The 576,716-nt window shown below is 42.0% G+C and overlaps 5 protein-coding genes, 1 long non-coding RNA gene and 1 pseudogene across 8 annotated transcripts; 5 read left to right on the forward strand and 2 right to left on the reverse strand.

The window, feature by feature from the left end:
- The first annotated feature begins 213 nt into the window (after positions 1-213).
- XPR1 (xenotropic and polytropic retrovirus receptor 1) lies at positions 214-258,508 on the forward strand. Its single transcript, XM_004461856.5, has 15 exons — positions 214-509; positions 37,388-37,439; positions 155,687-155,788; positions 171,968-172,191; positions 174,966-175,115; positions 175,376-175,459; positions 179,836-179,917; positions 194,511-194,701; positions 194,904-195,083; positions 200,878-201,049; positions 202,011-202,205; positions 234,863-235,029; positions 236,599-236,738; positions 243,744-243,965; positions 252,714-258,508. The coding sequence occupies exons 1-15, from the start codon at positions 441-443 to the stop codon at positions 252,772-252,774; spliced, it is 2,091 nt and encodes a 696-aa protein (XP_004461913.1). The 5' UTR covers positions 214-440; the 3' UTR covers positions 252,775-258,508.
- Positions 258,509-268,074: 9,566 nt separating this feature from the next.
- LOC101428902 (heterogeneous nuclear ribonucleoprotein D-like pseudogene) lies at positions 268,075-269,313 on the reverse strand (annotated as a pseudogene).
- Positions 269,314-303,151: 33,838 nt separating this feature from the next.
- KIAA1614 (KIAA1614 ortholog) lies at positions 303,152-333,990 on the forward strand. Its single transcript, XM_004461855.4, has 10 exons — positions 303,152-303,648; positions 305,395-306,317; positions 307,028-307,091; positions 315,948-316,091; positions 319,762-321,359; positions 323,207-323,363; positions 324,911-325,166; positions 327,943-328,070; positions 328,827-329,011; positions 333,560-333,990. Exons 1-10 carry the CDS (start codon positions 303,584-303,586, stop codon positions 333,751-333,753), a joined length of 3,714 nt encoding a protein of 1,237 aa, XP_004461912.2. The 5' UTR covers positions 303,152-303,583; the 3' UTR covers positions 333,754-333,990.
- Positions 333,991-342,364: 8,374 nt separating this feature from the next.
- On the reverse strand, positions 342,365-416,243 carry STX6 (syntaxin 6). The gene is made up of 8 exons (XM_004461853.5): positions 415,863-416,243; positions 379,878-380,047; positions 377,311-377,405; positions 364,834-364,896; positions 360,805-360,930; positions 359,534-359,640; positions 355,837-355,931; positions 342,365-348,183 (listed from the first exon to the last, which is right to left on the reverse strand). The coding sequence occupies exons 1-8, from the start codon at positions 415,895-415,897 to the stop codon at positions 348,107-348,109; spliced, it is 768 nt and encodes a 255-aa protein (XP_004461910.1). The 5' UTR covers positions 415,898-416,243; the 3' UTR covers positions 342,365-348,106.
- A 16,321-nt stretch (positions 416,244-432,564) lies between these two features.
- LOC101437860 (major histocompatibility complex class I-related gene protein) lies at positions 432,565-442,486 on the forward strand. The gene is given in 4 exon segments (XM_058309317.1): positions 432,565-432,796; positions 433,495-433,761; positions 437,077-437,265; positions 442,467-442,486. Coding segments are annotated over 4 exon segments (591 nt in total). The 5' UTR covers positions 432,565-432,681.
- Positions 442,487-460,301: 17,815 nt separating this feature from the next.
- IER5 (immediate early response 5) lies at positions 460,302-462,434 on the forward strand. The gene has a single exon (XM_004461852.4). It carries the CDS (start codon positions 460,511-460,513, stop codon positions 461,489-461,491), a length of 981 nt encoding a protein of 326 aa, XP_004461909.2. The 5' UTR covers positions 460,302-460,510; the 3' UTR covers positions 461,492-462,434.
- Positions 462,435-495,721: 33,287 nt separating this feature from the next.
- LOC111764946 (uncharacterized) lies at positions 495,722-528,143 on the forward strand. 3 transcript variants are annotated; one of them, XR_011645520.1, is made up of 8 exons: positions 495,722-496,121; positions 496,227-496,358; positions 505,913-506,056; positions 510,930-511,335; positions 511,492-513,607; positions 520,232-520,568; positions 526,237-526,401; positions 526,827-528,143. It is a non-coding gene; the product is annotated as an uncharacterized lncRNA (long non-coding RNA). The 3 variants fall into 3 exon arrangements; XR_011645518.1 differs by lacking the exons at positions 526,237-526,401; positions 526,827-528,143 and having other exon boundaries at positions 520,232-522,799; XR_011645519.1 differs by lacking the exons at positions 510,930-511,335; positions 511,492-513,607; positions 526,237-526,401; positions 526,827-528,143 and having other exon boundaries at positions 520,232-522,798.
- Positions 528,144-576,716: the final 48,573 nt, after the last annotated feature.

Consider the following 576,716-nt stretch of genomic DNA (forward strand, 5'->3'; position numbering starts at 1 on the left):
AACGTCTTGTGTGGATTATTGTTGCTACAGTATTAATATTAATTGCAGGAACAACACTGCTGCTTCCAAAGCTGGCAGTAGGGAGCAGCTGTAAGACCAACAGGAGCCAGACGGAAGAGGTCAGGGGAGGTACCTCCACCACGTCCAGCCCAGAAGGGGCGGGGCCTTGAGGAATGCGCTCCCTCCAAATCCCGCCCCTTTCGTCCTTGCGGCGTAGGCGGTTTCCATGGCGATGACGTCAGAGGGCGGGGTGGGGCGGGGCTATGGCGAGGAGGAGGAAGATGGCGGGAGGGCGGCTCTGAGGAGACCTCGGCGGCAGCAGAGGAGGAGAGGAGCGCAGAGCAGCGCCGCGCCGGGGCCCATGTGGGGAGGAGTTGGAGTCGCTGTTGCCGCCGCCTGTAGCTGCTGGACCCGAGAGGGAGTGAGGGAGAAGCGGCAGGATGAAGTTCGCCGAGCACCTCTCAGCGCACATCACTCCGGAGTGGAGAAAGCAGTACATCCAGTATGAGGTACCGGTGGCGGCCGGGTGTGGGAGGACTCGGAGGGGCCGCGATCTCGCCTGTCCCGCCCTCCACAGCCTCCTCCGGTTCCCGCTGCCTGCCTGCGCTCGGGCGGACTTTGACCGCGTGCCGCCGGGAGCCACTGCGGCATCCCGGCCGCGGCCGACCCCCCCGCCCCGGGCCGGCAGCCCTTCCCCTCCCCCGCAGCCCCGCCGCCGCCGGGGTAACGGATATGCGGGCTGCGGGCTGCGAGGCAGGGGCGCCGCCGGGCTGGGAAGCGGGGTGGGAGGGCGAGCCGCAGGTGGGGGCAGTCGCGGAGCGAGCGCAGCCCCGGGTCGCGGCGGTTCCGCGCTAATCCCCTCCTCTCCACTCGCCCTGACCTCTTGTCCCCACCCTGGGCGAGCGCCCCCTCGCCAAGGTTAGGTTTTGTTTCTCTTTGCTCACCTTTCACCAGGGAATCCTCTTCTGAGATTAAGACCCTCCAGTGCTGTCTTCCGAGTATTTCATTCCATAGATCCCTTCGGCTTTTTCCCACTTGCCCACCGCCGACAAAGGCATTTTTAACAGGATTGAAACTTGATGTGAATGTCTATCACATATACAGCGGTTACAGTATGCACACGTATTGTGATTAACTAGTATGTTTTGATAACAGGACGGTGACTCGTCTTTTACCAATTGCATGAAGTACACAAAGTGATCGCATCTTTGGTTTTGGCTCTTCTGTTGTTTTGGAATGGAGTGAAAGGGGGAGAAGAAGGAGGAAAGAGAAGAGAATTATTAAAATATTCAGATTTTCTCTTCTAAATTTTTTTTGTTGTTAGGAAGAAAATTACTATATTTTGAACAATATACTTTAAAATATAGGTATGTATGTATTATAGAAATCATGCTCCCCTCCTCCCCCCCTCCCCCATTTCGGTGATAACAGTTTCTGGAGAGTATTTATTAGATAGTGATGAGGAACATGCCGTTATTTTTTACATTAATACTGGGAAAAGTAAAGATAATGAACCGTTTACATATTTAAAAGGCAAGATACCTGAAGAGTTTTAAGCAATAGGTCATTCTCAATAGCTGGCAATTCAGCTCCTGGATAGAGAAAGACTTATCTGTAACCTCCAGGAATTCACATATGTGTTATGTGACGGAACAAAGAGTACAAAATCAATATGAATACACATTTGCTAACTAAATTCTATGAATTAAACAAATTTAGTTCTCTAATTTCAATTTAAAGTTAGATAAGGATGCTTAGGCAGCCTCAGCTTATTCATATAAACATTGTGATAATAGAATGTAGATAGGGAAAAGGATATAGGTAGATTGTAAAGATTGTAAAATAAATTCACTTGTATAGTATTTCATTATTGCCAGAGATGAAAAGCCTAGAATTATTAATGCTTTCTTGTCACTTAATTTTCTTATAGTGTTTTGTGGCCACATTTTGCAAATAAGAATGAAATAAGAGACTATGAGAATTTCAGCCTGTAGATTTTTGATTTATTGTTTCTAATAACATTCTGTCAGTTTTAAAACCTTGGCTAGAGTCCAGATGATGGTTTTATTGAAGGAAAGGTATCCGTCTTGCATTTTTCTCATAGTAATTTTCAGCACCACTGCCAGTTCTTTGTAGAGGCAAATGCATACTGAAGCAATGTCTTTATACTTGTATAGTGTGGTCTGCTTGAATTGGACAGAAGTAATAGTGACTGATGTATATACTAATCCATTTCAAGTATTGCAACACTTAACTGTTTCATAAAATTGTATTAATCTGTAATATTTGGGGCTGAAAGGGGAAACATGAAATTTAATTTGGAAATGCAAATACCTCCTGATTTCTAATGTTAACCTTGTGGCTGGAGTAACCACAGATACTGGAATTCCTCATTCACGTAGTCCATTTGGGTACTAGTTCTAAATGGTTACCCTAGGTTGGTCACAGAGGGACACATTTCTGAGCCTATGTGTAACTGAATTGTCTTTCCTAGGCAGTTTTAAGTTATTTTTTGAAAAATTAATTTATTGTGGATAATTGAAATCTGATTCTGTAGAGTCCCTACTGTGTGACTCCTGACCTGGATAAGCTCATTGTTTGGAAGGCAAAATTAAGTAAGGGACCCTGTTCTTTGTGAGTTGGAACTATTAAAGAAATTTTAATAGGGTTGGAATCTGTGTGTGGTGTTTTGTTTCTCAAGAGTTCCTTGAAAATAACAGAGGAAGTAATAAAATAAGAGTCTTTACAGTCCAAGAATTTTGGCATCTTAAAAACTTTTGGGAATTAAGGACATCCATACAAGATATGTTAGCCTTGCTAGAGAAAAGAACCTTCTCATGATGCAATAATATATAGTTCCTCATATATGAAAATGATACTTTTAACACTTTTAGTAGCGCAGACACTTGGACTTGTTTTTAAAGCACTATGGTGAAATTTTATTGTATTAATCCTGATTTTTAGCCTAGTGTTCTTTCTAATTCTGTGCTCCAATATGAACTGTTAGGCTTTTTTGTTTTTTATATCAGTTGCTATATTAAATACTAATTGAAATTAGCAGAGCATTGAGTGTTAGATAGAAGCTGAAAATTTTCTTTTTTGTCTATAATTATATATTTTAAAAAAGGCTTTTTTTTTTTTTTTGCCTTTCCAGGGACCACTTTTCCATAAAACAAGAATTTAGGCACAGGGTTTTTCTTTTTTCTTTTTTTTTTAGTTAGGCCAGTAATTTATTAAGGTGGGGGGAGGGAAGAGAAATGGGAGAAAATAACATATCATGGGTCCTAGGTAGAGAGGAAGGGGCTGCAAAGTGATAAAGCAGGCTGATAAACAGACTACATTATAGACTGTAAATGCCTAGGTTTTATTTGCATGGTGACCATGGCAGGGGAAAAACAACGAAAGCAGGATGCAGAGGGCAGGAACAGACACACGGGAACAGGCACATGTACCTGGCACCAGGACAGGGCGAAGGCAAGAGAGCTCAAGAGACAGCAAGAAGTCTTTGCTCTTGCTTTTTTTTTTTTTTTTTAACATTAAAAAAAATATATTTTTAATTTATTTTTAAAAGATACATAGATCACACAAAATGTTACATTAAAAAATGTAGGAGGTTCCCATATGACCTATTCCCCAAACCCCCCACTTTTCCCTCATCAACAACTTCTTTCATTAGTGTGGTACATTCATTACAATTGATGAATACATTTTGGAGCACTGCTACATGTGCATGGATTATAGTTTACATTGTAGTTTACACTCTCCCAGCCCATTCAGTGGGTTACGTAGGATATATAATGTCCTACATCTGTTGCTGCAATATCATTCAGGACAACTCCAAGTCCCGAAAATGCCCCATATTACACCTCCTTTTCCTTCTTCCTGCCTTCAGCAACTCCCATAGGCACAGGGTTTTTCAAGCTTCATTCTAGCTCATAGAGTGAAATTCTGTGATTTAATGGTTTTTATTCCTTAGATTGTTAAATTTTAAAAAGCTAGTGAGCCATCGATATCCTGGAAATTATTATAGTTTTTATTTTGAAAGTGAATTATGGAGTTCATAGATTCAGTCTTCATAGGCAGGATAATAAAGCATAAAAGAGTAGAGCAACGTGGAGAAACCATATAAAGAAAATCTATTTGATCTAAGTTTGTGAATAGTTTTTACAAAGAATAAACACAAATGAGCAGAGACTGTCCCTGTCTCTAGTAATATATTTGTGTGTAAATCCTGACATGAAATAGAGAATCAGTAAATCTTTATAGGAACCCTTTTTTGATTTAGAATCGGTGATTATATATTTTAGAGCTCTGTAATTGATTAATCAAGATGAACTTAAACCAGTTGCAACCAAATAAACTTATGAGCATGTTAATATTTTATGGAATATTAGCAAACACACAAATATATTTGGTGCTTTAGGCTGCTGACCTGTGCTTCTTTGGTTCCTCAGGAACCAGGAATGTTTTTTTACCAGTGTATACTGTAGTTTTGCAAGATACTAAAATAATGAAGTTGGTAAATTAAAGGATTCTAGAACTGAAAGGGAATTTAGAAATTTTCTTCCTCCTTGTTTTTGCAGGCAATTGAACTAACTAAAGTTTGGAAAGGTTAAATTACTTGTCTGGGATCTTATACATGTGTGGCTAGTCTCCTGAGCATTGAATGTGTAAGCATTGGGAGTCAGGTCACACTAGCTTTGTGACCTTGATGAAATCACTTCCTCTTTCTGGGCTTTAGGTTCTTCATCTGTAAATTGAGAGGACAAGACTTCTTGGTTTTTAAACTCACAGCCTTATATTTTCTAAGCTCTAACTTCATGTGCTTTTAAATGATTTAATTATATTTAATATATGAAAAGGACAGGGAAACGGACTTTGGCCCAGTGGTTAGGGCGTCCGTCTACCACATGGGAGGCCCGCGGTTCAAGCCCCGGGCCTCCTTGACCCGTGTGGAGCTGGCCCATGCGCAGTGCTGATGCGCGCAAGGAGTGCCGCGCCATGCAGGGTGTCCCCCGCGTAGGGGAGCCCCACGCGCAAGGAGTGCACCCATAAGGAGAGCCGCCCAGCGCGAAGGAGGGAGCAGCCTGCCGAGGAATGGTGCCGCGCACACTTCCAGTGCCGCTGACGACAACAGAAGCGGACAAAGAAACAAGAAACAAGACGCAGCAAAAAGACACAGAAAACAGACAACCGGGGGAGGGGAGGGGAATTAAATAAATAAAAATAAATAAATCTTTAAAAAAAAAAAAAAAAAAAAAGAAAAGGACAGAACTTAAAGTATTATTAATGCCTAATAGTTATCCCTTTTAAAAAAATTCTTGAGATTTTCATCTGTGACTGGAAAGCAGCCCTGATTAAACTTGTATTTAGCTTAAATAAATAAACATGATAGTCATGGGTTAATTTTTTGCTGGAAGATAGGAAGGGAGTTCTGCATAAACTGCACTTCCCCTCATTTTCAAGTGTAAGGAAACGTTGCCATAACATTGTTGTGATTTTCATTTATAGAATTCTCCCATGAGGATACTTGTGATGCGGCTTCAATTTCCCAACGGTATCATGTTGATTAGTTAGGGTTAACTTGCCTTGCTGGAACTTGTTTGAAATTTTCAGTTTGGCCACCCGATGGGGCACAAACCACACATTTTTCAGGCCCTTCTCTTTCAAAAAAAAGTACAGTATAGTATATTTAAGATAACACTGTGAATGATTGTGTTAGTGAGATGCCTGGCATTTAAAAATATTTCTTAAATGCGTGAGTGTCTGTTGTAGAAGACAGGAAACTATAACTGTTCTTCATATCTTTGTGAAGTGTTTTAGGTTGAATATCCTGGAAAGACTATACTTGTCCATCCATTCCTGAAGGTTGGTTTTGGATCAGCTTTTGGGTGAAGGCCCTAATCCTAAGACTCCAAGTATCTTATCTGACCTGGGGTGACCAGGGAAAATTAATCCTTACTTCAAATTAAGTCCTAACCACGAAAGAGCTTGAGAGGCCGATTGAGTTATCTTGGCAAGGGGTTTCAAATATATTTGAGTTAGGCTCCAATGGAGGGTTGCTAAAACTCCCATGGAGTGAGAGAAGATAGTATTAGAACTGTTACTTATGTTTATTTTTATGTATAAGAAAGGAAGGAAATAAAGTTTTACTAATATTTTTTGAATTAATTGATACTGTACCCTCATTTAAGAGGTCACTCATTTCTTCTGGGGAGAAGAAAGAGAAGAATTGACAGTTGTTCTCTAACTCATGTTCACTTTCAAGCAAATGGCAATTAATCCAATTTGTGTGTGCAAATCTCAATTAACTTGGATATTATCTAGTTTTAATGAAATTAATCTGTTAAAAATGGATGTGACTTTAAGACTCTAAAGAAACCTTAACAATAATATCAAATGGCAGAGCTGACTAGCTTTTTGTCAGCAAATTATAGATAAAAACATTTTGATAGACCTGACAAGAAATTGACCAAAACATTAAAAAAATTTTAAGATAACTCTCTGAAATAAGATTTTACATCTACAGCCACCCACAGTGAACTTCATTCTAAGTATATATTATATATTGTGAATATTCTGCCTTTGTTAGGTATATTTTTCCAGATATAGCCATTATAATCAAATCTCAAAATCACCTCAATCCTAAATATTGAACCTGACCTTTGAAAATACTGTATCATAATATGTTAAACTAAGATTTTTTAAAAAGTGAAACTTTTTAGTTATATTGGTCTCTAAAAGTATTGTTGATAATTTTTTAGAGATCAAAAATATACTATTCATAAATGAAATTTAAAACTTTAAAATTTCATCCTTGTCTCATCTTTTTAAAACTTCCATTTTTAAAACTTTTATATTCTGTAATGTACACTGTAGTAGATGTGTGAAGATATAAATAAATATACATATACTGAAGATGCATAATAAAACTTTTTTTTGGATAGGAGTATGCCATAAAAAGTTTGGAAGATTTTATCAGAGTTGTGTGTCTTAACCAAAGCTGGATTGTGGGTTGCCTGGTATTGGACTGGTCTTTGGGATTGAGTGTCAAAATTCACCAGGGTTCTTATCCGGTTGTATTGCCTTTTCAGGTCTTTTCCTTGATAAATAGAAGAATCCAAGTAGAAATAACTCATGAACAAATGCATGAAAAATTATCCATTAATTCAACAAATATTTCTAGGGATCCTGCTATTTGCTATAGGCTGGTTGTCATTAAATTCTAGCTCTATCATTACCTTAAAAATAGAGAAAAAACGTTGTGTGTTTTTGGTTTTGTGCTTCAGTTAACATTAAGTGTTTTCAAAATAAAAATTGGTGTACAAAGGGAAGACTGTAGATTTAGAAGATGGTTAAAAGGATTTAGAACATGGTTAAAAGTTAAGGTCAATTGTGTAAATGATACTGGAGACTTTCTCATTTGCTTTTCAAACTTTTTATGTTGTATGCCTTTAAATCTGTTTTGTTTATGGAGGAAATTTAGTCCTGTACTTTTTCTCATCATCAAGCTATTGTGGTATCAAAACTGATTGGAAAATCTTTAAAAATTTTTCGATTATTTGGTGGAGATCAGAGGAAAGTATAACTAACTAGCTGTGAACTTAATTTATATTTTTCTTATTCTCTGTAACAAGAGGGACTACATGTTGATTAAGAAAACTTAGTGATCTCTTATTGAGGGTGACCTGCAGTGTACCTGGATTTCATGTTAGTCTCAGTTCCACTTTCCTTTATTTGAATTGAATTAGTGGAAGCGTCACTACAGAGAAAAGAATACTCATTGAATAGGTAGGAGCCAGGTGTCAGCTGCTTTACATATATTATCTAATTTACTACAAGTTTTGCAAGATAGATGGTTTATAAACACCATTTTACTGGTGAGGAAACTGAGGGTTAGAGAGATTAGTTTGTTTGCTCCAGGCTATGCTTCAAATCTGTCAAAGTGTGGAGTTCTTGCTTTTGTAAGAGATTTGTAAATTACAGTGGTAGAAGTAGTGGCAGCAACAACAGCTCTTACTTTTTAGTGCTTATTGTATCAAGCACTGTGGTGAGCATTTTGAAAATACTTAGTTTTGTTTATAGATGGAGAAAACTTGAGTCTTAGTTATTAAGTAACTGATTATGTTGATACTGTTAATTGTAGGTAGCAGAGATGATATTGTAAAAGCCCATGCTCTTTACTCCTATATCATTCTGTTTGTGAAAAATAAACAATTATAAATTTATCCATTAACACACATGTGCATTTAGATCTGGTGTGACCTGTTTTCCAGCACCACTGCTTTAACCTGGCTGATACATTTTTAGTACCAGGTCTCAGTCTGCATGGTTTGGATATACTAAAGTGTGGTCTGGAGGGTAGAGTTCACCTCTGTTAATTTATAGTTCCTCCAAGGTTATCAGTGTAACTATTACTGGACAGGCAGCTGGTAAGTAAAGGATATTATGAAAATGAGCCATAAGAAAAAGGTATTGAGATATGGTGATAAGTGTAAAACAAGGTAGATCGGAGTGGATATAGCTGTTGCTCTGCCACAGTTGAGGCTTTGGCCTCTAGATCATAGGACATGTTATGTTAGAACTGCAAGGTACTTTAGAAAATTATTTAGCTCAATTCCATTTTTTGCTTAAGTGGGAAGTAAAGGCTGGAGAGGGTAAGTGATTCAACATCACATGGCTTAGTTTAGTGGTTACTTTAACACAATCACCCCTGATTCATTTTCTTGCTCATTATTTTACAACTTGTACCACATGTAAATACTCAATACAGAGCACAAAGTCAGGAGTCAGACTACTTAGGTTTATATGCCACTGTACAACTTACTTGCTGAGTGACCTAGGGCAAGTCACTTAAACTCTTTGTGTTTCAGTTTGATCATGTGTAAAATGGGGAAAATAAAAGTACTCATAGGACCATTGTGAGTATTAAATGACTTAAAATATAAAAAGTGCTTAGAACAATATCTGGCACATGGTAAGAGCTATATATATTTGCTATTAAAATTATTTCTCCTCCAAAAGGACACAATGGTGTTAGATAATGTTAGGTTAACAGTATCTTGGGTTCTTTCATTATCTTTGTGAGGGAAACTGAGCCTCAAAACTTGTCCCTCTGAACTTGTACAGTTCAAGTTTTTTTGGAAAATAGCTTTGTTGATTTTAACTATTATTTCTGTTATTTGTGATATTTATTTCAATAAATTGCCCTTAACCTTTATGTAGAGTGTAAGAAAATCCAGGTGAGAACAATTATATGATTGTGAAGTTGAGTTCTCCCTACATCTTGTAACTTGTATTCATGTCAGTTGTAGGCTGTGTCTTTTTATTCTTAAGTATGTCCAAGTGACCTAATTGAGTTGAGTTTTTAGTGGATATCTAATTTTAGTTTTCAATTTTCTAGTGAAAATTTAATTTTTAACCCTATAATTAGTTTTAGAGTTGAAAAAGACCCTCTCAACATCTTTCACAGTTGAATACAAAATCGAGGGCAGAGAAGCAAGAAATGTCAGATTCTTACAACTGACTGATAATACAGCTTGTAAGAGTCAATATGGATTTAAATGTTTTTGTTATTGATTGCTCAAAAACTCTGCACTAATAAATTTATTTGAATTTAAACATTAGGTCACATTAACAACTTTAAAAAGTTCTGGTATGTGACAAAAGACTGAGTATATTATGAGATTCAAATCTTAAAGACATTAACCGTTATTGTTTACTCTGCTACAGAAAATTAGCCACCCCTGTTTTAGTATGGTCACAAGTAAGAACCTATCTTGGGTGAGGAGATAGGACTGAGGAATTATGGTAAGGCTTGAGGGATCAGGTAGAAATGAGAGTAAGACTTAAGATAAGTTGAAAAAGAATTCCTGACTGTATCCCCTGTCCCATCCTCCTATAATACAAGTTACTAAGCCAAAATCAGGGCATATGTGACTAGAGAAGATCAGAATATGTACCACACCAATCTGTTAAGTACTCGTGTGTTCCCCTCCTTTTCTTTTTTAAATAATTAAACAATAATAATATAATAATAGCTAATGGTTATTGAGTGCTTCTGGTGTGCCAGGCATTTTATATTAATCCTTACCCTCTGGGTTATGCTATTCCTGTTTTAAGAAGGCATTCTGAGTCTCAGATTGAGTAGGTTGCCCAAGATTACAAAGCTAGTAAGTGGTAGAACTATAATTAAAACACAAGTGTTTCTTGTATCAGAGCCTAGGGTTTTTTGTTTTTGTTTTTGTTTTTTTTAGCATTTTTTAAAACATGTTTTTATTACAGAAGTTGTGAACTTAAAAAACCATCATAGACGTGTGGAATTCCCATACAACACACCACACTGTTATGGAATATTTGTTACAGATGAGATAATATCATCAGACTATTACCACTAACTATGGTTCATAGCTTACATTTGGCATATTTTTTTCCTATTATTAACACATCTTTGGCCTCGATGCAGGAGTATTATAATATTACCGTTAACTAAAGTCCATAGGTTACATTAATTGTGTTTTTCCCATGCTTTTCTACATTTCCACCACCCTGCAATAGTAATGTACATCTGTTCTAGTTCATGGAAGGATGTTCTTGCATTTGTACTCTTAACCACAATTTTCATCCACCTCTGGGTTCAGTGTATTATTCAGTCCCTAGATTATTCTCTAGGTTTCTTTCAGTTGCCATTTACATCTCTAGACTATCCTTTACAGCCACAATCCCATTTGTAAACCATCTACGTTAGTTCTACTCACTATAATATGTGTACCATCAACTCTATCCATTTCCACACTCTTTACAGTCAAGTTAATTAAAACTTCTACATACATTAAGCATCAGTGCTCCTTCTCAGACTTCTAGGCTATTCTAGGTTTTAACTTCATGCATTTATTCTTTGTATTTCAGAGCCTAGGTTTTTAACATGGTGTTATTTTTGTCAACCATCATGCACTGTGCTAGAGTTGTAAAAATAAATAAAACTTAGTCCCTGCTTTAAAGGAGTTTATAACTTGGGTAGTCTAATCATAGGATACTGTGATTGTGTTATAGATGAATGGCCTGTTGATTTTGTAATAGCAAAGGTATTTATCTTGGAAGGAATCACGGAAGTGGTATTCAAAGGGGGCACTAGAGGTTAAGTGGAGTTTTGTCACATGGTGAAGAGGGGAAAGGGTACAGAGGCAATCTAGGCAGACTGAACAATATTCAGCAAAAGCATAGTCGGATTTGTTGAAGTACCCAAGCATATTTAATGAAATCTGGTTTAGTAGATAGTTGGAGAGCTGGTAGGATGAGTTTGGAAAGATAGACTGGGAGAGTGGGTTAAATACTGTAGCAGTTTGATATTGTTTATGAATTCCGAAATGGATATTGAATTATGTTTGTAAACTGGTCTGCTTCTCTGGGCATATTAGATTATATTGGATTCAGAGGTCTCACTTTTACTTGATTAAATAATGATTAGGGGGAAGCGGATTTGGCTCAACTAATAGAGTGTCTGCCTACCACATGGGAGGTCCAGGGTTCAAACCCAGGGCCTCCTGACCAGTGAGGTGAGCTGGCCCACGTGCAGTGCTGATGTGCACAAGGAGTGCTGTGCCATGCAGGGATGTCCCCCATGTAGGGGAGCCCCATGTGCAAGGAGTGCGCTCCCTAAGGAGAGTCGCCCCGCGCGAAAAAAATGTGCAGCCTGCCTAGGCGTGGTGCCGTACACACAGAGCTGATACAGCAAGATGATGCAACAAAAAGAGACACAGATTCCCGGTGCTACTGACAAGAATACAAGCAGACACTAATGAACACACAGTGAATGGACACAGAGAACAGACCGTGGTGCGGGGGGAAGGGGAGAGAAACAAATAAAAAATAAATCTTAAAAAAAAAATCATTAGGACTTTGATTGGGCCATATCAGTAGGTCTTTGAATCCCTGTTCTATTGAGGGGGAGGGCAGGGGGACTCACAGAGAAACCGTACAGCAGAGAAGGGAGGTTGGAGTTTTGATCCTGGAGCCTGGGAAGTAAATACAGAGAAGCAGATACATGAGGATGGAGAAAAGGTTCCATTAGACATGGCAGAGGCACAGGGAAGAGAGATGAGCCATTCTCCTGATAGTCTACAGCTGGCCTTGTGGAAAGAGTAGAGAGCTGAGCCTGAAGAGAAAGTATACCTGGGAAGAGAGGAACCTAGGAAGCCTGAACCCTTGCAGATGTCAGCAGCCATCTTGCTCCAACATGTGGCAACAGACTTTGGTGAGGGAAGTAACTTATGCCTCATGGCCTGGTAACTGTAAGCTTCTATTCCAAATAAATACTCTTTATAAAAGCCAACAGATTTCTGGTACTTTGCATCAGCATGCTTTGGCTGACTAATATAAATACCATGCTAAGGAGTTAAACATTTTCTTGGTTATGAACCATCAAGGATTTAAAGAAGAGATAGGGGTAGGTGGGGGGAAGTGTCAGTGCAAAGTGAAATGTATAATTTAGATCTTGGAGGATGTATCGAAGATAGTAAGGCCAAAGACAGGAAAGCCAATAGTTTTACTAAAGATGATAGGGCTTGAATTAATACCTCATTTAATCAATTTAAATATGTACTTTTTTTCTCATTTTAATTTCTGAAATCAGAAGGCATCTTTCAATTAATACTATGTCATAGTTTAATTGGCAGAGTATTTTTATTCCTAGAGGTACAAAAATTTTTATTTATATTCTATCAATATGTTACTATTGGTAGAATCTTAGATTTGATGCAATATATATATCAGGCACAATAGTCGAAACCAGTCAGATCATCTAGCATGGTATCTGGCACATAGTTTTTGAATAAATTATCAAAAATAAATTATCAAAAATTCACATTTTTGAATAAATTATCTCGTGATCCTTCCAAGAGGCTATTGATAAAGGTGTTTACCATGTTTTATTGTGTTTTGCAGATTCTGCGTTCTTACAAATTGACGGTTTGTGGCATACCTGCATTAAGCAAGTCAGTTGGAGCCATTTCCACCTTCTTAACAAAGTTGTTTGAAGCACGAAAGTTTAATTTTGAGGAGGCCCCATTTATCTGTTTTTTCTTTCATAGCTCATGCTTTGGGTATAAGTTTTAAGAATCCCCCACTTTCATGATCTTGCAGATATTTCCGTACATTTTCTTCTAGGAGTTTTATGATCCTTACTATTAAATTTAGGTAATGCATTTAATTTTTATATAAGATATGAGATAGGGGTTCTCTTAATTTCTTTCAGATATGAATATCTAGTTCTCCCAACAACGTTTGGAGAATAGAGAGTTGTGACCCAGCTAGGTGGGTTTATAGCCTTGTCAAAAATCACTTGACCAGGGGAACAGATGTGGCTCAATCAGTTGGACATCTGCCTACCAATCAGGAGGTCCTGGGTTTGGGTTATGGTGCCTCCTAAAGAAGATGAGCACATGCCACACCCGCTGCAACAAGCTAGGCACTGCACCCGCTGCTGCGAGTTAGATAATGCTGCACCTGCTGCAACAAGCAGATGCCTAAATGAGCAGATGCCACAAGCCAGCAGACGCCACAACCCGCGGGGAGCAGATGTGGCCATTGGGCACTCGCCTCTCATGTGGGAGGTGCCGGGTTCAGTTCCTGGTGCCTGCTGGAGAAGACGAGCAAACAATGAGCAAACAGATCTGGGGGAGGAGAGGGGGTAAATTAAAAAAAAAATCTTAAAAATAAAATCACTTCACCACAGAGGTGTAGGTCTATTTCTGGAATCTCAATTTGATTCTTGGTCAACATATCTATTTTTATTCCAGTACCATGCTGTTTTTACCACTATAGCTAAGTAATGTACTTTAAAGTTCCTCCAACTTCATTCTTTTTAAACACATTTTCGGTTGTTCAGGGCCCCTTACCCTTCCAAATAAATTTGATAGTTGGCTTTTCCATTTCTGTGAAGAAGGTTGTTTGAAATTTGATTGGGATTGCATTGAATCTGTAAATTGTTTATGGTAGAATTGACATCTTAATAATGTTTAGTCTCCTAATCCATATACATGGAATGGCCTTCCATTTGTTTAGGTTTCCATTTGTTTAGATTTCTTTCAGCAATACTTTGTAGTTTTCTGTATATAAGTCCTTTACACCCTTGTTTAAATTTATTCCTAGATATTTGATTCTTTTAGTTGCTATTGTGAATGGAATTTAAATTTTTTTTCCTTCAGATTGTTCATTCCTAGTGTATAGAAATAGTACTTTGTTAGTGAATCTAAAGGTTTGTTGATATATTGATCATAAGAAAGAACCAGCCTTATGGTTCATGATTCCCTCTATTGGTGTTTTTTTGGTTTTGTTTTTTTAATTATCTGTTTCATTTATCCCCACTCTTTTTTTTTTTTAAGATTTATTTTATTTTATTTACTTCTCTCCTCTCCCTCCCCCCTGTTGTCTGCTCTCTTGTGTCCATTTGCTGTGTTCTTCTGTGTCCACTTGCATTCTCTGCGGCCCCGGGAATCTGTGTCTCCTTTTTGTTGTGTCATCTTGCTGTGTCAACTCTCTTGTGTGTGGTGCCACTCCTGGCAGGCTGCACTTTTCGCGTGGGGCTGCTTTCCTTGTGGGGTGCACTTCTTGCGCAAGGGGGCTTCCCTATGCGGAGGACACCCCTGTGTGGCATGGCACTCCTTGCATGTATTGGCACTGGGCATAGGCCAGCTCCACATGGTCAAGGAGGCCCAGGGTTTGAACTGTGGACCTCCCATATGGTTATTAGTAGGTAATGTCCTTCTTTGTCTCTAATAACACTTTTACTTTTAAAGTGTATTTTATCTGATAAAAGTGTAGCTACCCCAGCTTTTTTTGTTACTGTATGTATGAAATACCGTTTTCCAACCTTTCACTCAGTCTACTGATATCCTTGGGTCTAAAGTGAGTCTCTTGTGGATGGCATATTGATGACTCATATTTCTTATCATTCACCAGTCCGCATCTTCTTTCTTTTGATTGGGGAGTTTAATCCATTAACATTCAATGTTTTTAGTGTAAAAGCTGTTGTTATTTTACCTATTTTGACCTTTGGGTTTTATCTGACATTTTATTTTCACCACTTTTTTGACATTTTTGTTACTATTACTGATACAGTTATCAATTCCAGACTCTCTTCCAAGCCTTTCTTTCCTGTCTCTTCTTTTCAGGCCATAACACTCCCTTTAGTATTTCCTGCAAAGCGGGTCTCTTTGTTATAAACTTTCTCAGTTTCTCTTTGTGAATATTCTAAACTTGCCCTCATTTTTGAAAGTATTCTTCCTGGATATAAAATTCTTTGCTGGCAGTTTTTCTCTTTCTTGCAGTATATTATATATATATCATACCACTGCCTTCTTGCCTCCATGGTTTCAGATGAGAAATTGGCACTTAATCTTATTGGGTATCCCTTATATGTTATGTTTCACTTTTCAGTTGCTGTTCTCTGAATTCTCTCAGTCTATTTGGATTTATTTGGATGGGAGTACATTGTGCTTCTTGGACACAGATATCTATGTCCTTCAGTAGGGTTGGGAAATGTTCCTTCTGCACTTTTTCCCTTTTCTCTTTCTAGGACGCCCATGACAAGTGTGTTTGCACGTCTCTTGCTGTCATTTAGTTCCCTGAGACCCTGTTCAATTTTTTTCCATTCTTCATCTCTTCTTTTGTGTGTTTGTCTTTGGAGGCCACATCTTCAAGCTCACTGACCCTTTCTTCTGCTTTCTCATATCTGCTATTATATTGCCTCCAGTGTATTTTTAATTTCATTTATTGTACCTTTCATTCCCATAAGCTCTCCTATTTTTCTTTTTATGCTTTCAAATTCTTCTTTGTGCTCATCCAGTCCCCTCTTAATATTCTTAATTTTATTAGCCATCTCATTGAATTTGTTAAGGAGACTTGTTTGAACATCTGTGATTAGTTGTCTCAAGTCCTTTATGTCATCTCAAATCTTATCTTGTTCCTTTAACTGGGCCATATCTTCCTGTTTCTTGGTATGGATTGTGATTTTTATTGGTTTCTTGGTATCTGGCTTATTAGATATATTTATTTTGGGTGCAGTTTCTCTCTTTAGTTTAGGGCTTTCTCGTTTTTTCTCCCTTGCTCATTGTGTAGTAGGAGCCAAGGATGTAGTTGGTGCTGTAAGCTCTGGAGGCTGAAGCTGCCCATGTTGCCCAGGAATGGCACCTTTCTCCTCTGGAACGGGTAGGGACATAGCTGTAGCTGTGTGTAGTAATCCAAGTTGTGCAGGACAAGCCTGTCTGTAGTTACCTGGAGAGACTCATGAAGCTTCACACCCCTTCCTCCCCTACCTGGGTTGGGGATGGAGCTGCAGTTGTGTGCAGCAATCTATGCCGTGCAGGTCAGAATGATTGCAGTTGCCCAAGTAGACTGTTGTAGCACCACCACTACCATCCCTCACTGAAGGTGGGGTGTTCTCTCTGGAGTGCCCAACAGTCTAATCTGTGTGGGCTAAATATACTTGCAGTTGCCCTGAGTGGCTGAGGGAGTACTGTCCCTTCTGCCCCTTAGCGGGTGGTAACAGAACCACATGGGGAAGCGGACTTGGCCCAGTGGTTAGGGCGTCTGTCTACCACACGGGAGGTCCGCAGTTCAAACCCTGGGCCTTCTTGACCCGTGTGCAGCTGGCCCACATGCAGCGCTGATGTGCGCAAGGAGTACCCCCGCGTAGGGGAGCCCCACGCACAAGGAGTGTGCCCCATAAGGAGAGCCGCCCAGTGAGAAAGAAAGTTCAGCCTGCCCAAGAATGGCACCGCACACACGGAGAGCTGACACAACAAGATGACGCAACAAAAGAAACACAGATTCCTGGGCCGCTGACAATAACAGAAGCGGACAAAAAAGAACATACAACAAATAGACACAGAACAGACAAATGGGGTGGGGGGGAAGGGGAGAGAAATAAATAAATCTTTAAAAAAAAAAAAAAAAACCACTGATGCCCAACACTTCAGTTTGGTTAGGCTGAAAGTGCCTGCCTTTGCCTGGAGAGTCTGAGGAAACATCAGCCCCCTCATATCCTGTTGGGTGGTGGGATCACTATCCTGTAGGCCAAAAGTACCTGTCTTTGCCCAGGGAGCCTGAGGAAACACCAGTCCCCTCCTATCCTATTAGGGGGTGGAGACAAATCCATAGGCAACCAAAAGTTCAGTCCCTGTAGGCCAAAAGTACCTCTGATTGCCTGGAGAGGCTGTGGAAACACCAGCCTCCTTCTTTCTTATTGGAGAGTGGGGGTGGATCCACAAGTACCCACCAGTCCAGGCTGTGCAAGCTGAAAGTACCTACCCTTACCTAGAAAGGCTGAGGAAACCCAGCTCCCTTCCTATCCTATTTGGGACTGGGGTTGGAGCCATAGGTGCCTAGCAGTCGAGTTTCTGCAGGCAAAAGTGCCTACAGTTGCCCTGAGAGGCTGAGGAAACACCAGCCTCTTCTTATCCTATGGCGGGGGGGTGGGGGGGGACAGTGGGCAGACGTGGAGATGGAATTGAAGGCACTCAACAAACCAGTTCTTGTGGACTGAAAATGCCTTCAGTTGCCTGGAGAGGCCCAGAGAACTCAGCTCCTCTCCCATGTGGGGATGGAGCCCCAGGTGTCTGACTGTTCAGTCTGTACTAGCCAAAAGCCCCTGCAGTTGACTAGACAGTCTGGTCTGGTCCCCCCAGCTTCCTCCCTACCAGAGGTGGGCTGGAGGCTAAACTAGGGCTGCAATCTGATCTTGGTGGATAGAAGCCTGTCCCTAACATCACTGTGATTTTCATTCAGCCCTGCTTCTCCTCTTGCAGGGTATGGAGTTAAAATGGCAGCTTCTGGCCTTTCTGACTTGGGCATGTTTAAACTTTAACTGTAGTTAGGATTATGCTTTAGCTGAAGTTGATGCTACACTGTGTGTCTTCCTCCCCTGTTTTTGGGAAATGGAGCTTCCAACTCAAGCCATGGAATAGCTCCCAGGGTGGCATTCGCCATGGGCACTGACCTCCATGGTATGGAGTGCTCATGAATCTTCTCTGCAGATGGACAGTCTCTTCCTTCCATACTTTCAAGGATGTTACAGGATACTCTTTTGGTCTCCTGGGGCCCCGAAACAATTATTTAGATAGCTCTGGGTGATTACTAACTACCTTGTAGGATGAACTGTCTTTGGGAGTGCCTTACTATGCTGCCATCTTGCCCCACCTCCCTCACTTGAATGTTGATATACATCTTTTGTTAAATTTGGGAAGTTTTCTGTCATTATTTCTTAGATTCTTGCTTCTACCCTTTTCTCTCTCCTCCTTCTGGGACTCTCATAAATGTATATATTGGTATGCGTAATTGTGCTTCAAAGGGTTCTTCAGCTCTATTTAAAAAATTTTTTTTTCTTTCTGCTCCTCAGCCTGAATCATTTCAGTTGTTATGTCTTCTAATTCATGATTTTTTTTTTCCTTCTTTCAGCTTCAATATGCGTTTAAACCCTCTAGGACATTTTTCATTTCAGTTATTGTGATCTTCAACTCCAGTATTTCTGTTTATTGTCTTTTACTTTAAATTTTCCAGCTCTCTATTCAAGTTCTCATATTGTTCATTCATTATTTTAAGTCTTTTTTTGGTATATCCAAAGTCTGGTCCTCTTCTTTGATGGTTTCTGGATTTTTATCTTGCGCCATTGGATGGGCCATCATTTTCTGTTTGTCTTGTAATATTTTAAAAAATGCTCATTTTAATATTTCAAAGTATTCATTCTGGGATTTAGTCCCTGGGCTGTATGGTCCTTAAGTTTGTATACAGCTATTGATCTGACAGCTATTTCCTTGAGTGCCAGGAGCTAACAAAAACTAATAAATCAATGCAATAAATTCCTTTCACAGACTTTGCAAATTCGCTCATGCTCGTCTTCTCAGTTTAGCTCTCCTTTTGAGAAACTCATCATGGGGGAAATATAAAGTCCCTACTGTCTTCTAAGCCAGCTTCTTGTCCTGTGCTTGTGCTTGCTTGTTGCCCTAAGAATTCAAATTTTGCTGCCTGTGAGATAGACTTTCTCCCTGTCCTGCATGTTCCATTTAATGACTTAATGCAGGTAATCTCTTTCCTTAAGCCACTTTAACTTAATTTAAGCTTTAGCTGCCTGCACTCTATGCTTGCAGAGTAAATTCTGGGAGGTGAGCCTGAGACAACTTTCTTGGTTCAGTCTTCCATGCTGCCACCTGATAGACTGGCACTGTTCTACAGGCACTCCAGGATCCAAATAGACATTATCCTGTTCCTCTGGAGAAGGGCCAGGGACCTACAATAGAAGCACAGGATGGCTCTGCAATGTACTAGGAAAGGAAGTGGGGAATGGGCCAGGATGAGGGCCATATACTTCTCTTCGCATTTTTAGAGCTGTATTTTCTTGATTAGATACTTGCCCAGTTTCTGCAACCCTTTAACTTTTTCTGGAGTTTGGGGGAAGATGACGCTGCCAGTTTTTGCTAGTTGTTCAAAGATTCTTTTGGGGAGGGGAACCCAGAGTGTCTTATGCCATCTTGGTTACTCAGAACTCTTATTCATTCAATGCTGGCCTCCTCTCTTCTGCTTCACTTTTTTTAAAAAAAAAGATATGTTAATACTGCCTATAACAGATGTCCTGATCTGTTGTATGCTGGTTTTAGAGTTCAGTTGAAATTCAAAAGACTAATTGGAATTCTGGTTTCATTACTTACCAGTTGTAAAATACTTCTGAGCCTCAGTTTTTATCAGTAAAATAGTGGAAATGCCTACCTTTCTTGATAATAGTGATATTGCGAAAAGATGTAGGTAAAACAAGTAGCCTTTATGTTGTAGGTAATAACGCTGTTTTATTTATCAAACCAGGGCAGGTACTTGATGTAGGGGCTGGACTTTTCAGAAGAAATCTAGGAAAGTACATTGTCACAATATTAGCAGAAAACTCTGGGTTCTGGGCTTCTAGGTTCTTGGCTTATGTCATATAGAAGAATTTAAGGACATGCCATAGGGTAGGCAAGGGAGTAAAGAGTATTAAAAAGGAGAAAATGAGAAAAGTATGCAGTCAGAGTCATGGACTGTGGGTGTACTGCAAGAGTGAGATGTGTGCATGGGGCCCCAGGTCAGGTCTTTTTAAACTCTTTCCTCCTCCCCATTCATAATGGGGTTGTTATGCTTTTCTGATTGGTTTCCCTACCTGTTAGCTCTCACAAGGCCAATGGTGAGGTCTTTTGTTTGAAGGTACCTGGGGCTTCCTCTTGATTCCAAATGGGATTCTTGTTCCAAATGGGATTCTCATGGCCAGGGTCTCCTGAGATCCTTCTGACAGCCTTCCCTCAGGAGGTTTCTGGGCGGGGTTTCACGGTCATGTTGTCTGTCAGCCATGTCTGCTGGGCTTCAGCCACGTTCTCCCTTTCATGATATTAACCTGCTTCAACAGGAGCCAAAGACCTTAAGAATGAATGTATTTATCAGCATTGATGAAAGGGTAGAGAAGATGAGAATGAGGATTGGTATAGGTCTTTGTATATGAGAAACAGCTCCCTGATGAGTTCTGAAAATGAATTGTTTGATTTTTGCTAATCTTCTTCCAGGTGTTAAGAAGTTAAGGACATTGAGACATTATGTATGCACTTTTCATTTGAGAAATTTGGCCAGGAACAGAGTGAGGAAAGCAGGATTGAATGAGTAGGATAAAGCAAAAGGGTCTTTCAGAATGAAATATTTCATATTTGAAAGTGGCAAAGAAGGTAGCTTTACTTTTAAATTTGCATCTGGAGATGCAGTTCCTTTATTTACTGGCTATGAAAACTTAAAAAGTTATTTTACCTTTCTGAACCTCATTTTGTTTGTGTGTGTGTGTAAATGGGGGTAATATTTACCTTTCAATGTTGTTGTGAGAATTATTTATAATAATATAGGCAGTTGCCAGGAAAGGACCTGGCCCATAGAAGATACTCAATAAATTATAGCTGTTATTAATTTCTTTCATTAAAAATAAAGCATATGAGTAACCGTTATTCATTTATTCAACAGACATTTATTTTAGGATGTTGATATTTAGTCTTTAGGCATAACAAATTGCCTTTTCAATGTCATAAAATGTCATGGAAACTAGATGATGGTAGCTGAGCTTTTAGAATCCATTGCTTGAAAAACTACATTGTAACAAAGGAAATTACTGTATTTCATAGCTCCTAAAATACATCTTCTTCTATCTACATTTAAGCACCTTTGAAATTGGGATGCATCTTACAGATTTAATTGGTAATGTTTTTCTTTCTCAGTGGTACATAAAACATTGGTGAGTCTTGATGGTATCTTAGATTCAGTAAATTACAGCAGTATTAAGTAAAACACCTTCATATATTTTGAAAAATAGTGGTATATTTTATTTGTAGGAGACATTATTTCATCTACAGATAATGCCTAGTTCAGTAAGGTTTTGCAGTATTGAAATTGGAGGCCTGAAATGGTTTGAGAAACATGCACTAGAAACCATGTTATAGGTATATAGAAAACAGCATTGTTCATTGTGTTTTGTTTTTTTGTTTTCTTTCAGATAAACTGCCAAACTGTTGCTATTTTGTGATAACTATTATATTTGGGTCAACCATATATATATATAAATTAATTTATTGAAGTTTATCACTTATACATAAACATACATAACAATAAGTGTATAGTAATAGCTGTCAACTTACAAAACAAACATATAACATCATACAGGACTCTCATAACTTACCCTACCACCAATAACTTGAATTGTTGTTTAACCTTTTTAACTAATGATTAAAGAGCATTGTCAAAATATTACTACTAACCAAAGTATTTTTCCCCCAACCAACCCTATTATTATTATCTTTATATCATTTATATATGAACATACATAAACAATTAAGTGTATAGTAAAAGTTGTGAACTTACAAAGCAAACATGCATAACATCATTCAGGGGTCCCACACATCAACCCTCCACCAACATTTTATCCTGTCGTCCCCCCCGCCCCCCCGTTTTCTGCTCTTTGTGCCCATTCACTCTGTGTTCTGTGTCCACTTGCATTCTTGTCAGTGGTACTGGGAATCTGTGTCTCTTTTTGTTGAGTCATCTTGCTGTGTCAGCTCTCTGTGTTTATGGCGCCACTCCTGAACAGGCTGTGCTTTTTTTCACTCGGGGCTGCTCTCCTTGCGGGGCACATTCCTTGCACATGGGGCTCCCCTACGCAGGGTACACCCGGGTGGCACGGCACTCCTTGCGTGCATCAGCACTGTGCGTGGGTCAGCTCATCATACGTTTCAGGAGGTCCTGGGTTTGAACCCTGGACCTCCCATGTGGTCGGCAGACACTCTATCAGTTGAGCCACATCTGCTTCCCTCTACCAACACATTGCATTGCCGTGAGACAGTTGTTACAAATTATGAAAGAATATTGTCAAAATCTTGCTACTAATCATAGTTCTTATCTTACATTTGGTGTGTTTTCCCCCCACCCACCCTATTATTATTTTTTTCATATATTTTTTATGAAAGAAGTTGTAAACTTATAAAACAATCATGCACACGTGCAGAATTCCCAAACAACACCCCTCCATCAACATACCACACTATGGTGGAACGTTTGCTACAGATAAGATAGTATCATCTGATTGTTACCATGTCTGTGGTGTACATTTGGCTCACATTTTCCATACTGCCTCATTATCAACACAGTACATCTTTTGCATAGATGCAAGAATACTATTACTGCTAACCACAGTCCATAGGTCACTCCAGCTGTATATTTCCCATGCTTCTCTACATTCCCAACACCCTGCAGGAGTGATGTACATTTGCTCTAGCTCACAAAGGACACTCTTGCATCTGTGCCATCAACCACAATTCTCATTCACCTCTTGGTTTACTGTGCTATTCAGTTCCTAGATTATTCTCTAGCATTCTGTCAATTGTCATTTACATACCTAGATTCCATTTTCAGCCACATCCCTATTTATAAACTAGCTGTTACTCACTATGCACCCCATTTATAAACTAGCTGTTAACTTACCATCCACTCTATACATTCCACACTTTTACAGTAAAGCATTTACATACCTAGACTACCATTTTCAGCCACATCCCGATTTATCAACTAGCTGTTATTCACTATGCACCCCATTTATAAACTAGCTGTTACCATCCACTCTATACGTTTGCATACTTTTACAGTAAAACTAATTAAAACTTCTACATACATTAAACATCAGTAGTCCATCTCAGTCCTCTTCTTTTTTTTTTTTTTTAAAGATTTATTTATTTATTTAATTTCCCCCCCTCCCTTGGTTGTCTGTTCTTGGTGTCTATTTGTTGCGTCTTGTTTCTTTGTCTGCTTTTGTTTCTTTGTCCGCTTCTGTTGTCAGCGGCACAGGAAGTGTGGGCGGCGCCATTCCTGGGCAGGCTGCACTTTCTTTTCACGCTGGGCGGCTCTCCTCACGGGCGCACTCCTTGCGCGTGGGGGCTCCCCCACGCGGGGGACACCCTTGCGTGGCACGGCACTCCTTGCGCGCATCAGCGCTGCGCATGGCCAGCTCCACACGGGTCAAGGAGGCCCGGGGTTTGAACCGCGGACCTCCCATATGGTAGACGGACGCCCTAACCGCTGGGCCAAAGTCCGTTTCCCTCTCAGTCCTCTTCTTGTCTCCTTTAAGGATCCACCACCCAGCACCAGGTCTTGAAGATATTTTCCTACAATTTCTTCTAGAAGTTTTATGGTTCTTGATTTTATTTTTAGGTTTTTGATCCATTTTGAATTCATTTTTGGGTAAGGTGTGAGATAGGGGTCCTCTTTCCTTCTCTTGGCTATGTATATCTAATTCTTTCAGCACCATTTGTTGAATGGACTGTTCTGCCCAAGCTGTGTGGGTTTGACAGGCTAGTAAAAAATCCCTTGACCATACCTGTGAGGGTCTGTTTCTGAACCATCAGTTTAGTTCCATTGGTCTATGTGTCTGTCTTCATGTCAGTACCATGCTGTTTTTACCACTATAGCTAAGTAATATGATTTAAAGTCTGGAGATAAGTGTTCGCTTTTCCTTTTTCTGATGTTTCTGGCTATTCAGGACCCCTTTCCCTTCCAAATAAAATTAATGATTGTGTTTTCAATTTTTCTCTTTAATGCTAGTGAAATTTTTATTGCAGTTGCATTGAATCTGTATATCAATTTGAGTAGAATTGACATCTTAATGATATTTAGTCTTCCTGTCCATGAGCACAGAATGTTCTTCCAGTTATTTAGGCCTTTTAAAATTTCTTTTAACATTTAAGTTGCAGTTTTCTGAATACAAGTGCTTTAATAACATCATTGGTTAAGTTTATTCCTGACTATTTGAGTTTTATCTGTCATATTTTATTTTCACCATTCTTTTGACACTTTTAATTACTTTTATCGATCTAATCTTCATTTCTAGACTCTCTTTCAGGCCTCTCTCTCCTGTCTTCTTTTCAGGCTCTAGCACACCCTTTAGTATTTCCTGAAAATCTGGACACTTGGTTAGAAATTCTCTCAGTTTCTGTTTATCTGTGAATATTCTAATCTTGCCCTCATTTTTGAAAGGCAGTGTTGCTGGATATAAGGTTCTTGGCTGATAGTTTTTCTCTTGAAGTATCTTCAATATATCAGACCACTATTTTCTTGCCTCCATGGTTTCTGGTGAGAAATCAGCACTTAATCTTATTGGGTATCCCTTATATGTTATGCATTGCTTTTCTCTTGCTGTTCTCAGAATTCTTTTTGTCTTTGGCATTGACATTCTGATGAGTATGTGTCTCAAAGTTGGTCTATTCAGATGTTTTTGGATGGGCGTACTTTGTGCTTCTTGGACATGGGTATCTATATCTTTCAGAAGGGTTGGGAAATTTTCTACCATTATTTCTTCCAATATTCCTTCTGCCCCTTTTCCCTTCTCTTCTTCTTATGGGACACCCATGACGCATATGTTTGCACGCTTTTTGCTGTCATTTAGTTCTCTGAGACCTTGTTCAATTTTTTCTGTTCTTTATTTGTTCTTTTGTATGTTCACTTTCAGAGGGCCTTTCTTCAAACTCACCAATCATTTCTTCTACCTCTCAAATCTGCTAATATATGATTCCAGTGTTTTTTAAATTTCATTTATTGCACCTTTTATTCCCATAAGATCTGCTATTGTTCTGTGTATGCTTTCAAAATTTTCTTTGTGCTCATTCAGTGTCTTCTTAATATCCTTAATCTCTTTAGCCATCTCATTGAATTTACTAAGGAGATTTGTTCGAACATCTGTGATTAGTTGTCTGAACTCCTATATGTCATCTGGAGATTTATCTTGTTCCTTTAACTGGGCCATAGCTTCCTGTTTCTTGGTGTGGATTTTAATTTTTGTTGGTGTCTTAGCATCTGGCTTACTAGAGTATTTATTCTGGATGCAGTTTCTCTCTTTAGTTTAGGGCTTCCTGTCCTTTCTCCTTTGCTGGTTGTGCTTAGGAGCCAAGGTTTTAATTGGCACTGTAAGCTATGGAGGCTCAAGCTGCCCTCATTGCGCCAGGGACCAATGAACCTTCTCCCAACTTTCTCCTTTGCCAGGGATAGGAACAGAGTCAAAGCTCTGTGGAACAATCCAAATCGTGCAGGCCTAGACGGTAGTTCCCCAGAGAGACCGATGAAGCTTCACACCCCTTTCTCCCCTGCCTGGGGTGGGGATAGAACTGTAGGTATGGGCAGCATTCTTGGCGGTGTGGATCCAAGATGATCACAATTGCCCCGGTAGACTTCTGATTTTCAGTCTGTGCCAGCCAAAGTTACCTGCAGTTACCTGGATAGGCTGGTAACCTCCTCCCTGCCGGAGGCCGGGCTGCAACCTAGTCTAGGGCTGCAAACCAGTTTGCGTAAAAACACCCGGTTCCTACTGCCACTGTGATTTTTGGTCAGCCCTGCTTCCCCTCAGGCTGGGGGCGGAGTCAAAATGACAGCCATTTGCCTTTTTGTGACTTGGACAGATTCACACCCCAGCTGTTCGCAGGGTTATACCTTGGCCAGCCAAGTCTGCCAATCATTAGCCGAACTGGGCAGCCAACTGTCTCCTCCTCCCCTGTTTTTGGGAAACGGAGCTTCCAGTTTCAGCCACAGAAGAGTCCCTCGGGCGACTTGTGCTGCCAGAGTAGGATAATCAGTGGCCTCTGTGGCTTTGCTGGTGATTTCCCAGAAAGGCTGGAGCAGGTCCCGGCAGCTTCCTCCCTGCTGGAGGTGACACTGGAGCCTAGGCTAGAGCTGCAATCTGATCTGAATGGAAAGAAGCCAGGCCCCACCAGCACTGTGATTTTCAGTCTACCCTGCTTCCCCTTGTGCCAGGTGGGAAGTTAAGATGGCAGCTACTGGCCTCTTTCTGACTTAGACTGGCTCAATCTTTAGCTGTTCTCAGGATTATACTTTAGCCACTGAATTTACTCCTCAGTGGCTGAAGTTGGTGCCCAGCTGTCTCTTCCTCCCCCGTTTTTGGGTATTGGAGCTTTCAATTTCAGCCGCAGAACAGCTCCCAAGGTGGCTTATGCCTCCAGTGAAGGATCGGCACCGGCCTCCATGGTGTGGAGCACTCTACTTGTGAGTCTTCTCTGCAGATGGGCAGTCTCCTCCTTCCATTCCTTTAAGTATGTTGTAGAATGCTCTTTTGGCCTGTTGAAGCCCCCAAGCAGGTGCTTTAGCTAGCTCTAGAGAGCTCTGGGTGTTTACAAATTGCCCTGTAGCAAGAGCTGACTCTAGGAGCTCCTTGCTCTGCTGCCATCTTGCTGGTTCCTGACACCTGCCTTAGAAACCATGTTATAGGTATTTAGGAAACAGCATTGTTCATTGTATTTTGTTTCTTTTTGTTTTCATTCAGATAAACTGCTAAACTGTTGCTAATTTTGTGGTAACTATTATATTTGCGTCAATACAATATATTTTGCCAATCTAGATAAATCTTTTATGTTAAGGAGGGCTGGAAGCCAAAAGCACTAAGAACTTTTCTGTGACTAGTAAATAGAAGCAGTTTGATTTTTTTGGTGTGGAAATAAAAGGTAATGATAATTGGGAGAAGTGAGATTGGGTTTTGCATTTTGATATTTCATGAAACTGAAAATGCTGTAAAGTAGTTCAATAAAAATAACAATAGCTTGTAACTTCTGGGGAAGATGATGGAGTCAGGCGCTCTAGGACACAGTCCCCTCCCAAAATTCAGACAGGCAGGAACTGTCTGAAACAAATATTTTGAATCTCCAGAGGCCAGAAGAACACTGTATAACATCCAGGGATGAGTGGGAGGAAAAGGGGATAAAAAACAATTAAGAACTCTAAAATGCTCTTTCCGCAGGGAGACTACCGGCACCCATCCCCCACTCTTATGGCAGGGTGCTTTGAGATCCAGTCCCTGGCTAGCTTCTGGTGATAAGAATGGGGTGTGCACAACTGATCATTGATCATGACTTTTGATTAGCAAATTTGGATGGCTGGTTCCAGCCTCTGAGGGCAGCTAGTGTTTCAACCCATCCTGGACAAGAGCTGCAGCAGCCATTGTTTCAATCCTGCCTTGGAAAAAAGGTGGTGGCAGCCATTGTTTCAACCCTCCGTGGACAAGGGTGGAGATGGTGAATATTAAAAGGGCTTCCTCAGAGCTGTGGGGAAAGTTTGCTGAAAGACTACATTTGCTGGGTAGGTGAGAAAAGTTCAGCTTTGGAAAGCCATGGGAGAAGATTTTGGCAACTTTCTTGACCCCCCCTCCACAGGGCACTTTGGAGCGCGTCTGTGTCTCCTTCAAGGGTTCCTGGCCCTGTTTGTCCTCCAGGCAAAAACAACTTGAGACAACAAAAGGAGTATAAAAACCTATAGAAGCAGACCATCTGGGACAAAGGCCTGCTGGCGAGATACCCGGGAGAGGGAGGTTTGTCCTCTGGAAAATAGAGGGCTCAACCAAACTCCTCTAAAAAGGGGAACTCTAAAACAGTTAAGAAGCAAAAGCTCAGGACAGTACAGAGGCCCAATAAGACAGGGAAAAACCCTGCATAGTGTTTTGCCTTGGACAGGCCTTTATGATGAGAGACTGAAGATCAAAAAATTCTCTGTCTTATCACCGGCTGGTTGCAAAACCAGGAAATGACATCCCAGGGAATAAATTTCAGGGGTTACATTTAAAATATTAAAATTAATAGTGTGCAAGAAGAGTACAAGGCACAAAGAAACAGGTAATGGTTATCTATCCAAAGGAAGAGGATAAAAACACCAACAAAGAAGATAACAATGTGTATGTACTGAACAAAACCTTTTAAAAGTAATCTTAAAAATGCTTATGGAGATGAAGGAAAGTACAAAAAAGAACTACAGGATATCAGGAAAACAGTGAATGAACAATATGAGAGTCTAAACAAAGAGATAGAAATTTTAAAAAGCAACCAAACAGAACTACTGGAGTTGAAGACCATAATAACTGAAATGAAAAATTGCTTAGAAGGGTTTCAGGAGCAGATTAGAGCTGAGAAAAGAAAGAATCCATGAACTTGAAGACAAAACACTTGAAATGAAACAGGCTGAGGAGCAGAAAGAACAAAGAAATAGTAAAAGTGATAATAGCTGCCTAATGATATCAAAGGAAAAGAAAACTACAGACCAATATCTCTTATGAATAAAGATGCATAAATTGCCAACAAAATAATAGCAAGCTGAATCCAACAGTATGTTGAAGAACTTTACACCATGATCAAGTGATATTATAGCTGGTATTAAAGGTTTGTTCAACGTTCAAAATAAATCAATTAATGTACTATTTACCACATTAGCATCAATCATAAAATCACCTTTCTGAGTTTTCGCAATTCAGGGTTAAATGTGAGCAATCATATTTATTTCGTAGAGTTGTGAGCCTATTATTGTGTTTATTATATTTTGAACAGTATCTGATAGTAGTAACATTCACTAAATGTGTAACTATTATTATTTGATTATTGATCAGTATTTTTATTTAAAGATTTATTTATTTATTTCTCTCCCCTTCCCCCCCCAGTTGTCTGTTCCCTGTGTCTGTTTGCTGCATCTTCTTTGTCTGCTTTTGTTATTGTCAGCGGCAAGGAAATCTGTGTCTCTTTTTGTTGCGTCATCTTGTTGTGTCAGTTCTCCGTGTGCGACACCATTCGCGCTGGGTGGCTCTCCTTACAGGGTGCTCTCCCTGCGCGTGGGGCTCCCCTACGCGGGGACACCCCTGTGTGGCAGGGCACTCCCCGTATGCATCAGCACTGCGCATGGGCCAGCTCCACACGGGTCAAGGAGGCCTGGGGTTTGATTCGCGGACCTCCCGTGTGGTAGGCAGACGCCCCAACCACTGGGCCAAGTCCGCCGCCCTTGATCAGTATTTTGACCATCTCATTCACGGCTCTCATGTGATTGAATGCGATCTAATCTAGTTTCTGCCTCATCATACTACTGAAACTACTTCCTTGAAGATCACCAATGAGCTCCTTATCCTCAAATCTGATCATTTTTTCTCATTTTCCTGCTTGATCTCTGAGCAGGTTTTGATTTTGAATATCCCTTCCTTCCTGTAATGCTCCTTTAATTTTCATGACTCTTGTGTATGCCTGGTTTTTCCTTATTGTCCTGATTCTTTTTTTTTTTTTTAAAATTTATTTCTCTCCCCTTGTTCCCCACCCCCGGTGTCTGTTCTCTGTGTCTATTTGCTGTGTCTTCTTCTTTGTCTGCTTCTGTTGTTGTCAGCGGCACGGGAATCTGTGTTTCTTTTTGTTGCATCATCTTGCTGTGTCAGCTCTCCATGTGGGCGGCGCCATTCCTGGGCAGGCTGCACTTTCTTTCACGCTGGGTGGCTCTCCTTACAGGGTGCACTCCTTGCGCGTGGGGCTCCCGTACATGGGGACACCCCTGCGTGGCAGGGCACTCCTTGCGCACATCAGCACTGCAAATGGGCCAGCTCCATGTGGGTCAAGGAGGCCTGGGGTATGAACCATGGACCTCCCATGTGGTAGACGGACGCCCTAACCACTGGGCCAAGTCCGCCTCCCTGTCCTGATTCTTTGTATACCTACATATTCAATCCTTGGCCCTCTTCTCACTTTCTGGCAAATTTCATTAACCTAGAATCTTGGCAGTTTAAATCACCTTTATGTGGATTATTTCAGTCTTAATCTCTAGCTCTGACCTGTTTTCCAAATGGTAGCTCTTTATATTCAGCTTTCTTCAGACCATCACAAATGTTTGGATACTTGAAGTGGTTTGTTTTAAGTGGTTTGTTAAACTATTTCTCTTTCCTTTGCTCAAGTTTTTCTTTTTGCTTGTTTAATGGTATTATAGATCATCCTCTTTACCTCATTATGCTTTTTTTATTCCTTTATTTTAGTACTTAACTCATTGTATTATAATTATTCTTTTTACATGTCTCTTTTCTTGTTTGATTCATCCTTGTTTCTTTGGGGCCTAGCATAGTATCCAGAGTAGGCATCCAATAATGTTTGTTGAATGCATGAACCTTAGTAACTTCCTAAAAGGCTATATTAATTAACCTAGAGATAGTTATGGTTTACCTCCGATATACAAGGTACTATATAAACAAGGTGGCTAAAACCCTGCCCTTATATTCAAATTGGAAAGAAGTGTCACTTATTTATCGTTGTCATCTTAAAACAGAAGGTGGTAATAGTAACTACTATAAGTAGTTTCAAATAGAATTCTATAGGACATCAGAGGAGGGAGCCTTTCAGCTGAAGGAATCAGGAAGGTTAAAGGATGTTAAATTTGAAATGGACCTTGCCGGATGGTAAAGATTTGGAAAACTAGTTTTAATAGTTTGGGGGGAGGGTGGAGGGGATTCCAGGTGGGGGTGATATTTGTAAGCAAAGGCAAAGATGGAAGAAATACTGTCTCAAATAATAATTAATTCATTTTTGCTTGAGGTTTAGGTTGTGAACACGAAAGTGGTTTTCCCCATTTCGGAAGCTAAGCCTGGAAAGGTAGATTGGGACCACTCCAGGTGCCTTAGAGGCTAAGCAGAGGAGTATGTACTTTACTTTTTGGCCAGTGGGAAATCCTTGTAGGTGTTTGAGCAGGAGAATCAGACCAGTACTTTGAGAAGATCCATGTGGCAGCAGTTTTTAATTTGTGTTAAGAGAGGTGAAAACTCATAAGAGGTAAACCAGGTAAGTCTGTTGAAATAGTTTAGGGAAAAGGTTAGTGACAATAAGAAGATAGGAGAGAATGAATACAAAAGAAGTTGTGTAGTGGAATTGACTGACCCAGGTCACTGAATGCTGGGATGTAAGAATGTTAATTCCACAAGGGCAGAGATTTTTGTTTTCCTCACTGATGTATCCCAGGTGCCTAAAACAGTGTCTGGCACATAGATACTCAATAAATATTTGTTGAATGAATGAGACAAAGGGGGCCGAGATTGTGAATCTGTATGATTTGGGTACTGGTAATGACATTAAAAGAACTAAAGAACATGGGGATTCTAAGTGCCCTCTTTTGAGGAATATAATTTTGTTTTTAGTACTTTCTTGTATACTTTAGTATCAGGAAATCATTACTCATTTCTAGAGAAGACAGAGAAACCAGGTCAGTTATAACTGACTTGCAGGTTATTCCCAGACTGCCCAGTATTTCTGGTGAAAAAACTTAAAAATTATTCACAGACTACCCAGTATTTCTGGTGAAAAACTTAAAAAAGAAATGCATAAGGATGTGGAAATTGAAAGGAGATAATTGGAAAATGTTTCTGGAGTGCTGTGTATTAGCCCATAATGTGTATATTTAAAAATATATACATAAAATTTTTTTAAGAGTTAAATTTGGAAAAGTTCAGATTAAAAAAATGCCTGATGGAAATTTTATCCAATTATTAAATACCATTATGACTCCTTTAAAGGTTTATGAGAACAAATTCTTTTTTGCTTTCTTCAAATCTTTGTTTACTTTATTGTTTATTAACTCAGTAATTAAATTGCAGTATGCTAATTTGAATGAATGCTGAAGTGAATGAGAAGAACAAGGTTTAGCTATTTTACTGATGGAGTTGATCATATTTATATGCTGTTACATGTGAGGTGAGTGGTAGGAAATAGGTATTTTGCAAGCTTCTGGTTTTTTGTTATTTTAGGTACCAGAGCCAGGGATTGAAAGCAGGACCTCTATATAGGAAGCCGCACTCAACCACTGAGCCACATCAGCTTCCCTGAGTTTGTTTTTCATTTGTTTGCTTGTTGTTTGTTTTTAGGAGCACAGGGAACTGCACCTAGGACCTCCCATGTGGGAAGCAGGTGCTCAACCACTTGAGCCACATTTGCTCCCCCATCTGCCCTTTAAATGGCCTGTGAAACCTATCTGTGCAATGGAATGTAGATTAGAGATGATCTACTGTGAGACATTAAAAATTAACATAAGAAATTTTAATAACTGTTTTAGACTGAGTCTGTAGGTTTTCTATGAGAATTAAAAATACTGTGTTTTTGCATGACTGATTATCTAAAGATGTATTGGGAGCATATTCTAATCGTCTGGGTAACTGTTTCATAAGCTAGTAATACTAGGGGGTTGTAGTGCCTATGTTTATGCGTTCAAGCTTGTTTGGTCATGTTGGCTCCAGGTAGTACAGTCCTACTTTGTGATGTGCTAATAAGAACTGAGACATATAAATGATATATCCATTTCCAGTAAAGGGTCAAATGATGCCAGAGCACTGTATGAAGTAAATTTTGTATAAGGTAACATTTATTGAGCATTTTCTATATTCTTGGGCACTATTCTAAGTACTCTTTATGTATAGTTATAAATCATAATTAATATATTAGGTTATAGAAATTTGCGTGAGAATTATTAATCCTCACAACAGACCTGTGAGGTATGAGCTATTACTATTCTTATTTTACAGATGAGGAAACATAAGTTCATTTAACCTAGGTTATATAGATAATAAGTGATAGTTTGTTTTCATACAGATTGTCTGACTTCATAGCTCTTAATCACTCTGCTCTGCTGCCTCAGATTGAGACAAATACTAGGAGAATTATGTTGCATCTAACATAAAGTAATATTGGCAATCCTTGCTATAAAGAACTTGTTTATTAGCAGTCAGCACTGTTTTTTTTTCCTCTCTATTTTTTTTTTAAATGTTACATTAAAAAATATAAGAGGTCCCATATACCCCACCTCCACTCCCCTCACTCCACTCCTCCCACATCAACAACCTCTTTCATCATTGTGGCACATTCATTGCATTTGGTCAATACATTTTGGACCTCTGCTGTACCACATGGATAATATGGTTTACAGTGTAGTTTACACTCTCCCCCAGTCCACCCATTGGGCCATGGCAGAACATACAATGTCCAGTATCTGTCCCTGCAGTACCACCCAGGACAACTCCAAGTCCTGAAAATACCCCCACATCATATCTCTTCTTCCCTCTCCCTACCCTCAGCAGCTACTGTGGCCACTTTCTCCACATCAAATTACAGTTTCTTCCATTACTATGAGGTCATATGGCTATGAGTCTCCAAAAAAGAGTTGGGAGGTCATCAGAGGGGTCGTGCTTATGCATTCCTCCGCAGGGTCCCACAGACAGCCAAAGTAGATACAACAGGTACTGGTTGCCCTGAGGCCTCAGAGATCCACAGGTTCTATGGTCACAGCAGATGGCTGCGGAGTTCAGTGCCATGACAATTGGCCCTTCTTTGGAGTTTGTATTCCTGAGTGTGATGGAGTTGGACTCAGATGTGATCTTTCTACACATGCCTCTTCTGTCACTTTTACTGAACCTGTGGTTGGCGCTGGGGTTGGTGTATACTCAGGAGACCTGAATCTCTGGATTGTCCTTGTAACAGCCAGGCCCTGAGCCTCAGCAGACTTGTAACTCCTACCCTCTGGATTATTGAATTTACCCCAGCCAGGTAATAGGGAGGTGAAGAAGGTCAACCACCACACCAGGGAGCCAAGACTGCCTACAACTGCAAGCAGAATTGCATTCATCATCCATGTGGAATCTAAGTCCCCGATATAGAGGTGGAGTGGACATAACCATCCCAGGGTCTACAGGATGGAGGAATAGAGTATGGATTAGAGTGGATTTACTGATAATCTACTATGGAACTATTGTAATTAGTAATGGAAGAAATTGCAGCACTGTTTTTATGTTACATGTTGAAATTTTGTTTCAGCAAGAGAGCATCTTTTTTCCTGTTATGTTAAAGTTGTTCCTTGGAATAGTATTGGTTTTGTAATTAGATTTGAGTTTAATTTGTAAGATTTACTGTTACATAAGGGTTGGTATAATTATGCACTAGGAGTATTATTTCATTTTTATGCATATTTCAGTAAAATTAGAACAAAGATTATTTTAACACAGAGATGCGGATGTAAAGTATTTCTTTGAATCTATTGGAAATCAAAGACATCTTTTGAAATGCAATTTCATATTTGTTATACAAATTCAGAGTTTTTATATGAAGTACTGGGTTTTCTAAAAGTAAAACAGCACACATTGAGGAACTCCTTGGATTTGTTGTTTTGTGTTTGATGTACTGCTCCCAACCAAGGCAAGTGCTCTGCGTGATTCATATTATAGACAACCTATGGGTACTTATAGACAGTACTATGTAGTGTTTTTTTCTTTTTCTTTTTGTTGTTGTTGTTGTTGTTGTTTTCCCTTTCCCTACTTCCCACATGGTGACTATTATTTTGTCACAGGCATAGAATGATTACGTATTTATGGAGTTCTCTAGAGACTATTCTACCAAAAACATAGATACTCAGAGGAAAATTGAAGTAGAAAGAAACAAAAACAGTTGCCATTATTTCATTGTTCTTTTGATTTAAATAAAATTGATTCAGTTTTATAATCCGAATTTCGACTCACCATTTTTTTCCTTACAAAGTCTTAATTTCTTTTTTTTTAAACTTGGTTTTGTAGGTTTTCCTTTAACAAATTTAATTCATTTTCACCACAGGTCAGAGATTCCACTTAGTGTACTTTGTTAATCATCTTTAAAGTAATTTTCTCCAAGAAAGAAAATCTTTTGAATTTAAGAGCTGTTTGTTTAGCTCAAACTGGATATAAGACACTCTGCTAGGTTTTGATGGTTTCCTTTTGTTCCTGATAGCATCATTTAATTTTAGTACACTTGCCTGTTTTACCCCAGAAGTAGAACTTTATTCAGACATTTAAGTCTCTGATAAGAAATAATATGTATTTTTTTCCTTAACTATTTCATGGATAAATTTATTTGCTCCTTTCTCCTTACATTTTCCTATTATTTTTTTTCCTTCCAGAGATTTACTCTGCTTTCAACAGCTTTTTATTCATTTACTCTCTTAAAATGTCCTGTCAGAGAACTGTAATATAATCTCCACTGTACATGTGTATAGGATTTTTTTTTTGGTCCCCCCCTTGTGGCTTTTGGCTTGCTGTCTACTTCCCATGCCCATTTGCTGTGTGTTCTTCTGTGTCTGTCTTTACTTATTTATTTAGCTCCCCCTCCCCCCACCCCTTGCAGCTTTCTTGCTGTCTGCTCTCTGTGCTCATTGGCTATGCGTTCTTCTGTGTTCTTGCTTGTCTCCCTTTTTTTTTGTTGTTGTGTCACCTTGCTGAGTTGGCTCTCCGTGGCGCTTGCGGCCGGCAGCATTCTGGAGCTCTTGTGGGGCAGCGGCTCTCCTCGGGCTGCCTTCACAAGGAGGCCCCGGGCCACGAACCCAGGGCCTCCCATTTGGTAGACGGGAGCCCAACTGATTGAGCCACAGCCACTTCCTTGTATAGGATTTTAATATAAATTTTTAATTTCTGATCTGAAAGTCTCTCTGATATTTTATAAGATCTTCTAGATTATGTACTGTTTTTAGTCTTCAGGTTAGTAGCCCCTGAGACAACTAAAATTGTAAAGAAAAATATTGTGTTCCATACTTATGTCATATTTTCCTAGGGCTTTTGTGCACAAACAAGTTCAAGAGTTAATGCTCAGTTAACATGAGGTTGAACTTCGGTGTAATCTTAGAACAGCTGTGGCCCACTTAAAAAGGTTTTCCACAAAGATAGCATTACTAACTGTATTGCTTCAAATTCCATCTTAATAGTGAATTTAATTCTTTTGCATATTTTTGGGTTTAAATATACCTGACATTTAAACTTGTTATATAAACATAATTTTCCTTCAAATAATCTTATAAAACATGGATTAAAATACAAATTAGGATTAACCAAAAATGCATTGATGTTTTTATTTTCCCTGTTTCATTGGAAATCTTTTTACATTATATTGTCAGGCTTAATGAGTCATGGAACTAATATGTTGACCCCTAATCCAAAATAAATAATAAATTCACTTGAGTAAGATACAGTTTACTGGACTTGACTTTTAAAAATAAAGGTGGGTTGCCCTGGAGGTTTATTTTTTCCTTTTTGTTTTGTATATACTTGAATGACTCTAGGCCAGTGGTTTTGGGCAGTGTATTGTATTAGGACCTTTGTTCTCAATTTTTGTCACAATTTTCTCTTGATTAAGTTTATGATTTCTCAGGTTTTTCATTCATTATCAAATGTTCTTTAATTTTTATTTTTAATGTGTACAAATTAGATTGTTCTTTCTCTTTTTTCTTCTTTCACATCTTGAAGATTAGACAATACTGGAATGATCTGAAAGTATATATTTTAGTTTCCTGGGCTTCTCAAGCAAATACCATAAAATGATTCAGGTTAAACAATGGAGTTTATTTGCTTACAATTTGAGGCTGGGTGAAAGTCCAAATCAAGATGTCATCAAGGCAATGCTTTCTTGCCAAAGACTGGCATTCTGGAGCTCGCTGCTGGCAAACTTTTGTCCTTAGCTCCATTGTCACATGGCAGTGCACATGGCAACTTCTCTTGGCCTCTCTGTTCTCTTCTAGGTTCCATTGAATTTCAGCTTCTGGCTGTCCCTGTGGCTCTCTCTCTCTGTCTGAATTTCATTCTGCTTATAAAGGGCTCCAGTAATAGGATTAAGACCCTCCTGATTGAGGTGGAATAGTCCTTAACTGAAATAGCTTCATTAAAAGATCCTACCTACAGTGGGTTTACACCCACAGGAATGGATTAGATTTAAGAACATGTTTTCCTGAGGTTCATACAGCTTCAGACCTTCACAGTATATAATAGTATTTGGATTTTAGCCTATTAAAGTTAATTGAAGGGGTTGAGTGCCTGCTTCCCATGTACAAGGTCCTGGGTTCAATCCCTAGTACCTCCTAAAAAAAAAGTTAATCACAGTATTTCACTAAATTCTCAATTTAGGGAACCATATGTTGTCATGGTCTAGATATTGAAAGAAATGATGGTTTAGCTTCAGATGCCTTCAATATAAAGATTACTCGTGATTTCATGTATTATTTTCTTTTTTTCTAATAGGCTTTCAAGGATATGCTATATTCGGCTCAGGACCAGGCACCTTCTGTGGAAGGTAAGATGCATTAATCTTTCAGTCCCAAAAAATCTCTTTTTACAGAAAGATGTTTTTTATGATAACCTGCCCTATTATATAAATCTTTCTTTGCTTTCAATAATATATATTTTGATTATTTTATATTTCAATCAAAATTTTTCTTTTAGCTAGCTCACATCTACCCTATGATGGATCTCTTATAATGCCTTTATATCACCTCAGGACTGAATCACAGTTACTGGTTTAGAGTCAAGATTATTAACTGGTTAGTGATACCCATTGTCTTTCTCTCCGCCATTGTTTTTCTTTTTCTCTCCTTCCTTCCTTCTTCCCTCCCTCCCTCCCTCCCTCCCTCCCTCTCTCCCTCCCTCCCTTCCTCCCTTCCTCCCTTCCTTCCTTCCTTCCTTTGTTTTTTTCAGTGAATCCTTAGGCCATAATTAATCTGGACAACACAGGTTTTTCTTTCTATTTATATCATATCTTTAGAGTGGGACTCGTAAAACAGTGGAGTATGTTTACTGTGTTTGTGTATGTGCGTATGTAAGCATGTCTATGTAAGTGTATGCACAGTTTGGTAGTCATGAAATAACTGATCTGAGAGCAGTGGTTGCCTCTCCAATTATCTTTATTGATCCTTCCTTTCATGTTGCCTCAACTTCTGCTTACCAGCTCATTCTTTATGGGCTTGGAGAAATGTAAATTAAAGTTGTATTGAATTCTTGTGTCAATAAATAATTGTGAGCTAATTCAACAATTATTTCTTGAGGGAGTGTTCCTTTTGAGGTTGGGTATTCTTTTAAAATTTTGCATCACAAAATGACGAGGAATGATGAGAAAGTATATGCCAAGAATATTCTGGATAATGAATATAGACTAATATCTTTATGAAACCCAAACTAGAATGCTGTGAATTCATTCTAATGGTAAACTTCTGGGAGCTTATTTTTATAAGATGCTGAAGTTGATTAATAAAGCTATAGATCAATTATTAAAAACCTTATTCTTTCTAATAATAGGAATATTTATCTTTCATCACTTCGTCTTTGACCATTTTGGATTCAAAATGTGCTTTCTCCCAACATCTGAAAATCTTTTCCCTTATCTTTTTTCTTATGCTTTTTCTTCTTTTTTTTTAATTAGAGAAGTTTTAGGTTTACAGAAAAATCATGCAAAAAATAGAGTTCACCTATACACCCCTCTTGTGCAGTTTTCCCTATTTTTTTTTTTTTAGGCTTCATTTTTTTAATTACCTTTTTTAAAAAGATACATAGATCATACAAAATGTTACATTAAAAAATATAAGAGGTTCCCATATACTCCTCCTCCCCCCTCCACTCCTCCCACATCAACAACCTCTTTCATCAGTGTGACACATTCATTGTATTTGATGAACACATTTTGGAACACTGCTACACAGCATGGATTATAGTTTACACTGTAGTTTACACTCTTCCCCAGTCCATTCAGTGGGTTATGGCAGGATATATAATGTCCTACACCTGTCCCTGTAATATCATTCAGGACAACTGCATGTCCCCAAACTCCTCCCACATCACACCTCTTCTTCTCTTTCCCTGCCCTCAATAACTCCCATGGCCACTGTCTCCACATCAATGACACAGTCTTCCATTGCTAGAGTCACAGAAATTCCAGTAGAATATCAGTAAGTCCACTCTAATCCATATTTCACTCCTCCATCCTGAGGACCCTGGGATGGCAAAGTCCACTCCACCTCTAAATCTAGAGGGACCTTAGATCCCACAGGACTGATGGTTGGGATTCTCCTGCTTGGAGTTGTAGACTCGGTTCCCTGGTGTAGTTTCCCCTATTATTAACACTTTGTATTAGTGTGGTACCTTAATTCCAGTTGATAAAAGAAAATTTCCCTTTAACCACAAGCAAATCTATAATTCAGTGGTGTTCATTAGATTTACATTATTGTGCTGTCATAACCACCATCTATTACCAAAAAATTTCCACCACCCAGGGCGAAATTCTGTACCAGTTAAACATTAACTCCCCGTTTCCCTTACCTTTTTTAAGCCAGGGCATTGCCACTTAGGTATAAATTTAATATGTTAATATGTCACTGAATTTTGGAGTGTTCTTCATTTAATTCTCTAATATTTAATCTCAAGACACATTTGTAAAAATGATTAGTTTTTTATTGGGTTATCATATTTTATGTGCTCTGAAGAATGCCTCCTCAAAATCTTTTAACAATGTAAGTAAAATGAAATTACATGAATGTTAAACTGATTGCCCCACCCCATTTAATTTGCTTTATTATTGGCTCTTTTAATTTTATCGTCACAGTAGAGCTACTTATCTTTAAATTTTTTAAAAGGTTTTACGCTTTGTAACAGATACTCTGAAATATGTTGAAAGTTATAGTGATCTTTATTCATTCCCTTTGTGCAAGAGCATATTCCTAGTAACTTTTTCATTCATTTTCTGCTGTTAATGGAGAAAAACTTAATTCTGTGAAAGCGTGCTGAAAATAACAAATATTTATCATTAAGAACTTTTTCCTTATTACCATAGACATCAACTTCTTTCGACTCTCTTATAGAGGGAGTATTTTTTTTTTAAAGATTCATTTTATTTATTCCTCGCCCCTCCCCCCCCTTGTCTGCTGTGTCTATTTGCTGTGTGTTCTTCTGCGTCCACTTGCATTATCCTGCAGCACTGGGAAACTGCGTCTCTTTTTTTGTTGCGTCGTCTTGCTGTATCAGCTCTCCATGTATGTGGCGCCATTCCTGGATGGGCTGCACTTTTTTAACGTGGGGAGGCTATGCTTGTGGGGCACACTCCTTGTGTGTGGGGTCCCCTATGCAGGGACGCCCCTGCATGGCATGGCACTCCTTGTGCACGGCAGTAGCACTGTGCATGGGCCAGCTTACCACACAGGTCAGGAGGCCCTGGGGATCGAACCCTGGACCCTCCATATGGTAGACAGATGCTCTATCAGTTGAGCCACGTCCACTTCCCTAGAGGAAGTATTGTAGGCTGATCATGCAAGAGCATGTATTTTCACTGGGGAAAATATTCTGCACTTGTCCTTTTTTTTTTTTTTTTTACTGTCATGTAAACAGGCTATAAGTCCATGTAGTTTTTATTTTTTTACACATGAATTTTATTCTTTCAAAACACTGAAGAATTTAAAGTATTGGATGGTGGTTTAAGAAGACACTATTTGATAATTTGTATTGTGGTTAGAAAAAGTTATTAAAGGGATTGTAATTATGCCCTTCATTTGTGTTGTGATTCTATATTAATTTATTATCTTTGTTGCGGTACTTACTTTAAATGATAATCATTTACGTATTTTATCTTTGTTAAAAATTTATTGAGTTTGTCTTTCTAGGCTTTTGCTTAGCAGGTATTTATGAAATAAAACAGTATGTGCATATTCATCAACAAAGCCCAAGAAAGAACTTTAAAAATTTAGTATGTTAAAAAGAAAAAAGATATTTATGGGTTTAGATTTTTTTTTTAATGTTGTCTCTTTTCTTCATTCTCCTTTTTTTCCTGCACTTTAAGTTTGAGTAGACTTAAAACTTTTGGTGCCAGTGAGCAAGTTTCTTTCAATCTTAAAACTTGAGTATACCATAAATTAGTGGTTCTCAAATCTGACTGCACATTAAACTCACCTGGGGGTCTTTGGACAATTACAGATACTTGGTCCCCATCTCAGACCAATTAAAATAGAATCTGGTCTCAGGCATTGGTAGTTTTCTAGCTATCCCTGCCATATATCCGTAATTGAAAAATTTTTAGATTAGTGTGGTTAATGATAACCTTCTTTTGTTCTGTAAGTAGCCAGTAGGTTTATGGGCTTCTTAAGTTCATCAGTTGCTTTATTATTTTATAAGTATGTGGGAGTATTTTCCATGTTTATAATGTTTAGAGAAGATTTATTTTAATAAAGTTTGTTGTATTAAATTGATTCTAAAGTTTTTGAAAATTTTAAGTGTGCTTTAGCTTTTTTTTCTTAAAAAAATTTTTTTAAAGATATATAAACCACACAATGTTACAATAAAAAATATAAGAGGTTCCTATATACCCTGTGTAGCAGTGCCCCAAAATATACTCATTAGATGCAATGGATCTGATTTTTGTAATAGGTATATCAAGTTTAGATATGTTAAATGGGTTTAACTTTTGAAGAAAGGTGACTTGAAATGAATTCTTTAAAAGTAAAATGGTTTATTAAAGTGTATCACCTAAAAGGAACAGTGTATGAAAGCTTTTGTTGATAAGAGGTTGACTACAGACACTGTATTTTTACACCAGTAAATTATTATTTTCTTGTAACTTAGGGCATTTCAAGATAGGGTCTCTGGGGAAGTGGACTTGGCCCAATGGATAGGGCGTCCACCTACCACATGGGAGGTCCGCAGTTCAAACCCCGGGCCTCCCTGACCAGTGTGGAGCTGGCCCATGCACAGTGCTGATGCGCGCAAGCAGTGCCCTGCTGTGCAGGGGTGTCCCTGGCATAGGGGAGCCCCACACGCAAGGAGTGAGCCCCATAAGGAGAGCCGCCCAGCACAAAAGAAAGTGCAGCCTGCACAGGAATGGCGCCGCAAACATGGAGAACTGACACAGCAAGATGACGGCAACAAAAAGAAACACAGATTCCCAGTGCCGCTGATAAGGATAGAAGCGGTCACAGAAAACATACAGTGAATGGACACAGAGAGCAGACAATGGGGGGCGGGTTGGGGGGAAAGGGGAGAGAAATAAATAAAAAATAAATCTTTAAAAAAAAAAAGGTAGGGTCTTTACTCTTTATTGATAAAGTGGGTTTTTCCCCATTTAGAAGTAAACAAACTATAAAGAATTTCAGCATATCAAGAAATCAAGGAGGGAAGCAGACATGGCTTAACTGATAAGAGTGGCTGCCTACCATATGGAGGGTCCAGGGAGGGCCTCCTGACCTGTGTAGTGAGCTGACCTATGTGTAGTGCTGCTGTGCCCAAAGAGTGCCATGCCGAGTCCTATGCACAAGGAGCGCGCCCTGCAAGGAGAGCTGCCCTGCATGAAGAAGGCGCAGCCCGCCCAGGAGTGGCGCGCCACGCACACACAGAGCTGATGCAGCAAGATGATGCAACAAAAAGAGACACAGATTCCCAGTGCCGCCTGATAAAGCAAGCGGATTCAGAACACACAGTGAACAGAGAGAGCAGACAACGGTGGGGGCGGGGGAGGGGAAGGGAAAGAAAGAAATAAAATCTTAAAAAGAGAAATCAAGGAGTGTTTACTTTTGCTTTTATTACTCAAGCATTCACATTCAGATTCATGGTTATTTTGCCTCATTCAGGCTTTGGGACTGAATTTCATGAATCAGTTTAACATTGCACAGAGTCTCTATTTAAAATAAATGTAATTGTAACTAGGAAGCGCTAATATTCTGAAATAATATTTGTAAAGAATGTCTAAAACCTTACTTATGTATTCCTTATTAATTTACAAGGGATCTCTTTTGATATATGTCATCTATTCTTTGTAGTGACTGTTATTTTTGTGTAACTGTATTTGGAAATATTTGAGAAGGTGTCTTAAAATTCCATGTTAAAGATTATCAATGTGTTGATTTTTTACTAGTGGCATAAATAAGCCTTTTCCTATTTACTTTGTTATCATTTTTGCAGAAAGACTGTTGTAGAGACAGCTGACATGGCAGTGGAATAAGTATATTAAAGAGGCCAGAAATGTGGCTTTTTTTTCTTTTTTTGATGTGGAGGATTGCTTATCTACGGAAGAATAGATAAGGTACATATACATTGAAAGCAAATCGCTGTTGTTTTTGAGAAATATATGAAATTCTTTTTAAAATTAGAATAGGGAAAAGTGAGGCAAAAACAGTACTTTTGTTATGAAATAGAACAGGGAAGAATAAGAGGGGAATAAATATGAAAATGAGATGGGGAAAGAAAGCAAAATAGAGATGAGGAACAGAGAAGGAGAAAGTGGAGACATTGAGAGAGAAATGTGACTCTAAGCACACCCTTGGAGTCAAACTTTCATGGAGTAGTGTTCCAGTTTTGAGGAGTTTTTGGAAAATGATGCTAAAAACCTTTAAACTATATTGTGTTTTTAAATTCCTGGCTTTAGTGAGGATATTACTTCTTTGTATTTGGGAGAGATTAAATTAATCTGAAAACTAAAGGTTCCTTATCACTCTTTAGTTCTTAGGCAAAACAATTTAATACAGATATGAAAACAGAACTCTTAACTGTAGTACCCATATCAAATTTTCAGTGATAAAGAACTGCAGAAAATATAATTTTTATTTTCACCTTTTCTTCCTTACCCTTTTTTTTTTTTTAATTTGGTCTCATAGGCATTTTATCTACTTGGGTAAATGTTCATTCTTTTTATTTTTTATTTATTTATTTTTTTTGTTCATTCTTTTTAAATGAAACTTTGTGTCGTTCCCTTTCCCTAGGATGCTTTTGAAAACAGATGCATATATGTTACATTTAATTAATCCAGATTAGTTTTTAGTGTGAATTAATTTCAAGTAAAGCTTCCAACGTCTTTTGCCATCCTTTTAAAAAAGTGTAATATTATCTTTTGTTTAGAAGCATTAGTGTTTTGCAGTTCTTTATTTGTTGTGGAAAAATATGACAAACTGATAATCAACTGAAGTTAAAGAATTAGGAAATCATAGACATTGAAACAGACTTGAAACGATTATTTTGCCTGACCTTCATTTTAGATTGATGAGGTCTGAGACTAAGAGAGGTAAAGTGACTTGTCTAAGATTGCATGGCTCAATTATGACAATCAGGATTACTAAAACTTTATGTGACACAAAAAGGTGTGTCAAAGATTAGTCTAACACTGAAACATAAACAGATTTTTAAAATACTGACTTTGCATTTTTCTCCAATAGTATTGTTTAAGTACAATTTTAGTTAGACATTTCCTTGAGTGTCTGTATTTTCTTCTCTTTTTATTTTTTTAAGAATTTATTGTGGTAAAATATATATAACATAAAGCTTGCCATTTTAATCATTTTTAAGCATACACTCCCATGCCATTAATTACTTTCACAATGTTATACAATCATGACCATTCTTTACAATTTTTTTTGTAGAGAGTATTATTTCTTACACTGAGTGGACTGGACCCTTCTCTTGAAACCAGTTGGCCATAGATGTATGGGTTTATTTCTGGAATCAATTCTATTCCACTGGTTTGTATGTCTACCCTTATGCTAGTACCACATTGTTTTGATTACTATAGCTTTCTGGTAAGTTTTTTTTTTTTAAGCAAATCAGTTTTATTAATACATATTAGTAAAGCATATAGTCCATCCAAAGTTTATAATCAGTGATATTTGGCAAAATCACAAAGTTGTGCATTAATCACTTCAACTATTATTAGAACATTTTCATTATTTCAATAATAATAAACAAAAAATATTCATCACCTCTCAATTTCTCTGTGCTTCCCTGCTGTACACAGGTGCTATTTCTGCCTATTCTTACATATTTATTTATTTATCCCCCACCCTGAGATGGCTCCTTTGTCTGTCAATTCATTGTTTCTTCTCATCTGCTTGCTGTGCTTGCTCATTGTGTCAGCTCATTGCATCTGCTCGTCTTCTTTAGGAAGTACCAGGAACTGAACCCAGGATCTTCCACGAGGGAGGTGGGCACCCAAATGCTTGAGCCACATCTGCTCCCCCTTTCTTTATTTTAAAGCAGTTTTATTGATATATATTCACAAACCATGCAGTGTATCCAAAGTGTATAATCTATGGCTTTTAGTATAATCACAGTGTTGTATATTCATCACCACAAAAAATTTTAGAAAAATTTCATTACTCCAAAAAGAAAAACTCTACACCCCTTAGCCATTACCTCTCAATCCCTCTATCTTTCCCCAGCCCTATGTAATCACTAATCTAATTTCATCTTTATAAAATGACTTACATTTACGTAATATGTGAATGGAATCCTACAATATATAGTACTTTGTGTCTGGTTTATTTCACTTAGCATAATGGTTTTTTTTTTTGTCTGATATTAATATCATGTAACATTAGCATACATTTGTTCAGTTTCAAAGAAAAACAATCTTATATTTGCAATGTTACCCATATTCGTATTTTACAGGAGGTTTTTCTATCCTATACAGTCCCGTATTACATTTTTTAGCTTTCTTTTTAGTAATTTACATGACCTTAGACTTTCCCATTCAACCACTAACATACCCATACACTAGCACTGCTAATTACATACATTTTGTTGTGCTTTCACCATTTCTGTTCATTTCCAAAGACTAACATACATCCTTTTTGCCAATGTTGCACTAGTTAACCCTCAACTTTCCATTCTCTAACCGCATTCTATTTTCTGGTGACTCATATTCAAATTATTATCTCCACAAGATTATACAATATATTTAGTTAATAATAGCACAGTCATATTGTATTTGTCCTTTTGTGTCTGGCTTGTTTCAGTCAACATAATGTCCTCCAGATTGATCCATGTTTTCATTTGCTACACAATTTCATTTATTCTTTTTTTTATCTTTTAAATAGTTTCTTTATTTAGATTTTATGTGACTTTTTATCCTGTTTGTCTTATCTAATTTGGATTTTAGGAGTACTCATTTACCTATATAAGCACTGTATTAGTTAGGGTTCTTTAGGGAAACAGAATCAACAAGAAATATCTGTCAAAAGTATGCAAATTTATGAGTTTCTCATATGACCATGGGGATGCACAAGTCCAGGTTCCGCAGGCAGGCTGCAACCAGGGGATCTGATGAAAGTTGTTCTTAATGAGTTCTGGGAAACTTTGGCTGTCCAAAGACGAGCTTGGAAATTTACATTCAATGCTGGAATCACTTCCCCCTTTTTTTTTTCCCTGTCCATATATTTTTTTTTCTTTTTTTTTTTTTCTTTTTTTTTTAATATTACATTAAAAAAATATGAGGTCCCCATATACCCCCCACCTCCCTTACCCCACTCCTCCCCCCATAGCAACAATCTCCTCCATCATCATGAGACATTTGTTGCATTTGGTGAATACATCTCTGAGCGCCGCTGTACCTCCTGTTCAATGGTCCACATCATAGCCCACACTCTCCCACGTTCTACCCACACCATAATTTGTTTATCCATTCATTGGTTGATGGGCACCTGGGTTGTTTCCATCTTTTGGCAGTTTGAATAGTGCCACTGTGAACATCAGTGTGCTGGTGCCTGTTCATGCCACGGCTCTCAGTTCTTCTGGGTATATACCCAGTAGAGGTATTGCCAGGTCACTTGGTAAATCTACATTCAACCTCCTTAGGGACTTCCAAACAGTCCTCCATAGTGGCTGTACCATTCTGCTTTCCCACCAGTAGTGTGTAAGTGTTCCTATCTCTCTACATCCTCTCTAACATTTGTAGTATTGAGGAATTTTCCTTCTATTCATATCTTTCAAAGTGTTTTTTATCAAGAAAGGATACTGGATTTTGTTGAATGCCTTATTTGCATTGATTGAGATGATCATGTGACTTTTTTCCACCCTTGCATCCCAGGAATAAATCCTACTTGTCATGGAGTATAATTCTTTTGATATGCTATTGGATTCTATTTCCAAGTATTTTGTTGAGAATTTTTTCATCTATGTTCCTTAGAGAGGTTGGTCTATAATTTTCTTGTATCTTTATCTGGCTTTGATATTAGCATGATGTTGGCTTGATAAAATGTGTTAGGTAATTTCCCGTCCTCTTCAATTTTTGGAAGGGCTTAAACAGAATTGGTCTTAATTCTTCTTAAAATGCTTGCTAGAATTCACCTTTGAAACCATCTGGTCCTGGACTTTCTTTGTTGGGAGATATTGAAGACTGATTCAGTCTCTTTAAATGTGATTGGTTTATTGTGTTTCTTGTAACATCAGTGTAGGTTGTTTGGGCATTTCTAGGAATTTGTCATTTCATCTAGGTTGTCTAGTTTGTTCTCATAATATCTTATGATCCTTTTTATTTCTGTGGGATTAGTTGTAACCTCCCCACTTTCATTTGTGATTTTATTTATTTGCATCTTCTCTTTTTCTTAGTCTAGGTATCGGTTTGTCAATTGTATTGATCTTCTCAAAGAACCTGCTTTTGGTTTTGTTAAATTTCTCTTTTGTTTTTTTGTTCTTGATTTTTTTTATTATTGCTCTAATCTTTATTATTTCTTTCCTTCTGCTTCCTCTGAGAATGGTTTGCTGTTCTTTTTCTGGTTTCTCCAGTTGGTTCAGTTAGATCTTTGATTTTAGCTCTTTGTTCTGTTTTAATATAGTTTAAGGCTCTAAATTTCCCTCTCAGCACTGCCTATGCTGTATTGCATAAATTTTTATAAGTTGTGTTCTTGTTTTCATTTATCTCTATATATTTACTAATTTCACTTAGAATTTTTTCTTTGACCCACTGATTGTTTGGGAGTGTGTTGTTTAGCCTGCACATTTTTACTTATTTTCCCCTTTCTCATCTAATACTGATTTCCACTTTCATTCCATTATGATCTGAAAAGGTCTTTTGTACAATTTCAGTCTTCTTATATTTATTGATATAACCTATCTTGAGACCTAGGTATAAACATTCTTTGGGATAAAACATTCTGTATGTCTGTTAGGTCTAGCTCGTTTATCGTATTGTTCAAGTTCTCTGTTTTCTTGTTGATCTTCTGTCTAGTTGTTCTATCTAATGATGTGAGTGGTGTGTTGATGTCTACAACTATATTGTAGAGATATCTGTTTCTCCCTTCAGGTTTTCCAGAGTTTATTTCATGGATTTTGGGCATCCTGGTTAGGTGCCTAGACATTTATGACTGTTATTTCTTCCTGGTGAATTGTCCCTTTATTAATATATAATGGCTTTTGTATCTTTTATAACTTTTCTACATTTAAAGTCTGTTTTGTCCAATATTAGTATAGCTACTCTTGCTCTTTTTTTCTTTGCTGTTTGCCGGGAGTGTTTTCTTCCGGCCCTTCACTTTCAGCGGGTTTGTATGCCTGGTTCTAAGGTTAACCTCTTGTAGGCAGCATATGGATGGATCATGGCTTTTTTAATCCATTCTGTCAGCCTACTATCTTTTGATTAGGGAGTTTAATCTTTTCACATTTAGTGATATTACTGCAAATGCATTGTTTACAGCATTTTATTCTTTGATTTTTGTATGTCATATATTATTTTTGTCTTCTCTTTTCACTCTTTTGTTTATCCTTTCTGTTGTTCTTAGCCTTCTACATTCTCCTCCAAACCTCTCTTTCCTGTCTTTTTCTTTCAGGATGTAAGTTTCCTTTAATATTTCTTGGAAAGATGGATTCTTTTTTTGTAAACTCTTTTTAGTTTCTGTTTGTGACTTTTTAAAACTCACCATTATATTTGAAGAACAATTTTGTTGGATAAAGAATTCTTGGCTAGCAGTTTTTCTTTTTCAGTGTCTTATTTGTATCATACCACTGTCTTCTCGCCTCTATGGTTTCTGATGACAAATCCACACTGAGTGTTACTGGGTGTCCCAGTATGTGATGGTTTATTTTTCCCTTGCTGCTCTCAAAATTTTCTCTTTATTTTTGCCTTTGACATTCTCAGTAGTATGTGTCTTGGAGTAGGTCATTTTGATTTATTCTGATTGGGGTACTTTGTGTTTCTTGGACATGGACGTTCATTTCTTTCCTGAGTGTTAGGAAATTTTCAGCCATTATTTCCTCAAGTACTCTTTCTGCTCCTTCTCCCTTCTCTTCTCCTGGAAACTCCCTGACAATATGCTGTGTTTCATGTTATCATTCACCTCCCTGAGCCCCTGCTCAATTTTTTCCCCCATTCTTGTCTCTCTCTCTCTTCTTTACTTTCTTTAATTTCAGCTGTTTCGTCTTTGCTATCGCTTATTCTTTCTTCTACCATTTTGATTCTGCTGTTGTTATTTTCAATGATTTTTTAGATTTTCAGAGCCCCTTGTGATTCCATAAGAATTTGAGGATTAATTTTTCCATTTCTGCAAAAGGCCATTGAAATTTTAATAGGGATTGAACTGAATCTGTCTATTGCTTTAACTAGTATTGACCTCTTAACAACACTAAGTATTCTGGTTCATGAACATGGATTGTCTTTTTCCTTTGTTTAGGTTTCTTTAATTTCTTTCAGTAATGTTATATGGTTTTCAGTATACAAGTCTTTTGCCTCCTTGCTTAAATTTGTTCCTAGGTATTCTATTCTTTAAGATGGTATCATACATGGAATTTTTTCTTAATTTCCTAAATATTGTATCTTTATATCTCTATATACTAATTTTTTTATTACCCCACTTTGTTCTCAGAACTATTGGGGAAAGTTTATGGAATTAGATATAGTTGATAAAAATCATTATAGTGATAAGAATAAGTGAAAAAGGAAGAAAGAATAGTGAGGTAAAAGTAGAACAAATTTAAAACATAAAAAGTATCTTAGAATCCTGGAATAGAAGAAGGATAGTAAGTACAAACTGAGGAAGACTGAGCAAATTATGGACTTAGTTAATAATAATGTATTAATATTGATTCATTATTTGTGTCAAGTGTACCCCATTAATATAAGATATTAATGATAGGGGAAACTGGTTGGAGGGGTACATGAGAACTCTTTGTATTATCTTTGCTACCTTCCTATAAATCTAAAACTATTGTAAAGTAAGTTTATTTTAAAAATTGTTACCGTAAGATTTTGTATAATTGTTAGAAGTTAATTTCAAATTCAACTCTGAATTTTATGGAGTTCAGAGCATAGGGGAGCATGATTAATTTCAAAATTCACATACGGTAAGTTTATACCTGTTTTCCAGAAAGCCATCAGCTTTTACTGATGATAAGAGTTGAGAGAAATTGTTCCTTTTTTTCCCTCATGAAGAGGAAACAATTTTCTTTGTTGTGTTGAAAAGTATATCCAACAACAGTTTTATTTAAAGCAGAACAGTGAATTTCATATGGCTGCTTTTTATAATCCATTGTAATATAGATATTTATTATTGTGACATGGCCCTAAATAATCTGGGCCTGTCCATGACTTCATCTTCTAACATTTTCCCCGTTGTTCATTAGGCTCAAGTCATATTGCCTTTCTTTCTGAACCCAATTCAGGCTAAGCTTGCTTTTGCATTAGGGACTTTGCCTATTTTCTCCTCTAAGAACCATTAGATCATTGCATGGCTGTGTCCTTCATGAGACCTTTGGAATACCCAATCTGAATGTAGCCAGCCACCCAGTCATTTTTTATTACATCACCCTATTTTAGTTCTTTGCATAGCACTTGTCACTTTCTGATATTTTGTTTCTTTATTGATTGGTTCATTCTTTTTCCCTCTGAAATGGAAGTATTTTGAGACCAAGGGATCTTGCTTTCCTTTTTTATTGTTTTATACCTAGTGTCTAAAATACATAGCTTATATTTTTACTGGAATACATCAATGAATAGAAATAAGAATACTTTTTCCTTAATCCTCCTTGAAGACTTTAGATGCAGAATGTTTTCCTGCAGATTAGTTGGTGAAGCAAATTGTCGTTGCCTTATACAATGCTAACACTGTAACTTCATAGGGCATGGTCTGAAGTGACATGTGAAACATTTCTTTAAAATGTGTATAGAGGCAGATGATAGTGAGATTTTTGTTTTAAAGATTTTGTGTTTGTGGAATTGTGTTTTGAATCTAAGCATAGTTTCCTTTGATTCCCAAGGAACCACATTCTGTAAATTATTGGGAGATTGAATATTTATCTTTTGCAAAACTCTCAACCCCTTCTTCATATATTTTCATATGTTTAGTGTGCCCCCTTCATGAGATCGGCATATATTTGATGATCATATGTCAATTGTTGGAGGATTTTTCTTTTTTAGTTATCTGCTCAGTATAATATATATTTTTAGGTTATTTGGATTATTAATGAAATACCTATTGATACTTTGATTCTTTTTCTTTCATATTTTGCTTGTCTTATTATCTTATAATGCATTCCTTTTGATGGAGAATATATATAGTTAATATAGCTCTCTGATACAGTGGCTTAACATAGTTATCTGACTTTCTAAAATTATAGTAAAGGACAAGAGTCACTAACCTCCACTATACTAGTCTCTGCTTTTCTGCCATTTCTTTTCTAGTCTCCTTAACTCCCTCCCCAATTCTGTGAACAGGTTTTGTTGGGTCATTGTTGCTTAGTTCTCTCTGTTTATTCTACTTGGCTAGCAGATGTGTTAGAGCCTCCGTAATAAGCTCCTTAGAATTCAGCTCTTAGTGGCAATGAAGATGAAAGTATGCCCGTTAATTATTCATTTGATTATATGGTTGAATGGACAGGGTCCACTTCAGGTATCTTGTTGTACCTCACCTCTGTCCCCACATCTTTGTTGTTTAACAGATGCAAGCTTGCTTTTTAGTTCTGGAAAATAGACGACTGGATTGCATTTATAAAATACATGAAGTAATTTTGCACGTATAGGATTCTTGTCAAATCTGAACATTCATAATATATTACTTTTCTCATATTATTTATTTATAATTTTGTGTCTCCCCTCCCCCAGATTTCCATTTTGTTCTCTTGTATAATTATCCCAAAAAATTATTTACATTACTTTTCTGACCTAGACATAAAGCTATTTGATGTTTATCTTAAGGAGGATTATATCTAATTTGTTACTCTTTCATCTGGGCTATGGCAGGAGAGTAGCTTTTCTAAGTTTCACCTTTCCATTAGTGTTGGTTTGTCATTATGGGATCTTAGACATCTTTCTGGATTAATATTGCATGAGATGACCGTACCAGGCATTTTTTAGTGAGTTTAACCTCAAAAATGAAATGCTACATTCATTTATAGCCAATGCAACCTTGTTTTGGGAACCATAAAGAAATACAAATGGCTAACATACATGTTGAGTCAGGAGACAAGTCAAAAAGATAATTTTCATCTCTTTAAGAATAATATATTTTATCCTTCATTAATTTCCTTCAAAAAGGATGAAAAGACCTGATTGATATTCAAAACCATGTAATGGGGTTACTTTTAAGGGTGTGCCTCATCAATTGCTTATTTCATGTTTACACTGGAAAAGGATTACATATTCATTTGTATTGTGGAAATGACAACTTCTAGATAATAAATACTGTCACCTTCAAAAATAGACTTGCATATTCTTTTAATTAATTAATTTATTTATTTATCTCCCCTCCCCCCCCAGTTGTCTGTTCTCTGTGTCTATTTGCTGTGTGTTCTTCTTTGTCTGCTTCTGTTGTTGTCAGCAGCACAGGAATCTGTGTTTCTTTTTGTTGCGTCATCTTTTGTGTCAGCTCTCCGTGTGTGCGGCGCCATTCCTGGGCAGGCTGCACTTTCTTTCGCACTGGGCGGCTCTCCTTACGGGGCGCACTCCTTCCATGTGGGGCTGTACGAGGGACACCCCTGCATGGCAGGGCACTCCTTGCGCACATCAGCACTGTGCATGGAACGGAGGTGGCTCAAGTGATTGGGCACCCACCTACCGCATGAGAGGTCCCAGGTTTGGTTCCCAGTGCCCCTAAAAGAAGATGAGCACACAACAAACAGACACAGCAAGTGCAGACAGCATATGTGTGTATGTGTATGTAGAAATAAATAAATCCTTTAAAAAAAAAGTTATGATCAGAGAACAGGAGTTTTCCAGCACTGGGTGTTTATCATTGAAATAAAGAAACAAAAGTTCCCATCCTCAAAATGGAAAAAATACTCTAAAAGAGTAGCAACTACTTCTAATTATTTGAGGCATTCTGAAGAAAGAATTAGGTAGATGATAGGTTGGAAGAGTAGATAAGACCTTTTATTTGTTTCCTGTGACAGCTATGACAAATTACCACAAGTTTGATGCCTTAAAACAATAGAAATTTATTCTCTGACAGTTCTGGAGACCAAAAGCCCAAAATCAAGGGATTAGTAGAGTCACACTCCCTCTAGAGGATCTAGGGGAGAATCCATTCTTTGCCTCTTCCAGTTTCTGCTGGTGGTTGACTTTCTTGGTTTATGGTTACAATCACTGCAATCTCTTCATCTTCTCATCCCCTTCTTTCTATCTGTCTCTTCTCATCTGTGTGTCATTGAATTTAAGTCCCACCAGGATAATCCAAGATGATTTTATCTCAAAAGACCTTTTTTCCAAATAAGATGACATTCACAGGTCCTAGGACTTTGATGTGATTCCTTTTAGGGGACCAGTTTTTCAACCTACCATATCCCTAAAACCAAATTTTAATAAATACATTTTATTGGCCCCTTTCTTTAAATTATGAACCAGAGCTAGATGTCCAACTGAGGCATTTGCTTCCACATTTTAAAGGTTCCTGCCTACTCTGTTGTGAAAATGAACATTCCAATGATGTTGAAGAAAAATTTAGGTATGATTCCCAGAAAGTAAAGAACTGACTAATAGGTGGTTGGGGTTGAGTGTATAAAACATAGTTTACAACCACATGTACTGTTGGCTGATGCAAAAGAGGTGCTGATGCAAAACACCATAAATCTGTTGGCTTTTATAAAGGGTATTTATTTAGGGTAGAAGTTTACAGTTACCAAGCCATAAAGCATACGTTACTTCCCTCACCAGAGTCTGTTGCCATGTGTTGGAGCAAGATAGCTGCCAGTGTCTGTCAGGGTTCAGGCTTCCTCTTCAGGCTCCATGGTCCCAGCTTCTTCCAACATGAGCTGTAGGCTGGGATAAGTCTTGTCTCTTACCCAGGGCTCTTTTCTCCTGGGGCTTAGCTCCCCTGCTTTCTTTAAAAGGCCAGCTGTAAACTCTCAGGGGAATGGCTTGTCTCTCTTCCCAGGGCCTCTGCCATGTCTAATGGAGCCTTTTCTCTTTCCTCACATATCTGCTTCTCTATGTATTTACTTCCCAGTCTAGCATTAAAACTCCAGCCACCTTCCTCTGCCATGTGGTTTTCTCCCAAGGGGGTGGAGACTCAACATCCTACTGACATGGCCCAATCAAAGCCTTAATCACAACTCAGTAAAGTAAAAGTGAAACCTCTAAATCCAGTATAATCTAATATGCCCAGAGGAACAGACCAGTTTACAAATATACCCCAATATCTATTCTTGGATTCATAAATAATATCAAACTGCTACAGCATTTATCTGCTTCTAATTAGTTACCTGCAAAATATAACAAATCATCCCCCTTAAGAAATTTTTCTTTATTTCTAATATCCTTCCTGGGGAAACAAAGAAACAAAACCATACCTCTTCCTTGCACACAGGTTAAGTTTGCTCCCTCCCTCACCCTTAAAATTTTTTTTATTATGGGCAGCAGATGTGGTTGAGTACTGGCTTCCCACATATAAGATTTGGGGTTCAATTCCTGGCCCCAGTGCATCAAAACATTTTTTTTATTATTATGGAAAATTCAAAGATATACAAAAGTAGAGAGACTGTATAAAGATCCCCATTTACCTATCACCTGTATTCGACTATTATCAATACGATGGCTAATCTTGTCTTACCTGGATCCTCCCCTCTGGCCCCCACCCAAAGTATTTTGATGCAAGTTCCAGAAATTATATCATTTATCTGTTAATATTTTAATATTTATTTCTAAAAACAAACACTGCCCCCCCAACATTATCAAAATATAATTATCAAACCTAAAATATTAATATTTTCTTAGTATCATTAAATATCCAATCGAGTTCACATTTCCCTAATTGTTTTAAACTTTTTTAAAGGTTTATTAGTTTGAATAGGGACCTATATGAGATCCATCATACATTATATTGTAATTGATTGTAAGGTCCTTTAATTCTTGGCTGATTTATAGCTGAATCTCCAATACAGTAGCCATTAGCCTCATGCAGCTATTTAAATTTAAATTGGTTACTATTAAAATTAAATATCCTGATGCTAAGTTGCACTACTCACATATCAAGTCCTCAGTAGCCACATGTGGCTAGAGACTACCATATTGGACAGCACAGATACAGATAATTCCTATCAATGCAGAAAGTTCTTTTAGCACTAATCTATAGGTATCCCCTCCAATTTTTTTCTTTTACTTGCATTTTCTCTCTTTTTCTTTTGTTTTTAGTATATTTTTATTACAAAATTTGGTAACTTACAAAACAATCATGCACATGTGTAGAATTCTCATAAAACATCCCTTTACCAACATACCACACCATTATAAGGTAGTATCATCAGACTATTACCGCTATCTATGGTCCATAGCATACATTTGGCATTTTTTTTCATACCCCCCCCATTATTAACACAGTACATCTTTGGCATCAATCCAAGAATATTATAGTGTTACTGTTAACTATAGTCCATAGGTTACGTTAATTGTGTTTTTTCCTTTTCCACATTCCCACCACCTTGCAATAGTGTCAAACATCCATTTGTTTTCAGAAGGATGTTCTTGCATTTGTGCTTTTAACCACTGTTCTCATCCACCTCTGGGTTCACTGTGTTATTCAGTCCCTAGATTATTCTCTAGGCTTCTTTCAGTTGACATTTACATCCCTAGACTATCCTTTTCAGCCACAATCCCATTTATAAACCATCTGCTACTCACTATAATGTGTTACCATCAACTCTATCCATTTCTACACTTTTGCAGTCAAGTTAATTAAAACTTGTACATACATTAAGCATCAGTACTCCTTCATCTTTCTTTTCTTTTAAAAACAATTATGTTTACTATTATTATTTGTTGGAAGAAACTGACTTGTCTTTTTGTCTCCCAGAGACTGGATTTTGCTGAAAGTACATTAATGTGGGCTCTGTTCTTTGTATTTCTTGTGAATTTGTAGTTAGATCTTGAGGCTTAATCCATTTCAGATTAAGTATTTTATATATATATATATATTTCGAAGATTACTTTAAAGGTGGTAATGCTGTATATATGTGTGTGTATCTGTGTATATATATACATATATATGTGTAAAGTATTTCTATTTGTAATGTTACTAGGCATTGATGATCATTGCTTAGCCCTAGATCCATTAATTTATTAAGGCTTACAAAATGGTGGTATTTTCATACTATTATTCCTCTTTGATGATTAGCCGGAATCCTTCTATAAAGAGAAACTTCCCTTCATCAACTATTTGGTTACCCTTAGATACAGATTTTGTGAGAATGGTAAGATAAATGCTTAATTCTTCCCCTTTATTTTCCAATTTTCAAAATAATAAGTTGGTTCTCTAACATTCTCCCAGGGTGGCCAGTGAAATTTCTTAAGTGTCTTTATGAATTCATATATTTAAACATATTGGGTGTATTTTAGTCCACTGCAGTTTTTGTTGTTATTAAGGCTCAAATTGTCTCAACTTTGGCCAGTGGGAGCCTCGTCAGTGGTTTCTTTACTCTTTTTGATATAACCCTACTAGTCTTTTATAGCTTCTTTTCTGTAAGATATGACAAGATTTTCCAGACTCATATTTTCTGCTCAAAATCTGGAATAAATTTTCCAAGGAGTCTTTGTTCTTTTAATGATAACTGAGGAGTCTTAACTACTTTAGAAACCAGTCTGGGCACCATTTTAGAGGTGTCTTTGCTACTGGGTTAGTCATTGTTTTAGGCTTTTTCATGTATTTATATAGTATCTGTATGTACACACTCATACACACATATAAATATATATTTAAAATACTTCATTCTTTAAAAGCTTAGATTCTTAGTGTACTTTGGATTTGAAAGTGTGTATTCTAGCTGAAAAGGTGAACTGTGATGATTCTTAAGGTTGAATGATACTCTTAGGCATGGTAACCACAAGTTTCTTTTATAATGTTGGGGGTAGGGAATCTTCCTATGCTGATTAAATTTTCATTTTCTTCCTTAAACTTGAAAGGTGAAACATAGTTTATCACCTAGGAGATTGAGTGCCAATTTGTGGTTCCTGATGAAAAATTGACCAGCAATGTGCTTATTATAGGAGGTACAATCAGTGAGATTGGAAAAAAGGAAATTGAATTTATGTTGGTGTCTTATCACATGCAATTAATTTTGCATATACTCCCGAGGCACATGAATCTCATTAGAGGTTGAAATGTCTGTATTTTCAATCAAGGCATTGCAAATCTAGTGTGATTACATATATTTAAGTGTTCCACAATTGCTGTGTAATCCCAAAATTTATTCTTACTATGCTGTCCACAAAGAAATCCTCAGATCATTAAAATGAGAACATAAAAATAGCTAATTTTGTGCATTCCTTTACAAAGGAAAGAACAGAATAAGATTTGTGTTATAAGCTTATTTTTATAATTTTTAAAAAAGATTTATTTCTTTATCCCTCCCACCCCCCTCATTGTTTGTGCTTGCTGTGTGCTCACCTTTTTTAGGAGGCAGTGAAACTAAACCAGGGACTACCAATATGGGAGGGAAGCACCTAATTGCTTGAGCCCACCTCTTCTCCCTGCTTTCTTGTGTCTCTCCTTATGTTTTCCTCCTCCATCTCTTTGTTGCATCATCTTGTTGCATCAGCTTTCTGCGCCTGCTCGTTGGGCCAGCGTGCTCTCTTGCTTGTCTTCTTTAGGAGGCACCAGGAACCAAACCCGGGACCTCCCATCTGGTAGGCGGGAGCTCAGTCGCTTGAGCCACATGTCCTTTCTAATCTTATTTTTTTGATATGGGATCACTATTATCTTAACAGAGCAGTGTGTTGTCATCTTTCTAAAAGACTGCAGCTAATTTCCACTTAAGGAACAATATGATGTTTCACTTTTTATTATTTTATTTTTTTAAATTAAATAAGCTTTAGATTACATAAATGTTACGTTAGTATGGTTCATTCTTGTCATGGGAAATAAATAAATTAGGGAATTTACAGTATAGAGGTTTCTTCTCTTTATAAAACAATACAAAAATAACACAGTGCATTAGGTAGATATCCTTGAGAATAGTTTATCAACAATGACCAGGAAAGAGTGTTGCTAAATGAAGTAGTAAGAGAATGATTAATGAAAGAGGTGGAATTTGAAGTGAGTTTGAAGCATAGTTAATATTGATAGCTGTAGAAGGAGAGAGCCTTCTGGGCACAGAGAAACAAGAGCAAAACCAAAGGAGGGTGAATGCATGGGATGTTCAGAGGAGACATAATAAGAACACTTAAAATGAAACAGAGGGCTATTCCAGGAGAACAGTGTGAACTATAGGATTGGGTCAGATTTTGGAGATGCTTAAAATTGCTCCATTCAGCTCACAATAGGTTGGCTCGAAGGGAAGGCAATACAGAAATAAAGGTAGAGACACAACAGGGGAGACAAACCTGGGACCAGGGGACTCACAGCTTCTGGAACTGAGAGCCTCAACCCTAGTTTTCCCATCGCATTTATTGGGAAACTACCAAGCAGCTGTTGCTATTTGAACTGCAATATCATTTACAATAACAGTGAACAACTGCAACATCTAACAACGGCTACGTTTAACAGGTGTAACATTTACAATAACAAACAGGTAAGTCAATTTCCCACAACAAAATTTTCTTTTTAAATTTGGGTTTTATTAGGCAGAACTTTGTGGTTATTAGTCTAATGCAGATTGAATTTAGAGACCATTGTGAGTTTTTTGTTGCACTTCCACAGCATCCAAAAATAGGCTTGGTGGTTTTTTTTTTTGTCTTTAAATTTTTTACTTTGAAATAATTTCAAATTCACAGAACAGTCACAAGAATAATACCAAATGCATAAGAGAACTTCAGTATATTCCCTCCCAACCCAGATACCTATAGTCACGAATTTTAACATTTTGCTGCATTTGCCATATCCTTCTTTCTATCTACATGTCTGTTGGTCTTGTTTCTCTCTCTCTCTACCTGTCATCTAATTTCTGAATATTTGAGAGTAGATTGTATATATCGTATAACTTGAATATGTAATATTTTGACACACATTTCCTAAGAATGGAAATATTACTTATATAGTCACCTTAAGAGCAATGATCATGTTCAAGAAATTTAACAGTGTTACAAAGCTTACAGTCTATATTCCGTTTGTCCATGTGCCTCAGTAATGTTCTTTTGAGTTTTTTCTTCTCCCTTAGTAGATCTATCAAATTTTGTGTATTGCCTTTAATTGCTATTATATCTTCAATTGCTCTTTTTTTTTTATTGTGGGAATATGCATAAATGTAAACTTTCCCATCTCAACCACTCCCAAGTGACCATTCAGTGGGATTAATCACATTTACAGTGTTGTGCTACCCTCATAATCATCCATTACCAGAATTTTCTTGTCACCCCAAACAGAAACCCTATACTCGCTCGGCACTAACTTCTCATTCCCCCTTGATCCTTTCTAACCTGTACTCTACTTACTGTCTGTTATTACCAAGCAAGGGGCTTGCTGCCTGAATCCAATAGCGTGACACCAGGGTTTTGAGTAAAGAAAGAATTTTATTGCAAGGTCAACCATCAATGAGACAGGAGGCAATTTCAAATCAGTTTCCCCAATCCAAGAACTAAGGGAGATTTATAGAATGGAAACAAAGGGAAGTGGGGACTGTGATGGATTTAGGTTGGCATATTATGATATGATTGGTTGTTTATCAGGCTGTCTATATATGGTAGAAATATGTCAGGGGGCCACATCTTATCTTCCTTTTGAGGGACCCCTTGCATTTATTTCATTTGCTTCCATTGACTCTTCATCCCTGTAATCTTGGTTCTGAGGAAGGTGATTTTTGTTCCTTGTGTCTCGGGGCAAGGGACAAGGTACAAGAGAGCAACATGTCTGTGTAAGCATGTTCTGGCTTCCCACTTATGGCTGAGTTTGACTACTGCTAGTTTGACTGCTTGTAAAAGAAACTTCAAGAAGTAATTTTCGTAATGGGAGAGGAAGAAATCCCACTAAGCAGCAGATTTTGGCCTGAATCTTGATTTTTAGTCAGGATTCCTAGTTATCTTGCCTATGGTATAACTATGAATTTGCATATTCTTGTTGTTTTGTATAAGTGGAATTATGTACTATCTGTCCTTTTGTGTCTCAGTTATTTCACTCAATGTGATATCTTCAAGATTCATCCATTTAGTAGTGTGCAAAAGATCTTTATTCCTTTTTAAGACTGTGTGATACTCCATTGTATGTATAAACTATATTTTGTTTATTTTTTCATCTGATGATAGACATTTGGGTTGCTTCCACTTTTGGCTATTATGAATAATGTTATGAGTATTAGTGTACAATTACCTGTTCGAGTCCCTGCTTTCTCTTTATTTAAAATGTTTTTTTTATTATTAAAGAAGCTTTAGATTACATAAATGTTACATAAAAAATATAGGGAATTCCCATATACCCTACCCTCTCCCTCTCCCACACTTTCCTACATTAGTAATATCCTTCATTAGTATAGTATGTTTGTTACAATTGATAAACATGTATTGAAGTATTGCTACTAACTGTGGACTATAGTTTACATTATAGTTTACACTCTGTCCTGCACAATTTTGTAGATTATGAAAAAATATATAATGGCCTGTATCCATCATTGCAATGTCATGCAGGAAAATTCCAATGTCCCAAAAATGCCCCCATATTGCACCTATTCTCTCTCTCTCCCCTCAGAACCTTTAGTGACCACTGCCTTTATATCAATGATAAAAGTTCTTTCATTGCCAGAATAATAATAAGTCTACTTTAGTCCACTGTTCATTCCCCAATCATGAGAATGTTGGGATGGTGATACCTACTCTGTTTCTAAATGAGAGGGGACTTAGATCCCATGCGGCAGATGAATGGAACTGTCTTGTTTGCAGCTGCAGACACTTTCTGTTCTTTGGGATGGGCATTGTCCATCATCATCTCCTTGTTGGTTGTCCTGGCTAAGTTCAATGAACTGGAGAGTAGGTGTTGCAACTCTGCTGATATTCAGGGCTCAACGGGTACATGGATTTAAGTCTCTGGGACATATATTTATCAAGTGTAGTGTTAATTATAGATTCAAATAAAGGGGGCAGAAGAGCCCTGTGTAGGGAAACTGTAAATGAGTCTAACTCTGTTATACTGGGGAACATAAATTCCAAAGTAAGGCCCACTGACAGGGTGCTGAATTCCTGAGCTGTCTGTCCTGGTTATAATGTTTGGATGTCTCTAGAACCCTCAGGAGCCCCACTATTTGAGGCACTGTTTACTATGGCAGTCAGTGAGATCCTGCTGAGACGTGCATAACCTTTGGAATGACCTCCCAACTCATTTTGAAATCTCTTAGCCATAAAAATTCACATGTATTTACTATTTCCCCCTTTTAGTCAAGGTCTTTTTCCATCTGCATTGCTAGTTGGTGCTTGGTAATAATCTCTCAGTGCCAGGGAGGCTCATATCTGGGAATCATGTCCCATTCCAGGGGGAAGGTAGTGTGTATATATATTGAGTTTGGCTTAGGGAAGGGCCACACTGAACAACAAAGAGGCTTTCAGGAGTTAACTCTTAGGCAATGTATAATACTAGGCTATGTTTCAGTTTCATAAGAAAAGGCTCAGAAGCTCATAATCATCAGTATCAAGGGCCTGGCCTAATGGTCTGTCTTCCTTCACCAGGCACTGTCTTTGTACTTGGGGGATTCTTCCTATCCTCTTAGAGAATGTAGCAGAACTCCCCAGGATGGAAATTCAATATTCTTTCTTTCTGTTGCTGTGTAGAGCTCTACCCACTGAGATAATTCCCCATGAATACTTGAACATATTCATATGTCTTAGAGGCATGCCCCAGGTGAACCTATCCCCATGCATCCACCCATTACCAACATCCCTCACCAGTAATCTTCCCCTCAATCTAAAACCTCTCCAGAAAAACAAAACAAGCAAAACCTCTCCAAAAATGAAGCCAACAAAACAAAAAAATAAAACGTATAGGAAAGTGAAATAATAATAATAGTTTTAAAAATAAGAAGTAAAATGCAAAAAATCTTTAAAATTTTGAAATAATTATTTTAGACATCGTGTCTTTCATTACTGTAAGATCTCTTGTCTTCTATGTACAGTGACATTTTCTTCCCACTATCTTATTTTTTTTTCATTTTATCTTACAGAAAAGTCATATAGAGAATATAGGGGATTCCCATATACTCAACACCCTCCCCATTTTCCCCTTTCCTCTGTTAATAATTTACATGCTATGGTACATTTGTTAAAATTGTTGTACAAATATTAAAGCATTGCTACTAACCATGGTCAGTGGTTTACATTATGGTTTACATTTTGAACCATATACTTTTATAGGTTTTGATGAAATTTAAAATGACCTGTATCCGTTATTGCAAGATCATGCAGAATAATTCTAATGCCCTAAAAATGCCCATGTTCACTCTATTCTGTTCTTCCCTTCCCCTTCCTTGGAACCTATGTTGACCACTAAGTTTCAATTTTTGAAAAATAGTTACTTGCAGTAATACTTAGGGCTTGCTATATTGGTTGGTTTTCTTTTATTAGGCACTGCCTATGTTCTTGAGGTTTTCCTGTCCCCCTAATTGAGAACATAGCAGGGGAAACGGACTTTGGCCCAGTGGTTAGGGCGTCCGTCTACCACATGGGAGGTCCGCGGTTCAAGCCTCAGGCCTCCTTGACCCGTGTGGAGCTGGCCCATGCGCAGTGCTGATGCGCGTAAGGAGTGCCCTGCTACACAGGGGTGTCCCCCGCGTAGGGGAGCCCCACACGCAAGGAGTGCACCCATAAGGAGAGCCGCCCAGCGCGAAGGAGGGAGCAGCCTGCTGAGGAATGGCGCCGCCCACACTTCCGTGCCGCTGACGACAACAGAAGCGGACAAAGAAACAAGACGCAGCAAAAAGACACAGAAAACAGACAACCGGGGGAGGGGAGGGGAATTAAATAAATAAAAATAAATCTTTAAAAAAAAAAGAACATAGCAGGACTCCCCAGCATGGGAGTTTAAGATTTTCTTGTTTATTATGTGGGTCTCTACTCACTGATACAACAAACTGTGACAAGATGAACACTTATATATTCCATAGAAACTTGCCTGAGGTGTGCCCTGTCCTGTATACACCCGCATATCCAACACCCTATATCAGTAATCCTCCCCTGCCATGTTTGCCAAAAGAACATTTCCAACATTGTAGTTTTAACCATAGACCTGCAGATCCCCAGAGTTCACTTACTCCTTCCCCTGACCCTCCCCGCAGTTCTGTGGATAGTCCAACCAAACCTCCCCACCCACTTCCTGTCACGGACCCACACCACCGAACCTGATCACATCACTACACCACTGTACAGCCATTCACTGTACAAGTACACCCTTCCACCTTTTCATAGATTTTGCCTATATGGACATCAACTCACCACCCTCTCCTCCCTTTCTGTCTCTTGTAAACCTATCTTTCAGACTTTACATCTTTGTGTCTGCTCAATTTGCTTAACTCACATCAGTGAGGTCATATAATACTTGTCCTTCAGTGCCTGGTGTATAGAAATGCTACTGATTTCTGCATGTTAATCTTATACCCTGCCACTTTACTGAACTCATTTATCAGCTCTAGAAGTTTTGTTGTAGATTTCTCAGGGTTTTATATGCATAGCATTGTGTTATCTGCAAATAGTGACATTTTTACTTCTTCCTTTGCAATTTGGATTCTTTTTACATCTTTTTCTTGCGTAAGGGCTCGAGCAAGTACTTCTAACACAGTGTTTAAGAGCAGTCGCGGTGGGCATCTAGTCTTGATCCAGATCTTAGAAAGCTTTTAGCATTTCACCATTGAAAATGAGGTTAGCTCTGGGTTTTTCATATATCCTTTATCATGTTGAGGAAGTTTCCTTCTAGTCCTATCTTTTGAAGTGTTTTTATCAGAAAACGGTGCTGTATTTTGTCAAATGCTTTTTCTGCATCAATAGAGATAATCCTGTGGTCTATTCATGTGGTGTATTACATTGATTGATTTTCTTATGGTGAACCATCCTTGCATACCAGGGATGAAACCCACTTCGTCATGATGTACAATTCGTTTGATGTGTGGTTGAATATGATTAGCAGGTATTTTGTTGAAGATTTTAGCTTCTAGTTTCATTAGTGAGATTGGTCTATAGTTTTCCTTTCTTGTGGTATCTCTGTGTGGCTTTGGTGTTAGGGTGATGTTGGCATCATAGAATTAGTTAGGCAATGTTCCCTCCACTTCTATTTTATGGAAGAGTTTAAGCAGGATTGGTGTTTGTTCTTTCCGGAATGATTGGTAGAATTCACCTGTGAAGCTATCTGGTCCTGTGCTCTTGTTAGTTGGGAGGGTTTGATGACTAATTCAATCTCATTACTTGTGATTGGTCTGTTGCATTCATCAATTTCTTTCCTCAAGATAGGCTGCTTGTGTGTTTCTAGAAATTTGTCCATTTATTCTGTGTTACCCATCTTGTTGGCATACAATTTTTCAAAGTATCCTCTTATGATACTCTTTTGTTTCTGTGGGGTCAATGGTGATATCCCCTTCCTCATTTCTTATTATGTATTTGTATCTTCTCTCTGTTTTTCTTTGTTAGTCTCGCTAAGGGTTTGTCAATTTTAGTAATCTTCTCAAGGAACCAGCTTTTGGTTTGATTAATTTTCACTAGTGCTTTTTTTAAAAAAGATTTATTTTTTTATTTATTTCTCTTCCCTCCCTGCATTGTCTGCTCTCTGTGTCCATTTGCTGTGTGTTCTTCTGTGACTGCTTCTATCCTTATCAGCAGCACTGAGAATCTGTTTCTTTGTGTTGCATCATCTTGCTGTGTCAGCTCTCCGTGTGTGCGGCGCCATTCTTGGGCAGGCTTTTCTTTCTTTCACAATGGGTGGCTCTCCTTATGGGGTGCACTCCTTACGTGTGGGGCTCCCCTACGCGGGGGACACCCCTGAGTGGCAGGGCACTCCTTGCGTGCATCAGCAGTGCACATGGGCCAGCTTCAGATGGGTCAAGGAGCCCGGGGTTTGAACCGCAGACCTCCCGTGTGGTAGGTGGATGCCTTATCCACTGGGCCAAGTCTCCTTCCCCACTAGTGCTTCTTATTTCCAATTTCATTTAGCTCTGCTCTAATCTTTGTTATTTCTTCTTTTTACTTGCTTTGGGATTCGTTTTTTGTTCTTTTTCTAATTCTCTCAGGCATGCAGTTAAGTCTTTGATTTTAGTGCTTCTTTTTAAATATAGGCTTTTATGACTAAAAATTTCCCTCTCAGCACTGATTTTACTGCATCCCATAGGTTTTGATATGTTGTGTTGTCATTTTCATTCATTTCAAGGTAGTTACTGATTTCTTTTTCTTGACCCACCATTTGTCTAAGAGTGTGCCGTTTAACTTCCATATCTTTGTGCCTAATCTGGTTCTCTACCCCTTACTCATTTCCAGCTTCATTCCATGTGGTCAGAGAATTTGTATACAATTTTAGTCTGAATTTGCTGAGAGTTGTTCTGTGGCCTAGCATGTAGTCTATCCTGGAGAATCATCCATGTACACTTGAGAAGAATGTATATCCCACTGTATTTTGATGTAATATTTTGTATATGTCTATTAGGTCTAGATCCTCTAACGTATTCAAGTTTTTTGTTCTGTTCTTTTCTTTTCCCTAAGATTTATTTTTTATTTATTTCTCTTCCCTCCTCCCCACCCTCCTGTTGTCTGTTCTCTGTGTCCATTCACTATGTGTTGTGTCCATTCACTATGTGTTCTTCTCTGTCTGCTTGCATTCTTCTCACATGGCACTGGGAAACTGTGTTGCTTTTTGTTGCGTCATCTTGCTATGTCAGCTCTCCGTGTGTACAGTGCCACTCCTGGGCTGGCTGTGCTTTTTTTGTGTGGGGCAGCTCTCCTTGAGGGGCGCACTCCTTGGACTTGGTGCTTCCCTATGTGGGGGACACCCCTATGTGGCATGGCATTTCTTGTGTGCAGCAGCACTGCATTTGGGCCAGCTTACCACACGGGTCAGAAGGCTCTGGGGATTGAACCCTGGACCCTCCATATGGTAGGCGGATGCTCTGTCAGTTGAGCCACAACCGCTTCCCTCTGTTTCTTTATTGATCCTGTGTGAAGATGTTCTGTCTAATTGTGTTAATGGTGTATTAAAGTACCCCACTATATTTGTAGAGGCATCTATTTCTTCACTTAGTTTTTCCACTGTTTGCCTCATGTATTTTGAGGCACCCTGGTTAGGTGCATAAATGTTTATGACTGTTCTTTCTTGATAGATTACCCCTTTTATTAATATAGAATGTCCTTCTTTGTCTCTTACAGTAGTCTTTCTTTGTCTCTTACATTAGTTTTGCATTTAAAGTCTGTTTTGTCAAATATTAGTATAGCTATTCCCATCTTTTTTTGTTTATTGTTTGCATGTAAGATTGTTTTCCAGTCATTCACTTTCAGCCTCTTTGTGTCCCTCTGTCTAAGGTAAGTTTCTTATAGACAGCATATAGGTGGGTCATATTTCCTTATCCATTCTGCTAATCTGTTTCTGTTGATTGGAGAGCTTAATCCACTAATATTCAGTGTTATTGCTATGAAGGCATTATTTACATTAGCCATATTTTCTTTAGGTTTATGTATGTCATTTGTTGTTTTTCTTTTTCTTTTTACCTTTTTAGTTATTCTTACCAATAATCTTCCTTCCTATACTCTCCTCCAACCCTCTCTCTCCTGTTTTTTTACTTTCAACCTGCCGAACTCCTTTTAGTATTTCCTGCAGGGCAGGTTTCTTGTTGACAGACTCTCTTAATTTATGTTTTTCTGTAAATATCTTGAACTCTCCCCCAGTTTTGAATGCCAGCTTTGCTGGTTACAGAATTTTTGGCCGACAAGTTTTATTTTTAGCACTCTAACTATGTCATACCACTGCTTTCTTGCCTGTGTGGTTTCAGGTGAGAAATCAGCACTTATTAAACTTCTGTTGGATCTCTTGCTGCTTTTGGTATTCTTTCTTTGTCTTGAGCATTTGACAATTTGATAAGTATATATCTAGGGGTAGGCTAGTTAGGGTTTATACTGTTCGGGGTACACTGCACTTCCTGGACATGTATGTCCATGTTCCTCAAAAGAGTTGGGAAATTTTCAGCCATTATTTCCTCCAACACTTCTCCTGCCCCCTTTCCCTCCTCTTCTCCCTCTGGGATGCCTATAATGCATATGTCTATACATTTTGTGTTGCTATTCACATCCCTAAGTTCCTGCTGGATTTTTTCTTTTTATCCATCTGTTCTCCTATCTGTCTGATTTCAGATGTATTGTTTTTTGACATCAATGATTCTTTCCTCTGCCTGTTCAAATCTGCTGTTATGTACTTCTGGTGTAATTTTGATTTCTTGCATTGTGTCATTCATCACCATCAGATCTGTTATCTTTTATGTATGTGTACAGTTTCTTCAGTATGTTCCCCCAGTATCTTCTTAATATCTTTAATCTCTTACTTCACTTCATTAAGTTGATTCATACTTATTTGGACATCCCTGTTTAGTTGTTCCACATTCTGCATCTTTCCTGTTTTTTAGTTTGTTTATTAGACTGGGCCATATCTTTCTGTTTCTTAGTATGGCTTGTAATTTTTTTTTTTTTTTTTTTTTTTTGGTGTCTAGGCATTTGTTTATCTTGATGGTCAAATTCGATTGGTTAGCTTCTCTTTCTACTCTAGGGTTTTTTGTTGTTGTTGTGTGTTTTTCTCTGTGTGGTAAGGATTTCTTTGTGACATTTGATTCCTCTTATTCTGTATTCTTGCAGCTATATGTGTTCCCTTGGGGAAAAAAATGTTAGTACCAGAGAAAAGGAAAGAGATAAGAGAAAAAGAATAATACTAGTAATAATAATTTAAAAAAAGGTAGAAGAGGAACCATGCAAGAGCTAGGAAAATAAGTAACCAGAATAAAAAGTCATAAAAAATACAAATAGAGTGATTGAAGTCATGAATGCACAACTATGTGATTACACCAAATACCAATGATTATACACTTTGGATGAAATGTATGTTTTATTAATATCTATCAATAAAATTGATTTGTTAAAAAAATAAAAAAATACAAAGGGATAAGAATAAAAAAAGGTGGAATAGAAAATATGAAACAAGAAACAAAATAGAGAAAAAATAGAATGAATTAAAAGACTAGAAAAATGAGAAGAGAGGAAAAGAATAAAATAGAGAAAAAAAAGGCAAAATATCAACCAAGAAGAGGTGGCATGAAAGAAAAGCAACAGAATACAGAAGAAGATACAAAAACGAAGGAAAGAAAAGAAATAAAGTAGGCAGAACAAATAAGTAAAAGATTAAAAGGAAACAAAGAAAAAAAAACCTCATTTTTTTAATGTACTATTTTTACAAAATCAATTAAAAAAAAAAAAGGAAACAAAGGGGAAAGGTGAGAAACAACAAAGAAAACAACAACAACAAACAACAGCCCAGGAAAAACAGCCTTCCATCTTCATCCCCTAAGGAGCTTCTCTGGTTGGTGGTCCTCTTCAATCACCCTGCAGCCTCCCCTCTGAAGGTTTTAGTGAATATAATAAAGAAAAAATAAAAAGAACTAATAAAAGATAAAATAGCAGATCCAAGCAAATGTAAAACAAAAAGAAAAAAATATGTCTATATCTTCCCTGTCATAACATACTGGCTGGGTCCCTTATAACCTGATGGATCACTCTCTGCATCACTTGTCTTTAGAGGTACTAGGAATTGAACCAGGGACCTTGTATATGCAAAACTGGAATTCCTTCACTAAGCTACACAGGCTCCACAGTTTAATAGTCTTCTGAAAGATTATCTGGCTCCTCCAGTCCCTGTTCTCTCTGGAAAGTGGGGGTTCTAACAGCTTGCTGGATTGGAGATGGTTAGGTGCCTGTCTCAGCCCTCTTCACTGACCTAGTTCCTCTCTCTCCCAGGGTTGCTGGGAGTGACAGCCTGTCCGTCCCCCCCACCCCGTGGCCACTTCAGTGCTGATTGGTGTGTTATTTGAGATTCAAAAATGGGCTCAGCTGGCCAAACTCACTGAAAATAAACCACTGTTCACCCTCTGCTAGGTCTTTCTTCCTACTAGGGAATGCTCCCTCTCTCTCAGTTGGCTGCAGTGAGCCAGGGGTTTTACTGAGGCTTTTAGCCTTAAGGGTGGGGTATATGTGTGCTGTTTCCAGCCATAAGGGTGAATAACTCACAGTTTTTCTTTGGCTTCTTTATCTGTCTTGCTCCCTCCTGGATAATGCGCAGCACTTTTCTGTTCTATAGATCCCTTCAGCAACTCCTTTGGATAGGTTTTTGCCCTTTCTCCATCATTTTTTGTGAGAGAGTTACTACCTACTTCGATGCCATCTTCCTGGAAGTCTCCTCTGCCTTCACTTCTTTGGGGTATACACCTAGAAGTAGGACTGCTGTCTCATCTCATATAGTAGTTCTATGTTTAAATTTTTGAGGAACTGCCAAACTGTTTTCTACAGCAGGTGCAGTATTTTATATTCCCACCAACAATATACAAGAGTTCCTGTTTCTCTGCATCTTTACCAGCTCTTGTTATTTTCCTTTTAAACAAAATAAAACTCTAGTGGGTGTGAAGTGGGTGTGGAGTGGTATATTGTTGTTTCTGCCTGTCCATTAATGGCTCCCTCATCTGTTTGCTCATTCTTTTTACTTATTCTTTGTGCTTATTGTCCGTTCGTTGGTTTTTTGGTTGTTTTTTGCTCATTGTTTTTGCCAATTGTCTGCTTGATTTTTTTGCTTGTTGCCTGCTTGATTTTTCTATAGGAGGCACTGGGAATTGAACCTGGGACCTCCCATGTGGGAGGTGGTCACTCACCTGCTTGAATCACATCCACTCCTTGCTAGTTTTGTTTTTGCTCATTGTCCTCTTGTTGTCTTGCTCATTGTTTTTGCTCGATGTCTGCTTGTTGTCTGCTCATTGTTTGTCTTCTTTAGGAGGCACCAGGAACCAAACCCCGCATCTGCCATGTGGGTGGTGGGTGCTTAACTGCTTGAGCAACATCACTTCCCCTCATTGAGATTTTGATATGCATTTCCCTAATGGATAATGATGTTGAGCCTCTTTTCATATGCTTATTGGCCATTTGTATATTGTCTTTGGATTGTTGTTGTTTTGAACTGATTAGAAACCCAGAGGAAGGCAGGCTTTAGTTATGGTACTGTTTATTCTCCAGCTCTGTGTTTTTGATTCTCATGGTTGTGTCCTCCATTACTCTGTGTTGGGGTCCTACAGATGTGTGCCAGCAACAATTAGGACCCAACATTCCCTTCTTCAATATTCTTTGAAAAAGGGTCATTTTAATTAGCTATAGAACCAAGAATTTGCACAGAAGAATTTTTGATTCTTGAGGTGAAATTCACATATCATAAAATTGGCCATTTTAAAGTACAGTTCAGTGGTATTTAGTACATTCACAATATTGTATATAATTGCCACTCCTTTTAAGATTATGAAGCATTCTTAAATGGAATTTATTTCAGCTGAAATCAAGGCTTAATATAAAGTAACTTTTGGCATATGTTTTTGCTTACTAATTTTTTGGTCTACATCAGCCGAAGGGGTGCTGATGCAAAATACCAGAAATTGGTTGGTTTTTATAAAGGGTATTTATTTGGGGTAGGAGCTTACAGATACCAGGCCATAAAGCATAAGTTACTTTCCTTACCAAAGTCTATTTTCACGTGTTGGAGCTTTGATGACTGCTGACGTCTGTGAGGGTTCAGACTTCCTGGGTTCCTCTCTTCCAGGGTCTTGCTTCTCTCTGGGTTCAGGGTTCCTTTCTTTCTGGGGCTTGCTTCTGTTTCCTCTGTGAGCTTACTTCCTGGCGCTCCATCTTAAGGCTTCAGCATCAAACTCCAATATCAAAACTCCAACATCAAAACCCCTCAAACTCTGTCCTTTGCCATGCCTTTTATCTGAGTACCCACCCACCAAGGGCTGGGGACTCAATGCCCTAATGATGTGGCCCAATCAAGGCCCTAATCATAACTTAATCACGCCCAGGTACAGACCAGATTACAAACATAATCCAATATCTATATGTGGAATTCATAACCATATCAAACTGCTACACTCCACCCTCCGAATTCCAAAAAGACATTACAATATTTGAAGAAACCTTAAATCAGTTAACAATACAAGTACTAAATCATATCACAATCAGTTCAAAGAAATACAGTTTGTCTTGGGGCAAAGTCCTGTCTGCTATAGACCTCTGAAACTTACAAAACCATTTGTCTGTTTCCAATACACAAATGGACAGATAAAGGATAAACATTTTCATTACAATAAGGAGAAATTGGGAGGGAAACAGGAGACACATTTTCTCTACAGTTCTGTAGACCTGCAGGTCATCCTTTATTCGATTTCAAAGTCTGAAAGTCATTCTTAAGATGATGGTTTCTTCTCCTTGGTGCCTTATGGGAACCTACCCTTTCCACTTGCTTGCCCAATGGCCATTTTCTTGGTTCCACCCTCATTAAGCATCTGGGTGTTGACCAGGCTCCAGACCTCACCCACCAAGAGTGTTGGGGTGATTGCCACACCTTATCCAATCTTTGAGTTAGAGTCTTAACCCCTCTAGTACAATGATGTGAAGACAACATGCCCCCTAACCTTTGGCAAACAGGCTTAACCCTCTCAGCAATGACTTGACCACCTGGCCTTCCCTAATCCATGGGGGACAGGTCTACTCCTCTCAGACCTGTGGGGTGCTAACCTTAACTGCCCTAATCCCTGGGGAATGTGCTCCACCCTCTCTCTACACTGGGGCGGCAAAACTCTCCCTGAACATCAGGTAGGAGCATCCACCCTCTTCAACTGCTCGGGCAAAGTCACCCTCTCTGTAAACATGGGCAGGATTCCTCTCTTGGCCCAAGGTGATGTCTTAATTTCAGATCTCAGCTGCCGTGGTTTTCTCCATAAAGCTGTTTCTCCTTCAATCTCTCCTTTCCGTGTCCCTTTTAGTTCAAGCTGACAGTGGTTTTGTTCATACATTTCTCTCAAAACCTTGTTGGTTTTAGCATGCAAGAAGCAGGGGTCCAAGCTATCAGACAGTATGACTTTCCACCAGTCTTTCTGAGATAACTGCATCTTCAATCCTGATTTACAACTTCCAGGTTTAGGTAAGTCCTCTAATGGGGCACTTTCATCTGGGAGCTTGATTTTCAAAGGCTTGGATTTTCCAGAATTAGTTTCTGTTTTCTTTGTGCCTGACAGTTAAGTCTTCACTATATCTCTCTCTTTTTTTAAAGATTTATTTATTTATTTAATTTCCCCCCCTTCCCCTGGTTGTCTGTTCTTGGTGTCTGTTTGCTGCGTCTTGTTTCTTTGTCCGCTTCTGTTGTCGTCAGGGGCACGGGAAGTGTGGGCGGCGCCATTGCTGGGCAGGCTGCACTTTCTTTTCACGCTGGGCGGCTCTCCTCATGGGCGCACTCCTTGCGCGTGGGGCTCCCCCACGCGGGGGTCACCCTTGCGTGGCACGGCACTCCTTGCGCGCATCAGCACTGTGCATGGCCAGCTCCACACGGGTCAAGGAGGCCCGGGGTTTGAACTGCGGACCTCCCATATGGTAGACGGACGCCCTAACCACTGGGCCAAAGTCCGTTTCCCTTCACTATATCTCTCTTGTCTAGCATTTTGGTATAAGCTGCAAGCAGAAGCCAAGCTGCATTCTCCAGGTTTACTTTGGCAATTTCTTCAGCTAAACGCCCAGGCTCACCATTTTCAAATTCTGCGTTCCATAAAACACCAGGATTTAATCTTGCTAAGTTCTCTGCAACTTTAAAACATGGATCGCCTTTCCTCCAGTTTCCAATAATAGTTTCATCATTTACTTCTAAGGCATCATAAAAAGTCTCTTTAGCATCCATAATGCTATCAACTGTAGGTCTTTTCTTCCAAGAATCTCACAGTTCCTCCAAATAATACCCCTTACCCAGTTATAAAACCATTCCAGCATTTTGGTAATTGCAAAAGCACTTCCCCACTCCTTTGTATGAAATTCTGTATTTGTCAGCCAAAGGAGTGCTGATGCAAAATACCAGAGATTGGTTGTTTTTTATAATAGGTATTTATTTGGAGTAGGAGCTTACAGATAACAGGCCATAAGCATAAGTTACTTCCCTCGCCAAAGTTTATTTTCACCTGTTGGAGCAAGACGTCTGCCAGTGTCTTCGAGGGTTCAGGCTTCCTGGCTTCTTCTCTTTCAGGGTCTTGTTTCTCTCTGGGTTCAGGGTTCCTCTCTTCCCAGGGCTGGCTTCTTCCTGGGCTCAGCGTTCCTCTCTTCCTGGGGCTTGCTTCTCTTTCCTCTGTGACTTTACTTCCCGGGGCTTCAGTTTAAGGCTTTCAGCATCAGACTCCAACATCAAAACCCCTCAAACTCTTGTCTTTTATCTGTGAGTCCCCACCCACCAAGGGGTGGGGATTTAATACCCTAATGACATGGCCCAATCAAAGCCGTAATCATAACTTAATCCTGCCCAGGTATAGACCAGATTACAAACATAATCCAGTATCTGTTTTTGGAATTCATAATCATATCAAACTGCTGCAGTCACTTTTAGAAATAAATTTGTTTTTTGATCCTTACTGGTGTTTAGATTTAAGGTATGTAATTTTCAAGAATTAACAAAAACAAGCTTCAGAATAGAATTTTTCTTGTTTGATAGTGGTTGGAAAAACAAATAGCAAGATTAGAGAAACTGAATAGACTTTTGTTCACTTTTGACTAGAATGAAATAATTTAATTTTAATAGAAGAATTTATTTTCAAATTAGAACTTTTCCTTTTTGGATTTAGACTTGGTATCTTCTTCCTTTTTCAAGTTCTTACCCCAAAATATCTGTTCCCTTTTATGGGTTATGTGTTATTATCCCTGAAGGATGAAAGGTTGTACTTCCTGATGTTTCTTGTTTTTACCTCAACTCTCCATAAAACTCTATACAATGTTTATTGGAAACATCCTGGTAGAACCAAAGTAGTAAATGCTATAAACATAAATTCTGAGCATTTGTGCAAAATATTTTATAAAAATTGTAGCATATATTTCTTAATGGGAAGAGGTCTTTCAGGATTCTGATTATGCACATGGACAGCTTAAATCTACATATAATACTAATTTTCTTCTCATGGTCTCTTTTCTCTGTGTGGGAGTGGTACTGTTGGTGCTGTAGTAGTAATATGTTAGTAATAGCAGTGATTTTTCTAAGCAGGCACTCAACTGCTTGAGTCACATCTGCTCCCTGCTTGGTATAATTTTAATACCTTTATTGAGGTATAATTAACATTAAGAAACCATACATATTTAAATTACACAAATTGATATATTTATAACATTTGTATCTATTTATAAAACTATCACTACAGTCAGGATAGTGAACATATATATATCATCCCCAAAAGTTTCCTCGTGCTTTTTTTTTTTTTTTTTTTTTGTATAATGTATTTTTTTTTTATTTAAGTGTTTCTTTTTTTTTTTAATTTTTTTATTTTTTATTGACTTTGTAATAATATTACATTAAAAATATATATGTGAGGTCCCATTCAACCCCATCCCCCCACCCCCCCTTCCCCCCCCCAACAACACTCATTCCCATCATCATGACACATCCATTGGATTTGGTAAGTACATCTTTGGGCACCTCTGCACCTCATATACATTGGTTCACATCATAGCCCATACTCTCCTCCATTCCATCCAGTGGGCCCTGTGAGGATTTACAATGTCCGGTGATCCTCGTGCTTTTTTTGATCCCTCCTTCCTACCCATTCCACTCTACTGCTCCTTTGTCAACCACTGATGTGCTTTCTTTTATTATAGATTAGTTTGCATTTTCTAAAGTTTTATATAAATGTATTTATTCTGCATGTACCCTCGTTTGTCTTCTTTCACTCAGTATAATTATTTAGCTATTTTTCAACATATTTTTGTATTTCAGTAGCTCAGTTCCTTTTTTTTTCAATTCCTTTTTATTGCTTAGTAGTATTCTATTGTATTTGTATATCACAATTTGTTTATTTACTTACTGATGGACACCTATTGAAATGATCTTATTGTTTTCTTTTTTCATTTAATATAGTCATTTACACTGATTGGTTTTCAAATATTAAGCAAACCTGGCATTCTTGGGATAAACCACACTTTGTCATGACATATTATCCTTTGCTTTCTTGTTTTTACCTATCTGTCTCACTAGAGTTTTATCAATTTTTAATCAGTTTTATTGTTCTCCTCAAAGAACATGCTTTTGGATTCATTGATTTTTTTTTTCTGTTTTTATTTTTGTTTTTTTCCTTTTCTTTGTTTTCTGTTTCATAGATTGCCTCTGATTTTCATCATTTCTTTCTCATGCTTACTTTGGGTTTATTTTGCTCATCATTTTCTAGTTGTTTTTTTTTTAAATGTGGAAGCTTGGTTTTCAGTGCTGTCCTTTTCTGTTGATTAGCATTTTAATTAGCATCTTAATCAGTGTCTTTGATGAGAACTCCAATAGTAGTGCACTGTTTAGAATCAACTACTTCATGAAACTGGCAAGAACAGCTAATATTCTGAAGTATCAACTAGAATCCAAGAGGCTAAGATAGTGGCCTAAAAATATCAAGATGCAGGCTGATTAAGAAAAATATTAAATTCTGTACTCATTACCAAAGAATCATTTGGGGGAAGTATGAAATCAGGGAGAACAACTTGAGCAGTATTGGTTAAGTGTAATAAGTAGAATCTACAATGCCAGTTATTGTTATTTGAATATAATGTGGCCTCATAAAATATAATCTGATCAAAACTTTTATTAATGTAAATATAGTGTTAAGATAAAGGTAATTGTTCCGCTCTTTTCTGCATAGTCTATTTTTCAAATCTTGTGTTTAATTCTGAGCACCACACTAAAGGGTATATGCACACTAGAACTCTTGACTGGAGTAGTAAGATTTGTAATGGGCAAACCATGCTATAATGAATCTTGGAATCATTGGATGTTAAAGTGGTTATAGATCTTAGAGGTTATCTCATTTTTCAGTTTAGGAAACCAAAGCTAGGAGCTATCTATTGGTTTACCCAGTGTTATACAATTAATCAGTGGCAAGTATTAAAGATTATATTTCCGTTTCTTGGGGCCCATTTTTTTGTTTAATATTAAGAAAAGAATAAGCTGTGCATGTGGTTCCCAGTTCCTGGAGGGAGATAATGAGAGCCTGGACGATCGCTAATACGGAATGTAGATGGATTCATGCTTCAGGTAAGCTGTGGACTGTATTAGTTATCTCTGAATGTGTTTCTTCTTTTGGTAGCTACCATTGTCAGGAATGTAAACATTCATGCTGCTCTATTGACCCCAATGCTCAAGTAGCACTGCGACCAGCTTGTAATTCCCAATTGAGAAATTTATACTCTTGTACTCTTTTCAGTCCTAATGCAGGATTACTACTTCTTCCTCACACAGGGCCAAATTCTTCTTTTTTCTAGATGGCAGGCTGGAACTTTTGGAAGTTCTCTTACTGCTAGTTTCTAGAAAGACAAATTTTTCTATTTAGGAAATGCCCTCCTTTTTCTTAGGCATTTGTGTTTCTATCTCATCCTGTTTCCTAAATTGGAGCTTCAATATCATGTCTCTTCAAATGTTTTTTTTTTTTTCTTTATTAGAGAAGATGTGGGACTACAGAACAATCCTGCATAAAATACAGAATTCTTGTATGCTACCCTATTATTAACAACTCACATGGGTGTTGAATATTTATTACAATTGGTTATAGCACAGTTTTGTAATTGTATCACTTATCTATAGCACACAGTTTAATTTAGGGTTCACTGTGTAGTGTAATTCCATGGACTTTTTTTGTGTGTGTAGTTTTTATTCTTTTACCATGTAAATAATCTAACACTTCCTCTTTTAATCACATTCAAATATATATTTCCTTGCTATTATTTACGTTCATAATGTTGTGCTATATCACCACCATCCATTACCAAAACATTTCCATCATTCCAAATATGAACACTGTACATTTTAAGCCTTAACAACTCATTTGCTATCCCCACCCATCTTCATATGTTTTTGAGTGCTAAAATGAGTAATTTCTGATGGTCACATGTCTAGTGGTATATATGGCAAATATAAAATTAATAAGTTCATAAAAAAGATAAAAATTAATAGACTCATAGATGTAAGTTTTCGGTATGAATTATTGAGAACATTGGTAGTTTAAATTTCACCTATTTAGTTTTAACTTTTTGTGAAGTACATCACATATATTTATACCTCCTTAAGAGACAGGCCTAACTTTATAACCATGGGAAACTGAATAGACTCAAATGCCTATTGTGATTACTTTTTAATTTAGTTTAATTGTTAAGTCCTCGACAGGTAATTGAAATTTGGGATGTAGTGGATGTTGCTCCATAACAGATGTTTCTTGGTATCTTTGACCTTAAGGCAACTGTATGACTTGAAGATTTTTGAAAGAATTTAAGTAACAGTAAATGTGTGTTAGATGATTCAGTGAATGATGTCAAATTCATAGAATTTTGTCAAATAGTGGACCAGTATTTGGAAGAAAATGAGTTGAGATTAAATTCTATAGCACTATTGCTAGTACTATTAATGGCACCAACTATTGAAGAATAAAACACATTATTCTCTTGGTAACTGATAAAAGCATTTACTTCTCTTGGTAAATATAATTTAATGTGCAACTTTTTGTAGAATTCTTACAAATTAACTTTTGTCTTTGGGCTCTTATAGCTTATCAAACATGTTTATATTTATAGAAAAATAATTGTACTTTTAGCATAGTTTTTCTAATCTTTTTCTTCTATACTGCTGTCCTATAGACTGTGGAGGTAGTCAACACCTCAGTGATTACAGAGTAGGAATCCAGATTGTTTAATTGCATAAATGTTTCATCATTATAAAATTTGGATAAATATCCTCTGTAGCACAAATATTCTACTACAAGTAATTTCTTAATAGTTTTTTTTTTTTAAGTTAAACTTCATTTTATTCTACAATGCTGATTATATGACAGTTTTTAATCTGAGTCAAGGTAAAACTTTATTACAGGTAAAATGAACTGTTTATATCAGCAGTTAGGATTTTCAATCTTGAACAGCCTTGCACCATGTTTTTTATAAACAAAATTGACCCCTCTAACCATGTTTGCTTTATATGTTACTTTATCTGCTAAGTTGTATACCTCTGTGATTGGTTGCTATTGTTTATCCTGTATATAGTCATTCCTCTTCTTCTACTACTCCTCTTCCTTGCCAATTGAATTACAGTTTTCTTAGGTCTTGAGCGGATTTATTTATAGTTCAGGAAGGTTGAACCCTTCCTAGTCTCAGGGGATGATTCTTATTTGGTCTATACTGGAGGTTCGTACAATGTGGACCCTAAGGGGTCTTTGAAACTTTTTTGAAGACTATGTGAGGTATAAACTGTTTTCATGGTATGTACTAAGATTTTATTTGCTTTTTAATCTCATTCCTATGAAAAGTACATATGGAGTTTCCAGAGGCTACATGAAGTATAATAACCAACAGATAGGAGAATTTAGGTGCCTTCTTAAGTCATATATTAAAGAGATTTACAAAAACATAAATCTGTCATTCTTCTTATTGATTTTTTTTTTCATTTTGGAAAAGATATTTTTCATCAATATGTATTATTTTAAGTGAATTTATAAGTACATATTTATTTTAGAGTCCCGACTGCTAAAGCAAATACCATACAATTTGTTGGCTTAACAACAGGAATTTATTGGCTCATGGTTTTGGGGGCTGTAAGGCTTGTTTCTTCCTAGGGTCCATATCTGCTGACTGTATGGCAATCTTTGGGGTTCCTTGGCATTCCCATCAAATGGCAGTGCATATTGTGGCTAGTTCTCCTTTCTCTTTGGGGTTCATTTGACTAATGATTTCTTCCTCTTGTGACTTTCTCACTGTGTGGCAGTCTCTATAAAGCCACCAGTAATAGGATTAAGACCCATCCTGATTAAGCTGGCTGTACTTTAGCCAAAAATAGTCTTATCCAACAGTCCTTTAAGAGTGTAAAGGAATCATGAGACCAAAAAATTGAAAATCTCTGGTGTAAGCTGCTTTTTTCTACGTTTGGTTGAAGAATATATTGGAATTCCCTATACTTTTGGTGTAATTTTTCTGTAATTCTAAAACTTCTCTAAAAATAAAGTTTGCTCTCATAAAAAGAGAGATAAGAGAAGAAATAGATCCTTACCTGCCTGGACATTTGTTGTATGGTGATATTATGCCTAGAATTGCTGCAACCATCTTCTCACTGTGAGAGGAACAGCTTGTGTGGTGAGGGTGACTTAGCAAAAGATGGAAAGAATCTGTATCCTCAATGATAATGTTGACCCCAAATTAACCAACCTTGTAACAGTTTTACTTCCAGACTCTTGTTATGCAAGATAATAAATTTTTCTTCTTATTTAAGTCACTTTTTAGGTCCTGTATTATTTGCAGTGTAAAGCATTTTAACTGAAACAACCTCAAGCTGACCTAACAAATTCAGTACTATCTCTATAGCTATTGTGTTTACCTGAGGCTTTATGTTGTTACAGAGATAGGAATAACATGCTAATCTCTGGACAAAGCAGTTACTTCTACCTTTTTGCTTTTGTGTGTGCTTATGTTTTCTTGGAATGCCCTTTTTCTTAATGTAATTGGCAAACTCCTCTTTAAGACTAAGCTCAATATCATCTTCTTTCTGATCGTTCTTCCTTTTTTTCCTCATGAAATTTATGAACATAATTCTTTCATGGCATTGATCACCTTATTATGATTATTCTTTTATTTGCTGTTTTCTTCTAATAATCCAAGAAATTCCCTAGAGGCAGGTGTTTATATTGCTTCTTAATACAGTCTTCTTTATTACATAGTAGATAGGCCATTGTAGAATAAAATTGAAGGGTACTTGATCACGTCTCACTCAACCAATTAGATTAAATCCTTAAATAGAGTAACACCCAAAGCATAGAAAGCTGCAAGCCATACCTGAATTTTGGATTGGATTATCCCAGAGAAAATCCTGAGAGATGTAGGAGGGAGATATGAGTGGCCAGCCACAGGTAGACAAATGTGTTATAGAGGAAGATATTGGGAGATGTTGGCAGGTGTGAGTACACATAATTTAGAAACACATTCAAAATCATGAGAAAGGACAAAATAATAATCTAATAGTATGGAGAAAATCATAGATTGGTAGATGAAAAAGTAATAGGAGACACTCTGATATAAGTGGCATTAACAATATTTTCTAAGACATAGAAATAAAGAGGGTGAGCCAGTTTCTTTTGACAAATGTCAACTGATAAATTTGGCTTTGTGTATGTTTGTATGTAATGAATTGGATTGAACTACTGGTAGTTCTTTACTTGTGTAGAGTTTAAAATAGTTATAGTTACGATGATTTAAATGTTTGTTTCCCCAAGTAGATCGATTATAAGTTTATTGAGTCTAGCAGCAGTGCAACTTAAACTTTATTATGTCTCACTAGCTTTCTTTGAGGAGTGATTAATTTTGTTGATGGATTCTACAGGGGTTTATTTACCTTTTTTAAGGTAAATAGGCAGGGGTTCTTAACCTTTTTTGTTCCACGGACTCCTTTGCCAGTCTCAGGTGAAAACCATGGGTTTCTTACTAAGTCCACACTATACTGTATTCTTTAATGACTATATCACACCCACACCAGCATATCCTAACAAAATAATGTTTTTCTAAAAACATTCCGATTACTCTTGCTGTTTCTCTCATTTATAGATTTGTTGTACCTCCTGAATATAATTTTGAAGAAGTATTTTTTTTTTTAATGTAGTCCTAGAAGTGAGTATGGAGATATTGGTGGAACTGTAGTTGTTTGTTGATATTCTGTCACATTGAGAAAGTTGCCTCCTATTTTTATTTTACTGAGAGATTTTATCAGCATTGAATATTGGACTTTAATGGTTTTTCCTATATTTTTATTCTTTGTTTTGTTAATATGGTAAATTACATTTACTTATTTTTCAAAATTAAATCCCACCTTGCATTTCTGTGATAAACCCCACTTGGTCATAATAAATTATTCTTTTTATATATTGCTGAATTAGAGTTGCTAAAAGTTATGAAGGACTTTTGTGTCTTTGTTCATGAGGTATACTGGTCTATAGTTTTCTTTCTGCCTTTTTTTTTTTAATGCCTTTTGCTGTGGGGTGGGGGCATCTTTACTGCTAATTTGTTACAAGTCTCTGACAGTGTTTCACTCTTTCTTTTCAACATCCTGTTTTGCAGCCTCCTGGGCTCTCTTTGCTGGGAAGCCAGTGGGCATTGGTGTGGGCCATTTAAAAACTGGCAAATACCTTCTTCTTTTCCCTCCATAATGGCCCAGGTTTCCTCCTCCTCGTAGACATTCTGAATGGGCATTACCAGTCTTGTTGACTGGGTGGCCAATTTTAATTCTTCAGCAGAGGTGTTTCCCTTGTTGGAGGTGGAGGGTTTTCTGGGGAAGAGGATGAGCTTGGGGGCAGTATTCCTTTAGCTGCTGCCTGTTGGCCTGCAGGGACTTGGTGTTCTAGTTCTGTTTCCTGTGGTACTCAGAGGTACGGATGGCCCACTCACCTTTTTGTGGATGCCAGCCATGCCTAACCCTTCCAAGCCAACCCCCCTGCCAGCTCATAATTTGGTATGGTGCCTTACTGTGTGGAGCTTCTGGACTGCCTTGTCGAACCATGTAGGCTGACATGTCTCCTTGTGAAAGTGAGACTTCGGGATCATGCCATTCCACATGGCTTGCCTGTGGCCCTCCTCCTACAGAAAACAGATGAGTAAAAATGTGTTTTTGGTTTTGGAATCAGGGTAATGCTGGTCTCATCAAATGAGTTGGGACTTGTTTTTCCTCCTTTAATGTTGTAGAAGAGTTTATATAGAAGTGGTGTTTTTTCTTTAGATGTTTGGTAAAACGTACTAGTGAAGCCATCTGGTCCTGTAATTTTCTTTATGAGAAGGTTTTTCTTTCTTTGCTTTCAATTTCTTGAAATTTCTTGAAAGAAATATATCTATTCTTCTTGAGTATTTCTTCTTGAAATTGGTATACATTGGTATATTTCTTCTTGAGTAAGCATTGGTATTTTTGTCTTTTAAAGAATTTGTCCATTTCTTCTAACAGGTTGAATTTATTTACAAAAGTCATTTTTAATATTCCCTTATCTTTTTAATGTTTCCAGGATCTGTATTTACATCTCCTCTTTCATTTTGATATTGGTAATTTGTATCTTATCTTTTTTTCCTAATCAATATAAATAAAAGTTTATCAATTGCATTGATCTTTTCAAGGCCCCAGGGTTTGGTTTCATGATTTTCTTAATTATTACCCCATTTTGTATGTCGATTTCTGTGCTTATTTTTTAAAATATTTTTTTGATTTTTTTATCCCCCTTCCCTCCCACCCATGGCTTCCTTGTCTGTTTACTCACTATTTTTAGTCATTGCTCATTTTTCTTGCTTATTGTGTTTGCTGGTTGTGTTGGCTCATTTTGTTTGTCTGTTCATTGTCTGTTTTTTCTTAGGAGGCATCACTGAACCCTGGACATCCCATGTGGGAGCTGGGCACCCAACTGCTTGAGCCACATCTACTCCCTGCTTGTTTTCTGTTTTTCGTGCTGTTTGCTTGTTGTTTGCTTGCTGTCTTTCCTTTTTCTACTTGTTGTCTGCTCATTGTTTTTTGCTTGTTGTTTGCCTGTCTTTTTTAGGAGGCATTGGGAACCGAACCAGGTACATGTGGGAAGTGGTTGCCCACCTGCCTGAGCCACATCTGCTCCCCACTTAACCTTTATTATATCCTACCTTCTACATGCCTTAGGTTTATTGTACTTTTCTTTTCCTAGTTTCTTCAAGTGTAAGCTTTAGTCTCTGCCAGAAACTCACTTGCTTTATGTGGCTCCTAGCTGAAGCCCTCTGCATGTGCAAAGTCAAGTTCTTGGCTTCACACCTGAGTGCCAACTCTGCAAATGTCCAATGCTAAGCAACTGTAGAAGGTCAACTCAACTCTCTAGGATTTTTTCCTCTCTGGAATTTCAGCTCCTTTACCGCTTAGCCGTTTCTTTCTCAGCAGGTATTTACCACCTTGAAACAGATGATTTCTCTATGTTATTCCACATGTGGTTCCACATGTAGTTGACTCCCAGCTGTTCCTTCCTACTTGGATTAATTTTCATTATTGAGCAATTTCCTTTTATCTTCTGGGAGATCACACTGGTTCACAAGAACAAGTTATGCCATGTCACCTAATTTTCTTTTGAATGTAGTTCTCTTAGGTGAATGGGAGAATGCTTGTGGCCATAAAATTTCAGGAAGACAGTTTTAAAAACCTGTCTTGCTATTCTTGCGGACAGGTTAGAAAAATGTAAGATGAATAATAATACAGTTAGGGAGATTTCATAGTTGATTGAACAACTTTGGTTATAAGTGTTGACTAATTTGTGGCAACAGAAAAGGAAGTTTTTAGTTTACTATTTTTTAGTAATATATATATATTTTGAGGTTCTGGGGCCAGAGATTGAACCTGGAACCTTGTATGTGGGAAATCTGTGCTCAAGCACTGAGCCACATCAGCTTCCCTGAGATGGGTTTTCCATTTGTTTTGCTTGTATTTTTGTTGTTGTTGTTGTGTTTTGTGTTCTTAGGAGGCATCACGAACGTAACCCAGGACCTCCCATGTGGGAAGCAGGTGTTCAACTGCTTGAGCCACATCCTCTACCCTGTAGTAATAATTTTAATGAGAACAATTGAAGACATGCTTTAACATTTTTTATGTTTCATAAAGCAATAAAAAAAAATTGTTTCTCTTGCCAGAAGATACCTAAAGAATATCTTGATAAGTTAAAATAATGATTTTTAGCTGCACACCATAAGTCAGAACCACTTGGGGATTGTTAAAAAATAAAATACAAGGACCTGGACAATCCCCCCTCCCCTCCCCCCCCACAGTCTATACTTACTACATCAAAATGTTGGGAGTGGGATGGGAAACATATTTTCAAAACATGTTCTAGAGATGTGATACAAGCTTCTGGTTTAAAATGATGAGTTAAATTTAGTGGCTTGTAATGATGGTCTACATCTCTTCCCAACTCTGTGCTCAGTGTTGACAACTTCAAATTGGCCATGGTCGGAGTAGTTACACTATGGAAATTTTTGCAAATGCTAAAGATCAGCCCACCACCCTGGAGAACTGGTAATTAAACATTTACCAGCATACTACTTGTTAAATGTAATAGGATGGGATAGATGTAAAGTTAAAAAAAACTGGTAGGATGGAAGCCCTATAGCATGATTGCAGTCAATATAAAAAAAAAATTCTAGGGATTTAGCTATTTTCCTTGGTACGAGCCAGTAGTAAGACATAGCTTCCAAAAAAGTTAATGCTTCATATGACGTTTTATAGACCAATAAAGGTGATAATACTATTGTGCAGACCACTAATTAGACTACCCTTTTCTGGAGTATTGTGTATAGTTACAGAAGCCATGTTTTTAATGTGTTCAAAAATTAACATAAGGTTAATGGTTCAAGAAAAGTTAGCATAGAGTACTTAGGAATACTTAATGTGTTCTGATAATGAGGAAGAATTAGAATTATTTTATGTGACTACGTAAGGTAGAATTTGGATTGGTCGGTCTGGAATTGCAAATTTTTCTTAATTAGAACTTTCAAATTATTAAAATTGCCCCCAAATTAAATTGGCTCCCAGCAGCAGCTCTCTGAATTGGATGTTAGGTGGCTATGACACAGGGATGTTGAAGGAAATTTTTGCATTTGATAGGAAGAGGGACTAGATTTGTTGATTCTTGATCTTGATTGCATATTAGAATCACGTGAGGAACTTTTTTTTTTTAATCTGACTAAATCAGAACCTTGGGACTCAAGCACCTACATATTTTAAAACCCTCCAGGGGAGTGGGTATAGATCAGTTGGTTGAGTGGTGAGTGCCTGCTTCCCATGTACGAGTTCCTGGGTTCAATCCCTGGTACCTCCTTAAAAAAAAAAAAAAGGGCACTTCAAGTTATTATAATGTACATGATTAAGAATCATTGGATTGGTTGAACTTTGAGGTATTTTTTACTTAGTTTTACTACATAATTCTGACCATTGGATGGCAGCATTTTGTTTTCTTGGAACAGATTTTGAATAATCTGTCATTGTAAAATATTTAGAAAACCTGGGATATAAAGATACCAAGGAAATGCATGCACATAGATTTACTGAATCTAGGAAGAGTGTTTCTAATTCTTGAAACACTAAGCATTTGGGTGATAATTTCATAATGATTACCAATAAAAGTTGATTTAGTGTCCAATATGTTTAAATAAAAATGCATACTTAAGAAATTATGGAACCATAAAGGAAAAAGTTATGCATATATTTAGAGTTTTATCTCTTATAGTTAAAATATAATAGTGATATTGGCAAAATGTTAATAATTGTTGAAACTGTGCATTAACTGTTTTTGGGTTCATTATAACTCTACTTTATACTTCATTAATTTTGAAATTTTAACAAAAAGCTTTTAAAAAACCCCCACCAAGCTAATGCTAGTCTGATAACATATTGAAAGGGAGTGTGTAGATGGAATGTCCTGGAAACATAATGAGTTTGAATTTGTATTTTCAGTTTCTGTGTAATTTTAGGCTTATGGTCTTTCTAGGAAAAACAATTATTGGAATAATGTGTTGGATGCTTCAAACAGTGACCCTATAAACTCACTAAGCTTTATGAAATTCTATGAGAGTATTAATATCTGAAGTTAGAGAGTATAGATTATATTTGCTTATAGTATGCAGAGAGAGATTCTCCCCTCTGGCCAGAAAATCCCTTGGTATACAGAGCTCAGTGTCATTAATAATGGTTGTGATAATTCCTAGTTCTTTTTCGTGCACTAGTAGGCTGTAGGGATCATGACTTAAGTAATGCATTGATGAATACAATCCCTGTTCCCTAGGGTTTAGGTGGTATGAAGTGAACCTTTTTCCTCTTTCCCATTCTATTTTCCCTGAGTTCCTTTCTTGTTTCTTGTCTCTTTCTTCCTTCTCTAGTATGTGTACTGCTGCACACTCTGTCTCTCACTCTTTTCTCTTTTTTAGTCTTTTTCTCCCTTCATCTGCCCTTTCTCTGTCTGATATCTGATATCTGTCCTTGTCTATCTTTCTCTCCCTGACAGTTTTTCCTTTTCTTTCTAATTCTCTCTTTCCCTTCTGTCGCTCCCTGTCTTTCTGATTCTGTCTTACCCTTGTCTGATTCTCTTTCCTATGTCAACCCCCTACTTATTTGTCTGTCTGTCTGTGCTGTCTTTTCATCAATATCTTTCACTTTGTTACAATCAGTCTGTTTCTTCTTCACTCTGCTTTTGGTCTGTCTCTCTCCGTCTGTCCATTTGTCTTCCTGTTCATCTTTTTGTTTCTTCTGTGCAGGCTATGCTTTTTTTTGTGCAGGAGGCTCTCCTTACAGGGCACACTCCCTACGCACGGGGCTCCCCCACACAAGGGTCGCTCCTGCGCACATCAACGTTGCACGTGGATCAGCCCACCACATGGGCCAGGAGGCCCTGGGTTTGAACTCTGGACCTATGTGGTAGGCGGACGCTCCATCTGTTGAGCCAAATCCTTTTCCCTAGGTATTTTAACTATATACCTAACACCAATAACTGAATGATCTGTGTACCTTGACTTCTAACTCCAATAACTGAATGATCTGTGCTTGCTCTACTGGTTTTTCCCCCCCCCCCCCTTTCTCTTTGATAACCACCTTGCTTTCTTGCCTCTTTCCATGCCTATTTTAATTGTATTTAGGACATTGTATGTAAATGAAGCTTAGAAACTTCAGGTATCATCTTTGACCAGAGAAGATTCCCCCTTTCTTCTGCTCAGTGGATAGGTGAGGAGCTGAATACCGCAGTCCAAACAGGATTTGAGCTGGGTTTGGGCAAGGGTTCAGTTTTATTAAGACTCAATAAAACTCGTGTAGCCCTGTTTCTAAGCTGTGGATTTCTAATACTTTTGATTGTGATTCTGGCAGATCTCTGTCTCCTCAGCCCCGAAAAGATATAGGAAATCAGTTCTGACTTTCAAAGCACTCAGCCTGCTCTCCAGCTTCCTGCTGCTGTGCGCTTTCAAAACCTAGCAAATGTCTTAAGATGCCCACTGATATGTTATGTACTGTTTTGGAATTTTTATGTCCTAAACACCTTGAGACTATGGGAGATAGAAGCTTTTCACTTAACTCAGGACATTTTCTGTGGGGAAAACCACTTAAATGCTTGAGGTCCCTAAGTTTACAATCCCATTCAACTACTGAAAGCTTTGTAGGTTTCTCTTTTTCCCCATAAGAAATTCGCTAGCTGAGCCTTAGCCCTGCTCTAAATCAGAAATGGATTCAATCGGGGAAAAATAGCAACTGGTGATCATCAGCTCTACTCTGAACAGTTTTCCTCTGTCTATAAGTCTTTGAAGCTTCCATAGCCATCTATTACCTCTACAAATAAGATTTTAAAATTTACCTAGCTTTTTTCCTACTTGTTTCAAGGGAGGCGTTTACTGTGATCTACTAATTCTTGAAAGCAGAAGTCCTTTAGTTTAATTAAAACTTTTTTTTTTATTTAGAAGGATACTGTAATAACCATTTTTGAAAAATAAGCTTATTTTTCATGGAAGATATGATTTAAATGAACCCTTTCTCTGTCCTCACATAGAGTTTTTACCTTACTCTGGTACAGGTGTTTTTTATCCTCCATTTTTTATCCATTTTTTGTTGTTTTTTTTTAAAAGATTAATTTATTTTATGTATTTCTCTCCCCCCCCCATCCAGTTGTCTGCTCTCTGTGTCCATTCGCTGTGTTCTTCTGTGACCGCTTCTATCCTTATCAGTGGCATGGGAATCTGTGTTTCTTTTTGTTGCATCATCTTGTTATGTCATCTCTCCGTGTGTGCAGCGCCACTCCTGGGCAGGCTGCACTTTCTTTTGCGCTGGGCGGCTTTCCTTATGGGGCGCACTCCTTGCGCGTGGGGCTTCCCCTATGCGGGGGACACCCCTGCGTGGCAGGGCTCTCCTTGCAGGCATCAGCACTGTGCATGGGCCAGCTCCACACGGGTCAAGGAGGCCCAGGGTTTGAACCGTGGTCCTCCCATGTGGTAGGCGGACACCCTATCCATTGGGCCAGGTCTGCTTCCCATTATCAGCCATTTTTTATCCTCCAGATACAGAATACATTTTGAAGGGAATTTCCTTGTTTAGGGATGGCAGATATGACAGCCATAGGAAGAGTTAGCAACAGAAAGAACATAAGAAGTTTTGCAAAGGATTTGATAGACAAGTAAGATGAAAAAAAGGTAAGAGGAGATGAATGAAGACTGTGGTCTCCAGTCAATGGACATCTTTGAAAGTTTTTGAAGTCAAAATATTCTGGAGGATTCAAAGTTCTAGTAAGGTATAGTTTCTCTTCTCCAGATGCTTATACTCTGATGGGGTCATTTAAGATTAGGACCCAGGATATTTTAAGTACTATTTGAGAAAGGGACATGCAACAAGGACATTTAATGGTAGAGAATTTATGGTAGGAGGAAACAGTATATACAGTAGGAGACTGAACAGTCAGAAAATCATATTTTCTTTATACTAGTGCTTTTCAAATAGTACAACCACTTTATCCTTCTCATTCATCCATTTATTGAATACCTGCAATGTATGACATAAAGTTGTAAGACAAATGGAGTTTATAGTCTAATGACTGAGAAACATCATATAGTTATTCAGTTTTGTTTGTGATAAGTAATCTGAAGAAGTTCAGGATCTTTGTGAGTGTATAATGGGAATTTGATGACTTGAGAGTGGATAATTAAGGTTTCCTTGAGGAAGTGACTTTTGAATTGAAGGATGTAGAGGAATTAAATGGATGAGGGATGGAATGGGGAAGTTTCATGTATTGTAGGATCAGAGTTCAGAGGTATACCTCAGATTTGAGAATACCTGGGACTACAATCTGGACATTTCCCACAAAAGTCTCTTCTATGAAATTTAACAAAATAATCAATTTATATTACTTTTACACATTACTAAATGTGTGTATTTCATATGTAGAGTATATCATGTGATTATCATATCAGTGGACAGTCTCATGGAGCATACAAATTACTTTTTCTTTAGGTGTTCACCAAATTCTTTAATAGCTGGAAAAATAAAGTGTAAAATTGACCGTGCCAATGTATTCATTTATCAAATATGTAAAGCATAATACATAAATGTGATAACATCTATTACAAAGGTTAAAGTTTATTAGGATCAACACAGATATTGCCTAATTTATATTGGCAGCCAGAGTTTTATCAGTTAAGTAATCATCAAAAGAAGCATAGATTTCTTTTGAAATTTATATTGGTTTTAGCTGTGTCTTGTAGAAACTTTCCCTGATACATTTAGTTTGTTAAATTTATTTGTGTTAGTTTGTTTGTTTTATTTGGATCAGCAAATGAAACAGCTGTGAACTTTTGGCATGTTTTTTTGCAGAAATAAATAATAAACACGATTAACCTATTCACTTGGCATTCTATGTCAAATTCTGTTGACTACACACTAACTTTGTGTCTGCAGCCTCTGTAAATCACCTCAAATTGTGTCCTGTAGCCTTTTAGAGCTTATAGAGTTCCTCCTCTTTTTTTGTTGTTACTGGTGCCCAGGATTGAACCCTGGGCCTCATATGTGGAAAGCTGCCACTCAGCCATTGAGCCACATCCAGCTCCCCTGGGTTGGTTTTTTCCTTTGTTTGCTTGTTGTTTGTATTTTTGCTTTTAGGAGGCACTGGGGACCGAACTTGGGACCTCCCATGTAGAAAGTGGGCACTCAGTTGTTTGAGCCACATCCCCTTTCCTTCATTTGTTTTTATATTGAGGTTGTCTATATTTATGGCTTAATGGCATTGATGCTCTATGCGATTTTTATTACTGCTTAAAGAATTGTGTAATGATTTGATATTTTTATGTGTAGTCAAGTAATATGCCAAAAGAAAAGAAGAGACAAAAATATATCAATCAAGTCATAAACTAAAAATTTAACTGCTGGTACACAGTAGTGGCCTTATACTTCATTAATAGATAATTGTAGCATTTAATATCAGTCAACCCTGAATGTCAGACATTAGGGAGTATAAAATTAGTTTGCCTTCAAAGATCTGATTGTTTCTTTGGGAAGATAAGACTATGTGATTAAATGGTAAATTGTGCAGTCCATGTTTTTGGTTCACTGGCCCAGAAGACCTATCAATATGGATGGACAAATAGCATTAGATGAGAGTGAATGTAGGAGTTTATTTTCTTGAATTCTAATAGTAAAAACTCCTTTTTATTCTGCTACATTCTGACTTTGTGCAAAAAAAAATCTCAAGTATTCCACTTGGTATGTGACTATAACCATACTTTTTATTCTTTCCTTCTATGAGCACCCCAAATTAGCATCTTTAATTGCCTTGTTTACCTTTAACACAACATGGTGCTATATTTAGATCTCATTATTCATTTGTGTGTATTTTGCTACCTTACTGTTAACATTGCAATAATGATAAAGGGCTCAAATTTCAGTGTTTTGCCAAATAAAGATTAACAGTAACGAAAGCTTAATATCTAATGAATCATGCTGACTATGCTAAAATGTTTTGCTACATAAAGGTTAACAATAATTGAAGCTTCATATCTAAACAATCCTGCTGACTATGCCAAAATGTTCTGCTAAGAGGTAGAAACTCTTAAATGGTATGCAAAGGCAGCTTTATTCAATCAAATGAGTTTCAAGTTATATCAAATAATTATAACAATTGAGCAATCACAAAAAAGAGTAATTGATTAAAGATATAGGAAAGAATAAAAATATATACAGTCACTCACCATATCAGGGGAAAACTCAACATCTGAACTCTCACTTGGCTGGTGAGCCCCTCTGCAGCTGATCAGAGTCCCGATTGGAAAAACGGTCCCAGGTAGAGCATCCCCTCCTGGGTGAGGCTCTGACTGGCTGCTTAGGGCCTACCTCTTCTAAGGGGTTCCAAACCTCAGAACTCCAATGAGTCTTGCCAACCGTGAGGAATGACCTCATCGAAAGTAACTGAATCCATCCAGTGGGGGGTGGCCAGCCCTCCCCCCAGAGACATGGTGTCCTGAGGGGTCTTTCTTCTAATCTGTTTATGGTACACTGAACAGGAACATAGAGGTTTTCAGCTTTTAGTTTTACAGGGGATACAAACAGGACATGTAAATATCAGGTTTGATATTTAGTTCTTCTTAAACATTTGTTTTTTGGGTGTAATGGATGATAGGATTGCCGGCATAACAGCGTTATAACATTCCAAAGGACAAAGGACAAGTTAATCATTCACAATTCCAGGCTAAAACTGGAGAGACTATTGATTAGAAAGCTTATGAATTCATAATTCTTAATAAAAATTTTCTTATAGTACATCATTGATTTATGGCTAATGACCAGATTGATGTCACCTTTGCTTCTGTATATCATATTTTGATGGCATTTTTGATAATTTTGCCTAATATCTTAATTTTAGAAGATCATATACCTTATCAGTTCAATGTCTTAGTATTAAGCAAGGAATTAAATATTTGTTAAATAATTGCCACCCAGCAGATGATTTATGCTTTGGAAATTCAAGAGAAGAGGAAAGTAAGGAACTATTTCTTAGAAGAGCCATGACTTAAACTGGGCCTTGAAAGATACTCAAGCTTGTATGGAAGAGAGTGGGAAGTGCATTCTAGGCTGGTTAAACCCAAGTAAAATATAAATAACTGTTGTGTCAGAAAAACAAGTATTTGCATGTTCAATGAGAAAGGAATAGTGGTATATTGAATTATGTACTCCAGCATAAACAAATTCTTAATCTTAATATACATTCCTGTAGATGTGAACCCATTGTAATTTTTTCTTTTTAAAAATGTTTTTATTTTAAATTATGGGGCATAAAATGAAGAAAGTAACAACAGATATCCATGTACTCCCCAAGATTGAACAGGTGTTAACATTTTGCTCTGATTCATACATTTCTTTTTTTAAAAAAAGTGAAATATTATAAATACAATTAAGGAATAACAGCAGGCCTCCTGTCATTTTTTTCTTCCTTTCTTTCCTCAAGGTTGGTGTTTATCATTCCTGTGATAAAAGAGACCATGAATTATATGCACAAAGTATCTTGGCATGTATATATATGTATAGTTACTTTGTATGTTTTAAAATTGTATTAAATGGTATCATACTGTATGTATTTTTAAGTATTTTTGAGACTTATCCATGTGTGACATATGTGAATACATTCATTATATCTGCTGTTTTTTACAAAATCAGTTTACTTATCCATTCCCTTACTAAAGGATGGAAAGGTTGTTTCTACTTGTTATCACAAAAGATGCTACAGTAAATATTCTTGTACATGTCTGTCTTCTTGGGCACCAGTGTGAATTTTGCTAGAGTGGACATCTGGAAATAGTAATCCTGAGTCATATGTTAGTATAAACATTTTCATCTTTACTAGATATTGCCATATTGCTTATCAAAATGGCTTTTCCAGTTGATACCCATCAGTGTATGAGAATTCCTTTTCCCCACATCTTCACCAACATTTGGGATTATCAGATTTTTACATTTTTTTAAATTTGAGAAAGGAAAAATTGTTCCTTTTTCACATGTTTATAGGCCATCAATGTTTTATCCCTGAAAATTTTATTCAGATCCTTTGTTCATTTTTCTTTATGTCTTGATTTGTTGGACAGTTTTATATATTTCAGAATAATCTTTTATTGGTTGTATGTGTGATATGCTTTACTTTGTTAATGATTCATTTTATTATAAATGAGATTTGTTTTTAGGACTTATTTGTGGGATTATAGTCACAGTGATATTTGGTTTTTATTATTATGTTTAGAACTTATTTATTTTAGTACAGTATGCTCATTGGGTTCTTCCTTAAACTTTATCTGATTTTAACTGAAATGGTTTTAGTATTTTACCAGTTAGCATAGTTGGCTGTTGATTTTTGGTAGTCTATTATATTTAAGTAGTCTTCTTTTTTTTTTTTTTAAAGATTTATTTATTTTATTTTATTTTATTTTAAATAAAGTCTTTTTTTTTTTTTTAAAAGATTTATTTATTTATTTAATTTCCCCCCCTCCCCTGGTTGTCTGTTCTTGGTGTCTATTTGTTGCGTCTTGTTTCTTTGTCTGCTTTTGTTTCTTTTGCTTCTGTTGTCGTCAGCGGCACAGGAAGTGTGGGCGGCGCCATTCCTGGGCAGGCTGCACTTTCTTTTCACGCTGGGCGGCTCTCCTCACGGGCGCACTCCTTGCGCGTGGGGGCTCCCCAACGCGGGGGACACCCTTGCGTGGCACGGCACTCCTTGCGCGCATCAGCACTGCGCATGGCCAGCTCCACACGGGTCGAGGAGGCCCGGGGTTTGAACTGCGGACCTCCCATGTGGTAGACGACGCCCTAACCACTGGGCCAAAGTCCGTTTCCTATTTTATTTTTAATTTCCCCCCCTCCCAGTTGTCCGTTCTCTGTGTCTGTCTGCTGCGTCCTGTTTCTTTGTCCGCTTCTGTTGTCGTCAGCGGCACTGGAAGTGTGGGCGGCGCCATTCCTGGTTAGGCTGCTCTTTCTTTCGCGCTGGGCGGCTCTCCTTACGGGTGCACTCCTTGCGCGTGGGGCTCCCCTATGCGGGGGACACCCCTGCGTGGCAGGGCACTCCTTGCGTGCATCAGCACTGTGCATGGGCCAGCTCCACAGGGGTCAAGGAGGCCCGGGGTTTGAACCAAGGACCTCCCATGTGGTAGACAGACACCCTAACCACTGGGCCAAGTCCGTTTCCCATAAGTAGTCTTCTTAATTCCTATTTTGCTTTAAACATTTTTCTAGTAATAACTGCTGGATTTCAGATGCATTTTCAGTGTCTTTTGATATAATTATATGGGTTTTCTCCTTTATTTTGTACATAGATTATATTGATAAAGTTCTTGATAGTTCACCTCTACCCACTTAACATTCTGGAATAAATCCTACCCGTATATTAGTTATTCTTCTGAACATTGCTTATATTTGCCAATATTTTATTTGGGTTTTACTAAGGCTCTGCCCCACTTGCTATTATCCAATGTCTCCACGATCTTTGATGGGAATGCGTGTAAATAGCATACAAGTTACTTAACCTCTGTGCCTCAGTTTCTTACCTATGAAATACAGATATTAGTGGCTACTATTTCTTAGGTTTGTATGAGGACTGACTGAGGTAATATAGGAAAGTGCTTAGAACACTGGCAGATCTGTCATAAGCTCTAGATAAGTGTTACCTATCATAATCATCTTTTTTTTAAAAAGTCTGGGGTGTATAAGATGGTGAAACCATCTGATCCTGAATGATAACTTTCTAATCATTTTTTCAATCATTTCTATAATAACTGCACTATCCAGATTTTCTACTTAAAATGTCATTTTGCTGCAGAATTTTTCCTGTGTATGTACATATATAAAATTTATTTGAAAAAGCTAAAATTGTTGGATTACATTTAATAATTGTAAAATTACTTATTTCCTTTATGTATTTTTGGTTTACTGCTTTTTTCTTTTTTGTTACTGTGTTTTTTAATATTTAAAAATTTATAATATCAATGTTACAAATTATTCAGTTAACACAAGATAAATACTACAGTAACAATAAATTTGCTTTAGTCAGTTATACTTGGTTTATTTCTTTTATTGGTTCTTTGTCCTTTGCTCTACTAACTCCTGTTCTGGAGATCAGGAATTTTATCAGGCTGTGTCTATGTATGGTTATTTTCCTCATTAATCCAACTTGAAAGTCAGTTAAGTTCTTTTGGTCTGAAAATCTAGGTCTTTTTATTATTTGTTTAAATGTTGCCTCTCTTGCTGAACACCTAATATTTATATATGAGGTCTTCTGGATCTGTCCTCCAAGTCTCTTTTTCCCTCATACTTTCCATATCCTTTTATTTTTTCCTCTTTGCTTAGAGATATTTCTTACATCAGCTCTTCCAGGCTACAAATTACATTTTGAATGGTTAGTATCTACTAATAACTAACCAGGAAATAATGTTTTTTGGAAATTGAAAAAAAATATATGTTCCTTATATAAATCTCCTTAAGTTGTTTAATTTTATTATTCAGATTTTTATCTGTTCCTTCTAGCATTTTATTTTACTAAATGATGTATTCTGATTATTCTGCTTGTTATTCTGTCTTTTGGATCCCCTTGTTTTTATTGGGCCTTTTGAACTTAAGTCTGGATTTTGGAGAGTATGTATTGGTGGGAGTCCTGTGGGTAGTTTATAGCAAGTAGGTTTCTATCTCCATGGAACTAGGTAGTAAAGACAGGCAGGTTGTTTTAGTTTCCTTCTGAAGCAACTAGAGGAATCCTTTTGTTTGCTGTTATCTCTGTACTCTCTGTAGAAATATTGTATTACATATTTATTTCCTTTTGGAGAGGTTAGGGAGATGTGGAACACTAATGCTAGGCTGAAGTCTATTTTCTCTCAGAATCTAGTGTTCTGATGCTAAGGAATCTCTACAATGACCTAGTTTTTTTTCTCTTCCTAAGCACCAGGACTCTTCTATTGCTTGTCCAGCCTACAGGGGAGAAAACCATTCACCAATTGTCTCTGGAAGGATCTTAGCAGAACCTAAGGTCTCAATTACAATCAATTACCCATGGGTCTCATGAGTCTTGGAATTAGGAGTAGGGTGGAATGGATTCTATGTTCCAGAATCTAATTGGCTAAAATCTTGATTGATGAAATCATCACTATCTCTTCAGTTTCACCATGCTCTCTACCTGTCAAGGAGAAAATGACACATTATAGAAGTTTGGGAAATTGAGAATATTTTTCTTTAAAGGTATTTCTGTATTCTCTAAAAGATTTAGCCTTTGATTGTCTAGTTTGCAAAATACTTTTCTGATGCCTTTTCACCTTAGAATATGTAGGTAGTTACAAATTTCCTCGGTCACATATGATACATGAATATTTCTTTACTCAGAAGAACAACTAATAGGCAGACTGTGATTATTCACACATGGATATTTGGCAGGCCTTTTCCCAAAAATGAACAAACTAAAACTATCACTTCAAGAAAAACAACTAACAATATTTGAGCTTTTTAAATGAAAATTAAAGTTTGAAAATTTTCTCTCTGCCACTGAGAGCTTGTCAACTTCCTAATCCTTAGCATTTTTCTTTTGAGATTGCTGGTAGCATTAACTAATGTCATTTTTAAGTGATATAATGAAATATGTCAACTCTTTGAAGGTCTGCAGAACTTAGAGGACTAAAATTTTTAATTGACCAATGTATAATATTACAAAATAATGAACACATTAGAATAAAAAGATTCACTTAAAGTATAAGGTAGACAAATGGATTTTAGTGTTAACAATATGAATGTTCATTGCTGTTTACACATTGCAACTTAATTGTACAAAAGTGTAATTTTATCAGAGTTTTGTTTTTAAGTTAATTTATAGCTATTAACTTGAAATTTGAATGTTCTTTTGAAAAATCCTGCTTGAAAAAGCTAAATTCTTGACCATCAGAACACTGTCCTCAAAATAAAGGTCAGACTGATTTTCAACTGCACACTGTGCCTCTCTTGCTTTGCTTTCCTCCTAAAATGATGTTTCCATTTTGGGGATAGGAAGAACTATGATTATAGGCTTGTGTGTTCTGGGTAGGAGGTATGTTTACACAGGTCAGTGGAATTATCAAATATCTCCCAAGACCTTTATTGGGAATGCATTTCATTTTATCCTCACTTTTTGTAATTAAAAGAGCAAAATAAATGCGTGGGTGAATATCCTTTTAAATTTTATATTTTAACAGTACGGGGTCTTTTTCAGAGTTTTGAGGTAATAGAGTTATTCGTTGGAAATGAAAAGGTGTAAGCACAACATGTTTGTAACTAGCAGTGTGCTGTTATATGGGTATGACAGTGGTTGAAAGGGAAATCTAAGGTCATGTATATTACTAGAAGGAAAGCTAAAGAATGTAACATGGAACTGTATAGCATAGTAAAACCTCGTGAAATATGAATATGGGTAATATTGCGTACAGAGTTTTGGCAAACCATCTCTCTTGGCCATTGAAAAAAATATTTTCCATCTTTATAAATTGATTTATATTTACATTTTATATACATGAAGTCATACAATATGTAGTACTTTGTCTTGTTTCTTTTACTTAGCATAATAGTTTTATTTTTGTCTGATATTAACATAGTATTAACATGTATTAGTTGAGTTTCAAAAAAGTGATCTTATAGTTAAGCCTTTTAATCTATCTTTTTATTCTATCTAATTAAGTTAAAGACTGTTTTTGTATCTTCTTGAAGAGCATACAAATTATAAATATGTTCTTCCAGTTTCTTCTTTCTATTTGACAGTTTTTAGGGAATCAAAACTTGTAGGAACTTAAAACATTCATAAAGTATTGAAATTTTCCATATTATATTTTAAAATTCCAAAAATTTTGTAAAATCATAAAGTAATACTTGGCAGTACTGCATAACAACTTTAAAAAGTCCTGAAATTTAGCATGTGTACAAACTAAGAATTAAAACCAATTTCATATTACTTATATAGGCAGCCTTAGGGTTGCTACTTATAGCAGTTTGATATGGTTATGAATTCCAAAAATAGATAATGGATTATGTTTGTAATTTGGTCTGTACCTGGGCATGATTAAGTTATGACTAGGGCTTTGATTGGGCCACATCATTTGGGCATTGAGTCCCTACCCCTTGGTAGGGTGTGGACTCACAGATAAAAGGCATTGCAAATGACAGAGTTGAGGGTTCTTAATCTTGGGGTTTTGATGTTGGAGTTTGATGCTGAAGTCTTAAACTGGAGCCCTGGGGAAGGAGACAGAGCTGTTCACCTGATAGTCTACAGCTGACCTTGTGGAGAAAACAGGTGCTGAGCCCAGAGGAACCCAGGAAGCCCGAACCCTCATAGACCTTGGCAGCCATCTTGCTCCAACATGTGAAAATAGACTTTGGTGAGGGAAGTAACTTATGCTTTATGGCCTGGTATCTGTAAGCTCCTACCCCAAATAAATACCCTTTATAAAAACCAACCAATTGCTGGTACTTTTTATTAGCACCCCTTTGGGTAACTACCACTATTCCAGATATTAAACTAGGGACACTTCACCACAAAAGGAGCCAACACAAATACCACCAAATTGCTATATGCCTATATATGATAGCTGTCCTTGTTGCAGAACCTACTTTCATTTTATTCCTTTTTGAGAGCCCCTGCTTTGTGGTTACAGACTGGATGTCACAGTATAGTCCCATTCAGAAAAAGATTGAAGTGAAATTGTCTCCTCCTTTTCTCTTCCACTTACCCATCTGCAACTCCTTTTAGAACCTCCCCTCTCTGTTCTATGTCCATTAAGTCCTGGCCATATTACTTTTATTTCGTATTAGTGAGATCATAACAATATTTATCATTTTGTGTCTGGTTTACTTCACTCAACATGATGTCTTTAGGGTTCATCCATGTTATCGCATACACCAGAACTTCATAAAAATATGACCAAATTATATTCCATTATATGTATGTAACACATTTTATTTGTCCATTCTTGGATTGACTGGGTTGCTTCCACCTTTTGGCAATGAACAATGGTATGCAAACACCTGTTTGAGTCCCTGCTTTCAATACTTTAGGGTATATGCCCAGAAGTGGAATTTTTGGGTCATATGGTAATTCTCTGCTTAACTTTCTGAGGAATTGCCAAATTGTTTTCCATATTGGCTGCATCATTTTACATTCCCACCAAGAGTGTAGGAGGGTTGCTATTTCTCCACATCCTTTCCAATAGTTGTTGGAGAATTGCAGGTACAGTTGTGGACTACCACAATACAGCGAGTCACACAAAAGTTTTTGGTTTCCCAGTGCATGTAAAAATTATGTTTACACTATACTGTAGTCTGTTAAGTGTGCAGTAACATTATGTCTAAAAAAAAAAAACATATGGTACATACCTTAATTTAAAAAAGATGTTATTGCCAAAAAATGCCAACCATCATCTGAGCCTTCAGTGACTCGTAGTCCTTTTGGTGGTGAAAGGTCTTGCCTTGATGTCGATGGCTACTGACTGATCAGAATAGTGGTTACTGAAGGTTGGGGTGGCTATGGCAATTTCTTAAAATAAGACAATGAAATTTGCCATATTGATTGATTTCTTCCTTTCATGAAAGATTTTTCTGTAGCATTTGATGCTGTATCAAGGTGTTTGTCCACACTAAAATTTCTTTCAGAAGTGGAGGCAATCCTCTCAAATCCTGCTGCTGCTATTTTAACTCAGCTTAAGTAATATTCTAAATCCTTTGTTGTCATTTCAGCAGTGTTCATAGCTGTTCTCCAGGAGTAGATTCCATCTCAAGAAACCCCTTTCTTTGCTCACCCATGAGAATCAACTCCTCATCAATTAAAGTTTTATCATGAGATTGTAGCAATGCAATCACATCTTCAGGCTCCACTTCTCTTGGTCTTTCCACTATGTCTTCAGTTACTTCCATCACTGAAGTCTTGAACCCTCAAAGTCATCCATGAATGTTAGAATTAACTTCTTCTGAATTTCTATTAATGTTGATATTTTGATCTCCTCCCATGAATCATGAATGTTCTTAATGGCATCTAGAATGGTAAGTTCTTTTGAGAAGGTTATCAACTGACTTTGCCCAGATCCATCAGAGGAATCACTATAACAGATATAATCTTAGAAAATGTATTTCTTAAAAATAAGACTTGAAAGTCTAAATGATTCCTTGATCCATTGGCTGCAGAATGAATGTGTTAGCAGGCATGAAAACAACATTAATCTGATTGTGCATCTCCTCAGGCTCTTGGGTGACTAGATGGATTCTCAATGAACAGTAATGTGTTGAAAGGAATCTTTTTTTCTGAACAGTGAGTTTCAACAGTGGCCTTAAAATATTCAGTAGGCCATATTGTAGATGTGGTGTCATCCAGACTTTGTTATTCCATTTACAGAGCTCAGGCAAAGTAGATTTAGCATAATTCTTAAGGATCCTAGGATTTTCAGAATGGTAAATGACCATTGGCTTGAACTTCAAGTCACCTGCTGCATTAACCCCTAAAAAGAGAGCAGCCTGTCTTTGGAAGGTTTAAAGCCAGGCACCGACTTCTTTTCTTTAGCTATGCAAATCCTAGATGGCATCTTCCAATAGAAAGCTGTTACATCTGTATTGAAAATCTGTGTTTATTGTAGCCACTTTCATCAATGATCTTAGCTAGAACATCTGAAAAACTTGATGCAGCTTCTGTATCAGCATTTGCTGCTTCACCTTGTAATGAAAATGGCTTCTTTAAACATCATGAACCAACATCTCCTAACTTTAAGTTTTCCTTCTACAGCTTCCTCATATCTCTCAGGCTTCATGAATTGAGGAGAATTAGGGTCTTGCTCTAGATTAGATTTTGGTTTAAGGGAATATTGTGGCTGGTTTGGTCTTCTATCCAAAACCACTCAAACTTTCTCCATATCAGCAATAAGCCTATTTCACTTTCTTATCATTTGTGTGTTCACTGGTGTAGCACTTCTAATTTTCTTTAAGAACTTTTCCTTTGCATTCACAATTTATCTAACTGTTTGATGCAGAAGTCCTACCTTTTGGCCTATCTCAGCTTTCGACCTGCCTTTCTCACTAAGTCTAATCATTTTTAGCTTTGGATTTAAAGCGAGAGGTGTTTGACTCTTCCTTTCACTTGAACACTTAGAAGGCATTGTAGGGCTATTTATGGTCCTAATTTCAATATTGTTGTGTTTCAGGGAATAGGGAGACCCAAGGAGAGGGCAAGAGATTGGGGCCACCTAGACAATGGAGTGGTGAAAACATGCATAACATTTTTCAATTAAGTTCACTATCTGTGCTGGTTTGAATATTTTGTGGACTCTAGAGAATCCTGTTCTTAAAGTGAACCCATTCCTGTACCTGTAAACCCATTGTAAATGGGATCTTTTGATTAGATCACTAATGATCTTCCGTTAAGTGTCTTTGATTAGATTGCAGGACACACACAGACTGTTGTTTTTTTTTAAAAAGGTCTATTTATTTATTTATTTCTCTCCCCTTCCCCCGCCCCACCCAGGTTGTCTCTACTCTGTGTCTATTTGCTGCATCTTCATTGTCCGCTTCTGTTGTTGTCAGTGGCACGGGAGTCTGTGTTTTTTTTTGTTGCATCAGATCTCCGTGTGTGTGGCACCATTCCTGGGCAGGCTGCACTTTCTTTCGCGCTGGGCGGCTCTCCTTACAGGGCGCACACCTTGCGCGTGGGGCTCCCCTACGCAGGGACACCCCTGCGTGGCAGGGCATTCCTTGCGCACATCAGCACTGTGCATGGGCCAGCTCCACACGGGTCAAGGAGGCCCGGGGTTTGAACTGCAGACCTCCCATGTGGGAGGGAGGCGCCCAATTGCTTGAGCCACCTCTGTGCCCTGCTTGTTGAGTGTCTCATTGTGTTTCCTCATTGCATCATCTAGTTGTGTCAGCTTACTGTCTTGCTCATCTTCTTTAGGAGGCACTAGAAACTGAACCCAAAACCTCCCATGTGTAGGCAGGTGCCCAACTGCTTGCGCCACATCCACTTCCCTATAAACTTTTTCATTAATTAACTAACTAATTAATATTTTAGCAAAGTTTTGAGGCTCTGTGTTCTACAGGAGATATTAATATAATGAATATGATACAGATTCTGCCTTCCTAGAAGCTCCCTGTTTGAAGGTGCTACGATTTACATGTTTAATTCTAGTCCGTGTACTCTACAGTTTAACCAAATTAAAGTTTCCACTATTGTCTGAATATGCCCTATCCTATCACAACTTTAGGCCTTTGCATATTAAGCCTGCCTCCTTTGGCAAATTCTCTCCTCTTTAAGATCCAAATACAAATAAATATCCTTACCTTCTTGAACCTTTAACCCATTTTCTCAGGTAGGTGTTATTTGTTCTCTGATTCTGTAGCACTCTCTTCTTTGCTCTCTTTTGGAGTTTATTACATTTTATTTGGATTTATCCAGATAAAGTGCTTATGATACAGTTTCTTGCCCTTCAACACATTGTCAATTTAGAATTATCGGTCTTGATTTGCACTGTCCAACAGAAATATGTGAACCACCTAAGCAATTTTAAATTTTATGTAGGTGGATCTTTTAAAAAGGAAAAGAAAGGGAAAATTAAATTTAATGATATTTTATTTACCAGATATATCTGAAGTATGATTATTTTAGCACATAATCAATATAAAAATCATTGAAGAGATACTTTTTTTAATACTGTCTTCAAAATCTGGTTTTGTTTTTTTTTTTTTTTTACACTTAGAGTACATCTCAATTAGAACTAGCCACATTTACAGTGCTCAGGAGCCACATGTGACTAGTGGCTACTCTGTTGGACAGCACAGGTCTAGAACTTTAAAAGATTTTCAGATCATATCTTTCACATTTCTGAAACCAAGTATTTTGTTCTCAATATGCTAAGTAAAAATAACTTCCTGGTTCTTGATGATTTAATATTTTTTTTCCATTTTACTCTATTTCACTTATTTTATTATCTTAAGCAGTATGTTTAAGTCTTAGTAGGATTTCTTAGAAGCTTGTATACTTTTCTCCTGACCATTTTGCTATTAGATAATGGTCAGAGAATTTTAAGTAGACCTATCTTAACATTGAATATTTCAGGAGCAGGCCTTTATGCAATATTAGCTGTGAAACTATTGATATGGCAGATAAAATTTTTTTTGACTGACAAATGTTTTGGTTGGGCTCTTTCTAAATTATGAATTGACTTATAAATACACAGAATTGCCTTGTTCATTTAGTAAATACAGTCAGTATTATGCTAGAGTTGGTAGATACAGCAGGATAAAAAATACTATGAGAGAGAAATGGACAGATCAAGAAGCTATTAACCAAGAATGGAAGAAGGGCTAGACTGGAAACAAGAAAAACAGTTCAGAATCTGTGATGATAATCTAGAAAGAAGTGAGACCTAAATTGAGATAAGTGATAGGAGGGATGGAGGGCAGTGGCCAGATTCAAAACATATTGGGAACTGGGAAAGAAGCTTATATTTGGGAAGATAAGTAAGTGGGAGGAGTGAAGGACAATTTTCAGGTTTCTAGCTTAGGCAATTGATAGCCAGTTTAGGCAACTGTATTAGGGAAAGCAGAAAATGGTGTTTTTGAGGAGAGGTGGAAGATGATAATAATGATAGCTGATATTTTAAGTACTTTGTTTATGCCAGGCATTGTGCTATATGCTTTACATACGTTATTACATTTAATTTCCATAACAACACTTTGAGTATAGGTATAACTATTATTTCTATTTTACTGATGAGGGAAACAGTTGAAGAAACATTGGAGTTTCTTGTCCAGTGTCAAACATTTAATAAAGAAAGAGACGGGGCCAGGATTTCAATCCAGGTGGTCTTGATTCCAGAGCCTTTACCTCCTAACTATAATACTTCCATGTTGCTTAATTCAGTTTTGGGCAGTATATTAGTCAGCCAAAGGGGTGCTGATGCAAAATACCAGAAATTGCTTGTTTTTTATAAAGAATATTTATTTGGGGTAGGAGCTTACAGATACCAGGCTATAAAGCGTAAGTTATTTTGCTCACCAAAGTCTATTTTCACATGTTAGAACAAGATGTCTGTGAGGGTTCAGGCTTCTTGGGTTCCTCTCTTTCTTGCTTCTATTTGCTCTGTGAGCTTATTTCCTGGGGCTCCAGCATCAGACTCCAACATCAAAACTCCAACATCAGAGAGCAGACAACTGGGCGGGGGAGGGGAGAGAAATAAATCTTAAAAAAAAAAACCCAACATCAAAAACCCTCAACTCTGTCCTTTGCCATGCCTTTTATCTGCAAGTCCCCACCCACCAAAGGGCGGATACTCAATGCCCTACTGACAGAATCCAATATAATCTCATATGCCCAGAGGAAAAGACCACTTTAAAAACATAATCCAATATTTGTTTTTGGAATTCATCAATGATATCAAACTGCTGCAGGCGGGTTGAGTGCTTGTGGACAAGCCAAGAAATGATGTTTAGTATAGTATATAAGGCTGGAGCTCAGAAACTGGTCTCTGCCAGAAATAGAGATTTTGGAATCTTTATCATATAAGTGGTAATGGAATGGTGGGAGTGGATGAACTCTCCTACATATGCAAGAGAACAAAGAGGGCTGAAGTATAAACACTATCCATTAAGCAATAGGTAGAGGAAGAGAAGGTTAAAAATGATAACTTTAGGAGGAAGAACACATGTGAAGATTGGTATCTTGGAAATTTAGGGTTAAGGGGTGGGGAGTTTCATGAACTGAGCATTCAGTATTGTGAAATGTAACATAAGAGTCTCAGAAGATAAGGCCTGGAAAGGGTCTATTACCTTAGCAACAAGGATGTCATTAGTAACGATGGCAAAAATTAAGGTTTTTCTCTATTCGAGGGGAAATTGGAGCACAAAGGTTAACCTCACAATGTGACCTTATTTGGAATTAGTGACTATGTGGATATAATTATTAAGATTCTTGAGATCCTTTTCTGTAATGAGCCAGTAAGGAATCAAAGAAATGGAATTTAGTTCCTTTGACTTCTCCTAAGGGATAACTGATCTTTTATATGTTTTTATTGTGGCTTCATTGAATAATGCTTTTTGAAGTACAGGCATGCTTACATTCAGAAATACATATTGCCAGACAGAATGTGTCTTCTATATTTAATAGTCCAAGTCTAGTTGAAAACTGATCAAATAGTATCTTTTTAAATGGTTGTAAACAGATTTGGGTTTACATTATGGCTCTCTCTAGACTTTTAACTTATTTAGACTTTTAAAAATTGATTTCCAATTAACTCCAGATTTCATAAGAAAGAAAATATTAACTAAATAATTAATGTCTTGAAATGACATGTATTCCAAACAAAAACAGGTAGTATCTGTTAATTCAATTGAGAGGGCAATATTAAACCTGTTCCTTTAATTTTTAATTAAGTATTATTGAGAATTTTCATTTCAAATGTCTTTTAAATGATGACATTTTAAAGTGTTTGATTTGTGCATTGTATTATTTGTGTGTAGTCATTAAATATGTTATTGATTGATGGTGAAGTTGGTCAATTTGACATTTTTAATTTAAGATGTTAACTATTCCCCCCAGCTGCACTATCACAATAACTAATGCTCAATAATTCTGAGGCACTTCATTTTTTAAAAATTACCTTCTAAAAAAGGTAGTAAAGAATAAATTAAGTTCAGAATAGCTTTATTATATATTATTCTGTTTTATTCCAATTATTTGAACATCAGTCATCTACGTTATAATAAAAAGTATTTCAGAGGACTTTGAAGATCCTCTAGTGACAGCTCCCATCCATTGCATGAATCCCTTTTACGTTATTACTGAAATGGTCACAGAGCCTTCTTTTAATGCCCCCAGAGACAGGGAGCTCATTAACTCTCAAGGCTTGAAGCAACCAGTCACAAGTGTCTACCATATATGAGACACTAGGGGTATGGCAATGAACGAAACAAGAACTTGTCCTGTCTTCATGAATTTTGTAACCTAGCCATGATTGTCAATAAGTAACTAGTATGTAAGCACTGTGAAGAAGAAATACAAAATGCTGAAGAAAAACATTACGAGGGAATTTAACAATATGGGAGGGTTAGACAATGTTGCTTTAAAATACTAATGTTGGATTGTGGCAAAATGGTGAGGGACTAAGAGGCAGAGCTGAATGCTCTCACAAAACCAACAGAGAGAGAGAACCAAAAGCTGCCTGAGGGACTTACTTTTGGGGTTAGCAGACCAGGACAGTGCTAAACAACTCTCAGGAGGGTGAGGGGGAAAGAGAGAGACAAAAAAGCCAAAAAGACAAATGTGAATTGCCAAGCGCCGTGGCAGCCGGGAAGGGCCCCCCCTCTCCTACCCCCAAGATATTAAACTGGGGTAAAACCCTTGGCTCACTGTCACTGACTAAGAGGGGAACAGACATCTTCCTCCCTGTCAGCTGTTTAAAGTGTAAAGGGAAGGTAAGTCAGGGTGCTTTTCTTCAGTGAATTCGGCCAGCAGAGCCTGCTTTGAATATCCGATCTGGAGATTCAATACAGGAACACAGGAAAGCTGAGATTGAAACACTCCCATGGAAAAGTGCACTGACTAGCACCATCTGCTGGTTGGTCTGGAAACTGCATGGACAAAATCTGCGCTGTCTGTATCCAAACCCTGGAAGAAAATATGCACCCCACTACTGAGTTCTTGGCCCAATTTTGAAAACTAAAGCTGGGCAATTTTAAAGACTGAGAATGAGTTGAACCAACTATCAAAGAAGAGGTGTGGGGGGAAAAAAACAACAATAGGCAAGAGAGAAATTAGCCATCAGAGTAAATTCACCAACATATTCAGATGCCTAGACCTCAGCAAAAAATTACAAGCCATACTAGGAAACAGGAAGAGATGGCCCGGACAAAACAAGAAACCAAAAATCCTGAAGAGATACAAGATTTAATATAATTAATCAGTGATGATCATATAATTCTCCTAAATCACTTCAAAGAATTCCAAGAAAATATGACTAAAACTATAAAGGAATTAAGAAGATACTGGGGAAGCAGATATAGCTCAACTGATAGAGTGTCCACCTACCATATGGAGGGTCCAGGGTTCAATACCCAGGGCCTCCTCACCCGTGTGGTGAGCTGGCCCATGCACAGTGCTGACATGCGCAAGGAGTGCTGTGCCACTCGGGTGTCCCCTGCCTAGGGGTGCCCCACAAGCAAGGAGTGCGCCCTGCAAGGAGAGCCACTCCGCACGAAAAAAAAGTGCAGCCCGCCCAGGAGTGGCACCGCACACACAGAGAGCTGACACAGCAAGATGACAGAACAAAAAAAGCAACAGATTCCCAGTACTGTTTGACAAGAATGCAAGTGGACACAGAAGAACACATAGTGAATGGACACAGAGCAGACAATGAGGGGGGAGGGGAAAGAAGTAAATAAAATAAATCTTTAAAAAAAAAAAGACACTGGAAGAGCATAAAGAGAAATTTGAAAGCTTGCAAAGAAAAGTAACAGACCTTATGGGAATGAGACACATGATGGATGAAATTTAAAATATTAATACATTAGAGACATTTAAGAGCAGATATGAATTTCTTGAAGACAGAATTAGTGATTTCGAAGACAAAACATCTGAACTGGAAAAGAGAACAGAAAGAGAAGAGAATGGAAAAAAATGGAACAGGGTCTCAGGGAATTGAATGACAATGCAAAATGCACAAACATTAGCATTATTGGTGTCCCAGAAGAAGAGAATAGAAAAGGGGCAGAAAGAATATTTAAGGAAATAATGACTGAAAACTTCCCAACCCTTATGAAGGACATAAATATCAATAACCAAGAAGGACAATGAACCCCGAACAGAATAAGTCTGAATAGACCTACCCGGAGACACTAACTATTCAGATGACAAATATCAGAGATAGAGAGGATTCTGAAATCACCAAGGGAAATTTGATGAGATTAAATGCCAACCTTTTTTCAGAAACAATGGAGAGAAGAAAAAGGTATGATGTATTTAAGGTACTGAAAGAGACAAACTGCCAGCCAAGAATGTTGTATCCAGCAAAGTTGTCCTTCAGAAATGAGGGTGAGTTCAAAGTCTTCACAGACAAACAAAAACTGATAAAATATGTTACCAAAACACCAGATTTGCTAGAGTTTCTAAAAGACGTGCTGCCGCCTGAAAGGAAAAAACAAGGGTGAGAGATTTGGAGAAGAGTTTAGAAATGAAGATTATTTGGAAGTGTAAACTACAGGGTAAGAAGACAGACAGTAGAACAATATGACAACAGAGAGCCAAAGAACAAAATAAATGAAACAATTCAAAGTTTTCAAGTAACCCTTCACATTTATCAAAAAAATCCTTAAATATCAAAAGAAGACCTTTCTTGGGCAAGATCACTCCAGGAGCAGCAGAAAGTGGTACAGAAGATTAAAAAGAGTAAATCATCAGCAGAAGTAAGAGATTTCTCAACAAAGTGAATTCCTGTGACTTTGAAAATGATGAGAGGAAACGGACTTTGGCCCAGTGGTTAGGGCGTCCGTCTACCATATGGGAGGTCCGCGGTTCAAACCCCGGGCTTCCTTGACCCGTGTGGAGCTGGCCATGCACAGCGCTGATGCGCGCAAGGAGTGCGCCTGTGAGGAAAGCCGCCCAGTGTGAAAAGAAAGAGCAGCCTGCCCAGGAATGGCGCCGCCCACACTTCCCGCGCCGCTGACGACAACAGAAGCGGACAAAGAAACAAGACGCAGCAAATAGACACAGAGAACAGACAACCAGGGGAGGGGGGGGAATTAAATAAATAAATCAATCTTTAAAAAAAAAAAAATGATGAGATTGTTGCTGTTTTTGCAGCTATTGCTGAGAAACAGAAGACAGCTTCAACAAATAAATAGTGGTTATTGTGTCTGCTTCTGGGACTATAGAGACTATAACTGGGAAGGAAGATGGGTGGTCAACACCAGATGGCTCTGTTTTTATCAAAGCCTGATGAAGAAGGAAAATACATAGCATGAATTATTTGAATTTGTCTTTTTTGATAATCATTTAAAGTTTTATACATAGGGACATTTATTCTAGAAAAACAGGGCAAAACTCCTGTTTATAAGATAATGAAGCGTATAAATCTAAGTGGTAGCGTTAGACTGCCATTAGTAGTGTCAGGGCTATGCTTTGATAAGTTATTGTTTATATTTAAGATGAAAATTCTGAGCAAAATGTTTCTGATGTATAAATTTAATTTAATCCAAATATATGGATGGATACTTTTTAAAGACACAACTTGAAAAAGAAATTTCTTGAATAGTAAATAACTTGGTCAGTGTTATTAAAATGTTGACTCATTGACTTTTGTTTTAAATAGAGGAAATAAGTGATGGCTTTTTCTCCTAGAAACATACTGTTGTTACTATTCATTGTTTTCCTTGCTTCTGTAGAGTAAGTCTGTCACAAGGCTTAAATGTTTTTAGTATTCATTTTGATTCAAAGTTGTGGTTTTGTTATATGTGGAATCTTTGAAAGTTCAGCTAAAAATGTATGCAAATGTGAACATTCTGAAGTTTCTCTTAATTCTGATTTGTGCTTAAGGTTTTGGCTTTAAAGAAGTTGTAACCATGGTAGTTGCCTCTTTCATTATTTGTTAAATGTGTGAAGTACTGATAAATGTCACAATGGTGGTTTTATTTTTTAGATTATTACTGTAGTTAGGTTAGTCCTTACGACAAGTGTGTCATTTTTTGAATGTGCCTTTTTAAAATGAGTGTCTTTTACAGATACATCATAATAAATTGTACTGCTATATTAAAAGAAATAGGGGATGATGTGGGGGGGGGTACATGGGAATCCCTCATACTTTCTATATAACTTTTCTGTAATCTAAACCTCTTTAAAGTTTATTATATTTAAAAATATTCATGTTGTAACTGACACTTGGAAGATAAGTTAAGTAGGGAAAGCAGGAAGTTTTCAAGCAGAGGAAACAGCATGTGTCAAGACCTAGAGTTGAAAACATGACACATTCAAGGAACTGGAAATGATTAGTGAGAGGGAATTCTCATTTTTATATGAACACAGCATGGCTTCTATATATTGAGAACTAAAGAAAACATTTAAGAGTTGGCAACTTTGGAAGATCAGTAATTGTGAAATACTTAAGTTGTTTTATAAAAAAGAGACACCAGCAAAACAGGGATAAGATGTGAAGAGCATCTGAACACCTGTGAAACATCTACATTCCTACCAACAGTGAATAAGCATTCCTATCTCTGCACATCCTCTTCAATATTTACAGTTTTCTGACTTTTTAATAGCAGCCAGTCTTGTAGATGAGAAATGATATCTTGTAGTTTTGACTGACATTTCCCTAATTGCTAGTGATGTTAAATATTAAGTCTTTTACCCAGTTTTTAATTGGATAACTTGTTTTTATATTGGTGAGTTGTATGATCTCTTTATATATCACGGATATTAAACCCTTATCAGATATGTGCTTGCCAGATATTTTCTCCCATTGAGTAGGCTTCCTTTTCACTCTTTTGACAAAGTCCTTTGAGGTGCAGAAGTTGAATTTTGAGGAGGTCCCATTTATCTATTTTTTCTTTTGTTGTTCATGCTTTGGGCATAAGGTTTAAGAAACTATTGCCTACCAGAAGATTTTGAAGATATTTTCCTATATTTTCTTCAAGGAGTTTCTTGGTTGTTTTTTTTTTTTTATTTAGGTTCTTGATTCATTTTGAGTTAATTTTTGTGTGAGGTGTAAGCTAGGGGACTTCTTCCTTTCTTTTGGATATGGCTATCCACTTCTCCCAGCACAATTTTTTGAATAGACTGTCCTGGCCTATCTGGGTGAGCTTAACAGCTTTGTCGAAAGTCACTTAACCATAGATGTGAGGGTCAATTTCTGAGTTCTCCATTTGGTTCCATTGGTCAAGCTGTCTGTCCTTATGCCAGTACAAAGCTTTAAAGTCAGGAAGTGAAACTCCTCCAATTTTGTTTTTTTTTTTTTAAACATTTTTGGCTCTTCAGGGCCCCTTACCCTTCCAAATAAATTTGATTATTGGATTTTCAATTTCTGAAAAAAGGCTGTTGGGATTTTTATTGGGATTGCATTGAATTTTTAAAATAGTTTGGGTAGAATTGACATCTCAACTGTATTTAGTCTTCCAGTCCATGAATAATGAATGTCCTTCCATTTATTTAAGTCTTCTTCGGTTTCTTTTAGCAATATTTCATAGTTTTCTGAATTCAGGTCTTTTATGTCCTGAATTGTTTCCTAAAATATTTTACTGTTTTAGGTGCTATTATAAATGGAATTTTTTTTAAATTTCCTCCTCAGATTGCACATCAGTAGTGCATAAAAATGCTACTGATTTTTGTGTGCTAATCTTGTATCCCGACACTTTGCTGAACTCGTGTATTAATTCTAATAGCTTTGTTATTTATTTTTCAGGATTTTGTAGATATAGGATCATGTTATTAGCAAATAGTTAAAGTTTTACTTCTTCCTTTCCTATTTGGATGCTTTTTATTTCTTTGTCCAGGCTAATTACTCTAGGTAGAATTTCTAGCACAATACTGAATAATAATGGTGACAGTGGGCATCCTTGTCTTGTTCTGGATCTCAGTGGAAAAGCTTTCAGTCTTTCACTGTTGAGTACAACTCTAGCTGTAGGTTTTTTCATATGTGTACTTTACCATCTTGAGAAAGCTTCCTGTCTTATGAATTTTTTTATCAAGAAAGGGTGCTCTATTTTTGTCATGTCATTTCTGCATCAATCAAGAGGATCATGTGATTTTTCTTCTTCAATTTATGAATGTGGTTTATTACACTAATTGATTTTCTTGTGTTGAACCACTCTTGCATCTCTGGGATAAAACTCACTTGGCCATGGTGTATAATTCTTTTAGTGTGCTTTTGGATTTCGTTTGCAAAATTTTGTTGAGTATTTTTGCATCTATTAATATATTCATTAGAGATATTGGTCTGTAATTTTCTTTTTTCATGGTATCTTTATCTGCTTTAGTTATTAGGGTAATGTTGACTGCATAAAATAAGTTTGGTAGCATTCTTTCCTGTTCAGTTCTTTGGAAGAGCTTGAGCTAGACTGGATTTAGGTCATCTTTGAATGATTGGTGGAATTCACCTGTGAAGCCATCTGGTCCTTTGCTTTTCATCTTTGGGAGGCTTTTGATGACTGTTTCAAACTCTTCACTCGTGATTGGTTTGTTCAGGTCTTCTATTTCTTCTAGGGTCAGTATGGTGGTTTATGTGTTGTGAGTTGATGCAACAAGATGACAGCACAGCAATATGACAGTGCAACAAGGATACACAATGAGAAACAGAACAAGCAGGGAGCGGAGGTGGCTCATGTGTTTGGGTGCCTCTTTCCCACATAGAAGGTCCTGAATTCAGTTCCTGGTGCCTCTTGAAAAAAAAAGAAGAAAAAGATGAGTAGACAGCACAAAATAATGGGTGTGTGTGTGTGTGTGTGTGTGTGTGTGTAAATAAATAAATCTTTTTAAAAAATCCATTGTGACTATCTGTTTAGATAGATCATCTACTACATTTCATGTAAGAATTGTTATGGTTTGTGTTTAGGGTTTCATTTTATTATTATTATTTTTTAAATTGTTCCCTCTGTTACTCAATTTATCTGTTTTCCCTTTCCTGTTTTCTTGGATTATTTCAATACTTTAAGTATTTTGTTTTAATTTATATATTGTGGTTATGTTTTTTTTTTCATGATTGCTCTAGGGATTATCATCTTTATATTTCACTTTTCACAGTTTACTTGGAGTCAATATTTTAAAGTTTAATGTGGAATGGAGAAAAATTAACACCAAATAGGTCTCTACCCTTTTCCCTCTATGCTGTTCTTGTGTTATATATTACATCTACACATACTGAAAAATCCCACCAAAGTTATGATTTTTTCTTTCAACCATCAAACGTTTTAAAGAACTCAAAAGAAAAATAGCTTATTATATTTATCCAGATTTTTTACCACTTTTCTTGCTTTTTCTTCATTCCTGAGGTTCCCACTTTCTTTATGCTTTTATTTCTCTTCTATTTGAATAACTTCCTTTAGCACTTAGTTTTAGCATTGTTTGCTGGCAACAAATTCTCTGTTTTCTTTCCTGTGAGATTATCTTTTCTTTACCTTCATTCCTGAAGGATATTTTCATTGGATATATAATTCTGAATTGATAGTTTTTTCTTTCTGTACTTTAAAAATGTTGATCTGCCTCTATGTCTTGCCTCCATGATTTCAGATGAGAAATCCACAGTCATTCACATCGTTGTTATATAAGTAATAAGTTGTTTCTCTCTCTCTGTTTTCAAGAGTTTATTTTTAGTTTTATGCAGAACTGTTTGGGCATGTGTATTAGTCAGGGTCCTTTAGGGAAACAGAATCAACAAGAGATATCTGTCAATAGTATGCGATTATATGAGTCTCCCACGCAACCATGGGGATGCACATGTCCAGGTTCCGCAGTCAGGTAATCACAGTCCAGTGAAGGTTCTTGACAAGTTCTGGGAGATGTTGGCTGTCCAACGAAGGGCTGGGAAATTATCTCTCAATGCTGGAATCACTTCCCCTTTTAAGGCATTCAACTGATTGTGTTAAGCGTCACTCTTGCTCATGGCAGTCTCCCTGATTGATGTAATTATAACAGGCTATCTATGATTTATCACTGCGGTAAAGTCAATGGTGACTAAAGTCTATAAATGCCCTTATATTACAGTTATCCCTGTACTTGCTTGACCAAACAACTCGGCACAGTTACCTCGCCGAATTGACATAATAGCCTAACAATCACAGCATGGATTTCTTTGAGTTTATTCCATTTGTGGTTTACTTAGTTTCTTGAATTTATAGGTTGAAGTCTTTCGCCATATTTCGGATGTTTTCAATGATTGTATCTTGAATTTTTTTTTTTCTGTGATGTACTCTTTTTCCTATACTTTTGGGATTCTGTTGATGTAAATGTTAGACATGCTAGGGTCCCTCAAGTCCCTAAGCTTTCCTTTTCCCCAAAATCTTTTCTCTCTTACTGGTTCAGATTGGATAATTTCTACTGACGTGTCTTCAAACATACTAAATATTGCCGCTTTAATCTCCATTATACTATTGAGTCCATTGAATGAGTTTTTATTTTAGGATTTTATGATAGTTTTGTCACTTAATTCCAACATTTGTGCCATCTGGGAGTGCCATTTTGGATCTGTTGATTGTCATCTCCCACACATGTTAAGGATTTCCTGGTTCTTTATGCCAAGTAATTTTGAATTGTATCTTGGACATTTTGGATATTATTTTATAAGACTCAAAATCTCATTTATATCCTGTATAGAATGCTAATTTACTTGTTCATGCCTAGGTATGAATTTCAAGAGTTTTCTGTGTTTTGTGGTTTCAGTGTTAGTACCATTTTCAAAACCTTTGCATTGCTATTCAGATCTGTCATGTGTGTATGGTCAACCAGTAGTCAGTCTGCAACCTGCATAGTGGTCTCTCTCTTTTTTTTTTTTTAATTAATTAATTAATTTCTCTCCCCCCCTCCCCCCACCGTGGTTGTCTCTTCTCTGTGTCTATTTGCTGCGTCTTCTTCTTTGTCCGCTTCTGTTGTTGTCAGCAGCACGGGGATCTGTGTTTCTTTTTGTTGCGTCATCTTGTTGTGTCATCTCTCTGTATGTGTGGCACCATTCCTGGGCAGGCTGCACTTTCTTTCGTGTTGGGCGGTTCTCCTTATGGGGCACACTCCTTGCGCGTGGGTCTCCCCTGTGCGGGGGACACCCCTGCGTGGCACGGCACTCCTTGCATGCATCAGCACTGCACGTGGGCCAACTCCACATAGGTCAAGGAGGCCCTGGGGTTTGATTTGCGGACCTCCCATGTTGTAGACGGACGCCGTAACCACTCGGCCAAGTCCGCCATAGTGGTCTCTTAATAGTTCAGTTCTCAATGTCTTTGGTAAACTGCTTAGTTCAAATCCAAACACGTCCAGCTCAGAGCTAAGTGATCCTAAGTCATAGACAACTTTATTGACTTGCTTCCTTGAGCTTCTCTTTCTGTGAATTCTCCTTGGTGTTTTCCGGTTCTCTAGAGCAAACTTCTCTGGTCTTTCCCAGGTACCTGGAACTTTATTTACCCTCCTCTGCTAAGCAACAACATGACTTTACTTGTATCTGGGGCAAGGAGAAAATTAACAACAGGGATCCATCCCAACCACTTGGAAAAATAACTTCTTTAACCTAAAAGGAAAGTTTTCCTCCCTAAGTGTTTTAGGCTCCTATAAGTCCCCTGTTGTCATTACTGTAACTGTTAACCACTAACACAGAATTGCTTGGGTGATTGGGTGTAAGAGAATGGATTAGGGAAAAACAAAAAAAGACAAGGATTTTCCTCACTGAGTTTTAAAAGATCCCTTTTCCGCTCCTTGAGTTAGATTCAGAGGGCTGCTGGAACTCACTGTGTCTGAATTGGTGCCTACTTCCAGGTTTTGGGGTACATTGAATCCATGCCAGGCCATAACAAAGAAGAAAAAAGTGGTAAACTCACTACTGGTTTGTTTGTACTTCAAATTCCAGTCTTCCCCAAACCACCTGCTCCTGTTTCCTTTTCAGAATCCTCATATAGCTGCTTCATACATTCTATTTAGGTTTTATAGAGGAATTTAGTGGGAGAGACAGGTGAGTGTGCTTGCTCCATCTTCCTCAGAACCAGACCTAATTGTTTAACTTTTTTCATTTTTTATTTTTAAAGAAGCTTTAGATTACATAAATATTACATAAAAAACATAGGAGATTCCCATATCCCGCCCCCATGCACACACTTTCTCACATTAACAACATCCTTCTTTGGTGTGGTACATTAGTTATAATTGACGAACAGATATTGAAGCATTGCAATTAACTGTGGACTATAGTTTTCATAAAGTTTACATTTGTTTAGTTTTTTTATATAATATTTTTAAATCTATCCCCTCTTCCTAAAAAAAAGAAAGAGAAAAAGAGGGAGGGATAAGAAAAACCTTGCTATAGCTGAGCTATTCTCTAATACTTTGGGTAACCTTTGTAAATCCTAGAAGGAAGATCTTTTGTTGAGGTGGGGGACATGAGTACAGAAATTACTTAAAGGTTTGTTGTTTCTAAATAATTAGCTGAAAATATGTTTATTTTATGTAACATGATGGAAATCACCTTTATGATTTTATGAGTATTTCCAAATGAATTCTAATAATTCTATTGTTTTTATGACAAATAATGGTCTTCTTTTATTCTTAGTCCTATAGACTTATTATATATACGCTTATTTAATATTTGAAACTGTTAATATTCTTCCTCTTAATAACTACTTCTTCACTTACAACCCATTTAGGTAGATCTGATCCAGGAATCTTAAGTATAAGATTTGATTGCCCAGTCCCACTTCTAGGTATATAACCAAAAGTATTGAAAGCAACAAATGAATTGATAAAGAAAATGTGGTATATACATACAATGGAATATTATTCAGCTGTGAAACAGATACATGCTTCAACATGGGTGAACCTTGAAAACATCATATTGATTGAAATAAGCCATACACAAAAGGACAATTGTATGATTTCATGGACAGGACATAACTAGAATATGCAAAGTCATAGAGACAGAAAATAGATTCCATATTTGTAGGGGGAGGTAGGAAGGGGAAATGGAGAGTTAATGCTTCATGGGTACAGATTTTCTGTTGAGGCGATGGTGGAAAAGTTTTGGTAAAGGATGGTGGTGATGGTAATACAACATTGTGAGTGTAATTAAGACCACTGAATTGTATACTGGAAAGTGGTTAAAATGAGAAATTTGTACATTAAAAAAAATCCTAATAATTAAAAAAAGTTTTTGAAAGTATCAGGATTGAGCCCAGGAGCTCATATGTGGGAAGCTGGTGTTCAACCACTCTGCCACATTGGCTCCTTGAGTTGGTTTTTTCATTTGTTTGCTTGTTGTCCACTTGTCTTGTACAAGGCACAGGGTATCAAACCTGGAACCTCCCATGTGTGAAGCAGGTGCTCAACTGCTTGAGTCACATCTGTTCCCTAGTAATTTAAACTTAGCCTCTTAGGGTAATTGTAGTTGTGCCTATAAACAGCTCTTATCCCAATTGTTATCTTTACCAGCTATCAAAGACGTGCTGGCTTTTGGATGTTTTAAGGAAGAAAAGTAATTGATTTTTAGGCATTTATTGTTTAAACCTCTTATCCATTCATTTAATAATGTATAATCTGTACTTACTAGTTGATAAAGGTTCTCAGATAAATCATTTAGTTTGTAATTTGCCTTAATAATTAATGTTTTAGTAGGGGTTATCTACAGTAGCTGCTCAGTAAATAATGATGAGTTGTTTGAAATTTGGATAGTGAAGTTTTTTTATAATGATAAGTTAGTTGGGAAGGTGGTCTCACTTATCTGATTTTAATTTGAACTCTACAAGGCAGAAACAAAGAGATGATGTTGGTGGCCGTAGGGAGTGAACAGAGCACATGTACATGGAAAAACAGAGACTGTTCCATAAAAACATGAAGGCCAGCTAGTCCCTAGAAAATCATCAGTTGCCCTGATGTTCCAGTTTCCATGAAGCGTATCTCTGATGGTTTCTGTGGTTGGAGCCCCAGCTCTCCAACTTTATATCTGAACAGGAAACCTTTCCCCTATTTAAGATGATTAGAGTGTCTGTTCTTTGAAATCAAAAGAACCCAATAAACAGGTTTCTGCATAACTATTTGTATTGAAAAAATCCTAATATAAATTCTAATATTAGAGTTTGGTATCATGAATTATGTCTTTGATAACCTGGTATGGTAGGTAGAGCACAGATTTAGCCACCATACTCTGTGCTGTGTACCAGCTATGTATTCTTAGACACATCACCACCGAGTTTAGTTCTCTTATCTGTGAAGCATTTTTATGGTGTCCAGCTAGCAATGTCTTGGAACTGGCTTGTATCAATTCACAAGCGACAGTTGTTGACTAGAGGGAGTGATATTACCAAGATGATAGAGTGATATGCTCCAGGGTTCTGTCCTCCAACAGAATTTTTGAACAATAAGCAAAAACAGGCCGAACCATCTTTCTCAGAACTCCAGAAAACAGTTAAAGGGTTGCGTGGGACAGTGCTGAATCAAAAAAAAGGCAATTTGAAAATGATAGGAAAACCTTAGGTTTTATTGGTCTTTCTCCCACTCTCATCCCTGCACAATATGGAGCAAGCCTGTGCTTCCAAGGTGGGTCCCTAGTCCTGGTTCAGGAGGGAGCAGAGAAACCCTTATGCATATACTCGGGTGCATGTTTTTGTCTGTGCCAGTCTTTCTGGTGGCATTCAGAAGGACTGAACTAGGATGCTTGTCTCTGTCTGATCAATCTCGGAATCTGCTCAGGACACTGAAGCAGCTCGTAAGGTAGCTAAAATGCTGTAGGAAAACAATCAAACTGCATCTGCTTCAGGCAAAGGATTACCAGCTTTAAGACATACAGTAAGGCCCTGGAGACTTGGAGGAAAGACTGAATTTCCTGGGAGAAGAGGGACATTTGGAGTTCGCATGTAAATGGGAATTCATAAGGCCATACACAATGCTCAGAACAAGACACGTGCTCAGAAAAGACCAGAGAGATGTGTTTTTTAAAGTAGGAAACATTTGTTGTTACTTTTTATACCAATGTTATAAAATACTGAATTCTAGATTTTAACTCCATACATTTACTTATTGGCTTCAAAATATTATCTGGTTTCCTTTCCTTTCAATTTGCAGAACTCCCTTTAGCATTGCTTGTAGGGCAGGTCTAATAATGGCAAACTCCCTCAGCTTTTATTCATCTGGGAATGTCTTCATCTTTCTCTCATTGCTGAAACACAGGCATGCGAGTTGGCAATTTTTTCCTTCTACCATTTAAATATATCATCCCATGTCTTCTTTATTTTTTAAAAGATTTATTTATTCCCCTCCCCCCCCCCCCCCCCCCGCCCCTCATATTTTTGCACTTGCTGTCAGCTTTCTGTTCGTCTTCGTTTTAGCAGGCACTGGGAACTGAACCTAGGACCTCCAGTGGGATGGAGACACCCCAGCACTTGAGAAACCTCCACTCCCTGCTTGATGTGTCTCTCATTGTGTTTCCTTGCTGCATCTCTTTGTTGTGTCATCTCACTGCATCATTTCGTTGTGTCAGCTTACCATGCCAGTTTGTCACATCAACTCGCTGTCTTGCTCATATTCTTTAGGAGGTGCCAGGTATTGAATTCAGGATCTCCCATATGATAAGCAGGCACCCAATTGCTTGGCCACATCTGCTTCCCCCATGCCTTTTTTTTTAAGATTTATTCATTTAATATTTTTGAATGTTGAAAAACAGTTATCTATCATAGCACTTGGTAACATTTTCTTGAAAATGTTTTCCCTAGAAATGAAAGCAATTTAAATTTTGGTTTTAATTTTGAATGTCTTCTTTCTTTTTCATCCTTTGTTTCCCTTTCCTGTGTTAATAAGGAATGATTTTATAAAAAGCATTTCAATATTGGATATAGTCATGAACTGATTTTCTTCTCATTCACTCAAAAGATATTTTACAGATCCTGTGACTGTTACATTTTTCATCATTATAATGGGTTTTTCTGCCATTTTTCTTGCCGTTTTTAAAGAAAGATCTTATTTTTTAAATTTATTTCTTCCCACCCCATTGTTGTTTGCATTTCCTATGTCTTCCATGTTTCTTTAGGAGGCACCAGGAACTGAACATGGGACCTCTGATGTGGGAGGGAGGTGCCTAATCACTTGAGCCACCTCTGTTCCCTGCTTTGTCGTGCCTCTTTGTGTTTTTCTTTTTGTGTCTCTTATTGCATCATCTTGTTATGTACACTTACTAGGCCTGCCTATGGAGTCAGCTTGCTGTCTTGCTCATTTTCTTTAGGAGGCACTGGGAACCTCCGCTCCCTGCTTTGCTGAGTCTTTTGCTATATTTTTCTTTCTTGTGTCTCTTGTTGCGTCAGTGTGCTGGGCCTGCCTGTCATGCCAACTTGCTGTATTCTTTAGTGGGCACTGGGAACTGAACCAGGAACTTCCCGTGTGGTAGGCAAGAGCTCAATCACTTGCGCCACATCCACTTCCCATTTTTCTTGCCATTTTTAATCCAGAACAAAACATTTTCTAAAGCACCTCTTTTATGGTATTTTTTTCCTTGCAACTTCAGAATATGTTATAGCAGTATATAGATAACTTTCCCTGCCTTCATCCACTTTAATTTTTTTAAAATTTATTTTTATTTATTTCTCTCCCCTTCCCCACCCCAGTTGTCTGTTCTGTGTCCATTCGCTGTGTGTTCTTCTGTGTCCGCTTCTATTCTTGTCAGTGGCACCAGGAATCTGGGTCTCTTTTTGTTGTGTCATCTTGCTGCGTCAGCTCTTTGTGTGTGCGGTGCCACTCCTGGGCAGGCTGAACTTTCTTTCACACTGGGCGGCTCTCCTTACAGGGCGCACTCCTTGCATGTAGGGCTCCCCTACGCAGGGGATAGCCCTGCTTGGCACAGCACTCCTTGTGTGCATTAGCACTGCGCATGGTCCAGCTCCACATGGGTCAAGAAGGCCCTGGGGTTGAACTGCGGACCTCCCATGTGATAGGCGGACGCTCTATACGTTGAGCCAAGTCCACTTCCCTCATCCACTTTAAATAAAAGAAAAAGCAGTTATACCTCTGTGGTGCATAGCTGATTGCTTTGCAGCGGAGACTAATTGCTGAACATTGAGGAGATGAAACACTGAGATTCCTTTTTGTGTGGTTTTAACGTTATGAATCAGTGGAAAGTAAACCTTTACATATTTGAGTCCTTTTATTTCTGAAAGAATAATGTGGGGCAGTAATAGTGTTTTCTCACCATGTACGTTTGAAAATATGTAAAGGAGGGATTGAATTATGTTAGCACCTTGGTAAAAATAAATTGACCATATATGAAGGTCTATTTCTAAGATTGTTATTGTATTTCATAGGGTCCATCCTTTTGTCGTTATAACACTTGTCTTCATTTCTGGAACTTTATAGTAAAGTCTCATAATCAGATAGTATAAATCTTCCAACTTTATTCATCATTTTCAAAATTGGTAATTCTGGATTGTTTGATTTCCATATAATTTTTAAATCTACTTGTCAATTTTTCTGAAAAAAACAAAACGGAAACAAAAAACAAAACAAATAGGCTGCTGGAATTTTTATTGGAATTTTGATTGGGATTGCATTGAATCTGTAGCTCATTTGGAGGAGAATTGATATATTAACAGCACTGACTATTCTAATCCATAAATGTGATATATTTCTCTATTTATTTAGGTCTTTCATTTGCCTTAGTCATATATTGTAGTTTTCCATGTAAAGGTCTTGCACATATTTTACTAAATTTATCTCTAAGTATTTCATACTTTGGTCCTGTCATCATTGGTAATGCTTTTAAATTTAATTTCTGATCATTTGTTGCTAGTATGGAGAAATGCAATTGAATTTTGTATACTGTTCTTATAATCTGAAACCTTTCCCAAGTATTTTCAACATGCATATTATAGTCAATGAGTAAAAAGTTTTACTTTTTTCCCTTTCTGATCAATATGCCTTAGATTTATTATAATATTATAACCCACAAACTATAAGGCATTTTTCGTTTGTGTATCTTATGTATAATCATTAGTAACTTCTTTAATTTGGATATCATCACCACATTTTATTGCCTGTTAGTAAATAAAAGAACTCTTTTGTATAGCTTTTTTAACCAAGTCAATCATTCAAAGCATGTCTTTTATATTAGTCCCTAATAATAATAGTTGGAATGAATGTATTAGAAAATGTGTTTATGATTTTTACAAAAAATTGAAGGCTCTTTCAAGCTATCTTGTTTTATCTGTTGTGGTTTAAAATTTTAAGAGAAGTATTTTAGCAAGATACTGTATATTCATCAGTTCACTTTATAAGCATAAACATTAGTTTCATATATAAGGTAATGATAAAAGAGAAGCCAAACCTACTGATAGCATTTAAGTTTCTTTTTCTTCTTCCATAATATAGTTGTCACAGTACATTACAGTTTTTATATATTTTCTGGAAAATCAAATAATCATAGGTAGAATAATTTAAAATAAATACATTTAAAATAAAATAAACCAGAAGTAGAATAATTTGAACAAAGCCATTACTTTAGTTTGTAGTGAAGAACCCTATTCCTGTAAATAGAAAGAGCAGATGGCAGTAATCATTGAGATAAATCTCAGTAGCATGTATGTCTCTTGATTTTAAGTGTGTAAGGGTGGTAATCTCATATTTCCTAAAGACTCTTGAAAATTGAAGGAGAAAGGAAGAGTTAATGTCTAAGGGGAATAAATGTGTGGCCCATAAGTCTGGGGATATAAACTTGTCCTTTATAAATACAGAAAGCAATGTAATGATAGCATCATCTATAACATTAGTAGTAGAAACAGGGGGTATTGGAAAAAGAGGAAGGAGATAGTATGGGTTAAAATAAAATTGAAGCTTCAAGTGAGAGTTGAGTATTTATGGCATCAGTTAACATTTACCTGCAGGCTCAGATGCTGTGATTGGCAGAAAATGCAATGGTATGGAAAAGGAATTTGGTTATAAATAAGAAAAGAAGAAATTTGATAAATTAAAGGTAGTAGTTTTGAAAAAGGAGTATTCTTTTCTTTATTTGGAATTATGTGGCTGAAATTTTTGGTTCTGTTTGGAACAGTTTCATCATAGGTGCTAAAATTATTTGGATATAAAAGTTTTCCATAAAACATTAGATAGTATTAATATGTCTTTATTCTTCTCATCTTTTCTGAGAGCTTTAGCCATAGGTATCAAACATTATCAGAAGTCTTATCTTGATTTTTGGCTTGTGAAACTTGCCTGAATTTCATCTTCCATATGTAACTATTCCTACCATGTTTCATTTACAGATTTTTAGGATTTTCCCCATTGTCATTTTGATGATCACACATCTTGATTAAACAACCTGATTGGGGTGAAGAGATTTTTTTTGTTTTTTTTTTTTTAAGATTTATTTTATTTATTTCTCTCCCCACCCCCAGTTGTCTGTTCTGTGTCCATTTGCTGCATGTTCTTTTTGTCCGCTTCTGTTGTTGTCAGCGGCTTGGGAATCTGTGGCTCTTTTTGTTGAGTCATCTTGTTGTGTCAGTTCTCTGTGTGTGCGGCGCCATTCCTGTGTGTGTGGCGCACTTTCTTTCGCGCTGAGCGGCTCTCCTTACGGGGGCGCGTGTAACTCCCCAACGCGGGGACACCCCTGCGTGGCACAGCACTCCTTGCGCGCATCAATGCTGTGCATGGGCCAGCTCCACCTGGGTCAAGGAGGCCCGGGGTTTGAACCACGGACCTCCCATGTGGTAGACGGGTGCCCTAACCACTGGGCCAAGTCCACTTCCCTCAGGTGAAGAGGTTTGATTGTGATTTTAACTGATGATTGAGCCATTAGTATTTAATACCTCTCAGGGGAAGAGTGACCTTCCATTGGTTGTGCCTCTGAAATGTCTTGGTTGTACAGTAAAACTGTCTGAGCATTCAATTATTTTTTTTAGAAACATAACAATTTCCATATCACAATCTCTGATTCATCACCAGATCAGCACGGATAGTATAAATGAACTTTTTAAAGAGTCCTCAAAAGTAGAAAGTTAAGGTTATGGAAAATGATTTTAGATAAGCACAATAAGGCTAGAGCTAAAAAAAATAATTCTCCACTTGATATAGGGACATTAAGCCTTAGAAGTTTATAGAAATACCTTGTTTAAAAGGGTAACTTTTAAAGATTTAAAGAACAAAAATAGAATATAGTCTAAGTGCACATTTTATAGAAAGAATATTGCGTTAGCCGCAAAATCTGAATTTTGAATCCTGAGCCTCAAAATCGTTGTCACTTGCCCGAAATCACATAGCTAGTAAATGGTTGGACTGAGATTTGAACCCAGATTTTTCAGAATCAGAGTAATACTACCAAATAACATAGATAAAACTCCTAGCACAGTGCTTGCAGTGTACAAGTACTAAATAAAGAACGACCGTCATTATTTACTTTTATTACTGTGAATATAATTATGTTACCTGTGATTGGTTGATCTAGAAGTTCTGTTTTTAATCTTAGCCAGGCAACTGAGTCAATTCAAGAAGGGAAGAGGTAGCAGCCCATCCTAGCCCTGAGTATTATCCATGCTACATAGGAGCAGCAAGCGGGTGGGAGCTAAGTTTGGGTAGTGCTTTTCTAAAATCTTGGTTTTGCTGGGTTGTCAGATGAAGGCCTGAAAAAGCCTCTACCTCCTGACTAGGAAGAATGACTCCTGTTGGAGAGCCCTGAAGATGTTGCAAATTGGTTCATGCTGTCCCTGCTCACCTATCCTAGACCACCAGTCCTTCCAACCCATCACAGAGCCCCTTCTGGGATCTTCCAGTATATGGAGACATAGAAACCCTCCACCCCCTGATTGGGGCCTCTCCTGATCTTTGCAGATGGGCACACGTGACCACAGAGATAGAGGGATACAATCCATTGAAAAAGGCCCAATGAGCACAGACATACCACCTAGAATCCCAGCTTTCCCAAGCCCAGCCAGCATGAGTCACCCCAATAGTTCTTCACCTGTGTGGGCATAACACAGCTGACAGAAACTCCATAGCCTTCAAGGAGGCAGGTAGATATGTACACACAGAGAAGTGTGCCATCTCTTGGCCTGCAGTAAATTTCGCAGTTATATTTGGTACTAGCTGGCCCTCCTGCCACCAGCATCTCTGGGAAGTGACTGGACATCCAGTCTTGCATCAAATCCCAAGAGCAGACATCCAGCTCTTATATCAATTCCCAGCTCTATCTCTACTTCTCCCTAGATGTGCAGAGCTTGAGTAGTTTACTTATTCTCTTTGTACCTCAGTTTCTTCATTATAAAATGTGGATGATGAAAGTGCCTCTCTCACAGGGTTGTTGTAAGGATTAAGTAAGATAATGGAGATAAAGGCTTAGCACAATGCCGGATGCATGCATGTATATGCCAGACACTTCAGCACATATTGGAGATTCAACAGTTTTTGCTTTTATGGAGTTTGCATTCCAGAGGAAGGGCCAGTAAGACAATAAACAATTAATTTAAAAATATCAACATCAAAAGGGCTTTGCAAAGAACAAAAATAAAGTGGTATGATACAAAGAGACCGAATGACTACTTTAGCAAGGGTGCCTGTAGAGGGCTGCTCTAAGTAGGTAACCTTATTAGAATTTATATTATTATTTACTATTACTTATCAAGTACCCTGTTGGACTGGCTCCAAAATAGCCTCCAGTGAGAAACCAACCTCTAAAAATTCTCATACTCAGTAGCCCCTATCCATACTCCTGAGCTCACCCCAGGGCTCCTTTGGATTCTGACTTAACCCTGAAAACCTCCATCAAATTGGTAGGAGTGATTGCAACCCCACCTTCCCAAGAAAGAGAAAGGATTGGACAAAGGTAAGGCTCCTGGGAAACAGTGCAAAGAGATAATTTGCAAAAAGGGAAGAGTGGGTGGCGGGGGGAGAAGATACCAAGGTTTTTCGTTTAAATTTCTAATTAATCCTGGCAGAAGTTCTGAAAAAAGTTCTAGCATAATCCTGTTTGTGTTTGTAGATTGTCTGGGTTTACCAATCTTGTTCATTATAGAAGATAACTCATGGCAATTATTCTACAATTACTTAGCTAACAGGCATCTGATTTCTCCTGTGTTCCTAATGTGGAACAAAGCACTTTTTGTGAAGTGACCAGGCAGCTAAGGCTTCAGAGGTGGTAGACTTCAACTTTTTCATCCCTTCTGTGCTGTTGAGAGAGTCATGGGGTTTGCCACATCCCAATTCAGATCTGTATTATGCCAAATAAGAGCCTGCCCCACCACCCTGCTGCCACCAAGACACAAATACAGATACATCCGCCCCAGATTGTAAACTTCTCCAGAGCAGCGTTTTTGGCCTCTGTCTCCCCAGAACCCAGGTCAGGTTCTTGCACATGCTTAATGAATGTTTGTTGAATTGAGGCCACCAACTTCTGTTCAAGGGACAGCCAAACTTGGAATGAGATGACCGAAGATTCACGTCTGAGCTGTGACAGGTACCAGCTTGTACCCTTAGGTAAGTTGCTTTACCTCTGGGGCTTCTATTTCCTCACCTGTAACGTTTGTGTATTGAGAATGAGGGGACATGGGAATGGAGAGGTAATAATATCTACCATAATGGCTTAATCTGAGAAACAAAAGAAATCATTTGAATAAGTGTAAAAGATTATTGAGAAATAGGGAAGCCACTGTGGCTCAATCGATTGGGTTCCCATCTACCATATGGGAGGCCGTGCGTTCGCATCCCAGGGCCTCCTTGTGAAGGCAAGCTGGCCTGTGCCCACAGAGAGCTGACAGCCTGTGCCCATGGAGAGCTGGTGCAGCAAGATTACCCAACAAAGGGAGACAAGCAAGCGCAGCAGAATGCGCAGCGAAGGGACAGAGAGCAGGCAGCAACCAAGCTGCAAGGGTGGGGAATGAATGAATGAATGAATGAATGAATGAATGAATAAAATCTTTTTTAAAAAGAAAGATTATTCAGAAATAAGCTATTACCTTAAGGGGAAAGCTCTGACAAAAACAAAGGCAACTGATACAGAGACCCATCTAGGGAAGATTTGCTCCTTTGAGAATTCCCCACAATTTCTGTGAAGTGTTTAATGCTGGGTAGAGAAGAAGAGTGCAAATGAATTTTGGGAGCTTCTTCTGAATCCAGGATGCTAATTAGAAACAGAAATTGAGATTTCCTTTAAGACAAATATCTTAAAGGACTTTTCCTCCAGCTATCTTCTTTCTTATACTTTTTCTCCTTCCCTCCTTCCTCATCTCTACGCTCTACCCACTCATTAAGGAAGGAATTGGTCAGCTCTACCCATCTGACTCCCATGCCAGAGCTACTTGGCAGGCCACCTGTTGAGGTATACCTGCTGTTGCAGGAGGCCTGTCTCTATAGCCAATCAACACAAGCACTGCTGGGAATCTACCTCCAGACACCCAAATCTTAACATAAACCAAACAGTACGTCTAGGTAGGGAATGTCTGTATCAAGCAAGAATTGGAAACAAGTAGTCAGCAAAGCCTTAAATGCTGATTGTGGGAGCCCGGCAGCAGGAAGATGTCAAATGAACTTGAGTGAGTAAACATTTGCGGATGCCTGGCATTTTCAGCATGGAGGTGAGATAGGATTCAGGAGGGGGAAGAGCAGTGAGTCTGCAGCCAGCATTCACAGCACAGTTTGTAGGGGTAAATTGAATGGGCTGACAATCTCCCCTTGGCGTATCGAGGCTGGACTCTTTTTTCTTTAAGATTTATTTTTTATTTATTTCTCTCCTCTCCCCCCCGCCCCCAGTTGTCTGCTCTCTGTGTCCATCTGTATTCTTGTCAGTGGCACCCAGAATCTGTGTCTCTTTTTGTTGCGTCATCTTGCTGTGTCAGCTCTCCGTGTGTGTGGCACCACCCTGGGCAGGCTGCACTTTTTGCGCGCTGGGCAACTCTCCTTACGGGGTGGGAGATTCCCCTGCATGGCACAGCACTCCTTGCACTCATCAGCACTGCACGTGGGCCAGCTCATCACACAGATCAGGAGGCCCTGGGTTTGAACCTTGGACCTCACATGTGGTAGGTGGACGCCCTATCCATTGGGCCAAATCCGCTTCCTACTGGCCTCTGTCTTAACAAGCTAACGCTGAGTGTTTCCTTGGGAAAATTGCCACCCCACTCCACCCTACCCCCATCCCTTCTACTTAGCAATTTTGAGCCAGGGAGGGAACTATGAGACTGAGACTGTGATGGTTTTTGACCTGACTTTTTATACTCTGAAGGGACCTTGAAAATCAGAGTTACCTCAAATCTGAACAAGGCTTTCTGTTTTCTTAGGCAGAGAGCTGGGTTTCTTCAAATCATGGGTTCTTAACAAGGGGTCTGTGAGCTTGAATTGAAAATTTAAAAAAATTTCTTGTAGGGATGTTTTAGTGAGGGTGTGATATATTTATTAAATAATACATAGTATAGTGTCAACTTCATAAGGGTCCATGGTTTTCATGTTTGCTGGGTTTGAACAGTCCCAATTGGGAAAGCAACAGTGTGGTGTTAAACATGTGCACCATGGAGTCGGCTTGTCTATGGTCGATTTCCAGCTCTGCCTGTTGCAAGCTGTGTGATTTTGGAAAAGTCATTCGATTTTTCTGAGCTTCATTTTCCTTATCTAGAAAATGAGTACAAGAGTGCTTTGTAGGATTCTTTTTTGTTTTGTTTTTTTTTTTGTTTTTTTTGTTTTTTTAAAGATTTATTTTTATTTATTTAATTCCCCTCCCCTCCCCCGGTTGTCTGTTTTCTGTGTCTTTTTGCTGCGTCTTGTTTCTTTGTCCGCTTCTGTTGTCGTCAGCGGCACGGGAAGTGTGGGCGGCGCCATTCCTGGGCAGGCTGCTCCCTCCTTCGCGCTGGGCGGCTCTCCTTACGGGTGCACTCCTTGCGCGTGGGGCTCCCCTACGCGGAGGACACCCCTGTGTGGCACGGCACTCCTTGCATGCATCAGCACTGCGCATGGGCCAGCTCCACATGGGTCAAGGAGGCCCGGGGCTTGAACCGCGGACCTCCCATGTGGTAGACGGACGCCCTAACCACTGGGCCAAAGTCCGTTTCCCAGTAGGATTCTTGAGTTAAGTCTAATAAAGGCTGTAAAATGCTTAGCACAGAGTCAGAGTCTGAAGATGTGTTCAAGGAAACGTGGTTGACTTTATTCAGAGGCAGCTCTAAGGCTGGGGAGGCTGAAAGGTGGTTTTTGATGAGGTCACCTCTGTTACCTGGCAAGATGCACGTGCTTTCCAGCTCACAACTGGGATTTAGAATCCTGACTGACTGAAAATGACCTTTGGCATGGATGCCCTACTTGGGACCCAGACCTCAGAGAAGGTGGGATGAGCCTGGGATTCTGAGCTCCTCTGGCCTTGGTTCAGGGAGCTGGCAGAAGCCACGCCCCTAAAACACACTATCTTCCCAGCATCTTTAAAGGTGAGTGGGCAGAGAAAAGGGTGGAACAATCTTTTTTTCCAAACTACTCCTCAACCAATTGTTTTACAAACTTTAAGACCTGCTGAATAAGGCAGTTAGTGTCTCGATTGAAGACAGGATTCCATGATACTAGCTAGCACTTGAGTTCTCTTGGGTTAGCCAACTATGTTCACAGGACAATCACTGAGATCAACAGGTATCAGAATTCCTGGCAGGGAAAACAGTGAGTTCTTGTATATGAACCACCTGGCCCACAGTAGGAACTCCATAAATGCAAGCATTTACTGGGTCTTGAGGAATATGGAGGCAAGGTGTTGTAGTTAGATACCAGCTCTAGGCAGCTTGTGGGTGGTACACTCAGGACCTTTCATGTGGTCAGGCCCAGCTCCAAGCACTGAGGAGCATCAGCCAGTCCCAGAGCCTTTCCATGCCAATCTGCCGCCCCAAACTAGAGCCAGCACAAGAGATGGAATGGCTGCTTTTAAAGTAACAGAAAATTGCACGTGCTGGAAAGGATATGGAGAAATAGAAACACTTCAACCACTGTGGAAGACAGTTCAGCCATTCCTCAGAAAGCTTAGTAAACAATTACCATAGGACCCAGCAATCCCTCTACTAGGTATATACCCAAAAGAATTAAAAGGAAAAAATATATATACCCTAACCTCATTTTCCCCATAGGCCCTGTGGTTTTTATTGTGTGACTTTGCATAGTGGGATGATTTTTAGGAACATGTATATTGCATTATAGAACTTACTGTATATACCTTTCTCCACTAAAACATTGAAATTCCTTGGAAAAGTGGCTGGTTTCAGGGCTGGGGGAGGGAGAATGTAAGATGAGCCTGGAATATGTTTTTGTGCTAGAAAGTAAGGCTGTGCTTGAAGAATGATGGGGACATATCAGAAAGACATAAAAACTAAGTTTAAGGAGCTTCCACTGACCAGACATTGGTCATTTTAAGCATCAAAATGAATAATGTTAGTAAAAATAAAATAAGGATCCATTAGTCCATATGGATATACCACATGGGTAAATTTACCATATGGGTAAATTTGGATTTTGTCAAGGAATAAGATATTTGCATGGTCTCAAATTATCTACCCCACAAAATACTTATTAATTAAAGGGGGAATGAAAATTAATTAATAAACTTAAATTGATTAGAAATAGGATATTACCGTAGTCTCAAAGTACTGCCTCACAAAACGCTTATTAATTACAAAAAGGAGAAAGAATTGAGTTACATTGGAGAGAAACCTGTCACTTAAAGCACCACCTTCATCAAGTAATCAGTTATCATCACCTGTATTTAGGCATTTAAATCATATGCCATCTGGTCAAATGCAGTGAGAAGAACACAGTATGACATCCATATTTCTGCCAAAGATGCATAACTTGAATCCAATCATGAGGAAACATTAGATAAACCCAAACTGAAGGACATCTTACAAAAATAACTGCCTTGTAATCTTCTAGTCTCCAGGTTATAAAAGTCAAGGAAAGACTGAAGAAAACTAAAAGGTATAGCAGCTTAATGCAATTCTGGACTGGCTCTTTTTATGATAAAGTATAGTATAAACTTTTGGGGAAACTTGAGAAGGGTCTGAGGATTAGAGGTATAATATCAATACTAATTTTCTTATTTTGTTGGTTGCTGTATGTTTTTAAGCAGGGAATGGTGTTGTTTATGGAAATTACTTGAGGGTGTTGTCATTTTAATAATTTACTCTCAGTTGTTTAAGCAAATAAAATGTTTTTTCTGTTGTACTTGAAACTTTTTTGTACGCTGAGATTGTTTCAAATTTAAATGATTTTTACTAAAAATATTTTTCTGCCTTCAAAATTTAAAAATTAGATTAACAAATTCTAGGTAAAGAGGGAATTCCAAAGTTCCTATATATAAGGAGCTTACTGTTAATTTGGAAAATAAATTTTAATAACATATAGAATAAAATATAGGATTTAAATAACATAATACACAAAAGCAAAAGAATTGTTAAAACTCATCTGAATTGTCTAAATAGTAATTGCTGAATACATCATCTGTATCTCTAAATGTTTTTATAACCCAGTTGGCTCCCTCGTCTGTTTGCTTTCTGTTCTGCTTGATGTTGTTGTGGGGGTTTTTTGCACGTGTCTGCTCATTGTCTGTTTGTTTCATCTTTTAGGAGGCACTAGGAACTGAATCCAGGTCCTCCCATGTGGGAGGCAGGCGCCCAACCGCTTGAGACACATCTGCTCCCCTCTAAGTGTTTTTAAAAATTGTGTACCCCATCAGTAAAAAGGTTTTGAGCTTGTACCTTTAGCAAATGCATATTAGTTTATGCCTATTAATACTAATACCATGTTCATTATAAAAACATACAGAAACAAAAATTAAAAATAAGAATGAGGTAGATGAGGTGAAATTAGCAACATATTTTTAAATAATATAATGGTATAAAACTACTTTTATAAAAAAAAAGTGAGGGCAATATCATAGAATATGCTTATCTTGTTGACATAATTCACAGGCCATACAATTCGCCCACAAAGTATACAGTTCTGTGCATTTAGTATATTCCAGAATTGTGCAGCCATCACATTACTATTACTCCCCCAAAAAAGCCCTGTACCTGTTAGCAGACACTCTTCTGTCCCCACCACTTCTGCTCCAAGCCTACACAAGCACTAATCTACAGATTTGCCTATTTGTCTCCTTGTAATGGTGACCAAGGAGTAATGATACTATATATAGTTTCTAATGCTGAAGCTATAACGATGTGGTCAGCTTGAAAGGAAAAAAAAAAGTAAATTCTGAGAACTTAATCTTTTTCCTTCTTTCCTATAGCCCTACATTCTTCATTTGACTGAATTCTTACTCAAACCTAAAAATGAACATCTAAATGTAAAGGGAAGTAAGGGGTTATGCCCTAATAATTGTATCCCAGTTTTCTTTGTGTTACTTTTCAATAAGAAGGAAGTATGTTTTTTTATAATAAACGTTTGAAACACAGCTTTAAATAATTGAATTGCTGATAATTTAAAAGCAGTATGATCAGAAGAGTTTTAATAATAATAAAAAAATCCCACCCACTGCCTCCAAAATAAAACCATTTTATTAGGAAACACCATAAAGATATCATAGGCATAAATGGTTAGAAAATACTTGAAATTTTTTCATTAAAATGGTAACAGGGAATTTATTTTAGTTTTCAAAAGATAGTAGACTACTGAAGGATATATTCAGTCATTTTGATATTATAGGAATTTATAACTACTAAAAAAATATAAACTGGTAATTCTTGGTACATTTCTTTTCTCTGCAAGATTCCTATAGGGGAATATTAGCTAGGTAAAAATTACCTATGGCTTTTCATTGTATATATTTTTGGTGACTGTTTTAATATAATTTGGAAGTAATCGTAGGAAATAGTGAAGTAGAAAAATTGATACACATACATGTCAGAGGTATATTTTCCTTCTTTCTTTCAGAGACACTATGGTCATTTGGTTTATGATGAAGTTCGACACAAGAGTTAGGCTCTAATCCTAGCTTTTCCTCTTATCATCTCTGTCTATATGTAATTTTTAAAAACTTCTTTAGGCTTCACTTTCCCTGTTTTTAAACTGGGTTAAAAAATATTACCTGCTGCATAGTTATGGTAACTACATATTAAATAAGATGGATAATCCACATGACTTACTTGACTACATATTAAAAATTCAATAATTGCCAGCTATGATTTGATTTTCCCAACTTCCCCTTGAAATCATCAAGTCAGGCACTATTTTCGTTTTACAGAAAAATCCAAGTGGCTTATTCAAGCTCATATCTATTCATTGTTAGGAATTGGGACTTTGAATTAATAAAAATTTAAATATTTCAACGAGTAAGAGGATAGAGTAGGAAATTTAAAGGTAAATTCTTCAGAAACTGCATGTAAATTAGCACTTTGGGCAATCTGTTATGCATTTTGGAAATAATTGCTAATTTTTTCTTAAAAGTTCCTTTTTAAAATTGTAAAATTAAAATTGCTTTACTCTTTGGCTTTATCCTAATAATTAGATTTATGCACAAAAATGCATTGGTAACATTTTTTTTATCTAGCATTGCTTAAATTAGGAAAAAACTGAAAAACAATATAAATTCCACATAAAATGAAAATGAATATCCACATGAGAGAACATTATGAACTGATTAAAAAATATAACATGGAAGAGTACTCTTAATATTATGTAGAAGGATAGAAACTACACACACACAGATCATGATCCTAATATAGCTCTTACAAATATGTATATATTCATAAACAAAAACTGTAAGAAAATATACCAAAATAATGGCTGAGGTTGTCATGAATGGTAGAATTACTGATGATTTTTTAATATTGAAAGTTTGTTACACTTATAAGAACTTTTGTTTTTCAATTCTCATTTAATCTTAGCAAGTAGAAGTTTGACCTTAAACTAAAATTTGCTATGGAGAGTTACTGAGTTTGAGTGCTGTGTAAATACTAGAGTCTACAGTCTGTCCTGTTCCTAGTTGCCTAGGAAGATATGCTTCATTCATAGAAGATTCATGGATTAATTTCTGGACTTTATGTGGTCAGAACGGATGCTTCTGTATGAAACCCTTGGTCCCAAATGATACTCAAATCTGTCATCCTTTTGGGGAATATCACCTGAGCTTAGAATTGGGAATATGACTAAAATTACATTTATATCATTCTTTGTGAATCTGAGGAGGAAAAAAGATGAAGATTTTTTTACAATGAAATTGTATCAACCGCTCTTTCACTCTGTATGACTTAGTTAAATAGAAACTATTAAATATGAGGCCCGTAAGTCCTAACACTGAATATAGCAGTTTTACTTGTAACTGTAGTTATTATTTTAGCTTTTTCTTTCACTTCTAACTGTAGTTGTTATTTTAGCTTATTGTGGTTTTCCTTGTAACTGTAGTTGTTATTTTAGTTTACTACTTTGACTTTTTATTATTATTTTTTTATTTATTTATTTGACCTATTTGTTCCATTGCAGTCCATTTGTTTAGGTTATTTCCATTCCTTTATTTTTTATTTATTTCCTCCCCCACCCTGCCCTGTTTCCCCCTATGGTCTGCTCTCTATATCCACTCGCTGTGTGTTCTTCTGTGTCTGCTTGCTTTCTCATTAGGCAGCTCCAGGAACTGATCTGAGACCTTCTGGTGTGGCAGAGAGGCAATTACTCTCTTGTGCCACCTCAACTCCCTGTTCTGCTACGTCTTCTTATTTTCTTTCCTCTGTGTCTTGTTGCGTCATCTTGTTGAGCCAGCTCTCCACATTGGCCAGAACTCCTGCGCAGGGCAGCTTTCCTACGCTGGCATCATTCCCAAGCAGGGCGGCACTCCTGCATGGGGCGGTATTCTGTGTGGGTTGGCACTCTGTGTGGGTTGGCACTCAGCTTACCCTCACCAGGAGGCCTTGGGCACTGAACTCTGGACCTCCTAAATGGTAGACGGGAGCCCAGTTGGTTGAGCCACATCTGTTTCCCACTTATCTTATGCTAACTGAGTGATTACAACTCTGTTATAAACTGTAATCAAGTGTTTATCCTCATTTACAGCCCTCTTTTACTGGCAATTATGTTTATTGCAGCTGTCTTTTGTCAGCTTTTAAGGGCTTCTAGACCTGAGTTTATACACTCCCTATTGACCATAACCAATCTTTGCCAGATGTCACTATCTTCTCTTCCCTTCCTTTTTCTAATCCCATAAAAATCCTAAATTCTTTAGACTCAAGGAGACAGATTTGACTTTTCATGCTCCTATCTCCATGCTTGACTGGCCTGCATTAAAACTCTTTTTTTCCCTCTAAATCCCAGAGTCACTGCATTGAATTCTGTGTGCACTGGGCACAAGCCCTTGCTTGGTAACAGGAGTACATAAACTTTACTACAAGAACTGAAAGCTCTTACACCACTGAATCTATTCCAGCCTATTAGACATTTTGGTTACCTTCCTTTTAGTACTAAAGCCATTTCTCGGTGTTCTAAGCCTCTAAGTTGTCATTTGTAATGATTCCTTAAATCTTGCCCGAATAAAAACACTTTACTTCTCTTTATGTAGATAAAAATTCCGTATCCCCTTCTCTTTCTTTCAGAGATTTTAGCATTCTGAAGCAGTGGTTCTTACCTTTCTTTAAGGTAAATAAACCACATTAAGTGTTTTAAGAAAAATGCAGACTGTCTCCCGGGGTCTATGACATTTTACATCCAGTTTCAGAAGGAATCCCTTTATAGCTCATCTGTGAATCATGGTTAAAAATTATAGTTTTAGGAGTGTCTGATTTTCTTTGTCTCTATTTTTGTGTATCTTGGGAATAGTCATAGTTTTTTTTTTTTTTGCCTTTCTAAAAGAGAATTCCACCCTGTTGCTTCTTAAAAATATTGTCTTAATTAATGGTTTATATTTTAATATCTATTCTCCTTGATTGATCCTTTTTAAAATGTTAATCAAAAGGTCTGACTTTCTTATGAAAGAGTGAGTAAGGTAATAAAAATACATATGCAGAATTAAACATAGGGAGGGTGTGAGTTGGAACCCTGCACATATAGAACACCTTCAAGTTAGTCTGGAATAGAAATAATTAAGCGTGAATTTGCCCAGCACTTATTGAGTAACAAGTATTTACTAACATTGGGTCCCTAGGAGGAGTCTGGGAGCCAAGGGCTGTACAGAGAGTCCAATGACCTTAGCATATGACAAAAAACTCTAAAATATGTTTAGATAAATTGAGTATATGAGAGCTAAGTCACCTGAAGAGAATGCAGTTTACTAAGGAGCTTATTTGTTTGCTTTTAAGCTCTAAATTGTATAATAAAGTTGCCCAAACATAGAAGTTAAGCCTGTGCTGTCTTGATTCTTCTAAACAAGTACTACAATTCACTTGGAGACAGATATCCTAAATATAGGTAGAAATTAATTCACCTCCTTGCTTGTACAATATGCTCTAATTTAGGTGTAGTAATAATTTATCAGTTGGGTTCTTTCATTGCAAGCAACAGAATTTGAATGACTAAAAACGGGATCTGTTGAAGGCTGATACGATACTACATAGAATTAAAATAACACAGTAATCAGGTCTCAGGAAATAAAAAAACAGGGCAATATAGGGTACTCCCATATATCCAACATCAAACACTTTGTCCCTTCCCCAGCAATGATCTTTTTACATGTTCATATTATATTTGCTACAGCTGATGTACAGATATTGAAACATAGCTTTCAAACATGTTTCCATTTGGGTTTACATTATGGTTTATATTTTAGACTATACAATTTTCTAAATTTTTAGTTATGTTTTACATTATGGTTTGCATTTTAGCCTGTAGACTTTTATACATTTTTGGTATAATTTAACATGTCCTGTATCCATCATTGCGTGATCTTGTGGAACACTTCCATTGCCCCACAGTTACACTGATTCCATCTATTCTATACCTCTTTCCCCCTCCCCTCAGGGCCCACAGTGACAATCAATCTTTATTACTTGAAGGACCATATTCACAGATACATGGAACAATGTTGAGGGCTTGATATACTCAACTGTCCTAACCTATTGGGAGCCATCAGTCCTCCCCAAGATGTGGGTATGTCTTCACTCTCATTGTATGGGTCTCCACCCAATGATATAACCCACTATGACAAAATGAGCACTCACGCACTCCCTAGAAGCCTGCCCTGTGTCAGATGCCCCCCTTAAGCATCTTAAACAGGTAACCTTCCTTATTATATTTTCTAAAGAGTTTTCTCAAAATTATAGTTTCAACGACATACCTGACAATCTCTGAAGTTCAAATGTCCGCCCCCCTTCCCCCCAATTTCTTGGGCCATCTGACCCATCCTCCCATCCTTAACCCTCCTCAAGCCTGCAAAGCCCCACCCAAAGGTATCCCTATGCCCCCATATTATCCCTTCCCTGTACAAATACTACCTCCAGCTTATCACAGATTTCATCCATGTAGGTGACAGGTCACAACCTTCTTCTCCCCCAACTTCCTTTAAGCCTATCATCAAGTCTCTAGCTCTCTGAGATAGCTTAGTTTACTTATTTCATATCAGAGAGGTCATGTAGTATTTGTTCTTCAATGCCTGGGTTGCTTCACTCAACATAAAGTCCTCAAGATTCATCCATATTAGCTCATGTGTTTGTACTGTATTCGTTCTTATAGCTGAGTAGTATTCCACTGTATGTATATACCACATTTTATTTATCCATTCATCTGTTGATAGGCATTTAGGTTGATTCCAACTTTTGGCGATAGTGAATAGTGCTGCTATGAACATTGGTGTGCATGTATTGGTTTGTGTCCTTGTTTTCAGTTCTGTTGGATATATACCCAGCAGTAGAATTGCTGGGTCAATGACAAATCTACAGCTAGTTTTTTGAGAATCCGCCAAACTGTCCTCCAGTATGGCTGGAGCCTTCCGCATTCCCACCAGCAGTAGATGAATCTTCCCATTCCTTCACATCCTCCCGAACACTTGTAGTCTTCTGTTTTTTTGATTCCTGCCAGTCTCATGGGAGTAAGATGGTATCTCATTGTAGTTTTGATTTGCATTTCCCTAACAGCTAGCGATTTTGAGCATTTTTTCATGTGCTTTTTAGCCATTTGTATTTCTTCTTTGGAGAAGTGTCTGTTTAAATTTCTTGCCCTTTTTTAAAATGGGTTATCTTTTTTTTTTTTTAAAGATTTATTTTATTATTTCTCTCCCTTTCCCCCCACCTGTACCAGTTGTCTCCTCTCTGTGTCTGTTCACTGTGTATTCTTCTCTGTTCACTTGTAGTCTTGTCAGCGGCACTGGGAAACTGTGTCTCTTTACTGCATGAGCTCTCTGTGTGTGTGACGCCACTCCTGGGCAGGCTGCAATTTTTTCGTGTGGGGCGGCTTTCCTTACAGGGTGCACTTCTTGCCCATGGGGCTCCCCTACACAGGGGACACCCCTCTATGGCACGGCACTCCTTGAGCGCATTGGCACTGCGCATGGGCCAGCTCCACACAGATCAGGAGGCCCTGGGTTTGAACCCTGGACCTCCCATGTGGTAGGCGGACTCTCTCTCAGGTGAGCCAAATCTGCTTCCCTGTTTGTCCTTTTATTTTCAAGATATAGGAGTTCTTTATATATGCGGGATATTAGTCTCCTCTCAGATATATGGTTACCAAATATTTTCTCCCTTTGGGTAGGTTGTCTTTTCACTTTCTTGACAAACTCCTTTGAGGTGCAAAAGGCTTTAATTTTGAGGAAGTCCCATTTATCTATTTGTTCTTTTGCTGCTTGTGCTTTTGATGTGAATTTCATGAAGCCATTTCCTATTAAAAGTTCCTGTAGATGGTTCCCTATATTGCTTTCCAAGGTCTTTATGGTCTTGGCTCTTATATTTAAGTCTTTTATCCATCTTGAGTTGATTTTTGTGTAAGATGTGAGTTGGTAATCCTCTTTCATTCCAGTTCTCCAGGCACCATTTGTTGAAGAGGCCATTCTCTCCCAGTTGAGTGGGCTTGGTGGCCTTGTTGAATATCAGTTGACTGTATGTATGAGGATCTATATCAGAACTCTCAATTTGGTTCCGTTGGTCAGTGTGACTATTCTTGTGCCAATACCATGCTGTTTCCACTATTGTTCAACCACTGAGCCACATCGGCTTCCCTGAGTTGTTTTTGTATGTTTGTTTTGCTTGTTGTTCATTTTTGTTTTTTCAGGAGGCAACTGGAACTGAACCTGGGATCTCTCATGTGGGAGGCAGGAGCTCAACTGCTTGAGGCACATCTGTTCCCCATTTGTCAGTTTTTGATGAAAAATACTTTGCTGGCTTTTTTTGTTCAGAGTTGATCTTCTTTATCATTAGGTAGTGACTGAATACCTTTAAGCCATGATGTTATTTGCAAGTGGTGCTTGAGATACCTTTTTTTCTGCAGCTTCATTCACATTTTCAAACAGACATTTTGTTTTTACTATGCCAAGCATTGTGCTTTATTTCATCATTGTTCTTCCCAGTGTGATATCATTGCCCAATTTCACAGATGAGAAACTGAGACCCAGAAAGATTGAATTACTTGCCCAAAGTCTTGATATACAGGGGACCACAAGCTGCTAGGCTGACTGTGACCCCGCTCCCCGTCCCCTGCAGCTCAGCTGCCTACAACAAGGTCCTTGAAGCTCTGGTGATGTCGTTTCACCTGGTGAGCGTGATACATGGGCTGGTGCTGCACATCCTGGAGGTGGCCCAACAGCCACTAGAGCATGAGCATTGCCTGACTCCAGACATCTTGATACAGTCTGCTATGTATGTTTTTTAGACTTAGCATAAAATACTACTGTGTAAAAAGTAAAGTATAAAGAATTGAATCTAAAGTGTATATCAGTTTTTAAATTCACCGTTTCTTTTAAGTAGTTATTTTGGTTTTGAGCTTATTACTGTATTTATATGTAAAATACTGCTTAGTTTTGATAGTTTTATGCCTTCATTTGCTAACATATATCTGCATATGGTCTTGGGGCAGTCTTTTGTTTCAGTGCTTTCTTACCTTCCTTTTATTTTCCTTTTTTTTCTTTTTTTTAAAATTTTATTTATTTATTTCTCTCCCTTTCCCCCCTCACCCTGGTTGTCTGTTCTCTGTGTCTATTTGCTGTGTCTTTTTTGTCCGCTTCTGTTGTCATCAGTGGCACAGGAATCTGTGTTTCTTTTTGTTGTGTCAGTTCTCCATGTGGGCAGCACCATTCCTAGGAAGGCTGCACTTTTGAGCTGGGCGGCTCTCCTTACGGTGCACACTCCTTGTGCATGGGGCTCCCCTATGCAGAGGACACCCCTGCGTGGCACGGCACTCCTTGTGTGCATCAGCACTGCACATGGGCCAGCTCCAGATGGGTCAAGGAGGCCCGGGGTTTGAACCGCAGACCTCCCATGTGGTAGACGGATGCCCTAACCACTGGGCCAAGTCTGCCGCCCCTTAACTTCTTGAATTTGCATTTTCTCCTAGAATTTTGGCCTCTGAAGATTCTCCTTACTTTCTTAAACTATGCATTTAGAGAGCTGTTTTCTAAGTTTTATCCAGCATTTTAAATTGTTTTGTACTATGACAGTTCTTCAGAGTTTCTAGATTGCATTGTTTCCAGAAATGAAAGTCTTAATCTCTTCACTCTCATCTCAAAATAATCTTGTGAAAAAGTACATCAGAATAAGGTGATGGTGATGGGAAATCCTGGGTGGTATGCGTGATTAAATTTGTTAACTCACGACTTCTCAAATTAAAAGAAAAAAGGAATTTATTGTAAAAGTGCTTTAGATCATTTTATTCCTCTCCTTACAATCTTTTACATAAACCCTGTCTCTCTAGAGCTTCAGCTTCATTTTATATTACTTCGTATTTCACTTGGTATGGTTCAACAGTACTGGCTTTCTTTCTCAAGTCACCCATGTTCTCAGCTCCCACATTCTGTTCCTTCTTCCTGTCCCACATCCCTCAGTTCCTTCCTTTTTTTTTTTTTTTAATTTATTTCTCTCCCCTTTACCCCTGTTATCTGCTTTTTGTGTCCATTCACTGTTTGCTCTTCTACGTCCACTTGTATTGTCAGGTGGCACCGGGAAACTGCGTCTCTTTTAGTTGCGTTATCTTGTTGTGTCAACTCTCCATGTGTGTGGCGCCACTCCTGGGTGGGCTGTGCTTTTTTCACATAGGTCAGCTGTCCTTGTGGGGTGCACTCCTTACATGTGGGGCATCTCTATGTGGCACGGCACTCCTTGCATGCGACAGCAGTGCGCATGGGCCAGCTTACCACATGGGTCAGGAGGCCCTGGGTATCGAACCCTGGACCCTCCATATGGTAGGTGGACACTCTGTCAGTTGAGCCACATCCACTTCCCTCAGTTCCTTCTTTATAGTTCAACTGAAGAGTCACTTCCTCAGGAAGACTTCTTTGACTCCTTCATACTGGATTAATGCCCATTGCCGTCCACTCCCAGCATTCTGTGCTTGCCTTATTATCACAGGAGTTGCTTGTTTAATATGTTTAATATCTTATTTATTATTTGTTTTCTTTCAGAGGTTGGGAACTATATTTGCTTTCTTGATCATTATAATCCTAGCCACTAGCACAGTACTTGTCAAATAGTAAACGTTTTTTTAAAAAGTTTCTGTTTTTAATGATGGTGTTGGAGGTGCAATTTTATGAACATAAATAACACCACTGAATTGTATATTTGAATGTGGATAAAATGGGAAATTTGAGGTTGTATATGTAACCAGAACAACTGCTCTAATAAAAAATTTTGCTGTTGAATATATTATACCAATATTTAAAATTCATTATTAGACTAATTGGAGTATTTGGAGAATGGTATTAAATCATTCTCCTGAGTAGGTTTGAATTGTTTAAAAAAATTTTTAATGTTTGTTTTCATCCTAGATATTTTGAATGACTTTTTTCTTATTTTGAAATCATTTTAAATTTAATAGATTTGCAAGAATAGTACAGGAAGGTCATGATTATACTTCGACTTTCCCTAATGTTAACAGATTCTTTAACAGGCGTTCAGTTATCAAAATCAGAATTGTCCTGTTGGTACAGTACTGTTAACTAAAATACGGACTTTATTAAAATTTTACCAGTTTTTTCCTATTGTCCCTTTCCTTGCCAGGATTCATTTCAAGATCCTACATTGCATTCAATTGTTATGTCTCTTTAGTCTCCTTCCATCTGTGACAGTTCCTCCAGTCGTGACACTTTGAGTACTGGACATTATTTTGTATAATATTTCTATTTGTTTTGGGTGACATTTTCTCATTATTAGATTGAGGTTATTCTTTTTTATCAAGAATACCACAGAAGTGATGTTGTATCTTTAAGAGTGCATCATTTGAGGGAGCACATGGAGTCAATATGTTTTGTTTTATTAATGATGTTAGCTTTGATCACTTAAGGTGGTGTCTGTTTTTTATTTTTGTAACAAATTTTATTGATACATATTATTAAAGCATACAATTTATCCAAAGTGTACAATCAGTGATATTTGGTATAATCTCATAGTTGAGCATTCTCACCCACTGATTTTAGCATCCATGGGTGGATCTTCCCTGCAACAGTTATTAAATGTGGTGTTTGCCTAATGGTATTATGTATTTCTCTCATACCTTCTAAATGTATTAATTAGAATTCTTCTATAAAGAAGAGCTATCCATTCTTCCACAGTTATTTACTTATTCATTTATTTATTCATATCAATATGGACTCAGGGGTATTTATTTTATTCTATGAATTATAATCTAATACTATCGTTATTTATTTTACTGCTCATATTGCTCCAGCTTTGACCATTGGGAGCTTCTGTGGATTGGCTTCTGTGTCATTTTGACATATCCCCATCCTTTTGCAAGAATCCTTTATTTATGGTACCACAGTATATTCCAGGCTCATCTTGTGTTTTCTGTGCCCCAGCCATGGAATCAGTCTCTTCTCCAGTGAGCCTTGACTCCTTTTGTTTGAGAATGGTATTTAGAAACCAAGATCTGGGGTGCTAGATGTGCTCATTGCTGCTAGTGTGTCATTGCTTCTAGCCTCTGGCAGCAGATAAAGCTAGAAAATATATGTGTGTATATTAACCTTTGCATACACACATAACTACATTTATGCCTAGATCTGTCTGCATATATATTAACCATGAGTTCATCTCTGATTCCAGTCCAACACACAACATTCCTTCTAGCCCTCTTCTGAAATTTCCTAGTCTCCTATCCAGTATCTGAAATTTATTTGGTGGTGTTTTGGGGGGGGGGGGGCATACCAGGTATTGAATCTGGGACCTCGTATATGGCTAGTAGGCACGCACCCACTGAGCTGTATCTGCTCCCCTACTTGGTGTTCTTTTGATTCTTAGGAGACACAGACTAGTAAACAGTCAAGAATTTAACATGTTAAGTGTGCTTAGGGCAGTTCCAGGCAGTAATGTCTCCGAGAAAGGCATTTTAAGAGGGTAAAAGTACCAGGGAACTAGGGCAAAAATGTGAATATGAATGTTGTGTTTGGGAGAAAAAATGGCTTAGGGGTGCTTAGGGAGAAAAATTTTTGGGTAGAAGAGCATGTGTTAAAGCCCAAAAGTAAGAAAAGAATGTCTGATTCAGAGAACTGAAAGTAATTCAGGATAGCTATAGAGTTTGAGATAGAGAGTGGTTAAAGCTGAAGAGAATTAGGGACCAGCTCTTGAAAGACTTTATGAGCTATGTTACAGAGTTTGAACATTATCTTAAATAACAATAGAGGGAAGCAGATGTGACTCAAGTGATAGGGCTTCTCCCTACCATATGGGAAGACCGGCATTTGATCCCTCGGGCCTCCTGGTGAAAATAGAAGAGAAAGCGTGCCTATGTGGTGAGCCAGTGCCCACATGGTGAACCAGTTGCCCACATGGCGAGCTGAGTGCCCATGCGCTGGAGTGCCCACGTGGTGAGCCAGTGCCTGCACAAGTGAGTAACACAGTAAGATAATGACACAACAAAAGAGAGACAAAGGGGAGAGTCAAGGTGAAGTGCAGCAGAAACCAGGAACTGCGGTGGTGCAGCTAACAGGGAACCTCTCCACATCAGAGGTCCCCAGGATTGAATCCCGGTGAATCCTAGAGGAGAAAAAATGAGAAGACCAAAAAGAGAAATAGATACGGAAGATCATGCAGTGAATGGACACAGACAGCAAAAACAGTAGGGTCAGGGGAGGGGACGGGAAAGGGCGAATAAACAAATAAATCTTTAAAAAAAAAAACAGTAGAGAATATTAAAGTATATTAAAGTAGAGTAATTATATATCCTTTACTTCTTCCCACAATTGAAAACCGTGTGTAGCAATACCCTTTATTATTAGACCAAAAAAAAAAAAAGCAAAATTTTTATTTATACTTATATGTATCCTATGTACTTCTACAAAGGTTTTGAAGTGAAATTTTGCGTCCTTGAGAAAGGAATTGCATCAAATGTGTGTCCATGAAACTTTGAGAATTATTTTCTCCCCTTTCCTAATCTAAGATGTCATATATCACACCCCTCTCATGTTTTGTTTTAAGAGACATGCAGCTATAAAGTATGCTTTTGTTGCTTAGATGGTAAATTTATCTATAAGTAAATAAGAGCCAAAACTGTGATTTTGGGTAGAAATTAAGGTTTTTTAATTTTGTTGAATATACTATTTTTCTTAAGGAAATAGAGGCTTTACTGCCTGTCCAAAAACTATCTAAGCTTTTTATAAAATGGCATTTTAGTAGTCAGTTCTTTGTTTCCTTAATTTCATAGTGTTATATACTTTTCCTTTGTTCTCTCTTTTTCAGTGTGATTCTCAGATACATTTTGTCAATTTTCTATCAGTCATCGGAAGGGTCATTTCCAGTGAAATTACTGCCTTTAAGGTATAATTTAAAGAACACTGAAAAGCCCCGGAAATATAGAGGAGGAGGGGAACATATGGCTTTGAAGAAATTTGAACTAGGAATTTTAATTTTTTGTTGGTATATTGCAGTGAAATCAGAATAAATTCAGCAATAGTAGGGAAATTTTTTGACAAAGATGCAGTTTATGGATTTAAAGAGTAAAACATAACTTGATTTTTCAATACTTCTTTGTGAGACACCTGTGCTTCCCAGCTTTTTTATCTGACTAGGATATTGATGTTATATTCATCACAAATGAGTTCTATCTTCAGCCATGTGCCTGCCACTTCAGAGAAAAATGAGGTAGGCATATAACTAGTTCTTTAAATGCTTTTTACCTGGAATAAATAACCAGAGTGGTTATAATGCTTATGGTTCATTCTCGTACTCATGTTTACAGTGACAAAACTGATAATTCAGTTAAACTACTACTGTTCATCTTGAATCATCAGATATTTTGTATTTTCTTTGTTTATGATAACTGTATGTGACCTTTTGCTTTGAAAGAGTGAAAAGAACTATATTAGTAATAGTTAAGGGAAGTGGACTTGGCCCAGGGGTTAGGGCGTCAGTCTACCACATGGGAGGTCCACGGTTCAAACCCTGGGCCTCCTTGACCCGTGTGGAGCTGACCCATGCGCAGTGCTGATTCGCAAGCGCAAAAGGAGTGCTGTGCCACGCAGGGGTGTCTCCCGCATAGAGGAGTCCCACGCGCAAGGAGTGTGCCCCGTAAGGAGAGCCGCCCAGTGCGAAAGAAAGTGCAGCCTGCCTAAGAATGGCGCTGCACACACGGAGAGCTGATACAACAAGGTGATGCAACATAAAGAAACACAGATTCCCATGCCGCTGACAACAATAGAAGCGAACAAAGAAGACACAGCAAACAGACACAGAGAACAGACAAATGGGGGCTGGGGTGGGGGGGAGAGAAAAAATAAATAAATCTTTTTTTAAAAAAGTAATGGTTAAGCTAACAGTGGCTCTAACTAGATAGGTCTGATTAATAAAGTGACTTTTAATAATGACATACACTTTCATGTATATAAAATAATTAATTAGACTAAGAATTAGCAAATAGAAATCCTTCAGTAAAGAATAGATAATTCTTTTGGAACATGTCATCCAACCTGAATTAGTGTTAATTTTGTCACATTGATTAAATGAAAAACAGTACTGGAAAAAAGTCTTTTTATTGTCCATTTCATCTCCCTTGTGGGACTTATACAAATACAGTCATTTTTCAAATTAGGATATGTGGACTACTTTTCAAAAATATATGCAGGTAAGCATTATTTAGGGAAACCAATTTCCAAATTTTCCATATATAAAGTCCTAAAATTGATCGGCCTGAGAAGTTGTCTTCAGTCAAGGAGTCCCCTTTCAAATTGCTTTTCTCTGACTTGATACAAGAGGTTTGTCTCTTACTGTGAATTTTGCTGTGATGCATTGCCTTTCTGACCCCAAACAAAGGAATAGTTTGAAATACTTGTGTATATATTGAGAAACTGAATTATTAACTGCATGACAAGACCTATTGCAAGTCAGTTTGTTTCCAATTCTTTGTTTTTAATGAAATTGAAGGATCATGTAATAGTCAGTTTATATATTATTAAAACTAATTAATAATAGATTATTATGTAATCTATTAAAAAATACTCAGGAGTTTAAAGAATTGACATTGTTACAAAGTTCCATTCTGATTTACTCATGTGAATAAGGTTTTCTTAACACTTATATCCATATTAATGAAAAATAGGGATACAAATGTTTCTCACTTGTCTAATTCTATAATATTCATAATCTAGCAAATATTTTAATATTTATCATTCTAGCAAATATTGTAATATTTATCCTTCTAGCAAATGTATTATTTACCAACTGACATAAGAAGTAATGGGGGGAAGCTATGATCCAGTGTGTTCTAATAGTTGTAATGACAACCCAACCTAGAAGAAATTTTAATATTTAAATCTCTATGGTTAAAAAAGCTTTTGTATTTAAATTTTAATTTATATACATATATAATGGCTAGGAAGTATGATAGGATAATCAAGAAATGACTTTCAAACATTAAAATATATTGGGGGGAGCAGATGTGGCTCAAGCAGTTAAGCACCTGCTTCCCACATAGTATGTCCTGGGTTCAATCCCCAGTGTACTCTAAAAAAAAACACAAGCAAACAAATGAAAAAAACCAAGTCAGTGATTGAGTGCCAGCTTTCCACTATGAGGTCCTGGATTCAATCTCTGGCCCTGTTACCTTAACAATGTGTGTGTATTATTTATTTATCCTAATAAATATATAAAATATATATATTTTTATGTAGTATAAGTAGAATAGAGCTAAAAGTTCAAAAAGAAAATAGAGTGATATAAAATTTCCAACATTTAAAGAAGAGCTTATTTGTATATTTTATAATGAATGATGGTAGTTATCAAATTTCTATAGCATTTAAATTCCACTAGATACATTAAAAGTGTCATTTTATTTTAAGATGTGAATAATTGCAATGCACCAGAAATTACATTGTTTGCATGTATTTAAATGAGTTCAGAGTCTTTTATCATAACTTAAAAATATGCATACTAGTTTTTAAAAATTCTATTAAAGGTTACAAGACCAAAAACATTTGAAAACCACTAGTGTATACTACTCACTTTACTATGGAATTATGCCTTTGCTTGAATTATTTATTTCATTTGTTGGTATTTTTTTTGCCTGGCAGACATTGGGTAAATATTTAGCAGGAGGATTAATAGTTAAGACTTTATCAGAACTAGTGCCAGTGAGATTAATTTCATCTCAACTGTGTATCACTAATGTGAATTTTTAAAATTATATTTTTGTTCTACCAAGTATACTTTAAAAGTATACTTAATTAAGTCTCAAATGATAAAATTTCTAGCATAGCTTCAGATCAGAAGATCTGGTTTAAGACCATTTAAATCTAGTAGAATTAGTAATTATTTTGCAAAACAGCAGCTTTAAGTATAGAATTTGAAATGTGGAGTTAGGAGTTGACTTAGAGATTGCCTATTCAAATGCCCTTGTTTTTTAAAGAGAAAACCCAGTCACTTGTTCAAGCTAATACAGGTTGTTAGAAACAGAACCATATCCAGTCTAACACTACAGCCTGGTCATTTTACCTCCACAATATTTCTTAGATTTCTCTACTTCTCTATCTCCAGGGCCCTTACCCTAAGACAGAGAAGTTCAGGCTGCCATGGTCTCTCACCTCATGTCTACTATATTCCATCTGATTGGTTTCCTCACATCCCTTCATGTAGAAAGCATAGCTAAGGGAGAGGATGTGGCTTAAGCAGTTGAGTGCCTGCCTCCCACATGGAGGTCCTGGGTTTGGTGCCTAGTGCCTCCTAAAGGGAAAAAAAAACAGACAATGAGCTGATGACCAGCAAAAAGCAACGAGCAGACAATGAGCAAAAACTGAGCAAAAAACAACAATGAGCAATGAATGCAAACAATGAGCAAACAGACAAGGGAGCCATCTCTGCGAGTGGGGTGAGGGAAGCATATCCAGAGGGAACAGATAGAGCTCAGTGATTGAGCATGTGCTACCCATATACAAGGTCCTGGTTTCAATCCCCCAGTACTTTAAAAAAAAAAAAAAAAAAAAAAAAGCGTATCTGACAACATTATCCCTCTGCTTAAGATCTTTCAAAGATGTCTCATTGACATTAGGAAAATGGGTAGTCCATTATTCTTCAAGGCCTTACCTGATCCAGTCCCTGCCTGTCTTTTTAGCCTTAACTTTCCTTCTTCCGTTGCTCCCTGAATTCCAGTCACATAAGCCTTCTCTTCAGTTCCTAATATGTATCATGCCCCTTTCACTCCATGGAATCTTGTTATATGCTATTCCTGCTGCTTGGAACACTTTTACTGCTTCTAATCAATGCTTGCTTATCCTTCAGATTTCATTACAAAGGATATACTTCTTAAGATACCCCCACTCCTCCCCTATCCCCAGGCATTGTAGCCTAGATGAGGTCCCACTGCTTTTTATCTTTACTTTTTCTTCATAATCCGTATTAGAGTTGCATACTTGTGTGATTGTTTGATTAAAGTCTGTTTCCTTGGGCAGACTAATCTGTCATAGCAGGGTTTTTGTATATTTTGCTTACCATTGTCTCCCTATCACCTCCACAATGCTGGAAGCATAGAAGGTGCTCAATATTTGTTGAATGAATGACTCCTGATTTAGTTCTTGTTCTACTTGCACCAGTAATTTTGGAGTAACATTTTTGCCTTTGAAATCTTCTTTGTCATATGCTTTATATAATTCATCTACCCATCTGTTGATGAACTAGCATATAGAAAAAAATTAAGTTTCAAATGAGTTATTCCCAGTTTGTAAATCATGCTTTATAACAACAATAACAAAAAAACAAAACTTTTTTTTTTCTTAAAAGCATGAAACCAATAGTGTTAAATATTCTCTTTATATCTGATGGAGCCTAGTCACGTATTTAATTTTTATTAATTTGCTCTCTTTTATGCAGTGTTAGACACAGTTGCATAAAGAACATAATAAAATGCAAAGAGGTGGTGGTGATACTATTAAAGTTAGCTCCTCTCAAATTCATGTTCCACAGAATACTGTGGAGATTTTCATAGAGGCTCTCTGCCTGCTTACTTATCCTCCGCCCATGAAGAATTGTATTCTTAAAAGTAACTTTGATCTATGCACCCTCTCAATCAGAAACAGTGGGGCATCACTATCCCAAAATCCTCAAAATTGAGGAATGAACAAAAATAAGGGGGAAATGCAACTGTGAACTAAAGTAGACTTATTATTCTAGCAATGGAAGAACTTGTATCATTGATATAAAGGCAGTGGCCATCAGAGGTTCTGAGGGGAGGAGAGGGAAGAATAGGTGTAAGATGGGTCATTCTGGGAACATTGAAATTGTCTTGTATGACGTCGCAATGACAGATACAGGCCATTAAACATTTTGTCAAAACCTATAAAGTTGTGCAATGCAAAGTATAAACTGTAATGTGAACTATAGACCATGGTTAGTAGCAATGCTTCAGTATGTGTTCATCAGTTTAACAAATATACTACACTAATGAAAGATGTTAATGGAGGAAGTGTGTGTGTAGTGGGTAAGATACTACACTAATGAAAGATGTTAATGGAGGAAGTGTGTGTGTGGTGGGTAAGGTATGTGGGAATCCCCTATATTTCTGATGTAACATTTATGTAATCTAAAGCTTATTTAAAAATTAAAAAATATATTTTTTTAAAACTTTGGGAAACAATATATTAAGTCCCTTTTCCTAGAGTAACAATGCACATTAGCATAGTAAATATTCTTTTGCCTTAAAGCAGAGTTTCTTCTTGGCACTGTTCGCATTTTGAGTTAGATAATTCTTTGATGGGGTGTGTGGGGTATGATGTTTGTAGTGGTGTGGTATAATGTGATATTTAGTATCTTCTCTAGCCTCTATTCCAGTAACACCCTCCTAATGTGACAACCAAAAATGTCTCCAGACATTGCCAATTGTCCTTTTGTTTCATTAAGATATAATTCACATACCATAAAATTCATCCTTTTAAAGTGTACAATTCAATAGTTTTTAGTATATTCACAAGGTTGTACAATCATTACCACACCACTATCTAATTGCAGAATGTTTTCATCACCTCCCAATGTAACCCTATTTTTCTGTCAACCACTAATCTACTTTGTCTCTTTGGATTTGCCTGTTCTGGACATTTCATATAAATGGGATCGTGCAGTAGATATATAGATATGGGTACAGATTAATGTAGAGTCATAAATAGTTCAGTCCACATAAGATAATGAATAATGCTGCTATAAATATTTGTATACAAGTTTTTGTGTGAACATGTTTTCAGTTCTTTTTGGTATTTACCTAGAACTAGAACTGCTGGATCATATGGTAACTCTTATTTGACACTTTGAGGAACTGTCAAAATGTTTTCCAAAGCAGTTGGAGTTCCAATTTCTCCATATATTCTTCAACACTTATTGTTCTCTGTCTTTTTTATTGTAAACATCCTAGTGTGTATGAAATAACATTTCATTGTAGTTTTGATTTGCATTTCCCTAATGACTAATGATGTTGTGGTAGATTGACTCTTCTTCCTATGAATGTACATATGAAAATCAATTTATGCACATATTTTTTCATAAATGGAATTATGTTGTATATGTTCTGCTTCTTAGCATTTTTCCTCAGCATGTCTTAGAGGTTTTTCACACATACCAGTATGTGTATATATCGTTATTTAAATGTGTACAGAATGTTACATGATATAATTTATTTAACCATTCCTCTTTTGTTGGACATCAGTTTGTTTTCTTTGTCGCTATTAAAAATAATGGTATATGAACATCCTTGTAAATAAATTTCATTTGTGGAGAGATTCCTTTAGACTGTGCTTCCTACATGTGAGTAGTGTCAGATCACAGGCAAATATATGAAAAATTTTGCTAGCTACTATAAAATTTTTTTCCTAAAGGGTTTTACAAATTTATGTTCCTACCAACAGGGGCTGTGTTCATTTACCCTCACTATTGGCTATTGATCATATCAGTATTTTAAGCTTTTTTCTGATTTAGAGATTGAAAAATTATATCTCATTATTTTATAGTTGCATTCATCTGATGTCTAAGAATATTGAGTATCCTTTCATTTATTTGCTCCTTGGCCATTTGCATTTCTTATTTTATAAATTGCCCTAATTTACCCATTTTTTAAAGGGATTATCTTTTTAATATTTACTTGTAAGCATTGGTGTGGAGAAAGTGGCCATGGTGGCTGCTGGGGGTAGGGAGTGGGAGAAAGAGATGTGATGAGGGGGCGTTTTCGGGACTTGGAGTTGTCCTGGGTGGTGCTGCAGGGACAGTCCACTGGGTGGACTGTGGGAGAGTGTGGGCTATGATGTGGACCATTGACCAGGAGGTGCAGCGGTGCTCAGAGATGTAGTCACCAAGTGCAATGAATGTCTCATGATGATGGAGGAGGTTGTTGTTATGGGAGGGAGGTGGGGGGTATATGGGGACCTCATATTTTTTTAATGTAACATAAAAAAAATAAAGACAAAATGTCTTTTGTGTGTGTGTGAATTCTTTATTTTAAATGTTGCAAATATATTTTCCTCTTATTGTCTTAAACTTTGTTCATGATATCTTGTGGAATGGAAATTTTTTTTTGTCATTTTATGAAAGTGTTTCTTTTAAGGTCACTGTGTTTTTGTAGTGCCTAACACAAGTGTGAAGTTATTAAAATGTCATATTATTTTCTAATATTTTACAATGCTGTTTCTTTTTCTATATGGATGGCCAACTGACCCAACCCTTGTTGTGATCCATTCTTTTCTCTTTGATTTGAAATGTCCCTTTTATCTCAGTCTTTTTTTTTTTTTTTTTTAAAGATTTATTTATTTATTTAATTTCCCCCCTCCCCTGGTTGTCTGTTCTTGGTGTCTATTTGCTGGGTCTTGTTTCTTTGTCCGCTTCTGTTGTGTCAGCGGCACGGGAAGTGTGGGCGGCGCCATTCCTGGGCAGGCTGCTCTTTCTTTTCATGCTGGGCGGCTTTCCTCACGGGCGCACTCCTTGCACGTGGGGCTCCCCCACGCGGGGGACACCCTTGCGTGGCATGGCACTCCTTGCGCGCATCAGCGCTGCACATGGCCAGCTCCACATGGGTCAAGGAGGCCCGGGGTTTGAACCGTGGACCTCCCATGTGGTAGACGGACGCCCTAACCACTGGGCCAAAGTCCGTTTCCCTATCTCAGTCTTAAATGACTATGAATATACATACAGATCTGTTTCTGAACTTGGTATTCTGTTCTTTTTGCCTTATTTCTCATTCCTTTACCAATAGTTTATTTCTAATTACAGTAGTTTACAGTATCTTTGCAAACTTGAGAGGACACAAACTGTCCTTCATTTAATTTATTTTTCTTAGCTCTTCTTACAGGATAGTTTTTATTTATAGTTTTTTTTCCCCTCTTTCCTCTCAATTAGCCTTTATTTCTTAACTGTTGCTGTAATCTTTACTCTGCCCTCCTCTGATTTATGGCTAAGTTATAGGTGAACTAGAATACTAGGTAACATGCTGCTAATATTTTAAATAAAACAGACTTTAAAATGAGGAAATGGGGACACCAGACTTGGCCCAGTGGTTAGGGCGTCTGTCTACCACGTGGGAGGTCCGCGGTTCAAACCCCGGGCCTCCTTGACCCGTGTGGAGCTGGCCCATGCACAGTGTTGATGCACGCAAGGAGTGCCACGCCACGCAGGGGTGTCCCCCGTGTAGGGGAGCCCCACACACAAGGAGTGCACCCATAAGGAGAGCTGCCCAGCGCGAAAGAAAGTGCAGCCTGCCCAGGAATGGCACCGCCCACACTTCCCCCGCTGACAACAACAGAAGCTGACAAAGAAAGGACGCAGCAAAGAGACACAGAGAACAGACAACAGGAGGAGGGCGGGGGCAATTAAATAAATAAATAAATCTTTAAAGGAAAAAAAAAGAAACAGATTGCCGTGCCGCTGACAACAGAAGCGGACAAAGAAGACGCAGCAAATAGACACAGAAGAAAGACAACTGGGATGGGGCAAAGGGGAGAGAAATAAATCTTTAAAAAATGAAAAATTTAAAAAAATGAGGAAATGAAGGATTCATAAGAGATTGGTTCATGGGTAAATGTTCATACCTCAGTATGTACAGTTTATTATGTATGCTTTTGTTTCCCAGAGGCCTGGATTTTTGTTTCTAATTTGTTGATAATATTTTAAATAGTTGATGTTACTTAATATGCAACTTCTATATAAACATTAATTTATGTTAAAATTATTTTTAAAGACAAAACTATACTTAAATCAATTTGCTGAACAACTTTCTTTCCATCACTTAATATTATTGAAAGAAGTCTGTTAATAAGGAGAAAAGTAAATATGGCCAAACCCATTTTTTGCTTTTAGGTTTTCTTTCCTAACAATACAATGAAGAATAAAATAAATGTGAAAAAAATTGTAAGTAATTAGGTAGAAAAGTCTATTGATAATCAGCTGTAAGTACCTACTAAGAGCGGAGTCTTGCCATGGAGCTTCCTTAACACAAGATCAGCTTTAAAAAAAAAATCCTGTGTCCTGTTTTATGCTTTGAAAAGCCATTCTCAGTGACCTTGGGCAGCTGTATGCTTTATTGTACCTAATTGCTTAACTTACATGAGAACCTTAAGTGGCCTTCCCTTCTTTATTGCAAAATCAATAGAACATTCTGCATTATCTGCTCAGGTCTAAATTATATGAAATAGTATGTATGTATAAATAAAATTTATGTATGTATAGTATAAATAAAATTAAAGTTTTGTGCAGTGCTTTTTTTTAAACATTTGTGCTATTCAGATTAATAGATTCATGCTTTTTAGACCTTCACTTTAAGCTTTTGTTTTTCTTTAAAATATCTCTACTCTGAGTGTATATATATATATACATTTATGTAGATGTATGTCTCTTTCTACATATATACATATTATTCAGGGAAATACCATTTTCCTTATTCCTAAACAGATGAATTATTAAAGTTTTTCTGAGATTACAACTAAAATTTGGAACACCCAGGGGACAGAGAAGCCTATACTCTATGGACATTTCAAACTTAGTCTGCCTCAGAGACCCTAAATAGAATAGTTCTATAATATGACTAACTTTGGAGAGTCAAGTTAGATCTCACTGGGAAACAAAAATATCCTTTAAGGCCTGGGGGCCTTTGAAACGACATATATCTGTATTTATGGGATTAAGTCAATTGTTATACTATATGACAAAAGTCAAAAAGAACATCCAGGCTATAGAGACATATACTGATTGGTAAACAGTGCTTTAAAATATCTGGATTTATGGCTTCTCCTGAAAAATTGGAACATCCAACAATGTGGGGCCCACATAGAAGCACCTAGATTAACTGTCCTCTCCAGTTTGGCATAGATCATGCCTATTCTTATTCTGAAGGTGTTAGTTGCCATTTATCACCACACTTGTACAATCATCCACTTGCTCAACTCATTTATATTACCTGTTGTTTTCATTTTCCACTGCTAAAATCTTAAGTGGGTTGGCTTAACAACAGGAACTTATTGGCTCAAGGTTTCAGAGACCAGGAGGGTTTCTTCTTTAGAGCTTGGTATCTTTTGGCTGGTTGGCAATCTTTGGGGTTCCTTGGCTTTTCTGTTGTATTTCAGTGCATATGCGGCATCTTTTCTTTTCCAGGCTCCACTGACTTCCAACTTCTAACTGCTTCCCATGGCTTCTCTCTCTTTGTCCAATTTCCTTTGCTTATAAGAACTTAATATTAGATTAAGACCTACCCTAATTCCTTTTGGGCACATCTTAACTAATAACATCGTCAAATGTGTTCATATCCACAGAACCAGGGATTGGCAACTAACCTGCCTTTCATGGGGGACATGATTCAATCCCCAGCACCTACATGGGCACTGAAGATTTCCTTATCTATTTACACCCATAAGTCCATTCCTCTTCCTCTGTGCCTGGCTGAAGGAAAATTGAGTGGATAGCAATTTAACAAGAACAATCAACTCCTTGACTCAGAACATGTTACACATTCATATGTTTATATCTTTGCTCTTGCATTTTTTTCTTCCCCCAAATATTTAATATACTCTCCATTGTTCCTCCTCCCTGAATCCTACTCAGTTCAACCAACATCTTGAATCTTCTCTGATTACCTCTATCTACAGTAGTAGTAGGCTTCCTTTTCTGAAGCCTTAGAACACTTATTTTCTCTACCATTAACTTACCATTTATCATAACATCTTAGAATTTTGGTCATCACAGAGATCTAAGAGATCATCTCATTCACACCTCTTATATTACACGTGAGAAAATAGTATCCATAATAGATTTGTTTAAACTTATTATAGCAGAGATTTATAGAATCTCATTCAGTTAAAGAATTGTGCTCCTTTGAAGAGTCCTTTGATTAGTCTTTTCTTAATATGCTTTTCAATTCATTTTTTAGAGAAATACATAATGTATATAGACTAAGAAAGTAGTAACTTAAATTTTTATTTCCCTAGTTTTCCCAATTGGCTTTTGGATGTTAAATTTAAGTATTGTTTTTCTTGCCTTTCAGTTACAGATGAGGACACAGTAAAGAGGTATTTTGCCAAGTTTGAAGAAAAATTTTTCCAAACCTGTGAAAAGGAACTTGCCAAAATCAACACATTTTATTCAGGTAAGTTGTCTTTTTGGTACTTTATATAAGAGATGATTTCTGCTTCTAAGGAAGGAGAATTTCTACCATGTGATTGTTTAAAACTCTGGTCAATATTTTTTTTTTCAAGCTTCGTTTTCCTTGCTACACTATACTTAAGGGATATTTTCTTTAGCTATGGTATGAACACATCTGGTACCTCAATCTGCCTTATGTCGTCATTGTCTACATTCTCTTGCAGTTATAAGAATTTTGGGCCTTCAGTGGACCAGAGTATCACAATCTATATCCCAATTAAAAGCTTTAAAGAGTCAGAAACTTGATTTTATTATTTGCCAGAGCAAAAACACACAGTTCCAGCTTATCAGGTTTATCAGTTTTATGTCTTTCTATTGCCTGGAACATGCAATGGTCTCCAGAGTGAGATCTAAAAGGTGCCTTTGGAGTGTAAGAAGAAAATGTTAGAACTTCTCTTTACTTATGTTTGAACTTTTTACATTTTCTGGGGTTTATAGATGTATGTTATAATGTACATAATATGTATTAATAAACAGTACATGTCAATAATTATAAATAAATATAAGAATACATGAGATGCTTATTCAAAAATTTTATTGATAGGTCCACATAATGAAAAATTTTCAAAAATGAAACCCTGTCCCAGACAACTGCCTGAAGGCAGCAAGATTCCTGTGAAACCCAGCTGATAATCCGATTGCTTCATTTTTTAAAAAATATTTATTTTTTATTTATTTCTCTTCCCTTCCCCCTCCCCCCGTTCTGCTCTCTGTGTCCATTCACTGTGTATATTCTTCTGTGTCTGCTTGGATTCTTGTCAGTGCCACCAGGAATCTGTGTCTCTTTTTGTTGCATCATCTTGCTGTGTCAGCTCTCCACGTGTGTGGCGCCACTCCTGGGCAGGCTGCATTTTTTTTTTGCGTGCAGGGCGGCTCTCCTTATGGGGCGCACTCCTTGCGCGTGGGGCTCCCCTACGCGGGGGACACCCCTGCGTGGCACAACAGTCCTTGCATGCATCAGCCCTGAGGGTCGGCCAGCTTACCACACTGGTCAGGAGGCCCTGGGTTTGAACCCCAGACGTCCCATGTGGTGGGCAGATGTTCTGTCCACTTCCAAATCTGCTTCACAGATTGCTTCATGACTAAAGAATTGGTATGAAGTGAGTTAGATTCAGAGGGACAATTCATCCAGACTATGGAAAAACCTTACACATAACCCTGTTGCATTATTGAATTTACATCTTAATAACTAGAATACCTATCAGATATAGTCTACTCCTTTTATATATATATATATATAGGGGTATATATATATATATATATTCCTTGAGCAGTAATGGGTATACAAAAAATCTTACCCTGTAAATTTTTATATTTAATATCAAAAAGATGAGGTATCTTGCTAGAATGAAAGTTAGAAGATAAAACGTGACACTGTATGACACAACAAACCCTGTTATGGATAATGGACTGGGGTTGATAGTACAAGTATAAAAATTGCTCTTTCGTTAATTATATCAAATGTATGACACTGTTACAGGGTGTTAATAAGAGGGTAGTATATGGGAAACATATACCTAATATAAACTATGGACTAGTTAACAGTACTATTTTAATAATCTTTCATCAGTTATAACAGAAGTACCACAGCAATGCACTATCAACAATAGGAGAGTATATGGGAACATTATATTTTTACATAATTTCCTATAAACCTACAATTTCTCTAATTAAGAAATATATAATTTAAAAAAACAAAGCATCATGCTAAGTGAAAGAAACCAGACACAAGCTACTATATATTCCATTTATATAAAATGCAAATATAAGTAAATCTTTAGAGACAGAAATAGATTAGTGGTTATGTAGGGCTGGGGAAGGGTAGAGGGATTGAAAAGTGTTAAAGAGTATGAGGTTTCTCTTTTTGGAGTAATAAAGATGTTCTAAAGTTGATTGTTGTGATTAATGTACAATTCTGTGATTATACTAAGAGCCACTGATTGTACAGTTTGGATGAATTGTATGGTATATTAATAAATTTCAATAAAACTGCTTTTTTATAAAAATCCCATTGTTAAGCTAAGCCATTTCATGGTATCTGCTTTCAGTATCCCAGGAAACAAAAATACCTAATAAAGTTAACAGCTGACTTCTGAGCAGAAGTGATGAAGGCCAGTAGGCAATGGGGTAACATATTTAAATGCTCAAAGAACAAAACTCAACAAAGTTTCTAGCTAACTTTCAGAAATGAAAGTGAAATAAAGACATTCACAGATAAACCAAAACCGAGAGAATTTGTTCCTAGGAGACTTACAAGAACTACTAAACAGAAATTCTTTAGGCTGAAACAAGTGATCCCAGATGATAAATTTAATCCACATTAAAAACAAAGCAAAACAAAACAAAAACCAGTGAGGACTGGAATCTAGTGACATTTATAATGAATTGAAAGAGGGGACCAGGTGTAGCTTGGTGGTTGAGCACCTGTTTCCCATGTACAAGGTACCAGGTTCAATCCCTGGTACCTCCTTTAAAAACATGAATTGAAAGAAACATATTCTAATTATCTTCTTTTGTATATTGCACAACTTCATCAGCTGTATGCTAAAAAGGAACAAATGAAAATACTGAACTTGTTGAAGCTGCAAATGCAGTTATTTTGCATGTAGATCAAATAACTCTAGCAGTTTATATTGCAGTGCAGCTACTATTTTTTAAAGAATGCCTTTTGTTGTGCCATCTTCTTCACTCAGAAGCTCAAGATGGGGCTGTTTCAAGTGATGCAGAAGGAAAAGAGGAGGAAGGAGAAAGTACTTTGGATTCTCTGACAGAAACTTTTTGGGAAACTACAAAATGGACTGATGTTTTTGACAATAGGGTTTTGACCTTTGCATACAAGCATACATTAGTAAATAAAATATATAGAAGACACCTTAAATTTACAACTAAACTTGTAGAAGAGAAACCAATAAAAGAAAACTGAAAAAACTGTATTCAACTGATGAAGTTACTTGGATGGACTCATTGTGCATCTTTTACTGAAAACTTGCTTACCACCATGTATCCTCCTGATTATTGTGTATTCTAAATTAGGAATCAAGATTTACACTTTTAAAAAGAAAATTTTATAGTGATGGAAGTATGCATATTTATCAGAGAAAAGTAAAATTACTTTATATTTTTTCTTTTTATATTTAATAAGAAAATCACATTTCTGCTTATATTGTTATTGAATTAGGAGAGATTTTAACTTTCTTTTGTATCAGCAATAGTTACTGAGAATAAACCCTCATCTTTGGAAATAGCATAATCCTGTTACTTGCATAATCTTAAACCAAATATTAGAGTGGATTAATCTAAGGGCGAATCAATTCATAATGACTTTACTAGTTCTTTTCAGATGATGATTTTTTCCCCTAACTTGTCTACAGATTCTGGAAGCATCTTATTGTATCATATTGTAGTATTAAAATTTTTCTTTTTCATGGTGGTCAATAATGTCCTTTTCCATAGATAGATATTGATTACTTCATGTTATAATGTCTTTTTCTTTTCCTGATCCAGTTTGCTTCCTCTCTCTATTCATAATGCTTAGCTTCTGAACAATGTTTGTTATGTGTTGACATTTTTAAAAATCTTAGCACCTATACATTGCTTTTAATATTCCACAATTAAAACAGGCAGGCCCTTTTTATTAGTTGGAATATTTCAAATAGCTAAGTGCTTTTTGCTCCTAATTTAAGTTTTTTCTGGTCTCTTCTAATTTTTTTACTTCAGTTACCATGTTAGGCACCTAAAGCAACGTTATGTAATTTTCCTTTCTATATCAAAAAGGAAGGAAAGAACAGAGGAAGGAAGGAAATTGTGGCATTTTATAAGTAGGAAAATTATGTCAATAGAAACATTTCTTTTCAGGCTTGGTATTATATAAACGCAGACCAATTAGATAATAGTTTCTTAGAACTGTTCTGATTCTATAGTTGTTCCTAGTATTCCTATAATCCTATTATATCAGTGTCTTACTATATGTTTATTTTTCTTTATTTAATATTGGTATAGTTGTTTATGCAAAACGAATTTGTGGCAATGTATATTGTTATATACCGCTGAGTGATTATATTTATAAAGCCGTCTTCCATGTTGTAGAATGAAACATGAGCACCTCTTTCAATGAAATACTAAATGATCTTTTTATAAGATATGTATCTAGTGTTTCCAGACATCTACACTATAATTTAATTACCAGTCTTGCTCTTTGTGTGTTAAAATATATATTCAATATTTAATTAAGTAGGGCAACCCTAGATCTAGAATACTATTTAAAATTACCTTTGCCTTTCTTAGCATTTCTTCCTACATCATGAGTTTCTTGAGTTCATTAAGGTAGAATCAGTTACTTAGGAGCCATTAAAGGATTAGTAAGAGGAGTGAAAGGAAGTGAAATTTACAGTCTTGCTTCCTTTTTAACACATCTTATGAAAATTAAAACCACAATTATTTACTACCCACAATAATTTTTTTTCATTTTCTTTAAAAAAATAGTGATTGATAAATTTCTATAAAAATAAGCCACATGAAACCAACTTCATTTTCTTTTTTTCCTCCCTCCTTCCCTTCTTCCTTTCTTCTCTCCTCTCTTGTTCTTTCTTTCTAAGACTGAAATAATGTCCATCCATAGGTATGGGGTAATAGTTTCAGGATGGTGTCTTCACCAACAAGCAAGGTAGAATCTAATCGATGGTTTTTTTTTAAGTGTAGACTGTGACCCAGTAATTGGGTCAGGAAATTTAAAAACCTGGATCATTGTAGATATTTCCTAAATATAATAGAATTGAAAATGTCAGAGTACCTCTCATGTAGTAAGTATATGTATTATTTAATGAAAGTATTTTTCAGTTTTATACAACTAACACAACTCATCTGTAAAATGAATTGTATAAAATGTATATCTTACTATGGGCCACAGACAAAAATTTTTAAAGGCACTGTGCTAGATGGATAGTATACTTATGAGGGATTTTGTAATTGTTTCTGCAGTTACATCCAAATATATTAATTAATTTAATTAATCATCTTTTGTATCAAAGAGGAAATCTCTAGTGACATGGCATAGAATGCTGTTCTTGGCCCTGTTGAATTTCATCATTTTCATTGATAACTTGGATAAAAGTATAGAAATAAAGATTTCAAAATTTGTGGATATCAGATACCAATGCTAGGTCATAAAATCAGAATTTAAAATTATCCCAGAAGGCTAGTATTCTGTTGCTAAATCAAGAACATAAAATTTAGCAAGTCTACATGTAAGTATCTTCACTTAGGTTTAGAAAAAATAAGTCATTTATACTTATCATAGGATTAGGGAGACTTAGCTGAGAAATATCTTACCATTTTAGTTGACTATTAGCTTAGCATTAGCCAAAAATATGTCAATAAAATGATATAAAATATTTTCCATCTATACTGGTAAAAATGTGACTGCTACTGGACTATTAGGTACATTTATCAGGAATGATAAAAGGATTCCTATTCTGTATGAAAGTTTTGTCCCACAAACTGATACCTTTTCTAACTCCAAAACTCTGTCTTCTTAATGAGTTACCTTATGAAAATAACTTCTTACAAAACCATTATAGAACACATCCACGTTATCTTTCTTCTTCTGTAACACAAAGTAACTCTCTGTACTCTTTTTTTATCCCAAGACAGGAATGCTAGGCTGTGTTTTAGATATTGGTTATTTGCTGGTTGAATAAGACAAAGTCTCTGCCCTCATGGAACTCTCTAAAGCAGGGGAGAGATAACAAACAATACTATATATTAATATATCAGGTATTGTGCTGCCCATGGGAAGTACTGTTTTCAAGGACCAGCCAAGTTGCAGCTACAGCAAAAAAAGTAAAGTTTAAAAAGGTTCTAAAGATTGGCTATAGAATTCATCTTGATTCTATGGATGAAATGGTTTAGGGAATCTGGAAAGGATGGTAGATTGAGACAAATTAGGAGATACAGATCTTTACAGAGATAAGAGTCTGTGGGAGTGAAGGACCTGGGAGGCTTGGATTTCCTTGTGGACTGAGATCAGAAGGGAGATAAAGTATTGTAGAATTAGTAGTTTTCATGGAAGAGTGAATAATGAGTTCTTGTTATAGGTTCCTTCTTTGGATTAGTCTTTTAAGTAGTTGAATTTCACAAATTTGGTTTTTTGCCAGCTTTTGGGGAAAGTCAGGAGACAAACAAACTCTGACCTTTTATTTTCTTACTGCTAGAACCATATGCTGTTCAAATCACTCTTAAAATAGCAGTATTGAGTAAAACTGTTAATACAGAATAAACCTTGGGAAGCCAATGTGGCTCAAGTGATAGAGCTTCTGCCTACAGTATGGGAGAGGACCTGGGTTTGATCCCTGGGGCCTCCTGGTGAAAAAGAAGAGAAAGCATGCCTGCGTGGTAAGCCAGTGCCTACACGAGTCCCATGCAAGTGCCCACATGAGCCAGTTCCCCACACAAGTGAGTCACACAACAAGATGATTAAGCATCAAGAGAGAGACAAGGGGAGAGTCAAGGTGAAGTGCAGCAGAAACCAGGAAGAGGTGACACAATTGACAGGGAACCTCTCCTCCATCAGAGGTCTCCAGGATTGAATCCCAGGGAATCCTAGAGGTAAGTAAATGAGAAGACAACACGGACAGCAAAAACAGCAGGGGGAAGGAGGGTAAGTGGGGGAAATAAATAAATAAATCTTAAAAAAACAAAACAAACAGAATAAACCCTAACCACTAAGAGATCTCTTTGAGAAAAAGGACCTCTGTATTACTTTATCCCTGGCACCTAGAACAGTGGCATGACACATAGTATATATTTAATAAATATTGTTCATATGAATGTGTGACTTAGAGAAAGAAAGTGATGAATGAACTGATGGAAGGGAGGAAAGCAAGGAAGTCAAGAAGGAAGAAAGAAAAAGGAGAAAAGAAAGAATTAATGGATAAATTCCTACCTTTTAAAAGACCTGTTAAAATATTTAATGGAATAGGCTGTTTGTCACTGAAAGTAAAGTGGGCATGAAAAGACTGTGGATCTCAATTAGGAATATTGTAACCCTGCTGCATGTATTGAGTGGAATATTGAGCAAGATACCTTCAAGGCTTCTTCCAATCCAAGGAGTCTGTAAGTTCTTCTATATATATTTAAACATATGTAGTCTGATAGAAAAGGAGGTGTTAGGGTCTGTCTTTCTTCCTGGCTGAACTGTTAGGATTAATTACATATTTACTTGCCTTTACCATACCTAGAGAGAATGTGAGATAAAATCACTGATGATTTCCATCAGAGTCATAGGTATCATCAGAAACAGTCCATCTCATGACTAAACAGAGAAAAAAGAGAACAAAGAAAGGGATGAGAATGTAACATAGCAATCCAACTTCTCTCTAAATTGGGTATATTGTATTTATGTTATATATAATATATATATATTATCGAATTTAACCTTTATTAAAGCCATCAGGACAGTTGGTGAGTACTTTGCAAAAATCATAGCTCTGAAACACAGAATGCTGATGAATTTGAAGCTTTGCCATGACAAGTCTTCCAGTGTACTTATTATACCTTAATACATCTTAAAGCTCCTGAACCCAAGTCATCAAATAGTCTTATTTTGGAGCAGAACATTTGATTCACTTTTTAATATTAGTACCATCAGCCCAATGATACGCATATCATGGACCTGCAGACATGACTGGACAGCGTGCTTCAGTGCAGAATTCTGTAGTAGTTCCATTTAACATGTTGATTTGGGTGAAGAAATCCAGTGTTGACAGTGATCCATTCATTGAGGTCCTCTCCCTCTGGCAACATAAAACTTGTCTCAGATTCCCACTTCCTAGAGTTCCTTCTGTAGGTTTTAAGAGTTCATATTGATGAAACCTTTCAGGGTATTTTTTGGTTTGAATGTTTTAAAAGAGCGGCTGGTGAAGAGGAAGCTCATCTTCAGTCCTCAGAGGGGAGGGGAGGGGAGGGGCCATAAGCACCCACCACAGCCGGGACTCAGGGCCGAGTGAAAACAGAGAGGAAAGGGACAGTCCTCGGCCTGCGGACAGGTCTTAGACCAGGCATTCGCTGCTCCAAGCCCGGGTAGAGTAGCTGCAAGCCCGTGCAAGCCACTGCATCCAGTTCTCCTGACACCCCCACCTCACTGCCTGAAATCTGTAGTTATATTTTTAAATCTTTTTTAAAACTTTGCATTGAAATAGATACAAAAAAGTAAAAAATCAGGTGTTCAGAGCAATGAATTTTTACAAATTGAACACAAATGTGTAACTGTCCCCCAAGAAACAAAACATTACTCTTACGCCAAGAGCTTCCCTCATACCCCAATCCTTACCCTCCCCCATGACTTCCCTAACATTGTAGATTGCTTTTGCTCCTTTCTAACTGCTAGAGAGGTTTAACACTTTGTAGTGTGTTTATTTACCAATTATATTTGTTACATTTATTAAAAGTTTATGTGCAATATGATAACTTAGTATATCAGAATTTTGTAAATTACTGTGGAAACTGGCATGAAGTATTAATTTTACTTGGATGGAAAGAAGGATTGAAGAAGAGCCTCCAGAAGACATAACATTTAAATTGGGTCTTTGGAAATGCAGAGACATTGTACAAATGCTTTTGGGAAAATGTGTTTGGCAATGGGGATTGGAGGAGTTGGAGGGAGATACAGTTCAAGGCCAAGGAAAAAACAAATCCAGATACATAGTGACATTAAAGTGTGCATTGTTTTTAGGGGCATGGAGGTTAAGGAACAGTTTGCTGAGGCTAGAGTTGTAAGAGATTAAGGAGTGAGTTGGTGAATAGAGAGAAAATGGAAGAATAGGGCATGGAGATTTTAGACTCAGTATTTGAGGTTTAACAGTTCCAGTTGATAAGAATTACTCATGAGAGCAGTCTAAAAAATGTATGTAATGTAACAAAATTAACTATTTGAATCTTCTGAGTCAACATTCTTACACATTCATATTTCAGATAAAAATGAGGTCCATAAATCGAATCAGCAAGATGGTAACATTGCAAGACAAGTAAACAATAAAAGTATTCTAAGACACTTTATTTTATCAAATATAGTTTTCCATTACATAGCGGTATAATAGCTTTGCTATTCTGAAGATAGTTTGTAGTTCGTGGTTATTGGAAAGTTTCATCAAATATTTTTGTTATATCAGAGCCTGTGGTATTTTCATACGTTATAATAATCTATTCACATTCAGAGTTGCTTGATTTACTGGCATGAATAGAAATTGGAATTTACTGCCAAAATAGACTGCGTTCAATAGTATTAAGAAAATTGCTTAGAAATATTCATTTTCATTTTTGTAAGTATACTTATAGATCTCCATTCATATATCAAAGTACATATTTTAGGTACCTGGGTGCCTTTTTCCAGGTTCTCTGCAGTTTCATATGTTTGAACATTTTTGAGATCTGGCATCTAGAAAACTGAAATATCATTTCAGAATAGATTTGGACAGTTGATGTCAAAAGCAGTGTTTCTTGTCCTTTTTAAACCTATGCCCCTTTTGATAAATATAAGAATCTCACACTATTGCTGTATATTATTAAATATGATTTCTTTCAACTACATGCGTTTTATACTCTACTACCCCTGCCTACCCAGGTATTCTCATGTGCTTTTCTAGATGTCATTGCTCATAAGAAAAAAGGAATCACTAGTTTAAAGGAAGCTAGCAAAATGCATCTGAAATTTTTAATTTTCCTCCTTTCCACAAAGGAACTTGGATTACTAGAGAGAAATTTTTCCTAATATGTGTTTATTCATTCATTTAACAAACATGGATTGAGCCTACTATATGCAAGCTCTTTATGATACAAAGATGAAGACAATAGAATCCTGGCCTTCAGAGAGCTCATAGTTGTTCAATGAAACAAACATATAAATACTATGTATGCGTGTATATGGTCCCTATAGAGCCCTAAGTTTCAAATTGTGATTGAAAGTTGTTAGTTAAGAAAGACTTCACAGAAAGTGATATTTGAGATTAGTCTTGCAAAATAAATTAGGTGTTTGCCAAATGGAGAGGTATTTGTCTACTTGACTTATTGCTTTCATACAGAAAGTAACAGATCTTCTTTCTTTCTATTTCTTTGGACTACATACATTTTTAATACCCATATAATTATAGATCTAAATAATTATAAAATTTATATGTTGAAAACTCTGACTAAGCAGCAGATTCATATATTAATCTTTTTACATAAAAATTAATCATATTATCTATGACATTCTGGCTCTTGGCTCTTAGTAATACTTAAGCAGCAGATTAATTTATAGTTGGTTTTAGATAAGTCGTACATTCTTTCATTATATATGTTTGTATATTGTGTTTAATATATTTTCAAATGACTTTTTAGTGGTTGGGACATAAACACTTACTAAATTGTTTGAACCTAACTAGTTAGTAAGTGGAATTGTTAGGTAAATCTTTTGTTCTGGGGGCATCAAGAAGAAATTACTGAGACAATAAGAGCACTGTGAACAAAGAAGGTTTGGGAATCGCTGTTCTATACTGTTTTTTCATCATAAGGTTAATAAGACAAACACTTTTGTGATAGAAATGCTTAACCTATATAAAAAGAACACTGGGATTCATTTCTCCTTTGACTTCAGTGTGAGATTTAAAAATATGTGAATAGTTCTGTTTCTTAACAAGACTATAAAGAAATCCCAAAAACCTTTTGCTACAAAACACTAAACTACTGCATAAAATATACAGAATTAGCAGATAGAGAAGGAAAAATATGTTTCAAATTATTAAAGACATAAAAGAGGATATCAGAATCATGGCCAGGAACAAGAGACCATCACAATAGACCAAGAATCCTTTTTTTTTTTTTACTTTATTTTGTACATTTAATGATTGAAAATATAAACAATTAAAAACTAAAACTGTACATTTCTTGAATAAAAACATACATTTCTCAATTAAATGTACTGCATGGCTATAATTTTCTTTTGAATCATACAATATGTTACACAATGTATTCGGTTCCTAGTAATGCATCATAGAGTATTTGTCCTTTTGTGTTTGGCTTGCTTCGCTCAACATGTCCTCCAGGTGCATTCATGTTATCTTATGCTTTACAACTTCATTTCTTCTTCCAATTGCATAATAGTCCATCTTGTGAATAGACCACAATTTGTTTATCTATTCTTCTGTTGATGGACACCTGGGTTGTTGCTACCCTTTGACAATTGTGGATAATGTCACTATGAACATTGATGTGCAGATGTCTGTACATGTCACTGCTCGCAGTTCTGGGTATATACACAGTAGGGTCATGTGGCAGGTGTATTCAACTTCTTTAGGAACTGCCATACGGTCCTCCACAGTGACTATACCATTCAGCATTCCCACCAACAGTGAATAAGTGTTCCTATCTCTCCATATCCTCTCCAACACTTGTAGTTCTCTGTCTTTTAATAGTGGCCATTCTGATAGGTGTGAAATGATATTTCATTGTAGTTTTGATTTGCATTTCCGTAATTATTAGTGATGTTGAGCATTTCTTCATGTGTTTTTTTGACATTTGTATTTCTTCTTCGGAAAAATGTCTATTCAAATCTTTTGCCAATTTTTTAATTGGGTTGTTTGTCTTTATATATCCTGGATATTAACCCTTATGGGATATGTGATTTCCAAATATTTTCTCCCATTGAGTTGGGCTGCCTTTTCAGCCTTTTGACAAAGTCCTCTGAGGTGCAAGTGTTTAATTTTGAGGAGGTCCCATTTACCTATTTTTTCTTTTGTTGCACATGCTTTCGGTGTAAGGTTCAAGAAACCACCACCTACTACAAGGTCTTGAAATGTTTCTGTACATTTTCTTCTAGTAGTTTTATGGTCCTGGCTCTTATATTTAGGTCTTTGGTCCATTTTAAGTTGATTCTTGTATAGGGAGTGAGATAGGGATCCTCTTTCATTCTTTTGGTTTATAGATATCCAGTTGTCCCAGTACCATTTGTTGAAGACACTGTTTTGTCCCATTAACATTAACATGGTAGGTTTGTCAAAAACCAGTTGACTATATAGGTGAGGGTTTATGTCTGGGTTCTTAATTCTGTTCCACTGACAGATATGTCTATCATTATGCCAGTACCATGCTGTTTTGACCAATGTAGCTTTGTGATATTTTCAAGTGAAATTCCTCCCATGTCACTTTTCTTTTTTAGAATACTTTTGGCTATTCAGGTGCACTTTCCTTTCCAAATGAATTTGGTGATTGCCTTTTCTAATTCTGTAATGTAAGCTGTTAGGATTTTGATTGGTATTGCATTGACTCTATATATCAGTTTGGGTAAGATTGACATCTTCATAATATTTATTCTTCCAATCCATGAACACGGAATTTCTTTCCATTTGTTTAGGTCTTCTAAAATTTCTTTTAGCATTGTTTCATAGTTTTCTGCATATAGGTCCTATACTTCTTTGGTTAAATTAATTCCTAGGTATTTGAGTCTTTTCGTTGGTATTGAAAATGGAATTTTTCCCCTGATTTCCTCCTCAGATAGTCTGGTACTAGTGTACAAAAACATTACTGATTTTCGTGTTTTGATTTTGTATCCTGCCACTTTGCCGAATTCATTTATTAGCTCAAGTAGCTTTGTCATGGATACTTAAGGATTTCCTAAGTACAGGATCTTGTTATCCTCAAACAGTGAGAGTTTGACTTTTTTCTTGTCTAATTTTCCTAGCTAGTACTTCTAGTACAATATTGAATAACAATGGTGACAGTGGGCATCCATGTCCCGATCTAGAGGGAAAACTTTCAACCTTTCCCCATTGAGTGTGATGTTGGCTGTGGGTTTTTCATACATGCCTTTTATTATATTGAGGAATTTTCCCTCTATTCCTATCTTTTAAAGTATTTTTTATCAAAAAAGGATGCTGGATTTTGTCAAATGCCTTTTCTGTGTCGATTGAGATTATCATGTGTTTTTTTTCCCTTCAATTTGTTAATGTGGTATGTTACATTTATTGATTTTCATATGTTGAACCAGCCTTTCATATCAGAAGTAAATCCTACTTGGTTGTGTTGTCTTTTGATATGCTGTTGGATTCTATTTGTAAATATTTTGTTGAGAATTTTTGCATCTATGTTCATTAGAGAGATTGGTCTGTAATTTTCTTTTTTTATAGTATCTTTCTCTGGCTTAGGTGGTAGGGTGATGGCTTTAAAATGTGTTGGATAATTTTCCCTCCTCTTCGATTTTTTTAAAGAGTTTAAACAGGATTAGTGTTAAATATTTTCACAATACTTGGTAGAATTCATGTGTGAAGCCATCTGGTCCTGGACTTTTCTTTGCTGGGAGATTTTTGATGACGTATTCAATCTCCTTAAATGTGTTTGGTTTGTTAAGTTCTTGTATTTCTTGTAGCATCACTGTAGGTTGGTTGTGTGTTTCTAGGAGTTTGTCTGTTTCATCTAGGTTGTCTAGTTTGTTGGCATACAGTTTCTCAAAATAATCCTCTTATGATTCTTTTTATTTCTGTGGGGTCAGTTGTAACTTCCCTCCTTTCATTTCTGATTGTATTTATTTACATCTTCTCTTCTTCTTTGTTAGTCTAGCTAGGGGTTTCTCAAATTATTGATATTCTCAAAGAACCAGATTTTAGTTTTGTTGATTTTCTCTCTCTCTCTCTTTTTTTTTTTTCTCAATTTCATTTATTTCTGCTCTAATCTTTATTATTTCATTTCTTCTACTTGCTTTGGGATTAGTTTGCTGTTCTTTTTCTAGTTTTTCTAGTTGTTAAGTTAAATCTTTGAGTTTAACTTTTTTTTTTAAAGATTTGTTTACTTTTTATTTATTCTCCCCCCATCCCATTGTCTGCTCTCTCTGTCCATTCACTGTGTGTTCTTCTGTGTCCACTTACATTCTTGTCAGTGGCATCAGAAATCTGTCCCTTTTTGTTGCAGCATCTTGCTGCATCAGCTCTGTGTGTACTGTGCCACTCCCAGGCAGAGTGAACTTTTTTAGTGCAGGGTGGCTCTCCTTGAGGGGGTGCATTCCTTGTGTGTGGGGCTCCCCTATGCCAGGGACACCCCTGTGTGGCAAGGCACTCCTTACGCACATCACCACTGCACGTGGGCCAACTTAACCACATGGGTCAGGAGACCCTGGGTTTGAACCCTGAGCCTCCCATATGGTAGGCAGATGCTCTATCAGTTGAGCCAAATCTGCTTCCCTTCTTGTTTTTTAATATAGGCATTTAGGGCTATAAATTTCCCTCTCAAGACTGCCTTCACTTTTGATACGTTGTGTTTTTGTTTTCATTTGCCTCAATATATTTTCTGATTTCCCTTGCAATTTCTTCTTTAATCCACTGATTATTTAGGAATGTGTTGTTTAGCCTCCACACATTTGCAAATTTACTTTTTTCCTATTATTGATTTCAAGTTTTATTCCATTATGATCTGAGAAGATGCTTTGTATTATTTCAGTATTTTTGTATTTATTTAGAGCTGCATTGTGCCTTAACATGTGGTCTACCCCGGAGAAAGATCCATGGGCCCTTGAGAAGAATGTATAACCCACTGAGTTTGGATGCAGTGTTATGTATATGTCTGTTAGGTCTAACTTCTTTATCATATTATTATGATATTGTTTTTATATAAGTGGAAGCATGTAATACCTGGCCTTTCTTTCACTTACCATAATGTCTTCAAGGTTCATCCATGTTATACTTCATTTCTTTTTATGGAAGAATAATATTCCAGAGTATGGACATGGATTTATGACATTTTGTTTATCCATTCAACCACTGATGCACCTTTGAGTTGTTTCCACATTTTTGGATTATGAATAATGCTGCTATGAATATTCCTTTATAAGTTTTTGTGTGAACAGATGCCTTCATTGCTTTTGGATATGTACCTAGGAATGAATTTGCTGGGTCATATGGTAACTCCAGGTTTAACTTTTTGAGAAACTGCCACACTTTCCAAAATGACTACATCATTTTAGATTCATATCCTTAATAGCTTTTTAAATTATATTTCTTCATCCAGAAAAAGAAGTACTTGGAGTTTTGCAGGGAGGGTAATACAGGGGGAGATAGCTGGAAAATGTGCTTATTAAAATTTATTTGGGAGTGGGTTTGGTTCCTGGTGCCTCCTGAAAAAGAAAACAAATTTAAAAAGTAACTCAGGGAAGCTGATATGGCTCAGTGGTTGAGCGCTGGCTTCCCACATATGAATTCCCACATTCAATCCCTGGCCCCCAGTTCCTAAAAAAAAAAATCTTCACTTAAATAGCTCTGGATCTTTTAATATCCTTCCCAAAAATTAATTGAACTGGTTTTCTACTAATCTAATCTTAAAAGTTTACTCTTTGTACTTAGTTCCCTGAAGGATCTTAACCAGACCTTTCCAGTTCCCCTTGCAGGAATAACATCTTAAAGCAGTAACGTCTTAAAGCAAAGCCAGAATAACATCTTAAAGCAAAACCAGACACAGTGGTGTCAGGAGTACCTTATGACCCAGTAAATCTGTAACTTTCCTCAGGACAATTGATGTCCTTGAGCGAAAAGCTGAGAAAAGAGCTATGAAGACCTTGCATGTAGGCATCTGCACGACAATATCTAAACTGTAGTTAATTAGCTTCTGAAACCAAGGACATGTTTGAGACAACACAGGACTGAGAAATTGCCCATACCCTCCTCACAAGACCCGTGGAAGATCTAATGTTCATTACTTATGTTTTTACTTGTTTTTCTTCGCTGCTATCCTTCTCCTTTGCCTATAAAAACCTTAGCTCTCATTCTCACTTTGTACTGGTTTTGGGAAGATTTCCCCCAGTTCCTTGCTTGTACACTCACAATAAACCACCATCTCACTGAGAGATGTGTTTTTCCTTTGTGGCGCCAGATCGGGTGGGCCCTTCTGTTTGGAAATAGCCATGTTTATGGCAACAGGGATAGACTGAAAGGAGGGTACTACACCAAAATATTTTTTCCTATTGAGTTTGACATATTTCATTTGACATTTTTTTCCGTAGAAATTCTAGGGAAGGAAAGTTGAAAAATTAGTACAAATTCAGAAGGCAGTGATAACTTTTACCACCTTTTATAATCTTTTTGATTTGACAATTCTGTTTTAATTCTTACAGAAAAGCTTGCAGAGGCACAGCGCAGGTTTGCTACACTTCAGAATGAACTTCAGTCATCACTGGATGCACAAAAAGAAAGCACTGGTGTTACTACACTGCGACAACGCAGAAAGCCAGTCTTCCACCTGTCACATGAGGAACGTGTTCAACATAGGAACATAAAAGACCTTAAACTGGCCTTTAGCGAGTTCTACCTCAGTCTTATCCTGCTGCAGAACTATCAGGTACTTACCTTGGAGAATGGAACTCTTAAATAAGTGAGAACTTCAATAAATGGAATTACTTTGAGCTATACTACTGGGCCAGTCTGAGAAGGAAAATTCTTGCTATATCATTATTATTCCTGGGGTTCTTATTGGGATACCAGATGTCCTTATTGGCTGAAAAACAAAAAAAGCATGTATCAGAGGTGGTAAAACAAGGTTAAAAAGACTTCTAATTTTGAAGATAGGTTTTCTAAAAACTTTTTTTTTGTACCATATCTAGAGTAACCTTTGACTTAAGGACTAATTGTTTGCTTCCTAGTTTTAGAAACAGCTCTGGTAGTTTGGAAATAAAAACTACTCAACCACTGTTGATTATGTAAGAACTTTTATATTGCTCCTAACCTATAGCAAAATTTTCCACAAAACAATTGAACAGTTAACTTTTCTTACAACTAACCAGTAATACAAAAGCTCCTGACTTTTCAATTTGCCTCAAAAAGAATCCTTTCAATTTTATTATCCATAGACTGCAATATAACTATATTAGAGGAAAAAAAGATCTTAAGAAAGAAAAGAATTTAGGTCACAGTAAAAGTGTGTAGAGACTGAAATCTAGGCTATTGTAAGATTTCACTCAATATTTTTAAAACCTAATTTAAAAGTTTAACTTCCATTTTTGGTAAATTATGAAAATACAGGGATTTTGTTCATTTGTAATTCTTATAGATTTGTTTATATAGTTAATCTAAAAAAGAATTTGATTGAAAAACCAGATTATTTGTCCATAATAAGCATTTAAATGGGCAAAAACATCTCCCCACTCTTCAAAGAGACCTTATTATACACTATTATTTTTCCATTTTATTCTTGTGATTATTGCATAGACTCTGTGGTTAGAATCATCATAGAATTATATGCCATATAAAAACTAAAGGAAAAATAAATAAAGAATTTTTTAAAACCCTAAAGGTGGCTCAAGCAGTTGAGCACCCACCTCCTACATGGGAGGTCCTGGGTTCAGTTCCCAGTGCCTCCTGAGAAAACAAAAAAGCAAACAAGCAAAACAAACAAATAAAAAACAACTCATAGAAGCCAATGTGGCTGATGGTTGACTGCCAGCTTCCCACATACAAGATCCTGGGTTTAGTCCCCAGTACCTCAAAAATAACAAAACGAAACAAAACTAAGGGTTACATACCAAAAGTATTACCGGGGTAAATATTGATATTTTAAAATAAAATGTAATTAAATCCCACATCTGCATTAATATAAGTTGTTAATGCATCCGATTTACTTTTTCCATCTTTTCCCTTCATGATTCTTTCTTCTTTAATGATTTTAATATTTCTTTTATCATTCCAAGATGAACCCATTTGGAAAATAATTTTAGAAGAATAGAAAAGTAATTATATTAGATGTCTTTAAATCTAATGGGAAATTTTTTTGCTTTGAAATTTATCCATAGCTTTATAATTTAATTTTTAAAAGAAATAAAAATATATTTCCTCTTTCTTATAATATATAAAAACATTAACATTTCATATGTTATTAATTATGCTTGTATATTACAGGAAAATACCCTTGTTAAATTTTATTCTTTTATTTTCCCAGCAGCTTTAGTTTTGGATCATTGTAAAAATCTCTTTGGGGAAACAAAAGTAATTTTTAATCATAAAAGTTCTGTTCTATTCTTTATTCTTTGGAGTGGTCTATTTTGAAAGAACGATTATTTTGAGAATAAGGAGAAAGAAAAATTGCTTAAAAGAGGCCTCTAAGTCATTGTGTATGTACCCTAAGAAGAATTTAAGATGACCTAATAAAAGTGTGAGGAAAAATTATAAATAAACAAGCTAACAAGCCTGTTTCGGAGTGAGTTCTTAATATTTTTACTGATAGAGACATGTGATTAAACTTGGGAGACCACTGATTTACAGAACCTTGCAAATCCAAGGTTTCTTCCTTCTTTGCTTGTCAGACAGATAACAATGGAATTTGAAAATGTGAAAAAGTATAGCATTTTGATACTGTGGGAATTGAGGGAAGGTGGGAGTTCTTACCCATTATCATCAGAGCCCTCTAAGTATGATCACTTTTTCTTCTGTACTGCTGCTTCTTTGCAATCTCATCTTCCAAGCTGGTATGTACATGCTTGCGTGATAGGGGAAATGAACTGCTTTATCAGTCCTTCAAAAACCAAATGACAAATCCAAAAGATTTTCTGCAAATATTCTTTTGCTCAAAGTAGCAAAATAATATAAATTAGCTATTTTGAGAACAGAAATTTCCTTAATTGGAAGAGAAATGATGGTGTTCATAGTTCAGGATTCTTTGAGTTACTAATAGTTATCATGCAACTTTGAAATGAATAAATAAAGTAAGAAAGAAGAATTTTTTTTCTTTTATGTGATTACTTTTATAGTGATAGCATTGCTATTTCCCTGGATACTCAACTCAGTCCAGTTAGCTCTGTTGATGTGTAGCATTTGTTATTTTTCATCTTCTTTGATGGTAGTAGAAATTATAGGGGGCGGATGTGGCTCAAGTGGTTGAGTGCTGCTTTCCACATGGGAGGTCCTGGTTTCGGTCCCTGGTGCCTCCTTAAAAAAAAAAACAAGCAAGCAAGCCAATGAAAAATCCAATTCAGGGGAGCTGACATGGCTCAATTGTTGAGCATTGGCTTCCCATATAACGAGGTCTGGGGTTCAGTCCCCAACCCCTGTACTTCAAAAAGTAATAATAATAAAATAAAAAAAGAAAGAAATTATAGTAATGCCTCTCATTTCTTTCTGTAGAATCTGAATTTTACAGGGTTTCGAAAAATCCTTAAAAAACATGACAAGATTCTGGAAACACCTCGTGGGGCAGACTGGCGAGTGGCTCATGTAGAAGTGGCCCCGTTTTATACATGCAAGAAAATCAACCAGCTCATCTCTGAAACTGAGGTACAATAATCCCACTTACATACCACATATTTTAGCATCCATGTCGTATGTTTAATGAAATAATTCCTCATTTCTGTTCTCCTTTTATAATTAGTTGCTAGCTTCAAACACATAGTTTTGTGATTTTTTCCTTTTGCTTTATCAGTTAACATTCACCAAGAGGATATCAAAATACCATGTATAAAAATGGCATAGAATTATTTGTGTATCACTCAAATTTAGTATCACCTATGTCAAAATTGTATTACTTATCTTTCTAGGCTGTAGTGACCAATGAACTTGAAGATGGTGACAGACAAAAGGCTATGAAGCGTTTACGTGTGCCCCCTTTGGGAGCTGCTCAAGTTAGTACTGGCTTCAAGTTTGTTTGTTTTGTTTTGTTAAAAATTAGATGTCAGATCTCACTTCATAATAAATTGTAATGTCTTCTCACCTTTCCTTTCTTACTCTGTATTCTCTCTCTTGTTTATTTTTATTGACATGCTAACTTCTTGGTCACACTAAATGATTAAGGCAAGATATTTATTTGATTGATATAAGGATTTGAATTTGCTGGACTACTACATAGCTTCATCTAAAACACAATAGTTATACCAAGAAAAAAAGTTTGTTAAATGATACCTACACAATAGTTATACCGAAAAATAGCATATATTAAGGGATAAGTTCTATGCTAAAGTAATAAAAACAAGTCTCAATAAATTTAAAAATATTTAAATAATACAAATTATATTCACTGACCAAAATGAAATCAGTAACAGAAATTGCTTCCTCAACCTAATGAAAGGGATATACATAAAGCCTATAACTAATAAACCTAATGGTGGAACACTGCCTGCTTTCCACCTAGGACAAGAACAAAAAAGAATGCCTGTTCTTACCACTTCTAGTCAACATTGTATTGAAGATTATAGCTAGTGCAGTAAGACAAGTAAAAGGAATAAAAGGTACCTAGGTTCAGAAGGAAAAGTGAAGCTTTTGTTTTTCCAAATGACAAGACTTTTGTAGAAAATCTAATGGAATTTGCAAAATAGCTATTAGAACCAGTAAGTTTAGCAAGGTTGCAGAATGCAAAATCAATATATAAAAATCAACTGTATTTTTTTATATATTAGAAATTGCATTTTTAAGATATCATGTTTTCCTAAATTGTTCTATAGATGTAACAATCCAATTCAAAATCCTAGCAGACTATTTTTGGCAAAAATTGGTGAGCTAATTTTAAAATTTATATGGAAATGAAAGGACCTAGAATAGTCAAAACAACTTTGGAGGGACTAAGTAGCAGGATTAACACAGTCTGATTTCAAAACTTATTTTGAAGCTGTAATCAGGATATTATAGTTCTAATTTCAAGATAGGCATAAACTTCAATGGACCAGAATAGATGGTCCAAAAATAGAACCAAACATCTATGGACAATTAATTTTTTCTTTCAATTAATTAATTAATTAAAATGTATTTTTGTTTTAGCAGTTGTGAACTTACAAAACAGTCATGCACATAGATAGAATTCCCATACAGCAACCCTTCACCAACATTACCAAACTGTTGTGGGACATTTGTTAAAGATTATGATGGACAGCTAATTTTTTATTAAAATACAAAGACAATTCAGTGGAGAAAAAATAGTCTTTTGAACATATGGTGCTGAAACAATTGAACATCCATAAGGAATAAAAATGAACTTCCATCCATACTTAAAACAGTATATAAAAATTAATTCCAAATATATCATAGACTAAAACTACAAATTTCTAGAAGAAACTATAGGAGGAAATCTTAATGACTTTGGTTACACAAAGATTTCTTAGAAATAAGCTCTTCTTCAAAATTTAAGGGGAGCAGATGTTCTTCAAGCAGTTTGGGCTTCCCACGTGGGAGGTCCCAGGTTTGGTTCCCAGTGCCTCCTAAAAAATAAAAAAAAGTTTTAAGACTTCCACTTTTCAAAAGACATCATTAAAATAATGAAAAGGAAACAGACCAGGAGAAAATGTTTATAAAACATATCTAAAGAACTCCAATACTCAATAATAAGAAGATGAACTCAGGTTGGAAATGACTGAAAGATCTGAACAGAAACTTCATCAAAGAAGATGTACCAATGGCAAATAAACATGTAAAATGATGTTCAATGTCATTAGTCAGTAGGGAAATGCAAATTGAAACTAAAATGAGATACACCTATAAATATGACTAAAATGAAAAAGATTAACAATACTAAATGTTGAAGGAACATGGGAAGTGGATGTGTTTCAAGCAGTTGGGCTTCCGTCTACCATATGAGAGGACCTGAGTTCAGTCCCCAGGGCCTCTTGGTAAAGGCATGCCTGTGCAATGAGCCCGGCCTGCGCAGCGAGCGACAAAGCAAGATGATGACACAACAAAAGAAAGACGCAGGGGAGAGTCAAGGCAAGATGCAACAGAAACCAGGAATTGAGGTGGCTCAAGCGACAGGGAACCTCTCTTCACATTGGAGGTCCCCAGGATTGACTCCTGGTTAAGTCTAGAGGAGAAAATGAGAAGAGAAGACAAAAAAAAAAAAAGAAACAGTCACAGAAGATCACACAATGAATGGATACAGACAGCAGAACAGCAGGGTGGGAAGAAAAAAAAATGTTGAAGAAACAGAAACTCATATCTCATATGCTGCTGTTGTAAATTATAGTTGCATTGAAAAGTTGGCAGTTTCTTAAAAAGTTAAACATATACCTACCATTACGATCTAGTCATTTTAATCAGAAGTATTTACCCAAGGCAAATGAAATCATATGCCCACACATATGCTTGTACATGAATGTTCATAGCAACTTTATTTATAATAGCCAAATGTCCATCAGTAGGTGAATAGATAATTTATGGCATAATGCATACACTGGAATACTATTCAACAACAAAAACTGATAAGTTATTGATACATGCAACAATATGAATGACTCAAAATAATTATATGAGAGAAAGAAGCCAATCAAAAAAAGAGTATCTACCATTTTATTCCATTCACATATGACTAGAAAATGCAAACTAAAACATACTGACAGAAAGCAGATTAATGGTTCCCTGAGGGTAAGGCAGGGTGGGGTAAAAAGGAGGAATTACAAATGAGTGTGAGGAAACTCTTTGGAGTAGTGAATATGTTCATTATCTTGATTATGTTGTGGTTTCTTAGTTATTTACTCATATGAAAGCTTATAGAGTTATACACTTTAAATGTGTGCAATTTATTTGTCAAAATTGTATTGCAGTAAAGGTATAAAAATAATAAAATTAATTTTTAAAAGTTAAGATGCTTAGGAATCTATATTAGCCAGCAGTCCCTAGGGAAACAGAACCAACATGAGATGTCTGTAAATAGTATGAGTTTTATAAAATTGTTTCATGCGACCATGGGAATGCACAAGTCCAAATTCCATAGGGCAGGCTTCAAGCCAGGGACTCCAATGAAAGTCCTCAATGAGTTCCCCAGGAGACGCTGGCAGTCTGAAATAGAGATGGGGATTCTGTCTCTCAGTGCTGAAATCACTTCTCTTTGAACGCCTTCAATTAACGCCTTGATTGGATGAGACATCACTCATTGCTGAAGGCAATCTCATATACCACCTCCAACACACACAGTTTTCTTAGTTGTTTACATATATGATAGGTTATTTCCCTATTTTTTGCATTAGTTTGGTACATTTGTACTATTGATGAACCCGTATTATTAAAATTATATTACTAACTAAAGCCCATAGTTTACATTAAGTTTCACTCTTTGTGTTGTACAGTTCAATGAGTGGTTTTTTGGGTGTGTGTGGGTTTTTTTAAAATTTATTTTATTGTGGTACATATATATCACAATATTTCCCATTTTAACTATTTCAAATACACAATTCAGTGGTAGTAATTACACTCACAATGTTGTGCTATCATCGCCATCAATGTTTTTTTTGGTTAGAAGGGTTTTAGAAAACATTCACAATGTCTTAAGTTTAATTTAACCTTTAACAACAATAACAAAATTTTTGTAGCATTTATAGCAAATATTTGAGTCCTTAAAATTATTTTTCTCAGTGTTTCTCACCCCTTTACTTTTAAAATCTCAGACACTTTGTATTATTTATTTTAGAAAATTCTATTATTTTAGAAAACAGTAGTTTTTAAAATCACTTTCTAAACATTATAATAGAGAAAAAAAAATTTTTGAACCTACGTACTACAGTTGAAGATTTTGATATACCAATATCTTGAAATTTTCTAGTCTATCTTGAAAAATTCAGTTATCCAGTATAATAATATGAATACTGTTAGAAAATGGGTATTCTTATTTTTACCATTGTCTCTAATTATTCACAGTACCAAATATACAAACTGTAATTGAGTAATGTTGACTTACAATATTTAGAGATGTATACATTATAAAAATAAAATTCCATCTTAAAATTTCTCCTATAAGAAAAACTCAACATATATATATAAAACTTGATGCCTACAGATTATAATCTGTTTAGCAACTCATTACTTTCTGTAAAATAATTCAAATAATTGGCAGTTCTGTTCTAGTATTATAGGATGATAAAGAATAATTCTATAGTTGAGATTTATAAAAATTCATTTCTTAAGATAATTTTATTTTCATAGTAGGCCTTTAACTGAGACCTTTGGCTTAATTTATTATAGCATGTAGTAAATGCAATCAATATTTTGCCCTTTACCCAAAATGCTGTTTTCCTTTTCACAGCCTGCACCAGCATGGACTACTTTTAGAGTTGGCCTATTTTGTGGAATATTCATTGTACTGAATGTTACCCTTGTGCTTGCCGGTAAGTAGTTTAAATTTTGAATTTATTTATTCTTAGTTTAATATATCTATATCATATTCTGTCCCTCTATAAGGAATCAAGCATGCAGCTATTTTTGTTTTATTTTGCCCTAGAGGTGTATCCTAAATATTTTATCCTTTAAAATATTTCTAGTTTATGGTTTTATTCTCCATCATTTCCAGTTTCTGTGTACAAATTCTTCATACTTTTCAGAGTTAAGTTATCAAGAGCCTCAACCCCCTTGATCACATATAGTATTAAATAAGATATTTTAAAAATCCATGCTCTAAAGCTCATGCACTTTATTGGAGAACCTCTAACCTGCTTTCCAGAACCTGGAAAAGTTACTTTTCATATAGTTTTTAGAAGATTGATTATATAATTTCCTATTCTATTGACATTAAATATTAGAAGGAGCTAAGGATGATTGCTTGAGGTGAGTACACTCCCAACATCAAGAAGTGATAAAATAGCAAGGGAAACATAATCTTACTAAACCTCCCAACAGAATTTTATATACTACACTGTTTTTTTCCTATTAAACTTTGCTGGTGTTTCTTTTCTGTTTTCTTTGCTATCTCCTTCTTTTTTTATGTGATATCTGTTTAATGTTGGGGAGTACCACTGGACTCAAGCCTCATCTCTCCTCTGCATTCCTTTCCAGCCTCGGCAATCTTATTCAACCCTATGACTGTAAATACTGTCCATATGCTAATGACTCCCAAATTATATCATCTTTTCTCTGAATGATATCTCATTGGCTACTTGCTGTCTAATAGGTATTTCAAACTTACATGGAGAAAAGAATCCTTGATTTTCACCCCCAAACGTCCTCTCTTTTCTGTATGGCATCTCCTTTCATCCACTTTCTCAGACCAAAAATGTTTAGCCACTCTTTTCCTTCTCACCTCATCTCCAGTCCATTAGCAAATCCTGTTTTACCTCCAAAATATATTCCAAATGTGACCACTTCTCACTACCTCCATCAATACCATCTTAATCTAAGTAACCATTTCTTACCTAGAATACTGCAACAGCCTCCCATTTTAGTTTCCTAGGTGCTCAAAGCAAATACCATGAAATGGGTTGGGTTTAAATGATGGAAATTTATTTGCTCATAGTTTTGAGATGGAAAAAATATTCAAATCAAGGTATCAATAAAAGCAGTGCTTTCCTCCTGAAGACCAGCAGTCCTTGGCTTCTCTGTCACATGGCAAGGCACATGGTAGCATCTGCTGGTCTCCTCCTTCTGTTCCGTGTTTCATTGATATCAGCTTCTTCCTTCTGTGACTTTCTCTCTCTCATGTCTGAATTCATTCCATTTATAAAGGGCTCTGGTAATAGGATTAAGACCCATCCTGATTGAAATGGAACACACTTTAACTAAAGTAACCTTATCCTAATGTCCTACTTACAATGAGATTACACCCACAGGAATGGATTAGATTTAAGAACATGTTCTTCTGGATATATACAGCTTCTAAACTAGTCTTCCTGAATCCACTCTTGTCTCCTTACCACTACCAGTGTCTTTTTTTTTTTTTTTTTTTTTTTAGTGTAAGTTAGAGCATGTCACTCTCCTATGCAAAATCCATTAATGGCCTCTCTTACAACAAAATTCAAATACCAGGAAACGGATGTGGCTCAACCAATTGGGTCCAGGGTTCGGTGGCCAGGGCCTCCTGGTGAGGGCAAGCTGGCCCACGCAGTGAGCTGGCTCACGTGGAGTGCTCGCCCATGCGGGAATGCATCCCCACACAAGAGAGCCGCCCTGTGTGGGAATGTTGCCTCATGTGGGAAAAGCTGCCCCGTACAGGAGTGCCAGCAGACATGGATAGCTGCAAGATGATGCAACAGCAAGATGATGCAACAAGAGACAAAGAAGAGAGAAAATAAGGGGAGCTGAGGTGGCACAAGAGAGTAATTGTCTTTCTCCCACTCTGGAAGGTCCCAGGATTGGTTCCCGGACCCACCTAATGAGAATACAAGCAGACACAGAAGAACACATAGTGAATGGGCACAGAGAGCAGACAACAGGAGGAATGGGCGGGGGGCAGGGGGGGAAGGATTTTTTTAAAAAAGTAAATCTTTAAAAAAAAAAATTCAAATACCTTCCTATGACCTACAGGTTCTGACCCCTCTCCGCCTTTCTGACTTTATATCCAGTCATCTTCCCAACATTCAATTTCAATGTTTCCATCCACAATTGTATTGTGAACAAAACAAGCTCATTCATATCTAAGAGCCTTTGCAGTTGCCTGGAAGGCTCTACCCCAAGATGTCTACATGCCTTACTCCCTCATTTCATGTAAGTCTCTATTCAAATGCCACCTCCTTAGTAAAGCTTATCCTGTTCACCTTATCCAAAAATATCCTGTTCTTTCATTTTAGCCTGCATTAGTTTTCTTTAGAGCACTTGTTGTTGCATGACATTTTATTATTCGTTTGTTTTCTTATCTGTTTTCCCGCTGGAACATGAGCTCCTTGATGCCTGAGTGTTTGTCTCCCCTGTTCACCATTGTGTCTCCAGCACCTAGAACAGTGCCTAGGTCATAGTAGAGGCTCAAAAAAATATTGGTGAATGTTTGAATGAATGGAAGAGGAGAGATGAAATTAAATGATAAATTTTTTTAAAAATCACACACAAAACAGAGTCGCAAATCTTATGTGTCTAGGACTTTTAATTTAAGGGCAGGTAATCCTGGTATATCTCAAGAGTCTATGTATTATATAACAGAAAAAGAATTATGCTTGTATTGATAACTGAATAATTAAATTCTGCTCAATGAAGTCTACAAAGAAACATGATGTAGAAATAGGTGTCACTATATAAAATATCCATTATATTCTGTTATGGACTTGTAGTAATCATGAGAGTGCCTGAACAAAGGTTTATATCACTGCCATACTTACTAGAATATGAGTTTCTTGGTCGTAGGGACTCTGTCTTTTCATTTTTGTATTTCAGGTTCCTAATAGTGCCAGACATATAGCAGATATTCAAGAAAAAATTTACTGAACTTATTATTACTCAAACATTCATGTTTAATATATAATACACTTTATTTATAGAAAAGTTTTAGATTGTTTAAAAGTTACATCAAAAGTATAGGGGATTCCCGTAATTAACACTGTCAATTGGACATTATCAAATTCTGACCCAAATTGTAATGGCTTTAGTGAGCATATGAACTTTACCTATTAACAGTGTTTTGGGAAGCGGACTTGGCCCAATGGATAGGGTGTCCGCCTACCACATGGGAGGTCCGCGGTTCAAACCCCGGGCCTCCTTGACCCGTGTGGAGCTGGCCCATGCGCAGTGCTGATGCGCACAAGGAGTGCCGTGCCATGCAGGGGTATCCCCTGCATAGAGAGCCCCACGCGCAAGTGCAGCCTGCCCAAGAATGGCACCACACACACGAAGAGCTGACACAACAAGATGATGCAACAAAAAGAAACACAGATTCCCGGTGCTGCTAATAAGGATAGAAGCAGTCACAGAAGAACACACAGCGAATGGACACAGAAAGCAGACAACTGGGGGGTGGGGGGGGGGAAGGGGAGTGAAATTTTAAAAAAAAAAAACGTGTTTTCTTTTTAATAGTTTTTTTTTAATTTTTAAAATACATAGATCTGTTTCAATTTTGTATTTTTTTAAGTTTTCCTTCCCACTGATTACTAAATATCAATTCTGTACTGTACTATAAGTTCATGATTTAATATCAGATATATGATCCTATTTATTCTAGTTCTATTTCTTCAGGTTGAATACAATCTATGGAATTTCTACAATAAAAACTTACACTTAGATTATCATTGTCAAGCTAGCTATTTTGAAAAGAACACTGGTTTGGATTCAGAAGTCTAGGTTCTAGTCCCAGCTCCATTATTCATTAGTTATTTTGGTTTTAAGGACTTCACTTAACTTCTCTGACACAGGTTCCTCATCTGTTAAATGAACATAATACCTTAAACTAAAAGGGTTGTTTTAGAATTCATATGCACATCCATTCATTCAACAAGTAAATTTTATGTGCCGCATAATTATGCTTGGTAACAATGAGTCTTCAGTTAGGTAAGAGAATCCTTTCCCTTATGAAGTGTATTACTATGCTAGGGAGATTAAGACATATGTTAAAAAACAATAAGGGAAGCGGACTTGGCTGCATCCACCTACCACATGGGAGGTCCGCGGTTCAAACCAGGCCTCCTTGACCCGTGTGGAGCTGGCCCATGTGCGGTACTGATGAGCGCAAGGAGTGCCGTGCCATGCAGGGGTGTCCCCCACGTAGGGGAGCCCCACACACAAATAGTGTGCTCCGGAAGGAGAACCGCCCAGCGGGAAAGAAAGTGCAGCCTGCCCAAGAATGAAACAGCACACACACAGAGCTGACACAGCAAGATGATGCAACAAAAAGAAACACAGATTCCCAGTGCTGCTAATAAGGATAGAAGCGGTCACAGAAGAACACACAGCGAATGGACACAGAGAGCAGACAACTGGGGGGGAGGGGAGAGAAATAAATAAATAAAAATTAAAAAACAGTAAGAATACACTATAAAATAGAAAATTGAAATGTTCTAAATAGTTCAAAGGAACATATGCTTGCTTTTCAATGAAAGCATTATTGCCATTATGGAAGAAATGGTATCTGTGCTGGACATTGATGGAATGAAAGACAAAGAGATTTAATTGGCCAATTGGGGCTGCTGTTGAAAGAGGGAATGGATTTTTAGGAGAGTTGGTAAAGTGAAGGAGAGTATTAGATGATAAGAGAGTAAAAACAGCTTGAGATCAGCTCATAATGATCAGCTAAGAATTGTACGTAAAACATTTATGGAATATATGGTAGGGGTTGTTCTTTTCTTTGTGGGTGGGATTTTTTATTTCCAGGGTGATAGTGATGGTATCATCATCATTTTCATTTAATAAGAAATAAGAAAAAAATAAACTTCTGAATTCTTTTTGAATTAATGTATTGGATAGAGTGGTTTTTATTTAATTCGGGGAAAATTGAGAATTGATATTTTGTTCTCTTTAGTAAATATAGACTATGTTTCATGAGACAGCCTAATTTGTTTTTTAATGTTACAGTTTATTCATTTAGAGTTGTGCATTGTGTTCTCTCTCCTCAGAACCCTTCTTTGATCTTTTTGTGAGTGTATGTGTTGAGGGGGAGGGTAGATACAGCTGTCTATCCTTATTGGTAGAAAAATAACACTACTGTGAGTTAGAAACATAGCAGTGGTAATGCATGTACAGGCATGATTCTTTTCTTTAAACATTTCCCATCAAAAATTACTTTGCATAATTGTTTTAGTTTCTCAAGGGACATTACCTGATGTTTAATGATTTCTTTGAAAATCACATATTCTAAATATTTTGTTTCAAGGAAGATGAAAAATTTCCTGTACGCTTTTAGCCTTTTAAAAAAACTTACAGGTTTCTCAAAAACAATTTCCTAATAACCTTTACGTAAAGTAATTTGATACAATAATGATATTCCATATTTCAGTTATTGATTTGATGAAAATCAAAAAGTTTGACCATTTACAGTGATTATAAATGTGTGAAATACACTAGTGGTAAGAGTGTTTATTGTTGCAATCTTATTGGAGAATATTTTGGCAGATACATGAAAATATTTAAATACAATCCATTTGTTGAAACAATTTTTTTCTAGAAATTTATCCTACAAATATATACTTGTACCTTCATGCAAGGACATATATGCAAGGAGGGTATACATTGCCATTTTCTTAATAATAACAAAATGCTAAAAACCACTGAGATGCCCACCAGTTGGGAACTGTTTAAATAAATTAATTTATACCTATACAAAGGGATACTATAAAAATATTAAAGTGAATGAGATAGTAGTGGGAATGAAAGTTGTATAACACTTTGGAAAGCCATTTGGCACTTTCTACCAAAATTGGACATACACTAACCTATGACCCAGCAATTCCACTCCTAGTTATATATGCAAATAGAACTGTCTACAAACATTCACTAAGAGATATGAGAATATCCATAGCAGTAGTGTTTGCAATTGCCACCAAATTGGGAACAATCCAAATGTCCATTAACAGAAGAATAGATAAATTATATTTCTTATCCAGTGGAATAGTATACAGTAATAAGAACAAACTATAACTACATGCAACATGGATAAATCTTGCAAGCAAATGTAGAGCAAAAGAAGCCAGACAAAAAGAGTACATTCTTTTTATATAAAGTCCGAGAAACAGGCAAAAATATATGATGTTAGAAATAGGGTAGTAGTTATCCTTGGTGGGTAGGTAGCAATTAGAAAGGAGCATGGGGATAGGGGGCTTCTGGGATGCTGGTAATGTACTGTGTCTTGTTCTGGTGCTGGTTTACTTTATGGAAATTCATCATATTGAATACTTATGATTTATCCATTTTGCTGTGTGCAGGTAATACTTAAATTAAAAATGATAAAGATATATCTGTCTATGAGTACTGAAATGGGAAAATCTACTCCAGGATATAAGTGAAAAAAACAAGGTATAGAACAGCATGGATAGTAGGCTCCCAATTATAATCGATGAATTGTTTGTTTTGTTCTTAAACTTTTTCAGTATACATTTCTGTGTGCATGAATAATTTCTTGAAAGATAGATCAAATTATTAACAAAATTTCCTCTGGGGATCTGGAGTGAGAAGAGGCTTGCTTCTCATATCCTGTATAATACTTAGACAATATTTTTTTCCCACGTGCATATTTTACTTACTAATTTTTTTTAAAGTTCCTTTTTAAAAAACTGATTTGGTAATTTGGTACAATACAGAGAGAGCTGTTAAGTTTGTTAGTTTTAAAGCACAGTGTTATGCTCTGTTTGTTTAAAGACAGAAACATGATTTGTTTACAACCTAGCCCCACTGTTAAGCATGCATGCTCTAGAGCCAGATTGCGGGGTTAAATCTTTGCTCTTCTTACCACCTTGGCCTAATCTAACTACACCTCAATTTCTTCATATATCTACTAGGGAAAACCAATTTAGAGTTGCTCTGAGAATTAGTGATATTATGCATGTAAAACACTTAGTACATTGCATAACTCAGGATAAATGCTTAATAAATGTTACCTAATATTTAAAATTAAAAATTTATAAATCCACGAGCAGTTTGGAATGGAACATTGTATTCTCTTGTCCTTTGGCCAGTGAATCACAGAGATGATATACTTGTTCTTAAAAAGAAACAATCCTAATTCATTTTATTTTTAATTTCCTGGAATTTTTCGTAATGACCTACCTTGTCAGCAAGAGTTGGTGTGGGTTAATCACTAGTAAATCTATAAAAGGTTGCTCTGGGAAGATAATGCCAGAAAGATGCTTCATTGTATTGCATATCTTGGGTATTAGATATAGGTGCAATTTGAATTTTCTGAATTTTGAAGACTTAATTGTCTATATCAATTAAGATTGACATGTAGTTTTGAAACATTTGGAAACTAAATCAGTTCATTAACTTAAATGTAGTTTTGGTTTTTTTTTTTTTTACTTTTATTTATTTATTTATTCCTACCCCCCTTGCAGCTTGCTTGCTGTCTGCTGTCTGTGTCCATTCGCTGCGCGTTTATTTTTGTGTGTCTATTTGTCTCCCTTTTGTTGCATCATCTTGCTGTGCCAGTTCTCCACAGGTGCAGGCCAGCCCCTGGGACACAAACCCAGGGCCTCCCATATGGTAGACGGGAGCCCAATCGATTGAGCCACAGCCACTTCCCTTAAATGTAGTCTTTTAATTTCATCCAGGGGAATATATTTGTAGCATTTGTCAATTAACAATGGTCCTAATCTTTTTTTGGTGGTTATGGTTTTAAGTTTTTTTTTTTAAACTAACTTTTCTAACTGTGGAATTCAACTATCTTATTTTATTCAGGGTATAAAGTAATTGAGGGGGGGAGAGGTGGGGTGGGGGTGGTAGGGTTCAATGGGAACTCATATATATATGTATTTTTAATGTAATATTATTACAAAGTCAATAAAAAATAATAATAATAAAAAATAAAAAATAAAAAATAAAGTAATTGAAAGCCTTAGAGGTACTCTAGTTCTTACATTATCAAATAGAACTTAGCCTTTGTAAATATGTATTTAGGTTTTATAAATATATATTTTCCTACTCATGACCATTTTCTTCATATGTATTAATAGAACAGAATGCTACTAAGGCTAGAGACAAGAATATTTGAACCATAAACAAAGGTTTATGTAGGTTGTCTTTTTTCGCTTGCTTGATAGTGTCCTTTGATGCACAGAAGTCTTTAATTTTGGTGAAGTCCAGTTTATCTGTTTTTTTCTTTCGTTGCTCATGCTTGTGATATCATAAGAGTCCACTGCCAAATCCAAAGTCATGAAGGTTTGTCCCTATGCTTTCTTCTGAAGAGTTTTATAGCTTTTGCTCTTATATTTAAGTCATTGATCCATTTTGAGTTAATTTTGTATATGGCGTGTGGTAGAGATCCAGTTTTCATTCTTTTGCTTGTGGATGTTCATTTTAACTCAGCCATCATTTGTTGAAGAGACTACTCTTTCTCCATTTAATGGACTTCATATCCTTGTCAAAATCAATTGGAGGGACGTGGATGTGGCTTAAGCAGTTGGGCACAAGCCTACCACATGGAAGGTCCCGGATTCAGTTTCTGGTGCCTCCTAAAGAAGACGAGCAAGACAGTGAACTGAGGTAACAAAGAGACACAGTGAGGAAACACAATGAGAGATACAACAAGCAGGGAGTAGAGGTGGCTGAAGTGATTGGGCGCCTCTCTCCCACATGGGAGGTCCTGGGTTCAGTTCCCAATGCTTCCTGAAAAAAGGAAAAGAACAAGATGAGAGCACACAACAAACAGACACAGGGAGCAGAGAACAAGTGCAAACAATGTGGTGAGGGGAATAAATAAAAATAAAAATCTTTTTAAAAAATCAATTGGTCATCAATATATAGATGGGTTTATTTCTGGGTTTATTCTATTTATTCCATTTATTTTCTTTCAGCAGTGATTTGTAGTTTTCATGTACAAGTCTTTTATATTCTTGGTTAAATTTATTCCTAGATATTTGATTCTTTCAGTTGATCTTATAAACGGAATTGCTTTCTTGATTTCCTTTTTATATTGTTCATTACTGGTTTATAGAAACACAACTGATTTTTTTGTGTTAATCTTGTATGCTGCAACTTTGCTGAATTTGTTTATTAGTTCTAGTAGTGTTTTGAGGGATTTTTAGGATTTATATTTTTGTTTTCTGACTGTTGTAATATATCTGTTTTCTTTCTTTAGGAATCAGGATAACCTCCTAACTAATCTTGCTTATTTGTTCCCTGCACTCTGTTCTTCATATAGGTTATGCTAGAATAACCCTTTAAAATCATTGTTCAGGTCCTGTCACTTATGTGCAAAACCTTCCACTGGCTTTCTACATCAAAGTAAAAGTTTTAGTCTTGATCAAGTTTCTCACCACTAATCCCTACCTGATCTGCCACTTACTTACCATTTTTCCTCTTACAATTGCAGTGACCTTCTCACTGGTCCTGGAGTATACCAACTCATATCAATCTCTGAGTCTTTTGTACTCTCCCTCTATCTGGATTTCTATCCCCCCAAGTATTCACCTGGTTCATTTCCTATTTCCTTAAGATTTCTGCAAATGTCATCTCCTTAGAGATTTCCCCTGACCACTCTATAAAAAATTAGCACCTAACATCATTCTTTTTTTTTAATGTATTTTTTAATTTATTTTTATTTTTATTTTATTCATTTTTTAAAAAATATTACATTCAAAAAATATGAGGTCCCCATTCACCCCCACCGCCCCCACCCCACCACTCCCCCCACAGTAACACTCTCCCCCATCATCATGACACATCCATTACATCTGGTGAGTACATCTCTGGGCATCGCTGCACCCCATCGCCAGTGGTCCACACCATAGACCACACTCTCCCACGTTCCATCCAGTGAGCCATGGGAGGATATACAATGTCCGGCAGTTGTCCCTGCAGCACCACCAAGGACAACTCCAAGTCCCAAAAATGCCTCCACATCTCATCTCTTCCTTCCATTCCCTGCACCCAGCAGCCACCATGGCCACTTTTTCCACCCCAATGCCACATTTTCTTGATTATTAAGCACAATAGTTCATGAATAGAATATCATTAAGTCCACTCTAATCCTTACTGTATTCCTCCTTCCTGTGGACCTTGGCTTGGTTGTGTCCATTCCACATTATGTCAAGAGGGGGCTTAGATTCCACATGGATACTGGATGCAATCCTCCTGCTTTCAGTTGTAGGCACTCTAGGCTCCATGGTGTAGTGGTTGACATTCTTCAACTCCATGTTAGTTGAGTGGGTAAGTCCAATAAATCAGAGTGTAGGAGCTGAAGTCTGTTGAGGCTCAGGGCCTGGCTATCATATTGTCAGTCCAGAGATTCAAATCCCCTAGATATATCTTAAACCCCAGCACCAACTACAATTCCAGTAAAGTAGCATGAAAGGCTTGTGAAAAGAGATCACATCTGAGTCCAGCTCCATCACTCAGAAACATCAACTCCAAAGAACGGCCAACTGGCATGGCAGTGAACCCCATCTGCCATGACCATAGAACCTGTGGGTCTCTTTAGCCCTCAAAAGAACCAGTACCTGGGGTGTATCTACTTTATCTGTCTCTGAGACTCTGCTCAGGTGTGCATAAGGGCAATCCTTCTGACAACCTCCAGACTCTTTTTTAGAGACTCATAGCCATATAAACTCTTGTCCTTTCCATTTCCCCCTTACTTTAGGTCAAACAGCATTTTTAACTGCTGTTATTATATGTAGACAGGGATATTCTGCTGGTCCACGTTGAACCTTTAATTCAAGGTCATTTTCTAGTTACGTCATCAGCTGGTACTTGGTAGTGATCCCTCGGTGCCAGGGAGGCTCATCCCCGGGTGTCATGTCCCACGCTGGGGGGAAGGCCTTGCATTTACATGCTGAATTTGGCTTCGAGACTGGCCACATTTGAGTAACATGGAGGCTGTCAGGAGGGAACTCTTAGGCACAGTGCTTCTCTAGGCCTTGTTCTTATTTCAGGTGTATAGGCTCACAAGCATAGTCATTAGTATCAGGGGCTCACTGTTGGACCCTCATTCCTTTCTGGTCCTTGCCATTGCACCCGGGGGACTGCCGCTGCTCCCCTAGGGACCACAACAGAGCCCCCCCCCCCCCCCCCCCCGGCCAGGAACCCAGGACTCCCCCAGCTGTTGTTTTTAATTGTTTCCACTATGAGTATATTCAAACATTTCCATGCACCCTGGACACATGCCCTGTATAACTCCCTGTAAACCATATGTCTCCTGTCAATAACATCCCATACCAGTATTCCTCCGCTGCCATTGTTGAACCACTCTGTGATCCAAAACTTCCTGAAAAGTGAAGCCCAATATAATGCCAGGTTCCCTTAATAGTAAAGTGGAATATAGCGATGAGTTTAAAGGTTAGGTATAGAATACATATTGATTTGGAAAAATTCTACATCCTGTCTTTTTCTTTTCTTTTTTCCTAATTATTGAGCTTCTCTTCACAAGAGCCATAGATCACAGTAATTCATATATACAATATACAGTACTCTCACATATCACATAAAACCTTTTCCCTTCCACAGTGATAATCTTTTAACTTATTCATATCATGTTTACTGAAACTGATGTACAGATATTGAGACAATAGCTTTCAAACAAGGTAACATTGTGTTTACATTGTGGTTTATACTTTAGGCTATACAGTTTTCTAAATTTTTAGTTAACCTATGCTTTACATTATGCCTAACATCATTCTTTATCTCCTTACCCTATTTCATTTTCCTTCAAAGAACTTATCACTATCTGACATTATACAGAATAGAAGTTTCCAGAACACAGCTATTTTGTTTTGTTCATTACTAAAGTCTCAAAATTTAGAATGTAATAGGCAGCTGATAAGTATTTGTCAAATAAATGAATAAATGAAGTTTCCTCAAGTAAGAGAAGGAAACAAATATATGCTGACTATTCATAATGAGCCACAGATTGTTTCAAGCACTCGATATATGTTGTTCACATTCAATTTCTCAATAAAATTTTCAGAATATATATCCCCCATTGAACAATAAGGAAACTGAGACTAAGAAAAATTAAATAATTTGCCCTAGTATAGCTAGGATTTGAAATCTGATCTATAGTATTTTCGACTCTAAAGCAAAAGCTCTCTACCCTATTATTTTTAAATTATTAAATATGCTATATAAATTTCAAATGAGTGATACTAAAATAAATGATTTACAGTTATTTGGGAAAATGGAGAAATACTAGGCCAAACTGAAGTGTTTGGCACATAGTAGACTCAAAATCAAACATGCTGATTGAGTGAATTTTTGAACAGGTAAGGATTTGCCTCTTAGATAATTATTTGATTTGGCAGAGTGGACTAGCAAGGCCATTTTTAGGTACAGAAAACAACATAAGCAAATGAGAAAACATGAACTTGTTAAAAGGATAATAAAATTCAGCAGCAGCAGACATTAATGTGTAGGGAAACTGAGAAAAGTTTGGGTAAAGTGAGTTGGAGATCAGATTGTAAAGAACTTGAATGCCAGGTATATTAGCCAAAGGGGTGCTGATGTAAAATACCAGAAATAGGTTGGTTTTTATAAAGGGTATTTATTGGGTATAGAAGCTTACAGTTACCAGGCCACAATGCCTAAGTTACTTCCCTCACCAAAGTCTATTGCCACATATTGGAGCAAGATGGCTTCCAGCGTCTGCCATGGTACAGGCTCCCTGGGTTCCTCTCTTCCCAAAGCTTGTTTCTCTCATGGCTCAGCTCCTCTAGTTTCTCCACAAGGCCAGCTGTAGACTCTCAGGCAGCCAGCTCTGTCTCTCTCCCTGGGGCTCAGCTGCTGTGTTCCTCTGGGTACATACTTCCAGAGCTCCAGCTCAAAACTCCCACTAACTCTTCTGCCATGTTGTATTCTTTGTGAGTTCCCTTGGTGGACGGGAACCAAAATCCTATTGATGTGGCCCAGTCAAAGCCCTAATTATAGTTTAATCATGCCCAGAGGAAAAGACCAGTTTATTAACATAATCCAGTATTTCTTTTCTGGAATTCATCAATAATATAAAAAAGCTACAGCAGATTAAGGTGTTTGAACATTATAATTGCTGGAGACCTATAAAATAAGAATAAGAATAATGAACATTTGTGTGTGCAAATGGGCAATAGAATGTAAAAGTAAGTAAAAGTAGACTTTGGAGCAAACCTGCCTGGGTTCAAATCCTGGTTGTGCCCCTACACTAGCTGAGTTACTTTGAGCAAATTCCTTAATTTCTCTGTGTTTTTGTTTCCTCATTAATGAAATGGAGATAATAGTTTTTATCTCACAGAGCCATTTTTTTATCTTTACCCCAATTTTGTTTCTTTTTTTAAACAAATATTTTATTGATAAATATTAATAAAGCATACAATTCATCCAAAGTGTGTAATCAATGGAATTTGGTATAATCACATAGTAATGCATTCATCACTTCAGTCATTATTAAAGCATTTTCATTATTTCAATAATAAACAAAAACAGACAAGCAAGTAAACAAAATTCTTCACCTCTCAGTCTCTCTCTCTTTCCCCTGCTATACATAGCTGCTATTTCTGGCTATTCTTGCATAATTATTTATTTAGCAATTTTATTAAAAAATATTCACACACCATACAATCTATCCAAAGTGTATAATCAGTGGCTTTTAGTATAATCGCAGTGTTGTGCATTCATCACCACAAAATATTTTAGAACCATTTCATTACTCCAAAAAGAAAAACTCCACACTTCTTAGCGTGTTTTCCCCAGCCCTACATAACCACTAATCTAATTTCATCTTTATAAATTGATTTCTAGTTACGTTTTATATAAATGGAATCATACAATATCCTACACAATATATTTAGGTCATAGTAGCTCAATCATATAGTATTTGTCCTTTTGTGTCACAGAGCCATTCTAAGGATTAAAAGAATTAATATATGTAAAAATACATGGAACAGTACTTAGCATATAGGAAGCATTTTGTAATAGTTAAATATTAACTACTATGTTTATATGACATTAACATTGTTTCACATTGTTTTCATATGTACTATTTCTTTTTATTTTCACAGCAACTCTATGAGGTAGAGTTTACTATATTCAGCTTAATGATGGAGCAAACAAAGCCCAACGAATTGTGTCATGCCAGAAATCCCAACTGACAGAACTGATATTATATTTCTAAGCCTTTTCACAATTATTCTCCGTAATCTAAGACACTAATGGAACAATGGGAAGACATGCTAAAAGTCAAATTTTAGGGAAATTGTTTGGATGGAATCCTGCAGGGTGGAATGAAGAAGAGAAATAAGCAGGGTTATCAGGCTCTTGAAATCATCAAGATTTAGGTTTTATTTATGAAAAGTCCTATGCTAGGGTTGTATCATTGTCTTCATTGAGAATGAAAAGAAAGGACAATTAAATGAGACATTATGTATTTTATATCTAACCAATAAATTAATATTCTTTCAGCTATATTTAAACTTGAAACAAATAGAAGTGTGTGGCCCTTGATAAGAATCTATCGGGGTGGCTTTCTTCTGATTGAATTCCTTTTTCTACTGGGCATCAACACATATGGTTGGAGACAGGCTGGAGTAAATCATGTGCTCATCTTTGAACTTAATCCAAGAAGCAATTTGTCTCATCAGCATCTCTTTGAGGTAATCAAAACAAGACATAAAGGTCCACGAATATAGTACCTATATAGTGGCTTTAGTGGGTGCTAGAGTCTCTTCTACTGGAAGAGTTTACTGTCTTCATAACTAAATGTTTTACTTACCTTTGTTTGGTTAAAAATATTTCTGTGTATTGGTCAAATAAAAATAACAATTTTCTCTTTTTGTCTTCCCCATTCTTTACCAGATTGCTGGATTCCTTGGGATATTGTGGTGCCTGAGCCTTTTGGCATGCTTGTTTGCTCCAATTAGTGTCATCCCCACATATGTGTATCCACTTGTCCTTTATGGATTTATGGTTTTCTTTCTTATCAACCCCACCAAAACTTTCTATTACAAATCCCGGTTTTGGCTGCTTAAACTCCTGGTAAGTCCAGAAACTTGTGTACGCTTTGTATTTTTGGGTTTGTTTTTTTTTTTTGCAGGTGCAAGGCTTTCATGGCTCCTTTTTTTAAAAAAAAAATACATTTTTTATTGAAGTATATCATTCATACATGAACATATAAAACAACAAGTGTATAGTAAAAGTTGTGAATTTACCAAATAAACATGTATGACATCATACAGGGGGTCCCATATATCACCCCTCCATCAACACCTTGCTTTGTGGTAAAACGTTTGTTACAAACTATGCGAGAGTATCGTCAAAATATTACTACTACTATAGTCTATATCTTACATTTTGTGTATTTTTCCCCCAACCACCTTATTTTTTTTAATATATTTTTATTACAGAGATTATGAACTTACAAGACAATCATGCACCTGAGTAGAATTCCCATACAATACCCCTTCACCAACACACCACACCCTGGTGGAATATTTGTTACAGATTATGAGATAATATCAGACTATTACCACCAACCATGGTCCATAGCAGAACTTGGGTACTATGTTTAGAGTGATATATTGGTCTTTGGCTTTCTTCAGGAGGAAGACAAGACTTCTGGGTTACACATCTCTAGAAGTCCTCACTCACATTATAGTCAACGAAACTTCTTTTTTTTTTAGGGGGTACAAGGGATTGAACCCAGAACCTTGTACATGGGAAGCAGGCAGTCAACCACTGAGCCACATCCGTTCCCCAGTGAGAGCTGGGGTTTTTTGTTTGTTTTGTTTTTAGTAGGTACCAGGGATCGAACCCAGGACCTTGTACATGGGAAGCAGGCTCTCAACCACTTGGGCTACATTGTTTCTCTCTATACTAAAAAATAAAACAACATTGCCAGGTAGTACAATAAATATTAGATTACCTTTCTTATTTGGAATTATGTGTCATTTCTTTACTAGATTTTTGTAGAGTTTTTAAACTATATTATCTGGTCACAAGAAATACCTTTCAGATCATAAACACTGTTTCCTGCCTCAACTAATGTGAAATCTCTTTAAAGTTATTTTTTAAATGAAGTTTTGAAAGATTCACAAAACTCTGATGTTACTATGAATGCATCATTGCAGTATCAGAGTAATATAATTTAGTACATTAAATGCTAAGTGAGCATTTCCCTGGTGCATCTTCTTTGTTTAAATAGCTAGCCGTGATTTATGCATGACCAGTTACTCATATTAGCTAGCAGAATGATTCCCTATTTAATAGACATTTATCTATGTATCTGCTGTTTTTGTTAATAAACAAGGGCTTATTGATAGATTTGCAATGATGATATAAGAAGCAGAAGTAATAGGATAATAAAATGCTCTATCATAAGCAGTAAAATACCAAAAGAAGCAATATGGTTTACTATTTTTATAGTAATAGTTGTAAACAGAAGCAACACTATCTTAGTTTTTTAAAGACTCATCCTAAGTAAAACTACATTTTTTCTTCTTTTCTCTTTAATTTTTAGTGGGAAAAGCACATATATCACTGAATCTATGGGATTGATATGTGCTGTCTCTTCCCCAAAACTTAAAAATTTTGTGTGAGAAACATTTTGAAATAAATATTGTATGTCAAATTATTTACATCCATGAAGTCAGACATCCTCTTCCCAGGTCTATATTTGCCCTAATTGATACCAATTTGAAAGCAGAAACATCACCTCAAATTTTCTAAACAAGAATATAAACTATTCCTACAGTTGACTTTTAAGGACTGAAAAAACATCAGTGACCAGCTAAAATACAACTCAATTCGGAATCTACCTGGAGTTCATCCAGATTCCACAAGTTAAAGGCAGTCTTCTACAGATCTGTCCTCAGGCATTAGATGCAAGTTTGGAATTTTTTCCAGGGCCACCCTCAGTTCTGAACAAAGGGCTACGAATTCAGGGAGTTTCCTACCCCATTGGACTTGATAGTACGCAAGAAATACTCACAGAAGTTACCAAAAGTGGGATTCTTAAAATCATAGTTTTATTATAGTAGCATCGTACAAATAAGTAGCCAAAAGACACATGGGGCAAGGTCTCAGATGCAAGCTTCTGTGTCTTTTCCACTTGGAGTCAGAATGTTTCATCCTCCCAGCAAATCAATGTATATTATTAATTACTCACCCAAGCTCCAAGGTGTTCAGAATTTATATGGGGCTTTATTAAATAGGCATGAATGGTGGCATCAGTGCCTACATGGTTGAACTTAATCTCTGGACCCATTCCCTCCCAGGGGTTGTGGAGGTTGGGCTAACAGAATGTGGCTCAAAGCCTATACTTCCTAGTCACATGGTTGGTCTTTCTGGTGTAGCCAGCCCTAACCCTAAGACTGCCTTGGCTGGCCCCACCTTGTCATCTCATTAGTATATGAACTATCAGGTGTGATCCCTGGCATACTACAGGAAATTCCAAAGATTTAGAGGTTGCACTCCTTGCACCCTACCCCAGGCTGGAACAAAGGCCAGACCTCTTTTTGGAGGCCAAGTTCAATACTATACAAAGTATTAACTGAAGTTTTAAAATTAGAGTGCTTTGCTATATAATTTAGAAATCAGTTTTTGGCCAGTCTTTTCTTTAGTTGAATAAATAAAATTTTTGCACATATCTACTATAGGAATAGTAAATGTATTAATTTATTTGATCTTGTTTATAACCCATGAGTTTGAATCTACGCTTAATCCCCACTTTACAAATGAGGACCTAGGTCCAGAGAAGTTAAGTAACTTGCCTAAGCTCACACAGCTAGTAAGTAATGGAGATGGGATATAAACCTAGGCAGTCGGGCTCCATACAGATGGTGGCATTAGCTAGTTTATCTATGTTAGATAGATAAAGTAACTAACACTTAGACCTGTTACTTTATCTAAGATGTGTAACTTTGATGAAAACCAGAGGAAATAAAAATTGAAACTTGGAAAAATGTGATTATTTACAGGGTTCTAAAATGTAGAAGTTAAGGCTTCAGCTTCTTAATTATTTATCATTAATTTAGAGGATTATGTCTATAAAGATGAAAGTTAACATATACTTGTAATAACTTATTAGTGGCTTTTTTGTGTATGTGGGTAAAACATCAGATATCCAAAATAGTCTCTAGCTTTCATAATACTACTACTCAGTGAATCATTATCATTTAAATCAAAATCAAAAGATAGAAATGGAGAAATCGAAAGGCCTTAACCAAAATAAGAGAAAGTATAAGATACAGGATTCTCACTCAAAGGGGAATTCAGATAAATCTAAAATTAATTTTGTGTAAACATCAGGTTGTAAAGTATGACTGTTTATTTTCTCCTCCCCATCCTATGTCTGACAGAACTACTTGATTCCTTTTCTTTATATCCAGTGTATTTTGTGTGTATCTCCAGCATAGCAGTTATTGCATTGTGCTATAATTATTTCTGTAAGTATTTATGTACACTTCTAGACTATGGGTCTTTGAGGGTATGGACTATGTTTTATTTATCATTGTAGCTCCACAATGCCTCACATATAGGAAATACTTATTAAATTTGTGTTGAATACATAAGTAACTATACTTATATTCTTTCCTTCATTAGCTGTATTATACCAACATTTTCTGCCCCCTCCTTCCTTTTTTGTTCTTTAAATTTTCCCTTCTTCCCAGTTTCTTTTTATTTTTATGCCTCTCCCTTTCCAATCCCATCCCTCCATACCTTTGTTTCTTATTAAATTCCTTCTCCTCTTCTGCTCTTATGGAGGTTTGCTCTATTAGCCAGGTTTTGAGGCTGGGTTTAGCAAATTATGAGAGTAATGGCATTCTATCCCATGTCAATTAAAAAGAAGATTTGTGCCCTAGGCTACCAATTTCACAAAAGTCTGTGACCAGGGAAACGGATGTGGCTCAACCAATTGGGCTCCTGTCTACCATATAGGAGGTCCAGGGTTTGATGCCCAGGGCATCCTGGTGAGGGCAAGCTGGTCCATGCGGTGAGTGGCGCACACGGGGTGCCGGCCCACGCAGGAATGTCACCCCTCACGGGATTGCTGGCTGACATGGAGAGCTGGCACAGCAAGATGACATATCAAGAGACAGAGAGGAGAGAAAAGAAGAAGATGTAGCAGAACAGGGAGCTGAGGTGGTACAAGAGGGTAATCACCTTTCTCCCACTCTGGAAGGTCCCAGGATCAGTTCTCAGAGCCTCCTAATGAGAATACAAGCAGACATAGAAGAACACACAGCAAATGGACACAGAGAACAGACAATGGGGGGAGTGGGGAGGGGGGGAGAAATAAATAAAATAAATCTTAAAAAAAAAAAATCTATGACCAGAGATTGAGTTCAACTTCCCGATCTTTTGGTGTTGTATCCTAGATTTTCCTGTGGTGTCTCTACCTTTGAGTCCTTTAAGTCCATCTGCACCCTACATAAACTAGCACCAGAATCCCTTTAAGTATGGAAGACTAAAACCCCTCTCGCCCCCAAAAAATGAGTTTGGTGTCTCTCAAAGCTTATGGTATATCATCACTCTGTGAATGAATGTAAAAATGAATATGAAAAAGTCCAATCTGTTGACTTGTCTCTAGCTTATTGTACTCACCGAAAAAGTAACCAAGCCATGGACTCAAAATATATCAAAGTCTACATCATGTCCCAAAGTCACCTGGTCTAGCTATCAAAGCTCCAAGGCAATATCTGTCAAATACAGTTGACACTAGGGTTGATTCCTAATATAGCCACTTATGTCCCTAAAATATTAAAGGGAATTGTGTAGAGAAAGAATGGAAAATCTGGTGGAATTTGAAGGATAGATACCCAGGCTGAGTATTTTACTAAATGAGTATGACTGAATGGCAGGAGAGCTACAGATTTACTCACATTTTCTCAGAACTACTGCTTAGTTAGTATTCTTTATTTCAGGAGTCCATTTTTTGCTGTATGAAGTGGAAGGGTCTGACAGGAAGAGGATTAAACTACCTTTATTACACTTTCACTTCACACAAGGCCTCTCCATACAGTCTGCACAATTGAGTCTATTTCTGGTGACTACTAATCCTTCCCTTTTCTGCCCTTTTCTGCAATGCAGGGATTTCCCTTTGCAGTGGTAAACATGCTTCCATAGAATAGGTCAGGATGAGTGTTGTAGGCCCTGTATAAAATGGAGATATGAATAGTACTTTGTTCATAGAATTGTTATGAGGATTAAGTGAGCTAATACATATGTAAGCACTAAGAAAAATATGTAGCATGAGTTAGTGCTCTATAAATTGAAGCTATTGTAACATTGTTTTCGTAACAGGGTGATTTTTATGGCCCAATTTTAAGATAAACATGGTTATTACCTACCATCAGTGAAATACAGGTGACTTTGATTAGAGGATTAGGCATGCCTTCAGAATGTGTCAGACACTTCCCTACCTATCCTTTGTAAGCAAAGACCTTTGTACTCAGCCAGCTAAGATAGGACAAAGTTCCAGAAATTCTATCAAACCCTTGGGTCTCCTGCAAAATTCACATCAGAGTCTTAACACTAGACTTTTCAGTGCTTCTGTCTTTCTGTTACTCCCTGTGCCTTTGACTTCTACTCTTCCTACCTCTCTGCTTTCTGTTTTCTAACTGTATCTATTCCTTCCTTTTTTTTTTTTTAATTTATTTCCTCTCTTAGTTATGCATTCAACTCATTCTTCTCACTACTAATTCTCAACCTAGCCACTGTTGCCAGTTCCCTGTGTTTGTGATTGGTTCATTGGTCTCTAGCTAAAACAGTCATGCTGCATAGTCAGACATGAATTAAAGAAATTTAATATGATTTTTTTTCTTTCTCCCAGTTTCGAGTATTTACAGCCCCCTTCCATAAGGTAGGCTTTGCTGATTTCTGGCTGGCTGATCAGCTCAACAGCCTGGCAGTGATATTGATGGACCTGGAATATATGATCTGCTTCTACAGTTTTGAGCTCAAATGGGATGAAAGTGGGGGCCTGTTGCCAGATGATTCAGAAGGTAGGTTAAGAATATGTATCCATATTACTATCAGTGTAAACCAAGAAATATTGAATATTATAACTGAGAAAATGAAGGTCATGGTGAGAATTCATAATATTATAAACTTAATGTATTTGGCACTCCTTTAGCAATCTCTTTATCTGATATAATTTGGCTCTTAAATTACGTGTTATAAATTTAGCCATGCATTTGCCAGGAGATTTATAATTTACCCTTAAGAATCCTGAGACTCAAAGTAAAAAAAATAATGTTCTAATATATTGGTAGTTGTATCACAAATGCTTTAGTACCAAATGTGGTTGTTTTTTTTTCTGGCTCTTTTTCCCAATCTTAGCTCATGCCAGGAGTTCAAGTTATTAAGGGATTTTTTTGGTGATGATAAAGATCTAATTTAGACAGATTATGTAACATCTGACTAACAAAGGTTGATGAAGCCAGTGACTACACATTTTTATTGATTGCCAGCGAATCACAGTATACTACATCCCTAGAATTCTAAGACATTATTTGGAGGTGGGGAAAAAACACATTCTTTGGGAAAAAAAAGCACAAGAGCATGAACAACCTGTAGTGGGTATATTATATTGTAGTGGCTTAGAGTTCATGAAATTGACTAGCGTCACCAGAGATCTTTGTAGGTTTTTCAGGTATTTCAAACTACAGAGCCAGCCAGTTTTTTTCCTTTTGATTAGTTAGAAATTTTCCCATACTATTCACATACTCCAAGATAAATGGAAATATAAGGGCAAATTTTCACATTCTTACCACCTATATATTTTGCCTTCTCTCCTGGATTTATCTACCTCTAAAAAGTTTGAGAATATAATAGTTGAAGAAAGTGAATCAGAAACCAAGGCTCCTTGTTTTTATGGGCTTGCTAGTGGTTACATTATGTGGCTAAGTAATGTGTACAGTTATTTTTTTTATCATTGTAATTATTTCTTTGAAATCTTCACAGAGCCAAAAATTTGCCACAAATATTCATATGGTGTGCGGGCCATTGTTCAGTGCATTCCTGCTTGGCTTCGCTTCATCCAGTGCCTGCGCCGATACCGAGACACAAAAAGGGCCTTTCCTCATTTAGTTAATGCTGGCAAATACTCCACAACTTTCTTCATGGTGACCTTTGCAGCTCTTTATAGCACCCACAAAGGTATTCTATGAATTTGTTTTTTACCCTGGTTACTTTTTCATTTGTGATGTTTTGTTTTGTTAATCACTGTAATTGCAGTCTCTTTAGTTACACCAGTTCCTTATGTTTTGTCTGTTTTTTACTGTGGTAATATATATACAACATAAAGTTTTCCGTTCTAACCACTTTCAAGTATAGTTTGGTGGTGGTAATGTATGCTAACATCACCAACATTCATTACCAAAATTTTTCTATCACCCCAAACAAAATCTGTACCTATAAGCATTAACTTCCATTTCCCACCCACACCCATGCCCCTGGTAACCTGTTTGTTCTTGAACACAATTTTAGTCTCACGGCAATATTTACTAACAAATACCAATTGTAAAGAAGCAGAGTCACCAGAATGGGAAGGATTTTGTGATAATGTTTGAAATCCTGAATTATATTTAATGGGCTCTATTTATGGAGTTTTCATTTGTTCTTTTCGTTTGTTTTTATTTTTGTTTTTCCGGTTTCCTTGCTCTTTGAGGTTGGGAAATGGTAGGTGAAAAAGAGCCCCCCTGGCAATCATGTATATTTTTAATCCCTTTCTCTCCAAGTAGTAAGGAATGTTTCCAGCCCATTTAACTGCAAATCGAGTTCTCTGATCCCTCTAGTTTCTTATCTCCATGGCAACCAGTTATTACTAGAGGCTGCTCTTCTGTTAGGAGGGGGAAAAAAGCTTTTAGGTTCGGAACCACATGCACTCACTTCTTTTTAATTTTTAACCTTTTTCTAAGAACTGTCAATCAGATCTTGCTTCCTTTTATTAAAATGCATACGTTCTTTGTCTATTTAAACCAGCATCAGCCCACACCTTAGAGGCTATACTTTCCCATCTGTAAGTGGGAAAGAAATGTTACTAATAGAAATTAATAAAGCTATTTAAAAATAAAAATACTTTGGTGAAATTTTTTGTGAATTTATTTTTTGAAAAAGGCTGTTTTAAGGAGATTTAGCTAATGCTGGAAAACTGCTACTTAAGTGTATCTGATGGTCATGAAAGGTTAGGGCATTGTTTCAATAGGCCTTGAAATTTGTTCAAGCAGAACAGGTTATATAATATACTTCTACTTTTTGCAGTAGATTCAGCTGTTAGAATAGAATTGATAAATGTAGTCAATAATTTTACCACTCTGTAGGCACTCTTGTTAAATGCTATAATTTAACTAAGTATCTCAGTGAAAGAAACATCCTCAGAGTCTTCATAATTTTACCTCTTGCTAAAAAATGCTGTCATTTAGCCCAGGCATGCGTCATGATGCAGAATGTTGTTACTAGAGAATTTACAAAATTCTGAGATGAGGGTGGAATAAGTTATGTTGTTGCAATGTCTCTCAGTTTTTTCACAACTTTTGAGTTCTGTGCCCCCCAAAAATGTGTAATACTCTCTCATCAATAATTATTTGTAGTGATCTACCAAGTATTCTTTGTGGAAAGCAACAAATTAGAGAAAGGATTTTTTAACCAGTCAGTTGAGTCATTTTCTTTCTCAATTTCTGGGTAGTATACCAAAAACGCCTGAGTCTAACCGATCTTATGTTTGTTAATTTTAGAGGTTTCTTGTTAATTTCAGTATAAGTTTGCCAATATGGTTTTTGTTTTATTTTGTTTTGTGTTTTATGAAATGCCTTTTATCTTTTCACATTTTATAAATGTAATTTTGACAGACTTTTGAGGCTGCACATTAAAGTTACCTAATTTATGGAGAATAACTGCAATATGCCTTAACTGGGAAACCAAGCAGCCAAATCAGCCAATTCAAAAAAAGTTTTAACTTCAAATTAACATGTTTATATACATTGCTTTGTAAACATCTCACTTCTGAATTCTAAGTTGCATGGGTTGGTAGGTGGGTGGATGGGTGGATGGATAGATTGATAGATAGAGGAGTGAGCATGCATTCACCAAGTGTTTATTGAGAATACTCTATGCACCAAGCCTGTGCTAGGCACTAGGGATATAGCACAATTATAATTGCTGCACTTGAAATGTATAATCTAGGGGAGCAGTTGTAGCTCAGTGGTTGAGCACTTGCTTCCCATATGCTAAGTCCTGGGTTCAAGTCCTGGTACCTCCTAAAAATATATATTATGATCTAGTAGGGGAAATAGACAAGCAAAAAGAGAAATATGACAGAATAGTCCACACAAGTCTCTAACCCAACCTTATAGGCCTTAGTGTGGGAGGTCTAGAGAATACTTCCCAGAGGTAGTATCTAAGCTATATCTTTACCATCTTTATTAAGTAAGTTAAGGATCATTCCCATTATACCATATGTGTCTTGGTCTTCCCCAAGGCAAATGGTGGAAGTGATAACTTTTTCCCTTGCTGTTCATCTTCAGCCTGTGGCTCTTTCCTTCAGAGAAAGCCATCTCTTTAAAGTGGAGCAGATGTGGCTCAAGCAATTGAGGACCCTCCTCCTACATGGGAGGTCCCAGTTTGGTTTCAGTGCCTCCTAAAGAAAACAAACAACAAGCAAAAGACAGCAAGCAAAAGATAGTGCGCAAAAGACAATGAACAAAAGACAAAAATCAAGCAGCCAGTGGATGTGGCTTAAGCAGTTGAGCATCAGCCTCACATGGGAAATCTGGGGTTCAGTTAAAGGACAGACAACAGGCAAAACAGACAAGGGAGCCATGGTGGTGGGGAGGTGGACATTAAAAAAATTAAGTGGAGATAACAGTGCCTATTCAGTTTACAGATTTGTGGTAAGGATTACATAAAATATTGTATATGAAATCACCTTATAAACTCTAAAATGCTACATAAATAAAATTATAATTAAATTCAGTTAAATCCCCTTAGCTGGTATATATATGCTTTCTGTTAGGTCAAGTCTTATTTAGAGAAACCCTTGTGATTGCCTTGGGGGAAGGGGACAAATTCTGCTTTGGGCAAATATCAGTTAGGAATGTGTATGGCTTTTTTGCCCAAGTAGCACAATTGTTTTCTTGTTGAACACAATTTAAGTGCCCAGTCCTTAAAAAAAAAAAATTGGCATTTTAGAGGTTATATATCTTCATCATATTCCTAAAATTCAAAATACTTTTTAGAGTTGCTACTTAGGAAATATTTATGTATTATGACTAGAAATTGTTACCAATAAGCTTTAAAGGAGAGGGAAAAATTAGAAAGACAACTCAAAGGGACCATTGGCTGAAAATTTGACATTTGAGTGATGATCAAAAGTGGAATTTGATTTCTATTGTTTTCTTGGACAATATTCCAAGAGAAAATGCATCAGAAAATGTAGATTTTATAGAGTCCTAGAGCCAGAAGAATAAATTAAATATGACTAATCAAGTAGATAATTTTCTATTAAATGTAGTGTGCTGTTGCAAAGGATACAGTTTATGGAGGTGGAGAGAGTAAAAAAATATGGTGTGATGACCTTGAACAGACTCAGGATTCTTAGTCTTTTCGGAGACCTTGCCTGCAGTAGTTACCATAGTAACAGCATTATTGGGACATTTGCAAGATTATTTCAAAGGTTATGTCTCATGTTATTTATGCTACATGATTTGTAAGAATGAAGGTATAACAGTTAACTGCACTGAGAATCAGTTTTTAGACGGTGAGAGAGGGGGTTTAGGTCGTGCACTTTAGAGAATTAAGTGTGATATAGTGCAGACAGCCCTCACCTGTGTGTTAAGAAGGAACCACATTATAAACATTTCAGTATAGTTTATTTTTCACCATTGATTTTAGCAACCAAGGAATTTAGCTGGTAGCCAATCTCCATATTTTAAGAATTCATATTTCATTGCAAGGCTAAATTTGAAGCCAACTCCTACAGGTTTTTTGTTGGAATGGGGATTGGAGTAGGCGGGAATGTTTTAAATGGTTTGTTGTTTATCCTTGAAGTTTCTTGGCTTTGGTCAGGAAAAGCCTGTGGGAGGTACAATAATAGAAAAAGCCATTATGTTGTTATTTCTAACCCATTGATGGGGGAGGGTATTAAATTTTGTGGCTTTTATTTATAGTTTCTTCTAAAATATTCTTAAATTCTTTGTAGATTTAGCTCTTTCTAGTTTTCTAAATATATAAAGAAAAAACACTTTTAAAAATACATCCTATTTTACATTAGATTTCTTTGCTAGCATTTACTACTAGTCTCAAAGATACTTGGGGAACAACACACAGTGAATGGACACAAGGGAGCAGACGAGGGGGTGTGGGGAGAAATAAATAAAAATAAATCTTTAAAAAAAAATACTTGGGAAAAAGATATTCTCTGCTTTCTTAAAAGCTGAGTTCATTGATGTTTGTTTGTTTGGCTGTTTTTCAGTGCCCAGATCCCCTCTAGAGTCTTCTTGTTTAATATTCTCTGAGGGGTACCGTGCCCCCTAATGAGGATTCCTCGGCAGTAGCTCATTGCTTCAATTCAAATAGTCATTTCATTGTTTTAAGTTGAGTACACATAGTTCTGAAGTGCTTCCTGTCTGGGATCTGGGTAGTCTGTTACCTCTTTCCACCTTGAATAATAGATTGTTTTGCTAGAATTTCCAAATTTTAATCTTACTATAATATAGTGAAAACACTAATTGTTTTTTAATTCTCCAGGGAAATTTTTCAAAAGCTCATTTGGATAAATGCTTTCATTCTTGGCTTACTATTAAAAGTAGCTGAAATCTTTAACCTTTTGAAAGCTTGATATATTCTGATGTAATTTCTCTAGCACTAAATAATGTAGAAGAGAAATTCATTATTTTAGTATTTGTATTAGTCAGACAAAGGGGTGCTAAGGCAAAGTACCAGAAATCTTTTGGTGTTTTTTTGTGGTAAAAGCGTACAGCTACAGAGCCCTAAAGAGTTCAATTGAAGGCTGCTTTCTCACCAAAGTCAGTTGCCAAATGTTGGAGTAAGATGGAGGGCATCTCTGCCTGGTCTTTCCTTTCTTCTTAAGGCTTCATGTTCCCATCTTCTTCCTGTCTCAGCTGTAGGCTGGCATAGGGCTTATTTCTTTCCAGGCCTTATCAGCTGCTCAGCTGCTCTGTTATCTTCAGCTGCAAACTATCAGGCAAATGGCTTATCTCTCCCCAGGCCTCCATGATCAAACATGACAGAGCTATTTCCTCTTCCATATCTACGGTGCTCTTTCTCTTACTGTATCTTCTTCTGTGTGTGTTAGTTTACGCTGGCCCACCAAGGGGGAGGAATCTTAACCCTGAGTCACACCTTACTGACCTTGTCAAATCAAAGCCCTAATTGTAACAGGTTATTAATCAAGACATGTCAGCTGAATCTAATGCATTCAAAGGGTATCACACCCAGAGAAACAAACCAGTTTACAAACATAATCTCTCATTTGGAGATTCATATATAATTTCAAGCTGCCACAGTATTCATCATTTGACAATATTGGTTTAAATCCTGCTGGGTTTATAAGACTGAATGTGAGATATTGTTTGCTTCAGATTATTAATTTAACTTTAATTCAGCACATCTTTCTTGAGTGGCCTCTATCTACATGGCAATGTGGTTATTTTAAATAGTTTGTAATTATTGCATTAACAATCCCATTTCTCTTCTTTACTAGAGACTATGTCCATTGCTTTAAAAAAAAGCTTTACCAAACAACACATGTGCTCATACCTTTATGACATTTTGATTGTCTTTTTGCTAATGCCCTTTGTTTTTTTAATTTCTCTTAGAACTGATGTAATTTGTTAGCATTTCTACACATGTAAGTTGTGTTGCTTTTGAAATATACATGCACAAAAGTTCAATGTTTAATACAGTCAGTACTGGAAAGTGGATTTGGCTCAACTGATAGAGCATTCGCCTACCACATGGGAGGTTCAGGGTTCAGACCCAGGGCCTTCTGACCTGTGTGGTGAGCTGGCCCACACACAGTGCTGATGCACGCAAGAAGCCCCGTTCCACGCAGGGGTGAGCCTCATATAGAGGAGCCACACGCGCAAGGAATGTGCCCTGCAAGGAGAGCCGCCCTGCGTGAAAAAAGCGCAGTCTGCCCAGAAGTGGCGCTGCACACTCGGAGAGCTGATGCAGCAAGATGACGCAACAAAAGAGACACAGATTCCCAGTGCCGCTGACAAGAATGCAAGCAGGCACAGAAAAACACACAATGAATGGGCACAAAGAGTAGACAACAGGGAGAGGGGGGAGAGAAATAATAAATAATAAATCTTTTTGAAAATAAATAAATACAGTCAGTACTATTTTATTGCTTGAAGTTCGGAGAGGATCTATGATGTTTAAAAGATGCAAAGTAGAAAATTATTTATGAAATCTACTTATGGAACAGTTCATATAATTAGAAACTTAAAGACAATTACTTGAAAATAAAATTTAATTTTTCATTTTAATTTATATATAATTTTGCATAATGTTATTGGTGAAAACCAAGGAAAGCTAGTATTTAGATATTTTCAGCAAAAGGAAAAGAAAGAGGGAAAAATGAACAGGCAAAATAAAATATACTATGAGGGCTTTAGTTCCTGCTGAGTATATGGCACTCCAGGAAGCATAAGTAATAGATTATATCTGAATCTCTTTTCTTCAGAATTTTATAGTCTAATACAGTTAAGTGTACTGATCTGTTACTGCTATATAAATCACCCCAAAACTCAGTAGCTTAAGTGGAGGTGGCTCAAACAATTGAGCTTCCATCTACCATATGGGAGGTCCAGGGTTTTATTCCTGGGGCCTCCTGGTAAAGGCAAGCTGGCCCATGCAGATGACACAACAGAAAGACACAGAGGAGAGACAATAAGAGACACAGCAGAACAGGGAGCTGAAGTGGCCAAGAGATTGAGCACCTCTCTCACTCCAGAAGTTCCCAGGATCAGTTCCCGGGCTGTCTAAAGAGAAGACAAGCAGACACAGAAGAATGCACAGCGAATGGACACAGAGAGCAGACGGGAGATGACAAATCTTTTTAAAAAAATAATAATTTATTCTTATTAGTCTGTAGGTCAGCCAGGATTCACTGAACTAGGTTGGGTGTGGCTGGGTGGCATTGCTTCTGGCTGATGTTCTGGCTGTGCTTGGCTCCTCACTGCATGTCTGTTTCATGTGTGTTCATTTTGGGGTCTAGGCTGAGGGGGCAGTGGTTACCCCAGGGAATCTCTTTCCATGCCACTAGCAGAAAAATTACTATTGCACAAACATTTTAAGCCTGTGTTTGCTTCATTTCTGCTAAGCTTCCACTGGCCAAAGTAAGTCGTATGGCCACACCCAGGGGAAGTCTAGTCTTCCTGCTCTGCCTGAAGTCAAGCAAGTCACTAAGCCCTATATCAAAGGGGCAATGAAGCCTACTCATCTCATGGAAGCAGAGTTCAGGGGAAAGGGAGTGAATATTTTTTCATTGTAATCTATGATCTACTATAAGAAGAAATAACAATTTAAACTTTGTGGTTTTTTAAATTGGCAAAGGACATATTCAGATAATTTTGCAGAAGAAATAATGTGAAAATTTTTCAACTTCACTAATAGTTAAAGAAATGCAATTTAAAATAGTACTTAAAAAATGATGCTTATGCTGGCAAGGATATGAAGAGATAAAAACTCATTCTGTTGATTTTTTTTTTTTTAACTGGAAATAATAAATACTCAATAGTAGGACAATAGTTAAATTATAGTAATGGTACAGCAACTGGAATATTATATTGTGGCTCGTGAAAAGTAATGCAAAGCACCTACAAATAGTAGATGAAGAATAATGATATTATTAAAAACTACAATTTATTGAATACTTCTATGTGCCAGCCACTATTTTAAGCATTTAACATGTATTAACTCATTTAATCCATACAGCAACCCTGTGAGGTAAGCATTTAATCCCTCCTTTACATGTGAGAAAGTTGAGTACAGAGATTAAATTAACTTGCCCAAAGTCATACAGTTAGGAACTGGAGGAACGTAGGTTATAAATCTGAATACAGACAATATAGCTCCAAAATCAAGTAGCAAATAGGTGACAGCTAGAATTCACACCCAGGTCTTGTGATTATTTTCACTTTACAGGGAAGCGGACTTGGCCCAGTGGTTAGGGCGTCCGTCTACCACATGGGAGGTCCTGGGTTCAAACCCCAGGCCCCCTTGACCCGTGTGGAGCTGGCCAATGTGCAGTGCTGATGCGCGCAAGGATGCCCTGCCACGCAGGGGTGTCGCCCACGTAGGGGAGCCCCATGCGCAAGGAGTGCACCCAGCAAGGAGAGCCACCCAGTGCGAAAGAAAGTGCAGCCTGCCCAGGAATGGTGCCGCATACACGGAGAGCTGACAAAAGATGACGCAACAAAAAGAAACACAGATTCCCGTGCCACTGACAACAACAGAAGCGGACAAAGAAGATGACACAGCCAAATAAACACAGAGAACAGACACCTGGGGTGGTGGGGGGAGAGAAATAAATAAATAAATCTTTAAAAAAAAATTTTTTTTCACTTTACCAGACTACCTTCTATGTACATTGGCTGCTCTGAACTTGTCCCTGTGGTAAAAAGTTAAACACATAGTAAATAAAAACAGAATGCTCAGGCAGGGTAGTGTGATATCCATACAAGTGCCAAATAAATTCATGTTTGGGAAAGCACATATGTTGGGGGAGAAAATTCAAACTGTACTTTAAAGGGGATAGGCCTGCTCTCTGATCCTTTGGTCCTAATGGCCACATTCATGGAAAATCAAACGTACTACCAGGAAATTGAATTGCACTCTTATGTTAGTAAGAACAGTATGGTGTCAGCCAAATATGAAAATAAGTTCTTTCTGCCAGAAAATTGAAAGTCATTCTTGAGTTAGAAACAAAAACTCATGTGATGGGAGAATGGTTGAAATGATTAATTTGCTTAGAGTTATACTCTTTTTTAGTATTGTATTCTTTTTTAGTAATGTATTCAAAATTCACTTTTTAAGAAAGATAGGTTTTAAACTAAAAATATCCAATTTGAGAGAAAAAGTGTCAAGTGAAGCTTTCTATAAAAAGGCATTATGGTCTTAGACTATTTAACTCTGAGATTAAGAATTGTTTCAGATGGCTTTTTTAGATGTGATGTGTTATACTGGTATCGAATATTGGCAGGCTGTGTGGAAAATGCTGGAAGAGATTTTGGCTTTCCTGCTCTTTCTCTCTATGCTTGTCTCCATATTATATGTATTCTTGCTCCCTTCTTTCAGGTCTCTTAACTAACCATAATGTGGAATATATATTGTTATTATTATATTTCTACATTGCACTTTTGTGTTGTGTTTCTTATTCAACTCTAATTACTATATAGTCTGCCAATCATTGAAGAGAATATTTTGTTATTGATGAGCCAGAAATTTAAAGATCTATACAAATAGTAAATTGAGTACAAATATAATTTAATAGGTAAATTATCTTCTTGATTACATTCATTATATCTACTTCATTCAACAGAGCACTTACAAAATACCTCTAACTATCAAGGACTGTGCTAGATGCTAAGCATACATAGATGAGCACATTTTATCTTGCCTTTTAAGATGTCCTCTTAGAGCTCACAGTTTAGTAAGGGAGACAGACAAATTACAATAGAACATGAAAAATATAATAATACTGTATTGTCAGTATTCTGTATAAGGTACTGAGGTGACTCAGAGGGAATGGTAAACTCTGAGGGTTTTAAGGAACAGCCAATTTTTTTAAGGTTTTATTTTGAGATAATTGTAGGTTCACATGCAGTTTTTTTTTTTTTAAGATTTATTTATTTATTCCCCCCTTTCCCCCCCATCCAGGTTGTCTGTTTTCTGTGTCTATTTGCTGCATCTTTCTTCTTTGTCTGCTTCTGTTGTTGTCAGCAGCACGGGAATCTGTGTTTCTTTTTGTTGCGTCATCTTGTTGTGTCAGCTTTCCGTGTGGGCGGCGCCATTCCTGGGCAGGCTGCACATTCTTTTGCGCTGGGCGGCTCTCCTTGCTGGGTGCACTCCTTGCACATGGGGTTCTCCTACGCAGGGGACACCCCTGCGTGGCAGGGCACTCCTTGCGCACAACAGCACTGCGCATGGGCCAGTTCCACATGGGTCAAGGAGGCCCGGGGTTTGAACTGCGAACCTCCAATATGGTAGATGGTCACCTTAACCACTGGACCAAGTTCGTTTCCCCACATGCAGGTTTAATACAGAGGGAAGCGGATGTGGCTCAAGCAATTGAGCTCCCCCTACCACATGGAAGGTCCCAGGTTCAGTTCCTGGTACTTCCTGGAGAAGACGAAGAAGACAGCGAGCTGGCATGGTGAGCTCGCACAACAAGATGAAACAACAAAGGAGACACAGAGAGGAAACACAGTGAGAGAGACACCAAAGCAGGGAGTTGGAGGTAGCTCAAGCAATTGAGTGCCTCTCTCCCACATGGGAGGTCCCAGGTTCGTTTCCCAGTGCCTCCTAGAGAGAAGATGAGCAGACAGCACACAGCAAATGGACACAGAGAACAGACAGCAAGCGCAAAGAGTGGGGTGTGAGGATGGGGGAGAATAAATAAATAAAAGTTTAAATTTTTTTTAAAAATTAATAATAATAATTTACACAGTTTCTCCCCAATATAACATCCTGCAAAAGTATACTACAATATGACAAATAGGATATTGGTACTTATACAGTCAAAATACAGAATATTTCTGTCACAAGGATCCCTCATATTGCCCTTTAATATATAGCAGCTCTCTTTTCTCCTGTGTTCACCCTCTTAATCCCTAACAATCACAAATCTGTTCACCATTTCTATAATCTTGTCCTTTCACGTGTGTTATATAACTGGAATCATATAGTTATATAACTTTTTGAAATTGACGTTTTTCACTCAGGATTCTCTGGCAGTTCATCTAGAGAATGAATCAATAGCTTGTACTAATAGTTTATTCCTTTTTATTGCTACGTGTACTAAAAGTTTATTCCTTTTTATTGCTACGTAGTATTCCATGGCATGAATGTACCACAGTCTGTTTAACCATTCACCCACTAAAGTACATCTGGGTCATTTCCAGTTTTGGGGTGTTATGAATAAAGCTACTATAAACATTCATATACAGTTTTTCATGTGAACATAAATTTTTACTTCTCTGGCAACAATGTCCAGTAGTACAATTACTAAGTAATTATGGTAGTTGCATTTAGCTTTTTTAAGAAATTGCCAAAAAAAAAACACAAAAAACTGTGTGCCAGAGTGGCTATACCATTTTATGTTCATATCAGCATTGTGATCCATTTCTTTACATCTTTGTCAGCATTTGGTATTGTCACTATTTTTTATTTTTGCCATTTTGATAGGTACATAGTAATACCTTATTGTGGTTTTTTTTTTTAAGTTTTTTTTTTTTATTGACTTTGTAATAATATTACATTAAAAATATATATGTGAGGTCCCATTCAACCCCACCCCCCCACCCCCCCTCTCCCCCCCCAACAACACTCGTTCCCATCATCATGACACATCCATTGGATTTGGTAAGCACATCTTTGGGCACCTCTGCACCTCATAGACAATGGTCCACATCATGGCCCATACTCTCCTCCATTCCATCCAGTGGGCCCTGTGAGGATCCACGATGTCCGGTGATCACCCCCGAGGCGCCATCCAGGGCAGCTCCACGTCCCAAATACGCCCCCACCTCTCATCTCTTCCTGCCCTTCCCCATACCCATCATCCACCATGTCCACTTTTCCCAATCCAATGCCACCTCTTCTATGTGGACATTGGATTGGTTGTGTCCATTGCACCTCTATGTCAAGAGGAGGCTCAGATTCCACATGGATGCTGGCTGCCATCCTCCCATTTTCAGTTGTAATCACTCTAGGCTCCATGGTGTGGTGATTGTCCTTCTTCAACTCCATCTTAGCTGAGTGTGGTAAGTCCAATAAATCAGATTGTAGGTGCTGGAGTCTGTTGAGGCTCAGGACCTGGCTATCACATTATCAGTCCAGAGATTCAAATCCCCTAACTATATCTTAAACCCCAACGTTAACTGCACCTCCAGCAGATTAGTATGAAAGTCTTATGAAGGGAGATCCTATCTGAGTCCAGATTCATCACACATAAACAGCATTTCCAGAGAGGGGCCATCTGCCCTGGTAGTAAACCCCATCGGCCATGACCATAACTCTCATGGGTCTCTTTAGCCTTCATAGGAACCAATATCTGGGGGTTGTATCTGCTTTATCTGTCTCTCTGACTCTGCTCAGTTGTGCATGAGGGCAATCCTGCCAGCCTCCAGACTCTTTTTTAGAAACTCGTAGCCATATAAACTCATTTCTCCTTTCCATTTCCCCCTTACTTTAGGTCAAACAGCATTTTAAAGTCATGTTGTTTTATGTAGACATGGATATTCTGTTGATCCGCATTGAACCTTCCATATAAGGTCCTTTTCCAGTTGCATCATCAGTTGGTATTTGATAGTGGTCCCTCGTTGCCAGGGAGGCTCATCCCCGGGTGTCATGTCCCACGCTGGAGGGAAGGCATTGCATTTACATGCTGAGTTTGGCTTCGAGACTGGCCACATTTGAGTAACATGAAGGCTGACAGGAGGAAATTCCCAGGCACAATGTTGCTCTAGGCCTTGTTCTTATTTTAGGTTTATCAGCTCACAAGCATAGTCATTAGCATCAGGGGCTCACTGTTGAACCCTCACTCCCTCCCGGTCCCCGCCGCTGTACCTGGGAGACTATCGCTGCTCCCCTAGGGACCACGACAGAGCACCACTGGCCAGGAACCCAGTACCCCCCCTGCTGGGTTTTTAATTGTTGCTACTATGAGTATATCCAGTCATTACCATGCACCCTGGACATATGTTCTGTACAGCTCCCTGTCAGCCATATATCACCTGTCATTGGTATCCCATACCAGTATCCCTCCATTGCCATTGTTGTAACACTCTGTGATCCAGAACTCCCCGAAATTTGAAGCCCAATATAATGTCATGGTCCCTTACTAGGGAATGGCATATAGCGATGGGTTTAAAGGATAGATAAAGAACTTGGATAAAGTTAGATAAAGAACTTAGATAAAGAATGTTGACTTGAAAAAATTCCACATCCTATCCTTTTTTTTTTTTCCCCCCCCCCCCCAATTATTCAGCATTTCTTCGTAGGAGTCCTAGACCACAGCAATGCATATATATAATATACAGCACTCCCATACATCCACCGCAACACCTTTTTCCTTCCACAGCGATACTCTTACACCCTATTCACATCATATTTACTTAAGGTGATGTACAGAGTCTGAGATATTAGCTTTCTAACATGGTAGTATCTGTGCTTACATTATGGTGCATACTTTAGGATACACAGTTCTTTATATTTTTAGTTCTCCTATGTTTTACATTATGGTTTACATTATCAGTCTGTCGTCTCCTATATGTTATGGTGTAATATTACATGTTTTATATCCATCCTTGTGTACTCTCCAGAAACTCCTCCCTTGCCCCCCATTTACTTTGGTTCCACACATTTAACGTCCATTTTCCCTTCCACCTTGGTGCCCACAGTGACAGTCAACCTCCGTTTCCTGAGGAGCCACTTCCAGAGATAGATGGAATAGTGTTTAGGGCCTAACTTGCTCATCTGCCCCAATGCCCTGGGAGCCACCCTTTCTCTCGAGGGATAGAGTTCCCTCTATTTGGTGGCATTAGTCCTCCCCAGGATGTGGGTCCACCCCCACTCTCACTACTTGGGATTCTACCCCATGGTGTCACCCACTCTGGCAGAATGAGCATTTAGACATTCCCCAGGAGCCCGTCCTGCATCAGACCCTCCCCTCCGAGCATTCTAAACAGGTAACCCTCTTTATTATATTTTGATATTATTTTCTCGGCATTTTACTCTCCACCACCTCCTAACCCTCTCCTGTGTTCGTATGCTACCCCTCCCTCCCCCCACTTTTGGGCAACATTACCCAACCGTCCCTCCCCAGCCACCCTCAAACCCGTAAAGCCCCAACCAAAGGCAACCCCTTGCCCCCATTTTATCTCTTCTTTGTGTTCATACTTACCACCATCTCGTCTTAAGTTCCACCCCTGCAGACATCGGCTCATATCCTTCCTCCACCCTCCGATTTCCTGTAAGCCTATCGTTCAGTCTCTTGCTATCTAGGGCAGCTTGTTTATTTCATATCATTGAGGTCATGTAGTATTTGTCCTTCAATGTCTGGGTTGCTTCACTCAACATAAGGTTCTCAAGATTCATCCATGTTATCACATGTGTTTGTAGTGTGTTTGTTCTTACAGCTGAGTAGTATTCCATTGTGTGTATATACCACATTTTATTGATCCACTCATCTGTTGATGGGCATTTGGGTTGATTCCAACTTTTGGCAATAGTGAACAATGCTGCTATGAACATTGGTGTACATATATCGGTTTGTGTCCTTGTTTTCAGTTCTGCTGGGTATATACCCAGCAGTGGTATTGCTGGGTCATATGGCAAATCTATGGCTAGTTTTTTGAGAAACCGCCATACTGTCCTCCAGAATGGTTGGATCCTTCTGCATTCCCACCAGCAGTGGATGAGTGTTCCCCTTCCTTCACATCCTCTCCAGCACTTGTATTCTTCTGTTTTTTTCATAGCTGCCAATCTTATGGGTGTAAGATGGTATCTCATTGTAGTTTTGATTTGCATTTCCCTGATAGCTAGAGATTTTGAACATTTTTTCATGTGCTTTCTTGCCATTTGTATTTCTTCTTCGGAGAAGTGTCTGTTTAAGTCTTTTTCCCATTTTTTAAATGGGTTGTTTATCTTTTTATTTTCAAGATATAGGAGTTCTTTATATATGCAAGTTATAAGTTTCTTATCAGATATATGATTGCCAAATATTTTCTCCCACTGTGTGGGCTCCCTTTTTACTTTCTTGACAAACTCCTTTGAGGTGCAGAAGGCTTTAATTTTGAGGAAGTCCCATTTATCTATTAGTTCTTTTGCTGCTCGTGCTTTTGGTGAAATATTCATAAATCCATTTCCTATTACAAGGTCCTGTAGATGTTTCCCTACACTGCTTTCTAAGGTTTTTATGGTCTTGGCTCTTATATTTAGGTCTTTGATCCATCTTGAGTTGATCTTTGTATAAGGTGTGAGATGGTAATCCTCTTTCATTTTTCTACATATGGCTATCCAGTTCTCCAGACACCATTTGTTGAATAGGCCACTGTCTCCCAATTGAGAGGGTTTGGTGGCTTTATCAAATATTATGTGGCTATATATGTGAGGTTCTATATCAGAGCTTTCAATTCGATTCCATTGGTCTATGTGTCTTTCCTTATGCCAATACCATGCTGTTTTCACCACCGTAGCTTTATAGTATGTTTTGAAGTCAGGTAGTGTGATTCCTCCAATTTCGTTTTTCTTTTTCAGTATGTCTTTGGCTATTCAGGGTCTCTTTCCTTTCCAAATAAATTTCATAGTTAGTTTTTCTAGTTCCTTAAAGAAGGCTGCGTTGATTTTTATTGGGATTGCATTGAATGTGTAGATCAATTTTGGTAGGATAGACATCTTAATAATGTTCAGTCTTCCTATCCATGAACAAGGTATAGTCTTCCATTTATTTAGGTCTTCTTTGATTTCCTTGAACAATCTTGTATAATTCTTGTTGTATAAGTTCTTTACCTCTTTAGTTAAATTTATTCCTAAGTATTTGATTTTTTTATTTACTATTGTGAATGGTATTTGTTTCTTGATTTCCTCCTGATCTTGCTCATTATTGGTGTACAGAAATGCTACTGATTTTTGCGCATTGATCTTATAACCTGCGACTTTACTAAACTCACTTATGTGTTCTAGAATCTTCGTTGTAGATCTCTCAGGGTTTTCTATGTATAGGATCATGTCATCTGCAAATAATGAAATTTTGACTTCTTCCTTTCCAATTTGAATGCCTTTTATTTCTGGTTCTTGCCTCAGTGCTCGTGCAAGTACTTCTAAGACAATGTTAAATAGGAGCGGAGACAGTGGGCATCCTTGTCTTGTTCCTGAGTTTAGAGGGAAGGAGTCTAGGATTTCTCCATTGTAAACAATATTGGCTTTAGGTTTTTCATATATACTCTTTATCATGTTCAAAAAATTCCCTTGTATTCCAACCTTTTGGAGTGTTTTTATCAAGAAAGGGTGCTGTATTTTGTCAAATGCTTTTTCTGCATCAATAGATATAATCATGTGATTTTTTTCCTTCAATCTGTTTATATGGTGCATTACGTTGATTGATTTTCTTATGTTGAACCATCCTTGCATACCTGGGATGAATCCCACTTGGTCGTGGTGTATAATACGTTTAATGTATTGTTGAATACGATTAGCAAGTATTTTGTTAAGTATTTTTGCGTCTAGGTTCATCAGAGAAATTGGTCTGTAATTTTCCTTTCTTGTGATGTCTTTGTTTGGCTTTGGTACTAGGGTAATGTTGGCATCATAGAAGGAGTTGGGTAATGTTCTTTCCGTTTCGATGTTTTGGAATAGTTTCAGCAGGATTGGTGTCAGTTCTTTCCGGAATGTTTTGTAGAATTCACCTGTGAAGCCATCTGGCCCTGGGCTCTTCTTAGTTGGGAGATTTTTGATAACTGATTCTATCTCTCTGCTTGTGATTGGTTTGTTAAGATCATCAATTTCTTCTTTCGTCAATATGGGCTGCTTATGTGTTTCTAGGAATTTGTCCATTTCCTCTAGATTGTCATTTTTGTTGGAATATAGTTTTTCAAAATATCCTCTTATGATAGTCTTTATTTCTGTTGGGTCAGTGGTGATATCGCCTTTCTCATTTCTTATTTTGTATATTTGCATCTTCTCTCTTTTTTTCTTTGTTAGTGTTGCTAAAGGTTTGTCAATTTTGTTAATCTTCTCAAAAAACCAGCTCTTGGTCTTGTTTATCTGTTCAAGTGCTTTCTTATTTTCTATTTCATTTAGTTCTGCTCTTATCTTTGTTATTTCCTTCCTTCTTCTTCCTGTTGGGTTACTTTGTTGTTGTTTTTCTAATTCCTTCAAATGTGCAGTTAGTTCTTCCATTTTTGCTCTTTCTTCTTTTTTGATATATGAATTTATGGCTATAAACTTCCCTCTCAGTACTGCTTTTGCTGCATCCCATAAATTTTGGTATGTTGTGTTATCATTATCATTTGTTTCAAGGTAGTCATTGATTTCTTTTGAGATTTCCTCTTTGACCCACTGTTTTTCTAAGAGTGTGCTGTTTAATTTCCAAATCGTGGTGTGAAATCTGGGCTTCTGTCCCTTGCAAATCTCCAGCTTGACTCCACTGTGGTCAGAGATAATGTTTTGTATGATTTCAATCTTTCTGAATTCGTTCAGCCTTTCTTTGTGGCCTAGCATATGATCTATCTTGGAGAATGATCCATGTGCGCTTGAGAAAAATGTATATCCTGCTGTGTTTGGGTGTAGCGATCTATATATGTCTATTAGATCGAGCTCCTCTAATATACTATTCAGATGTTTTGTTTCTTTGGTGATTCTCTTTTGAGATGTTCTGTCCAGAGTTGATAGTGGTATATTAAAATCCCCCACTATAATTGTAGATGTATCTATTCTTTCACTTAGTTTTTCCAGCGTTTGCCTGACGTATTTAGAGGCACCCTTGTTAGGGGCATAGATATTTATGATTGTTCGATCTTCTTGACAGATTTTCCCTTTCACTAAAATGTAGTATCCTTCTTTGTCTCTCACAATTGTTTCACATTTAAAGTCTATTTTGTCTGATATTAATATAGCTACTCCTGCCTCCTTATTGTGGTTTTAATTTGGTTGAACATCTTTTCATATGCTCATTTTCTGTTTGTATATCCTCCTCAGTGAAACATCTGTTTGTGTCTTTTTCCCATTTTCTAATTGGATTGTCCTTTTTTAATTGTTGAGTTTTGAAAGTTTATTGTATATTTTAGCTATCAGTCCTCTGTCAGATAATATTTGCAAATTTTTAATAGTTTTTAGCTTGTCTTTTTTTAAAAAAAATAAAGACCTTCTTTTAAGTAGTTTTAGACTTACAGAATAATAGAATAGATAGTAAATAGAATTCCATATGCTCTTCCCACTCCTACCTGCCTATCCCCATAGTTTTCCCTGTTACTAATACCTTGCATTAATGTTCCACATTTGTTAAAATTAATGAATCACTATTGATACATTATTAATAACTATAGTGCACAGTTTATATTAAGGTTTTCTCTGTGTTGTATAGTTCTGTGGGTTTTGACAAAGGTGTAATGGCAGGTATCCACCATAATATTTTCATACAGAGTAGTTTTACCATCCTAAAAATACTCCATGTCACCTATTCATTCTTCCCTTCTCTCTCTTCAAACCCTAAGCAACCACTGATCTTTTTACTGTCTCTGTTGTTTTGCCTTTTAAAAAATGCCATATACTTGGAATCATACAGTATGTAGCATTTTCGGACTGGCTTCTTTGACTTAATATGCATTTACTGTTCCTCTGTGTCTTTTTGTGGCTTGATAGCTCATTTCTTATCACTGAATAATATTCCATTGTATGGATGTACCACAGTTTGTTTATTCATTCACCTGTTGAAGAACAACTTTGTTGTTTCCAATTTTTGATAATTATCAATACTGCTGCTTATAAACATCCATATTGGAGTTTGTGTGGGCATAAATTTTCAACTCAACTGAGTAAATATCTAGGTGCACAATTGCTGGATCATATGGTGCAACTATGTTTAGCTTTGTAAGAAACTGTCAAACTATCTTCCAAAGCATTTGGACTGTTTTGAATTCCCACCAGCAATGAATGACTGTTCCTGTTGTTCCACATCCTCATCAGCATTTGTTATCAATGTTTTGGCTTTTAGCTATTACAATAGGCCTATAGTGGTATTTCCTTGTTTTAATTTGCAGTTGCTCAATGACACATGAATTTGAGCAGCTTTTCCTATGTTTATTTGCCATCTGTGTATCTTCTTTGGTGAGAATGTCTATACAGACCTTTTGCCCATTTTTTAATTGGGTTGTTTGTTTTCTTATTTTGCATTTTAAGAGTTCTTTATTTATTTTGGACAAGCCATTGGATAATATTTGCAAATATTTCCTCCCAATTTGCAATTTATCTTTGCATCCTCTCAACAGGTCTTTCACAGAGGGAAAGTTTTTAAATTTTGATTAAGTTCAGCTTATCAGTTTTTCTTTTTGTGGATCATGCTTTTGGTGTCAAGTCTAAGAACTCTTTTTCCAGTAAAAGAATTAAAATCCACCCTGAATGAGGTGGGTCATATCTTAAGTTAAGAGCCTGTTCACCAAAAGATTCTACATACAGTAGGCCCACAGGAATGGATAAACTTTAAGAACTTACTTTTCTGGAATATATATAGCTTCAAATTACCACAATGTCCAGTTGCTCTAGAACAGGGGTTCTTAACAAGAGGTCTGTGATCTTGAATTAAAAAAAAAAAACAAACATTATTCCTGGGGGGACGTGTTGGTGCTGGTGTGATGTATTTATTAAGTAATACACAGTATAGTGGACTTAGTAAGGGGCCCTAACTGGCAAAGAGGTCCATGGAACAAAGGGTTAAGAACCTGTGCTCTAGAACCATTTGTTGAAGAGGCTCTCTTTCTTCCATTGAATTCCTTTGTCAAAAATAAATTGGGGGGGTGGGGTGGAGAGTGGATGTAGCTGAAGCAGTTGAGTGCCTACTTCCCAGTTTCAGTTCCTGGTGCCTAAAAAAAAGCCAAAACAAAAAAAACCAACTCGGGAGCCAGTGTGGCTCAGTGGTTGAGGGCCAACTGAACTTGCTTATTCGTTCTAAGAGTTTTTATGTAGATACCTTGAGATTTTCTACATAGAAAATCATATCATCCACAGGTAGGGCCAGTTTTATTTCATTTCAGACAAGTATGGCACAAACTACCAGTGTTGTGATGAATTAAAATGAAAGCAGACTTCCTTGCTTTGTTCCCAGTCTTGGGAGAAAGGATTCAGTCTTTCTCCATTAAGTGTATGTTAGCTGTAGAGGTTTTGTAGATGCTATTTTTTTCAAGTTGAAGAAGTTCCCCTCTCTTTCTATTTTCTGTGAGTTTTTTTTAAATCATTGATGGATGTTGAATTTTGTCAAATGCTTGTCTGTATCATTTGATATGACCATGTGATCTTCTTTAGCCCATTAAATGATGAATTATAATGATTGAGTTTTGATTACTGAATCACATATGCAACCCTGGAATAAATTCTGCTTGGTCATGTTGTGTAATTCTTTTTATACATTTCTGAAATCCATTTACTAATGTCTGTCAAGGATTTTCATCTGTATTCCTGAGAGGTTAGTCTATACTTTTTATTTTGTACTGTCTTTGTCTGGTTTTTGTATCAGGACAACACTAGTTTCATAAAATGAATTGGAAAGTTCTCCCTTCTCTTCTGTTTTTCTAGAAGAGATTGTCTAGAAGTAGTGCTAATTCTTTAAAATTTTGGTAAAATTCTCCGGTAAAACTATCTGGGCCTGGACATTTCTTTTTTGGGAGTTTTTCTATTACAAATTAAATTTCCTTTAGAGTTATAAGGCTATTCAAATTATCTTGGTTGATACTGGGTGAGTTTTAATAATCTCTATGTATAGAGGAAATTGGTCCATTTCCTCTGAGTTGTCAAATTTATGTGTTACAGTTGTCCCTAGTGTTCCCTTATTATCCTTTTGTTGTATGCAGAGTCTATAGTGGTATATCCTGTTTCATTCCTAATATTGGTAATTTGAATTTGTGTCCTCTTTTTTTTTTTTTTTAAGATTTATTTATTTCTCCCCTCCCCCCCATTGTCTGTTCTTTGTGTCTATTTGCTGCGTCTTCTTTGTCTGCTTCTGTTGTCAGCGGCATGGGAATCTGTGTTTCTTTTTGTTGCATCATCTTGCTGTGTCAGCTCTCCGTGTGTGTGGCACCATTCCTGGGCACTTTCTTTCGTGCTGGGTGGCTCTCCTAGCAGGGCGCACTCCTTGCGCTTGGGGCTCCCCTACATGGGGGACACCCCTGTGTCGTGGCAGGGCACTCCTTGCGCGCATCAGCACTGTGCATGGGCCAGCTCCACACAGGTCAAGGAGGCCCGGGATTTGAACCGCGGACCTCCCATGTGGTAGACAGACGCCCTAACCACTGGGCCAAGTCCGCCGCCTGTGTCCTCTTTTTCTTTGTCAGTCTTGCCTAGAGGTTGTCAGTTTTATTGATGTCTAAAAATGGGCTGTTTCATTAATATTCTCTATTTTTCTCTTTTTAATTTTGTTGATTTCCCTTATATTTATTATTTCCTTCTACCTGCAGGCTTTGAATTTATTTTTATTTTCTTTCTCTAGATTCATGAGGCATAGGATCTTAGATTATTGATTTGAGGCTTTTCCTCTTTTCTAATGTATACAATTGTGTGTGATGCTATATACTTCTCTCTCAGCATTGCTTTAGCTATATCTCACAAAATTGGATATGTTGTATTTTCATTTTCATTCAATTCGATGTATTTTTATTTGCCTTGAGACTTCCTCCTTGATCAATGGATTATTTATTTAGTAGTAGGTTTAGTTTCCAAATATTTGGAGATTTTCGTATTATCTTTCTGTTACTGGTTTCTAGTTTGATTTTATTGTGGTTGAAGAACATACTCTGTATGATTTAAGTTCTTTCAGATTTGTTAAGGTTTTTTTTATGGCCTAGGGTATGGTCTGTCTTGATATATGTTCTGTTAGCTCTTGTAAAGAAAGTATATTCTGTTGTTGGGTGAAGTAGTTGTGTTTTTTTTAAATTAATTTATTTATTTTATTTCTCTCCCCTCCCCACCCCACCCCAGTTGTCTGTTCTCTGTGTCCATCTGCTGCGTGCTCTTCTTTGTCCACTTCTGTTGTTGTCAGCGACACCGGAATCTGTGTTTCTTTTTGTTGCGTCATCTTGCTGTGGTGGCTCTCCTTACGGGGCGCACTCCTTGTACGTGGGGCTCCCCTACGCGGGGACATCCCTGCATGGCACGGCACTCCTTGTGGGCATCAGCATTGCTCATGGGCCAGCTGCACAAGGGTCAAGGAGGCCTGGGGTTTGAACCGCAGACCTCCTATATGGTAGGTGGTCGCCCTACTGGGCCAAGTCTGCTTCCCGAGTGAAGTGGTCTTTAAATGTCAATTAGATCCTGTTGGTTGATAGTATTGTTGGGTTCTGTATCTTTCCTCATTTTCTGTCTATTCTGTCAGTTGTTGAGAGGAGCGTTGAAGTCTCTAGCCATTACCATGGAATCGTCTATTTCTCCTTTCAGTTCTGTCTATTTTTGTTTCACATATTTTGCAGCTCTGTTTTTTGGTGCATACACATTTAGGATTGCTATACCTTCTTGGTGGATTTACTTTTTTGTCATCATAGAATGACCCTTTCTGCCTCTGGTAATTATCTTTGCTCAGAATTCTACATTATCCCATATTAATATAGGCACTTCTGCTTTCCTTTGATTAATGCCTGCATCATAAATCTTTTCCATCCTTTTTCTTTCAGCTTACCCATATCATTATATTTTTTTCAAATCACTTTTTTTTTAAGGAGGTAGCAGGATTGAACCCAAGGCCTTGTACATGGGAAGCAGGCATTCAACCACTGAGCTACAACTGCTCCCTATATCATTATATTTTTGAAGTGAGTTTCTTATAGTTAGAATATAGTCATGGTTTCAATCTACTCTGCCAATCTCTTTTAATTGCTATATTTAGACCTTTGATAGTTAATGTAATTATTGATATGTTAGACCTTAACTTTTCCATTTTATTTTATTTTCTGCTCATTCTCTGCTTTTTCTCTTGTTTTCTTTTCCCTGCCTTCCTGTGAGTTACTTGAGTATTATTTATAATTACATTTTTATTTATCTGTTGCATTTTTGAGTGTGTCTCTTTGTATAGCTTTTTTAGTGGTTTCTAAAAATATTATATTATATATACATTGCTTATCACAGCCTAATGGTGTCACATTTTACCAGTTTGAGTGAAGTATAGAAACCCTACATCTCTCCACCCTCTCCCATTTATAATATAATTTTCTTAAATATTTCCTCTACATACATTTAGAACTGCCTTATACAGTATTATAGTTTTTCCTTGAACCATCAAGCACAATTTAGAAAACTAAGAAGAAGAAAAACCTATTTTACTTACTTATATTTTTGTTTACTGTGTTCTTTATTCCTAGTGTTCCAAGGTTTCTTCTTTTATTGTTTTCTTACTGTTCAAGAACTTCCTTTAGCCATTCTTTTAGGGTAGGTTCCCTAAAAATTTTTCTACTTTTACCTTCATCTGAGAATGTCTTGATTTCCCCTTCATTACTGAGGAATATTTTCTTTGAGTATAAGATTCTGGGAAGACAGTTCTTTTCTTTCATTACTTGGGTAAATACTGTGTCGCTTCTTTCTGACTTGCAGAAGATTTGTGATGAGAAATTCTCCATCATTTGAATTGTTTTTCCCCAGTAGGTAAGGTGTCATATTTTGTTTTGTTTTGTTTTGTTTTGTTTTGTTTTGTTTCTGGCTCTTTGTCTTTAATTTTCAGGAGCTTAACTAAATGTGTTTGGACATGGATTTCCTTAAACTTATTCTATTTGGGGTTTGCTTAGCTTATTGAATATTTAAGTTTATGTCTCATCAGATTTTGGGAGTTCCAGTCATTATTTCTTGAGTACTTTTTCAGTCCCACCCTCTTTCTCCTCTCCCTTTGGGACTCCAATGACACAAATGTTAGATCATTTTTTATGTTTCCACTGGACTCTGAGATTTTGTTCTTTTTTTTTTTTTAATCTTTTTTCTTTTTGTTCGGATTGAGTAATTTCTATTGTTCTTTCTTCCAGTTCATTGATTCTTTCCTCTGTCCTTACATTCTATTGACCCCATTCACTGAGCCTTTTATTTTTGTTATTGTATTTTTCAGATCTAATTTTCCATTTGGTTCTCTCTTATATCTTCTATTTCTTTGCTGATCTTCTGTTTCTTTGCCAAAACTTTCAATCTTTTCATTGTTTTGGTCATTTTGTAATTGTTCATTGAAGCATTTTTATTGTTGCTGCTTTAAAATCTTTGTCAAATAATTCTAACATCTCTGTCATTTCAGTGTTCACATCTTTTGTCTTTTTTCATTCTTGTTGAGATCTTCCTGGTTCTTGGTATAACCAGTGATTTTTTTTTTTAAGATTTATTTTATTTCTCTCCCCTTCCCCCTGCCCTGTTATCTGCTTTCTGTGTCCATTCGCTGTGTATTCTTCTGCATCTGCTTGTGTTACCTGGCGGCACTGGGGAACTGTGTCTCCTTTTTTGTTGCGTCATCTTGCTGCGTCAGCTCTCCATGTTTATGGTGCCAACTCTAGTGGGCTGTGCTTTTTTCACACAGGGCAGCTCTCCTTCCAGGGCGCACTCCTTGTGCATGCATGGGCCACCCCTGCATGGGGGCACTCCTTGCACACATCAGCACTGTGCGTGGGCCAGCTCACCACACGGGTCTGGAGGCCCCGGGTATAGAACCCTGGACCCTCCATATGGTAGGTGGATGCTCTACTAGTTGAGCCACATCTGCTTCCACCAGTGATTTTTGATTGATGCATAGGAGTTTTTGGTTTTATGTTAGAAGATTATGAGTCTTATTTAAATATTCTATTTTAGTTTTTTTTCTTCTGGCTGGGAAAGGTAAGAGTGCCTTGTTACTGCTTCTCATGTAGCCTCCAGTAGCACCACAGTGTGGGGTGGTAGGCCTCAAATACCATACTTTTATTGAATGTGTGTATGTATCCATGTGTATCTGTGTGCATATGAATACCTGTATCATCCCTTAGATTTAGAATGTTTTCTGTTTCTGCATGGTAGTTGTAACTGCCAACTAACTGTTTTGACAACATCACTTTTTTGTCACAAATACTACATTTTTGTGCTTATTCGAGTACTATATTTTGTTCATGTTATTAAAATATAAATATAATAAAGCTAATTATTAAAAAGAAATAATCTCATAAAATTAATATAAATATAAAGATGGAAATCAGGCATGCATAAAACTTTTTCACTATAGCCGTTGTAACCCATCACACAATTTTCCCTATCAACATTTTGCATTAGTGTGATACATTTATTACAGTTGATGAAACAATATTATTATATTATGCTGTTAACTTTATCCCACTGTTTACATTAGAGTTCACTCTTTGTGTTGTACAATTCTTTAGGTTTGTGTGAGTGTGCCTGGTAATTTATATACATCCTAAATTTTCCCTTTTAACCCTTTTCAAACATACAATTCAGTACTGTTAATTACATTCACAATATAATGCCTCCATCTCCATCATCCATTGCCAGAACTTTTCCATCAAACCTAAACAGAAATTCTGTGCCAGTGAAATTTTAATTCCCCATTCTTCTCCCCCATCTGTCCCTGTAACCTGTATTCTAGTTTCTGACTTTATGAATTTGCATGTTTGGCTTACTTCATGTAAGTGAGACCATACTGTATTTGTCCTCTTGGGTCTCACTTATTTCACTCAACATGATGTCTTCATCCAATGCTGCAGCATGCATCAGAACTGTATTCCTTTTTACAGCTGAATAATATCCCATTGTATGTATATACCACATTTTATTCATTTGTTGATGAACTCTTGGGTTGCTTTCATCTTTCGGTAATTCTGAATAATACCAGCATGTACATTAGTATGCAGATACCTGTGCAAGTCCTTGCTTTCAATTCTTTGCGGTATATACCTGAAAGTAGGATTGTAGGTAATATGGTAATTCTATACCTAACTTTCTGAGGAATCACCAAACTGTTTCCCAAAATGGCTGCATCATTTTACAGTCACACTAAAAATGTACAAATGTTCCTATTTTTCTACATTGTTTTCAACACTATTTATTTTCTGTTTAATAGTAGCCATTCTACTGGGTGTGAGGTGGTATATGATTATGGTTTTGATTTGCATTCCTCTGATAGCTAATGACATTGAGCATATTTTCATGTATTTATTGGCCATCTGTATATCTTCTTTGGAGAAATGTCTGTCAGGTGTTTTTCCCATCCTTTAATTGGGTTGTTCCTCTTTTGGTTATTGAGTTGCAGGATTTCCTATATATTCTGGATATTAAACCCTTATGAGATACACGGTTTCCAAATATTTTCTCGCTTTCAGTAGGTTGTCTTTTAACTTGCATGATAAAACTCTCTAATGTATAAAAGTTTTTCATTTTAATTAAGTCCCATTTATCTGTTTTTTCTTTTGTTTGTGATTTTGATGTTAAGTCTAAGAAATCATTGCTTAACACAAGGTTCTAAAGGTGTATCCATATGTTTTCTTCTAGGAATTTTACAGTGCTGATATTTAGGTCTCTAATTCATTTTGAGTTAATTTTTGTATATGGTGTGAACTGGGGGTCCACCTTCATTCTTTAGCATATGGATATCCAGCTCCATTTGTTAAGAGATTATTCTTTCCCTACTGAGTAGACTTGGCACCCTTGCCAAAGATCAATTGGCAAAGGGCGTGAGGGTTTATTTCTGAACTCTCAATTTGATTCCATCAGTCTATATCTGCCTTATGCCAGTACCATGCAGAAAACAGCAGTTTTAAGCCTTAATGAAACATTCATTGGATTTGAAGAGATCAGCTGTGTTCTGTTGTAAAAGGAACAAAACAAAGAATGTCTACAAAATGTTGGAATATATCATTAAAGATTGTGTCAAAAGGCAAGGAAGGCATAGAAGGGTTTTATTTTATTTACTTATCTCTCAGGGAACTAAGATTCCCTGTATAACATATAAGTCTGTTACTGAACTTTTTCACATCCAACTTCATATGTGTTTTTAGGAACACATTATGGGTAAGAGCAGGCTGCCCAAAACCCATGTTGCCTTCTCCAAATATTTATGGGAAGATTAGGCATTGTATAGAAAACACAGAAATGAGTAAATCAAAGCCCTTGCCCTCTAATCAATTCAGCAAATATTAATTTAGTTTCTACTAAATGCAATGTAGTACATAGGCCCTAGAAAAATGCTGGCATGAGATCTTTCCCTGAAGGACATTTCAATTTAATGGAAAACACAAAATATGCACAGTTCACTCTCCTGTAAAGTTAAAGTCTTTTTAAAATGCTAAGTAGGTCACATTCATATAGGAGAGAGTAAAGTATGTGTATATACATAATAAAAGACAAGCTATAAGCCAAAAATGTTTTATGAGAAGAATGAATATCAAAGGAAAGAGATTACCTTCTTCCTAAACTTACTTTTGTTGTTTTGTCCTTTTTTAACTAGCATTATTAAATTTTAATTTATCTCAAAAATGTTAACTTGAAAAGGTATTTTGTGATAGCTCTCATTGCTTTTCTCAAGTACCTAACTCAGAGTTTCCCTCTTTACTCTTATAGACCACCTTATCTCTACTACCTTGAGAAAATTGAGCCTATCAGGTATCATTTTCCCTCAGCTTCCTTCTACTTACATATTTATTTAATCCAAACATCTTCTCACCATGTTTTCCCCAGTCTTAGGTAACAAGGTATCCCTCCCCTGTACCTAACCTCATTCCTTCCTGTCTCATTCATGATCTTGCTCTGACAGTTATCCCTTTTCTTTTCTGCATCTTCAACCTCTTTATCGTTACTGGCTCCTTGCCTTCAGCCTATATACATGTTCAAGAGTCTCCCACCATTAAAAGACTTCCTGCAACCTCATCAAGTCTCTTTTTCCTTTCTCACTCTTATATCTGAAAGCAGTCATCTTTCTATTAATATACTCCATTCCTATAGCCACAATAACTTCATATTAAAGCATATTTATAACCTTGAAATATGTACAAATATAGGATTAGGATTTATATTTTGAAATCAATAAGGAAAAAGCTCTCTACAATTTTGCTTACACACTGTGTTTTTGTTTACTTTATCATCTCCTCTTTTAGACTTTGCCCTTAATGTTTCTTCAGTAAACCTCCATTCGCTAAAATGTGTCCATTTACCCCATAGACATTCAACATGTTTGTTAAATATACAAGTGGGCAGATTTTTATTTGGAGTTAACCTCCAGTATTATATCTATATAATAAATAATGCATCTTACAGTAGAAACTCAGTAAACATCTATTGACTAAATGAATTCCTATGTATTTCTTTTGCTTTTTTTCATTATAAAAACAATATAATAACACTAAAGTCTTACTTAAATCATCTGTAAAATATTACCACCCTAATAGCAACTATTTGACTTTGCCTATTTTCTTCCTTTTTCTTTGACTTTTTATTATGACACCAGTAAAACGTGTATATTGACTCACTAGAAAAGAAATAAAATAATACAGAATGTCAAGTAAAATATGTGTGCTCTTAAAAATGTGCTACCCTCAACAGATATAACATAACCACCTTTGTCTTTTTCTATAGATTTACCTTTATATACAGTATGAAATAATAAAATGGATATCATTTTTTTAAGTTCTGTTTTTCCACAATATCTTATATAAGTGTTTTTAATATTACTTCATGAATTTATGGAACTGCTTTTCTGTTTAAGAATTGAGATGCACCAGAGAAACAACACTGTCTAGTACAAAAAGTTTATTGGATGAGGATTCCTACTTCTGGTTCCCCTATTTATCCTTAGGCCTGATGATTTTCACTTTTTGTCTCAATCATTTTAAAATTACAAAACTTTTTATAATCACAAAGTTGGAAAAAGGTGGACTGGATTCAAACCCAGATCTTCTAACTTCAAATTTGTTTATCATTTCACTTATTGTCTCTCGGAACTTCAGTTTCCCTACTGAAAAATAAGAAAGATAATGTCTCTCTTGCCTTCGCTGAAAGTAAAGGGGATAATCACCTGCGGAAGTAATATTTGTGACTTCACATATTAACTAAGAAGCACTAAGGATCAGGGAAGTATACATATCCATTCATTTTTCAGAAACATTATTTCATAATTCAGTATTTTGTATTTTTAGGTTATAGGAATAAAGCAAGGACTTTGCTAGATGCTAAATTTATTCATAACTCAGTATATCGATAAAGGTTTGGACTTTGAAAGCTGTGTCCAGTCTACCTGCTTTATTTATTTTCTTATTAATTTCAGATTAAAAACTACTGAACTAATCTTGAGTAGAAAGGTTTTAGCTAAAAAGAAATCCATTCACTTTCTTTTTACATGTTGCCACTGTTTTCACTTTTAAAATATCCTCCCTGAAGCACAGTTTTCTGATTTCTCTCTTAGCACTTTTCTTAACATGTTATTTTGCTTTATCCTTCTGCAGTGGCTATGGCTATAAAACTCTAAAAATTAGTTTATTTTTATTTGTTTTAGATTTAGTAGCTACCATTACCATAAGTATGCCCAGTCTGGATTACGCTTTGATGGTGGCAGGTGTGTAACAGATAGAAGCTTAGGATAGAATAGCAATGACTTGATTTTCTGTGGTTCTGAATAAGACTAAAGTGGGGTAACAAGGTTAGCCAAGAGAGAATAAGATTTAATTGCTTGCTTAGAGTGATAATATCGTTCCAGTACATTCCCTGAATACCAATGAAGGCAGATGATTTCAGGGAGAGACACTCCCCATTTGGGAGATGAGAAAAATGAAATAAGGGGAGTAATTAAAATGAGACCAAAAATGTAGCATATGTAGAACAGGTATATGGTTATCATTGTTTGAAGAAGTCCATAAGAAAATGTTTCTTACTCTGAAATATTTTGAAGCAATTTTTTTTTAAGTTAGTAAATCCTCATAAAGTTTCTTAGACATTTCATAGAAATAATATAGGCTTAGAAAAGAGGGAGGCAGTTGGCCTACTGAATCTTTTTAAGAATTATACTCCAAGGATTAGGACTTGTACTTAAAATCAAGGAAGAAAAATATATAGAAAATTAGCACTAAAATTTCTTTTAGTTTATTATTTTTTATTCCCCTAATCTTCTTTTATATAATAATTTTTACTCTTATTTCTTCACTAGTTTAAAGAAGAAAAGAAAGTCAGCTTTCAATAATAAGACTTGACATTACCTATAATCACTTTAGAAATTTCATTTTGTTAGCTCCTACTGAAGATATCTCTTACTCTATTTTTTTCCTCACTTTTACTAGGAAACGAAAGTTTATTGATGGGAGAGTGGTTGAATGCCTGCTTCCATTGTATGGGGTCCTGGCTTTGAAAAACCGTGATACCTCCTAAAAGCAAACAAACAAACAAAAGTTTATTGGTGGGGAAATTAAATGGGGTAATGTGTGTAAAGCACCTGGCACATACATAATAAGCATTCTCTGAAAACAAAAGTTGCTAATGTAACTTACAGTTAAATTGCTTTCTGTCAATCTTATTTTGAAAATAAAAGAATATGAAGTGTGTATTTTATTGTTACTAAATTTGCTGGTTTGCTTTGCAAACCTTAGTAGATGAGCTACAGAATTTTTAAAATGCAGCATAATGCTAATTATTGAACAGTTCTACTCAGCTAGACCCTACATATGTCTATAGAATGAAATAAACAGATATGTTGGAACACATCTAACTGAACCTAAATTATAAATAGATATTTTATTAGGCCTTTTAAATTGATAATTCCTATTACATGGTACCTATTTATTACAACCCAATTTGTTTTTAGAAGAAAAATTTTTGTGAAAATATTTCAACCTAATATGGCTATTAATTAGAATCACCTGTGGACCTTTTTAAAAATACCAATTTCTGTTCCTCATCATTGACTTTCCAGAAGTAGCTGAAAAAGCAGTGTGCTGAAAAATGTTTAACAAGCCAGCTCTTGAGTTGGGGGTAGGGACCATTGATTTATAGTGTTTGCCGATTTCCATGGTGTAAACACTTCCACTATGGCCAATTTCAAACTACTAAAATGATAACACTGAATGCAAAATTAGGAAAAGATACACAGTAGCGCACCATTGGATAGTATTTCCATCATACCAATACAATAAATATGCATAACCTCTGGAGAATAGATGATAGCAAAATAATTAGGAAATACCACATTTTGAGTTATTTCTTATCTTTGTTTTAATATAATTAAAGTTTATGTAATTTAATTTAAATAACAGCTTTGTTTAACACCTGGCTTACAAAATTTCTGGAAATTTAACAATCAACTTATAAGCTGACACAACTCTGGAGCTCTAAAGTATCTCTTATTTTTTTTTGTACCCAGCTAAGTTATTCTGATGCAAGCAACTGCCAACCAGTTATTTTTCTAATACAGATCTGATCATAAGACTCAATAAGGCATTGCACACACAGACCCAAAATATCTTTTCCAGCCTTTTTTCAAACTATACCTATCTCCTTACATCCCCCTAACATTAGAATTAGATTACTTGCAGCTTTTCAAACATACCTTGCACTTTCCAACCCCAGTGCCTTTTAATTATCTTCCTTCAGCTTGAATGACTTTGCCTCATCTGCTCAACTTTATCAATATTATTTATTTGTATTTCTAAAAATAACTCAAATGCTTACTTCCTCTTGTTTCCTACCATTGGGAAATTCCCATTTTGCTTGATGTTCTCATAGTACTTTGTTTATACTTCATTTTGAGCACTAAATATCATCAGTAACAAATGTCTGTTTTACTCATTGGATTGTAAGTTTCTAAAGGGTGCCTTCAAATCATCCTGCATTTAACACAATACCTAAAAGAGAAGTGGAGTTTTTCTATATCTTTGGGAAACAGACCAAAATTTAAATTTATATCTAAATTAGATCTTTTCCAGGGTCTTTTTTCCCTGCTGATTCTGAACAGTAGTAGCAGTTATACATTGACAACTCTGCACCTAGAGAATATGAATTACATCATAATAACTCTGAAACTACCAAAAAAGAATTTCATTCGAGAATACGTAAAGCACTTAAGAGCTAAAAAGATTATGTTGTATAACCAGGTTCACAAATTATTTTTATTCTGAATTCAGTCCTCTCTATAGTGTTACCAGCATAAAATCAAATAAGACCTTTGTTTCAATAAACAACCTCTAAAAGAAGCAAAAATATCATTCTTACTTTGTGACTTGAGAGAAATTTGCCTTCATATATCTACCCATAAGGATAAATTCCTCACCAATCTGTGAGATAAAATCCTTTGGGCATTTTATCTAAAATTAGAATTTTCTGACTGCTTTTAACATTAATTAATGATAAGATCTAAGTTATGAAGGAAAAAGAAAAAACAATCCAAGAATTTCTTGATTTTCCTGTTGGATTGTAACAATGTCTGCCATATAAGAGAGATTCAGTTAATGATGGATTAATAAATGGTAAACATCAACAGGCCAAAAAAAAAAAATTTCTTGAAGGAAAGAGTTAAGGATATTTTTTTTCATCTTTGGCCCTAAGCTGCCACCTGATGGCAAAACTTAGAATAACAGCTTTTGTAAACATTCAAAACCTCCATCTAAATTATTTGAATTTTTATGTATTCAGCATAAAACCTGCAAAACTCCATATGCATATTTGTACAGATATTGTTTTCAATAAATGTTTGGTTGTTACTTTGGACTTCAGGAGAATCAAATTTATTATTTCTTCTTTGTTAGACAACAATCCCACCAAGATTTCTTTCAAAATCTTACTTAATGGAGAGCTATGAAGAATTGGTTTTTAATTAGTTTTATGTAATGAAGAATTTTACTTAAATCTAGTAATTTTCTTATCCTCTTTCCTTTTCTTTTTTTCAGAACGAAATCACTCAGACACCACAGTGTTCTTTTACCTGTGGATCATGTTTTGTATTATCAGTTCCTGCTATACCCTCATCTGGGATCTGAAGATGGACTGGGGACTATTCGATAAGAATGCTGGAGAAAATACCTTTCTCCGGGAAGAGATTGTATACCCCCAAAAAGTATGTAAAAAAATGTTTGTTTGTTTTAAAAAAAAGACAACTCAAGTGTATCACCAGCTAAATCCCAATCCCCCCTAATATAATTAGAAAAAATATAATTATAAAAAATTAATTCAATCAGCAAAATTATCAGATGTTTATTATATGCTAAGCATTATAGGAAATAAAAACATAGTAAAGTTCTGGTTCTCAAGGAGACCATGACCTATATGCTAAATAGATAAGTAAACAGATTGCAATACAATGTGATAAAGTCTGTAATAGAGGAATGTGTATGTTGCTTAATTGATCAATTATTTTTGAACATGCAAAATGATCCCAAATGCCCTTTCTCCCTTTGTTTTGCTTGCATGCTTCTGATTCTCCAAGAGTCAATTTAAGTGTTACTTTCTTTAAAAAAGGTGTTCTTTATTCCTCTAAGCATATTTTGCTGTTTATCTTGATCCCATCTTACCCTTCTTTTTAGCAATTATCACATGATATTATAATTATTTGTTTAGGTATCCATATCTATCACTGCCCAGCGCAGATTCCTGGTGTATAGTAGACTTAATAAATGTTTGTGGAATGAATGAATAAATGCTTGACTGAATGAGCAGTGCTATAAAAACACAAAGGAAAGGGAGTGCATCAAGAAGACATCTCTTTTCATTTATTTGTTACAAGCAAGGGCCAATTTAATCAGAAAATATAGATAAATCCTTTAAAATTGTCTGAGGAGTTAATATGTAAATACAAGGAAGAGACAGACTGAATTAAAAAGTGAAAGTATCTTTACTCATGTTTTTATTTTATTTTTTAAAAATACATAGTATGTTTAATTTTTATTTATTTCTCCCCCTCCCCTTTCCTCCCCCTCTCCACCCCCCTCCATTGTCTGCTCTTGTGTCCATTCGCTGTGTGCTCTTCTGTGTTCACTTGCATTCCTCGCGGCACCAGGAATCTGTGTCTCTTTTTGTTGCATCATCTTGCTGTTCAGCTCTGCGTCAGCTCTCCATGTGTGCGGCGCCACTCCTGGGCAGGCTGCACAAGTATGACTATTATCTTTCCATGTCAAAATAGAACATTTCTTAAATTCAATCATATTTGCAAAATCAAAACTTAATTTCATTTATTGATATCAAAAAGCAAGGCAAAACATCATTTAAATGTAGGATAAAACATTTGAAAGTAAAAGTGCAAGTAACAGTTAATAGATCAGCTAATCTTTTCTAATATTAGCTTTGGAGACATTTGGCATATTTTGTCCTTATTAGAGTGTAATCTCAGTCAGATTAATGATTTTATCTGGCTTGTATTTCTGGGGTCTAAAAGAGAGCCTGGAAAACAATGAGAATGAAATATATTTGTTAAATGAATACTGAAATTCATTAAAACTTCATTCTGAATATTGCACCATTTATGAAAAAAACTAATTGGTGAGAGACTTTCCAAAATAGAATATAATGTTTTTCTCTTTAACCTGTGCTTATTGATGGGTAATGTGTGGGTCTGCTTGTTGCTGTGATAGATATGCTTATTTGTGAGAAATGTGACAGTAAGCATTCTGAATTTGCTCTTGTTCCTCAGGCCTATTACTACTGTGCCATCATAGAGGATGTAATACTGCGATTTGCTTGGACTATCCAAATCTCAATTACCTCCATGACTTTGTTGCCTCATTCTGGGGATATCATTGCTACTGTCTTTGCTCCTCTTGAGGTTTTCCGGTAAGCAAACTACTGAAAAGTTTATCAGATTCCTTTTATTTAAAATAGGCTAACACTTTTACTTGAAAATTTAAAATTTTCCAACTTTTCTCAAACTTCTCATCAGCCTCAGAGTTGGAAAATTCTAATTCAGAAATTTAAAGGTTAATTCTTACAAAGTTAAAATAACTGATGATGACATAGCTTTCTTAGACTTGCACTCCATTGGAAGGATCATGAGTGGCAATTGGGAGGAAAAAGCTTATGACAGAAATTAAAACCTTTTGAGAATGATTTCCTACAATTTGGCAATCAAGATTATTCAACCTATCCTTTTCACTGAAAACAATAAAAAGGAAATAAAATGTTTTTTAAATCTTACTAAAAGCATCAACAGTCTCAGACAATAGCCCAAATTTAAGTGAAAGCAGGAATCCCAAAGTAAGCAGAATACTGATGCTACCTTTTTACCCTAAAGCAATTTGCCAAACTTGGGAGACTCTAAGGTTCAGCCATGATGGCCGTTTCAAATGAGTATAACATAATAACACAGATTGAAAATATGTAAAGCAAAAGTTGACATTGAGGGAAGTGGATGAGGCTTAAGCAGTTGGGTACCTGTGTACCACATGGAAGGTCCCAGGTTCAGTTCCCAGTTCCTCCTAAAGAAGAGGAACAAGACAGGGAGCTGGCACAGTGAGCTGACACAACAAGATAACACAGCTGAGATGATGTAATCAAGAGAGACAGTGAGAAAACAATGAAAGACAACAAGCAGAGGTGGCTCAAGCAATGAGGCACCTCCCTTCTACCTGTGAGGTCCTGGGTTCGGTTCCCATGCCTCCTTAAAAAAAAGAAGAGCATACAACAAGAAGACAGCGAGCACAAACAACGAGCCGGGTGGGGAGAGAAATAAATAAAATAAAATAGATCTTTTTAAAAAGTTGACATTGCTAAAAAAAGTAGATATATTTACAATTTCAGTACAATATTTAACATATTTCTATCAGTAATAAATAGACAGTTTACCAATTTGACCTAATTGACATATGTAAAGCACTGTAAATAACAGCTACTAAGTATGTACTTTTAAATAAATACAGAACACTTGCCAAAATTGATCCCATATTGGGCCATGAAGCAAATCTCAATAATTTTCAGAGAATTAAAATCACAAAAATAACTAAAAATTCCCAAATGTTTAGAAATTAAGAAGTACATGTCTAACCCATGAGTCAAGTTGAAATTGGAGTAGAAATAAGAAAAAGGTTTGAACAGAATGAAAATGAAAATATGGCAAAAGAAAATGCAGAATGCACCTTAAAGCTATGTTTAGAGAGAAATTTATAACCTTAAATGCATAATTAGAGAAGTATACAGCTCAAGAAATTAGAAGAAATTTTAAAACAGCAAACTAAATCCCAAAGTGAGTAGAAAGAAGAAAAAGAAAGAACATAAAATAATGGAAAAGAAAGCAAACATGTATTAGGGAAGAGTAATAAAATCAAAATTAGTTTTTTTAAAAAACCAATATTGATAAAATACCAGCAACTCTGATCAAGGGAAAAAAGGAAAGAAGACACAATTTGCAAATATCAAATAAGATATGTTTTCTTAAAGAATTAGATAGTATTATGAGCAACTTTATGCCAATACATTTAAAAGTTTAGATGAAGTGGACAAATTCTTAGAAAAGTACAGCCTGCCAAAACCAATAGAGAAAAACTAGAAAATCTGGTAGGCTTATATTTATTAAAGAAATGAAATCTATATTTAAAACTTTCCCACAAAGAAAACTCCAGGCCTAGTGAATTCTTCCAAATATTTGAAGAAGAAATACTGCCAACTTTTACACAAAACCCCTCCAGAGAAAAGGGCAAGCAAAAAAAGAATACTTCCCAATTGTTTTATGTGGTCAGTATGGCTTTGATATCAGTACCTACAAGGACATTCCAAGAAAGGAAGGTTATAGGCCAGCCTGTCTATTAAACAGAGATGCAAAAATCCTGAACATAATATTAACTAATGAATCCAACAGTATATGTAAAGGATAATACATAACAATCACGTTAGTTTCATTCTAGGAATGTAAGATTCAATGTTCAAAAATCAATCTGGGGAAGCAGATGTGGCTCAAGTGATAGAGCTTCCACCTACCATATAGGAGGAACTAGGTTTGATCCCTGGGGCTTCCCGGTGAAAAAGAAGAAGAGAAAGCATGCCCACACAGCAAGCTCTAGTGCCCATGTGAGTGCCCACATGGTAAGCCAGTGCCCACGTGAGTGCCTGCGCAAGTGCCTGTGTGGTGAGCCAGTGCCCTGTGGAAGTGAGTCATGGAGCAAGATGATGATGCATCAAAAGAGAGACAAGGGGAAAGTCAAGGTGAAGCGCAGCAGAAACTAGGAACTGAGGTGGTGCAATTAACAGGGAACCTCTCTCCCCATCAGAGGTCTCCAGGATTGAATCCCGGTAAATCCTAGAGGAGAGAAAAGGAGAAGAGAATACAACACAGACAGCAAAAACAGCAGAGTGGGAGAAGGGGAAAGGGGGAAAATAAATGAATAAATCTTTTTTTTTTTTAAACCAATCTGTGTGATTTACATTAACCAAATAGGGGGAAAATATTTCAAATTACGTAGAAAAAGCCATTGATAAAATTCAGTAGCCATTTATGAAAAAAATTAAGATTATGTACAAAAAACTTAAAAGTTCATATTGAATGTTAAAATACTGTAAGCTTTCCCTTAAGATCAGAAATGAGACAAGTATGCCTGCTATTGCTATTTCTACAAGAATAAATATAGGGAAACGGACTTGGCCCAGTGGTTAGGGCGTCCGTTATCACATGGGAGGTCCACGGTTCAAACCCCGGGCCTCCTTGACCCGTGTGGAGCTGGCCCATGCGCAGTGCTGATGCACGCAAGGAGTGCCCTGCCACGCAGGGGTGTCCCCGCCTAGGGGAGCCCCACACGCAAAGAGTGCACCCGTAAGGAGAGCCACCCAGCGTGAAAGAAAGTGCAGCCTGCCCAGGAATGGCGCCGCCCACACTTCCCATGCCGCTGACGACAACAGAACAACAGAAGTGGACAAAGAAACAAGATGCAGCAAACAGACACAGAGAACAGACAACCAGGGGAGGGGGGGGGAATTAAATAAATAAATAAATAAATAAATCTTTAAAAAAAAAAAGAATAAATAGAATGAAAAGATGTGTGAAAATTGATAAACCAGTTCTCTAATGTATATGGAAGCACAAAGGGTCAAGAATAGTCAAGTCTTGAAAAGAACAAATTTGAAGGAGTTACACTGTCAGATACTAAGACATTATAAAGTTACTGTGATTAAGACAGTATATGATATTGGTGAAAGAATAGACATGTAGTCCACTGCAACAGAATAGAGAGTCCAGAATCAGATCCATACATGGACAATTCCTGATTTATGACAAATATGACTACATAACAGTGAGAAAGAGATCCTTTTAAATGGTGATAAGTCAACTGGATATCCATATGAGGAAAAATATTAATCCTAACCCTGCTGCATACTGTATGCACAACTCAATTTCAGGTACATTGCAGAGCTGAATAGGAAAGACAAATCAATAAACTCTCTAGAAAATAAAAAAGCAGGCGGCCATAAAGGCAGCTTTGGGTGTATGATAATATTCTATTTCTTATCCTGGGTGATAGTTAGATGATGTGATCACTTTTTGATACCTAATTGTATTTGTTTCCTGACTGCTAAAACAAATATTAACACCATACAATGGATTGGGATAACAACAGGAATTTATTGGCTCATGGTTTCAGAGGCTAGAAGGCTTGTTTCTTCCCAGGGTCAGTATTTTCTGGCTGGTTGACAACTTTGGGGTTCCTTGACATTTCTGTCATGGCAATGTACATGGCAGCATCTTTTCCTCTCTCTTCTGGGTTCCATTAACATCTGGCTTCTGGCTGCTCCCCATTGCTGCTTCTCTTTCTTTAGCAATTTTCTTTGCTTATAAGGACTTAAGCCATATTGGATCAAGGCTTACACTCATTCATTTTGGGCACACTTTAATAAAAACTTCAAAGTTCCTATTTATAAATGGTTTCAGACCCACAGGACCAGGGGTTGGACTTGAACATGCCTTTTGTGGGGGATGTGGGGGATATGATTCAATCCCAACCCAAATCAAACTGTACACTTATGATTTGCAGTCTTTTCTATATTTATGTTATACTTCATTTTAAATACTCATTTCAAAAAAGAAAGAGGGAAAGGATTACCTTCAAAGAAATGCAGTTAGACTGACAGCTAACTTCTTTACAGCAATAATGAAAGCCAGAAGTCATTGAAATCGTATCTTTCGTGGGCTGAAAGAAAATAACAGCCTACGCAGAACTCTGTACCCAGTGAAAATATCTTTCATAAATGAGGGTGAAGTAAAGATATTTTCAGGCAAGTGTATCACATACTTTTGAGTCAGGATGGGCAAAACTGCCTGATAATATATCTTAAATTCCTTTGTAGCCCTAAAAAGTGAAGATAGACCTTGGAAACCTACGGACAAACCTGAAAGATAAAGGATGAACCTGAAAAACAGTGTACTTGCTGTTGATGCTTTCCACACCATTTGTCAGCTCTCCTTCCTTTCTTTACTCTCCCAAATGTCTGGATCTAGGGCATGAAATTCTCCATCACTACCACTACCTCCCCACACCCACTTCTTTTTCTTACATATATACTGCTTTATAAATAAATATTTTTTTCTAGTAAAAAAAAAAATTAGCTAAAATATATAGGATAACAGTGTAGGAGTGAAATGACCTGGATAAATCAAATGTGAATTTTATAAGAGGTGATATTAACAATAGATTAGCATTTGCATATATGTAAGAAAAAGTTGCTAAAAATCAAATATGTTGGCCAAATTGCAGTTTTTTAATGCAGTTCTAAACATAAAAAATTTCTGCAGTCAGAAAATAACTTTGAATGTTAACTTCAACATTTAGAACACGGTATTATGATTCTGAACTGTTAGTGTTATATTGTTCATAGCAAGGATGAAAACAAACATGAATTAAATAAGCACATTCAAAGTGTGGGAAAAAATAGCTCAATAGTTTTTATTCTTGATTATTTCATATCTTTTTAAAAATCATTTTCATTATAATAGAATAAGATGTTTAATATCCCACTAAAGAAAGGGGGAGGGAAACCTCCTTTGACCCTTCTTTCCCCCTCCACCTGTTGCCCATTTTTCTGTTCTCCCTCAAAGCAAAACTCTTCAAGACATGCTTGTACTTGCTGTCTCTACTCTTCTTCTGCCCCATTCTCTCTTTAATTCAATTCTTTGTTCCTTATACTCAAACTGTTTTTGTTAATGATATGTAATAATCATAGCAACGAACACTTAATGTAGTGCCTACTATTTACTTGGCACTTTTCTAAGCCCTCTACATGTATTAACTTATTGAATCCTCACAACAGTCTTATGCAGTATGTACTATTTTTATCCCATTTTACTGATAAGGAAAATGACACTTAAGTAACTCATCCAACCTGATTTTAGCTAGTAAGTTGTAGAGTCACGATTATAATCCACACAGTTTCCCAGAGTCTATGCTCTTAGACCATACTGCCTTTCCATTTTGTTAATCCAGTGGTCAGTTCTCTGTCCTTATCTTATTTTTCTCTCAGCAAAGTACTTTCATTACCTGACTTCTCAGAAACTATGCTGTCCTGTCTCTTTCTATTGCTTTTTATCTTCTTTGTTGGTTCTTCTTCTTCCCAAATGATAAATGTTGAATGTTTCAGAGTTTAATCATCTGTCATCTTCTCTCCTCTGTATACGCTTCCAAAGCCCATGACTTAAAATATTGTCCTCATGCTTCCTTCAGCCCTAGCCTTTCCCTTGAATTGTAGACTCAGATCCAACTATCTACAGAAATCTCCACTTGGATTTCTAATGGGTAACTCTGGCCTAACTGGAAATCAACCCTGTTCCTCTGATATTAGTAAATGGTGCCACCATTCACTCATACCAAAATCTTAATGCCTCACATCCCATGTCAGTAAGTCTGTCATTTCCATCTGCATAAATAAATCCCTAGTCTTTCTGCTTCTCATCATCTCTATTACTATCATAATCCAAATCACTGTCATCTCTTTCCTGAACTACTACAATAACCCTCTACTCCTTCAGCTGTTCTTGTCTCCCTTTGATATAGTCATAGGGCAGCGCAGTGAGCTTTTAAAAACAAATCACATCATTCTCCTGCTCAGACATCTCCTTGTTTTTCCATTACAAATAAAATAAAATCTAAACTCTTCACTATGGCATATATGGCCCTATGTGGATCAGGTCATTTTCTACCTCTCCAACTCTATCTCCTACCATTTTAACCTCATTTATTCCACCCTAGCCCCATCATCTTCTTACTGTTGTTTCAGAACAACAAAGGACTTTCCAATTTGGGGGCTTTTTATACTTACTATTTATTTTACCTGGGACACTTTTCCCAGGATTTTTACATGATTGATTTCCTGGGATCATTCATATTTCTACTAGGTACCATCTCTTCAGAGAAGCTTTCCTTAGCCAATCTTATCACATCATAGTTTTTCCTGCTTTATCTTTTTCAGAACACTTATCATTAGCTGAGTATTTATTTACTCGTTTACTATTTGTCTTCCCCATAGAAATTAGGCCCCATAAGGGCATAATTGTCTGTCTTGTTTAGTGCGTTTCTCTGTCACATAGTAGGCAAGAAATATTTGTTGAATAAAGTTAAAAAGAGTTCTAAAACTATTACATGAGTCCTTTCTTTTGTCTACTCCACACTATTTTCCCCCATCTTTTCCTATTTTGTTTTAATATTCTAGATCTTAATTGTTGTGTGGAAACTTGATATACTGGGAGGTTTACAGATAATGGGAGTATGTTCAAATTTTGTAATTAAGTAACTTGCTAATACCTAAATGTTTTGAAGTAAATTTGGATGTTATAAAAATGTACTCACTCTACTCCATTTTGCTAAGGCGGTTTGTGTGGAATTTCTTCCGCCTGGAGAATGAACATCTGAATAACTGTGGTGAATTCCGTGCTGTGCGGGACATCTCCGTGGCCCCCTTGAACGCAGATGATCAAACACTCTTAGAGCAGATGATGGACCAGGATGATGGGGTACGAAACCGCCAGAAGAACCGGCCATGGAAGTACAGCCAGAACATATCCCTGCGCCGACCTCGCCTTGCTTCTCAGTATGTATGGCTTCTGCTTTTGTAAGGCCTATTTTCTACAGGTTTTAGCTTGGGATAACATTTAAACTAAGAAGCTATTAGGTCAAACCAGTTAAAATGGGTGATATGCAACCATTTTTCACCTACAAAAGCCAGCAATAAATAGCAACTTCCTGTGATCCAACCTATGAAATGTCTCAATGAGCACATAGAGTAAACTTCCATCAATGCATAACTACTTATTTGGCATTAAAGATACACAGCTGGGGAAAAAATTGTTGTGGAATAATTTACTTGAAAGAGCACATTTTCAAAAACTATTCAGCATGTTTTGTATAAAAATGTTCTAGTGGGAAGAGTGAGGTGGGGAGGTGGAGGGTATGTGGGCACCTCTTATGTTTTTTAATGTAACATTTTTTGAGATGTATATATCTTCGAAAAATACAATGTATAAAAATGATGGGGTGGGGAGTGGGTTATATGGGAACCTCTTATGTTTTTTAATGTAACGTTCTTTGTGATCTATTAACTTTAATTTTAAAAAGTGTTAAAAAAAAAAAAGTTCTGGTTGTGCTTTTTAGGATCCTGGCTCTGCTGTTTCCAACCTTGGTCAACTTTCTTAATCTCTCTATATGTCCCTCATCTGTAAAATGGGATTAATATGGTCCCTGTTAATAGGGTGGTTAAGTGGATTAGATTTATTACATGGAACTTAGACCAATTCTCATACAGAAAGAGGTCAATAAGTATAAGCTATTATTACTTTTATTTGCTTATCAAATATCTACAACAGTATTTTTGGATGTCATTGACTTCATATATTCTTAGAAGTAATAACAAATGAAGGATATATAGTGGATGGATTTGAAATTTAGTAGGATAGCACAGTGGATTGGAGTAGAGGGCAGATTTAACTGACATGAGCAGGTTTTCAAAGGAAAAGGGAGTATTTGAATAGGCTAGAGGCTCAGTATGAGTAGAGACAAAGGTGGAAATGAAGGACACAAAGAAAAAACATGTAACAAAATTGTACTAAGAAAAATTTAGTTGAATATATGAAATATGATTGTAAAAGGCTGAAAAGTTCAAGTTTGATCTTTGTAGGCAGTAAAGAGTCACAATTTTTTCATAGAAAAATGACAGTATGAAAGTAGTATTTTAGGAATTTTAGTAGTACTGTGCAAGATGTATTGGGAAAGGGAAAACTGAAGGCCAGAAGACCAGCGAGAAGGCTGTTGTAGTATTATTAAGTGTGGGACAATGAGGACTTAGATTAGGATGCTTACAATAGAACTAAAAAGAATATAAGGATATGTTTTTTAAGAAAGTTGAAAAACAGGAAGTGGCCCACATATTATAAGGGAGCAGAGTAGAAATTGCTCAAAACTTTAACAAATAATAAGTAAGGCATTAGATAGAGATTTGAGAGTTCTCTGAGGAGAAGATACAGAAAGAAAAAGCAGGGAGCAGAGAACTGTGTCTTAGGGAACAAACACAGACAAGATAGGAAAAAAATGAACAAACAAAAGGGACAAAAAAAGAATGGTCAAGAAGGCCAATAGAAAAAGCATCAAAACAAAGCATGATATTATTAAAACAATTGAAGAAAAGTTTGAAGAATGATGGGATAGGGAAGGGATCAGCAAGGTAAGTTCTACAAAGAAGAAAGAAAATGTATGTGGTTATCTTCATTAAGCTCTTGACTTTGCAAGGCTAATCATTATTAGTCACCAGCAGAGGGCACTCTAAACATATACTATTTCTGCTTCAGAACAAGGAGGCTCTGGGGAAGACTATTCAATTTCAATTGTTTAGTGGAAAAACACTGGAAGCCTATATTGCAACCAGAGCAAGGCAGAACAGTAGGGGCCGGTTATGTGCAATGTAGAGAGCAGGAAATTTAAAATAAAATTTCAGTTTGAATACTATGACTCACGCAACTATTAGCACATCCTTAACCTTTTTGAATGTCAATTTCCACCTCTGTCAAGTAGAAATAATAATACCACTTTCACCTCATGGGACTCATGAGTTCCAGAATATTTTAAGGTTATTTAATCCCATTTTCATTCAGTTCAGGGGTCTCTTTTACAGCATCCTGAGTAGATGGTCATCTTAGGCTGATTGACTATCATCCATGATAATGAATTTCTACTATATAAGACAGCCAGTTTTATTGTTGGATAGTTTTATTGATAGCCTCTATTGGGCTAAAAAGTGTTTCACTATAACTTCAGCCAGTTGGTTCTAGTTGGGCTCTCTTAACATAATATAAAATAATTATCCTCCCTTTTCCACACCATATCATTTCAACTATTTGAAGACAAACAACAGTCATGCCTCCCCTTTGTTCTTATTTTCTGCTTGGCTAATTCAGTTTTTCATGTGTACTTAAAATGGCATTTTTCTATCATCTTCAGAAATATATTCTTATATTTGTTTAATGCTTTTCTGATGATTTTTATATCCATTTTCTCATTTGATCTTCACACTTTCCCCATGAGGTGAAAATAGAGTTAGGTGAAATAGGCATTATTCTTGCTTTACCAAAGTGGAAACTGGTGCTCAAAAAGGTTAAAGATATACACCATAAAATCAAAGTTAAAATAATATGATGGCATATGGGAATCCTATATTTTATGCATGATTATTCTATAAACCCACAACTTCTCTAATAAAGAAAAAAGAAATCAATGTCAGTACTCAGACTCTGATCTTTTTATTCTAGATTTACTACTCTCTCCATTGCACATGACCTACCATTATTCTTGTTGCAGTCTAGTTTCTTAGTATTTTCCCACTAACATCAGAAAATAAATATAAGACCCCAGGAGTATCCTGAAGATTCTGCAAGAAAATTATTACAGCTAATTCTTGAATTCAGGAAAGTGACAGGGTACAAGATGAACATGCAAAAATCTTTGGTGTTTCTGTGCACTAGCAATGAACAATCTGAAAAGGAAATCAAGAAAATAATTCAATTTACAATAGAAACTAAAAGAATCAAATATGTAGGAATATATTTAACCAAGTATATAAAGGACTTGAACATGGAAAATTACAAATCTTAGCTGAAAGAAATTAAAGAAGAACTAAATACATGGAAAGATATTCCGTGCTCATGGATTGGAAGACTTAATATCATTAAGATGTTGATACTACCCAAAGTGATTTACAGATTCATTGCAATCCTGGTCAACATTCTAACAGCCTTCTTTGCAGATATAGAAAGGCTAATAAATTCAATATGGAAAGCAAGGGACCCTGAACAACTAAAACCATCTTGAAAAGAATGAAGTTGGAGGACTCACACACTCTGATTTCAAATCCTATTACAGGGAGTGGATGTGGCTCAAGCAGTTGAGCATCTGCCTTCCACTTGAGACGTCCCGGCTTTGGTTGCTGGTGCCTCCTAAAGGACAAACAATGAGCAGACATCAAGCAAACACAACAAGCAGACAATGATCAAAAACAACAAGCAAGACAATGAGCAGAATCAAAGGAGCAGAAGATGTGGCTTGGGCAGTTAAGCACCTGCCTCCCACATGGCCAGTCCCAGGTTCAGTTCCCAGTGCCTCCTAAAGAAAAAACAGGCAATGAGCAGACAGTGGGCAAAAAAAAAAAAAAAAATCAAAACAGTGTTGTACTTGCACAAGGACAGACAGACTAATGAAATTCAGTTGAAAGTTCAGAACTAAACCACTATCTGTGACCAATTGATGTTTGACAAAGGTGCCAAGTTCATTCAATGGGAAAAGAATAGTCTCTTCAACAAATGGTGCTGGGACAATTGGATATACAAATGCAAAAGAATAGAGGTGGACCCCCTACCTCACACCATATATAAAAACTCAAAATGGATCAAAACCTAAATTTCAGAGCTAAAACTATGAAACTTAGGAGAAAACATAGAAAAATATCTTTAGGACTATTTTAGCCACTAGGTTGCTAAAAGCAATATAGCAGAAATGGGTTGGCCTTTTTTTCTTTTTGTAATAATAAACTATTTTTAGAGAAGTTTTAGATTTGCAGAATAATTACACTGAAATTATAGAGAATTCCCATATAAGCCCTCCCACACACCCACACATGTAGTTTCCCCCAGTTAATAATATCTTAAATTAGTGTGGTTCATTTGTTAAAATTGATGAACCAGTATTGAAGCATTGCTACTAACCAAAATCTATGGTTTACTTTATGGTTTCCACTTTGTGCTGTACAGTTTCATAGGCTTTGACAAATGTAAAATGTCATGTGTCTGTCATGGCAGAATATTTTGACTGCCCTAAGAATGCTCTGTGTTCCACCTATTCATCCCTTTCTATCCTGTCTGAAACCTTGGCAACCCCTGTCTTTGTCTCGGTGTTACAAGTTCTTCCCATTAACACAAGATATAACTACAATAACAATAAATCCACTTTGATCTACGGTTACACTCCTCCTCCCCCCCTTATGTTTGTTCATTCCTCAGTCTTGAAGGATTTGGGATGATGTCTGCTCTGACTCCTTCAGGCTGAAAGGGGACTTAGACATTATGGGGCAGATGGAAGGAATTATTTGGCTTGCAATTTTAGATATACCTTGTTTTTGGGGATGGGACTTGTCTATCATCATCATTTTGTCGGTTGTCCAGGGTGAGCCCAAAGAACTGGAGAGTAGGAGTTGGCTGCAGCTCTCTTTTTGTAATGACTGAGGGTACAACCAGCATATGAACAGTAAGTCTCTGAGAGATATATTTAATGGGTATATTGGACGTTGTAAGTTCAAATAAAAGGAGTAGAAGAATCATGAGTAGGGAAATTATAAATGAGTATAACTAAGTTATATTGAGGAAATATATAAATTTTTAAAAAAGATTTATTTCTTTCCCCTACCCTCCCCCCTCCCCCCGCCCTGCCCCAGTGTCTGTTCTCTGTGTCTATTTGTTGCATCGTCTTCTTTGTCCACTTCTGTTGTTGTCAGCGACACGGGAATCTGTGTTTTTGTTGCGTCATCTTGTTTTGTCAGCTCTCCATGTGAGCGGCACCATTCCTGGGCAGGCTGCACTTTCTTTCATGCTGGGCGGCTCTCCTTACGGGGCACACTCCTTGCACGTGGGGCTCCCTACGCTGGGGACACCCCTGCATGGCCTGGCACTCCTTGCGCGCATCAGCACTGCATATGGGCCAGCTCCACATGGGTCATGGAGGCCCGGGGTTTGAACCGCGGACCTCCCATGTGGTAGATGGATGCCCTAACCACTGGGCCAGTCTACCGGCTTGGGAATAGATTATGATATATTCCCAAATAGGGCCTGCCAAAGGGGTGTTGATTTCATGAGGCTGTGTGCCTTGCCTCTGGTGTCCACATGTGCCTGAGCCCTCAGAGTATTTTTGTTTGAGGCTTTGTTTACTGTGGCAGTTAGTGAAATCTGCCTGAGACCTACACCTTGATAAATGTAACCTCTAGAATGACCTCCTGACTCACTTTGAAAATCTCTTAGCCATAAAAAGTCATTTTTTTTAGTGTTTTCTCCTTTTGGTCAAGATCTTTTTCCAAATGCATCGCTGATTAGCACTTGGTAATAATTCCTCAGTGCCAGGGAGGCTTAACCCCAGGTGTTTTGCCCCTTACTGGGGGAAGGGTAGTGAGTTCTTTTGCCGAGTTTGGCTTAGGGAGAGGCCACATTGAATAACAAGGAGGTTTTCAGGAGGTAACTCTTAGGCATTAATTATAATTAAGCTAAGCTTCATTTTTACAGGAATAAGATCCGTAAATATAAACATTAAAATTGAGGGCTTGGCATAGTGGCCTCTTCTCTTTTGTTAGGTGCAGCTTATATATTCCAGAGATTTTTGCCATTTTATTTGAAAAAGTAGCAGGACTTCCCCAGGATGGAAGTTTGATATTTTGTTAGCTACTTTGTGGGCCTTTTTCTATTGAGAAAGCATACCCATGACACCATGAATACATTCATATGCCATGGAGTATGCTTTAGGTGCATTTTCCCCCATGTATCACCCCACTATACATATATACCCCCTTTATATCACCCCACCCTTTACTAGTGACATAATTTTGTCATAGATCCCGAAAGAACATAAATATATTTTTATATATTTGGGTTGGCTTTTACAATGGGGATTTATTAGCTTAGAAGCTTATAGTTTCGAGGCTGAAAAAAATGTCCAGATCAAGGCATCATCAGGCAATACTTTGTCCTGGAAAACCAGCTGCCAGTGATCCTGGATTCCTCTGTCATGTGGCAAGGCACATGGTGGCATCTAATGTTCTTTCCATTCTCTTCTGGGTTTCCTTGCTTTCGGCTTCTTGCTCTGTGTCTTCCTTCTGTCTCCATATTCATCCCATTTCTAAAGGATTCCAATAAGAGGATTAAGACCCACCCTGGGCAATACCTTAACTGAAGTAACTTAATCAAAAGGCCCTACTTACGATAGGTTTACACCGACAGGAATGGATTAGCTTTAAGAAAATTATTTTCTGGGGTACATACAACTTCAAACCATTCCATGGACCTTGTATTAGGCAATGGATTTTCACACTTTAAGAGCATAAGCAACAAAGAAAAATGGATAAATTGAACCGTATCAAAATTAAAAACTTTCGCAAATCAAAGGACATTTTCAAGAAAGTAGGGCAGATATTTGGAAACCATAAATCTGATTAGGGGTTAATGTCCATGATGTATAATAAAAACTCCTACAACTCAACAGACAAGTGCTGGCAAAGGTTCAGAAGAATTGGAATCCTAGTACATTGTTGGTAGGAATATAAAATGGTGCAGACTCTGTGGAAAACAGTTTGGTGATGCCTCAAAAAGTCAAACTTAGAACTATCATATGATTCAGCAATCCCTCTTCTAGGCATATGCCCAAAAGAATTGAAAGCAGGGTCTTGAACAGATACTTGTACACAAGTGTTCATGACAGTATTATTCACAATAGCCAGAAGGTGGAAGCAAGCCAAATGTTCATCAACAGATGAATAAACAAAATGTGGTATATACATGTAATGGAATACTGTTTAGCCTTAAAAGGAATGAAGTTTTGAGACACGCTATAATATGGATGAACTTTAAAGACATCAAGTTGAGCGAAATAAGCCACACAAAAGGACAAATATTTTGAGTTCACTTATATGAAGTAATTAGAAATGCAAATTCATAGAGTCAGAAATTAAAATACGAGTTACCAGGGGCAAGGATGGGGGTGGAGATTAGGGGTGAATAGAAATGAAAGTTTCTGTTTGGGGTGATGGAAAAGTTTTGGTAATAGATGGTATTAAGGATAGCACAACATTGTACATGTAATTAATACTGTATTTTGGGAAACGGACTTGGCCCAGTGGTTAGGGCGTCCGTCTACCACATGGGAGGTCCGCGGTTCAAACCCCGGGCCTCTTTGACCCGTGTGGAGCTGGCCCATGCGCAGTGCTGATGCGTGCAAGGAGTGCCCTGCCACGCAGCGGTGTCCGCAGCGCAGGGGAGCCCCACACGCAAGGAGTGCGCCTGTAAGAGCCGCTCAGCGCAAAAGAGAGTGCAGCCTGCCCAGGAATGGCGCCGCCCACACTTCCGGTGCCGCTGACGACAACAGAAGCGTACAAAGAAACAAGACGCAACAAATAGACACAGAGAACAGACAACCGGGGGGGGGGGGGGGGGGGGGGGATTAAATAAATAATATTAAAAAAAAATACTGCATTTTGTACTTTAAAGTGGTTAAAATGGGAAATTCATTTTATAGTATATATGTTACCACAATAAAATTTTTTTTAAAGGAATGGATTTCTGATATATGCTATAACAGATAAACCTTGAAGACATCATGTTGAGTAAATAAGTCAGACACAAAAGGACAAATATTGTGTGACCCCACTTACATGAAATAACTAAAATATGCAAATTCATAGAGACAGAAAGTAGAGTACAGGTTATCAGTGGTGAGAGGGAGGGGGAATGGGGAATTAATGCATAATGGCTACAGAGTCTCTGAGGTGATGGAAAGGTTTTGGTAATGGATGGTAGTGAGGATAGCTCAAAACTGTGAATGTAATTAACACCATTGCATTGTATGCTTGGAGTAGTTGAAGTGAAAAATTTTATGTTGTATATATGTTTCTACAATTTTTAAAAAGTGGAAGAGAAACTAAAGAGACAATGACAGTTAAATGCAAGTTATGATCCCAGACATTCTAATAATGGAGGAGAAAATACCAAAAGGACATTATTAGGACAAATGAAAAAAATTAGGATATAGACCTTAAGCTTTATAGCAATGTTAAATTTCTTGAACTTGTTAACTATTTAAGTGACTATCCTCATTCTTAGGAAATATGCATAGGAGTATTCAATGACCAAGGAGTATGATGTAGAAAACCTACTCTCATTTGTTTAGAAGATAGATAGATGATAGATAGATAGATAGATAGATAGATAGATAGATAGATAGATAGATAGATAGACAGATAGATAGAACAAAAGTGGCAAAATGTTAAAAGTTGGTAAATCTCAGTATCTGGGTAGGGGGTATATTGGAGTTCTCTATTGGCTTTGTACTTTTTTTTTTTTTTTTTTGGCTTTGTATTATTTTTGCTACTGTTCTGTAAGTTTGAAATTATTTCAAAAATAAAAAGTTTTTTAAAAATACCCCCAACAAATGCTTATTTGGGATTTATGTTTAATGGTAAAATTAGAAATATCACCAATATTATGGATGTGTTTATATTTCATTAATGGACTAAGTGCTTTTTTTCCTCCCTTATTATCACTAGATCCAAGGCTCGTGACACTAAGGTATTGATAGAAGATACAGATGATGAAGCTAACACTTGAATTCTCTGAAGTCTTGATTAACATCCGTGGTTTTCCTACTCTACAATTCTTTCCTCGACCAACACAACCTCTAGTACCTTTCCAGCCGAAAACAGAAGACACATAACGCATTTTCCGAGCTCTTCCAGATCGGATCCTATGGACTCCAAACAAGCTCACTGTGTTTCTTTTCTTTTCTTCTAGTTTAATTTTAATTTTCTATTTTTAAAACAAATATTTACTTCATTTTGCCAATCAGAGGACATTTCAAGGAACAAAAAATAGTATCTTATGGATTGTTTACAATCACCAGGACACAGATACCTATCAAGATGAACAGGCACAGCAAGGACCCTCTGATGGGACGCGTACCAAGACATCTTGGCTTCTGCTTGACCCGGTTTTGACTGGTTGAAACCGGACATTGGTTTTTAAATTTTTTTGTCAGTTTATGTGGAGATTTTCTTCCTTTCTTTCATACCCAGCGCAGAGGCACTGGCTGCACTTGCAGGGAAAGTGCAACTTAGAGCAGTACCTTCATTCACGAAGCTACTTTTTAATTTGATGTAACTTTTCTTATTTTAGGGAGGGTTGCTGGGTGGGTGGGAAATATGATGTATTTGTTACATATAGTTTTCTCATTATTTATGAAACTTAACCATAAAAGAATGCTATAACTCCTGTGCAATGAAGGTGATAACAATGAAGAAGACAGGGGAAACTAATGTTGGACAGCATTTATGAGGGTTCAATCTCACAATACCTCTTTCATGAGACAACTCACACCAGTTTGACTTCTTTTCATTTCTTTTTAATTTTAAGCCAAAGTTTCTATCTGATTTTTTTTAGTTACTGCTGCTTTCAAATCGTAAGCATGTCTCTCATAACAGAGCATTCACACTCTTCCAAACAACCGGTTGAAATGCATATGAAGGGTTTTCATATTTTTTTTTTTAATTTAAGGAACAAAGGTTTGGAATACATTTGCCTATATTCTAGCCATAGCAACAGAGTTTTGCCTTATAATGCCTCAGCATGTAGGGTAATTTCAGAGTAACCTTTACTAACTCTGAATTAGAAGACAGAACTATTTCAGAGACTCTGTACTCTCATTAAATAGTTTTTCTTCTGACTTCACTCACTTTAGCCAGAGTTTGATCAAATTAGAAGTCTGTTGTAGGAAAAACATATTTTTGAGCACATAGAACAAATTAGCTTTCTTCCATCACATTACCTTGATTAAAACAGACTTTGGCAGCCATTTCTCCCTTCAGTTTTAAGGAATGAACATTGTATTTCATGTTCTCTCATGATAGAAAACCTGCTTTTCAACTTTTTGGAGCTAACCTTGGTAATATAGAAAAAGTATATTTCTTAGAAATTTCAGACTATCATGGTCTGTACACAATGCACATTTTAAGTTATGTGTCTCATTTTTTCCCTTTGTTTCATCCAAATAAGTCCTAAAGCCTTAAGGGATTTTACTTTCTTGAATATGATCAGCATTAAATTTAGCATTTCATTATCTAACAAAATTAATATAAATACCAGGATTTTCAGATCCAGATGAAGATTTCAAAGTGTCCATTTCTGTTAGATTTATAGATGTTGTCAAACTGAGTCCATAACATTGTTCACTTCTTTGTTCCTGATTATTCATGCTATTCAGAGTCAGCATCAGTGGATTCGTGAAAGTAACTTTCTTGTCATTTTCAGCTTAATTTTTGCCGAAGGAACAAAAAATTAGAAGAGACAGTTATATCATTTTCTTGGTCTTAAAAACATGGTTACTGTCCTTTAATATGCTTTTGTCATTAGCCCTTCATATTAATATCAAAATTCTATCAATTAACTGACAGTTTGTTTTAAAAGAGTTTCTTCAGTTTTTATTCTGTCTTCCAAAATTTGTTCCCTTTCTCAATTGAGGGTCTTTTTTTCCTGAAAAATCGTCCAACTTTTTTACTTTTATTGCTTTTTTGTGCTTTGCAAAGTATGTCTTTTGTCCTAAAAACTGAAAAGGAAAGTTTTAATTACTGGGTCTTTTTTTTTAGTTTAAATAAACAGAATCGTTTATAATAATCAGTGATAACAATTTAGTGACCCTTGGTAAATTAAAGTTGCATTATTTATACTTCGGATTTTTTTAAACTCTTCTCTTTTGTTCTTTAAAACTAGAGGGAATTATCATTGGTCTGTCAAGAAATAGAAGTCGTCATCAGTGAGATAAGTCAGTGGACTAGTCATTTCTTATACAAATAAAATTGGTGGTTCTATTGTATATCCAGAGCCATTTGAATTGCAGACTTCATTCTCCATTGGGAAATCTATATGATGACACACACAAAAAATATTACAATTGACTTCTGGTATTTGAACTCCCCAGTGTTTTTACTTCAGTATATCCTTTGGCCAATTTGATCTTTCTTCAACTGTTAGAATTCTAGGCCCTAATCAGTATTATTTATTTTTATTGATAATACAATGTTAGAATGTATTCCTTTTCTGATGTGTTTGTCCTATTGACTTAGTCTACTCAAGAATGAAAAGGCTTAGGTAACTTTCACTTTCCAATGAAAGATGCTCAAATATGTACTTAAACGTACAGATTTATGTAAAAACTGTAAAAAGAAAAAAGGATTCTCCTCACAAGGAGAATTTGGGAAGTAGACTGTACAAAACAGGCAAGTGCATTTTCTTTTCTAAGTTTAATATGCCCTACCAGTTCTATAAATTCTGTGTCCTACCTAAAATTTTACTGGAGACTCCTGTACATTGAAGTTCTCAATAGAACTCTTAAAAAATGAATATCAAAGTCATTTTAAAGGAACAGCAATCCCACCAAAGGTAAACTTCATCTGATTTAGGTTTAGAAATTCTGGTTTTATTTATTTTTAAGAAAAACTCAACTTATGATGACAGTTAATACACTCCCCAAAGGAATGAAAGATAGTATAAATAAAAGAAGGAAAACTTATTTTTCATTTTTTTATGGATAGTATAGAAAACATTTACATGCCTAGAGAAATAGAACACCAAGAAAAGTGGTTCATTTTCTATGCTAAATTAACACCTATATTTAAGGCTTCCTTTGCCGTTACAATGGCATAATTGATGATTCCATACTATGTAGAGAGACAATAAAATGATCAAAGATTAAATATTTGTTCATTAGGGCATAACAGTCATTTGTAAGACTAGGAAGAAGTGAAAAAACCATTACAATTTTTGTTTCCAGTGTGTACCACTTGCCTTCTTAGGGATGTTCATTGACTTATGATTTAGAAGTAATGGTGTGAGGAGAACACTGGTCACCTCTGTATGAAGGAAAATTGGCAATATTCTAAACAAAGTTCTGAGATTCTTAACTGAGTTTTTACCAGAGGTAACTTGTTAATATATGGTACCCTTCCACCATGGTTTGACCAAAGTACTGTTAACTCTAAAAAGCAGTTCACCCATCTCTCTTTTTTTTTCCCTTGGGGTACCAGGGCCAGGGATTGAACCCCAGGCCCTTGTAAGTGGGAAGCTGGTGCTCAACCACTTGAGCCATATCCACTCACTCACCCATTTCTTAACAGCTGGACTAAGGCAGGATAAGCATTAGAAAAAAATTGTTATTATTGAGTCTTATAAGCATCATTAACAGGCATTTAATTAAAGAGAAATTAAGCCTTTCTGTCTCTCTTTTCAGTGGTTATTATGTTGCTATTAGAGACCTGCCTTTATTTTCCTATAATTTTCCTCTATTTGCATTATTTGGGAAACAGTTCTTAAAATGCAAATGCAATTTTCTAAGCAATGACTAGAAAAATTGCTTATTCTAAGAAAGAGAATTTAGAAAACCCTATCCATGGCATTATTTTTTCAAAAACTTAAGATTCTCTGAAGTGATTGTATTTTATTTGGTAGACAGACTTCATATTATAATTGTTTTTTAATAGTTTGCAAGAAATTTTCCTAACTCCTGCAAAAAACAAGTACTTCTTACTGTGTAACATATTTGAATTTTTAAAATTGAAATAGCTTCTCAGACTAAAAATTAAGTAATCATGTTGAATCCATGACTAATTCAGCTACAAAATCACCAAACTTTTCTCAAGTCAAACAAGAAACGTGTCATTACAGATAAGATCTTTAGTCACAGGGTGAGGATAATAGAAGTTCTGGTAGAACTTTTGAAAAAAGTAATGAAAAATAAATTTGTCTGTTTATTTCCTTTTCCTTATGGGTCTAAGTTTTATATCTTGCTTGTGATCATTAGCTGAAGCAAAGAGGATTAAAGTTAGATTTTCTAAATTACTTAAACACATAGTTCTGCATTTTAGATAATCAGTCTTGCTGGTAAATACTAAGGCTCCTTTCTGCAAGCATATACAATGTCGGAAAACAGTGGTAATGTTGGTAGAGTTGATTGATTATACTAGAGCATAAAAAATTTGGACTGGTCAGTGTTACACACCAATATTTTAACCAGCATTAAACCACACTCTAAACACAAAATAGGAAAAAGTAAAAGCATCTCATTAGATTGAAAGAGTTATGAGACAAACTCCTCATCTTGCTTAAATGAGTTTGTCCAGAAATGGAGAGGAAACTTCTTTGTATGGCCTATAATGCCTTTCTTGTATGAATTGGCAGAACTCTAATAATCTAATAAAAACAACCTTCCAGAATGTATTTGCTTACTCACAGTGGAAGAGGAAGTGAGAGGGATTGGTGAGGGTTTCATCTGGAGTAAACAGTATCATACTAATTTTCAACTGAATTATGTTTCCTTATAGCGAACCTTTGGTTTATTTTATTACTAAATCGAAGCCTTCAGTTTTTTATGGTGACATCAACCTAAGGAGGACAATCAAATTCCTGTTGTTGGCCTTGGATTCAGTATGTCTAATTATTCCATCTCATCATCAACCAGTTAACTGACTAAACTGCAATCATATTACTGTAGTACTCCCTATGCCCTTTCCCCTATATCAGCACAAATGGGAAAGGAAGCTGTAGACTTCAAAGGGCAGGGATTCCATCTCAATATCCCTTGATCATTATCTCTGAAATCCCTACCTACACTTCCCTGATTGTCCTGTGGCAATACCAGCATGGTGGAAATAGGGAAAAAGATTGTGGGAAGTCCCTAAAGAGTAATTGGTAATGACATTGTTATTCTTTTAAACTGTAAAATAAAATTGTGAGCCACTCTTGTTATTTTATGACTTAGCACAGAATCTTGTATCAATGAAGAGTATTTAGGAGAGGAAGAGGGTGACAAATGTATTTGTCTTTTCAAACCCTCCCCCTCAACTCATGTTTCCTTCACCCCCTACCACACTGTGTTGGTCAAATGATCCTGTTCTATGAAACTCTGAACTATAATTGTCAAAAGTAACGATGGAATGTGATTCGTCCTCTGTGGGTGCTTCTTTCTTTTTTTCCTACTTTTCTTTCTTACTCTCCACTCTGAAAATTGAAAAAGGTGACATCAAAGAATTAATTCTTGCTTGGACATATGTTGTATCTGTGACTATGCTATTAGCTCTCTCCTTTTTCCTTCTTATATTATGGGTAGAATTCTTATAAAAGTGTGGAGTTCCCTTCTTGATAAGTAGGTTAAATGCACAATGTGGTACTGTTTTATAGTTTCTAGATGGTTGTATAAAGCAAAAAGTTAATGTGGTTATGTGTTTTTAAAAGAAAACAAGTGGTTACAAAGTTCTGTCCTTTTTTCATTATTACAAGCTCTCTCTGTTTTCCAACAGTTTGCTGACTCTTTTGTCATTGGTGAATGGTGTGTGTGACTTTTCCTCTGGGTTTCTTGGATTCTCAGACATGGGACTAACTTGTATATGGGTTTAGGGCAAACAAATTTCAAGAGTGAAATTTTTTAAAACTACTTCAGCAAATATATAAGGTGTAAATAACCAGAACACTGGGATTGATGCAATATGTCGTTATTTTTTACTCAAACAATGTCTTAAATATTAAGTGAAATTTTATGTTCAATTATATGTTAGAGAGGTGAGCGCCTGTTGTCACTACAAATCCATGCTCTGCATGGGAACTTAATGCTTTCTGCAGCATTACCCATTATTTAATTATTACTCTGTATATCTGTCTGGGAAAAATTGAGATTACTCCTAAAATGCAAAGAGAAAAATGTTTTATTGACTAAAGCATCAAAGCCTTTTCATTTTATTCTAGTACCATAAGCTCTATTCTTACCATACTTCTCTCTAGGTTAACCCAGTATATAATATGGTGTTTCCAGGCCAAAGTCAAGGTAGACTGTGAAAACATATGAACCACTAGATATTCAATACACCCTTCTGTGATTTGATGATAGTAATACTTACTCAACATTTACATGCTTAGAGTATTTTATATATTCCAAACATATAACTTCTCATATATATGGATTAACTACCCTTTATTTAATTTGTAGATGAAGACATAGATCTAGAGTAGCTGATTCTATAATCCCAGATGATCCTAGGAAGTCACTCTCTTTTATCCATCTTAGACATATTCAAACTTCTTGGACGTTAATGAGCTGTATTTCTATACAGACAATTTTTATTAAGTCTTTTTCTAAGTTTATAAGAATGTTTGACCTTACACCTCTGTTTCATTTCTCTTCCCAGCTTCCCCACCTTTTCCTTCCCTTAGAGGAATTTAGGGGTTTCTTGTGTTTGCGGAAAATTATGTGTTTGTTGAATTCCTATTATGTGCTAGGCGTTACTTTAACACTTAGTTGGAGTTAATTCCATTATCAATTTTATGGGGACTAGGAGGAAAAGGTGATAAAATTATTTCTGAACTATTTATCTGAAACTGCTACCAACAAAGCCCACACTATCCTGTTACTAGGTATCAGTGCCCCAGGGTGAACCAGTTTTTCTGTCTCAAATTAAAGACTCCTCACCCATCCAGGCAGATATTAAAACCTATTCTGATTTCTTAGTTCCTCCTTTTAAAAATAAAAATATTAGGTCTGTCAAAATTTGGTTCTTCAGAATTTTCTATTGCCAAAAACAATCTTTATAATCCATCATTAGTTCACCTCCTTACCAATGTCATTTCTGAATGGATGTGCATTTTTTTCTATTTAAGCAATCGGGAAGCTTCCCTCACAAGAATCAAAAAAGTTATCGTTAAGTAACCTATTAGAGAACTCACCACCTTTTAAGAGAAGCCTCCGCTTCTGAAGAACAAGACTCCTGTGAAAGAATAAGTTGGTCAAGGATGGGCTAGATGGACACAAGGCCACTGGCCACCATCAAGATAAATTCTCTGCAACTACAGACACCTGGTTACAGGTTAGATAATTAGCGCATAGGCTATCCACAAGGTAAAGCAAGTATCCTGTGTAAGGCACACTAAAACATCAGTTGCCCAAAACCCAGACACTTCCCCTCAGGCTTTGGATTTAGGATTGACACAATTAGAACTAACTAAAAGAATGGGTTCTAATCCATTTAAGGAAATCTAATGGTGTACTGCCAGCCAGCATACCAGCTGGCTTCATGTACAGAAATTATGATCCTGCCTTATGTAAAATATTATCCTGCTGGGCCTGGCACACTAGAGAATATCTTGAATTATAACGGCCACAATGGGGATCTTTTGATATGCCTAAATTGGTGTATTTGCATTCTCAACTAGAAAATAGAAGCTCTAAACTAAGCAACCTGAATGAAATACTTATTTTAATTGATATCTGGGCACTTCCAAACATATAACTAATTCTAAAATTGCCTCTCTTCAAGATCTAAGTGCATAATCAAGCTTGAAAATTTTTCGGAACTCCTGTCTCTGACTGTTCTAACTCCTGCTTAAACCCCTTCTGTCTTCCTCCTCTATGTCCTAGCTTAGCCTAACTCCCCTTCTATAATAAGATTTCCCAAATCCTACTGAAAACCCAATAGGTTTTGCAAAAGAACTCAATCTTATCATCCAGACTTACAAGACTGGATACTCAGACTTTTACCAGTTAATGTACAAGACTGCTGGTGAAGGTCTGTCTACCAAAATCTGAATAGACAAAAGTAATAGGAAAAAATCCCTTAAAACAATTTGCAGGTCTTGACAATATTAACTCCAAAACCTCTACTCTATTTAATTCTACTTTTGTTAACAGCTTTTCAGAAGAACTGAGCACCACTTTAAAACCTAAACAACTAAACTGGACCAAAGGAAACCTAGTGATTAAATATTATAGATCAATAAGATCACATCTTTAAAAAATAAATAAATAAATAAGCCAAGAAAAAGAAATCCTTCTAAACTAAAACAGCAGCCAAGTAAGCCTCAGTGAACCTTCCAGGCACAAGGTACTTGTAATTACTGTAAATAATCTGGACATTGGAAAACAAACTGCCCAACACTTACTCAAAACAGCAGGAACCTCCCTGATGCTCTTGGCCCTCTAAGAAAAAATGTACACCCTGTTGTTGGGCCTTATCTTGGAATGTATGGTAATCTATTTCCCTCTGTAAATCTGAAGTAGAACAGGCACCGTCATCATCCCAAAATCCTCAAGATTGAGGAGTGAACAAACAAAGGGGGAATGCAACCACACCAAAGTAGACTTGTTAAAAACTTGTAACATTGATATAAAGATACAGCTACCAAATTTCTAAGGGGAGAGGGAGGGAAGAATGGGTGGAACAGAGGGCATTTTTTGGGCATTACTCTTAATGATATTGCAATGATAGACACAGACCATTACACATTTTGTCAAAACCTATGAAACTAGAGTGCAAAGTGTAAACCATAACGCAAACTACAGACTTTGGTTAGTAGCAGTGTTTAAATACTTGTTCATGAACTGTAACAAATGTACCACACTAATATAAGAAGTTATTAATAGGGGAAAATGTGAGAGTGGGAGGGAGGTTTATATGGGAACCCTCTATTCATTTTTTCCACTTTAAAAAAACTTATTTAAGTATATAATTCATACATGAACATTCATAAAGAATAAGTATATAGTAAAAGTTGTGAACTTAAAAACAAACAGGCATAACATCACACAGGACTCCCATACATCACCCCACCACCAATACCTTGTATTGTGAAACCTTTGCAACAAATTATGAAAGAGGATCATCAATATATCCCTACTAACTATAGCCCATATCTTCAAATTGGTATACTTTCCCCCAACCATCCCTCTTATTTTTGTGTTCATAAATCATACAATTTATAAAGTGCATTATCAGTGGCATTTGGTATAATCACAGAGCTGTGCATTCATTATTTTGATCAACATTAGAGGGAAGCAGATGTGACTCAACTGATAGGGCGTCTGCCTACCATATGGAGGGTCCAGGGTTCTATACCCAGGGCCTCCTAACCCATGTGATGAGTTGGCCTACGTGCAGTGCTGCCGCATGCAAGGAGTGCCCTGCCACACAGGGGTGTCCCCTGCTTAGGGGTGCCCCATGCACAAGGAATGCACCCCGCAAGGAGAGCTGCCCCATGCGGAAAAAGTGCAGACTACCCAGGAATGGTGCTGCACACACGGAGAGTTGATGCAGCAAGATGACGCAACAAAAAAGAGACACAGATTTCCAGTGCCACCAACAAGAATACAGGCAGACACAGAAAGAACACACAGTGAATGAACACAGAGAGCAGACAATGGGGGGGAGGGTAGTGAAATAAATAAAATAAATCTTTAAAAAAAGAAACAACATTAGAGCATTTTCATTACTCCAAAAAATGGGGGGAAAAAAAAACTATCATACCCAAATGTTAGTGCTACTAATTACAAATCCTATGATGTGCTTTCACCATTTACAAACATTTACAAACATCTTTTTTGCCAATTCTGCACAGATAAAACCTCAGCTTTCCATTCTCTAATCACATTCTATCCTCTGGTGACTTACATTCTAGCTATCAACTCCATGAGTATGCTCATTATATTTAGTTCATAATAGCGAAATCAGGGAAACGAACTTGTCCCAGTAGTTAGGGCGTCCATGTACCACATGGGAGGTCCACGGTTCAAACCCCAGGCCTCCTTGGCCCATGTGGAGCTGGCCCATGCGCAGTGCTGATGCGCGCAAAGAGTGCCATGCCACGCGGGGGTGTCCCCCGCATAGGGGAGCCCCACGCGAAAGGAGTGCGCCCCATAAGGAGAGCCGCCCAGCGTGAAGGAAAGTGCAGCCTGCCTAAGAATGGCGCCACCCACATGAAGAGCTGACACAAGATGACTCAGCCAAAAGAAACACAGATTCCTGTGCCGCTGACAACAACAGAAGCGAACAAAGAAACAAGACGCAGCAAATAGACACAGAGAACAGACAACCGGGGAGGAGGGTGGGGGAGGGGAGAGGAATGAATAAACAAATCTTAAAAAAAAAAAACTTCTAAAAAAAAATAGTGAAATCATACACTATTTGTCCTTTTGTGCCTGGCTTGCTTCACTCAACATCCTCCAGGTTCATCCATGTTGTCATATACTTCATGACTTCATTTCTTCTTATAGCTGTGTAATATTCCATTGTATGTATACACCACAATTGTTTATCCATTCATCAGTTGATGGACACCTGGGTTGTTTCCATCTTTTGGCAATTGTGAATAATGCCTCCATGAATATCCTTGTGCAGATGTCTGTTCGTGTCACTGCTCTCAGTTGTTCAGGGAATATGCCCAGTAGTGGTATTGCCAGGTCACTTGGCCAGTCTATAATCAACTTCTTTACCAATTGCCAAACATTCCTCCACAGTGTCTGTACCATTCGACACTTCCACCAACAGTGAATAAGTGTTCCTATCTCTCCACATCCTCTCCAACATTTGTAGTTTTCTGGCTTTTTAATAGTGGCCATTCTAATAGGTGTGAAGTAATATTTCATTGTAGCTTTGATTTGCATTTCCCTAATTGCTAGTGATGTTGAACGTTTTTTCATGTGTTTTTTCGCCATTCGTGTTTCTTCTTTGGACAAATGTCTAGTCAAGTTTTTTGCCCATTTTTTAAGTGGATCATTAGTCTTTGTATTGTTGAGTTGTATGATCTCTTTATATATAATGGATATTAAACCCTTATTGGATATGTGATTTCCAAACATTTTCCCCCATTGAGTCGGCTGCCTTTTCCCCTTTTTGACAATGTCCTTTAATATTATTATTTTTTTAATATTTATTTTTTATTTATTTCTCTCCCTTTCCCCACCTGACCCCCCCCCCCAGTTGTCTGCTCTCTGTGTCCATTTGCTGTGTGTTCTGTATCCGCTTGTGTCAGCAGCACCTAGAATCTGTGTCTTGTTTTATTGCATCACCTTGCTGCATCAGCTCTCTGTGTGTACAGTGCCATTCCTGGGTAGTTTGCACTTTTTCGCCCTGGGCAGTTCTCCTTACGGGGCGCACTCCTTGCGCGTGGGGCTCCCCTATGCTGGGGACACCCCTGCATGGCACGGCACTCCTTGCATGTATCAGCACTGTGTGTGGGCCAGCTTATCACATAGGTCAGGAGGCCCTGGGTTTGAACCTTGGACTTCCCATGTGGTAAGCAGACGCCCTATCTATTGGGCCAAAGCCGCTTCCCGACAATGTCCTTTACAGTACAAAAGTGTTTAATTTTGAGGAAATCTGATTTGTTTTATTTTTTTTCTTTTGTTGCTCATGCTTTGGGTATCAGGTACAAACAACCACCACCTACCGCAAGATCTTTTAGAAGTTTCCCTATATTTTCTTCTAGTAGTTTCGTGATCCTGGCTTTTATATTTAAGTCTTTGATCTATTTTGAGTTGATCTTTGTATAGGGAGTGAGATCGGGGTCCTCTTTCATTCTTTTGGCTATGGATATCCAATTTTCCTAGCACCATTTGTTGAAGAGACTGTTTTTTCTGTTAGCATGGATGTGGTAGGTTTGTTACAAACCAGTTGACCATAGAGGTGAGAGTTTATTTCTGGATTCTCAATTCTATTCCACTGATTGGTATGTCTGTCTTTATGCCAATACCATGCTATTTTGACCACTGTAGCTTTATATTACACTTCAAGGTCAGGAAGCATGAGCCCTCTGAGTTTGCTCTTCTTTTTTAGATGTTTTTGGCAATTCAGGGCCCCTTTCCCTTGCAAATAAATTTGGTAATTGACATTCTAGTCCTGTTCTGCAGTGTGTTTCAATGCCAGGCAGTAAAAGTCCTCCCACATTGCTCTTTTTTAGAATGCTTTTGCTATTCAGATGCATTTTCTCTTTCATATAAATTTGGGTTTTGCCTTTTCTATTTCCGTGAAGTAGGCTGTTGGATTTTTTATCAGGACTGGATTGAATCTATAAATCAGTTTGGGTAGTATTGATTTCTTCACAGTGTTTAGTCTTCCAATCCATGAACATGGAATCTCTTTCTGTTTGTTTAGGTCCTCTTTGATTTCTTTTAGCATTGTTTTGTAGTTTTCTGAATAAAGGTCCTGTACATGTTTTGTTAAATTGATTCCTAGGTATTTGAGTCTTTTTGTTGCTATTGTGAATAGAATTTTTTCTTGATTTCCTCCTCAGCTTGCTCATTGCTAGTGTTTAGAAACACTTCTAGCACAATGTTGGATAATAGTGGTGACAGTGGTCATCCTTGTCTTGTTTCAACCTCTCCCCACTGAGTATAATGCTGGCTGTGGGATTTTCATATATGCTCTCTTTCATGTTAAGGAACTTTCAATCTATACCTATCTTTCAAAGTGTTTTTATCAAGAAGGGATGCTGGGTTTTTTCAAATACCTTTTCTGCATCAATCAAGAAGATCATGTGGGTTTTTTTCCTTTGATTTATTAACATGGTATACTAGGTTAATTGATTTTTTTTATGTTGAACCACTCTTGCCTACTAAAAATATAAACCACTCGATTGTGATATTTAATTCTTTTACTATGCTGTTGGATTCAATTTGCAAGTATTTTGTTGAGATTTTTTTTTTAAATCTATGCTCATCAGAGAGATTGGTCTGTAATTTTCTTTTCTTATAATATCTTTATCTGGCTTTGGTTTTAGGGTGATGTTGGCTTCATAAAATGTGTTGGGTAATTTTCTCTCCTTTTCAATTTTTTGGAAGAGTTTAGACAGGATTGGTGTTAATTCTTCTCAAAATGCTTGGTAGACTTCACCTGTGAAGCCATCTGTTCCTGGCCTTTTCTTTGTTGGAATATTTTTGATGACTGATTCAATCTCTTTAAATGTGATTGGTTTGTTTAGTTCTTATGTCTTGTAGAGTCAATGTAGGTTGTTTTTGCATTTCTAGGAATTTGTCCATTTCATCTAGATTGTCTAATTTGTTGGCATACAGTTTCTCATAATATCCAGTTTTTTTTTTGTTTTTTTTTTGAGGGATTGACCTGGGACCTCATATGTGGGAAGCCAGCACTCAAGCACTGAGCCATACTGGCTACCCTCATAATATCCTCTTATGATCCTTTTTATTTCTGTAAGGTCAGTCATAATTTCCCCCTTTTCATCCCTAATTTTATTTGAATCTTTTCTCTTTTTTTCTTTGTTAGTGTAGCTATGGTTTCTTGGTTTTGTTGATTTTCTCCATTTTTTTTCCCTCAATTTTGCTTTTTTCTGCTCTAACCTTTGTTACTTCTTTCTTCCTGCTTGCTTTGGGATTGGTTTGCTGCTCTTCAGTTGTTCAGTTAGATCTTTGATTTTAGCTTTCTTCTTTTTTAATATAGGCATTTAGGGCTACAAATTTCCCTTTCAGCACTTCCGTTTACTGTATCCTGCAAGTTTTGATAAGTTGTGTTTTCATTTTCATTCATCTTAAGATATCTACTAATTTTCCTTGTAATTTTTTTCTTTGACCCACTGATTGTTTAGGAGTATGTTGTTTAGCCTCCATATATTTGCAAAATTTCCCCTTTCCTGCCTATTAGTAATTTTTCAGCTTCATTCCATTATGATCAGGGAAGGTGCTTTGTATAATTTCAATCTTCTTAAATTTATTGAGAGCTATTTTTTGGCCCAACATGTGATATATCCTGAAAGATCCATGGGGACTTGAGAAGAATGAATAACCTGCTGATTTGGGGTGCAATGTTCTGTATATGTCTGTTAGTTCTAGCTTGCTTATCCTGTTGTTCAAGTTCTCTGTTTCCTTGTTGATCTTCTGTCTAGTTGTTCTATCTATTGATGTGAGTGGTGTATTGAAGTCTCCAACTATTACTTAGAGCTGTCTATTTCTCCTTTCAGTTTTTCCAGAGTTTGCCTCATATATTTTGGGGCATCCTGATTTGGTGCATAAATATTTATGACTGGTAGTCCTTCCTGGTGGATTATCCCTTTTTAAAATATATAATGGCCATCTGCATATCTTATCACTTTTTGCATTTAAAATCTGTTTTGTCCAACACCAGTAGAACTGTCCCTATCCTCTTTTGGTTACTATTTGTGTGAAATATCTTTTTCCAAATGTTCAGTTTCATTCTATTTGCATCCTTGGGTTTACAGTGAGTCTCCTGCAGATAGCATATGGATGGCTCATATTTTCTTATCCACTCTGTCAATCTATGTCTTTTGATTGGAGAGTTTAATCCATCAAATTCAATATTATTACTGTAAAGGCATTACTTATTTCAACCATTTTTTTTTTTTAAAGATTTATTTATTTATTTAATTTCCCCCCCTCCCCTGGTTGTCTGTTCTTGGTGTCTATTTGTTGCGTCTTGTTTCTTTGTCTGCTTTTTGTTTCTTTGTCCGCTTCTGTTGTCGTCAGCGGCACAGGAAGTGTGGGCGGCGCCATTCCTGGGCAGGCTGCACTTTCTTTTCACGCTGGGCGCCTTTCCTCACAGGCGCACTCCTTGCGCGTGGGGGCTCCCCCATGCGGGGGACACCCTTGCGTGGCACGGCACTCCTTGCGCGCATCAGCACCGCGCATGGCCAGCTCCACACGGGTCAAGGAGGCCCGGGGTTTGAACCGCGGACCTCCCATATGGTAGACGGACGCCCTAACCGCTGGGCCAAAGTCCGTTTCCTCAACCATTTTATCATTTGGCTTTCATGTGTCATATCTTATTTTTGTCATCTTCTTACCCTTTTGGTTATCCTTTCTGATGGTCTTTACTTCTACACTGTCCTCCAAGCCTCTCATGTCTTGTCTTTTCTGGCTACAGAACTCCCTTTAGTGCTTCCTGCAGAACTGAATTCTTATTTACCAACTCTTAGTTTCTGTGAATATTATTTTTTTTCACATAAGGAAGCATTTATTTGAGGTTTAACATGAAATCATACAAATAAAATTTGTATAAACACAAATCCACACTAAAGCATAACACAGATAGCAAAGGACAGAGTAAAAACAAAGAAAACTAATTGGCAGCTATATACAGTTGGACAGTTGTGTCTTGTACACTAGAAAGTCTTTTACAAAATAATCAGATCAACAGAAGACCAATCTTCAATGTCGTCCTCAAGATGGGTACTTTATCATTTCCTCCACAGGACGGCGTTTTCTGGTGTATGCCTTGCGCTCTGCCCGCAACGTGCGGCCCCCAGAGATAGACGTGGTCAGGGTGACACATGGCCTGCAATGAAGTTCCCGCTCTTTTCTCCAATGTCCTCCTTTAGTATGGCTGGTAATTGTTTTGGTGATTGCCACCCCCTCGAGATGCCTTGCCATATGTGCTCTGTTGGCCACTGTAGTCTGCATATCCCTGTCCATATCCATAGCTCCCGTAGTTACACCCAGTATAATCATATCCGCCATAGCCACTATAGTTTTGATCACCACCATAGGTACTATTGTAATTTCCATATCCTTGATCATAATAGTTATTAAATCCTTGGTTCCAGTTTTGGCCCTGACCTCGTCCATGACCCCTAGTACCACCTCGTCCACCAGCTGCAGCCCCTCTCCCTCCTTTCTGTTGCTGCTGTTGCTGCCTATATACTTCTTTGGGTTGTGCAACTTTGATTTCACACTTCCCAGAACCAATCTGATGGTATCTGCTCTCTAATAACTTCTTTACTGGCTCTTCATCTGTATACGTGATAAAACAAAAGCCTCTTCTTTCATTTGTTTTTGTATCCATAGGAAGTTCAATGTTTTCAATCTCTCCGAATGCTCCAAAATATTCTTTTATTTGTTCTTCAGAAGTATCTGGGCTCAAACCACCTACAAAGACCTTTTTGGGGGGTTCTTTCCCTTTTAATGCCTTCGCCCTTTTGGGGTCTATCAATTTGCCATCCAGTTTGTGTTCCTTCAGTTCCAAAACCTTATCAACACTAGTAGCATCTTTGAAAAGCACAAATCCAAATCCTCTTGATCTTCTAGCGACTGGATCTGTTTTAATTGTGCAGTCTACAACTTCTCCAAATCGAGACAAATACTCAGTCAGATCTTTCTTGCTCATATCCCAGCTCAAGCCTCCAATGAACATTTTACCGTCATCCTGCTGATTCTTGCTCGCATTGATCTTGGATCCCTCTGCGAATTCCTGTATGTTGCTGTACTCGTTCATGTCCTCCATGGTGGCGGAGCTGTCGGCAGGGGGATGCTGGCGCAGAGACCGAGTCCCGGTAGCAGCGGCAGCGGAGCGTTGTATGGAGCTGGATTTAAAATGGCGGCGGAAGAGCAGTTTCTGTGAATATTTTAAACTCACTGTCATATATGAAGGACGGTTTTTCCAGATAAAGAATTCTTGGCTGGCAGTTGTTCTCTTTCAGTGCCTTAATTATATCATACTACTGCTTTCTCTGAAGAGAGATTCACAGTAAGTCTTTTTTTTTAAAGAAAACGTCATTTTTTTTTATTTTTTATTTTTTTAAAGATTTATGTTTTATTTATCTCCCCTTCCCCGCCCCCCCCCCCCAGTTGTCTGCTCTCTGTGTCCATTCACTGTGTGTTCTTCTGTGTCTGCTTGTGTCAGCAGCACCCAAAATCCGTGTCTTGTTTTGTTGCATCATCTTGCTGCGTCAGCTCTCTGTGTGTGCGGTGCATTCCTGGGCAGTCTGCACTTTTTCGTGCTGGGTGGCTCTCCTTACAGGGCACACTCCTTGTGTGTGGGGTTTCCCTATGTGGGGACACCCCTGCATGGCACAGCACTCCTTGCGCACATCAGCACTGTGTGTGGGCCAGCTCATCACACAGGTCAGGAGGCCCTGGGTTTGAACCTTGGACCTCCCATGTGGTAGGCGGATGCCCTATCCATTGGGCCAAATCAGCTTCCCTACAGTAAGTCTTAATGGATGTCTCTTGTATGTGATATTTTGCTTATCCCTTGCTGCTTTCAAATTTTTCCCTTTATTTTTGGCATTTTGCTTTCTAAATATTATGTGTCTTGTGGATTTACTCTTATTGGAGTATGCTGTGTTTCCTGGACATGTATATTCATGTATTTCATGAGAGTTGGGAAATTTCGGCCATTATTTCCTTAAATTCTCTTTCTGTCCCTTTTCCTTCTCTTCTTCTTCTGGAACTCCCATAACATGTATGTTAGTGTGCTTTGTGCTGTCATTTAACTCCCTGAGCCCCTGCTTAATTTTTCCTACTCTTTTCTCCTTCCAATTTCAGCTGTTCTGTCCTCTATGTCATTGATTCTTTCTTCCACAATTTCAAATCTGTTGTATTTTTAATATCGTTTACTGAGTCTTTCATTCCCATAAGCTCTGTTATTTTTCTATCCAAGGTTAAAAAGTTTTCTTTGTGCTTGCCCATTGTCTTCTTAATGTCTTTTCTTTCTATCCATGTTGTCATTCAACTCCATGCTTTGATTTTGGAGTTACATAGGAATATCATTGATTAATTGTTTCAAGTCCTGTGTCTCACATGGAGCTTTGTTCCTTTGCCTGAGTCATATCTTCCTTTTTCTTAGTATGGCTTGTAATTTTTTTGCTGATGTCTAGGCATTTGATTATGATGCTAAGCTTATTCTAATGGTTAGTTTCTCTCTCTTGTCTAGGGATTTACTGTTAAGTAACTGGATGTTACTATTGTTCTTTGATTCTTGGTTCAGCTTGTTCTAGATCTTTAGGATTGCCCCTGTTTGCTTAAACCAGACTAAGGACCCAGTAATGGGGTGCAGGGCAGTTTCCCATGGGCCTTGGAGAGGGAGGCAATTAAAGCAAAAGAGTACCTCTTTTATTTAATTCTTACTATTTCCTTCTTTACATGTACTTTTCAGGTGTGCCAGCAGATGGTCTTTGGCAGCTCCCTCTGCTCGGGCCCCAGATGCTGGGAGTTTGCCTTCATTGTAATTCTACCCTGGCTGGTGTGCAGAAATAGTGTCCTCAGGGCAGACCAAGCCTAGAAACAAGCTTTCTCAGAAGGTGCTCTCCTCCCTTGGCTAGCCACACCCTCCCTCCCTATGAGGCCTTAGCAATCAGGCCAGGACAGTAGGGAGGGTGTTTGAAAAGCAGTTATCTTCAGCTCCCTGACTGCTCTCAGGACAATGTTGTGGCCCCATCTCGGCTGGATGTTTGCAGCCACTCCAAGGCAGTAGACCAAGATGGCTGGCCAACATCTGAATTTGCTGTAGGCTAAGTCCCTCCCTCTCCCCTTTCTTTGGGAAGAGGGCCTCTATAACCCCCTTAGTCTGTAACCACCTGCCAGGGGCAGGTGCTGTGTTGCTCTGAAGGTGGGGGGATGGGTGTCAGCAGCAGCTACTGCAGCTTTACTCTTGGGATTTTTCCAGCTAGCAGATTCCTTTCCTTTGCCCCTGTCTCTTCTGGATGGTGTCTAGACTTCCCCTTGTGTCCTAAGTCCTAGAACTGTTTTCCAGACAGTTTCTTACTGTCCTCTAGCTATTTTTCTGGGAGAGAAAGGAACCCTCTGCCTCTCTAATCCTCATTCTTCACAGAAGTTCCCCCTCCCCAAATTTCAGGAATCCCCCATACCGCCTATGTGACTTTCCTGTAATCTAAAACATCTCTAAAAATAAAGTTTATTATAAGAAAAAGAGGAGAGGGGAGGGGAAGGGAAGAAGGAAAAGTGCCTTTTAACATGACTGCCAGGGCCACCCCAGGAAATGGGAAAGGCTTTTCCAATTGTCCAGATCATATCTTTAGGCTAAATAGATCTGAAAATTGAAAACAATTGGATATGTGGCATACAGGCTCAAATATAAAATATACTAGGGCCACCTTCTCTGTCTTAAATCCAATGCCCTCATTAACCATCCTACCCAGAATACAGAAACAATTCAAATGGTGGAAATCACCAAATACATGACCATCTTTAATTCCCTTAACTCTCATTTAAGACCTTTGCAAGGTACCCATAAAAAAATTTTTAAAGTCCCCTCTACCCCAGTACCCCAATTCACCTTCTGGGAAAAGATTGCCTGAATTATTCCAAGCACACATATCTTTCTCCCAAAATGGGGAAATTAGTTTGGAACCTGTATTAGTCAGTCAAAGGGGTGCTGATGCAAAATACCAGAAATTGATTGGTTTTTATAAAGGGTATTTATTTAGGGTAGAAGCTTACAGTTACCAGGCCATAAAGCATAAGTTACTCCCCTCACTAAAGTCTTTTGCCATGTGTTGGAGCCTGAACATCTGCCAAGGTTCAGGTGTTCTGGTTCTTCTCTTCCCGGGGCTCATTTCTCTCCAGGCTCAGCTCCTCTATTTTCTCCACAGTCAGCTGTAGACTCTGAGGTTTTCTAGGTTTTGCCTCTTTCCACAGGGCCAGCTGTGGACCATCAGGTGACTGGCTCTGTTTCTCTCCCCACTGGGCTTCTGCTGTGCGTAAGGAGCCGTTTTTTCCTCTGCCTTCTTCTCTCGTGATTCAGCTGAAAACTCCAGCATCAAAAACTCTGTCCTTTGCCATGTCTTTTATCTGTAAGTCCCCACACTAATGACGTGGTCCAATCAAAACCCTAATCATAATTTAATCACACCCAGGTACAAACATAATCCAATATCTATTTTTGGGTCTCATATCAAACTGCTGCAGAACACTTAGAACCAGATTCAACAGAACTGGATAAGGAATTAGGTCCCATACATATTCCTGTCCTTTCAGTCAAAGAAATAAAATTTAAATGTCACCTTCTTTTAGATATTATTCCAACTCATTTAGCTGCTTTCTTTCTGTCTCACCTATCCCTGCCTCCAGGGCTTTCTCCTAGACCTTGGTTGAGTCTAAAGCATTGAACTTACCCTCCTCCCAAATCCAAGCACCAATTAAGAGGACCTTTAGGCCTTATAAGAAATTGTAGAAATTGGATTCCTAATTTTTCTTTGATAGCCCAACCTTTATATTCCTTGTTTAAAGCTAAACAAATTAAGCCCCTTATTTGGATAAAACTAGTCAAAATTCCTTTAAGGAAATAAAGCATAGTGTGCTTAGCAATCCTGCTTTGGGACACCCTAAGTTACAAATTACCCTTTTTTTCTCCTTGTCCATTTTAGGTTCCCTTATACAAAAGCATAGAGACCGACATAGACCTCTAGGATATTATAGCCAGCAACTGCAACCAAGAGACTTCCCCCTTGCAGGCCATCTATTGCTGCAAAAACAAAACTTTTAGAATCAATTAAAGAATAATGGGAACTAGTTAATAGGAAATTAGGTCTTTCATTCTATTGAAGCCCTCTCTACCAACAGATTAACTTTCCATGAAATTCTCTTACTTTCCCTCTGAATGTCTTTTTTTTTTTTTTTTTTTTTGAGGTACCAGGGCCAGGGATTGAACCCATGACCTTGTTTGTGGGAAGCCGGTACATCCACTCCCCCCAGTGTCTCTTTTGTTCCTTGTCACAACCTTAATCTGCTACTTTACTTCCTACTGTTTCTTTTTTTGTTTTTTTAAGATTTATTTATTTATTTAGTTCTCTCCCCGTCTATTTGCTGCGTCTTCTTCTTTGTCCACTTCCATTGTTGTCAGCGGCACAGGAATCTGTGTTTCTTTTTGTTGCATCATCTTGCTGCGTCAGCTCTCCATGTGTGTGGCACCATTCCTGGGCAGGCTGCACTTTCTTTCGCGCTGGGCGGCTCTCCTTACAGGGCGCACTCCTTGCACGTGGGGCTCCCCTACGCGGGGGACACCCCTGTGTGGCACGGCACTCCTTGCGCACATCAGCACTGCGCATGGGCCAGCTCCACACGGGTCAAGGAGGCCCGGGGTTTGAACCGCGGACCTCCCATGTGGTAGGCGGACGCCATAACCACTGGGCCAAGTCTGCTTCCCACTTCCTACTATTTCTGATGAAACTCTTCATGACTACATAGCTTTTACTGACTAGTTAAATCAAATAGATTTACAAGAAACCTCAAATGATAATGCAGAAGTTATCTGGTATATAGATGGTTCTCACCTTAGAGATAACTCAGGAATCCCTGGTGCTGCTTTTGCTACTTCCTCTAATCATGAGATCATAGAAGCAAATTCCTTGCCTAATCCTACATCAGCCCAGCAAAGTGAACTTTTTGCCCTCATGAGAACCTGTATACTTGCAGAAGGGAAAACAGGAAATATATATAATGATAGTTGGTTAGTTAGTACGCTTCTTTTATTTTTCATTTTTTTTAGATACTGGGGGCCGGGGATTAAACCCAAGACCTCGTATGTGGGAAGCCAGTGCTCAATCACTGAGCCACTTCCAGTTGGTATGATTTTGAGGTTATTCATGGCAGGATTTGGGGATCTTATGGAAAAAAAGAGGCTTTCTAACCTCCAAGGAGGAATTGCTAGATGCTATACTGTTACCAAAGACATTGACTATAATTTAAATTCCTGGTAATTCTTGAGCAAATATGAAGGAAAGCACTGGCAACCACATGGCAGTTATAGCTGCCAAAGGTACAGCAACAAATTCTAGTTCTATTCCTGTTTCTATAATGACTTTTGAATGAAATAACTCTATTGGGGACTTTTTTTTTTTTTTTAAGATAAGAGCAGGGGGAAATGACTTCTGTCTTTTATAAGCTTGCAATTAAATCATTGTTTAGCCCTAATGGTAAACCAGTCCTCCCTCCTTGCCTTCAGAAAACTGTTTTGGAAATTGTTCATAATATGTATCACTGGAATACTGATAAAATGGTAAACTGAGGAAAGCAATATTTCTAGAAACCATTCCCTAAATAGCTATGAAAGCATAATATAATGTTGAATTTGCCCTAAGCATAATCAAAGAAAACCTTTCCTTCGCTCTTGAGGACATTTTCCATTATCTACTAGACCTTTTGATATTTGGCAATTGTACTTTAATTACTCCCATAGCAAGACTATACATATGTTTAATAATGATTTTAATATCCTCCCTTTGGGCTGGTGTGGCTACTGTCACAAAGGTATTATTAGGAAAAAAAATCCAAATTAGGGAATTCCCTCAGAACTTCACATGACTGAGGAACCCACTTTACAGAACAAATTGTGAAAACAATATGAAAATATACCTATTTTGCCCCTTTTCTTTTTGCCTATTATGCCCAATCCTCAAGCTTAAAAGAAAAAACAAATGGTGTGGTTAAACCTCAATTAGCTAAATTCATGGAATCCCTCAATCCACCATGTCCAAAAGCCTTATCTATTTTCTTATTAAATCTAAGATCCACTCCTTTTGAAAAACTTAAGTTATTTCCATTTGAAATTATAACAGGGAAACCTATAAAAATAAACTCTGGAATAGATAAGCCTTGCCTCATAAGAGGAAATATACTGGGAGCAGATGTGGCCTAAGCCATTGAGCACCAACTTCCCATGTATGAGGTCCCAGGTTCAATCCCCAGCCAATGGTACCTAAAAAAAAAAAAAAGAAGAAATAACTTATTGTCAGGAACTATCAAAACCTTAAAGAAAAATGAAACTTTGAACAATAACTTTTAGAGCATGCTCCCAGGAGACAGAAATTCAAAACTACAGTCTTCAGCCTGGCGATTTTGTATATTGGAAAATACACCTCCATAAAGACGCTGGTAAAAGTATCAGCTACTTTTAACTAACCCATGTGCTGATAAATTAGAAGGAATTCATTGTTTTTTTTTAATTATCAACTTTATTTCAAATTCACAAAAATAAAGGAACAGAAAAAGGCAGTTCAACTCCTAAAAAGTTCTTTTCAGGCGTTTTTATCTCATCTAATTCCATCTGCTAACTCAGTTGTTCCTCTACTGTTCAGAAAGATACACAGATGAACACAAACTCCTTAAATGACATAGTCAAAATCTTTTTATTAATGCCAAAAAATGAAGAAGAGAAAGAAATGCTTAATCATATTCATATTTCACAAAACCAAACTCCATATTATTTTTACCTTTAGAATTAATACAGTACCGACTTTGCTTTTGCCACAAAAACATTACAATGTTGTTTGTTGTTAACTAAAGTTTATAAATTACATGTTATATTTTTCCCTTCTATTACCACATTCTTAACACCCTGTAGTAGAACATTCCTGTATTTTTATTAACTGCAACCCTCATCTACTTCCAAAATCATTGTTATACATTCCCAATATTATCCTACAGCTGTCTTCCAACTAACATTGATCTTCCTAGACTATTTGTTTCAGTCACAATCACATGCATAAATCAATAGTTTGTTACATTCATTATAATATGTTACCATCAAGTTCCAATCATTATTACATATTTACATTTGATCTTATTAAACATTCTACATACATCCAGCATTATCTCCCTCTTCTCATCCCACATTCCATCTCTCACCAACCTACACTTCATAGTTCAATTCCATAAGTCTACCTACTGAATTTAGTTCAAATCAGTGAGATCACACGTCCTTTTGTGTCTGGCTTATTTCACTCAACATAATAACCTCACGATTCCTCCACATTATCATGTGCTTCCCCAATTGATTTCTTCTTACATCTGAATAATATTCCATCGTATGAATATACCACATCTTGTTTATCCATTCATTGATTGACAGATACTTAGGTTGTTTCCATTTTTTTAGCAATTGTGAATAATGGTGCTATGAACATCAGTGTGTAAAAATCTGTTCATATCCCTTCTGAATATATTCCTAGTAGTAGGATTGCTGGGTCATATGGCAGTTCTTTATTTAGTTTCCTGAGGAAATACCAGATCATCTTCCACAGAGGTTGCACCATTTTTTAGTCCCACCAACAGTGAAGGAGTGTTTCAATTTCTCCATATCCTCTCCAGCACATGAAGTTTTCTGTTTTAATAACGGCCATTCTGTAGGATGTGAGATGATATCCCATTGTAGTTTTCTTTTTAAGATTTATTTATTTATTTCTCTCCCCTTCCCCACCCACCCCAGTTGTCTGTTCTCTGTGTCTATTTGCTGCATCTTCTTTGTCCGCTTCTGTTGTTGTCAGCGGCACAGGAATCTGTGTTTCTTTTTGTTGCATCATCTTGCTGTGTCAGCTGTCCATGTGTGCGGCACCATTCCTGGGCAGGCTGCACTTTGTTTCACGCTGGTTTGCTCTCTTTACTGGGTGCACTCCTTGCGCGTGGGGCTCCCCTACGTGGGGGACACCCCTGCGTGGCACAGCACTCCTTGCGCACATCAGCACTGCATATGGGTCAGCTCCACATGGGTCAAGGAGGCCCGGGGTTTGAACCGCGGACCTCCCATGTGGTAGACGGACGCCCTAACCACTGTGCCAAGTTCGTTTCCCCATTGTAGTTTTGATCTGCATTTCCCTAATAGTCAATGACATTGAACATCTCTTCATGTGTCTTTTGGCCATTTGTATTTCCACTAAAGAAAAATGTCTGATCAATTATTTTGGCCATTTTTTTTAACATTCTTTTTTTAATTTTTTAAAATTAATAGATCACAAGGAATGTTACATTAAAAAACATTTTAAAAAAAAACAAAAAACATAAGAGGTTCCCATATAACCCACTCCCCACCACATCATCTTTGTAAATTGTAATTTTTTGAAGATAAATACATCACAAAAAAAATGTTACACTAAAAAATATAAGAGGTTCCTGTATATCCCCTGCTCCCCACCCCACTCCTCCTACTCCAACAACCTCCCTCATCATTGCAGCACCCTCACTGCACTCAGTGAACACATTTTGGGGCCACTGCTGCACTACACAGGTAACAGTTTACCTGTAGTTTACACTCTCCCCCAGTACATTCAGTGGGTTATGGCTGGATATATAAGGTCCAGCATCTGACCCTGCAATATCATTAAGGCAACTCAAAATGCCTGCCCTCAGCAATTACTGTGGTATTTTGGCCATTTTTAATGGGGTTGCTTAACATTTTGCTGTTGTGTGATCTCTTTATATAATATGGAGATCAATTCCATATCAAATATATGGTTTCCAAAGATTTTTTCCCCATTGAAACCTTTTACTTTCTTGACAAAATCTTTTGAAAACCACAAGTGTTTAATTTTGAGGCAGTACCATTTATCTGTTTTTTCTTTTGTTGCCTGTGCTTTGGGTATAAGGTCCAAGCAACCACCACCAACTACAAGATCTTGAAGATGTTTCCTCACATTTTCTTCTAAGACTTTTATGGTACTTGTTTTTATATTTAGGTCCTTGATCCATTTTGAATTATTTTTTGTGTAATGTGTGAAATAAGGGTACTCTTTATTTCTTTTAGATAAGGATATCCAGTTTTTCCAGCATCATTTGTTAATAGGCTATTCTGACCCAGCCAGGTGGGTTTGACAGCCTTGTCAATAATCACTTGTCGATAGGTGTGAGGGTCTATTTCTAAACTTTCGAGTCAATTCCATTGGTCAACCTATCTTTATGCCAGTACCATGCTATTTTTACCATTCTAGCTAGATAATATGCTTTAAAGTCTAGAAGTGAGACTCTTTCAACTTTGTTCTTCTTTTTTAATAATTTTTTTGGCTATTTGGGTGCCTTTACCCTTCCAGATAAGTTTGATAATTGGCTTTTTTAATTCTGCAAGAAGGATATTTGAATTTTATCAGGATTGCATAAAATTTGTAAATCAGTTTGGGTAGTGTTGACATCTTAATATTTAGTCTTCTGACCCATGAACATGGAATATCCTTCCATTTATTTAGATCATCACTGGTTTCTTTTGCTGTGGGAAACTGGCTTGCATAATTTGTTGTTTCCTGTTATTGTAGAAGATGTTGCAAGTTGCTTCCTGTTGTTGTAGAAGATGTTGTAAGTTGCTTCCTGTTATTGTAAATTATCTTACTGTAGATGTTGCAAGTTGCTTCCTGCTATTGCAGAAGATGATGCAAGTTGCTTCCTGTAGCAAACGCTGCTCATTAGCTTTCAAATAAATACGATGTGGAAACTAGGGTTGAGGCTCTCAGTTCCAGAAGCTGTTGAGTCCCTTGGTCCCGTCTTTACGGCCTCTTGTGTGTCTCTCTGTCTTTTATTTCATAAGGTTCTGTGCGGCCTTCCCTTCGAGACAACCGATAGTTGACTTGATGCAGCATTCTTTTAGCATTGTTTTATAGTTTTCTGAATACAGGTCCTTTATGTCCTTGATTAAATTTATTCCTTAATATTTGATTATTTTAGTCAAATATTAAGGAATTTTTTTTCTGACTTCCTCTTGGATTCATATTTCTCATTTATAGAAAGCTCCTGGTTCTACCTGGAAATCTGTTGGCAACCTAGAGTTCAGAATTGCCACAGACAAGAAGTAGGCAGCATCTGATGTAGACAGATCTCCCAAGACCTGGGACCAGGCCTATATAATTAATACTTACTGGTGATCTTAGGCTTAAGTCACCCAAAAGTAGACAGCATCTGATGGAACAACTAAGCCAAGGATCAGTACCAGATATGATTTTCATCAGATTGAAATGAACGCAATAATGCCACTGTAATCTTCAGTATTATCCTACTAGCTCTCTTATTCACATTTTATTTACCCTTTTTCTATACTCCAATCCATCTCTGCCCCGCCCTTAATGAATCCTACCCCTTTTAAACTCATTTTTCTTGCCCTTACCCTCTCTTCCTGGTACTTTTCCATTTGCCATCCTTTTTTCCAGCCATACAGAAAGCTGCTGACCTAAGCAATCTATCAACTTGCCAGGTCTATGCTAATTTAGACTCCACCGAAAGGTCAAAATTATAGGCCACACCCATAAGTACTATTTAATTGGTTTAATCTTGCTGAAACTAGATTCATAAAATATTTTAAACCTTACTAATCCTTTATTATTTTATAATCACTACAATGCCTCTTATTCATTGTCTCATCTCCAGAATAATAGCCTGATTTATCTCCCTAGTTATGCTAATGAGTCAGACTCTTGATCTTAAAGCTTGCACTTTTGAAATTTATTTCTGTTATGGCAAAACTAAGCCTAATTATAATTAATGTCTAAGAGTCACCCCCCTGAAAACCACCTCATTGCTCAAATGTGGCCTCTCTTTAAGCCAAACTCTGCAAATAAATTCACTACTCATTAATGTATCTTTCTGATCATGGGAGAAACTCTTTTGAGTTTATTTTTAGAATTAAATGAGATAAAGGTGCCTGGTCAGAATTTTTTAGAGTAATGCTTCCAAATTTGTTAAGCTGCCTTTTGTCTGTTATTTTATTCTTTGAAATTTGAAGTTTTTTTTCAATTCACTACTTTTCCCCTATGTAGGACATGACTCCCATTGATGAGCCTCCCTGGTGCCAAGGGATTAATACCACATATTGGTCAGCAATACTTAAGAGAAAGATCTTGATCAAAAGTGGGAAATGTTAAAGGAAATAAAACAAAATAGAATTTCTATGGCTAAGAGATTTAAAATGGAGTTGGGGGTACTGTAAGTACTAAACAGTATTTTTCTCATTTGTTAAGATTGAAGGTAAAAAAATAAAATAAAATAATTTTTAAAATTAAAAAAATAAAATGGAGTTAGGAGGTCATTCTGGAGTTTACTCTTTTTTTTTTTTTTTCTTTTTCTTTTTAGGAGGTATACCAGGGATTGAACCCAGGACTTCATATATAGGAAGCAGGTGCTAAATCACTTGAGCTAAATATGCTCTCCTGGAGGTTACTCTTAAGCAGGAGTATCTTATGTAGATATCACAAATTGCTACAGTATGCAAAGCCTCAAGCAACAATCCTCCTGAAAACCCTAAGGATATCCAGATACTATTTAAAAATCACAAAGAACTGTTAACTATCTAACCAGAAGGACAATTAGAGTATCCCAAATATCCATCAACCACAAACAACTTGAGTAATCTTTTCCTTTAAAAACCCTTGCCTGGAAATGCCAAGATGGGACATGATTTGGGTTGCTACCTGAATCGAACCCTAGATTGCAATTTGAAGACCTCAAATAAATTCCTTTATTACCTTGCAGTTTAGCTTGTTATTTCTATGTTGACAAGGTCAATTTTATTCTTTTCTCTAATTCAAAATGTTACCTACCATCTGTTTTCAACATTTTGTAGGTCACAAGGCCTTTAAAGATCTTGCCCCTGCCTGGTAATCCACCTTCATCTCTTTTCTGCCTCAGAATGGAAACTCCAGGATGGAAGGTCTCCCCTCTCCATGCGTGAGGTTGACTCTCCAGGGAATTTTTCCCTTCTCTTTTCACCTGCCCGGTAGGTCTCAGAGCAAGAATTACGTCTTAACCCACTCCTTCAAGCAGACTTATTTGCCTTCTTTATGTTAAGACAGTACTCCCATTAGAGCACTCCTTATTTATTTGTGTTATGCCTGGTCACTTGTCATTCTCTATCTACCATCCCAAAATTTGACTCCATTCTAGACTTTTCTCAAGGGCAAAGATGCTATCTATCTTTCTATCCTCACTACCTAACCAAATGCCTGGTAGACACTAATAAATACTAGTTGAATAAATGAGGAGACTCGTTAAGAGATAATTTTTGAGAGAGAACGTAATCATGACTCAAATATAAAGTGAACATGTGCCAGAGACCTTATTAAATTCATTAATTAGAGAACCAATGAAACCTTACAATCAGTTCAAAAGAGAATCCAAAGGGAAGACAAGTATATAAACATCTGAAGAGAATTTACAAATAAATACAAAATTGGCAAAATGGGCCAACATTCAATCGTATCCCACCAAGCATAATTTGTGTATATATATATCCCCCTGTGTGTGTGTGTGTTTATGTGTGTATATATATATCCCCCTGAGATGGCTTCCTCGTCTGTTTGCTCATTGTTTTTTGCTTGTTGTTTTTTGCTCATTGTCTGCTCATTGTCTTCGTGTTTTTCTTTAGAAGGCACTGGAAACTGAACCCAGAACCTGCTACATGGGAGGTGGGAGTTCAACTACTTGAGCCACATCTTCTCCCTGCTTGTTTGTTTTTGCTCATTCTCTGCTTGTTTTTTGCTCATTGTTTTGCTCATTTTTGCATGATGTCTGCTTGTTGTCTGCTCATTGTTTGTCTTCTTTAAGAGGCACTGGAACTGAACCCAGGACCTCCCATAAGGGAGACAGGTGCTCAACTGCTTGAGTCATATCTGTTCCCCTAATATATATATATATTTTTAAGCTTTTTTTAGATATATTTTTTTATTTTTTAAAAAGATACTTAGATTACACAAAATGTTACACAAAAAATATAGGGGATTCCCATATGCCCCACTCTCCACACCTTCCACCCTTCCCCACATTAACAACTTCTTTCATTAGTGTGGTACATTCATTGCAATTGATGAACACATTTGGAACATTGCCCCTAAGCATAGATTATAGTTTTGTTTTTTTTTTTTATTGCCTTTTGCTTTTAAAGATAAATAGATCACACAAAACGTTATGTTAATGAACACAAGAGGTTCCCACATACCCCACTCCCCACCCCCGCTTCTCCCACATCAACATTTCCTTTCATCATCAGTAAGGCACATTCATCCCATTTGGTGAATACCTCCTGGAGCACTGCCACACCGTGTGGACCATAGTTTACACTGTAGTTTACACGCTCCCCCAGTCTATCCAATGGGTTATGGCAGTATATTCAATGTCCTGCATCTGTCTCTGCAATATCATTCAGGACAACTATAGGTCCCGAAAATGCCCCATATCACACCTCTTCCTCTCCCTGCCCTCAGCAACTCCTGTGACCACCTTCTCCACATCAATGATACAATTTCTTCCATTGCTAGAGTCACAACAGTTCTATAGCAGAATAGCAACAAGTCCACTCCAATCCATATTATATTTCTCCATCCTGTGGACCCTGGGATGGCGATGCCCACTCCACCTCTAAACAGAGAGGGGGCTTAGATCCCACATGGCTGATGGATGTGATTCTCCTGCTTGCAGTTGTAGACTTTCTTGGTTTCTGGTGTGGTGGTTGACCATTCTCACCTCCCCATCACCTGACCTGGGTAAGTCCAAGGAACCGGAGAGTAGGTGTTGCAACTCTGCTGAGGCGCAGGGCCCAGCTTAATATATTTTTATGGAAAAGAAAAATTTGCATTAAAATCAGTTTTTCTACAACTTACAGAATTGTAAAAAAGCTCAGATAACCTGGAAGGGTGCTCTAGAGAGTACACCTAGTAATATTTTTGGTCCATTTCAAATTATTCCACATTTCCCCCTAAACTTTAAATCAGTTAACCCCACCCAATATTGTGTGTTTATTTACAGATCATTTGACACAATTTTTTAAAACATACTAAACACTTACTTATCAATAGAGAAAAATACCCTGGAGATTCAATATTCTTGAGGTTATTAGCTGAAGCCACCAGCCAAGCATAGATCCGAGGGGCAGATGGGATCCATTGAAAACCATGTTCTCGTCTTGTTTTTTTCCTCTAAATTTTCACAGAAAAGGCCTCAGCTCTTAGTTGCAAAGGATGTGGTAGGACAAGTTCCCTTCAATCTTTTTGGTCTCCTTCCTTTTCATTGCCTTCCCAAGGGGTCTTTTAATAAAATATCTTGAAGCCTGGAAAAGAGTCAATATTAGCAAGAGACGTGATTTTTGTGGTTTTTTGGTCTTAAATTGTCCATAATGAAGAATTAGTAAAAGCAAAAATTACCTTTTTGGTGGATCGTAGGGATCTACCAACCGTACTGTACACCACTGCTCTGCCAGGGGAAAGGGGGTCTCCTGGCCCTGCCCAGCTCCAAGGGCTGCTGTCAAAATGGGCAGGTCAGGATGAGCAGGCTGGAGGGGCTGCTTGCTGTGTATGTGGACTGAAAAGCAGCCGGACAGTCTCTTTCAGGAAGATGGTGAAAGACAAGGCACTGTCTTCTCTCCCAGAAAAATTGCTAGAGGACAAGCAGAAATGGCCTGGGAAAACAAAAAGTTCTAGGATTTAGGACACTGGGGGAGGGCTGGACACCAGCCAGAAGAGAGAGGGGCACAGGAAAAGAACCTCAGTTTAAGATTGGGAGTAGAATAAGCTGCAGCTGCAGCTGCCAGCGTCCCTCCCCACCCTACTAGCAGAGACCTTTGAATTCTCAGGCCTCAAGCCAGGGTCTACAGACAGAAAGGGGCTGCTGGGATCCACCTCCCCAGGAAAGGGGAGAGAGAATTAACCTAAGGCTAATTCAGGGATAGCTATACTAATATTGGACAAAAAAGGCTTTAAATGCAAAAAAGTTATAAGAGATACAGAAAGTCATTATATACTAGTAAAAGGGACAATCTACCAGGAAGAATTAAGTCATAAATATCTATGCACCTAGACAGGGTGCCCCAAAATACACGAGGCAAACTCTGAAGAACTGAAAGGAGAAATAGACATCTCTACAACAATAGTTGAAGACTTCAACACCCAATCACATCATTAGATAGAACAACCAGACAGAGGATCAACAAGGAAACAGAGAACTTGTACAATACGATAAATGAGCTAGACCTAACAGACATATTCACAACATTGCACCCCAAATCAGCAGGCTATTCATTCTTCTCAATTGTTAATGGATCTTTCTCCAGGATAGACCACATGATAGGCCACAATACAAGACTCAATAAGTTTAAAAACACTGAAATTATATAAAGCACCTTCTCATATCATAGTGGAATGAAATTGGAAACCAGGAATAGACAGGAAAGAGTAAATTCACAAATGTGTGGGGGCTGAACAATACACTCCTAAATAATCAGTGAGTCAAAGAAGAAATTGCAAGTAAAATTAGTAAATATATTGAGACAAATCAAAATGAGAACACAACTTATCAAAACTTGTAGGATACAGGGAAGCAGCTGTGGCTCAATCAGTTGAGCTCTCGTCTACCGCATGGGAGGCCCTGGGTTTGCGACCCAAGGCCTCCCTGTGAAGGCAGGCTGGCCTGCACGCTATGGAGTGCTGCCCTGCTTGCAAGCACCACGGAGAGTCGACTCAGCAAGGTGACAACAAAAAAGGGAGACAAATGAAAACAAAGAAGAGCATACAGCAAATGGACACAGAGAGCAGACAGCAAGCAAGCCACAACTGGGGAGGGGAAATAAAATAAAGACATAGAAGAACGCAGTGAATGGACACAGAGAACAGACAGTGTGCAAAAAGCCATGGGGGGAGGGGGGGATAAAAAAAACCTGTAGGATACAGTGAAAGCCGTGTTGAAAGGGAAATTTATAGCCCTAAATGCCTATATCAAAAAAAGAAGAGCTAAAATCAAAGATCTAGCTGAACAGTTAGAGAAACTAGAAAAAGAATAGCAAACCATTCCCAAAGCAAGCAGAAGGAAAGAAATAATAAAGATTAAGGCAGAAATAAATTAAATTGAGAACAAAAAAACAATAAGTCAACAAAACCAAGAGCTGGTTCTTTGAGATCAATAAAATCAACAAACCCTTAATTAGACAAACAAAGGGAAAAAAGAGAGAAGATACAAATAAATAAAATCACAATTAAAGAGGGGAAATTACGACTGACACCACAGAAATAAAAAGGATCATAAGAGGATACTATGAGAAACCATATGCAAACAAATTAAACAACCTAAATGAAATGGACAAATTCCTAGAAATACAAAAACAACCTACATTAACTCTATAAGAAATACAAGAACTTACCAAACCAATCATATTTAAAGAGATTGAATCCATCATCAAAAATCTCCCAAAAGAAACATCTGGGACCAGATGACTTCACAGGTGAATTCTACCAAGCATTTTGAGCAGAATTAACACCAATCCTCTTTAAACTCTTTCAAAAAATTTAAGAGGAGGGAAAATTACCCAACACATTTTATGAAGTTAACGTCATAAACATAACACTGTGGTTGTCGCTGGGATTGGTTAATACTCAGGAGACCTGAATCTCTGGACTGTGTGACAGCCAGGCCCTGAGTCTCAACAGACTTGCAACTCCTACCCTCTGGTTTATTGGACTTACCCCAGCCGGCTAACAGGGAGGTGAAGAAGGTCAACCACCACACCAGGGAGCCAAGAGTGCCTACAACTGCAAGCAGGAGAACTGCATCCATCATCCATGTGGAATCTAAGCTCCCTCTCGACATAGAGGTGGAGTGGACATAACCATCCCAGAGTCCATGGGATGGAGAAATAAAATATTGATTAGAGTGGACTTACCGGCATTCTACTATAGAACTATTGTGACTCTAGCAATTGAAGAAATTGTATCATTGATGCGGAGAAAGTGGCCACAGGAGCTGCTGAGGGTAGGGAGAGGGAAGAAGAGATATGATGTGGGGCATTTTTAGGACTTGGAGTAGTCCTGGGTGGTACTGCAAGGACAGATGCTGGAACTGTATGTCCTACCATGGCCCACTGGGTGGACTGGGGGAGAGTGTAAACTATAATGTAAACCATTATCCATGTGGGGCAGCAGAGCTCCAAAATGTATTTGCCAAATGCAATGAATGTCCCACAATGATGAAAGAGGTTGTTGTTATGGGAAGAGTGGGGTGAGGGGTGTGGGGGTATATGGGGACCTCTTATATTTTTTTAATGTAATATTTTTAAAAATAGAGAAAATAAATAAATAAATAAATAAAACCCATAGATAACAACAACCAAAAGATACTATAAGAAAAGAAAATACAGACAAGTCTCTCTAATGAACATAGATGCAAAAATTCTCAACAAAATACTTGCAAATGAAATCAAACAGCATAATCAATTGTTTAACAACTGTACTATAAATGAAGGATATTGTTAGTGTGGGAAAATGTGGGAGGGGTAGGGAGTGGGGCATATGAGAATCCCCTATATTTTTTATGTAATCTTATTATCTTTTTTGAAAAATAAAGTATAATTTTAAAAAGGCAAATGAGCTATCTATTAAATGGATTTCAATAAGCAGTAACTCAGTAGTGCTGTAAAAAAAAAAGAATTTATACACTATCAAGTGGGCTTTATTCCTAGTATGCAAGTGTGAGTCAACATAAGAAAATCAATTAACATAATATACCACATTAACATATCAAAGGGAAAAAAACCACATGATCATTTGATGGATGGGGAAAAAGCATTTGACAAAACCCAGCATCCTTTCTTGATAAAAACTCTTCAAAAATAGGAATAGAAGGAATGTTCCTCAATATGATAAAGGGCATATATGAAAAACCCACAGCCAGCATTGTCCTCAGTGGGGAAAGGTTGAAAGCATTCCCTCTAAGGTCAGGATCAAGAAAAGGTTGCTGGGAAGCAGATGTGGCTCAACTGATAGAGCATCCACCTACCATATAAAGGTCCAGGGTTTGAACCCAGGGCCTCCTGGCCCATGTGGTGAGCTGGCCCATGCACAGAGCTACCGCACGCAGGGAGGGCCATGCCATGCAGGGGTGTCCCTCACATGGAGCTCCACATGCAGGGAGTGTGCCCCACAAGGAGAGCTGCCCCACGCAGAAAAAAGCACAGCCTGTCCAGGAGTGGCACCGCACACACAGAGAGCTGACACAGCAAGGTGATATAACAAGGGGAGACACAGATTCCCAGTGCCACCAAGAATGCAGGTGGACATAGAAGAACACACAGTAAGTGAACACAAGAAAGCAGACAATGGGGGGGGGGGTCGAGGAAGGGGAGAGAAATAAAATAAATCTTTACAAAGAAAAACGTTGCCCACTCTCACTATTGTTCAATATTGTACAAGAAGTTCTAGCTAGAGCAATTAGACAAGAAAAAAAAAGACATCCAAATAGGAAAAAAGGAAATAAAAATATCACTGTTCGCAAATGACATAATCCTATATTTAGAAAATTCTGAAATGTCAATGACAAAGCTATTTCAGTTAAATAATGAGTTCAGCAAAATGACAGGATATAATATCAACATGCAAAAATTAGTAATATTTCTGTACACTAATATTGAACAATCTGAGGAGGAAATTAGGGGGGAAATTCTATTTGCAAAACAACAAAAAGACTCAGTTACCTAGGAATCAATTTAACCAAAGAAGTATAGAACCAATATGAAAAAACTACAAAACAGTGCTAAAAGAAATCAATGAAGACCTAAACAAATGGAAAGATATTTCATGTCCATGGTTTGGAAGACTAAATATTGTGAAGATGTCAATTCTACCCAAACTGATTTACAGATTCAATTCAATACCAATCAAAATTCCAACAGCCTACTTCATGGAACTAGAAAAGACAAAAACTAAGTTTATATGGCAGGGAAAGTGCACCCAAATAGTCAAAAGCATTCTAAAAAAGAAGAGCAATGTGGGAGAACTTTCACTGCCCAACATCGAAACACATTACAAAGCTGCAGTGGTCAAAACAGCATGGTATTGGCATAAACACAGACATATTGATCAGTGGAATAGAACTGAGGATCCAGAAATAAACCCACTTCTATGGTCTATGGTCAACTGGTTTTGTTTTGTTTTAAAAGATTTATTTATCTTTCCCCATCCCCTTGTTGTTGTTTTTTTGTCTTTATTCATTTTTTTAATATTACATTAAAAAAATATGAGGTCCCCATGTACCCCCCACCCCCCTCACCCCACTACTCCCCCCATAGCAACATCCACCCATAGCAACATTCTTCTCCATCATCATGAGACATTCATTGCATTTGGTGAATACATCTCTGAGTCCCCATCCCCTTGTTGTTTGCACTTGCTGTGTCTGTTCATCTTCTTTGTTTCTTTAGGAGGCACTGGAAACCAAACCAGGGGACCTCCAATGTGTGAGGGAGGCACCTAATCACTTAAGCCACCTTCATTTCCTGCTGTGTTGTGTGTCTTGTTATATTTTTCCTCGTTTGTCTTGTTGCATGATCTTGTCACATCAGCTCACCACGCCTGCCCATCACGCCAGCTTGCCATCCTGCTCATCCTCTTTAGAAGTCACCAGGAATCTCTGTTCCCTGCTTTGTTGTGTCTCTCATTCTGTTTCTCTTCTTGTGTGTCTTTTGCATCATCTTGTGTCAGCTTACTGTGCCTGCACATCAAGCCAGCTTGCTGTCTTCTTTAAGAGGAACCAGGAACTGAACCACTGACCTCCCATGTGGTAGGCAGGAACCCAATCATTTGAACCGCATCTGCTTCCCATCAACTGTTTTTTGACAAACCTACCAAGTCCATGTTAACAGGAAAAACAATCTCTTTAACAAATGGTGCTAAGTGAACTGGATATCCACAACCAAAAAAATGAAAGAGGACCTCTGTCTCACTCCCAATATAAGAATCAACTCAAAATGGATCAAAGACCTAAATATAAAAGCCAGGACCATGAAACTACTAAAAGAAAATGTAGGGAAACATCTTAAAGATCTTGTGGTACCTGGTGGTTTCTTGTACCAGACACCCAAAACACAAACAGCACAAGAAAAAAAAATAGATAAATGAGATTTCCTCAAAATTAAACACTTTTGTACCTTAAAGGACATTGTCAAAAAGGTGAAAAGGCAGCTGACTCAATGGGAGAAAATATTTGGAAATCACATATCCAGTAAGGATCTAATATCCATGACCTATAAAGAAATCATACAACTCAATAAAAAAATTAATGACCTGACTTTAAAAATGGGGAAAAGACATGAATAGACATTTGTCCAAAGAACACAAATGGTCAGACAACACATGAAAAAATGTTCAACATCACTAGCGATTAGGGAAATGCAAATCAAAGCTACAATGAGATATTTCACACCTATTAGAATGGCCACTATTAAAAGGCCAGAAAACTACAAATGTTGGAGAGGATGTGGAGAGATAGGAACACTTATTCGCTGTTGGTGGGAATGTCGAATGGTACAGCCACTGTGGAGGAATGTTTGGCAATTGGTAAAGAAGTTGATTATAGACTGGCCAAGTGACCTGGCAATACCACTACTGGGTATATTCCCTGAACAACTGAGAGCAGTGACACGGACAGACATCTGCACAAGGATGTTCATGGAGGCATTATTCACAGTTGCCAAAAGATGGAAAGAACCCAGGTGTCCATCAACTGATGAATGGATAAACAATTGTGGTGTATACACATGATGGGATATTATGCAGCTGTAAGAAGAAATGAAGTCATGAAGCACATGACAACATGGATGAACCTGGAGGATGTTATGTTGACACAAAAGGACAAATAGTATATGACTGTGCTATTATGAACTAAATATAACGAGCAAACTCACGGAGTTAATAACTACAATATGGATCACCAGAAAATAGAATGAGGTTAGGGAGTGGAAAGCTGAGGGTTAACTTGTGCAGAATTGGTAAAAAGGATGTGTGTTAATCTTTGGAAATGAATAGAAAAGGTGAAAGCCCAACATAACGGTTGTAACTAGCCGTGCTATTTTATGGGTCTGACAGTGGTTGGAAGGGAAAGACTAAGGTCATGTATATTACTAGAAGGAAAGCTAAACAAATGTGACATGGAACTGTATAGCATAGTAAAACCTCCCATGAAATATGAATATGGGTGATATCGCTTATATAAGACTGTTTTTCTTTGAAACTGAACAAATATGTATGTTAATGTAGTAAGATGTTAATATCAGGTAAAAAAAATTAAACAAAAAAACCTAACACTATACTAAGTGAAAAAAAAATACGAAGTTCTATTTATTGTTTGATTGGATTTATATAAAATGTAAATATAAAGATGGAATAGATTAGTGGTTATGTAGGGCTCGGGAAGAATAGAGAGATTGAGAGGTGATGGCTAAGGGTGTGGATGTGGATGCTGTGATCAGCTCAGCAATAGGTTGGCTCGAAGGGAAGAAGGCAATACAGAACTTTGCGAAATAAAGGACAGAGAGAGAGACTCAAGAGAAGAACTAAAGATGGGACCAGGGGACTCACAGCTTCTGGAACTGAGATCCTCGACCCCAGTTTCCACATGTATTTATTGGAAACTATCAAGCAACTGTTTGCTATCAGAACTGCAACATCATCTACAATAATAGAAAACAAATGCAACATCTACAATAAGGAACAATTGCAACATCTACAATAAGGAAGAGGCCATACGAAGTTCAAAACAATCTAAACTCTTTTTCCCACATGTGGAGTTTTTCTTTTTGGAGTAATGAAAGTGTTCTAATTTTTTTTGTGTGGCAATGAATGCACAATACTGTGGTTGTAACAAAAGCCATTGATTTTCCACTTTGGATAGACTGTGTGGTATGTGAATACACCTCAGTAAAACTGCTTTTTTCAAAAAAAGATTGAGGAATGAACAAAAATAAGGAAGAATTATAACCATGGACCAAAGCAGATTTATTCTTTTGCAGTTATTATCTTGTGTTAATGAAGTGACTTGTAACATTGATATAAAAAACATATATACATATTAAAAATAAGGGGGACGGGAAACGGACTTTGGCCCAGTGGTTAGGGCGTCCGTCTACCATATGGGAGGTCCGCGGTTCAAACCCCAGGCCTCCTTGACCCGTGTGGAGCTGGCCATGCGCAGCGCTGATGCGCGCAAGGAGTGCCGTGCCACGCAAGGGTGTCCCCCGCGTGGGGGAGCCCCACGCGCAAGGAGTGCGCCCGTGAGGAAAGCCGCCCAGCGTGAAAAGAAAGAGCAGCCTGCCCAGGAATGGCGCCGCCCTCGCTTCCCGTGCCGCTGACGACAACAGAAGCGGACAAAGAAACAAGACGCAGCAAATAGACACCAAGAACAGACAACCAGGGGAGGGGGGGAAATTAAATAAATAAATAAATCTTTAAAAAAATAAATAAATAAATAAGGGGGAAAAAAAGCTTCTTGAAGGAAAAAGTGACTAACCATGAACCACAACCTTCTAAGACATGGATGCTTATAGAAGGGTGCTGTGGGCCCAATGTGGGGGGCAATGGGTTTTATACATACAAAAAACAGTCTCCAACTGTTTGAAAACACTCAGACATTGGCACTGGGCTTTCTAACAGTTATGTAGAGTCCATCTTGGCCTAATCCCTGATCCACTGGCCTTTTAGGAATTCTGAGAGCTCTGTTCTTCTTGGCATAACCTCCTTCAGGGTGCTAAGACCCTTCCCCAAAATGCTCTGAAAAGGGCCACTCCCCATTTCTCCAGCTAAATACATTACAGCTTTAACACATTAAACACATGCCTCTACACACAGCCCTAGATGTCCTCCAGGGGCTTGTCCGGGTGGCTTTTTCTTGGGAGACCCTAACCTCCTTCAGATACTATTCATCCCTTTGCCCCTCCACCACAGAACTTTTAAATTAGTTTTGAACCTGACCTCTTGAATCAGCAGCTCCTTATCTTTTCATTGCCAGCTGATCCTTTTGTTACTTCCATGAACCCTGACTTGAAAACATTTTTGTCCAACAAACCAACTACATTTATTACATAGTAATTCTCATCCCCGTGACAACCAATGTTGTCAAACTTAGTTGATACAATAACGGTCAAAAGCAAAGACACTACTCATGGGTAAATGTATAATTTCCATTAGACTTCTTTAAATATTGGAAATATCTTACATTGGCCTCAGCTGAGAGCCTCAACTATGATGGTAGGAAAAACTGTCTTACCTTCTGGTCCAAGCTGTCCCCTAATTAGTTCCCTAGACAGTGAATTGCCATTTTGAGAGAAAAGGCTTCTGTGGTCAATTTCTTTTTAAAAAGGCCAGCAGGGTTAAACAAAGGTAAACTGGTTTTTGTTTTTTTTTCAGGACTTCCCTGAGCCTTTAAAATGCCTTTGTGTCTCCTAATAACCTGCTAGGAGGGTGAGATGCAGTAAGTCTCCCCAGCTTGCTAGACCTGAACTACCTTTTTCATGGGAGCCCTACTAACACCTCCCAGGCCCCTTGGGTTCCAAGGAACTTAGTTTGGGGCCTGCTGGTCCAGCCGAGTACCCTCATTTCCAGATGAGGAGCCTGAGCTCCATGGAGGTGGAGTGACAGGCACTTGGTCCTTCAACTAAACGTGGCCCAGCCAGGGTTGAACCTGGGTTGCCGGAGTCTAATCCTGGACTTTTCAAATGTGAGTCTTTCCCTCAATACCTCAACCCCCACATACCTCAGTTTAACCCAGGAACAAGGTTTCTAATGGACCGTGGAGGCCGAGGGAACTCAGCTCAGAGGCTGCTTCGAGGCTCAGCCACGTCCTCAGCAAAACCTCCGAGGCCCAGGCGGGAGGGAGCCGAGAAGCAGGGATCCCCACAGGAAGGTGGCATTGCAGTCTGAGGCCAGAGAGGGCTTCTTCAGTTACAGCCCCAGATAATCCTAGACGTGGGGAGCCAGTGTGAGGCAGTAAAGCCCTGAGGGCAGCTTCACACCGCGAGAGCAGGGCGTGGCCCAGCCCTCCTGACTGGGCCTCCTGGCGGGCGCCCCTCAAAGCCTACGTGTTCTTCTGGTGGCTGAAGCTCCTCACCCAACGTGGTACAGCCTGGGTCACCGGAGACGGTCGGGCCTGCGGGTGCCGGCGAGGGTTCCCAGGTGTCTGACCCCACGTGGCAGGGACACTGTTTCCAGGAGGAAGAGAGGACCTAGCAGCTCTTCAGACCTTGACCAGCACCACCGTCAGCCAGAAGTGAGGGGTGGACAGGTGCTCCATGCTGACTCCCCTATTTGTTTGACGCACTAGGCAGGGATCTGCCAAAAGCAAGATGGACAAGTGCTGGGCTCCCTGGCAAAATCAGCCTTGGGTGCCTAGCCCAGAGGAGAGAAGCAGAAAAGAGAGAAAAATTAAGGGTTGGTGCTGCCTTCCATTACGCCGAAATGTGCTGTCTTTCCCTTCTCTCCAAAGCAGTTTCTGAGACTCTGACAAGACCCTGCTCCCCACCAAAAACTGAGCCACTCTGATTGGTCAGGTTAGGAATTCAGTTGGCAAAGCCAGACCTGCTCCCTCCACAGGAGTTAGGGGCAGGTGCACAGTCAATGGTTGTCCTTCCTGCTGGAGATGACTGTCCCCAGAACAAGTTTTGTTTCCCTTTGGACATTACAGGGAGGCTCTGACTGAAGAGGGAAGAATCCTTAAGGGATACCCAGCTGAGAGCAAATGTCTGGTGATCCTACGTGGGGCACTCCATGCCCTGCCAGGAGATAGAAACCTGTTCCCAGGCTCAGAGCGCGGATGTCTCACTCATCAGGCTTGTAACTAGGTCTTAGTTCCTCCCACTGCAAAATCTGACTTGGGAGAGTTGTTGGGCCAAGATTTAAAGAATATAAAGTGCTGCTACCTGCCTTGCCCAGCAGGAAGACAGAAGCAGATGGCAGCATTTTAACTTCTGTCCCGGGGGACACAAGAAAGAGCTGTGTGGTGAAGGAGGCCCAAAACCTGAGACCCCAGCACATCAGTCCGAGGTGAAGAATGTCCTTAGAGAGCTTCTTCAACCAGTAAAATGCATTTCCACAAATTACCCTTGTCCACTTGATCATGCTCCTATTCAGGCCTAAGATAGACCCTCAACCAAATTACTGTCCAGACTTCTTAGAGATTGTCCTGCAAGGAGAAGGATGGGGAGGGGAGAGTCTACTTGAGTTGAGGTTTCCTTGGGCTCTTAAAGGTAAGGGGGGAAATGTTTGAGCTGATCCAGCGCTTACTTTTTCAGGCTCCACCAACAAAGAAGGGGAAAAGGAGACAGGAATAGGTGGACAAAACAATCATTCTTCAAATGAAAGTTATCCCTGCCAAATCATGACTTTCCCTACCATGGTTTCAGTATATCTTGGGTCAGCATAGGAAATTAAATGGGAATTCTGGGGGAGATTTGTAGAAGCCACAGACAACATACAAAGGCCAGCAGATGACACAGAAAATGTTTAGAAACTCAGAAATGCTAAAACTAGGGAAGTGGATTTGGCTCAATGGATAGAGCATCCACCTACCACATAGGTCCAGGGTTCAAACCCAGAGCCTCCTGACCCATGTGATGAGCTGGCCCACATGCAATGCTGATGCGCACAAGGAGTGCCGTGCCACACAGGGGTGTCCCCTGCGTAGGGGAGCCCTACGTGCAAGGAGTGTACTCCGTAAGAAGAGCCGCCCAGCGTGAAGGAAAGTGCAGCCTGCCCAGGAGTGGCACCACACACATGGAGAGCTGATGCAGCAAGATGATGCAACAAAAAGAGACACAGATTCCTGGTGCTGCTGACAAGAATATAAGTGGACACAGAAGAACACAGAGCAAATGGACACAGAGAACAGACAACTGGGGTAGGGGGGGAGGGGAGAGAAAAAACAAAACAAAACAATAATCATTTAAATAAATATATATATATATTTATCCTGTGTCCAGCCACATATAATTTGCTTGGGATTTTCATGGTAAACAATTATATCATCTAAAAATTATAACAATATTGATGCTTTCCTTTTAATAATTATACATTTTATTTATTTTTTAAAAAGATTTATTTATTTTTATTTATTTCTCTCCCCTTCGCCTCCCCAGTTGTCTGCTGTCTCCATTCACTGTGTGTTCTTCTGTGACTGCTTCTATCCTTATCATTGGCACCAGGAATCTGTGTTTCTTTTTGTTGAGTCATCTTGCTGGGGCAGCTCTCCTTACAGGGCGCACTCCTTGCGCGTGGGACTCCCCTACGTGGGGACACCCCTGTGTGGCAGGGCACTCCTTGCGCGCATCAGCACTGTGCATAGGCCAGCTCCACACGGGTCAAGGAGACCCTGAGTTTGAACCGCGGACCTCCCAAGTGGTAGACGGATGCCCTATCCATTGGGCCAAGTCCGCTTCCCTAATTATACATTTTAGAACATAGAGATCATTGTTAAATGAATATGGTGATGGAAAACAGTCTTGTTCAGTTCCTTATTTTGATGGGACTACCCTGAAATTTTACCATTTTGTAATAAGTTGGCTGATTGCTATTGGATTTTATTTTTATCGTGTTAAGGAAGAAGCTTTCTACATCTAAACACAGTACTGAATTTGGTCAAATAATTTTTTAACTTCCATTGAGATAATCATACTTTTTGACTGCACTCCTGGTGTGAGGATTAAGTTAATATATTTCTTCATAGTCTCCCATATGTATCAAGTCACTCATTAACATAGTACTGAGCAATTTCCGACTCTCCTCAAGATCAAATCTTTCACAAATATGACTTTTGGCTTCATTCATCCTCCTCATTTTATCCTTTCTCAGTTTATAGATGAGGATATTTACTTGGCAAGATGACAGGATTATTGACGGGTTAAAGCCAGGTATCCTCTCCTACTGATGACAGCCTCCTGCAGACAGGCATGGCAGGGTAAGAGGGAGAATAGTCACGTATTTTCCTAATCCCCGTCATTTCCCTATGATTAGGATTATGAAATGAAATCTACAATTTGGCTTCAGGCATGGCGACAGGCACCTGGCAGAGTTAGGGTCAATATGAGGAGTGGGCTTCAAAAGCAGTGAACTCGAGAGTCATTTTCTCCAGGAAAGGTCCCTGTCCCATCCCAGTGGGCCTCCTGCCTGCCAGCCTGGGAAAGTAGTGCAGGCTCTCCCTGATCCTGGAAGAACCACACTCTGTTCTCCTTGGATTTTAGGAGATTCGAGCTGCTGTGGCACGGGAGAGCTCTGTGTGTGTGTGTGTGTGTGTGTGTGTGTGTGTGTGTGTGTGTGTGTTGGAACATAGCAAGAAAATAAGGAGACTGCTTGTCTGAGGTGCCCAGTGGTCTGGTTATCAGTTTTCCCAAGGGGCATGTGACTGATTGTGTGTATCTCTGGTGTCCCCTCCGCAGTGCCCATCTCCGTTTCTTCTTTGGATAGTCATTTTGTTTCCAAATTTCCAGTCTCACTTGGAATTGAAATGTAAGGAACTGAGGTGTTACTGAAGTCTGTGATTAATGGCCCTTTTTGGAAGAGGCAGGGGGGTTGGGGCAAGGAGGCCTGAGCATCAGGTGTATGTGGGGTCAAGCAGGAGGCTGTCTCTGGCCCTGCCAGTGACTGACCCTCTCCCAGGGTCTGGGGCAGGACTGGCCATACCAAGGGAATAAACCAAATCCTTTGGACATGCCCTTGATCCTCTTTTTTTTAATTTTAGGATTTTATTTATTTGTTCGTTTATTTTTCCCCAACCCCTCAATGTTTTGCACTTGCTCTGTCTGTTCATCTTCCTTGTTCCTTTAGGAGGCACTGGGAGACTAGTCTGGAACCTATGATGTGAGAGGGAGGTACCTAATTGTTTGAGCCACCTCCTCTCCTTGCTTTGTTGTATCTCACATTATGTTTTTCCTCCCCATGTCTCTTGTTGCATCATCTTGTTGTGTCAGCTTGCCATGCCTGCCTGTTGCATCAGGAGGCATGAGGAACCAAACCAGGGACCTCCCGTGTGGCAGGCAGGAGCTCAATCACTTGAGCTACATCGCTTTCCGCTTGATCCTCTTAACAAGCGATGGCCCCCTCTTCGCCTCTTAGGCATCCTTACCTGATGAGAACTTTTCTTTCATTTAATCATTTGACATTTAGCCAATATTGCTTATGTGGGGCCACAGAGTTCTGTGTCAGCAATACAGACAAGGATTGAACAAGTGCTGCTCTCAAAGACCCCTCTGAAGTGCGGGACACACGAGTGCCAGATGTTTACAACTCAGCGTGATAAATGCTCTAACACAGGTCCAGCCCAGGTTGAGAGGACTGTGCAGGATGCTGGGAAAGATTTCCCTAAGGAGGTGACGTTTAAGCTGAAAGTGGACGGCCTAGTAGGAGACAGCCAAACGGGGGTGGGAACGTGTGCATATGTTGAGTGAAGCCAGGTGCCTTAGGCTGAGGGACAGCCCGAGCAAAGGCAAAGAGACAAGGGACAAAGCGGCCAGTCAGATGAACTAGAAGCAATTCACTATGGTGGGGCTGAAGGGGTAGTAAGGGAGGAGGCTGGGGGCGTACTGTCAGATGAGGGTGTTCGAGCTTTACGCCGAGGACCTGTGGGTCCCCCAATTGACTAAGCCTCAAAAGCACCTGGGAAGCTTATTAGACAACAGCTTCCCGGGCCTTCCTTCAGCCTAAGGACCCAGAATCTCCATGGGTGGGTTCTCAGAATCAGCCTCTTCACCAGCTTCCCAGGAGAGCCTGGTACTAGTCAGGTGGCCCTTGGGAACCAGAGGGGGTCGTGGAGGTTTTTAAGCAGGGAAGAGACAGCCCCGTGGCTGGCCAGTCCCCACAGTCTCTTGTCCTCTCCTGGAAAGGAATGAAGAGGGCCTGAGTGAACGCACTGGGGTGGAAAGCCCAGCCCGGGAGCTCTGCTGGGATCAGTCCCCTCAGTGTGCTCCGTGGACTATGCTTCCCTATAGGGCAGAAGCAACCAGGAAATGCAGGGCTCCAGTCTGTGACCATGGACGAGATCCTGGAGGAATGGCAGAGGTGTCCCCCACCTCCATTCCTACCCACACCGAGCAAAGGCTGGTTCTTTTCTCCCGAAGCGTCTTTATAGCCAATTCCGGAGGCACCGGGGTTTCAAAGAGAGAAAAGTTATGTGGTTGCACAAGCAAAGGAGGTCAGTGATCAAAAACTGCCTCCCTGACCTGCAGAAATTCTAATATTTTATAACATCAGGGTGCTAATGAGTAATTGGGGTGGAGGTAGACACAGGTTCCTTCATTAATAAACATTAAGGGGTTGAACAAGCTGGAGGTGAACCCCAAGCCAGGGGGCTTAGAAAGTCACAGTCATCTTCAGAGATCAAGGTTCTGAGATAGGAAAATACAGAGTGGAGGTCAGTCACAAGGGTTTCCCTGTGGATATTAAACAGAGCAGGGTGGAGTGGTCACATCCCAAAGTAAGCAGACACAGAGGGTGTGCTAGAGTGAGCTGGCTAGAGAACTGGGACCACTCTAGCCAACTGCAGTAACTTCTGGTTTAACCTTCTCTATTTTATAATATAAAGACATCTATATAATGATTTAGCAATTATAATTGTTAATTCTTAACCTTCAGTTACACTACCCCACCTGGCTCGAACAGTGTGACCTTCAAGGACCATTTCTCTCACCTTTTCCTTCATCCTAAGTCAAACCAGATTTCCATACCCTGCCTGGCTCTTTATGCAAACTGAGGTTCAGAGCCCCTTGGGGGTGTATGGGGAGGAGGGGTGAGACTTGTGTTTTCTTCTTGAGCAGGGGTTCTTACCCAGGGGTCCATGAGGTTGAATTGAAATTCAGAAAAACATTATTCTTGGGGGAACGTGTTGGTACAGGCATGATATATTTATGAAATACATAGTGTGGACTAAGTAAGGGGTCCGTGGTTTTCACCTGACTGGCAAAGAGGTCCGTGGAACAAAAACGGTTAAGAACCCCTGATCTAGAGTAGATTACAGGAGGTTTATAGGGATGGTGGGTTTCCTGAGAAGTTCAAGTGGAAGAAGAGGGCTGCAAGATGGCTATTTACCATGTATTTGTTTTCCTCCTAAATTTCTTTCCAAAAATTGGTATTGACAGGGTCTGATGTGTGAGGAAATAGGCAGTTCCCCAGCATAAGGACTGCCACACTGCAGGGCTAAGGCCTTACCTAGAACCCCCTCCAAGCCCTCTTCACTTGGCAGGCTGGGGTCAGGTCTCCTCAGCCCACTCCTCAGCCCACGCCACCCCTGCTCTCCAGCCTCATCCCCACCCCCCCTTGACTTTCCCAGCTTGGTTTATATATATAATATATATAATATAATACAAAACAATCATGCAAATGTTCCCAGCTCGATTTTTATAGTTGGTAACACTGAAATCAGGCAGTTTCACCCCTGGATACCTTTGTTTATGCACCTCTGCCTGAAATTCAGCTTCCCACCCCTCCTCTGTCTGACTAATTCCAGCTCATTGTCTAAAACCCAGTTCTCCACGATAGCCCCTCCCATCTTACACACACTCCTCAGTCTAGCCATTCTTGTGAGCACCCTGCCCTATAACCCCGTGCTGATCTCAATGGGGTACTTATTATACGGAAAGCCCCTTTACATGCCTGCACCTGCCCACCCCTTGACCAGAAATTCCTCAAGGGGAGGGTCCATGGCATTAACTTTTGTCTCTCTAGTTCCTGGCACATACTAGGAGCTCACCAAATATTTACTGACTACCCAGAATCCAGATGCATAAGAAGTATCCTCAGCTATATGGACATCATGATAACTTAGTAGCATCCAAAGGGTTTCCTTATTGGCTTTTTAAAAAGGGCTCTCTGTAGATTTGAACCCACCCCTGCCCCATCACTGCCACAACACACATACACACCCCTACCTTTAGTGAAAAATAATACATTTAATAGATAAACTGGAAGTGGTTATTTGCATCTCAAAAGGTTGGGGTCAGGTTTCCTTTAAACATTAAGCCATTGTTGGAACTTGCAGTAACTTGCCTTATAGATCATTAACTTCTCCAGGGAGTGGAGGGGGCAGAAATCATGGGGAAGTTACCATTAAGAATGAGCTTGGAAATCCCTCTGAAAAGAAGAAGCAAGGCAGGTCTTGGATTCAGACAGAATTGGTTCAGATCCTGGGTATAATAGCTGTGTGCCCTTTCTTGGACATGTCGCTTAAACCCTCTGCACCCTGATTTCATTATCCCTAGAATGGGGAAGCATCATACCTACTTGGCAGGGTTGCTGTAGAACTTTAAGACACTCCATATGGAATAGCTAGCTCATAGGCGGTCCCTGATAATAGTAACAGTGCTTTTGTTAGGTTTGATTTTGCACATGGAAGACAGGACGGAGTTGTGCATGGTTTACAGGATTTTCGCTTGGAGGGCAGGAACAAGGAAGTGAGATGGACCCAGAAAGGAAAGACACCAGGGTGGCACATTCACAATTATTTTCACAATTTTTTTGGAGCTTTTTAAGTTAAATCTTCCCATGTTGAATGGGCAGGATGCTGTTGACAGCACTACTGTGCAGTGTGGTTGATGCGAGGGCCTTGGGCTCTACAAGACCTGCTGCTGGTGAGCTCTGTGACCTTGGGCAGAGCACTTAGACTCAGTTTCCTTAGCTGTAGAAAGGAGATTGTATTAGTCAGCCAAAGGGGTGCCGATGCAAAGTACCACAAATCTGTTGCTTTTTAAAAAGGGTATTTATTTGGAGTAAAAGTTGCAGTTGCAAGGCCGTAAAAAGTCCAACTCCTGGTTGCTTTCTCACCAGTCAGTTGCTGTGTGTTGAAGCAAGATGGTGGTCGATCTCTGGCGGGTCTCTGCCTTCCCCTCTGGGCTTCCTCTTCCTCCTGAGGCTTCATGCTTAAGTGAAGTCCTTTCTCTCCTGGCATAGGGCTTGTTTCTATCCGGCCTCCTATATCAGCTTCACCTCTCTTGCTCTCTTCCCAAGGTCAGCTGCAAACTCTCAGGCAAATGGCTCATCTCTCGCCGGGGTTTTAGCTGTTTGAGCTTTATCCTGCCACACGGCAGGATGAAAAATGACAGAGCTCTCTCTTTCCCTGTGTCTTCCTGTGTGTTTGTATTAGACCCGCCAGGGGGTGGGGATTCAACCTGAGTCACGCCCACTGATGAAGTCAAATCAAAAAGCCCTAGTTCAATCAAAGCAACCTCAGTCGAAGGGTATCACACCCAGAGGAATAGATCAGTTTACAAACATAATCTTTCTCTTTTTGGGATTCATGAAATAATCTCAAACCTCCACAAAGACAATAAACAGCCTCCATCTCTTAAGGTTGCAACATGACATAGTTTTTAACATGTTTAGCCCAATGCCTGGCACACAGTACACCCTCCATAAATGGTGCCTGTTTCTGTATTTCTAGGTGATCAGCACTAATTGCTAGCAGGACAGGCTCTGCTGGAGAATCTGCTTGCTCTGGGAACAAGGAGGGGGCAGGGGATTGAATGCAGGAGCCCCGGATCCAGAGTCTGGAGACCCACCTGTCACCAGAGCTGTGTGACCTTGGGCCCATTCCTGCAGTAATACAGAGGGCTGCCCTAAATAATCTCTCAGGTTCCTGAATTAGCCCAAGGCCAATCCACTAAGAGCCCCTCAGCCAGCTGCTCTCAGGCCTGGGGCTGTGGCGCTCAGAATGCCCCGCTTACCCCACCTCCTGCAGGGCAGCTTCTCTCTCAAGAGGCACCACCTCCTCTGGGAGCCCTCCTTCCTCCCCCTGCACCCTCTACGCAGGCACTTAGCACCCTCACTCAGCCCTTCCTGTCGGTGTGCCTGCCACCTAGATGGTGAGCGAAGGGCACATGTCAAGTCCACAGGGGTCAGCCCATACGTGAGAGACATGCTTGTTGGCTGAAGGGAGATGAACGAGCGCTTTGCCTTTGTAGAGATTTCCGCCATCTCCTGAGTCATAACTCTTATTGTTTCCTGTCTTATGTGGAAAAAATAGGTTTGGAAAAAGGGGAGCTCCCTCTTTTTATTTTTCCTGGAGAGAAAGAAAGCTCTTGGACCAGAGCTGCAGGTAAAACTCCTTGCTGCTACATCTTTCCAGGTCTGGAAACAGTGCCAAGGTCTCTCCGGGGTCCCCGGGGCCCGGAGAACACGGCCTCTGCCCAAAGCGCGGGCAGTGCGGACACGGGCTCTCCTTGGCGGGACAGGATGGCCGACCCTGGTCTTTCAATCGATCTCGCCTCTGGAAAGCGGAAACAAGTGACCTTGACCTCCCAGCGCCCTGAGGCGGTGCGGACGGCCCCAAGCCGGGAGAGCCTGGACTCTAAAAAAGTCTGAACAAAGGGCATTCCTTAGCGCCCACCCCCTACAGTTGCGCCTCCTCCCTCGCAAGCCTTGGGTGTAGGGTTTCAAGCCACCCCGCGTGGCTCGGGGAGAACATGGTGTTTTCTCAGCCTTTGCCGGGGTTGCGCGCGTCCCCTGCTCAGCTCTGCGCGAGGCCTCCCTTCCCGCGCTCGCCGCAGGGCTGGGGGCCGACCCAGCGCGCAGCCGCCCTGGGCGCCTTCGCTTCGCCGCTCTGCCTGGAAAGGGTTATGTCGGGGCGCCCGGGACGGTGCCCCCAGTTCCTTCGGCGCCCGAGGCTCGCTCGGGGACCTCGGATCGCGGCGAGTCCCCGGGGCCGAGCCCGGGCGGCGGGCGCGGGAGGCGAGCGGCCCGCCGTTCCCAAACTCGAGGCCCGTTCCTAGGTTCTCCTCCCGCCCCTTCGCGGGTGAGAGGAACTTGCTCCCGGGCCGCGCCGCGGGGAGCGGCAGCGCCACTTGGCCCGCGGGGCCGGGCCGGGACGGACCGGGGCCGGGCCGGACCGCGGCGAGGGCAGAGGGGCCGCGAAGGCCGGGGGGGCGGGAGGGGAGGCAGGAGGCCCGGCTTTTCCAGCCCCTTCCGCTCTCCGCCCTCCTCTCTGCGCTCTCCTGCGCCTTCTCTTCCCTTCCCGGCCCTGAGAGACGCCCGGCTTGGCCCCTTTTCGCGTAATGGCAAAGCCGTGAACTCGCAGCCGATGCCACTTGCTTCTCCGCCAGCGCCCTCCCCGGCCCGACTCCGCTTCTCCCCAGCCTGGGCGGGAGGACGCGGTCCGCGGGGCGCCTGGTGGGGCCGGACCCAGCCCGGGCCGGGAGCTGCCCGGGGAGACCCCGGGCCCCGGGCCGGATGCGCCCCGAGGGGCGAGGCCTGCGGGCCGCCCTCGCGGAGACCCCGGCCGGAGCCCGCCCGCCCCGGATTCGGGTCTGCGCGTCTCCCCTACCCTGAAGCGGGCCTGGGAGGGGGAGAGGTCTAGAAGAGGGTCTCGCCTCTCCGAGGGATGGAAGGGATGGAGGAGGAGGCGGTGGCAGCGGCGGCCGCCAAATCTGCCGCCGGCGGCCCTCAGTGAGTATGGACGAGGCGAGGCGCCCGGGCTGGCCGGGTCGGGGTGGGGGGCTGCAGAGTCGGGGATCCCGGCCACCCACGGTCGCACGGCGGGAAGGGTCATGGGGGAGGCCCGCCCTTCACGTCCATCTTCATTTCAGCTTTTCTGAGTTAGAGCAGATACTTGGGTCATAGAAACAGCTGCAAGCTTAACATTCTTCCTGAAAGACTGTGCCCAAACTACCCCAATAGGAGGGCCTCATTCTTTAAGGTCTCCGGAGATGGATTATCTCTGGAATGTCAGTTCCAGAGTTTACGCCTCAAAAGTTATTTAAATCTAACAAAGTATGCACGGTAAACTCCCGTTTTCTGGTTTTGACCTTAGGAAAGAGGACTAGGTGGCTGGATTGCAAAAACAAACTTGGTAAAATCTAGAATAACTGGTGGAGTAAATGATTTCCAGTCTAAAGTTACACCTTAAGTATCACTGACTTAAAGCCGATGTGATATTTTAAACTGTATGAGTTTTGCTTTATAAAATACATTTGTTACCCAAAAGTTGAGTATAAATTGAATGGTAAACAACTACGGAGTGGCTTGCTGTTTAAAAGAATTCTGTGGCGGATCCTTCGTCAATATATGACGTAAATAGTTAACTCCTAGCCTCTAGTTTATGTAAATGTGGATCTTTATGCATGCAGTTTACTTCAAGTAGGGTATATCTAGATGTGTGAGCAGTTCCACAGAGAGCAGAATAATACTAAGACATTATGGTATGTATGTGTGCACATCCCAAGCTTGGTGAATAAAATCCTGCACTCACTTTCTTTGCCTATCACAACTTGAATGTCAGGCATTCCACTATGGAGCAGAGTGACGCTGGCAAGTCACTTAACACCTCTGGACCTAATATTCTCACCTATGGAATAAGAGTGGGGTTAAATGATCACTAAGTGATTTGAAAGAGCCCTAGTCTTGGAAGGAGAAGTTTTGCATGCCAAGTGGGACCTTCCCTTAGCTCTTGTGTGGCATAATTCCTCTGATCCTCAGTTTCTCCATCTGTAAACATGGGGATAATAATACTTTTCTCAGTTTCTCCATCTGTAAAATGGGGATAGTAATACTTTTCTGACCATTGCTTGAGGATTGTTTGAGAGTGTATCTGAAAATACTTGCAGTCCTGCCTGGTACAGACCAGATGCCTGATGGGAGTTAGCGATGTCCCCATGCTGTGGCCCTGTAGCTCATGTACTGGGGACATGGGCCAGCCTGGGATGCAGCACCTTCCACCGGAGGGTCAGGTCCTGCCTGATAGTTTTCCTGAAGCATGCCACCCACGCTGACTCCCCGTGGAAAGGGGCGAGCATGTTGACTATTAGCAGATGAGGAATCCTCCACTGGGACACAACTTAGTGATGCAAAAGGCCAGGGACTGGGAAATCTGGCCCCAGTTTGCACTCTGGTCCCCATGTGGCATAGGGATAGTGGTCATCTGAAGCTTCATTTTACCCCATTGCAAATGGGGATACAGAAACTAGAACACCACTCAGAGTTGGAAGGAAAAAATCAACAATAATTTATTCAAACCATCCAATGAGCTGTACTTTTCAAAGTGGTTTCACGTGATCGAGAGGGTGCCCCCTCCTCTGACCGCAAGTTATTCTCATCTGGACAGGGCTCAACACCAAGGCACTTTGGGGGTCCAGGAAGTTGTTGGAGCCTGTAAGGGTACAGGGTCTCAGAAGCGCTGTCCTTTTTCTCTTCCAGAGGGCCCAAGATAGTGAGCAGAGCAGCCATCCCCATGGCAGTGAGCTCAGCTGTGGAGAGAAGTGACCCCAAACAGCTGCTAGAGAACGGCCATCTCCCGAAGCCCTGTTCCTGCCCCCAGCAGGACAGAACATCCAGCCTGATAGCCCCCCACCCTCCCACAGCATGGGGGGTGCAGCTCCAAGGCCCCTCTGTACTGGAGTCCAAGGTCAGGGCCTTGAAGGAGAAGAGGACAGCAGGCAAACAGGGGGTGAGTCCAGGCCCCACCCCCCATGAGCAGCCATCCCCCAAGAAATCCAAAAGCCGGGCAGCCAAGGCTGGTGGAGCTGAGGCTCCAGCAGAGGGGCCTTCCAAGCCAGGTGCTCTGGTAGGTCCCCACGCTCAGAGCCCAGATGACAGCTGTGCCGATGAGGAGGAACCCGCCAGGAAACATTGCCCCAGGCCTCCCAGGTTCCCTGTCCCACGGGCTTGGAGGAGCCCGTGGCCTCCAGAAGCAACAGAGATGCTGCCTGATCACAAGAAAGGACAGCTGCCAAGGCCCGGCTCTTCGCAAGAGAGCCCCGTCCACAGAGTTACTCCAAGCCAGCCCGGGGGCCCGGGTTCTTGTAACAGAATCACCCACATGCCCAAACTGAGCAAAAGAAGGTCATACTCCCCGCGAGATGGTCCGGCCACAGGGGGTGACCCGGACAACATGTCCCTGGTCTCCGAGGAGGACTTTGTCCCCAGCATGGCCCTGCTGGGGGGGCTCTGGAGAGCTGGAGACCTGGGGGCTCTGGACACCAGGGGCAGCGCCTCGACCCTGTCTGACCAGGTGGAGAGGAACCGGCTTCTACTGCAGGAGATGCTGAGGGTTTCGGGGCAGGGGCCCCCCAAGCCAGGGCTCCTGACCTGGACTCCATCCTGGGACCGAGCTGCCCCAGGTGAGGCTTGGGTCTGGGTGGTGCGGTCCAAGAGGAGGGAAATGGAAGATGGTGCCAGGGGCGGTGCAGGCACAAAGGTGGGAAAGCCCAGTTGCCTGTCACCAGAATCCTCAGGCTGTCCTCTTATTCTTGGCCTTGACCTAGAGACTTTACCATCTCACAGCCAGCCCCGTCTGAAGACCCCTTTTGTCCCCCTCTGTGCTTGGGGGTGGGGCCACCATGACGCCCTCACTGTGCTCCTAACCCTTCCCAGAGTGGCTCTCTCTTCCTCCTCTCCGATGGCCTGTCCTCATCCCTCTGTGGACCTCATGGCCCCATTTGGGCGACGCAAGCAGACGGGAACCCTTACCAAAGAGGTTGGCGGGGGGGGGCCACCCGCTGACCCAAGCTCAGGCAAGAGCGCTACTCAGATGGACGTGCAAGTGCTCGGGCCTGGGGAGGCAGCCTCTTCCCTTCCCTCCCCCCTGTTCCAGACGTTCACTCTTCATGCCTCACCTGAGATGACCCAGGTGGTCCTCTCGGCCCATGCAGTGTCCCCAGCGGTCACTGGGCCAGCATCTGCCTCCTTCTCTCTGAGACGCGGGCAGGGGGATCAAATTTGTCTGGGGAGCACGCTGCTTCTGGAGAAGGCTTTCTCCTTGATATTCATTACGTGCTGAGAGGCCAGCTTCCAGCTCGGCCCTGAGCTCTGCTTCTGTTCTGGGCCCTAGAGCGACCAGCGGGGGAAGTGGACTGGGACTCGGGCATCTCCCTGCAGGACTCGGACCAGAACAGGTAAGAGCTTGGAGCCCCCGTCTTCTCCCCCTCCTTCCTCGTGGGCGGCCCCCCATTTACTCAGCATCAGGAGAGTAGGAGAGCCCGTGAAAGCAAGTGGGAGGCAAATTCCTGCCCGGAGGCTAGTGGATGGTGGGTGCTGGGAGCACCGTCCTGAAACTGTGTGAGGGCTCCAGCAGCCCCCCATTGCCGGGGGCTGCTGCCTACCCACCACCTTGAGCAAAACCACCAAGTGCAGTGTTTATTTAGTGCAAAGTATAGTGCACCCAGGGTTTGGGGAAGTGACTACCTGCTGTGCATCCTTGGGAGCCATTCCCTGTGGGCCTTTGTCTCTTCGTCTTTAAATTGGGGAAGCAGTCTGTCTGGTTTACTTCACAGGAGTGTTGTGAGGCTAACATTAGATAATAGCTGTCAAAATCTTTAGGGAAGTATGCACTTGCAAAGCTCTTAGTCCATCAATAAAGGACTGTCCTGCAGCCATATAATGGATTTCGGCCCCTCCTGAGCTGGAGGATTGACCTCCAGCCTCCCCATGCTGTCCCATAGACTTTGCTCATCCCCCCTTCAGTGTTTTGGGGAGCTGGGCACATGGGGGTGGGGGGCATCGAAAAGGGGCCTGGTCCTGACGTGGCAGTGTCTTTGCCATGTGGAGTGACAAGGGTCGGCTCAGCGGTGAGGGTGGGGGGCCACTTGTGGGCCTGGGCTGCTGCGTCTGCGCGGGGTTGGTCTCAGCCTACCTGTGCCCTGCTCCTGGCACAGAGGCTAAGACAGGCTCCCGTTTCCCCAGTGGAACGGTGCGTCACCCTCCCGGGGAGCTTGCGCTTTCCCCTGAGGGCAGAGGTCAGCGCGGTTCTCCATCATCAGGCTACTCCCTGCATAAATTCCACCCAGTTTGGCCCACCCTCTGGAAACACGGCCAGGGTCCCCTGGTGCCGCACCTGCTGTAGCACAGCGCCCTGGCCTTGCAGAGACCTCGGCGGGGTGGTGGGGGAGGGCCATCTGGCTCCGCCCTTCCCTTCCTCCTGGTGTGTGATTTGGAGTCACAGCTGCTCCCCCTACCTCCTGGGTCTCTTCTGCTCCCACGGACAGCTGTCAGTATCTCATCCCCACCTAGCCCTGCCCCAGAGACTGTGCAGACAGGATATTGGTGTTCCCAGCACTCTGCACCCCTCTCTGCCGTCACATCAGGCCCTGCTTCTGTCCTCTCCTCCTTCCTTGTGGAGCCTGCAAAGGAGGCAGTTTGGGCCCCCATACCCTGTGTCCTGCAAGAGCTGGTGCCTCATCTTGCTGCAACTGTTCCCATGCCAGGCACAGAAGGACGGGGAGGCTACTGGGGATTTTGTTCAGGGCCACTATTGAGAGAAGCCAAAGCACCTGACACTCATGTTGGATAATAAGTAATAAGAACTCCCCATTTTAAAGGGGGAGGTCCTCAGGCTTGGGGCAGGAGGCCTGTGAGGAGGAGGTGGTTGTGTAAAATCCTCAGGACTGGCGTTTCTGGACCATTGTTAGGGTTCAGGTAGGGTGTGTGTCGGTGTGTCAGATGTGTAGGTGTGTGAATTTATGTGTATTGTGTGATGTGTCTCTGGTACATGTATGATCGGGGATAACTCTAGGACCCAGTTCAAAGACTAAGCATCCCCTTAGAATGCCCAGCAGAGGAGGCATAGAGTTGGTGAGAGGAAAACTTACCCTCTGGTTTGCTGGGAAAGACATTCATGGTGCCCCTTGGTCTCTATTGACAGTCTACAGTCAGCTTCCTGCTGAGTGGACGCCCAGACTGGAGAGCCAGGGGACACCTGGGCAGATATTAAAGTGGTGCCTGCGACACCACAGGGCGCCCTCTCTCCCCCACTTCTGTGTAGCTCAGCTTGCCAAGACCCCTTTGGAAAGGGCACACTTCCCTCACGCCCTGCCCTGGGAGTGCTGCAGGGGCCCAGGGCCCTGGCTCCGCGTCTGCACCCGGGGGCTCAGGACCCCGGCACAGCAGCATCCCAGAGGGCCCCAGGACGTCAGTCAGGACGAGCTCTGAGGGGCAGGGGACAGCGGGGCCCCTCAGGTCACAGGGTTTGAGGAATAAATGGCCCCTTGTCACACTCAGTCAGGTTTAGCATCCATGCAGCTCAGTGTTGCCATCCAGTCACCAGCATGACGTTACCCCAAAATGTATTTATGTCCACGACTGCTACGGCTCTGCCTGGTAATGAGACAGGGAGCCCTGAAGTGACGGAGGTTGCAGAGCCCACGACAGTATTCAGGGCTGTGGGGCTGGCCATGATAATTGAGGGGTGTTCACAGCGAGAATCAGCCTGTGGTGTTCCATTTTCAACCTCTCGTTATGTGAGAAGCACTGTACCTGCATTCATGTTACCCTTGTAACAACCCCACAGAGGAAGAGGTTAATGACTTGCCCAGGGTCATTCGGCTGTGAACGGTTGGAGCCAGGATTCGAGCTCAAGGCTGGTGTGCTCTAAGCATTAGGTGGCACCGCCACAAGTCATCCTCTGTGCAGCCAGTTCTATTCTCAGAAATAGGCAAAGAAGAAGGGTGGGTGACAGGCTCCATGGGAGAAGCTTGTTTCCCTCATAAGTAGCTCTTGGGATAGATTCTAGAAATGGGGTTTTGATTTGGGGAGAAAAGATGAGGGGAGAGGTAAGTGCTTTGGGAGGGTATCTGGGGCCGGTGCTGTAGGTGACTTTGGCCGTGGGCTGTGTCTGGGAATTGGACTCCTTAGAGAAGGAGAGGGGAGAACAGTGATATGGGGTGCTGTGCACAGAGCTGCTTCTGCCCTCTCCCCTCCCATTGCCCCTGCCACCCCCCCCAGACTCCAGGTCCAGGATTTGACCTCTTTGTAAAATGGTCAAGAGCAGCTCGGCCTTGGGGCTCTGAGAGGGCATACCAGGGTTAGTAATTGCCTTGGGATCCCGAGTGAATCCGGCATGAGCTGAAAGTACACAAATCTGTGAAACCAAAGCAACATCAGCAAGCTATGCAATGCTTATGCAAGGTCCAGCACCCAGGAAGTGGGGCACACAGAAAGCCCCAGGGCTACCCCATGTGGCCAAGGGCTGCCCCTGGCAGTCTTGTCTGAGAGGCAGTGCTGTGTGACCCAGAGCTGTCCCAGTCAGGACTGCTGCATGGTCTGGGGGCCAAGAGCCTGACTTTTGTCTGGAAGGACTTCCGTTATTGGTCTGCTGTGGGACGAATGGAGAAGGGAGGGCCCCTGGGTTTCACTTGCACTTGAGCGATGAAGCTCAGAGGGTTTCCTCCATCATTTACCTCCCCCTCAGCCCTGCGGTGGAAGAGTGTCCATTTACAGATACAGAAGCTGAGGCTCCAGCAGGGGCGGTGGCTCTAGCCTGCCCCACGTGGCCTGTGCACAGCCCCTCAGGAAGGGGCTTAGGTGTTCGTGGGAAGATGAGAGCAGAGAGCCAGCCGCAGCAGCTCAGACTTTGGGGTCCCAATTCCTGAGTCCCTGCTGGGATGCCAGGGGTCAAATCCCTGCCCCCAAACCGTTTGTAGACTCTAATTTAAAGATGGGGCAGGCAGGAAAGAATTTCAGACAGCTGGCCTGTGTCTCCAGGGGCCCGGCTGTAGGAAAATCTCAAGCTTTTAAAAGTTAATATTTAACTGATGTTTTTGGAGCATCCCCCAGGAACTGACCGCTGTGTGTACAGCAGTATAATTTCAGAAGCCCTCCCGTGTTTGCCCTCCTCCTCCTTGTTTGCCTTACCATCCAATCTGCCTCCTCCCGTTTGGCCGTCGTTAATGCCACTATCTCCTCTGTGAGCCCCTTGAAGGCAAAAACTGGGACCCAGAGCCTGCCTAGTGTCTGCACTGGGCAAGAAATGTTTGGCAGAGGCAGGCGTGAAAGAGTGTCGATGAGGGCTCGCCAGGGCTGGAACCCCACGTGGGCTTGACGGGATCTCGATGGGAGAAGAGAGGCACTGCAGTTGGGGGAAGACCTGCAGAAACGCTTCGCGGAGCTCTGGGGTGGAATGCATGATGAGACGGCCAGGTGGCGCCCCCTGCTGGCAGGGGCCTCCGGACACAGGCTGGGAGGGCAGCTGAGGCCATCGATGAAGAGGCTGGCGTTTAGAGTTCAAGTAAGGCGGCCAGAAACGGAGAGACAATGATGGTCTTCCTCCTGTGCCCCCTAAAAGCAGGGTGACCTTATCTCCTGGGCAAGCCGGGCCGTTTCAGTGCCCTGTGGCCTGGCACATGTGCCATGGGTCAGGTTCTGCATCCTCTGGGCCCCTAGCAGGAAGGGACCGATGAGCCCAGGGGTGAGCTTGGGGGAGAGGCCCTCCTGCACTGAGCAGAATTCTCAGGGCTGCGGGTGTAACTGAGGACGCCCCAAGGCAGAGGTGCAGCTAAGAAGGCTGGGCCCTGGCCTGACCTGCTTAGCCCCTGCCACGCCCGTCCTGTCCCCACCAACTCAGGTACGCAGACACAAAGGGGACCCAGGGGGAAACCCCCGATCCACCTCCCAACCCACCAGGACTAACACTGAAAACAAAACAAAAATTAAATTTTACCACGCAATGATTTTCAAATATTTAATATGCTCCCAAATTATCCAGTGTTCTAAAGCCTAAGTAGAAGGAAGGATGCCCATCCCCTCCCACCAGTGGTAGCCTGCGCCTCTCAGGTGCACTGTCTGTCCTAGTTTCCCAGGGCTGCCGTGACAAAGTACCACAAATGGGGCAGCAGACATCACTGGTCTCCAGAAGTCCAAAATCAAGAAGCAGGGCCACACGTTGTCTGTGGTCCTTGGGGAAGAGTCTGTCCCATGCCATTCCACGCCTCTCGTCTTCTGGCCGCGGTTAGCCTGTAACGCACAGTGCCCTGCGCGTCTTTCCGTGTCTGTTCTCCCCCCTTCTAAGGCCCACAGTCGTGCTGGCTTAGGGCCCATCAGCCCAGGCTGGCCTCATCTTAACGAATCACGTCTTCAAAGACCCTGCTTCCAAGTAAGGGCACATTCACCGGACCAGGGGCTAGGACTGAATGTGTCTTGTGTGGAACCGCCCTGTGCCAGGCTGGGGCTGGGCTGAAGGTCAAGGCATGGAAGGCCTCCTCCCGCCCCCCAGGGGTGGGCAGGCCAGGACCGTGCAGGGGTGCTCCAGGCCCTGGCTGCGCGGTCACCCCTCAGTCTGCACCCCAAGGCCCAGTCCTCAGCTGTGAGAGGCCAGTGTGCCTGAACGCCCTGCGGCCCTCCGCCCGCATCCCTTTAAAGCTGTTGGGTGAAGCTCTTCTCCCGCAACCATCCTTCAGGACGCCCACTCTTCCTTCTCCCCGGAGAGGACGCCTTGCTATTGTTTCAGCATCAGCTTCCCTCTGTTACCAAACAGCCTCCTCCTGCTCCCAGCTCTACGGTGGAATCGTCTTTTTCATTTTGAGGTACCAGGGCTGGCGACTGAACCTAGGACCTTGTACGTGGGAAGTAGGCGCTCAAACACTGGGCTACATCCGCCGCCTGTCAAAGGCTTTTGACGATCAAGAGCAAAACTGCCAATCCCTCTGCAGCTACAAGGTGGCTTATCACTCCCAGACCCTCTGCTGTGCTCTTCAGGCCATGCCATTCCCTGGCAGACAAGGCAAACTCCTTGGCAGGTGATTTCAGTTACCATTTAGGGCTTCCATCCTTTCTTTAGTAAGGAAGTAAGAATAATTTAAACCATGATGATGATATAATGACGAGGGCCGTGACAATGAGGATACTGCTGATGTAATGATAATAGTGAATGCTAACATTATTTAATCCTACCAAATGCCCAGCCTGTGCTAAGCCCTTTTCAGAGAATCAGTCTCTCTCATATTAAGGACAACGGAGCCCTTATTTAGCAGGTGGGGAAATAGAGGCTTGACCCCTTAGTAATCCACCGAGGATGACACAGCTCATTAAGTAAGTGGCCTTCCAGGGATTAGAACCAGGGCAGGTAGCCCCAGAATCGTGCTATTAACTTCCGGTCGAGGCTTTGTGCCGCCAGGACCCTGCAGTCCTGGGAGGAAGGCTCCTCTGCAACCACACATAAAAGCATGTCTAAGGTGAGGTCCCTGCCCTCATGGAGAGCACGGCCCAGAATCAATTTTGGGCACACCTTTTCCTCTTGCCCTCACTCGGGAAACTGCAAATAGTGTGACAGAGAGTTCTATCCTTGGTCATCAGAATGCTTCACAATATACAAAAATGGAACAGTTTTAGCAAAAAGGTTCATGTGTTTACTGCACACTATATATTTTCCCTGTACCTACAGCATCCAGGAGTCTGGGAAGTGACACATCTCTCTGCCTTCCAGAGTGTCCTTGATTCATGTACCTGAGATGAAAGGGTTAATCCCAGGCTTGCTAGAGTTCATCATTTTCATCCAGGATTATGAAGGAGGCCACTCTGTCCCCTTGACCCCATGGCCAGGAGGGCAACGGCCGTTCCCCTGACTACAGACGCCTGCCTGACTGGGATGCCCCCCCAGGAGACTGGCCTGGATAGGAGACAAGACGGAGAGGACCAGGTGCAGTCCTTTGTGCTTGTGAAGCAGCTTAGAATGCTGGTGGTCAGAGGGGCAGCGGGATCCTCACGGAACTGGGGTCTTCCCAGCAATTAGCTCTTTGTTGTAGGCGTTGCTGCTGCTTGGGAGCTGAGCAGCTGCAGTGTGAACCCCTGGGAGAGAACCTCAAAACTCTCCACTCCACCCTGCGGCACACCAGGCTGCTCGGCCAAGGACCCAGACCCACAGAGTAGCCATGTGAGTTCTCTCCCCTATCCACCTCCCACATTTACAGATGGGGAAACTGAGTCCCAGGGAGGAAACTCCCCCGGCCGCCTTATCCCCTCTTCTCCCCACTCTGATACTACATGAATGCCTCCAGGCACCTAAGAGCCCTGCTTTTCTAATCAGTGGAGAAACTAGCTTTGCCTGCCAGGAACCAGAGCAGGGCAGCTGATGGGAAAAAAAAAAAAAAGATACATGAACAGCTCCAGGTGGAGGGAGCAGAAAGGAGAGAGTAAAGTCGGAGAATGGCATAAAAACCCAGAGGGGACAGGGACGCTCCTGGCAACATCTGGCCAGCTGCCTGGGCGCCCTCCAGCCTGCCCAGCAGGTCTGGTGACAAATGGCCTCTGACAGCCGGGGAACCACAGCTGTCACCGGAAGGCCCCGTGTGCGCAGGCGGGCAGCCAGGGGCCCGTGGCTGCCGGGCGTCTCTGCGGGCTGGTAACCTCATTATCTCTGCTGTCAGAGCGGGAGCCCCGGGGAGCGCAGCTGCTCTCAGCTGCCTGTCAGAGGAGCCGGCTTTTCCGAACAGGGGAAGGCCGGGCCTGCCAAGGGAGGCCTCGCTGGGCTGGCGGCCTGGGGACTGACTTTCACAGTCGAGCCCTCCTCCTTCCAGAGCCGTGTCGGGGCGCTGCCAGGGTTCACAGACACAGATGGTGCCTTTTTTTAGCATTCTTTTTAACTCTGGCCCAAAGCACGGTGAGGTGCAAATAAGGGGGGGGGGCAACAACCAAAACCGGAGTCTACCCAAAGCTTGTCCAAGGATACCCCAGGAGGCATGTTCCCCTCATGTCCCTGTCATCCAGGGGACTTCCTGGTGCCTGCCCCCTGCCAGGACAAGACCCCTTTCCTCCAGGTGGCATAGAGGTGGGTAAGCATGGGGGTGGGGCTCCCAGAGCTGAGCTCCAGACCCAGCGGAGCCTCTCCCTGCCTGAGTTCTTTCTCTGGACCCTCCCTGATGAGCACTGCCTTGGGCAGTGAGGACGGGGTTGCTGAAGCCACATCAGAGAGTGTGTCTGACGCCAGCCACAGGATCTGGGCCTGTGTTAGGACCCTGGGAGGGAGGGCAGAGGAGGAGCGGGAGGGATGCCGGAGGCCGTCATCTGCTCTGTGCTCGGTTGAGGCTCGACCTTGAGCTCTGTGCCCTCGTCCCTGTCACCCCGGAACACCCTCATCTGTCAGGTGGAGAGAACACCTGCCCTGGGCCAGCCTGGCTGGTGAGCGTGAGCCCCGTGGAGACAACGGCTCCTCCGTGGGCGGCTGTTTTTGCAATAAGCCGGCGCTGGCTGTATGTCACCGTCGGGAGACAGCTTTGAAGGAGGGCTGCTGTCATTTTCAGCAGCTCCAGACTGGCCGGGGAGGCAGCACATCTGGTAGGTGGTGAGGGCGCCCATGACCCTGATTATTATGAAAATCAAGCCACTTGCTGACTTGGTTTGGGTCCAGCTATATTTCTCTCAGCCCTGAGTCTGTGAGCCCTGAACTGACGCCTGACAGATTTGGATTGGGACTGAGACAAGGAGACGCCAGGATTTAGAAAAGTGTCATTCCCGCAACGGACCAGAACCGTCATGGGCAGAGCCGCGATCCCTTGTGTCTGCAGCGGGCGTGGAGGACGGTGCACACGTGTGTGCTCAAGTGGGCGTGTGGGTGGGTGCAGAGAGGCAGGAGAGAGAGGTGATGCATGCGAAGGCCATCTGTCTGGGCACGGGCCCAGCCAACCACCTCAGGCCCTTTTCTCCCCCCCTCCTCCGGATAACTCCTGCTGTCTGCCCAAGGAAGGAACAATGGAATAATCTGGAAACGTCCCTACCCTTTTCTAGATCCTCCTGGGATCTGGGCCCCCAGTCCCTGAGCAGATGTCCAAGGCCTGGCCGGCTCCCCACCCAGAGCTGCTCGCGGCGGTTCCCCAGGCTGCGGGCCTGATGCGGGTGCGCTCTGTGCGGGAGCTGGAGGAGGAGGGCTGCACGTGCAGGCCCTTTCTGCCATAGCCAGCACTCAGCACTGTCAAAGCCCCTTCTAATCCGTGTTATTCTCTTCTAATCCCTCCCCCGCCGGCTCTGGCCTGCGTGCTGCCCTGCAGGACCTTCGGTCCCCAGCCAGAGCCTGCGCTGAGCCCAGGGCGTGGAGAAGCCTCGCACCTGCTGCAGCGTGCCCGCGTGAAGGCCAGGACCCGGCCCCTCCGTGCCAGCCATGACATCGTGCCCTCCGTTGCCCAGGGAAGCCGGTGAGCACAGCTCAGATCCAGCTGGCCTGGGAGGGCTGGGGCAGGGAAGGCTGGGCAGGGAGAAGATGAGGGCTCTAGCCAAAACGCTGCTGTTCACGCTTCCCTTCTGCATGTTTATTTCCCCACGTCAGGCACTTGCTTTCGTTCATTTAGTCAGTCAGCACACCTTTACTGAGGACCTACTGAGTGTTAGGGGTTGAGTTAGCCATTAGGGATACCCAAGTGAATGAAGCCTAATCCGAGTGTCCTGGCGGCTGGAGGCCACAGTCTCCAAGGAGAAATGCAATTCTGCAGACTATGGTTAGTAAAGGAAAAACATGCATGCTGAGCAGGAAACTTGTCACTCTACTTGGGGAGGACGGGTGAGGCTCTCCAGAGGAGGTGGCTTCTAAGTTGGAACTTGGAGACGTAGACACTTGCTGGGCAGATGAAAGAGGCAGGTGAGCATCTTGGGGAACTGAGCAGAATCGCTGTGCTCGGGAGCCCCTGGACTAGGGTGGGAGGATGAACCGGGGTGCATGGTCTGGGGGAGGCCAGTCATTGCCTGCTGACCAATTTGGCTGTGTGTTCTAGTGGCCAGGGAGCCACAAGGATTTTAAATAGTGGGCAACAGGATCACCACTGCATTTCAGTAGAGCCATTCAGGCTGCAGGGATGTGTTCGGTTCAGGAGCTGGGGAGCGGTGAGGAGGCCGTGTCCTGGGTCTGGTGGGAGGGGATGAGCCTGACCAAGCAGGTGTGGAGACAGGAGATTCCCAGAGGCCAGAAGCAAGCCGGCTTACTGGTGCCACAGAGAAGTGGGTAAGATTCTTCCACAAAATAGTCGTGTGCCTTAGGGGAGGTCTTGTCCTCCATTATCTTCATCTGCAAAATGAGAGTTGTACCTGTCTCCGAGGGTGGTTATGGGGGTTTAGTGAGCACTGTATGGATATTAACTCCTACCACTCATCATCTGATTAACTGGATGTGGGAGGCTTGAGGAGGGGAGGCATCCAGAACAGAGCCCAGAGTTCTGCTGTGGTGTCCTGATGCTCGGTGGCGCCTTAGCAGAGTCTGTAGAGGAGGAGAGCGAGCAGAGCTGCAGGTCGATCCCTGATTTCATGACGCTGGAGTCATGGGTGAAGGTGAGCTCACTCAGGGATGAAGAGATGGGAAAAGAGCAAGTTCAAGGACATACAGACCAGCACATCACCCGTGTGACTGCTCATCTGGGTGACACGCCCCGCTCCCATCCTGGTGCCCATCTGTGTATGGTGGACTTTATAGAACCGCTTACTCAAGGAGCTTCCCATCTGGGCCTGAGCTGAGGCCGCCAGGCCAGGCCACATCATGCCAGGCCCGAGCAGGACCCACCACGTGGCACTAGGGGGAGTGAGGATTCTTAGTGCAGTGCACCACATGATTTTTGATGGTGGCTGCAGAGCCTGCTCATTCAAACCTGAGGATCTGTAAGGAAACATCGCGATGATGCCATTGTGAGCAGAGGCAAAGGCTACCCTGGGCTGCAACACTTAATAGACCCTAAATCCTGGCAAGGGGTGTCACACATTGTCCTACCATTGTTTCTGTTTCCACATTTTGTGCCTTGTCTCCTTCCACCTGGTGGGCACTGGTTGGGAAGGGACATGGCCTTCTTCAAGGTGTCTTAGCTATTCTCCTCTTACATATAGTATGGGGCTCAGAAGCCTTGGACTTCCAAGGAAGTTCTGCTTTCTACAGGTACCTAGGTTGGGTTGAGTAGCCTCAGAAACAGCAAGACTCTCTGCAGAACAGACTCGATTGTGTAAATGTCCCCTTGCACCATTTCCTCTCCCCCAGATCACATCGGCTCACAGCGACCCCCATAACTAACTAAAGTAGGATGCCTTTTGCCAGGCTGTCTCCTGGTTGTAGTGATGTTGTTGACAGGCAAGGTGACCCACTTTAGCAGCTGCTGTGTCCAGAAAAGAATTACTATGGCTTGCAGTGCGGATGAATCCTCAGAGAGTATAGCTGAAAAATCAATGCCAGATGGTTTGCTGCAGATGCTTCTAAAGGTTACGCTCTGTCAAGTCACCCTGGAGGGCCATGCTGTGCTGGTCGCAGGAGCAGCCCCGGCCCAGATGCATCCCTCTTTCCACAAAGTGGCTCGGATGGTGGTAGAAGATAAGCGCAGGCAGAGCCATCTCCAGAAGGTTTTCTTTGTTCTGGGTCTGGCCGGAGGTGCCTGGGGTGAACCTGAACAGATGGGGCTTTTCCAAGAGATGAAGGGGTAGCTTAGCAGTAGCGGCTTTTCTAGAAGCAAATCAGAGTGGAAATCGAGACACTCCTGGAAGCACAAGTTCCTGCCATTTTGGTAATAGGCACACCTAGGTTGGTGTTCCTAATCCTGAGAGGGCAGAAGACGGGGCAGCAAGATGCAGGGGCCTGGGAGTGTGACACCAAAAGTTCTGTTGTCCCATGGCAGATGGTAGCTGTGTGAAGACCCTGCGGAGCTTCATGTCTTGCATGGACTGTATGGTCAGGTCGGCCTTCTTGTACAGAACTGGAGAAGGGGGCTCCTCATGCAGGCCATACAATTCCAGGACTAGAGCAGAGGCTCTGAGCTCAGACCAAAGCCCTCTCTGAAAGGGATGACTGTGGAGGCATCTGCCGTAGCCTCATCCTGACAAGCCTGGCAGGCGTGGGATTTGCTTGCTGTGTCAGTACCTTTCTCACTCTGCACTTGTCTCCGAAATCCTTACCCTATCTTTAGGCACTGTTCCCAGCACTGCTGAGGTGGGAGGGGGGAGCCTCTGGGTTTGGATAAACCTTATGGGTTGGGTTGAAGACACCTTATGTGATTAATAATAAGCTTAATCATCTCTTCTTTTAGGGAAAAAAGTTTATTTCCACCTTTGAAGTGAATTCCAGGGATGGCTTGATTTCCTTGTATATAAAAGTCACCGATGCAGCTGAAAGGATCTAACCCCCTTACAGGATTGGGAATGTCCTGCCTTTACAGCTGGGCCCCAGAAAGGGCAGCCCCCTCCTGTCAGCAGAGCAGGGGTTCTCCTCCTGGGGCCTGCGTAGGAATCGTTGTCTAAGCCCGTGCCCAGCAGCTCCGAGAGGACATTTCCTGTGTGGAGCAAGGGTGGGTGGCTAGGGTGGAGCTTGGTGGCGACCTTCTCTTTCTGGGGCTGAGGGGAGGCTATTTCTCAGGCTAAGTGACCAGAAACCCCCGGCAGAAACTTTGGCAGCAAGATTACTTAGAAACCCTGACTTCAGGTCTAACACAGACCCATTGGAGACTTCAAATACCCTCGTCACATAAAACTTAAGAGCAAATACATTATTTCCATAATAGCGCTTATCACCTGATGGTCAGCCCCCCTTCCTCTCCTCAAACACCCGCTCACACCCATACGCAGCCCTTTGTGTCTTTGGTATCTTCCTTCTGTGCAGTCCTGAGTTTAACGGGGAAAGCCACAAGTGCAGAAGGCGGCCTTGACTTGGGTCAGCGCTGCCTCTCCAGTCTGGAGGGCTTCCCGCACTGCCCGGCCCCCGCAGGAGCCTGGAGGGAAACGGCGGGCTGCAGTTACCCTCGAGCACAAGGGGAGAGAACCCTAGAGTGGGGCCGGGGCAGGTGTGCCCGGGGAAGGGTCTGCACCTCCCTCCCCATCTTTCCCTGACCCCTCCTTTCTCTTGATCAGAGACGGCCGGAGGAGCCCCGCCGGGGGCCCGAGGGCGCCCTTTGCCTGCAGAGACAGCCCCCCAAACGGGAACATGAGCGACTCCTCCAGCGGGGAGTCCAGCAGCGGGCAGGGGCCGAGGCGGGGCGCCTGCCCGTCCCACGTCCGCTTCGAGGACGAGTCCGCCCGCGACGCCGAGTTCCGCTACCTGGCGCGGCTGCAGCAGCGCCAGCGCCCGGGGCTGAGCCCGGGGCAGCAGACCACGGGCCAGGGCCCCCTGCGCTCCAAGCCGGAGCTCGCCGACTACGTCAGCGGGGGCGTCAGGCCCCGGGACGCCGGGCAGGGCGCCCTCCGCGGGCTCGCGGGCCCGCGGGCTCGGAAGGGCCTCCTGGCGCCCGCGCGCGGCGGCGAGAAGAGGTGCCGGGCCTGCGGCCACTGCGTGGAGGGCCAGCGCCCTGCGGAGGGGAAGGCGCCCCCGGGCCCGAGGGCCCCCCAGGGGCTCGAGGCCGCCTGCCCGGTGGAGGAGGTGCTGGCGGAGCCCTACAGCTCTGGGAGCCCGCGCTCTCTCCGCGGTGTCCTTCCTGAGCGAGGGCGCCACGCGGAATGGGTCAGGGAGAGGCCTACCCGAGGCGGTCCACACCTGGACGAGGTGGACTCTGCCCTGGACAGCTCTGGTACCTCTGACGGCTGCAGGACAGACAGTGAGGAGGCTGAGGCCTCGCAGGCCAGCGAGGCACGGGGCCGACCCCGCGGCTGCAGCCCCCGGCTCCGTGGCTCCAGGCCCTGCGGAAGACACGGGGGGCCCAGGAAGACGGGAAGACACGGGGGGTCCAGGAAGACGGAACCAGAGCTGCCCAGCGGCCCTCAGGCCGGCGGTCAGCTGTCCGGGGTTGACATCCTGGAGGAGGGAGAGGAGGCGAAAGAAGGCAGAGCACACACAAGGGAGGGGACTGTTTTTCCAAGAGAAGATGCTGTTCCTAAGCCTCCTGCCCTGGAATCTAAGAAGGCTGCCCAGGGCTCCCCGCAGCCGCCTGCACCTGGGCTGGGGCATCACTGGGCTCCGCCAGCAGATTCCCTGGCCTCACGCAGGACAGCCTGTGACGTGGCCTCTCCCACGAAGCTCAGGCCATCAGGGTCTGGCAGGCAAGCCCGGGCTATAGGAAGCCACAAGCCTCTGGAAATTGCCTCCACTTCCTCCCCGCAACAAAGCCACACAGAGCCCTCTGTCCCCCATCAAGCGCAGTCGCCAACTGCGTCCCTGTCCCCTGAAGGCTGGGTGCCAACCCCTCCCTCCTCAAGGAAGACCACCTCACCTGCGTCTTGCAGGAAGGCAGCCCTGGCTCGGCCCCGCTGGCCAGGTGACCAGGGAAGCCTTGTGGACACCCCTGTGTCTCCTTCAAGAAGTGGGGGTCCCAGGACCTGGGAGCCCCCTCCCATGCAGACCTCACCCTGCACCCCCCAAGCCAGGCACCAGCTGCGGCCCCTGTCCACCAACAACTGCAACAACAGCACCCCTCAGGGGCTGCAGGACCCCCAGAGAGGAGCCACCCACGAGGGCAGAGCGGAGAGGGGCCCCGGCAGCCAGGAGCCCGAGCCGCACCCGGAGAAGAGCAGTGACGGTGAGGACTGCTGCGGTGGCCCCAGCCTGGGGCAGTGCTTGGGCAGAGGGCAGGCCAGTGCTGGGGTGAGTGGGGCTTTGGCCTCCACGGGCCTTTCACCTCAGGAGTCAGACAACAGGCCACGAACCACTCCCAGCTGCGCCTTGGGGCCCCTCAGAGCAGCCAGAGGGGTCGGGGAAGGTGGTGGCTTCCGCGGGCTGGATGCAGGCCTCAGCATCAGCCGGGGGGTGGATTAGCCAATTCCCCAGTTCCCCCTGGGGGAGGCAGAGCCATGGGGGAAGTTCCATGGCTGCAGGAAATTTTACTCCCAACAGAGCAGGAAGGGGCAGCAGCTTCAGGACTTAGCATTTGCTCAGAGCAGTCCATGAACAGTGATGGCACAGCCGAGGCCCTTTCATGCATTCATCCACCCGTGCAGTCCGCAGCCAGTGAGCGCATCTCTGCCTCCGAGCACCGTGGGGAACCAATAGTGGATTTGCTCAGCAGGAGGCCTGCCCTTGCGGCCTTCTGCGACCAGGCAGGCGTGCTGTCCAGAGGACACCACGGCCAGCGGGCAGGGCTGCTCCCAGGCGGGCGGGGGTTCTCTCTGGCACCTGAGCCCTCCCCTGGTGCTGGCCTCTGGTCGGTTCAGCAGGCAGGGCTGCTGAAGGCGTGTAGACCTTCGCCTCGGAAGGGGTGCTCATACTGTGGGCAAATCCCGGCCAGGAGCAGCCTCAGGCCCTGCTCGGCCAGGAGCAGCCTCAGGCCCTGCTCGCCGGTGCTGTGAGCTGAGGGTGTCAACAGGCCAGTTGCTGCTGGCGGGGACGGCTGGGTGACGGATGCTTGCCCCAGCATGCTTGCCTTACGGCGCCTGCAGCTCCAGGACCCAGATGGCTCAAGAAGGATCCCGGGCTTGGAAGCAGAGTAGGGGAGGAGAGGGCAGAGAGGACACCCAAGCCAGGTCTCCTGACCCAGCAGAGGCAGCGTGGGGGCCGCCCAGCCCCACACAGAGGCGCGCACTTTGCCTCTTGCCCCCATGCTCACCCAAGCCCTGAGGAAACGGGCCTTCCCATCCCAGGCTAATCTGTGGTTTCCGTCTGTCCTGGTGGGCCGTTGGCTGGCTGCTGGCTTGCCCCTAACCGCATCCTGCAGGGCTTCCACTAAGCTCACGGCCCCTCGGGGCAGGCTGGACCTCCAGGCCTGGTCTGTGCCTGGGGCGCTGGCTACAGCGGCCGCCCCACCGAGGCCAAGGGCGTGGATCCGTTCCCAATAGCTGGGAGGGTTCGGGGAGCTGCTTAGTCCCTCCGCATCCCCGTGTCCTCATCTGAAAGCTGAGGATAATAATAACACCTCTATTTTAGGGATAAGTGAAATCATTTCCATAGAAGGTTTAATTGACTGCCTAGCACATAATAGCTGGTCCAGAAATGGTGGCTGTGGTTACAGCTATTAGAAGTTACAACCAAAAAAATTGTATTTTTGCCCTGGGAATACACGATTTTCCCCTGCTCCCAACTATGTCCCTTGATATAAGGGGGCATGATTTATCACTATCAACTGCCTTCATTCAGCAAGCCTGTATTAATCACCACCTCCATGCCAGGTGCTGTGCCGGGTGAGGGGCCCGGCACTGCGTAGTTCCATCTGTCCTCAAAGAGCAGCAGCCTAGAAGACTCCGGGGCCCCGGCTGGAGGAAAGGGCGCTCAACCCTGAAGTCCTCGCAGGGTGCCCCGGGGTTCTCCCCACAGCCTCGGTGGCTGGGGGCTCCCGCCTCTCATCGGGTCCCTCCTGCTCTGTGCCCCTGATGCTGGGAATGCCCCTTCCTCCCACCGTGGCATGACTCAGGCCGGGTGCTGTGGTTGTTGCAGGAGGAGTCCGGGGCTCTCTCTGCTCGGCAGCTGCTGGCACCATCAGCTCCACGGGCATCACCCTCTCTCTGGCCTCAGAGGAGCCAGAGAGCAGCCAGCAACTAGAGCGAGGCCTGCAGAGGACAGAGCTGAGTTCTGGAGGGGACATGCCGCCCCGGTGAGTGACAGGAGCAAGAGCCCTGGCCAGGGGAGCAGGGAGAACGGACCCCCGGGGGAGCCCGAGACTGACCCATCCCCCGTAGCAAGTTCTCAGCGAGCTCCTTGACTCGGTCCAAGTCTGGAGCTCCTAACACCCTCTCCCACGTTCTCAGTCTAATGTACTAAGTGCCTCAAACTCAGGTGCTGTGCTGGCCACTGGGGCATGGCTGACCGGGCAGCCCCAGCCCTCAGGGTGCTCCCAGGGTGGGGTCATCTGAGAGGACTCGTTCCTCACCCTGTGCTCAGCAACGACCCCTCTCGCTGAGGGAACGGCCCGGCCTTCAGGCTCCCAGTCCTTGCCCCGGAGACCTCCTTGGCCTGACCTCAAAGCCCAGGCTAGCCCAGTACACTGGCCGGGCCTTCTCTTCTCCACCCACACCCCGTCCCTGCTCCTCACCCCTGCTCCACATGCCCGTGGCGGCCAGAGCTCCACCTGCCTCCCCGGGCGCCCCCAGCAGTCCAGGTTTGTACGTGTTCCCCCTTGACGTCTCTGCGGAGGCTCTGGTAGACCAAACTCACCCCCCATTGCTCCTGCCAGAAGCTGCTGCCCCCTCACTCCAGGCCCAGCAAACCCTGCCGTCCCCCCGGCGCGCGAGCCCCAGGCGCGGCGTTATCTTGGCTCTCTTTCCTTCTCTTCCCCTTCATTCCGCTGGCGCGTCCCTTCCACCTGCTGAGTTCCCCGGTGTCCCCCCTTCTCCTGGACTAAGCCATTTCTCTTCTTTGCTGTACAACTTGAGCTGCCTCTGCCTGTTCTCTGCCGTCCTCTTGCCCCTACGACCCCTTCCCCACACAACAGAGAAAGCTATCTTTTTTAAACCTTGATTAAATGCTGTCACTCTCCTGCTTAAACCCTCCTCCCCTAATGGATTTTCCCTCACTAAGATGAGAATTTGAACCTCTGAGCCTCTACCAGTCCGTTTGACCTCAACTCCTCCCTCTTCCCCCCTTCTCATTACATCCAAGCGCCCGTGGCCTGGCCCTCTATGTTCTTGAACACGCGAAGCCTCTTCCTGCCGTGGGAACCTGCCCCGGTTCCCTCCACTGAGAGCACTCACCTCGTGGCCCTGCAGGACCGCCGCCTCCTTGTCATCCGGCTCTCAGTTTAAATACCATTTTCTCAGCAAGGCCTTCCCTGGCCACCCAGCCTAAAACAAACACCTGGTCACTCTCCTTCACACTGCTCACCAGTCATTGATGGATTTCCTCCTCTCTTTACTAGCCTGTTCTTTAGAAGGTTCTTTATCACATACCCCAGAGGCTGGCACATAGTAGGACCTTAAGAAATACAGAATGAGTGAATGAATGAACATATGAATGAATGATTGACTGAATCATAACAGATGGGTTCCCCAAAAGCTCTCCCAGCTGGGATAGGCAGGGAAGTCCACGTGGCTAGTGCTGCTCCCTGGTCGTCAGTTCCTCCACTGAACTGGCCATCGGACCCCTCGGTGCAGCCCCCTCCGGGGGCCCTCCCCAGCCCACCTCATGTCCACCCTTGTGTTTCAGAGCCTCACCAGGGGTCAGTGCAGGCCCCAGCCCACCCTCAGCTGCCCCTTCTGAAAAGAACAAGAAAAAAAGCAGCATCGCCTCCAGCCTGGGGCTGAAAAAGTTCTTGTCGGCCCTGGGCCACGGTCCCCGGCCCAAGCTGGGCAAGTCCCACAGCTGCAGTGTGGAGCAGCTGCAATCTCCTGCGTCTGGGCCGGCTTCATACACCAGCACCCCCAAAGTGAAGAGAGCCCCATCGTTACAATCCCTGCATCTGGTGAGTCGTAAGGGGCCAGCCCAGGGGTGTGAGGCCAGTGCAGCCATCTTCCATTGGAGGGGAAGGTTGGAGAAACTGAGGATGCTTCCAGGGAGCCCAGGGGGTAGAAAGGGGAACTCCTGATCCATGCGGCTTGAGTACCCCCTCACTGTGTTCCAGCCAGACTGGGTTCTTCCTTGACTCTTCCCACTCCTTCTCCCTTGTAAGTCCTGGAGAGTCTACTGCCTCGTCATTCTGCAATCTTCTCCATGGCTGTGGACGCTGTCTTGTCTCTTCACGCCTGGAATACCTCAACAGCTTCCTGACTGGCCTCTCGGCCATGGTCCTCCTCCACATGACCGCTAGAGTGGTCTTTGCACTATCTAAAGATGGCCCTCCCACCCCTTGATGAGCATCTCTCGTTGGTCCCTTGTTGCCCTCGGAATAATGTCCAGATCACGTAGCATTGCCAGAGGGCCCCATGATCTGCTTTCCTCGTGTGTCCCTCCTTCAGCGCTCGACTCCACTTACACTTGGCCTCGGTAAAGCTCTGTAATCAGGCTCTCACTGGCCTGGAACCTTTGCCTGAAAAGTTCCTCCCATCTTCCCTACCTGCTAATGTTTGCTCACACATCAATACTTCTTACCTCTTCCAGGAAGCCATTTCCACCCCTTCTTGGGCTTCTCTGCTCTGTGTTCCCATCCTCCCCTGTGCTTTCCTCCTTCCTGGAACTTGTCACGCAGTATTTGAACTGATATTTATCTCTATCTCCCACTGGAGTGTCAATTCTTTGAGGAAAGACCACTCAATCTTTATAGTCTCAACACTTAGTTACAGTGTCCAGGACAGTGGCTGATACAGTCAAAGGCTGAATGAATGCAGGACCATCAGCCAAAGTTCTCCCTCCCCACGGGCTGGGGGGTTAGCAAACCAACAGCAGTGCACTGACTCTCAACTGGGCCTCCAGAAACCTTGTTCTAGGAATTCAAAGACTTTTCCCAGGTTCTGTGTTTGTTCTTCTATCCACACACCCCCACACCTCCAGACTCAGGTGGGGTGAGAGTGGGCCGGGGGCATTGGAGCCTTTCATATTGGGGCTGCAGTAGGGAACCGAGTGCAGGTTGAATGAAAAGCCCATTGGTTGTCCTGCATCAAGAGCAGTTCTTTGTATTGTGGCTGCTCAATAAATATTTGTTGAATGAATGAATGGAAGGCAATGAAACAGAAGTACAGAGATCGTAAGCTGGGGAGGAAAGCCGTGGCAGTGACAATGTGCTCCAGGAATTCACTTTTCTCTTGAAGTTAGACCTGCCCCATGTGCAGGAGTGATGGCACCCAGATTTCCTGCAGCCAGAGCTCCTATCTCTGCAAACACCTTGGGGGAAATGACAACTCTGTTAGTGGAGGAGAGAGATTTATAAGCAGTTTAAGCTAAGTGGGCGAAGAAAGAAAGTCAGCTGGCTGAGAAATTGCAGGAGGAAGCCGAGGGTGGACTGAGCGGTGGACGGAAACATTCAGGAGTTGAAGGAAGAAGGGACTCTGTCTCACCAGAAATGGGCATGACCTACCTCCGGGGTGAAGTACTGCCTGTTAGAATATTGTGCTTGGTAGATGTTGGATGAAGAGGGTGAGTGAACGCTTCGCTGGGCCATTTTCATTTTGCCCTCCTGAGTGGGTGGCTGCCCCGTCCTCACACCATGACCACTCTGGCTGCCTCCTAGTTTTTCCAGGGAGCTGTGGCTCTTCTATCTTGGCCTTTGAACCTGCATCTGGAAGGCTCTCCCCTTTGCTTCCCTTCTCCCTTTGCTTTAGGAAACTCTTACTTGCCCTTCAGGTCTGAGTTAAGCATGACTCCTCCAGGGAAGCTTTCTTAGACACATACAAAATCAGCCCGCTCTGAAGCTTTTTCCCTTACTTCTCCTTTAGAGCACAGATTCCAAATGTAATGATGTGTGCAATTATTTGTTGAAAAGCCTGCTTCTCACTGCCTGTCTTCTCCACCCCAACCCCCACCTTCAGAATAGCTTCCACGTTGGGCCAATTTCTAAAAGACAAATCTGACCAATCATACCTCTCATTGTCATAACTCAGTGGCTCCTCCATGGGGCATATAAGGTCCTTCCACCCTGGCCCCAGCCTGGCTCCCATCACTTCCACAGGCCACGTGTATGTTCCAGAACATGCCAGGCCTTTTCTCCTGTCTCCATGTCTTTGCATGTGCTGTTTCTTCTATCTGGAGAACTCTTACATCCAGACTGACTTACCCAAGTGCCAGCTTGTCTAGTGTCCCTGAAGCCTCCCTCTGCTTCCCTCACATGCCATCATACTTTTAGTCTAGCGCTTACAACATGCATCTCTATCTTTCAGCTTATCTGTGTTCACCATCATTCCCGTCCTTGAGGCATTTAATTTTTGAATGATGGTGATACTAAAGAATCACAAAATAACATTTAAGATTTTAACTCTAAAATTGTGTTCATTATTCTGAAATTAATTTGCTTTACTTTTTTGTTGAGGTTAATCAGAAGAGTCTTCTATCACTGTGAGATAATTAGTATTATAACAAGTTATTTCAGATAAAATAAAAAATTGTGCAACTTCAGAATGCCTGTGTAGGTGTATCTCCTTGAGTAAGTTGTGTGATTACCATTGAGCACTTTGAAGTTATGACAATAGCATGTACCATTACTTTCTTAGAGGGCTGTTGGGAACCCAGACTCCAGGTTCATGGTTGGGGCACATCAACTCCTTCCCAGGTAGCTTTTCTCACCTGCAATATTAAACCTTCCCCACCAGGTGTCACCCTCTCACCAACATCGGAAAGCTGCCTCCTTTCAGAACCTCCACTCTCTGCTGAGCAACAAGGTGGACCGTTCCAGCCTCTACCTGGTAGGAGAGCCAGGGGACCACGATGCAGGTAGCAGGTAAGAGTGGGCACAAGTGGCTTGGAGAATAAGCTAAGAGAGAGGCCAGTTGGAACTATGAGCTTAACTCCTTCCAAGTTCAGCAGTGAAGCCCTGAGTGGGGTCCCTTTAAGAGAAAGCAAGGCAAGCTACCTGTGCCTCCCCGGCTACAAATCAGGTGGAGATAGAGGCCACCTGTGTGGAAAACACAGGCACTGCTGAGCCTGGCCCCCCTGCCCTCGCCCCATGTAACTGCAGCTCTCTAGGGATGGGGCTGCTGGAGTGGGTAGAGCTGGCAGGTTTGGTGCCACTGTCCCTCTGATGTCTGATGATTTCTTGAAATCAGATGTTCAGAAAATTTCTTGGGCCCCGTCAAAGATCCAATTAAAGATCACAAAGACTGGGATCCCCAAAAGAGTCCCTTGACCTGTGGCCCTGCCTAGAGCAATCCCACCCTCTGACGGAGCCTTCTAGCTTAACCAGGGCCCCGTGAGTGGATGGATTTCAAGGGTTCCATGAACTCCTGGGAATTCTGCACACAGTTACGGCTTTCGTGAGATTTTTGGGGGTGTCCTCTGTTCTTGGAGGGGCTTTGTGGTTCTGGCAGGCTCTGAGGAGCCTCGAGACAGCTGTGGGAACCCACAGACCTTGGCCCTCGCCAGATTCTTTTTGCAGCCTGAGGTCAGTGGAGCCCCACCCTCCAGTGGGAGACTCTAAGCTGGAGGGGCTGGGCCGCAGCGCCCCGGCCCTGCCCTCACTCGTCTCCCGTCCCCCCAGGCCGGCCAAGGCCCTGCCCCGGCGTGCCCTCAGTGTGGAGGACGTGGGGGCCCCCAGCCTGGCACGCACAGTGGGCCGCGTGGTGGAGGTGTTCCCCGATGGCACGAGCCAGCTGCAGCTCCAGCGCTCCCCGGAGGGCACCTTCGGCTTCTGTGTGGCCTCTGGGAATGGCCGCAGGGACTCAGGTATGTGCCCTTCCCTTCCTGGGTCCTGCAGCCCTGGGCACCTGAGCAAACCTTAAGCAACACCCCCTGTCAGCCTGGTGTCGGAGGCTTGTCCCAGTCCTTGGCCGAGCCGTGGGCCCTAGGTTCAGAGAGCCTCCCAGCCCAAGGACTACAAGTCTCCCTCCAGGGGCTCTTCTGCAGAGTTGAGGGCCACCGCGGAGCCCCGGCATCCTCACCCTGGCGACAGCAGCCCTGCAGGGATGGGGCTGCTGGAGCGGGTAGAGCTGGATGGTTCCGTTCCACTGTCCTGCTGATGTCCGATGAGATCCTGAAATCAGTCTCGAAGGCCATCCTTTCAGAGGGGAGCCGGAGGAAACTGCCAGGCTGTGTCCTGGCAATCTCCTGGATGTGGTCGATGGGCCTAAGTGAGTCTAAGTGGCTCCCTTCCGCCAGCTGTCCGCCTGTCTGGGCACAGAGCGTGGCTGCCTGTCTGCACCTTCCCCTCCCTTGGAGCTCAGGAGGCTTCTGTTCAGGTGGATCCTGGCCCCGGGCCTGCTGGTGGCGATTCCACCCCGGCAGGGCCGATGAGCAGCCCTGGGGCGTCGCCCTGCAGGGGTCTGCCTGTCAGGGCAGGGGGCTGGTGCTGAGGGCAGCGAGCCTGCCCAGGCTTTGTCCAGGGCTGTGGTCCAGGATCCAGCCCAGGGCGAGGGGCCCTGAGAGGTCTCCCAGGCTGGATGAGTGGGGACAGCACAGAGGGATGCTGGCGGTGGCGGAGGGGAGGGGCAGGAGGGAGGACAGACACAGAAGGACAGACTCCCCCAGGCCGCTTCCGGCTGGGCTCAGGAGGGGAGGCCCAGGGCCTGTGCTTTGACCTACTCGGTCAAAGTTATTTAGCCTATTAAAAAAGTCAGCCCACTGCCAAATTTGCTGATCTAGCAAGAGTTCTTGCATCTGTTCTGTCAGGCACTTTTTCAGTTACTGTTGTAGAAACGGGGGATACAGCAGTTAATGGGATAGTCAACCCTCTGTCTTCCTGAGCATACACGAGACACTCTAACAGCAAAAAAAAAATAACTTTTTAATATATTATTACATATGTTCTCTGCTAAGAAACAAATAATAAAAATAGAGGAGGGTAGGCCCCAGAAAGTGGTGGGTGCATGGAGTGCTAGGGTAGACATAGAGTGCTAGTGTAGACATGGAGTGCTAGTGTAGAAATAGAGTGCTAGTGTAGACACGGAGTGCTAGTGTAGATGGCACGGTTTGGGCAGCTTCTCTACGAGGACGCTGGAGCAGAGTCCTGCGTGGAGTGAGGGGGCTGCATGCGTGTCTGGGGACGGGCCTTCCAGGCGGAGGGGCGACAAGTGCCCTGCGGGATGGGGATGAGCTCGGCCCCGTAAAGGGACACCGAGCGAGGGGCTGAGAGGAGCGGCTTCTGAGCTCAGGCAGCAGAGGGCTGGGCGGCGGCGAGGCCTCCCCGAGCAGGCCCGCCCCGCTGGGGGGCTTCGAGCAGAGGACGATATGCTCTGATGTGGTTTCTAGCAGGGTGGCGGCTGCTGTGTTCAGCACAGACCGTAGTGGGGCAAAGGTGGGGTCAGGGAGAGAGCTTTAAAGCTACTCCAGGAGTCCTGGAGAAGATGACAGTGAGGCGGCCTGGGGGTGGCTGTGACGGCGGGAAGAGGCTGCTGGATGCTGGATGTGCTCGGATGTGTTTGACTCTGTTTGCTGTTGGGTATGAGAGAGAGGGGACACATCTGCCCATTCTCGACTTGGGGGAAGGGGTCATCAGAAAGCACTCAGTGGGCTCCAGAATGGGACTCTAAACCTTCCAGGGCCACTGCTTGCTGCCCAGCTTTCCCTTTAGCTTCCTCTCCTCAGGTGAAGTTGACGTAGGCTCTCTGAGAGGAGCAGTGTGAAGTCACAGAGTTAGAAAGCATGTCATGGTTTAATCTCAGCGGCTTGCTGGCTGGCTGTGTGACCTTGTGCAGGTTACTCACCCCCTCTGAGCCTCAGGTCTCTAGTACATAAAATGAGAACAACAAACCCAACCTGGAGGGGCCATAAGGAGCATCCAATGCATTCGTGTGTAAGTGCCTAGTAGTTTTGTTCCCTTCTCTCTTCAGAAAGAGAATGTGTATTCGGGGACCAGAACTGTCAGTGGGGATGGGTGTGAACTGCATCTGCCTGTCAGTGTGAGCACACACACCTGGGCATTGTACTCCGCCCCAAGCCCCCAGAGTCCCTTCTGGCCCCTTTGTAGGCTGTTGGAGTCCCCCGTCACCTGTCATGGAGCCCCGATGAGGAGGGGCCTGTCATCACCAAGGGCCCCTCTGGCCCGCCTCGGCCCGCCCCGGGCACCGCTGCCTGGTTGGTGCGAGCGCTTCCAGCCCTGCGCAGCTCGTGCCCCACTCCTGCCCCTGCTGCAGGTGGCCGCTGGACGCCACGCGGGCGTCTCGGCACATGGAGCGTGGCTGGTGCCCGAGGGGGGCAAGCCGGGGCTGGTTCGCGCTCCTTGCTAAAGCCGTCAAGATGCTGGTATTAATTTGCTGGCTGTCACGTCCAATTCCATGTGAGCATGTGAGAACAGCAGGCGTTGCCTTCTGCTCTAATAGAACACAACGCAGAGATCACATCCTTAACAAAGGCCGTTTCCACCAGACAATACATGCCTGCAGTAGCAGTCTCTGTCATATTTTCGTCGTGGCTTTCAGTTAGGAAACCTACCCCAGACTCTCCCCCACATGGGCAGAGTGACGTCAGGGTCCCCTCTCTGGCTGCATTCTTTTGGGTCTTATCATCGGGCTCCGCCCTTAGCTCCTGCTGTGCCTAAGGCCCCTCCAAGCTCACTCCCCGGGCTCTCCTCAACCCGGCCTCGCCCCACGCCCCTTCACGCAGATGCAGACGGGGCAGGCGAGCAGGTGAGACTGCCGCATAGAAGAGGGAAAAGGTAGGGCAGTGGCTGAGAGAAAAAGCCTTGTGCAGCCAGCGCCAGACACGCCTCGGGTGAGGTGGGGCGGTGGGGAGGGGCGGGCAGGCGCTGCAGGGACGGGGCCGCTGCAACCTTCCCGGGCCTTGGAAGCGGAGCGGCTGTCCGTGCCCTTCAGCGCCGCTTCCGAGGGGAGGACTCTAAGAGGCCGACTGCGGGGCTTAAAGCTGACGTGGGCCAGCTAGAGGGGGTGGCCCAGAGCCGTGGCCTCCCGGGGGTGCGAGTCCCCGTCTTAGGAACCTGGTCCTGGGAAGAGGAGGTGGAGACACTGGCGTGGGCAGTGGCTTAGTTTCTAAGCCGGAGCCAGCCACGCTGCTGCAGCATCAGAGGCTGCGCTGAGCGACCTGCAGTGCTCCCGCATGCCCACTGCACTGCCTCCTGCGTTCACGCTAACGCCGCAGACGCGAGGGGGGCACTAGTGCACCCCTCTGACTCCGGTGGAAGCAGCTTCAGCGGGGTCGAGAGGTTTCTAGGGGCTCCTCAGCTGAACCTCCTGCGCCGTGTGGCCACGAGAGGCTGGGGGACCCAGCGTCGCCCGGGCAAGTGAGCAGAGAAAGCTGGAAGGTGGTAGTGGTCAGGGAGGGCCTTGCGGGGACAGGGGTGCGGGGCGTGCGTGAAGAGGATGAGCAGAGCACTTTGAAAACTACAGGGTAGGCTCTGGGTTTTCCCCTGGGCTTTTGTGCAGATGCCTCCAAATCCCCAGTGAGGAACCAGGTGTGGACGCGGCCTCTGCGGCGTTCACTGCTGCAGTGATGCCTTCCCGCCACTCCAGCTTTTAGGTTGCACCTGGGCTACTTGAGGGCGGCAACTGGATATGATTGGTGAAACTGACCTAGCGCGGTGCCAGGCACCGAGTAGGTATTTTTCTGAATTATTTTTAAGTGATTTTCCTTTATTTTCTCCAGTAAAAACTCATTCACAGAGAGGAAGAAACTATTAAGAGCTTAAAGCATTATTTGCACTGGGGACATTTCCATTTTAAAAGAGAAGATGGAGAGGGAAGCAGCTGTGTCTCCAGCAGGGGCTCCCGTCTACCATATGGGAGGCCCTGGGTTCGCTACCTGGGGCCTCCTCATGAAGGCAGGCTCGCCCGCAGACGTGGCGGAGCGCCGCCCGGCCCACAGATGCCGTGGAGAGCCGCCTCAGCAAGGTGTCGCAACAGAAAAGGGAGACAAGCAAAAAAAATCCACAGGAGAGCATGCAGCAGATGGACACAGAGAGTAGACAGCAAGCAAGCTGCAAGGGGGGAGGGGAAATAAAACAAATAAATAGACACAGAAGAACACACGGCAAATGGACACAGAGCGCAGACAGCATACAAAAAGCCACAAGGGAAGGGGATAAAAAAGAAAAAAGAAGATGGAGAAAGGCTGCTGTGCCATGTGGTGGGCACATGTTATCTTTTGCAGAGAGCTGCTTGTGGTGAGTGTGTGTGTGTGTGTGTGTGTGTGTGGATGTTCCCTGGCTGAGCACCCCACCCCCCCCCTGCACACACACACACTTCCTGCCTGGTCAGCATTCCACAGAAGTGCTTGTCTTTGATTTGGCTTGCACGGGTTCAAGTCTCCTGTTTTCTTTTGCAGGGTTCTACGTGCAGGAGATGGCTGATGCTGGCACTGCCAAGCTGTACTCGGGACTGCTGGGAGTGGGGGACGAGATCCTCGAGGTGAACGGAGCCAAGGTTGCAGGGCTGGGCTTGGCTCGCCTCAGGGAGCTCCTGGCCCACGCCCAGAGCTTATCAGTCCGTGTGCTCAGGCAGAGGCCCGTCCCTCGGTGACCCCTAGGGGCTCTTGCCACCTGCTCAGACGCTCTGAACTGCCCCAGGGGAAGGGCCGGAACGCACTGCACAGAGCTGCTTTGTCAATGGAAAACACGGCTCCTGGTGGCACCTAACCCCTAAATTCTGTCATCAACTACCTGGGGAGAAGCAAGAGGCCTGTTTGTATATTTTGTTTAGGGCCACTAATTTATATAGAACTGGGGAATGAAAACATGGGTCTCTTTCCACGTCCAAGGTGGTGTCAACTTGTACTTGCTCCTTTGCTGAAGGTGGAGAAGAGAGTTTCGGTGAGTCCTTCAGTTAGTCCCCCAGAGTCAGCCTCACTGCCAGGTCCCATCCTGCTCTGTCAGAAGTTCCCTGCCTCCAGCCTTCCAGAACCAAAAAAAGTGTTTGGCCTCATTGGCCTCCAGCCCTTCTCTTTTACCGTCTCCGTCCTCCCTGCTCCCATGTGCCACCGCTCCTCTTTATCCAGAAATGGACAGAGCATTCTGGAGTAACAGCCTTCCAGCTATTGACCATACACTCTAAACCCCAAAGCGGAACACGTGGCCTGACAGAGGATCTCTGTGCTCCTCGTGAGTGGTGGAACATCTGGGTGATAGTATGTAGTCGCCAGGATATGAAGTATTTCTGGGAAATTTTGATGATCTATAAGGTTGAAAGGGAAAAAAGATGAATCTGAGACTGATTTCCAGAAAGTGGAGCACGATCCAGCCCTCCCGCCTCCCCGCCCAGGGTGGGGGGGCCTTGCTACAGCCGGGCCTGCGAGCGCCTCTGGCTGAGCTCCCTGGTCAGGCTTCAAGACAGGCCTGCAGCCGCCCCAGACTGTCCCCAGCCACGTGCTCTGCCCAGACCTCCCGGCGGTGGCTCTGGTTGGTTGAGCAGGCCATGGTGATGCCATGGACAGCAGCAGTGGGCTCTCCCCTCTGGACACTTCCCCACTCAGCCCAGAGGGTTGGGACCCTGGGGGTGGATGGCCATGTGCTGGTCACAAATTACTAAAAAGCGAAGCTGATGCTTCTCCCACTCTGAGCTGCTCAGCCCTGGGCTGCTCACTTGATCATCACCAGTCCTGCGGCAGGGCCCTGGGAGGGGGAGCAGAGGGCTGTGCCGGGCCTGCAGCGGGGGAGGCCTCGGCGGCCTCGGATTGGGTTCACAGCCAGTGCGGATGCAGAAGCCTGGAAGGGGAGCCGGGGGTGAGGAGCACACGGACAAGAGAACCGAGCTGCGGGCCTGGCCTGCGTGGGCCTGAGGGTGGAGTGGGCAGCCCCAGGGCTGTTGTAGGCTTTGGCCAGGCACAGGCTGCATTCAGTAAAATCTGGCCATGGGCAGCTTTCACCAGGCAAGGGGCTGCTGAGGGAAGGCGGTGGGGGTGGGGAGAGGCAGTAGAGGCAGTCCTGTCGGGGTGGGGTTTGTGTGACCGAGAGTTCCAGTGCCCTATCAGCGGCCGTGGGTTTAAAGCCCTCTTCCCAATTCCCTGGAGGCTCCAGATGGGAGGCCACAGAGGAGGGATTGGGGTGGGGCTTCACGCTGTGAAGAGGGCACTGGGACACCTCAGAAACCAACCTGAAGCCCCTCCAAGTATAGAAATGGTCCCGTGGCAGGAAACTACATTTGTGGGGAAACCCCTGGCAGCCCATGTACCCCAGCTCTTGGCCTTGAGTTCCTGCATCTCTGGAGAATTTCGTACTGAGAAAAGCTTCTGGGAGCGAGAGGTGCCTCTGTTTTGTCTGTGTGGCAAGGACAACATTCCTTTCACAGCCCCAGGTGGAAGGAAATGGAATTGGGGCTGCCCAGGCCAGGAGGGACAGAGAAAGTTCTCTAGGGAGCCTGGAGCATCTGTGTCTGACCTGCCCGGTGCTGGGCCAGGCTCTTGTTGTTTTCATTCACATAGATGGGGACTCCAGTTCAGCAACAACGACAGGGCATCGGAATGTGGCCCCTCTGACTGGGGCCTACTTTTCCCACTGCCCCCCCACCCTTTCCAGAAAAGACTTGATGGAGGAGGAAGGGAAGGAGGCACCCAGGGCAGTGGAGGCTCGGAGCCTCTGCACCCTGCAGGAGAGCAGCCTTGCTCTACAAGGAGCAGAGGCACCCCTTCCGCACCCCCAGCTCCTCCCCGGGACAGCGATGCTGGGGCCCTGACCGTGGGTGGGCGGGGCCTCAGCCTCCACCCTTCTGCTCTGGGTGGGGAGCTGCCGGTCCTGCCTGGCACCCACACCGCATCGTCAGAACCTCCTCGCCGAGAGCCTGGCTTGCGCGCTAAGGCCGGCCCCGTGCCAGGCAGGAGCTTAGGGACACGAGGAAGACCCGGCTCGACCTCAGGGGCCACGGCCTAGCCGGAGACGCACACCCCAACAGGGTGAGCAAGAGGGCAGGAGGGAGTGAGCAGCTGGGGGCAGAGCGGGGAGGAGGCAGAGCCCCAGCACGGCTTTGTAAATGAGCAGGAATTTACAGGAAGGATAAGGAAAAGGACTTTCAGGCACAGGAAATAAGCAGCATGTGCAAAGGTGTGAATTCGTGTGTCCCTCCCGTGCACCTGAATGGTGTTTCTCTGTGTCCAGACTTCATTTCATGGAAGGCACCTGACATTGGCCCTACATGCGACAGCAAGTGCTTTTGGCCTTGGACATGTCAATATCCTTATGATGACAGAATGGCAATTTCAGAAGCCACTCAGTAAATGGATCCTTTGCTTCCCTGGCTTGTGCTAGTGGAGCCGGCCTGGGGAAGCTGATCGGGCCACGCTCCCACCAACGCAGGTTCTGATCCTTTTTTGTCAGGAGGTGAGAGCTGCAACCAGGAGACGACTGCGCGGGACAACCGCTGCTCCCAGCCACCTGCTGCTCCACGCCCTTCTGGGGAGCCAGCTGGGCAGACCCGAGGCACCCGCTGTGCCTTTTCACCCAGGTGGTCCTGGTACTGCTCTGCGTGGGCGGGAGACCAGGCCGAGGCCGTGCTCCTGGCCTTGCAGCGTTTGTCTGTCCCGCCCCCCACCCACTGTTGCCTGAGCCGCCAGTTCCTTGCCTCCGTGAGCGTAGAGGATTGTGTTGACGTCTCCAGATGTCCTGGCCATTGTGCCAAGGCCACAGGGTGGCTGGAGCCTGAGCTTTGCCTGGGAGTAGGTTTGTTTCTTAGAGGTACCAGGGATTGAACCCAGGACTTCCTATGTGGGAAGCAGGTGCCCAACCACTGAGCTACATCCACTCCCCTCTTTTTTTTTTTTTTAAAGATTTATTTATTTATTTTAATTCCTCCCTCCTCCCCCAGTTGTCTGTTCTCTGTGTCTATTTGCTGCGTCTTGTTTCTTTGTCTGCTTCTGTTGTCGTCAGCGGCATGGGAAGTGTGGGCGGCGCCATTCCTGGGCAGGCTGCACTTTCTTTCACACTGGGCAGCTCTCCTTACGAGGCGCACTCCTTGCACGTGGGGCTCCCCTATGCGGGGGACACCCCTGCGTGGCAGGGCACTCCTTGCACGCATCAGCACTGCGCATGGGCCAGCTCCACACGGGTCGAGGAGGCCCGGGGTTTGAACCGTGGACCTCCCATATGGTAGACGGACGCCCTAACCACTGGGCCAAGTCCGTTTCTGGCTCTTTTGGTTTTAAATAGTGCCTGAGCAAACTGCTACCCCTCCTACTCTCTCTCCCTCTCTCCCTCCCTCTCTCTCTCCCTCTCTCCCTCTCTCTCTCTCTCTCTCCCTCCCTCCCTCTCTCCCTCCCTCCCTCCCTCCCTCTCTCCCTCTCTCTCTCTCTCTGTCCCTCCCTCCCTCCCTCCCTCTCTCCCTCCCTCCCTCTCTCCCTCCCTCTCTCTCCCTCCCTCTCTCTCCCTCTTTCTCTCCCTCTCTCTCCCTCTCTCTCTCCCTCTCTCTCTCCCTCCCTCTCTCCCTCTCTCTCTCTCTCTGTCCCTCCCTCTCTCTCCCTCTTTCTCTCCCTCTCTCTCCCTCCCTCTCTCTCCCTCCCTCTCTCTCCCTCTTTCTCTCCCTCTCTCTCCCTCCCTCTCTCTCCCTCCCTCTCTCTCCCTCCCTCTCTCTCCCCCCCTCTCTCTCTTCCTCTCTCCCTCTCTCTCTCTCTCTCTCTCTCTCTCTCTCTCTCTCCGGACCCAGATGAAGAGACCCTGTCTCTGCCCTTGAGGAAGGCACAGTTGGGGAGAAAGGAGAACAGCTCCGTGCTCATGCTTAGCTGAAAGGTAGCGGCAGCCACACCCCGAGCGAGGCTGTGAGGCTGTGAGGCTTCCCGGAGGACAAGCTGGACTCGGTGGGAGCAATGAGAGGAGAAAATGAGGCAACCCAGGGCTTGGCACCGGTGTGGGGGCGTAAATTGGGGAGGGGGAGGTGAAGGGCGCGGGAGATGTGGGTATGGGGAGCACGCAGCGTCCCGAGGTCCCGGGTGTGATGGAGGAGCAGCAGGCGCAGCTGGAAGTTCGGAAATCAAGGTTAACCCGGGAATCCGGCCTCGTCGCTGCGCCTCCCCTCGGCCCTGCGCTTCCTGCCCCATCGGTACTTCAGAGCTCTGCTGGGCACACCAGGACGCATCCTGGCTCCTCCCAGCAACTCCTGGAAAGAGGGACTACTGACGCTCATTACAAACGAAGAGCCCGAGGCTCAGAAAGGGAAGCCACTTCCTCAAGGCCACAACAGCTAATAAACAGTGGAGGCAGGGTTGGCACTGGCCCCGTCCAAGGCCACGTCTGCGCCCTGCCCCCTCCCGGGACCATCTGCAGGCCACCTCATTCAGAGGCCCCTGAGCACCCTCTGCCCACTGCGTACCTGGTCCGGAGGGCACTGGCCGGAGTCCACCGCCTGCTTGGGAGGCCAGGCCGGGCCTCTCCTGCCACCGACTTTCACCAGGGCAACCAGACCCGTGCTTCCATTTCCCATCTGGGCAATGGGGTGAGGGCTCCCGCCTCCCCTCGGGGTGAAGGGAGAGGGCTGGCAGATCATCTCGAGCCACTTCCAAACTGTAGTCACAGCACACTTGTGGGTCATAAAATCAATTTTGTGGTTCGAGACCAGCATTAAGGGGGGAAAAAAAGAATGGAAAATATCAGAGCACATGGCATGAGGCAAGGGTAGATTTTGTTTGTGAAATGTTTCTTTCAGCTGTGTGTGTCCTGGGTGGTAAAGTGTCACTGGCCCTCTTCTGGAGGGACACTGCTCGGCACTTCTGGCTCTTCTGTGTGAGCTGAGGGCAGGGTTGAGGAGGGGGCAGCGTCCAGCAAGCTCTAAATGGCCTCTGGGGGATGGAGGCATCCTCGATCTTACTTCCCTGTGGCCAAGAAGAGGCCCTTGACCAGGAGTGCAGTACAACCGCGTGGCTGGATTTCCCGGCCCTCCAAACTAGCCTCTGGGTGCGTGCTGTCCCCATGAGGGTGTTCAGTGGCAGAAGGTACAGTTGGTGGGCTCCCCACCCCACCACACCCCAACACTCTCCACGAACCCGCCCACCCATTCACTTACGCTTCACTTATGCTTATTTCTGTGTCTTTGTTGGAATGCCCTTCTGCTTGTCCACCCACCAACCTCTCTGGTGCCTTTCAAAAATCTTCTAGGTGTCTGCTCTGGGAAGCATTCCATGATGACTTCAGCCTCCACTCCTTAGCGTCCACAGAATCTTGGTACCAATGGCCCTTTATTGTGGCTCTTTTCATGTAGAATTGCTAGTTTATCCTCCACCAAACTTACCTGGCAACAACTGGACTTTACCAGCCCATCTACCCAACCCACTTCCCACCCCAAATCCCCAGGCGGGTTCCTCCAGCCATTCAAAAGGCCCTGCTGTCACTCCATCTCTCTCCCTCCCCACTATCCTTTATGAAGTTTCCCTCTTTTTTCAGAGCCAGAGCACCTGCTTAGAAATGGCAACAGCCTTCCTTGGCAAGCAGCTCTGCCCAGCTCTCTCAGGCTGTGAGTTTGGCCAGGTCGAAGTGCTGGGCCCCGAGGAGGGGGCTGCTGGGATTGGCTCTGATACTCTGCCCACGGAGCCAGAGCTTAGCAGCTGCCCTGGCAGTCCTGGAGGGGATGCCGAGCCCCCTGTCGGGCCTGCCTTTGTCTTGTCCTTCTGCAATCTGGGCTCAGTCCCCTACTCACACCCTTCAGGGGCTGGCCAGGTGTTGGGCACTGGAGAGCTCACTCTACCCTGGGGAGGCCCACATCCCCCGGGGGCAGAGAGCCGTGGAAAGAAGTGGCAGACCAGCGTGCCAAGGGTTCCAATGGAAGCCCAAAGGGAGGAGGCCCCACTCCTCCTGGTGAGCAGAAAGGCTTTCCAGAAAAAGCCACCCCAATCTCATCTCCAGGGACGCCAGCCTCCATTCCAGCTCTGGTGATAAACACAGGAACAAGACTGCTGCTGGTCGTGGGTGCTCAGGCAAGGTGTTCAGATGCCACCATTTTTTCCCCTCTTTTTTTAAAAAAATATTACATTAAAAAAATATGAGGTCCCCATATACTGCCCGCCCCCCCACTCCTCCCTTATCAACAACCTCTTTCATCATTGTGGTACATTCATTGCATTTGGTGAATACATTTTGGAGCACTGCTGCACCACATGGATAAAGGTTTACATTGTAGTTTGCACTCTCCCCCAGTCCACCCAGTGGGCCATGGCAGGACATACAATGTCTAGCATCTGTCCCTGCAGTACCACCCAGGACAACTCCAAGTCCTGAAAATGCCCCACATCGTATCTCTTCTTCCCTCTCCCTGCCCTCAGCAGCTACTGTGGCCACTTTCTCCACATCAATGCTACCATTTTGATTCTCATCCTGGGCTCCTAGACTGAGTCTCAGGCTTTTCTGAATTTCAACAACAAGGGATTTGACTCACTCATTTTGTGCACACTTGAAGCTAAACCAACGACAAGAGCTCTGAAACCTTTTACAGCAAGGCTGACCTGCCTGAGGTCCTGCAGCAGTTGATCATCACGCTTATAGGGGTGGAGACACAGTCAAGGCCAAAGCAACTGGTATCCATGCTGTATCTTGTGCACTTGGAGGAGGGAGGGGTTCAATGCTTTAACCCACCACCACCTTGTACGGCCCTTTTGATCTCTCCTCCCCCTCTTCGGCTTTATCATTTTTTGGTTTAGAGAGATGGCTTGGTTAGAAGCATCTGCTTGCCACCGTTGCAATCAAAATGGCATCTTTTTTCCTTAAAGGAAGTCTCATAATGGTCCGGTTAGATCCTGGGCTCCAATTCTGACTTTACCACTTACTAGTTGTATTTTTGGGCAAATTTCTCAATTGCTTTATGCCTCCATTTTGTGATGTATAAAATGGGTCTGCAGAGCAGAACCTCATCGGGTAGTGGGAATTAAATGAACATTTTGCTTCCCACCATGTTCCTAACTGCCTTGGTCACAGCCCAGCACATCAGAAATTCTCCTCAAATGTTGACCATGAGTATTAGCTAGTATTTAGAATATAAAATTTGAGAAAGTTGCTCCTGGAAGAGCATTGATCTCTACTGCCAAGGACGTGGCTCACTGATTTGAAATTTGTCCTCTCAGACAGTGAACCATTGTGGCAATGTGGAAGCATTTTCCCTTTGTTTCTTTTTTGCCTCAGGCTTTGCCTTTTAACAGTTTCAACATGAGTTTTATGTAAGAATTGCAGCCAGTGGGGACCTTCTGAATGACAGAAAATTGCTCTGGCTACACAGTAGAGCATTGAGTGGAATCAAAGGCGCTGAGTGACCGACAGAGGCAGAAATCTGCAGTCTTGGCGAGGCCAGCTTTCTCCCTTTGTCAGGGCTACACAGTTGACATTTCTCCTTGGGCCAGGAAAGGTGATTTGCTATTATCAGGGGGATAACCTATAACCATGTCCTCCTCCTAAATCCTCTCCCCTTCAAATATTAAGCATAACTTTCAAAACAAGCACTCATTTCTTTAGCAATGCTGGTTGGTACGTTTGTTTCACTTTCCCGTTCTAGCTGTTACAAGGTTTGGGAGAAATCTAGCTGAGGATTTAGGAAGCACTACTGTGCCAATTTCTGTGCCAGGCATTGGGGGTGCCAGTCTTTACTTGACTGCCACCACCAGTTTGGTGACCCTGGGGAGTAACTTTGCTGTGCCTGTCTTCTCGAGCATTTTTAGGACTGTGCAGGTGCTTAGAGCAGTGCCTGGCACAGAGAAGGTACTCAGTTACCATTAGTGAGGATGATACTGGCAAATGGTATCATCAAATCTCCTGCTTTAAGGAGCAGATGTAGCCACTGCCTCATCCCACAGAATTTAGGGCAAGCTCTTTCAACCTTGGACTAGCTGGCTGATAATGTTTGCAGGAACCACCGTAAGGGGGGAAATGAAGGACTACGTTCCTTTTGTTTCCTAGTCTTTCAGCTCCCCCAGATTCCTTGTCCCAGCTGAAGTTCTCTAGGCCATGTAATATTTTGAAGACATAATATGGTCATTTTGGAATTTAAGGATTCATATTACTTCCTTGGCCAGAGAAAGCATGTTTTATATTTCAAGATCTTCCAGTAGCCACAAACATTTCCGACCCTAGCCATATGCAAATGTTTATTCGTGTGTGAGGATGGGAGCTGTGTTTAATCATAAGAGGAACTAAAAATAAAAACAAACGAATAAAAAACCTCAGGGCAAAGCTCATGGTCTCTCCATTTCTCTTTAATACTGAACAGTATTCTTTATACAATTTTAACATGATTTTAAGAGCAGAAGTAAGAAACATTACTGGTAAGACTTCAGGGTGTAAAAATATCACTTTTAGAGATGGCTAGTCGGTTTTCTTTTTTACACAACTGTTTTTAAAAAGTCTTCTGGTTGGTAGTGTTCATCAAATTTTATGTTAGGGTTACAGTCAAACCAAAGATGATGTTTTATTTCACAGGGATGTGTCACTACAGCAGTCCATGATGCTGTGGCAGGTTTCTCCAATTTGAGCATCCATTGCTTAAAACAGATTGGGGGCCCCATCCCCAGAGTTTCTGATTCAGTAGGGCTGGGGAAGGGGAGGGGGCCTGAGAATGTGCATTTCAAACTAGCTCCCAGCGAGGCTGGTGCTGCTTGCTGGTCCCACACTACCCTATGCCTAGGAGACGCTGTTTAGCAGAAACAAAAATCTACCTGCCACCCACAGCTGTAAACTTCTGGCGGAGAGATCTGGTCCCCTTTCTCAGGGAGGAAGCACCATCTGTAAATCGCTCAGGCATTTGGAAATTCCAATCCTCAGTATTACTTTTTCAGTTTGTACTTTCTAGTTATTCGAAATAACAGGTTTATTCCTACTGAATTTTGCCATGTATTTAAACATTGTATTTCTGAATTACACTAGTCTTTTATTATAAGCAAGCCTTGGTGAAAGCATATTTTCACTTATAAAAACTGAATCTATAATCATTTATGGCTTGGTTACTATGGCCCTTTCCTGGACATTCTGAAGTCCATCTCAAGAGCTGAGGCCAGCTTAGATCCATTAGGAAGCAACCATGTGGCACTTAAAAGTGGTTCCAAAAACATGTTAGTGGACACTCTGCTTGCCCCCTCCTCACCCTACATGGATGACAGGGTACCAGATACTCGATCTTCCTGAGGAGTAAGGAAGCCAGCTGCCTCTCCCAGAACAGATCTTGACTGTGGAGTTGCACTTGCCATTCAGAAGGAAGGTATCTGCTAAAATCTACTTTTCACGGAGCAGAAGGGAGCCGTGAACTTGGCTCACCCCAGGGCTGACTGGGCAGCTCCGCTGGAGCAGGGTGCTGGGTGGTCTTATCTCTAACATCTCCCTGAATAACCAAGTGGCTTTCAGGTTTGATAACTCACAACCTTATGAAATACATTTTCTCACAAAGCAAACCAGGTCCATGAAATGCTCGTTGAGACCTAAGCAGTAGGGCAGGCAGGCAGAGCAAACACCACTTAAGCGCAGTATCTACACAGCCATGGGGTAGGGCATTTCTCAGCAAAGGAAAAGGTCACGTCCGGAGGAAAATAGCACCAACATGTTAGCTTATGTGAGAGAAACCAAGTTCTTTTTCTTTCCTTCCCCCACCCCCAAATATCTGTATTAGTAGAGACTAGTGTATAATAAAGAGCTCCCAAATATATAGACTGCAGCAACCTGTCCAAGGTGCCACTGTAACTTTCAGAGCTTCATGCCCAAAGGGCACGAGGAGTGTGCATGACAACTTACTTTCAACCTATCCTAAATTAGGTCACTGAGGTCAGCTTTAAATATCTTAAAACCATAAACCCATCCTAGAGAGTGAGCGGGTTCCCAATGGCCAAGTCCAGAAAGCAATGTGCCAAATGACAACCATGTACAATGGGGTGGGCTGTAATTGTTTCATCTCTAAAACGAGAGTTGAGAGAAATGATCCTAAGTCCTTCTAAGTCTAGAGATGGTAACTACCAAAGTCAGCCGTTCTGGAATCTCACCCCACTCTAGAGTGACGCAGCACCAGGTCTGTCATGAGCTCCTCCAGCACCAGAGGCCCCCTCCCAGTGAGCACTGTCAGTAAACGTGGGTGAGAATGGCATCAATGTGCACAACCCACTCATGCAAGCCTTACGATAAGACCTCACAATTTTAAGTATATTTTTGGGCAGGCTGGGAGTTGGGTAAAGGCAGCTGGATGTTAAAGAAGGACCATCTCATTTTCTCAGGCCACCCAGGTGACTGAACTTCCCAGTGAGCAGAAGCCAAGGCCCTGGGAGGCCTGCGGGGCCCTTTAGTGGGCACTGTCTGCTCAAACTGATTTCAGTCAGGGATGGTGCAGAGATTGAGTGGGCTGCAGGGCTGAGAAACCTTTGGTTTCACCTTCTCACTACTTATTATGACAAAGATCATCCTTTTTCCCTGGGAGGGAAAGAAATGCCAGAGAGAGGAGGACAGGGAGGTAATTAGAGGAAGAATTAGCAGCAGATCAACCCAAATTTTAGAACTTTACCTTTCCAGACAGCCCAAATTTTGTCTCATTTGCAAATTCATCCTGCAGTAAAAGGTGAAGCCAAACAGTCCAAAGTCCACAGAGACAAACTATTTGTCATTCCATTTTTAGATCTTTAAATGTTATGAATTCTCTAAAGGGTAAAAATGTCTCTCTGGTCTTACTTTATAGCCGGGAAATTACCAAAAGAAAAATCTTGGCTCTACCACCTTTAATTACAGAAGGTAAAGCACTTAACAGAGACAGATTTCTGTTGGAGTTAGACTAGATTTCTTTTCACAGCCCTTAATCTCACGAGGTGAGAAGGAGTGGAAGTTGCCAAGTTGTTGGCTACCAGACCCATCAGTCTGTTTAACTCTGGCTAAAAGCAGAGAATAATGGGCAAGTCACCAAGTTTCTCCTGCCTCAGCTCTGGCAGAAATTCTGAAATTGTAGAAGATCCATATAACACACACATTGCAACTTCCAATTGCCACACAAAGACCAAAACTAAGAAATTAGGACTAAGACAAAAGGTATCACTTCCCTAGTTAGTCACACTCTGGCAAACTCTCTTGTCGTTTACTCCCCATCTTATTCCCCAAGTCAGCTGACAAGTAATATGTTCTTCCAATAAACATAAATTGAGCTTGCTCTGTTACCCATCACCTTCTGCCAGTTTTTTAAAAATGATGAATGTGGGACTAGGTGCAAAAGGCTGAAGGAAAAAATAACACTCTGCTACTGGATGTGCTTATGGGCAGTGTGTGTGTGTGTGTGTGTGTGTGTGTGTGTGTGTGTGTGTGTATGGGGGCGGGGTCCCTGCTGTGTGCTTACTCTCCCTATTCTACAACACAGGGCCACTGAGAAAGTTCTTTCCAAAGCCTGGTACAATTAGCATCACCTGTGCAAAAACTTTTGTCCTTAAGAGGAAACCCAGCCCCCCTGGCTTGTTCTAACTGCCTCAGTGGGGAGTGTGAGTGAAGGGTCTTCAGATAACACTGGTTCTGCAGTGACAGTCCAGTCTGGGTACATGAGGACCAGACCCAGGACTGAGCTGGCTTGGCCAGAAACCAATTAGGGAAAGGCTGGTCTGATAAGGAAATCAAGAGGTCAACTATCAAAGAACAGCTCCTTAAAGGCGACAGAGAGCAGGGACCCTACAGGGAGAATACCGTGCAGTGCCTGTATTTTAAATGAAACTTTCTTTTTCAAATTTGCCCTATTCAGCTTCAGCCTGAGTCTGTTCTATCAGCGAGGCCAGCACGCTGATTTTAAATATATCCAAAAATTTAATAACTAAGACTTCGGGGTCATAAAACTATGCCCCTGAACTAACAGGAGCATCTTACTCATTAGCAACCAGGCGTGCTCCAAGCAGGCCCTAGGTGCCACGCGTATTCATTCCTGTGTGCACAGGCAGTCTGGTAAGAGCAGGACAACAGCACAGCTTTTAAACAGGGTCATCATATCATTCTTTTTTTTTTTTCCATATCATTCTTTTAAGATACCAGCTGCTTCCTGGAATAGGAAGAAGGTAGATGACAGTACAGAAACAGATCCATATTTATTTTTAAGAAAAGACTTCTATTTTTTAATGCAAATTTAAGGACCATACCTGTTGCAAGCTTAGAGAAGGCAAAATGAATAAGTCCTAAAACTTTATAAAACATAAATAATCAAGTACCCTACATCAGAAGCCCTTTGTGAATAATCACTTGTTTTTTTTTGCTAATTTGAAAAAAAATTTACATATCAAATGGAGTGTAAACATGGAAGTCAACCACCCCTTTAGGTTTACAAATTTGCTTTTAGCTTCATCAACAGGCAGATTGATTTCCTTACCTACCATGACCCTAAGCAAGAGAAATATCTTCTAAAAAATTGTTACAAATACTTATTAAAAAGTGCAATTCAAAAGTTGGCTGTTCAAGCACACCATTGCCAGTTACAAAAAAAAAAGAAAAAAAAACAAAAACCCAAAAACAGAAAAATGAGAAATACAAATAAGAAAATTTTTTTAAAAAGGTGTGCTGAGGAGCTGAGGAATGCACCCAAAAAGATGAGGAAACCCGAAGTCAAAGCCAGAACTTTTTTTCAGATGCTGCTATTTTTTTCAAGTGCAAGAGAAGATGGTAGAAGAGAGGCTCACAGCCACCACTCAGGCCACAGCTCTGGGTTCAACTACTACTGGGTTATTCATCAATTCATCAGAGAAGTTACAAAAATATCCTATATACATGTGCACATTTGAGGCAATTAAAAAGTAATCAGAAGCTTGAAGGTTAGTGTCTCAGCAGTTTCAGCTATTTAAACTTAATTAAGCATCTGTTATTTAAATTTGGATTGGCTCAGTTATTTGAATGGATGATAAAACCGAGCTGTCATCTCAGGGAAAGAGAACCAAGTCTACCTACCCAGGCTAACCATTAGTCACAGGATAAGCAGAGTCTGGCCCAGAGCTAGCCTTTTGCCTTCATAGTTTCTGAATAAGTGTAATAAATGTAAGAGCCACTCCCAATCTCCCATATCCCCCACCAACAATAATGTCACATGACAAAGGAATAAAATGAGGACAGTCCAGTGTCCCAATTCATCCCAGGGTGCTGCTGAGCTGTTTAGTAACCACATATTTAAGGGTCATCCTAAAAGGGCACGTTGCACCTCTGGGGAGGAAGCTCTAGCACAGCAATGTGAAATCAGCTGGCCTCTGGCTCGGACCTCCAGAGGCACCAGCCACCCTTCCCAGCGCTGTGCAAACTCAGCGTCACGCTGCTCTTTCCTCCTGTCAATTAAAGCCACAAGGTGTTAGCATCCCCAAAGCGCAGTGCTTTTCATTATTTTCTCATTAGTTATTTCTATCACAAGAAATGTGGTAAAGCAATTTTATCCTAGTACTTATCCCTGAAAAATAAATCACTGCCTTTTTTTTTTTTTTTGGTAATAAACTGCTTCTGAGCCCCCCATTAAAAATGAACAATCAGGAACTAAGAAATGCTACAGCAATGGCAAATGAAACATATCCAGAACCTTGGATTCATGACAGGTTCCTTTTTGACTGGACAGTGGCACAGCACTGTCGAAGCAATGGTAAGGGTGTGAGCAGGAGAAAAGAACTGCCACGGATGGAATGAGCAAGGACCAAACGCTAGCCAAGTCGGCCGATTCTTCTGGATTCCTCGGAATCCCTCCACAGGGGAACAAGGTCCAGGGAGGCACAGCAGGACAGGCAATGCAGGGCTTCTGCTGTCCAGCCAGCGCCTGGAGTGTGCAGTCCCTGGCTTCCTCCTGCGCTGGGAGGGAGGAGCTGTCTCAACTGTGGGGTCACAAGGAGGAGAGTCAGTGCAGCGGCATGTTTTCGGGGGAGGAATGTGAGTGAGTAGATGGCAACATGGCGCATGCTTGCTTCTTCTTCTCCTCTCGGGTTCACGTGCGGGAGAAACTCGCACCCAGGGCCTCACCATCACAGCACAAGAAAGAGGATCAGCACCACCAACAGGACTGCAAAGAGGACGACTATTGCACACCACTGGCGCCGATCTGGAAGGCAGGACATGAGGGTTAGCTCTCTCAGGACAGAAGGGTGGAATGTGAACCCCGAGGACTCTACATTTCCCAAGATCTGGTTATATGAAATTTAAGCAACTCCTCTGAAGCACAAACGGACGAAACATGCAAATGATGGGGGCAGGGAAGATGGGCAAACCTGCCCAGGGGTCCAGGGCTCTTTCCGTGGCTCTGCTCCCAGCCTGCACTGCATGTGCAGTCAAGACTTTGCCAGTAAGAAGTTATAACTTTGTGTCTCAGGTCTTTAATTAAAATCTGTGGATCTTAAGTTTTCTGCTGGTAGTTTCCACATCTCTGGAAAATGTGTTGGCACTGGTATTAGAGATCAAAGTCTGCCTGCTTTAATCTTCTCCCCCAAAGTCAAATCATTTAATTCAACATTAATTATGCTCTTTCCTGAATGAGCACTCTGGGAGAATGGGAAGGACATGAAGGCTACTGCTGGTCACTTCAGAAAATGAATACCTGAAGAAGCCAGTTCCAGTGAGAGAACACAGTTTATACCACACTTAGTCAAGAAGTAAGATTACTGAGCCAGTAACCGTGCCAAATAATTTATACAGTTCATCTGCAAATGGAAAGTGGAATCTCTTTTCTGAAACTTTCTGCTTACCAACAATTTAGATCAGGCACAGCAAACACATGGTTAGAGTCCATCCAAATGGCTGAGAACAGGAGGCGCTATGGGACAGAAGGGCCCAGATGTGCCCCAGAGGAGAACCAGCCTCCAGCGCTAACTCCTGACTGTGGTCCCCTCCAACAGCGGCCTGGGTCTACTGAGCTGAGTATTTGAGTGCTGGGGGTAGGTGGGCTAGGGGGAAGCAGTTCCACACAGTGTGCAGTGCCCAAGCTTGGGGCACAGAAGGCGCCGTCATCATTAGAACACCCTGAATTTAGGCAGAGGCAGAAAGAACACATAGTCTTTCCATAGATAAATTCTGGTGCTTTCCACAGAGTATCAGATTGATATAAAAGAATTTTACTTCCCTATGAAAACAGTATTAAGAGTGCCATTTAAATAGAAATAGAAAGTAATACCAATTCATGAAAAGTTTATTTGAAAGCCTGCAGATTTTAGCACACCATAGCTATGGAGAGTCACATTATTCTAAGTTTCCAAAAAAATCAATGGTAATAAGATGAATAGGTATTTACACTTATTTTAAATGCTATGGATATCAAAGACTTAGAACTGACCAAGAAAATTGCCACCAAATTAGAGTAGGTAAGTCCCTTCTCAATGGGAATCACCTTGAACTACCTCAGACGTGCCAGATACTTATTTAGCAACTGTGTGATTAAAGCAAAGACCCCAGTCTATCCACTCCTTTTCAGAAGCAGGATTCAAATGGAATGGGGAAACAGAGCTGGCCTACTCCAGATAACACCTTTCATCTATTTACCATCACCTCAACAGGTCAAGTAAACTTAAGTATTTAGGATTCAGTTTCATTTATTTAAAAATTTTACATCATTTAAAACCACTTGCATTAAAATGATTGGGTGATAGTCTTTCTGGACAAAGCCCCACGAGGTGCTTGCCCCTCCCTGACCTCACACAGCCTTGCTGAGCTGACCCGCCGCCTGCAGGTGCCCCACCGTTCTCAGAGGCCCAGACTTCCAATGTGGAGCCAGCTTTCCATCTTCTGGCTTTCCAGCAATCTCTTGGCCTCCCCCCCATCCCCGCCACTCACTCACTTTCTCTTCTACAGTTGTATTAAATAGGGGTTTCCAACAAGGAGAAACATACAACTTAGCACAAAACAGGAATGCTCTTTTTTTTTGTTCCACAGTATAATTATGGTTTAATGATAATGAAATATAATAGGAATTTATGTTTTAAAATTGTGTAATATACAGCCCAAAACAAACAATAACAATTATACATTCTGCAATACATGAGCACTTCAGTAGGGGCATAGGGGCATATAAAATTGTACACTTGGGTTCCAAATGAGTAAGTTGGCAGCATTAGCAAACTCAAAGAAGGGACAATTCAGAGGCGATAATGGGCTTAGTTCTGCTATTTAAAGTAATGAAAGACTTTCTCTGTTTTCTGGATTCATTTCATCAAATTTTTCCTCAGCGGGCCAAATATGGATTTGCAGCATAGTGGAAAACAATTTCCAGGGATAAAACAACTGATCCCTAAGAAGCAGCTGACTTAACTTTTCTGAATAACAAATCTTGGGCTGATGGGCCTAGGTTTATCAGAGTACTGTCAGTGATATTCTAAACCGTCTCCCACCCTTGCTAGAGCCTTTATACTTTATGTTTCCAACACTGTTGTTGAGAGGGAGTAACCGTACTAGCCATGTGACCTGGAGCAAGTTACTTAACCTCTTTGTGCCGTAGTTTCCCTTGCTCTAAAACGCAGGTAACAATAGTAACTACCTCATGCAGTTGGTAATGAGAATCAAGTGAGTAATATTCTCAAAAGCAGGCCTTGGCACATGGTAAGCACTCAGTAATACTAGCATTCTAAACTATATTATTACTGCTGCTATATAACCAGGTTTGTCCCTAGTAACAATAATGAACACTTCACTCACTTTTCTCATAAGCTAATAAGCCTTAGCCCAGAATTTCCAAAATCTCTTAGCTAGCTATGAACATAAAACAATCCTGATTCTAATGTCTGACCCTTTAAGTTCATTCTCAGAATAAGAACTAACTGAAGCCACCGCATTGAATCTAGAAATTTATATGCTTTTCAATGCATTTTACATTCATTAATCCATCTGAATCTAACAAGACTGTGAAGGAAATATAATACAAATTTTTGTAAGTCCAGTTTTATAGAAATGGGACACTGAAGTCCAAATGGCGGAGAGGACTAAATGCCAGGACTCATGGTCCCCAAGCCAGTCAGTGATCTTTTGACTATGCATGTTCTAAGATCCCTTTGGAACATTTGAAACTATGCTATTTATTTTTACTAAAATCCATACTTTATTCTAGTTTCCTCAGTTTTTAACCTAGTGCCCTTTTTCTGGTGCAAGATCCTAGATTACATTTAGTCATCAAGTCTCAAACTCCCAGACTTTCCTTGTTTTTAATGACCTTGATAGCTTTGAGGTGTACTGGCTAGGTATTTTGTGGAATGTTCCCTTAATGGGACTTGGCTGCTTTTTTTCTCATGATGAGATGGGGTTCTGGGTTTGGGAAAGAGGAAGATCACATAAGTAAAGTGCCATTCCCATCTCATCCTATCCCATCCCAGGTTCACGCTACCATGACTTATCATTGATGCTGCTGACCTTGATCACCTGGCAAAGGCAGTTTGTTTTCTCCATTGTAAAGTTACTCTTTTCTTCCTCCATTTCTACACTGTACTCTTTTAAGGAAGTTACTGTGTGCAACCCATACTCAAGGAATGTAGAGTTATGTTCCACCTCCTTGGGGGCAAAGAACTATATAAATTATTTGGATTCTTCTGCAAGGGATATTGGTCTATTCTCCCCATTTCTTTATACACTCAGTCGTTTATTGGTATCGATATGGACTCATGGCTATTTATTTTATATTTTGGGTTATAATCCAATGTTACTTTAGTCCATTGCTTAAACCGTCCCAGCTTTGGCCACTGCGAATTCTTTCAGTTGGCTCCTATATCCCTGTGACACATCCCAATTATTGTGGGTTTTTTGTTGTTGTTTTAACACTTCCTTACTTTGTGGTACTACAAGATGCTCCAGGCTCATCTTGCATAATTCCTGCTCCAGTGCTCCTAGAATCAGCCATTTTTCCAAGAAGCCTTGGTTCCTTTTATTAGAAAATGGCATTAGAAACCAAGATTTGGGTGTTAAGTATGTTCTCATTCTAGAAACTTTTTTTCAGCCACAAAACATCTAATAAAAACATTTTTATTTTAGTTGCACTAATGTGAACTAGGAACATTAGTAGAAGAAAGCTTAGCCCTAGAGAGTAGCAATGCCCTAAATTACTTTTTCTTTCAAAGAATAGATAAATGTAAGCTGGGGGAGGAAAAAAAGCATAAAATTTTCAGTACAAACTAAGCAAGACAAACGATCGGGCTTGCTGGTACCCCAACCCAACCAGACAGTTACAAAAGAAGTGCAGGTTTGAGAGCCTGCTTCCCATGTATGAGGTCCTGGGTTCAATCCCTGGTACCTCCTACAAAAAAAAAAAAAAAAAATTACTGCAGAAGGATCCTTAGAATAACATTCGTCTATCAGGGGTCATCAAGGAGAATATTGATTGTAGAGTATCATCGGCTTGTCCACATGACAAACACAGTGTGGCATACTTCCTGAAATTCACCCACGATGCTGAATGTATACTCATGCCTGGTTGCATAATGACAATTCTTACACAAATGATCACAGGTAACTATTTCTTCTCCGTCTTCCTCTTTCAAGGATTTGTGATCAACATAAAACCCTGCTTACTGCATACTGCACAGCCTGTGAAGTACAGCAAGAAAGATCCATTCTCCAAGCAGGTATCACCCTGGTTGGGATATACCTTCTGCAAACAGTCCCCCACATGGTCATGCAGTGCTTCCAGAAGACGGAAGACTTTGGAGAATGCTCTTTTAAAGTCACGTTCCTTTGAAGTGGGAAGTTACTTCTATGAAGTATGAACTAGATAACCCCAAGGATCTGTAATCCTAGCAGACTTTTTCCCAGCATTTGTTCCAAGGCTTAATGCAGAGAAAGAGCAGGTACTAATCACAGGGCTTTTATAACCCTGAAGTGAAAAAGTTTAAACAGCTTTGCAAATAAAATGAGCTTAGGACCTGCCTCAAAAAGTGAGAAGGGAGTGAGAAAGTTTCTTAATTTATCAATCAACAGAGATTACTCTCCCTCTTGGTCATTCCAAAAAGTAAATTTAGAGCCTTCTCTGATTTCTCCCTATGAAACAGCCAGCCATGGAGGGGAAGATGTCCTATCTCTTAAGAACTGTAGAACTTGGGTGCTTAGTACTACTTAATCAAACTGCAGTATATTTTGATATACCTTTTAAAAATATATTTATTTCTCCTCCAGTCCCATTGTCTGCTTTCTGTGGCCATTCGCTGTGAGTTCTTCTGTATCTCCTTGAACTCTTATTAGGTAGCTCCAGGAACTGATCCTGGGACCTTCCAGAGTGGGAGAGAGGTGATGATTCTCTTGTGCCACCTCAGCTCCCTGGGTTTGCTAAGTCTCTTATTGTTGCTTCTCTGTGTCTCTTTTTGTTTCATCATCTTGTTGCATCAGCTCTCCATGTGGGGCGTCACTCCTACACAGGGGAGCACCCCGCATGGACCAGCACTCCACATGGGCCAGCTTGCCTTCACCTTGGGTATCGAACCCTGGACCTCCTATATGGTAAACGGGAGCCCAGTTGTTGAGCCACATCCACTTCCCTGATATACTTTTTTTATATGCAGACTTGTTTAAAAAGCAGTGATCATTCCTAAAGGTTATGGAAGAGAAGAGAGACCAGTGTAAATTTCCTGGTCATCAAACTGAAGTAGACACATCTAGCACAAGGCCCATAATTAGTATTACTTTTAGTAGCATGCAAAAATTAAAATGAAAACTATAGGTAAACTTTCAAAAATGAAGGGCCTTTCAGGCTAAATGTTGTTTTCCTGGATTTTTTTCTTATTCAACTATAACCAAAGTTCTTGCTTAGCTCCCTAAACTTTTCTTTTGGAAGAAAATAGAACAAAGTATAAGCAAGCCTCGGTGCTATTTATATACACTCAAACACTTATCACAATGCAAGTACTTTTCTAAATTATTCATACCCAGAATGCAGGGAAACAAAGACACAGTACATCTTTGTTCATTTGCCCTTCCCCAAACAAAACTGGTGCTGAAGTAACTACTTGTCTTTGAGGCTAACATACACACTGGTAAGAGGCCTGGTGTTTAAACTGGTATTATACAATACTTCATTAAAATTGTTTGCTTGTTTTAAAAGCAGAAGAGTGAGAGTGGAAGAGAATAGAACAGAGGGAATGAGAAAGAAGACATTGTGAACCTTTCTCCACACATGTGAAAGATCAACTAAGGTGGTCTCTGTGTCTCATAGGCACAGCCCGGGGCAATGAGGAGCCTGCAAGAAGCATAGAGGTATTTGCCCCAGGAGAGCGAGAAGGAAATAACTCTAGCTTTGAGCTTCCTTTTATTTTGGATGTAACAGGTCCTTTTGCCCCCTTTGGGCCACCTGCTGCCTGTCTTACTAATTTTTTAAAAACAAACATACTAAATTTACTAATGTGTGGAGACACTGTTAAATACTTCACATTATTTCATTTAATCCTCACAATAACCTTGAGAAGTAGGTATCACCCTATGTTTATAGATAAGAAATGGAGTTCCAGAACTGTCCTGTAACTCATCTACAAGTTAAATTGATGAAAAGCAAATGTGCATAGCATTTAAATCTATCTTACAAGACTAAATAAACTATTAGATGCTGTAACATGTTAGGGGAACCAATACAAGAATTTAAAATAAAGTGACAAGAAATGGGGAGGGGAGAGGAGGGCTGTTATGGTTCAAAAACACTCAGATTACCTCAAGGGGTATCTCAGTTTCTCCCTCCACCAAGCGACCCCCACCAAATAAAGAAATAGAAGAGATACTGGATTTTCTTTTATTTAAGACATATTACTTCTCAGGTAATAGAGAAAAAGGGAGGGAGGTTGTAGTAATCCAAAAATGTAAAACTTCATTGGGGGAAGCAGATGTGGCTCAAAAGACAGAGCATTCGCCTACCATATATAGGAGGTTCAAGGGCCTCCTGGCTTGTGTGGTGAGCTGGCCCACATGCAGTGCTGATGTGCGCAAGGAGTGTCGGCCCATGCAGGGTGCCCCCTGCACAAGAAGTGGTCCCTATGCAAGGAGAGCCACCCCGTGAGAAACTGCAGCCCGCCCAGGAGTGGTACCACACACACAAAGAGCTGATGCAGCAAGATGATGCAACAAAAAGAGACACAGATCCCCAGTGTCGCCTGATGAGAACACAAGTGGACACAGAAGAACACACAGCAAATGGACAGAGAACAGACAAGGGGTGGGGGGATAAATTTAAAAATTTTTTTAAAACTTCATTGAAAAATTTCTTCCTATATAGTAAATAATTTGCAAAGTATTACTTCCTCATCACCAACAAATGTGCTGGACTGTTTCACTCTGGGTTTACATATAAGATTTACATTAGATCTGCAAGGCCTAAGGTAAGAGTAGGGTTTTTCTTTCAATAAAAGAAAGTCAGTATAGGAGAAACAGTAACTGACTTAAAAGTAACAGTCTTAAGTGTCTTATAGTTTGACAAGTAAATAAGAAAAAAATTTAAAAAGATTTTGTAATTGCGAAGAAAGTTGGCCCACCGGGAGAAAGCACCAACCAGGAATCACTGCTATCCTTGTGGACTAGGGGGAGCAGTCTTGGAAGACCAGTGCCCTTCTTTGCCAACCCTTTGTCCAAGTTAAGGCTACAGGTAGAGGCGAAGGCCTAAGCAACCTAGTCTTCCATTTCCTGATCCTAAAGCATCACCATACAAAAGGAACCAAGGGAAAGGGATGGGAACAGGCACACATGTGAGAGGACCCCTAGAAACACATTTCTAGAATTAAGTTTCTCAAGCTTTTAAACACCACATACATACCACTGGTCATGTGAGACACCTTTGCAAGTTTTTTCATAACATTGTCCAGCCGAGACTGAGTGCTCTCCAACTCATGAGAGAAATCATCCAACATACTAGAGAGAGAAATAGACATATAAGAGAGCAGGTAAGCATGAAGGCTAGGCAATGCTGTGGCCATGGATGTAAATGAGGATCTAGACCTCAGACTTAGCAACACAAAACTAGCAACATTGGGATCCAGGCCTCTAATCCCTTATCTAAAATTCCTGGGCCCAGATAGGTTTTTTATTTCAATTTTGGGGGTTTAAAAAATGTTACTAAGTTACATATACTCTGTACTATCAAACACCCCCAGCAGGAACTAGGGCAACCCCCATTATCAAACACATTAATATTTTTGCAGAGAAAACTATGAGAAGTCATAGTTGTAATCAGTTCAAGTCAGATTTCCCTGGAACCTGTGCTTGCCACAAACTTAAACTTTGGATTTTTACAGCTTTCTAAGTTTCAGAATTGCAGACAAGGAAGCATGGACCTGACTATAGAATAATACAGATTTAGTGGCAATGCAGTATTGTAGAAAGAAGGTTGTCTGAAGTCAGACAACCAGACTTTGACACTTGGCTTACTTTGAGCCAGGTGCCCCACAATACTTTGGGACTGTTTCCTCATCCGTAAAATGGAGCCCAACTTCCCTCACAGGATTCTTGTGAGGACTACATGATAATACAAAAAGCACTTAACAAAAATATGAGCTAAGAAGTACATTTTAATAAAATCATATTCTCCATAAAGCCATAAGGGTTCAGGACTAAAATTCCTGATGAGTGTGTTCCTCTCCTGTCTTTACTCACAGAGAAACCAGTGTTCTCCCACAAAGGTAACAGCCTCTAATAAGTGTGCTTATGTTATTTGCTGTCCAAGGTGCAGAAAGAAAGAATACACCGAAATACTCAACTCTAGCAGTGCTTATTTCATAAATTACAAAACATTGCAAACTTTTCAAATTTTGATTGACATCTGATTATTCTGAGAATAGAATAGAACATACCAATTAGTACCAGGGGTCTCATTAAAAAGTCTTTATTCCTCTGCCATAATCAATGGCAGCTAGAAACTGCTGATGCTCGTCATGCGCCCACACAGGGCACCCAATTCCTCAGTAAGCCAACAGAGAAATAAGCTCTGTGCTGACAAGTAAGTCAACAAGTTTCTGCCCCTTACCTGAAATTTCAAATTAAAACACTTTTAGCTCTTCTTAGATCCTGGCCCTGCAGCTGGCAGATCAATCCAGGCAGGGCCAAACACTGAAAAACAAGAGCTACCTTTGTGTGCTGGCTATGGCTTTTCTTACTGAAGAGAAAACAGGCATGTAATTTACCCTCCAGCCCAAGGACACCCACTAAGTTTCTAGGCCAGATCTATCTAACTCAGCACTGTCCAACAGAAATATAATGCAAGTCACATATACCATTTAACATTTTCTAGTGGCCACATTTAAAAGAATAGGAGACATTAATAATCTATTTTATTTAGCCCAACATAACATGCAATAATATATAAATAATCAGTAAGCTATTTTACACAATTTCTTTCATGCTGTCTTCAAAATCTGCTGTGCATTTTATACTTAGAGCACATTTCTATTGGCACCAGCCACAGTACCTATACTCAACAGCCATACATGGCTAGTGGCTATTACACTAGACGGCACAGGTCTAAGTTCAAGACTCATATTTTCTCTCTTTCATTTAATTTTATCAAAATTATACACATACACAATTTAAAGAGATAAAAAGTCCTACAAGGCTTTTTATGAAAAACCAAAGTCACTTCCTGCTCCCTAGGGCAACACTTTCAACTCCTCTCACACTTTCTCTATTCTTCATAGTATCAGCACTTTCTTTCACCTTCAGACTTTACCTACTGACTCACCACTAGGAAAGACCAGGATTTCACTCTCTTTTCACTTTATTCCTCATCTCTGCACTCCTCCCACCTTCCTTTTCCATTCCTCCCAATATAACTGTGCCACAATTTGATTAGATCACTATTCAGTGTTTACACTGTTATGACTGAGTACATGCTATTCACAGCTGAGAGAGTTTTGTGGTATAAATCACACAGCTTCTTGGCTTTCTCTACTGCTGGCTGAGGATTCAGCTTTCTCTGGTCTGTTGAGTCAGTAACTACTCCTCTATCTACCTTCTAGATTCTAAACGTAGATTTCTATGTTCTAAAATGTTAGTTATTGCTTCTTCTTCCATGTGCTATGTCTCCCATAAGTTTTACGTATATGCCTTAAAAAATCATCCGTTGACTATTGTTCTAGTGGGTTTTAGAGAAGGCGTGGAGATAAAGGTGGTATGGTCAATCCATCACCTTCAGCTGAAAGTCTCTCAGGCTCTTTCTGTCAACTACCCAGCAGACTGCCTCACCAATAAAGGAGCTCAGGCAATCCCGTCAAAACTGGAATTTTAGGTTAGGGATCCATTTTAGACAAAAATTAAATGTCTATGCCTAGACCCCTGCTATAGCTTCCTACCTGGCCTCCCTGTCTCCAGTCGTACTCCACTCCAGTCCATCATCTAATTTTTTTTTTAAGGAGGTAGCAGGGATTGAACCCAGATCCTTACACATGCAAAGTAGGCATTCAACACATTCTGCCAGTCCATTATGTAAATCACAGATAGACCTTTCAAAAACGTACACCTGATCATGTCATTATTTCTAATGTAACTTTCACTGGTTTCCCATCACCTTCAGAATAAAAAGCCCAATCTCCTCCATGTGGCTTACAGAGCCCTCCCTGAGGTGTCCTCTGCCTCCCTATCTTGATTTCTGCAACTTTGCTCACAATCTCCACAGCTCTAGACAGCTCGAGAAACTCAAACTTTTCTGTTCGGTGCACTTTCACACCTCTAAATTTTCCTGTGCCCTTTCTTCCTCCCGGTATACCTTTCTCTCTCCACGCACATCCCCTACTCCTCTACTGCCCTCACTGACACTCACCTCACCTGGCTATCTCCTTCAGGACAAGTAAGCCTCTTTTTCAGGGACCTTAAATTAAGTTTGGTCTGCCAGCTTAGGGCTCTCCAGGCACCATGTATTCCCCCTGTCACAGCGGCACTACCTCTTCACTGGCATGACTTACTAATGACTTGCATTCATTTGTGTAAAGTCTGTTTTACCCAGTAAATGGTAACTCTCTGAATGGCAGATATAGTGTCTATCTGTTTGTCCCTAAATTCCCAGGGCCTCCCAGAGGGTCTTGTATGGACTAGATGTCCAGAAAGTATTTACATGAATAACTATAATGTAGAACACACGATTAATATGGGAAAGCTTCTAAAATATCTGGTGAGCTGTTTTATTATTTGGGATGTGGGGGGGATAATCTGTAAAATCATTAAGATACTGTGGGCAGCACTTAGGAAATGTTTTTGATGTCACACCTTGGACCTGCAAAAATTCTGCAGAAGAGATTGTTTGTGTTTAAAAACAACAATGACTTTGCCTAAACCTTGCTATAAATTGTATCTGATGGTTGTGCTTCTTTTGGGGGAGGCTAGTCTATAAAGCAAAATAAAGATGCAGCTATAAATATTATAGCTTTTGGTTGTACTGGGCGTGTAATTGTCAGGCTTTTTGAAAGTCTATAGGAAGGCTGTCCCCCTCGATTTCACTCTGGTAAGAAGAGCGTGTCAGTACTCACACTGCCTGTTCCTCCAGCTCCCCTCCAATGCGCTGGGACATGTTCTTCAGCACCCCGATGCTGCCAGAGACCAGCTCCAACTGCTCATCCTGCTGTTCCACAATCAACTGGTGCCAGAGAAATGGGAAATAAGCAATTAAAATCCATCTTACCTGGTTCCAAGCCCAGCACTCTAGCAGCTGCTAGCTTCTTTGCCAACTTGGGACAATTCGCATTCAGAAGCAAAGCCCAGAAATCAGAGGACCAGACCATCGCCTCCAAGAACACACTGCTCAGAAGGCTGGATTGTCAAGCTACTGATATCTCCTGCTGATCCAACTTGTGAACAGCCAGCGGGGCTTGAAACCACCAAGAGAGATTTACTCTGGTTGGCTGAAGTCCAATTAAGGAACAGACAATGGCCAAGAGCACATGCACAGCTATCTGACCGGGGGGATTTGGGAATGGCAAACCCATCACAGGATCAGGGTCTCATTCCACAACAGACTGCCACAGCATAGAGAGCCTGGCAAATATGTGGATGCAGTAAAATTATGCACACAGAGGCCTTTTCTCCTTCCTCAAGGACAAACCAGAGGAGGCCCTGTGGCAGTAAGTTACCTCAAGGACCACTACTGTTCCACAAATATTTACTTTGCACTGTGTTGCATCTTCCTCACTTTTTTTTTAAGTTTGATTCGTTAATAGCAATTTAAGTGACAAATGATTAAGCAGGGGTGCTAATGGAAAAAGTATAAAACACATAACCTACAGGTACACATAAAAACAGCATTTAAGAATCAATAGTTTAAATGGATAGGTAATCAAATAAAATTGTATTAATACAATTAATACAATACACATAGACATCAACAAAATAATCAACCATGCTTTCCTTCTATTCCTTATCCTCCATCAAAGCAATTCTTTTTATATATAATGGTACCAAAGAATAATTTTCAATGAAAAAACAAAACTTCAATTTTTCTGAGTGCCTTTGTGGAAATGAACAAAAAATAAGTATAAAAGTAGAGGCGGGAGTAATGTACTTTTTAAATCAATGGTGTTGTCTGTCATTCTGTATGTCTGGTCTGCTTTTTATAAGAGACATAATTGAGCTCATTTCTCTTGAAACAGCAGTGCTCTAAAGGAGGTTTTTAAACCCTTATATACAAACATTACATACTTAGAAACCAACCATAGGAAGCCCTCTGGTCCAACCTGCTTGTCACACCCCATGGCTGGCAGAGAAACTAAGGGAGGTATTCAGCCTCAGTGGACTCTGTGGGTACCTGCTGCTGTGCCTGCTGCTCCTCAATGAAATGGGAATTGGCTAACTGTAGCTCTCGGTCGAGGTGCCCATATTTATCCGTTGTTCCAGTGCTCCAGTTCTGGCCACCACTTTCTCCTAGCAATGCCTGTGTGAAGAGGGGCAACCAGAATCAGAAGAAACGAACAGTTACTATATCTTAACAACTGATGAATCACAGAGCGATAGGAAGAGTCCTGGTATTTCTCACAATCTATTTTTCCCCTGACCCAGGCTTTTATGTAGTGGTATAGACTACTGTCTGTTGGTACAATTTAAGGAATGTCAGGAAGGGCCCTCTCTGTCTCCAAGCTCTCCCAAGAGACTTCAAATAAATGTCTATTTTAAGTTAACAAAAACCCATTTGTATACTGCTTTACAATTTAAAAGCACTAGGTCTCTTACAGATGAACTGTTTTTTTAAAATTCAAACTTTACTTTCAGATTCAAAGAAAAGAAATAACAAAAAAGGGCAGCTCAACAAATTATGGAAGCTTTACTCCTAAAAAGTTCTATCCAGGCACTTTCATCCCATCTAATTCCAACTACTGACTCAATTGTTCCTCTAGTGTTCAGAATACAAAGATTAGCCAAGTGACATAAGATGAATTCTTAAGACCTGGTACCCTTGCAAGCTCACCAGAGACCCACAGGTTCTAGTCAAACTGATTCAGAGATATGGAGTCCTTTTTATTTAAAAATGACCTGGCAAGTTTTATTTTGTGCATGATGTGGCAAGGGGAGAGGGAGGTGTCCCTAGAATGACAATGTAGGTCTTAGCCTCTCACACACGGATCAAGTGCAACATCTATGTCTACTGAATTTAATCCATGAATAAAGCCTAACACCATAAGTGTAACAAAGGCTACAGGCTTCTCAGATGGGAACTTGGGGTTGCTTCACTAAGCAAATGTGACCACAGGTAAGTGTCCTGACCTTCAAACCCAGCTGAGTACTGGCCCTACATCAGAGTTCTCTACCAGGGAGGCTGCAGGTTAGGTTTCCCAAGTATGAATTCAAGGAGGATTGTAGCCAGAAAGTGGTACATTTGTGAATGTCTTCCTTATAACAGAGAGACCAGCCAGGATGTCGAAAGGTCAATCTAGGCAGTTGATTCCTACTGGGACCCCCACAAGCCTTTCTGACTAGTCAGAGTCAACAGCTCATGCCAGACCTGCACAAAGAACCAGAAGATGCTAGAGACTAACAACAGAACCTTTGCCTTGTAGCACTGCCAGCTCTTTGGTACTCTTTATCTCTGGGTACTTTTTATCTCTGGAACTGCTAAAAGCCTGACAGATTACTTGATTCTCTGACAAGTCCATCAACAACCCCACCCCCACCCCCACCCCACCCCTTAATATCAATATTAATTGACCTCCATGCCTGACTTTCAGGGGTGATTCAGACAAATGGTCAGAGTTCAGGAATTAGGATTGCAGAAGCCCAGAATGCAAAGCACTACATTCCAAGTGGTTATTAGAAGAAGGGCCAGAACCAGCGAGAGCCTTCTGCAGGCCAAGGCTTCAGTTCAGTCAAAAGGATGGATAGGAAAGCAGATGTGCCTCAACCAGTTAGGTGCCTGCCTACCACATGGGAGGTCCCAGGTTTGGGTCCCAGTGCCTCCTAAAGAAGACAAGCAGATGCCGCACTCACTGCAACGTGCTAGATACCACACCCACTGCAATGAGCTAGACACTACAATGAGCTAGATGCTGCATCCCGCTGCAACAAGCTAGACAACACAACAAGTTAGATGCTGCAACAAGCAGACACCTAAATGAGCAGATGCCACAAGCCAGCAGACACTGCAACCTGTGGGGAGCAGATGTGGCTCAGGCAGGTGGGCACTCGCCTCCCATGTGGGAGGTCCAGGGTTCGGTTGCTGGCGCGTCCTGGAGAAGGTGAGCAAATGAGTAGACAGACGAGTGAACCATCTGGGAGGAGGGAGACACAATTTATTAAAAAAAAAAAAAAGCATGGACAGTGATTATTTCTGGTATAGAGCAGAACCTAGGTTTTTTTATGCATGGCTCTGCCCCTACTTGGTCTTAGGGCTATCAAGATTTAAAAGATCCTGCTCATTTCAATTCAAAGGCTCTAAGGACCTCTAAGGAAAGTATGAGGGCCCAGGAACAATGTTTTTCAGAGTAAGAAAAAGGATAGAGTGCATCATTAGACTGTGAGCAGAGAAACTGATGTTCTACCAGGGCCTTGGGTGCTCCTGGGGTCATAGCCAGGGCTATCTTTTTCCAGGTTATCCATGGCCTTACTTAGGTGGGACATCTTACCCTGTTAGGAGTCATCTATGCCTTATTGTGAATTTGCGTCATAATCTGACCCTGAAGAGTATGTTTTATGGGGAGGTCCTGGCTGAGCAGAGTGGAACAGCATCTGGTACTTGGTCCCAAGCAGGAGAAAGGCAGTGAAGCACACTGTGCCCACCCGAATGTTTGGAGAATCCTGGTCTTTGAAAATGTGTGACTTACATCATCTCACTCATGGTCTAAAACAAAATTCCAAGCCATACTTGGAAAGCCAATGTATAAATATCTGTTTTATTTATATTAGTCCAACTATACTAAACTAGAGAATAAAAAATTTCAAACGTAGAGTAATTGAGGGTATGTCTTATCTACCTACCTCACTGTCACAACTACTTCAGGCACTGTCACTCAACTTCCTCTAAGCTGAAGTGAAAACGAAAAGGGAACTCCAAAACTAGCCAGCTTCTGGCCATTCACTGATTTCTTTCAAGAGTTAGAGCCTGATGGAATAGATTAGGCTAGTGGCTTTTCCTAGCTGTACTGTTCAAAAAAAAAGCAAGGGAGGTAGACAGGAAGAAAAAAGAACAACGACTTGAATAATGAAATGCAGGGAAGGGAAACAGAGAAAATAAGTTAGGTTATTTTTGTAGAGGCCTCCCTTCTTATATGTTTATTGAGTTCTGTATTAGGCAGTACAGTAGTGGCTAGATATTTAATAACAATGAACAGGAACTGAGGTGGTGCAATTGACACAGAACCTCTCTCCCCATCAGAGGTCTCTGGGATCAAATCCCAGTGAATTCTAGAGGAGAGAAAATTAGAAGAGAATGCAACACAGACAGCAAAAACAGCAGGGTAGAAGAAGGGGAAAGGGGGAAAATAAATAAATAAATAAATCTTTAAAAAAAAAAAAAGGGAAGTGGATGTGGCTCAAGTGATAGAACTTCCGCCTACCATATGGGAGGACCTGGGTTCGATCCCTGGGGCCTCCTGGTGAAAAAGAAGAAGATAAAGTGTGTCTGCACAGTGAGCCAGTGCCCACACGAGTGCCCGCATGGTGAGCAAGTGCCCTCATGGTGAGCCAGTCCCCTGCACAAGTGAGTTACACAGCAAGGTGATGACGCATCAAAAGAGAGACAAGGGCAGAGTCAAGGTGAAGCGTAGCAGAAACCAGGAACTGAGGTGGTGCAATTGACAGGGAACCTCTCTCCCTATCAGAGGTCCCCAGGATCAAATCCCAGTAAATCCTAGAGGACAGAAAATGAGAAGACAACACAGATAGCAAAAACAGCAGGGTGGGAGGAGGGGAAGGGGGGAAAGTCTTTTAAAAATATAATAATAATAATGAAAAGACTATGGCATAATTCTTCCCTCACCCTTAAGGATACTAGGGTCCAGCAGAAAAATAAGGTAATTATAGCCGTTAGCAGAGTCAGGCTCATGGAATGTGCTCAGCAGGTGCCCAGTAAAGCACTGTATGATAAATGTTATCTAAGGATAAGCAGAGGATGCTATGGGAGCCCAGGAGTCCAGAGAACAGAACCAGGAGGTATAAGGGAGGGAAGGAGAGGGGAAAGTTGACAGTGTACAGGGGCTGATCACTTTCACAAAACCTCCCAGTATCATTCCAAGGTTTGCACACATAGGTCTCCTGCATGATACATGGATGTTCAGCATTTTAAAATTCCAAATATCTAACTATGCACTTCCTTTGATTCATACTGTGTATTCTGGTGCTTTCTTACCTGTCTATTTTTTCTTTCAGCTAACGCCTGCACAGATGAAGTTGACATCTGATCCTTCATGTCCTAGTGAGGTAGAAGACCAGATAACAAAACAAAAATATCCTTAGGTTAAACAAAAACGTGGTTAACAATGTGAATATGAGCAAAATACACACAATTTATAATTACTTTTTTAAACAAAAAAGTATTTTTTTGCTTTAATTTTCAGTCTCAAAATTGAAGGAAAAATAAAGAAAAAGACTGTCTGTTAAGAAGAGGTAACTTGGATATTCAATTTAAATAGGAGGAAAGAGTGAGGGAACTAACATTTACTGGGTACCTACCATAGGCCAGAAACATTATCACTTGATTTTCACAACAACCCTATGAGATTGCTATCTCCATTTTTTTTTTCTTTTTCTTTTTAAAGATACATAGATCAGAAAAAGTGTTACATTAAAAAATGTAAGAGGTTCCCATATACTCCACACCCCACACTCCCCACTCCTTCCATATCAACAACCTCTTTCATCATTGTGGCACATTCATTGCATTTGGTGAATATATTTTGAAGCACTGCTGCACCACACAGATTATAGTTTACATTGTAGTTTACACTCTCCCCCAGTACCTTCAGTGGGTTATGGGAGGATATATCATGTCCAGCATCTGTCCCTGCAATATCATTTAGGACAACTCCAAGTCCTGCAAATGCTCCCAAATTACATCTCTAATTGAATGTGGCAATATATTAGGCATCATTTTTGAAGAAGCTTAGGACCCCAGAGGGGTTCGATTATGGCAGGGGAGGAACACTGTGTAGGGTGCTATCTCCATTTTATAGCTGAAGAGACTGAGATCCAGAAAGGTTAAAATATTTTCTCAAGGTCACATAGCCAGTAAATGGCAATCCTGAGGTACAAACACCAAAGCCTGAACTCAAGGGCTACTATCTTCAGTAAAAACAAAAAACACCAAACAAACAAACAAACAAAAAATATATATATATACACTTTAGCAAAGATGTATTTACCATTAGACACCAGAGAATGCTTTCCATTGTGTACAATGGATCACTTTATATCTGAGTTGGACTCATGTGAGGTACAGACTATTTTGAACATCAGAGTAGTTTCCACAGTGTGGTATCAAAAATAATTTTATACTAGAGTGGGCTTACTGGCATTCTAAATAGATTTATTGTGATTCTGGCAACGGAAGAAATTATATCATTGATGTGGAGATAGTGGCCACTAGATTTGTTGAAGGCAGGGAGAGAAAAAAAGGGGTGTTGTCAGGACTTGGAGTTGTCCTGAATGATACTGCAGGGACAGATGTAGGACATTATATATCCTGCCACACCTACTGAATGGACTGGGACAGAGTGTGAACTACAATGTAAACGATAATTCATGCTGTATAACAGTGCTCCAAAATGTGTTCATCAATTGCAATGAATGTACCACACTAATGAAAGAAATTGTTCATGTGGGAAGAGTGGGGGGTAGGGGAGTGGGGCATATGGGAATCCCCTGTATTTTTTTAATGTAACTTTTTTTGTGTGATCTATATATATTTGAAAAATAAATAAAAAATATATTAAAAATAAATAAATTGTATGGGAACAGGTATAGCTCAAGTGGTTGAGGGCCTGCTTCCCATGTACAAGGTCCTGGGTTCAATGCCTGGCACCTCCTAAAAATTAATTAATTAATTAAACAATAATTTTTTATGAGAAGAGATGGACTTAATTTGAAGCAAAATGCTTTATTAAACACGAATCATTTTGATTTCTGCTGGTTTATCATATTTAACCACAACCCAATAAATATACTATAAAATGTTTTTAACTGAGTTCACGATGAATGCAATAACATTTTTTCTTGTTTGTCAAAAAGGCTGTCAAGGGAAGTGGACGTGGTCCAATGGATAGGGCGTCCGCCTACCACATGGGAGGTCCGTGGTTTAAACCCCGGGCTTCCTTGACCCGTGTGGAGATGGCCCATGCACAGTGTTGATGCGTGCAAGGAGTGCTGTGTCACACAGGGGTGTCCCCTGCGTAGGGGAGCCCCACGCGCAAGGAGTGCGCCCCGTAAGGAGAGCCACCCAGCATGAAAGAAAGTGCAGCCTGCCCAGGAATGGTGCTGCACACACGGAGAGCTGACACAACAAGATGATGCAACAAAAAGAAACACAGATTGCTGGTGCCAGTGATAAGGATAGAAGCGGTCACAGAAGACGGTCACAGAAGAACACAGCGAATGGACAGAGAGCAGACAACTGGGAGGAGGAGGGGAGAGAAAAAAAAGGCTGTCAAAATACTCCATAATTTTCTGTTAGCAAGTAGATTATTACAGATGCAAATGTTAAAGTATTAGACTTAAAAAATTTCTTCCAAGATCACTGACAAGTGAGTGGTGGATCACAGACAGCACCAAAGCTTACATGAATCCTACTGTGGTGAGTAATCTGAATAATAACCACTGTGCTTCAACTTACCCAAAGCACACATTCATTCACTCAGCAAATACTGACCCATGCTTGCTGAGCACCATTTAGCAGTGACATAGCTATATATATAGTGATATACAGACTGGTCCTGCCTTCAGGGAGCTTACATCATGGTAGGAAAGAGACAAACCATAATCAAGCAAACACAAAAATGAGGTAATTACAGATAATAAGCGTTATAAAGGAAGGAAACAAATAGGGTTCAAATAGTGCAGATGATGGATGCACTTTAGAAGGATGGGGGTAAAACTTGAATTGAGACCTCCAGGATGAGAATGAGGCAACCACACAGAAAGAACTAAAGGCAGAGAACTCCAAACAAAGGGAACAGCGAGTACAAAAGTCTGGTGACAGGAAAAAGCTCAATGCTTTTTAAAGATTTATTTATTTATTTAATTCCCCTCCACTCCCCCGGTTGTCTGTTCTGTGTCTATTTGTTGCGTCTTGTTTCTTTGTCCGCTTCTGTTGTCGTCTGCTGCACGGGAAGTGTGGACAGCGCCATTCCTGGGCAGGCTGCACTTTCTTTTGCGCTGGGCGGCTCTCCTTATGGGGCGCACTCCTTGCGCGTGGGGCTCCCTTACGCGGGGGACACGCCTGCGTGGCAGGGCACTCCTTGCGCGCATCAGCACTGCACATGGGCCAGCTCCACACGGGTCAAGGAGGCCCGGGGTTTGAACCGCGGACCTCCCATGTGGTAAACGGTCGCCCTAACCACTGGGCCAAGTCCGTTTCCCTCAATGCTTTTTAGAAGGAAGGTCAGTGTGGCTGAAGGAGCATAAAGTATGTGTTTTTTTTTTTTTTGAGGGGGTGTGTGGGAGGAGGGGAAATACAGTTGGACAGTCAGGCAGAAGTAAAACTTGGATTTTATTCTAAAGTTGGGTTGGGAAACAACTTCTGGAAATGACTGGTGAGTAAATATTCAATTTCTGCCACATAGTCTTCATTTTGTTTTTGTTTCACAACCTCTTAAAAAATGTAAAAACCATTCTTAGCTCTCAATCAGTACAGAAATAGCGAGTGGGGCATAGTGTGTCAATCCCTATCCTAAGGCAACGGGGAGCCTTTAATCAGAACTAAACAGCACCATGGAGTGTTCTGATTCATGTTTTAAAAGATCGCTCTAGCTATTCTGTAGAAAAACGCTAGCAATCAACCAAAGGAGAAGTAAAGAGATCTACTCTATCATAACCTGTTAGCAAGTAACAGTGCTGCCCCCAGGTGAGGAAGGGTAAATGCTAAAGGAGCAAACAACCATTCAGTAAGAGGGTACGTGAGCCCTGGGAAATGACACTGGGCAGGTGGGACATCTGGGGGGGGCGGGGAGAGGTGCTTCACCTACGGTTCACTAGGATCCAGAAATTCTAGGAAACTCTACCTATCTAATCTACTCAGAAACCTCAAGAAACACAAAGAAAATACCTCCCACTAGAAACTGTGAGAAAAATATCTTAGTATTCGCCATGAAAATAAAGATATTTACATATTTCAAAACAAGGAATGACCTCAAGGACCATTTGGAAACTCAGTGATAGAAGTCACATTTCTTAATGTTTGATATCTACCTGAATCAGTCACCTGAGGTATAGTTAAGAAATGCAGGGAAGCAGTTGTAGCTCAATCAATTGGGCTCCCACCTACCATACAGGAGACATGAACCCAGGGCCTCCTTGTGAAGGTAAGATCACCCGCACGCTACAGAGAGCTGACAACGCACGCCCGGGGAGAGCTGACGGCCTGCACCCAAGGAGAGCTGGCGCAGCAAGATGACACAACAATGGGAGACAAGGAGACACAAGAATGCACAACAAATGCACACAGAGAGCAGGCAGCAAGCAAGCTGTGGGGGTGCATGTATGTGTATAAATAAACAATCTTGAAAAAAAAAAAAAGAAATGCATGTCCTAGATCCTACCCAGACCTACTAAGTAAGAAGCTTTATGGTGGGGTCCAGAACTCTGCATTCTAGCAAGCCCCCAGGTGATTTTTTATGAACAGTGAAATTTGAGCAGTTCTGGTCTACATGAACATGGTCTAGTAATCTCAAAGTGAGATCATTATACTAATATTCCCTCAACTGCAAGATTCCTTTTTAAATTAAAATACATTCTGATGTTTGATAGTAAAATCTCATTTATCTACTACATATTAATAATATCTATGCAGAACAAACATCCAAAGGGTTCATAGTGGGATAATATATGCTTTTTAAAACTCACCCAATGCATTTTACAATAGTCTTTTTTTTTTTTTAAGATTTATTTATTTCTCTCCTCTTCCCTACCCCCCCCCCCCCAGTTGTCTGTTCTCTGTGTCCATTTGCTGTGTTCTTCTGTGACCGCTTCTATCCTTATCAGTGGCACTGGGAATCTGTGTTTCTTTTTGTTGCATCATCTTGCTGTGTCAGCTCTCCAGGTGTGCAGTGCCATTCTTAGGTAGCTCTTGGGCAGCTCTCCTTATGGAGCACACTCCTTGTGTGTGGGGCTCCCCTACACGGGGGACACCCCTGCGTGGCACGGCACTCCCTGTGCGCATTCAGCACTGTGCATGCGCCAGCTCCACATGGGTCAAGGAGGCCCGGGGTTTGAACTGCGGACCTCCCATGTGGTAGGCAGATGCCCTATCCATTGGGCCAAGTCCGCTTCCCACAATAGTCTTTTTTTTTTTTTTTTTTCAACAAAACCTTACTTGAATAATCAAATTATCAACATATATAGGAAAATGAGTCTTGGCTTTGAACTTTATATGTCGAATGTGTTTTTGCTGTTAGAAGTGAAGATAAGAGTGTGGGGGTAGGTAAGGACCATTTAAGGGAGCACAAAGAGGCTTCTGGGGTGCTGGTTTTTAATACTTCTGGGGGCTGCTTACATGGTATGTTCTGTTTATTAATTCATCAAACTGTATACTTAGGATATGTGCACTTTTCCATAATGATATACTTTAAAATTCTGCTAATTTAAAGAGTAGATCAAAGGTAAACTGGACCAACCCTTTCTAAATAAATTTGGCATTTTGTACTAAGAGTCTCAAATATTCACTTTGCTGACCCAGTAATTCCACTAACAGAAATTTATTTTTAAGAAATAATATAAAATGTACAATAAAATGGATAGGCAAAGATGTATACTGCAGTGTTATTTATATGAAAGTAGAAATAAGCAACACATCCATAAAGGAATAGTAAATTATAGTAAATCCATACAACGTAGTTTTCATACTAAACATTACACTTATGAAGAACTCAGTGAATAATTCACAGAATAAACACAATCAAACAGGAAAAGATGCACTAACCCACTAATGAAGACATGCAAACTAAGAGACATTTTTCCCAACTAGATGGAAAAGATTGGTAATACTTAAGTGTTAGTAAAGGTGTTAAGAAATAAAAGAATCTGTTATTAGAAATGTAATTGAGAAAGTCTTTTTGTAGAACACTTTGATACCATAACTATTAACCAATTTTAAGATGTATATTTCCATTGAACGTTTTTCTACTTGAATAAATATATAGGTTATGCTGCTCACAAAGATAGTCACTGAAGTATGCTTTGAAAATGTAAAAAATTAGCAACAACCTAAATATCTACCAGTAGGCAATGATTAAATAACTTATAATAGAGTCATGCTAGAGAAGTTAAGGGGATGGTCTTTTGTGGCAAAGACCTGGATTCCAGACTTAGTTATGTTTTTTAATTAGCTGTGCAAAGTTAGGCAAATTACTTAATCTGTATGTTTGAGATAATATTACTTTGGAGGGTCAATGTGGGGATTAACAGAGATAATACATGAAGAACAGCAATTTAACAGGGCCCAACACATACTAAATATTAAATAAATGCTAACTCTTATCATCATGTAAAATATGCACCTATTAAGAAGGATAATCTAGATCTGCTCCATCCAATATAGTAACCACAAGGTCAAATATAGCTAATGAGCACTTCAAATGGGGCCAGTGCACCTGAGGAACTGAATTTTCTATTTTATTTAATTTTAATTAATTGAAAATTTAAACCCACTATTAGGAAACTTTTAAGTGTGTCTGGAACAACCAGGATATGCAAATCTACTTCGACAACTGTAAATTTTAAAAAAAAATTAAATACAGATCAAGATTTTCCAATGAAAAGGTAACGTCTGAATTGAGACTTGCTTAAGTGTAAAATACACACTAGATTTGGAAGTCTTAGTACAAAAAGAGTTAAAATAAATTACAAAACTACATCAATATTTTTAATATTACTTGTTGAAATGATAATCTTTTGCATATACTGGATTAAATAAAATATACTGATAGGAAAAAAATTACAGAATATCATGTCATATATCTTTTTAAGAGTGTGTATATTTCAGTGCCCAAAAAAGGCCGAGAAAATATATGCCAAACTGTTGACAGTGATTATTTCTAGGGAGTAGAATATTAAATGGAGGGGCATTTTCACCTTTCTACATCAAAATTATTTGCAATTTAAAATTAGCAAGGATTTAGTCTTTTTTATTTTTATTTTTTTAAAGATTTATTTCTTTTTTTAAATTTCTCCCCCTTTCCCAGTTGTCTGCTCTCTGTGTCCATTCGCTGTGTGTTCTTCTGTGTCCACTTATATTCTTTGTCAGCGGTACTGGGAATCTGTGTGTCTCTTTTTGTTGCATCATCTTGCTGCATGAGGTCTCCGTGTGTGCAGCACCACCCTGGGCAGGCTGCACTTTTTTTGCACTGGGCAGGTCTCTTTAGGAGGTGTATTCCTTGCACGTGAGGCTCACCTACGTGGGGGACACCCCTGCATGGCACGGCACTCCTTGCACACATCAGCACTGCGCATGGGCCAGCTCACCACACAGGTCACGAGGCCCTGGGTTTGAACCCTGGACCTCCCATGTGGTAGGCAGATGCTCTATCCATTGAGCCAAATCTGCTTCCCCTTTTTCATTTTAAAAATAACATGAAAATGTTTATGATTACCTATGATTAGAACTATGTAAAAATACAAACCCCTAGGAAAAGGGGTAGAGAGTATTCTGTGTCCATACACTCTTTTGCGTTTAGGTCTTTCCCCATCCTAACTTTCCCTCTTGCAAAATTTTTCTAGTTTTCTTTACTGAGCATGCATTACTTTAGTGAAATACATAAGTGCAAGTTCCTGTTTTTAAAGTTTTCTACTTAATAAAAAATAGCTGGGAATTATGTGTCTGCACATGTGTATGTGCATGTATCTGTCTGTCTGTGTGTCCCCTGATGGTCAGTGAATTCTTCAGTAGCTGTGTGAGATGCACATGATGTATGTGGCCCTGGCTGGTGATAAAGAGCTACAACTTTCATTCCTATGATGGCATTTAAAAGTCTCCAGATAGCATACAACAGAACACCTTCATATTAGGCTGTGGGATTTTAAACTATGTTACTAAACAGTTTTAAACATTTTGTAACAACCTGTCATTTAAAAAAACATAATTATTTCTCTTTTTTCTAACACATGAAGTTTAGAACCAGCAGTCAGGAAGCAGTTAGTCCCAATAAAATATGCTTCATCTGCCAAAAGAACAACAAATGTCCTGGATATTTAGCTCCTGTTTCCATTTCACACTGTCTTCTAAACTAAATGAATGAAACACCTTAAATCCTAATGCTACCCACTCCCAGGTCTCATATCTCAATGTCATCTGTGCCCTCAAAGGTGGCCTTACTAAAGCCATTTGTATCTAGACTTACACTTGAATGTATATAATTTTTTGGGTGGAACATTTCGGGGTGGGGAGGGTAAAGTTCTGATCACCTTTGTAAGTTAAAACAAAATCAGGCAATCTTAGGATTCTTTCACAGATAAGGAAAACAGATTTAGAGAGGATGAATGACTTGCCACAATTAAAATTTATTAAGGTAACAGGAGGTTCTAGAACTTAGTCTCCAGACCCTCACTCACTGTTCTTTTGCCACACAACGAAATCTTTTATTATTAAAGTAAACCAGGGGAAGCGGACTTGGCCCAGTGGTTAGGGTGTCCGTCTACCACATGGGAGGTCCGCAGTTCAAACCCTGGGCCTCCTTGACCCATGTGGAGCTGGCGCATGCGCAGTGCTGATGAGCGCAAGGAGTGCCCTGCCATGCAGGGGTGTCCCCCGCGTAGGGGAGCCCCACGTGCAAAGAGTGCGCCCTGTAAGGAGAGCCGCCCAGCGCGAAAGAAAGTGCAGCCTGCCCAAGAATGGCGCCACACACATGGAGAGCTGACACAACAAGATGATGCAACAAAAAGAAACACAGATTCCCAGTGCTGCTGATAAGGATAGAAGCGGTCACAGAAGAACACACAGAGAATGGACACAGAGAGCAGACAACTGGAGGGGAGGGGGAAGAAGGGGAGAGATAAATGAAAAACAAATCTTTTTAAATAAATAAAGTAAACCAAAAGCAGTTCTGGAATATATTTCTACAACACGAAAGTTTCACATGTGTAATACCCACAATGTAAAAAAAAACTGCCTCAAAAATATCAATGCTGGTTATATAAACAATTGTATTTTGCTTTCTTAAGTAAAACTGCCAGCAAACCCTCAGTAAAAAGTACAAATTTAAATGATGTTTGGAACAAACATACTCTTTCAACAAGAGATGCTTCCTAAAGGCATAAACCAAAGGACAATAATCAAGAAGAAACACATTTTTTGTTATAATTTTACAAAATTTTTGTTTTTTTGTGGAGTATCAGTGAATATTCTGCCTAAGAAGAAGAAAGCACAATTGGCACACACTATTTAAAAATAAAGTAGATCAAAATGTATTCTCTTTGGAACAACATTAAATGAAAATCTATGATAACAGTAACAGAGGAATTTACTAAACCTGTGAGGTACAAATTCCTATTCTGAGGTTGGCCATGTCTCCTTTCCCAGATTTTCTACTCTCTGATCTCTCTCTCTCCATTTCATGCACTCAGAACCCAGAGATCCCTGAACACAATACTGTTCAGATGAATACGGTAACACACACAAGTGGTTTTTTTGTTTTGTTTTAAGGGAGGGTTTATTGTTAAATCAAGTCAGCATACCAATCCTACTCCTTCTCTTCTACAGAACTGTCAGTCAGAATTTATTGAAATCAGTCAACAAAAACTCAGGGGAAGTGGCTCAATCAGTTGGGCTCCTGTCTACCATATGGAAGGCCCTGGGTTCGCATCCCAGGGCCTCCTTGTAAAGGCAGGCTCGCCTGCATGCTGCGGAGAGTCACCCAGCCTGCAAGCACCGTGGAGCGCCAACTCAGCAAAGCGACACAACAACAAAAAAGGGAGACAAGCAAAAACGCAGAAGAGCACAGCAAACAGACACAGAAAGCAGACAGCAAGCAAGCTGCATGGGGGGGAGGGAAGGAGGGGAAATAAAATAAAAATACAGACACAAAAAAACACACAGCGAATGGACACAGAGAGCAGACAGCACCCAAAAAAGCTGCAAGGGGCAGGGTAGGGGGGATAAAAAAAAATTACTTAAAAAAACTCAGGTTCTTTTAGCCAACCACTGACAAGTAGTTCCAAAAAGGAGTCATAGGGAAGCGGATTTGGCTCAACAGATAGAGCATCTGCCTACGAAATGGGAGGTCCAGGGTTCAAACCCCGGGCCTCCTGACCCATGTGGAGCTGGCCCACTTGCAGTGCTGACGCGCACAAGGAGTGCCGAGCCACGCAGGGTGTCCTCCACGTACAGGAGCCCCACGCTCAAGGAGCGCCGCCCATAAGGAAAGCTGCCCTATGTGAAAAAAGCTCAGCCTGCCTAGATATGGCGCCACATACACAGAGAGCTAACGCAAGATGACGCAACAAAAAGAGACACGGATTCCCGGTGCCGCTGACAAGAATCCAAGCGGACACAGAAGAACACACAGCGAATGGACAGAGAGAGCAGACAATGGAGTAGGGGGAGAGAAATAAATAAATAATAAATCTTTTTTAAAAATCATAAATTAAAACAAGAACAAATTAACTGGGCTTAAAAAATAGCAACCTTATATTAAAAAACAAACCTAAAATAGTCATAGTGTTTATACAGTCGAATGTGGTTTAGATCTCAACTCTAGAAGGACTATAACATACTGAAGTACCAATCTGATTTAGAATACTTATTTCCAAGAAAGTATTTTAAAAAGCTTTTCAGATACAAGAAAACAAACCTTAAGATGCTACTTCCAGTTATACCAACTAACCTAACTTTTAATATACAGACCTCTGAAAGTCAATTGTAAATTTTACAATTTAATAAGTACTACCTTACAGAAAGAACAAATATGATTAAGGTACTACAAGGTTCCGTTTAAATACTAACATCTACAGTCCTTCAGAAAATCTATTACCAAAAAAAAGGCATATTTTTAGAATAAATATTTGGAGTTATTTACCTTATTAAAAAATATGTCACCTTACAACAGGGTTTCCTTATCAGAATGACATTTGAACTGGACAGAAATTATGAGTATCTAACCTAAATGCTCACCATATAAATGAGGTTATCTCTAACAGATAGGTTATAGAAAGGTTACTGCCAATTAAAATGAAGATGTATTTATAAACCATTTAGGTATATGTATATAGAAGGCATCTATTGAATAAAACAACAAAAATATTCTAAGTTCAATGATAATGACTACCATTTGAAATAATTTCAAAAGGAAATCACAATATAAAGTCTTTAGCAAACATATTCCAAGGTTTCTGCCCAAAATGACTCTTAAAAAGCCATATGTTAGCATTGGTATAATCCCAAGTCTTTTTATTCAAGGAAGCTGCTCTCTAGTACATATGCTAAAGACAGCTGGTTCTCTTACATCTAGTTATGCTAATCAAATGGCTTAGCCATATAATTTCAAAATATAAAACATATCTTAATGACACAAAATTTTACTTAAATGGTATTTTCTCTTAAATTCTTAAGAAAAGGTATTATCTAAATAATTTGAGACTAAAGATTTGTTCACTTGGTTCAGTTTTTTCACACTGATAGGTATTTGCTTTCTCTGGATCCCTCCCGAAAGGCTGTCAAGCAGTTGTATATGGAAATGTCAGTAACTTGGGTTGCAGGAGTTCCAGAAGTAATTCAGATGGTGGAAGAACCCACCATTCAAACCAACTAAAAGTCACTCTTCAATAGTTCAAAGTGATTACCACTCAGTCAAGAAACCAAATGGCTTCTACAATGGTAATTCTTCCTTTCGTTCGGACAGAATATACTAATAAATAGGGAGGAAAAGGTAACTGGTTTGGTAAAACCAGAAGTATAGACAAGTAATATTAAAACAGGCTTCCCAAAGCTAGCATTTTACTGCCTTGTCTTGGCTGTAAGAAATAAGCTAGATAATATTAAAAGCCATTTCTGTTTTTCTATCAGAGAAAAAAATATATGGGAAATTGTCATTTAACTCATAACAAAAAGTAGTTTCAGAGCTGACCTATTAGTTTATAGTTAAGGGAAAGAGTTTTAAGAAACCTGGCTGGGAAGCAGACTTGGCTCAATGGATAGAGCATCTGCCTACGACATGGGAGGTCCATGGTTCAAACCCAGGACCGCCTTGACCTGTGTGGAGCGGGCCCACGTGCAATGCTGATGTGTGCCAAGGAGTGCGATGCCAGGCAGGGGTGTCCCCTGTGTAGGGAAGCCCCACACACAAGGAGTGCACCCCGGAAGGAGAGCTACCCAGTGTGAAAGCAAGTCCAGCCTGCCCAGAAGTGGTACCACGCACAGGGAGAGCTGATGCAGCAAGATGACACAACAAAAGAAAGACACAGATTCCCAGGCTGCTGACAAGAATAGAAGCGGACATAGGAGAACACACAATGTGAATGGACACAGAGAGCACACAACTGGGGGGGGGGGGGGAGAGAAATAAATAAAAAATAAATCTTAAAAAAAAAAGGAATCTATCCATGTTAAATATCACATATTCCTTACTACATAACTTAAAAAAAAAAGAAACCTGGCTATTTCTCACACAAAGATCATATTCCTTACCCTGACAACTTGCCGAGTACTTGTAATGAAGGCTTTTCTTATGCGCAACTCAGTAGCATCAAGGTTGAATTTCCTAGGATTTGCTTCAACTATGCGTGGGTCAAAAAGTCAAGGTAAAGCAATTTCATCATCAAAGTCTCAAACAATATACCATTAAACCACACAATCTCTCACATGCAAGCTATAAAATCTGGTCCAAACTTTCTGAAAATATAGTCAACTTCATACTAAGCATTCTCAAACTTTTTCTGCCCACACACTATGTGTGAACCCCCATACCATAAGGCAGAGATGACCTGCCAGTTCAAGAAATGCAGTCCTGCTGACTGGGTTCACTATAAATCAATGGCTCTCTGGCCATGGAAGAGCTGGATTCTTCCTGATGCTTGCTAACGCTTTATATTTCTCTTTTTTTGATTCCAGGTCACTTTTCCAATAACAGCCTTTACCAATCATTTATACTTGCCATATGTAGCAGTTTGGCATTGTTCATGAATTCCAAAAATAGTTATGGGCTTATGTTTGTAAACTGGTCTGTCAGAGATATCACTTTTAATTGATTAAATTATGATTAGGACTTGGATTGGGCCATGTCAGTAGAGTGTTGAGTCCCTACCCCTTGGTGGGGCTTTTCTTATGCGCAACTCAGCCCCACCCTTAGTTGGTGGGGACTCACAGATAAAAGACAAGGCAAGGAACAGAGTTGGCAGTTTTGAGCTGGAGCCCAGGAAATAAACACAGAGAGGAGCACAGCAGCTGAGATTGGAAACAATTGAGCCCCAGGGAGAGAGAGAGCCGGTCACCTGATAGTTTACAGCTGGCTGTATGGAGAGAGGCAAAGGCTAGAGAGTCTCATAGTCTACAGCTGACCTTGTAGAGAAAACAAAGGAGCTGAGCCTGGAGAGAAATGAGCCCCCAGAAAAGAGGAACCCAGGAAGCCTGAACTCTGACAGATGTCAGCAGCCATCGTGCTCCAACACGTGGCAGCAGACTTTGGTGAGGGAAGGAACTTACGCTTTATGGCCTGGTAACAGTAAGCCTCTACCCCAAATAAATACCCTTTATAAAAACCAATTTCTCACATTTTGCATCAGCACCCCTTTGGCTGACTAATACACGATACTAAACCATTTCCCCTCATCCTAAGAAGGTAACCCAGAATCTTCCTTTTAAAAGGATAAGCCTTCTTCAGGGAAGCCTTCCCTGGCCCCTCCACCTCCCGCTGGCCTATTCCTACAGCCTGCATGTTAGACACTCACATAGTGATCTGTAATTTTCTCTCATAGTCTGTAAATATATATTTGTGGGATTATTTGATTAATGCCTGTTTCTCCCTACTAGGCCATAAGCTCCATGAGGACTGGTACACTGTTTTGCTTATCACTCCAAGTAACTAACAAAATTCCTGGCATATAGTACTACTGATAAATACGTATTGAATGAATGATGAATATTGATTAATCTAAGAAGAAATATCTTAAATTTCTCCAGCTCTTCCTATATTTTTTCTTCCTTTCTGACTCAAGGGAAGAAGTATTTCTCTGTAACTTTGTTTTTGATCCCCCCTGCACTCATATTTTGTTCCACTAATCCTAGGGTACACACTTACCTGCTAATGATTTAAAGTTCTTTGGGATCATTATGATGAATAGAAATTATGTCTACATATCAATTGCGCATGAACCTATGATGACTGTGAGTGATGCTGACAAAAACTGGTTTTCCTGATATTGATATCACATAGAGATTAAAAACAAAACAAAATAAAAAAAATAAAAAGGTAACTCAGAACATGCATGCAACTGGCACAATTTTTATCCAAAGTTTTGATTTAAAAAATTTCCAGTTGACAAAAGCCATAAAATTGTTTTTACGGTTCTCTGGTTGGTCATTCAGATCACTGAACTTATTTAACATCAGGAACAAGAATTTGCATTTATAGAGTTTCTTTCACTAAATGTAGTTTCATGGTGTAAGATGCTCTCCAAGGGATACTGGCATCATAGCATCACTTCTTAAACAGGAAAAAGACAGTCTACAAAAGGATTTTCTTTTGCTCTCTAATTACCAATGTATAACATTGGTCTATATATAACTCTATGTAATAATAATACCTAACACTTTTATAGAGGCTTACTTTGTGCCAGGCACCAGTCTAAGATCTTTATATATTTAATCTTCACAACAACTCTATGAACTAGGTACTGTTAATCCTAACTTTTTACTGAAGAGGAAACTGAAGCATAGGGAGGTTAAGCCATATGCCCAAATTACACAGCTAGTAACTGGAGGTGCCAGTATATGAACACCAGAAGCTTGACTCAAGGGTCTGGGCTTCTAATCATTACACTATACTGCCTCTACATTGCAGGATGTGTCATGCACTGTAAAAAAATTTGGCTACTCTACCTTAGATTGCTAGGTAATTATTTTAGATGTGCCATGATACAAATGACAGTAACACCAATTATAAAAGGAAATGTATAATCTATGCCTTCAGATGCCTGGATAAACTTTTCCATTTGCCTGTTTACCCCAATTTTCCCAGACATCACAGGAAAGGATATTGATAGTTTCATCAAGGTCCTCTAGATCCCACTCTATGCTCCGGAGGTTGTTCCTCAGTTCATTGGTTGTCCAGTCGATTTCTTCCCTTGTTGCTGTGGAGGGGTCCTGGAGGAGCTCTGTCCATCTCTGAAACAATCCCTGGGCAGTGTTGACTGCTTTCTGTACCTCTCTGTAATCAAGGTGGAGGGAAAGGAGAGAAATCAGAGACAGCATAGTCCATGAACAAGTTACTCCTCAATAAAAGTTAACATTCACAATCATACACTAGTCTCAGGAAACCACCATTCTCACAGACATTTTCAAGTCTTCATAGAAAAAGGCTCTTCATGGATAAATATCGAAGTTCAAAACTTTAAATAACAGTCTGAGAATTATATTTTAAGCTGATGTTTGGAATAAAATAGCCATTATTTATGCAGCTATAATATCAAGTTTATTTGAGAAGCACAAAATTTAATTCTTCTCTGAATAGACTATGCTTAATCCTATGAATTAACTAAAGAGCCCTTAACATTCCCATATGCTTCCATTTGATGTGATAGCAATGTATATTCAGCTGAAAAATTTCAAATATAGCTTTCCTTTTCTTAGGCCAATGGGTGGGAAGGGTGGCGGGATGGTTACTCTTACACAGAGAGTCTTTTATAGGCCAAGAATTTTGATGAGACATTTTTAAACCTGAAATCTCATTAGAAGATTTTTAAATGTTATTAGCTTTCCATAGATTTACTTTCCTGGATTAAGCAATGCTATATGGCAGATTATTGTCCCCTTCCCCAACCACTACCACCAATGGGCTAATATCTACCAATTAAATGTTATAACCTAATACTACTGCATTTAAAAGCCAAAAAGGAGTCATTTTATGATAATATGGCCTCGCATGTACAAAGACAACCCCACTGCTCCTAAACTAAGGATTTGTTTTGATCCTTCTATAATTTCTTAACCAATTTTCCTGGAACAAACAGCACAAAAGTACATTTCTGCTAATTTGTTGTCTCTGGCTTTAAGACAGAATTTGCACATACCATATTTCCCCTGACTTTTCAAGTACTTGAACAGAAAGTATTAGCAAAAATGAATAAAAGTGCCTTACATTATTTAGGCATACTGATGAGAGCTAAAAGGTTGAATGTTAGATACAGAATACAGTTACTTGTTTCAGACTAAATAAATAGAGCTATATGTCAATACTCAATCAACCAAGGTAAGTCTATATCCAATTTATGGATTAGGCAAATTCTCTCATTGTTCCTCTCATGTTAGCCTTTGGATTTCCATTGCTAATGAGAAAATCTACTTGAGATACAAAGGGGAAGGATTAAGGAAGTAAGTTGAAACTTTTCTTTTTATGGAGATTTCTGGCAGATTTGGTGGAGAAAGAGGTACACATCTTCCCATAATGTGAGGTACTTGGTTTATTTCATGAATATCACCTAGAAGCATGGAAGACACAGTTAAAGAGTTGCCTCCAGTGATACCTCATTTTAAAGAATAAAGAATTTATTAATTCTATAAAGGAAGTTTGAATTCTTTTTTGAGAACTGGAAGCCTAAAACCTAAGAAGCCTATTTCCACAACCAGTATACAGCTGTGATATACAACTATAAATTAAATTCCCTTTAGCAGTGAGTCTTAAGCTTTTCTGGTCTCAGGATTCCTTTGCACTCTTAAAAATTATTGCGGAACCTAAAGAACTCTGACATGGGCTGTACCTATCACTATTTACTGTACCATAAATTCAAAGAGACATTTAAAAAATATCAATTATTTTAAAATAACAATGAACTTATTACATTTAACATAATGTTTTTATAAAACACAATAATTTATAAAACAAAAAATTCAGTGAGAAGAGTGGCATAGTTCTAATATCTGGTTTAACAGAAGAGAGCTGGATTCTCATATCTGCTTCTATTTTCAGTCTGACATACATTTTGGCTGAAGTATATGATGAAAACCTGGCCTCGCATAGATATACAGCTGGAAAAGGACTCTGTGTTTTCAGATAATTGTGGATATTCTTTTTTGACACTACATTAAAACTCAACAAGGGCTAGTTTCTTAAAGGTTAGTTGCACTGTGGAACCTGAAAACATATTAAAACTTTTTAAACTCTCATACACTATAATCCACTGGTCTATTTTATACTTTGAATAGATATTTTATAAAATCATGTATTGGTCATAAGGAAAATATTAGTTTACTGAGTATGACAGATCTTCTAAAATATTGACTCATTTCATTAAGCACTATCCAAAATCACATTAGTTAACATCACCACCATTTCATCAGAAAACAAGGATTGGAAGATTGTAAGGTCATAGGAGTAAACAGAAGTTTTCTAAAATTCTGTATTTTTTTTTTTTTTTTAAAGCTCTAGATCCAAGAAGGCAGAGTAGGGAACAGCACGTTGCACTTGTCTTCCAGAAGTGGCAGGAAGACAGGCAGGTTTGCTGGGCACAGTGGAAGCCACAGTGCTGCAGACCAAAAGGAGCAGACAGCCGGTGAGGGGATGCCCAGCCAGGAAATGGGGGAGCAGCCAGATGCTTGTGGCCTAAGAAGGGGGCCCAGTTTTTTTATTTGTTTCTCCTCTTACTTTTTTCTTTTGTTCTCTTATTTTTCTCTTCCTTTTCCTCTTTTTTTCTTTTCTTTTTTAAATTTTTTTATCCTTTTTTCTTTTATTTTTTCAGTTAAATATGGGCAAGTTTAAAGATTTAGAATAAGTGGAAACAAGTGTCAAAGAACCTTAAAAAAAGCCAAGCAAAAATAAAACCCTAGACAAGAGTGAAGAATTGACAACCCATCGAGATAAAAAGATGCTGAGACATCAGCAAAAATCACAAGCCATATTAACGAACAGGAAGATATGGCCCACTCAAAGGAACAAATTAAAAAGCTGGAGGAGATGCAGAATTTGGAACAACTAATCAAAGATGCCCATACAAAAAACCTAAATCAACTTAAGGAGATGAGGGAAGAGATAGAAGATATTAAGAAGACACTGGCTATAAATGCAAGTAAAACAAGGTCCTCGTACTTTCTATCTGTCTGGTTGTGGCAGATTCCCTCAGATTTAATTGGGGAATATAGTAAATTCTAAAACAAGAGTAAGGGGAAATAATCTTAGCAACTCAGAAATAAAGTTAAAAACAGTAAATTGCCTTTTTACTCAAAAAAAAAAAAAAAGGAGGGGAAAAAACAGAATACAACACTGGGTGAGCATAAGAAATTAACACACATTGAAAAAACAGACCTTATGGTAATGAAAGGTATAAGAGAAGAAATTAAAAATACATTAGAATCACACAACAGCAGTTTTGAACAATGAGAGGAAAGAATTAGCAAATTAGAAGATAGCGCATCCAAAATTGCACATATAAGAGATAAAGGGAAAAATGGGAAAAACTGAGCAGGGACTTAGGGAATTGAATGATAGCAAGAAGTGCACAAACATAAACATTATGGATGTCCCGGGAGAGAAGACAAGGGAAAGGAGCAGAAGGGGTGTTTGAGGGAATAATGGTGAAAATTTCACAACTTTTATGAGGGACATGGATGTTTATGCCCAGGAAACACAGCATACTCCAAAGAGAATAAAACCTAACAGAAGTATTCTGACACACATACTAATCAGATTGTCAGACGCTGAAGATAAAAGAATCCTGAAAGCAGCAAGAGAAAAGAGATTCAACACTTATAAGGAAAGTTCAATAAGATTAAGTGGTGATTTCTCATCTGAAACCCTGGAGATAAGGTGACATTGGTATGACATAGTTAAGGTGTTAAAAGAAAAAACTGCCAGCCAAGAATTCTATATCCAACAAAACTGTCTTTCAAAAATAAGGGAAAGATTAAAATATTCACAGATAAACAGAAACTGAGAGAATTCATCAACAAGAATTCTGCCCTCCAAGAAATACTAAAGTGAGTTCTACAGGTTGAAAGAAAAAGACAAGAAAGAGGTTTGGAGGGGAGTGTAAAAAGTAAGACTATAAGTAAGAGTAAAATGAGAAACAATATAAGATATGACACATATAAGCCTAAAGATACAATGGTAGAAGAAAGTACTGCCTTACAGTAATAACATCAAATGTTAATCAATTAAATTCCCCAATGAAGAGTCAAAGCCTGGCAAATGGATTTTCTTTTTTTAAAAGAGATCTATCTATATGCTATCTACAAGAAATTCACCTTAGATCCAAGGACACAAATAGGTTACAAAATTATTTTCCATGCAAATAATAAACAAAAAAGAGCTGGGGTCGCTATATTAATATCAGACAAAATAGACTTTAATTGCAAAATTGTTTTAGAGACAAAGAAGGACACTACATATTAATAAAAGGGAAATCTACCAAGAAGAAAGAACAATCAAAAATACTTATGAACCTAACCAGGGTTGCCCAAAAATACATGAGGCAAACACTGGCAAAACTGAGGGGAGAAACAGATACCTCTACAATCATAAAGGGGGACTTCAATACACCACTCTCAACAACAGACAGAACGTCTACAGAGAGGATCAATAAAGAAGCAGAGATCTTGAATAATACTTTAAGGGAACTTGATCTAAAAGACATATACAGAACAGTGCACCCCAAAACAGCAGGTTATATATTCTTCTCGAGTGTCCATTGATCATTCTCCGGATTAGACCGACCACATGTTGGCCATAGAACAAGTCTATCCATGAATTCAGAAAGATGAAATCATACAAGAAAGACTGAAAACTTTCCATCTAAGGTCTGGAATAAGACAAGGATGCCCACTGTCACCACTCTTATTCAACACTGTACTAGAAGTTCTGGCCAGAGCAGTTAGGCAAGAAAAAGAAATAAAAGCATCCAAATTGGAAAAAAGGAAGTAAAACTTTCTACTATTTGCAGATGACATGATCTTATATTTAAAATGTCCCCAAAAATCTACAACTCCTAAACTAATAAATGAGTTCAGCAAAGTGGCAAAATATGAAGTCAAAATGCAAAAATCAGTAGTGTCTCTATATATTAGGAACGAGCAAGCTGAGGATGAAATCAAGAGAAAAATTCCACTTCCAAAAGTAACTAAAAGAATCAAATATCTAAGAATAAATTTAAGGATGTAAAGGCCTTATACACAGAAAACCAGACAACATTGTTAAAAGAAATCAAAGCAGATCTAAATAAATGGAAGGACATTCCGTGCTCCTAGATTGGAAGATAAATATTGTTAAGATGTCAATTCTACCCAAATTGATTTCCAGATTCAACACAATCTCAATAAAAATTCCAACAGCATTTTTTGCAGAAATGGAAAGGTCAATTATCAGATTTATTTGGAAGGATAAGAGACTCCAAATAGCCAGAAACACCTTGAAAAAGACAAAGGAAGTTGGGATTCACACTCCCTCACTTTAAAGCATATTGCAAAGCTACAGTGGTCAGAACAGCATGGTACTGGCATAAGAACAAACATACTGACTAATGAAATTGAATTGAGAGTTCAGAAATAGATTCATATATCTACAGTCAACTGATACTTGACAAGTCTGCCAAGTCCACTCAACTGGGACAGAATAATCTCTTCAACAAATGGTGCTGAGAGAGCTGGCTATCCATATTCAAAAGAATGAAAGAGGACCCCTGTCTTACACTCATTTATTATTTATTTAAATATTCTTCTATATATATTTAAGAATCAGGGCCATAAACTCCTAGAAGAAAACGTAGGGAAGCATACTCAAGATCTTGTGGTAGGAAATGGTTTCATAAACTTTACACCCAAAGCATGAGTAACAAAAGAAAAATTAGATAACTGGACCTCTTCAAAATTGAAAACTTCTGTTCTTCAATGGACTTTGTCAAGAAAGTAAAAAGGCAGTCTACTCAATGGAAGAAAATATTTGGAAACCATATATCTGATAAAGGTCTAATATTCAGCATATATATATATATATATATTTTTTTTTTTTTTTACAACTCAACAATAAAAAGACAAACAACCCAATTAAAAAATGGGCAAAGGATTTGAATAGACATTTTCCAAAAAGAAAATACTATTGGCTAAAAAAACACATGAAAAGATGCTCAACATCCGCAGCTATTAGGGAAATGCAAATAAAAACCAAAACAAGATATCATCTCACGCTTACTACACTGGCCATCTTAAAACACAACAACAGAAAATTACAAGTGTTGAAGAGGATGTGGAGAAATAGGCACACTTGTTCACTGCTGGTGGGAATGCAGAATGATGCAGCCACTGTGGAAGAGTGTGGCGGTTCCTCAGAAGGCTAAATATAGAATTGCCATTTGAGTCAGCAGTCTCACTACTAGGTGTATATCCAGAATAACTGAAAGCAGGGAAACATGCAAATATAGGCACACCAAAGTCACAGCAGCACTATTACAGTTACTAAAAGATGGAAGCAACCCAAATGCCCATCAACAGATGAAGAGATAAACATGATATAAACATATGATGGAATATTATTCAGCTGTAAGAAGGAATAAAATATTGATGCATGAGACAATGTGGATGGGCCTTGAGGACATTATCTTGAGTGAGATAAGTCAGGCACAGAAAGACAAATATTACATGATTTCACTAATATGAACTAATTTTAATAAGCATATAGGTAGAATCTAAAAGATGGGTTACCAGAAGATAGAACGGGAAGGTGATGCTTAATTTGCGCAGAATTTATAATTAGGTTGACTGTAGTGGTTTGGGGGTGGTCAGATATGTGATCATGTGAGTATAAAGGGCAGTGCTGAGGTATGTGTGCGAGCATGGTTGAAGGGGGAGGTCTTAGGTGGCATATGTTACTAGAAGGAAATCTAGAGGAAAAAACATGAGATTGTATAATACAATGAACTCTGTGGTTGGCGAGAACGGGGGTTAATAATATAAATATAAGAAGGTTCTTTCAGGATCTAAAAGAAAAGTACATCATTAGTAAAAGGTTTTAATAATAGGGTGGTGTATGGGGGGGAAATCTACCTAAAGAAATATATACACCAGAGTTAACAGTAATATTTTAATACTTTTACATCAAATATAACAGAGATACCATATCAATTTTCAAAGTCAACAATGGGGAGCAGTTAGGGAATGCTGCGTATTTTATTAGAATGTTATTTGTCACAGAAACAACCAAATTTCTCTGTAAATTATACTGTTTTAGACAGTCAGGTACCTAGACAAAGGGCCTTTTAAACAGCTTGAACATTATATAGGTACATACTTCTATGGGATATAAATGTAGCCTTGTTGCCATAGGTTTGCTTTCTGGATAGTGGCCTACACGATAGCTAATGAAATATTAAACTTACCTCCTGGGGAAGTCCCACTACTTTCTCAAATAAGATGGCCAGAAGCTCCAGAACATATAGGAAAATACAGGAGCATACAGGAAAATAGGCTAATATGCCAAGACTTCAGTCTTAATGATTGCACTCATGAACCTTACTCCTAATTATAATTAATACCAAAGAGTTACCTCCTGAAAACCTTATTCCTCAAATGTGGCCTGTCTCTGTGCCAAACTGCAAATAAACTGACTACCTTCCCCCAACCTGGGACATGATTCCCAAGGTGAGCTTCTGACACTGAGGGATTAATACCAAGAGTTAATCAATCAGCCGTGCATTTGAAGAAAGACCTTGATCAAAAGGGGGAAATAGTAAATAAAATGGAGTTTTTATGACAAAGAGAATTCAGAGTTATACTTAGGTATAAACCCCCTAATCCTGAAACTTCCACTTCTTTTATTTGAACCCATAACCTTCAATTTATTTAAGTATATTTCTTAAAGATTTAAAGTCATCAGACTGTTCCCAAGCTGGAGGAGCTCTGAAACCGAATAGATATGCAACCAACTACTTCTCCCCAGTTCTTTGGGCCTTCCCTGAATAACTAACAAAACAATGATGATGGACCAGACCCATCCCAAAAGCAAGGAGGATCTTCAATTGCAAGCAAAGTAATTCTATTCCTCTGCCCTGAAATATCTACCTCCTTTCTCAGCCTGAAGCAGTCAGAGTGAACACTGTCCCAAATCCCATGAGGCTGAGCAATGAACAAAAAAATAAGGGGGAAGTATAACTCCTGATTAAAGCAGATTTACTGTTATTGTAGTGGTTGCCTTGTGTTAACTAAGTAATATGTAACATTGACATAAAAAATAAATTTTTAAAAAATGAAGGAAAGTATACTTGAGGGTCAAGTATACTTTTTTGCTTCATGAAGGACAGTCTTATGGAAAAAAAAACTTTTTTTTTTTTAACTGAGTGCTGGACAGTGAGGAATATAACAACTAATACTACAGTTTGGTGCTAATAACTTGATTTATGCAAACGCACCAGCAATCTTACCTACCATTGCTTCTGCACTATCAGAACAATTGTCAACACAGTAAAAAGAGCAAATAACATCTTGGTATTATTATTAAAAAAAGTGTTGACCCAATGGACTCACTCTGAAAAGATCTTGGGACCCCTTAGGATCCACAGACCATACTTTCAGAACCACAACTCTTAAGACATTATAAACACTTAAATTTGGGGGTAGGGGTGAGGTGGATTCTAGTAGCACTAGGTGGGAAAGCAAGGAGTCCATAAGCGTGCAAGAATTTAAGCATGTCCTGAAGAAGACATGAAAGAAATGGCAGGAATTAGAAAAATGTTACAAAGCAATCCCTGGATAACACTCAACACCCCACGGGCCTGCCCAGTAATTTGGATCACTCTATCCTAAAGCTCGCGTCTTTAAAAATATATTCAGGGAAGTGGATGTGGCTCAAGCAGTTGGGTGCCTGCCTACCACATGGGAGGTTCCGGGTTTGGTTCCCAGTGCCTCCTAAAGAAGATGAACAAGACAAGGAGCTGACACGACAGGCTGGTGTGGCAAGCTGACACAATAAGATGATGCAGTGAGATGATGCAATGAGGAGACATAAAGAGGAAACACAATGAGAGACCCAATAAGCAGGGAGCAAATGTGGCTCAAGTGATTGGGTGCCTCCCTCCCACATGGGTGGTCCTGTTTTGGTTCCCAGTGCCTCCTAAGAAAAAAAAAAACAGGCAGACACAGAGAATACACAACTAACAAACACAGAGAGCAGACAGCGGACACAAACAAGGGGTGGGGAGAAATAAATCTTTTTTAAAAAAAACATTCATTTTTAGTTTTCATTTATTAACAGAAAGAAAGGCAAAGCAGTCATTTCTTTTTGCTAAGACAGACGTTTTAAATGATTACAAATATGGGAATGGTTAGCAATGGCTCAGCTCTTAAAAGGTAAGCCAGAACTTGCAGTGTATCAAGGAATCCTATCTTAAAAGCAGCCAAAGGGATCCCTCAAAGTTTAAAACATCTTCCAACTTCTCTACTTTCAATGTCATTTTAGCTGAGAGTTAGCCTGAAAAAGAAGGAATAATTAAGAGTAGAAAACAACATAGGTTACAAACAAATCTTTTTTTTTTTTAAGATTTATTTATTTTATTTTATTTCCCTTCCCACCGCCCCAGTTGTCTGTTCTCTGTGTCTATTTGCTGCATCTTCTTTGTCCGCTTCTGTTGTCAGCAGCACGGGAATCTGTGTTTCTTTTTGTTGAGTCATCTTGTTGTGTCAGCTCTCCGCGTGTGCGGCACCATTCCTGGGCAGGCTGAACTCTCCTTCGCGCTGGGCAGCTCTCCTTACAGGGCGCACTTCTTGCGCTTGGGGCTCCCCTACACGGGGGACGCCCCTGCGTGGCAGGGCACTCCTTGCGCGCATCAGCACTGCACATGGGCCAGCTCCACAAGGGTCAAGGAGGCCCAGGGTTTGAACCGCGGACCTCCCATGTGGTAGACAGACGCCCTAACCACTGGGCCAAGTCCGCTTCCCCAAACAAATCTTATTTTTAAGCTAAATGATTAACAGCAACCAGAATTTCCTAGAGAACTTGGGATTTCTGAGTAGTTTTATGAGTCACAAAACATATTTAATACATGTGAGACTCTAACCAGTGAAACAATCCTCTCAATTTAAAACTATTTGTAAGTCCCTGGAACTAAATATTTACAAGTAAATCAATTAATAAAGCAGAGGAGTATATAATCATGTACAGGCATACCTTAGAGATATTGCAAGTTCAGTTCCAGATCACTGCAAAAAAACAAAAATCATAGGGATGTTCAGGAAGATCGCAGACTAAAAAGACAAAGAATTCTCTTCTCTCCCAGAAAAATACGTAGAGGATAGGCAGAAATGGCCTGGAAAATATTCTTCTAGGGTTTAGGACACCAGCCGGACACTGCCCAGAAGAGAGAGAGAGACAAAGGAAAAGAATCATGACAGCAAAACTGAGTTAAAAGTGATATCTGCTACTGCTGGCATCACCCCACACGCCTGGGGCCCAGCAGCCACAAAGGAGGCCCCAGGGATCCACTTCAACAGGAAAGGGACAGAGAGGGGCACAGACTAAAGCTGACTAAGCTTCTGAACCACAAAGTTAGTCTGCTGTGTCCCATGAGCACTTCCAGGCTAGGTGGAGCTGCACCATTGTTTGCACTGGGAATCAGCTAGAGACTAAAGAGATTGAGGACTAAAGAGATCTGACCCTTTCAATCTCCCTCTCTACTAACTGGAACTGATTTTTGAGGACACAGAGGGAAGTAGAATTATTTCCTACCTGGGAAAAGGAAGCAGCCTGCCAGCAAAGGTTGGAGAACCGTCTCTGAGAAAGTTTGAATTACAAGGTTCTTAGCCTCCAGGGAGGATCCTCTATTACACTGATCCAGTCTGTGTTGCAGCAAACACACTCTGACCAAAATTGAAATGAGAAGGTTTTCAAAGAATGTCATCTGCTGGCAGACCAAGGAAGTGTATGCAAGGAAATTAAAAGTAAATAATGAAGAGAGGCTTTTTCCAGCCTTTATAGCCTCTCTTCCCAAGGCCCTAGGAAGCAGGTCTGCAACCTATCACTGGGTCCAGAACCCACTTCTGAGCAACTAACAGGGATAACCCTAAAGACCCACGGTAAACCAAGAATCAAAAAACAGCAGTATCACACAGCCTCCTGCCACTAATTCCCTACAAAAGAGAAACTGAGTATCTGAGTAAACTCATCATTCTAACACAGATGCCTGAATATCGGCAAAAAAAATTACGAGCCATACTAAGAAAACGAAGACATGCCCAAGAAAAGGAATATATCAAAGCCCCAGAAGAGAAGCAGGATTTGAGACAATTAACAAGATGCACACAAATTTCCAAAATCAAACTAATGAGTTGAAAGGATATGGGTAAAGAGATAAAAAAACATCAAGAAGGCACTGAGCAAGCACAAAGAACAATTTGAAAACCTGAATAGAAAACTAACATAGCTCATGGGAACAAAAGATGCGATAGATGAAATAAAAAACACATTAGAGGGAAGCAGATCTGGCCCAACGGATAGGGTGTCCGCCTACCACATGGGAGGTCCAACGTTTAAACCCAGGGCCTCCTGACCCCTGTGATGAGCTGGCCCAGGCACACTGCTGATGTGTGCAAGGAGTGCCGTGCCACGCAGGGGTGTCCCCTACGTAGGGGAGCCCCACGTGCAAGGAGTGCACCTCATAAGGAGAGCCACCCAGCGTCAAAAAACTGGAGCCTGCCCAGGAATGGCGCCACACATATGGAGAGATGACGCAGCAAGAGGACGCAACAAAAAGAGACACAGATTCCGGGTTCCACTGACAAGAATACAAGCGGGCACAGAAGAACACACAGCAAGTGGACACAGAGAACAGACAACTAGGGGGAGGGGCGGGGAAGGGAAGAGAAATAAATTTTTAAAACAAAACAAATACATTAGAGGCATACAACAGTGGACTCAAAATAATAGAAGAAAAAATAAGTGATACCTAAGACAGACAGATGAAATTGAAGAGAGAAAAGAACAGAGAAAGAAAGAATGGAAAAAATTGAGCAGGGGCCCAGGAAGTTGATGACAACACAAAACACAATATATGTCATAGAAGGTCCAGAAGGAGGAAAAAAAAGGAAAAAGGGCATAAAGAGTAGTTGTGGAAATAACAGCTGAAAATTTCCCACCTCTCGCTAAAGAAATGAACTTACATGTCCAAGAAGCGTAGCATATCCCAATCAGCCTAAATCCAGATAGACCTACTTGAAGATACATATTTAGAATGTAAAATGTCAAAATAAAGAGAAAATTCTGAGAGCAGCAAAGGTTAAGCAAACCATCATATAAATGGATGCCCAATAAGACTTAGTGCAATTTCTCATCAGAAACCATGGAGTCGAGAAGACAGAGGCATGATACAATTAGAATACTCAAAGAAAAACTGCTAGCCAAGAATTCTTTATATAGCAAAACTGACATTCAAATATGAAGGTGAGTTTAAAATATTCACAAACAGAAAGTAAGAGAGTTCATAAAAAAGAATCCACCTTTGCAGGAAATATTAATGGAGGCCTTCGAAATTGAAAAAAAAAGACCGGAGAGAGAGGCTTGGAGTACGGAAGAAAGAATAGTAGAAAGGATAACCAAAAGAGTAAAAAGACAGATGAAAATAAGATGTGACATATGAAAACCAATGAAAAAAATAGTGGAAGTAAATAATGCATTTACACTAATATCACTGAAGGTGAATGGATTAAATTCCCCAAAGATATAGGCTAACAGAATGAATAAAAAACCCACACCACCCATATACTGCTTAAAAGAGACTCACATTAGTCCTAGGGATACAAACTGGCTGAAAAAAGATACCCACACAAATAGGAACCAAAAAAGAGCAGGGATAGCTATACCAATATCAGGCAAAAGAGATGTTAAATGCAAAAAAGTTCTAAGAGATACAGAAGGTCAACATATATTAATAAAAGGGACAATCTGCCAGGAAGATATGACAGTCAAAAATATCTTTGTACTAACCAGGGTGACCCAAAACACATGAGAAAAACTCTGGCAAAATTGAAGGGAGAAATAGCAGCTCTACAATAATCATTGGAGACTTCACTACCTCATTCACATCATTAGATATAACAACTAGACAGAAGGTGAACAAGGAAATAAAGAACTTGAACAATATGATAAAAGAGTTAAGACCTAACAGACATATACAGAATGCTGTATCCAAACTCAGTGGGTTATACATTCTTCTCAAGTGCCAATGGATCTTTCTCCAGGACAGACCACATGTTAGGGTACAATACAGCTCTCAATAAATATAGAAAGACTGAAATTATACAAAGCACCTTCTCAGATCATAATGGAATGAAACTGGAAATCAATAATAGGAAAAAAGTAAATTTGCAAATGTGTGGAAGCTGAACAACACACTTCTAAATAATTAGTGGATCAAAGAAGAAATTGCATGTGAAATCAGTAAATACATTGAGATAAATGAAAATGAGAACACTACTTATCAAAAATTACGGGGTACAGTGAAGGCAGTCTTAAGAAGGAAATGTACACAGATTCCTGTGCCGCTGACAACAACAGAAGCAGACAAAAAGAACACGCAGCAAATGGACACAGAGAACAGACAACTGGGGTCGGGGGGGGGGGGGAAGGGGAGAGAAACAAGTAAAATAAATCTTTTTTTTTTAAAAAAAGAAGGAAATGTATAGCCTTAAATACCCATATTAAAAAAGAAGAGCTAAAATCAAAGATCTAACTTAACTGGAGAAACTAGAAAAGAACAGCAAACCAATCCCAAAGCAAGCAGAAGGAAAGAAATAAAGATTAGAGCAGAAATAAATGAAATTGAAGGAAAAAAAAGAGAAAATCAACAAACCAAAAGCTGGTTCTTTGAGTAGATCGATAAAATTGACAAACCCTAGCTAAACTAGCAAAGAAAAAAGATAAGAAGATGCAAATAAATAAAATGAATGGGGGGGGGGGGGGGGGAATTATGACTGACTCCACAGAAATAAAAAGGATCATAAGAGGATATTATGAGAAACTCTATGCCAACTAACTAGAAACCTAGATGAAATGGGCAAATTCCTTGAAATACACAAAGAACTTACACTGATGCTACAAGAAATACAAGAATTTACAAACCAATCATATTTAAAGAGATTAAATCAGTGTTCAAACTTTCCCAAGGAAGAAAAGTCCAGGACCAGATGGCTTCACCGGTGAATTCTACCAAGCATTTCAAGAAGAATTAACACCAATCCTGTTTAAACTCTTCCAAAAAATTGAAGAGGAAGGAAAATTATCCAATACATTTTATGAAGTTAACATTACCTTAATACCAAAGCCAGACAAAGACACTACAAGAAAAGAAAATTACAATCTCTCTAATGAACAGAGATGAAAAAATTCTCAACAAATACTTGCAAATCAAATCCAACAGCATATCAAAAGACTTATACATCATGACCAAGTGGGATTTATTCCTGGTATGCAAGGCTGGTTCAACATAAGAAAATCAATCAACATATATACCACATTAACAAAAGGGAAAAAAACACATGATCATCTCAATCAATGCAGAAAAGGCATTCAACAAAATCCAGCATCCTTTCTTGATGAAAACACTTTGAAAGATAGGAATAGAAGGAAAATTCCTCAATATGATAAAAGACATATATGAGGGAAGCAGATATGGCTCCAGCCATTCTGTACCTGCCTACCGCATGGGAGGTCCCAGGTTTGATTCCAACTGCCTCCTAAAGAAGACCAGGAAGACAGTGAGCTACCGCAATAGGGGTGGCAAGTTGATGCAAGATGAAGCAATGAGATGACACAATGAGGAAGCACAATGAGAGATACAACAAGCAGGGAACGGAGATGGTTCAAACTATTGGGCACCTCCCTCCCACATGGGGAGGTCCCAGGTTCAGTTTCTAGTTCCTCCTAAAAAGAAGACAAGCAGACAGTGAGAGCAAACACAAGGGGTGGGGAGAAGTAAATAAATAAAGAAAATAAATCTTTAAAAAGGCATATATGGAAAACCCACAGCCAACATCATCCTCAATAGGGAAAGTTTGAAAGCTTTCCCGCTAAGATCTTGAACAAGATAAGGATGCCTAATGTCACCATTGTTATTCAACGCCATATTAATACTAGAAATTCTAGCAAGAGCACTTAGACAAGAAAAAAAATTAAAGGCATTCAAGCAGGAAAAAAGGAAGTAAAACTCTATTTGCAGATGACATGATCCTATATTTGGAAAATTCTGAAATGTTTACAACAAAGCTACTTGAGCTAATAAATGAGTTCAGCAAAGTGGCAGGATATAAGATCAACACCCAAAAATCAGTAATGTTTTTATTTTTATATTTTTTAAAGATTTATTATTTATTTATTTCTCTCTCCTACCCTCCCTCCCCCAGTTGTCTGCTCTCTGTGTCCATTCGCTGTGTGTTCTTCTGTGCCTGCTGTACTCTTGTCTGCGGCACCCGGAATCTGTGTCTCATTTTGTTGCGTCATCTTGCTGCATCAGCTCTCAATGTGTGTGGCACCATTCCTGGGCAGGCTGCAGTTTTTTCACGCTGGGCGGCTCTCCTTATGGGGTGCACTCCTTGCTCATGGGGCTTCCCTATGCGGGGGACACCCTTACATGTCACAGCACTCCTTGCACACATCAGCACTGCACATGGGCCAGCTCATCACAGGGGTCAGGAGGCCCTGGGTTTGAACTTTGGACCTCCCATGTGGTAGGTGGATGCCCTATCCATTGGGTCAAATCCACTTTCCTCAGTAATGTTTTTATACACTAGTATTGAACAATCTGAGGAGGAAATCATGGGAAAATTCCATTTACAATAGCTACAAAAAGACTCAAATACCTAGGAATCAATTCAACCAAAGAAGTATGGGACCTATATGAAGAAAACTATAAAACAATGCTAAAAGAAATCAAAGACCTAAACAAATGGAAAGACATTCTGTGTACATGGATTAGAAGATTAAATATTGTGACGATGTCAATCCTACCCAAACTGATTTACAGATTCAATGCAATCCCAATGACATTTCCAACAGCCTACTTTACAGAAATAGAAAAGGGAATTACCAAATTCATTTGGAAAGGAAAGTGCACCTGAATAACCAAAAGCACTCTAAAAAAGAAGAGCCACATGGGAAGAATTTCACTGCTTGACCTTGAAACATATTACAAAGCTACAGTCGTCAAAACAGTATGGTTCTGGCATAAAGACAGGCACATCAATCAGTGGAATAGGGAAACGGACTTGGCCCAGTGGTTAGGGCGTCCATCTACCACATGGGAGGTCCGCGGTTCAAACCCCGGGCCTCCTTGACCCGTGTGGAGCTGGCCCATGCGCAGTGCTGATGCGCGCAAGGAGTGCCGCACCATGCAGGGGTGTCCCCCATGTAGGGGAGCCCCACGCACAAGGAGTGCACCCATAAGGAGAGCTGCCCAGCACGAAAGAAAGTGCAGCCTGCCCAGGAATGGCGCCGCCCACACTTCCCTTGCCGCTGAAGACAACAGAAGCAGACAAAGAAACAAGACGCAGCAAATAGACACAGAGAACAGACAACCGGGGGAGGGGGGAATTAAATAAATAAAAATTTAAAAAAATCAGTGGAATAGAATTGAGAGTCCAGAAATAAACCCTTACCTCTGCAACCAACTGGTTTTTCACAAACCTACCAAGTCCATGTTTTTTTTTTTAAGATTTTTTTTCCCTCTCCTCTTCCCATCCCGTTGTCTGCTCTCTGTGTCCATTCACTGTATTCTTCCATGCCTGCTTGCATTCTTGTCAGGCACCACCGGAAATCTGCGTCTTTTTTTGTTGTGTCATCTTGCTGCATTAGCTCTCCGTGTGTGCAGCACCACTCCTGAGCAGGCTGCACTTTTTTGCACAGGGCAGCTATCCTCGCGGGGTGCACTCCTTGCACATGGGGCACCCCTATGCAGGGGGTACCCCTGTGTGGCACAGCACTCCTTGCACACGTAGCACTGCACAAGCCAGCTCACCACGTGGGCCAGGAGGCCCTGGGTACCAAACTCTGGACCTCCTATATGGTAGGTGGACACTCTATCAGTTGAGCCAAATTCGCTTCCCCCAAGTCCATGTTAATGGAACAAAACAGTCTCTTCAACAAACGGTGATGGAAGAACTGGATATTTATAACTAAAAGAATGAAAGAGGACCCCTATCTCACCCCCTATACAAGAATCAACTCAAAATGGATCAAAGACAAAGAAAGTGGCCATGGTGGCTGCTGGGGGTAGGGAGTGGGAAGAAGAGATGTGATGCGGGGGCATTTTCAGGGGTTGGAGTTGTCCTGGGTGGTGCTGCAGAGACAGTTACTGGACACTGTATGTCCTCCCATGGCCCACTGGGTGGACTGTGGGAGAGTGTGGGCTATGGTGTGGACCACTGACCATGAGGTGCAGCATTGCTCAGAGACGTATTCACCAAGTGCAATGAATGTCTCATGATGATGGAGGAGGATGTTGTTTTGGGGGGAGGAGTGGGGTGAGGGGGGTGGGGGGTATATGGGGACCTCATATTTTTTTAATGTAACATTAAAAAAATAAAGACAAAAAAAAAAAAAAAAGACCTAAATATGAAAGCCAGGACCATTAAATTACTATAAGAAAATGTAAGGAAACTAATTAAAAACCTTGTGGTAGGTAGTGGTTTTTTGGACTTAACACCCAAAGCAAACGCAACAAAAGAAAAAATAGATAAATGGGACCTCCTCAGAATTAAAGTTTTGCACCTCATAGGACTTTGTCAAAAGGGTGAAAAGGCAGCCAACTCAATGGGAGAAAGTATTTAGAAATCACATATTCGATAAGGGTTTAATATCCATAATATATAAGGAGGTGTTACAATGCAATACTAAAAAGACAATTAACCCAATTAAAAAATGGGAAAAAGACTCGAACAGACATTTGTCCAAAGAAGAAACATAAATGGCAAAAAAAAGGAGAAAAAATGTCCAATATCACTCATGATTAAAGAAATGCAAATCAAAACTACAATGAGATATCATTTCACAACTATCAAAATAGTCATTATAAAAAAGCAGAGAACTACAAGTGTTGGAGATGATGTAGAGAGGCGAACACTTACTGACTGTTGGTGGGAATATAGAATGGTACAGCCACTGTGGAAGACTATTTGGCAGTTCAAAAGAATTTGAATATAGATTTGCCACATGACCCTACAATACCACTACTGGGTATATACCCAGATGTCAACAGACATCTACACAGCAATGTACATAGTGATGTTATTCATGACTGCCAAAAGCTGGAAAACAACTCAAGTGTCCAGCAACCAATGAATGGATAAACTGTGGTGTATTCACACGATGGATTATTATGAAGATGTAAGAAGAAATGAAGTCGTAAAGTATATGAACATGGATGAACCTGGAGGGCATTATGTTGAGTGAAGCAAGCCAGACACAAAAAGACAAATGCTCTATGACTGTGCTACTATGAACTAAATAAGTTGAGTAACATACTGTATTATTCCATTTATATAAAATGTAAATATAAATGAACTTATAAAGATGAAATTACATTAGTGGTTATATGTAAGGCTCAGAAAGGCATGCCAAGGTGTGTGGAGTTTTTCTTTTTGAAATAATGAATGTTCTAAAATTTTTTGTGGTGATGAATGCATAATACTGTGATTTTACTAAAAGCCACTGATTATATACTTCGGATAGACTGCATAATATGTGAATATATCTCAATAAAACTGCTTAATAAAAAATAATTGTGCAAGAATAGCAAGAAATAGCAGCAATGTACAGCAAGGGAATTATAGAGATTGAGAGGTGAAGAATTTTCTTGTCTCTTTTTAATTATTATTACTGAAATAATGAAAATGCTCTAATAATGATCAAAGAGATAAATGCAAAACTGTGATTATACCAAATACTATTGATTGTACACTTTGGATGATTGCATGCTTCATTAATATGTATCAATAAAATTGATTTGTTTAAAATATATATATATCAGAAAAAGGCACAAATTTTTTTTATTTCCAAGTGCATATAAAATTTATGTCTACTCTAAACTTTTGTCTTTAGTGTGCAAGAACATTATACCTAAAAAAATATGCATATCATAATTAAAACATACTTTATTGCTAAAAAATGCTAACCATCATCTGAGCCTTCAGTGAGTTGTAATCCTTTTGTCAGTGGATGGTCTTCCCATGATGTTGATGGCTGCTGACTGATAGGGTAGTGGTTGCCCACATTGGGGTGGCTGTGGCAATTGCTTAAAATAAGAAAATCAGGGAAGTGGACATGGCTCAACTGATAGAGTATCTGTCTACCATATGGAGGGTCCAGGGTTCGATCCCCAGGGCCTCCTACCCGTGTGGTGAGCTGGCCCATGTGCAGTGCTGCCGCGCGCAAGGAGTGCTGTGCCACACAGGGGTGTTCCCGTGTAGGGGAGCCCCATGTACAAGGTATGCACCCCGCAAGGAGAGCCACCCCACGTGAAAAAGCACAACCCGCCCAGGAGTGGCGCCACACACACAGAGAGTTGACACAGCAAGATGATGCAACAAAAAAGAGATGCAGTTTCCCAGTGCTGCCTGATAATGCAAGCGGATGCAGAGGAACACACAGCAAATGGAAAGAGAGGGCAGACAACGGGGGGAAGGGGAGAGAAAGAAATCAATCTTAAAAAGAAAAAAAGAAAATAATCAAGTGTGCCAAATTGACTGACTCTTCCTTTCACGAAAGATTTCTCTGTAGCATGCAATGCAGTTTGATAGCATTTTACTCATATGGTACTTCTTTCAAAATTGGAGTCAATCCTCCCAAACCCTGCCCCTGCTTAATCAAATAAATAGACTGAATTTTCCAAATCCTTTGTTATTTCAACAGTAGTAGATTCTATCTCAAGAAACCATTTTCTTTGTTCATCCACAAGAAGCAACTCCTCATCCATTCCAGTTTTATCATGAGATTGTAGCAATTCTGTCATATCATATAGATCCACTTCTATCTAATTGTAGTTTTCTTGTTATTTCCACATCATCTGTAGTTACTCCCTCCACTGAAGTGTTGAACCCCTCAAAGGCATTCATGAGGGTTAATCAACTTCTTCCAAACTCCTGTTAATGCTGATATTCTGACCTCTTCCCATAAATTACGAATGTTCTTAACAGGGCCTAGAATATTCTTAACAACATCTAGAATGGTTAACCTTTCCAAAAGGTTATCAATTTCCTTTGCCCAGATACATCAGAGGAGTCACTACCTTTGGCAGCTATATTCTTACAAAATCTATTTCTTAAATAATAAAACTTGAAAGTCTAAATGACTCCCTGATTCACTGACTGCAGAATGGATACTGTTTCAGCAGGCATGAAAACAACATTAATCTCATTGTACATCTCCATCCGAGTTCTTGGATGACCAGGTACATTGTTAATAAGTGTAATATTTTGAGAGGAATCTTTCTTTTCTGAGCAGTAGGTCTCAACAGTAGGCTTAAAATATTCAGTACACTATGTTGTAAACAGATGAGCTGTCATCCAAGGTTTGTTGTCCCATTTATAGAGCACAGGCTCTATAAATCTATAGAGTAGATTTAGCATCATTCTTAAGGACCCTAGGATTTTCAGAATGGTAAATGAGCACTGGTTTCAAATTAAAATCTCCTAACGAGAGCCGGTGTGTCTTTTGACACTTTAAAGCTGGGCACTGACATCGCCTCTCTAGCTATGAAAGTCCTAGATGCTAACTTCTTCCAACAGAAGGCTGTTTCATCTACAATAAGAATCTGTTATTTAGTGTAGCCACCTTCATAAATGATCTTAGCTAGATCTTCTGGTTAATGTGCTGAAGTTTCTATATCAGCACTTGGTACTTCACCTTGCACTTCTATGTCATGAAGAGCCTTCTTTCCTTAAATCTCATGAGCCAACCTCTGCTCGCTGCAACCTTTTCTGTTCTCAATATCATTTATTTCTGCTCTAATCTTTATTTTTTCTTTCCTTCTGTTTGCTTTGGGATTGGTTTGCTGTTCTTTTTCCAGATTCTCTAGTTTTTCAGTTAAATCTTTGAGTTTAGCTTTTTCTTCCTTTTTAACACAGGCGTTTTAAGGCTATATAGTTTCCTCTCAAGACTGTCTTCACTGGGAAGTGGACTTGGCCCAGTGGTTAGGGTGTCCACCTACCACATGGGAGGTCCACGGTTCAAATCCCAGGCCTCCTTGACCCAAGTGGAGCTGGCCCACATGCAGTGCTGATGCGAGCAAGGAGTGCCAGGCCACGCAGGGATGTCCCCCGCGTAGGGGAGCCCCATGCGCAAGGAGTGCGCCCCGTAAGGAGAGCCACCCAGCACGAAAGGAAGTGCACCCTGCCCAGGAATGGCGCTGCACACACGGAGAGCTGACACAGCAAGATGACGCAACAAAAAGAAACAGATTCCCATGCCGCTGACAATAACAGGAGCAGACAAAAAGAACACGCAGCAAATGGACACAGAGAACAGACAACTGGGGCGGGGTGGGGGGAGAGAAATAAATAAAATAAATCTTAAAAAGAAAACAAAAACGGTCTTCACTGTATCCTGTAAGTTTTGAAAAGCTGTGTTCTCATGTTCATTTGTCTCAATATATTTACTGATTTCACGTGCAATTTCTTCTTTGACCCACTGATTATTTAGGAGTGTGTTGTCAGCCTCCTCACATTTGCAAATTTACTTTTTACCAATTATTGATTTCCAGTTTCATTCCATTATGATCTAAGAAGATGTTCTGATTAATTTCAATCTTTGTATATTTGTTGAAAGCTGCATTGGGCCCAACATGTGGTCTATACCGAAGAAAGATCCATGGGTACTTGAGAAGAATGTATAACCCACTGAGTTTGGATGCAGCATTCTGTATATGTCTGTTAGGTCTAACTCATTTATCATATTGTACAAGTTCTCCATTTCTTGGTTGATCTTGTCTAGTCATTCTATCTAATGATGTGAGTGGGGTGTTAAAGTCTCCAGTGGTTATTCTAGAGATGCCTATTTCTCCCTTCAGTTTTGCCAGAGTTTGTCTCATGTATTTTAGGGCACCCTGGTTAGATGCATAGATATTTATGACTGCTATATCTTCCTGAGGAATTGTTCCTTTTATTAATATATAATGGCCTTCTGTATCTCTTATAACTTTTTTGCATTTAAAGTCTGTTTTGTCTGATATCAGTATAGCTCACCCTGCTCCTTTTTGGTTACTATTTGCATGTAGTATCTCTTTCCAACCTTTCACTTTCAGTCCGTTTGTATCTCTGGGTCTAAGGTGAGCTTCTCTCTCAGCTTCCATAGAATAAGAGAGTTAGGGCCTTGCTCTGGGTTAGGCTTTGGCTTGCAAGAATGTTGTAGCTGGTTTAGTCTTCTATCTAGACCACCCAAACTTCCTCCATGTCAGCAATAAGGCGTTTGGTTTTCTAATCATTTGTGTGTTCTCTGAAGTAGCACTTCTAATTTCCTTTAAGAATTTCCTTGCTTTGACACCTTGGCTTTGTTTGGCATAAGAGGCCTAGCTTTTGGCCTGTTTTCTACATGCCTTCCTCACTAAGTTTAGTCATCTGTAGCTTTTGATTTAAAGTGAGGAGCATGTGACTCTTCCTTTCACTTGAATCCTTAGAAGCCACTGTAAGGTTATTAATTGGCCTAATTTCAATATTGTGGTGTGTAGGGAATAGGGAAGCCCTAGGAGAGGGAGAGAAATGGAGGAACAGTTAGTCAGTGGAGAAGTCAGAACACAGCATTTATCGATTAAGTTTGCTGTCTTATATGGGTGAGGGTTGTGGAGCCCCAAAACAATTACAATAGTAACATCAAAGATTACTGATCACAAGTAACTGTAACAGATATAATCATAATGAAAAGGTTTGCAATATTGTAAGAACTACCAGTATGTGACACAGACACATGAAGTGAGGACATGCTGTTGGAAAAATGGCACCAGTAGATTTGCTTGATGCAAGGTTGCCACAAACCTTCAATTCATAAAAAATACTATCTGCGAAGCGCAGTAAGTGAAATACAATAAAACAAGGTATGCCTGTAATCTGTTTGACATATGCAAGAGTGTATAATGAGAGAAAGATATGTACACAACTCATTTGCTTCATACTACTTTCTCAGGAAAGGAAGGGTTCTCTTCCTGTCTTAGGTTGGCTAATTAAATATGTCACTCAAATAAATGCACACCCAGTATGGTCTGTTGTACAGTTACCACATGTGAACACTTTACTCTAAGTGAGGAACTATATCTGATACCTCAGGTCAGAATGGTCCAATTTTGTATATACTCTCCAGAAAACTCAAAATCACAGGTAGAGTGTGGTTTATTTATTTTCAGGATTTTTTTCCTAACTATGTAATGGGAATGATTAAAGCCTGACACCCAGGATTTTCCATGAAAGATCAAGTACACCTTGAATTTTTGGAGTTCTTCTGTTTAGCAAACATGATGGTAAATAATTTGTTCAGACAGTTTTGGGACTCATGTCTGGCACCATTTCACTAAAAACTTGCTAATGACCTTTCTAGAAATGATAGTTTTAGCTCCTGACCCACAGAAGGCTCTTTAAATTCCTTGAAGGAGAGAGGTAGATTATCTCTATATGAGCCAAGCAGAATTTCTATTCCCACATCTACTGCACATGTTTCCCAAGTAAGTCTTGTCTTAAATAGGCAACATTTCATGGGCAATAAGAGTCACACTGTTGGAAATACCACGGATAAGGCTTTTCCTTTTTCTTGTCCACCAAACAGCTGGTCAAAATAATGAGACCCCGTGTCCTAATGGATTAAACTCCCATGAACACCCAAGTGACAGTCCTTCACTGCAATCCACCACAATGCCCACAGGACCACTTCTAATGCAGAGCTTCTTTCCTAGGAAGCAACTATCAAAAATGAAAACAGAGTCCACATCTTTGAGAATGAATCTTTTGGGCAAAAATACAGTCATCCAAACTTTCAAAATCATATTTTCCCATTCTTCCATATCTTCTAAATAAAAAGTTGACATTGGCAGGACTAATATAATTTTTTGTTGTTGTTGTTGTTGTTGTTTTTTAAAATATTTATTTTTATTTATTTCTCTCCCCTTCCCACCCCCAGTTGTCTGCTCTCTATGTCCATTCGCTGTGTATTCTTCTTTGTCCGCTTGTATTCTTGTCAGCGGCACGAGGAATCTGTATCTCTTTTTGTTGTGTCATCTTGCTACATCAGCTCTCCCTGTGTGCGAAGACACTCCTGGGCAGGCTGCACATTTTTCATGCGAGGCAGTTCACCTTATGGGGCGCAATCCTTGCACATGGGTTTCCCCTAAGTGGAGGACACCCCTGTGTGGCATAGCACTCCTTGCGCACATCAGCACTACACATGGGCCAGCTCACCACACGGGTCAGGAGGCCCTGAGTTTGAACCCTGGACCTCCCATGTGGTAAGTGGACGCTCTATCAGTTGTGCCAACTCCACTTCCCAACATAACTTATTTTTGTTTTAACTTATTTTTATTTATTTATTTCTCTTCCCTTCCGCCTGCCCCATCTGCTCTCTGTGTCCATTTGCTGTGTGTTCTTCTTTGTCCGCTTGCATTCTGGTCAGCGGCCCCAGGAATCTGTGTCGCTTTTTGTTGCATCATCTTGCTGCATCAGCTCCCCGTTTGTGTGGTGTCACTCCTGGGTAGGCTTTTTTCACGCGGGGTGGCTCTCCTTTGAGAGGCGCACTCTTTGCACATGGGGCTCCCCTATGATGGGGACACCCCTGCATGGCATGGCACAGCACTCCTTGAACGCATCAGCACAGCACATAGGCCAGCTCACCACACAGGTCAAGAGGTCCTGGGTTTGAACCCTGGACCTCCTATGTGGTAGGTGGACACTCTATTAGTTGCGCCAAATCCGCTTCCCCATAATTTGTTTTTGAAGCTAGCCCAACCCTGACCTCTTGATAACTTTCCAACTTGTTCCACCATGGTAAAGGGATTACTATCTCAAAGCAACCTCTAGGGCTACGGTAATACACACAGATATTCATACAATCATCAAGTTTTCTTATTTGGATCTCAGCAAGTTTGTCAAGTAAAATGGGAGGAAGGAATGCCTCAGCCACTAGGGAACTTCGATGTCCTAGAATCTGTCATTCAGTTTTGCCACCAAATTGCTTAAAAATCATAGCTGCCTCCATCATCCTTCTGATTTCTCCTTTGGTCATGATGATAGATTCTGGATTCTCATCTGTTACAGTTATATGATTGTAGAACACACATTACCTGAAAACTGAGTGCTGTAAAACCACCATGAATTTTGTGGTTCAGTACAGCAGGGATAGCTTGTGTCTGCTGCACAATGTCTGGTGCCTAAACTGAAAGACTTAAGAGGGTGGGACTGTAAGAGTGCAGGTTCCTAAGTTGTATTTCTATGTATTTCTATACAGTCTCTCCACATGACCCCTCTTGCAGAGTGGCTACAGGGTGTCCTAAGACTTCTTACACGTTAGCTTACAGCACTCTAGGCTTGTGTTACAACATGGAAAAGCCAGGAAAAAGATATATTGGTTGCCTTTTATGACTTAGTGTCAGGTTCAAGCAAGACCACTTCCACTTCATTCTGTTGGTTGAGGCAATAATGAAGGTCTTTCTCAGTTCAAGGAAAAGGAATGTAGACCCCAGCTCTTAATAGAAGAATACCAGCTTTATCATCAAGAAAAATGAGTGAGAAAGTATATGTATACTGGCATGGCCATCTTTGGAAAAACACAATCACCACAGCATCTTTATCTACAACAGCACTGATTCTGCTAGTCTCTTTACAGAGAGGTCCCAGTTTCATGACTACACTGAGAAGTTAATAAAGGCAGGTATTCTTCACGGTAATAACAAAACTTGAAAAACCCAGATTGTGGAAACCTCTACAACATCACCCTCCCACATCTCACTCTCCTCAAACTGGCTCCTGCCCCATTCTACACCAGACCTTGTTCTACCACCATTCCCTGAGACTAGAGGTAAGGGAGAAGATCTTTATATTATTTTGACTTCCACACTCACACCCCCGTCACTTGACCTTGCTGCCATTGTCAAATTCAACCTTACTGTCATATCTCTTGTAATTGCTGCTCTGAAAAAAAAAAAAAATGTCCTTACTCAGTAACCTATAGTTATATACAAATTTTGGTCCCCTCTGCTTCTGCTTCCATAACTCTCCTGCAATACTACTACTTCCACCAATGATACTGTTGGTCAGCAAATTTAACTCATCCTCGTTTTCAGTGGACTTGACATTATATCTCATCTTATCTATTTTCTTGTAACTCTCACTTTGCTTTTGTGATATTGTCTATTGTAGTTTTCTACTGATTTTTTTCTTTCCTCTTCCTCCACTTGATCCCAATATTTCTGAGCACTGTTTCTGCAACTTCTAGGAGCTCATCATTATCTACAGGTTTTAAACATCCGTATAAGCTGATGATTCCCTATTTTTCCAGCCCTAACCACTCAGCCAGGATCAATTCTTATATTTTTAGCTGCCTATAGGCTCATTCCATTTGCCTAAAACCAAAATAATTATATTCTCCTGTAGCAGTCTGATATAGTTACGAATTCCAAAAACAGATATTGGATTATGTTTGTAAACTGGTCTGTATGTGGGAGTGATTAAATTATGATTAGGGCTTTGATTGGGCCACATCAGTAGGGCAGTGAGTCCCCGCCCCTTGGTGGGTGGGGACTCACAGATAAAAGGCATGGCAGAGGACAGAGTTGGAGCTTTTTGATGCTGGAAGTTTTAGATGTTGGGATTTTCAGGTTGGAATATGAAGGTTTAAACTGGAGCCCCAGGAAGTAAGCACACAGAGGAAAGAGAAGCAAGTTCTGGGAAAAGAGGAACCCTGAGCTCAAAGAGAAGCAAGACCCAGGAAGAGAGGAACCCAGGAATCCTGAACCCTCGTACACATCAGCAGCCATCTTGCTCCAACCTTTCACCAAAGGTGAAAACAGACTGGTGAGGGAAGTAACTTATGCTTTATGGCCTGGTATCTGTAAGCCTCTACCCCAAATAAATACCCTTTATGAGAGCCAACAGACTTCTGATATTTTGCATCAGCACCCCTTTGGCTGACTAATCCATCTCCTCACACAAAAAAACAAGTATTCGACCAAAAAAATAAAAACAGAAGAGGAAGAAAAACTTCCTGTCCTAATTTCCCCATTTCAATCAATACAGCCACCATTTTCCAGGTTTCAAAACTTGTCTAGACGAAAGTCACCTTTGACTCCTCTTCCTATTTCTCACATTGCACAGCCCTTACTTAAGCCTAATCGCTGTGGAAGGTGGGAAGGGGATAGGAATGTAAGTATGTGTTCTAGAGGGCAATCTCATAATATGCAAAAACTCTGAAAATGTACATGACCTCTGAATTAGCAACTCAGCTACAGAAATACAGGCTATGTAAATAATCAGAAGCACCAATAAAGGTGTATGACAAGCAGTCTTATGATGATTTTAATTGTACTGGTGAAAAACAAGAATCATCATAAATGCCCACCCTGGGAGATAAGTTATGTTACATTTATATGACAAAACACAATACAGTTATTAAAACCTCCCTTTCCCCACCAAGACTTTTTAGGAATATAAGGAAATACAGATAACAAGAATGCAAAACCACATATATGGTATAATTCAAATTTTGAAATGATTATTAATATAAGCTATAAATCCTGGCTTTTCCACTTACAAGATTATGAACCTAGAAGCTTTTTACTCTCTAAGTTTCATTGTACTCATTTGTAAAATGATGGTACTTAGAGTATCTACTTCATAAGGATTAAAAAGACAATCTCTGTTTAGTTCTTAGGACACTTCCTGGTACATAATAAGTGATCAAAAACTGATGGATATTATTACATGAAACTCTAAGTAGAAACCAAGATTGAAAAGAAAGACCAAAATTTCAACTAATAATTTCCAGATGGTACAATTTCAATAAATTTTCATTTTCTTCTCTTTATATTTTCCTTATTTCCTAACTAACATAAGCATATATTAGTTTAGCATTATTTTAAATATTACTCAAAAAACACTATGTTTCTTCTGGTCAATGAAGATGATGGCATAAGGTGCTCCAGAGTGCCAACCCCCTCCAAAGAATACTTGAACAACTAGCAATAATTGGCAGAGCCATCTTCCTCAGAACTCTGGAAAAAAAGGATTGTAGACCAAGCAAGGGCCAAAGTAAGAAAATACAGCTTAAAAAATAATAGAAGAAACTCATGCTGCCTTGCTGATGGGTCCTTGACCATCTCCTGTGTGCTGTATAGAGGTAGCCTGTACTCCCATTGCGGGTCCCTGGCCCTGTTCTGGAGGGATCAGCTTAACCCCTATACACATACTGTGGTGCTTTGTTGGTGTCAATCTATCAGCATGAAAGACTGAACAGGAAACTCAACCTTAGCTCTCAGAACTCGCCATGCAAGCAGAAACAGCTTGTGGACAGCAAAAACCATGTAACAATTAAGTTGGAGGTCCTGGGACAAAGAATAAGCTACTTAAGTAAAAAAAAATCTCCCAGGAAGGAGAGAAAATCAATTTCATAGGAGAAGAGAATTAGAATTCCTGTAAATGGGGGAATTCCTAAGGCCACGAGCAAGCACAAGCCCAGGACAAGACACAAACTCAGAAAAGACAGAGGGGACTCTGCAGTTCACATTCACCTTTGGGCTGATTTCCTTTACAGGAGGGCTGAACTCTGAAGGACAGCACCAGTCAACACAGAGCCAATTTACAAGGACTGTGAAAGCTGTTTTTTGTATTTGTTTTTGTTAGTTCCTAGCACTCAAGGAAATCTCTGTCAAATCACTAGCCGGATTCAAACTTAAGGAACAAACAGCACAGGACTTTAAAATATTGAAATCTAAAGTATGCAATAAAAGATTATAAAACAAAGAAACAGGAAACAATGACCCCACCTAAAGGAACAAGATAAAAACTCAGAAACCACCAGTGAAGAATACTAGTCTTTGAACATACCAGACAAAGGCTTTTAAAAAATGATCCTCAATATGCTCAAGGAGATAAAGGCAAACACAGGAAAAAGAACTAAAGGATACTCAGGAAAATGATGAAGGGACAAGATGAAAATCTCAAAAAAGGTATAGAAATTTTAAAGAACTAAACAAATACTGGAATTGAAAACAACAAAAACTGAAATAAGAAATACTCAAAAGGGTTTCAACAGCAAACTGGAGCTAGGAGATGGAAAAACCAGTGAATTCAAAAATAAATGAAATGATTCAGGCTGAAGAGCAAAAAGAAAAACAGAATTAAAAAAAAGGAAGGGGGTACAGAGCCAAAGAGAGCTTTGGGACATGATGAAGTGTACTAATAAACACATTATGGAAGTCCCAGAGAGAGAAGAAAGAAATTGGGAGGAAGGAATATTCAATCTACGGAGGCAACATGGCAGTGGGATGAAATACTTAATTTGCTCAAAGAAAACAATTGCCAACCAAGAATTTCATGTCCAGTAAGACTGCTTTTCAAAACCAGGGAAAGATTAAGGCATTCTGTTAAGATAAGCAAACCTGAAGGAAGAAGAGTTCATTACCACTACACCTGCCCTACAAACGATACTTAAGGGAGTTCTTCAGACTGAAAGGAAAGGACACTAAAATAGTGGATCAAAGAGGCATAAGGAAATAAAGACCTCTGGAAAGGGTAAGAATTTAGGTAATTATATATGCCAGAACTACTTTATTGCATTTTTTGGGTATGTAACTCCACTTTTCACTTCTTACAGGTGCAAAAATGAAATTTTAAAAAAGTAATGATAAATCTATGGTTTTGCAGATATAATGTACAAAGACGTAATTTGTAACAAGTACAAAAAATTGTGAGGGGACAGAGAACAGTGTATGCTATTTAAGTCAAGTTGGTATCAAATCAAGATTGTGAGTAGAAATGTGGAAACCAGTTTGTTGTAGAATAGTCTAGTGGTTCCTCACAAAGTTAAGTATAAAATTACCATATGATCCAGCAATCACACTTCTAGGTATATACCCGAAAGCACTGAAAGCAGGCACTAGAACAGATATTTGCAGGCTAATGTTCACTGTGGCATTATTTACAATTGCCAAAAAGTGAAAGCAACCCAAGTGTCCATCAACCTATAAATGGATAAACAAAAAGTGGTATATACATAAAATGAAATATTATTCAGCTATAAAGAGGAATGAGAAGGTGTAATCAGGGAAGTGGACTTGGCCCAGTGGATAGGGCGTCCGTCTACCACATGAGAGGTCTGTGGTTCAAACCGCGGGCCTCCTTGACACGTGTGGACCTGGCCCACATGCAGTGTTGATGCGCGCAAGGAGTGCCGTGCCACGCAGGGGTGCCCCCCGCATAGGGAGCCCCACGCGCAAGGAGTGCACCCTGTAAGGAAAGCCACCCAGCGTGAAAAAAGTGCAGCCTATCCAGGAATGGCGCCGCACACACGGAGAGTTGACACAGCAAGATGACTCAACAAAAAGAAACAAAGATTCCCGTGCCACTGACAACAACAGAAGCGGACAAAAAAAACAAGAACACTCAGCAAATGGACAGAGAGAAAAGACAATTGGGGGTGGGGGGGGGAAGGAGAGAGAAATAAATAAAAATAAATATAAAAAAAAAAAAAAGGAATGACATTCTGAAGCATGCGACAACATGGATGACCAACCTTGAAGACATGGTGTTGAGTGGAATAAGCCCAAGTCAGACACAAAAAGATAAATATTGTATGACCTCACTGATAGGAAATAATTAGAATAAGCACATTCAAAGAGTAAAAAACTATAATACAGGTTACCAGGGGCCTAAGAGTAGGTAGGAAATGGGAAGTTAATGTTTAATTAATACAGAGTTCCTATTAGGGGTGATAGAAAACTTTTGGTAAGAGGTGATATTGATGGTAACATTGTGAATGTTATTAACACCACTGAATTATATATTTGCATATGCTTAACGGGGAAAATTTTCATTGTATGTATGTTACTAAAATAAAAATTACCAAAAAAAAAAGCAACATAGGACTGTATAATACAATGAACCCTAAAGTAAGCTATGGACTATATTTAATAATATAATTACAATAATATTGCTTCATCAACTGTAACAAAGGTACATTAATCAAATGCTAATAACAGGGAAAACTGGGTATAGGGATATGGGAATTTTTGGCATGAGTTTTCTGTAAACCTATAAAACAATAGTTTAAATACAACAATTTAAATGAATTAAAAATTTTAAAAAATAAGTCATGGTCTTTACTCTCAGGAAGGGGAGACTTTTTGGATAAAAATATAAAAAAGACATATAAAAGAGAAAGATGGAAAGTTTACTGAAAAATTAATAAGCCCCAAACTGTACTAGGCTATTTACAACCATTACCTCATTTAATCCTTATAACCTATAAAGTAGTCATTGTTGAGTCTATTTTGTACATAAAGAAACAGGTTCATAGAGGATAAGTGTTTTTCCAAAAGTAATTGACAGATGTGAAATTTCAACCCCAGGTCAGCCTGATTATCAAAGCCCAGTTCTTTCCAGCAAACCTCACTGTCTTCCAGAGTCATCACATGGGAAGGAAAATTACAATCAAAGTATGCATTCCCTTTCCTCAGCTTTACTCTTACTGAATGTACCACCACCTGACACAATTTGCTAATTTACTGCCTGTCCTGCTAGAATATAAGCTCTCCAAGAGTAGGGATGTCTTTTGTTCACTGCTATATCCTGACCTCCTTGCACAAAGAAAACAGATACTCAATAAATATTTTAGAATGAAGAATTCTGAATAGAGAAATGACCCAATTAACTCTCTATGGTCACACCCGGCAGCTGTTTTAAGAGACCAGCGGCAAGGAGTCTTGCTGATGAAGCAGCTCACAAGAGTCCCAAGCAGTATGGAAGGCATGAATTAGAGTAGAGGAGCAAAAGAACAGAGACAGCCAAGGGATAGTGCTGATAGGATACAATGATCAAGTGGGCTCGGAACTGAGGGAGGGCAGTTAGGAATGAAGAGGGTTGAGAGGAGGAAGCAGAGGTCAGGCATTTTATAGGGGTGGAAAAGAAGAAGCAAGGCAGAAAAAGAAGAGGATGCTAACCAGCCCATATAGTGAGGGATACAAAATAATTAGTAAATCATTCAGAACTGGCACTCAGGAGAGCATTGTATTATAGTTATTGGGGTAAGGGAAATGCATAGATATACAGGTAGAATTATAGGTACTACCTGGAGCAATGGGAATGGGCAAGGACAAGTAAGAACACACACCAGAGCATCAACCCAGAAAAGGCTACAATTTAAAGAGAGCCAGGAGTTGCAGGGACAGAGTGCTGATAGTGTAAAACCACTGTGAATGTCTGAGGCAGGTAGAGCCAAACCTCCCCTAGGAGCCAGCTGCCCAGTTGTGGGGTCTTGCTCATCTGTGATCTGTGATTCTACTCCAAACAAGACAATGACACTGTCAAAATCTCACAAAGGGAGACTCAAACACGCAGGCACTAATCATATCATGTTTAAATTACAACAGCTTTCCAACCAGTCTTCTTTTTAATTTTTCCTCACAGCCAAGTACCCAACCCTTCTACCAAGTCAATATTCCTAAAACTCATGACATTTTCTGCTTTAAAAATTTCTAATGACCTCAAGATGAGATTTTCTTCAGCCCAACACAACCAGGCCCATTCAATTCCATTCTACTTATATTTTGAAGTGTTGGCAGTATGAGTAGAATCAGGGTATTTAAATTTTAATCTTGGGTCCATCTTTACTAGCTGTGTGACTTTGGACATGTAACTTCACCCACCTTTGCTTCCTCATGCTCCTCTCTTAAATGTGACTAGTAAGTACATCACAGAGTTAGGATGTAGTTACTCCTCATATTTAAGAGAGGAGCATGAGGAAGCACTTTAAATGAAAATTCATATAAAGTGCTTACTTAACAGACAATGCCTGGCACAGGATTTGCATCCTTTAAATGTTAGCTATTATTATTCCTTCCCCGAATAAACTTCCTACTCCAAATGGGCTGCTATCCTTGCTGATTTCTAAACACACAATGTCCACCTCAGGGCCTTTCCTGGTGATATTCCCATTCATGAAGCACCACTCCTTGTCACCATCACCACCAAAAAATATATTCACTCAACATTTACACTATGTATTCAAGGTTCTGGGCTGGAAATACAGGAGAAAAACAAAACAAAACAAATCAAAAAACAGCCCAACCCTAAGAATTCATGTTCTAATATGAAAAGCAGCCAGAGAAGAGGTGCAATAATATGTTACAGGTGCCAAGGGAAGCACTTCATGGAGGCAGTGAATATGCTTAAATTCAATCTTGAAAGCTGAGTGGGTAAATCAGGCACAGGAGGTGCAGCTGGAATAAGAGCATGCACTGAATCTGGCACTGCTGAGCACTGAGGTTGAGGGCAGGTAGAGTGAGCAGAGGTGAGAGGAGGGTAGAAAAAAGGCTGGATCGTAGAGGTCATCAATTATTTGAAATTTATTCTGGAAGCAACAGTCAGCACTAAATTGTATTAATTGGGGTACCCCGCTTAGGTTCTGAAAAGGCTATAACCTGTACTCTCCAATATGGAAGTCACATGTGACTACTGAGCTCTTGAAATGTGGCTAATGAACTGAATTTTTTATTTTAATTAATTTAAAATGTAAAACTGATATGTAATTCAGTTATTGGAAAACTTTTAATCATGTTTGGAACAATCTGGGTATGTGAATCTACTTTTTCATCAGAAGATTTAAGGAAACCTAAATACAGATCAAGTATTTCTGATGAAAATTTAGTGTTTGCATTGAAATGCACTGTAAATGTAAAATACCCACCAGATTTTGAATATAGTAAAAAAAAGTAAAATATGATAATCTTTATATTAGTCACATGTTGAAATATTTTGACAATATCAAATTAAATAAACCATTAAAATTAATTCCATATTTCTTTTTACTTTTTAAGGGTAGCTACCAGAAATGTAAAATGACCTATGTGGCTTGCATTATATTCCTATTAGGATAGCTGGTCTGGACTAATCCATGGGGAGATCAAAGTGGTAAGAGAATGGAAGCAGAAAGACCAATTAAGAGACTCTTCAGTAAAAGACCAGATAAAATATATGGGCCTTAATTATCTAAATTCTACCTACTTTCAAAACTGAATTCAAGACCTACCACTACTTCCAAAAGGCTTCACCAATTATAACAAACACTAAGGAGTTGCTTTTCTCTGAACTCCTGGGGCACTTATTTTCTGTAGCACTCACTTAAGCAACTTAATAATTTGCCACCTGTCATTTCTATTTAATTTGCGGGTGCATTTTTTCCCCATATCAGACTAAGCTCCTAAACTAGGAGGCCATGATTTGAGCTTCTTTAATTTTTCCACATGGTGTGATGCATTTTCAGTACTTTTAATAAATGGAGTTACCTGGCTCCCTAAATATGCCATCACAGAGTATGAAGACACCCACATGTTGTGACTTTACCTTCCCAACGGAGACGTACTGGGAGTCTCTTCCTTCAGATACCCTAAGGACATGAGGTAAAATGATGTGCTAATCAAAGTCAACCAAAACTTGAGCCCAATATTCCAAAAAAGCAATCGCATCTAATCATTGAGCAAGCACTGATGGACTGTATTGCATACTATCAGGGAAAAAACATGAAGATGGCAAAGCAATTTAGGGTTTTCACAAATTCCATTCAAAAAATCAAATAAATTTATAATCTCTTAATATCTCTGGTCTCCACTGCCATACATAACCTTTGCAACCCATGCGTTAGTAACTTTCATTCAAGGGGAAAATATGCAACTTTAAAATTTAAAAGTTAACACCAAAATCAATCCTTCTAGTAGATTTTCCAAGTAGAGAACCACGTATTACAAGTATTCAGCATTTTCACATATAAGTTAAAGATGAAGAAAAATCTTTCTAGGGAAATGTTAAGAAGTAGTATAAATATATCTTACTGTATCATGGATAATAAAATATTCCACCTAAAATACCATTTAAATGTTCTGAAAAGAAAGGATGACAGAACCCTTAAAAACAATGAACATCCAGCTTTGACCACTACAGAAGAAGCTAGTACCAAGTGGAGGAAAGCAGGGGACACTTTAAGGTTATTAGTACTGATCTTTTGTAGTTCTCAGATTCATGACAGCTAACAGGGAAAAATAAATTATGGCAGTTCTATTCTGAAAGGCACAGTATGCAGAACTGTCAAATAGCCTGGGTGAAATCAGGGAGTTAAAAGAAACCACTCATTTCCTTTAGCACTGTGGGAAAATCCCGGTTGCTAACAGAAAGCTGAGGAAAGTTTGGTTTGGCGGATTTCATTTTGTTTTCCTTCCAACATCATCACTGAGCATGAACGACTGTTTTCCTCTCATCACAGAACTCTGAAAAAGCTCCCACAGAATTGAGTTGTCTTCCGGTGCAACACGCCCCCGCGTCCCTCCTTCCAAACGTGCTCAGACGCCTCTGGGCATGTTGTGGTCTCATCAGCCAGCCAGCGAGCGCTCCAAACTCAAAGGACAATGGGAGCTCACCCCCGTCAACATTAACTACAAAGCTCGGGAGGTCCATTTCCCTTTTCCTGCCCAGATGATGTTTTCCCTCCTTCGAAGCACAGTCTCAGGCTCTAGAGTCCAGTTTTGGCTAGAACTCATGCTTCCCTCCCCATCTGCAGAACTGCTGAACCCCTCGAGCCCCCAGAAGTTGGCGGGCAGGCCAAAATGGGGCCCCCACCTGGGGCTTGGTTGGGGCACGAGTTTCACAGTCCAGGTAGGACGGGGAAGGGATGTTTCTGGACGCTTGGTCATGGCTCTCAAGGCTGAGCCGTCTGCACAGTCCTCTCCCCCATCTCAACTTGCCTCTCCTCCCCCTACAGCTAGGGGAACGTGTGGTGCGGGTAGACAGCTCAGGCGCCCCCTCCTCCAGGGGAGCCCTCGACCGACACTCACCCTTTCACCACAAAGAAGGGGTCCTCCATGGACATGGCGTTTCGGCCCCCAGTCACCTCACGCCTGCTCCGTGCACAGGACGCCCGCGCCCTCCTGGTCTTCCTCCGTACACCCCACTGGCCTAGCGCAGCCTCCGGCTTTTCGGCCTGAGGGATCCAGAGTAGCAGGCGCACGCACAAACCGGGGTGCACGGGACCGCCACAGGTCGAACACCACCAGGTCGGCACCGCCGGGATAAGCCCTGACTCTAGCGCCGGCCCCCGCGGCAGCCTCTCCCCCAGCTCCTCCCCTCGCGTCCAGCGGGACTAGCCCCGCCCCCGAGACTCCAGGCCGCAACCAACCAGGAACGCGATCCTCAATACCACTTCCGCACCCGCTCTCACGTGACCAGGTCGGCTCCGCCCCTGGTCGACGAGGCCGGGACTTGGCGTCACGCGATCCTGGAGGCGGGGCTCTGGGGAAGAGGAGGCGGGGCGGCCGTCTCCCACCTACCCGTTCAGGCCTGAGGGGGAGGAGCCGCTTGTTCTCCAAAAGGGATAGGACCGTGTGTTCAGGACGAGAAGTAGTTGTACCTGATTTGCACGATCCTTTTACCTTTCTGTATTTTGATACTATATGATTTGTAAATCCACCTCTTCCTCAGCTTACAATAAATCATGCTCGTATACGTTATCTGAACATAATATTACACAAGGTTATGTAGGCTCTACCTTGCGTCGAACAACGTGCTAAAGGCTGTAATATGCGTTATCTCAATATTCTTGTGCGGAAGGTTTTATCATTTCCATTTTGTAGCCAAGAAAAGAAACCGAGAGAGGTTTCAAAATTTACCGTTGTCTCACAACCGGGACAGGACAAAGCCACGGAGTCTGTGTATTCACTCTCACACAGGGGTGTGTTTTCTTTTGCTATGCATTCCGCATATGACCACATAAGGTAATTTTTTTTTATGGCATGTGGTGAGTGCTTCGCGGGAGTAAGAACCTTTGGTGGATTAAGAAGAGGCTAGGTATAGCACCATCCTCTCAGCTATGGTTTAGGAGTTCTTCCAGAAAGAATTTTGACCAGAGCGATTAGCCAACTCATACACTGGATATGCTATGGGCATGGTGGACTTTAATTGCTGATAGTCACTGGGAAACAGACACTGTGCTAAATGTTATCTCAGTGACTCTCACAATGAAAATATCCTATTATTACCCCCATTTTGCATGAGGAATCCCAAACACTGAGAGGTGAAATGACTCACCCAAGGTCACTAGTTTCTTTGGAGATGGCAGAGCCCTTGGAGCAAGACAAACCCGAGTTGAACTTGGGTTCTGTCATTCAGTTTCTCACCTATAAAATGTGAATAATAATACCTAGCTCAAGGGTTGATGTGAGAATTAAATAAGAAGGCGTGTGTAAACCACAAGTCCCAAAGGAGTGAGGTGGTAAAGTCAGGAAGAAGTGGTGAGGTGCAGGAACCTGCTCACGAATGAATGAAGGCCAGAGCAGGATGATAGCAATTGCAAATGGAGAGCAAGAAGCAAATCCGACAGATGTTTCAAAGGAATAAAAACAACCCAAAACACCTAGACTCCACACTTTTCTGAAAGGTGAGGAGAAGTGAGGGGCAGAGGAGGGGAAAGAAAGCTATTGGGAGAGAACTGTTTAATTTGGTTATGGAAGTATGGAGATGGAGGTGAAAATGAAGCATCATTCATGCAATCATTCATTCATCAAAAGTGCATACATTGGGAGGCAGATGAGCAATTAAGAGCCATGCTTTCGGGAAGCGGACTTGGCCCAATGGATAGGGCGTCCGCCTACCACATGGGAGGTCTGTGTTTCAAACTCGGGCCTCCTTGACCAGTGTGGAGCTGGCCCATGCGCAGTGCTGATGCATGCAAGGAGTGCCGTGCCACGCAGGGGTGTCCCCCGCGTAGGGGAGCCCCACAGGCAAGGAGTGCACCCCATAAGGAGAGCCACCCAGCGCAAAGGAAAGTGCAGCCTGCTCAAGAATGGCGCTGCACACACGGAGAACTGACACAACAAGATGACACAACGGGAAGAAATACAGATTCCTGGTGCCACTGATAAGGATAGAAGCAGTCACAGAACACACAGTGAATGGACACAGACAGGAGACAACTGGGGGGGAGGGGAGATAAATAAATAAAAAATATTTTTAAAAAAGAAAGAACAATGCTTTGGAGCCTGACTGCCTGAATTCAAACGCCAATTCTCCTCCTTCCAGTCATACCTCTGTGCTTCAGTTTCCTGACTGCTAAAACAAAGACCATACTTAAAAACCGTTTAGAGACAGGAATTTGTTAGCTCACAGTTCTGAATTTAGGAAAAATCCAAAATCAAGGTGTCAGCAAGGAGATGCTTTCTCCCCAAAGGCTGTGGCATTCTGGAGCTAGCTCATGGCCATCCTTTGGTCCTTGGCTTTTCCATCACATGGCAAAGCACGTGTCTTCTCCTTTCTCTTCTGGGTTTGGCTAACTTCCAGCTTCTTTCCCTGTGGCTTTTCCCTCTATGTCCCATTTCCTTTGCTTTTAAGGATATCAGCCATACTGGATTAAGGTCCACCCTCATTCAGTTTGGGCATACGTTAATAACAAATGGGGGGAAGTGGATGTAGCTAAATGATGGGGCTTCCGCCTACCATATGGGAGGACGTGGGTTCGATCCCTGGGGCCTCCTTTTGAAAAAGAAGACAAGAAAGCATGCCTGTGAGGCAAGCCAGTGCCTGCATGGTGAGCCAAGTGCCTGTGCAGTGATCCAAGTGCCCACATGGTGAACCTGTGCCCGTGCAAGTGAGTCACACAGCAAGATGATGACACAGCAAAAGAGGGACGAAGGGGAGAGTCAAGGTGAAGTGCAGCAGAAACCAGGAACTGAGGTGGCACAATTGACAGGGAAACTTTCTCTACATCAGAGGTCCCCAGGTTCAAACCCTGGTGGATGCTAGAGGAGAAAAAATGAGAAGAGAAGACAAAAAAGAGAAATAGATACAGAAGATCACACAGCGAATGGACACAGCAAAAACAGCAGGGCAGGGGAGGGGGGAGGAGGGAAAGGGGGAAAATAAATAAATATATCTTTGAGGAAAAAACAACAACAAATGGGTTCATAGGGCCAGCGGTTGGGACCTGAACATGCCTTTTGTGGGGGGCATGATTCAATCTTTCTCTGTACTCAACTGTGAAATGTGAACCATAATAACCCCCTTCTTTATAGAATGTCACAAGAATTAAATGAGTTGATGTGTGAAAAGTGCTTAAACAGTGCCTGGCACATATTGAGCTCCTACTATGTGCCAGGCATTGAGGACACAAAGATGAACAAGGAACTCTCAGCTTGATAGAGAGACAGGCAGTTAGACACAGTGAGAGAAGGGCACTGGTTGCCATAGAAACACAGAGCCAAGATACCCATTTGTGTGTGTATGGGGAGGGGGTTCTTAACAGTGATTAGAGACAGCCAGGAGAAGGGGCAGAGAGAAGGGAGGATTCTAAACAGAGGTACCATGATGCAGAGCCGCTTGGTGACCTGAGGGGGAGGCACGCAGAGGGATGGCTAGAGTGGCAAGACTGGGGTGGTGGCTGCAAGAGGCGAAGCTGGAGCTGCGCAGGGCCTGATTATGGAGACCCTTGATTGTGATGTTAAGAACTGTGTACCCTCTCCTAAAGATCACGGGGACCGAGGGCATTGACAGGGTCAGATACTGGGATGACTGGGTGTCAGCTGGGAGGTTGTGGTCCTGGGGAGGGAGGACAGGTGCCTTGAGCTACGCTCGCAGCAAGTAGGACGGAGAGGAGGGATACACTGGAGAAAGATTTTAGAGGCAAAATCAATAGACTTGGTGATGGATTGGTTGAGGCTGTGGGGGAATTGGTGAAAGAGAAGGAAAAAAGGCTTGCAGGATTCTTAAGTCATAAGTGGATAATTGCTGGCTCCACTCCAAGAACCAGAACATGTGGGGGGTGGCGTTTGAGAGTGGAGATAATCTCTACTAAACTGTAAACTCCTGGAGGAAGGGGATACTATGTTAATAATGTTATCCCCTTAATGTCTAGCACAGCCTCTTATTATTTGTTGCATGAATTTATTAATTGGACCACAAATTAATGGTCAGAGTTTTACAAGTAGAAAAGTAGAGGAACAAGGACAGACGCTTGGATAATGTCCATGATTAGGGGCTTGGGAAAAGTAGCAACAATGAGACTGGAGGATTGAGATATGAGATATAGTATGAGTGGGGTGCTTTGTTTAGTATGTCACCTTCCCTTACCTTGTTTCAAACTAGACCTTGACCTCCCTTGCCCCAGGGAAAGGAAAGCTATAGCCCAAATGCAAGGAGAAACAAAGGAAGTCATTTTTTGTTTTTTCAGTTTAATAGGCCCCAGGCCCCAGCATAAACAATAGCTTGGGAAGAATAGTCAGCATAAAAACTCTGGACCCACCCTACCACCCCCCACTCCCCAAAAAAAGTTATAAATTCACATAGGGTAAGAAATCAAAACAAAGTAGTCAGGTGGCTAAAGAGGGAGCCTACTGGAAAGAGACTTTCTGGGGCACAGTCTTGACAGGGTTGTGGGTTATGGGTATAAACATCAAACTATAACACTTAAGTTTTGTTCATTTTGCTGCAGGAGACCAATGTGCCAACTTGGTTTTTTTTTTAAGATTTTTATTTATTTATTTCTTCCCCCTCCCCCCATTGTCTGCTCTCTCTGTCCATTCACTGTGTGTTCTTCTGTGTCTGCTTATATTCTCATTAGGCGGCTCTGGGAACCCATCCTGGGACCTTACAGAGTCAAAGAGAGGAGATCATTCTCTTGCGCCACCTCAGCTCCCTGATCTTCTGTGTCTCTTACTCTCTTTCCTCTGTGTCTCTTTTTGTTGCGTCATCTTGCTGCGCCAGCTCTCCACATGGGCCAGCAGTCCTGCACAGGGCAGCACTCCGCGTGGGCCAGCTCTCCACATGGGCCAGCGTGCCTTCATTAGTTGGCCCCGGACATGCCAACTCTTAAGTTTTCTGTAGAGGCCTGACAGGGGCATCCAGGAGCATCTCTGGTCTCTGAGGGAGCGATGGAGGATGTTTACTGGGATCCTGCAAGGCATGTTGTGCTGGAATAAGAGGATGCCAATAGAATAGGGCACAGGTGGCTGTACCACAGATCTGGTGAGGATAAGGATCAAATCACACCTTATTGCAAAGGATGCCAGGATAGACCTGAGAGAGACAAACAGGTAGCCACCCTCTCCCCTATAAACTGTGGAGTTTCCATAAGACCCCCACAAGGGGATCTCCATTACTCTAAAATGGGAATAATAATACCCAACCTGCTGCCTCACTAGATTGTTATAAGGATCATCTGGGAGGATACATGTGAAAGCATTTTGCAAAGTACCAAATACTATAAAGCACCCTAATTCCTTTGTTTTGCTTTGTTTTGTAATCCCATAGCTTTAATTCCAAAGCATTACATATTGATTATATGTAAACAAATAAAACTGTCCAATAGCACCATGTTTCTACAAAAGGGGTTACTGCCTCTTTATTTATTTTTTTAAAAGATTTATTTATTTATTTAATTTCCCCCCTCCCCTGGTTGTCTGTTCTTGGTGTCTATTTGCTGCTTCTTGTTTCTTTGTCCGCTTCTGTTGTCGTCAGCGGCACAGGAAGTGTGGGCGGCGCCATTCCTGGGCAGGCTGCTCTTTCTTTTCACGCTGGGCGGCTCTCCTCACGGGCGCACTCCTTGCGCGTGGGGCTCCCCCAGGCGGGGGACACCCTTGCGTGGCACGGCACTCCTTGCGCGCATCAGCACTGCGCATGGGCCAGCTCCACACGGGTCAAGGAGGCCCGGGGCTTGAACCGCGGACCTCCCATGTGGTAGACTGGCACCCTAACCACTGGGCCAAGTCCGTTTTTCACTGCCTCTTTAAAGACATAATCATTTTCAGTCATAACTTTTTATTATATAAATTTCAGTTTCTATAGTATTTCTTTTTAAAATATATATATTTTTTTATTTTTAACAGATACATAGATCACAGAAAATGTTACATTTAAAAATATAGGGGGAAGCAGATTTGGCTCAACTGATAGAGCGTCCGCCACTACATGGGAGGTCCAACGTTCAAACCTAGGGCCTCCTGGCTCGTGTGGTGAGCTGGCCCATGCGCAGTGCTGATGCGCGCAAGGAGTGCCCTGCCATGCAGGGGTGTCCCCTGTAGGGGAGCCCCACGGGCAAGGAGTGCACCCCATAAGGAGAGCCGCCACGCTTGACAAAAGTGCAGTCTGCGCAGGAGTGGCACTGCACACACGGAGAGCTGATGCAGCAAGATGACGCAACAAAAAAGAGATGCAGTATCCTGGTGCCACTGACAAGAATGCAGGTGGACACAGAAGAACATGCAGTGACACAGAACAGCAAATGGCAGGGGGAGGAGAGAGAAATAAATAAAAAATAAATCTTTAAAAATATATATATATGGAAACGGACTTTGGCCCAGCGGTTAGGGCGTCCGTCTACCATATGGGAGGTCCGCGGTTCAAACCCCGGGCCTCCTTGACCCGTGTGGAGCTGGCCATGCGCAGTGCTGATGCGCGCAAGGAGTGCCCTGCCATGCAGGGGTGTCCCCCGTAGGGGAGCCCCACGGGCAAGGAGTGCACCCCATAAGGAGAGCCGCCACGCTTGACAAAAGTGCAGTCTGCGCAGGAGTGGCACTGCACACACGGAGAGCTGATGCAGCAAGATGACGCAACAAAAAAGAGATGCAGTATCCTGGTGCCACTGACAAGAATGCAGGTGGACACAGAAGAACATGCAGTGACACAGAACAGCAAATGGCAGGGGGAGGAGAGAGAAATAAATAAAAAATAAATCTTTAAAAATATATATATATGGAAACGGACTTTGGCCCAGCGGTTAGGGCGTCCGTCTACCATATGGGAGGTCCGCGGTTCAAACCCCGGGCCTCCTTGACCCGTGTGGAGCTGGCCATGTGCAGTGCTGATGCGCGCAAGGAGTGCCGTGCTACGCAAGGGTGTCCCCCGCGTGGGGGAGCCCCACGCGCAAGGAGTGCGCCCGTGAGGAAAGCCGCCCAGCGTGAAAAGAAAGAGCAGCCTGCCCAGGAATGGCACCGCCCACACTTCCCGTGCCGCTGACGACAACAGAAGCGGACAAAGAAACAAAAGCAGACAAAGAAACAAGACGCAACAAATAGACACCAAGAACAGACAACCAGGGGAGGGGGGGGGGAAATTAAATAAATAATTAAAAAAAAAATATATATATATATATATATAGGAAGAACAGCAAATGGCAGGGGGGAGGAGAGAGAAATAAATAAAAAATAAATCTTTAAAAAATATATATAGGAGGGAAATGGATTTGGCTTAACCAGTTGGGTTCTCATCTACCATATAAGAAGTCCAGGGTTCTATGCCCAGGGCCTCCTGGTGAGGGCAAGCTGGCCCACGTGGAATGCTTACCCACATGGGAATGCCACCCCACATAGGAGCGCCGCCTTGCATGGGAACAACACCCAGTGCAGGAAAGCCTTTCCCGCGCAGAAGTTCAGGCCCACGCAAAGAGCTGGCACAGGAAGATGAAGCAACAAGAGACACAGAAGAGAGAAAATAAGAAGTCCTAGAGAATAGGGAGTTGAAGTGGCGCGAGAGAGTAATCGCCTTTCTCCCACTCCAGAAGGTCCCAGGATCAGATCCTGGAGCCACCTGAAGAGAATACAAGCAGACACAGAAGAACGCACAGTGAATGGACACAGAGAGCAGACAACGGAGGGGTTGGAGGGAACAGGGGTGGGTGAGAGAAATAGACAAAACAAATCTTTAAAAAAATATATAGGAGATGCTCATATGCCCACTCACCACACCCCCCACTTTTCCCACAAAATCAACTTCTTTCCTTAGTGTGGTATATCCTAATTCCTTTTTGAAACAAGGTAGAACGAGGAAGAAAAATTGTTACATAGATGTAAGGGATTACACTCTTATTCATCATCACAGCTTTTAAAAAAAAAAGATGTATTTATTCCCCCTCCCCCTCCCCTGCTATTTTTGCTGTCTGTGTTCATTTGGTGTGTGATCTTCTGTATTTATTTCTCTTTTTTGTCTTCTTTTCTCATTTTTTCTCCTCTAAGATTCACTGGGATTCAATCCTGGGGACCTCTGGTGTGGAGAGATGTTCCCTGTTAGCTGTGCCACATCATTTCCCGGTTTCTGCTGTGCTTCACCTTGACTCTCCCCTTATCTCTCTTTTGATGCACCATCATCTTGCTGTGTGACTCATTGCACAGGCATTGGCTTACTGCGCGGGCAGTCAGCTCGCTGCACAGGCACTCAGCTTTCCACGCAGGCACTCGGCTTTCCACGCAGGCACTCAGCTCACCGTGCAGGAACTCAGCTCACCACACAGGCACTCGGCTCACCACGCAGGCACTCGGCTCACCGTGCAGGCACTTGGCTCGCCATGCAGGCTCTTGGCTCACTGGGCAGGCACTCGGCTCACTGTGCAGGCACTCGGCTTGCCATGCAGGCACTCGGCTCCCTGTGCAGGCGCTCGGCTCACCGTGCAGGCACTTGGCTCGCCACACAGGCACTCGGCTCGCCATGTGGCGCTCATGTGGGCACTCAGCTTGCCACACGGGCACTCGGCTCACAATGTAGGCACTGGCTTGCCACGCGGGCATGCTTTCTCTTCTTCTTTTTTACCAGGAGGCCCCAGGGATCAAACCTGGGTCCTCCCATATGGTAGGCGGAGGCCTTATCACTTGAGCCACATCCACTTCCTTATTATATATTATTTGTCCATCACCCTTTTAGAAATTAGCTTGGAGGGACTTTAATTTATTCATTTCCGTAATCCTAGCCAGTAGGGCTGTGCCTACTGAAAATTCAGAAAAGAATAAGACCTGTATGAAAGGAGGCAATGGTAACCCTCAAAGGCACAGTCTCAGAAAGAATAGCTGAGAAGTCTAACTGTTAAATTCAGCTCTTTAAGGCCCAATAAGTTTCTGTAGTTAGATCACTTGTTAGGAGAGAGGACTAGCAGTTCGTTCTTGCTGTGTGTAAAGCCATCTGCTCGACTGCGCAGTTTGAGTGCCCAAAGGTCCTCTTAACTAAAAATATCACTATCCCCTCCCCCCACCCCCGTTCTCACGATGCCTGGAATTCCAAGGAGTAGTTCCCAGGAATCATAATCATCTTGACCGTATTAAGGCATTGGGTTATTGGGAGGGCCCACAAATAATCTGGACTTCATTGACTTGGTTATCCAATCAGGACCTGTAGGAAGTTCTGGAGCTGGGCCCTGAGTGACTGGGAGGTTAGGAACAGTGTGTCACCCTTGACACAAGGAGGCAAGAAAGAGCAGTGGTGATCCCGAGGAGAGAAGCCTGGACCAAGGCGGGTGTGCACCCCCCGGGGGGTTGAGTAGTCCTGAGGCTGGTGGGGCTTCCATCTGAGACACCCCTGTGAGAGGGTAATCCCTGGCTCCTCCATTTATGGATCCTAAGGATGATTTGGGGCAATTTATTTCATCTCTCCCACTAATTCTCTGTCTGTGAAATAGGAATTGTAAGACCTACCTCAAAGAGCTGGTATAGAGGAGTAAATGAAACTCACGTTTATCAGGGGCTTGGCATGGTTCCTGCACGTGGTATGTGCTCAGTAAATAAATGAAGTTACGGTGAGATGCCCGACGGATCTGCTGCCTCCTCCCAGGAGCAACATTGCCTGTCCCTTCCTGTGGGAGCAGGCTCTCTCCTCAGAACAGCTGCATCATTCCCTCTGTGTTTCTTTTGTGGCCCTTACTGCTTGCTGCCCTGTGGTAATGGACTATATTTGTTTATGTTTTGTGCTTTCATTCCCCAATAATACTGCAAGTTCCTGGAAGAAAGAACTAGCGTCTGACTTGTTTTTCTCTTTCTGACATTGCCTCATTATCCCTTGTACACGGCAGACATTCAATAAATATAAATTGCTTCAATGAATAAATGACTGAAAACACCTTATCAATTATTTTATAATCCAGTGATTTTCACGGCTTTTTGTAAAAAATGGCCCAACTGATAACACTGCGTAGAGGGAGAATAATGTCGGACCATAAATAACTACTGCGTCTGATCTAAGCACTCTTTGGTTGTGTTGTTCAAGCCCTCCAGCAATGCCTTTAGGGGCTCATGAGTCCTGGCAGCAAATGCTCTTTAAGAAGCAGCTCGAGTGGCCTGGACAGAAGACCAAGTTGTAAACTGTAGATTTCAGTTCAATACGTGAGTTGGTGCTGCTAATCTGTTCATGGAAAGGGAGAGAGAAACCTAATTTCATAATTATTGGAGCAAGAAGAAGGAATTTGAAGATGAGATTGAATAAGAAATCACTGGGTTTTTTTAGGTCAGAAATGGTGAAATTTCAGTCTTTTCAAATTATTCAACTGAATAATTATACCAGAAACCTGATCCTCGGGCCACATACCCTGGTAGGATATAAATTACCACAAAGTCTAAGGTAGTATGAGGGAGACAGAGTACCACAGTCTCGTCTCATTTTTTCTGTGCTGAGTTACTGACGTAACATCTGTCAACAGACTTACCATCACAGACGAGGAAGTGTTTTGGAAATGCAGCTAAGGAGCACATATGACTTGTACCTGTGAAGGCACAAAATGGATAACAGGCCCATGGTAAATGAAGAGGAGAAGGCTGAGTGTGATGTTCTGGAGCAGAGCCACGCTGTGGCCGCACAAGGGACGGAGGGGCAGATGACGGGCAGATGGAGTCCAGCCTTCCAGACTGTAGGGGCAGAGCAGCCTTTGCAATCAAGGCTAGCTGGCGGAGAACGACTGCTCCCAGACCAGGAATTAGAGTGAGACTGAGGTTGGAGAAAAGGACATTACACTACACTTGGATAGTATTATCAACAGACCATATTTGTCTCTGGCCACCTTTTCTGAACTCTAGATAATGCATATTTTCATAAAGTTATATTTTTATAAGAAAGCAAAATTAAATGAATTATAAATTTTATGTTTGGAGATGAGGTCAGTGAGAGTCATCTAGAAGAAATCTTCCCATCGGTCATTAATTCCTTAAGTTGTTAATACTCTTTTTGTTTGGCATCTACCAGGAATGTAGACTCTGTAGGTCATAAAAGGAACCTCCATGCAAAGAATGTACCACACTAATGAAAGAAGTTGTTGATGTGGGAAAAGTGGGGGTGTGGGGAGTGGGGCATATGGGACTCTCCTATATATATATATATTTTTTTTTTTAATTATTTCTTTCTCTCCCCTTCTCTCCCCCACCCCAGTTGTCTGTTCTCTGTGTCTATTTGCTGCATGTTCTTTGTCCGCTTCTGTTGTTGTCAGCGGCATGGGAATCTGTGTTTCTTTTTTGTTGTTGTTGCATCATCTTGTTGTGTCAGCTCTCCATGTGTGCAGCGCTGTTCTCGGGCAGGCTGCACTTTCTTTCGTGCTGGGCGGCTCTCCTTAGTGGGCAAACTCCTGCGCGTGGGGCTCCCCTGCGCGGGGACGCCCCTGCATGGCAGAGCACTCCTTGCGCGCATCAGCACTGCGCATGGGCCAGCTCCACATGGGTCAAGGAGGCCCAGGGTTTGAACCGCGGACCTCCCATGTGGTAGATGGATGCCCTAACCACTGGGCCAAGTCTGCTTCCCTATATTTTTTAATGTAACATTTTGTGTGGTCTACGTATCTTTTAAAAATAAATAAAAAATATATTTTAAAAAATAAGTTTTAAAAAATTGTTTAGCCTTGACCAAATAAATTTTAAATGTTCAGATCTTAAAAAAAAAAAAAAGAAAACATCCACATTCTGAGGGAAACTCTTTGCCCATCCTTCTTAGCCCAGTAACACAGTATCTGTTTTCTTCCTCCTCCTTTCCCCATCCTTTGACTGCAATCTGCTTTCTGTAAGGTTTTTGCCTAAGAAAAACTTTGGAAGCTATTCCTACCTGTTCCTTTTTTTCTTATTCTTTCTGCTCCAGCTATGAAGTCTTCTTGCTCCTCCTAGAACATGCCAGCCATATTCTATCCACCGGACTTTTGTACTGTTCCCTCCACTTGGACCACTGCCCTCAGATATCTGCATGGCTCCCTCACTTCCTCAAGGCACTTTCTCCCAAGTCACTTTCTTGAGAAAGTCTTCCTAAAAGCTTCTGTTTAAAATTGTGTTGCCTCTTCCTCTTCTGAGCTTTAGTTTTCTCCATTGTACTTTTCTTAAAATTTGAAGATTTATTTATTTATTTCTCCCCACCCCCTTATTGTTTTTCACTTTCTGTATCTGTTCCTCTTCCTTGTTTCTTTAGGAAGCACTGGGAGACAAATCCCAGACCTCTGATGTGGGAGGGAGGTGCCTAATCATTTGAGTCATCTCTGCTCCCTGCTTTGTTGTGTTGCTCATTCTGTTTTTCCTCCCACATCTCTTGTTGCATCAGCTCACCATACCTGCCTGTTGTGTCAGTTTACCTTCTTCTTTAGGAGGCACCAGGATCTGAACCAGCGATCTCCCATGTGATAGGAGGGAGCCCACTTGCCTGAGCCACATCCTCTTCCCCCATTGCACTTTTAAAAACATGTAATGTGTTTCATTAATTTTTTTATTGTCTGTCTTTCCCCCTTCCCCCACTTGAGTGTAGGCTCTAAAAAGGCAGACATACTTAACAGTTTTGTGTTGTATGCCCAGGACCTAGAACCATGATGAACAGAGGAAGTATTCACAGATTTATTGAATGTACAAATGGATATTAAGAAAGTGTGAAAATTTATGTTCATAACTTGTTCTTCCTTTATGCCTCCATCTTTAAAGATGACTGGCCAGGTGGCGGACTTGGCCCAGTGGTTAGGGCATCCGTCTACCACATGGGAGGTCTGCGGTTCAAACCTCGGGCCTCCTTAACCCATGTGGAGCTGGCCCACGCGCCATGCTGATGTGCGCAAGGAGTGCCATGCCTCGCAGAGGTGTCCCGCATGTAGGGGAGCCCCATGCGCAAGGAGTGCGCCCCGTAAGGAGAGCTGCCCAGCATGAAACAAAGTTCAGCCTGCCCAGGAATGGCGCCGCACACACGTAGAGCTGACACAACAAGATGACGCAACAAAAAGAAACACAGATTCCCGTGCTGCTGACAACAACAGAAGCAGACAAAGAAGAAGACACAGCAAATAGACAGAGAACAGACAACTGGGGTGGGGGGGAAGGGGAGAGAAATAAATAAATAAATAAATAAATAAGAGGACTGGCCATATAAGCTTTACAGATGTGGAGAAAGCAAACTATTTCAGAACCGTTGCAAATCCAAGCATGTACATCTTTTGCAGACTTCAGATTAGGATGTAAATTAACTTTCAGCCCTGCTCCCCATCCGTCTGCCATTCCTTTAATAAAAAGTATTTTTGTTAGGTGGAAGTTCCAGGTTAAAGAGATTCACATTCATGCTCACAAAGTTCGGTATTTCAAAGCAGAGACGTAAAGTGTTTCACCAACAATTTAATTTGTTGAGTATATGCCAAGCTCCTACTATGTGCAACGCTTCCACCCTGTGCTAAGCCTTGCAGGAAATATAAAGAAAAAAAGCTAAGCCCCAGTTTTAAGTACCTTAAGATTGAGAAGTGGGTAGAAGGTAGGCAAAGATAAATAGACCAGAAGGCAGAAGATGGTAACTATTGCTTGTGAGACAGAACCTGTGCTCCTGCTTCAGTCCCTGGCTCTTGCTTCTGTGAGAACTCTCCCATTAGAGAGACTCTCAAGCCTGCCTCAGAGTGTATTGCCTCCCAACCCCAGCCCTCCTCCCCTAAGGAAAGTGAAAGGGGGTCGTGAAAGGTCAGGGAGGTAGAAGGAGGCAACGGGAGGCCTTCTGCTCAGCCCAAGCCTAGGGAAGCCCAGCCTCCATCTGGCTCACACTGCAGCTGGCGAGCGGGCTAGAAACCTCCACGGAGGGAGTACGCAGAGCTGGGTGCTGCCTCTGAACCTTGCCAACCCACTCCAGTGTGTGGCGCAGGGTGGGAGGAGCACCTACACTGGTTTTATAGAACTGGTCTCATCAGTGGGAAGGGGCCCAGGAGGCCTGCTTCACTCAGGGCATCCTGTCTCCCCCCAGTAGTTATAAGTGCCCTGGTGTTTGGGGTGGCGAGTTCTAAAAGGTCACCTGCATGTTTTGAAATGTTTCATAAACAATTTTACAGAAAAGAAAAATACAATCTTGCTTGCCCAAAAGCTAATACAACCATTTTGTGAACTGATTCTTTATGAAAATTTGGGTTTTTTTCTTAAATATAAACTCATTTTTATATTTAATGCTATTTAAGTAGTCAGCCTGAAGAAAAGGAATTTGACACCCATCCAAGTTTCTCCACAGTGACAAGAGCCACCTTAGAAGATCCATGTGCTAGGGGAGTTCAAAAAGGAGACATGGTCTTGGGTTGGACAGTCTAGAAGGAATTTGGGGAGGTCTTTTCCAGTACCACACTTACTTTGGCACCCTACTTTGGAGGGTCCCATTCTGGCCCTTCTCTATACATGTCCGCCCCACACACACACAGAGCAAGGAGTCCATGAGGCCAGGGAGATGTGTTCACCCGTGTTTGTGCAGCTCTACTCTCCACCACCCTCCAGGTACCCGGGGACATGGAGTTCACTGCCTAGGTGGCCTAAGGCTGCTTGGGCTCACATAGACTCTTCCTTTGATGCATCCTCCAAAGGGTGGACTGTGCTGCTGGGGAGGGCCCCCTAGGCTTGAGGGGTGGGCAAGAGGCAGTGTTTATGGGCTACGTGGATGGACATTTAATGAGAACAGGGGCATCCAACGTGCACACAAGGCCCTTGTGGTGCTGGATGGAGCCAGGGGTGGGAAGATAAAGGGGAGGTCTCAAGCCATGGACCAGGGGCTGAAGGATAGGGGCAACTTTCTCTGTGCCACCACGTTCAGATACAGAACCTGAGAAAACTGAGATTTCTAAATTTGATTATGGCCTTTGACAGCATATGAAGAGAGATTTGTCAAGGTAGAATGATAGAACATATTATATTTAACCGTTCGCTAGCTTGATTCATCCTTTTAAGTATTTAGATCTCTGCTATGTGGGCCTCCATTTGTCCTCTTGACTCAGCCATGCAAATGTCAGGGCTGGGCCTAAGCATGCCTTTGGAGATAAGTTTTGATGGGGCAGGAGGGTGGGAGGTAATAAGACTAAAGGCTTGGCACAGCTCCAAAATATATGAAGTAAATATTGAAAGATCTGAGGGGAGAAATAGGTAATTCTACATTAATAGTAAGAGACCATAATACACCACTTTCACTAATGGACAGAACATCTAGACAGAAAATCAATAATGAAATAGAAGACTTGAATGATATACTAAACCAACTAGACCTAGCATATGTATTTGTATATGTTATATAGACATATATACAGAACACTTCACCCAACAGCAAGAGAATACACATTTTTCTCAGGAACACATGGATCATTCTCCAGGTTAGACCATATGTTATGTCACAAAACAAGTCTCAACAAATTCAAAAATATTGAAATCATACAATGTATCTTCTCAAATCACAATGGAATGAAGTTAGAAACCAATAACAGAAGGAGAACAGGAAAATTCAGAAATATGTGGAAATCAAACAACATATTCTTAAACAAACAATGGGTCATAGAGGAAATCCCAAGGGAAATTAAGAAATATCTACTAATTTCCCTCACGGTGTCCTGGGCCATCTGGTTCCCACAAAATACGGTGCTTTCTCAGACCTCCTGCCTCAGCACATGGGGTTTCCCTCCCATATCTTTGTCCCAGACTAAGAACTCCCCCAGACATCACTTTCCCTGGAGAGTCTTCCCCAAGGGCCCGAGCCTGGTGCTGGCCGGATCACTATGCCCACCACACGTCTTTGAACTGGCCTTGTCTGTCTCCATCTGACAGCGAGCTTCTCAGAGGAACTGAGAGAAGTTCAGGGAGGGGTGGCAGAGAGGGCCACACGATTTCATTTCATTTTCAGCTTACTTTTAACTTTCAGTGTTTATCACAATCTACCGTGATATTTGGATATAAGAAAGAGTAGGAAAAGGATAAGAAAGGGGTCGACAGAGGTGGATTGGTATAGTCAGAAAAGCACTGTGCCTTTAAAACTATTTTTCTCGAGAGGCCTGAGTCCTTACCCTGCTTCTCCCTCTGCCTGCCTGTGTGAGAAAGAGAGCATGCGCAGACGGGATAGAGGGTCCTCACTGACCCACCCAGAGCCTTCATTGGTAAAACAGGGCTTTGGGCTAGGAGGGTTTCAAGCCCTCAGGTTTCTGAGCGCGCCCTCAGGGACAGCTCCCCCAAAGGAGCCCTGTGAGCAGTCCTCATCCCTTCCCCTGAAGACAAGGGCCACACTCTGTTCACTACCTAGAGGTTGAAATTACCTGTAAAACATCATCCTAATTAAAACCTGATTTAAATTTTAAAAATGAAAATCCCTGGGCTACACTTCTAAAGTCCCTTCTAGGCTCCAATTCCTGGGGTTCTGTATCTTGCTAAGAGGAATATAGCAGCTGGGTACTGTGGGTAATGGTTCCAGCTGAATGTGGAGCACTGATATGGAATGTGCTTTATGGATTTGATCCTCTGCAACCCTAAATATTTTCCTGCTTTGCTTCCCTCCCAGGGACCCTCTCAGATATTTTGCCTGGGTGTTTCGGATCCCAGCCATGGGATCCCTGAATGTATTTCAGCTGAGTATGTGAACTCTGACCCTATCACCATACATGACAGTGTCACTCAGCAGGAGCTCCAGGCCCCTTCGATGGCAGAGAACCTTGTGTCCAATCACTAGGAGAGGTACCCTCAGCTGCTGAAGGGCTGGCAGCAGATGTTCAAGATGGAACTGCAGTACCTGCAGAGTTGCTACAGTCACTCAGGTGGGGAATGGAGCAGAAATGAAATGCTTTTCTTCACCAGCCCCCACCCCAGCCACGAGGCCCCTGGGCTGACAGTGAATGTGAGCAGTTGCTGAGTTGTACTCTCTGTGACTTTTGGCAAAGCCTAGAAAATCTGGGTTGACTGAGTTCAGTGCCGGCCATCTGCCCCATGCATCTTCCAAATTGTCTCTCTTTCCCAGGAGCCCTTTGTTCCTTGTGCACCATAGTCTCTATCCCATCTGCATCCAGGCTTCTGATCTGTATTTTCTTTCCCATTCTAAATTTGGTCATTCAGTGTTTCATTTCCTGATGGCCAGGCTTAGAGATTTGCTTGTTGATGCATAATGACTTACTATGTTAACTTTCTCTAGGGATATTTCCGACTCCTGCGTATCTCTTCCCCACTGTACTCATAAAAACCACAAAGTTTATCAATTAATCATTCCCATTAATGAGTAACTCCCAAAGGTTGGGATTACCATATTCTTGTGGCATGTAGTAGGTCCTCTGCAAATATCTGTTCATAGAAGGAATTACATAACAGGAACTTCCTGGAGTCTCCGTGATGCCATGGCAGACCTGTGGAGTGACTTATTCTGGGGCACAGATTCCTTCCCACCACAACCCTGTCATGCCACATGGCACCTACCTCTTTAGTCCCTATGTAAATCTCTTCCTGGTCTGCATGTGTCTTGTAGGGTTTCACACCTACCAGAGAATGATTGGCTGTGAGCTGCAGGAGACTGGCAGCACCAGGGATTTCTCTTACATGAAACAGAATTTCGTTATCTTCAATAAAGACATCCTTTCCTGGAAGGCTATAGATGATGTGGCTTATACCACCAAGTGGGCATGGAAGGTCAATCTGCATGAGTTACAATATCAGAAGAATTGACTGGAAACAGAATGTATTGCCTGGTTGAAGAGGTTCCTGGTATGTGAGAAAGATACCCTATAAAGGACAAGTAAAAAAAGGAGAAAACAGCTTTCTCCCCCATCCCCAGCACCACTGGTTTTATACATAACTTCCTCCAATCTAGGTTATATTCACCCTATCTGAAGTCTATCTCTTTAGTTAGACTTGCATGATCTATAACTCCCCAAGAGAACCTTCCCTAGTTGTTTTTAGTCTGCGTCTTGACAAAATTCAGCAATTCTCCTTGCCTTCACAGAGTGGAGTACCTCCGGAAGCACGTCCTTTTGGGCAATCCAATGAGGTAAATTTTCCATCTTCTGCCAATAATAATATGGGAAATGCCTTGGGAGGTAGAACAATTCCTACAAGTTGCTTAGTAACTAAGGGCTCACTCAACACCAGAATGAGTGAAAATCTTTATTTACAAAGGTGACAGAGAATCTTTGCTTTACTAAAGAATTTATGAAAAGATTCCTTTCAGCGAAGAGCTCCTCTTTTACATTTACCATATGATTCAATTGCTCAACTTATAGTTAATACAGAACTTTTCAAGTGTAATCTTCAAAATGAATTATTACATCTGTGTCATGTAAAAGGAAATTCCTAGGCACAAAGGTCCTTTCCCCAAAGGAGTAATCTTTAATGGTGGGACGTTCCAGAGCCATGGTAGGCAGAGGTGTCTGGGCCGCAGTTATGAATATGGATTACCTGTCTACGATCATAGGCTTTGGAAACAGATGACTAGAGTTTGAGCTCGGCTCTCCCACTCACTAATTAACTCTCTGAATTCAATGGTTGAAAGCAACAGAAACCTACTCCAACTAGCTTAGCCATGAAAATAAAGATATTAAAAAGGTAGGAACAGTTGTGGTAGGGCATTTGTGGGAACTTGAGGATGCAAAACTAAGATTTGAACCGCTTTCTCCATTCAGTGGGAGATGTGGCTGACAGTTCACATCCTTCTAGCTTCACCATCCTGGAAGAATAGGCTTCTTTCTCCCAGCTTTAGTTACAGAAAAAAAAAAAAAAGACTCTAATTGGTCTGGGTTGGATCATGTGATACTCTTTGGACCAATCACTGTGATCATCCGGATGAGTTTCTTAGATTGGCTTTGAGTAACAGTCAGACCTGGCAGGAACTAAATGGCACACTCAGATTTGTTTAACTGAAGAGAGTTCAATAAAGGGATTATTTACCAATGTATAATCAGGATTGAAGAAACCAGTAAGGGATGGCGAAGTACCTAGAAACTTGCAAAGGTGAGAAGCCATTATGCCCTCTATACCTGAAGAGGCAAGGGGAGGGGATATTGTTTCTAGAGCCCAGCAAGAGCTGGTACCCTGGAAGAAGAACCTTCCAGCAAGAGATGTGACTGTGGAGGAACTTGGCCACTGGCAGGACTATGGGGAGGTGGAGTAGGGGACTGCTGGTAGAAACCCCAATCTCTCTCTCCTGCAGCCCTCTGATCTCTTGCTGAGGATGCTCTGCCCAACAGCCAAACCCAACCAGAAACCAGGAAGCAGGGCAGCCCTGAGATGCAATCTGTTGAGTATAGCCTCCTGGGCTACAGAGCAGGACACAGAAGGGCAGATGCCAGACCTGGGGGCTGGCACAGAGAGAATAACCAGTATGCACAGTTTGGGTGAGAGGATTAAGATTGGTAACTCTTAAAAGAAGCACATGTTGGAGTGGGAGTGGACTAATTTTCCAAAATACTGTGTGCATATGGCAAGGGAGGGAATGGCTGTTATCAGAAAGAGTGAGGTTAATAGATGCTAGGACAACAAGCAATACTCTTGACTGAAATAAATAGGTGTAATAATGGCTGCCTCACAGAAATTAATGTGAAATAATGTATATGAAAGCCACTTTGTAAACTGTAGAGTTCCATTCACCATTAAATGTTATAGCTTCCAGACTGAAGAACTTCTGACAGCTTAGAATCTGGTTGAAATCTGAGTACAGCATCCTTAATCACTGAGCCATTCTAGGCCGAGTGGAGGCAGATATGGGGAGGGGTCATAAGACTCAACTGCCAGATCTTGATGAGTTGCATAGACTTTGGCTGCAAACAAAGAGAACCCTCAGCTGCTTGGCCTGCTGCAATCAGTGAACCCAATGCACTGCTGGGGAGAAAGTAAGAAACAGACAAATTTGCTATGAATTGAGACTTGAGAGTTAAAGCTAATCCTGTTGACTCTCTCTGGGTGTGAAGAGGTCTCAGATAAATAGGGGAACCTGGGCAACTATAAAGTATTGGAAATTTGACTTCAGTATATCCACTCCCCTCTCTAAGGCTCCCCTCTGTTGACCATCTTATTGGGAGTCTCAACTCTTCTGTAAAACCTACTCTGAGATCAGTTTCTTACTGGCAATGTCAAAAGCAGAGACTCTCCTGGTGGTATTTATTTTTCATTTTTAATGTCGGAGTGAAAGAATTTTTCAACTACTGAATTTCATGCCTCAGGAAAAACAAAAACAAAAACAAGGGAAATGATGTTGAGGTGGAAGGCTCATCCCTGGATCAGGGGTGGCAAATAGAAGGTGGGGGTGAGGAGGTGAGTCTGAGAGATGAACAGGAAACAGTCCCTCCAGATAGTGCTCTCAGGCTCCAAACATCTGATGTCTGGATGTGACCCAGTTCCAGCAGGAAACATTGAAGACAGCTCCATATGGGAAATTAATAGAGGAGTCCAGAGGAAGCACGATCACAAACAGAGTTCTTTGCTGTCACCGGCTAGAGCCCCTCTATGTTATGAATCCCCGTGGCCCCATCGAGGACACAGTTATGACGTGATCTATTACATATATTTGTGTCTGATGACAACCACCAAAGTGTCAGCCAAGTGGACAAGGCCATTTGGAGCCAAGCTGAGCTGAGATGGCACTAAATAAAGAACTGGGAACTCGGACTACTGAGTTCTAATCTCCATCTTGTTATCAGGAAGAGTCATACAATTTGTAGTTCACTTTACCTTTTCTGTGTCTCACAAAGGTATTTCAAAGTTTAACAGTAGGCAATCCCAACACAATTTCTAACTTCTCAAAGCCCTAGGCTTTTTATTGTCACCTTAGAGGACAGAGCATGACTGCACTCCACATTTCGTTCTCTAGCACACAGCCCTAGTAGAGAGTGCACAATAAATAAGTTTATTGTTGATGAGTCTAGGTTTTGGGTCATTCTTGGTTTTAGATGTTTCCTGCAATGAAGAAAATTAATTGGGAACATCAATTCATAAAATACATCTCCTATTTAACTCTATCTTCTTTCTAGACTCTCACACTGGTTGGAATACATCACCAAGAAACGTCTTCAGGGATTACAGCTCTCTTCAGCAGAGCTCATGGTTTTTAATCCACCAGAGATTTCCATGGTCTGTATGAAAAATGGGGAAGAAAGTGATTATGGAGACATTCTTCCCAGTGGGGATGGAACCTATCATATGTGGATATTGGTCAAGATGGACCCTCAGAGCTGTGACCTTTACTCCTGCCATGTGGAGCACTATGGCCTCCACAAAAGTCCTCAGGTCCCCAAGGATAAAGACAGAGGTTGTGGCTGTCTGGGGAGTAAGACTGAGGAAAATGGACAAGCAGGAAACACCTGCTGCCTGCCAGGGGAGGCTGGGTCACCGCATTCACATGGTGAGCCTTAGAATGGGTCTTTCCAGCTAGTAGTTCTCATACATTTTGGTCTCAGGGATCCTTTATACTCTTAAAAATTGAGGATCCCAAGACCTTTTGTTTATGTGAGTTTATATCTTTGTTGTTTATTGAATTGCAAATTAAAATAACAAAATTTTAAACATAAGAAAACCTTAGAGCATATTCCATTAGCCTTCAGAGTGATGACATCATCAAATGTCAGGTAGCCTCTAGAAAACTTCACTGTGTACTGAGAGATTGAGATCAAAAAAGACAAATCCCCAGGGAAAAAAAAGAAAAAATTTTTTAAAAGGCAAATCTTGGGGAGTGGGTGTATCATAGTGGTTGAAAGCCTCCTTCCCTGGTTCAATCCCCGGTGTTTCCTATAAAAGAAAGCAATCCTGTAAGGATGGATTAAATTTAAGAATATGTTTTTTTGGAGTACATACATCTTCAAACCATCACACAGTTCTAATGTTTTCCTCTTTGCCAGCATTGCTCTGCTTAGTAGACATTTCCCCACTGCCTTTCCTGAAATATTTTCATCACCTGTCCTATGGACATTTACTCTCTCTAAGTCTTCTAACTCTCTATAACATCTCTGCACCTCTCACTCTGGGCTCCCTTTCTCCAACTTCCTTCTAGCTTCTGGTTACCCCAAACCCTCCAAGCCATGTAACAAATCTCCAAACCTAGTGGCTTTAAATGACAACCATTTTACTATTTTTCATGGTCTCTGTGGGTCAGGAATTTGGAAAGACTTGGCTAGACAATTCTGGCTTGCAGTTTCTCATGGAGTTGCAGTCAAATGGTGATTGGAACTGAAATGGTGCAGGACCGGCATGGTTGGGGGTTGGCCAGCATCTCTTTCTCCATGAATTCTCTGGTCCTCGGCTTGTGGTTTCAATGTGTGTGTTACTTTCAGCTTCTTCATAGCATGGAGGCCTCAGGGCAACCTGACTACTATCATGGCAGCTAGTTTTCCTCAGAACAAGTATCCCAAGAGATAAGGCAGAAGTGCATAGCATTTTTATGATCAAGTCTCAGAAGTTACATAGTATCACTTTTGTCATACTCTGATGGAGGAAGTCACAATAGCCTGCATACGTTTAAAGGGAGGGGTTATAGACTCCAAAACTCACTGGAAGGATTGTCAAAGTCACATTGTAAGAAGAACAGATGGATGGGTGATATCACTGTGGCCATTTTTGGAAAGATACAATCTGTCACAATTGCTACACTGTAGTCCTCTCCTTCCCAAGCTCTATAGTTTCCCCTCAGTCCACTGAAGCTTCTTTTGCCTCAGTGGATGAGCTAGCAGTTAGGAAATCAAGCCAATTAAATGAATTCACCCTACAGTGAGATTGACTGATGGTCTACATCACTTTAACGTAAATCTCCATGAGAAGAATTAAGTCAAATGAGTCTGGTAGAATTTTGGATAGTTCTGGAGGGACTAGGAGGGCAGGGATCCTTCCTTTAAACCAGCCCTCATGCCCTGAAGGATAAGGAAAGATGTCCTTGGCTTCCAACCTCCATCCTTAATGATGAAAGTAGTTGCTTATGGATCTACCTGCCCAACAGCATCTTGTCTAGAACCTGGGCTCCTGCTGCTTGTCAAGTCTTTGTTTCTCAGTAAGAAGATCAAGTTCTAACAGAGGGGAAGTACTGCTGCCTGTCAGTAGGTTAAATATGAGTTGAGTCTCCTGGATGTAAGGTTTCTGGTAACACTCAGGCTGCGGACTGTGCCTGCTAAGGAAGAAGCCCAAACTGTGGCTCCAGGAATGCTCACTAAGACTTTTACTTCTCCAACGAGTTCTCTTCTTGACTCCCCACAGCTGGCTTGGCTGAGTAAAAAGAATGCTGGATATAGCCATTCACAATAGTGACTCACCATGGAGCAAGATAAAACCATATATGCCAATAAATGGGCCAGGTTGTAAACTTGGTTTGATTACACCACCAGTCTCTGCCCATTTCTTCTGTGTTTGGCTCATGAACTGAGGGCACGAGCAGAACCACTGCTAACCCACGCAGAATCTTTGTGTGAATTAGTATTGTTCATCTGAGTAGGCACTGCCCAGGCCAGGGCACATGGCTTGGCCAGCAGAACATAGAGTAACTTTCAGCCCCATTTGCCCCTTGGCAGGATGTCCTTGTGCAGGGCAAAACCTGCACAGCCTTACATAACAGCCATGGTCATAACATTAGAAAGTAGATGGAAATTAACTGTAGATTGAAATGAATGAATTGATTTGGGAAGGAGGTGATGGCAGGGGGCGGGGGGTAGTGGGAAAGGTAGAACTGGGAGCCTTGTGTAGTATAGCCAAACATTTAAAATTATCCGAAAGGTTTTACATAACTTTGTCATGGTGTTTATTTATGGCAATCTATTTTTAAAGATGTACATAATATTACAAAGTCTGTTTACATGGTGCCTTGTGCATAGTGGGGACTCAGAAAATACTTCTTGAATGAAGCAGTACAGTATTTTAATTAGCTAGTCCTCATGTACTGATGCAAAAGAACAGTGTCATCTTACAGCCGAGGTCACAGGGGGAAATATACCACTCGGGATCACAAAACATTCCAGGTGACCAGGCTCAGTGCTCCAAAGAGTTGTCTGAATTCTTCAAAGATTTCGGCAGCCTTAAATTCTTTATTTAATAAACTTTATCTTGCCATTGCCTTGTCTGTAAGATTAGGGCTCTCTAACATTCTAACCGCAGCCCTTCCCCCCCACACACACATAAAAGGGATGATGACAGGACGCACAGGTTCTCACACGCAGCGCTGCTTCTCTTAATGGCTGTGAAAAGAGGTGCTGAGAAATAAGTTTGTGCCCATTTGGAGGATCCAGAGAACTGATACTGTATAAATATATTTGTTCTTAAGGCCAAAAATCCTCTAAAATGGCCTGAATTTTATTTTCCTTTCTGTCATCCTTAGGGCATTTGGTGAATGAACGTTCTTAAAATACAAATGTCTTCAGTTCTCATCAGTGACCATAAGCTGGGAGGGTATCTGAAACTGCTTGTTGCAAGGAAAATGGATGACGTGTGCTTTTTCCTCTACCCCTCTCTCCCAGTTAGTGTTAGCTGAACCCAACAGGGCTTCTGCATTTGTCCTTTGGCAGGCATTGGGTGTGAGAGAATGTTTGGGACCAGAAGGTTCTGAGACCGTTGGAGCTGGACAGTTGGAGCTGAGTTGCTGAGTGGCTGCTGGAAGGCTAGGTTGGCCCGGAATCCCTGGCAAGCCGGGCCTGGGTCTGAGGCAAGCACGATGGCAGCAGCCAGATCTCTGAAGAAGCAAATCAGGGGCCAGAGAGTAGCAACAAGCAAGGAGAAAACAATTTCTGTAAGAAGGGCTTCTCAGATGGAAAATAAATACAGAGGAGACTACAGAACGAAATGGGAAGCCACCAACAGGAAAAAGGAAGCGAAACCAAGGGAAGAATGAGACATTCAACCCCAAGCTGAAGCAGTCTTTACTTTTTTTTTCCTTTTTGAGGTATCAGATTCCAACTTGAATCTGTTACCAGAATTGAGTAAAAGCACTTTTTTTCCCCTCATAAACATGACATAGCATAAATAGAAAATTCTGGGAACACACTAAGAAGGCTCATACTCTAAAAGACGACAATTCCAGGGAGATTTGATTGGCTGGAATAATAAAAAGAAAACATTTGGAATCCCATCAGCTCCTGAAATACAACTCCGCAAGTACTTTAAAATACCTGAAAACACGTACTTTGCATATTACTCACAAGACAGCTACAAAGACATATTTGGTGCATTACACACAACAGGAAGTTGCCAAACCAGATGTAATCTCAAGAGATTAAGTACATGGGCTGCCCTCCACTTTACTTTTAAAAGACTGAATTAGTCATGGATCCCCCAGGATCAAGGAAAGGCAGTTTCTCTAACCCAATTTAGGTCTTTGCAACTGAAATTGAGACCAAATTTCAAAGATTTACAAACTAGCCTAGTTTCATAGACTTGAAATCATTCTACAAGATAAAGTATTTGTAGACCTAATGATGAAATTTTCAAGGGATGCCCCTTGCCACAACAAATTATTTTCTCTGTAGGACACGTATACACTATGTTTTCATTCAAGCCACAGAGTTTGTTTAGGCCAATTTCTTACGAATAATTTGCTACAGATAGTAATTTTCAAGTTCTATTCTGATAGCCTTCATTATTTAGTCAGCCATTCATAATATGTATCTTCCACAAGGCCTGAGACTACTTCCATGCCTGGCACATAGAAGGCACTCGATATATAAACACACCGACTAAATGAACTGCTGTAATTACCTACATAGTCTAAATAGACAAGAGGGTCCAATGACGGTTTAAAAAATAGCAAATGCAAAAGTGGCCATGACATATGCTAATAAGCAAATCAAGCTCACATCACAGGAAATGATTTTAGGAAAGGTAATCTAGAATGTATGTCCATAAAACAGACCCTGAGTTTTGTGTTAATAGGAGCAATACAACTCCAGCACCAGTTATGTTTTGTGATAATGCTGAAAAACCACAGGTTGGATAAAACTTAAGCCTGAAACAGGAGAGTCTCCTCATAGATTTTCCATTAACTGAAGGGGAAAGGAGGCAGAGCGCCGAGGAGCAGAGGCGCTGCCTCCTCCCTGCAGCAGCTGGGCTGGGCTTCCAGGACCAACCGACAGTTGCGATGGCGACATCTAGGAACTCAGAGATGTGCAGTGAGTCAGAGAAGTTCAAACCCTCTAGTTTCCTTTTGCCTTCCCCAACTGCCCAGTCCTCAGAAATAACTCCTTCTCTAAACAGCTAAATGCTTTTTGGCTCTGCCCCTCAGCTGGCACAGAGTTCTTCTGTTTTGGTACTTGCCTGCTTTTGCACACCTTATCTCTCTGGCTAGACAGTAACCCTCTTAAAGGCACGGTTTGCATTCCATCTCCTTGACTTAGTGTCAAGATGATTTTCAGTTATTTATCCTCTCTGCGCCTCTATTTTCTAAAATGGAGGGTGGTAAGTACCTATCTCCTAGCATTAATGTGGAAATTCAAGAAATGGTACGTGTGAAAGCATCTCACACGGGGTATGTCCCTCTTCCTCTAGGTATTCACAGTCCAACATAACCGTAGCTCCTGGTTATTCAAAGCTCCTCACCTTGCAAACAAAATTCACTCAGGGTAGATTCATGGGCACAGAGAATTTTAAAGTTGGAGGGCTTTTTATACAGTTCAATTTCTCCATTTTACAGATGAGAGAATTGAGGCTTAAGAGAGTAAAATGATTTGTCAAAAGAAACCCTGAAACCAATTATAAACTTCATATCTTGTCATAATGATGGTCACCAGCACTAGCCATTAGGGAACTGCTAATTAAGACCACAATGAGAAAATATTACACATCTATTAGACCACCTCGAATTAAAAATAGACCACCTAGAATTTTTTAAAAAATGCTAGCAAACATGTGGAAAAACTCGATCACTCATGGACTGATTGTTGGTGGGATGGTAAAATGGTACAGCCACTCTGGAAAATAGTTTTACAGTTTCTTTAAAAGCTAAGCGTACATTTGCCAATCAATTGCCCTCCTAGGCATTTTATCCCAGAGAAATGAAAATTTATGTCCCCATAAAAATCTGTGCACAATTGTTCATAGCAGATTTATTTGTAATAACCCCAAACTGGAAGCAACTGAAATGCACCTAATAGATGAGTGGTTAAACAACGGTATGTCCATACCGTGGAATAGTACCCAGCAATAAAGAGAGATGAACTATCTGTGCAAAAATTGGGATAGATCTCAAGGGTATTATGCTGAGTAAAAAAAAAAAAAAGGCCAACTTCAAAAGGTCAGGTACTGTGTGGTTCATTTATGAAATATAAATTCTCAAAATAACAAAATTATAGAGATGGAAAACAGTGCTACAATTGCTGACTGTCAGGGATTAGTAAATGTGACTATATAGAGGTGACATGAGGAGATCTTCGCAGTGACTGAATAGTCCTGTGTCTTGACTGCAGGGTGGTTACACAAATGTACACATGGACTAGATCCTGCACTGTTAATTTTCTGGTTTTGTAATATAATTTATGTAAGATATAACCATTGGGGAAAACTGGGCAAAGGGCTCGTGGGATCGCTTTGCACTATTTTTGCACTTTCTTATGGATCTATAATTATGTCACAATAATTTTCAAAAAATGAAAAACACTATGCAGAAATTCATTTCTGTTATGATACTTGTAATTATCTGGCTTAACAACATGCATGAATCAGTTGGTCATGTTCCATGGAGAAATTGGCTCTACATAATATAATTCACTGACAGTTCTAGCTTGTGAAAGTAACCTGCGTTTGTCTTTGTAGTTTCACAAACTCTTTTTTTTTTAGTCCCACTTAGTTTGCAATCTGTAGATAGTAAGTTAAGATACTTAGGAGAATTCATTAACTGTGGAATAATTTGACAACAGCTGTATTATTATAATTTGGTAATCTCATGTTAAATGTCATCTGTTTGGGGAGTGTGTTAGTCAGCCAAAAGGGATGCTGATGCAAAGTACCAGAACTCTGTTGGCTTTTATAAAGGGCGTTTATTTGGGGTAGAAGCTTACAGTCATGAGGCCCTTTAGGCCTGTTAGTCCAACTCAAAGCACCATAACAGGTACTTTCTCACCCAAAGTGATTGGTCATGTGTTGAAGCAAGATGGTGGGCAATGTCTTATGAGGGTTCAGCCTTCCTTCTTTCTCTTAAGGCTCAGTGGTCCCAGGTACTTCCAATCTCAGCTGTAGGCTGGCATAAGGCTTTTCTCTCTCCCCAGGGCTCATTTCTTTCTAGGCTCAGCTGCTCTGTTCTCTTTGCAAGGTCAGGCTCATCTGTCTTCCCAGGATCTCTGCAGTGTCTAATGAACTGTCTCTCTTCCTTTGTATACTTCTCTGTGCATTTACTTCCATGTGAGAGTGTTTTATTAGCCCGCCAAGGGAGCAGGAACTCAACACCGAGTTCCACTCTAATGATGTGGTTGAATTAAAGTCCTAATCTTAATATAATTTAATCAGATGTCTCAGATGAATCTAATACAGTCAAAGGGTTATCACGCCCAGAGGAACCAACCAGTTTACAAACATAATCAATATCTCTTTTTGGAATTCATAAATAGTATCAAATTGCCACAGGGAATATTGGAAACCACATTTCCACTAGTTTAATACCCTGTAGAAGAAAAAAACCCAAGACATTTGGTAGCTGGATCTTACTACTGTCCTTCATAATTTGAAGATGCCATCAGCTTAAGGGAGCATCATCTACCTGTGTGACTGAAAATTCTCATCACTACGTGGTGAGCATCTCAAGATGATGATTTGAACTTTAAATCTCTCTTTGCACAGGGAGGAGGGCTAAGCCTTGAAACTTACTACACTTCAACTATTTTGATTGTGGGATTCTCAGCTGGTTTCTTTGCAGCAGCTGTTTTCTAGTTGTTTACAGCGATACCCTGAGTCTACAGACAAATCTTCCCTTTTTTGAGGCTATCTTAGGTCACCTGAGCAGTATGACTCATGCTTCCCATTGTGCTGCACTGGTCACTCTAATGAACAAACTTCAGTTAACTGCATCTTTCTTTAGGGACAGGTCTTCATGGAATTTTATCCACATATTTGGTTGGACATGGTAGCCAGAGGCTCAGCTTTGCTCAGCAATATATTTATAAATGTAACTCTGCTCACTTTTGTCCTTAATTGCTATTCCAAATTCTCCACTCCCTTCACGTTCCTTGCTTGATCCCACCCTATTTTCCTCCAACTTCACAAAGAAAATGGAGGCAGTCAGAAATAAAGCCCCTTAGCTCCCCAGCCACAAATGGGCCTGTGAACCTTCTCTACTCCTGTTCTGGACTGGTCCTCCACCTGGACTCTAGATCTCAGCCTTCACTGACGCCCCTCCCCAACCTTACTCTACCAATTATCCCCTCTCTCTGCTGCCACTTCAACCTCATAGACTGCTATAGATATTTATAGGGGAAAAAAAAAAAACAGATTTCACAGCCAGATAGACAAGGATTCTAATCCCACTTTCTCCCTATACTAGCCCTGTGATTTAAAATATTTATATACACACACACACATATGGAAGTAGAGTGTTTAATTCAGATCTTTGAAGCAATTGCTCATGTACAGGTTTTGTGAAGGATGGGAGTTGTTCCTTAAATTGGCGGGGGCAAAAGAGACGAGTTATCACTATGTTGCCCAGGATCGAGGGCAGTGACCCTTCACAGGCATGATCCCTACTGATGAGTTTTCTTGCCTGTAAACCCCACACACCTTGCCAAAAGTTACTGAGAGGATTAAATGGGAATTCAACATTAGTTGGTCCTCTTTTCCTTCCTTTCTCTCTGGAGGCTGCCTACTTCTCAGTCTAATTTTGCTTATCTCTTCTGCAATATATGACATGAATTGACATCCCTGAATATACCTTCCACGTTGAAATCTCTTTCCTTGGCTTCTTTAATGCCACTGTGTAGCATTCAGAACTGGTCAAAAAGAAGACAGTTAGGAATAAGGTGAACAAACCATGTGTGTTTTATTGTTTTGTTTTGTTTTAAGATTTATTTATTCATTTATTTCTCTCCCCACCCCTCCGACCTGGTTGTCTGTTCTCTGTGTCTATTTGCTGTGTCTTCTTCTTTGTCCGCTTCTGTTGTCGGCAGGGGCAGGGGAATCTGTGTTTCTTTTTGTTGCGTCTTCTTGTTTTGTCAGCTCTCTGTGTGTGTGGCACCATTCCTGGGCAGGCTGCACTTTCTTTCGCGCTGGGCGGCTCTCCTTACGGGGCGCACTCCTTGCGCAAGGGGCTCCCCTACGCGGGGGACACCCCTGCGTGGGGCAGCACTCCTTGTGCAAATCAGCGCTGTGCATGGACCGGCTCCACACGTGTCAAGGAGGCCCGGGGTTTGAACTGCCGACCTCCCATGTGGTAGGTGGACGCCCTAACCACTGGGCCAAGTCCGCTTCCCCCATGTGTTTTAATGTACTCATTTTATTCATTCACTCATTCAAAAAATATTTTTTAGCACTACGTGTCGGCTACAGTCTTAGGTGTTAGAGATATCGTGGTCAACAAAATGGACAACTGTGGTGCCCTGAGCCTGCTTCAGAGAAAAATACTACTTCAATAAGGATTGGGTAGTGGCTAGAGCTCTCCCTACCCACACCATCTTTCTGTATATTAATACTTTTCTGCAATCGGTAGAAGAAAACCTAGCTCAACTTCTTTCTCTGGTACATGAGCCCTGCCCCAGCTGTCCCCTTGCCTCTCTGTCCTGCATCAGACAAGAGTCACCTTTACCATCTTTGATCCCCTCTTGGCCCCTGCACACAGTCCTATGATAGAGTAAAACAATGTATTTCTATTATATTCTCACCCGTCTGTCTTCCTAAAGGAGGTGAGCTCCATGAGAGCATGGATGGATGGGGCCTCACTCCATGTTTTCATGATATTCAGATAATACTTTCTGTCCTCTTATACTTTATTGGTTTGCAACCTTAACTGCAGGTAATTTAAGAGGCCCAGAGAACATTTAGAGAACTCCTAAACTCCTTTTGCCTTTAATTATTTCTCCATTACCACTAATATGACAAATGAAATTTGGGCTATTCAAAGTCTTTTTTATTCTTCTTTTCATAAAATGTTGGAACTGGAAGAGACCTCAGGCGAACCTCCTCATTTCACAGATTAGGAACCCAAGACCCTGGAGAGTCCCTTGGTTTACACAGGGTCACATGGCTGGCTTGTGGTAGAAACTCACATAAGAATCTGATTCCTGGTTCAGTGCTCTTTCCATTGTACTCTGCTAGCTCTCAAAAACTCAAAGCAAGAAATATATTTGGGGAAACGGACATGGCTCAACTGATAGAGCACCTGCCTACCATATGGGAGGCCCAGGGTTCGAACCCAGGGCCTCCTGGCCCATGTGGTGAGCTGGCCCATGCACAGTGCCGCCCTGCACAAGGAGTGCACTGCCACACAGGGGTGTCCCCCACATAGGGGAGCCCCACATGCAAGGAATGTGCCCTGCATTGAGCTGTTCTACACGAGAAAAGCGCAGCCTACCCAGGAGTGGTGCCATACACATGGAGAGCTGATGCAGCAAGATGACGCAAGAAAAAAAAGAGACACAGATTCCTGGTGCCACTGAGGATGCAAGCGGATGCGGAAGAACACATAGTGAATGGACACAGAGAGCAGACAACGGGGCAGGAAGGGGAGGGCAAGAGAGAGAAATAAATAAATCTTAAAAAAAAAAAAAGAAATATATTTGGAAGCAGATGTGGCTTAAGAAAATGGACTCCCATCTACCATTTAGGAGGTGTAGGGATCAATAATGAGGGCCTCCTGGTGAAGGCAAGCTGACCCATGCGGTGAGCTGGCCCGTGCGGAGTACTGACCTACGTGGAGTGCTGTCCCGCACAGGAGAGCTGGCCCATGCGGACAGCTGATGCAGCAAGATGACGCAACCAAAAGAGACACAGAGGAGAGACAATGAGGGACGCAGCTGACCAGGGAGCTGAGGTAGCACAAGAGAATAATCACCTCTCTCCCACCCCAGAAGGTCCCAGGATTGGTTCCTGGAGCCACCCAATGTGAGGATACAAGCAGACACATAAGAACACACAGTGAATGAACACAGAGAGCAGACAATGGAGGGAGGGGGGAGAAATAAATAAATATATCTTAAAAAATATATATATATATATGTTTGGGGCTCCTCTTATATACAAGGCAGTGGGCTGGATGCTACTGGAGAGACAGAAGTTAAACAAATTTTCTACCTCGAATCATTTTATAATCTATTGAGGAAGACAGGTACATACAAAATTGTAGAATGTATTTCAAACATAAGGTGCATAAAAATCCATGAGAGAATGAACTCCAACTGGAAGGATCGGCAGAAGATTTTGGAGTAAAGGTATTTGAACAGTGAGCCCTCTCTTTTCTTTGGGAGTGTGGTTATGGGTGTGTGGAGATGGGGGCATGGCATCCTCTACTGATCCTAGAGGCCTTTTCTAGCACAGCTGGCGAGGTCGGAACCCTGCTCACTCTCGTGTGCTTATAGGAGAGGCCAGGAACCGTGACGATGTACAGATGAGCTGTAAGCTTTCTCAGCGAGGAGGATAGAACCTGGCTCAGTGTTTCAGATGTGTCTTCACTGCCTTATTTTTTCTTAATCTAAAATGTTCCTGGACATGGATCTTTGAGCTGAGACTGTCAGTTTGCAATTCAATAAAACCTGACTCTGTAAAACAACCTCCAGAAATGTTCAGGATATTAAGTGATACAGGACTGCAGAGACTAGTGGGTAGAATTAATGTGCTAATGAGGTACTAACAGAGCTTTGCTCAGGATTAACACATTCAGGAGCCAACCAATTAACTGCCCTTTCTAATACCTCCCAGGCATATTTCTGTGTTCAGAACTTGGTAGAGCTCCTGGCCTATGCAAATCTCAGCTCTTCTATGCTTTTCGTTGTTTTTGCAGGGGGGAGGGGGTTGGGAAGGAGGGGGAGGAGATGAATCAGTGAATGGCCTTAAAGCTAGCCAAGTGCCTAACCCCAGATTGAGCTATCTTGCTATTATACTAAATGTTGGTTATGTAACTGCATAATCATATATTTGCTTAGCATCGTCCCAGTCCTTCATGGATACATACAGCCTTTCTGCACCCCAACCTGGGTCAGAGGAGAAGCTGTCCTCTCTGGGCTGCAAGTATTCTATCTCACTTATTATTCTGGCATTGACTTTCCTCCATAATTAATATCCCTTCTATCACACAGAGTCCTTGCCAAAGTAAAAAGAACGTAAGCATCTCTGGATCCAAACGTCTGACAGTTGAGTCAGCCACAGACACCTTCGAAGGTGGATCCTTTGGCAGTATCAGACCACATACATATTACCACCTGCTCTCCGTACTTTAAGAACCCTTCCAAGCTCTCCAAAATATCCATTCTTCTCTCTACAAGGTTTCTCCTTCTTTAAGATTTTTACAGTGTCAAAGTTGAGAAAGACAATGTCAAAAGATGCTTTATATTTGGATCATTTTATACCATTCATCCCTTCCCTTTCCAGAAAACCTCTTCCTTGGGGAAGAGACTTTTGTCCCTCTGTAAGGCATTAATTCAACAAACATGTGCTGACTGTAAACCTGTGCCATGTGCAGCACTAGACACCAAGGAGGACACATAAGGGACACATTTGTTGGAACATTAGGGTTCAGTGTATCATCTCTCTGTTTTGCTGATCTGTCATAAGAAAGTCTGCCAATTTTACATTCCTTTTTCCAGAAGAATAGGGAGAAAAAGAGATGGTTTTGGAATATTCCAAGCATGCTCCCTCCTCTACCTATTTCCCTGTCCATCCATCCATCCACTCATCCCTCCACTTATCCAACATCCATATGCCTCCTTTTAACCAAGTGCTATACTAGGCACTGAGGATACACACAGGATAAAACCTGATCTCTGCCCGCAGGGACCTCCCAGTCCAGAGAGACGTGTTCCTATGGTCAAACCTTGAACTACAAGGTTAGTAGTAGAGTGAAGTTTGTGTACAAACAGGAACCAGGCCTGTAGTTTCTGGTAGCTGAGGTGGATTGTGATTTGGAGATTAATTCATGGAACAGGTTATTTTTTTGATGACTGCTTTGATTCCTTTGGGTATATTCTCAAGGATATTTTGAAAGAACAAAATCCAGAATCCAATTTGCTATTACAGTCTTCTAATCCGTTGGTGGCATATTTTGGTCCTGCCATATCTCCACTTTCCTCCTTTATCTTCAAGCTTCTGACCTTCTCAAAGATGTGTTGCTGGTCTGTTCCCATCATTTAGCTCATTGTGTGCTTTCCTTTCCCATCCACATCCCCACTCAGGACAGAAGACATTTCAGGACTCCAGAGAGCACCGGCTTGCAGAAGAGGGCAAGACAAAAATGGCAGGCTAAGAGAGAACAAAAAGGAGAAAAGAACCAAGAAAGAGAGAGAACAAGGCAAAGAATAAAGAAAAGGGGGGTGGGGAGGGGGACACAGCAATTCCAGTCCTTACCAGATCTCTCAAGACCTGGTGCTGAGCAGCTCTGGTAGCTGCAACTCAGGGTTATAAAAGACTGGCTGTAAGAGTCCTTCCAAACATGGGGGCGAGGCAGAGGAGAATTGCAGGAATACCAGAAGACCTGACTCATTCCCTGAATGACATCTTAAAGGGCGACTTCGCTACTAAATTATGAACTGGGGGGAAAGAAAACCTTCCCAGCATCCATCATGTGTTACTTTTGAAAATTATTATTTTGGAACACAAGCTGTTTCCTGTCTTTAAAGCCTATTATCTATTTCCCTTCCAGGTGGAGCCTGGGCTGCCTGCTAATTTAATCCCCTGGGTTTCCCCCTCTGCCTTCACGATCTCACAGATGATTCAGGCTTCATAAAGAGGGCACCTTTGTGTCTTCCTCCCCTGAAGGCCCCCAGCTATCCTGGCAGCAGAGATGCTATTTTGGGAATCAGCAGCTGAGTTGGGAGGATTGTTAATTGTTCGTCAAACACTTCCAGTGTAGTTAGAGCTCAAGGAAAGGGAGAGGGAGAGGAAGAGGGAGAGGGAGAGCAAGAGCGAGAAAGAGCACACAAAGCCATACCCTTTCCTTCGTTCTATTTTTCTCCACCATCTGTGAGAGGGAGGCCAAAAACGGGAGGTGGGTGGGAGGGGCTTCTTATCCTTCTCAGGCACAGACACATAACTATGTTGTTGTTTTTTTAAATAAATGTAATTCTTTTACCCAATTGGAAACACATAAACAAACATCATATTGGCCCAGGAATCAGGCAAAATAGTTTTAAAATCATTTATAGGCTGCAAAAAAACGAAAACAAAAACAAAAAACAAATAAAAAACCCCAATATGAGAGAAAAGGGACACCAAGGGCTCTGCCATTCAGTTGGACCATAGGATTTATTCAAACCAGTGGGTCAAACCGACTAAGCAATTCCCCATGACCCAACACCCTACTGACACACAACGCTACCCAAGCACACAAATCAGAACACTCATGTTGACACACACTATTTCCAACCGGGCAGAGACTGAAGATTCAAAACCAGTAAAAGACCCAGACTGATAAAAGGCTACTCAGGACTCAGACCTCAGGGGCCCCATGTGACTGAAACTTTCCATGTGTTACATCAGCCAGTGACCAGAAGTAGAAGAAAAAGAAAAAGAAAGACTGGGAACCAAAATATTGTGCTTCTTAAAAGGGCAATGCAACAAAACATTCAGTAATTAGTTACAAGTTCTTTCTTCCTTAACCAATTCTCATTTGGAAAGATGTCTGTTCCTATTTGGCTTTTGAAGAGCACTTGTTTTTTTCCCCACAATGGCTTTTTAGTATTTTCAGGGAATGTCAAAAGGAATTCTCTCATTAAGACAGGAACTGGACTGAGAGAACTTTATAGGGGATAATGAAAAAGGGAACGTATGAGAGTGCTACATATTTTACAATCATTTTCCCCCAGAAGAGTTCAGATTGCCTTATAAACATGTCTACAAATCCATTAGTTCTTGATTAGGCAGCAGATCTGAAACTTCCATGTGTCTGTGAAAATACTCAGAATTTGCTTAGTCAAATGAGCATGAGATGGGTGAGTGATTTGGGGTTTTTGAGATGAATGAGCATTCATGTTAGAATTTAGATCAGCTGTGTTGATCTAAAATGGCCTTGACTGATGAATTAGAATTTATTCTTTTAGCTACAGCAATTTGAATGGAATGGGAGAAGAAAGGCAAGAATTTCTCTCTGGCTGAAATATATATCGGTTGCCTCAAATGAGGAGATGATACCCAGTTGGATTTTTAGTACATCACTAACAGGCAATAAATGATTAATCAGAATAGAGTTGGCAAACAATTACTTTCTCAGTAAGAAGACCATACGTCTGTTAACAGCATAGCAGAAAAGGCAAAACTGTTTATCTAAAATTAACTTATTTTATGTGAAACCTTACCTTTTATAGGGAAATTGTATAGCTTAGGATCATGGATAATTATGAGCTAGAGAAAGAAAATGTACTTGGGATGATAGTTTGGTTAATATACCACTAAAATCATTTATTTGTAGTACTCTTTTTTCTCCATCTATTTGGCCATGTTTGAATATTTTGGAAAGCCACTAAATAATTTATTTATCAAGTATTCGGGGTGCCAGGGGGCAGGTACAGGGAGGGATGTACAAAAGTGCAATGTAGCATCTCTTAGCACTTAATAATGTTACTGGAGGGAATGGATGTAGCTCAAGGGGTCGAGTGCCTGCTTCCCATATAGGAGGTCCCAGGTTCAATCCCTGGTACTTCATAATAATAATAATAATAATAGTAATAACGTTACTGGGGAATAAGGTATATATCCAAGGCATTTGAGTTGCTCAGGACAGTAGAAAGTTTAGAAAAATAGTTTGCCCAGATTCATAAAATCATAGAATTTTAGAACCTAAATGGTCATAAAACAATCAGACTACTCTACTGACTCTCAAACTTGGCTGTACATTGTAATCACCTGTAGAGCTTTAAAATATTCTGATGCATGGGTCCTACCTCCAGAGATTCTGATTTAAGAGAAGTCTGACTTTTTAAGGGCACCCCTGGTGATTCCAATGTGCAGCCAAAGTTTGAGGACCCCTGCTTTCGTCCAACTCCACATTTTTACAAGATAAGGAACCCCTCCAAAATTGCCTTGCACAGCTGGTAGAACCCAGGATTCCTAACTGTTTACTGTTCCAGGCTGTTTCTCTTTGACAGCGTACTACATAGTACTCTGGATACCAGGCCAGAGAATCTGTTTTTTTGGCATAATGGTCATGAGGAGCCATTGAAAGTTTTTGTGCAGGAAAATGGCACGTTGAAAACGAATGATCTGGCTATTTCCAGGTGAACATCAGAGTTGAAAGTGTAGATGCACCCTAAAAACCCAGAAGAATGATGTTGTCCAAATGGGTACTCTCTCTAAAATTTAATTTTGCATGTTTGTATTTTGAATTAAAAAAACAACATTTTAATACTTTCTGTATTGTCACTATATTCAGTTAATTAGAATTGTGCATCTCTTTTTCTTTGGGACTAATTCTCAGTTCTAGAATGAAATTTCTTCTGGCCAATTAGCTCTAGTTTTTACATTTTTTATTTGATTTTCTCCTCAACTGTTCAACTAAGTATTTTATGTTTCATTTCCTTTTCACTTTTCTCTCTTCATTTTTTCCATGTAACAAACTTAATTTTAAAAGAAGTTTTAGATTACAGAAATGTTACATAGAAACTATCAGGGATTCCCATATATGCTACCCCCTCCCCCTCCCACATCTTCCCCAATTAATAACATCTTACAATTGTGTGGTACATTTGTTACAACTGATGAATAAATATTGAGGCATTGCTACTGATCGAGGTCTATAGTTTAATTGTGATTTATACTTAATTCCAATGCCCTATGTTCCACTATTATTCTGTCCCCCTCCCCTTAGAACCACTATCTTTACAACATTACATGTTCCTCCATTACTACCATATTAATATATTTACTTTGTCCATGGTTGCATTTCTCCTTTTTCACTTTTATTTGTCTTCCCTTTCCTTTTCTTTCTTGTCCAATCAAGGATAATTAACAATTGCCTGCAAGAGACCAGCTTATGTATATTTATATGACCCTACCACCCATCCCTTTATTTGTTCCTAGGGCAATATTCTCCAACAGAAATTTAATACTAGCCACATATGTAAAAAAGAAACAAGTTAAATTCATTTTAATGATATATTTTATCTCCAGTAGATCCACAATTTTATCATTCCAAATTGTAATCAATATAAAATATTGAGATGTTTCACGCCACAATAATTTGGTGTGTATTTTACACTTACAGCATGTATTAATTCAGATGCTAAATTTTCAAAAGGTAAAATATGAAATGTAGTTCTATCAAAAAAAAGTTGAATTTCAAGAAAAGTATATACTACCTCGGTTTTTAACTTTAAATTAATGTTAAATAATATTAAAAATTCAGTTCCTCAGTTGCACTAGCCACATTTCACATACTCAGTAGCCACATGTGTTGTTAGCACAGGTTTAGGTTTTGTTAAATCATGTCCCCCACAAAAAGCATGTTCAGGTCCTGTGAATGTGAACCTATCTGCAAAGAGGACCTTTGAAGTTGTTATTAGTTAAGGTGTGCCAAACTGAATGAGGGTGGGCCTCGATCCAATATAGCTGAGGTCCTTAAAGCAAGAGAAACTCGGCTCGGAGAGAGACCCAATGAGGAGCAGACAGAAGCTGGAAGTTAACGGAACTTGGAAGAGAAAGAGAAGACACTGCCATGTGCATTGCCATGTGACAGAAAAGCTGAGGACGCAAGGATCTCTGGCCACAGCCTCAGAACACCAGTCTTCAGAAAGAAAGCATCACCTTGCTTACACCTAGATTTTGGACTTCTAGGCTCAAAACCATGAGCCAATAAATTCCCATTGTTTAAGCCATTCCATTGTATGGTGTCCTTTTCTCATTCTGTGACTTGAGAAGATACTAGGATAATTATTTACTGAATTTGATTGCTCCAATTATTAAGGAATTTATTTTCCTGAGGTATATTAAAGGAGTCAGAGTATGAGACAGATGACCATAAAAACGATCTAAGGCTCCTTGGACAAAAATACAAAGTCTAGGACAAGAAGGAGGGCAGGAGTCACAGGTAGTTTAAGAAGCGAAATGGGGAGGAAGGAAAAAAGATAGGCAGTTTTTGCTGCCCACCCCTAGTCACATGCTCCTTGAAGATAACAAAATTCTACAGAAGTCAAGTAGCCATGAGAAAACAGATTAGATTGGGGGGGGGGGAGAGGGGGGGGTGGGGGGGTGGGGTTGAATGGGACCTCACATATATATTTTTAATGTAATATTATTACAAAGTCAATAAAAAATAAAAAAATTAATAAAAAAAAAAAAAAAAAAAAAAACAGATTAGAAATATGCCAGAACAGTGAAAGAGAAAGGGGATGAATTAAAAAGTGGATTATGAAACTGTCAGCTCTCAGGAGACAAAGGAGTATTGCTCATACGAAATGTTAATAACACATTTTCATAGAACATTTTCCCTAAAGAATTCAAGATGTCATATAAATGATATGTGGGGGTTTTGTATGATGATATGCATGTTTGTTTTGTAAATTCACAAGTTTTTCTATATACATATTGTTTATGTATGCATATATGATATACTTCAATAAAACTTTATTTAAAAAGAAAAAAAATGATTATTTGATTGCATAAGTAACTTTGACTCCCCCCAAAATTCCAAATTTCCTAATATTGAAAGGTAGGTACAGTACAGACAATTTATTTTTATTCCACCCATCCCCTTCTAGAACACTTACTAATTGTTCCTTCTCACTAGCTACTGTGTGCATAATCCATAGTGGGTTGGCATTGTTCTAATACAGACTAGACTCAATTGAAGGCAATATAAGTGCTAATTATCTGATAATGAACTTAGATTTCAACTAGTCTTATAAACATGGGAGGAAGTAAAGTCTATGGCAGCAGGCAGACAGCCCCGGCTGGCACAGGCTGCTGACACTGCATACCCTCCTGCCAGTGCCCAGCAGAGGAGATGGGAGTGGAAGGCCAAAACAGACCTGACGGATGCGCTGCAGCCATGTCCTCCAGAGAAGCTTCTTCCTTAGTCTCTCTAAGACTGCTAGTGTTACTGATCATACCAAGTTTTTATTTTTGTTTGTTTTTAGCTTAGAAAATATCCAAAATTGATCCCAGAAAATTCTAACTCCATTACCTGCTTGCTAAAGCTTAGAAGAATATGCTATATATCTTCCCACATTTTTGGTAGGTAGAGGTGATCATAACAGCCCTGGCCTTTCAGGGATGATGTCTAAAGGTACTATTTTGTTGGTGTAGGAGTTGAGGAAATTCTGATAGCAGTGATAATACTGTGTTCCAAGCCAGCAGGCATTCACTGAGCATCTATTATATAGCAGAGTACAAAGAGCATTCACAATTCAGCAAGCACTAACAGAGTACCTACTATGTGTTAGGCCTTAGTTTAATAATAACAATAACAACAATAACTAGGACTCAGTAAGTGCTTATTTGGTGCTTGGGACTATTGTTAACGCTTTAGAGTAGGTGTTTTTACTATTTCCATTTTTACACAGGGGGAGACTGAGGCACAGAGAGGTTATATAATCTGCTCATATTATATAACTAGCACATGGGTTTCAAACTGAGGAACTCTAGACCTTGGGTTCTTAACGAGGGGTTCACGGACACCCAAGGTTTCAGGGGGGTCCATGAACTTGAATTGAAAAAAAAATCAACTTATCTTTATTTTCCCTGACATCTAACTGAAATTTAGCATTTCCTTCCCTTATGAATGTAGGCAATAAATAAATTACAGTAGTAGTCATTTCACCTGATTGGCAAAGGGGTCCGTGGAACAAAAAAGGTAAAGAAACCCTGCTCTAGACCCAGAGCTGCCCTCCTCAAGATTTAAGATTAAATAGATTGAGTAGAATCTCACCTTTTCCAATTACAGCTGTATGACTTTAGGAAAATTGCTAAACATCTTGAGTCCTATTTCCTCATCTGTAAATGGGCATAATAATATCGACATTCAGAACTTTATAAGGTTGTGAAATAACGAATGTAGAGTAATTAACAATGGTAGATAATACCATCCCTGGGCTACTACTAAGCACATAGTCACTCAGTATGCACCGGGATGGCCATATCGTTGTTAAAATACTGAAATGATTCTATTCTAGTTGTTGAAACCTCTGCCCCAAGCTCCCTGGGTTTCCCCTTCCACCACCTGACCCCTCCTGGGAGCTCTTTAGAACCCCCTGGCACTGTCAGGGCCTCCAGAGCCCTGTTCTAACGGCAAGTGCCTGTGTCACACCAATTGTTAAATAATTTTCACTCTCTCCTGGCTGCAAACATAAGGCAGTTTCTTCCTGCTGATGAGGGGACAGTCTGGGAAGGAAAAACTGATGAGGATATCAGGAGAAAGTGATGAGGGCCAAGATGAAAGAGTGTGCTGGGAACAGTTGGATCTGAGGATGGTGACTCAGGAAGTTTTCATGAAAGGCAAGAGGCTTGCACCATCCATGACCTATTAGGGGGAAAGGAGGTAGGTCCTAGATCATCACTAAAGTTTCTTTTGTCTCTGGGTTTTTCTCATTCTTGCTACTTCCATCCTAGTTCAGGCCTGAAAGACCCTTTGCCTAAACTCCCACAAAAGTTTTGTAATTAAGTGGTTTTTTTGTACACCAGTCATTCTATCCACCCTGTGCTTCCCTCACTCGACAAACTTTAGTGGGTCCCTGTGGCCCCATCTCCTTATGGAGGCTTCCACGACCCGTTGTCATTAAGTCCCAGTCTCTGCTTCCAGACTTTTCCATTCATTTCAAGGAAGTTACTGGGCACACCTGCCAAATGGGATATTCCCTGCCCCAGAATCCGCTGCTCCTACTGCTTGGAAGTTATTTAGCACCATCCTCAAATACAACTTCTTCTGTGAAATTTTCTCCCATCTGTATTCCTTCCCTACCCAGCTTCTTCTCCAAGGTCATGTGCAGAGGGATGTGTTTTTAATAATCTATTTTGATAGCTTACTATATGCTAAGTGCTGTTCTAAGGGGTTTACATGTATTACCTTGTTTCATCCTCACAAAAACTCTGAGGCAGGTACTATCATTATCTCTATTTTCAGATGAAAAATACTGAGGCATGGAGAGGGGAAATAGCTTTCCAAAGGCCACAAAACAAATGACAGGTGGAGATGGAATCTAACCCAGGAAGCTGGTTTCCAGAGCCTGTGCTTTTAATTACTGTTTTATATTCACTACTGACTTTCAAAGAAAGAGAATAAAAAAGGAAATAAATTTTCATGTTATTACTCAACATATTCTGGTGGTTTTGTAATTATTCAAGTAGTTATTTTATCTCCTTTATCCAACTGAAAATTTCTAGAGGGAAGAACTCTGAGCCTCATAGTCTGGTTACCATCAGTAAGCTGAGGCAAAGATAGTGCTATTGAGCTCTTATGTCCTTTGAAAGATGCCTGATTGTGATTTAGTCCATGATGAACCCTACCATTCACTAGCATTCCCTTAAATACACACACCACTGGCCAAACCCTTGTGTGGAATCAGGTCAAATGTTCCATGGCTGCAAGAAAGCTTTGCTTAGTTTTTTCATTCAGTTTGTAGCTAAAGAGTTGTCATTTATCTTCTCCATAACAGGGCACATTTGCGTGTAATTTCTCCTTTTTTTTTTAAGATTTTTATTTATTTATTATTATTTTTTAAAATTTCTCTTCTCTTCCCTGCCCCCCCCCCCAGTTGTCTGCTCTCTATGTCCATTCGCTGTGTGTTCTTCTGTGACCACTGGTACTCTTGTCAGCAGCACCCAGAATCTGTGTCTCTTTTTGTTGCGTCATCTTGCTGCATCAGCTTTCTGTGTGTGTGGTGCCATTCCTGGGCAGGCTGCACTTTCTTTCGCGCTTGGCGGCTCTCCTTACAGGGTACGCTCCTTGCATGTCGGGTAGGGGACACCCCTGTGTGGCACGGCACTCCTTGCGTGCATTCGCACTACGCATGGGCTAGTTCATCACACAGGTCAGGAGGCCCTGGGTTTGAACCTTGGACCTCCCATGTGGTAGGCGGATGCCTATCCGTTGAGCCAAATCCCTTTCCCTCTCCTTTTTTTTAGAGTGATAGAAACTGACGTGTCCTGAGATTATTTTCCCTGAGTCATCAGGCAGGTCTGCGGTAGAGGTAAGCAGGATTAACCATAATGATTCTCCAGGTTCCCTATCCAGGATGCTGGAGAACCCTATGGTGATATCGCCCTGATGCCATGTATCAAAAACAATCTGTGGATGAAATAGGTTGTTGACTGACCAGAAAATTCTGAAGCACCCTTCCCCATATTTTCACCTTGACACAAATTGATATTATGACATCATGGTGAGAACACAGGACTTCTCTATTTGTATTTTTAGAACTGGATTTTTTCCAACGGTGGACTGGTCAGTCATTATGGAGAACCTGCAACATTTTCCATAGTAACGTATGGGACAACTGGGTATGTTCTAGAATCTAGAGAACAAAACGATAAATGCTGGCTTTAGTGGAGATCACTAACTTTGTATCTAGACACAATTTCTTTATAAGAAGCCAAAAACTTACATACAGATTTTTAGAACCCCCTTTTTCTTTCTTCGGGGTTAGGATTGACAGACGCTAAGGGGGTGTGTGCCATTGAATTAAGGGAGTAAGCGGCTCGCCAAAAGTAGTGTGTGCCAAATGTCATTTAGTAACACTATTTGCGTGGCTGTTATCCAGAGGTCTCCTCTGAGGCGTTTTGCCACCTTTTCCATTCGGTCCGGGTTGCCCTGTGGTTTACAGGAGGGTGCGGCCAGGAAATGGCGGCGGCTCGGGGGTGGCGTTGGGGCGGGGGCCAGAACTGATCTGGAAAGGTTAGGGACTTTATTGAGCAGAGTGCGCCACCATACTCGGATGGAAGTTCGAGCTTTGGTTCTCGTAAGCCGGGGCATCAGCCAGACTCTTTAACCACATACAATGCTAGGAGCTGTAAGACCCCGCCCACCCTCGGATCAGAGGCGGCGACCCGCACTCAGCCGGCCGCGGCTCGCCGTCGCCCCCTTTAAGAGCCTGCTCCGCGGGACTAATGTTCGAATAGGCCCAGGCGCCCCTCCTCGGCCTCCGATTGGCCGGGCGCGGCGCACGAGGGCGCGCCGGCCGGCCCCGGAACGGTTGGACGCTCTTCGTGATTGGCTGGCACTGGAGGAGCCTATATAAGGCGCGGGGCGGCCGGGCCCTCAGTTAGCGACCGGACCGAAAGTGGGCAGTTGTGTAGTGTGGAGAAGCTGGAGGGTCAGTTCGCGCGTCACCGGAGTCGTTTCTCTTCAGAGTCTTCATATTTTGGGGGCCCACCTAAGGGGCGGGCTTGTCTGCACCTCACTTTCCCCTCCCAGCCTCCGAACGTGCGGCCGGGGTTCGCCCTCCCCTCACCTCCGCGGGCGCCTCGTGAAGGAAGGCGGGATGGAGTTCAAGCTGGAGGCGCATCGCATCGTCAGCATCTCCCTGGGCAAGATCTACAACTCGCGAGTCCAGCGCGGCGGCATCAAGCTGCACAAGAACCTACTGGTGTCGCTGGTGCTGCGCAGCGCCCGCCAGGTCTACCTGAGTGACCCGTGCCCCGGCCTCTACCTGGCCGGCCCCGCGGGGACCCCGGCGCCGCCGCAGCAGCCCGGGGAGCCGGCAGTTGGGCCGCCCGCCGGCTGGGGGGAGCCGCCCCCGCCGGCCCCGGGCGCCTCCTGGCCGGAGACCGAGCCGCAGCCGGAGCGCCCCGCTGTCCCAGGCGAGCCGCGGCCGGAAGACGCGGAGCCCGCGGCCACGGCCACGGCGACGGGAGCCGGGGACACCCTTCAGGGCGGAGAGGCGGCGGAAGCTGCCTGGCGCCGCGTGGAGGGGCCGCGCGAGGCTGCGGCCGGAGGAGCTGGAGGAGCCGGAGATCCTGCCCAAGGCTCGGACGCCTTTCGCGAGGGGCTTCGGGTCGCGCGCCGCCACTGCTGCAGCTCCCGAGGCGAGGAGGACAAGCCCGGGGCGCTGACCGGGTCCCCCCGCGTTGACTGTTGCTGCGCGCCCCGGCCCGCCGAGGAGGCGCCCCCCGCGCCGGCCCCGGCCTGCCCCAGGAAGCGCGGCGCGGCGGGGGTGGGCGGCGGCCCCGCGGGCTGCCCGGCGCCCTGCTCCACCCCGCCGAAGAAGCCGCGCCGGAACTTAGAGGAGCCGCCGAGCGCGGGAGAAGAGGAGGAGGAGATGGAGACCGGTAACGTGGCGAACCTCATTAGCATCTTCGGTTCCAGCTTCTCGGGACTCCTACGGAAAAGCCCCGGGGGCGGCAGGGAGGAAGAAGAGGGAGCCGAGGGCGGTGCGGAAGCCGCCGAGCCCGGGCAGATCTGCGGCGATAAGCCGGTGCTGAGAGACATTAACCCTTGGAGCACAGCCATCGTGGCCTTTTGAGTCCCCTGGATCTCCGTACGGAAGGAGGTTGGAACAGCGGGCGTCCTCGAAGTGAGGAAGTCCCCCAGACCCTAGGCGCTGAGCGCTTTGGGGAGACTGGTTGCTGCCGGGTAGCAGAAGCTGCCCTTGGCCTTGGCAGGCCGACTGTGCTGTGACTTGAGTCTCATCTTGAGACCCGGGAGTTTGAGGGTTATTGGAAGAGGACGATCGTTAACTTTTGTGTATGTGTGTGTGTGTTTGTGTAAGTTTGTCTTGTAGAATTAAGACTATATCATCCTTCTTGAATGCACCATCCCTTCCCCGGAGCTTAAAAAATTTCGGGCAAATAGGGACTTTCCTCTGCCGGCAGCACTGAGAAGGAAACGACAAAAAAGGCTGGGAGTTCCCCACCCGTTCTCGGGAGAGGAAGGGACTTTACACACACCCCTCACTTGAAAGCTAGAACCGCACCAGGGCCCGGAGTGACATTTCCTCCTAGGATTCCTAAGACTAGAGGGATTTAGTCTGGAGCTAGAGACTTGTATTATTTTTCTCCTTCTCCACCGTTCTCTCTCACTGAAGAAACGTTTATGTCCTGTGATCAGTTTGGGAAAGGGAAATATTAACAGCCCTCTCTTCCCCACAGGATAAAAAAGCTTGATGAACTTCATAGAAGGGCTCAAGCTTGGAAATACGGAGTTTATAGAGAAAAGATATTTTTAAAAGCTCTAGGTCAGAACTACACAGGGCTTTTAAAAAGTGTTTAATGAAACAAAGTTTACAGACAGAAGCCCTAAGTTGAAAGACCTTATGGTTTTGTAGATACTGTGACTCCAGTCTTTGTTGTATAAAGGTTGGGGAAACTGGTAAGGTTTTTGTACAGTATTTTCTCCCTTTGGTGTATTGATTTTTGTATAAAAATGTAACTTTACGTGTCTAACACGTATTAAATATTTTGAAGCAACTTCATTGCCTCCTTGTCTGTTATCACCTGTCTGGGTTGGGAGGAAAATGAGAAGAAGGGAACTAAGGTCTGGGTCGGAAAATTGAAGGTGTGGTTAATATCAGTCATGCACAGATTGTGGACACTGTTTGCAGTCTTCAGTAGGTATCAAGAGAGACACATTTAAATCTCACAGTCCTCCCCTTCCCTCCCCGCCCTCCTCCCCCAATATAGAGGCCTATTTTTTGAAACCTGCCTCTACAATTGCATTTTTTTTTAAATTTTATTTTTTTTACAATTGCATTTTCTAAAGTCAGTTTAGACCAGGAGTTCTTAACCAGTGGGTCCATGAGCTTGAATTGAAATTAGTCAGCTTATTATTTTTATTTACTCTTGACATCATACGTTTCCTTGACTTATGACTATGCAATAAATAAATTAGTATACCTTTCACCTGGCTGGCAAAGGGGTCCACAGGAAAAAAAGATTAAGAACCCCTGATTTAGGCCAATTTGGTTTTCTACAACCCAATCTGATGGTATCTGATAATATTAAATAACTTGGACACCAACTTTCAAAGCCCTTCCCATCCATAAGAATATTTTTCACCAGCATTTTCTTTTAGTCTCCTGTTAAACTATATAACATGGGTCATCTTTCACCTTAGTTTGAAAATTTGTTTAGATAGTAGTTTACTTAAGCCTAAATGAGGAAGCTTCTGAGACTTGACTTCAACTGGTCAGATCCACCTCTGCATTCCAGTGGAGGTCAGGATGGAAATTTTTGGTGCTTTTTAAATTTTTATTTTTGTTGATGTATTAATAAAAGTAAATGTATCAGTGAAACAGAAGTTGCTTGTGTCAAACCAGAGAAAGGAGGAGGCAAGGGAGGGTTGGGCAAATTTAGCTTCTCACTTAGCAAAACTTCCTGATTTGCTTTTGTCACCCAATTGGTGACATCAATGTTTGGATCATAGCAAACATGATGACAAGTCATCTGTTGATTTTATTAAAATTACTGCATTCAAGAGAGCTTTTTGTTTAGGATGGAATGTTCAATATTTGGAGGGTATTCAATCTCTTTCAAAAACAGACAAATTTGAGAATGATGTCTTGAAATGGTTACTACATAGCACTGGTACATAATATAAATAGGATGTTTAAGATATGGGAGAAACAAAGGAAAGATTAGATAAAGTTTCAGGTAAAGATGATGGCCTTTGAGCAAAATCATGAGTGGTGCCTTGGCTTTCCTTAAATCTTGCCTATATAAAGTTGTCATAGCTGAATAGGTTCATGGTTTGATATTTTTGCAAATCTTAGTGATTCCTTAAGCATAAGTTTCAAAAATGACGTTTTTATGTCCCATAGCCATAATAATATATTCATAGAGTTAAACATTCTCCAATTAGACTCTTTGTTAAAATTGACTTCTGCTTTTCTTTTGGAAATTAGCTACTTATATTTTGTTAAAACCACAGAAGATTCTTCCGAATGCTGACTGCTTAAACTGATGGTGTCCAGGTCCTTAATTCTGCTAGCATTTCTTGTTGCAAGAAATTATTATACCTGAACAGCTATCTCAATGCATTTTTTTTGTATTTGAAAGGGGGTACACTTGGTGTGTTTAAGAGAATTCATATGTTTTAGATGAGACTGAATTTCCTCTTGATCCTTAGTTTCCCATTAAGATGAACCATGGGACCACGTGTCTGCTTAATTTAGAGAATATAAACTGGCATATTTGATAATTAAGGGAATACACTTTTGTAGGAAATTAGGAAAGATAATACTCTATATTGTTGCAGAAGCTGTATGTGTAGCCATAAGCACATAGCCTAATTCTAGAGCCAGACTGCTTGGTTTTGGAACTTGGCTCTGTCACTGATGAGATACAGGATGCTGGACAAGTTACTTCATCTCTCTATTGCCTTGGTTTTCTCAAATGTAAAATTGGGTAATCGTAGTCACCTCATAGTGTTGTAAAAATTAACGAGTTAATGCAGACAAAGCTTTGAAAAAAGTACCTGATACTAGTAAGTGCACAATTATTGTTAATGTAAAAGTGAATTCTGTTTATAATTCAGATATATTAATGTTAAAGAGTTGTGTATATGTTTCAGAAAGGAGAAGCGAAAATCTTATTTTTCAATTATCCTGTCTGACTGCTGGGTTCTTTTATTCTAGTTTTCTCTGGACACTTGGCAGTCACCAAGCTTTGTTCCATCAGCACAGTTTTGCTGCTATGTATGTCTCACACCAATCCTGCGACTTTCCTGATTGCATCAAGCAACTTTATTTTCAGGGAGGAGTAAAGCGGGAGTGAAAACACACAAGGAGCAAAGATCTTGTTGACATACAAATACTTTCTGTGAATACTAAAGAAAAAAATAGCCCAGAGCTATTTTTATCCTGAATTGCTTGGGCATAGACTGTTTCTTAAGCCATCCTCATTGATAAGTTCTCTAAAAGAGACATCTGAATACTAGGATGGAGTTATCACACACAATGAAATCAGATTCAATGTGACTAGAAACAAATCCATAGTTTAGTACCTAATCACTTCCTTGACCATTTGTGGACTGGGTCTGGGAACCTGGATTCTTAATCAAAATAACCTTTGCTCAGGTCTGGGGAAAAAAAAAGTATATGGCTGCCATGTAAAAGCCAGATGTTTAAAGTGTTCTTTGGCAAGTTACTCAAAGAAGAAGACATTAATTGGGAACAAAAGTGATATGTTTTAATACAGTCCTTCTCAACCAAGCCCCTTTAAAACTGTCTTCACTCTCAGAAACCATTGATTGTACTTGGGAAAAGAAATTAATAGTGGAAAGCTTGAACCATCCTCCAAAATGACTGGGTTTTCTCTATGGTGCCTAATAGAGCAATAATCCTTCCATTCCTCCCATTTGTCCCTGATTGGATTTGGGAATGAGAAGTGAGAGAGGATGGGTCAGTAAAACAACTTGGAAGAACACATCTCAGAATAAAGATGTAGTCAATATTAGGAACGAAATTAATAATGACAAAACTCCATTTGTATCACTGAGTTAGTCTGAGACCCTCTTCCTTCAACTTGGTAGGCACTACAGCCTAGCTTAAAGTCTATAAGAAGGGGTCGAAAGGCTAACACCCACTGTGAGGTGGGGTTTGACAGACATTTATTTCCTTATGCTTTTTTTTTCAAGTGGAGTTAGTTCACTGAATAACCAAAGGACTTCTGATCTCCTGCCCTAAATATTTTATTATTCTCCTGTTTTTGAATTTTTTATTCTCCTAGGCTTGCTTTTATCCCAGCAGCTAGTGAAAGAATGAAAAGAAAACACTGATCCGACCTTCCCATGACTATGAAAGAGACCATTACTATTGGGTGGCAGTGCTTTGGTGGGGAGTGAGGTCTGCATCCCAGGATTCCTGGCACTCTTTCTGGTAATGAGCTGTTTATCCCTCAGCCTTTGAACCATTGTTCAAATTTAAAATTCTACCCAGTGGGAGCAAAAATATAGTAGAAGCAGAGTTGATGTTAGGAGTCATCATGATCGTAACTCATGCCCCTTGCAGTTTTACAGTAACAGTTCTTGAGGATATGACAGAATATATGAGAGCAGAATGTGTAAAAGCATACACACGTCTAGTGGAATGCCTCCTTCCTAATCCAAACAGTTTTCCCCATGCCTGCCTGCCACCCCCTCAGTGGGAATGAGGGCTTTAAAAATGAAATCCCTCTCCAGCAATTGCTCTCTCCCAGAGGAATATAGCCCAAAGAGTCTTTGCTGGCCTATATCCTAGGATTTGTCTCAGACCTTTGGAATCCAGCCGCCGGGGGGCGGGGGGATGGGGGAGAGCCTTGTGGGCTGCATTCATGCCTCTCCCTCTCCCGGGCTTTCCTAGCCAGCAGCAGCCTCTGTCACTGGATGCTGCTTCACTTACCAGCAGTTGGAGGTTTTGGGAGCTGCAGGAAGAAGGGCTGATCCCCATGACTGCCTCTGAGCTTCTCTAGCCAGTGGTTCTCTTAGCAGACAGGCATAGAATAGGCCCATGTGACATTTTTCCATTAATCTACTTATTATGAGTTTTATATAAGTCTTTTGGAAACTAGTCACAAGAAGCCCCTATGCCTGTGTGATAAGCTCTATTTCTAACTTATAGGAAGAAAGTGAGACTAAGCTTTCCCTTTTCCATCCATTTAGCATCAAATCAGCCCTGGCCCCAGCTCTTTGCTTTCTCCCTATGAATTGGGCCTCTGCCAGGCTGCCCCAACCTAATTATTCCAAGCAGATGCCACAGCAACCCCTTTCAGGTTTTCTAGAACTCAGGGATGTGCTGAAAGCCATGTGTTCCCACCTGCTTATTCTTTAACCCATTCCACTGCTCCACTCTTGGGGCAGGGCAGCTGCTGAAAACTTGCTTTCCCTGAGGTAGAAGGAAAACCATCCTATTACCTCTGTGCAAATCTGTGTTCCCTCTGCTCAAAGCACTGAAGGTGTCTTCTCTGAGGTGCAGGAATTCCTTTGTCCACTCCCCACACTTGATCACCTTCCTGAATGATACCATCCATTAGTAGTTTTTTCCAAGTTGATCCGCATTTGCTTGGCTATTTCTTTATTGAAAGACACTCACATTCATTGTTTGCCTGAGGGTTTGCTCGTGCAAGGGCAGTGTTTGGGAATGCTAGAATCCTCGAACGTGGAGCAAAGAGTTGAGTTTCCTGAGCATGAGACTTGCAAAGAGTCTCTAGACTCTAGACTTATCCCTGGGGATCAAGCCACAGTTGTGGTGGCTAGAAGTCATCCTCTCTCTTGAGCCTCACCAGACCCCTGCAATTCCATCATAATAGCCGGGGGCAGGTAGGGGGCCTGTATTCTCCTAGAAACAAGAGCAACAGCTGAAAACCAACTTGGCGTGTCCAGCTGCAGGAAAAAGAGGTAAAGGCAGAGTAGCTGTATTTTCATCTAGCCCAGACATGGACTTACACAGCATTTCAGTTCCTCTTTTCCTTTTCTGGAACTGTATGTGTCACTTTCTAGAACAAATAATGAATCACAGCGCTGCTCAGAGAAATCCAGAAAGTATCTTTGCCTTGTCTATCCCCCCACCCCCCAGGCTTTGATTAATGGAGATTTTTACAGTGAGTTACTAGAAGTGGAGATGGGGGTGGGGTTGTAACCCACTTGACTGCAACTGGGGGGACCTACAGGAAGTGAGCATGAGGGTTCTGAAGAGACACCGACAAGGTGCTTGTGAGTGTGTGTTGAGGCAGTCAGCAGGAGGAATTGCCACCGAGTCAAGTTTTCCTGCAGTGGGCAGGGTAAATCCAGGGCAGTCAACACCCTACCAACTTACCGCCCCCACCACTCCCCCAGCATTTCTCAAGGTACACCACAAATATCTGTTTTCATCAGACAACTTTCAAGTTTTATTTTGAGTTTGAAAAAGGTTGAAAGCACCTCAGCATCTGCATTTATCAGCTCCCAAACTCTCTGTGTGACCTACTTGAGAGACAGGAGTGGCTTTTATTTTTATGGCCATGGAAAAAATCTCTAAAAGCAGACTCAGTTTCCAAAGCTGAGCTTGAGGTACATGGGACACTAAGCTGGGGTTGTTACTGCTCTGTGATTTTTATGGTTTTCTCCCTCCATCTTACCCTCTTTTCTAAATGTCTTTTAAAAGCCCTTCCTAGTCTGCAGCTGAGAGCAGCTGTAAAGATGCGGCGTGTGGGCGGTTCTGTCATGTGGGCCAACCCAGCTGTCTGCCTCCCAACCCAGCAGTCACCTCTGCATCAGGCATCTGGTCTCCCTAACATGCAGCTTACAGCTTCTTAAAGCTCCTGAATGCTCTTATGAGAGAAGGAAAAGACCTCTACTTATCAGGCAGGAAAGAGTGAACGCGGTCCAGAGATGAATAGGTCATCTTAAATGATCAAGTAATGACCTGGCAGTGAGGGTTAGAATTCAACCCTCATCTGGTTGCTTGGGGTCCTCTGAGCAAGTAAGGGACTTGTGGTGTTGAATCTGAAAATGTGACTCACTACTTGGAAAGTCATTCATCTTTCTTGTTTCCTATTTATAGTTTTTTAAAAAATGAAGAATCCACTTGACTCACAATTGTGATTCGAGGATAAGATAGGATAAATTAGTGTTTATAAAGTAAAGTGAGAAGATATAAACAGCTAAGCCCTGATATTTTCTGGAACACTCAGGAATTACTCATCCATGGGGAATACAAAGATGGAAACAACAGGACCTGGCCTTCAATGTGATTACATTCCAGATAAGATGCAAAAACAACAAGAAAGACCCACAAAATTGGATAGTAGGTAAGTAGGTGTGGGCTAGCCCCTTGCTTCCCAAAGGATGGTCCATTGACCAGAAGCAGTGGTCATCAGCGGGGATTTTACCAGCAATGTGGAATGTGAGCTTGCACCCTAGACCTACTAAATCTGCAGTTAAACAAGATCCCTAGATGAACTGTATGCACACTGAATTTTAAAAGCAGGTATTTCCACTGTCTCAGGATGAAGTTTGAACTTCTTGGCTTGAGACCACTAAAGGCCCAGTTCCCCCTTGCCTCTCCCTCCCTTATGCATGGTCCTTAAAGCTGTGAGAATGAAGAACCTCTCCAGGGAAGCGAGAAGGACAGAAAGCTAAGAACCTACAGATGGAGAAACCCAGTGGGAAGGGCTGGAGTAGGAAGAGGGCCCTGTCAATGGGAGTTCATGGAGAGGTGGAAGTAGAAACAAGGGAGAGGGACAGCAGAAAAGTCATGGAAAACAAGAACAAAGGAAACGTCATTGAACCAAGGATGGTCACTGCTAACATTTGAGGGAGATTCTGGTTGAAGTTGAGGGAGAAAACCAGGTTAGAAAACCAGTTATGAAGAGAGTAGGCAGAAGGATGTGGAGGTTCTGAGTGTAACCCATTTCCCCAAGAAATTTGGCATAAAAGACAAAAGAAAACCAGGATGGCAGCTAGAGAGAAGCTTGGGTCAATCTTAACAGCCTGCACGTGTCTGGAGACAGAACTAATGGATGGCCAGAAACAGCTATATGGATGGTGAGCGGGTCATTTGAATACATAAACTGCTAAGCGTGGGTTTCTTATCAGGAGGAATAAACACTTTGCTTTCCTTCTCCTGTGAAATAAAAGGAGACTGAAGCCACTAATCAATCACTCCAGGGACATTGTTAGTATCAGCAGTTCACACTCTTCCTCATCCCCAGCTCATGAAGACCCTTGCAGCTTAACAAACTGCAAACAAACTGCTGTAGGATCTTAGAGAATAAAAGGATCACTCACCCAAACCTCAGTGCCACTAGCTACTGATCTAGGGATGTAGATTTCTGATGCTTCATCCTCTTTATGTATTAGGAGTTTAAAACACATAGGAATGCAGGCATGTGCTATGAGGAAAGTAGGATTGGGGTTTCTTGCCAGTAGGAAACACACACACACACACGCACGCACATGCCCATAGTCTGTTCTCATTTGGAAAGCCAATTATGAATGAGCATAGATTCCTGGGTAAGGAATTTTCTCCTCCTTCCCTCCCCACCAAGTCTGACCTCATCTGCAGTTTTCAGTGTTATGGAGGATTAGTCTGAGGCTGAGAACAGGTTGAGACATGTCCAGAAAAGAGGCTCTGTATACTGAGAGAAGACAGAAGGAAATCAAGCAGTTTTAGGTCTCTTAAGGCAACTGATGACAGGTAAGGATATGAAAGGAGCAGTGGGAGAGGAGAGTGGAGTGGATGAATAGAGAAGGCAAGAGAGACTGATTTAAGAGAAACACAAGACTGAAATAATCCAAGAGTCAGAAAACAGGAAGAATGTGAGAAGGAGAAAAGGTAATGGACTGAGAACTGCAGTGGTGTATTTGATAAAACATAGCCCCTTCCAAATGGAGAAACAATATTACCTCCCAGCAAAGTCCTCTGGAACATGGGAGGGTGGGGATGGGAATCAAAAGAATAAATAGCTCTACTTGGTAGTGGAATCAGTTAGTGCGAAATCTTGTAAGAGTGGTTTACAAAGCAGCATCCTTAAGGGACTGTCATGACAATCTTTTGAAAGGAAAAGGTGAGGCCTCAACTTGTTAGTCTTTGCATGCCTAGACCACCCAGAGACAAAACTCAACCCAAAGCTTGAAATTCCTCCAGTCTGTTTGCTTTCTGTCCTAATTAGCTGAAGCGATTTCTAAAAACAAACAGATCATCTCTTACAGATTCTCTCCGTAAAGCCCTTTCTCCACTGCTCTCAGCATCTAGTCCCTTCTCCTAACTCCCGATCATTTTATTCACATTCCTTCTTGGGCATCAGGCTGCAGACCTTGGCCTAATCTGCCCCCCCCCCGTTGGCATCTTGCCAACACATCCAAACACTTGCAAAAGCTCATAGCATTATCTTCACAACATCACTCATATCCTGCCTGCTTTCCAGTTCTCACTGTCACCGCCTTAGTTCTTCAAGTCCTTATTACTTCTTGCCTGATCTTCAGACTCTTCTCCCCTTTCTCTCATCCCTCCCCTAGCCCCAGCTCTAATAGAATAATCATCTTACAGCAGTTTTGGTGATGTTATCAGTCTCTGACTCAAAAGTCTCCAATGACTTCTCATACATTCTATGAACTCTTCTGTCTGCCATTCAGTCTTTCATTCAACCGTCATTTATTGAATGTCTGCTCGGTGCTAGGCACTGGGTACAAGATGAATAAGAAACTTGGTGTCTAGTGGGGAGAGTGATGGAAAAACTAATCATTACAATTCAGGTTTAATATCATGGGGATATAGCTATATTGTTGAGGGGCACTTATCCCAAACAGGGGCCTCAAGGAAGAATAGGCTATTACTATGCTGAGTTGCAAAAGATACAGGGGTTCTTAACATTTTGGGTTCCACAGACTCCTTTGCCAGTCAGGTGAAAACCATGGACCCCTTACTAAGTCCATATTGTAATGTGTATTATTTAATAAATATATCACACCTGCACCAACATGTCCCCACAAGAATAATGTTGTTGTTTTTTTTTTTAACTTCAATTCAAGCTCACAGATCCCTTAAGAACCCCTGAATTAGTTATAGCCAAGTGGGGGGAAGTAAGGGGAAGGGCATTCCAGGCAGACATTGGCAAGAACAAAGGCCCTGAGGCCACAGAGCTGGTAGTATCTGGATATTGCAAATGCTTTATTCTGGTTGGAGCATGGGTAATGACATGAGGCCTGACCCCAAGGATTAAGAGGGGTCAGACTACAAAAGACTAGGCATACCATGCTACGTGAGTTGTTTTCATCTCCAAAGATGTGGGGGAGCCAGAGAAGGCTTTTAAGCATGGTAAGATTAATGTTTAGATCTATCACACGGGCCTATAATGTGGAGACAGGATTGAGAGTGGGAGTAAGGGCGAGGCAGAGCAGGTAGTTAGAGGAGCTGTTTAATAATCCAGATAAGAAATTACTGGGGCGGAATAGCAGCAGCAGCATTTCTCCTGAAGCACCCATTGCACATTGCCTTGTATTGTTATTATGTACATATCTTAAAATTTCCTGAGATTCCTTTCCTCTCTCTTCCCCACCCAGATTAGATTACAAACTCTTTGAAGATAAGTGCTGGACCTTAATCTTATCTCTGTAGAAGTCTTTCCCGGCCAGGATCTGCACTGATATCAGTAGAACCAGAGAAAGTGAAAAAAATGGGAACTAGCCCGGAAGCAGAAGGCAGGAGGGAGCTCCTGAGCCAAAAGAGAGAAAGGAATGTGAGGTTTCTTTCACTTCGACCCCACACTTCCTGCAGCCCAGCTGGATTCCCGCTCCAGTTTCTGAGAAACAAAAATTCTGAGTCACTTCTGTCTTCCTAAACTCCTTTCTCTCCCAAAGGGATTCGAAGGCTGTAGGGGAATTGGGGTGTGTGTGTGGGGTAGCAGCCCATCTGATTCCTTCCTCTTCTCGCAGTGACAAAGAGCAGGGATGTTGACTATGGCCAAGCCAGAAAGAATCGAGCCAAAATCTAGCCATCTGACTCTCAGCCCTGGGACCTTGCTTCCACCGGGGGTGGAATTTCACTTGCAAAGTAGGGAGGGGGTAGTGAGATTAGTCTTGAGAAGCCGGGTAGGAAGGGGGCTTGAGCGAAGGCAGGCGTCTTCTCAGGCAGTGAATGGAATCAAATCATTTAAGCCACTTCTCTGGTTACCGGGCTTTCTTTTGGGTAATTGCTTGTTTACTCACTTCCCAATTCTCAGAGGCTGTTGGACTCCTGCTGCTCAGGGAGCTGTGGGCTTACCTGACTCCCCCCTCACCTTCTCCACTCTATTAAACCCGCTGGGAAGGAACAAAGACCAGAGTTCAAGTCCTAATGAGGCCTCTAGTGAGGCGGAGAGATGTTGAAATCCCAGAATCAGCCCTTAAATTGGCTCTTGGCCCAGTGCACAGACTGAGCAGACCTCTGGAACCCGGTTTCTTGGAGAAGGGCTGCGAGTGCAATAGCCTTGCTGTCCCCATCTCTCCCCAACCAACTGTCCCTTCCCCAGGGAGAGGATTTGAATGCTAAGATTTAATAAGTCCCTCAAAGTAAGCATGGATTAAAAATATGATAAACACAAGTTGTAATGTGTTTATGCAAATTGTACCCATAAAGAAAAAAGTAGAAGATAAGCAGATCCTTATATCTGACTATACCTGGTAAGAACTTGGACTAATGTTCCCCAAAAGGGACAGATACAGCCTCTTCTCCGCCTCCTCCCCCCCCCCGCATTGATTAAGGTCCTTAACTGCAGTTCTATTGTGCGGGCCAATCATGTACCAGTTTCAGAAGAACCTTGTGCCTCTGGAGACCAGCAATTCTGTGAAAACATTGACTAGGGTAGGAACTTGCTAGAAAAAGCAATAGGTATGCAATTCATATACTCTCCTCATTAAAACACATTATCACTTACTTATAAATGGTTAGACCTGTAGTAAACTAAACGCCTTAGGAGGCCCGAGGTCAAACAAACAACCAAATTACCAGAGCTTTTCCTCACTAACCCAAGCATTTGCTGTTGCTTCTCCTGAGGGACACCAGGTCCTTAAGTTCTCAGCCCGGATCTCTGTTTAAAGTTCGCTCCCCGCTTTGGCCAAGGCCCTGGGGAAGCAATCAGAGCCCTTGTGCAGAAGGAAGAATAGAACCTTTGCGAAGGCATCCAGGGCATCACCTCCCCTTCCTTTCCTACACTATGCCCTGCTTCCAACAGTACTTGTTGCTCCTCCAAAACCCAGATTTTCCCAGACTTCCTCTGCCTGGACCCCTCTCCCCATTCACCTGTTGGGGCAATTAATCCTTGCAGACATTTCTCCTTGCTGCAATGATTTGTTCATATATTTTTTTCCCTAACAAGACTTATGCCCTCCTTGCCTCTAGATCACGTTCATCTTTCCCCATAACCTGGGGGTGGTAAATACTTAGCACTGGTTGACTAGATGTTGTCGGGGGAGATAAGCCCTGGATCCACCATCCGCCATTCAAATCTGTATGACTTTCAGCAAGTCACTTAATCTTTCGGAGTCTTAACTTTATTTTAAAATAAACACTGCCAACTCCAACTCACACAGTTGCAAACTTAAAATGAGCCGGCTGTGGAAGTGCTGAACAGAATGCCAGGTGGTGGAGGTGGTGGAAGGAGCACTCAGCTACAAGAGAAGATATCTTAAAGGACAGTCATCAGCACAGAGAACCTTTATCCCCCAGCCCTGCAGTCTGCAAATCTGCCCTCCCTCCCCTCCAAGTGCCAGCCTCCTCTTGTCTTGCTCTCCTTCCCTGGACAACAGATTGTCTTTTTCTGGTCACGTGTCAGCATTTATTCTTTTATAACTTCTCATCTCTTAATTGGGGCTGTTCCTCCCGGCTTGGGCTTTGGTGCCTACACTTGGAGTGTGCAGTAGTTGAAGCTGTCTTCTAGGTTAAGAAGTAAAAGGGAAGTCATTTGATGTTTTAATGCCAAACTGAGCCAAGGATACAGGAGTTACTTGGAAATGAAACTGACTTTCTTCCCTGATTCAGAGGAGAATGGAAAGCAATTGTCTATATATCAAGTACCTGGAGAAATAACAACAAAGTCTTGGAAAAGCATTTTGCAGCCACAGTGTATGACTCATGACCTGTATACAATTTATAAACATCCCAATAACGAAAGTAAGTATATGACATATTTTACCGCTTATGAAGAATATACATTATCTTATCTTGTCTTCATAACCATTTCACTGATGAAGAAATTGAGGCCTAACTAGTGCAGCCAAGTCTTACGCCTAGGTTCTTCTCTCTTTCCACCATTCCAAAGTACTCCACTATAACCACGTCAAAGAAAGCACAGGATTCTATGAAATGCCAAGTCTGAGTTTAAAGTAGAAAATATATGTGAAATGGGGTGACAGTCATAGAGGAAAGGACTTTACAAATGGAAGGGATTAATATTTTATTGACATATTTTTTATTTGAAACCAAGTTTCAAAAGACCCTGCATATTTTCTCAGTGGATTTCTGTGGGATGCCCACCCAGGACAAGTGAGTAAGACACTGTCTCCGTGTAATCCTATCCATTCACTAAAACATTAATATAGTTTAGAGCCTTCTTTGCGCAAGGAACTCTGTCCCGCAGGAGTTTACATTCCAAATAAGTCAGGTGTAGATTCTGCGCCTAAAGGTACCGTCTAAATAGAACTATCTCTGGTCTGCCCCTTTCCTTTCGTCTCCCCCTACCTCCTTCCCCCACTTGACGGATCAGAGCTTCTCAGTTCTAACCCTGAAACCCTGGGAGCTGGAGACACTTTTTAGGCTCTACAATACTCCGTCCTTACCACAACCAACCAAACAAAACGCGTGAGGGCCGCGCATGGTCGAAACTGTCCTCTCAGGGAGTCGGCCACCGCAGCAGGGAGAAACAGGGACTGTTCGTCCCAGGGCTCACTGCCTGTGGCGGACTCCCTGAAATGCACAGCCTCGGCTCTCGAAGGCGATTCCCGCTCCATCCCTGGGTCGCTTCGTCCACACCTCCCGATTTTCCCTGCCCCAGGCCCTCGGGCGGGAGGAAGGGCACTTTTTCCGAATCCCACTTTCGTCTGGCGACACTGGCCCAGGAGCCCCGGCCAAGATCTCCTCCCGACTAGGAGGAAGGGCGCGGTGATCCGGGGAGGCTTTAAAGCGACCCGGAGGTCAGGCGGGGCCGGGGGCAGCTCCGCTGAGAAAAGGCGGCCAGCGCGGCCGCGGAGCTTCCTCTCTGCTCCCGCCTTTCCGGGCCGGGGGAGGGGGGTGGGGAGGCTTCCTGCACCCGCTCCCGCGGCGCCTGCGGCGGGGGCGCCTCTGGGGCCCCGCCCAAGAGCAGGCGGGGGCCAAGCCCCGAGCCGCGGCCGGGGCGCGGGCCGAGCGCGCGGCGCCGCGGGCGAGGAGGGCGGGGCCGGGCCGCGTTCCCAGAGGCTCCCGCGCGCCGCGGCCGCCGTTGCCAGGGTTACCGGGGGGCGCCGGGGGAGGGCGGGCAGCCGCGGCGGGGGCCGGCGGGCGGGGCTCGACGGGCGGGGCAGGAGGCGCGGGGCGAGCGGGCGCGGGAGTCACTGCGTTGTCGCCTTGGGAACCGCGCAGCTATTTCCAACCCCCGGGCCGTGCCGGTGGCGCCGGGCCAGGGTGCGAGGGTATTACTGCAGGACAGCGGCAATCTGCTGCGGCCTGGGCGCTAACAATGCGCCCCTTCTGCATGGCGGGGCCCGCCGGCAAGGAGCCGCCGCTGATCCGAGGGGCCGAGGGCGCCCCGCGCGCCGTGCCTCCTCTCGGGCGCTCGCTGGCGGGGAGCCTGACTGCCAGGGCCCTCCCGGCTGCACGTGCTGCCCCCGCCGCCGCGCCGGGCAACGCCAGGGCCTTCGTGGGCTCGTATGGTGGGCGGCCCCCTTCGTTCGATTTCACTTTAATTTCTTCCTGCTTTCGCCTTCATTTCTCACTTCGAACCATCCCTTCCAACTGCCCCCGGGAATGCAATCTCTTGTGCTGGCTCACCTGAAGTCGGGCCCTCTCTTCAAAGCTTCGCCTTAAAAACAACCCCATCTCACCGTTCCCTCTGCCCAGGCTCTGTCATCTCCTTTGGTAGTTTAATAATTTGTCATAAAGGCGACTATTTCCTTCTACTATTTTTCAGCAGTTAGCCTTTTTCTCTTATCCGCTCCCCTTATCAGAACCTGCTCTAGGTCCTCAGCCTTTTCAAGACTCTTCCAGAAACCCTCTTGACATCTCAGTGCCTGTTTTCCGGTTTCCCTTCCACTTTATTTTCTCAGAGGCTGAAGAGTGTGCAATTGGCTACCGATTGAGACCCCCTTTGTACCTCACTAACACCACCCTTTCTTTGTTGTGCGCCCTGAGATCACATTGTTTGGGCACCGTGGCTGAGACTTTTTTGGGGGGTGGAGGGGCTCTGCTGCTATGGTTGCATTAACGGTCCCTTTGCTGGGAAGTTTAGGTAAGGGAAGCCTCTGGGAACTCGGCAGAGACCTGTGAAATGGAGCTTGGGAACCACGCATTCTCCTTATTCCATCTCTGCCTGCGAACTCTCTGCTGTTTTTCATACACCATCTGCCGCTTCCCACCTCTGGACTCCCTTCACTCCCACCCATCTGCTCCCACCCCTCACCGCCCAACAGTTACATTGTTCATCCCTTTGGCACCAGCTCTAGAAGAGGAAAGGGCAGGTCCTCCTCTCCAGGAAGGAAGGTGGGGCAGAGTAGCTCCTGCAGGAAGGGAAGGAAAAAGGAGGGAAGGAAGGATGTGGCCAACAGAAGAAGGTGGAATCCGGTGGGAGGGCTTTTTCATTGTTTTAACTTCTTTCCCCTTTAGCTCTGGAAAGTTAAACCTAAGGCCATCCAGAACTGGGGTTCTGCTGCCACCTCTCAGAACCCCAGCTGGCACTGGCTGCCTGCGCCAGATTTTGGCAGACACACTTAAGGGTGGTGAGAAGAGTTCAAAGTATACCAAAAATTGTAAGCACTTATATTTTCAATGTCTCTATTCCCTTTGGTTTCTTGCTCACCTAACAAGGTCAGCTTTTATCTTGCTTATTCTCCAAAAACGTCCCAGGGTGAAACTACACCTCAGTTAAAGAAATGTATCTAACATTGGCTGAGGACCGTCTACAAGTGATTCTGCTCTTCTATAGGATAATACTTTATATTTAATATGTAAATGCATACACATACACATATGTAAAAATGATATTTACATATGTAGATATATACACATACCATAAATGTGTGGATATAATGCTATACTAACATTTATAATATGTAAATGCACATATACATGTATTTATATAGAGCTCTGGCTTACACTACCTCATCTCAACCATTATCACTACCCCTTCCTAATCCCTTTTAGCCACTAGCTTTAAAACTCAGCCTTTCAGGGACTAACTACTCATCAGTATTACTCTCCAATACTCTTTTAATATATTTTTAATTTTTTAAAAGATACTTAGATTACACAAAATGTTACACACACACAAGGGATTTCCCACTCCCCACACCTCCCACCCTTCCCCACATTAACAACTACTTTCAATAGTGTGGTACATTCATTGCAATTGATGAACACATTTGGAGCATTGCCACTAACCATGGATTATAATTTACACTGTAGTTTACACTCTCTCCCATGCAGTTCTGCAGATTATGGCAGAATATACAATGGCCTGTCATCGTAATGTCATTCAGGACAGTTCCAAATCCCCAAAATGCCCCCATATTACACCTCTTTTTCCCTCTCCCTGCCTTCAGCACCTCCAGTGGCCACTGTCTCCACATCAATGATATAATTTCTTCTCTAATATTCTTTCTACTTTTTTCTGGCCTATGCCCAGGGCCAAGTTGCAGACAGGAGCACAGGCAAGGAAGTGCTTTGGTCCATTCTAGGCCTGTCCTCCAGTACCGAAGGTACATAGTTATAGAATAAAAGATGCTTGTCATGTGTGACTATATTTTGTATACTTGTATAGTGTAACTTTGCAGCTCCATTCACTGAATACTCAGATGCATAGAAAAGTACCAGCCAGGGTTCCAGCACCATTGGCAGCATCTTGTTCCTTGAAATCTTCGGAATGAAACAGATTGACCCATGCTTTGGAAGACCTTGTTTGAAACCCAGCTCAAAGTTAATCTGCTGTTTGTCTTCCTGCTTTCAGGAATCGTTGACAGTGTCCTGAGCACTCTGAGCAGAGGGCAGAGGTTTTGCTTTTCTCATTCCAGGAAACTTCATCTTTGTTCTCTGTAAGCATGTCCACCATTCTCTTAACATTTCAATGGCCTGGGATGGGGGTGGGAGTTAGATAGGGGTTTCAACAACTCTGGGATCCTTTTTGGGGGAGAAGGGTTTCAGTTGTTATCTTCTAAGTGGAGGAAGGAATGAAAGGGTGGAGACCTGGCTGTATGGAGTTGGGACAAGTATGGACAGAGCCCAAGGTGAGGTTTGGCTTCCTCTCCTACTGTCTCATTCCCTGGTAGACGGCACTGCTGGGCTCTACAGGAAACTTGCTACCACCTTCAATCAGCAAACCAATCTGCAAGCCCATTTTCCCTGGGCACATACTTTGGGTCTGAGTTGGGATACCGCAGGGAGCTTCTACTTTTACCAAAAATGCAAGCCCTCTGAACAGTTCTGTGGTCATCTTCTAGAGGTGTGTAGGGTGCAGAGGTGGTGAGGGGAGATTTCTGGTCAATAGAAAAAAGGATTTTCTCATAACCAGAGATCACAACAATGAGATGGGCTGGGCTTTCTTAGGCATCCACGATCATGGACATGGTCAGTGAGCCCAGGTTGGATGTCTATCTGTCAGAGAGTCTACATGACATGTTCCTGTGCTGGACTGGGGAAGTAATTCTGTAATTCTGTAATTTTGATGTATACTAATGATTCTAGGCAGCCTATGATGAATAACTCAAGCTTTATAGGAATTCCATTCATCAATTATTGAGTATGTGCTTTGTACTGCTGCTGTGCTAGATGTTATAGAGCAATTCAGAGATGTGAATGGTGGGTGGGGTTTAAGAACTTGGCAGAGACCACTAATACTCAAAGCAAACGGAGACAGGCAGCATTCCAGGCCAGAGTGAGTATTCCTCTCCCCATTACTTTCTAGTCAAAGCCCAGAGGTCAGCATCCTCTTCTACAATTGCCTTGGGATTTGTTTCTTCCTGAGATCCTGGATGAGATGGAGTTAAAGATTTCCATTGATGATCAGGCTCTGATCTGTAGGAGAGGGGCAGAAAAGAGGGACTGGATTCAGGCTGAAGAGCAGAGTGAGTGGGGTGAGAGGCTGGGGTTGCATCTGCAAGGACCAATGCTTGAGGGAGGATAGAACCCACCCCGTCAGGATAGGCTGGGATGGGGGATAGGAAAGAGAACCAGGAGGAAAATGAGGTGGAAATGAATGGGCCCCTGCAGGAGGGGGTAATGAGGTGAATCAGGAAAATCTGTCACAGCCAAGAAGAGACTGGGAGGTTTCATCTCTTCTGGTTCTTTTAAAAGATGAGGTGTGTCACTTAGAGGATCTGGGCTTATGAAGGCAAATCTGTCTTGTTGGCTTCTGTCAGGAGCCCAGGGATGGAGCAGGTGGGGGCTAGCCATGGCTGTGGTGGAAATATGATGAAATCTCAGAGCTTGGGCAGCCTGGAACCAGCTCTGAGGCTCATCTCTTTTCCTGTCTTTGGCAAGAGGAGACCTGCTGAGCTCCAAGAACTCCTTCCCTGCCCCATGCATGACTCCCTCCACCCCCATCAGCAGTCCCCTCAGGAAAAGCCCAGGTATTTTTAGGGCTTGTAAGCCAAGGAGAATGGCAGGTGGGAAGTGGCAGGATGGCCAATGACTGGAGGAAAAGGGTGGGGTCCCTCTCAAGGATTCTGATTTGCTTGTTATGTTCAGCGGAGCAACTCAGGAATCAGTTTAAGTAGAGTCCTTGGCATCCTGGGGGATGGAAACCTCTTCTTTCTTCGTTTATGTTTGCATTTCCTGGAATAGCCTCTCCCTACCATAGCTGTGGGTGTTCCCAGAATCCTTTGCCCAGAATGTCTTTCTGGGGGTCATTTTCTTGTAGCTCTGGAAGGACCTGTATGTGTGATTCGCAGGGCCTGTATGGCACTCACATGCCCTTAACCGTCTCTTCTACTAGCCTACAACTTCCCTTGGGGACCCTGTTGAGGCAAATCTTCAGGGCTTGTTGAAATGCAAATGTTGCCTTGGTGGGAATGAGGGATGATATACCTATTTATCACCGTCTGCTACAAGGGGCAGACCCATGGGCAGGAAAGGGCCCTGTAGTACAGTTCTGGAGCCTAAAGGAATGGGATCCAGGACCAGGGAATTTTGAGGGGGTGGGGATGGGTCAAGGGAGAAAAAAATCCAAACACCTGGGTTAGGGTTTGAAGCCATTTGCCATCTTGACTCTGTTCCCTGGTGAGCTGAAGGACTCTGGAGCTGATCCCAGGTCCTGGGTGCAGGCCAGAGGTGTTCATCCACCTCAGAATTGGGGACTGTGGCCTGGGATGTCTCCAGATGTCACTGGAGTAGATGTATACTAGACTAGGATTCATTCTACCCTGAATTTGAGAACAGGATGGCTGCTTCTGGGAGTTTTGCTCTTGTCTGCTTTCAAAACATCTCAGGCTTCTTTGCTTTGAAGAATGAACGGAAACCAGGGGCTCAGTTTGACAAGGGCTCTGCAGGGGAATTACGGGATGCAGTTGTTAGCTGCAGGGAGCTCTTCTCCTGCCCTCATGATGGATGTGATGGGCCTCTGTGAGAGAGGCAGCCAGATGCTGCTTGCTTTTCTAGAATTGGCTCTGGGTAGTGAGGTTCAGCTGGAAAGCCCTGGCAAGTATTTCATGCAAGCCAAAAACGAGGGCCAGAGGCACCTCACCTTAACTCAGGGTCCTCAGTGTCGCAGACACCCGGAAGGCAGCCCTTGGAATTCTGCCTGCCAAGGGCAAGACAACGAAGGGGATGGGCTGAGTTAGAAGCTGAAAGGGATGGGGTAGAGGATGGATTCTTCAACCTCAGAGGATCTAACCTTAAGGCTAGTGCACTGGCAGAGTGCCCAAGAGTAAGCCCTGTGCCTGCTGCGCCTCATCAAGTTTTGAGATCTGAATTTGCTGACACGTAACACAGGCAACTCAGATGCAGCCATTCTTGTACACTCTGTGACCATCGGGCCTTCTCTATGAGGCTCTGTCTGCCATCTTCTGTGTTGTTTTCTCTCTATCCTTGGCTGAGATGTTCAAGAGCTGATTGGGCTTAGAGCACAAGAAGAGGCTCATCTTCACTTTCAGAATGAAACCCAAAAGCTTCAGTATTAGGTCCTCAGGTCTTTGTGGTCCATTCCGTCCCTTTCATGCCCCATCACTTGACACCATCCAGCATGTATAGTACCTCTAATCACACTGATTTATTTATAGTTTTCCAGAGCACGGCATATGCTCATTCCTCTCTGTCTTTGCCCATGCTGTTTCCTCTCCCTTCCCCCACTCGAGATGCCGGGCTTATCTTATGAGGTCCTCAAAAGAACTTGTGCATCACCTTTTCCAGAGAGCCTTTCTTTTTTTAAATTTTTAAATTTTATTTTAACAAATCAATTTTTTTAAATTCTTTTTTTTCCTGCAATTTTTTGGTCTTTTTTAAAAAAGATAAACAGATCACACAAAACAGAGAGCCTTTCTTTTTTTTTTTTTTTTTTAAGATTTATTTATTTATTTAATTCCCCCCCCCCCCCGGTTGTCTCTTCTTGGTGTCTATTTGCTGCATCTTGTTTCTTTGTCCGCTTCTGTTGTCGTCAGCGGCACGGGAAGTGTGGGCGGCGCCATTCCTGGGCAGGCTGCTCTTTCTTTTCACGCTGGGCGGCTTTCCTCACAGGCGCACTCCTGGCGCGTGGGGCTCCCCCACGCGGGGGACACCCTTGCGTGGCAGGGCACTCCTTGCGCGCATCAGCGCTGCGCATGGCCAGCTCCACACGGGTCAAGAAGGCCCGGGGTTTGAACCGCGGACCTCCCATATGGTAGACGGACGCCCTAACCACTGGGCCAAAGTCCGTTTCCCGCAGAGAGCCTTTCTTGATGCTCTCCTCCTTCCCAGTCAGGAGTAAGATGCCCCTTTTCTGTGTTTCCAGAGGACCATATGCATGCCCTAATCACAGCAGTTACCATATTAGACTATAGCACTTAGCTCCTTCTTTCTTCTGGGGTTTCCTAGTGCCTAGCACAGTGCCTGATAGACAATCAGCACTTATTTGTTTAGTTGCTAATTATCCATGTCCTTCCCCCTCCCCCACTAGAAGTTATTCTCTGTGAGAGCAAGGACCTTGCCTCCCTTGTTCACTGCTAAACCCCAGTGTCTAGTGCAAGTGGGCCTACAATAAATACTTGTTGAACAAATGGATGGAAGTCATGGTCTGCCATTCAAACTTTGGCTCTATCCCTGAGTGCCCAGATGACTTTGCATAAGTTGCTCACCATATCTGCGGTGGTATAGGGGAACCCATGGACCTGAGCCCAGTGCACTGCTCTTAAGCACTCCTTCAAGTCTTCTCTGCTAGGAATCTTATTCCAGCCTCTGCTGCTGTGACTGGTTCTGCACGAGATCACCAGCTTTATGCATGTGCAACTCAGAAGTATAGGGGAGTTATGACCAATAGGGAACCAGAGCCCATGGATAAATGCTTTCCCGGCCGTACTTCCCCTGGTGGATGATCCTGAGATGTATTTTAAAGTTTCCACAGGTGGTTCTACAGGATTGGCCAACTAGTCAACTCCTAGCAATGGAGAGCTTCATGATGCATCTCTGTGTTGGCTCCCTCTGCTTCCCTATGAGTGCCTACTGGGATCACATTCCCAAATACACTACTTGCATGCAAGTCTTTGTCTCAGGCTCTGCTTTGGGGGAAACGCAGGTAAAGGCAATCAGATCCCATCCTGGCTCTGCTATTTGCTAGCTCCATCTTTGAGTAAAACCACTTTTAACCTCTCTGATTCTATATCCTCAGCTTAAAAATGGGCATAACAACCCTGACCATGCAAGGTCTTGTCAAATCTGATCAGGTCACACATATATATATGTGTGTGTGTGTGCATGTGTGTGATTGTCTGATTCAGTCCCTGTACATTTTATTAAGAAGAAAAAAAAAGGAGTCTAGGAAGCCTGCCTGGCCTCCTGGCTGGTGAGGCTCGGTGACTTGATGTTGCTGAGATGGTGACCAGGTCAGACGATCTCTGCTTAGGTGGGAAGGCCAGACCAGAGGAGCAAAGGGTGACGAGGCCGGAATGACTCAGGGATTTGGCAACTGGATAATTCTTTGGGATGTTTGGTAAACATCGGTCACTGAAGTCTTGCAACACGCCTGAGAGGTGGGAGGTGGGATGAGGCGCCGTGTGGAGGCGGTGGAGATAGGGAGGAGGCCCAGGTGGGAAGGAGGCCAAATGTGTTTCTCATAGGGACTGAAGGCCACATATCAGAGATGCTCCTTGGACCCACGGTGTGAGGCCACCAGTGTGGGACCCCTTGAGGGGAGCAGAGGGACTGCTCACGTTCCCTTTCTGTCCCCCACTTGCTCTGTCAACCTCACACCCTCTCCCAAATGGCATCTTTTGCTGCAGAGAATCCAAGAGCTCTTCATGTCCTTCTCCTCTCCTTCCCAAATAACTTAAGGCCCAAAGCAACGAAGACTAAGGGTACAATTTCTGGCCCTACTATAGGGGATGGGAGAGGGATTTGGGGGCCAGGGTATCTGCTTGGCTCCCCTTCAGCTTGCACAGTATATTGCCTCCTCAGCTTACAGGTAAGGCAGGTTCTAGGCTCATTAAGCCCCTTGGTTCCTGGGAAATGACTCAGGAGGGCTGGGTCAGCTTTCCTGGCACCGAGTCATAACCCTTTGAGTAGTGAGGCCCCTGTTTCCCACCCACCCTGTGGGTCTCAGCAGCCAGCCAGGAGCAGAGTTTGCGCATTGATTTGCAGAGGGATTGTATTTCTCTCTTCTCCGCTGCCTCCCCCACTCCCAGGCAACAGGGAGGAGGAGAGGTTAGGACCTGGGTGAATGCCTGGGGGCCTCCCCCTCCACAGAGGTGGCCCCTTCTCCCAGCTCCACGCTCCTCGACCTCCCGAGGGGCTAGATTCCTGCCCTTCCGGAAGTCTGGCAGACATCTGGCCCTGGCTGGGCCCTCTGAAGGAGCCCAGGAGGGGAGAGGGGCAATCGCCAGCGGACGGCTACGGCAGCGGCTCCGGCTGCGCCTTTGTGTCTGCCGCCTCTCCCTACCCCCGCCTCCCTCCCCCCCGCAGCCGCCCCCGCCCCGGCCCCGCGCCTGGCTTTTCTGCCGCCGCCGGGCGCCGCGTTCCCACCTGGCGGGCGAGTCACGCTCTCTGAGCTCATTACCGCGCCTGGCCTGAGGTCTCCGCGCCTTGCTGTCAGGTGCGTTTAGAGACCCCCAGCCTTGTGTCACGCTGCGGCCCCTAGCCCATCTCCCTTCCCCGCCCCCTAGCCAGCTGCTGCCGGTCGGGGAGCAACTCGAAGAGGGGGCACTAGGCGAGCGGAGGCTCGGGAGCCTTCTCTGGTGGGAAGCGCCGAGGGAGGAGGGGGGAGGAAGAGCGAACACTGGGGAGAAAACCGGGTAGAGGCAGTAAGAGAATTAAGTCGCCAGGGGGCTTTCATCTCCAGACTCTCAATTCCCAAATCGCTTCACTCATGTGGGCTAAGCATCTAAATAGTCCCATGTGTGTGCACTACGTGCACATGCAGAATTTCAGTGTAGGTGGCCGATTCCTGACCCTCTTCCTCACTCTCTGATTTTCCACGTGCTCCAGGACAGTCGTTGGCCACAGATTGGGTGAGGTGTGTCTTTTATCACTGTGGTTCTCACTGTGTGGTCCCTGGACCGGCAGCGGCAGCAGCACTTGTGAACTTGAAATGCACATTCTCTGGCACACCCAATATCTACTGAATCAGAAACTCATTAAACGGGGATGGGGCCTCGCAGTCTGTACTTATCAAAGAGCCCTCCAAGGGATTCCAATGCTTGCTAAAGTTAGAGAACTTTATGGCTATGTCTGTGAGAGTCTGAACAAAGAAATTCTGGTGCAGAGCAAGGAGGCTGAAGCAGGCCTAGGTAACTGCTCTAACCAGCTGGGCGCCCGGCTTCCTGAACAGCCTCCAGCGTGCAAAGGAGCTAGCGGCTCCCACCCAACAACAACAAGGACAGCAAAGGCATCGGAGAAGGTGGAGGCCGCTTCCCTCTGACATATGTCCCACTGGGAGTAGCAATCAACAGAGGGGAAGAATTGCTCTTTCCTCAAGGGATGGAGAAGCTGGGGGAGAAGGGCAGTGAAAAGAGGAAGAGAGGAAAGGAAAGTAAAACATAGCTTCTCAAAGATGAAACTCAGGGAACTAGTAACTTGCCCGAGGAAGCAGGTTAGCTGAGAGTTAATGTGCAGTGATGGTTCCGGCAGTGCTCAGTGCCTCTTCCCTGGCAGGGGCACCCGTGACAGTATCACTTGGTTAGTTGGTTGCTTCTGGGTGACGATGCCTAATTTTGGAGGCACGGAGTGCAGATGGAAGAGCTCTGGGTAAAGAGTCAGGAAACATGAACTCTTCTTCCCACCTTTGACACATCTCCATCATGACTTAGAGCAACTCTATCTGGCCTCAGTTTAGCAATCTATAAAACAGGAGTAGTGTTATCACCTTTATTTACCTGAAAACAATATTTTGAGGACAGGGTAAGACTTTTGTGAATATTTTTGAAAACGTTTAGTGTTTGGTATCTAACCCTGCAATGCCAGATTTTCAAATTACATACATTTCTGTGGTCTGAAACCAAAGTGTAAGTAGAATCAAGGGTTAGGTTGGTGTGTTAGAAAGAGCAACTGAGTGAAAAGCAGGAGACTTGGGCTTCAGCTTCAATTTTGCCACTAACCAATGAACCAGCCCCTTCCTTCATCTATAAAATGGGAACATGAGACTACATCATGTCTAACGTCATGCCAAAGTTTAACATTCTGTTACTCCATGGCTTGGATTGGTTGGTCCTCATGGCCTTGATTACCAGGCTGTCTCTCTGATTTTCTGGCCTTTGCCTAATGTTGAAAAACCAAAGAAGAGGTGGTATGCATCAAGTACTGTTGCTACAGCCAGGGTTTAGGACACAGGGGATGTAGGATGGAGACAGAAGGCATAGGTGGGAGGTTGCCTGGAAGGGCAACCTGTCATTTTCAGAGAGACAATTTGATCAAAGTCTCAATGTTTTTTTTTTCACCCATGAAGCTCAGGTTGGCAGTTCATAAACAAGGGAATTCCCAGGAGACAGAAGGAAATGGGCTGGCTTTTATAGACTTCTATCCTCCTCCTTGGTTGACTTCATGACATGGATGGAATTCCATTTTTCTCTTCCCTGCCACTGTTGACTGAGCTGTTGATAGAGACCAGAAGGGACAGGAGGTCCTTAATGTTCTCAACTCCACATCTTTTCCTCATTCTTGGCATGGCCTGGGGTGTGTGTGTGTGTGTCACTCAGGAAAATGGGCAGAGAGCAGGTCACTGGCTTCGGGAAAGGAAAAGAGAGCCAGTATCCCCTCTCCAAGACAAGCTCCCCCCTGTAGCTTAGCATCTACCCCAGGCATCATCTCTGGTTCTCTAGCCACTGGGCACCCCCAACTAGGCCAAGGGCGGGTGCCTCACTCACATCCTTCCTCCTGCCTCTTTGGGGGCCACTCACAGGTGTGGGGAGCAGCTTAAGCGGCAGAACCGGTATCCTCCGCCCTGGGGCTTTCTGAGGCTGCAGCTTCCACTCCTGGGAACTGCCTAAAGCTATTTCTACTCACTTAGTCAGCACTGGGCGGGAAGGGTGAGGGCCTGGGAAAGGCCGGTGGTGTGAGCGTCTGTGGCTATTGCTCCTCAGTAAATACAATAATAGCAGGTCTAGGATTATGGTTGTTACCCCTGATAATTATCAGCTGCAGCACATTCCCCCTTAGGTGGGCCACACAGAGCTCATCACATCACAGGGGGCTGTGAGTAAGCTTTGGATTTCCCAGATCTCATTCTACGGTTGCTAAGCAACTGGGAGTCTATGCTGGAAAGGGGATCTCATTTAGGAAAATCTCCCCAGGTCTCCCAAGTCTCTGAAGTCTAAATTGATTATTCCCCAAGTGGAGACCTTGGATGACTGACTGCTCACCTGGGAGGGCCAGAGGCAGGTCCCAATGCAAAGATAGACTGGGCTGGTTACTGAGCAAGAGGTCCAGCCTGTCCAGGGGCAAATGGGGGAGGGAGGCTGGTCTGGGGCAACCCTTTTGCTGAAATTCCATAACTTCTGTGTAGGAGGCTGAGTTATCGTGCTTTACCACCAAACGTTTGGCCACTGGCTTGATGAGAAGAGGTCTGCAGGTACCTGCTAATACTGGCCAGAGAGGTCTAAGATGTGACCTAGCCGGTCTAGAAAAAGAAGATGCAGAATGAAGGGGGGTTTGTGTTGGTTGCCTTATTTTTAGTGGCAAGCATCCCTGGGTGTGTTAGGGAGCAGGCCCTGCTATCCTTTGTTCTGTTCCAGTGTTCCATAGATCCATGTCTGAGACCATGGGGAGGAGAAAGCTCTTAGAGCTACCTAGATATCTTGCTGAAGTTGATGTGATTTGGGAGTTGGTGAACTGAACCTTATCCATTAAAGAATCTAATGCATTGTCTCAGGCATGACTTGGGGATCTACTCCTAGGATTTTTTTGGTTTCTGTGTCAAAGGCTCTGGCACGTGCAAAGTGAGGAAGGAAGAGGAGGAGGAAGCAACAGCAAGGACTATTGGCCCTGGACTCTGTTAACCTTGACTCAGTGTAACTTGTTCCCATTAAGTTTTTTATTTTTTATTTATTTTTTTTATTTCTCTCCCCTTCCCACCCTTTGCCCTCCAGTTGTCTGCTCTCTGTGTCCATTTGCTGTGTGTTCTTCTGTGACCGCTTCTATCCTTATCAGCAGCATGGGGAATTTGTGTTTCTTTTTGTTGCATCATCTTGTTGTGTCAGCTCTCCGTGCGTGTGACATCATTCCTGGGCAGGCTGCACTTTCTTTTGCGCTGGGCGGCTCTCCTTATGGGGCGCACTCCTTGCGTGTGGGGCTCCTCTGTGCAGGGGACACCCCTGAGTGGCAGGGCACTCCTTGCACGCATCAGGATTGCGCATGGGCCAGCTCCACATGGGTCAAGGAGGCTCGGGGTTTAAACCATGGACCTCCCATGTGGTAGGCAGACGCCTTATCCATTGGGCCAAGTCCACTTCCCCCCATTAAGTTTTGAGCATGGCTCTGACTCTGCTCATCTGTTGGGATCTCCTGGCTCAGAAGCAGAAGCCAAATACAAAGAAATTAAAATTCAACCAGCCTTTCCTGACCATGTGCTCATGTGGGCACTGTTCTAGGTGCCAGGAGGGAAATGAGGAGCTGTAGGACCTAGTTAGTTCCTGCTCTCCTCCTGCTTACAGTCTAGCTAAGGAGGTGTCACATCTACCACTGCAACTGGAGGTCATTTTCCTTCCTGGGAACAAGCTTCCCACAGCCGTCAGAGGTTGAAGCTCTGCCCTAAGGTGGAGTAATCAAAACATGTTTATCTTCCCAGAGCAAGACTGGCCTCAGGGTCACTGCTTGTGAGAAGCAGCGAGCCCAGTTTGTCTGAGTCAAGTTGGAGAGCACCTCCTAGTCTTTGGAATCCTGTCAGACAGGCAGGCTGTTGGGGAGGGGCAAAGGGTGAGGCAGGTCCCAATCATGGGAGCTGAGGAGGTGGGTCTCCTAGTAACCCTGACCTTGGCCCTCTCCACTTAGCCACAACTGTCTTGAGGTGACCATGATGTAACGCCCACACACTCATGGTCATGGTATTTAAACAAAGAAACAAACATCAGCGATCTGGTCATTTTTAGATTCAATCAATATTCATGGAGTTCCCACCATGTGCCAATCCGTGGGACTTGGTGCTTGCCCACAGCTCTCTTATTTAGTCTGCACTCCCAAAATAACCCCGTGAAATCGGTGTTAGCCCCATTTTACGGATGAGAAAATAGAACCCAGGAGGCCTAGGTGTATAAAGTGACTTCTTACGAGATTCAAGATTGAACCCAGTCCTGCTCGCAAATTCTACTGGACAGCACCTACATGTCCCTCAAGTATTTCAAACTCATTTTATCTAAAACCAAGTTCACCATTATTGACTCTTCCTGGATTCTTTGTCCCAGTAAGTGGCCATTGGCTCAGCATCCTATATGCCTCCCTTTCTCTCATCACTTCTGTGTTTTGTTTTCCTTACTATCCAGGTATCTCTTGAATCCATGTCCTCTTTTCCATTCTTCAGCCGCTGTCCTAATTCAGGCTTTATGGGGTGGTCAGGTAACTTGTCCAAGGCTACACAGGCAGAGTATCACAGTGGCCTCTGGATGGGTCTCCTTGCTTGGAGCCTTCCCCTTCTCTCATCCAGCCTGCTGCTGGAGAGTGCCTCCTTGTGACCTTCAGGATGGGACAAACCCATTATCTTGAATAAAGACACTTTTTTTTTTTTAAGATTTTTATTTTATTTATTTAATTCCCCCCCTCCCCCGGTTGTCTCTTCTCTGTGTCTATTTGCTGTGTCTTGTTTCTTTGTCCACTTCTGTTGTCGTCAGCGGCACGGGAAGTGTGGGCGGCGCCATTCCTGGGCAGGCTGCACTTGCTTTCGCGCTGGGCGGCTCTCCTTATGGGGTACACTCCTTGCGCGTGGGGCTCCCCTACGCGGGGGACACCCCTGCGTGGCACGGCACTCCTTGCGCGCATCAGCGCTGCGCATGGCCAGCTCCACACGGGTCAAGGAGGCCCGGGGTTTGAGCCGCGGACCTCCCATGTGGTAGACGGACACCCTAACCACTGGGCCAAGTCCGTTTCCCAATAAAGACACTTTTGGACCTTGATTATTTGTAGTGCCTCATCTCTTATCAAGTCTTTACACATACTCCTACCTTCTGGCCAAGGCCTTTTTGTGGTTTCCCCAATGTGCCATGCATTCCCCCACCTCCATGTTTTGCTCAAGCTGTTTTTTCTTTCTGGACTGCCCTTATGCACACCCATCTCCACCCATCTCCCCAACTCCCATTTCTGTCCTCCATCCAACCCAGGCTTACCCTTCACACATTTCCAGATACCCCAGGTTGAGGTTGCAGCCTGTCCTTTGTGCTGCCTGGTTCCAGAATGGAGCTTGGGTCTCTGCTGACCAGAAATGAAATTACCTGATGCTTGACAACTCTAGGGGTCATTTGACAAAAGAGCAGCCTTAGAAAATAGTGTTTCAAGTGGAAGAAAACAGCAACATACCAATTACAAGAAGAAATTTTCTTAAATTCTGTACTATATAGTTCAGTCAGTTATTCAAAGAAACAGAACATTTATCTAACACCTATTGTTGACTGTGCCAGGGTCTTTATGTAAGTTATACCATATAATTAACAATGCCAGGATGAGGCTCAGGGAACTTTGGTGGCACAATGGCAGTCACTCAGCGTGCCACATGCCACTCCACATGCCAAACCAGGCATATTCTCTCCTCCTTCCTCTTCTTCCTCTTGCCTCTTCTACTTAATGCAGGTTACCCAGTATGAGCTTGCTATTGGCCATTTGGGGGCTCATCAGGACTGTCAGGGGACAAGGGATGTGAAGGGGAAGAGAGAATCAGTGATGCCCAAGGCCCCACAACTCAACCTCCTGATTCATCTGGTGCGTTTATGTCACACTTCACTGCGTCTCTTCTAAAGCACGATTCCTCCAGTGGGGTTGTCACAAGGGGCCCCAAAGGCTGGGTCAGCTGTCTGTCAGTGTGTTGGGACCAAGCTCATAGAGCTCACATTCAGCATGGAGAGACCGGCCATGGGGGCCGTCCCAGGAGCCCTGGAGGGGAGCCCTGCCCAGCCACCCGGAGCTCTTTGCTCTAGCAGAGCTGGCACTCAGTACAGGGTTGTTGTATGCTTGAATGAATAATTGGAGGACTTCCAGAATACCATCCTTTTCCAGCAGGAGGAGAAGGGAATGCTTTCCCTCTTTCTTGGGCAGCTGTCCTTAAGGTCAGGGACGTTTTATCATTGCCCTTCTACATGTTCCCACCACTCTGCCCTTCTCATCTCCTGTCCTCATCCCTCTTCTCTAGCCTCATTACCCACCCTGGGTGATTAGCATCTTGTTTTACTCTTGCCAGGCTTCAGGGGCTCCTCTGGAATGATTTATGAAGCACTTATCCACCAAACTATTATTGGGCTCCTTCTCTGTGCTCAGTAAGTGTGAGGCTATGTGTGTTGAAAAAGGATGGTACGTGCCCTGCCCTCCAGGAGCTCACAGCCCAGTGAGGGAGCCAGACAGTCAACAGGCAGTTACAACAGGGTCTGTTTGGGGATGAGCCCAGTGAGAGTAGGATCAATGGGGTTCAGGAGGGCTTCCTGGAGGAGGTGACATCTGAGCTGAGTTGTGAGCATTTGCATGACCCTGAGAGTGAGTGCCTCCTTGAATTTTGTGCCCTAGGAGCTCACCTGGTCTCACCTTAGTCCTGGTCCTGGATGAGTAAGGGCTAAGTAGGAAAGAGGAAGATAATGGTGGTAACAGCAGGGAAATGCCTTCCTTGTAAGGGAAGTCACAAGTGGCAGAACCCTGGGGTTTGAGAGTCCTGGTGCTTTTGGCAAGGTTGGGGCTAGGGCCCGGGTGTCAGAGCTAAAATGCCCTCTGATTCCCCCCTCCCTGGAGGATGAGAGTACCTCTGGTACCTGCACCTCATCAGCTATGTCCAGGAGCCAGAGCACTGCCCCCACTCCTACAGCTACTGATGCTCTTGTTGGGGAGAGAAGGTAGTTCAATGTGGCCTGGAATCCATGGTCACGGGCCCCATCATCTGTCTTGGCACTTTTCAAATTTCCTACTGGAGCAATAATAATAGCTGATGCTTAGCTAGTGCTTACCATGTGCTGGGCACTGTACTTTGCCTATGTGAGCTCAGTTCTATCAGGCAAGTACTACTACTCCACACTTTACAGATGGGGAAACTGAGGCACAGAGTGGTCAAGAAACTTAACCAAGGCTACACAGGCAGAGCCAGGATTCACACTCAGACAGCCTGGTTCCAGGGCCTGATTCCTAGTTCCTAACCACTTCCTTATGATACCTGCACACGACAGGAAAGACTGAATACCACCTGGGCTGTTTAAAGTGCCTACTACAGGTGTGAAATTTCTGAAAGACATTTTATCTTAAATATTTACATAAATTTGTGTCTATTGCAAAATAAACCCTTGTTTGCTTAATAAAAACAATGCCTCCCACCAAATAATCAAGTGAATGTGATGCTCCGGAGAGAAATGCCACCTTTATGTGGAGACACTGAGCATCCCCAGGGACACGGCCTTCAGTGGGAGAGGCACGGCCACCCCAGGTTTCAGCACGGGAAGGGCGAGGCCCTGGCAGAGGTCGGGGGGGTGGGGAGGGGCTGCGCGCCACGGGCAAGGAGGCACTTGGGCATTTGCACTGTGGTGCTGGGTTGCTCACTCTCGCTCTGCCTGCACTGGCACTCTCTGAAGTTAGGGCGCGTGCTGGGAATATTGGCAGAGGTTTCCCCATGTTCCTTCACTGTAAAGGTCTATGGGAAACTGCCTGTTCCCACTTGTGTGGTCACTGGGCAGCCTTGTTTGCTGCTGCTGTTGCTTCTCCTTCTTTTTCTTTTTCCTTTTTTTTTTTTTCCTGGAGGAGGGCTCCCTAGGGGTCACGTGAGCCCACACAAGTGAGGACAGGCTCTGGGGAGCCTCTTCCATTTCAGCCCACAGCATTTTAGTTCACTGCATTCTTCCAGTTCCTCTATTTGGTGTTTGCTCATGTTGAGCCACTGCAGAAATCCCCTTGAGTGGTCTCAAAAAAACAAAACAAAACCAAAAATAAAACCACTACAACTTCAACATTTTTATTCTTCTTTCTTTACCGTCTCAATTTTCCAAATAGTTCTGCCCCAGACGAGCCACTGACCGCCTTCCTTATGTTCCAGATCGATGTGATCTCTTGCATGGTGGACGGTAGCTCGTGGTCAGGGACGTCTCTATATAGCAGGCGAGGCTTGCCCAGCCTCCCTCTCCTCTCACAGCCTGCTTTTCAGCCCATCGTCTCTGAAGCAGGCTTTTATTTTAATTTTAATTTTTTAAATTAGAGAAGTTGTAAGTGCTCAGAAAAATCATGCATAAAACACAGAATTTCCATATACTGCCCTATTATTAACTCATTGTTACAATTCATGAAAGGACGTTTTTATAATTGTATTATTAACTATAGTCATCCAAAGGACTTTCTGCCTCACCACCCACTTGGCAAGAGGATGCTCAGAAAATGAAGCCTGTTCCGTCTTCCCCTGCATCTTTTCTTTACTTCCTTCTTTCTTTCCTCCCTGTTTCTTCTTTTCTCTCTCTTCCTCTTTCAGGATTTCCCAGGCACACAGACAGCACCCTTCCCCATCCCCTCAGACTTTGCCTCAGGTGATATTTCTCCAAACTGAACCCCTGGTTCCACTGCAGTGCTTGGGAAACCAGGAGGGCAGTCACTCCCCCTTGTCCTCCTCTCCTCTTGTGGAAGTGGATTCTCCAGCAGGAGGAAAGGAGAGGGGAGTGGGTTACTAGGTCAGCAGCCCGCAGTGTCCTCCACACTGGGGGCATCTGAGCAGAGGCTGGGGCAAGCACAGACGGCCTGCCGCAGCAATCCCTGCATCCAGTGAGGGGGCAGTAGAATCTTCAGAACTGCTTAGCTTTTTATTTTTATTTTTTTATGCTATGGACTCCTGTAGTGGTATGGTGGCAACTCTGGGCCTTTTCTCAGGTTTTTAAATGAATAAAGCACATTGCATAGGATTACCAAGAAAACCAATTATATCGTGATATGATTATCAAAACAGTGTTGTAATTATGTAGTATGTGTGTTTGAATGTAGCAGAGACAAAGAAAAACACCAAGAAGTGAATGAACAATATATTTTCCGACAATTGTAAGTGCTATGAAGAAAATAAAATAGAGTTATATACTGTGACAAAAAGAGAGAAGAATCAAGTGCCAAGACCCCATGTGGGAAAAAAACTGAGGAACAGAAAGGAGGCAGGTGTGCCTGGAGCACAGTGGTGGAGGGGAGTGAGGGGCTGGTGAGGAGGGAGAGGGGATGAGAGGAGTGGCCAGATCACATTGGACTTTCCAGGGCCACATAGGGGGTTGATTTTATTTTCTGTGCAGTAGGGGAGTAATATGACCGTAAAAAGACCTGGAAAATGGATTGCAGGGTCCAAGAATGGGAATAAAGAGACTAATTAGGAGGCTAGAGCAGTGACCCAGGTGAGAGGTGATAGTGGCTTGGATTCGGTGGGGCAGTGGAGAGGGAGAGAAAGAAATTGATTCAAGAGAGACTTTAGAGAGGCAGTCAGGGTGGAGTAGAAACGTGCCAGCCTGGGACCCAGAAGTCCACCCTCCCCAGCTGTGGGAGCTTGTTCGGATGAATGGATGACTTGACTTCAGTTCCCTCATCCATGAAGCGAGGAGAATGGCACCTGCCCCGATTTCTCAGGAGGACAAGGTACAGGAGCTGAACTGCCTACCACGGGGCCCGTGCAATAGGGTCTCTGCCACATTGCTTGTGAGAACGACGTCGGGTTAGATCCATTCTGGAGAGGCAACTGAGTTCCAGGCCTTTCCTGGAGCCCGCTTCTTCTTTATTATAAGGAGAAAAGGGAAGATTCTCTCCCAGGCTGCTGGGATGAGGCCCTCAAGGTAACTCGCCCCTCAGTGGTGACAGTGAAGGCACGTTTGGAGGTCATTGTCTTTCAGAGTAGGGAAGTGGGTTTTGAACAGGGCCTGGGAGCTGCCCAGGGCTGGTGGAAGAGAATGGTCTGAGGAGCTGACGGTGGCTGGACAGGGCAGAGGGCCTGGACCCGAGGGCAAGAGACCGGCCCATGGGGCTCTTACTGTCCAGAGGGGCAGCCAGTAAAGGTGGCTCTGGACAAGCGTGCTTTGTGGGCAAGGGAAGGAAGGCTTGGGAACAGTGTCATGGCCCGATAGGTTCCAGAAACTCTCCGCAAGGATGGGTATTGACCTTTAATAGATGGAGTAGGTTAGTTTTGAGCCCTTTCCACAGAAGTTGTGACAGCAGAAGTCCCAGCCCTGGAAATCCCCTGCCCATGACTGGGCTTGTTGTGGAGCTGTCCCGCAGTCCTGTGCGTGCCAACTGACCTTGGGGCAGGGTGCAAGAATCAAAGGCCAGCTCAACACGATCGAACGGCGTTCACGGGCTACACCCCTTTCTCTTTAGCTTTCTTTATGAGGTCTGGATTCTGGAATCTCAAGTTTGTGAAGGGAAATGAAAGGGAGAATCTACCATGCACCTGGCCTCTTGCCAAGCACCATACAACGCCCGTGACAAGGTGGTGAAGTAAACGTTATCATCTCCGTTTTTTTATACTGGGAAAAGGAGGCTCTGACTGTGTCCAGCTCCACAGCACCTGCTCCTTCACACGTGTCCCTGGGAGAGGTGACGCATATATCAGAACCTCCTGAGGAGGGGTCCTGGAAACTTGATTTTTTCTTTTAAGCCTGGCAATGGGCAGCCAGGATTAGAAGCTTCCACCTTGCCCTGTGCAGCTTTCTTGAAGGCCTCAGTGGGGCATTTGGAGTGAAAAAAAAAATAGGTACGTGTCTTCAGAACATTACCTTAGTTTTTTTTTTTTTTTAGGTACCAGGGCCAGGGATTGAGTGGTTTTATCATTTATTTGCTGTTTGTTTTTTATTTTTAGGAGGCACCAGAAACAGAACCCAGGACCTCTCACGTGGGAAGCAGCATGCAACCGCTTGAGCCATGTCTACTCCCAGGACTTGTGGAATCTTAACTGGAAAAGAAGCTTTAAGGTGTTCACTGGCTGTTTGAGGCAGGTTATTTACCTCTCTGAGCCTCAGTTTCCTTGTCTGTAAAATGGGGACCAAAATACTTACCCTGCAGGACTATTGTAAAGATTAGGGATAGTTCAGCAAATGGCTTGGTATAATACCTGGCTCAGGGTAACCACTCAGTGAATGGTAGCCATTAACATCATACTGCCTCATTCAAGCTCTTTTGTGGGGGGACTTGAAGGAATGGTTAGTTCCTCTGTGGCCCGCTCACCCATTGCTGAGGCCCCTCCTTGGCACGGCTTGTCCCATAGAACAGACTGGAGGCCACCCCCCTCCAGCTACCTGGGAGGGCCCGGGGCCCCCACAGGCACAGGGCTCTTGCGCCTGGTGCTCAAGGCTCAGACACCCAGTGACAGCCTCTGCTTTTCAGCTGGCAGGTGTGTGCCCCTCCTCAGGCTGGCCGGGGGCAGGCTGGGCAGGGGGTCTGGCCTCGTGCTGAGGAGGCTGGCTCTGCGCCCTGCTCTTCTGCCAGCTCGCCACGCTGGGACGGGCAGCAGCTTGGATGAACTCGAAGGCCCAGCAGGGGCGTCTGCGGGTGGGCAGACTCCACGAGCCCCTTTTAGCACTGGGCCATCTGTGCCTCTGTCCCCTTTTGTGTGCCTGTGGGGAGAGGAAGGGAGGGAAAGGCGGAGGAGACCGGGGACCTCTCTGGCCAGCTTTCCTCCTTCCTCCAGAGTGAGGACAAGGAGGAGCTTGAGACGGCACCGGGCACAGAGGTGGAGGGTCTGCCAGGCTGAGGACTCAGGGGTAAAAAGGGCCGGTGTAAAAGCCCAGAAGGAAGAGATGCTCTAGGGCCACATAAGAGTGCTAAAAGGGGAAGAGAGAGCAAGAAAGAGAAAGCCAGAACCAGAAAGCTGTGTGGGGAGGAAAAGAAAACGTGCTCGGCAGGAACAGGGAATAAAAGGCTGCAGGAAAGAATAAAGCTGAGGGGTGGAAAAAGGTGTAAGAACTATCTCCAAGTCCAGTGAATGGAGTTGCGGCCGTATTTCTGTTCTAGGAAAGAGGAAGCGCGAGGTGTGGGTTGGAAGCCTCTGGCTGGCCAGGCTGTAGGTAAGGGGAGGGGGTGGCTGCGACCAGCGGGCTCGGCTTCCTGTCGGGGCCGCCTGGGGTCGGCGGCCTGCCCGGCCCAGCAGCTGCGCAGGTTGGGTGCCAGTCAGGGCTGCCAGGAACGACAGACTTCTGAGAAGGAATGCGATTGTTCCGGGGCGGGGAGCAGAAGTCCTATGGACAAATATCCCCTTTCATGAGGTTCCCTCCGGGAATACAAGCGCGCATTCCTTAAGGCATTAGGAAAGTACCCTAATTTAAAGAAGTTCCTTTAGGGATTTTAGAATGGCTCCCAAGGGCACAGTGTCCCTCCTCCGCCCTGCAGGCCCCCGGCAGCAGGCTGCTGGTGATCCAGGTGCAGAACAAGCAATGACAAGAGGCTGCCTCTGTGTGTCGGGACTCCTGTTGTGCATTCTCTGAAGCCATGAAGGACACAGGGACTCAGGTCCGTGGGTAGCTGAGCGGACCCGATTCTTGGCTTATTTTCTCTGCTGGGGACAATACAAATCGGCCTTTGGTTGGCAGCATCCCTCTCTCCTCGGCACTTCCCCTCACACTCCATTCCTGGAGCCCACTCAGAATTAGGCTCCGCTCCCTGCCTTCTTGGCAGTGTCACCCGCCCCCCACCCCAGCCCTGGCTCTGAGGTGTGAACCACCGTGGTCACCTGTTGTCTGCCTCATCGGTGTCCTGTCTTCCAGTCCCATCCAGAAAGTGGGACTACTCACTGTTACCTTCCTCGAAGCGAGGAAAGCTGCGCTATAAGCGAATTCATGACTGCGATGCCAGGAGAGATATTAGGCTGTGATAAAGCTAAGTGTGATCGATCTGGTGCAAATAGGTCCATTTAGTATCAACCAACGTGGAATGACTTTTTTCCCTCCCGCTCATTAATGTCAGTTCAAGATCAGAGGCTGGCGGCTCTGGGAGGCACTTTACAGCTCTGGTGGTGGTGGTGGGGGCGCCTCTTCTGTCCCACAGTGGATGTGTGTGCCAGGGTGCCAGCCCTGCTGGGTTCTGGAGGAGAACGTGCTTCCAAGGGCCCGTGGGGAGCCATGAGGACTGGGGCTGGAGAGAGGGGAAAGCACTCGTGGCCAAGATGTCACGTTCACCTTGAGGAAGGTCAGGCTGTGGCTCAGAAACCCCGAGCGAGATCACCAGATGGACGGCAGAAAACGAGCAGGGCGGGACTGGGATGTCCACTCAGGTGTGGCTACAGGCTGGGCCAGAGCAGACGGGCTCACAGCTGGCTGCTGAGCCATCTGAAGAAGGGAGAGAAGAAAGCGTTCCAACCACTGGTTCTTGAGTGCTTACAAGGCATCGGGCACTCTACTACACCTTGTCACAATTAGTCCCCCGAGAGGGATGAGTGAGGAAACCATGGCCCAGAGAGGCCCAGGGGCTTTCCCAACATCACAGCGAATAAGCCGTGGCCAGGGGACAACTAAGGCGGGGCACTCTCCACTGAGCCGTCCTGCCAGCCACAGAGAGGTAAAGCCGGGCCCTGATGGGCGTTCAGAGAAGGTGTACAGCCATTTGGGATGCTGCTGGGGAGGAGACAGAAGTGGCTTCCTGGAGAAGGCCTCTGAAATGGGATTTTGATATTGGGAAGGGGCTGAGGGTAGGACCTTCTAAATGGGGAACACAGCAGGAACTAAGGCCCAGCGCCCGCTTGGGGATCTGGGCTGAGTGCAGAATGGGGGGAGGCGTTTGGAAGGAGGTCAGGCGGGGTGCATTTTGTGGAGTTGCAAGCCCCTGTGGGGTGTCTCTATTTCCTCAGTGAGGTGGGGGCCGATGAGAGTTTTTAGTGAGGAGAGTAACGTGGTCAGAGCTGCCCTGGCAGTGATCTGAGTGGGAGGGGACGGATTGAAGCGGAAGAGGTCAGTGGCAGGGGGCCAGGGTGGAAGGCCCTGCAGCCAAGAGCAGAGAGGACGAAGATGCAGAGGTGTGAGGCACTGTGGCAGGCCATGGACAGGGACACTGGCGTGCGGGAGTGGCAGGGAGGCGGGCCGGGAGGAATGGGAGGGAGAGTTGGGGGCTGGGAGGAATAAAAAATGTTGACTGTGGTTGGCTGGGAGGATGGTGGGGTTATTTGTAGAAATGGGGAAGTGGCAGGGAGGAGGTACTTTTGGATGGGGGCAGGGACTGGGAGGAGGAGGAAGGTTTTTATTTTGTTTTGAGTTGTTGTCTGGACACCCAAGTGGAGATCGTGAGCCGCAGGGGTTTCCTGACAATCACGCCTAAAACCAGTTGGGATTTTTGGCCTTCTATTCTTTCTGCCTGCCTCCCAATGGCACCCAGTACCGCCTGGGGGCTGCGGGGCCCCAGTCCCCAGCTGGTGCTGAGGGCCAGGAAAGCAGCTCTGCAGTCCCTGCCTGCGGGGGCTTCACTGTGCCACCGGATGTGGCCTCCTCAGGCCTCTAGGGAAGTTACAGATAAAGACTTTCCCTTGAGGGTCTTCCAGGCCCACTTGCATCTGTTTTTCCCAAGGAAGACCTTAAACACCCTTGGGCGGCTCCAGGCCTTGTTGGAATGTGGGTAGCCCCGCCTGGACTCCAGCCGGGGGGAGCACAGAGGCTCAAGGGACCACCACTGTACTGCCTGACCACGGGGAGGAGACAGCTTCCTTCTGCATGCTTTGCCTCAGGGTGAGGGGGAAGGGAGCAGCGTGCTGGATGGATGGATGGAAAGACAGACAGAAAGAAAGACAGACAGACATAGATAGACAGAGAGATAGAAAGACACATAGATAGATAGACAGACAGACATAGGCAGGCAGGCAGGCAGGCAGATATAGATATATCACTCTGGTTCCCTGCTCTCACTGTTTCTTGGCCTGGTTTCAAACACTCCACCTGCAGAGGGAAAAAACCTTCTGAACACAAATTTTGGATTTGGTTCCATCCCAATTCTTGGTGAGAGGGTAGAGTTGTAGAAAGAAGCAAATTATAATGTAAAGAAGATTCATTCATTCCCAACCCCTCCATCCTATAAGTATCTATCTGGTCTACTCTGCGTCTGATAAGCAGGATTAGATAAGCTAAAATGATGGATCAGCTAAAAGCCTACCCCTGAGGAGCTCAGGTGTGGTGGCGATGGTTAGGATACAGACAAGTAAAGAGGCTGTGATAGGGAGGTGTGGGGTGCTTTTGTGACACAGAGGAGGGCCCATGACCCCCATTCTTCCCAGAGGATGATGTCTGAGCTAAGACCCTCTTTGGTAGGAAAGGTCGGGGGAGAGGGGAGGGGAAACAGCAATGGGCGCACTGGAGCAGGGTCCTGGGCGGGACAGTGACCCTGGCCCCACTGAGGACCTGGAGGAAGTTATGTTAGGGGAACCAGGTGTTCTAGACTCCAACCCAATGACAAAGGTGGCTGCACGTTAGAATCACCTGGGGAGCTTTAAAAGCTGTGTGGCTACTTGGGTCCCACCCCCAGAGCTTCTGGTTTAATTGGTCTGGAGGATGTCTTGGGCATTGGCATTTTACAAACTCCCTAGATGATTCAACTACGCAGACCGGGCTGAGAACCGCCAACCCAACACTTGCTTGTTTGTGGAGTTTTGCTAATTACAGGCTAGTCTTATTCAAGAAAGCAGATGAAGTTGCTGAGTAGAGTGGGAAGAAGTGGAACAGCAGGTCTTTAAAATTAGTCTTCCACACCGCCTGATATCCCCGAGGGGTCTGAGCCGTGGCTCTCTGAGCAGAGTGTGTGTGTATGTGCGTGCGCCTCTCGCTGGCACCAGCGTCTCTCCATTTCCTCTCTTCTCCATTCCCGCTGCCACCACCTTGTTCGCGCCTCATCGTCCCTCTCCAGATTTCTCCAGATTTCTCCCAAAGCACATATGGCATCCTGTTGTTCCTTGCCTTGACTGGATGCTCCCGTCTACACGGGTTTCAGTTAGACGGAGCTCCTTAAACGTGTGCCTTCAGCCCTCCGGTTTCACTCGTGCCACCCCTCACCTCCCAATTCTCCTATCCAATCGTGGGAAACCCTGCACGGGTATTCCCCTCCCCCACCTTGGTTTCTCACCTGGAAGGTCACCCCACCCTCTGTTCCTGAACCCTTTGCTTGACCCCAGGAATTGGCCCTCCCTACCTTTGCTTCCACCTGAGTTAAGGGCCCTTGCTATGCTCCCCGCATTCCCTGTGTACCCCGCCCACACTGCATGTGGAGACCCTGCCGGCAACCCCTGGCCTTTGCTCCCCAGGCCTGAGGGTGCCCAGCAGATAGTAGGTGCTCAGAAAAGATGAAGATGAGGTCACTGAGCATAGCTGAGGGGATGGCAAGGGCCCATTACAGACAAACATGCAGCTGGGGCTGCTCTCATTGTTTTAAAATGAGGAAATTGTGGTTCCCCCAGAAGATGAGAGGCTTGTCAAAGGGCACTCAGCAAATGACCGAGTCAGCACTTAAGCCTCAGTGTTGGGAATGCAGTCTCAAGCGTTTTTTCTGGCTTTGGGTTGACAATGTCAGACTTTCATGGGGAGCTGGGGCAGGGGTGGGGGAGCTGCTGTGGCATCCTTCTTTCCCTCCTGTCTTCCACCCCAAGTGTCCTTGGGCCCCCAGCTGTTTTCTCCCCCTTGCCTGATTTTATCTTTGGCTTTGAAAGCATTGACCCCTCCCAAGGGTTCCTCTGACGATTTCAGAGACTCTGGGAAAGCTCAGGCTGTAAACTGCCATTCCTGCTAGGAGCCAGTGTCTTCAGAGCCTCCATCTCCTGCCCTGGGAGCCCCGAGGTGGCACGCCCCATGGGAGGGGACAGCCAAGGGCAGGGAGTGACAAGCCTCCAAAAGGTGATTCTGTCTGTACGTCCCTGGACCTCTGCATTTGTGTGGCAGCAGCCCAGCGTGAGGCTGAGGCGAGGGAGGCATGCCTGGGCATGTCTGGTGGGGCAGGCTGGCCAGAAAACCACTTGCACGAAGACTGAGGAGCCGTGACTGGGTTCTGAGGCTTGGGGAATGGGCCTGGAAAGCCAGCCTTCCTCGGGGGAGGGGCGAGGCCCTTCTGCTCTGGGGGCGGAGCCTGGGGCTTGAGGATGATACGATGATGGTGGGGGGGGGGGGGTAGGTCTCACTTACCAAACACTAGGTGCAAGGCGCTGGGCTAGATCCTTTATATGTATTAGACCATTTAACCCTTAGAACAATACCTCCAAGGGGGACTTGTCCCACTTTTTCAGATTTTACATTTGCAGTTTCCAGGCGAGGAAACTGAGGCTCACACAGCCAGGCATTGGTGGATCCCCTGCCTGTCTCTCCTGAGAGTCCTTCTGGGGACATCCAGAAATAGTGGGTGGGCCTGTGCAGGGTGGGCTGGAGCAGGTGGGCACCAGAAGCAGCCAAGTCCGGCTTCCATTCCTTCTTCTGTCTCAGACAGGGAGGGTTTGGGAAGTCTTGGGTTACATTTATAGGTCTTAAAAAATGGAATTGATTTCACCCTAGACTCCACAATAATATAATTTCTTTAGCCTTTACTTGTAAGCGGGTATGGCTTCCTTTAAAAGACTCTTTTTAAAATGTTTCCTGCTATGACTCCTCTGGGCCATTCTACTATGAATTGGCACAAAAACTAACAACTTAAACCCTTCTGGGCAAAACTACAGAAGAAAATAAATCCTGGAGTGTCCCAATTGGCCACAGGCTGAACATGAGTAAGCAGCAGAGATACTGATTTGTAAGAAAAAGTTGATTCGTGACAATGTGATGTGTGAAAAGGGAATTAACCCCTCCCCGAGAGGGGAAAGCAGAGTCACTCCCACAGGAGCCCTGCTCCCAGGATTTATTCATAGGTCACTTGTTAGGGACTCGAAACCCCTTCCCTTGCAGAATTAATGTTATAAATGGAGGCACAGTTCTGAAGCTAGCCCAGAAATGCCCACCGAACACCCCTGTGATGAAACTCTGGGAGAAAGCAATTCAGCTGTGATGTGCGATTACTTTTCACCGTTCCTTTGTTATGTACGGGAAATGCCCCATGGGAGACTTTATGAAGAGAGCACTGATGGCCTGGCCAGAAGCACAGCTTCTTTTAATTTTCAGGTTGTTAGTGTTTGGTGAGACGTGGCCTCTTCACACCCCCTACCCTGCCGGCTCTTTCTGGAAGGCCTTCAGCTCTGCCCCAAACCCATATACACGTACACACTCACCAGCACCCGCGCCAGGAAGGACTGGCCTCCCGCTGGCCCGGGCCTGTCAGCCGCACGCCCTTTCTGCTCACACCAGGCTGTCCCGCTGACTCTCAGTGGGAGATGCTCCTTCAGGCACTTTCCTGGTCTGACAGTGACAATGTGACCGTGGTTAGTCCTACTTCCAAAACATACAAGATCCCTCCACTGCCTTTTATCTTCATTACCAACACCCCATCGAAGGCACTGCCATTTTTCATCTAGACAAGGACGGTAGCCTAACTTAATTTTTTACTTCCCACGATCACCCCTGCTCCAGCTTCCAGGACCATTTTCCATGGAGTGGCCAGAATGATCTTTGAAAATTTTTCATCAGTTCATGTCACTCTCTAAGTACTGAGAATGAAATCCAGCTCCTCATCTCATCCATTAGCCCAGTGTGATCTTTCTGTCCATGACCTCCTTTCTCTTTTCTCACCCACCACATCCCCCTGGATGGCACAAAGACACCAAGCTCTGGGCTTTTGCCACTGCTCCCCTCTCAGCATAGCATGTGTTTCCTCTCCCCATTATAAATGGCTGCCTCTTCTCGTCTGAAAAGTGTCAGTTAAATATTAATCCCCTCCCCAGAGAAGCCTTCCTGGATCTCCCTTCTTCAAGTAGCCTCTCTGGAGTCTCTTATAGCTACCCAGCTTCCAGGAGCGTAATCACGATCTGCAGTGATCGTGTTTGTTTATGTGTGTCCTTGTATAATGTGACTCTCCCTCCCCGGAACGTAATTTTGAAAGCTGGCTTGGTCTGGCCTGTTGATTATTCTAGCTGTAGTGCCCAGGAGAGTGCCTGACAGTGAAGGTGTTCATAAATGTTTGCTGAATGAATGAATGACTCTAAAGTGCATTAGAGAGTACAGATGAATAAATGCTCCCACGATAGGGAAATTTTATGGAGTGTGAAGGGATTTTGGAAGGTCGACACTGCAGTAAACCCACAGAATCCTGCTGACTGGGGACTGGCTCAGAGTTGTGTACAAGGCAGACTTGCATGGGGGCCTTAGAGCTTGGAGGGCATCTGCAGGGTTCGGTGAGGATGGAGGTTTAGAAGCACCAACCCTGAGTCGGTGCCCAGGTCCTGGGTGGTGTAGGGAAACTGATGCATGCAGGAGGGTCACGAGGAGGGAGAGCCACTGCTTTAGATCTTGCTGCATTGATGCTCATAACAAACTGGGCTGTACAGTCTAAACACACAAACAGCAAACCTCACTTTCCCACGCGTAGTAAGTGGGTTGAGAATAATATGCTGGGGTGGAAATAATCGCAATTTAATTGGTTTTAAATATGCTAATGCCTGTGTTGAGAACACTGATGTGAGCATGCCTTTAGGGGGTGGGACCTTTAAGTCACAAAGTGGGGTGACTAATGAGTGAAGTGCAACCTCAAAAGGGATGTGTTTATGAAGAACCGAGTAGACATCTGCGAGAAACAGAGTTCAGGATGCATGAAGAATCTGGAGGTCAGGAGAAAAAAAAGAGTGTAAGGAAATGGGGGGCAAAAGAGGTCCTTCTGGATGTCTGTCTTGGGCCATGAGAAAGAAATTAGATCTTATTATTTTTTTTGAAGATTTTTTTCTCCCCCTCCCCCCCCCACCCCGGTTGTCAGCTCTCTGTGTCCTTTCGCTGTGTGTTCTTCTGTGACTTCTCCTATCCTTATCAGCGGCACCGGGAATCTGTGTTTCTTTTTGTTGTGTCATCTTGTGTCAGCTCTCCGTGTGTGCGGCGCCATACCTGGGCAGGCTGCACTTTCATTCACGCTGGGTGGCTCTCCTTACGGGGCACACTCCTTGCGCGTGGGGCTCCCCTACGTGGGGAACACCCTTGTGTGCACGGCACTCCTTGCGCGCATCAGCACTGCGCATGGGCCAGCTCCACACTGGTCAAGGAGGCCTGGGGTTTGAACCGCGGACCTCCCATGTGGTAGACGGACACCCTATCCATTGGGCCAGTCTGCTTCCCTAGATATTATTTTTGAGAAATTAAAACAAAGGATTCCAGTCCCAGTGACCAAGGCATTCTTACTCACTGAATCAGTGGGGTTTGTGCTTTAGAGGTGCCCCAAACATCATAGAACAAAGAAGTCTTGCTCACCTTTGCATTTCAAATTAGATCGGTAAGTCTATAGCAAGTCAGGGAATGGATGTAGCTCAGTGGCTGAGCACCTGCTTCCTATATGAGGTTCAGGGTTCAATCCCCAGTACCTCCTTTAAAATAAAAAAGTCTATAGCAGGCTAATAATCAGTAAATCTTGAGAAGCTGGTTGTTGAGAAGGGTTTTCTATTTTTCATGACCCTTTTTTTTCTGTATCTAGAGCAAAGCTTGGGGATCTGAGCGTGAAACCACAGTGTACAGAGAACACGCAGCAACACAAAGGGGGCGCCTGCCCTGCTGGAAGGAGGAAGACCATCTGGTGCTGGAGAGCCTGGAGGGAGACACAGAAGGGGTGAGGAGGCAGGTAAGATGCTGTGTGCTCTGCCCACCACCCGCGGACTGCGGGGTGGGGAGGGCTGGGGTGGGCAAGGTGGTAGAAACAGCCCAGATAGGTTGAGGGGAGGTAGAAAGCGGAGGTGCTCGTGCGCCACTCCACAGTTGGATCTGAGAATCCCGTGCAGGGTGTTACACAAGTGTGGTAGAAAGAGTGGTAAATTGTGTTTTGGCAGAGCGAGAGCCCGAGGCAGTGGCTTCTGCTTCTGTTGGCTGTATGGGGTATGTCCATAACTTCCCAGGTGACCCCTGAGAATTTAAGAGCTGGCGTGTCTGGTGAGGGCTGAACTGGGCCAGGGGGCTGGGGATCCCTTGGCAGAGGCTCAGGATGGCCTCCCAGAGCTGGGGTCAGAGGAGCCTCAAGGGGTCAGCAGGGCCTGGGAGCACTGGGGAAGGGCCCAGGCAGTAGGGGGTGGCCAGACCACCCAGGAGCATGTGTTAGGCATTGCCTGCATTGAGGGAACAGCTCATGGACATCCCAAACCCAGCCGGAGGGCAAGGAGTGGGAGTGGCGTGACTTAGGGACAGCACACGGGAAAGGCATTTGAGAGTTTTCATTCATGATAGGGTCAGGTGAGTTGCCAGCAGATTAAGTTCAGCAAAGTAAATGAATGGGTTATGTTCTTGTCAGTGTAGTCTAGTCAGCTCCCTTCTGGAAGATGTTAGTCATGCTGGGGTCTCCCAGGAGCTTGAACAGACAACCCAGAGCCCATACAGAGCAGAAAAATGAGAAACCTCCACATCAGAGAGAGGTTGAAGGGAATCAAGGAGGTGTAGTCTGGAGAAAGACAGTTCAGAGTTTACACTCTCCTGAAGTCCTATATGTTTCCAAGACATTATAGGTGGAGAGATTTCAGCCCTAAAGAACTGTCTAATAGTTTGGCATGAGTGAATCAGGATGTAATTTACTTCCTGAAACTGGTGTATCCAAGCAGAGGCTGGGATGCTATGCAGAGAATTAGATGGTTATTTGGGTCATGGACCTACACAACCTTCAAAATTTCTTCCAACCTTAAGATTTTGTGAATTGCTGAATGAAATTCTAACTTTATAGTTTCTGACTCAGAGGTGGGGGAGGCTCTTACTTTGAGTCAGAGTATCTGAGTGGAAAGATTCCAGCTCTTCACTCACTAGAAGTGTGATGGAGCACTCCGTCACCTCTTTGGATCTCAGTTTTCTCACCTGTAAGATGGGGATACTGTTAGCATTAAGTGGATCAATATAATAAAAGGTTAAACCACGGCAGATAGTGTGTGTGTGGGTAGGTGTGTGAGTCAGTGTGTGTGTGTGGAGAGGGGGGAGCGTGGGGCCTTTGTCGGGCTATAGAATCGCACAGCCTCCTAATTGTTAGTTTTCTTCAGAAGACCAGCTTACAGAGGAGGAGAACACTGGATTCAGGGAAAAGATGAGAGATTCCCATGGGGTGTAGAAAGACTCTTACCCAAAGCTGATGGCTCTGGGCCAGGTCCTGACTGCCTCAAGTGCGGGGACATGGTGGTGAACAAACAGGCCCGAAGGCTGCCTTGCAGGGGGGCTTCTGACTGGAGGAAGTGAATGGGTCCTGCCTCACTGAGCTGCAGCTGACTCAGTGATTCCTGGAAGTGGTGCTGTCATGATGACATAGCGGTTCCGCTCCCCAGCCCGAGTCAGTAGGAGAGTGAGGCCGCCGTGTCTCTCACTGGCGGTGGGGCCCGAGGCTCCTTCAGGAGGGCCCGTGTCTCCTGGCACCTTCAGTAATAGCTTCCTTCTCCAAATTCCCACAGCTGGGATAGTCTGTCCCTGTAGTGACCCATATTCTGGATTTCCAAGGCAGTCTTGATATTAAACACTTTGCTCTCCTCCCCCCTCCCCCCCACCCATGTAAGCAAATTCCCAAACCATAGAAAGTCATCCCAGTTTTGACCACGTGTGCTGGGGCTTTGTGGGGAACATAGAGCCACTGTGCTTTATCAAACAATAGAGCATGTGATAATGGGTATTCTTGTTATCTTTTCCAGTTTCACATGTATGTCTTTTCAACAATATTAATAGCTCCTTAAGTCAGGAGCTGTGTCCCTTTATTTCTTTGTCTCCTCCAGGACTCCCCCGTGTTGTGGGAGACTCTTAAAAAAGCTTATGGGAGGTGGGGCCGGCTCACACCTTGCCATGGTCAGGGCTCTCCCATTACTCCACGAGAGGGCAGGGAAGGCAGCAACTGCAACAAGGCCCTCCTGCGTCCATAGGAAGGATTCGCCTTTTGCTTCTCGCCGATGGGCCTTCCCTTGGCCATGTGGAAGGGCAACAGTGGTCCCTGCGTGTGGGTTTGGAAAAAACCCAGCTGGGCTTCCTGGGGCAGGGGGTGTTTTCAGAAAACCACTACCTGCTCCCTTGTTCAACAAAGATCCGGCTCCCTGGGAGGCTGCGTGTCAGACCCACATGGAATAAAAAGGGTCCTTTGTCAGCTGGAGTCTGAATTCAAACGCCTGCTCCGCAGTCCTGCCCAGACGGACTCCCTCCTCTTACAGGCGAGCCCGGCGTTGCCTTGCGCTGCCCGATGCTGCCCCCTGCAGGAACGACTTTGGGAGCGCAGCCTGCACCACCGAGTCTGCTGGCTGAGCCTGACCGCCCACATGGTGGCTTTGCATCACCTAAAGTTGTCAGAGCAGCTAACAGGGCATGAATAGGAAGAAAATTAGGCTTCTCTAAGTGAATTGGGTGTTGAAAGAAACTGAATTAAATGGTGGAGGCCGTGAGAATGATGGGAATTCAAATCTGAAATAAGTTGGGGAGCTGTGGTGGGGAAAAGAGGGAGCCCATGTTTACAGTGATCATCCAGTTTAAATCAAGTCTCACAACAGCCCCACAGAGGCAAGTGCTCTGAGCCTCTGCTTTATGGATGATGGAATCAAGACTTTAAAGGTTAATATGGTAACCAAGGAAGTGGTGGAGTCAGGACTTGAACTCAGTGACCCGGGCTTGGTGACACCTGGTATCCCTCCACCCCATGCTAAGAGAACAGAATTCTGCCCAGGAGAAATATCCCTTTATCTATCGTGTAAGCTGGGTTCTTTGGAATGAAGGTGGAACTTCAATAGCATTGCCTTCATTAACAGTTTTCCGTGGCTGACCTAAAATTTAGTGAGTATAGTCTCTCTGAAATGATTTGAGGGGTGCTGGGAAGAGCTTCCTATCTGAAAATACTTCCCCAACTTATTACCTTGTTGCCTGGAATTTTGCCATAGGGGAGACATTCCTTCGATTCAGATGTGCCAAGTGGCACATTTTTGTTAAATGAAAATATGATTCCTAGGGGAGAAGTCACACTTTAAACCTTTAAATCCTAGATCTACCACAGTGGGGATTAGCTTGTCAGATTGCTTTATCCCTGAGATAGAGAATTAAGGGTGTGGGGAAAGCAGAGGAGAAGGGATGTGTCAGTTCCCTAATTTTGCTATGGGCTGTCTCAGATACTCCTCAAACTGAAAATGTCACAAACTAAATGCCTCATCTTCTCCCCTGCCCTGCTCCTTTCTCTGTCATCAAGCGGGCGCAGAAATCTTCTAATTATCTCCTTCCTCCATCCAACCGGCTGTGAAGTCCCACCCGGCCTGCCTCCTAGGTGATGCTTGGTGCTCTCCTGTGCACACTCTCGTGGTCCCTGGCCTGATCAGGGCCCTCTTCAACTTGTTCCTGCCTCTGGGGCTTCCCCCTTTATTCAAACCTCAGTGCAGCAGCAAAAGAGAACTTTCTAAAAGCAAATCTGATAAGTGGCATTTCCACTTAAAATTCTCCTCATTGCCTTAGAGTGAAGCGCAACCCCTTAGTGTTTACCACAGGGCCCCTCAGGAGCTCGTGGCTACCGCCCCCTCCAGCCCCCGTTCTCTCTCCTCCTCTTGCCGTACTCCCCATCCGTCATCGCTCTCTGCCCCATTTCCCATCCTCATTAACTGATGTTTCCCTTGTCCTCTGTTACATTTGTTCCCATCTTTGCCCACGCTTTGTGCCTGTCAGGAAAGCTCTTCCCCTTTGGTGGTCAGCAGGCTACCCTTGGGTGACATTATCCCTGATTTCCACCCCCACCCCCAAGGAGCGGTTAAACCTTTATGCTTCTAGATACATGAGTGAACGAATGAGTGAATGAGTCAATGAAGTCAGTTTTCACAAGTTGATGAGTAGACTATCCGTTTCAAAGGGTGTGCTGTTTCTCTCTCTCTTTTTTAAAAATACAAACCAAACTGTAGCTGCATTTACAAATGTTGTTGTGATGCACTGAATGTGGCTGTGTGCAGGGGTGGGATATGCTGGCTCTGTTATGATAAATAACTCAATACTCACACAAGCAGGATAGTTTCTGAACATTGCCATGGAGACAAATGAGGATTCAAGCAGCAGGGTACCACTTAGGCAGTGACAGATTTTACAGAAAATGGGCTTAGATACACCTTTCTTGTCAAAAAAATCTCCTAGCTAATGGGAAGAGTGCTTTAAGACAGAATAAAACCTTGCACTCCCAATGAACATAAGGCCCCTGAAATTAGGAAAACAGGAAGTAGCAAGTCAGGAAGAAGAGGCATTTTTAGCCATAGAGGGAGAGGTAAAAGGAGAATAAAGATGCTGGAGACCCGATGTGACGATGGAGTTTGGGAGTCATCAGAAAATAAACTGAGGAGAAGAGGCTTCAAATATTAATTGCATTGCAAAAATAAGGAGGGAATCCTATTCTGTGAGGGGATGGGATATCACAGAGAGCGTTTAGGGCTGGAGGAAATTGGTCTCTGGGACCTCAGAAGTGTCTCTGGCCAAGTGTTAATAATTTATTGCGTAACTAGAACTCTAATATCTTCTCATTCTCTTTAATGTGCAAGGAATGCCCTTCCTGCCTCTTGAAAGCCTCTTCACCCGAAGTCCGGCTCAAGTGGCACCGCCCTGTGAATGAAGCCCTTCCTGACTCTCCAGGCAGGGTAACAACCTCCTTCCCGTGGCCTTTCGGAGCGCACGGTCCTCTGTCCATTGCATGGATCGTGGTGGGTCTCCCATCAGCCCCCACAGGACTGTGAGCCGCTCCACGAAGGGCTCTTGCCAGCGTGGTGCCTGGCATCGAGAACTTCCTCAATAAACGTTGCCCAAATGATGGTGGAAACGTTAATTATGAGAAGAGGCAGCTTTTGTTGAAGATGTTAGGAATAGACCCTCCAGGTAGCCAGGAAGCCTCAACCCTGTAGAAGAAGCCCCCTATGTGAATTGCCAGCCATGAAGGAGAGAGCTGTGCAGGTATATATATGTATGTATATAAACTTAAACAATTTTTTTTAATTAGAAAAATTTTTTCCCTCCCTTGTCCCCCCCTGCTGTTTGTGCTATCTATGTCCATTCACTGTATGATCTGTATCTATTTCTCATTTTGGTCTTCTCATCTTTCTCCTCCAGGATTCAGAGGGATTTGATCCTGGGACCTCTGATGTGGAGAGAGGTTGCCTGTCAATTGTGCCACCTCAGCTCCTGGTCTCTGTTGCGCTTCATTTTGACTCTCCCCTTCGTCTCTTTTTTGTTGCATCATCATCTTGCTGTGTGGCTCACTTGCGCTAGCACTGGCTCATAGCAGCAAATACCCAAAGGGCAAATTCACAGTTGGGTGCAGCCTCAAGACCAGACACTGCTCAGAATTTGGGGGACAAAGTTAAAAAAATGGTTTATTCTTATGAATTTGAAGCCAACAAAAATTAGTCTCAAATGAGTGAGATTAACGACCTGTGGGTGGAACCATCTTGAAAGACAACTTGCAATCTGCTGCTGGTTACATGGTGCTTTCCACATCTCCTTCAAAGAAACTAAAGAGCTTTCAAAACCTGCTTGTGCAGTCATTCGCCCCTCAAAACGTGCCATGCTGGCGCCTCCCACGTTTCCCCCTTTGTCATTGTGTGTCAGTCTGTTGTGTGGCAGGATAAAACACTGTCCTCATACTTAGAAATTTCACAGTCTGGTGGCGGAGACAAACCAGTGACCAGGCCGCCTTAGTACGTACGCAAAGTGCCTCGAGATAGCCATCTCCAGCTCTGACTAAAGAAGAGTGTAAGGAGTGGAGAAGGGGTCTAAGCCGAGACCTGTGGGCTTGTGGGAGTTAGCTGCGAGAAGGGGAGAGAGGTAGGGGGAGGGAATGTTCCAGGATAAGTGGCCACATGTCCCAGGATCTGAGAAAGATGGAGCACACAGGGTGCTCTGGGAATGGCAGGGGCTCCGTGTGGCTGGACTGTCAAGTTTGAAGAGGAATGGGGAGACATGGCAGGTGCTGGATCATCAAAGGTCTTGGAAGTCACATTTAGGCATTTGAACTTCATCCCGGGGGAGGGAGATGTCCCTCACGTGTTTTAGGCCAACATGTGATATAATCATAGTCTCATTTCAGAAAACCTCCCTGGTTGTGATATGGCAGTTAGTCTGGATGAGAGCAAGGCTGGAAGCAGGGAAATTACTCAGGTGGCAGCTGCAGAAACCCAAGGAAGAGAACATGGGGCCTAGACCAATGACCAGCAGAGGGATGCAATGAAGTAGATTTCAAGTGCATTAAGGATAGAATGTCAGGATTTAGTGGTCGACTGGATAAGGAGGGGTGAGGGACAGGGAGGAGGCAGGGGTGATGCGCAGGTGCCTGGCCTGGGCACGGATTTGGCTTGGGGTTGCTGTTTGCCAACCTCGCTGGCTTCTCAATTTCCTGATCAATCAGCCTAGCCCAAAGTTTGGCGCATAGTAAGCATTCAACAAATATGAATGGATGGGCGCCCATCTCCTAGCGTAAGAGGTGGTGTTAGGACCCAGGTTGATACAATAGTGTAGACCAGGCTCAAAAAAGATTTATTGTCCACTTCTGAAACAGATCAACTCAGCTGTCTTCAGCAAATGGGCACCTCAACCTTTCAGGTGGGACACTTCCCAGGACTGTTTAAGTACGTGTGTATATGTATGTACAAGGGAAGGCTTCATGCAAGCTGCAGATTTTATTGTTCATTTGAAAAAAACAGACATATATGATCATCTATTGCTGAGACTAGAAAAAGGTTCTGTATGTGTGCTTGGAATGGAATTGGGATGAGTGTTGGGGAGGAACGTCTGAGCTTGGGAAAAGGACTGAGGATGGCCGGCTCGGTCCCTTCCGGCTCTCGCTCAGGATCTGCCTGCCTGCAGAGCGTGCGTGCTAGGCCAGCCTTCAGGCTCAGCCCGGCCGGGCAGGGCCTGCGGAGCCGTGGCTGTGCTGGTGCCTGCCTGGGAGGCTGAGTCTGCCTCATCCGGGAAGGCAGTGTTAGGGCACTGTTACACGGTTACCTAAGCCACATTTCCTGAACCAGTTTTACTATTAATAACGCCATAAAAGAAGGGTACTATTTATTGGAAGGGCAGGTGCCTGCAGCTTGCTGTGCCCTCATCACCCTCCCTTAGTGCCCGGGGTGGTGGTTTCCTGGCTTCCTCGTGGCCTCCATTCTGTTTCTTTTAGAGAGCTTCCCAGCATGCCGTTGTGGTTGAAGTAGAGACCGTCTGGGCTGGAATTCAGGTAAGGGTGCTGGATTTTAATTTCTCACTGGTTTGAAGAGCCACGAGGACCGAGGCCATGACAGTGCCTAGCATAGTTCCTGGTACTCAGTAAATCCTGGAGGGTGCCTGCAGGAACGTGATGTGTGGGCTCTGTGCGCTATCGGTGCCGCGTGGGCTTTGGGCATGACGCCAATGCATAAGGGCATTATCTTGGCGCCAAGGCGTTGGCTGCACCCGGAGGCCTCTGGGGACTTTTCCATGCTAAGGGCATAGTAGTATTTGTTACATCACACAAAACCTCCAAGGCCACTGACTTTGAATTGGGGGAAAAGGTCACCTTTGAAAGCATATGCTTATGTCTGTCCTGAAAAGTCCCTGCTGCTTATTATGGGTTGTTGTGGTGATAAAAGGGATGAGTTGCTGAACTGGAAAAAATGCTGTAAAGTGGAAGGAAGGACGTAACCATATAAAACTATAAAACTCAAAATTTTTACTTTGATCTAGACTTTAAAAGCCGTGCACCTTGTCCCATGATCATGACAGGCAACATCAGGTCGGTACTTCTAAGAATTTGCCAGCGACACAGGCAGGATCCTCTCTGCTGGAGGGCTGTGGCCATGGGATGAGAACTGCATTTCCAGTTTGGTACAGTCTGGCTCTATTCTTGGAGCCATATTTAAGAAGGAGGTCTTGGCAACACTTCATGGTAAAAGGAAGAACATTAACTGTGCGGCCAGATAGAACTTGGTTTGACTCCTGCCTCTGCTGTGTGACCTGGCAAACATAGCATAACTTCTCTGAGCTTCTCTGAGCCACTGTTTTCTTATCTGTAAAACAGAAATGATAATACCACATAGTATTGTTGTCAGGGTAAAAGATGAGATACTTAGGTGTATACCTAGCACCATGCCTGGCTGGCATTCAGCAAATGTGAGACTGTTTCTCTGAGAATCTACCCTGATTGCATCAGGAGCTACCAGGCCTGGTGCCCACGTGTTGGTGTTCATTTCCTCCAGGAGGCCTGCTCCTACCACCAGGTCCCAGCGTGAACTCTCTTCTAAACTATGCAGCCTTATCAGCTGCATGGATCATATTGTGCTTTGCTGAGTGAGCTTTCTATTTCTAAATCTGCATTTCATGTCCTCAACTAGGCTGTGATCTCTTTCAGAGTGGAGGGACTTTCTGTTGCTGTTCTTTTAAATTGGTTTTGTTTTGTCTTTTGAGGTGCCAGAAGCTGGGGATTGAGCCTGGGACTGCGTATGTGGGAAGCCAGCGCTCAACCACTGCGCTACATCGGCTCCCCTGAGTTGGTTTTTTGGTTTGTTTCGCTTGTTGTTTACTTTTGTTTTTCTTAGGAGCATCGGGAACCAAACCTGGGACCTCCCACGTGGGAAGCAGGGGCTCAACCACATGAGCCACAAATGTCCCCCTCCCTGTTCTTAAAGTTCTACTTTTGAATCTTAGTAAAGTGTCTTTCCGCATAGCACTTGCTCAATAAATGGAGATGGACTTTTGTCTCTGAACAATTGCCCCAGAGCCGTGCCCTGAACTACAGGAAGTCATCACTATAAGGCAACGATGTGTTTATTCATTTTCTGTTTAGCTGGCAACCCTACCATGACTCATACAGCCAAATGAGGACTATTTCCTTATTAGGAGGCACTTGGAAACCTAACTATTTATTCCAAGGAACCTGTCACCTCTCAAAGTACGTCTGCAACTGCTGCTCCGAATCAGCGCCAGTGTCACAGTGCTGATTCTTGCTGCCTCCTGGGTGGAGTTAATTTTGGAAACACGGCAAGTCGTCTTGGCTAAGTTTGGTATGGATGGTCATTCAGGGGCTGCGGGAGTGTGGAGAGGGTGCCTGATGGATTTACAGCAGTTAATATTTAATTGGGCATTCCCAATAAAGTGTGAGGCACTTTATAAAATAAGACTCTCTTATTTTGATCCTCTTCTCCACTCCATGAGGCAGGTGCTTTTCTCATCCCCATTTTACGGGACCCGAGGCCCAGAAAGTACAAAATGCAGGGATTCCATAGCTTTTTTCTCATTACTCGGCTCATGTTTGGAGGCCAGGAAGCTGGCAGCACAGGCAGGCCTGAGTGACCGTGGGCACCCCAGCAGGCATGAGGGGTGTGGCTGCCTCCTTAAGAGGCAAAGCCAACGAACAAGGGCACTGAATCAGTGGGGCCATGTGGAACGCAGGAACCCCAGGGAATTGAGGAAACTGATCAGATCTCCCAGCAGCCCCAAGTACAGGCACACTGAAGGTCCCTCTGGAAGAGATTAGAGAAGGGGAGAGAACCGTAAAATGGCAGGGCATCTCGTGGGCAGGCTGAAGATGTTCACGAAAAGCCATCCTTTGATGGCTCTCTTTTGTTTTTTCCTTAAAGTTGTATTAATGTTTGCTGACCATAAAAAGAATTCCAGTTCATTGGAGAAAACTTGGAATCTATAGAGAAGTATAAAGGAAATTTAAGAAATCATCTATAAATGCTTCCCTCCTCCCCCTTAGGCATTGCTGAGAAGGCTGCCGTGCAGATCCGCACTCGGGGGTTATTTATAAAGCTGCCTCCTTCCCGCCCACTCACTCCCCTCTCTGCTTTGGCGAGAGAGGCCCTCAGCCAGGACATTCCCTCGCAGCCTCCTCAGGTTGCTATATAAAGTCCTGCCCTTCTAGGGGCTGGATCAGAATGTCCCTATCTCTCGGCCCCAGGCCCTGGTAATCTGCTCGGCTGGCAGCGCTGGGAGCCCTGCCAGTGAGCTCTGGCTGCTGATCTGGGCCTCCGGCCGCCCTGTGCCCATCTTCTGTGGTGCCCCTTGAGACCTGGCCAACGGCACCCACTGAAACCTCAAACACAGGACGTTGCTTGTTTGTTTCATTAGAGGGCAGTTGCCGGATGGCCAGGATGAACTTGCTGGGCGTGGCGGGGTGGGGTGTGCCTGGCAGGTGCACGTGCAGGCTAGAGGCCAGTGCCGAGCGACCGACAAGGGCCAAGGTGCCCCCTCTGCTGCAGCTGCGCCTGCCCCTGCTTGCTCAGCTCCTGTCCTAATTTCTCTCCCCTCGCTCTTCATTAGAGCTTGGCCCAGTGTCTTCTGCACCCGTGTGGTTCCAACAGGCAAAGGCTTTCCGTGGCTGGGTGGCCTGCGGTGTGTCTGTTCCAGAATTTCAGGCTGGACTTCTTCCTGATTGGGAAGATGTACTCGCTAAAAAGCCCAGAGAAACGTTTGCCACTGGAGGCAGAGCCATCTTGTTGCTGCAAGTTGGGGGACACGGAAGACAAGAGAGGCAGGATGGCATCCCGAAAAAATGCACAGGCACCTCAAATTAAACTGTGATCTTAACCAAATTCCTTAACCCCTCTGAGCCTTAGTTTTCTTATCTTTAAATTGTGGAGCATGATACCTACATTTTAGAATTGTTGTAAACATTAAATAAAATGACATATATAAAGCACCCGAAACATGTATTAGATAGTATTATGGTAGCAATTGTAATTATTGTTACTAATATTATTATTTATGACTATTTGGATGCAGAGAGAGGTGGCGGCTTCTTTTCTTCCCCTTAGATTCAAAATAGTCACAGAGGAACTCTTGTCCTTGATTATAAGAAACCCAACTAGGGAGCTAGGTGCATGTTTCCATTGATATTTATATGAGTTTTTTTTTCATGTTCAGTGAACATCCTGTCAAAGCAACTTCTGGGCCCTGAGGAGGTCCCGAATCACCTTTGCTTGGCCACATACAAATCAGATCAATTTTTTAAAATCTGGTAAAATGGATTCTTTTCTAAATGTAATTCATCAAAGTCTGGTTCAACATCATGAAGGTGTCAGTTTTGCTTTAGTTAACCTGTTGTACTTTCAAAGAAATCCCAATAAACATCCCAATAAAAATAACAGGTCATATGGGAAAAGAAACAAGAAAAATGAATGGGAAACCAGGGTTATAAGATATAATGCATATACAACTACAATAATTAAAATGGTGTAGGACATCTTGGAGTAGGAACAGAACAGGAAGTCCAGAAATAGACCAAAATTTATTGGAAATTTAGTTTATGATAATGCTGGCATTTCAAATCATTGGGGAAGAGAGATGAATTATTCAATAAATGGTGTTGAGACAACTGGGTAGCCATCTGGAAAAAAAATTAAGTTGGATCCATACCTTACCTCTTGTATCAAGATACATACCAGAAGAAATCAGTGATTTAAATTTTGAAAAAATGCTAGAAGAAAACATGGGAGATTAAAAAATAATCTTATGATCATTTTGGAATAGGAAAGAACTTTTTTAAAGTATGGCACAAAATCCAGAAGTCATAAAGAGAAAAAAGATAACTTCTATTTCATTAAAAATTATGTATGGAAAAACCAGCAAAAGCAAATTCAAAACAGTAATGTCAAGCCAGGAAAGAATTTGCTAATCTTTCCAATACATAAAGACCTTTTACTAATTGATAAGAGAAATGACTAATTCTGTGGTAAGAAAATGGGCAAAAGATCTGAACGGTGAGTTCACAGAAAAGGAAACACAAATGGTTTATAAATATATAAAAAGCTGTTTCATTTTAATCATAACAAGAAATTGTAAAGTAAAACTACTACTAGCATTTACCAGTTTTCATTTACCGAATTGACAAAGATCAAAAGTTTGCAGATATATTCTTTTGGTGAAGGTATGGAGGGCAGAAACTTATAACTTGTTGATGGGGCTCTTTAATTCATACAATTTCCATGGATGGCAAAAGTTACAAATCTACTTATCCTACCCTACATTATCCAACTTCTAAGAATTTTAAAATCTTTTTTAGATGAAATAAAGTATGCACAAAGTTACTCACTGCAGCATTTTTTGCAAGAGTAAATGGTTGGAAACCATCTAAATGTCCATCAAAAAAAAAAAAGGCTAAATAGATGATGGTGCATTGAGGCAATGGAATACTATGCAGCTCCAAAAAAATAATAAGGAAGCTATTTATGTACTGATATGGGAATGAGCGCCCAGATACATCTGAAGTGTATTAAGATGTGGAACTGTGTACATAAAACAGTGTGCCAATATTTGTGTAAATGGGAAGAAAGGAACCTATATATCATTAAGAGCTAATATGTATGGTCAGGACATCTTTCAAGCTCATTCTTACTCTCTTTTTTTAACCTTACAACAATCCTACTTAGTAGGTACTAGGATTATTTTTGTTCTGCAAATGTGGGTAACTGGGGCACAAAGAAGTTGCCCAAGGTGTGTGGCTGGTGAGGGTCTTGAACTGAGGTAGGCCGGCTCCAGTGTTTAATCACCATGCCATGCCCCCATATGTGTATGCGTGCATATTTGCTAGTATATTCATAGGCTATCCCTGGGAGGCTAAGAAAACAATATGAATGGGGAATATTTCACTGTAATCCCTTTTGCACATTTTGACTATTTAACCAAATCTTATCTATTAATACATTTTTAAAAAATATATTTTTTATTATTTTTAAAATTTATTTCTTTCCCCCCACCCTGTTGTCTGCTCTCTGTGTCCGTTTGCTGTGTGTTTTTCTGTGTCCGTCTGCATTCTTGTCAGTGGCACCGGAATCTGTGTCTCTTTCTGTTGTGTCATCTTGCTGCGTCAGCTCTCTGTGTGTGTGGCGCCACACCTGGTCAGGCTGCACTTTCTTTGCACAGGGTAGCTCTCCTTACGAGGAGCACTCCTTGCACGTGGGGCTCCCCTATGTGGGGGACACCCCTGCTTGGCACAGCACTCCTTGTGTGCATCAGCACTGCGCGTGGGCCCGTTCATCACACGGGTCAGGAAGCTCTGGGTTTGAACCCTGGACCTCCCATGTGGTAGGCAGATGCTCTATCCATTGAGCCAAATCCGCTTCCCTCTATTAATACATTTTAAATAAACAAATACATCCATGATTGGGGGCAGTTGGGGGGTGGTGTCTATTGCACAGGAGCCAGGTCCCCTGCAGGCAGATGTAAAATTCCCACCTGAGGACCAAGGCCAAAGTCACTACCTGCTATTCTGGGCAAACCGTGAGGTCTCCCTGAGGCTCTGATCTTCTCGTGGGGCTCTTGAAGAGTAACGGGTGGAGGTGAGCAAGGTGCGCCTGGGTCCTGCCTGCAGGAGGGCTGGACCAGCCCACTCTGCTTTGTGCCAACTTGGGGGTCCAGGGTCAAGGAGGTGGGCATCAGGCTGGCGCCTCTGCACGGGCATCCGTGAACTGTGGAGGATCACGTCTTCCCAGTATGGAGGCACCCCCCACCAGGAAGCCTGTGTGCCCAGCACCCCCAGGCCCTCAGCGCTGTCCAGCCAGGCCTGGCTTGACACATCCCGGGGCAGTGGGATGGGAAAGGGTCTATTTCTGGTGGTGCAGATGATGGGTTTCTGCACCCGGAAGCTGCCTTGGCAAGGGAGGTGGGGCTGCACGGCTCCTTCGGGGTTTGCATTAGGCCTCAGCTTCAGTTCAGGATAAGCAGATAAGCGGCGCCCACCGCCACTGGGCGGGGGAGTCATCGACAGCCCAGGAGAGAGGGTGGTGGGGTTGGCGGGGCGGGGTTGCTCCAGTGTTCTTCTGCAACATCTGCTCGCCTGGAGAAAATGTCTCTCCCTGTCCTTCCCTTTCTTTGTTGTTGCTAGGGCACGGCCCAGCTGCTGCGGTGGGATGAGATGATGTCAGATGTCCAGAGGCCGCCCCTCCCTGGGAGAACCCGTGACAGCCACGCGAGGACCACCGCAGCAAACTCTCGCCCGCAACGCCACACGACCGCAAGTGCAACAACCATAACAACCACAGCTCCACAAGCGCAGCAACCCCAGCAGGCACAAACCACAACTGCACAACCACAACCAGACTACTTATACAACCCAAACGCCCACCCCAATCACAGCGTCGGCTGCTCCTCACCCAGTGGGCGTCATGTTCTCAGTCCTCACAAAGGCCCAGAGAGGGAGGTCCCCAAAGCCTCAGCTACCGGTCAGCAGGGGCCCCGGGAGGCCGGGGAACTTCTGAGGACCCGCGGGAGTGGGTCGGGCCTGGTCCCAAAGCGAGGCTCACAGCATTGTCGCCTTCTTCTCTGAGGGAAGGTGCGCTCTCTTTTGGACTTCCATTTCAGCTTGCTTATAAGTCCCCCAGGATGGGGCATCTTCCTTGTTTTCACTTCCTGAGGATGGCCGTCTTTCTTTCCTTCCTTCCTCCCTCCCTCCTTCCCTCCCTTCCTTCCTCCCTCCCTTCCTCCCTCCCTCCTTCCCTTCCTTCCTCCCTTCCTTCCTCCCTCCCTCCCTTCCTTCCTTCCTTGTTTTATTGACACATGTTAATAAACAATCTTTGCACTTCTGTAGTACTCTTTTCCCCAAGAAGCACTGGGGATTAAACCCAGGAACTCGTGCATGTGAGGCAGGTGCTCAACCACCAAGCTATACCCACCCGGGGCTTTCTTATGCTTTCTTTCCAGTGGATGCCTGTGGTGCTCAGCCCTGACCTCTGGGCATAAATGGCGCTCTCTGGGCTGAAGGACCTGGGTGCAAGCAGGCGAGTTTTCCTCTCTTTCAGGCACTCCTTTGTTGTGGGACCTCAGGTAGGGAGCAGGTCTCTGGCTTTCTGAAAAACGCTTTCCAAAAGGGAAATGGGGCAGCAAGTTGTTGAACAGAAAACCCTTGAATGCTGTCAGCACGGTCCTACAGAACGCCTCTGTGCTGTGCAGCCTGGTGCTGGCTGCCGGCAGTCTGGCTCAACTGAAGACACAGTGTCTGCCCACAAAAGACTGACCATGAGTGTGGGGACATAGGATGTGTGTGCAGAAAGATAATTTCGACCCTCAAGGCAGCCAGTGATCTGACTGAGGGAGTGCAACCAATAGGAAGTGCCGTGGGAGAGTGGGGAAGGGAAAACGTTGATGCTGGGGCATCTCAGGAAGGCTTCCTGGAGGAGGTGGGCTTGCCCTGGCTCTCAAAGGAAGGATTTGCCTTACCCACTAGGAAGAGGAGAATGCATTCCAGGTAGGGAAACCTGCAATTCCAAAAGCCCAGGGGCATGCCTGTGCCTGCTGAGGTTTGGCAGTCACTGGGGAGAAGGTGTCTGGGTGCAGGAATAGGAGACGGGGTAGCTGAGGTAGGCAGAGGTCAGAGAGGGGAGGGCCTCCCGAGGGCGTTGTGGGAGCACAGAACATTTTCGAGAGACGGGTGGGCAGTGACCTGCACAGCAGGGTCTCAGAATGATTTTTATTGGCAGCGCTGTGAGGAGGTGAGCCACGGGCCACTGAGGGTGCTGTGGGGGAAACAAGCTAGCCCGAGTGGGAGGCTGAGTCTTAGGCCAAACGGGCAGCCGTGGGGGTGGGAAAGGGGTGGGTTTGAAGGACAGGAGATGATTGACAGGATCTGGTGACTGCTTGGATTGGGGGGAGGATGAGGCAAGAAGGATGACGCCAAGGTTTCAAGCCTGGGCTACTGGAAAGAAGCGGGGCATTCTGAGGGCTTGTTAGTTTGCAAGAAGAGCAGACGCTTGCTGCCCTTGTGGGGCAGCTGCGGCCGCAGGGAAGCCCAGCTGGGAGCTGGCGATGTGGCAGGAGGCGGGAGGAGCAGGAGGCCTCCGCCGCGGGAGAAGTGCCGCAGAGAGAAAAGCAGAGGGCTTCTGTGGGAGGTGCGGGCAGAGCACCCGCGCCCGGCTCCTCACACAAGAGACTGGCAGCGCGTGAGGCTGAAGGGGAGGCGAGGAGCGCGGCCCAGGCGCCCTGGGCAGCCAGGTTCCACCTGCAGGGCCTGGCGGAAGCCACTTTGCTCCTCTGTTCCTGCGGCCTTCCTCCCACTCCGCGGTGGTCGTCACCTGGCTGTGTGGCCGCAGCTGTTCAACTGCCTGCCCCTGAAGCCCCGGGAAGCTCCTGCCTTCTCCAGCTGTGTAGCCTGAGCCGGGCACGGGGCCTGGCATTTAGCGGGTGCTCAGCCGGCGAAGGGCGCGCCCAGGGAGGCCTTCGCGGAGGCGAGGCGTGTGGCCCTGCGGGGGCGCTCGGCCAGGCCTCTCTCGCTCCCTCTCCTGGGCTGGTCGGGAGCTGCACCTTCGAGGCCCGGGCTGGATCCGGGGTGCAGTGGGCGAGTCCTGTGACCGAGGGGCCACGGTCACCTCACTGTTCTTTCAGTTTCTGCCTCCTCTCAGGGCCCAGTTAACTTCAAGGAGAAAAAGAGAAGAAGGCCAGGAAGGCAGATAGCCCACCATCTAGGAGAGCGGGGTGGGGGTGAGCTGGAGCGGGAGGGTGGGAAGAGGGGTTGGGGAGGGGGGAGGAGCAAGTGGGTCGGGGTCAGAGCCTTAGGTTTGCGGTGGGCAGAGGGGCCCCGGGGGCCGCAGAGGGCCCACCTCCAGAAGCCCCCGGCGATGGAGGAGGGGAGGCGGGAGCTTGCAGCTTCTGCTAAGGAGGCTGGGTTTTGCGTAATAAGCGACTGGGAGTCGCGAACACCGGAAGGTGATTCAGTCGGCACGTGACGGCTAGGAGGCGTCTCCGTGCGGAGCCCGCCGCGGGGTCCCGAAGCCGTCAGCCCCGACGCGAGCGGGGCCCGGGCCGAGGGCGAGGCGGGAGCGCAGGGGCGCGGGCGGCGCTGGGAATGGGGGGGACGGGCTGAGGCGCGATGACCAGGATTTAGAGGACACGGCACAGAGGAGGCGGAGGAAGAGGAGGCCGAGGGAGAGGGAGAAGCTGGGGAGAGAAGTGCCTTCCAGATCGAGGGATGAGGTTGACAGCAAAGTGATTTGTCCGGGTCCCTTCCACGGGAGGCCGTGCCGCGGGGGACCGGGCTGTCTCCTCACACCGCCCCTGAGCCTAGTCCTCTCCACTCGAATTCGGTCAGTTCCCGAGAGGGGCCTCCCCTCCTGCGTTTCTGGAGAACGGCTGCTTTTGCTGACAAGTACCCCGGGCTTCCTCTTTTCTGATTTCAGAGAAGAACTACCTTTTCCTTCCTGGAAAGGGGAACCGGCTCCCAGAGCTGTGGCCGGCGGGCTCTGAGCGCTCGTCCTGGCTGTGGAGGGCCCGGGCCTTGCCCCCAAATTCAACTTGCTGGAGCAGCGAGAACGTTTTCCCTTTATCTTACCCAGTTCTAGGTCAGCGGTTCTCAATCCTGGTTGCCCAGTAGAATCGCGGGGGGAATTTAAAAAGCCTCTTGCCAGGCGGCACCCCTGGTCAGTCCAATGGAATCTTCGGTGGGGGGAGTGGGGTGCATTGGTATGTTTGAAAGCTCCCCAGGAAACTCCAGGGAGCAGCTGGGGGTGAGAACCTTGGGTCTAAGTGCGTGGTTTCTGTAAACACCTTGAAATCTAGGCGGGGGACTTGGCCCAGTGGATGGGGCGTCGGTCTACCACATGGGAGGTCCGCGGTTCAAACCCCGGGCCTCCTTGACCCGTGTGGAGCTGGCCCATGCGCAGTGCTGATGGCGATGAGCGCCAAGAGTGAGGTGCCAGCAGGGGTGTCCCCGTGTAAGGGAGCCCCAGGGGCAAGGAGTGCGCCCATAAGGAGAGCCACCCAGCGCGAAAGAAAGTGCAGCCTGCCCAGGAATGGCGTTCTCCCACACGGAGAAGTGACGCAACAAAAAGAAACACAGATTCCCCTGCGGCTGACAACAACAGAAGTGGGCAAAGAAGACGCAGCAAATAGACACAGAGAACAGACAACCGAGGTGGGGGGAGAAGGGGAGAGAAATAAATAAATAAATAAATAAATCTTTAAAAAAAACCCACAACACCTTGAAATCTAGTTCTCCCTCTGAGCCGGGCAGGTGTTCTTGATATTGTCCTATTTAAAATGAGGCAAGCCCAGCCCAGGCCTGAGGGAAGGTGGCAGGTCGGCAGGGAGAGGTGAGTAGAACACAGGGCAACCCGCAGCGTGAAACCCTTCTAAATTAGAATGCTGTCCACCTCCTCCCTATCAAAAATTTGTTTTATGGCACAGCCCACCTATTCTTATTCATAAGGGGCAGTAAATTCCCTTTTGTGCTTTATAAGCTCCCTCTCTTCATACAGACTAATCTTCCTGTCTATGTACCTTGTACCAAAAAATTTTCTTATCCTTACGAAAGGGTTAACAGTACTAGTACATAACATGATTCTGAGGACTGTGAAGTGGTTGCTTGGGAAGTGTTTCACATAATGCCTGACTCATAGCTGGAAGCAACACATCATAGGCATTATTATTATTATTATTATTATTATTATTGCTTGGATATGTAGTGCTTTTGTTGTTCAGTCTAAATTTGTAATTTCCCTTGTGATTTCATTCTATAGCAAGTCTTTTACTTTGGACGCATGGGCGGTAATTTCTTCTAGTCATTGTATGCCTGAAAAGGTATATATTATTTTCCTTTCACTCTTGAATGAATACTAGTTTAGTTGGGCATAAAATTCTATGTTGACAGTGACTTGGTACTTTCCAAGAGCCGCTCCCATGTTTTCTGGCTCTGTTGCTGATGACTGTGCCACCATAGCTTTTTTTTTCCTTTTGTGGGTAATCTGCATGGTTCTCTCTGGTAAAATTCTTTACTGTATGTGTCTTGCAGTTTCACTATGGTGGATGGACACCTAGATACATCATAGTGAAAAAGCAAGTTCCCGTGTACCCATATCTAGGGTTCTTAGTGCCGAGAATTTGTAACTTTAAAACTGGAAAACTTAAGGTATTATCACTTTGAACATTGCTTCTCATTCATTCTATTCTTTTCTTCTGGAATTCCTATTAGCAGTTTGTTAGGAACTGCTTGTCAGTCTATCATTTCTGGCTCATAACTGCTTTTTTTGTACATTTAAAAATATATTTTCTTTCGTTGTGCTATATTATGAGTGAATTCTTCAATACTGCCTTCTAAATGAATCTTTTTCATTATGACTTCATATAGTTTTTCCAGTATTTCCAAGTGTATGTATTTCAATGCCCATATTTTCCATTTCCAGAATGTCTAACTGGTTGTTTCATATCAACATGTTCTCATTTTTTTTTTTGCCTATTTGTTGTTTTATAATGCCTTAGTGCTTTATAGATGATTTTTGTCATTTCTTTATATCTTTGAGGATTGCGAACATTTCTTCATAGCACTGTTGCTAGTTGGCATCATATTGCATAATTTTAAAAAATTATCTTTCTTCACAGTATAAGCTCCATGAGTATAGTCATTTATTTTTATTGTTTATTATTGTATCATCAGTATACCTAAAACAGGCTGGGAGCTTGTAGATACTTAAAATATTTACTGAATAACTAATGAATTCTTATTTTAAAAGTTGGTATTAGATTGCCCATTATTATTTTTTTCCCTCTTTATCTATTTATTAAATGTTACATTAAAAAATATGAGGTATATTGCCTTATTATTTACTTCATCTGAGGTGAATTCAGCCCCTACCATTGCCTATTTTAAATTGCACATTGACTCCATTTCTTAGACTCTCGCATTATTATTGTTAATGTTAGTTTCTCCTTGTGCTCACTCCTTCCCAGCATAGAGATTATGCAGTTGCTTCCTCTTGGCTCCTTGAACCCCCAGTTTGAAATTAGACTTTTTTTTAAGGAGGTACTAGGGAATGAACCCAGGACCTCATATGTGGGAAGCAGGTACTCAACTACTGAGCTATATCTGCTCCCCAATGAGAGCTGGTTTTTTTTGTTTGTTTTTAGGAGGTACCAGGGATCGAACCCGGGACATGGGAAGCAGGCACTCAACTGCTTGAGCTATATCTGCTCCCCGGAACTAGACTTTCTAATGTTGGCTCAGGTATCCATGCTGTCAGATTTGGGGATATTGCTGATTCCATCACTGGGCAGGCTACTCCTTGATTGAAGGTAAGAGACTGGCAACACTGCATCACTGGCAACAGCTTGTTATGACTCTTTTCACCCCTGGATTTGGGATGTGTGAGCCCCACACTGTCACTGGCTTGGGGACACCTCCTCACTTGGTAGTCTCCACTTCACCTGGTCACCTCTGCCTGTGAGCTGTCCGGGAGCCAATGAGCCCACACCTCAGCCCTGCTGAGAGTTGTGTTTCTTGTGTTCCTGCTGCTCTCATCCTCAGAGATGTTGATCTTTTTGAGCAATGTCATGACTTTTCAGCCTTTAGTTTTTGTATTTTATCTATCATTATTAAATGGCCGTTAAAGCATGAATTTATAATACCATTGGGCCCAGGAGTCCTATAATTACTGCTCTGTAAACTCCTCATTAAAACTATTATAACACCATGACCGCAGGATTTCCTTTTTTTAAAGGAGGTGCCGGACCAGCGATTGAACCCAGGACCTCGTGTATGGGAGGCAGGCACTCAACCACTGAGCCACATCTCCCTGGGTTTACTTTTGAAAGCATGGCATGTTGAGGTTTGAAGACATGTCGAAGTTTACCTCATCCACCTCCAGGTTTATAGAGGAGGAAGTCGAGACCCAGTGGCTTGTTAAGGATCACACATTCTGTTAGTGGCAGAGCCAAGACGAGAAACCTGGTCCTACAGCCTGGGACCTGGAACACCCGGTTTCGGCACACAGAAGGGCCTCCCTGCTTTGCTCCCTGTTGGAGTCCCACATTTCAAGGCACAGCTCAGGTTCTACCTAGTTCTCTAGGCATATAGCACTTAAGAGGGACGGGCTCTAACAACCGCTTAGTCCTTGCAGTGGACTGTGTGTGCAGGGGCTGGCGGGGCTGGGGGCAGGGAGAAGGTCTGCTCAGTTAATGGTTGTTTCAATGCTCACATCTTACATACACCACTGCCCTCTAGCGGTAGAAATAGGTATCAAGTGTGTGGCCGGGAACAGCAAGTCAAGTCACCCCCACTCCAGTTTATAGCAAAAATTAAGCTTCTTGTAGTCATGACTACGCTGCCCTGCATGAAAATATAAATTCAAGTACTACTTATTTCATACAGTATTGCTAAATAGATAGGATGCATATTTATGTGCTCAGAAGCTATAATCTACCTGTAATCTAACCTTCGCCAATTGATGCTGATCACTGAGGCAGCATTGTCCAAGAGAATTATGAGTTACATATCATTTGAAAATTTCCAATTTTTCAAAAGCAAAAAACTGAAGTTCATTTTAATGGTATATTTTATTTAAGCCAACATATCCAAAATATTATAATTTCAACATGTAAACGATGTAAAAATTACCTGTGAGGGTATTTTGCATTCTTTTTGTTTTTGCACTATGTCTTTGGAATCCAGAATGTATTTTACACATACAGCATGTCTCAGTTTGGACCAGCCAAGTGCTCAGTAGCCGTGTGTGGCAATTGCATTGGACAGCACAGGTCAAGGGCAGTGGTTTCCAAACCCCATCTCTGTTATTACACTGACGTTTGTAGGCCCATGAGGAAAATTTCACCAATCTGCAGCAAAATGGGAAATTTGTATATATAAAGTCAATGTAAGAATATCAGCTATCTTTCTTGAGGGAATGCTTGGAGATTGTCCTTCTGACTTTGTTGGTGTTAACATACTCATTTTTTAAATGAAATGATGGCTATAGCAGATGACAATTTACTGATCAAGTGTTTCTATTTTACAAATAAAAACATTTGCAATCCTTCAAGTCCCTGGACTTGGTGTGGCTGTGTTTGCTGGTGTGTGATATACCCTGGGAGCTTTTCTTTTCTTGCTTGGATGCTCACAAATGGAACACGCCCCTGGGTGGCTGCCCAGGTTACTGGGCAATTCTCAGCACGTGTTGACTCCACACCTTTCTCTCTGACTCACAAAATCAAAAGGAAATGCAAGCAAGCAAGCATGGTGTGAATATAGAGGTAACCTTGACTTTGCTCTAAGAAATAGCAAAAAGAGTAAATCATTTGCAAAATCCAGTTCTTAGCAATAATTAGTAATAAGTTACTACTCCCGTGATCACACAGACTTCGTGTCCCCTCCCTCCCAAGCCCTAGAAGATGGCATTGAAGTTTCATGTGACTCATTTTAAGTACAGAAAATGGAAGATAAAATATGAAAAGAAAAAGCCACTCGAGCCAAGTGGCTCCACAGCCAAGAGGTCAAGGCTGTAGGAGCTGGATGTCTAGGAGCAAGCACAGCAGCTGTTTTATGGGAAAGGGCATGCCCTGGCTGTTTACTCTCCTCCCGCTGGCTTTATAGCAAGCCGGTAGAAGGAGTGTTTACCTGCGGGAGGTCTGAACTGCCGTCTGGTCGCTGGGTCTCCTCGTCTCTAGCTGGTGACCCTCTGGGTTCCCGTGTCTGTCCGGTGTGTGCTGGCATGTCAGAGCCTTATCTTGGCTTTGCGACTGAATTTCAAGGTGTCCTTAAAATGTGGCTTCTGGCCACCCTGTTGGTAAGCGTGGGGCTTTAGTTACCTCTCAGCAATCACCAGGGTATTAACTAGCAGTTGTGTTTCTCTTTCAAATACAATCTTCATGCTAGCGAAAGTAATGCAGAGAAAGTGCTAGCAAATTGAAATTTTCTAAGTCAAATAATTTGATTGCTCTGGGAGCTCACTATTTAAGGAATCCTATGGCAAATTCTTTAGTAAATTGAGTAATCAGCCCTCTATCTGGTTTAAAAATTTAAGTTAAAATATTATCTTCCCAGAGAGGGATGAGTCCACTTGTATTGAAAACTAAAAAAGAAGCGAAAAAAAGATGGTATCTTCAGCAACACTCCCCCCCTTATTTAAATAGTGGTATGTAATCACAATTATCCCGCTTTCAAGCAATTACACTAAGTATTAATGAAGGGACCATATATAGTCACAAAACTGTGCCCGAGGGAAGCTTCTGCCTGAAAGTCAGGGTTAATGGCCCAGCAATTGTTTTAATGGATTTTCAATGAAGTGTGAAGATGACAGGCCAACAAGGGTGAAGTTATATTACTGAGCACAATTAGCGCCTCCCGTTAGTTCCCTGACCTTGTTTCTGCTTTTATTTCTTTGCAGTCCTGGTGAACTGATTCCCTGAATGTTTATTTATACATTATTCATTTACATTTCATAGAACCCATAAAACCTTTGTGCACTCAGAGTAAAGGCCACCCGCCTTGGCTACTTTTGTGGGAGAGGGGTTAACACAGCTTCATGTGGTGGGACGGTGTGAATAGCCCCCTTCCTGAAGACGTTCTCGTGGGGAGCCCGATGATGGATGCATTTCCGCTCTCCACCATCTCTCTCCGGACCCTGGTCCCAGCCCTGGGGCCCTGGACGCCTGGAGATCTGTCCCTGGCCACCCAGTCCCCACAGCCCCATGTCCTGGGAGGCATGCGGCTGGCTAGTGGTTCCGAGCTCAGCCCCTGCACTCAAGCTGGCTTGAATCCTGACTCTCCTCATGGTGAGTCTTTTGGCAAGTCCCTTGGTCTTTCCGTGCCTCAGTTTCCTCATGTGTAAGATTGGTGATAAGTGCCTGTGAGCAATCAATGTGTGTGTGGCGCTGCTCCAAGCACTCTGTCTCCTCCCCTCATTCTGAGTCCATGTTTCTGAGCCAGAGACCTGCCTTGAGCCCACTCCTAGCACTTCTGGGGACTAAAGTTTCACAGTGAGTTCTATTTCTGTGGCTAAGATCCCTCTCTCAGACAGGCTGAATAAATTCTTTTTCTTTTTTCCTTTTAAAATTTTATCTTCTCACCTAGTAAGGCAGGATAGAATAGGGACCTAAGGAGGAAGGGGACAGAAAACCCAACAAGCCATACAAACAGAGACGGAGGCAGTGCCTGCTGGCTGACATCAGCCTGCTGCTCACACAAGCAAGTTAGGAAGGGGCAGCTCCAAGCACACCCACCTGGGGGCTGTGAGGTCAGAAGGCAGCGAGCAAAATCGTTACTGTGGAGGAATGAGAGGAGGGGCAGGGCCTCCACCCCCATCCACTTCCAGGTTACCCCACATCTGGTGACAGTGACCCGAGGCCCATCCCCGCCGGCCACCATGCCCTGGTGGCTCGTGGACAGCAGCCAGAAGCCAGTCACCGCCAGACAGCACCCCACACCCCTAAACAAATCACTTTGCCCAATAGAGTTCCCCAGCTTTGTCGCAAATGTGCCGGTCAGTGCAGGCCTGGAGTCCTGTATCCCCATAAAACAGGATCCCTAGGGCAGGACTTTGCACCTCTCTCCCTTGAGAATGCCCGCCCCCATGTCTGGGGGTGTACTTCTGTTCTCTTGCTTTACCCCCTAATAAATTCTCTGCTTGCTTAATTAATTTGCAGCTCATCCTTAAATTCTTTCTCACCACGAAGACAAGAACCTAGACGCTGACTCTGATAACACTAGGAGGGGACAAACTACTACCTGTGGCCAAGTCTGGCTCACCACCCATGTTTATAAATAAAGCTTTATTGGAACATAGCCATGCTTTCCTGCTATGACATCAGATTTGAGTAGTTGTGACAGAACAAATATGATCTGCAGAGCCTAAAATATTTCCTAATGGTCCTTTACAGAAAAAGGACCCCTGACTAGCCAATTATTTTTTTTTGTCTCCCGTCTTTTACTTAACACATTTGTGTGGAGGATTTCAAGGTGATCTTCCAGCGCATTATCGTGTTTGGTTCTCCTGAGGTGGTAGGGACAGTGGCCTGCTTATGTAACCCGTGGCTGAGGCTAGAAGACCTAAGGGGACTTGCACAGGGACATCCCACAAGGCAGTAATTGCGGAGAGAACCAGTGTTTCCTGAGGGCTCGTGTGCTTTTCCCGGTTATCTCAAGATAGCCTGTCCCCCAGCCGGCCCCCTCTGCCAACGATAAGGAGTTGCTGAGGAATTACACTAATAATCAGATAGTTAGAAATGTAAACAGGAAGCTTACTTTCTTGCCACAGTTCTACTTGGGCTTCTCAAAGCAGAAGTACTTGAAGGAGGCTTAGACAGCTTCAGCATCGCGGATGGTCCATTTTGGAACCAGTGTGCACTGATGTAGAACATTCAAGGGAGCTGTTTCTTCAAAGGAACAATGCCAGCTCAGCATACCAGGTGTGTGGTGGAAAGAGACAGAGGCTCCAGAGACCTCTTCTCCCGGTCCTGCTCAGTTCTTCCAGCCGTGGATTTCCATTTCTTCCTTGTTTGGTTTTTATAGACTCTTCCACATCTAGGATGTTTTGTAAAGCTATGCTGGGATTTTGGAGATCACAAATGGGGTTTCCATTTCAATAAGGATCACTGTGTGCATTTTAGAGATGAGAAAATCGAGGCTCAGTGGGGCCAGAGATGACGACGGCCCTTGCGGCTCTGCAGCCCATGCTCATGGTCACACAGCGTCCGTGCCCTTGACCTCTTTTCTGTTAAGCACCTTTCAGAACGCGATTCCTGTGTGTGTGAAGTAACAAAGGCCCCTGACCTGCCCCTCCCCTCTGGATGCCACTAGGCTGGGCCAGGGGAGGGATGGAGAATGAGAGGGAGAAGAGTCAGGGTGTGTCCTCGGGAGGAGGAGAAGCTGGAGAGGGACACACTCACCCATCCCACCCCATCGCCCTCTCGCCCACCCCCTCCAAATGTGGAGAAGGTACTGCTGTTGCCAGAGCTGTGGGCATGCTCAAGGGAGAGACGTACACCCTCTGTCTAGAGGTTTCTGGTTTTGTTGGTTATCATAAGGGGTTAGGGCTGACCGAACCTGAGGGTAAGGCTGGTGTATTTAAGACAAAGCAGGGGAAACTCATCGGATGGTTTGGCTTCTAGGGGCTGTTGTCCGGGGGTGGTTGGCTTCTCTTCTGGTCACTGTCCACGAGCTCTGCAGGTTGCATTGAGCGGCGGTGACGGGCCTCTGGCCACCGTCTGCGAGCCCTGCTGTCTTTACTGTGTGAAGTGTTCATGAAAGAAGGGGGTGGTGGGGGCGCTTCGTGCTTTTCCTTCCTTCTGCTGTGTGACCATGTTGCCCGTTGCAGTCGGGTAAGGATGCCTGTGTTCTGAGACTCGGCACTTGGGGTTTTCCGCCCTCCTCCTGTCCCTATTCTATCCTGTCTCCCTGCCTGGTCTCGGTGACACTGGCTCCTGAGTTGTCCAGGCCCGGCTCAACCTGGGCAGCAAGAAGCAAGCAAAATCTGGGGTGTGCAGCTGTTTGGTGCCTGTGGGAAAGCCCGGGGGCTACCGGAGGGCCGTGGGTGGGGGCGGGTTGGAGAGCCCTGGCCTGGAGGAGCCCCCGAGGCTGGGCTGGGCACAGGAGGCCTGGGAGGGGCTATGGGGGGGACTCAGGAATGCAGGGTTCTTCCTCCTGGAGCCCCAGGGGTGGGCCAGGCACTCAGACACAGCCGCCAGAGGCTCTGTCCTGCCTGCCAGAGGCTGATTAGCAACTCCCAGGTGTGTCCCAGTCCTAACCCCGGAGCCGGTGCTTGCTGACTTACCTGCAAAGGAGACCTCGCAGATGGGATTACGTGGAGGACCTTGAGACGGGGAGGTATCCTGGATTACACGGAAGGGGCCCACAAAATCAAAATGAACCTCGTAGGAGGGACACGGGAGAGTCAGAGTAAGGGACAGCGGTGCGGTGCTGGAAGCAGAGGCTGCAGTCCTGGCGCCCTGAAGAAGGAGGAGGGGCCGGGAGCCGAGGGCGGCCCTGGAAAAGGGCAAGGAAAGGGATTCTCCCTGCAGAGCCCCCAGAAGAAACCAGCCCTGCCCACACCTTGATTTTAGCCCTGTAAGTTTCCTTTTGGACTTCTGACCTCCAGACTGCTACGAGAACTGTAAGTGGCTTTAAACCACTAAGTTTGTGCTAATTTGTAACAGAAGCAATAGAGACAAATAAACTGCCTGGCCCACCTGGCTCCCTACCCCAGGGCTAAGAGGCAGAGGGCTGCAGGGGACGGGCAAGGAAAACAGGCTTTCCCTTTGCCCAAGGCAGAAAGAGGGGTGAAGCCTGGCGCTTCCTTCTTCAACTGGTGCACACAGACCCCCTCCCGCCGCTGCAGGGCCCACCAAGCCCGGTGTGGCCCAGGCTGCTTCCTTCATCTGACCAAGTTAATCAAACACTGAATACATGCCAGGGATGGCTCTGGGGGCTGGAGGTACAGCAGTAACCAGCACACGACACCAAGTCCCCTGCTCTCACGGCACGGGTATTCTGGTGCAAGAAAGGCAAATACGTGGTACCGGACAGTTGTAAGTGCAATGGAAAATATTAGCAAGTTGAGAGAAGAGATAGAACAAAATGAAGTTACTATGAATAAGAAATTGAAAATGAGTCGGGAGGCCAGTCAGGAAGTCACGTCTCAGCCAGATGCCACGAACGGCCAAGGCCTGCAGAGCCCAAAGCAACGCCGTTTCTAAGGGCATCTGGACGCCAGGAGCAAACTACAAGATTAAGAAATCAGCTAACTGTCTGACTTGAAGGACGTTTGCAAAGTCCCAAATATCCACCAATTCCAATTCTTTACAAACGATTTGTGTAATCTTTTTCTTTAAAAACCCTTGCTTGGAGTCCCCAAGAGAGAGCTCACGGTTTGGGTTGCTCCCTGAATCTGTGCTCCCCGAACTGCAATTCTAGGGCCCCAGATAAATGCTTTTGCTGCTTGGCAGCTCAGGCTGCACTTTCTCTGTCAACAAAGGGAAAGGGCTAGAAAGCGCGGGATGGGGAGAAGGGGGAGAAGGGAGGCCTGACAAGCGGGATCTGAGCCGAAGAGCAACGAGCACTCCAGGCAGGGAGCACCAAGGACAAAGGCTTGGTGCAGGAGCCCACTGGGCAGTTCAGGGAGGCAGGGTGTGGTCGGAGCTGCTGGCGGTTCTGAGCGGAGGACTGAGCTGGTCCGAGCCTTTGAAGGATCTCTTCAGAAGAGCTGAGATACTTCCCTGCTCCTTTTGCAAGCTAAATCTTGAGGAAGACAAAGAAACCTGTCTTTCTGGCTCCACCCACCTCTTATCTCATTTCTCCTCATCTTAAAATCACCCAGATGATTACACAACAAAAGAGAGACAAAGGGGAGAGTCAAGGTGAAGTGCAGCACAAACCAGGAACTGAGGTGGCGCAATTGACAGGGAACCTCCCTCCACATCAGAGATCCCCAGGATCGAATCCCTGAATCCTAGAGGACAAAGATGAGAAGACAAAAAAGAGAAATAGATAGAGAAGATCACACAGCAAATGGACACAGACAGTGTGGGGGAAGGGTGGGGGCATGGGGAAATAAATAAATAAATCTTTAAGAAAATTTTTTAAAGATTTTATCCCATTCAAAGAAATGCCTGGCCTCCATTGGCCCACTGAGACAATCGGACTTTACGTGGAGATAAAAGTGCTTTGTCTTTGGGAGGATCCGAGGCTTCCCAGCAATCCAGAAGGGCCCATTTCTCTCTTTTGCTTGTATATACTCTTGGGGAGCAGAGGAGTTGGGGAGGAGCCCAGCTAGACCCCCGCCCCACAGCTGGGGTGGGGCTGGAGAGCCGCTCATGGGGTGTTGCTCAGGGACCCGGCAGCCGTGGGTGTTGGGGGTGGTGGGAAGGGGTGGACACAGGGCCTTACTCCAGGCTGTGACGGGCACAGCAGGGCCCAGGGGCCTAGACCTGAGGACATAGATGCCAGACCTTTGCCTTTTATGTGAGGATTAAACTGTCCACAGCTTTTAGTTACCGAGCCCTTTTCCGTGCAGGTCTGTTCATAGACCAGGGATGTAGTATACAAATAAGGAGGTCCCTATTTTATGGGATGATCAAAGTTGGCCTTTCTAATGAAGTGACAGCTGAGCGGGATGTGTGGGACAGAGCCGAGCACTGGGCTGAGAGGAGACCTATCCAGGCAGAGGCAGCGGAATGTGCAAAGGTCCTGAGGCAGAAGTGGGCTCAGAGGGGGCAACACTGAAGATGAGGTCGGAATAGAAGAGAGTGAAGCCCGTCACGTAGGAACTGGGGGCCCAAGGAGACCTGGGAACCTCTGGAGGGATGTGACTGAAGGGGACAGGGGCAAGAGCAGAAGCAGGGAGGCCAGCAAGGAGGCTGTTTGTAACATGGATTTGCTTTTGAAGAGTGCACTAGTCAAGAAGACTATAAAAGCTTGCATGGCTGTGTCAAGTAATACTAATTAGACTTCTACAAACTGCATCTCTCCCGTTCTTGACTACCGCGCAGTGTAGTTATGATTAAGCAAGTCTTTAACTAAATGAGGATTTTTGTTGTGCTTGTGGAGTACAGCGCCTAGGTGTGTTCACTACTTATTTTTCATTCAAATTCGTATTGAATGACATTCTGTTTCAAATGGGTCTCCTTGTTCTCCCCCTGCCCAGTGCTCCAGGCTTCCTCACCCTGCTTTTTCTCCATTGCACTTATGCACCACTACCTGACACACCTTGTAGTGTCTGTTGATTTGCTTATAGCCCTTCCCCCTCCAGATGGAGGCTCCCCCAGGGCAGGCTTTGCTTCCATCACAGCTGTTTCCCCAGCGCCTAGAACAGCGCCGGGCAAGTCTGTGCTGCTCAGCGGATGGTTCTTCACTGTTCTTGCGTATTTGAACATTTCTTGGCTGTTGACTCAGTCTGAAGTTCAAGAGAGGAAGGAAAGGAGGAAAGGGAGGGAGAGAAAGAAGGGAGATGGGGGGGGGAAGGAGGGAGGGGAGAAGAGAAGAGGGATTGTCTGAGGGACAAGAGGTACAATAGTCTTATTTGAGGCTGGGACTTTCCCACTTGGGCCCTGCGTTGTGGATCCTGCTGCTGTGTGCGTGTCTGTTTGCAGCTGGAAAAAAAAAATCTGTTGTCACTGAAGAAGGTTGCAAATTTAAACTCAAGTTCAGGTTCTCCTAGCAACATGCACGCCCCCGGCTGTTGGCTGGTGTAATCCAAGCGCCAAAGACGTGCAGCTGGGGCTGTTCATGTTGCTAGGAGAACAATGACTTTTGCTCCCACCGCTGTGGAGCGTGTGGTGTGGCATTGCCAGGGGCGCACGAGGTAGGCGTTGCCTTTTGTTTCCCAAGGAATTGTTTTAAAGCAAGGTGAGCCAGGAGCCCGGAGAAAGTGGAAGGAGGAAGAAAGTATAATCTCGAGTTTTGCTTGTTGGTTTAGGAGCTAGTAGTCCGTGAAAAGCCTCTAGTTTCAGAATATGTCCCAAATGGGCTTGCAGTTAGTGCTGGAGTCTGCGGGGAGCTTGGGAAACGACTGATTCCCCGAGCTGTTTGGCTCTCAGCATGCACACACCATCTGGATCAGCGAGTATGAAGTGTGGGGGAGTGGTGTGGGGGAGGTCCAGGAATTTAAGGGATCAGGCTGGCATTGCCTGGGGTGGAGAGGAATTTGGATTTCCAGATTTTGCATCAGTTAATGACATTCACAGGCCGTCCTGACCTCCCCCCTCTGTCGGATCGTTGAGGCGGAGTCCACCGGTGGACCGGCTGAGCACACCCCAGCGCCCACGGCGGCCTGGCCGGAAGAGCACGTGCCCTCCCTGGCTGCCTGTGCTCACTCTGTCTGCTGGCTTGGAGCGACGTGGTTGGGGGTCAGAGAGCAAGGGGACGGAGGCCAAAGAAAACCCCACTAATGGCTGCCCTTGTCTGCCGTCTCCAGTTGTCAAGGGGAAGCAGAATCGGAGAGGCAGACCTGCCCGAGCAAGAGACGAAGCTGGGAGCGGAATCCAGCTCCGTCCCATTCCCAGGACCACCGTCGTTTTCCCTCACCTGCTGCCGGGTGGGATGAAACTTGCCACAGGATTTGAGGGGAATACATGGAAGATGGTTTTGGATTTATTTTCTAAGAGAATGCGCTAGAGCAAATAAATTCAGGTTCCCTTGCAGAGAAGCGTCTGCTTTAGAAAGAGTAGGTAGCAGGGCAAACGCGGGCCGTTCATCACGCTGGGTTCGCCTCCTCCCGGGCCCTGCAGAGGCTGTTTCTGAGCTCCTGCTACAGGAAGGTGGGCTGAGGGGACCAACACCCGTCAGGCAAGGCCCTAGCGGTCGATCCTCTGTCCTCTCCTCCCATCTGCTGCTGGATGCAGAGGACCCGGAGTGGGCCTCGGAGGTCCTGGGAGAAGATGGGGTCCTTGAATGACTTTGTGGAGCGAATGCCCCCTGCCCGTGACTCACAGTGGACTGTGAGGTGCGTGAAAGACGAGCTTTGCTGTGCTGAGGCGCTGAGCCCTCGGGGCTGTTTGTTACAGCAGTTAGGCTATTCTGATTAATGTGAGCGTGCTTGCGGGAACGTGATGAGATCATTTTTGTGGGTGGCAGAAGAGACAATGGGATTTGGCAGGGGTGTCTCAATGAGGAGATGCAGAAAGGGTAAGGTTTATTTGACTACCCTAAATTGAGAAAAGGGGCAGAGCCTGTGTGTGTGAGTGTAACTTAGAGTAGACATCCTTCTGGCGGGGCCCTTTCTGAATTGTAATTAAGGGTAATAAAATAAAAGTTAATTTTTATTGCACACTCACTTTTCCAAGTGCTTTACATGGATTGTTTTATTTACTCATCACAACCCAATGAGGTGGGAAAACCATCTCCGTTTTATAGGGGAGGAAACTGAGGCAGAGAGGAGGAATTTTCCTAATGTTGTCAATAATAAGTGGCAGGGCCAGGACTGGAACTGAGGTACCCCAGCTTCACCACTCCATGGAATGCACACTAATGCCTCTTTCAGTGAAGATGAGGGGTTCTGCTCTCATACTTCGTGTGAAACAAATGTAGAAATAATTTGGGTGGCTGACGCATTCCTGATTGCTAAAGAAGCCACGCCGTTCAAGACCCTCTGAAACGGTGCGGAATGTGCCTGGAAACCTTCCAAGGGAACAGGGCCCCAGGGGCCAGCAGGGGAGGAGCCAGCCAGCTTTTGCGGGAGGTTTGCCTGGAGTGTTTCCAGTAGCCCTGCGTTCTGGCTGAGAGGGTTTCCCTGGACGCTCTGAGGGGCATGTCTCCAGCCACCGTGGGTGGGCCAGGCCTGGCTGTTCTGCAGAGAAGGGGGGGCTCCCTGGTGGGCAGAGAACAGGGCCAGTCCTTCTGGGCTGTGTCCTAAGAATGAGAATGGGTTCGAACGTAGGAAGCATATCCAATTTATCTTTACATCTTGTACAGGAGAGGTGCTCAACAAAAGTTTGTGGAATCCACTTTTTAAAAACATTTTTAATTTTTAAAAAAAGATTTATTTTTTATTTATTTATCTCCCCTTCTCCGCCCTCCTCCCCCCCTCCCCAGTTGTCTGCCTTCTGTGTCCATTCGCTGTGTGTTCTTCTGTCTGCTTATATTCTTGTCAGCAGCACTGGGAATCTGTGTCTCTTTTTGTTTCGTCATCTTGTCGCGTCAGCTCTCCATGTGTGCAGCGCCACTCCTGGGCAGGCTGCACTTTTTTTTTTTCACGCTGGGTGGTTCTCCTTGTGGGGCACACTCCTTGCATGTGGAACTCCCCTACGTGGGGGACACCCCTGCATGGCAGGGCACTCCTTGCATGCATCAGCAGTGCATGCGGGTCAGCTCCACACAGGTCAGGAGGCTCTGGGTTTGAACCTTGGACCTCCCATGTGGTAGGTGGATGCTCTATCATTTGAGCCAAATCTGCTTCCCTGTGGAATCCATTTAATTAAATACTTATTAAGGGCCTACTGTGGGGAGGGAATGCACGCACCAGAGGATGCCGTAGTGAGCAAAGTGACATGGCCCCTGCCCTCCTGGGGCTTTCAGTATAGAGATGGTTGTTTCATTAGAGGATGAGCTGGAGGTCACAGCCACTCCAAGATAGTGATGGGCGAGGGGATAGGGCTCAGAATGGGGAGTCCAGAAACCTCCAAAGCCAAGCCACACAACCTGACGGTCGGTGGCCTGTTTACTTGCAAGTGTTTCCAGGCAACTGGAAACTGTTTGTAGCAGTATTTTGTCTGAAGAAGTGATAAAGTGAATTTCAGAGGTCTTGATGGAGAATCAAGGAACTCTCACCTGGACTGGTTTCCCTTAAGGAGCCAGAAGGGGAGCTCTTGAGTGGAAATTTGGATAATTCTTTTTTAGGATCAGCAGAAACATGCCCAGAAAAGGCTCTTTTCATTTTTGATGTCACTCTGGGATCTACATTTGATTTTCTCAGTGCCTCAGGCACTCAGGTAGTCCTGAAGTCTTGCACTGAATTAGGAAAAAATAAATCTGTTGGTTGATCTGGGGCCTGGAGATATAATTTGCTGCATGGGACACTGCATGGAGGCGGCCTCCCTTCTCCCAATTGCCTATTGCTTCCTTGAGAAGGAATATTCTACAGTGTAAATGCCTTCTGTTCAACAGAGGTTTGGCCCTAGGGCGCAGGCAGTCCCGAAGTCCCGATTCCTTAAATGGGATTGTATGGAGTGGGAGCAGCCTCCCTGAGCCCAGGGACATGTCCCTGCTTAGCTCAGCAGTGTTGGGAGTGCAGAGACAATGCAGAGGGAGCTGCTTCGTTTTTCTCATGGTCCCTTTCAGCTCTGGGACCCCCACGTACTCTCCGTGTTGGATTAATGCAATTTGCTAACTTACAGGTGAGTGAGCAGAATTCCAAAAATGTTTGTGTGGTCCTCTCTCCTGAGTGCCAGCCTTCCATTTCCTGCTGCTTTCTGGATGTCCTGCAACATTTTGAAATCATCATGTCCTGCCTTTTCATCAGCCTGCTCCAGGCCACATCCTGCTAGGGGTGGAGGTAAAAAGTCAAAGAAGACTTTGTGTCAACAGTCTCTGTTTACAAACGGTTGTCTCTTTCCTCCACTAGACTGGGCATTCCTTGGGGCAAGGGCTGCCTCTCGCTCCAAGTGTGTGCTTAGCGCCTGGGAGTTAGAACATAGTAGGTGCTCGATAAGTACTGTTGCATGCATGTTGAATATACAAAACCCCTGTTCTTGAAGGCATATGGATGAATGGGAAATAGACAAGTGTCCAAAAATTGTAGTACACCCAGCACAGACATAAGGGTGGAGATGGGCAAGAGGGTTTATTGGGGGGGGGGGGGGGCAGGGGAGGGCATTTAACTAAGATGGGGCTGGAGCTCAGGGCAGCTTTCAGGAAAAGGCAATACTTAAGCAGAGAGCTGAAGAATAAGTGAGAGTTAGCCATTTGGAAACCCGTGAGGTTTGGGGGAAGGACATTCTAGATATTGACAAAAGCCATGCAGGGGTACTGCCCAATGGCATATCCTGGGGACAGTGGTAGGAGAAGATGGAGAGTCCAGGGCAGGTGGCCAAGACCATCTTTCTGCAAACCAGCCCCACCTTCCCAGACTGCCCAGTGTCTGTAGAGGGCACCCCTGATCTCCTGGAGACTTTTCTGGCACAGCATCTTTGGGCAACTCCACAGTCCTGTTGATTTCTTCTTTGGGATCCTAGCCCTCCAGGTCTCTTCTAGATCCTCGCCTCGTGTTTTGCTTGCCTGACTTACTATACTAGCCTCCTAACTAGTCCTCCTGCCACTTGTTTTGTTTGGCCCCAATCCCATTCTGCATGCTTCTGCCAGATTCTTCTTCCTAGAGCTCAGGCCTGACCACAGCAGTCCCTTGCTTTATAGCTTTTGATGGCTCCCAGGTGCCTACTAAACTAGGTAAAAACTCCTTGACTCAGAACTCCAACCTATAGGTGCTACCTGAGTTTCATGAGCCAATGCCAAAGTGAACTCTTTACTCTTTTCCAAACACTTCCAAGTTCCTTCTTCCTGGAATACCTGCCTGCAAGTCTCCAAGTTTCTATGGAGTCCAAAATATCTTTGAAGGCAAGTCTCAAACTCTACTTTTTCCATGAAGCATTTCCTGACTCTGTAATAAAACTTTAGAATAGCTCTTACTTTCTCTCACAGGCTGTTCTAACCTTTCTGCTGAACTCTTTCTCCTGGAGGATGGGGGCTAGTTTGTAGTGGCATTGGCAGTACTGAGGTGGTAACACAGGTTATGGCTGGAGCCCAGGTGGACCTAAGCCCTGCCCTGTCCATAGAGACCCTGTTGTGGGTTGCTTTGTGTCCCACTAAAAGGTATGCTGAAGCCCTAACTGCTGGTACCTGTGGATGTGGCCATATTTGGGGCTTTGCAGATGAAATCAGCTCAAGTCATCCTGGACTAGGGTGGGCCCTAAATCCAATGACTAGTGAACTTATAAAGAAAGAAAGATGTGGAGACACACAGGGGCACAAAGGAGATGCCAGAGAGATGCTCACGTCAAGACAGATGCAGAAATTGGAGTGCTGCTGCTGCAAGCTGAGGGCTGCCAAGGCTTGACAGCGATTCCCAAAAGCCAGAGGAGAAACAAGGAACAGATTCTTCTCTAGAGGGAGCATGGCCCCACCGTGAACTTGATTTTGGATTTCTAGGATCCAGAACTGTGTGAGAACACATTGCTTTTGTGTGTGTGTGTGTTTTGAGGAGGTACCAGGGGTTGAACCCGAGACCGCATATGTGGAAAGAAGGTGCTCAACCACTGAGCTACACCTCCTCCCCTGTTTCTTTTGTTTTAACCACCCAGTTTGCAGCAATTAGTTACAATAGCTCTAGGAAACCAATACAAACCCTATCCACAAAGTTCCAGAGGGAGCCATAGAGGAAGTGAGGCAAAGAAGAGAGAATTGAACTTGGTGGAGGGTGGGCTTCCAAACTCCGAGCAGAGGCTGGGGTCAGGTGGGCTGAAGCGCATGGCCCAGGCTAGAGGCCTGGGGTGGGGGCTGCTCGTTCTCCCTAATTCTCTGCTCTATCTGTGGGCTTCCCCATGTCTTGGCTGAGTGTATGGAAATGCAGGGGAGACTGCCTTCGCCTGGGCCAGTGGGCTGCATGGGCCGCAGGAGTGGAGGGGGGAGTGACCAGTCGGTCGCACCCCAGACCACCTCTTTTCTTTCTTTTTTCTCTCTCTTTTTCTCTCTCTCTTTCTTTCTTTCCTTTCTTCCCCCCCTTGCAGCTTGCTCCTTTCTTTGCTGTCTCTTCTCTGTGTCCATTTGCTGTGCATTTTTTCTCTGTCTGCTTGTCTCCCTTTGTTGCATCATCTTGCTCCACCAGCTCTCTGTGGTGCGTGGGCCAGCTTTGCCTTCACAAGGAGACCCTGGGATGTGAACGCAGGACCTCCATATGATAGACGGGAGCCCAACTGATTGAGCCACAGCCGCTTCCCCCCCAGCCCACCTTTTACGTACAGCAACCATCCCCCTGCAAATAGCATCCTGCAAGATGACGGAGGAGATGTGCATTTCCTCCTCTTGGGGAAGAATGGAGGGAGTCCTGTGAGGTTCTTGCCTCATTTTTGAAGTCCCCAAAGACACCGCAGAGCACTGAAGATGGAGTAGGAGCAAGAGGGACTGGTTGAATTCCTCTGAAAGCAGTACCACCAGCAGGAGACGGGCATGGTCTGAGCCTGCCCCTCTCTCCAGAGTCCCAGGACCTGGAACCTCTAGGCAGGACGAGAATTGACATCAGAGTGAGGTCAATGTGCCCAGCAGGGTCTCGTTGCTCTCCCTGCCTCCATGCAAATGCACACAGTTGTGCTCAATAAATGCTGACCAGCCCATTGGGTATGGAGGATTCAGAAGAGAGGTATATCAAGGCTCAGGTGAAAGATTCTGGCACTCTTTGGGAGACCGTCACAGGGAAACAGATACTGCCTGGCACTATACGGCTCGAGGGAAGAAGAGCCCAAGAAGCAGGACAGAAGGGCTGGGGAAGCAGAGACACCCAGGGGCGATAGTGAAAGTGACTGCCTGGCTGGGGAGAGTGAAAGGCAGAAGGCAGGAGGAGGCCACTAGGCAGGCACAGGGACTCTGGGTACCAAAGCAGACTTTTGGGAGCTGTGTTAACCAGAGGACCTGAAATGCCAGATTCGCGTCTTCCCTGCCAAGAGCCCGGCGGCTGGATGCTTGCCCCAGTCCCCTCTAGTGCAGGTGTGCTGAATGCAGCTCTGTCTTAGGGCGGGGGCTGGGGGCAGGGCTCCCTCTTATTTCTCTCCCTCATTCTGATACCAGTTCTCCCCCTCCTAGAGGCTCTAGCTCCTGGGACTCTGAAATGGGGGGCAGCTCAGTGGTCGGGAGCCTGGGGCCCACTTCTGTGGAGATCAGCCAGGACCAATGGGTGGTCCTGTGCAAGGCATATTGCTCTACACAGAGCCGTTCATGCAAACTCTGAATAGCTGGTGGCCGCCATGGGTGTCACTGGCCACTGCAAGATTCCATGTTTCCATGATTCTACTTTTGAAGTGGTTTTGAGTAGGATCCTAGATAACTCTTGGCTTCTACTTCATCCTCCAAATGTTTTGGGGGATCATAATGACTCTTCCACTGGTTTCCTGAAGAGCGAGCTGTTTTTAAAATTCTATATAGTAAAATCCTTAAAGACACTCGAGTATTTAAATTTCCCATATGGAACTGGGTATTTCTGGATCTCAGTTGCATGTTCCTTTCTTTCCCCAGCAAGTAAAAATTTCACCTTTCAGCAGGTTTTTTTTTTTTTTTTTAAAGATTTTATTTATTTATTTATTTCACCTCTTCCCCTTGTTGTTTACTCATTTTCTTTTTAGGAGGCCCTGGGAACCAAACCTAGGACCTCCCGTGTGGAAGCTGAGTGTCCAACTGCTTGAGCCAAATCCGCTTCCCATGAAGAGTTTTTAAAAGTCAGGACTTGAGGGTCTTACTCTTTTTGTAAATGTATTAGTATTTGCCTGTTTCACGAGGTTTCTAAGGTAAATATGGATCAGAAACTTTAAATAATACTAGTTTTTGTTTTTCTAGATGTATTCACCCGCCTTATCTCATTTGAACTTCATAAGCCCCTGTGAGGGAAGTTGGGTAAGGTTTGATTTTTATCTTCCTCTTTTCACAGATGGGAAGTGGAGGCTCTGAGGGCATGAAAGGAGCCACAGCAGAGCTGGGATTAGAACGCGGGCTCCCCGGGGTACGGTGTCCAAGAAGCACAGCAGGCAGGCCCGCGCCGCTCCAGGCATCAAAGTGTGCAGGGTCACCCTCTTTTCCCCTCCCCATCAGCCCAGGGCTGGAGGTCTCCCAGCTCCCCCGGGTGCAATAGACCCGGTTTAAGGAAGCACGGATTTCAGAGGACAGAAGCTTCCATCCCAAACCAAGTATCTCCCACGAGAGCGGTAGGCTGGCAGGGGTGGGGCTCAGCCCACCGGCAGAATAGGGGGGCCACAGGCCCCCTCCAGCGTCTGTGCAGCCTTGCAGAGGGATCACTGCTTTCAGAGCTGAATTAATCGCTCCTTGAGCTACAGCCTGCCTGTCCTGTCGGTGATAATCTCTGCACCCGTCAGCCTTCCCCTCTTTTTTCCCTCTCTCCCTTTGGCCCCCCAGAGGCTCTCCCGGCAGCCAGGGCACCCATCTCTCTTCCAGGCTCTGCGGGCGCCGTCCAGCCTTCGGCCTCTCCGCCGCCGATTCTGCAGGTCGCCACTGGGTGGCGCAGCCGTCCGCGACGTGCGGCTCTCGTCGCGGCTTCCGCTCCCGGCTGCGGACCCTGCGGGGAGCGGGGCTTCTGGGGATGCGGGAGAGAGGAGGCGGGGGGGAAGGGGGCGCCTTCTGAGAGCCCGGCCTGGAGGGAGGCTCCAGGAGCGGGCGGAGCTGGACAAGGCTTGGGGTCATTTAAAGAGAGACCGAGGAGGTGGGTCAGGTTGCTGGGGGGGTGGGGGTGGCTAGTTTAGAGAGGGGTGTGGGGAGGAGGGTGCTCAAAGCTCTAACAGGATTAGTAGCCCTTTTTCTCCCAGGGAAGCCCCTCCTGATGTGGAATGGGCTGGAAAACTGCGTTCAAAGAGCAGAGAAAACAGGCCTTTGCCACAAAACCGAATGATTTGGGAAGGGGGAGTTTTCTCTTACTACTTCACAAACTCTTACATAGCACTTACTATGTGTCAGGCACTTTACAAATATTAACTCATTTAATCCTGACAACTCCACGAAGCCCATTTACAAGTAAGGAAACCGAGGCACGGGTGACCCAGCTAGTAAGTGGCAGAACTAGGATCCCACCAGGCAGTTTGGCTGTCAGGGCTGGGGGGGTGGGCTTCAGTTCCCCTCTGCCCCTTAAAGGGTGGGTAGAATCTGCTGAGGAGAGAAGTAGGCTGGGCTTGGCAGCTCCGTGTACAAAAAGCCCTGTTGCCTTCTAGCTTCATTCATTCACTCCATTCATTCATTCATTCATTCATTCATTCATTCATTCATTCATTCAGCAGATGTCATGAAGGGCCTCCTGCTTGCCAGGCACGGAGCTTGGCTCTTGAGCTACAGTGGTCAGCAATACCAGCCACAGTCCTTGTCCTTGTAGAGCTAGAGGAAGTGGGGCACACAGATAACCAAACAATCCCACAGATGGCGCTCACTGAGATTAGTGCTCTAAAGAAAGGAACACAGCCTGTCTTCAGTGCCTCCCCCTGGCCCCTCTCCATCCTCTGCCGTCTCCAGGCCCCTCTCCCCAGGCCTGCTTCCTCTCTGAGCCCTGCTGTGCCCGCTGGGATGCTACTTTATAACTGCACAATCCTTTCCGACTCAGAAGGCAGGGCACATCCATTACCGTATTTGATCTTGTCCAGGGTGGGCTGGTGGGATTCCCCTGGGGAGACAGGGGTTTTGGAAGGGGATGCTTGAATCCAGAAAACAAATGGGAGCGACTGTGGAGAAAGTTCAGCCTTGGTTTTCAGATTTGGGTTTGAATCCAGCCTGTCGATGTTGTTCTTGTGAACTGGATCTCCAGGAAAAAAAAAAAGCCCTGATTTGTAATGTTTCTGATTTCTGTGGGCCCATCTGTTGGCTGATTTCAAGCCACCAATGTAATGTCATCGAAGGAGGAGCTGGGACAAGATGCACACAATTCTTGCTCAAAAGCCTGTGCGAGTCGGCTCCAGGATACCCCTGGAAAGGTCTCTTACCAGTTGTATGAACTGAGACAAATTATGTCATCATTGGAGCTTCAGTTTCCTCATCTGTAAAATGGGCTAATACTGCCTTCAAAGTGTTGATGTGAGGATTGAATGATTTAGTGTCACGTGCATATAACTCACATAACGCTTATAATAACCTTACTAGTCTTAATTTTTTCTCCATAGAAGTCTGAACTCTTTGAAGGCAATGACCAAGTCACATTCATCCCTGTATCCTCGGTGCCTAGCATAAGGCCTGGCATATAGTAGATGCTCAATAAATGTGTTCATTTCAAACTCAGAGGTTTGGCCCTGTGAAAGCGGATCCTGTGGTGTTGATGGTCTATGAATACCAGCCACTCCGAGAGAGGGCCCTTCCCTTGGCTCCACCCCTGGGCTCTTGGGCTCTTGTGACTGCGTGAGTCACCCACCCCTCCGTGTGGGCTTTCTCTGTATGTGAGACTGTATATGAGATTTCAGCTTTCTGAAAGCCATTGTGCCATGGTGTCACCTGAGGGCTGGCTGTCAGCAGGATCATGGCTGAGTGTGTCCCTTGGGCCACCTGGAGCCCCTGGCCTGGGCTGAAGGAGGCTGGCCGGTGGGGCATGGTATCAAGGATGGGGCGCTCCCTTCAGGAGACTCCCCTGCCTTCTCCCCACTCCCTGGTCTGGAACAAGGTGAAGGGTACGCCAAGGTAATGATGTCACCACCCAAAACCTAAAAATCGTGTCTATAGGAGGAAAAGAAGTCACTCTGGCCCTCTCCCTACAAAGCATCCCTCCTCACTCTGGCAGCCCTGGCTCTGCTGCAGCTTCAAAACCTCCCTGGGAGCTTCCACCGGTGTGAGATGGGTCCTCCCCAATCTCCTGTGTTCCCCCACAGCTTGGCACAGCCCACAGCCACCCACGAGGCTGCAGCTCCCTCTCACGCCTGCTTCCCTCCCAGCTTAGAGCTGCTCCTCCGTCTCCAGGAGTGCGTCCCTGGGGTGAGGGGCTGGATGGGGTGTGAGCGAGGAGAAAACGCCGCGGGAGGTCGTCTCATCTCTGCAGGAGGCTGCAGCAGCCATTTATTTTCATCACTGTTTACTGCTTCTCACCAGCCTTCCTCGCCAGCACTAGCTCCTCGCCACAGACCTGCTTTAGTTGAGGATACAAATGCAGTTCTCCAGGTGGGCCCGTGGCTGGGAGCGACTCGCATCTCCAAGCCCTAAAGGCTTCTGCCTGCCAAGCAGCCCCCTGGGCAGGTCCTCCCAGAAGGTCTCCCTTCTCTACCAAGTTACATGGCCTGGTGTCTTTGACACTGGCTGCCCTCTGGACACTGTATCCCACAGGTGACGAGACCTGCTGAGTCTCCCGTCACTGTTGATCGGATGTATCCTTTCCATGCCCTGTACCTCTGATTTCCTTCTTCAGTTCTCACCTGGACTTCTGCTGTGAATTCCTACCAGAGCCTTTTTCTCTAGTCCTCCGTCCTCTACATTTAAGTATATTCTCCACCAACATAAATCTACTCACTGACTCACTCACTATTTCATTCCTTCAGTAAATTCACATCAAGCCCCTGCTCTGTTCCCAGTTCTGTTCTAGGCCTTGGGGATGTGGCTGTGAGCAAGACAGACAAGGTCTCAAGTCTGCCTTTGGGCCCCTCCTCTCCAGGTTGCTCCCAGGGCCCCCGGGGTAAAGCATGCTTTTGGCTTTCTAAGTATTTTGCTATGAGCCCAAGACTATTGTTGCAGTGCCTTGTTTTCCATCTCCTGCATGTGAGCTCAGCTCTATCCTCAGCAGGATGCTCTGCTTTCTCCAAACACACCAGGTGATTTCTTTGGTCTGGATTGCCCTCCTTTGTCTCATCTCTCTGCTTCACAGCCCGCAGCTCCAAAGTAACTGCCCTGGCATCCTGTGCTGTGCACCTTTCACATGATTGGTGCTCTCTAAAGCTGTACCAGAGCAAGTCAGATGGATTTGAAAAACCAATTGTTTACAGAACTGAGCTGAGAGGCCCCAGATTTAATCTTATCAAACCACCTGATGTCCTGGCAGTTAACCCTTTATATCCTTTGTTGTATTTTAATCTAAGTAGAATTCTGTTTACTCGCTTAGAAATTGCCTTAGTGAACACTAGTGAGGGATTGTTGTTACTGCAGCAGACTCTGCTACATCCCAGAAACCTCACCAAGGATTTAAAGTACATGTAGGGAAGAGTATGGGATGAAGGTCCATGATTAAAAAAAAAATTCTTTGATACCTCCTCTACCTATTGGTTTCAACTAAAACAAAGAAAAATTACACCAAAAGCTATTGGTAAAAGACAAGGAATCAAAAAATAAAAAGTGGTAGAAGAAGGAAGAAAAATGAATGGAAATGCCCTGCTGGACACCTGCAGCAGGCAATCTCCAAGGTGTGGGACCACCGCTCTGGGCAGTGCCCAAGGTTGAGTCCCAGCCCCACCTCCACCCCCCTCACTAGTGAGTGACCTTGGGCCAGTTACTTGCCCTCTCTGGGCCTTACTTCTACCCACCTCGGAAGGTGATTCTAAGAATTTAATGTGTTAACTCATGTGAACACCCCTAGAATATGTGCTGAGTGCTTGGTGCCTATTGACTAAACACAAGCCAAGCCCTTCATAGCATCCTGGGCAAGGGGGGCATAGACTACTGGTTACTACGGCCCCCCCCAAACCCTTACCAGCAACCCCAAAGTCCAAAGGCTCTGAAAACCCAAGGTCTCTGTATTTGTTTGCAAGTAACTAATTTGGTGGCTAAGCCTGATGAGCTGATGTGAGGCCTGTTTCTATCTTTCTTGATCCCGTTCAATGGGGATATCTGCACAGTTCTCTGCAGAACTATTAAGCGATTGAATCATGCGGTGCTGGCACAGACACGATGGGGTAGTACATTGTATAACATATGCACTGTAGTATCTCTCTAAAATCTGGAAATTCTAAATTCTGATGTGCATCTGGTTCCAGTGGTTTCTGATGTGAGATTTCAGACCTGATTTAGGAAGTTCTTCTGAAGAAATAAACTCTTTCTTAGTCCTAGGTTTTGAGAGGAATATGCCACGGTCTTCTTTGAATAAGGAGCCTTGAGAAACATGGTAATTGATAACCTTCATCCATCCAACAAACATTTATGGCAGTTTAAAGTCATGCAGATGCATTTTCCATCAGTTGTCTTCTTTCTGTCCCAGTGTGGAGTCTCAGAACTCTTGTGACACGGCACCCAATATAAACGCATTGGTTATCTTTAGGCAGTTAGCTAAAAAGCTATCGTTGAAATGTCGTACTTTAAATCTAGACTCACTGAACCAGAATTGAGGATTGTTTGTACAGACTTGGCTCAGATGCTCTTGTAGGACCATGTCTCAATTAGGGGTTGCCAAGACTCAATCTCAAAAATGGCGTTATGGGAGTAATTACAAAATAAGCACTTATCTCCCTCCCTGAGCTTCAGTTTCTCATGTAAAAAGGGACTGCTAATAACAACATATATCAGGCACTTGCCAGGTGCTGCACAAAATTCAAAATGCCTTACATTTTATTTTATGTGACCCGTTTAATTCTCACCACAACTTTATACATTATACTACCCCGTTTTACAGATGAGGACACTGAGGTCTACAGAGGTTAAATGTCACCCCCAGCTTGCTCAGCTAGTAGATGGTGGAGCTGAGGTTTGAATCTAGGCAGTCTGGATCAGGAACAGCAGTTCTAACAATAGCAGTATCTCCTCCTCCTGCTTCCCCTTTCTTTTTCTTAATTGCTGAAATGCTAATTAGGAGTCAATCTAATTCATTCCTTTAAATAGCTCCACTATTTCATTAGTTTAGCTAACTGGGAGGCTATGTGGTTCACTTGCCTTTCCTTCTGCTCTCTGTCCATCCATCCACATATCCACCCATCCATCCTTCCATCCATCCATCATGCATATAAGATCAATGCAATGTAAAGAGACTCAGGGATGCCATTTACAGCAGTTAGCATCGAACCTCCCTGAGCATCAGCTCATTCACCAGTGTAAAATGGTATCACAGTATTTACCTTGCAGACTGGTTTTGAGTCTTAAATGAGCTGTTTTATGTATAATGTCTAGCCTCGAGTTCTAATTACTCTATGTAGTTTAAAGAGACCTAATTACTTCAAAAATTCTAACAGGTGGAACTGAAGATTTCACCAGTGCTTCCACCTTCACATTTATTCAAACTCAGTGATATTTCAGTTTAAAAAAATTTATTCCTCTTGCACCTTGGGAGAAGACAATCTTCCAAATGCTGACCTGACTAGGAAGCCCAAGGTCCACTTTGGCCATCCGGCCCTTCCAGTGCTGAGATGCCATCTGCCCATCGGCTGGCAGGGATTCGGGCACAGAGGGGAAGCCAGTGTCCACCCTTCCTGGACATGCTGTGGAAAAGTCTGGGCTGCTTCCTTGGGACAAGAAGGGCACGAGGCTTCAGAAAGGGACTGGGGGTGGGGGAAGCAGATGTGGTTCAAGAGATTGAGCTTCTGCCTACCACATGGGTGGTCCCTGGTTCAGTTCCCGGTGCCTCCTAAATAAGACAGCAAGCTGGTGTGACAGGCAGGCGCAGCAAGCTGATGCAACAAGAGACATGAGGAGAAAAAAACATAATGAGAGGGAAGTGGATTTGGCTCAACGGATAAAGCATCTGCCTACCACATGGGAGGTCCAGGGCTCAAACCCAGGGCCTCCTGACTCATGTGATGGGCTGGCCCAAGTGCAGTGTTGATGCATGCAGGGAGTGCCGTGCCACACATGGATGTCCCTGTGTGGGGACCCCATACGCAGGGCATGTGCCCTGTAGGGAGAGCCACCCCATGCGAAAAGGGTGCAGCCTGCCCAGGAGTGGTGCTGCATGTGTGGAGAGTCGATGCAGCAAGGTGATGCAACAAAGGGAGACACAGAATCCTGGCGCTGCTGACGGGAATGTGGGTGGACACAGAGGAATATACAGTAAATGGAGACAGAGAGCAGAAAACGGGGGGGAAGGGTGGGGAAGGGGAGAGAAATAAATAACAAAATAAATCTTTAAAAAAAAACCACACACATACTGAGAGACACAACAAAGCAAGAAGCAGAGGTTCCTGGAGATGAGCAAGACAGCAAGCTGATGAAATGGGCAGAAGTGGCAAGGTGATGCAACAAGCTGACACAACAAGAAACCCAAGAAGAAAAACATAATGAGAGACACAACAAAGCAGGAAATGGAGGTGGCTCAAGTGATTAGGATTAGGCGCCTCTGTCCCACATTCTAGGTCCTGGGTTCAGTTCCTGGTGCCTCCTAAAGAAACAAGGAAGAAGAATAGACACAGCAAGTGCAAACAACATGGGGGATGTGGAATAAATAAATAAAATAATGTATACAAAAAAAGAAGGGAACTGGCCTTCTTCTTCAGGGAGGTAGGGGAGGGGAAGGTCATCCAGAGAGGATGAGTTGGATTGGCCTTAGAGCAATTGGAATATTATCAGCTGCTAGACACTGTTCTAAAAGCAGGGCCAAAGGCAGCATGTAGTATTTCTAGTCCCTTGAGCTTCTGATCTTGGATATGGTGGGGGCAGACAGCCTTTGGCCAGAGAGAGCTTAGCCCTCAGACTCCTGTCATCTCGGTGTGGAAGCTCTATGTGTGTGTGTGTTTGTGTGTTTGTGTGTATGTGTTGGCCTGCCAGTCTGTCCATAGACAGATGTGAGAAGGTCTCAAACCAGGGGCAGGGAAGTCCTTGATCAATTGTTTCCCCAGTTGAACCCTCAGTCCTGCCTCTTTCCACAGATTAAATGTAAAACTAGATTACAACTCAAAAGAAGTTGAATTTTCTTACATTTGTTGCTTACATCTTTTATACCAGGTAATAAACTTTTAAAAGGCAGTCTATTGTGGTGAATGGACAGCTATGTGATTATACTGAATATCATTGGTTGTATATTTTGGATGGATTTCTGCTTTATTAATATGTATCAGTAAAATTGATTTGTTAAATTAAAAAAAGGCAGTCCACGTTACATAATAATCAGCAGTGGTAACACCAAAGAAACAAACTAAAACAAGAAAACAAATAAACAAAACCATAGTCTCACACTGCCTGCTTCAGTGACCTCCCGGTACCCTAAGAAGGACGCTGACATTTCTGGATCTCTCTTCTGCAGTCAGGGACCAGGAGGCCATGTGGTGGGTGGCAGTGCGGCTCGAGAGTCCAGCTGCCCATTGCTTGGGATCATGGGCCAGCACCCCCCAGCGAGGCTGAGCTGTGAGCTTGGCTTGTCCCCAAGGAAGGGTGTGGAAAGGAGGGGTCCTGATGAAGGGAACTGATGTAGAGACACATTCAAGACCCTTCCACTGGACTCAGGGGCAGAGGTCCCTCCAGATTCGACGTGGAGTCCTCCAGACTGCCTGCTCTGTTGGACGGCAGCGAGTCATTGCTTCTGAGGAGCAGAGACCACACCCTGCGAGTAAAGTCATGTGGTTGCTCTTATGAGCAGTAATGGCACCATTTGACCTTGACAATGTAGCTGCAGAAGGAAATTGCAATTACTGGATAAGCGTTTGTTGATCATCTAGGCCCCTGCTTAACCTGGAAGATCCCCAGATTCACTTTTTCAACAAACCTTAGTAAGCACTTACTGGTGTCAGTCATTGTTCTGGGTGTTGGAGATAAAGCATCGTACAAAACAGATAACACTGTCATCAGTAACTGTGCTGGCAACGAATTTACCTTCTAGTGTTAGAGGCAGACAGTAAATAAGTAAAATATAAGGCCTGTTAGCTGGAGTTAAGTGTCTGGAGAAATCCAAGGCACAGGAAATAATGTACAATTTTAAATGGGGTGATCAAGAAAAGCTCCACAGAGAAGGTGGCATTGAAGTGCAGATCTGAAGGAAGTGAGGGAATTAGCCTTTTAGCTACCTAGGGGAAGAGTGGACCAGGCAGAGAGAACGGCAGATGCGAAGGCCCTGTGGCAAGGCAGGTCAGTAGGTCCAGGGAAGAGGGTACAAAAGGAGACTGAGAGGAGATGATGCCGAAAGAGGACCGTCATGCAGGACCTCGTAGGCCACTTCAAGGCCTTTGTTTTTATCTTGGCAAAATATGGGAAGCCATCGGAGCAGAGGAGTGACTTAGGGCTTTACAGGATCTCTTTCATTGGTGTGTTGAAGAGAGACTAAGAGGTGTTTGGCCACAGAGATGGGGGAGTGGTGAGGTAGTTCTGCAGGGGAAGGCCAGGGAGGGGCCAGGGCTCCTCAAGCAGACACGAGCCTGCAGACTGTGGAAGGAAACGTGGCGGCTGCTAACATTGGGCCCTCGGAGGGAGGAGGCGAGATAAGTCCACTAACATCTTGTGACAAAAAGAAAGATGGGAAAGGGGCCATGAAAATGCAGCATGCATAAAGCGATTCAATTTGTGTGAAACTGCATAGGTATGCATGTAAGAAGAGTGAAGTGGTTCTTTCTGGGAGGTAGTTTTAAGGGGATTCTAACTTTCTTCCTAATACAATTCTGTAATGCTTATCGTTACCATTACTTTTTTTTTTTTTTTACAATAAGCAAGTATTATTTATAAAACTAGAAAAAACTCCAATAGGGCTATTTTCATAGCAAAGAATAAAAGAGAATCAATGAGATTACAATGGTGTTTTGTCCCCTCAATAAATTTAATCTTCTCAGGCCCTCAAATAACCAACCTCAAAAACAGGATGCAGCGAATGAATTGAGTGGGGATGGTAATGATTTCTCCTTCAGTTGGACAAATAGCTAAATTCACTTTTTAACTTGTGGTTGTTTCGCTTTCGCAGCCCTTGGTTCCCATTTGTTCCAAGTCCAGGGAAACGTGGCTGCAGAACATTTTCTGCTACGAGTTAACCCATCTGCATCTCTCCAAGTCCTTTACCGTCGCGGGCTGCCACAGCTAAGTAAAGGAAATGGACTGGAGACCTAGGGCCGAAGCTTACCATTCATCCAATTAAAGCCCAAGAAGAAATAAGGGAAGGAGCGAGCGCAGCCACCTAGAAATTCTGCGCCTCAGATCAACATTTGACCCCTCGCCCCCACCCTCTTCCAGTGGAAAGGGCTTCAAGCCTTCAGGAAGCAGCGAGGGGGTGGAGGCTGAGGGCCAGAGCGGGCCTGACCCGCTTCCCTGTGGAGCCCTCCCATGAACCAGTAATCCCCCAGCAAGCCGAGGAACTGATCGGCAGCAGCAGAGAGTGCGTGAGAATGGAAAGGCCTGAGCTGCCGCAGGCCCTGCGCGCGGCTTTAGAGGTGCCTTCCACAGCGGTGCAAGCCCCGAGTCTCGGGGTCTCCCGCGGAGGCCGCTGTGACGTCTGCGTGGGCTTCCCGGACTCCGGGGCCGATCCCTGGGGTCTCCGCAGGGGAAAGGGGGTCGGCGGCAAAGGCGTGGACGCCTGCGGGTCCCTGGGGATGGTTACGGGTGTCCCCCGAAGCGGTGGCGCCCCACTGTCTCGTTACGAAGGCAACCCCTCTCCTCCGGGGCCTGGGCTGCCGGGAGGGCTGACAGGATTGGTGAGCTGTGTTCCCCTCGGATCCAGGCTGAAAATACCCCCGGTGGGCACCCGCGCGGCTCCGGGAGCCTCTGCGGGGGTCTCAGCGCGAGGTAAGCGTTTCCCGCGGGGGCTCTGGTCCTGCTGAGCGGGGCGGGGCGCTGACCGCGCTACCACAAGGCAGTGACTACCCCGTGGCCGCGGTGCAGAGCCGGGGTAGCTGCGGGGAAACGGAGGCCAGCTTCTGTCCCGGCAGGCGCAGCGCCTGCCTTAGTTTACCTCTTATTAGCTTGGCTGCCCCCTGGGCAGCCTGATTAGAATGCCGAGACCCCCAGCGGCTTCTGAGGGCACCAGAAACAGGTATAAAATGCAGAGGCTCCCACCCCCCCCCAGGGCCCCGAGCCGGCCCACCCTCCCCAAGAGGCTGCAAGGGCCAGCCCGGCGTTGCGACCCCCTGCCTCCTTTGGCTCTGTGCTGTGGGGCCGTGCGCCACCGGAGGCAGAGGGAGCAGCCCCAGCTACTCCTAGCTCCTGGGCGGGGCTTCTGAAGGCTGCCCCGCTCTGCGTTTAAATGAGGCGGAGAAGGGGCACTTGGGCTGCTGCGGAGGCAGCTCCGCCCCAGGCAGCCGTGGGCTCTAATGTGTCCTGGGATTCTGGAAACTGGGATTCCCAGACTGAGGCCTCAGCCCATTGAGTACCACCTCTGTGCCTTGTAAAGGGTGAGGTGGGGACTCTGAAGCTGTGACTGAAGGACCGCAGTCCTGTGACAGGCCACCCCCAGGCAGTGAGTGCCCAGGAGACCCTGAGTCTGTCAGAGGGCTCGTTCCAGAGGTGACCCTAACAGCCCCAGGACCGGTGCTCCTTAAGTCTGCATGTGCCAGAGAATCACCTGGGATCTCATTAAAATGCACTTTCTGATTCAGTAGGTCTGGGCTGGGCCCGAGATTCTGCATTTCTAACCAGCTCCCAGGTGAGGTGGAGGCTGCTGCTCTGTGATTAGGAAAGCTCAAGAGCAAGGTATGGAAGAGGGGAGCAAGAAGACTCCCAGGAAGCACTTTATTTATTTATTTATTTATTTATTCATTCATTTTAAAAAATATTTATTTATTTCTCTTTCCTACCCAGCCCCGGTTGTCTGTTCTCTGTGTCTATTTGCTGCGTCTTCTTCTTTGTCCGCTTCTGTTGTTGTCAGCGGCACAGGAATCTGTGCTTCTTTTTGTTGCGTAATCTTGTTGTGTCAGCTCTTCGTGTGGGCGATGCCATTCCTGGACAGGCTGCACTTTCTTTTGCACTGGGCGGCTCTCCTTACGGGGTGCACGCTTTGCGCATGGGGCTCCCCTACGCGGGGGACACCCCTGCGTGGCACAGCACTCCTTGCGCGCATCAGCAGTGCGCATGGGCCAGCTCCACTCGGTTCAAGGAGGCCTGGGGTTTGAACTACGGACCTCCCATGTGGTAGGTGGACGCCCTAACCACTGGGCCAAGTCTGCTTCCCAGCACTTTAAAACTCTCAGAGCACCTGAACTGGGTCCATCACGTGGCATTACGTTTCAAAAATTAACTTCATTGGTTTGATGCACAGCTTTGATTTGCAACCACGGTTCTTGAGTCTTACGTGGACTGAGAGGCATGGTAGAAATGCTTCCCTAAACCAGTGTGGTCCAAACATTTCCCTTTTTTTAGAAAGATCTGCCCTTTGTGAATGTGGCCTACCATCATTCATCCCTCAACAAATATTTATTAAACACCTTCTGTGTTTTCATTAGAGTCTATTCTTTCTCTTCTAGCAGGACAGACAGATGACAGATAACAGCTTCTGCTTCCTGCCTCTGAAGCTGTAGAATGGAATCAGAGAAATCTCCAGTGGCTCAGGTTCACTGGGTTAGTTTCCTTACATGGTTACGAGCTACTAATGTGCTCTTAATGAGCTGCCATTTACTTATGCAAATAGCAGGGCCCAGATGCCCGGGGAATTAGGGCTGAGCGGTAAGACGTGCCTCTGCATAGCGTGCTTGTGTTAACACAGCAGCTGCTGTCATCTCGGCCTGCCCCAGGTTTTCATCTGGAATAGCAGCCATGCAGGCCGCCTGTCTGTGTGTGGGTCTCACCAAGCCCTGGTCTGGGTGTCCCCCCTAGCCAGAGGCCCTGAGGGGAGGCCGTTTTGTCCCCCGTGTCTCGTGCCAACCTCCCCAAGCTCCGTGAAGACGGGAGGCGGGAGGTGCGGCAGCCAAGTTACAGGGTCTCTTGGGCCTGCTAGGTCCAAGCACAGCTGTGAGTTCCATTTCTGATCTTCAGGAAAGACTTCTAGAAAAGCTTCTCTTGCATCCTGTCAAAGGGCGAAACCTTGAAAGCACTGTCTTCATTTCTCTCCTGTTCTTCCAAGAAGCTTCCCCATCACACCAGGAGATGTGCCAGGGTGTGAAGGGGGGCGTCCTGCGTGCGCAGTTCTGGCACCGGCGCCGCCATCATCATGACCACCAGGAATTGCCTTCAAGGGGCTCCTGGCATTGGGCAGCCAGGAAAGTGTGAGCATTGTTTGGCCTGTGCCTTATCCCCGCCCCAGGAGCTGGCCCCTTCAGCGGGGGGGGTGAACAGGGGAGCCACGCCTGGCCCTCGGCGGTGTGCTGTGGCAGGCAGGAGCGTGCACTGCAGTTGGTAACTGTGTGGGCCTAGGTCCTCGGTCTCAGTTATTTGTTTTAATAATTAATTTAATTTAATAATTAATTAATTTTTAATGTTACATTAAAAAAAACATGAGGTCCCTATATATCCCCCCACCCCCCTCCATCTCTTTCCTCCCATAACAACAACCTCCTCCATCATCATGGGACATTCATTGCACTTGGTGAATACATCTCTGAGCACTGCTTCACTACATGGTCAATGATCCACATTATAGTTTACACTCTCCCCCAGTCCACCCAGTGGGCCATGCGAGGACATACAATGTCCAGTAACTGTCCCTGCAGTACCACCCAGGACAACTCCAAGTCCTGCAAATGCCCCCACATCACATCTTTTCCACCCACTCCCCACCCTCAGCAGCTACCATGGCCACTTTCTCCATGTCAGTGCAACATTTACTTCCATTACTAATCACATTAGTTCCAGAATAGAGTATCAGTAAGTCCACTCTAATCCATACTCTATTCCTCCATTCTGTGGACCCTGGGATGGTTATGTCCACTCTACCTCTGTATCGAGAGGGTGCTTCTATTCCACATGGATGCTGGATGCAGTTCTCCTGCTTGCAGTTGTAGGCACTCTTGGCTCCCTGGTGTGGTGGTTGACCTTCTTCACCTCCCTGTTAGCTGGCTGGGGTAAGTCCAACAAACCAGAGTATAGGAGTTGCAAGTCTGTTGAGGCTCAGGGCCTGGCTATCACATGGACAGTCCAGAGATTCAGGTCCCCTGAGTATACGTTAAACCCTAGCACCAACGACAGGTCCGGTAAAAGTAACAGGAGAAGCTTGTGATCAAAGATCATACCTGAGTCCAACTCCATCACCCTCAGGAACACAAACTCCAAAGTAGGGCCAACTGACATGGCATCAGTTATTTGTTGAGAGACATAAATCACCTTGCCTCGTGGGCTCAGTGTCTTCACCTGTAAAATGGGCTGGTTGGTGTTGCTTTGTCTGGGCCATACTGATTCAAACACACTCACACACACAAACAAAAAACATGTGAGCTAACACTTAAAAATGGGGGGTTTTGTATAAAGTTAGGGGTTTCTTCCATCTGCTGGAAAATGAGGAGATATGGCACATCTCTGCCTCCCCACTCAGCCATCGGTACCGCTCCTTTTGGGCATGCCGTCCGTTGACCCTGCCCCTCCTTTGAGCTGCTTCCAACAATCATTCATGCCTGTGTTTTACCTACTTGGTTGTCTAGGCACAGGTCTTAGTTTCCCAGGGCTATCACAAACAACCGAAAGTTGTTCTCTCCCAGTTTGGAGGTTACAAGCCCGAAATCGAGCTGTCGGCAGGGCAGTGCTCCTTCTGAGGCTCCCGGGCAGTGGCTGTTCCAGGCCGCTCTCCTCCTGATGGTTGCCGGCTGTCCTTGGTGGTCCCTGATTCGTAGAAGCAGCTCTTGCATCTCCATCTCCGCTGTGGCCTGGCCCTCTCCCTGTGAGGATGTGTGTCCAGATTTCCCTCTTCCAGAAGGACACCAATCATTGGATTAGGAACCCCAACCAGTATGACATCATCTGACCTTGATCATATCTGTAAAGATCTTATTCTCAAAAAAGGCTTGGAGAGCGAGAGGTAGAGGTGGTGGTGGGGCTAGCGCTTGGAAAGTGAGAGCCCAGAGAGGCGGTAGGGGCCTGATCATGGGGAACCTTGTCGGCTTTGCTAAAGATTTGGTGCAATGGAAAGCTACAAAATCATTTTTTAAAGTTATCATAAAATTTGCCATTTTAGTTGTTTTAAACTGTACAATTCGGTGGCATTTAGTACATTCACAATGTTATGCACCTGTCACCACTATTTTAGTTCCAGATCATTTTTAGCACCCCAAAAGGAAACACCGTACCCATTAAGCTCCCTTGTGTCCTAAAAGAGTTAAATGTCTTCCCATGAAGACCCACTCCCTTAATTCTTATTGTCACAAGTGGGGTAACTGATAGTTTGGTGAGTGGGGCAGGAAGCAACGGACATTAAAGCTGGTGCTTCAGCCACTCTTTTGCTCAGTTGAACTTGGGAGATCACTTAAGGTTTTTGAGCCTTAAGATAAGATGGTGTGGCTGAAAGTTAATCACTATATAAAAATATACAGTGTTTCAGTTCCCTCAAGGAGCTATCTGCTGCCCCTCAGACAGAAGATAAGATTTGTGTTAATGACCTTGATGTTACTCCTCCACCGGGGAGCTGGGTTCTCAGCATTGTCCCATCTGTGGTCCTGCAGCAGATTTTTATTACACATGACCCTCTCCTTACTCAAGAATTTTGCAAATGTATTGCACGTGACACTGTCCTTACCCAAGAATTTTGCAAATTCAGTTCCTTGAAACCCTGTGCCAAATCCTTCAGCAAAATTGAGATCTTCTGCATCTGCTCTGTTCCTTTTTGTCACTAATTTTGGTAATTTGATCATAGGGAAAACTCTCTGTCGGAGCTTTTCTGCTCTGGGTGAGGAAGCTGGTTCTACTTGAAGTGCTGTCTTCTCTCCTCTTGAACAGGTTGTTTTTACTTCATGTTTTGTTCTTGAGTTTAGAAAATACAGCATTGACATCAGCTGCCACGGGCCAACTGCCTCCAGTTCTTTGTAGAGCAGGGCAGGAGATTAGCAAATAAATACATTCACAGATACACACACATACACATAGATACACATATACACATACATATATACACATACACATATGGGCAAGTACTTCTGGAAAGGATCAATACCTATGTGTTTTCCTCCAAATAACAGGACAGACAGATGACTTTACTTGTCAGTGCCGGGAGCCCCAGCCTAGCTGTTTGAGCTGTGAAACCACGAGCAGGTCTTTGGCTTCTCTGGGCCTGAATTTCCTCACTTGTATAAAATGAGGGCATTGGTCTAAATGATTTCTAAACTGCCCTTTCTGACTTAAACGTTCATTCATGCATTCAACAAATACCCGTTCTAGGTGCTAGGGAGGTAGCCGTGAATAAATCAGACACAACGTCCAGGCTTTGAGTAACCTAAACCCTAGTTATGTAGTTTGATTGTTCATTCATTCAGGAACTAGTGATTAAGGCCCTACTATGTGTCAGGACACTGGGGAACCTGCGGTGAGCTATGTAGAAGTGGGCAGGTTCAAGGAAGCTTGCAGCCTGAGAGGAAAAACTGCTCTGGAAGAAGTAGTGATGATAAAGTGTCCTTTTGTAAAATGATGGGGCGAAGAGCAGGGAGCTGGGTGAGCACAGAGTGGGGGGCTGCGTTTGTCTGGGGGTCAGGGAAGGCCTTTTTGAGAGGAAGGTGGAGCGGGAGGGGAAGGAGGACTGGTCTGGGTCAGGGAAGGGCCTTTGGGTAGGCTGTGAGGTAAGAAGTTAACCTGCTTGAGGAACCTGCTGAGGTGGCTGGAGCTGGGAGAGTGAGGCACGGTGGTGGGAAGAAGTAGGGGATCGAGGAGGGGACAGCTAGCTGGAGCTGTGTGGACCTTGAAGTCCGGGTGCTGGACGGGGGCCTCGGGACTCCTCACAGAGTGAGGTCCTTGAAGCGGCAGGCTCTGCCCGGGTCAACTCCCAAGTTCAGAGTCCTCTCTAGCCAGCCCAGTTCTCCCTCAGCTTACCTGAGGACCCCAGTTGCCTTCCGGGCCCCGGAACACCTACCCTGATGAACTAACTATTCACCTCTAATTTCTCTGAACCTCTTTAAAATTATTTTTTTTCTTCCTGAAGAGATGTTTATGGGGCTTGATACCTCATAGGTACTGGACATTATGAAGGCCTTTTATAGCTTCACAGTCTTCTTCATCTAGAAAGCTTGTGTCTTTTTCCTGCCCTGCTGAGACCATAACGGGATGCGAGGGCTGTATGGAAGCTGGCGAGGGGAGACTGACCATGACCACCGGTGCCCAGCACCAAGAAGGAGCCACAAACCTTCTCCCCTTTCCAATGAGAGCTCCTGCTAAATGGTATCTGCTCTGCAGTGAAAGGATTAGAAACCAGAATCTCATTTAAAAATAAAAGATGCGCTTTTCCACAGTGTTCCCTGGGCTTTGGCTACACCGGCCTTCCCTGCTGAGCACGTGGGCCTTCACCTCTTACCCTTTTGATTTCCTCTTTTTCATTCTTCCTAGAGCAAACACCACTTCAGAGAAATCGTCGTTGGCCCACCCAGGCGAGATTGGGTCTTCTGCTACATTCTGCCATAACTCCCTGGTCTCTTCCTTCATAGCGCTCACTTTAGCTTGTAGTTAGGTATTTGTGATGTTTTGCTTTTTCATTTTTATTTTTAGGAGGTGCCGGGGATTGAACTCAGGACTTCATACATGGGAAGCAGGTACTCAAACCACCAAGCTACATCTGCTCCCTAAGAATTTTTTATATTAAGAATTGATGATTATTTATTCATTAATGTACTTTTTTTTAGGAGGTACTAGGAGTTGAACCAAGGACCTTGTACATGTGAAGTAGGAGCTCAGCCACTGAGCTGCACCCGGTCCCTTGTGATGTTTTTTTTTTTTTTTAAGATTTATTTATTTTTTATTTCTCTCCCCTTCCCCCTCTCCCCCGGTTGTCTGTTCTCTGTGTCTATTTGCTGCTTCATCTTCTTTGTTCGCTTCTGTTTTTATCAGTGGCTCGGGAATCTGTGTTTCTTTTAGTTGCGTCAACTCTCCGTGTGTGCGGCGCCATTCCTGGACAGACTGCACTTTCTTTGGCATTGGGTGGCTCTCCTTACGGGGCGCACTCATTGCTCGTGGGGCTCCCCTATGCGGGGGACACCCCTGCGTGGCAGGGCACTCCTTGCATGCATCAGCACTGTGCATGGGCCAGCTCCACATGGGTCAAGGAGGTCCCATGTGGTAGACGGACACCCCAGCCACTGGGCCAAGTCCGCTTCCCTGTGATGTTTTTTTTGATCAGAGCCTGCCTCCCACACTAGGCTATAAGTTCCCCGACGGCAGGAACCATGCCTGTTGGATTTGCCATTGTGTCTTCAGCACAGAGCACAAAGCCGGGCACATAGTGAGTACTCCACAAACACTTGTTGAATGAACATACTATCACACAGCACAATTTCCTGGTCTTTTGGACATGTAGTTTGTCGTTTGGGCCCTAAAGTTAGCAAAAGTTGTATTCTCTTTTGATGGTTCTCTTGTCAGTGCTTTTGTGAAATGTGGGCTGAGACAAACCTGGCAGGAAAAGAAAGATGTATTTTTGTCCACAGTTGACAACAGGTCTGGTCAAGAGGAAAATGAATGGAATCTTTGGGGGCCAGGGAGCTCAATGCTGCCAGGATAAAGTTAAGATATTTTCGCAAAGAGCTGGGGGTACAACTCTAAGGTGGCTGGGATAGTTAGCGCTCGTTAGATGTCCACATGCTCCCTGCATATGCCGGCGTCCTTTGTAATCACACTGGCTCTTTCCCACAGACTGTGGATGGAAGTGATGGGAGTCATCTACATGCTGAGGCAGATTAAAGATGCAGTGTGCCCTTTTCATCTCTCTCTTCCCTTACTTTGAAGGCGATGTGTTACCTATGACATAGTGGCAGGATGGAGGAGGGCCTCCTGACATGCACCAGGATTTTAGTGAATGGGAAATAAATCTTTCTTATATTAAGGCTTCAGGATTAAATTAATCTTATTATGATTTCAGGATTTACTTGTTACTGCAGCATATCATAGACTGTCCTGACTAATAATCTTTCACCACAGTATGTCTTCCTCAAGATTCAGTTTTTGCAAAAGTAAAGTATTTATTTCACTTTAAATTCATACCTGTTCACCCAATGGCTTCAGACTTTGGGAATTTGTGTTAAGAATTTAAAAAAAAAAAAGAATTCTAGACATCGCACACTGATTTTCAGATGCCACACCTTCTGCTAACTTTTGGTTTTATTGGTCCTCTTGATACAGTTTCCTTACCCTCCTCTTGGAACAATATTTCACATTAAGTTGAAATGCATTCCAGTTCCTGGTGGCTTTTCTGACAGCTTGTAAAAGAGGGTGTTCTGCTTGGCAGATCCTTGGAGTGCCTTAAACATCTTTCAGCTTGACCTCTCCCAGTGAGCTTGGGGCAGACAGCATGCCCCTGTCAGGCCCTCATCCTCCTCCGATCATTCTGCAGCTCTGAATTGAAAGGCTTAGCACCCAGAGCAGACAAGAAAAGCCACCAGAGTGTAAGGGAGGCTCCTCTCTACGAGAGCTGCTGGGCAGCAGCTCCCGAGTCCTGCTTCCTTCCTTTTGCTCCTTGAGAGCCTGGGGAGGTGTCAGGACCTGCTAAGAAGGAAGGAGCTCCTGCTCCTTGAGCTGGTGCTGAGGTGTGGGAGCTGGTGCCACTGCTAGATCGATCTCCTTAGTGCCTAAGGCAGCCTCTGGCTCGCCTCCAGGTCTGACTAGCTGGCTGACCTTGAGCAAACCCCAACCATTGCCTCTGTAAAGTGAGGTGTGTGTGGAGGTGTTTGTGGAGGGGTGTGTGTGCAGGAGTGTGTGTGGAGTTTTATATATGTGTAGGGGTTCGTGTATGTGTGTATGTTTGTGTGTAGGTGTATGCGTGTGGAGGGGTGTGTTTGTGGAGGTGTGTGTGGAGGTTTGTGTGTGTGTAGGGGTATGTATGTGTGTGTAGCAATCAGCAGCTTTCAAAGAGTTCAAGTTACAAATTGCTTGAAGCAGTGAATAACATAACAGATGTTCTCAGATTTTTCCGAATATTGGTTTTCCTACACTTGACAGCAAAAGATACTTTTGAAACTAAAATCCTGTAGATTAGAGAATGCTGCTGGCCTTTGCTCACTGCAGCTGTGCCTCAGCGCTGCAGCACCTTTTATGTTCTGGATTGTCCGCAGCATTGGATATTGGCAGAGCCTTACCCTTCTGAGAGATTTAACATGGGAAAAAAATCCCCTGTAATTGGCTTTTTTTTTTTCTTTTTAGTCTTTCTTTCTTCTTTTTTTAAAATACTTAAAAACATTTAAAAAAATGCTTTAGATAACATAAATGTTACAAAAAAAATATAGGGATTCCCATATGCCCTACTCCCTCCCTCTCCTGTACTTTCCCACATCAACAACATCCTTCATTAGTGTGGTACATTTGAGCATAGCCATGGGCGAGTCTTTGTGGCCACGTGTGCATTGGGGAAGGGAATCACCAAAAGGGACATTTCTATGTCTTCTTGAACAGCAGGGTCTGGGGGAAAGGTGAGTCCCTGGCGCTACTGGAGGGCTCAGTGCGGGTTCATGTGACAGACATGAACAACAGTGGTCTCCCAAATGTGTAAATGAGTTGGATGTGCTTGTGTGCCTGGCTGTATCATAACTGTCCTCGGGCTTTCATTCACCAGCAGAGTATAAGGGCGTTCCTAAGGTCTGCCCCACAGACCTGCAGATTCTTTTCTGTTCTCTGGAACTTAAGTCCAAATAAATTATTTGTTTACTTGTTCTCAGGGGTCAGATTTACCTGGAATTTTTGAGGCTTAGGCTGCAGGTCCTGGTTGTTATTGGGGGCTGAAGAATGTTCTAAGTGGGGAAAGGAAAGCAGGTTGTGATCAGGAAGTATTTCTATGTAGGTATATCTGGTAAATTGTGTGAAGAGATTTCAGAAGAAAAGGTCTTGAATTTCCAAGGTTCCAATTATAACTTGTTATTACTTATCTTTTTCTAAATAAATGCTCTCTTTCATAACTAATTTTATATTAGTAATTTTGTGATCTTTTTTTTTTTCAACACATGGTACTAGAACTATAAAAGATTTAGGCATTTTGAAACCCTGATCTGCCCCTGCTTCTGTTAACACATGGGTGACCTTGAATATTTGTTTGCAATCAGTGACAGGACAGGGATGTGTCTAGGGTGACTCCAAGCACAACTTGCATTTTATACTCCCTAAATCCATTCCACCCAATCCTCCTGGCCATTCCAGATCCCAAGTCAGAGACAGCGATGTCTGAAACTTTACTGCTGTCCCAGTCAGACATGCTTTCTTCCACTTTGAAAATGGACATTTTCTTTGAAACTGATTTAGCAAGCACTCATGTATAACTTCATGATATTTCTTCTGTTTTTGTCTTCAATTTTGTCTGTTTTGTCTTCTGTTTTGTCTTCAAATTTCAATGTCAGATTTTTAAAAAAGATTTATTTATTTTATTTATTTTTCTCCCCTTCCCACTACCCGCCCCAGTTGTCTGTTCTTTGCGTCTATTTGCTGTGTGTTCTTTGTCAGCTTCTGTTGTCAGTGGCACAGGAATCTGTGTGTCTCTTTTTGTTGTGTCATCTTTGTTGTATCAGCTCTCCGTTTGTGCGGCACCATTCCTGGGCAGGCTACACTTTCTTTTGCGCTGGGCGGCTCTCCTTACAGGGCACACTCCTTGCGCGTGGGGCTCCCCTACGCAGGGACATTCCTGCGCGGGGACACCCCTGCGTGGCACGGCACTCCTTGCGCGCATCAGCACTGCTCATGGGCCAGCTCCACACGGGTCAAGGAGGCCCGGGGTTTGAATTGCAAACCTCCCATGTGGTAGACGGACGCCCTAACCACTGGGCCAAGTCCGCTTCCCTTGATGCCAGATTTTTGTTTAATCTTTTTATAAAACTTTTTATGTTATATGTCTTATCTCTCCAAATCCTCTTCGAGGACACGGACTGCCTTTAAAAAAGACTTCATATTTCCCAGGAAGCCTGGGTCACAGTAAACGTCTCAACAAATATCTATTAATTTACTTGAAAAATAATACCTACAATAATTTTCAGTTTAAAAAATCTATTGCCTTATTTAATAAAAAGCCAGAACAGGTAGATACTTTCTCTGCTTTTTATAATTGAAAAGTTCACCTGAAACAGCTCATGTAGGAATGAAACTTAGACCATTGTTCCAACATAAAGGAATTATAAACCATTTTAGATAGATGGTTTCATCTTATTTTTAAAATTCTTCAAACAAAGTAGAAATTTCTAGCAAGTTTCTTTCTGGCTGGTCCTGTTTGTCAGAATGCTTCTTTGCTTTGCTGTGATGTGAAGTTTATTTGCATTTTCTCCATGCCACCAGAGAGATCTTTTTAAAACACTAACCTGCTAACCCCCTGCTTAAAACTCTCTGGTAACATCCACTGAGTTGAAAGAAACCCAGCATCTTCTGGGCCTCACCAGCCTGGGTGAGCCGGCCCTGCCTGTCTTCCCAGCCCTGCTCTGATCACACGGCCGTTCTTACAGTTCCTGGGATGCACCAAGTACTTCCAGCCTCAGGACCTTTGCATGTGCTGCCCCTCTGCCTGCTGTTCCTCCAGCTCCTTATCCTTGGGGTCTCTGCATAAATATCACCTCCTCCAAAGGCTATACCAGACTCAATTGCACTATATTTATTTCCTGGATAGAGTACTTCACAGTCTGAAATAATTATTGGTTGCTTCAGCTAGTTATGATCTATTTTCCCTACAAGATGTAAATTCCATGAGGGCAGCAGGGACCCTGTTTGTTTTATTCACCCCCATCGCCCATTTGTGCTTGCCACCTGGGAGGGGCTCAACACATGTTTGTCAAGGGCAGGAACAGAAATGTTTAATTTGTTGATCTTGAGGTAAAGGAGAGCACCGGGCTCGCCTGCCTCTGGGAGGCCTTGGCAGGGAGGCTGCTTGATGAAGGGTAACTATCTTTTTTTTTTTAAACAAATCAATTTATTGATACATATTAATAAAGCATACAATTCATCCAAAGTGTACAATGAATAGTATTTGGTATAATCACATAGGTGAGCATTCATCACCTCAATCACCATTAGACCATTTTCATTATTTTAATAATAATAATAAACAAAAAACAGACAAACAAAAAGAAAATTCCTCACCTCTCAATCTCTCTACGCTTCTCCCACTGTACATAACCGCTGTTTCTGACTATTCTATCCAAAGCGTAACCATCTTTTGATCAGGTCAACCAGCTGGCCTGGCCGACAGGGCAGGGGTCATCTTCTCTCTCTCTGCTCTGACCCCTTTTCCAGACACTTCTGGGTCGTAAGGCACTCCTCTCACCTCCTCCCTAGCCTCTGCCGGGCAGGTCTGAGCACAGGCCGGCGGGGAGCTGGTGAGCACCAGGGGCTGCCGCATGAATGGGTGTCAGGCTGGGGAGACTGCCCACTGCCCCTGACAGCCCCTTCTTACCCCGAGGCCCCCAGGTGTGAGCACTTGCCACTCAGCAAGCCTGAAGGAACAGATGTGGCGGTTTGTCCTCTCAAGGGAGGTGGATCAGGGAGAGGAGTCCAGTTGAGATTTTATAAGATGCCGTTGTCTGAGGTGACAGCAAACAGCCCGTTTCAGGGCCCCGGGTCTCACCTGGGAGTTGGTGAATAAAAGAACGATCTAGTAGCTGGAGAAAGGGAAGTCAGCTTCTGAGGCTTTTTCCAGCTGCTCAACCATAATACCATCCAAGAGCTGACCTTTATTGTGGGCGTGCGGGGCCAACCTGCTGGGACAGACCGAAAGAATCGAGCCAAGAGATACTGATGGCAAATCTAGAACAGCCAAGGATGGAGCAGCGGGGGAACAGCCTTGCAGGCGAGGCAGCCAGAGAGAAGGGAAATCGGAACGGCAGTCAAATGTCCAAAATGAGACCGAGTACAGAGGGCTCTGTGGATGCTTGGAAATAGCGGGAGCCATACCAGGCCTGCAAGCGCAGCAGGCAGAGGCTAGGGTGGGAAGGCTAGCCACCCCCACCCCCACCTGGCAGTGCCAGGGAGAAGGAGCGTGCCACCCTCCCCTCCCCCAGCAGGATGGCCGACGCTTGGGGCTGCCAGGCCATGAGTGCCACAACCTCAAAGACATTTAGTGGCACTTGGCAAAGCCCATGTCATGTAAACGACCTAATCCGAGCCTATGTGGAACCTATTATCTCCATTTCAGAGATTTGGAAAGTCAGCTGACAACGCTTTAGCTTAAGAAGGGACTCAGGATTCCAAATCTACCCCCTCACCTGGCACATGCAGAATCTGAGTCCCAGAGAGGTGAAGTGACATGTTCCAGGCGACACAGGTGCCTTGGGCACAGAACTCCAGTTTCCCGGCCCACACACCCGCACATAAAGCTGCCTGCCTCCCGGTGGTTCAGAGCGCGCACACCGGGCTGGGGTGGGGGGCGGTCCGAGTGCACGGGTGAAGGTCAAGGGTGGTGTGTGCTCCACAGCCCATGGTCTTCACCTCGGCGCTCTGCTGCCTCTTGGCTTTTCTCCACACGCCCCTTCAGGGCCTGAGACAGAGTCAACAGCCTTCGAGCAGGAGGCAGTCTCCAGAGTAACCACTTCAAATTTCCTAAGGGTCTCCTGGCTCCACGTGGCAGCCAATTGCTGCTTTCAGCTGCCAAGCCCCAGGGCCCGCCTTGAGCCCTGTAATGCCCTATTGGTCCTGTTCCCAGAAACTCGTGGCCTGGCCTTCGGGCTGCTCAGGCAGTTGCACTACAGTCCGGGCACTGGCGCTGCCCTGCCCTGGGAGGGCGAGACGCCCCCTCCACGAGCCGGGCCTGGGGCGGGGCAAGCCTGCTGCCAGCCTCGTCTCCGCACATCTGTTCTCCCAGAGGTGGGTCAGGGTGCCAGTCCCTGTGTGCATTTGCACGTGCAGTTGTGTGTGTGTGCGAGTGCGTGTGCACGTGTGTGAGTGTGGTGGTGAGGCTGGGGCTGGACAGTGCCAGGGTGTCTGTAATGAGGGATCTGTGAAGCGCTCCCTCTCCTGGCAGGAGCAGGTAGGTTTAATGACTGCTGTGCGCTGCAGGATTTCTTCTGTTCCAGAACCTCCCACCTGCCTTGTTTCCCTTTCATCCCCTCTTGATGGAAATGCAGTAATTAGACCTGTGCCGGGAGAGTCAAGATTGCAGCCCACAGGGGAGCCGGGGAGAGCGAGAGGTGGGCCCGCGGCCCCAGGTCCCGCCTGAGCCCCCTGGCTGGGCACGCGCTGGTCAGCCTGGGTTCTTCGTCCTGTTTCCAGGCCTCGGAAGAAGGCCTCAGGATTCCTGGATGTGCTGGCTGTGAGGACGGGGAGCCGAGCTTTAGGCGTTGCAGCCCACCCTGGCTGCGCAGTAGAATCGCCTGGGGAGTTTTTAAACTACCCATGCCGGGCTCCACCTCCGACACTAGAATCAGGCTCTTTGGGGAGAGGGCCAGAGCGAAGTACCTTGTTTCATAAAACTCCCAGGCACTTCTAGTAATATGCAGCCAGCGCTGGCAACCACTGCTTTCAGAGGTGAATCTGTAAGAGCCCCCTGTGAGAACTTTGACCAAGTGCTGCTTGGGGCACATGCTGGGGGCAGTTCTGGGGGCTGAGACCCTGCCCAAAGTGGATCCTAATCCCTGCAGTCTGTTACTATTATCTTATGGGCATAAGGGCCTTTGCTGATGTGATTAACGATCCCAAGCTGGGGAGATTATCCTGGATTTTCTGAGTGGGTCCTAAATGCAGTCACACGTCATGTTATAAGAGGCAGGCAGAAGGAGATCTCTCTCTCTCTCCCCCTCTCTCACGCACCCGAGAAGGTGATGGCAAGACGGAGCAGTGAGAGATTTGAAGATGCAGGCTTTAGGATGGGAGTGATGCAGCCACCTTCGAAGGAAAGCCGGCTGCCACCAGACGCTGGAAGGAGGAAGGGACAGATTCTCTCTAGAGCCTCTGGAGAGGGCGGCTCTGCTGATACCTTGATTTTGGCCCCGTGAAATTGGTTGAACTTCTGGCCCCCAGACTCTGAGAGAATGAGAGTTGTTTTAGGACACCAAGATTGTCTGTAATTTGTTACAGCAGCCTCAGGAAATATTACATTGACTGCCCCCCAGGGGAGGCCCTTTGGGCTGTCAAGTCAGTGTTACCCTTTAGGGGGCAATTCCCTCCATCCTCTAGCCCAGTGCACAGCCCATATGAATCCAACCCATCAGCTCCCTGGCCAGCTAGTGTTAACCAGGGACCAGGCCATGCTGGGTACGATGGCAGCTGCCAAGCAGGATGGGTGCCAGCGTGAGCACTGGGCAGGGCTCCGCCCCTCATGGTTTTCTACCTACTGGTCTCATGATGCTCCAGGGGAACTTTATTTAAATAGACCCGGGTGTAAAAAAGCAGGGAGAGGGGACTGGGGTTGAGGAGATGGCTCTGGAGGGGACAGGCAAAAGTTTGAAGAGAAATGTGCCAAAGATTTTGTAGAAACAAGTGCGTAGCAAAGCTTGGCTGGAGCTGAGACTTTAAGGAGGGAGGTGGTTCTCAAACTTCTGTGAGCAGAATTGTACCTAGGAATCTGCATTTAATAAAGCTCTCTGGGTGCTTCTCGTTTAGATGATTCACTTATCACATTTTGAGAGACACTGTGTTTGAGGATCATTGAGATCAAAAGTTAAAAATACTGATTTAAAATTTGCAAACCTCTAAATATTATTTGTTCCCCTGGTCAGCATCTCCTTTACACTTATACCATTTCTTAAATTCTTATTTTTATCCAAGTAATTTATATATATAAATTTAAAAGTTAAAAAAGTAGTATAAAGATTAAAATGAAAATCTTCTGTCCCTCTCCTAGCTCTTCCTAACTTAAATTTCCAGAGGCAATGTCTTCCAACTCTTTCAGCTATTTAATCTGATTTTTAACCTCCATATTTCTAAATGACGTGTGTGTACTGCTATTTCTAAATTTTTCAGTTTTAAATTTTAGGTATTATCTATTGACTGCCTCCTGTTTTTCCTGTACTTCTTGACAGATCCTAGTTTCTCTCCCTCCATCTTTTCGTTATAGCTATCCTGTCATTTTTGGTTAGACAAAAGCCAGTGTTTATATTTATAGGTAAAATTATTCACAGGTAAGAATATAGTATATTATTATTAGATTTCTTTAGTTATATAATTTGTGTGTTTCTTGGAATAATAAATTGTTTAGTTTCTTTTAATAAATTTTTTTAAAGATATGTTTTTTATTTATTTCTCTCCCCTTTCTCCCCCTTCCCTCCCCCCCCCCATTGTCTGTTCTCTTGTGTCCATTCACTGTGTGTTCTTCTGTGTCCACTTGCATTCTTGTCAGTGGCATCAGGAATCTATATCTCTTTTCGTTGTATCATTTTACTGCGTCAACTCTCCATGTATGTGGCGCCACACCTGGGCAGGCTGTGCTTTTTTCACGTGGGGTGGATCTTGCAGAGGCACATTCCTTTGTGCTTGGGGCTCCCCTATGCAGGGGACACCCCTGTGTGGCAAGGCCCTCCTTGCGTGCATCAGCACTGCGCATGGCCCAGCTCGCCACATAGGTCAGGAGGCCCTGGGTTTGAACCCTGGGCCTCCCATATGGTAGGTGGATGCTCTGTCAGTTGAGCCAAATCTGCTTCCCAAATGTTTAGTTGTTTATTGGCTTAGTTTTCTGTGTACCAGCAGCAGACACAGCTAGTTGTACCTGGATACCTTTATCCCCTTTTTCTGTAGTAAGAAAATAGTTAGATGCACATAAGAGAATTGTTAGGTGCACATTGTGCTGCCCAGCTAAAGCCATAGTTCCTACTTCCCCTGTAGCTGGGTATGGTCTTTGTGACTAAGTCTGGCCAATAGGTGAGCACGTGTGATGTGGCAACATCTGCACTGTGCCCTTAAAAGCTAGAAATGTACCTTACTCTTCCTCTGTCCTCATTCTTGCTAGATGAAATGCAGATGTGGCAGGAGCCAGATCAGCCAATGTAGAGAGTATGGTGGAACCACATGTTGAGGATGATAGGACAACGTAATAGAAGATACCTGCATTCCTGATTCAATTGAGACACTGTGCCAGCCTTGGACGTGAACTTTAACATGTAAGAGAAATAAGCTGCTATCTTGTTTGAGCTTCGTACTGTTGCGTCTCTAAGCCTAATCTGTATTTATAACTTCTCTTTTGCTTTGCTGGAACACAACCTCCAGAAATTTCTAAGAAAGAATAAATGAGAGGGCGGCGGACTTGGCCCAGTGGTTAAGGTGTCCGTCTACCACATGGGAGGTCCGCAGTTCAAACCCTGGGCCTCCTTGACCCGTGTGGAGTTGACCCATGGGCAGTGCTGATGACCTCAAGGAATACCATGCCATGCAGGGGTGTCCCCCGCATAGGGGAGCCCCACGTGCAAGAAGTGTGCCCCATAAGGAGAGCCACCCAGTGCGAAAGAAAGTCAGCCTGCCCAGGAATGGTGCCGCACACACAGAGAGCTGACACAACAAGATGACACAACAAAAAGAAACACAGATTTCCATGCTGCTGACAACAACAGAAGCGGATAAATAAATAAATCTTAAAAAAATATATATATATAAATGAGAGGTAAAATTGTTGAGATTTCTTATTTTTTATTTTATTTTTTTTAATATTTATTTATTTATTTTTAAAAGTTTTTTTTAATTGACTTTGTAATAATATTACATTAAAAATATATATGTGAGGTCCCATTCAGCCCCACCCCACCCCCCCTCTCCCCCCCCCAACAACACTCGTTCCCATCATCATGACACATCCATTGGATTTGGTAAGTACATCTTTGGGTACCTCTGCACCTCATAGTCAATGGTCCACATCATGGCCCATACTCTCCTCCATTCCATCCAGTGGGCCCTGTGAGGATTTACAATGTCCGGTGATTACCTCTGAAGCACCATCCAGGGCAGCTCCATGTCCCAAAGACGCCTCCACCTCTCATCTCTTCCTGCCTTTCCCCATACCCATCGTCCACCATGTCCACTTTTCCCAATCCAATGCCACCTCTTCTATGTGGACATTGGATTGGTTGTGTCCATTGCACCTCTATGTCAAGAGGAGGCTCAGATTCCACATGGATGCTGGATGCAATCCTCCCATTTTCAGTTGTAATCACTCTAGGCTCCATGGTGTGGTGGTTGTCCTTCTTCAACTCCATCTTAGCTGAGTGTGGTAAGTCCAATAGATCAGATTGTAGGTGCTGGAGTCTGTTGAGGCTCAGGACCTGGTTATCACATTGTCAGTCCAGAGATTCAAATCCCCTAAATATATCTTAAACCCCAACATTAACTGCACCTCCAGCACATTAGCATGAAAGTCTTATGAAGGGAGAAGTTGAGATTTTTTATGTCTGATATATACTCATGTTTTATGTCTAATATATAATCTTGCTTTATAGTTTGGTTGAATATATCAATCTAAGAATGATTTTTTCCCTAAGAATTTTTTAGGCATTGCTCCATTGTCTTCCAAAGTTTTCCTATTTATTCTAGTTTTCTATTACTTCTGAAACATATTACCAGAAACTTGGTGACTTAAATAATTCAAATTTATTATCTTAAAGTTCGGTAAGTCAAAAGTTTGACACAGGTTAAAAGCAAGATATGGTCTTTTCTGGAGACTCAAAGGGATTATCTGTTTCCTTGCCTTTTCCAACTTAAAAAAAAAGATTTATTTTCTTTCTTTCTTTCTCTTACCCCCCTCGTTGTTTGTGCTTGCTGTGTCTGTTCAGACATGTGATCGTCTTCCTTGTTAGGAGGCACCATGAACCAAACATGGCTCGTCCCATATGGGAGGGAGGTGCCTAATCACTTGAGCCACCTCTGCTCCCTGCTTTGTGGTGTCTCTCATTATGTTTTCCTTCTTGTGTCTCTTGTTGTGTTATCTTGTTGCGTCAGCATACTGTACCAGCCCCTGGCCCCAGCCAGACACTGCTTGTTTTCTTTAGGAGGCACTGGGAACCAAACCTGGGACCTCCCATGTGGTAGGCAGGAGCTCAATCACTCAAGCCACATCTGCTTCCCATTTTTCCAACTTTTAAAATTGTATACATTCATAGCCCCCATCCTCCATCTTCAAAATCAGTAGTGGTAGGTCAAGTCCTTCTTGTATCACCATCTCTCTGATTCTCTGCAGCCAGGAAAGGTTGACTTCTTTTTTTTTGGAGGTATCAGGGAATGAATCCAGGACCTTGTGCATAGGAAGCAGGTGCTCAACCACTGAGCTACATCCACTCCCCAATGAGAGATGGTTTTCTCATTTGTTTGTTTTTAGGAGGTACTGGGCCTTGAACCTGGGACCTCATATGTGGGAAGCAGGTTCTCAACCACTTGAGCTACATCCACTCCCCAGGTTTTCTGCTTTTAAGAACTCATTTGGTTAGACTGGGGGTCTCCCACTCCCAAATAATCCAGGATAAACTTCCCATCTGAAACCTCTTAGCCTTGATCACATCTGAAATGTCCCTTTTGCCATGTAAGGTAGCATATTCGCAAGTGCTGAGGAGCTGGGCATGGACATCCTTGGGGGCCGTTATTCTGCTTCCACAGATGGATATTGCTAAGCTTTATGAGGCACTAGGAAAATAGAGCAAAAGGCTGAGAGTGATTATTAACAGCTAATTCAAATCTAGTGTGAAAGCCTTCTTGGTAGAATATAAAGAGGCTCTCATTCCTACAGAGAAGGAGGGCAGAGAAGGCTGAGGACCAGGCCCAAGACTTAATGACTAGAGTGGCCAATCTCCGAAAAAAAAAAAAAGGGTTACCTCCCAAACAAAGCAGGTGTGCTTTGCCAAAGTCAGGGTCCTGGTTGAGATAGAATGGGGATCTGATACACGGACATCTGGATCGATGTCCCCCAAATTCTTGAATTCCTAGATGCCCCTGAACCTCTGAGCAACCTCTTCCTGTTAAGAGTCTGTACTCTTATTACAAATGTAACAAATACTCATCACTTGTAATTATTTTAATACATTTTACTACCTTCTCTGTCCTTAAGGTTATTTATGTCTCTTGACTCAGATCTTGGGGATGGACGAGGCAGCCTTGAGGACAGACAGGTCAAGTAGGACAGAAGAAGATGGTCTGGAGGGGATGAGGCAGAATTCGTATCTGTATGGTAGGAATACACCATGGTGTGCCCGTGCTTATTTCTTCCCTGCTCTGTGTTCCAGGACATTACATTGGTAGCTTGAAATTGGCCACAGTTGGAGTATTTACACCATGGAAAGCAGCAAAAGGAGGTGCAGGAGTGAACCCATGACCGTCACATCCACTGGTTGTGTCACATACTGCACCACCTAAAAGATGAAGCCTAAAGAGCTTTGGAATGTCCAGACGAAGGAACAGCTAATGCTCTGGCTCAGAGATGATACTTTCAAAGATGAGGTGTCATCCTCTGGGATGCAGTATACCTCTTGAATCAAAGATCTTTCTATGGTACTATGTCCTGAATGGAAGAATTCATGGGTCCAGGGACCAAGGGATGTGTATGCAGGAGTGGCTCTGAGTAACATCAATCCCAGTGAAGAATTTGTGCTTCCTGTGCCTGCAGATAGTGGTTCTGAAAGGTTGGAGGGGTGATGTTGGGAACATTTCCAGCAGGGGACTTGGCAAGTACCCTTTGAACTATAAGTGAAGCTGCCACTTGTATACTTAAGCTGCTTCTTTTTTTTCCCCTCTTCTCTATTTTCTTTTAAATGTTACATTAAAAAAATATGAGGTCCCCATATACCCCTCACCCCCCTCACCCCACCCCTCCCACATCAACAACCTTTTCCATCATCGTGGCACATTCACTGCACCTGGTGAATACATTTTGGAGCACTGCTGCACCACATGGACAGTGGTCTACATTGTAGTCTACACTCTCCCTCAGTCCACCCAGTGGGCCATGGCAGGACACACAATGCCCAGCATCCGTTCCTGCAGCACCACCCAGCAGAACTCCAAATCCTGAAAATACCCCCACATTGTATCTCTTCCTCTCGCTACCATCAGCAGCCACCATGGCCACTTTCTCCACATCAATACTAAAATTTGTTCCATTGCTAATCACAGTAGTTCTCCAACAGAACACCAGTAAGTGCATTCTAATCCATGCTCTATTCCTCCATCCTGTGGACCAGGGATGGCCATGTCCAGTCCCCCTCTACATCAAGAAGGGCTTAGATTCCACATGGGTGATGGATGCAATTCTCCTGCTTGCAGTTGTAGGCACTCTCAGCTCACTGGTGTGGTGGTTGACCTTCTTCACCTCCCTGTTAGCTGGCCAGCGCAAGTCCAATAAACCAGAGGGTAGAGATGAAGTAGAGCTGCTGTCACCAATGGAGGAAGGGAGGTGTATGTTTCACACCCAGAAGATGCCTTTGTTGCCTCTTTGGTACACTCTTTCTCAGCTGTGATGGTAAATGGACGAGTGCCGCAGCCCCAGCCTGAGTAAGGCAAGGTGATCAGGGGCTCAGATCCTCAGGTTTGAGCATGTGAGTCATGCAAACAGTCAGCCAATGAGACCAGCAAAGGTGCTAGCTGAAGGTGAGGGGAGATCGAGAATATTTAGTGGAGGGAAGAGAAAATGAATATCAGTTGAGACCTGAGATCAGCTGCAGCAGTGGGA

The sequence above is a fragment of the Dasypus novemcinctus genome, chromosome 13 (genome assembly GCF_030445035.2).
Source record: "Dasypus novemcinctus isolate mDasNov1 chromosome 13, mDasNov1.1.hap2, whole genome shotgun sequence".
NCBI lineage: Eukaryota > Metazoa > Chordata > Mammalia > Cingulata > Dasypodidae > Dasypus > Dasypus novemcinctus.

Bases quoted from the DNA above. Each gene is read 5' to 3' on its own strand.
- XPR1 (XM_004461856.5), top strand. From the start codon at position 441: ATGAAGTTCGCCGAGCACCTCTCAGCGCACATCACTCCGGAGTGGAGA. The intron at 236,739-243,743 runs GTAAGCAAACTA...CATTTTGCTAAG, and splicing joins GCTCCTCTTGAGGTTTTCCG to GCGGTTTGTGTGGAATTTCT. The intron at 243,966-252,713 runs GTATGTATGGCT...TATTATCACTAG, and splicing joins CGACCTCGCCTTGCTTCTCA to ATCCAAGGCTCGTGACACTA.
- KIAA1614 (XM_004461855.4), top strand. From the start codon at position 303,584: ATGGAAGGGATGGAGGAGGAGGCGGTGGCAGCGGCGGCCGCCAAATCT. The intron at 321,360-323,206 runs GTGAGGACTGCT...TGGTTGTTGCAG, and splicing joins CCCGGAGAAGAGCAGTGACG to GAGGAGTCCGGGGCTCTCTC. The intron at 328,071-328,826 runs GTAAGAGTGGGC...CCGTCCCCCCAG, and splicing joins GACCACGATGCAGGTAGCAG to GCCGGCCAAGGCCCTGCCCC.
- IER5 (XM_004461852.4), top strand. From the start codon at position 460,511: ATGGAGTTCAAGCTGGAGGCGCATCGCATCGTCAGCATCTCCCTGGGC.
- STX6 (XM_004461853.5), bottom strand. From the start codon at position 415,897: ATGTCCATGGAGGACCCCTTCTTTGTGGTGAAAGG. The intron at 380,048-415,862 runs GTGAGTGTCGGT...CCTTGATTACAG, and splicing joins CCCTTCTTTGTGGTGAAAGG to AGAGGTACAGAAAGCAGTCA. The intron at 348,184-355,836 runs GTATGTATGTGG...CCTGCCTTCCAG, and splicing joins GGTGTCTCACATGACCAGTG to ATCGGCGCCAGTGGTGTGCA.